We start from the raw sequence: 576,716 nt of genomic DNA on the forward strand, positions 1-576,716 counted from the left end.
CAAAATTAGTTTGTTGGTGTCATCTCAGTAATTAGTAGCTCAAAATTGTTGAATCACTGAGTCATTAACACAGCATTCACATGGATTGCCTCAAAGCACTGGTGGCAAGTTAGCCATCACTATGTGTGTAACACTCTGTTTCCCATGTACAATGCATCATAATAATGACAAATATAACTGCTGCAAGGAAGCGTGCTCTTTTCAGCCTCTGCCTGATACTTCCAGAAACACTTCCTGGGAGGTATCTGGTATTAATCTAGCATCACATGTTAAACATGTTAAATAGAGAAAACTAAGCACAGCTATTATAAAATCAGGAGTGTAGGCAAAATGCAGCAACCTGGAAGATTACATGCTTTTCTCAAGGACCTGGAGCCAACACAGACTTGAGTTTCAAAGTCTGAGCTCTGTAACATGGCATCTCCAAAATGCTGGAGAGCACACCGGTGGTCCTCGTAGGGCACAGCTACTGGAGATACAGAAAAAAAACTGTAAAACAAATACATTTTCATTCCATGCTTAGAAAAAGAGACACCTAAGTAGAAGAACAGTCAGACACATTCTTCTGCTGGTTCTTCCTACCTTATGCTCTAAGTGTACCCATTTTCTTTCTATGGCCTGTTTAGAGCCCAGCAGGTGTCTGACAATGAACATTGACTATCAGAACTCATAATTACCAGATAATAGTGCAGTCAGTGCATGAAGTCAGTTCTGTAGGTGAAAAAAATGAATGTTTGTTTTCTAGAGAAAATCCAGAGCGCTACATTAACTCCCCCAAAGGACACACCTATCCTCTGTTGAGTTTTCGAGACCTTTGTTTAAAGAAAGATACTGGCCATTGATCCAGGTATTAGCCTAACATCCACATCTCTGATGCTGAGATCCAAAAGAAGATCAGCACAGAAGAGTATAAATGTAAAGAAGCTCCATCAAATTCGTTAATTTTTCCTCTGACTCATCTAGAAAACAGTGCTTTAAATCATCACAAAATTCTTTGCTATAATTAAGAAAACATGGCAAGTCTTCTCTCCCCAATGGTACAGATCTTGGCAAAGCCAGACTATGCTGACTCTGTAAATTTTGTTCTGAAATATACACACAAATTAACCCGCTACTTGCAAATTAGCTCAGTGTATTTATTATTTACACATCTACCTTCTAATCTTCATAAATATACTTTTGAGAAACACCAAGTTGTGTTATTAGATTAAGGAATTTGTCCACTTTATACAGTGAATGGTGATTATTCATCCTGTGATCTTTAAATATTTCAAACACTCTTCAAAGAGTTACCAGGTTTTCCTGAGCTGGAGTTTGACCATCAATATTTAGGCAAATTATTAACAATTTCAGCAGTTTTACTCTAGTGAATTCACTGAATAACATTGCCTGGCCTATATAATGGGAGATAATTTAGCTATATATTTCTGTCTGAGCAGGTAATCCATCAGTGTAATTTGGAATTGCTCCCCTGAAATTAATTGAACAATTAATTGAATTAATTGTTGGCATACAGTTAAAGATATAAGTCCTCACCTTTCTTTTTATGGCAATCTCTCTGTTCTAGCTCTCTAAAGAGTTTTGCAACTTTCACCTAAAATGCCTCCAATTTAACAATGTATTGCTTGCTATGTATTTATTCCTCAAGGTTATGTGTATACTGCTTCGGTTTTCTTGAGGAGCAGGTTGCAAGCACAGAAGCCAAAGTAATTTAACAGATTAAAAGCAATGCAAATGCATTTCTAGTGTTTTATGTTTTCATCCACGAATAACTTCTACAATTTCTGCTTATTTAAAACCAATTTTTTTCTGCACAACTACAACTAATCACTTGCAAGAGCTTTAAACACAATATCAATGTAAATTTCTTTCATGAAGAAAGCTGCGCCTTAAGCACCACTTACCACCACTCTCCTGTGTCAGCTGCTTGTTCCTGCCCCTGCATCTATCCCTTCCCTTGGGGAGGGGAAGGGAACCTTCCCCAAGATTGGGAACCTTACCCAAGAAACTAGTTCATTTAAGAAAAAAGTTCTCCCTACACGAGTAGCTGCAGGCAGAGAAAGGGATGCTTAGGTTGGCATTGCTCCTGGAAAAAAATTGCTATAATACTATGCTCTCTCACCTGTGTTTCTGACAAATATTTAGAGCACAAGTTTGAGTATTTCAAATCTAATAGTAAGTGGGCTTTTTGCTTGTCCCAGCCACTCCCTCCTTGTATTCTGGACTACACAATAGCTAAAATCTCTAATTTAGCAGTTATGCCAATATAAATTTTGAATTTTAATCTCTTTTAATAAAATAGCCTTCTTTAAATAAAAACATCTCCTTTTGATGAAAGCATCTACTTTCTTTATATCTGTTCTTCCATAGTGAGGAAGCTGTAAACGTCAGGAAAAAAAAAAGAAAGAAACAAAAAAGACTCAAACTACTTTATTATAAGTTTGAGGTGTTTTTTGTTGTTCTCTGAAAAAATCAAAACCTCTGAAAATATTCTCACCAGGTCTAGATCTGAGAAAGCTCAAAAAATGCAACACCTGATTGCTCCTATAATGGGTGTTATTTTATTCTCTTCAAAAGGAAGTAAGCTGAATTTGCAAATAAGACACAGTCTGGTTGCTGATATAATTAGGCTGTGTATTCAGTGCCAGAGATGCAATTTCTCAAACCCAGAACTGCCAAGAAGTTGTAGCTACAAGCACTGCAAAACCTAATTCTGCACATGGCATCTGCAGTTACCTAAGGACATAAAAGAGGGTTGGTTTGTAACGAGGATCACACTAAGCTTTTTTTATTGTTGTTGTTGTTATTGTTATACATTATTATTATACATTATTATTTTACATTATTTAATATTTGGAAGTTTCTTTGAAATCTTTTCATAAAAGCAGTTAATTTATGTTTCTATAACTGACAGGTTTTACTTCCACTATCCAGTATGAGAGGCATTATATCACCCAGTTCAAAATGAAGTAAAAATACTTTATTTTCCTTGGGAAATTTATAATTTGAGATTAAAAAAATATATGTATTCTTATATCATACATAACACAACAAATTAAATTAGCTTGATTTTTTTAAAGCTTCTTCTTTTCTAAGGGGTTTTCATATCTTTATCCCTCAAAGATTAAAGTTAAATATAGTTATCATATTAGGCCTAGGTCTTAATTGCTTTTTCATCAATGGAAGTTTAGTAGACAGAAAGAGAAATCACAGTGACAGAATGTTAGAGGTTGGAAGGGACCTTGAAAGATCATCTAGTGCAACTCCCCTGCCACAGCAGGGTCACCTATACCTGATCACACAGGAACACTCATTATCAGTTCTGTTGGCTTCTAATGCTATCTGGACACTAAAAAATGAGTATGATAAAAAGGCTTATAAAAATGAAGACATAATGGTACTTAAGAATAAGCTATTCTACAAAAATGAGGAAAATTTTTAAAGCTGTTCTTCTGTAAGTCTTCTCTCAGACATGAGAAAGTGATAGGGCAGACAGAGCATCATCCCACTCAGTGCACTGATTCTGGAAAGTATTTTTTCACATTTTGTGCAAACATACAAAAAGAATGATACACGTTATGATACACATTATGATACGCATTACTCACAATGCAAATGGAAAATAAAACAAACTCCAAACCAAACAAACAAAACCCCACCAACTGTATTACTAAAATACAAAACCAACCCAAATAAAACCAAAAAAACAAAAGCATGTGACAGCAGGGCACTCTAGGTACCAAAGTTCACAGTGTCAAACAAGGTTCCCTAAGCACATCAGCAGCTACTTTCCATGATTACAACTAGGTAAAGATTAACAAAGAAAGAGGTAGCATCCATTCAACTGAGGCATAGATAGATCTAAATCTGTTTGCATTTTAAAGATAATGGGCAGTGCAAGAATGGATACAATATTTTGTCCTTTATGACAGTGTGTACATAGTCTGGGATCTTTCACTTGAGAGTAATGCTGATATCACTGTCTTAACAGCTCACTGTTTTTTGCTCCTGGCTTGGAATTCTGCCTGTCTTGGTATCACAGCTTCACAGGTGGTAATGAAATGGCACCACTTCTCTCAAGGACACTTAATTTTAATACTGTCACCAACTGCACAAAATTAAGTTAAAATGCAAACTGATAATCTCTCCATTTGCAGCCCAAGCAATACTGTCAGAATGAAGAGCAGACAATGAAAGGCAACCAAAACTGCTGAAGGTGCTATGGTGACGCCACAGTTAATTACTTACTAATTTAGTTTAGTGAGGATATTATAGCTGCTATCAAAAGGTAGAAAGGACAGTATTTTTTTTCCTTTTAGGGGCTGCAAGGCTTGAAATTACACACTTTTTAACTCAATAGCCTTTAAATTAATGCAGGATTATTCGACTGCATGGGAATTGTTAGAATACTGGAAACAACATCCTACACTTTTTTACACTGTAACCTTCCTTGTAGTATCATCTTGCAGTGAAACCTGAATATCTTAGTGGGATTAAACATAAAAGAAACTCAGGAAAAAGAGGCAGCTGGATTAGAATCTTAACTGCAGCATTCTGTGAGAAAGACCACACCACTGTCAGTGACCTTTTTCTCCCCATGTGTGATCCCAGTTGTGCCTAGTCAAGTGTCCAAAGGAGACTCCAGCAGTTCATGCTGTATTTATCCTTTTGCTCCTAAAACAGGTGTCTTCTTACTAAGAGAACAAGCATTCATGCCATTCATCAGAGTGCACTAAGCCACCCTGCAAGAGCACATAATGTTCTCTGGTATGAAAAGCAGAAGGTAATGACTCCATTTAAGACCTGAGTTTTGTATTGATAGCAAATAGGGAAAAGACATGCAGGTTTTTCAGTGTCTTAGAATGCCATTTCTATCTCTAGTCCCAGCCTTTATTTGTTTGTTTGTTGTTTTTTTTTAATGCAGTCTTTGATAAGTTTTACTTGAACATAGTAAAAAAACAAGAAATGTTAGTTTAGAATTTCATACTTTAGAATCTCATACTGTATCTTCATAGCCCTCACTAGATACCACAAGAATGCTTTTCATCTCACTTTTACTCTAAAATCCTGAAGTCCTCCCTAGGTCTGAACAATTATATTAATTAGAGAGCAATTATTCACGGATGAGCAGAAAACTGAGGTCAATTAAAAGAAACTTCTAAAAACACTTTTCATTTTTATCATTCTAGATCTCTTTGCCTTCATAGTGCTTCAAAGACTCATAGTCAATCTCATAAATGCTATCATAAAACATTAACAACAAGGTAAACTCTAGTGTGGGAGGATGTGTATGAGGTTGAATTCCTGGTTTTACACCCAGATACATGCTCCAGATTGGGCAACGAGAGAAGTTTTCCTCACATCTTTCCAACCAGTGCATTCTCTGACTAATATAACTCAAATTCAACCCATTGCTGCTCTCCTTTTCATGCTAATTCAAAGCAATTTCATACTAAGGTTGCAGGCAAATTGTTGTGCCCCTGAACTGAAATCTTACATATTATATGTGTTTTTCCATATTTGCTTTACTGCAGCAAGTATTAGACTACTGCTCAGCCAGTACAAAGAGCAAGAAGATATTTCTTGACCTTTTGAGCTTGTAAGAATAATGTAAGAGACTAGAAAATGAATAGGTAAAGGGCCAGACAGCACCATAATCAGGTAATCAGATCAGTAGACAGTAGGCTGTGACTACTATATACCTTTTCTCTGACAGTTCTGATTTGCAGATTGAGGTAATCATTGTCAACATACAATTTGCTACCAACATTTATAATCACTCTCGCTCCTGTTTTAATCCCCAGTGATTGTTTCTCCTCAAGAAAAATAATTACCTCTTGATCTTTCCCATCACATAAAATGTTCTGCCTTCTCCCACTCTGCTCTCTCAACCTCTTCTGCAGTATGAAACCACGGAAAGGAAAAAGGTTTTACAACAAGGATTTGTATTAATATATAAAGATGTTAATAAAGATGATAAATAGAGATAGAATTAGGAATTTGACATGAACATGGATGAGAGTTTCAACATTATGGTTTGAAAGGTCCTGGTTGCAGAATTAGCTGTGTTATTCTTCCTGGGTGTTCTGATATTTAGAATGATCCCACTGACAAAAGCATTGCCCTTGATTATGATTTACCATGTCACTTCCCTCTTTGAATCGACTGGCTTATCTTTGTCCACTATATCAACTACCAACATTTAGTCCTCATACTCTGGAATCCAAACAGCTCTGCTCAAGCCTGTGTCCTAGGTTTTCTATTTAATAATTATCTTTATCACCATAGTTTCACTAACAGAAAACTTCGCTGTTCTTTTCTTTCATTATCTTTCTTTCAATTTTGTTCTAATTCAGCCTGAGCTCCCCTTCCCCAGCTCCTTTTCCACTGTATCAGACTTCTACTCTGTTTTTTTCACTCAAGAGGCCCACTGCTTCCTAAGGATTGTGATTTGTTAGGAGTAATTTATTTGTATTCCCAAACTTATATTTGGATAAACATGATGTAAGCAACAGTCACTCTCTCCTTCAGAATCATCAGTAGGTTTGTTCCATTGTGTTTGTTGATCTTCTAGAATAAACATCTTTCATTCATAAATTATACAGTAGCATTTGTCTCGAACACTGATAAATACACTATCATCACAAATATCTTTCCTGGCAAAAGGATTTTTATGGCTCCAATGTCATAGATAAATAGTTATGAAAACTGCAGTCTGTCCACAGCATGGTATGGAGGGACAGTTTTCTCATGAACAGGCAATAGCTCTCTGATGGATAAGGTTTTTCTGACCAAAGTAAGGATTAATTAACCTGAAACTCTCAAATTTATGGTAAATGTAACAGGTACTTATGGTTGACTTGTTGTATCCCAAACATTGTGTAAATGCTGTATTTCATGCACCCACAGCATTTAGAACCCAGGTTCTAATCTCACCAAAACTGACTCTATACCAGCTTTGGCCTTTGTGTCCTAATTTTTGCCATTGCATAAACAGAAACCAGTTAAATCCACTATTGATTTGTATAGCAAAAGAATCGGTAGACAATACCTGCACAAATCCACACATCATATAGTCATCAAACAGAGGCAGACTAGGACGGTCCTCTCGATAAATTGTGATTTTGTAGCTGCTCACAACCTGAGGACTGGGCTGTGAACCATCTGTAACAAGAATGATGACTTTGTTCAGTCCAAGGCCAAGGGGGTAGTTAGCAATGCTGGAAGGCAAAAGAGGAAAAAAGAAAAGGGTAAAAGATAATAAAGAAATAAATATTTGTACTGCTTTATTTATGGCAGCTAAACTTTACTTATTCCTTGAAGCTTCTATCTCTAACATATTTTTTTCTTTTACAATATACATACGATTTTAAAACACAATAACAACAAAAAACAAACCCAACAAAACTATGTAAAATAAGATTTGTTTTACAATTTTCAATTCCTTCACAAAAATTAAATACTGTCACTGAAATGCAGTGAAAACGGTTTCAGTGGCAGTGGCAGCAATTCTAACGAGAAATCAGTGAATGAAACTACTGGGGACAATGTTTCCTGGCATTATCAAGGCCATGGTGAAGTCATCAAGGAGATGAACAAGATCAGAAGTGTCAGCTAGCTATTGAAATTGTCCAATAGCCAGATGTGATGAAGTTACAGTCAGTGACAGACAAGAGCAAAGCTGGACAGGAAATAAGAAATGCTGAAAGATACAGAACCTGCACATCCAGGGCTTTGACTTTTCAGTGTAAAGAACATATTGCTATTCTGTTTTCCTTTCATAAGGAAGAAATCTCAAGAGTTTTTCACATGTATCCATGCCGATCGCCAAGGTGGTTAACATTAAAACACTAAAAAGTTGGATGGAAGAATTTTAGAAAGCTTCTTTCTAAATGATTTCACAGAAAGGGTTGTTGGGCTCTGGAATGGGCTGCCCAGTGAGGTGGTTGAATCACCAATCCTGGACATGTGGTGCTTGGGGATAGGGTGAAGGGACAGACTTGGTGGAGTGGGCAAAATGGCTGGACTTGATGATCTCAGAAGTCCTTTCCAGCCTGGATGATTCTATGAAGACTAATTTCTTACTGAAAATACAGAAAACATATTATACATTAGATCAGTTAAAACTGTATAGACTGATTATAACCAGACATTTTAGGTCAAAAAACCTGTCAAAAGATGGTGTGCTGCATAGGTGCTTCATGCTGTGAAGCAAAACTAGCTCTGTAGTGGCTAAGATGTCCCTGCTCTGCTTTTTATCCACTCAGTAATGGCTAGTACGTAAATAAGCCAGTACTCTGGTTCTGAGGTAACTGACCAAGATGAAGAAATACCTTTTGTCCTTCCCAACATCCAAAATCATGTCATGCCCTAAATGCCTATTGGGATTGTTCCTGCAACATGCTGCTGTCTGTGAGATTGCTGACTGGGAAAGCGAAAACTGTGCCAGGGATCATAGTAGCAATTAAATATCATGGATGATCATCAGTCATTGTTCAAACCTGATGTTTAGTGATGACTTTGCTCTCTCTCCCCTATCCTCCAGGTTTATACTTCTCTAAGAGATCAGATAAGCCAGAACTCTTGCTGATTACAAGATGACCCACTTAGTGGATGAGGGAAGGACTGTGGATGTTGTTTATCTGGACTTTAACAAAGCCTTTGACACTGCTTGTCATAGCATTCTCCTGGAAAAACTGGTTGCTCATGGCTGGGATGGGTATATGCTTTTCTGGGTAAAAAGGTGGCTGGATGGCCAAGCCCAAGGAGTGGTAATGAAAGGAGTTAAATCCAGTTGGCTTGTTCTTTTTCATATGTTTATCAATGATCTGGATGAGGAGATTGAATGTGCTGTCAGTAAATTTGCAGATGACACCAAGCTGGCTGAGAATCTTGATCTGCTTGAAGGTAGGAAGGATATGCAGAGGGATTTGGACAGGCTGGATGGGTAGGGCAAGGCCAATGGCATGAGGTCCAACAAGACCAAAAGCTGGGTCCTGCACTTGCGTCACAACAACTCCATGCAGCACTGCAAGCTTGGGGAAGAATGGACAGAAATATGCCTGACAGGAAAAGACCTGGACATCTTGGTCAGCAGCCAGCTGAAGACAAGCCAGCAGTGTGCTCAGCTGGCCAAGAAGGCCACACAGCACCTGATGTGTATCAGGAACAGTGTGATATGTAGAACCTAGGAAGTGATTGTTCCTCTGTCCCCAGCACTGGTGAAACCCCACCTTGTATAGTCTTCAGTTTTGGGCCACTCACAATAATGACACTGAGTTGCCGGAGCAACAACGCTGGTGAAGGGTCTGGAGAGCAAGTCTTATGAGAAGCGACTGAGGGAACTGGGGTTGTCTAGTCTGGGGAAAAGAGGATTAATTGGACTCGATCTTCATTTCTAGCCTTAATGATTCTTTGATTCTGTGAGTCTATGACAATCCTTTATAATATAATTCTGATCGAAAAAAGATTATGAATGAGTAAACTTGAATTAATTTATTCTTTTCCTGCTAGATGCTCTACTCTGACCCACATAAGCAGACTGCTATGGCTGAGGGACCAATCACAGTGGGGTAGTAGTTTAGGCCACAGTGTATGTTCAAGGCCTGGATACGAAAGTTCAAATTCTTTGCTGTAAACTGTGAGCAGTGTAATGATGGTCTGTCACTAACCAGCTTTGATGCTGTCAGTGACTGCAGAAGCTGAGGGAGATGCTAGCAGTTGCGCACTCCATAAAGCTAGAGTTAATTATGGCTTGAGAAGATATTACCATTGTCCTCAGGACATTGACAAATAAATATAAATTTCAGAGTGTTGAAGCCCCTTTGATTTTCCTGTGACTAATCTATAGGTATTCTGTGCTCCCTGAAACACACAAAAAACCTTGAAATATTCTGACATATTTCCAAAGTTAAGGATACTTTTTGTTTTATACTCATATTTTGTCATTCATACCTTGGCCCTTTCTTCTCATCAAGGTGTACTTGGCATTGACAGTTAGAGGGTTCTGCTCCTATCTTCACTGTCACCATGTCAAATGGAACTTCTGCATAGTATTCTTTGATCTTTGGGTTAAAATGAGGATTCAAGTCCAGCTGTGGACTGGTGATGATCTGCCTGATATGAGATAGGGTATCTTTATCTGTAAAGATGGCATAAAACAAAAACAAAACCAAAACAACCCTGTGAAACATATAAGCATTTTTAAGTTACATTCAACTTCTGTCACAGTGACAATATTTTTAAATCTTGGTCACTCCATGATTGGTTATCCTGCTGCAAGGTCTTAATGGAGTTTGTATTGGGACTTGAGAGACACTTTTGGACTCTGCAATGATTTTAATCCTTCAGTGCCCAATGACTCTAGTCAGAGTCACAAAATTCAAAGTCTAACTAAGCCTTTAAAAATGTAAGGATTAGGACTAGGAGATCCTGTCTCCACTTGGTTAACTGAAATGTAAAGAAAAATTATTCAAAAAAATTCATAACCTTCTTAGTTACCAGCCTGTGTATAGGGTTTATGTGCATGTGTAATTGCCAATAAAAATCAAAATAATTTCGGCACACATTTATTGTTTATAAGAACAAGTCACATGGAGATATCTAGACCCATGGGGTCATTTGCAGTACAGCTGGCAGAATGTTCTGTTAAAATTCCTAAATCAACAACTTCCAGCTCCTTCCCCGCATATGAAATCTCCACAATCAAATCCTATTTGCTCAAACGTATCCTTTATTTTGTAGTGTTTGCCAAATGACTCACGAGAATAATTATTTGCTGGCAACCCACTTCTTAAAAATATTTTAATCCAACCTACTGGATTCAGATTTACAGTGCAATTACAGATTCAAAACTTGTGTTCCATATATATTTTCTGGTATGTGTTTAAAACTGGTTACTTCAGAAAGTACTCCAGCCTGGAAACTCTTTTACTATAATATCTGAAAAATCTTACAGTTTAAACCATGGTTTAAAAGGGTCATAAAGAATGCAAACAGTTCCCCTGGGATTTTTTACCTCAATATATCTACCTTCAGAAACAGAACAGGGCAATTTCGGCACTCTCTTGCATGGATTAAAATGCAAAGGAAATTATTCCAGGGGATGAACAGAATTAGGTCTAGATTTGTAGAGGAATAGAGGCTTGTAAATTGAGGTGCAGAGGGTAGAGATGAGTATAAACAGTTTTTCAGATCCTGTGTGTCTTACCTTAAAAATGTTATCTCACTACTATTTTAAAATGAGGGACTTTCAACCAATTTTCAAAATTGAATGTCATGCAAAGAGAATGATGAAGCCAGTCAGCCAGGAGCATTTCTGGCCCCTGGCTGACAGAGAAGTTCCTAAAGGCATCATAAGAAACACAGGGGAAATAAGGCTGAATGGATAGAAAAGCCTTTCTACCAGAGTAATTGTTCAATGTTTATAAAGTGCCCCTTCAGATAACGTGTTGAGGAAGCATAAAGCATTGCTCCCACCGGACAAATGTACTTTAAATTTTTGCTTACCTTTAACATACTTAAAATATTCCTTCAAGCAGATATTTTAGAAAAACTCTTCATCTCTTAAGCAGCTCTTTATAACCCAACCACTAAGCTGAAGACTGGACTTATACAAGGCTGATTAAACTCCATACAGGTTTAAAGGTTACTGTACAAGAACAAATGTATGCTAAAGTTCTTGGAATAAAGGGGCAAAAGTCTACTGAAGTGCAAAGGGATCAAGAAGTGCTGTAATATTCATATGAATGCATAGCAATGTTTAACTTTGTACTCAAAGTTTAACATAATAGCCCAATTATTTAGTGATTCTTAAACATTCTTGATACATTTTTTCTTTTTTTTTTTTTTTTTTACACAACAGCTGACAGGCACTCCATTTGCTGAAAGTTTATGTAGAAAACTCTCAGAAATATCTCTTCTTTCCCCTTAGTGGTCTAGAAAGACCTTGACTTACCATAACTGCATAGACTTTCTTTAGTCTTACTGGAATAATGTGATGCTGAAAGATAAAGACAAGCAATTAATAATTTTCTTGGTTTAGGCATGATTCAAAAATCCTATAGAAGGAATTCTCATTGCTGTAATTATAAAAAATAAAGTGTACTTTTATTCTTTTCTGTGTGAGATCTTTGCTTTAGGTTCATGAACACTGCTCATGAGCTTAGCAGAATGACTTACAGATAAGGAAGAAATTGGTATTTTATATGTAATAAACCAACACCCTTCAGCTGGAATGCAAAATAATCTAATCTACATCATATATGCTATCAGAAGTAGTACAAATAGGAAAACCACATCATATATAAAAGACCTTATTCTGATTCCTTACCTTCATGATTCTTCCTGAAGTCAGGGGGAACATTCTGCTTGGGATTTGCATTTTCTTGAGAGGAATTCCTGTCAATTCAATAGCAGACATATTTCTACATGAATGGAAGGAACAGAAACCATGGAACATTTTTCAAAAATTTCTCCATGCAATCCAGTGTGCATGGTATTTTAATACTCTCCAATACTCAATGGAGAGTATTCATGTACCCAGCATTAGCAATATTACCTGAAGGAACACAACAGAAAACACACATTCCATAATAAATGGTACCATATAACACAAAAAAAAAACCCTAACCAGAAATAAATTTCAAAACATAATTGAATTGCTGGGAAGAGCAAACAGAGTCAAGAATAAAATAACTCAAACTGGACCTCTTAACTGTTTGTATAATGTTTCTTTATATATATAAGATTAAAGCTAGACTTTTTAAAAAAATAATTAAATATAAATGAAGGCCTGGTGTCAAGGTGAATATTTGTACTGATGTTAGCATGAATTCTTATAATGGAACATCCATGTGCTTTGATTACTTTGATAATTCAAAACCAAGCACATAATCAACATTCAGAATATGCACATATATATATATATATACACACACAGATATAAAAATCCTCAGTGAAAAAAGACAGGTCAATTGCACCAGTTCATTAACATGTTAAGTGGTGTTTGTATTGCTATCTGCACATTTTTTCTTTTATAAAGCATTTTTGGAAGCATAGTAACAGAAAGGAAGTAGTCTTCTCTCTGATACATGTACTGGACCTCTGTCTGATAAGACCTTTTCAGAGGTCCATTAGCATTTCTTGAAACTTTTACATGTTTTTCTCCCAGTGTTTTCCATAGAAGTTCTCATAAAGCAGCTTCTTTCCCAATGTTGTGGCCCATTCATGTTGTACGTTGAAAGACACAAAGTCATTGTCTGTGCCAGAGAAGGGAGTGAATTCATGATCAGTGAACAGAATAACTATACAAGACTAAAGTCAGAAGTCATTATTTTTGCCATAAAAAATGGTTGGACAGTCAGCTATGGAAATCACTGGATTTTGTAGATGCAGAATTTTACATAGCCTGAGAAATAAGAACTTTTGCATAAATCATCTGAACAACTTGGACTTAACTGAAAAAATCTAGAAGTGTTCTGATATACAAACTCATTGAAGCTATGAATCTCAAAAAACATTAATCAAAGCTCAAAGAGAATGCATACCTGAATTATTTGGGGAGTAAGCTCTGCTAAGCTCTTTCTTCCTTGCAATTAAGTATAATTACATGCATATCTGACACATGCATCACCATCACATGCATGTAGCTATACAACTGGAAGATTATGATTTAGCAATGTCAAAACACATGGGTTTTTATACAGTGAATTAACAGCATAACATTATTAGCTTAGCTGTTGCACAAAAGTACAGTGCAAAGGAAGCAGATTGGCCTATGCCCTGGAGAAAGGTCATGGTACCTCTGCATATTTATACACATACAACAATGTTCAGCTTGAAAGCAAAAAAGAGGCCAAGGGGCTTGCTCAAAATGAGTGAGTGGCACGGCTGAGATTAGAACAGAAAGCTGCTAAAGGTTGGTATGCTTTGATATGCAAACCTAAATATTTTGGCAAAGGGGCAAGGGCTTACACATGAATGCAAGCAGCTGCATCTTTGAGTTACTTTTTGTGGAATAGCTGGCAGTAACAACAATAATACTTAGCACATTCATGGAAGTAGGAATTTTCAAAACACTAATAAAGAGTTACCTAGCACAGCAGTAAGGTATGAGATCCACTTTATAGCTAAGTAAACAAAGACACAGATGACTATTGACTTGCTAAAAGCCACGTTGAATTCAGTGATGAACAAAATGAAAACTTAAGAAATCCTACAGGCATCTTTTATAGCCACCACAGTAGGCTCCAAGCAAAATGTAGAAAATAATGTCATTCTCACATTTAACTTGAGACTTGGTGGAATGGAGCACACACAATGTCTAATGTGCTTCTCTTCCCAAACCTTTGTTTGCAAGATCATATATGCTTGTAGTCAATAAAGTATGGCATACATGTATATGAAACATCATTAGCCAAGAGGTAAGTGAGCACAGAAAACACATTTTTATAAATTTTATACTAAACATATAGTATATAACAACTTTTCTCCTTCCCTCTATTCATTCCTTACTCCCTCTTTTCTTGATTTCCTCCTACCTCCTCATGAAAATTAAAAGTTCTTGCCAGAATCTCAGTGTATCTAATCTTATTATAATTTTTTTTCATTTCTCAGAGTATTATGCTTATTGACCTGTCTCTTGTCAGACAGAAAATTTAGAACCACTCAAAATTATTAGTCTATTTTGGAAAAATATTCACAGATTTTACATTTTCTTCACAGTTTTACTTTTATCTGGTGAGTAAATATACAAGCAATCTCAATCCTAGTAAGCAATCCTGTTTTGGGGTTGACAGATATTCGGAAACAACCTTCCCAATTTATTTCATATTCCTTAGAAAAACTTTTACTGTAGATCCAAATATTTTTTAACCCAGAGCCCTCTGTATTAGAAAGAGACAAAACTGCACTATCTAGAAATGTATCTATATCTTTAACGTCAGAACGGATGACAGTGCCTTCATCTCAAGTGTTGTAAGTCCACCTACATCTACTGAAGGATTTTGTTTTATAAATATATGTGTAAGTTTTATTAGCTACTGCTATTAATATAATCTGAGAAACCATCCATACAACATATGAGATAAAACTATCTTACCATTCTGAGAGATTCATATGTTTCTTTTTAGTCATGAACTGGAATTGTTCAAGTAAACTGAAAAGCAACCAATGTACAGTCAGGACTGAACCAAGCTGCCTCATTGGGTCTACCATGTGATAAATGTCATGCAGAAAAGCCTGAATCCTGGGTGCTGCAGAAGGGAAAAGCTGAGAAGAGAGACACTGATTAGAGACTATACAATTATTACACATTTGTAAAATGCAAACTGAGAAATTACCAGAAGACAGTGTATGTACCATGTGAATAGTTACATATTAGTGCTCTTCCCCACATGTGTAGAAAGTGACTGTCCTGTCCAGCCTTGCAAATCAGGAGTACTGGCACTAGCATGAAAGTCTAACTCCATGATGTTATTTTGTAGTTTAACTCCTTTACTTCTGAGTTATCTCCCAGATCTATTCAACTTGATCCCTCTTTAGAAAGCCTCAGCAGGGTTCAACCCCGATCCTCATATCCAGGAAGGTCCAGAAGTAATCCCCATATGCCGATTTTTGGAACAGATACAGTTGCAGTTCTTTTATTTCCCCAATACTTGTCATTTCCCTCATTAACTGCCATGTCAGACACTGACTATTACTCCTTCATTTTGATTCTTCTCCAAAACTTAAGTCAACAGAAGTATGTTCTGTCAACAGAAGAAAAAGATGTATTACATATTCACCTGCCTCCCCCACCCCACCCCTTTTAATCTATATCTATTGTCTATGATCTCAGTACTGTCTTCGGTTCTTCCATGCACACCTGCTTTGCTCCATTATCATTCTGTTTTCTTACCAACTCATTAAAAGGCACATAATTTGTCTCCTTTCCCTTTCATTCTATTTTTGGGTCTCTGTTTCTGCTTTACCTTTTCAATGAATCTACAACTCAATTAACCTGTTATATTTCTTTATGTCTTTTAATTTAAATTCCAAAATAAAATCAGCATAATATCTATCTCCCTCCTTTCCTGTCCATCCACCCTGATACCTATGTTAGAGACAGCAAAAAAATGGTAATGGAGAAATGTTAAGTGATTTACACAAAATATCTATCCAACACAACAAAATCATGTTTATTTTACCAGCTCAAATTGCCCAAGACTCTTCAGCTCCTTGATGAAAGTAATCATTACATTTATCTCTTCTAAAGATAAACATTGCCCATCTTCTCTGTGGTAAGTTCCATCCTATGAAAGAAAGGGCAACATATTCTGGTGAAATCATATGGAAAGAAATGTGCTTTTATTAGACCCCAATCCCTTTGGTGATCAAAGGAACAAGTTACAGCAGCTCTCAACTTGCCCTAACCTCATTCAAAGTCATGTCAAGACAGCTTCTTGATAACTCTTCCCATTTCTCAGTGTAGAAATGCATAGTGAATGCACAGTGTAGACTGTGCATTCGCTTTGTGTAGAAATGTACCCATAGAAATGACCATGGGAAGAGACTGGATGAAGTATAGACAATGAATTGGACAGTTTGAAGTATGGTCTACTGTCCTATGGAACATAGACTTAGGTAATCATATTGCACACGTGCATATACCTGCATATTCCTATTTTATCCTGTCATAAATTTAGAACCCATGGTGCTGTTTCAGTCACATGTGTCAGAGAGGTAGGAGTCACATGGAAAATTTAGTCCCTGTAAACCTTGCAAGCAGGGGCCTTCTCAGAAATGCATCCTTAAAAGTGCCAAGGCTGAGAAATACTGCTAACGGAGATACCAGCTTGTCAGAATTTTTTGTCAGAAATTCACTAGTGATGCAAACTTTATACAGATCCTATGAATGCAAAAAAATCCCACAACATAATTTGAGCTTGCATTCAGAATAAGACACAAAGTTGTAGGCAACAGAATTTAATTCTGATACTCATGAATCTATTTGTCTGAGTTAATCAATTCTAGGTTTAGGGAAACACACAAATCTGTATATTAAAAAAATACCATTAAAAACAGTGGATAAATTACTTTGTTAAACTTTTAAATATATCTTTAAAGTATTGTACTTTCGGGAATGACATAATTTGAGAGTGGAAATTTATAAAAGAAAATCTGTGTTCAATATAATCGCAGCTTTATTCCCCAGAATTCAGTAAAATACAGTTTTGATCAAATAAATCCTTCATTCTGTAAGTTGGCAGCAACAATTTCAGAAAAGCACACAATTTAGAATGAAGTATTTCTAAAACATTAGTAATAATGATTAGTAATAAGAAAAAGGTTGAATTAACTACCTTGCTCACAGCTGATCCATATATTTTTTGTAAAGCTTCTATGAGACTGGATGTTGAGGATTCATTAGCCAGAAGAAATTTAAAAGTATCTTCAAAAAGAAATTCTCTGAAAGTTTGGTCCTGAGTATTTGATTCATCCTTATCTTGAAAGTCAAAGTTTTCATGCACCTGTTGGAAAACAGAGTAAAAATATACAGTCTGAATATCAAGTCTAGTATTCTCATAATCACATATACCAAATTGGAACTATTTATACTTAAAAAATTGTAACAGCATTAAGAAAACAGCCAAGATCATAGATACAACAAATGCTGTAGCACATTTTGCTGTTGTTTTGGTTAGCTTGGAAGGTACCATAAAGATCATCTCATTCCAACCATCTGGCCATGGGCAGAGACATTTTCCCCTGGATCACGTTGCTCAAACCTCCATCCAACCTGGCCCTGAACACTTTCAGGGAAGCTGCATCCACAGTTTCTCTGGACAACCTGTTTCAGGGTCTCACCACCTCAGTGTAAAAAATACATCCTTAATATGTAATCTAAATCTACCCTTTCAGTTTAAAGCCTGTCACCCTCTTATCACTGTACTCCCTGACAAGAGTTCCTCTCTCTCTTTCCTATAGGCTTCCTTTACGTATTAGAAGGCTGCTAAAAGGTCTTCCCAGAGACTTCTTCAGGCTGAACAGCCCCAACTCTCTCAGCCTGTCATCACAGGAGAGGTGCTCCAGCCCTCTGATCATCTTGGTGGACCACTTCTGGACTTGCTTGAGCAGGTTTGTGTCCTTACTCCAGGGGCCCGAGGGCTGTACACAATACCCCATGTGAGGTCTCACACGAGCAGAGTAGACAGGGAGAATCACCTCCCTCGACTGGCTAGACATAATTCTTTTGATGTAGCCCAGGATATAGCTGGCTTTCTGGTCTGCAAGCACACATTGCCGGCTCACTTATTTTTTCGACTACCAACACTCCCAAGCCCTTCTCCTCAAGGCTGCTCTCAATCCACTTATCTCCCAGCCTGTATTTGTCCTTGGGATAGCCCTGACCCAGGTGCAGGGCCTTGTACTTGGCCTTGTTGAACTTCCTGAGGTAGACACGGGCCCACCTCTCGAGCCTCTGGACGGCATGGCTTCCCTCCAGTGTGTCTGTCCTCAGCACGCTTTCTGCCAGAGCCACAGTTTGAGAACTGCGCGCCACAATGTTTGCTGACCTCCAGTGGATAGAGTACAACATTGCAGTCTCGTGTGGGGGTTTTTGCCACGCACTTCATTTGAAATTTGATTTTAAAAAAATCTAAATGTCAGCTTACATGGAACGTAATCCTTCAGAACTCGGGTATAAGTTTGACAACGTATAAACACAATGAATAAATTTGTGTTCATAAAAGATTAATAAATTAGTATTTTAGCATAAGTACAAATACAGCAGCTTCAAGCTGCACGGGATATGTTCATGGTTTCCAATGGATTCAAAATCAACTGTCACAGTAGTTATCAATCCTTATTTTTTAAAGTAATTTGTATTTTCATTAGAAACAATTAAAATACTGATTTAGTATACATTTATGGATAATGACTGATGGTTGAGAGTAACACACAGGCAGGCAATCATTATGTTTTATGTTGGGTCAAGCAATAATTTGTGTAATTTTCTCACCTGAAGAACTACTGGGTGTATGGAGGTGCTGTATCCAATGTCAAAGGTAAGCATTTGAAAACATTGCCTGCATCTGAAATACAATATAACAGGAATCAGATCCAGTGGGGTTAGGTACTGTTGTGAAATATAGAATCACAGAATCATGATAACTGTCCAAGTTCAGCACTAAACTGTGTTCCTGCAATGATATGTACTGACTGGTCCAGAAAACACACACGAGAACATGTATACATAGGCCTAGTGACAGCATGCAATACAGACTAACCAAAATTTCTGAGGGCCAGCATCATTAAACATAGATGAGGTCAGATTGTGAGCTAATGAAAATAATGCTATATTAAAGTGAATTTACATTGTTGACCTCTCTCCCAATGAGAGAAGTGAATTACGCTGGAGGAGAAAATGTCTTTTGATGACAGTGAGGTCTTGCAAAAACTCTCTGGGCTCATTGAAGTCAAAGAGTTGTGCTGCAGCTATGGGATTGCTTGAAGGCATGGACCAGGAGCTCTAAGCAAGTTTTGGATTGTGTAAACAAGACATAATGATTGCATTGGTTAAAGAAGTTAGAGTTTGAAGCACTGTCAAAATAGCTCCACCCCTGTTGCACTGCTCCCCTGCTCACAACCCTCTCTACTCATAATGTAACCTTTATTCCCAACTTCCATAAGTCAAATAAAGAGCTTTATATTACTGCTACTAAAGCACTTGGGTTCTCAAACAGCTTTTTAAAGCCTGTAAATGTAATAACTAGTAATTTATTTACTATTTATCATAAAAATGTCAGAGATGTGACATAACATATATAAACCAAATATTAATTTTAATTAACAAAAATATTACATAATAGAGGTTAATCCCTGTGTAAGAACTGTCGCACTTCAGTAGAAGTTATTACAATGACTTAATACCCACAGAAATGTGACTCTTTCTGCCTAGGTGTATTTAATGAGGTACATTTCATAAAGTATTCTACAGTGTCTCTTGTTCAGATTTTCTGCTGCAGCCAGCTCTGAACCATCTTGGCTACTCTAACACTAAATACTTGACATACAACAGAAGGCTTGCTGAAGTGAAATACAATTTCATACATATTAGGACTACACCAATTTTGAGTGATTTCTGTTAATTTGCGTTCTCTGAAACACTGTATCTGGACACAGCATCAGATCCTAAGTATTCATCATAACTTTTCACAAACCAGAAACACCATGGGTATTGAGGAATTTTGCTCCCTAAACGTAGCATGACCTCGCTGTATAAGTAAGTATGAAGTAGAGGGTATTATTATTATTATTATCTATATTTGTTTGTTTGTTTGTTTGTTTTTTAGTGGTTATGTATCCTCTACATTTTTTTTTCTGTTCTAAGGATTTATCTCAACAATGACCATTGCAAGTCACTTACCGATTGAAAGAATTCGGTCCATCAGATGATTCACTGAAGACCTCAGTTATAAGTAGAAGTTTGCTTATAGCTTCCTTCATGTTGTTGAAGGCTTGTTGGGGAGAACTGCTTTTGAAGAATATCTCAAAAAACCTTTGCAGCTGTAAAAGAGATTTCACATATTTGTGAATGTTTACAGTAAACAGTGCTTCAGATCATAAGCTAAAAGGCTGGTAGAAGTAAAAATTGGCTTAGAATGTCAGCTTCATTTCTTATTCATCTGCACATTAAAGTGGCATGAAAATCTCCATGCAGCATACTAGTAGAAAAGGATTTTTTGTTTACAAATAAGTATACAGAAACAAAATTTCTACTAATGGTTCTAAAGAATATTGCTCACAGTCTAAACTTTTGCTGTCAATTGGTTCTAGGCAAACAAACTTTTTTTTTTTTCAGCAGTAAGTAGCAGCAAGTTCAAAATAAGTCTTTTCTCTTGTTAACATACCATCTGAAGGGCTATCCCACTTGACTATGACTATGAATCCTTACCCCAGGTTAACAATATAGAAGAAAGATGTACCTAAAGTGGGGCCTACAAGAAGGCTGGAAAGGGACTGTTTACAAAGGCCTGTACTAATAGGATGAGGGACCATGGTTTTAAATTAGTGAAGAGCAGATTTAAGTTGGACATTAGGAAGAAGTTCTTTACCATGTGTGAAGTGGAACACTGGAACAGGTTGCCCAGGGAAGTAAGTAGTTGAGGGCCCAACTACTCAACTACTACTTGGAGATACTCAAGTCAAGCTCAGTGGGGCTCTGGGCAGCCTAATGTAATGGAGGATGCCCATGTTCACTGCAGGGGAGTTGGACTAGATGACCTTTGGAGGTCCCTTCCAACCTAGACCTTTCTATTGTTCTGTGATGTTGAAAAAAATAATCAGCCACCACAGCCCGTGTTTCAACTGAGCTCTTTCACATCCTGACGTTTTCAGACTTGTGAATCCTCCCAGTGGCATATTCACTGGCCAGGGCAACACCATCCTCAGCTGTTTTCAGCACTCATGCAAACTCACTCATCTCATAATTTTAGATAGAGATTCAGGGAAACAGCTGGAGCAACACAAAGCCCTAGTGAGGAGTGGGGCACAGGCAGGATTTGCTGCATTGGAGTCTTTTGTGCTAAGAAAGGGGCTGCCTCTGAACAGCATCTCCACTAGAGTTGTCACATGGCATAGAATTCAGAGCTTGAAATATGTAAAATTATTAGGTAATAGAAGAAAGCTCCAGGAAGACCTTATGGTAGCCTTTCAGCACTTAATTGTCTTAATTATCTTAGTGGCCCTCTGCTGGACTCTCTTCACATCCCTCTTCAACTGCAGAGTCCAGAACTAGATATGGTACTCCAGGTGTGCCACAAGGGCAGACTTCTGGCTGATGGTCAGCTTGGTATCCACCAGGACTCCTAAGACTTTTCTGCAAAGCTGCTTTCTAGGTGTCTGGCCTTTGGCACACCCCTCTGCCTGGAGTTGCTCCTTCCCATGTACGGGGTTTTACACTTCCCCTTGCTGAAATTTAGGAAGTTCCTGTCAGCCCATTTCTGCAGCCTGTTGAGATCCCTCTGGATGGAAGCATGACTCTCTAATGTGTTATCTATTCCTGGTTTTGTGTCATTAGAGGATACACTCTGTCCCACCATCCAAACATTCAACAAAGATGTTGAACATGAATGAATCCCTAGGATACACTGCTAGTTACTGGTGATGTGCTATTCACTGTGCTGACATCAGATGTTAGAAAATACTTTTGTGTGCTCTATGTGCACTCTAGATCACAGAATTTTCCGGACAGTGTTATAGCCTTCCCTTGTGAGAATGAATACTGCCAAGCACAATGGTCTGCACTGCTATGGAGAGTGTCTTTCAGTCTCTTCAGGAAGCATATTGCAGTTAAACACTTTCTACTTTTTGAGAAAATGCTGTATCATTGCCTACAGCCAGCCAAGGGAAATACTCAAGTATGAAGCTAACACTTACTCTCCTTTGTTTTTTGTTTTCTTCAGTTCTAGTAACTCCCTTCTGTTGCACTAGTAAGTAACTGGTGATTAGGATGTTGGTCAGCCTGTGTTCCTGTTCTTATCACCTCTGGTTTCATTCTAACAAGTGCTTCCCTTGCCAGGCTTTACTGACTAAAACAAACATCCCTGTACACAGATCTGGGATGAAGGTTTGCAGTGCCTCCTCCTCTTTCTGATAAAGCTATTTGAAGTGCTGTTAGGAAAGAAAAAAAAAAAAAAGACAATATGACTAAAGTTATAAAATTAAACCTCTGACTAATTGCAGGAAAGTAGATTGCTAAACAAGGTGACACATATAGCCTCAACTCTGCCCTTTGGATAGTTGCATGATGTCAAAATCTCTAATTACATCACACTGTATTTTTATGCTGGAGAAAGTTTTCCATGTGTACTGCAACTCCATGAGTGTCTAGGGCAAAAGGGCCCCAAAACTACTATTTAGAAAGAGATTATGCAAATCCTTAGATCACATTCTATTTCATTGCCACGACAAGCTGAAAGGAATTCCTTAAGATCACCAAAGTTTCTCCCACAGAGTAGTCAAAAAGAAGCAACAGGAAACTGCACACTTTTCAAACCAGTTATGGTTTAGATTAATCTCTGAGAGAAATTATCCCATTTCAGTTGCTTGTTCAGGCCAAAACCAGTTTTTTAAACTATTCATGTGAAAACATGAACAAACAAACAAACAAACAAACAAACTCTCACTGATAACTATTTTTGCTTTAAGATAAGCCACTGGGGAAAAAAAGGGGGGGGGGGGGAAGCTAAATCAGTATTAATTTTACAGTACTTTTTCGTCACCTGATTTGACATCTACTTTAAAAATTTTCAGTCATTAAAATAAGGTTTATGATCTCAGTGACATGGATCCTTTTGTCTCCTCAAAAATACACTGAACCATCAATTAAAGGCCTGACACACTGAAAAAATGCAATTCAATTGTTAAAGAAATTCTGATGTATTGCAAGCTACAAGCACAGAGTCAACAGGGACTCAAGGAGAGTGGAAGAGTGTGGCATGCACAGGGCTGGATGTTATGGTGATTGTAGTAATTCCCTTGAGAGTATTTTCTTCTGGCAATTTTTCTGTATATTAGTTTCTCAGGAGAGATACTGGGGCAGCCTGGGGCAGCTAGCTGAATGATCAGGTGAGGATTGTCCTGAGAAAGACTATAAAAATTAACTCTAGGAGTCTTTCTAAGACTGCCTTCCAGCTCAGTCCTAGCACAGTCTTGCCTCCTGATGAGACAGATGGCAAAGATCTTCCTTCACAAACCTTAGGAATGGCAATAAATGCAAACATAAGATTCCTGCATTCACAGGAGCATTCGTTAGCTTACTTTTGATTGTAACCTGCATTGAGGCTTGAATGCCAGTGAAGACAATTCACGCAGGTGCCAAAATCTGTAGAGGAGTCCCAGCCTCCAAGACTACATGGTTTATGCCTATTTATGAGTTAAATGTCTAGGCTCCTTTTACATTTCACTGCAGAACACAGATGCTTAGAGAGCATGATTTATGCCATCCTAAGGCAGATGCCTCAAAACACAGACATTAATTGAAAACTAAAACTGCTCTGTTGCTTCAGTGACTGCACGAGGAATCTAAATGAGACACTGAAGACAGGCATGAGATATATTATAGAAGTGATCACACGGCCCACCCACAACAACAAAACCTGGGTGCCTGGAATATACAGAACTGTCAGTTAGTCCAACTTGGAAGCTTCAGAAATAATATGACAGCAGCATGGGGGAGAGACTTTGGGGTGGAAACAACAGCAGTTAAAACTTGGTCAGACACTGCCAGAAGTCAGCTCGCTGGCATCACAGCATGGGTCCACCTACATGGGTACACATGAAATGGGCACGTGCAGAGCTGGAGCCCCCACTTCTCCAAGCAGAGATGCATGCAAGAAAGGAAGCTGTACCCCAGGAGAGTTTGAAGCCTGTGCTGCTCATGATAGAGGGTCTGGGTAAACATGACTGGAGCGGATGACTGTGACTACAGGCTTCAGAGGGTATTTATAGAGGAATGTTTAGAAATGTGTAATGTTTACTAATATTGTTGAAGTGTCTGCTATCATGGTCTACCTTTTCTGTTACTGAAATTAAAAGTGAGTGTATTATTACTTGTTGCCAGTTAATTGCATATCACCAATTAGCTACTTCCGTTCTGGTTTGGTTAAACCGTGTGAACTCATCAGCTTTTTTCTGCAACAGTTATCTCACCTTTGGAGGTGTAGCTGACCTCTGAACTCACTTGTGAGCTACTGGGGGCTATTGAGTTTTGAAGTTTTGTATTTTTGAAGTTATGTGTTGACATTTGGTACATCATGCTTTACAGGATTTGTATGAATACATTATGGAAGGACCTTGATGGTTCCTAGTCATAGCCATCAAAACTAGATCGCAGACAAAGTATCAGGATTGTATCTGAATGCAAGTTTTAAATCTGTGGAACCAAAGCATGACTTTTGGTTACAAGAAATTTCCCTTTTTGAAGTAATGAAAGGTGTCCTCTCTAGATTATTCTGCTATGCTTTCTAGCTGTTGCAATCTTTCTGATCAATTGGATCTACAGAATCTCAAAAGACATAGGGTAATCGTTTCTTCTTGAAAACAGCTGAGGAGGTTTTCACTTGAATTAATTGAATCAATCTCTGACACTTTCAGCTCATTTTTGTACATTCATTCTTCTTGCTGGATCTGTATTTGGTGCAATTTCTTCATCAAGTCCAAATACTTTTGAATGTAAGTAGTTGCTCATAGATATAAAAATATTCCTTTACACACAAGCAAGAATCTCTGACTATAGATATGCAGGTATCTAAATATCTAAGATGTCTACAGACTGATACCACATAGAAGGCCAGAAAAAAAAACATTTTGCAAGGAAGCTATTTCCTGTATTGCCTGCCAGTACAAGCAGATCTGTCCACTGATCACAGTATATAGACAAACTTATAAGACATGTAATAGAGAAAAAAGTACCCATAATCAAAATAATGGTCTCAGAATACATTACAGAGAAAACAGTTTATAGTGCTAGCTTAGTCTGTTTATTCTACCCTTGATTTATTGTTACAATGTGCCATTTCTCTGCAGCTCTAGTATGACACTTGTTGAAAGGGGAAACCACGGTATTATTCAGCTATTCTATACAGTAAATTTCCCACCTACATATATTTTTTTTTCTTTGCATAAGATTTATAAAAATGTATTATTAAATAGTTCAGGAAAACAAACAAAACCCACAAATGAACAACAACAAAAACAAAAAAAATCAAAAGAAACAAACACTCTTCTCCCTCAAAGACAACTTATTTACATGAAGGAGAAAATGTGATCTTAGAAAGCTTCGTTTAAAGATCCTTTTTCTTAAGACTATGTCCAAAAGACAAAAAGCCTCTCACTTGCTTCAGCAACCACTAAATTAAGTCCTCTCGCTGAGACTCAGCTAAGAACAGTTTCCCAACCCAGCATTGACTTCTTAGTGGAAAAGGTGATTTACTAACAGTATTTTCCAGCTTGCTGTGAGAAGCAAAAGGGGATCAGCTTAGCTAAGGGAAGTTGGAAAGCAAAAAGGGAAAGATGAGAAGAATTAGGATAATGGAAACCGGGTCTGGGAAAGTTGGGAGCCACAGAGGGGCATGCTTACAGGACCACCTAGATTGAACAGGAAGAGCAAGAAGATCTGTGAACCAGGAGAATTGCAGAGATCTAAGGATCCAGATAAAAGTGTAAACACTTAATTATGACATATCCACATATTATACAGAATAATCAGTCTAGAGTTCTTACTAGCTAAACAGGGATTTTTGTAATTGGAAGAGCGGAAAAGGACTCCAAGAAGAATTCTAACTTTATTTGGCACAGGCGTGGAGAAGGCAGAGGGAAAGTTTGCTCTTCTTAAGACAAAAATCAGAGATATGAATATAAATAGTCAGGTAGATGTTTTAAAGAAACAAAAATACCCTTTCTTAAGCAACACATAAATATATAATCTGTAGACTCTTACTGCCTCAAGACGTTGGGAAGACCAAAAGCATTACTAGATTAAAAAAATCTAGTAGAGAATTGCATGTCATAAAAATACACTGGATCTTATTAAATATAAAGATATATATTCCACTTCCAGTTTTGTGTTGCAAAACTTGTAACCTGTTTGCAGGTTGCAAGAAAGAACCATAGTATCCCCAGGGACAAGTACCACTTTATGCTTGTCCTGTTATAGAGTTTTATGATGCTTCCTTGCCTGGTTGTTGCCAGAAACAATGTCTGACTAAGCATGTCTGTGATCTCCCCAGTCCAGACAGACTTTCATTCTTACATGAAACGAAAAAAAGGAAAGATAGGGCTTTACATGCTGTGAGGACCAAATACAGAGATGGAATTTATGTTATGCTTTCTACCAGGAAGAGGAGCATTACAAAATTCAACTTGCAAGAACAGTGAAATTTATATGCTAAGCTCTTACAGAACCTAGTGAACAAATGTAACTTTATTCCCCCAAACTCTTGCAATCTAATTTTCTTTTACATTTTCTCCTGCTAAGTGACAGGGAAATAATATGGAGTTCAAAAATAAAACAAAAAGAAAAAATCTTGAGCCCTTCTGCTATTTCAAAGCATTTTACTCTTTATCTGCGTGCGTGTTTGCATCCTAGCTCACCGTAACTATTACTTGAAGTAGTATCAGAACTGGCCACAGGAGGGCAATACTGCAACCTAATGTTCACAGCGTTCGGCTCTAAGCCAGACCTCCAGGTCATGTTGAAAGATGTATTGCCTGTAGGTGAGGGCCCAGTTTTATTTGCATACATGTTAAGCATAAAAAATAGTTCTCTTTACTCAAGTTTCCAAATGTTTAATACACAGAGAGAGAATTTCAGTGATCGTTATAGTGATTTCTCCCACAGCAAGCTTAACAGCAAACTGCTTTAGTAAATTATGTTTACTTCACTGCACAACAGGAAAATCACTTAAGATCATAATTTCAGCTAAGGGTATCGAGGGTTATGCAAGAATACTAGTCGAGGAATTCAAATCCAGGAGGCACATGACCGTCTGTTTTGGATAAGTGAAGGGAAAGTGAGTCAGAGCTGGACCATGAGGAGCTGCTAAAAGCACAGAAGAGCTTTCGCATGTGATGCAGGACGTGGCACCACCACAGTTTACAGAAGTGCATCTCTTTGTTAAGAACTGGGACTGGTCTGGGAAAGTTTAATGGCAGGGCAAACAAAGTACTTCACTGTGTGTTAAAAGTTAAGATAATTAATCATAAATTACCGTTTCACACACTAGCTTCTATTAAAAAAAAAAAAAAGCATTCAGGGGTCAGCATTTTGCTCAATATGCAAGCAAAATGTTGATTAACATGAAGGGAATTATTGCATAGATTAACAGAAACCCATGCCTTAATTGGTACCATATGCAAAATATTAAGCTTCTATTTTATTATTAATTTTCCAACACAGATGGTCTAAATAAAGGGTTTTCAAATTTCCTCAAGGAAATGAGGCTATTGCACAAGTCTCATAGCAAAACATTTATATGGCAAAAAGCCATTCCCTCCTCTGAATTTCCTGCATCTTCCCAACCAGGCTTCAAATCTAGTCACACTTTTACCACCCCATGACTATACACAAAGTCCTCATGCGATCTCAGGATTTACTTTCTTTTGCTTTCTGAACCAAGATACTAAAATATGTATAATCCAGAGAAAGCCTGGCAGCAAAACACACTTGAACTCTTCCTGAACTGCCATTTGGCTAATGTTTATTCAAGAAGTCATTCTGAAGTCTTGCCACTATGATTAGGATAAGTAAAAATTGTTGTTAAAATCATTTATGTCAGTTTACTAACAAAGAAGCAGAGAGGAATGCAGTATTATTTAATTGATTAAATTCCCTTTTTTTTTTTTCTTTACACAGTTTCTCTTAATCATTTGATATAATCTGATGCCCCATCTCCAGTCTTTTTAAAAATCTGTCCTTTATGTATACCACATTCTGGTTACTTCTAGCAACCATAAAGTGTTGTTATACATAGGGGATCAAATTTTAAACTTAACATACTGAGTTTGTAATAGTAATGTAACCAAATTAGCCACATTTTCTCATCAAGAACAGTTTAATTGTACTATTATGAAAGAATTTGCTAACCAGAGGCTTCTATACACTGAGGAGGTCTCTAAGTTATTGTGCAACTTTACAGAAAGCAGCTGTTCTGTGAAGATAATGCAGCAGATTAAAATTATTTTAATCTGTTGTTTGATTTCCTCTTTGGGGAAAACACATCAAACACTAGCAAAGTTTTCCTGACCAAAGTCTCCTCTACATGCATATTCAGACCTCAGTGACACCAACAGGTATTCTGTCAATCAGTGGAAGAACCATTCTTAGAGATCCTTTCTCTCTTTATTGATTATTGCAAAAAAAATTAAAAATTGTTCTGTTCACACTGTAACAAGCAATTTTCCTTCCTACACAACAGAGTTGGTAGAAACTGGAAGCTGAGGAGCTTTCCAGACATGCTCAGAAGCTTTCCAGACAAGCTGCTTGGCTGGTACAAATGTGTAACTCCACTGGCTACTTTGGGAGAGGAGATCATTTTGATGGTATTGTACATCCCATCTAGCAACAGGTGATGGCTCAATGAGGTTTAGGAGAAACTTGATGAAGTCTGATCCCAAAGAAGATAAGTGATTGAATTCAAACCTTCTCCCAAGTGTTGTTTTCTGACTGATGATCTTCCTGTCTGATTCTTCTCCACCAAGTACAGAAGCCTCTTTATGATTTTCCCAGCAGCACTTTCTGGCCACTCCATTAAATCCCAGTGTCTCAGTTCTCCTGGAGACTCCCTGACTCCTTCCAGATTCTTTATGTTTATGCTGAGAGACAGTCTGATACAACCTATTTTCTACCACTTTGTTAATTTGCATTTCAATCTATACATTACTACAAATATTATCTCTGTGGTACCTATTTTTTGTTTATTTCTTGCCATTTTGACAAGTCTTCCAAAAGCTATGGAAGATATAGCACCACTGCAGCAATATCCAGATTGGAACTACTGTAGATGTACTGCTGGTTCTATCTATCATTTTTATTGCTTCTTCAGCTGCCAAAGTGCTCTGTAAATGGTGGCTGGCACGCTGTTCAGCAGACTTCCCTCAGTGGGAATATCACAATTACTAATGACTACTAATCTTTAAAGTGGTTCCTACTTCAGCTCTGATACTGATTTTGCTGGACATTTTGCTACTTTAATAAATATAAACCAAACCTGAACCCCAAAGTTTAAAAGTGAGTAACTATTAGTCTACCTGATGTAAACAGAGGTAAAGAGATGGCAAAATAATATTTCTCCACAGGTTTCCATAGCTTCTCAGGGAGAAAAGAAAGAGAAGAAAGTTCATCTCACCTAATTTTGGCAATCTAAAATTTTGCATGTTCATTAAGAATGCCATAGTCCACAGAAAGAAGCAAGCATTTTTAGCAGGAAACTCATTCCAAAATTAGTGCCTAAACTGGGTGGGATGATTCATTTGTCTAGAGGTGTCTGTTTCTCCAATAACTAGAATTAGATAATGAGCTTAGATTAGGCACTTAACTTTGAGAGAGCTAAAATGATAGAACATGCCAAATGGCTGGCATCATCAGGAGTCCTGGCAGTGACACTGTAACACTCAAATGATTCAAAGACTTGCTTCTACCCCAAAGGGCTGCATAGACAAAGTGGACCCATCCTAAGATGGCTGCTGCAGAAGCTGAGTTATCTGATCTCAAGAAATTACTGCTAGTTTGTGACCTTATTTCTTGTAAAGGGAAGGAGAAACCTCAAAACCATAGTTCCTTCATGAAGGACTGCCATGTTGCAAGCACAGTACCTTGATGAAGGAACAAAGGAATGTGAAGGTAAGTTTGGAAATCCATAAGGCTGCTAAGCAAACTCGATACGGAGAAAGAGAGCTCTCTCCAGGCACTTGGAGATGTCCAGAGTTCATCCAATTAAGGGACATGTGAAACTTCCTTTTTCTTAAAACCAAGACCATGGGAAGCCCATCCTCTCCATAGTCTACTTCCTTCCCCTTATTTAGAAGTGTCCTGACCCTCCTCCATTCTGTTTTACTGCACCTAAAAAGGAAATCTAAACAAACTATTTTAAATATTTACTTTCCTTTTTTTTCAACTGTCAATAAATGTTACTGCATGACAGCATCCACACTGCTATGCTTTAGAGAAAACTCCAGCCTTGCAACTGCTGTGAAATGTCACCAACAAAATTGGGCTCTGAGGCAAGCAAAGCCCAGGACCCTTTATAACCCCTACTGCAAAGGGCAAATCTTCTGGGCTCCATGAAACTAACTGCACTTGTTCTGAGAAACAAAAGCTGTACTTCAGGGGAATATTCATTGTAACCTGTGGGCTGCAAATTAAAAAGGAGCAGAGGAGAATAAAGATATGATTTCCCCCCCTCTTTTTCTCTACTTTGCCTGAAAGATGGAAAAAATATGAAATTAAGTGTTTTACCTTTATGTAAAAGTGCTTTTTCTTGGGTGGATGCCAGACAGTGGTGGTTGAATGAATGAATGCCCGCAGAGGTGTTAAGGATGTCACAAGAACATATGCCTTGATGATGACGGAAAGGTCTTGAGCTTTAAGTATGTCCTTCTGGTATGGTGAAGCTGATACTTGATTCCTGGAAAGTAATAAAAATACATAGCATTAATGAAGTGCTTTTGCAAATGAGAAAGCGAGGAAAACAGTGAAATAGTCAAATTAGTAGAAATAGGAAATTAGTCTTCCCCCTCCCCCCCAGGTAAAGCAATGCAGTAGATTAAACCAAGCAGGCTGGAACAATACTTTATATTATGTCTTTTCATTGCTTTCAGTATCTTAATTTCCATACAAAGAAAGTAACTGTGTTAGGAGAGAGTTATGTTTGAGAGTATGTATGGGTAAATGCACTATGGGCAGATAGCAATTATTGCAAAGGCAGGACATTCAGAGTGAAGGTAAAAGCGTTAAAGAAATCTGGGCAGCTTAAGTATCAGATGTGCATAGTCGAAGCACCCAGATTTAACATGGATTTGCAGCAAATTTAGAAAAAAACAAACAACCCTATGGAAAGACTGCACTGTTCTTAACACTTTTTTTTTTTTTTGCAATGTAGTAAAGGAATACAAACATGTGGTATTGCATGCTTTCCTTAATGAAAGTCATAAACTGTAATTCTAAATATTATGAAAGACTAGGACACCTAGGAATGACCCATTATAAATCAGCTAAACACAAAAGAATTATACAAGCTAACTTTGCCTATGAAGTGACATGGCTTTCTAGATACTGGTCTATAGCTCCCATAGTCCACTCAGAAAGAATCAGCCATAGAAACAGAATAGGAAAAAAAAAAGGAAAAAAAAAAAGGGGAAAAAAAAAAGGAAATATCTGCTATTTAAAAGATCATTTTTTGAGGAATTTCACCTAGGCTTGGGCCTATTCAAAATTATTATTATTCTGCCTGTTAAAATCTGAGTATTGATTTACTTCCATAAAAAATGCAATGAGAAGGTGACTATACAAATTATAGGTCTCTAAGACTGATCATTTGGCTCTCCTATTTCTGTGTATTCTTTGGCAGTATGTAGCCTTTCCAGATCTCAATTTTGTGATCTGTTAAGGGAACCTAATATTATCTATCTTTAAAAGACTTTATTATCCCTTGTGCAGAATGGTGGGTCCTCAGAGTATAAAATTTGTGAGGTACTGTAACACGGAAAACAGCACTTGGACAGTTTGTTCTCAAGAAGTTCTTGGTCTTTCACCAAAAGCAGGCTCTCTGTCCGAAGGACTGCATGTTTGTGTCTGCAGTAGGGGAAAGGCAGAGATGGGAGCAGGAAATAGTTCAGCCAGCATGAGCTCTAAACATTCACAAGAGTGTCTCTGGGTCTGTATTTATCTGTCTAGGTATTTCAGTGCCCTCAACATAAAGACAGCTGTTCACACACAAAAAATGTGCAAACTTGGCTAGTACAGAAACAAACATTAAGCAAGTAGAAGAGACGCAATACATCTAAGTGTTCCACCTGCTGTGTTGCTACATTCTGTCTCTGACTCTCAAATAACAGCAGGATGAAACACTGGCTGTTTCTGAGGGTAGGGCGTTGTTTTGCTTACAGCTGTGCGCTCCTGCTCTCCTTCCACCAGTGCCGCAGATTTGCTGCATGTGTCTTGTCTGTGCTTTTGCTGTCCTGGGACATGTTGCTTGTGGCACTGGTCCGTGACAGCCCAGGCTGGCCAGAGCACTCTGGGGTGACAACTGGGAGATGCAGGTCTGAAAAAGTATCAAGGAGATGAGACAGAGAGTCAAAAGAGTATTGAAAGCAGCAGTCAACTTCTGCTGTAAAATGTGTAAACCACAATGGGTGGAGAGCTGCTACCAGTCAAAAATGTAATGTAACAAATGCCGGGACTATAATAATTTGCAGATCTGCTATCAGAGAGCTTTACACCCACCAAGCACCTCTTTCCAGCTGCAAGCTCAGAGGTTTAGCTGCAGCTCTCACTTTATAGGACAGTGCATGAGTGTTGCACACAAAAAGCACCCTCTTTCCCCTTCTTCTAAACAGGAATCCTTTATTTCTAAATATAGAATACCAAAACTTTGTTTCTTACATAGCCCTAATTACAATTAATGAGGATAGGAAATTTATTTGACTAAGGACCAAGGGATTTTACCACTGTAATCACACAGAGAGCTCAGTAAAAAACCACATCTCCTTGTTTCTAGGTTCACTCTTCAATGCTATGTTTTGTAGTTACTGATCTCTATGGGAGGTTTAGTTCTGCCACTAAATGCAGTGGTATCAGGACTGATGTACCAGGATTCCCAAGATTACTCAAGCATGTGATTATTAATAGCGACCAAAATATTGTGAGGTGAGATCAGTCAATGGGTACTATGTATTTTTCTGTTTTTACTGCGTTATTAAAAAGGCACATGATGTCATTATTTCATGTAGAGTGGTTTTTGTTAATTCTAACAAACCTCTAACACCTATATCACATTTAACCCTTAAGTAAGAAATAGGGAAAAGTCAAGCTGTTCACTTTATTCCCAAAGTTTATTACTTCTCTTTTTAATGACACACTGCATTTTGCTAATGTTATAAATTTATTTGTATAGTTTCCCTCTTAAAGCATGTGCTCTTAGCTTTCATAGATGAAATGAAAAACAAACAAACAAACAAACAAACAAACCAGACAACTGAAGCTGTATTTCTGGTTCTGGTTGATACAGTTCCTGTTAAAATGACATTGTGATTGTCTACGCTTATCAGCTGTTTATCAGGTCAGCTCAGTTCAGCCTTCCAAGCTTAACTAGGACCTAAAATGATGATGGTTCCTTGCTTTACCTGCTCCATTGAGCAAGATTAAAGCTTTACTAACCAAAGGCAGGCATTTATTAACATAGCACCTCATGTTCAGATTGTACCCTCATTAGCATTTTTGTCTTGTTATGCATTATAATTGATTTGGACCCTGTAAGCAGCTACCTCTTTGTTGATGGTTACAGAGGCAAAACTGGCTACTGTCTGCTTGCTTGGCCGTGCAGTGATAACAGATGTATTGGGTTTGAATGGCAAGATTTTGGTAGAAGGGGAAGATACAGAGGTGCCTTCTGTGAGAAACTGCTAGAAGCTTGCCCCATGTCCAATAGAGCCGATGCCAGTCAGCTCCACTGAGCACATCAGTGATGGTGGTAGGACCTGTAGACCCTTGGAGAAAGAGAAGCCCACTGTAGATCAGGTTTGTTGGCAAGACTTGTGACCCCATGGAAATGACCCATGCTGGACTCACATTGGAGAAGTCCACGGACTGTCATCCATGGAAGGGACCCCATGCCAGAGCAGGGTAAGAGTGTGAGAACTCCTCCCTCTGAGGAGGAAGGAGCGGCAGAGACAGCATCTGATGAACAGACCACAACTCCCATTCCCCATGCACTGCTGGGGAACAGAAGGTAGGGAAAATCAGGAGATATGTAAAGCCCAAGAAGGAGGGGTGAGGGGAAGGTGTTTCTAAGATCTGGCTTTATTTCTAATTATCCTACTCTGATTTGATTGGTAATAGATTCAATTAATTTCTCCTCAAATTTTGTCTGTGATAGTAACTGGTGAGTGATCTCTCTGTCCTTTTCATGGCCCACCATCCTTTCATTATTTTCTTTCCTCTGTCCAGCTGAGGAGGAGAGTGATAGAGTGGGCATCTGGCATCCAGCCAAAGTCAACCCATCACAAGAATAAGCCAGTAATCTCCCATTAAATCATTTGTTTAGCAGACATACTTCTGAATATGCACAGGAAGTAGATTTGCTAATTTAAGTGCTTTTTTTCCCCATATCTGCCTTGTAAAGACACAAAGCCATTCCATTATGGAAATTTCCACCATGCAAAGAGACAACAGCATTTCACCCTGGCAATTTTCAGCAGACCCACCACAACTATTCCTATGCATCATTGTAGTTACCTAACTGAAGTACCCATATTAGCCAAATACTATTCTTAGGCTTTGTCTTTAGGCAAATGGAGAATGAGAGGGACATCAGTCCTTGGAGTACTAAGAGAAATTCAGGTTATGAGCTGCCCTCTAAAAGGGTCTTTAAAACAAAACAAAACAAACAAAACCAAGAACAAACAAACCCCTGACTGTACAAGAAATCTAAACTACTTATTTGCAGCTGCAAATAATTCAGTGTAAAGTTTGACCATAGAGTTTTGGTGTTCAGGCAAAATCAGAAATATTAAAACACATAGAGGCTCTCCACAGTGCAAGAATAACTTCAGATATCTTTGTCTGGTTTATCCTTGTGTTGGTGAAACAGCAAGACACACTTCTGCTGTTGCACCTGTCTATGGAATTATGGAGCCAAGCTCTGCTCCCCTGTGTCTTGGTAGTGTGACATACCCATCAGAAACAATACAGCACCATCAGACTCTGAAGGTCAAATCTCATTACTTAAATCTTCAAGACAGCAAGATGCTGATATTGACCATGAATGGGATCAAAGTCACACAAAACCCAGTGAAGCCCCTAGGAGGGAAGATATGAGAGAAGGACAGGTTGTCCTACCTTGTTGGCTACAGCACACAGCTGAAAAGAGGCAGAACTGTGCTTCCAGACAAAGCTCCCTTTTACATATGCAACTTTTACATTCAGCTGTAGCTGCATTACAGCTTTAGCAGAACCATGCAAAGGACAAGAATGATAGCCCTTCTCTTCTCAGCTGATCATCTGAAAGCCAGATATGAAACAGAAGTCCCCTGAAATTCTAAAACCAATGGGTAGAAGAAGATCTCGGTATCACCATAAGTCATTGCAAAATGCCTCAACAGAAAAGAAAAGAAAAGAAAAGAAAAGAGAAAAGAAAAGAGAAAAGAAAAGAAAAGAAAAGAAAAGAAAAGAAAAGAAAAGAAAAGAAAAGAAAAGAAAAGAAAAGAAAAGAAAAGAAAAGAAAAGAAAAGAAAAGAAAAGAAAAGAAAAGAAAAGAAAAGAAAAGAAAAGAAAAGAAAAGAAAAGAAAAGAAAAGAAAAGAAAAGAAAAGAAAAGAAAAGAAAAGAAAAGAAAAGAAAAGAAAAGAAAAGAAAAGAAAAGAAAAGAAAAGAAAAGAAAAGAAAAGAAAGAAAAGAAAAGAAAAGAAAAGAAAAGAAAAGAAAAGAAAAGAAAAGAAAAGAAAAGAAAAGAAAAGAAAAGAAAAGAAAAGAAAAGAAAAAGAAAAGAAAAGAAAAGAAAGAAAAGAAAGAAAAGAAAAGAAAAGAAAGAAAAGAAAAGAAAAGAAAAGAAAAGAAAAGAAAAGAAAAGAAAGAAAAGAAAAGAAAAGAAAAGAAAAGAAAAGAAAAGAAAAGAAAAGAAAAGAAAAGAAAAGAAAAGAAAAGAAAAAAGAAAAGAAAAGAAAAGAAAAAGAAAAGAAAAGAAAAGAAAAGAAAAGAAAAGAAAAGAAAAGAAAGAAAAGAAAAGAAAAGAAAAGAAAGAAAAGAAAAGAAAAGAAAAGAAAAGAAAAGAAAAGAAAAGAAAAGAAAAGAAAAGAAAAGAAAAGAAAAGAAAAGAAAAGAAAAGAAAAGAAAAGAAAAGAAAAGAAAAGAAAAGAAAAGAAAAGAAAAGAAAAGAAAAGAGAAAAGAAAAGAGAAAAGAAAAGAAAAAGAAAAGAAAAGAAAAGAAAAGAAAAGAAAAGAAAAGAAAAGAAAAGAAAAGAAAAGAAAGAAAAGAAAAGAAAAGAAAAGAAAAGAAAAGAAAAGAAAAGAAAAGAAAGAAAAGAAAAGAAAAGAAAAGAAAAGAAAGAAAAGAAAAGAAAAGAAAAGAAAGAAAGAAAAGAAAAGAAAAGAAAAGAAAAGAAAAGAAAAGAAAAGAAAAGAAAAGAAAAGAAAAGAAAAGAAAAGAAAAGAAAAGAAAATAAAAGAAAAGAAAAGAAAAGAAAAGAAAAAAAGAAAAGAAAAGAGAAAAGAAAAGAAAAGAAAAGAAAAGAAAAGAAAAGAAAAGAAAAGAAAAGAAAAGAAAAGAAAAGAAAAGAAAAGAAAAGAAAAGAAAAGAAAAGAAAAGAAAAGAAAAGAAAAGAAAAGAAAAGAAAAGAAAAGAAAAAAGAAAAGGAAAGAAACCTGTCATTTCTTAAAGAAAAACAAGTTAAACAAACTTAGGGTGTTGATGATTAGTGTTGAGAACAAAAAGTTATTCCTTATGTTATAGAGCATCCTGTTTGCATGGTGCCTTACACACCTCTTAGGTTTCTGTTAGCCTTGGTTTTCCCACCCGGGAAACAGTCCATCATGAGGTGGCTGGAAGAAGAATAAGGGAGAGTGAGACTGCACAAGGTGCTTGCTCCTCTGAGACAACACACAGCATGTGCACCATCAGGCAGAGTTAATAGGGAGTGACAGCCCCTCACTTTGGTGAGCCTAGTCTTAATAATCAATGAATATGATTATCATAATAATAAAGAGATGTCAGTAGCGCTGAACTGTAGCACACTCAGCTACATCAGTTCTCATGGCAACTCTTCATTCACTCTTGCACCCAAAAGCAGTAACTCTTTATTAAAGCTATAAATTTGTTAATCAACATTATCATCAATGAAAATTACCCTGCAGTGCCTTTACTGTTTTCAGTAATTACCATGTTTTTCCATCTTGAAATCACTCTGCATGCTGTTGTTAATTAACCAGTCCTTTTGAAGTACATAAATAACATCAACATTTTATAATAGAAGAGGTGAAGCAGGCTCAGCATTTGATATGTGTCAGGCAGCTTGGGAAACCAAGTCAGAAAGAGTCCCAGCATTGTAGTCTCATGTCCAAATTACCTTCCCTCTTTTAAAACTCCAAGTTTTAATGTCAGTAAATCTCTGAAAATCACAAGAAAAAGAAGATATAAACTACAACCACAACATTTCCCACTTTTAAAGTGGCTATGCAATAATTGAAAGACCACGCAAACTATTGTTTTTTTTTTTCCTGAGGAGCAGCTGCAGGCTTTGCCACAAGTACCTTTTGCCACCACCATTTGTGATGACCCAGTGTAAACCAAAGGACCTGAGGCTGGATATAGAATCGTAGAATCATAGAATCAGTCAGGGTTGGAAGGGACCACAAGGATCACATAGTTCCAACCCCCCTGCCATGGGCAGGGACACCTCACACTAGATCAGGCTGCCCAGAGCCTCATCCAGCCTGGCCTTAAACACCTCCAGGGACGGGGCCTCAATCACCTCCCTGGACAACCCATTCCAGGGTCTCACCACTCTCATGGTGAAGAACTTCTTCCTCACGTCCAGCCTGAATCTCCCCACTTCCAGCTTTATTCCATTCCCCCTCGTCCTATCACTACCTGATAGCCTAAAAAGTCCCTCCCCAGATTTCTTGTAGGCCCCCTTCAGATACTAGAATACAGATATCTGCTATCCCTTAAAGAAACAGCTACATTTTGTTCAAATTCTGGCTTGATGAAGATTTCTTATACTGCTGTCTGTGAAATGGTAACATTAAAAACACCAAAAAACAGCAATACTTTACCTCTGTTGAGGGTATTCCCCATGATGCCCTTTTGATGGGCAAGGAAGCCACTTCAAGTTCTCAGCTGAGTTCACGCATTAGCTTTCCAACCACAGCAATGGGTAAAACATAGATCTGAGACATAGGAACAGCTGGTGGGCACATGTGAAAGGGAGGTATAGGATCCACTAAAGCAAGTCAGCACCTCTAGATCAAAAACATTAAGCACCTCGTTGTCACTTGAACTGGTGGTAGATATTGCTCTGTCAACTGCAATATCTCAAAGTACTACAGAGTCAAACAGATCAGTTGACAGCAACAACTGATACCTAATGTAGCAGCTACACTGACACTTAGTGAGGCCTTTCAAGTATTTTACACAGCTCTGACTTTTTGCTCTCTCTCTTTCCATCTCTGGCTCCTAAGTTACTTACTTGTCTTTGGCTCAGAGCTCTGAAGTGTAACACGAGATTCAACACATGCACAATAAAGAATAGTTGATTTAAAAGTTACAACATATGGCTGAGAAAAGGTTTACCAATAGCTAGAAGTATATTTGGACAAATTAAGAATTCCTGGAGCAGATCCAGGTCAGTGCTAACAGGGCTGCAGCCACATGGATTGATGGTAAATTGAACACTTAGGTTAACGTGAACATCTGGTGGTCTGCAAAGGTAAGGAATTCATCAGGAGAAGTCTCTACTGGTGGAACTAAGTGAATAACACTCAATTGAAAGGAAAGGAAACAGAAGATGAATGAGCCTGTGTCCTCTTCTTTATTCTTCCTTTGATACTATCCTTTGATGTTACAAGGGTTAAGATATGGTTTTGTTTGTTCGCTTTTTTTCACTTTGTTGAAGATCAAATGAGCTATATTTTATACACTTCAAACATGGTGCAAGGAATGATTAAGACTGTTGTCTTTGGGGAAAAAGGTCATTTTGTTTCTAAAGTGCCCACCAACTGTCAGATCTGTCAAAAATATTTCAAGAGCTATTGAGCCACCTTGGGAGCTCGAAGCATAAAGCTAGAGACGGGATGAAAAACAACTAAGATGTTGTGCTTTATTCTGAGCCCAGCACATTGTTCATTTATTCCATAAAGGATGTTTTAAACTCAGCACTTCTTCCAGAGTCTTCATCAAATTGCTTTTCTTTTTAGCAGGAAAAACATCACTTTAGAACATGAAAGCCATTTAATCCTGAAAGTATGCAGGAGACTTTTCATCTACATAGAAGTCTTCTGAATTTCTTTCTGGATTTTCTTAGTAGTATGCTGTCTCTAGCAGGACCCTGAATTCTCCCACAAAAAAAAAAAAAAAAAAGATAGTCACCCCATGTCATTGCTCAGCAGATTCTGCAGCATAATATTCAGGAACAACTAATAACAGGTCTTCTTTTTCAGCCTTGCAAGTTTGCTCTCTGACAGGGCATCTCAGTGAGTTAGAACTTCATACTGCCCACTGTGCTGGGACCATCCATCTGCCTGACTGGTATAGGCTCCTGGAGCACAGAGACCTCATTTCTGATATAGACTAGTCAAACTATATTGCTACAAATTGGTCCTCTTCTAGTATTTAGAGCTTGGGAAATTTCAACCATTTTTAGGCTGGAAAGGTGTGTTGAACAGCTGCAAAATTGCTTCACATCAGGGGATGCTTAGGAAGCCTTCATAGAGTCCTAGGAAGACTTTTGAGCACCTCCAAGACAAAGGGATTTTGATGAAAACAAAACCTACTATCCAGTATCTTTTTCTCAGTCATGAATACAACCTGCTGTAAGATGCATAATCTTGAAATTAATAATCATTAAAAGTGTAATTTTTAAATTTTTCATTATTGATTTTGAAGGATGGATGATTTTAGTTGAACTGCTGCTACTACATGCCTTGGGGTCATCGCAGGCTTGTCACACTTAATTGCCTCCTGTTACCGGTTTGAACTATCAGATGAAAAGACTGAAACAAAGATCAGTATTCTCCTGCAGTTTACAGATTATGCCTTGAAGTTGCTCAAGAAAGAGAGAGAACCTTTAACACGCAGTTTTAAAAGAAACTGTATTTAGAAAAGGGTGGCTGTAAAATTCAAAGCAGATGCTATTTGAAGGACACTATGAAAACCGGGGGTAATTCTCCTCTCCAGTGAATTCCTGGTAAAATTTCCATTGATTTCTCTGGAACATGATTCCTTACTTGATACTTAACAATACTGTGCTAATTTTTACATGTGTTAAAACCTCCTTTGGTGATGTGCATATTGCTGAAGGTTCAATATCCAATCCACTACTGACTATTGATCTACCTGCCCTTAGAAGGTTTTCATATTCAAAAAAATGCAGTGATCCCTCCCTCTGTAATACTGTCAGTCTCAAAGCAGCTCACCTTGAATATTTAGAAAGGGGAAATTTCAAACTAATGGCCATTTCTGAAAACTTAAACTATCTAAAATATGTTTAGTGTAAAATAAAAGTTTATAGTAAAGTCAACATAGAGGTAAAGGAATCTAAACTGTGGATTGGAATGCACTGAAATTCATGCAAAAAAACAACCTGTGAAGTTTCAAAGTTAAAAAGTTATGACAGCGCATCATTTTAAATTGTATGTGCTATTTTCCTTGTTAAAAACATCAGCAAATACAGCTTCACTCTAGACCCATCATTTAGCAAGCATTTTGCTTCTCTCTTTTGGTAGGTGTGTGGATGACAGAATTTACTAAACACAGTGTTTGCTTCTTCATCCCTAAAGCATCCTCACAGTTAAAAGATGGAAGGCTTTTCTTTCAATATTTCCTAGAAAGGCTTCTTCTTCTGTGTGCACCCTTCATCCTAGAACTTACATTTGCAGATAAACTACAAAACTCTGGAGAAAGCAACTCAGTCAAAATGCTGGCTGATTGTCATGTAATTAGAGCCACAGCTACAATTCTGTACTAGTAAAAGTGTATAATATAGAATAATATAGGCCAAGTAATTAAATTCATTTAGCTGCCTCACTTAATTTCAGTTTCTTCATATTTGTTGCTATTACAGAAATACTTTTCTGTCCTACCTGAGGTCTGTTATAAAACAAAGAAAATCCTGCCCAACACAGTTTTTAGTCAGAATAATTCAAAAGAATCAGATGCTGAGTTTATTGGCCATTCTCAAGGCTTCCAGCAACTTCAGTAGCAGAAGAGTAACAGACAAAACCTATCACAACTGATGTGCAAATATTTATAAGGGCCAGTTGGCAAAAGAAATGCATACCCTTATAAAGAAGCATGCTCCTGTCCAAGAAATGTTGAATTATTACAACAGAAAATAAATTTAATCTATAATTTCTCTCTTAGGTGGCCCCATTAGGTCTCACTTCCTCCCCTCCTCTTATCTCATCAATCTTCTCACTGACTGCAGAGTAACGCAAGGACGGTGGGGACAGACAGGGCAGATTTGCTAGGCAGAGGGAGAGGAAAGCTGCTGACAAAAAGGTTAGCATCAGGCAGTAAATATATCACACAGTGAGAGCACAGTCACACAGCTGGACTATCTTGGCTCTTCCTCCCACTCATTTTCATTATGGTAGTGTCTATCCCAAGACCTTCTGTGTGATTAACACTGCTGGTCAGCCCCACAGGTGACCAAGTAAGCATGCAAGACACTCATAAAGTCCCTGCACCAGTGACATTAACAAAAATACAGCAGAAGTATTACTTTAAAAAGAATCTGTGTTCTGGATGGGAAGACAAAACAGCTATGCATGGCCCAGACTGGGCCCTGGAACTGATGAAGCAAGAGAAATGTCTACGTGGAAAGACAGGCTAGTCTGGATTCCTTAGAGAACAGGAAAATGAGGGAGACAACACTGTAAGCATTTCCACTACCTTCCCAGGCAAGACATGTCAGAGAAAGTATTTGTTGTGCATATATCATTTGTTGTATTTTTCCAGTGCCCTAAACTGAGGGTTGGAAATTCTGCTCACAGCGTGGGCTTCGCTCCTCTCCAGCCCTCAGCAAAAAGTAGTTCCAGAAGGCAGTCACACCCAGTTCTCAACCCACCTGTGGTGGGATACCAAGTACGAATAGCTGAAATCTCTCTGCCCATCATTTTCTAACCTCAGAGAGCTTCTAGGTTGTTTGCAGGAAGATTTCATTCACAGGTCACTGCAACAGCTGCAGCTTTTGCTGACCTGAGCAATAAATACCAGGATACTTGGTCATTCAACAGCTGTACCAGAACCTCTTCATGGCCCAAGTCCCCTATAGAGAGCAGACATCAGGCACTTGATTAAAAGCTAGGCCAAATACCCTGTAAAAGCAGGAATTAAACCAAATTTCTCAGACTGAGCAGCCAGCACTTATCAGTGTCTTCCATACTGAATTTTAAGATCCATTTCCATTCTTATGCCTCATCACAAACCCACTGCCACATGCGCCCATCCTCCAGCAGCTCCTTCTCTTAATTCAATTTATCCACACACAGAACATATTTCCTACCTTTTTGTTCCTCTACTTCCAGTTTGATTTTCCTGACTTTTTTTTTTTTCTCTTCCCATCTTCTCTCCCATCTCCAGGACACAAACTGGAACACAGGCAGTTCCACCTCAATATGAGGAAAAACTTCTTTACTGTGTGGATGACAGAGCACTGGAACAGGCTGCCCAAAGAGATTGTGGAGTCTCCTTCTCTAGACACTTTCAAGACCTGTCTGAACGCATTCCTGTGTGATCCACTCTAGGTGATCCTGCTTTGACAGGGGAGTTGGACTCAATGATCTTGATGGTCCCTTCCAACCCCTAGCATTCTATGATTCCTAAAAAGCAGTCATGACTGGTATGTGCACAAGTTCCTCCCCCCTACCCCATACAGAGAGAAGCAGTCTGAACATTCAGACTGACAAAAAGATTTTCCATTAAAGAGACAGGGCAAAAAAAACAAGACCTAATACTTTCTACAACTAATTTTCTTTTCTGTATTGATGCAACAGGGATATGAAAAGGGGCAAGCTCTCTTAAATACAAAACCTAGCAGCTTAGGAGTTGCACAACAATAAATAGAATAATATTTGTCTAAAAAATAACCTTTATCCTTGTACCACTACTTACCAATATCAATGTTATAGCCTCAGTAAATCCAGTAATCCCATCCTCTTAGCCTTGCTGCCTGGTATTTTTTTCTACAACTTAGTGTGTCTTTAATTAAATCACATAATTCTTAGAGCAGCAACCTTGCGTTTTCACTTTTACAGGAAATTGCCTGGCTCCTTGGGGGCTGACTAAATGACAAACACAGTAATAAGAAACCAACTGATCCTCTTCAACAGGAATTGTGGAGAGGCTCTGTTGACACAAGCACACAAGAATGAAAATACGTGACTAATTTGAAAGGAAACAACCTCTTCTGTGGAGGAAATACTGATGAAAACTCTTCTTTCCCCAAATAATTTTTAAATTGAGGATTACATAAATCCTAGTAAGTGACAATTTTGTTGTTGTTGGAAAGAAAAGTCTTTCAGAGGATTCAAGCAAAAAAAGAAGAAAGAAAAAGTGGAAAGCGCTGGCTTTAACAGATGAGTAGAAGGGGAAGAGAATATCTGAAATCTTTATTCTAGAATTTTAACTTAGGCCTTTTTGTCCTCTTTATCTAAAATAAAATTATTTACCCTTCTGAATCTAATTTGACCTTCTATGGGTGACTTTGACTCATATTAAATATGATGTCAGACATCCAGTGATACTGGGATTTATTTCAGGGTTGAGACACCTCGAGGTCTGGTCTGCACAAAGATGACCCCTCATGCACCACAGTCTAAGCTGCCATTCCTGTTAGTGGACATGAATGTTGTCTATATACTCTTCTTCATGAACTGCTCCAGAATGGGTCCCTTGCACAGGGTCACCAGTCTTGCCAGTGAACTTGCTTTAGTGTGGGTTTCTTTCTCCATGCGGCCACAGACCCTGCTATTCAGGCATGTACTTGCTGTGGTATGAGATTCCTGCATGGGCTGCAGCTGGGTACCTGCTCCACCATTAACCTTCATGGGTTGCAAGGACATAGCTTGCCTCACCATGGTCTTCATGCTGGGATACAAGGGAACCTCCACTCCAGCACCTGGAACACCTCCTCCCCCTTCTTCCTCACTGACCCTATTGTTTGCAGAGTTGGTTCTCTCAGATTTTCTTAATATTCTCTCCGGCTGCTGCTGTGCTGCAATTTCCTTCCCCTTTTAAAATATGCTATCACAGAAGTTCTACCAGTGCCAATGTTGGACTCAGCCTTGGCCAGCAGTGAGTCCATCTTGGGTTGGCTCTATCAGACATAGTGGAAGCTTCTAGCAGCTTCTCACAGAAGCCACACCTGTAGCCCCACTGCTACCAAATCCTTTCTATGCAAACCCAATATAGGAGAAAACACTAAACAGCTTAACAGACCGCATACACAAAGTGGATTGTACTACAGTTTATGGACACCAGTGAAAATGTGCATATTATAAGGGGAGAGCTCTATGTGTGGTGCCTCTTGAGTTTGTGGTTTTGCAGTAGCAAAACACCAAAACCACTGGAACTGGCCTTTGTCCAAGAAGGAGGGCAAAGCTATTTTTTTTGAAGGCAGTTAGTTGCAATATGAGTAAGACCAACTGTATCCAGAAGTCCTTGAAATTTTTAGAAATCTGCTCAGTTTTTTTCTGAAATGACACTGTATTAGAACACTTTCTAATTTATTTTTCAGTGCAAGGAAACCAAGTCACTAGGCATCACTGAAGATGTACAAAAAGCTCAGTCAAAATAGGATATTTCACTTACCTGGTGTAGCATGACTTTCTGATAAAGGACATTCATGGGACCTGGATAGGTGTTCATTATACTGCATGTTCCTTATGATCAGTTTTGACAATGTACCATGAAAATGGAAATCTCCAATTTAAACTGACTCTCAACATGTATCTCTTTAAGGGAAACACTTCATATAGGCTTTAAATGTTGATAAATATTTAGATAAAACAATACAAAAATTAAAAGGGAAAATATGGTATGCTTAGGTTAGGAACCACCTAACCTCAGCTTTAGTCAGGCATCCAAACGTCAGGTATTTAATGTAAGCTACATGTCTAGGCTTCATTTACAGTGAGCAGTGAGAGGTAATTGAGTAGTAAAGACCTGCAGAATGTAACTCAATGCACCTATTGTAAAGACATTTTAAAATCAAATGTAGTGTTTCTAGATGCTCTGCTCTCTCCATTGACTTAAGACAAATACTGCTGCAGAAGATACCTAACTTCTTAGTGATTAAATGAGATATAGGGGGAAAGGACAGGAAAAGGGAGAGGTAGAAGGAGAGGAAGAGGGAGACAGAGAGGGAAAGGGAGACGGAAAGGGAGAGGGAGAGGGGAGATTGGACTGATCAGTCTTACATATTTGCCTGCAAATGAGGCTAAATGCTGATGAAATAAGTGTGGTGTTGGTTGTTACTAGATTATAAAATATACTAAATTTCTTGTAAGCAAAATTATGTAGTGAAGATAGATCAAAAATCTAAAGTAGCACCGGTGCTGAATATTTAGTAGTGCAATTGAGATCATGTGACTCCCTGTGGTTTAAATAGACCTAATATGGTGTACAACAGGTTTTTTTCCAGTTTCTGTTAAAAGCTGAATTCAACCCATAGTAAATTAGAATTCTCTGGCAACTCGCCCATAACCTTTAAACTTTGCTGGTTGATGAACTTAATACAAAAAGGCTTTTTATCAGTAAACTGTGTCTGGATGAGAACCAAACTCCAACTCCTACTCTTTCTCCATGCCACAACATTTTTGTAAAGATGAACAAACACATTACACCAAACCCAGGGCTTTGAAGTGTAAACACCAATACACATATTAACACAAAACAGTCCAAAAATAAGACTCCTATATCCAAATTATTTGTATGCGAGTTATTAGTATGCAATGTCTAAACAATGCAACATCTTTACCTGAAACGATACTGCATAACTGTAATCTGTATTTAAGTGGTGTCTGAAATGGATTATCATTCTTCCTTCATTCCCACCCGCCCGCATTCATGACTAAAAATAAAAGCAATTGTAAGCCTGATGGTCTCATTTCAGAGACTTGCTGTGACAACTATTAAAAGACCATCATCACACATGCAGTTTTAAGAAATTAGGTTACCTGAAAAGGCTGTTATTATCTGGCATAATCCCTCTTTTCTGCAAAGGAAATACTGGATTTCTGGAAGTAGGTTTACCTGTAGGTAAAAAAAGAAGCTTTAATGATTTAATTCAGGAAAGCGCTCTTTTTCCTGGAACCTTCAATAGGTTTGTGTTTAATTCAACAGAGACACTTCTTGTGCAAATCTCCTGTCGGTGTCAAAAGGGAATTATAACTTTGCCAGCCTTTGCCAGCCAGGTGGGATAATGAAATTAAAAATGTGGGTTCCTCCTCAATGGCCACCACAAAACAAAACTTCAAACTTACAGCTCTCCTCCCTGCTGCTGAGTTTTCATTTCTTGACTGTCCCCTTTTCAATATATGCAGCTTCTCCATTCTCTGTCAGTTATCATTCGCTGCCTCATTCTTTGTGGAAATAGCTTATGCTTCTTGAATTGCTGTGCTTAGTAGCAGTGGTAAGCTAATGTAGCTAAACTACATTCAGGGTTTTGCAACAAAGAACTCTGTTGCACTGTGGTATGAACATGCCAGCAACAAGTAACATTAGTCCAATATTTAAAGTTACGCAGAGACATGGGCCATCTGGTTTAAGTCCCCACTGTGCTGCAGACTTCCTGAGAGAACTTGGACAATTCCTTTGATCACCTTGTGTCGCAGTTATTCATGTGTGAAACTTCTGGACATTTCAGAGTGATGTAAGGGTTATTATATTTCACAGTATTAGATGCTCAGATATGATAATATTGGTAGAAATAATAATTAAAAAAAAAAACCAACACATTTTGCAGAAGCCTAGAGTGTATTATGACCTGAGGCCTGAATCCAAAGCATATATGTTTCTAGGAAACTGGAACTACTGTAAGAATTTCACTCAGATAAGGCATCCTATCCTAGGGATCTCCAGTGTACATGCTCCTAGCTCTAGCTTCTGTGAACACACAATGTTTTCTTGGATTCTCATGAAATTTATAGCTGAACTAAATACCTTTAAAAAGCATCTCTATTTCTTCCAGTCCCTCAGGTCTGTGTCTATACTTTTGGGTCTTGCCATTATTATCTATGTCATTTCACTTGAAATATAAGCCAAACTGGATCAAAGGTTTGTTCACATTTATTCAAACAAAGACCTCCGTTTAAGACACATATTTTTACCAACAGGACAGTGCTTATTTAAACATATAAGTAACCTAAATAAGTAACCTAAATTGTGCCCACAACATGAAGAAAAACAAACAAAAAAAGCAATCCTGAAAATACCAAGAAATCTTGGCACCACTGATGCTTTGGATTGTAAGTAGAGTGCAGTGCCAGATCAAGGAACTCCTGTGGAGGCCCTGGAGAAGGACACTGATCCAGCTCTCACATTATCAATTGTAGGAACACTGTCACTGTTTGGAGATATGCCTGAATTATGTTTACAAAGGAACAAATGTATTAGAGGAAACTCAATGGTAATATAAGATGTGAAGCCTAAATTAGTCCAACTTTATCTTCTGTATATGGTATTTTTCTGAAATATTGCACGCTTTTGCTAGTTGTTTCTCCCCATTTCTGAATTCCCGTTTCTAGTGAGGTTAAATTGCTTAAGTTTAGCTTGATTTCTGTAGACACTTTTGCTAGTTAGGGTTGGGCAAGAACACAAAAGTTCAAGCTAAAGAAGAGAAAAGAAAAACTTGACTCTCAGTTGCCACAGTTTTCAGTATTTACTCTGAATTATTTACATCCAAAATAGCATACTATGTCCAAATGACAAATTGCTTTTGATTATTAGGTGTGATATAAAGAATGAAATGTTGATATCTGACAAATATTTCTCAATAGGTAGGAAATGTGAATAAACTTTTTTATTTATGTTAAACTATGTTGCTGCAGTATAAAATAAGCATTAGATACTTTCATTTTCATGAGCGAATACTGAAAATTTGAGCTAGTCTTGTTATCTCATTCTTCCCACAAAGGATAACCCAATAATTTTATACCTTTTGGAAAAAGTCTAAATGATGTAAGTCTTCGATTTGAATGCAGCTGGTATCATATTTTTTTCTGGAAGATAAGCAGATGAAAAGATCCCAAGGGCTTATACCACCTATCAGGAAAGAAAAGAAGTATATTGAAAAAAAGAAATATCATACAATTGCTACAAAAAAACCCCAACCAACCAAAACAAAACAAAACAAAACCCCACTGAGCCGAATTCTGAGGAATAGGAAACAGTTGGAGTGCTAAATTCAAGAACAGCTACAAGTGGCAGAAGCAAAAAAAGACGCATTCACTACCACAGTTCACACTTTGAAACTATACTTAGGTATTTCATAGTTGGCACCTTCTGCTATACCTGCCTACTGATGGCCAGTTCCCCAGGTGTTTGACCTGTTCGGCATTCAGAAATGAAAGAGCTCAATAACGTGGTGCTGCTTTACTTCATTTTTTCTTCTGAATACCTCTACATACACACTTATAACATATCCACTATACAGAGTGTGATCTTGTGGTCTTTCAGTATCATGAAGTAAATGTTACAGGAAGTAATACTAGTTTTGTTATTGAAAACAGCCAGAACTTCTAAGTTTTGTTCTAGCAGCTTCCTAAATATTAAATGCCAGATTGACAACATCTAGAACTGGTGTACAAGTGTGAATTAAGTTGCACTGAGCAAGTTGCTAGCTTCTGAGCTAGTTCTGATGCTTCCCCTCTGGGGCAAAACTGATCTGTGGAATGGTAGGGTTTTGTCACTGGTTGCCTGGGAGAAGAGACCAACCCCCACCTGTCTACAACCTCCTTTCAGGTAGTTGTAGAGAGCAATAAGGTCACCCCTGAGCTTCCTTTTCTCCAGGCTAAACAACCCCAGCTCCCTCAGCCTCTCCTCATAGGGCTTATTAGATTACTCATGATTATGGCCCCAGTGATGGCCCACAGACTTCCTTCAGCTGATTTCCCTCTCCAAAATGTATTTTCCTATCCCAATCACAAATACCAAGCAGGGTGAAGATTTCACTTAAGGAGATTTAATAATTTGTGTTAAGTACAGTAATGAACTGATTATGCAAACGGGTCCAAGACTATGACAGGAACTATCAATTTTTTTTTTATGTTTATAAGCAGCTTGACAAAGCTGTAAGAGATGAATTTTCAGTTACTCTACATCTGTTACTGTGAAGAATTCTTCAATTTCCCATTACAATAACCAGTATTATGGCATAAAATTAATTAAGGCATGCAAAATTTAGGCAAGGCAGATTCACTTTGTACCCCTTTGTGAAAGAGACTAATAAAAAAATACAGGTAGATAAAAATGGTACAGATTGCAAATAAATGAAGCATTAAAGAAACATACAAGCAAATACGTCATTTTACTGCAAAAGATGGAGGATGTTAACAACCTACTTGATAGCCTCACCAGCTATGTAATTATCAGATAAGCAAGTTGTTATGCCTTTGACTAGTAAACACATTTGAATAAATCATTATAATTACATATAAAGCACAATGCCTAGCTGCCTGCAAATTGAAAGGGACCTGGAGGGAACTCCATTTCTCAGAAGCAGTTAATTTCCTTCCCTTGTTTATTGTTACACATCCTGGCCAATGATGAATTTGATCCCTGACTCTAAAGGGTACACTGCTCTTTGTATTATTTGCCTCTAGGACACAGCAGAGTGATCAATATGAGTGTACTGAAGAGAAGAAAAAGAAAAAGGGCCCTCAGATCCAGTGTATTTCTGAGTCAGTGTCCAGGAAGTACAATAGTTAACTGCTAGGAACAATTTTTCAGGAGGGGTTGAATGGTTGCCATTATTTGTGGGGTTTATTTAGAGTAATTAGACTTCTAGCCAGTTATTTCAGTACAGAACGATCAGAACTGAGCAATGTCTATTTATAGCAAACAGGAGACTTCCTATTAGAAAAATAACGTACACCTAGTACATACCCTCACACTCAGGCTGACAGAGCAGAAGGACTTGTATTTGAAGTATTAATATAATCCTGATCAACTACGCCTGAAAAAAATGTTCATTGAAAACAAAAATGAAAGAGTCACATGTGACAACAGTTACTGAGTTCTGGAACAGACTCCCTCACGAGCTGACATGGCTTAGGAATTTCCTGTGTCATTCTTCACACAGCTTAACTTTTTGTGGAAAACAAACACCTATGATTATGAGCCAGTCTCCCTTCTGCAGATGTAACAATTTTTAAATCATATCTTATCAAAACAGTGCTAATGTTATTAACATTCCAGTAAAGGATCTCAAGCTGTCTGGCACTGTATTTTAACACAAAAGAAAATCCTTTTCACAAAAATTAAATCTAAAGTAAAGCAACGTACAACATGTGACCAATTAATTTTTCACTGCTAAGAGCCTCATCCTGAAATTCGAAATGAAAGAACTTTGAAAATCAAATACCATTTTAATCTTTTATGCACATCTTCCTGTATGTCATTCATTCAAGGAAATCAAAAGGCCGGTTGGCTTTATTTTTATTTCCATTTCTACTCAGTTTGAAACTTTGCACTCACTTGAATCAGCTGCCTAAAATTAATCAGTTTGGAAGCACAGAAAATGACATGAAACAGCCAACATTTGTTTGTTGAGAACATGTGTAAAACTTTTAATTTCTTCTGATAGAGAGTAACTGATTTATTGAACAAAGGAAGTTACTTTTAGTAGGCACTATTTACACATAACATACCTGTAAGGTAAGTGAACAGCTATTTGAAAAAATAAACTCTTCATTATCAAATGGGGTTTTTGGGGGAGCTGAACTGTCAATTTTTTTCAGTAACAAACTGAAGGAATAGCAAACGCACTCATAAACAGCAAATGGCACCTTATTGAGGGGAACTATAAGCACTTTGGGAAACACGATCAGCATTCAAAATAATTTTGATAAATGATCCAAATTCAACTTCAGGAAATTCAGAACAAGTTAAAAGTGCCATAATTCAGAAGGAGAAATCAAAAGGACAAACAGAATTGGCCAAAGAGCAGTACTGCAGAAAAGAACCAGATTTGTAAACTCTGCATGATTTAACATAATACCATTGCAAAATACCACCCCACCCTTTCACCCCCTCCCCAAATATAAATAGCTTTGGAGTGGCTGGCAAAGATTTATTGGTGTTGAAATAGTTGAGTGCTTCCCTTTAGCATTGCAGTTTGAATTTATTCCATGTCAATTCCCCATAGAATTCTAAGTAACAGAGTCCATTTTATTATATTCACAACCCCGCAGACATTAAGCCAGCAAGCCAGCTGGTTTATGGGTGTTACCTACAAGGAACACTGGCTAATCTTTCTGCTGCAGTTAGTGTTCGTCATACATCATCAGTAGTACTGGTTTTCAGTTTTGGAAAACACAGTCTCAGTAAAGGGTTGCAAAAAGGAGATGGATTTTGGAAGACCTTGTATTGAGTCTGACTGGGATTAATCACAGAATCACAGATTTGTTTTGATTGGAAAACCTTAAGATCATCAAGTGCAACTGTCCACCTAACACCACCATGGCTATTAAAACATGTCCTGAAGTGCCATGTCTACACATTTCTTGAACACCTGCAGGGACAACATCCCTCTCTGGGTAGCCTATTCCAAAGCTTGACCATTCTTTCAGTAATATCCAAACTAAACCTCTCCTGGAACAATTTCAGGCCATTTCCTCTTGTCCTGTCACCAACCACCACATCACTACAACCTCATTTCAAGCAGTTGTAGAGAGCAATGAGGTCTCCCTCAGCCTCCTCTTCACCAAGCTGAACAATCCCAGCTCCCTCTGCCACTCCTCATAAGACTTGCTCCCTAGAGTCTTCACCAGCTTCATTGGTCTTCTCTGAACATACTCCAGTTGTGTCTGTCTTGTAGTGAGGGCCCCAAAAATGAATACAGTATTCAAGGTGCATCCTCCTGAGTGGTCAGCTGAGTACAGCTGATCACTTCCCTTCTCCTGCTGGCCACGCTATTCCTGATACAGGCCAGATTGTTGTTGGTCTTCTTGGCCACCCAAGCACATTGCTGGCTCATGTTCAGGCATTTGTCAACCAGCACCCCCAGGTCTTTCTCTATTGCATAGTTTTCCAGATACTGTCCCCTATGTCTGTAGTTTAGGGGATGCGGTGGTTGTGACCCAAGTGCAGCACCCAGCACATGGTTTGTCATACAAATGACCTCAACCCATCAATCCATCCTGTTCAGATCTCTTTGCAGAGCTTTCCTACCCTCAAGCAGATCAACACTCCCACCCAGTTTAATGTAATCTGCAAATTTACTGAGAGTGCACTCAGTTCCCTCATCCAGATCATTGATAAATATACTGAAGAGAGCTGTCCCCAGCACTGAGCCCTGGGGAACATGATTTCTGACCAGCCACCAACTGGATTAACACCACTCTTTGGGCTTATCCATTCAACCAGTTCTTAACCCAGAGAAGTGTGCACCCATTCAAGCCATAAGCAGCCAGTCTCTTCAGAACGATGCTGTGGGAAATAAGGTCAAAGGCTTTGCTGAAGTCCACATAAACACCAACCACAGCCTTTTCCTCATCCACTGAATCAGCTTGTCATAGAAGTGGATGAGGTTCAAGCAGGTCCTGCCCTTCATGAACCTGCGCTGACTGGACCTGATCACCCCTGCATGTGCTGCATAATGGCACTCAAGGTGTTCTGCTCCATGACCTTCCCTGGCACCGAAGCCAGACTGACAGGTCTGTAGTTCCCCCAGGTCCTCCTTCCAGTACTTCTTGTAGATGGGCATTACATTTGCTGATCTCCAGTCAGCTGGGACCCCCCCAGTTCACCAGGACTGCTAGTAAATGACGGAAAATGGCTTAGTGAGCATTTCCACCAATTCCCTCAGTACCCTCAGGGGTATGCCTTTCGGTCCCATAGACTTATGTGTGTGTGCAGCAGGTCACTAACCATCTCCTCTTGGATTATGGGGACTTCATTCTGGTCCCCATCCCTATCTTCCAGCTCAGGGGTATGGGTATCCAGTGAACAACTAGTCTTACTACTAAGGACTGAGGCAAAGAAGGTATTAAGTACCTCAGCCTTTTCCTCATCCTTTACCACTGTGTTTCCCCCTGAATCCAACAAGAGACAGAGATTCTTCTCAGTCCTCCTTTTGTTGTTAATATTTTTGTAGAAGGATTTTGTGCTCTCTTTAACAGAAAAAGCCAAATTAATTTCCAGTTGGACTTTGTCTCTTCTAATTTTCTCCCTGAATAGTCTCATTACAATCTTGTAGTCCTCCTGCGTGGCCTGACCCTTCTTCCAATGACCACAGACTCTCCTTTTCTCCCTAAGCAACAACGAAGTGCCTCTATTCAGCCAGGCCATCCAACTTTAAACAAGATAGAGGAATATGTTTTACAAATCAGGCTTCAGCCCTGCAATGTAGTCAGTTTATAGGAGGCAATGGTTTACTAGTCAAGAGTTTAGGGTGGAAGAACCATCAGATGTCTGAAAGACAGAACTATTGCCTCACTGCCTGTCTCTGGACTGTGGGATGGATGATATGTCTCTCAGCATCTCAGAGTACCGCAGGACTGCATGATGGGGTTTAGGGATGTGGGAATTCTACACCTCAGAAGATCTGAGTTTCACTGATAAAGCTCCAGGGAAGAAATATCCTTTGAAGCTTATTTCTGATTATGGCAGCTTGCCTATCCCTCTTGTGCAAAGATCAAAATGCCACTTGTTGGACTTAATGCTTTCTCTTTGTTGGTGATAAAGCCTTTTACAAGTTTTTGATATCACTATTTCATTTGTAGGGCTTTCTTTAAAGGAATGTATCATATATAAGTGTGCAGGAATTTTTCCCTTAATGTAGTTATTTGGAGTATTTTTTTCTCTTGGTGTGGCTCTCAATAGTGATGAGCTATCATGAACTTTAAATTGCTAGAACAAAAATGAAGAAATGATCATTCTGCTGATTGAATGTGTAGGAAAAGACAGTGAGGGTTCTTATATTTCCTGAACTGTTCTGCAAAGCACTTGTTCACCTGTCCATGTACAAGCCTTCTGCTGCTTCACATGTGCTCCATGATACTTTTTGAGACTGAGTGTACTCTGCCATAACACACAGTCCGGTCCAGTAACCACCTGTTTAACTAGATAAATTAGGCTGCAATCTTTCAGCATATTAATTGCAGTGTAGTATTCCAAGTGTGAAAAAATCCCCATCCTATATATGAAGCTGAGATTGCTGGACACAGTTAATTCATTCAAAAAATACCTTGTACAGTTGTATAGCTGCCAGGGAAAGGCTGCAGGAATCCTGAGAGCAGACACTATTCAGCCCTGCCTTGAGGATGATCAGGAATTTATTTTGGTTGACCTACCCCCTAACTAAGAGGATCTGAAATACCAAGGGAAGCATTCATTGTGGACAAGAGGCTGGCAAGAACCGAGTGGAACCAATCTAATTCCAAGGACAGCTCGTCTGTCCCTGGACAGCTAAGCACAAAACATTGCCTTGTGCTCAAGAGTTAATGCACAGTCACATCTGAGTACAGCATTTGGGGAATGAAATCACCATTTGAAGTCCTGTCACAGTGTCTCACCCATAAAAACAGGGCAATGCTTGACTAGACTGTAACTCTTCTGCAAATAACATGGAGAGGTATTATGTCTAACTACAAATGGGGAGGTGTAAAGCTTCCACTCTTGTCTGAAAAAGGTGAATTATTTATCACTGTTTCTTACTATCAGGAAGAGCCAGGCTGCGAGACTTGTTTTCTTGTCAATCCAAAGCAGAATTTTAAAAGTACAAAAAAAAATGAGTGTAACAAGAGCTACCTGCTTCTCCCAGAGTTCTTCTCAAATTTGGTCTTAGACTCAAAACTGCCTTGGACCTACCTATCAAGTCAATCAATTACCATCCTCCTTAATGGAGTAATAGATAATACAAAGCAGATGACTTTCTCTAAAGAAGCAAAGAATATATTGCAGGCATAAATACAAGAATGGAGAAGAGACAGGATAGTATTTTCTCCATTTACATCACATTCAGTTATACAAAAGATCAAGAATCCTTTAAATTACCTTACTGTAAGAGGCAACCACAAATTTGCAGACCTGCAGAGGCAAATGATTTAAAGCTGTGTTTTAAGATTTACAGATAACCGTTGTAAGAAAACAAAAGGTAGGACACCAAAACAAATTGCAGTATCATATTCATATATTTTTCTATGCAACCAAAGAATAAGTAGAATATTTGGGAATAAAAGTAATTATATTAGCCTGACATGAGGAGAAGAGTACTCTAGTATGTAAGATTAGATGTTTTTTTGTTTGTCATTGTGCTGGTTTGAGGCCAGACAGATCCTCTCTTGCCCTGAGAGGGACAAAAGAATGACACTCACACAAACGGATTGAAGAGTGATGGAAAGTTTAAATGGAAAAGCAGTTGGTGAAACTACAAAAAACTACAAAGCATAGTGACAAGAATAACCCAAAGCACACAGAGTCCCTTACATAACACCCAAAGGCTTCCCAACTCTTCCTTTCTCCCCACCTGAGGGTGCATCTTAACCCCTAGGGCTCTTTCTTCCCCCCCACTGCTAGGTTAGTCTCAGGCTGGCCAGGTCTGAGACTGCCCCCCCCCCCATTCTCCTCCTGGCAGTAGGCCTAGACAGACCTAAGAGGCCTTGAGATACTCCCCCACCGTTACCTGATAAGAGAGAGCATCTCCCATGGGAGCAGAGAGGGAAGAAAGAGGAAGTGAATGACTTTGCGGATGGATTTATAGGGAGGGCAGGATTTATGGGTAGAAATACGCCGTTACCTGTGTCCACCTTGTTGGGTTGGGCACTCAGGACAGCGGAGGTGTAGCTTATGTGGCAGTGACAGGAGGCATCCAGCCTAAACTGCCACAGTCAGGGAGACTGTGTCAGGCTAAGAATAATCTTCCACTGAGTTCTACTACAGATGGTAACTCTAGCAACCTATAATTTCTATCATGGCCTAATCTGTCAATTCAGGCCATGAAAATAAGCTATCAAAATACTTTCTAATCTGCAATAGAGTTCAATAGCAAACAGAAGAAAAATATGTAGTCCTGACTTGATGGCAAAAACATCAGGGCCATTCAAACACTCAGGCCTGTTATTCCACTTCTGTACTTACACACCATACTTTCAATGAACATTCAGATTACTCTGGTATGCACTCCACACATGGGTACTTCCTGCATAGCAAGCCTCAGTGAAACCAAAATCATCCAATAATCCAATTTGATATACTCTATTTGTATGCAAACCAAAAAAGATTTAGATCCCTAGTTGCTCCCAAATGCTGGAACTCTTATACATAGTCTACCACAGTCAAAGCTGCTAGGTATGTTTCTTGCTTACACAAGAAAACATTGTGGGACTGAGACCTAACCTTCTCTGGGATGGAAGTACTTGGTATCTTGTTAAAGGACATACCTGTCACAGATATGTCAAAGCTCAGACAATTCATCTGTGTAGGTATTTGCTTACCTGCTGTGAAGGTGGAGAAGGAAACTGTCTGACAGAAATGCCAGATTGAGAGATATTAAAGACTAGTTACTGATAATGGACTGGGATGACAAACTAGGGGAAAACTGGAAAGAAAGGATGTGTATGTTGGGAGGATATGTAAGGGATCAAACTGAAGAAGTTCATGGGGAGGGTAATTATAATTAAGGAAGTTGTTAACTATATGTGCCATCTGTCATGAGCACTGGAAAATTTGTGATGCTGTCCCTGTGCTGGTAGCAGGGATTGTGGCTGAGCATGAAAGGTAGCAGTGCACCATGGATGGATCATTGAAAATAAATAAAAATACCAGATTTTCACACATGCAACCCTCTAAGGGAGGAAGATTACACTGCTTCTTGTGATGAGGAAGAGAGTGTTTGGCTCTCCAAATCTCCATGGAGAGGAAAGAATAGCTCCACTCCTCTGTGACAAGGAAGAAGACTCTGCCTGGCACATCTGCCTTTGGACAAGCCTCAATGCCGCATACTCCAAATTATTCTAACTGGTAACTCTTGGGACTACATCCAGAAAGAACTTTGTATCCCTATTCTGTCTACCCTTGAGGCAAAGTCATGTGAAAAAGCAGCATGCAGTCATGAAGTGGAAGGTCATGTCATGAGCAAGTGAGTCAAATCAAAACTGAAAAAAGTGGATGTCACAGCTTTTGAGTACCTAACTGTGCACTGCTTGTGTGCATATATGCACACTACAGTCTGATATTCACAAGATTCTTCAATATATCCCACTGTTTATTATAAAGTTGTTTTATGTGACTTCAGGTAACATAAAAGTAGCAGTTTAAATATGTGAGGTAGATATCTCTGTCATTCACAGAGCAGAGTGGCAAAAGAAGGGAAGTAAACACAACGCAATGAAGAACATTGAGGACAGGAAAATTCCCCCTTGGTTGGATACAGAGTTGTGAGATGAAAAGCCAACAGTCAACTGATGCAAAATCACCAGGATTCAAAAATTCTGTTACAGAAACTTTTACTAGAAGCCCAATTATTTTTTTAGGGGGAAACAAACAAACCAACCAACCAAACCCAAACCATACGAAACAACACCACCAAAACCTGAGGCCCAAAGCTCTGTTATTTTGCCATGAAAAATTCAGAGGAACATGGGTAGCAGTTTTCAGACTCACGCTTTTGCTGCTGAATAACAGAGTAGGAGTGACATGATCGCATGTTCTGTGACTCTATAACCCTGTCAGAGAGACACAGGCCCCTGCCCTGGTCCCCTCTAGCTGTTCCAGAAGAGATTCAGCCCCAGTGCCCATCACAGTGAGTGAACAGAAGCCTTAAAGTACCTTCTGGCCCTGGGGAGGTGAGGAAGCACATTGGCTAAGGGTTTGGGACCCATTTTGCAGTGGATGGTCAGAGTATTTCCTAAGTGCTTTTTATAGACTGTTCAGTGGAGGAACCACAGGGAGGGAAAAAGGTGTATCAAGGTGGTTTGAAGAGGAACAAGCCAGGGTAAAAGAGAAATAAAGGGATTAAAAGAGCTTGCTCTCTCTCAGCAGTCGACTGGTTACTATTTTTGGCTGGCCATGTCCTGTACCTGGCCAGGGCAGTCTGTTCTGTCTTCTCATTAAACTCCACTGCCAACTCTTTCCTGGCAGCAGTGTACATATATGTGCCTGGGGCTGTACGTGCAGCCCCTGGAGGGGGAGTAGGGCTTTGAGGCCTGTGTGTCTATGATGGCAGCAGCTGGAGCAGGTGTGCAAGTGTGTGGCCGTTTAGTCTGGGTGCCTCCACAAATGAAGCCATAGAGTTGAGACCTCCAGTGTCTCGAGTGTCCAGCCCAGTGGGTGGGCACAGGAAATAGTGTATGTCTACCCATAAATCCTGCACCCTTCTAAGTCTGGCTGCAAAGTTATTGTCTTGCTCTTTCTTCCCTCTCTGCTCCCGTGGGAGATAGACGCTCTCTTATCTGGTAGCAATGGGCGTGTATCCCAGGCCTGAGTAACACTTTTTTCCTGTGCAATCTTGGCCTGTTTAGGCCTAATGCCAGGGTAATAAAGTTCAGGCTTGGCCAGCCTGAAACCAGCCAAGCAGTGAGGGGAAATAAAGAGCCCTGGGGTTTTTGGTGAACCCCAGGTGGGAGAAGGGCAGTGTTGGGTAGTGTGTTTAGACTGGGGATTTCTTTGCACTTTATATGCTTTGATAGGCTCACCACTATGTTTTGTAGTTTTTGTAGTACATGAATTGCTTTTCCATTCAAAATTTCTATTACTATCCAATCCATTTGTGCGAGTGTTATTCTTTTGCCCCTTTTGAAGCAATAGAGCAATTTGTCCCACTCTAAATTAGGACAAAGTGCATATGTGAGTGCATGAGGCCATGGGTGCTGGGAGCATTTGTATGAGTGCTGAGTGTGTTAATCTGTATGGCTGACCATGTCTGTGCATGTATGCAGTGTATAGGTGTCTGTGTGCCAGCTAGGAGCATGTGCTGAACCTCGCTGCCAGATTTGGCAGTCTGACTTGGATGAGTGTGTTCACAGGAGCTACAACAAAACCAAGAGGTACTTAAGCCCCTTCCCCACTGAACTGTTACCAAGCCAGCTGATCCTGCTACGCTTACAAGGAAGGGTCTGGATGTTTAGAGAGGTGCATGCAAGAAATGGAAAGACCTGGAAGCTGGAAAGAAGATCCAATGGGTGATTCAATGGCAAAGTAGTTTCTGGGGAAGAGGAGTTCTACCCAAGGAAATCAAACTGTCAGCTTGAGTATACTTTCCATCCTACCCTTCACCTCAATCTTTCTATCTCTTCCTATCTTTGCAACAGGACATTGAGGAACCTCAGCTGAGAAGCTGTCTGAGTGATGACACTAATAAGAACTCATTACTGACTTTAAAGAGTAGAAATTGTGTTAGAGCTGAGAAAACAGCCTCTTCCCTTCTATGGACATAGAGGAGCCTCTGGATAAGCAGCTAAAGAGTAGACAGGTTTAGTTGTTTTAACGACTTGTCTCATTCTAATTACAATGAATTGGGAAAGGTGTTACAATGTTAAAAGTATGGTGTTTGCTCAAATAGACAAGAAACAAAGACACTTATTTAATGAAAGTCTGAAAGGCAGCCCTTGATCACTGCATTTGCAGCACTCAGGCATCCTATGCCAGTCCTAGTTAGTGTGTCAGATTCCTTAATACTGGAGAGACAGGAAACAATCAGAATACCAAAAAAGAGAAGCTTGGGAATAGAGGCAATAGCTAAACTAAACAGTGTCAGAACACAGGCTCAACCACTGGCCTGCAATCACTCACTGTGCTTGTTTTCTTCTCCCTGGGTGGCCATGCAAGGCCCCAGGAGACAGCTCAAGCTAGTGACAACTAAAACTCCGCAAAGAGCAGGCCACCCTCAGTCTGGGGAAAAGAGTTTAGATATGTGACTGAGCCATACTGCACCACTTGTCCTCAGGACTAGGGCACTGACCCATTATATTTATGAGTTAGACAAAACCACAGAAAAGAGTGATGCAATAATTAAGTCATGGTTAATGTAAGGGAGATTCCCAACTGTACCTCACAGATACTAACACACATCTCCATATTGTTAGATTTGGGAAAAAAAAAAAAGGTGTAAAGGTGTACTGGGATGTAACTCAGTTGTGTCTTGCAGCTGGGTAGAGAAGAAACAAATCTGCTGCTTTCTTCTACCTCACACATCATACGCAAAGAGAGCAAGCTAAATAAGCTATTTACCTTCAGTGCTAGTACTTTCTTTAGTACTTCTTTCCTTCTATTCTTAGAGATTTCTCCAAAGGTCCTCCAACTTTTTTTTCAAAAGCTGCAGCACTTCATTGCAACTGAAAATGGGGTTAATGTGCCAAACTCTATTTAAAGCCCTTGTCTTTGGCCTACTCCTTACAGAAAATTACTTCAATTATTATCTGTGAAGACTGACTTCTAGACAGGCTCCAGTGATACTTAAACTCACTGTGGTTGTGCAAATTCAAGTGAGAGCTGTTCCTTTTGTTGACTTGCTGAAGCCAGGTGGAAAAATATATTTAAATGCCTAATTCTCATTTAGACAGATAAATACTTCTTGATTTGGTTCAAAAAATGCTAAATCTTGTTCTTATTTTATTTATCAGCTTGTTTAACAATGTACTTCTGTGTGCTGTTAGATTTTCTATTTTCTCTCTTGTTAAAAAAAATAAAAAATGAATTGTGGCAAACAGTGGTTTTCTTCCAAATAAAGAAAAAAATGGTTTTGTCTTATTTTACCATTTTACACTAAAAGTCCATTTTAGCAGATCAACTGAGCTGTATTCTGTCAGATCTAAATAGCTGTGCTTCTGCCAGATTCAGCTTGCATTTACACAGCACAGAAAAAAACCTCAGTATACTCTATGTACATACACAATTTTAGTAGCTGCTGCAAATTAAAAATGAAACTCCTTCTTATAGCTAAATATTTAGTTTGGAAAGCATTACCACAAATGTCAGAATCAAAGTCATTACAACAATGAGCTTGTTATAGAAACACTTTTTGCCTTGAATCATTTGTTTCAGGCTTTCCAAAAGGCATACCAGTCAGCTCTTCTGTCCTTCTCTCTATCAAAGTCTGAATATGTTTTACTTATGTAAGGTATCATTGAGGAAATATGTTGAGATTATAATTTTTTTTTAACTTGCTACCAGTTAATGTTGCTCAAACCCTATTTCTTTGTAACTTTTTAATCCAAGTACTTTCCATATTTTGCCCTTCTCTGTGAAAAAAGGCCATTGTTTTGTAAGAAAACACATCTGCCAAAAATTATAGAAATTAATTATGTGGTATTTTTTCCTTTCTAACCAAAGGCTAAGTGTCATTTTTATCTGCCTGAAACTTTTTTTCAGAAATACTAAGGCTCTTACATTCATATTGAAACTGAGGGATAGTGTTGATTTCTGAGTGCGTCAGAGAAGCTTCCTTCCTCTTCAGCATCTGTACAAATTAGGATTACTTCCAAACCAACAACCTCAGGGATTGAATAAAATAGTATTAAATATTTCATTGAAAAATCAACTTTGAGGGAATACAATGCACATCAGAAGGGTAAAATAACCATTCCTATCATGAAGGAAAGGCTCCCATTTGATGTAAAGTAAACCACTATAACAATACGGTGTGTGAAATTTGCAGAAACGTGTTCTAACCCGTGGGTGGCTACTGCACTTTTGATGTCTGGGACATTTTTGGGATGCAGCATTCAAAAGAGCTGTCAGCTGAAAGTGGATGCAGCTGGAGAAAGTTGGAATCTGAACCTAGGAATGTAGTGGGCTGGCTGCAAATTACAATGAAGGCCCACACAGTGTATAAGCTTTTTGCTATCTCAACCAATAGAAGTCGTGGTAGCTGAAGTTAAGGAAAAAAAAAAATCAAAAAATAGTTTGGGTTCAGTGGCATAAAAAACCTCTACCTAAAATGGGAGCACAATGATGAAAGACACCACACTCACAGCTGACCAGGCCTCAGAACCAGCGAGTATATCAAAAAGGGTGCACAGCTTACAGCACCCAAAAAGGGTGCACAGCTTACAGCAGCCAAAATACTGGGCAACACTAATGCAACAATCCCTTAGAGAGAATGCCCTGGTAGGACTGCCACAGGCTTCTGGATAGACTCAACTGTCATTGTCCCAGCACCTATATTAGTAGACAATCATCTGACATTTGGGAACAGACATGTATGTTTATAAACCAAAGTATCTGCTTGAACCGTATCAAAGCCAGAATTCATTTCTTAAAGGGAAGCATTTTAAAAATACTTGAATAAACAATTATCCACTGCTAACTTCTTATCCCATAGGCTAAAGTTACAAAACATAGCCTCAAACTCTTTTACAGGTTTTGCATGTTGCTAACATATTATATATGCTGGTATACTTACACCTTAATCCCTTGTATTTATTTAACGTGCATTGTTGCCTTCCTTTGGCTGCCGTGTGTATCTGACTGGACATTGGTGTTTTTCACATTCTGTTAACATGACATAATTTATTCCAGAAAAGTTTTAAATTTAGCTCACTGTGTAATGAGTGTGTAATATTTTAATTATTTTAAGTCAGCCCAATAAATATCACTCTCCATTGGACTGCATGTTTCAATTATATGACTAAAAAGAACATTAAAAAAAAAGAAAAAAAGAAAAGCATGTCTGGTAACTTTATGACTAAATGTTATATTTTGGTTTTAACTTGACAAAGTTCAATGCCCTTATACTTTTGTTACAAACAAAGAACTTCCCTTTCTCAAGGAAAAGTACAATTCCACAGACATTTTAGGTTAGTAATACAAAAGAATAGTTTATGTGTTCTTCTGCTAGAAAACATGAATATGTTCTGCTAATAATTAGGAAGGAGAATACACATTTTTCAGAAAAATACATGCTGCATTTGTATTTTATAACAAAACCCCCCATTAGAGAGTGGCATTTATTTATAAGTCAAAAAACTAATGTTTTGTACTGAAACTAGTGATGTCTGTGGCATGAGATTATGCATTGTTTTTCTGCTGGTGGGCAAATAGCCATGTTAATTGCTAAAAGCAAAAATAAAAAGTGACCAAGGCAGTCTAAGTTTCTAGTATACTTCTTTTCTTTCCTTTTTTATTTTCCTCTAAAACAATTTGAACTTTCATTTTAAGGAAGCAGAACAAACTTATAAAACATTAACTATGCTTGTAACTCAGTATGCACTGAGGACCATATTTCTACCTGTTTAGCTTGTATAGGAAGCTCCTTGCTTAACAACAGACTAAAAGAATGCTTCTGAAATTAGTTGTCAAAACTTTGTCTGGGTCTCACATGACATATGTTGTGCATTAAGAAACCAACCTAGTTTGTGTGCTGTCAGCTATATATCTATACCAACAGTAAACCCAAATCATTTTTGGAAACAAAGTTATGTCTGCTAGAGCTAACATATATGTGTATTTGTATGGTAACCCACAAAATATTTCTGTGGCTAGCCTCATCATCATTATTGTTTTGCACAATATTTTAAGTGGCTTATTTATGATAGAATGATCTTATGCTTTTGCTGGCATGCTAGGATCTCCAGTCCTGCTTATTTAACCTTACCTCCACAGGCTTGTTTACACTTTCAGAACCTGATTTCAATTTACTTTAATTTTCTCAGAGACTTTTGTATTTATAAAATCTGAGTATCTGGTGACCTCTCTATTCCTGATGTTTCTTTTACTCTCCACTATGAAAAAGAACAAAAACCCCAGTGTCCCATTTCTGTTCCAAAAAAACTAAACTGCTTCCTTCAGTGGGTTGGTCCTTATAATTGAAAATGGCAACCAGATGTTTACAGAACACACTAGCAATTTTCCTTGAGGCCTTTAGTCTTTACAATTCTTTACTAAAGTTAGTTGGATTTCATGAAAACTTCTCTGACGCTGGAACAAATAGCAAGTAGGTTTCCTCCTAACTGTACTCTGAACAATTAAAAATAAAATAAGCAAACAAATAAAAGTGGAGATAAAACTGATGCTACCTATTCCTGTTAATGTATTTCAAACATCATAAAAAAACACTAAGAGAGGAGATTTGGTTCTCTTAATACTGATTTTCACATGCCATCCTATGAAAATCTTCCCTAATTCAGCATATGTTATTTGCCTTCCACCCTTTCAAAATTCATCTGGCTGTACGCTAAGCATCACTGATTTTGTGCTCCTTCCCTTTTCCCCACTGCTGTCAGGAATCTGTTCTCATAGATTTGGGTGGTTTGGGTTGTTGTTGTTTTTTGGTTTGGGTTTTTTGTTTGGTTGGTTGGTTGGTTTTTGAGAATAGTTAGCATTTTAAGAAGATGCTGTAAACTACATATTGCTTGTTCTTCAGGTAGTGCCCACCGTGTTTTCCCTCTTCAGCTTCCTGTCTGTCTCATGCTTTCAAGGCTAGTCACAGATTTCAATAAGTCTGTGTCCATCTTGTTATCCCACAAGGGGACACACTACACCCAGTAAAATCTCTTTACCTAACATTTCAAGACCAGTAAGATTGAATGCTCAACAGCTTAAGGGGATCCATTTGATTATGTCACCGGTCTTATCCACAAAACAGCTTCCCTAATATCTAACATAACTTTTCTGTGGTTGTTGTAGTACTTTATGCCCTATTTACTACAGGCATGAAAAACAGATTGTTGTTTTTCCCTTGGTAGCAAACTTTAAAATATTTTACATTAACAAGTACATCTGTTCCCCCTGCCATACTAGTCTTCACACTCACTGAAGAAAGAGCATCTCTGAGTCCTCCGATCTGTACCACCTCCTATCATTCTCACTTTTGCTCATATAGTATGTCTTGGAAAACAGAAAGCTAACGTCTGAGAGTCACCAGACAGGGCCCTGGGGGTCTCCAAAACCCACAGCTGTAGTTTATTCCCTAGACTAATTAGCTGTACTGAGGAAACTATTACTGGCTGCGCTTATGAAGTAGCACTTCTGAAAGTTCCTACCTTCTTGTTGGACAGATGTTGGTAATTAAGCTGATTCTTTTGGTGATTTAGTCTCTGGTTAAAAGTGTGACTAGTAAGGAGTATTAGAAGTGATACAATATGCAAGAGGAATCGCTTAAAGATATACAGGAAGGAACATGCATTTCATTTTTGTTTTGACAGCAACTCATATGGTTTTTATCCTAGTTTCTCCATCTCTGACTCTGGTATGGCAACATTTCTCTGCCTCCTAGTCCTAGTGTGAATAGGAATGAATGGGCACACACATTTTCTTCCCATGGAAAACATGTATTTTCTTTAAAGAGCAATTTTTCCAAGGATATCCAACAAACTGAAATGAAAAAAATTACAAAGATTGCCTTGGAAATTGCTTTTTAGGAGAATCAAAGCAGAATTTTCTTTCATCTGTCCCTAATGCTTCTCCAGCCATGCAGCATCCAGAATGAGAGAGAAACCTGAAGCTAACATCACTCCACATCTGCGGCACACCTGTGCTTGCTTCTGCCCTGTCAGGCTTCCTGACATTCCCCAGCCAGCAGGTTTTACAGGGAGCAACTGCTGGGTACAAGGAAGCAACACAGTACTCCATAGACAGCCAAGGAGGGAGGCAGCAGAGGCTGTATCTGCCATAACCATACAACTCTCAAATCAGCATTTTTACAGCAAAATGAGTTATGTCTGAATATATTTAGGTTGCTTTGACAATGAGGGAATATTTACTTCTTGCTGTAATATCTAAGTGGTGCCAGGAGATACCACCTTAAATGCCATATGGATCTCTTGACCCAGAATGTAAGGAGAAGAGCCAACATTTGCCTGGATGTGCTCCCATGGCTCTGTTGTCTCACACATCCCTTCCTGTTCTTGGAGCAGCTCCACCCAAGCACCACTCCCACATCTGCAAAAAGCCTGATCATCCTCATAGTTAGTCGCTGGAACCGAGGCTTGATTTACACAGCCAAGTACTTAAACATGTTTTTACGATTGCAGAAAACAGAATAGAATTCAGTGCATATTGGCAAAGTCGGCAAAGAGGATATAGTTCCAGATCTTATATTCTTTGCAATACCTGTACATTTAAGGAAATATAATGTATATGATCTCCACTTAACAATCTCAGGTGAATGAATAGGACATGAAGCTGGTATTGATTTCAGTTGAAATAAATATCAAGACTTATTGAACTAAGATGAGCTAATATTGAACAAAGCTGAGATGGGCTCAATACTTATCTTATGGAACAATAAATAACAGAAAAGAAAAAAAAAAAAGTGTTCCCAAATCAATATATGTACTGTAAATCTTTTTCTAATGGCATGGGTAGAGTTTCATCTTCAGCAGATGTCACTCAAACTGCAAACAGAAGCCACTGTAAAATGTAAATACTTAACTATTAACTAAGTATTCTAAGAATAGGAAATGATTGCTTGAAATCCATACTGTGAAAGTAGTTTATGGTTCATTTTGGAACTTACTTATTGCAATTGCAAAAACTTCCCCCAAATTATTAAAATTAACATTCTAAGGCAGCAGAGAGCATATAGTGTTAACTGCTCTCAGTTTGCCAGCACCTTTGGTAGTTGTGCTTTATTTCATGGCCAAGCAAGATTATGCAGATTTGTAGCATACAACTGCACATGTTTTTCAGAGCCTGCAGTTTTCTGAGACGTGTGTAACTAGTCTTAAAGGTGAAAAATTGATAAATGAAGGAAATGCCTATTAATGGAGGGTGATCATTGACTAAAGAGGCAGGCATATTGAGAAAAGGACAGAAAAACTGACAACTCCAGAAAGATGTGAGTAGTCAATTTATTTTAGAAGATCTCATCTAGTGAAAGTATGGATCAGGCAGCAGATCAGTAACTAGGTAATGTTATTTTTGGAGGGCAGAAGACCATTTTAGTGCCACAAATTTCTGAGATAAAATTTTTCTGTTAGAAAATATTTTGAAAATGTTAACAGGGCATCACAGAGCCATAGGCACAAACACGTCCTGTAGTCCCAGGCATAAGAATTTTTTGGGGGACAGTGAAGAATGCAGAAGACTCAGGAAAATAGTTGGCAAGGTCTTCTTTGTCACTCTGGGAGGACCTAAGAGTGGTCTAAAGCCAGGTGGCTTACTCATTCATCTCTGATAGAGCAGCACAGCTCTGTGCTGGGCTGAGAGAAGGAAAGCCTATGGCTTGAGGGGCTCATTATGGCAAAGCTCCCAGGAGGAAGCCTGGAGGTGTGGGGCTTTCTCACCCTTCCTTATGATCCTTTGATTATTTTCCAGGAGAGTGTGACACCTCTTTTAGTACCCTCCAAGGCAGTGGCAAAGGCAGAATTTGTCCAAGAGGCTATGCCTCTATGATTGGAGTCTTACATTTTAATAAAGCAGCAGGAGCACCAATCACACCTTCTGCCTAGCTGGCAAACAAAATGATTACACTATTCATAGATGTGCTGGCCATTATGATCTGATTATTATTCTCATCATCTGTTACCCAGCTTCATTTCAATTCCTTGCTTCATGATAGACTTACCACAGATATTGGAGATAATCGACCATGCTAATATGGATCTATCCTAGCTTCATGCCCAAGGTGACAATTCCTGCTCTCCACAAAACCTGACTATCCCATCATCTGCTACTGACTATCCCATCATTTGCTACTAACACAGTACCATTTTTCTATCTCCATTCTAGCAGCAGATTAAGAGATTTGTTAAACCTTACAGCAAAACTGGCTCATTTAGAGCTTCTGCAAAAAGACTCAATGAGCTCAGGAGCAGGAACAGATACTATCAGTCCATGGGCTTTTCCCTCCATGTGGGTTTAATTTGCTAAGGAATGGTGAAAGCACAGCTACCTTTTGTTCACTTCAGGTTACTTGAGAATTTATTGATGGAGCTATTTTTCAGTGAAGAATTAGGGGTTGAATAATTTGTATTTTACTGCAGAAAGCATCTGTACAGATTTTTCATAGGAAACCCATAAACCACAGTCTTTTTGCCTGGAAAAAAAAACCAAACACAAAACCAAAACCAAAACAAAACAAAAAATCCTTTTCCTTTGTAGCCAACTATTTTCCAGTTACCAAAGCCCAAAATGTTTTGGTTGGTCTGTAAGAAGTGAAAAATGTCTTCTGGAGGAAGGTATTCTCCTGATTTTCTACTCTCTGACAGAAATGAGCTCAACACAATGCTGCAGCCCAGGTGTGGAAGATGTCTCTGGAAAATCAATGTGCAGAGCTGTCACATTTGGGTTTCAAATGGGAGCAGAACATGTCCCAAAATTAATAGCAGGCCAGCACAAAAAAGTTAGGAATGTTTTGTGGTGAATTTTTTTCCATATATGACTTCAGCTGAACCATTGGCTCTCAGCCATTCTAAACAAAAATCCTTTCAAAATTAGAGTGAACTTTGAAAGATACACAAGTAAGAGAGACTGTACAAAAATATAAGCACCAGATAGAACTGCTAAATAATACCAAATGAGAAAGAATGATGTTTTTCTACAATTTTTTTACAACAGTCATGATCTGTGTTTCTCAATCCATTACCTATATCTTTTTCATAGAGGCTTCAAGGAAGATAGTTTTAAAAAATTTATAACACTCCTATTAGGAAAATATTATGACAAAGCCTAGTTCAAAATACCCTTCTCCAAAACATGAGTACTATCCCATCCAGAACAGTAAACCCCATCCTCTATTGGCAAAGAAAAAGAACTTTGAGTGTAACTTGTTTAGTTCTAAAAAAAAAAAAGATCATTGCTTTGGTATGCAGACATGTTCTTTTACTTACTTTTTGTTTTTAAAATATAACTTCAAAGGTAGGCACTGACGTAACACAGGGAATAGTTAAAGACAGACTGATTTTGCCATGAAACCGAACTAGTAGAGTTTAACTCTTTACCTTAAATTGGCAAGCACTTGGCTTTTTCACATACTCAAACATCTGCTGAAAGATATAGGAATTTCCTGTAAAATACCTAAAATTAAATTTTATTATTCTTTTCATTACTGGAAAAAAAACCCACAGAGAGTACTGGCTCTAGCTGGTAAAATATAACTACTCGCAGTTAAGTTGCTTTCTGCAGATGCAGTGTTTGGAGGGTAAAATCCTGTACTGGAGAACTTCAAGGTGTGCTGGTCACTGTAGCAAGATCTACTACAGTCATTTTTTTATTTAGGTCATAACTGAATTTGGAATACCCACTTCCTTGGCCATTTGAAACAAAAGATTTCACAAAGATAGTGCACATGGTCCTGAGAGATGCCATTTTTCTCTGCAGCTCATCTGACATTAGCAAAGCCTGCAGACACACTGTGTCTGAGACGGATAGTACTTAAGGCAAGGACTGTCTTAAAGCTGCCTATGAAACCAGATTAAAATAAAAGACTGAGGTGAAGATAATTTACTATTTCTTAGTACAGCCTCCTGAGAAAATTGCATCTTCTTAAAGAAACATGGAATTACTGGTGGAATTTTGAGCAGCCTCAAGTGTGCCAAATAATTACGCTTTTCACTGATGAAGCTGCACTGATTGCTTAGAGCACGAAACAAAATTGAGCTCTCTGATAAAGCCAGGAATGTACTGCAAGCCTGAAAGATGCAAGCAACACTTCCTTTTGCATGAGAAATAACTAACCACATCATTTTTCTACTGACATAATCATAGCCTGTGTATTTTTTCAGTTTTCTTGTTCTAAAATTGACTTCCAGCAAGACCAAGCTGAGATCACTGTTTCAGTTCATACCTCTAAGTTGTCCAAGAGCACTTAAACATAATTGGCATATATATAACTGGTACCAAAAGCTCCTCTATCAAGCCCAGTATAATTCTACACAAGAAAGCCCCACTCCCTTGTGCAAGAGACTTCTTTAGTAGCCCACTTTAACTGTGGATCAGATTTCAACATCACCAAAAAAATAACAGTAATTTAGCTCAACTTCTGCAGTATGTGCAAAACGCACTTCTTCTGTATCACGTTTTTAACAAACTTATAGAACAATCAAAACATTACTGGAGGACAAAGTGTACCTTCATGTATATAGCTTTTCTTTACAAAACAAAATGAGAAAGAATCAAATGTAGCAAAAAAAAAATTAAAACCAACTAAATTTGTCTTTTTATGAAATGCTCTACTGAAAAATCACTGGGTTATATTAATGAAGTTGGTATGAGAATTCATCAGGAACCAAATTGATCTGATTGGCAAGACTATGATGAATCACTCTGCTGCTTTTTTTTAACAGAAGGATATATCTAATGGAAGAACCATTTAATTGTGGAAAACTAGCTGCAAAAGGGAGAAGAACTAGAATTTGGGTTCTATCCTTACTCACGTTAAGAGTTATAAGCTTTACCACTGTGGAAGAACACTGAATCAGTGCAAACATTTAGTAATTACTGAAGTAATTAAGTCCAATTATTCTTACTCTGGTAAGGGCCCTCATGCCCAGGATCTTCCATCAGTCTCCTGTTTTCAAGGACTGTGACTGTATATCCATGTTTTGCCAGGACACGCTGCCAGAGCTGACGGTCTGTTTCACGATGGGCAGGAGGCACATAAAGAACTGCTCTTCTAGTACGGCTTCCAAAGTACTGGAGAATAGAGTCATCAATCTACAGCAAAGATAATGCAAAGACAATAGTTATAGGATAGAAACTCCTCAGCAGGCATTGTTATTTATCATAGAAATAAACAAGAATTTTACTGTGACAATCTGGGAAATATTTCTGATATAATTAAAAATCTTCTTTATATCAAGGACTTTTGATTGCAAATTCTGTTTTGTCTGTTCCTCTTTTTTTTTTTTTTTTCTACCTTGTTTTGGACTGGTATTGAAAGAGTTTAAATGCTCAAGGCAGCAATGGAGGATCTTTAAACCATGGACTTTCTTTCACAGAAGCACTTTTGGCTGAAATCTGGGCTCCTCTGGTGAGCTGCTAACAGTACTTTGTGACAGCTGACTTTGTGGCCTCAGGCTGATCAGCCAGTCACCTAAAAAAGACTTGGGGGTGGATCCCATGTAAATTGTTCCAAGAAACATAAGTCCTACAAAGATGTTAAGTATTGTTCGTGACTAAGAAAAAGAAGCATGCAGAGGAGTCCTAAACAATACTGTACATTGCTGTGCCTCTAGAAAATTGAATGCATCCTTGTCAGAGCCTTATTGCCACATTAGTCCAACATGATACTGCCTATAGAAGGACTGGCAGAGAGACTTGGGCAAGTGGAAAAGAGTATGGTGCTCCCAACAAATCCAACAAGTCCAACAAATGGAATGTCTACTGTTCACTTGGTTCCTACATAGTTGCTAGGGATGATGGCATCTACTGTGACATCCTGAGTGTTTTGGTTGTCTCAGACAGCGCTGACCAGGGTTGGTACAGGATAGGCAAGTCTGAGTCTGACTCAGAGCCAGATGACATTGGCTCCATCAGACATGAGGGAAGCTTCTAGCTACTTCTCACAGAAGCCATCCCTGAAGTTTCCCTACTACAAAAAACTTTCCATGAAAAACCAAATACAATCAGGCATAAAATTAGGATGTTCCCTGTGAGAAACAAATCACTAATATCCAGAAGATACCATTAAGAGACAAGATTTTTCTTTTAGTAAAAATTAGTTGTGTTTAGGAGTGGAACATACTATCATTTAAAGGACTAAATTCAGGACACAAACTAAGTATTTAGCAAGTTTGTGAATTTCAGCCTAGCAGTAGTAAGCAGTATGTCTGTCAAAAACGATGTTATTCCATAACTTCTAAATATAGTAAGCTTATCGCTGGAGATAGGAAGTGCTACACAAACAAGGCACCACCATTTTGGGCACAGTAGATCACACTGAAAAGATACAGATGCTTGGATATAAACAAACATTATTGAAGATGTGTCCAGTTGTTTATAGGGATCTAGTGATAAAGTCACTCTTCTTAGCAGTCTGTTCCCCAGTTGCAGGATGCAGTTTTACATAAGGCAGCAGTGAGGAGCACAAACAATTCCAGAGCCCCGAGCATTTCTCTAATGCCAGGTCTGCTTTTGCTCCAGGGCAGACAGCCCCTTTGGAAAGGGTCAGTTATCAATGAAAAGACCCTGAAAAATATCTGTCAGAGTCTTCCCTGTGTATTTTCTAAATGTGCAACCCAAAACTACTTTAGGGATAATAAACCAAAGGTCAATCTCTTGCTGGCCGGAAGAAGCACAAATAGCACAGGGTGAAGTCACAGGAACTGTGTTAGGTAACCTGTCAGATGTCCTTCCCAGCATCCCAGTGTTTTTAAAACACATTAATCAGGTGGCAAGCACAGCAGTAGAGCATCTCAGATTTCCCTTCAGAGCACCCACCATTCTTTCCCCTTCTGCCTTTACCCCTCCCTCTTATCTTCTTCTCTTTCCTGCTCTCCTGCAGCACCAGCAGCTGCTGGCAGCCCTTCCTCTCCACTTCCCTCCCTCCGAGTTCCTAAATCCAGTCCTTGCCCTGGCCCCCATCCCGGGCTCCCTCTCCCTCCTCCTCCAGGCATTCCATCCAGACACTTTCTATTTTCCATTTTGCTTGCATTGTGGAAGAAAATCAGGAGACACCTCGCACTTTATTTTGTGATTAAATCCAATTTTCCATCCCACGTGTGCTGCAGCAGCTAGTGCTGTGGGGTGAACTGAGGACATGTGAGGAGCACTGAGGGGCTGCCGTATAGGACACATCCCTGTCCAGCTTTAGTTGGTGATTACAGCTAGTCTTGCTCCTGTCCCTCCCAGGTCAGCTGAGGGTGCTTGCTACTCAGTGCAAGGTTTCCGCCTTGGACTTGGCAGCGCTTTGTGTGCACCCCTCCTCAGTAATGGATATTGTGCTTTTTTTCCTGCTAAACTCCCCACCTTTCTTCACAAAAGAGAGAACTCCTACAGTGTCATTCCTTCAAGAAAGTCCTTACTTCAAAGAAACTTCAACACCTTTATTTATCCCCGTGGGTAATACTCCAAACACAGCTCACACAGGGTTCACCTCAACCTGGCTACTGCCTCAAAGCCCATGCTTCGTGCAACCCATGGTGGGCTCTGGTGCCATCTAGGTCTGGGGGCTGAGCTGTGCCCACACTGCTCCCTCCACCTGGCTGGTGAGACACAGTGTGGCAGGAACCAACTGGCCTTGAGACATCCTGAGGGCCCTGAGGGCTCCATGGGGTTAGCCTGTACCAGCATGCCTGCAGCAGGTCCTTACAGAAGAGAGCTCTCACTGCCACTACCATGTCAGCACTGATACAGATGGCACCTTCCCAAGTTCCCTGGGAAGTAGCAGAAATTTTTACAATGCTCTAGCTTGGCAATGGCAAATATTCAAGAGAGTACTGATAGCAGCATAAACCAAACAGCAACAACAACAAAAAAGGGAAGTTCAAGCAACAGTGGTAACCTAGGTCACTTCCACAAAACACAAATGGCCCTGAGTAGTTCCATGGGGCCCAAGCAGTAGCTCATTCCCACCAGATGCCTTTCATGGGTGCTCGAGCTCTCACAAATGGAGCACAGCACTAGGTGCTCCAGAGGGCTTCCCTTGGCATGCACAGTATAGAGACAGATTTACATATTCACACATTACATTGGGTTGGAAGGGGCCTTGTCCAGTTCCACTGCAGGGAGCAGGGACATCCTCAATTAGATCAGGCTGGCCAGGGCCACATCTGGTCTGAACTTGAATGTCTCCAGGGATGGAGCCACAATCACAGCCCTGGGCAACATGTTCCAGTATTTGACCACTCTTTTTTCTTACATCCAACCTAAATCTACCCTTCTCCAGTTTAAAACCATTGCCCCTTGTTCTATCTCCTTCTAAATAGTCCTTCTCCAGCCTTCCTTTAGGTCCCCTTCAGATGTTGAAATGTAGCCCTAAGGTCTCCCCGGAGCCTTCTCCTCTTCAGGCTGAACAGCTCCAATTCTTTCAGCAACACAGATGTGTAGAAATACCTCAGGCTCATCTGTGCCCCCAGCCTGCCCTCCCATCACTCAGGCACTAGGCACAAGGCACTTTTATCCTCTACCTTCCCCAAAAGCCACGATGGGATCTTTAGAACACCAAGACAATTTGGGGTCCTAAATTTAACAGCTAGACCTGATGTCTAATCTGGCACTATTAAACAATATGACCTTTTACAGTGCTTGCTTGAGATCCGTGCGTAGTGATGCCAAATTTATTTCCTTTGGCGTTTCCTTCCAAAGCTATTTGCAGTCCAGGTTACAAGATACAACATGTACTCTCCGTTTTCTTCCCAAACCAGTGCAATGTAGGGTGGGGTTTTTTGTTTTGTTTTAAAGTATGTTAGCTACACAGGATTTTAAAAAATTCTAGCCAACTGCATGCTTGTAGCAGATGATTCCATAATTTTTTCCAAACCTCTCTATAAAATGCCTTACATCACTGGCCATGCTGATCTACTTACTACTGGGTGTTTTTCAGAATTTCCAATATTATAGTAATAGCAGGAATGTTTATATACTTAGTCTGCTGGGTTTTATAAAATGTTTCTCAATCATAAAAATGCAGTCTGGGCAGAGATCTGGTATAAAAGAAGCAGAGTGCAATAGATGAAAATAAGATGTTCACATATTTTGGTTCTGAATTTTTTTTTAGCACTCCTATAACTGTAATGTGCAGCAGGCTTAGACCCCCAAAATGGATCCATAACAGTTTGAATAATTGTTGAATGGTCAAATGTTTTCATATCCCAACCACCATTTAGCTCTTCCCTATTCTGAAGTCTCAGGGTATTCGTTAGTAGGTCAGTTTATTACAGATTCAGCAAGTCTTATGTGAAAAGGGTTTGGTGAAGAACTTCTGTGGCCCATGCCTTACCTAGAGAACAGTGCAGCTGTCTTCACAGAAATTAATGAGGCTTTACAGCAAAGCTGAGATTTCCCATATGATTTAGGATAAGGCTTTGACATTGTATACCTGCTTGCAAAACATTGCACTTAGCTGAGTCACTGACCTCATTTTAATTCAATAGGCTGTTAGACAGGTGATTCACAGGCTTAATAGTGGGTGCAAACAAACCACAGTGGGCTATGAAGTGAATAAAAAAATCATAAGAATTAATTCTTAAATTATGTTTTCAGTTTATAGAATAACACGGAAAGTAAAAAAAAAAAGAAAACAAATTAAGCCCCATTAAATTTATTAGCAGTTTTTAATAAGTTATCAAATCAAATGTATATTCCTCTGAGGTGTTAACAAAATAGGTAAATAGCCCATTTTAAATAAAATGAAAGCTCAAGAATTCATAACCATCCTTGTCTGACTGAAAATAGACATGTATAATCTGAGTTTCAATTCTCAGTTCTGTCTGTCTGCAACTTTCACATAGCTGTGAAATTCTGTTACAGAAAAAAGGTTTTGACATTTTCCTTGAGACCAGTTTATCCAATTCTAGGTTGTGAATGTATAAAGACAACATTTATTGTATTAGGCTCTGAAGTTTTCATCTGTAATACAGAATTTCTGAGTTGTTGCAAAAATCCAAAATTTGGTCAGTAACTTAATCTTATAATACATAATTACTGTTGTTGCTTCAGCCAAGAAGAAAACAGCAAAGATATTTCAAGTTGAGGAGAGAAAAACAGATCCTTGGCATTTTTTCAGATTCCAAGAAGATTGCATAATTCCATAAATATTGATGCATTGTCTCTGCCTGGCAGAGAAGCAAATATACAGTTTGAACTGTTGCCATAGAATTTCATTGACCATCACTTCAACTGCAGAAACAAAATTCTTCTTCCTAACATACTGGCCCAACCAATGCCTGCCTAAGCTTCTCCCAGGAAAGAACTCAAAAACTGTGAGTCATCTCTTCAGCTCCCCAGTTCTGATGGCGTAAGTCCCTGTGTTGATTACAGACAGCCACTCTTTTGCACCAAGCTAGCTAAAACTGTCAGAGTATTTTCCAATAGTTTCAAAAAACCTGACTGCAGCTTACTTTAACCCCACTGCTTTCTGGAGGTCCTGAGCTGCTGCAGAAGAGGTATATGAGCCACTATGCAAACCAAAAGGCCTCTGCCTGAAAGAGGAGTGTAACAGAAATACCATGAAAGAGAGTCAGTTGTATATAAATAACTCTGGCACTGGTAGCAATATTCACAGACAGCTAAATGCCTAAATTTCTGTTTAGCTAGCAAAGGAATTGTGGATCTGCCTTTGCTGCTACATAGTACATGGCACAACTGCACCACAAACAAATCAATGAGTGGGGCTCCTAGAAACTCCCACACTAATATTAAACAGCATTAATAGGAAAAGTGACAATAAAAACTTTGAATGTAGTTCTAATCCTCTGTCATTCATTTGCAGTACTATGCAGACGTTTATTAATTCCAAATGTGTCTTCTAAATTATTTTTCATATTTCCATAGAAGTTCATAGAAATAGTAAGTTGCTCATACTACTGTTGCACACAGCTCCTGTATGAAGAAGTTACAGAAAAGTTAATTTCCTGCTTCACTTTCTGGAGGGTATTTAAGTGTTTTGGCTTTATGTTCTGTTAGATTTCCTAGTCGGAAAGGACTGGGTTGTAGAATGAAATGTTTGGAATGTAATTCTGCTACTAACAGTTTGCTGAATAAATACAAGACAATCAACTATATTATTGGCACTACTTTGATGACTTCATAAATGCAAGAGCAAAACTGGACTTATTTGCATAGTCATCACCAGCGCTCTGAGATGGAAGCACAGAAATATGTTATCAAAAGGTCTTTGCTTTGTGACTGCATGTAATGCATGGTATCAACTGCCTTGTCTTGAAAACAATGAACCTATCCGACCGCATCATCAAAACATCTGCTTTTGAGGAAAGAGCTCCAATGTAGTGAATGAGTGAGACTGCGTCTTTATTTCCCATTTGCTGCTGGTGCATCCTTCTTGCAAGGTCTCCACCCTGCCCTTCTTTCCTGACTACTGCCACAATGGCCTTGCCCTTTATCACCAAAATATCTCTAGCTATCTGCACAGCAAAAATAGCTATTTCCTCAGTGTGTTTTACATTGAAATAAGGGGGGGAAATGTGCTGCTTTCGTAGGTTGCAATGTGAATGTGGTATCATTCCAAGGAAACCAGTTGCTGATACCATATCATCTGCCAATTGCTTTCTATTAACAGAGATTTCACACAAGAAAAGTTCTTTGTTCTTTTGTGAGGAGAAAATAGTTCTTATCCACCTACAGTTTTCTAGAAAATAAATATTCCTTTTAAGAGTAAATTTACTTTAAAAATGCATCAAACTTTATTATGCATACTGTAATCTTTTTTATCCAGAGCTCTCACTACACTCCATTTCTGCACAACAGCAAAAATTACCCCTTCTCTATTATCCAGCTTCCTTTCTCCTTTTTCATATATTTATGTTGCAAACGTTTCCACTAATTTTGTTTTCTTTTCTTTCCATTTCCATTCCCACCTCCCTTTCTCTTCCCCTGCACATATCCAGTCCCCTGTGTGCATGAGCTTTTCTGTGCCTTCTGAGAATACTATTACTCTGCAGATGTAGCTGCCTACTCTGACTCCCGTGACCACATCTTTCCTCATGTCTTCTTTCATGGCACTCCTTTCATACCCTCTTCATTCATCAAAAAAAAAAAAAAAAAAAACCAAAACAAAAAAAAAAACACAATAGAAAAAAACACAGATGCATGCCCTTAGAGGGTGAAGTTAATCAGATTTCCTTTAAATGTCTGCAGTGACTCGTGACAAATTTTGCATTAAAGGCAGTTGTTTCTATTGCCTATGAAGTCCAGCTTTCTGGCTCTGACAAGACTGAGAGGAGCACTCAAGTAAAGAGAGGGTACTTCTGCTCAAGGTGTCCTGAGTTCTAAACTTCTAGTAACAATTTCTCAGTGTTTCAGTAATTTCACTCCCAATTTTCAAATGCAGATACCTGGGTCTGTACCTTGTGCAAGATGTTCAACTGCATCTTCCTTTAGGTCTTGGTTAAGACTAAACCATGATGATTATCTTTTTATTTTCTTCTTCTACATAATATTTCTGAGATATGGCCACATCTCTCAGCCATTATCTTGCAAGATAATGCTGCCATTATGTTGTTAAGAATGAAGCCATAAAAAGCCTTTACTCACCTCTTTATAGCCCATCTTGGAGATAAATCTTTTACACCAAACAGAAGTGGCAGGTTGAGGGCCTTGAAAGTGAAAACAACTTTTTTCACCATATTATTAAGATGCCAGCCTCACTCACTCATTAAATTCTCATATAAATAGCTCATATAATCAATTTTCTTTTCTCCTTTCCTTTCCTTTCCTTTCCTTTCCTTTCCTTTCCTTTCCTTTCCTTTCCTTTCCTTTCCTTTCCTTTCCTTTCCTTTCCTTTCCTTTCCTTTCCTTTCCTTTCCTTTCCTTTCCTTTCCTTTCCTTTCCTTTCCTTTCCTTTCCTTTCCTTTCCTTTCCTTTCCTTTCCTTTCCTTTCCTTTCCTTTCCTTTCCTTTCCTTTCCTTTCCTTTCCTTTCCTTTCCTTTCCTTTCCTTTCCTTTCCTTTCCTTTCCTTTTTCTCTTTTCTTTTTGTTTTTCTCAGCTGGCTTTAAATGGTCAAGGGATGTGAAGCAAGGCCTTTGTGAGTATACTGGAAATCTCTTTCCAGACTCATCTTAAAATTTAAAAATCTAAGCCTTATTTTACATTTGCCATGGTTAGAGAGCTAGTATGCTGAAACAGTGACTACCACATGAGCAATACTTTCTCAGTCCTTCCTCTCAGCAGCAGAGGTACTACATCTACTGGGGCAAATCACACTGCTGTGCACAGACATCTGACTCTGCCTGAATTAATTCAGAGTGGAAATACATGTAACCAGCTAATTAGCTCTTTTCAGAACTGGCTGAGAAGCAGAACTGAATTACTTAAGATGAGTGCAACGGTTTTAAATTTGGCTGGTACTAAAGGTATTTCTGGCATGATATCATGCCAGGAAAACCTACACACAGGACTTGTAGAGGCATTTTTTTTGTTGATACCTACTTCAGTTTGGATGCTGCAGCACCAACTCTTCTCCTTAATATATATATTCACAAATATTCATTATGCATGAAGTAAGCATGCCTGGCTCAATCTCAAGACAGCCTTCTGCTGGACAGGATACCTCCCTCTAATGCCTTTAATGTTGGAGAGTCATAAATAAGCCTTCTATTTTTCATGCTTCAGTGTTACAGATACTAACATTTAATTTGATACTAGAAAATGCTGGCCTGTCTTCATGTGAAAATAAGGCTACAGGACCAGCTCTCCAACAGCTTTTAAAACTCCTGTAAAGTGTGATACCAGAGAGAGATGTACTATGAGCTCTGTCAGATTTTCAAGGCTATGAACAAAATTGGCATTTTTCAATTTATAAAAGACAACTTGCACTATGTGCCCGACACCAGTGGATCCATCTCAGGGCATCTTGAGCGTAGTTAAAGACACATTTACAAATCAGATTGGCAATTTCCAGCCCCATACTTGTTCCACATTTGTCTGGAACTTTCCCTTCCAAAGTGAGATTTATTTTGACATCAGAGATGCAGTGGCAAAGCTGCAGTTTTCCTCAGATTCCTCCCTCTCCTTGTCCCAATAGCCCAATAAAGGTGTCACTGCTTTTGTTTTTTGGGGGTTTTGTTTGTTTATTTGTTTGTTTCTTGAGGCACTTATTGCAATGCAATCTCTGAATGGAGAAAATACGGAAGGGGATTTTGCTCACGCAATAATATTTGTAACCATTCTCAAAGTAGGCTTGATACAACACTGATTGTTGCTCTGAAGAAAGCAAGAATTAAACCTGCCCCTATCCAGTCAGAAGAAATTTTGTGATGTGTCAGATGCTATGGATCAAAACCCAGAAATAGTGGGTATTATCTGAAGAATATTTCCTCCAGCAGAGTCTTCTTTTTCTTCAAATTTATTCATGAGTTTTGATTTCATAAGACACCTTGAAGTGTTTGCTTTAAGTCATTGTTTAACTGCACAATGGTTTCTTTTTAATAAATTTGGTTGCTGGACTATTTATAGAGTAAGAATACATGTGTGAATAGTTAACAAAAAATTAATAATTTGGACTATATTTTAAAACATTTTTCCAGATTCTAGTGAAAGGTGTCCCTGCCTATGGCAGGGGTGTTGGAACTAGATGGTCTTTAAGGTCCATTCCAATCAAAATCATTCTATGATTCATACATGAAGATTTAAGCCAGACCTTTAAAGAAAACTTGTTTCCAGTCTGGCTACTGTGGGTGGGCACATGACTGTAAAATAGAACAGTGTAAAGTTGCAAACGTGACATCTGCCTTAGCTGTTACCGGGTACCCAATAAAATCAAGCAAGATAACAGTTCAGCTATCTGAATAAGCAGTGGGCAAAAATACACAGTTCAAGAACAAGCTTTCAAAGCAAAGTGGCAGAGATTTTTGGAGATGTTTGTCTTTTCTGTTCCTTGAGATTATTATTCAGCCCACACAACCATCAGAGTGTTCTCTGGAAACAGAGAACAACTTAGACTAGTATCCCAACATGTGCAAGGCATTTTGTTCATCACGCTCTTGGGGATACTTTCAAGACAAATAGAGATACAGCTATGGGTGGTCTTCAGAACTTGAAAAGGAATGTGTTAGGGTAGCACAAGCCTGGAAAACATACTTATAAGGGTTAATATACGCATTTACCTCTGTTCTATAGGTTCAGCATGTACATGTGATAGTCACATCCCACCATGTATGCTGGAAGGCAGTGAGCACAGCACGTTGTAAAAACACAAGCTTCGTTCCATTTCAAACATCTAGCATACCAAGTTCAACACCAGCCTGAATTTTTATAAGGCAAATTTTAAAGAAGGAATTACAGATGTTTACAGCCAAAGAGCATACTAGAAAAACTTTCCCATTATTTCAGCAGTTTTTACAGACTTTAGGTAGCCCAATGTAAGATATGAAATGTTCTTTGTGATTACTATGGCAATGAGTAAAAAAGAAGGGACTGTGTCAAAAGCTGTAACACAATGTGACCCACATCTGTCAACTGTGTTTATTTCCCATTAAATTCTAACACCTCATGTCAAATTGTTGGATAATTTCAAATATGGATACCTGGTGTACTAAAAGGTCATTAAATATAAAATTATGACAAATGCAGCATGCAGTAGATTTCTGCAACTCATAAGATAAAGCTCTCTGACCTTCACAAAAAGAATAATCTGGTTTTTTTAAGACTTAAGGTTAAAGAGTTCATGCCAAAGTTATTTCACATATCTGTTTTTGATTGTTGCAGAAGATGCAGTATATAACTGTTCGAAAATCAATATCGCTGACCTTTCAGACTGCAAACCTTGTCTGATCAAAGGAACAGCCTTCTATTTTTTTTTTTTTATTTGAACTGCTTTATGTGGACATTGTCCATAATTTGTCATGTCACAGATTTGTGTTTGTAGTGCTGGTTACAGTTGCATATTAAATGCCAGTATTACAATAATTTCACAGTGCAATTCCTGCTGCTCTGTTAGCAGCCCTCTACAGGACTGAAGAAAATCCAAAACATTTATGGTAGTGCTGATCACAGATTCCAGAGTAAAAATAACTACCTTAGCCTGGACCATTTAACAAACCACACTTTCCAAGTAAAAGAACACTGTCTGCATTTTTCAGGTTTTGACACCCATTCTAGGAATCCTATATAAAACAAACATGAGGTCAGGTAACCTAAGGACAAAGTAAAATTTGTGGGACAAATATTCCAAAGTAAATAGTGTGATTTTAAAATATGGAAAGTGCTTTTCTTTCTTTTTTTTTTTTTAATTTCTCAAATTCCTTTACATTACTCTTCTAGGCAGAATACCAATAAAGTTCAAAACTGACTAGCAGATAACTTTAACACAGGGCAGCTGCAGTCCAGTGCTAATTAACAGCCTCAGTCACTTGCACAAAACCCCACTGGCTCCTGATTTATGTGCCTGTACTGTAAAGCCTCTGAACCAATTCCTAAAGCCAGAATAAAATATGGTCTGTGCAGCAAACTGAAATCTCCCTGGAGTCACAGAGCAATGCCATGTTACAGCTGAAGAACTGCACACACGCTGCGGAGCTGGTAACGGAGCTGTGCTTGCGCATCTGCTGCTGTCATTAGATCACCCATTTGTTTGTATACAGATCTCAGACTTCCAAGCTTAGACTAATTTTAGCTGGACTCAGATGATCCTGCCAGACTCGCTATCCCTCATTTTGCTAATTATTGCTCAGCACTCTGCTCCAGCTGACTTACCTTTTTCACTGCCTGTGAATTGCTGCCAGGGAGGAAGCAGTGAGTATTGCTTGGTGAGAGATCCTTGTATCTTGCTGGCTGTGTTTTAGTCAGTTTGCTGGGTGCAATTCCATTAATGACTGCTGAAAGGATGCTGCTGGTCATGAGAGGTGTGAGGGTCTGGCAGAACAGACAGATAGCAACCACTAGGGCCAGAAGGAAAGGACGTGGGCGACAAAGCCTGCGGCACCTGGGGACTTGCCCACAAACCATGGCCTCTTTGCCGTCCTCACTTTGCCCTTTGCCACATCACAGATGTAGTCCAAGTAGCCACGTCTTGCCAGGGTAAAAAAGATCAAAAACACGCTTCACCCAAAACTAGCAAGAGTTTTCCCCATTTCTGAGCACTTTCCTGGTGCCCCACAAGAACTTATGGGTTCCAGAAGAGCAGAGGTTTGGGAAGTACAGTCCCATGGGGGTATGGAAACAGCCTGTGGAAAAAACAAAAAGTGAACAGCGACAAACAGCACCGTGCCATGGGGCATTCTGCAAGAAGCTGTAGTGAGATATTCCACACCATGCTCTCTGGAGAACAGACCTGCTGTCAGACAGGTGAGGAACAAAAATCTTCACCCCTTTGCAGAAGGAAATACTCAGAAAATAGTAACCAAGAAAGCAAGAGGTTAAAGCTTAACACATCCTGTCCACAGCTCAAAAGAGTAAAAGAGTGTACTAACTCTGTGAACAATCGTTTGCTGTTTTTTTCTTTCTTGCATTCTCAATTCCCACTTTGTTTTTACAATTTCCTTCATTCCAGTCCTTTTAAATTGCCTTCTTCCTGTCAGCATGCACAAGTTTCTCTCTAACAGTGAACATTTATCTGAAATCTGACAGACTACGGAGGTTTTTGTATGCATTTGTTTTGTCCAGATTGCGAGTTCAAAGTTAGGTTTACTTACTTGGTTCTTATCCTGTTAGAAGTTTTCCGTTCTCCTCTAATGGGCTGCTGATTAAAACCACTTGGAACAACCCTGGCTTATGATCCCAGCTCATCTCACACGCTCAGAAAGCAGGCACACGCACATACACACACCATCTGAAGCCAGTTGGACCACAGATTTCATATAAATAAAGGCTGGACGGCTCAGAGGGTGGAGCTAAACTAGCTCAGTTCTGAGCAGGCACGAGGTTTGGAGACGCAGCCAGAGATCTGGATGGGGAACAAGAGGTGTCCTTGCTCACACTGCATGCCTCGAAGCCACCATCACTGCAATTTTTAGAAAACTGCTGCTACAGCAGACAGTCTAATTGAAACAATATTAGTATCTTGCAGGCAGTAGAAATCTGAGCAGCACCTGCAATATTTTAATCCAGATTAACAAAAATATTGTAGAAGGAAGCAGATTTACTTGCACATAAGCGTCACTGACAAAGCAGTGGTCAGTAATTTTCCGTAGTAGATATATTATCTCATCACAGTGTATAAATAAAACTTCTTACTGATGTCAAAGCAGGAAAGAAAGGAGGGTGGACAAAAATACTCCAATGAAAGCACTTAGTATCTAAGCTACAGAAGGTCTTAGTTACTACTTCCCCCTGCTGACACAGGACAGGGATGAGACAGATGGGAACAGTTGAGGAACTCTGTTATCTTTATAGACCTAAATCTCAGATAATCAAGTTCTTTTAGCTAAAAATATCTTTATTCAAGTTGTCTATTTTATCCTTCATCCTTAGTTATTTTTTAAAAGAAAGATTTTTTTCCCTACACTGCCTCATATATAAGAAATAAACATGGTTATAATTTTGGCCCAATACACACAATTCAACAGCAGGGCTAGAAGAGGTGATGAAGCAATAAAGGGATAAAGAGTACATATTTGTTTGAAGTGATGGTGTTTATTCAGCTTTCAAATCCTTTTTTTTTTTATCCCCATACTAAACCTGTCAATTTATACATATAGAAAAATGCCACAGAATGGATTCAAGACATTGGTCTTATAAACCTCAGCTGTCACATGCACTGCACTTTAGTGTTCTGTCTGGGGCTGTAGTTGTCTAAATTAGACTTCTGGGTTATCCTGAGCAGGAAAGGAGTACAATAATTGCCCACACCCTCCTGTGATTGATGCTTTCCATCTGTGCAGAAACTCCTGCTCTCTGGAGACAAGTTGCTCTTTCTTCACCAGCACACCACCTCACAACCTCAGGCCTCTGCTCCAGCCAGACTGTGCTGCAAAGCCTCAGGCCAGTGGGTGCTGGAAAACCATGGGTTCACTGCAGCTGGCTTTGGGCTATGTCTATGGTCTACAATGTACCCAGGGAGCTGGTGCATTCAGAGGAGGGGGGCAGAGATGCTACAGCTAACCTGGGAGCCACAGTAACCCATCAGCAGAGGAGCATAGCATACTAGACTTGCTTTATTGATTTAAAAAACTGTTCTGTGGTTTTTGGCACACCCTGATTTCTGGACCCACAACCACCAGCTGCGTGGGTGGCATCTGCATGATTGACAACTTCTCCTATATTCTTAGTGAGGGGATTTTCAGTCGTAACTTTATGTGCCATTAATAGAAGACTTGATTAGAACTAGTTTACAAATATTTGGATTAATGGTTGCTTCATGGTGTGGAGATAATTTCCCACTGCTAGAGTCCCACACTAGAACAAAGTAGTCCTTTCTGTCTTTACCCTCTTCTCCCTCTGTTACCTTAAACACAGCAAATAACCATGCTCTTCCTCTAGCTGAACATCATTTTCCTCTTTCAAGTTCGTAAGCGGCATCTTCATCCTCACATTTTCTCTAATTCTTCAGAGCCAGTTCATCCTTCCTGCAGCCCCAAGATCATTCATGAGCCCCAGGGCTTGCGGACAAGGTGATAACTTTACTGTACAAAGACTGATCCTGAGAAAACAGATGAAGGGATATCAGAAGAGGGCAAACAGATCACCACCTCCTGCACGCTGCTGGGAATCAGTCTTCTGTTAATTGGCTTTTCCCAGATGTTCCAAGGAGTGAGATGGCTTTCCTCCTATGTTTTGTGGTTTCTTTTCATGACAATAGCATGTAATGAACATTTATTAAGCAGCAAATACTTCCTTCAGTCACAACCAGAGTTCAATGAACATGATTCCTGTCATCTTTTCAATCAGGATTCTACCACATCTCAGGTCTTGTAAGTCTACTGACTTATCTGGTCACATTCTGACACTTCAGAAATTAAGCCAAGACTATTAAAAAAATGGGGACTAATTCCCTTAGCATTACCTAGGCACTTAGAAAAAGGATATAAATGGATAAAGAATAAGGCCTCCTGGGTTCCAAACTCATGAGTCCTCATTGATAATATTCAAATAACCATAGAACACAATCATCTTGTAAGATCAGTAATATTTAGGTAAGTATTATGCTTGCAGGCATACATATGTATTTCAGAAATCTTAACAGAAAGATACAATTCTCGTCTTTCTGACAGACAAACCAAATAAAGAATTTATATCCTATTTGAGATTCCCAGACCTGTTCCTTCCAATGGTTGCTCCCACTGTATGGATTAAGGGCTCTCTAGGCTGCTTGACTCTCACTTAGGGTTGCTTTCCTCAATAATCCCTACAGCAGCCAGATATGAGGCAAGGTCCTGCAGGGATTGTTTCTGCCAAACGAAACCAGCCACATCTGTCAAGAGAGATCTCTAGTGCTTGCAGACAGTATCTCAGCTCCATCTCTATCATGTGGAATAGACTGCAAGTGTTTAAAAATACCCTGACACAGAAAAGGTGAGAGGAAAGTCATAAGACTTGCTGAAAATTATCTGGGACTAGGATTTGAAAGGATTTAGCCAATATGCCATGCAGGCATGTAATGTGCATCATTTATCATCTCACTTGGGTTTTAAGCAATCTAGCTCATATTCACATCACTTTCATTTTACACAAGTCTCTGCATTTGTTCAGTGGTAAAATGTAGTGATCACTGAAGAAGGAAGTGATCTAGACAGGCATTTTGCAGAACCCAACTAAGATAAAAATACTAGGCATAGAAAGTCAGCAGGAATTTAAGGCCAGCTGAATAGACCCATTTTATGCATGCTTAACTTCACTCAGAAATAATATGAATCATTTTGCAACTTTGAATGAAGTTCAGATATAAGTGCTTGTAAGATTAGGACCTGATATAATAAAAAACATTTTGTATCAACAATCTCACTGTAATGAGGATGCCAAGAAGAAAATATGTTTTAAAACCTATTCACAATTGCCCTTCTCTTTTCCAAGTTTCAAATTGCAAAGTATAGCATCCTAGCAACCATTGCCATAATAAATGAGTTCACATGAAAATCAAGCTCAAATGTATAATTTCCACATGAAGTGATTGTCAAGCCCTTGCAATCATGTCTGTCATCACAGTGCAAACCCATACGCAATTTTCATTGTTTATGGTCAACTCTTTCATTTCCTTTTTATTTTATAGCACAGATTTTATGCCAAGGGCCACAATTTCTCACTAACTTCAAATATTAGATAAAAGCTTTATGAACAACAGCCATTAATAGCACTGCAGATATTCAAACAAAGCATCTAGTTAAACAGCCTAGCCACAACCTTCACAATTTTTTACCTCACACTGAATTCAATCCAGATTGTAATTAAATTTGCAGCTTCTTCAGTCCTGTGTGTGGTCCCATTATGACAGGAAAGACTGGCACAGAGTAAAGAAAATAGGAGAAATATACTTCATCACTGGCCTGCACATTTGAAGATTTGATACTACTGAAGTTTAAAATAATTCCAGTATAGTAAAAACCAGGCCCTCTTCTCTTTTCCCATTCATAGAACACTGTAAGCCTTAATCATATTGCGATTTTGTTCCACAGAGCACTCTAGAGAACAAAGATTCATGTCTTAATCCTGCTTTCACTCAGCTCTCCAAATTTGTCTCACAGTGAAGGCAGGCTAGCAGAGAAGACTGCAAATCTGTGGAAAGCAATATAGTCAATGTTAATGGGAGAAGAGTTTTAGGGGACACTCCCCTTTTGGTTTTACTTCTCATTGCTGTTGAATTTATTTAATATTTTGTCTGTGGGTTCTGGTTTGTTTGTGGGGGTTTTAGGTGTTCTTTATTTGTGTTTTGGGGGTTTGTTGTTTGTTCGTTTAGCTAACTGTTCGAGTTTCTGCCCCAATGTACCCCAAATACAGAATTGAAAAGTCATAGTCCTCCTGATATTGTCACAAGGTCTTTCATCTTCTTTTGTGTAAAATAATTCCAGTGCCATGTTGTCTTTTCACTTTAGGCTTCATTATGTAGCTAGTCAAGACTAGTAAAGAGTTGTTTTGGTTTTTTCATGTTCTACACAAGTGTACCCTAAACAATAAAAAAAAAAAAAAAAGAAAAGCCAAGACAACCAGAAAATTCATGACAGTCATCCCCAACATCAGCTTTTTTATACAGTTGCTCTCAAGTCCAGAAGCAAGAACTGTTTCAAATAAACCAACTTTCAGAAGCTGAATGAGAAAAATACAGCTAGACTCTTCATTCCACAAACACTCATCTTCCAATTCACCCTCTAAATTTCTTAAACCATATTTTCTTCTATCCTATTACCTATGGCTGCCTTTCTTTCTCTTCATTACTTTGTCTGAGCGGTTGTTTTGCTGAGACTACTCACTGTGATAATTATCACAGTGTCTCCTGAGTTCAGGATGCTCTTTGGCACCAGAGAAACAAATGGAAGATTCCTACAAACAAGAAAATATTGCCACCTCGATAATATGTATATAAAATAAGGCTACTATTCTCTCAAGTACCTACAGCTGTCTCTGTGTCGTTCTCTAGATGCAGGTGGTGTCTATCTCAACTGGCTAACAAGCTCTAAAATTCTGGACCAAGGTTTCTAGGTGCTAATCATTTCAGACATTTTGATCATTACATGTAGGTTAGTCCCAGCACAGTAAACATTGATTCAAACATACAACCTAAACCACATCATGGCCCCAACTGACTTCAGTGGATACGATCATACATGTGGGTATTCTAGGCACAGGGCAACAAGAACTTGTTTTTTTTCCTATCAAAAGGATTTGTACTGATGGATATTTGGGACAACCACTGAGACAACCACATCGCACAGAAATGTAGATTAAATGGTCACTTGTGCCTCTCAAACCACCCATATGTTTAACCAGCCCCATCAAGACCAGCCATTATTATATGTACCATATATTCAGTCTATTGCATTCTCATGGTGCTGCCAGGATACACCAGCACACAAACGTGTCACCTGGGGTCACTCCGCATATCTGGCATGTATGTGAGAAATCACTGTACAAGCAAACAGAGTATGAGGAGATGCAAGACACGCTATTTTGTTGTGCTTATGGACAAGCAGAAAAAAGGTAACAGTATGTTACTGATCTTATCAATATGAAAAACTAGAATGTTTTTCTCATGAGACCAGCTGCCATGGCTTGACTGCCACTGCACAAGATAACAGCAACCACTGTATCACAGAAATTACTTTAGAAATACCCTTAAGGACATTATATCTTTCAAGCATTGACTTTTAACAACCTAGTTCACATTGTATTTCTAAAAGTAAAGCTGAAAATTAGGTTTAACCATTTTTGCAGTTAACAAAAGCAAGGTGACTGGAACAACTACAGTGAAGGAGGCCGCACAGAAAGTCCCCACTGCAGGTGGCATGAGGTCTGCTGGGTTCTTTGTGTTCTGCCCTACACGGAGTCACTGCTACACTGCCTCACATCTCTGCTCTCCTGGACTGCACAGCTTGTGCAAAACATGCCTGACAGCTATTGCAGTGGGCTGGGAGGAAGTGGCTTGAAAGTTGAAACTGAGGGAGGGACATCATGCTGAACTGCTGTGATATGGCTGGGAGGAACATTATAGCATGCCACTGGGTGATCCTAATCGTTTTGATTAAATGAGTCATGTGTAAAGCTAGCATTCCAGGCGAGGGTCTGTTAAAAAAACACAAAGTTTAAGGAAGATATTTTTTAGGTCTAAGAGATCTAAAAGGTTTTGCTGTCATTTTCTATGCTTCACACCTAATTTGAATTATCCAGAGGAACTGAAAAGCGTGTAAGAAGCATTTTTGTTTGTTTGTTTTCTGATTACTGGATTGTTTGGGATTGTCTCTTTTGTGGATTGTTTTGCTGTATTTTTTAATTATGGAGGGATGTTCTATGAATTGAGGGAGATGTAGATGTCCTTAAGATTTGATTTTGCAAAAGTTAAAATATAACCAAAATACAGTATGAAGCAGCTGAATTAGCTTCTATTAAAAAGTTAAAAACAATCAATATTTTCATACAACTTTTAAAACTCAGGCATATTGAAGAGATTACTTGTTTCGGAAAAATAATGTAAAAACCAGGTAATGCCAACAAAGAAAATTAATAACATCTATTTAAGGCTGATAGCTAGTTTGCTTGTTTTAAAACAGACTTTAAGAAGAGAATGACAGAGAATGTTTGGGGTTGATTTAAAATCACACCATTATTATCCAAGTACCAAGTCAAGTTACAGTTTTATAATGTGCTGATACAATTATGAACAATATATTTAGATTACTTCTGTCATGAGTTTAAATATTACTGCTCAAAATGTAAAGAACAGGGAAAAAGGAAAACTTAGAAACTTTTCCATTGAAAGGCTTGACAGCCTCCATAGACATTCCCAGTACATTCTTTCACCCTCTTAACAGAAGTCTTTAAGTAAATAGCTGTAGGTGAGTGTTTGGAAAGCACTTTTAAAGCAAAAAGTACTTCATAGTTGGTAAATCTCAAATGTTAATGAAGATACTAATCAAAACACCTTAAAGTTAGGTGTTTTCCTCTTTTTTTTTTTTCTTTTTTGAGAACCATCTTTAGTTTTTCTGTCTTGGGTTAAAACTTCACTGAGATGTTTTCCCAGTGCATAATTTAGATGGCATTTGTCTCACAAGAGCAACCAATGTTATAGAAAAGGCAGGCAGAACCATTCCCATCTAAGTGACTCTCTCAAAGGTAATCATTACTTCTGAAATCAGAATTTCTGTGTGCAGAAGTATGCTTTAAGTCAACATCTAAGAAAATTCCTGCTTGATATTAAAATGATTAACACATAATTTTAGTTTTGGAGGGTAATTTAAAAGTAATGCTTGGCTTAATGTCTGTGTAGTTCTCAGTGTCCTAGTCATTCCAAGCGTACTAGGCTATCAGGAAGATCCTTGGAAAATGTATGGTATATCTTCCTAAATTAAAATAAGAGCATAAGAGGCTGGTCAATACTACTGACTGTATTGACTGTAGAACCATTTAATTTTCCAGACATGACTAAGGATCACATGTTTTTATTGTCAGTTCTTTCAACTATTGACTGATCCATCCATCCATCTATAGAGTGGGCTTTCTTTAAGAGCCTGAGATTAATTTAGCCCCCCTCCCCAAAGACACAAAAGCATTTTTAAAGAAAGTCATGAGTACCACATTCAGACGAATTTATCACAGCATTAATGCTCCAACTTGTCACATTTTCAAGCAAACTATCTAGCAGAGCATTTATTACTTTTTTTTTTAATATGAGGATTTTTTTTTACCTACACACAGTAACAATGTAATTTTAGTCTCATTAAAATAAAACAGCTGCAAGAAGCATTTCCTTTATTAACACAGGGAAAAAATATTCCTGCACTTCTGACGAGAAAGGATTCTCCAATTCCATAGCACTTCCCTGACTGACCCCTCCCAGCGCTTAACTACACTCACACTTGTGAAGTGTATCCAAATATCTATCCCACATATCTTTTTTTTCTGAAGTAAGACTTGCTTTGAAAACACAATTTTCCACATAGAGTCAATATAAAATTATCTTCACATTGTTCCCCTTCTCATGTGTGCAAACAGTGTATATATTATTCATTCTTCCAGAAGGAAAGACTTTGTATACCCCAAATTTTGAACTTCCCAATTCAAAAAGAACAGGGATCTACTGAAGTGAGCCCAACAGAGAGCTACAAGGATGATTAAGGGACTTGGAACATCTCTCCTGTGAAGAAAGACTGAGTCTTGAGAAGAGAAGGCTGAGAGGGGATCTTACCAACATGTACAAATGTCTGAGGGATGGATGTCAAGACGAGCTGCCAATCTCTTTTTGGTGGTGCCCAGTAATAAGACAAGGAACAATGGGTATAGGCTGGAACACAGAAGGTTCCACCTCAACATGAGTTAAAACTTCTTTACTGTGAGGATTATGGAGTACTGGAACAGGCTGCCCAGGGAAAATTGTGGTCTCCTTCTCTGGAGACTTTCAAAACCCACGTGGGTATGTTCCTGTGCGGCCTGCCCTGGGTGACCCTGCTTTGGCAGAGGTGTTGGATTACATGGTCTCTAGGGGTCCCTTCGAACCCTCAGTATTCTGTGATTCTAACTAGGAAAACTGAATTAACTGTCTGCCTAATAAATACATCTGTGTTCAGTAACAGAAGTGTATCTAAGATTCCCCAAGATTTTAATAATTTTGTGAAAAATGTGCAAGTTTTTGCTGAAACACAGCATCTACTTTAAGAATCTCCTCATTATACTCTTAAGCTTCAGTAAAAGTTTCCTTAATCAGCAGTAGCCAGTTTCATAAACGTGGGCAGGCACATTTGATTCAATCTATATAGCATCACTGAATAAATGTTCAGAAAGGAACAGAGCAGTCACAACACTGAGAAGTTTTCATAATATGAAGTGCAAGGTACAAATATTAGGGCTTTAAAAATGTTAAACCAGCTGTGGTTCCTCACACTGTTCATCATTTTCTACTGCATTAAATAGATTTCTTGTACAGTCAAGGCAAGGATTTCTCTACTTTAGTTGTAATATACTATTGAAATTGATCTTTCAATGCATTTAGGAATTTTTTTTCAGCAGGTAAAGGGAATATAGTTAGCAAACAGTTAAAGTCATGTTTATGATAAAGACTTTAAATCCATTATGAACTAATGTAGGAAATAATTGGTTTTTTCTAAAATATGAGATGTGATGCATGCAACTCCAAGTCTGTAAGTAATCATACAACTTGTTGACAACCTTTGCGTGCTCAAATAATTCCTAATTACAAGATTTATCTAGAGGGAAAAGCTGATGGTTGTCTTCAGAGAATATCACACAGGTATAAAAGCAAGATATGGATTTGAAAGTGCTAGAGGAGTATTACTGCAAATTGATACAGTTATACTGAAGTGTGGCATTTTTCTTCTAGTTACATCATTATCAGTGCATTCTAGGCAATCCTAGCAAGAATAACAAAATGGCAGGAACTGCGTTCATACAGTGTGGCCTAACTTTAATCACTCATGTATACCCCTAAGATAGCATAAAAAGTCAGATACTTACCCTTCAAGCAATTCTTCTAGGAGATTTTCAGTTTAAGTGAAGCTGAACCCTCTGCTGTCAAGGTGAAAGTCACCTGGGTCTTCCTTCTGTCACCTGTCACATCCATTGAACAAGAAAGTTCCACAGTCCAGACAGTCCAGCAGGATGAGGTGGGAGATAAAAAAACTTGCCAAGAAAAGCCAGCTCACAGTGGAAAGTACTTCCCTGATGAGGGGGAATAGAAAAGGGAAACAAACCTCAGAATTTCTAATCTTTGTTATGCATGGTTGAAGAACATTTTCAAAGTTCAGTAAAGGAGATAAGAACACAAATTACTCTGTGCTATTCAGAAACAATTTACCAGGATTGTCAGAGCAGAAAGTATAATTTTATTTCCTCTTTCATTTCAGACCTAGAAAAAGTAAAACTTGCAGCTGAGGAAAAATGTTACTCCTGCACAATGCAATCAGACAACACAGTTTACAAGGCACAGTCCACTTTTAGTACTATTACAATGCTTAGCACATTGCTTCTCAGTTTGTGTTACTACAAATAATTCCTCATCCTAAACGTTCATTCCAATGCTGGATCATTGAGATAACACTAAAAGCAGCCGCACTGCATAATGCTGAAGGGTCACCTAAATTAATGTCTTGCATCAAACAGCATTCAATGGTTTATGCCAGAGGACTGTAGGACTGTTACAGGCATCCAGGAGCCACTTTCTTGGTTACAAACTCTTAATTTCTAGTGATCAGTTGTCACTGAGTTTTTGATCCAGATGAGTTACTTCTGCATTTTAAGCCTCCATGGGCTTTGCTTTCATTAATGTCGCTCACTTTTTATACCCCTGCAAGCTATGTGGCCAATTTTACAATTCAGGCATGCCATGTGTGAAAAAACATTTCTATTGGACTTGCTACCTCCCTATTACTTATTCTTTCAAAAGACACACCTTTTCCACAGCATTCCTGAATTTACAGATCCTGTTACATCCTAATGCAACCATCTCTTTTCCAGCCAGAAGACTCCCAGACAATTCAGTTGCTTCTCAGATGTGTTGTCATTACACAGCTTTGCTACTTTGATTCTTTTATTTGAGTCTTTCCTAGTTTTGCTACATTTCTGCAGAGTGCTGGATCAGAATGTTATACTCCATTAAGACCCGAGCATACACCAATTTCTGCAACGTAGAACTATTTTCTGGTCTATCCTTTATCTCCTACTGAAGTCATTCTTACCAGTTGTCTGACCTGCTGCTGAGTAATGAGATGATGTTCCCACAGAATTACCTAGGTTACTCCAAAATCACATTCCTACACAGCAATAGCTATTTTGGAGGCCCCAGCTGCAGGTAAATTGAGAATTAAATATTATTTATGTATTATTTTATATTTAATTATTTTAGCAAATATTGAATTACACCTTCCATTTTTACAGATTCTCAATATCATAAGATTCTTCTGCTACTTTTAAGACTTTCCATTTTCATTAATTCTGAGAACTGAAACTAAGCGCATACGTTATTTACTCCTCTTTAACTGACCTTTACATGTTTGTTGAGTGGAAGAATCCGACTGGACTCCTTTGGCAGCCTCTATTTGTTGGGAATATTGGTAATTTATTCCTTTACTCTTTATTATTCTATTTTGCACATGTAACATTAAGGGACTGACACTCTTTAGCCAGCTCATGACTGTTCTTTTAGAAGAAACTTTGATGAGGCACTCTGTATTACATCAACCTAGCCTTCTTGGTCTACTCAGCAAAGCTTTCCAAGAACTCTGATGACCATGAGGCAAGGACTCTGACAAGATTGAAGTGCTTGCACATACATTAATTCTAGGGAAAGGTCATGGTGTAAATCATCTTGAGTGCCATTATGCAGCAAGTGCAGGACAACCAGTCAGGCCCAGTCACCATGGGTTTGTGAAGGGCAGGTCATGCTTGACAAACCTGATCTCATTTTATGACAAGGCAACATGCTTGTGGATGAGGAAAAGGCTGTGCATATAGTTTCCCTAGCCTTTAGTGAGGCATTTGACAGTCTCCCCCAGCATCCTCCTGGAGGATGTCCAGAGAAGGGCAATGAAGCTGGTGAAGGGTTTGGAGAAGAAGTCTTATGAAGGGCAGATGAAGGAACTGGGATTGTTGAGTCTGGAGAGGAGGAGCCTGAGGGGAATTATTCTCTACGAATACCTGAAAGGGGTTTGTAGTGAGGTGGGTGCTGGTCTCTTCTCCCTATTATCAAGTGATGGAATGAGAGGAAATTGCCTCAGATTGCATCAAGGAGGTGTAAACTGGATATTAGGAAAAAATTATTTACTGAAACAGTAGTCAGGCCTTGGAATAGGCTGCCCAGGGAGGCAGTGGAGTCGCTATATCTGGAGGTGTTAAAAAAATGACTAGATGTGGCACTTCAGGAGATGGACTGTACCTTTAAAATTTTCCACAGATCTTGAACAGAAAATAGTAGAATGCAAATAAATCATTATTGGGTGTAAAAAGGAAAATAATAATAGTTCTAAGCAATCCCATTGGAGAGGTATCTACCATTAAGACCTAGTTTGCAAAACAAACTTTTTCTCTTTTCACTTGCAGTAAGCAGGGACATCTCCAAGAACAGGTTGCTCAGAGCCCCATGCCTTGAACGCCTCCAGGGATGAGGCTACCACCTCTGTGGGCAACCTGTGCCAGTGTTCCACCACCCTATAGTAAAGAACTTCTAATGTCCAATCTAAATATACCCTCTTTAGGGGTCCACAGAGACCTAGTCATTCCATTCAAGGGGAGTCTAGATTACCTTTTGATTAACTTCAGTTCATAGCATGGCACCAGTTTCCCACAGAACAAGTATTTTGTTATCTCTGTTGTCTCAACAGCCTCACTTGAAACCAGAAATTCTAGTCCTCAAGTGTTTTTTTCAGACAGAATTCCAAAGAAATACAGTGGTGGGCTCCTGGTTCTAATGCAGCTTTAATTACACTGTTCCTTTGCTGTTTAGAAGTTGGTGAAAATATTCTTACACCAAAGTCTATTTCACTTCTTACCTATCTACTTTTACCCAGATTAGGGATTTAAAATATTTCCTTTTTTAAATTCATAAATCAAAGTTGTGGCACAAGCCTGGTTTCACTTTGGTTTAGGTAAAGCCTGTATTTTCTTCACATACCCCTATTACTAATGAGCCTCTTTATTTCCTTGGCACTATTTCTGGTCATGCAGTGTAACACTGCTTCTCTCTCTCCTCCCCCTCTGCATAGGTTTGGAAAGCTACCATGGTCATCATCTTCCAGCCCAAATACCCACCCACTACTAAAGCAAAATCTTTATTCCAGAGGGGCAATCTTTTTTTTTTTTTCCACAGTGAAAGGGAGAAAGAAGAGAGTGTTTCTGCACAGTGCTGCTGCAACGAAAGAGCCACACAAAAACAACAGGAAACAGTCAGTGCAAGGAAACATAAAAACTGTGTTCAAAATGAGTAAGTCATTAAAATAAATTACACCCTTGACCACAATTTTTAAGATCAGTTTTCTGATCCTGTATTATGATGTGTATAATTAACAGATCCAACTATTTATGAGTCTGTATTTAGACTTCCTAATATGATCCTACCTGGTACTCTAGTGATTCTGCAGCAGGAGGAACTATTCTTCCCTTTCCTCTTTTCTGAACTGTGTGCGACTTGTACCTGAAAACCACTGTCCTAAAAGGCATGTGGCAGCTGCAAGATACTTACTGCGGTTTTCTTCTCCCCTTCCTATTTCCATCCGTGTGGCAATCCTGCCTGTGGATATCTCTTGACACAGTAGGGATTCAATAAGCAGGTGCCACTTATCATCTGGAGACAGAGACAGCAAGGCAAATGGTATTTCAGGATTTTCCTATATATGTATTAGTTACTCATTCACCAGAGAAATGTCCTCCTCGACAGAGATCCTTCACATGGATCATGCAAACTTAATTATAGTCTTCGAAATTGTTTCAGGGACAAGCCACTTTTTTTGACAAATGTACAGAATACATCAGAGGAGTCGAGGTTGTTTTATTTTAACACCTAATACAATTCAGATTTAAAGGATTACTTGCACAAAAAAATAAACACATTTGGTATAAAAATTTATCATCACTTTAACACTTTTGTTTCCTCTCATGGCCTGCATCTTCACTGGAGCAGAAACATATAAAGACTAATGGCACAAGTTTGTTTTATTCTACAGCATTTTTGTTTTTACATACTCAAGTACCCTAGAGGACAACAGCCCGCTGTATACAAGAACCATTTTTTTCAGCCTGCTGAATTAAGTTTCATAAAGAACCAAAGCTATAAAGGCATTTTAAAAACCATTGTCTTTTTTTTTTTTCAGAAGCACTGACTTTTTGCACCATTTATATACATAGTGTTACATAACAGCTCTTGAGTACAGTACATGCAGCAGAATATATCTGTTGAATATAAAACATACATTTAAAATCTTGACATACTGGAATTTTTTGAAGATTGAGTAATCATAGAATGCCCACTGCTTAGAGAAAATGGTTTGATAGTACAAATGTCTGCATATGCTGGCCACTGGAACAATCCAAGGCTCACTGTAATAGTATCTCTAGCACATCAATGTGCATAAATAATTTACTTACAATATTAAAACACAACTAGCAAAATCAATAGTTCAAGATCTTATGACTGTTATGTTAACCCTTAAGTGGTTGCAAGGAAGTGTGATGGAGATTCTTCCCACTCTCAAGTCCTCTATAAAACCTTTAGTACATAATTTGTTTTCCAGGTGAAGAAACTTATTTATGTCTACTGCCTCTTCTCTTCATTGCAGCCGTACACTGTGGACAGTACCATTTCCCTTTTGGTGCTTCTGTCAGTCCAACACATCCATAGTGGAACCACTCAATAGGACACTATAAAAACAAAGTTGAAGAAAAGGGTTTACAAAATCACAGAATGATAGGAGTTGGAAGGCACCTCTGGGAATAATCTAGTTCAACCCCTATGCCAGAGCAGGTTCACCTAGAGCAGGTTGCACAGGACAGATTACTGGCAGGTTTTGAATGACTACAGAGATGGAGATGCCTGAGCAGCCTGCTCCTGTGCTCTAGCACCCACAAAGTAAAGAATTTCCTATGTTCAAATTGGCACCTGTTACCTCTTGTCCTGTTACTGGGCACCACTGAAAAAAAGATCAGGTTGGGTTTTTTTCTTTTTAAACACCCACCACAAATACAATTCTATGAAAATGAAGCACAAGTACTTTTTCACACAGGACAAAACAAGAAGAGAAGAGGATCCCAATCTCTAACATGCACTCAACAGACTAAGGAAAGCAGTAAAAATTCTAGGAGTCACATGCAAACTCATAGAACAAAACAAGTATGTTGTGCTTTGAAATACTGTTTGACAACACTAAGGGGCACAACAGGGATCTTATCACATTTAAACAGAAGTGAATGATATCTCAGGAAAGAATTGATTACATTCAACTGTTATTTTAAGAACTTTTTAGTTGAAGGGGACAGCTGATGCTAGTAAGGATACAGGTAAATCTTCCTAGAAATAAAGGGCATTTTGTAAGTGTCAAACCTTCCCAGTAAAGGGTGAAGACTTCTAAAAGAACCTGAACTGTGGCAACAGATGAGAAGGATCCTGAAGAAAGGTTCAGGTCATATGCATGTTACTCTGAAAAGAGCCTCTATCTAAAGCCAGTTTGAAAGAAAAGTAACTCCTGCAAGCAATGATTACATGCACAAGCATATCAGGAACCTTTTGAACTTTGTTACTTACATCTTGGTTATCACAGCCTACCATTTCACCATAGGACACCTAGTAAATAAGAAAAAAAATCCTTTATTAATAATTATTACTAATTAAAAGCAATTAGTATTTTAAAAGAGCTAAATTTCAAGTTTCTTCAGTTGAGTTTTTCCGTTAACAGCATCAACAATATTTTTCTCTTTTCTTACACAATCCAAAGAAGAAGTTCACTGCAAATCGTTTTTATCATGCAAAAAAAGAGAAAAGGGTATTTCTACATATTTCAGGATGGATAAAAATGATTCAAAACTTAAATAAAACACATTTTGGCCTAAACAACACTGCTCAGTAAAAAGTCCAGTTTTTAAGATTATGTTAATGTCAGGCATTTCCTTCAAGCACTTTACCTGAAACAATAAAATACCTTCAAAAGAATTACAGAATTCTATAAAGAAGCAGAAAAAAGCCAACACTCTTAAAAGTGTATTTAAAAATACCTGTTCTTATTTTAAACAAGTGTCTTATGTTGTCATTCAGTCCCTTGAGTTTCTGGGTGTTTTTCACAAAATTTAGGGTTTCTTTCATTTGGAGGGGTTCTCGGGGCTTTTTTTGGGCTTTGTGGAGGGTTTTTTGTGTGGTTTGTTTGTTTTGGTGGTGTGGAGTTTTTTGGCTCTTGTTTGTTTTGGTCTTTGTTTTGGTCTTTTTAAAGGACAGTAGGAGAAACAGAGGTATGTCATGTCACTGGAAAACTTGCTTGTTTTTAGCTTCAACAGTGGAGTTCATTATACATATCACCAGTAAGAAAATAATACCAGATTTGAATTTCAGAAGATTGCAAACAGAATTTTTAAAACCAGCAATCAGTGAAGGAAGTTCAACTACAGCAAAATAGTAGCTCTAGGTATATTTCAGGTTGGAGGACATTCTTACCTGATTACAAATGCAGTATCGTGGCTCATTTGGATCATAGGTCCAGTCAACCTGGCTATTAGAATCAGAGTCTGGTATTACTGCTGTCTGCTGAGACAGTTCTTGTGCCAGTGCAGATGACGAAGAACACGATGACAGAGACGAAGAAGAGGAAGATGATGAAGACTGCTGACTTGAGGATTTGTTGTTATTTCTGGGGGGAAATAAAAAGAAAAGTAAAAAAAAAGGCATATCACAACTGAAATTAATTTTCTTCCAAGTGAAGGATCACAAAATGAGTACTTTGTTGACTCTGAAATATTGCAGTATGTAAATCCCAAAACATCATTCCCTAGCAGATTCCACTCAACAACTGCAAGAAGTCAAATGGACATACTGAATGCACTTTGGAAAAGGAGACAAGCCTTACCAGCTTTCAAGTGCAAGACATGCTATTATAACCAATGGAATTTAATAGCTTTAAACAGACAAATGGCTCTAATGAATGTTTTTCTCCACAAAAACATATGTGGTCTAAAGTCTCCAGAAAAACAATGTTACCAATAAAACATGAATTTATATATAAATAATGTCCTATGTCATGTACAATAGATAACTCTGTTTTGAAGGTGACTGATTCTATCTTAATCTCCACTCAAGCATCACCCACTCCACAGGAACAGTGGCAGAAGACACATTCTACTCTTCTGCTTATAGGTCAGATCTGACACCCAAGATATCCACAGATGAAAAAGGCTTCTAAGACAAAAGTGCTAACTGAGCTGTGAACACACACACACACAAATTTGTTTGAAGAAAAAAAACAATATTAGTTTAAAAGGATGGGCATTTTGAGACACTCAAGTACAACTTGTGATCATTGTCAGAATGTGTTTTGACATTGTGTTTAACATGTTTTTAAATTTATTTAGGAATAAAATTTATTCTGTTTCCTGTCCTAGATGGTCAGCCATCAGGAAGCTTTATGATTGTGAAGTGGCATGAAGCAGGTCTCCAGATTATTTCAAGACCACCTACAAACCAGTAATTCCCAGCACTTGCCATGAGATCAAATCTTCCTTCCAGAACACATAAAAACAAGGGAAGAAGCTAGAGTATATCACAGATGAAGAAGCAAATCCAGGCATTTATACAAAACTTTGGAGTCATTTTGCTTGAAGAAAAAGTGAGAGAACAAAAGAAGACATCCCTGAAGGGAAAAAAAAGCCAGTAGGCAATAACTACCTTCTGCTTATGCCCATGCATGAAATATAAATTATTTCCAGTGTGGTTCATGACCTTTAGAAGCAAGCTTAGCTGTCTGAAAAGCTGTAATTGCAGTCAAGGAGTACGAAAACCTACTTGCTTTTTCTGCCACTTCGTGAGTCTGTGGTTGATGAACTTAAGGTCTGTGTTAACGTTGATGCTAGAGCTGATGATGAATATCCACTTGAATCTCTGGATAACGAAAATTCTCTTCCAAGCTGAAAATCATTATTCTTAAATGCTTCATAGCTGGCTTTTAGACTGGATGTTCTCCTTCCTTCTTTCATCTAAAAGGAATACTGTTACTGTATCAGATTACATAGGAGAGCTCTCACAAAACACAAATACCAGGCTGCTAACTGATATTTAGCACAGGTTCATTAGTTATCCTGTTAACAAGACAACGGTAAAATGGTAAAAAAGGTGTAAGAACATCAAAGCTAGAAAGTTATTCCTTAATGCAAGTTTACAGAATGAAACTGTAGCATATAAACAAAAATGATAATATGAGAAGTGAATCAAATCATCTGGAAGTGATCATGGGAACTCAGATTAAAAAATAATAAAATCACTTGTCTTTCTTCTTAATCAATAGTGCATGGCAGAATGACAACAATGTTCTGACATTACCTGTGCTGTGGCTTGCACTGCTTGAGCTGCTGCCATGGTAATTGCACCGGCCCCAGATCCTGAAGATAATGAGCCCAGGTTATATGATGCCAATGGTTGAGAAGAGTTTGTATTGTATGCATTGTTTGAAGAGGATGATGAATTACTGTTTCGACACCCTTGATGAACAGAACACATTTATGAAATTCAAAACTAAATTCCTTTGCATTTTAAGAAGAGTTATATATGACAACCAGTGAAAGAGTAGGAACGCCGTTTATGTATCAGAGCAGTCTGAGCATTTGGAAAAAAGTTTAAAAAGTTCATTTGACACAGCCAGTATTCACCTGAAAAATAAAAAAGTTTGTTCCCCACCTACCCCATGTTCAAGGAGCCCTTTCAGAAAGGCAGCCCCACTACCATATTCAGCTATCAAAGAACTGCTATGTCTATATAAACCAAGTTTCTGCTGAAATGATGCTGACCTCTCTAACCAGGAAAAAGACTAAGAATTTGACTGTTTCTGAAGTAAAGCGTGTAAAAATCTTAATTCTAAAAACTGCACATCACATTTTTGATGCAAAATAGATTTCTGTGGCAGCTCAAACATAGTTCATTTCTTTGCCATCTCATGTGACCTCGTCTTCAAAAGTAAAATGGATGAGGGGGCCTATTTAAACCTGAGGAGCAGCTCTGAATACCCAAACATAAGGTAGTTTACTCACTACAGCCTCTCACAACGTCTGATTTTCAGAAAAGAAACTATGAAGCACCCTAATTTTGAAAATGGGCAGAAAATTGTAGGTATTTTTTTATTCACACAACTCTTTTGAAACAGACAACGCATGAAAGGATTTTGTTCTATTGCAGCTGAATGCCGTGTCAGACCAATCCTTAAAAAATACCCCAAAGAGCAAAAATTCTTTTTGCAAACCGTTGCCTTCATTTCTTTTTCCCCAAATAATAACGTATTGGTCTCTTACGTTTCTACTACTGACTGAATGAAATGGTATTTGTTATCTTCTCCTAAGCAGTGTAAATAAAAAGAAGCAACCAACATGCAGCTGTTACATGACAACAAAGCTGATGTACTTCATGGACAACAACGATGAGTAACAATGTCTGCAATTTCTCATGTTTCAAATGACTGCAAATCCCAGAGGAAAGAGTGTGAGCCTCTGGCTTCTATGAGCCTCTTCTTCCAATTAAAAATAATGATATGCAAAACAATTAAGATTACCTGGTGTGTTTTCTTTAGATGCATCTGAAGTCAGGGTAGATAGAAGAGCTTCAGATTTAAACTTCTTTTCAGGAACATGATCTGTTGTACTATGGTGAGAAGATGGATTGTGTTTCCTTTCTAAATGAAACAAATGAAAGGAACTTAAATGTAAAACCTTTTCAGCTTGAAAGTCTAGCTATAACTAAACATAATAAAATAGCACTTTCCACTAATTCCTAACAGCAAAGCCTTATTATTTAATTCTTACACTTACTTTGATTTGACATTCTTATCATTGCACTATGCCTTTTTTACCCCCCAGTGTCTGGAGAAAAAGAAATAACTTCTGAACATTTTTTTCCCCTAATACTACCACAGAAAAAATGAGGAAACATGAAAAGTAGACATGTTATTAAGTCTCAAATACATACTCTCTACTGGAGTGTGAGAATGGGCATGATGGTTATTCACAGGCTGTGATGGTGTATCCAGCTCCAGAGACCCTAAGAGAAAGGTAAAAAGGATAGAAAAATTTCAGAGTCATCATTGGCATGCTTTTGTCTTTTAGACACTAAATAAATCTCTGTAACATTAACCAAATGACTATGCAGTTATATTTATTTTAATCTGAAGGGTATTTGCTAGAGTTTAAACCCTTCCTGTAGCACAACTAGGAGCTAGTGAGAACAGTTTTAAAATAAAAATTGTGACTGCTGCTTTTGTTGAAATTGAGAAGTTAACAATCAAGGCCAATAAGGAGAACAAAGAACACTGCCCCTAACATATCACTTATATGAATGAGTTGCACACAACCCAGTGACAGTAGGAGAATGCTGCACCAAAAATACTGTCTACACCAATAAGAATGGAAAAGAAGACTGTCACAGGTGAAACTGTATTAACATGGCATCTTGTCCCATGGAGTCCATCTTGTCACACTGAGTCATGACACACAAGCACTAGCAACGTCTTTCAAGATGATCTAACATTCAACAGATCATTATCTAGATTTCTTAACATTCAAAATACATGAAGAAATAATATAGAAAAAGAAGAAAAAGGAAAAGAAAAAAGGCAGGAAGGAACACAAATGCAAGTCTACATTTAACAATAACATTTCTTGCAGTATGAGGTTAAACGATTGCAGCATAGAAGAGATTTTGATCATGTATTTCCATTAGAACACTATAAAAAGTTTGTGTATCAACCTTTGGCAAAAAGATTTTGAATTAGCTGCAACACCCACCAACCTAACATTTATACAGAAGACAATTCAAGAAAATAATTCATGTTAATTTTTCAAAATCTGTATCTCCAACATTTCTTCGTATCTTTCTTCCGCAGTGCTTTCAAAAAGTACATGAGCACATTACAAAAGTTTAAATAAAATTATTCTAGAAGAGGTTTAAAACCTAAGAAGGTATTTCAGCTGGGCTAACACTAATCCAGTTATGAACTAGTCCAAAGACTGCCCTCTGGTGGAACCTCAACAAGACGCATTTACTCTGAAAGCCAAAAAGTTACCAGACCTCTATACTTCTCACTTTATTAAAAACCAAACAAACCCTTAAAGGTGCCACAATCAGTCAGTTGTACTTCAAGTTCCTGAAATGCTACCTGCCTATCTCACCAAACACATAGCTCAACTGAAGGCTGAATCACATCTTAAAACTGCAGCTGGGATTCCAGCTAAACTAAACTAAATTAGGCCTCTATAATTGCTAGTTCATTACAAACACCTACTTAGCAGTTTTCTTTTTGTGCCTGTTATTTTTAATAGCAATTACAAATAAATATCCAAGCCCTCCCAGGTTTTAGGACAAAGTCACACAAAATTCGAAGGAAGAATATTTATGCCCAATGTCCTCAGGTGAGTTAGGTTAATTTTCACTGTCATTAGGTGTGGGAGCAGTCACTGCCTCAGAATTCTATAATCACAATAGTTAAACTAAGTTTGAAATTTATCATAAACACAATTTAACTTAACATCTGAATGCTGATATGTACTCTCAGATGGATCCCATCTGGCCCCATAGACTTGTGAGTGTCCAGGTAGCACAGCAGGTCTTGTGGCTTATGAGGGAATTATTCTGTTCTCCATCCCCATCTTCCAGTTTAGGAGATGGAATACCTTGAGAATAACTGATCTGAATATTAAACGCTGAGGCAACAAAGGCAAACTTTTTATCAGCCTTTTCATCATCTTTGATGCTAATATTCCCCCTTGCATCCAATAAGGGATGAAGATTTTCCTTTCTCTTTTTGTTGTTAATGTATTTGTAAAAACACTTTTTATGATCTCTTACGGTAGCGGCCAGACTGAGTTCTAGCTGGGCTTTGCTTTCTGCATGACCTAACTAAATCCCTGTACTCTTGAGTAGCCTGCCCCTTATTCCAAAGACAGTAAACTCTCCTCTTTTTCCTAAGTCCCAGCAAAGTTCCCTGTTCCGCCAGGCCAGTCATTTTCCCCACCAGTTTGTCTTACGACACATGGGCACTGCCTGCTCCTGTGCCTCTAAGATCCTTTCTGAAAGATGTCCAGCCTTCCGGGACTCCTTTGCCCTTTACGACTGTCTCCCAAGGGACTCTCTCAACCAGTGACACGAACAGGCCAAAGTCTGCTCTCTGGAAGTCCAGAGTAGGGCACTCCAAGAATTGAGAACACTATCATTTCATGGTTGCTAAGCCCAAGACAGTCTCTGACCACATCACCTACCAGTCCTTCTCTGTTAGTAAACACCAGGTCTTAGCAGGGGACCTTTCTTGGCAGGCCCAGGAATAACCTGAATCAGGAAGCTACCTCCCACATACTCCAGGAACCTCCTGGACTTTTCCTCCATGCTGTGGTGTGCATCATTGACTGATGAAAACTATATGGCTTAAAATATAATTTTGAAACAACTGGAAATACTCCAGGCCACTAACAAGTGTATGGTATTTTAATACCATACACAGAATACCTGTCACGTTATTAAAGAAAATCATGCATACTTACGTCTCTCTAATATTTCTGTAATTCCAGCATTATCTGCTTCAAGTTCCATTTTAAATTTAGCAAGTTCCTGGTCCAATTTTCTCAAATGACGGTCCACCTATGGTTATGGAGACAAAGCAACAATAAATAGCATCTGTTCTGGAACATGAGTACCTACATCCTTAATCTCAGGCTTGCTATATATTTCCCTTCCAGCAATTCTCTGTCAGGCAGCACTGAGTGTGTATAAAAACACACAGAAGCATAACTTCTCAGTCACCTACATTCCCCTAACTCAGCAGATACCAGAGAAAATACCAAAATAGCAATGCTGCTTCTAAGCTGCACAGTCAATCACAAGCTACAATAAGGCTGCATGTTTGCTCAGCAGCTAGATGCCCTGCTCTTACTGTAGGCAATATTTCAAGGCTTCTTTTGAGATGATAAAGATGAAGAGGAGAGGACCTGCAGGTGTTGTGAGTATAGGTATATAAAGGGGAAGAGAAAAAACAGTACTTGACATGCACTTTAAAAGAGGTTGGGCTGCAGTGGGGAAATTGAAAGTTTAATGAATTGCAAATTGTATGCTACTATACTATCAGTAAACTTGAGTAAAAAGGTCTCTAGACAGAAAGCATAAAGACTCCTCTGCATTTGTGTAAACTGTGACAAGTGCTTAGGTACTAACACCTGAAAAATATTTTTAAAATAATAAAAAATCTGAACTTAGTATTATGGCAAGAAACACTATGTTCCAACTGCTTTCTTCACATGCATCGAAGCAGCAGAATGCATCCACACAGCAGAATGCATCCACCTTTTGTACTCATTAGCTAACTTCTGGTTAGCTGAAGTGAAGCTAAAGCAGACATGAAATATTTGTTTCATGTCTCTGATATTTTATGGCAGTCTGACTTGCGGATTCTGTTCTCTGAAAACGCATAGTAAGTATACTCAGAACTCAAAACCTGCATGCTGTAAGGAAGAGTAACTTGCTTATGATCTCTTTTCAGAAAAATAAATAGAACAAGACCAACATGCATGAAAAACCTTATGATGATCCCTAAAATTACTTCTGCATGTTTTGTATTTAAGACATGTACTACCCAAAGTAAACAAATTCTTAAAAGTCAGTAAAGTATCAAATGTTTCTTTCACCAGCTAAAATATGTGCTTGAAGCTAACATAACAGTGCAGACAGCATGGTTGCAGCGGTTACCGAAACAGTTACAACTCAGGGCATGGGTTTTGGGAATTCACTGCAAGCCTTCTGTCCACTTACCAAATCATATATCTGATTAGCCAGTTGCACTTTTTCATCTGCATCTTCCAAAGCCTTATAATAATCCTGTCATAAAGAGACATTTTTTAAAATTAGGAAGGTAACTGAATTAATTTCAGTCATTTAAAGCTATTGTTATCCATCACAAAATCAAAGTTAAAAGGAAAAATTCAAATCAGTTTTCACAAAGTCTGTGAAACTTTATTGTAAACAACTGACTAAATTTTAGATGAGTAATACAATATGTATGAATTTATTGTTTGTGTCTTAGTATAAGCTTTGGCAAATACATGGACATTTCCTCCTACAGTGATACTTAAGATTTCTGCAAAAAATGCTACAAGAAGAAATTTATTATATATTACACAGTGTTAGGTTATGGACAAAAAATGAGATGACCCCTTTTACTTTGTATGGTTTTCTAGGATCACTGCAGATACTACTGGCCTTCAAAATAATGCAGTACTGTGAGGGGGGCCTTTCCAGCACTGAAGAAATAATGATGCAGTTTATAGTTTAAATTATTTTAAAATATATTCACATAAGTCATGTGTATTATAATTTGACTAAAGTGATCCAATTGTAAAGTCTCCTTTAACTAATGAAAACTGCATTAAAACCTTTTTAAATAATAATAAATACCTTTTTTACTCTAAAAGGTTTCAGTGCCTCTGTATTCTCGATTTCCACTGAAGAGTGTCTTCCTTAGGCAAAAATTACTTGAAATTTTGGTTTAACTGAAGTTAAAAGCAATTTTTTCATTTACTCTAGTGAAGCCAGAGCTTTAACTTTTCCTTTGTTAAAATACAGAAATCTTTTTGTATTAAGAAATAAAACTCCTTGGCCAAATAAAGGGATGAAGTAGACAGCGTAGGAGACTACAAAGGAGTTTCTTCTGACAAAATAATGGACTACATTGATAACAATACCACCACCAATGCCTGAGTGTTGAAGGCTAAAAGAGTACATATTCATCTTCTGTATACCGTATGTCCAACACAGAAGGACAGAATCACCTTGAGTGCTGTGTTCAGTCCTGGGCCCCTCCCTACTAAGAGAACATTGAGGTTCTGGAGTGTGTCCAGAGAAGGGCAATGAGGCTGGTGAAGGGCCTAGAGCACATGGCCTACGAGGAGTGTCTGAGGGAGCTGGGGAAGAGGAGAAGTCCAGAGAAGAGGTGGCTGAAGGAAAACGTCATCACCCTCTATGACTACCTGAAGGGAGGTTGGAGCAAGAAGTGGGCAGCCTCTTTTCCTTGGTATCAAGCAACAGGACTAGAGAAATTGGTTTCAAGCTGTGCCAGGGGAGGTTCAGGCTGGATGTATGAAATATTTCTTCTCAGAGAGGGTTATCAAACACTTGGAATGGTCTGCCCAAGGCAGTGATGGAGCCACAATCCCTGAAGATGTTTAAGCAGTGTGTAGACCTGGCACTGAGGGACATGGCTTAGGACCAACACTAAACTGGGCCAAGGGTTGGACTGGATGATCTTTGAGGTATCGTCCAACCGGATGTTTTCTGTGAATCTGTGAAATGCTGAAGCTAAGCTTGAAAAAAGTTCTCTAAAAGAAAGACAGTGAACTTACACAACTTCGTATCATGCAAGGAAGAACAGAAAGTCTGAGCTGAAAATGTGGTACCTGGTTTCCTCACCATTACATGATCAATATGTTTAAAATGCTGGGTAAAAGTTGAGAGAAATGCTTGATCAAAGAAACCTTTAAGTCATTTTTCTCCTTCTGGGTAGCACTCTCTCCATCTCTGTGAAAGCCGAAGGGAAGCTACAGTTTTGAACACTTAGGCCTCCATCAATCATGAGCTATTTTTTCCTAAGGTTATCTTCATTTGCAAGAGAAAAATGTGACCCACTCCTGTGACATCCTTACTTTTTTGATTGATGTCATCTGTTCTTCCCTCCATTCAGGTTTGTTTTTCTTTGCATTCATAAAAAATTCATTTACCCTCTGCTCAAGCTGATCCATTGCATCTGTAGCACAGGAAAAGATTAAGATAAATGTTACCTTCTCATGTATGAAAAGATCTAGTATGAAATAAGGTGTGGTTTTTTTTTCTTAAACAAAGTTGACAAGACTGAGGTGCAAAGAGAGGAAAGAAAACAAAAAAAAACCAAAGCAACCAAGAGACAGTGGACAGAGTAGGGAAATACTTACCTTAATTTCCAAGAAGCAGAATTGTTTTCTGGTAGGATTCTCATCAAGGTTCTTGTGCTCTCCAGCATGGGATAGGCAGGACTCCAATTTCTAAAGGTTTTTTATCCCTAAGAGCAGTGGTAGTGACTTAAAGCACGGACCCAAACGCCTCACCCAGGGCTCTAGACTGCTGACTTTGGAACATTCTAGCCAGTTACAAACTGAGCAGGAAACAAAATATTCTCCTAAGAGAAACAGTCAAATACAAAACCAAATAATTGGAAAAATTAGTGCCTCAAAAAGGTAGAGCAACTGAAGAGTAAAGTCACCACCTTTAAGCCAAGGCCATCTCCACTGTATGCTGGGAAGAGAGAAGGCTGAAAGCTATACTCCCCACCCTCACAGGCTAACACTAATAGTTAAATGCAATGGTGAAATACTATTTCAACAGGATTCTCACTTACATGAAGTTGAAAAATATCTTAAGGAAAAAAATAGAGCCACCAATTCTCTGACATTAACTACCATAAGAAAGAAAAATGTCACCAACATGTTACTTGTTTTGTTATTTATGAAGACAGGAACAGGGATTGCTTCCCCTTTCGCTCACTTTCCTTTAAAAAAAATAAAAATGCTGAGTTTACTATTTCAACAGCTGGACAGTTGTGCATGCAACAGCTTGCATATTTCCAGAAATATGCAGCTGCCTCACTCAGAGTGGATTTGACAGCCTTGCTAGTCTCGGCACCCTTGGCAGTTACATCCAGATAGCAGTTCCAGAAACCACCACTAAAACTGGATCACATGACAGCAGCCACCTCTTACCACAAAAAAAAAAAAAAAAAGCTAATTGACTAGTTAAAAAGGTATGACTAACTCTACAAATGCAATGGAGCCCAAAAGTTCAATGCTTTTCTCACTCACAACTGCAACTGTTCACATGATCAAAAATCATTCACACTGATGATCAAAACCATTCACTGATTTTCCCTATGCTAGGAACATCCAGCATCAAAATGAACAAGAACCTAATAAATGACTGGACAGAGTGCAATTAATCCCAAGCCAGATCATCCGTGACACTGGCTCATTTCAACTTTATTTAGATTCAAAGTTCTGACATAGAACAGGGTAAAGGCGGGACAATCTGTACAATGAGCATTTTCCACTTGCACTGTGTTATTCAAAAAAGGCTAGGAAGCCTGAACAGCAGGCAAGCAGCAGACACTATATAAAAGGTTAATAAAAGCTTTGTTCTTTGACCAAATGACCATAATTTGCTTCATCAATCCAACAGACAAAACACTCTAACTCCTATTCCCATAGTGCGAACAGCTAGGTGATAATTATTCTAATGGCACCACATATATGAAAAGGAAAAGAAAAATCTTCCCATTTTACTTTTTGTTAGGGACACGTATCAGTCTGTGTGAAACCATCTAACAGGAAACTTTCACAGAAACTTGGTCTCCCCTGAAAGGGCAGACACAGCGAAGCGGTATGCAGGTCAGCCCTACTAAACCATATGAAAAGCTCGCTCACACTTGAGTTCCTTCACCTTTTCTCCTCCTCTATTTAATCCAACTGTAATACTACATTCTGAGATACTAATTTCTTAGATAAGATTTCCCAAGAGAATTGACAGAAATTTAGAAAAGAGTCCTTTTTAGAACTTGACATTTTACCACAGAGACCAGATAATCCATGATTTGAACTTAAAATAGACAAACACATTTTATGCTCCATGCAGAGGTTCATCAAAGATTGTGTCAAGTAACAACTCAGATTGTCTTCACTTTTCCCACAGCAGCCTTATCAGGATTTACAGTAGGCACAACTGGTTTATCACTTTCTCCAACAGCAAACAGAAGCACCTGCCCCATCAGAAGTGCATGTGGTCCAAATGGGACAGAATGTTAAGCCAACGCCAACCCTAAAACATACCAGCACAATAATCAATAATCTCTGAATTGCAACTTGCATAGGCTTCTGGGACAGTATTACTGATCAAAATAGTGTTTTCAAGTACTTTAAGAGACCCTGAATCTTCACAAGTCACTATGTCAAAGCATGAGAACAACCTCTAGGTCTGCATTTAGTATTCAGCAGGAAGCCTAGCAACTATTGTGGAAAAGATGCTTGCCTAGAAGTTTTTTAAATGTCTATGGATGCTTTATCACTCATTGTGCAAGAACTACAGAAGTACCAAGGTCCGAGAGAATTTTTCTCTGGGGCTAATGTTGGTCTTCATATACAATATTTGTTGTGATTTGCTACTTCCAGTAATACAATACAGAGTGTGGTTTGTCACTTCCAGTTACAGAGGAAATGACACTACTTGCAACCTTGGTAGTGCTCGTTGACCCAGTTCTAAAACACACTCGAAAAACTGCTAGCTTCTTTGCCTTCCTACTGAAGTAAAATTTGTCAGCTTCATCAGAACTACCTAAGACAGTTTGCTGCTCACTCCCTCTTCTGGTGCCCCCTAGTAATAGTTACTTCAGAGGCATTATCTCCTATGAGGAGCCACTGCTCTGTTCTCACACCTTTAAGCGCTTAAAACTCAAGACAGCACTTAGGCTGTAGTATACATACACAAAAAAAATCTTAGATAGTTCGACATTTGTCAATAAAGACTGTTAAACAGACCTGTTGTGTCCAACCAAGTAAATACCCAAGGAAAAGCCTGAGGTGGCACTTCAAAACATTACAGGTTGAACTATTCTCTCAAGAATCGTGCTCCCACACAGCACTGCATTTTGTATTCCTGTAAACCATTTATTTCAACCTGGGCTCTTCCTCTCCTTCTTCTTTGCAATAGTCCAACCCTTCCAGATTCCTCCGAACTTTCATGTAGTAATAGTTTCATTTAAAAAGACCCTTGCATCACAGTTGAAGTGTTGGTACCACTTAACACACAATTGAGTATTAGGGGCACCTAAGTCCCAGATGAATTTGGCTTAGGAAAGATGAAAAGGCAACGCATCCTGAAAACGCATCAAAATATAAACAGAGATACAGAAAGTGATCTACAAACAAACCCAAAGCAGACTGTATTTGGTTACTTGTCAGCTAGGGCACAAGAGGCTATGCAAAAAGCATCTTCATAGATGCTATTAGGCGAGGAGTCGGCTACGAAGTTTCAGAGACAGCATGCTGTTACCTGCTGAAGGAGTGGGACATAACTCACGTTCCAAACCACCATCACTGCTCTTAGGGATCAAAAATCTAAAGACTTTGGGACGTGCCACAGAAAACGCCCTTGGGAGCAGCACAAGCCCAGGAGCGAAACTCCTTTAAGAACCTACTTGTGCCGTCTCTTTTGCGGACCACGGATAGGGGCCGAAGCGGGCCCGGGTCGAGCGTGCGACTCGGAGCGGCCACAGCTCTGCGCCGCTCGCTGACAACGCGCGAGGCAAGCGCGCCCCGCCCCTTGCTGCGTCTCGGCGGTTCCCTGTGCGGCGCAGGGCCTCCGCAGCGCCGCCTCCTGCAGCCGCACCAGCTCCCGCCGCCCGAACCGCTGCCCCGCAGGAGACGACACCAGGCACCCGCTGCCGACCAGACGCACCCAACCCTGTGGCACGGTCCAGCCCGCACCAGAGCTGCGCTGCCGGAGAGCTGGGGCGCAGGGTGGGGAAGAGTTGCGAACGCCGTGGGGTCGGCTGCGGGGAGCGAAGCAGAGCTGCCCACACAGGTCGGAGCGCCTCGGCGACGGCGCCGCTTGGCCCCCTCCTCCCCTCTGCCTTCCCCTTCCCCGTCTCCACATCGCGGGCGGGCAGGCGCCCTGCAGCGGGGCACGGCAGTGAAGCCAGTGCCCGCGCCTGCCCCCGGCTGGCGGGGTGGGGCGAGACGGGCGGGCGCTGGGGCGCGGGGAGGGGAGGGGGCGGGCGGGGGCGGGCAGAGGCGGAGGGGGCGGGACTCACGTACTCTGCACCTGCAGGTCCATCTCGCGCATCTCGGTGAACCTGTCGCGCAGATCCATGGGAAGCTGCTCGATCACTGCGGGCACACAGAGGGGCGGGGGAGCGGGGAGAGAAGGGAGGGAGGGAGGAAGTCAGCACTCGCCGCCGTGGGGGAGGGGGGACGCCGCCTCTTCGCCGCGGCTCCCCTCGGCTCCCCTTCACCGGCTGTGCCCGGCCGCCCGGCACCCCCGTCCCGCACACACTCACTCTCCAGATAGTCCTCCAGATACAGCATGGCGGCGGCCGGGCCAGCGCCAAGGGGCTTCTCGCTAACGGGGACTCGTCCCTTCCAATATGGCGCCGCCGCCAACAACACCAGCAGCTCGACTCAGCGAAAACAACATTGGCGGCTGACGGCGCTCGCTCCGGCCGCGGCGCAATTGGCTGCCCGGGCTGCTGACGCAGCCCGCGCCTGGCGCTCTCCCCTGTGTTTTCACGGGAAATGTAGTTTACATGCGGGGAGGCGGTGGGAAACTACGTGTGCCGCCATGCACTGCGGCGGTTGCGAAGTCCCACCGCGGCCGAGGCGCCGGCAGGTCGCCAGGAAGGCTCTGTCCCGCCCCTCCCACTCCTTGTTTCGGCCAGTCCTGGGTCCTGGAGGCGTCCCTGCCTTATAGATCGTAGGTTTCGCTTTCGGAGCTCTTCATCAGCCCCTGTTTTGCCACATAAAGTTCGGGTGTGCGGCTGCCGGCCCGCTGCAGGGACCTCGGGACCAGAGCTCCGCGCTGAAAGTCTGGCGAAGGGAATGGAAAACCTGCAGCTTTTTGATCACACTTTATGCTTCTGTTTGTTTAACCGGTTTTTAAATGCTTACAACTGGTTATAGTGCATAAAAAGACATAAGAAATTACAAAACTAATGAGTGACCAAAGGTGAGAAGAGCTGCTTTGTTCAGCATAAATCAGTACCACGGGGAGTAATAACCTCGCACACAGACGGCGGTATAAACTTCGTGGGTTTCAGATTTGCTGTTCAGAGTAGGGAAAATTAATTAGCAGATAATAGTGCTAGTAATCCAGTTACAGTGCTTACTGTAGTATTTTAAAGTGTTCATGGCTAAAGTTATTTATGCCGTTTCAATCCCTCAAAAACTTAATTTCATCACTGTTTCATCACTAATACTGCTCTAATCAGGGACTGATGCTTGTATCCAGCTTTGGGTTTTGACTGAGGAGAAGGAATTTTTAGGTCTCGCATGCTGTGGCATGTAGGTACAGGAGCATAAGAATTGTGGCAGAACGGCCTTTTGGCCATGCTTTTTATCATAAATCCAGCTTTTGACAGAATACCACCATAGCTATTAAACCATGTCCCAAAGTGACTTTGCCTTTTCGTGTGCTCTTCTGTGCCATACGCATCCAAGCAAGGAAAGGGAAGCATATGTTTAAAGCCAAGTCTGAGTAAAAACCTTCATTGGATGTTTTTGAGTATCCAGACCAACAGAAAATAGCATTTTTTCCTCATGTTTTAAGTTGATACATTATGACTAGTTAAATTAAGGATGACTGAATTTTGGGAAGTGAAGCATAGGTTTTGTGTGCAGCCTTTATGAAGACAGACGTTAGCTATGCCTTGGGGACATAGGGTATAGCTAAGGTGTTGGGGTTTTTTGTTGTTTGTGTTTTGTTTTTTTTTTAATTCAGATGTCATTACAGATTGGAAAAAAAAGAGGTATAACAATAACTTTTAACTTCACAAAGAGTGCTGTGCCAAATTGGTCACTTCCCACACTCACTCCATCACTAGCTATGTAGTGCCAAAACAGAAATACCAGCCAGTTTCTTACATACTTAAGATGATCATTAAGCTCAGTTAGCCTTAGCTGAAAGAATCTGTATATTATTGCTCATAGAGATCACTCTTTAATGTGCAACTTCTGATAGACTGGTATAGAAATGACAGTATTTTTTTAAGTTTTGTGTGACAAATTTCTTTGCCCCATTTTGTTATGAAAAAGAAAAGATTCACCATTCCTGGGAAGAGAAATACCTGCACTTTTATTGAAGTGAAGGGATTTGATGCAGCAGGATAATTTAGTCCATGCAAAAAGCACAGAAAAATTGCATCTTATATTCATTACGAGAAAAGCTGTGTACATTTAGGGAAATCTGAACTGGTGGGGTCATTTTCTTTTATGCTTGTTAGTGGATTTGATGCTTTCGAAAGAAAGTTTTGTCATAGACATGTTTGGAAGCACATTTAATGCAGCAGAAGTTTAAGAGAATAATATTGTACACAAATACTGTAGAAAGTGTCCACTGTTAGAACTACAACTGATGCACATAGAGTAAGTTCTTACCTTTTGGTTTATGACCAAAATTTTAGGGCAACCAGGACATTGAGATCTGCCTTCTATGCTCCAATTTTTATGCCTGAGTTTGCCACATTCTCATTGATGCAAGGTTTGGAATAGCCAGCAAAATCTAGTTCCGGTGTGTTGTGGAGCCTGGATCAAGCAAACCAAGAAGCACAGGTCTTGAGGCTGTGTCTTAGTCATTCCCTTTAGTAACAGCATGTGCACTGTCAACATTACTGGAAAGGGAAAATGAAACTCAGGGATGCCAACAGAATGACAGACAAAACGTTAGTGGGACTGGTTGCTGTCTTCAAGATGGGAGTTCTCCCCTTTATGTTTCATGGTTTATTTGGATCTTGAAAGGCTCTTACAAAAACAGGAACCTGCTTCAAAAATTGTTTATTACAGTGCTTACAGCAGGGGGATGGGAGTAGTTTATGTAGTAGAATACAAACAAATATACAGTTTAGCCTTGTTCAGTATCTACTGAAAAGCAAACAGAAACTTATTTATCTATCTGTAGTCTGTAGGGTTTTTTTCCAGACAAGTGGAGAAACTCACGTTTTCATTCAGCCAATGTTAATTCACATTGTATAGTCACTGCCACACCAACTTACCAAGATATACTGATGGAACTGAGGGTAAACTGACATTTAAGGAGTGATTATCCACTCAGGCCATAAAAAAGGAACTGTTTTTACAATGGAAAACTTCCTGTTGTGCATTAATGTAAAGAATTAACTCTATCGATTAATCCAACGTTTAGAACAGCCTAATTAGAACAGCTTCTGATAAGGAAACATGGATTAATGATGGTGTTTATTGGGATGCCAACACAGAGAAAAAGCAACTAAGTACTAGCTGTGAACTCAAGGTAAAAATTCAATTTGTGAATTTCAATTGGCAATGTACAGCAACAGAACTGCTTAGCATGGAGAAAAGAAGGGAGGTCACAGAAGCTGCTGTGTTCTCCTCTTGATAAAACTTCTATTAATGCTGATGGTGTTTCTCCAACAAATGTTTCATGTGAATCACATATCATTGCTTGTGACAAAACTATGACATAAAGGAATATTACTTTGCATAAAGGATTATTAAAGATAATTGCTTGCATAAGTTTCATTAGTTTTCAACTGACAGGAAAAAATAATTAAAAACATGGGTTTATGTTCTGATATACATCTCAGATGGGGCTGAGACTTTTAAATCATCACAATCTCTTCTGCCCTTACCTGTTCCAGATTAATGTCATGTCTTTTTTATTCTAATTTCTTCTATCCCTTCTCATGCGTAGGTTTGTTTTGACCCGTCTCTATTTTCTTCATCTCTGTATTATACCTTCTATCAATCCATTTTTCTTCCCTTTTCTTGTTCTTTCCAGATCCATTCTGTCTTCTAAAGAGATAAACAGAGGTGATGCTCTCACTCTGCTCTGGTGAGATCTTACCTGGAGTACTGTGTCCAGCTCTGGGGCCCTCAACACAAGAAGCACATGGACTCGATGGAGCAGGTCCAGAGGAGGGCCACAAAGATGATCAGAAGGCTGGAGCACCTCTTCTGTGAAGACAGGCTCAGAGAGTTGGGGCTTTTCAGCCTGGAGAAAAGGCATCTCTGGGGAGATTTTATCACAGCTTTCCAGTACCTGTAGGGGGTCTACGAGAAAGCTGGGGAAGGGACTGTTTACAAGAGCATGTAGCGTAGGACAAGGGGCAATGGTTTTAAACTAGAGATATATAAATTTAGATTGGACATTAGGAAGAAATTCTTTACAATACAGTAGTGGAATACTGGAATGGATTGCCCGGGGAGGTGGTGGAGGCCTGGAGACATTCACAGTCAGGCTTGATGGGGCTCTGAGCAACCTGACCTGCTTGGGGATATCCTGTCTTACTCTGTGGAGGTTGGACTAGAAGATCTTTAAAGGTCTCTTCCAATCCAATGCATTCTACAATCTATGATTTTCACAGGCTTTCTGTACCCATTGAGGACACTTTCTATTGCACAGTTTCTTCAGTACTCTGATTTTTAAACTTGTCTCATCTAGTGTTTCCAAACATATAGTCCTTGTGTTTTGTTTCTTTGGTTTTGTAGGACTGGTTTCTAATACCTTTTTTGAAGAAGTCAGGGCTGACCCACCTAGCCCATCCATAGGCTGACACTCCAGGTCTCAGTGACTGCTGATAGCTTCCTGTGCTTCAATTTCTCACAAGGAAGCCTCACTGCTTCTTGCACACAAAGACTGCTGATGTATGGAGTGCATACGGCAAACCCAATCTGAGGGCTATTCTACTTTCACAGAAGAACTTAAAGACACCGTGATAGCTAAGCAGCACTAGGCAGCAGTGCAACAGAGCCTACATATAACTACAAGCCTGGGAGCTCTCAAACTACTAGAAATGAGCGTTTTGATTTTCTTTGGCACCTGCTGCTGCTGCACTACAGCAGTCCTGTCTGGCAGGCCAGAATCCATTCACCACGGTGCACTGCTATGAGCACGTGTTGTCCATTGCAGCATTCCTAGCAGTTTCATCTGCCAATGTCAGCATCAAGCCTGCTGGTCTCCTCACAGACTTTCAACTATTTTATTATAATTCCTTCTCATTTCCTGTTTGTTGCCTGCTATTTTTCTGCTGTTGCTGCTGTTTTTCCATTCTCTCTAGTCCTCCCTGTCTCACGGTCCAGCTGTCACTTCCAGCTGCCATGGACTCCACCGTCTCCCATATTCCACCTCTTCTGCTGCTGCAGGGGCATCACCCGCAGCCTCACTCTCCCTCTGCAGGAAATAACTATCATTCCTGCTGTACTACACACCATGGCTATTGGAGGACATTAGTTAAATAACTAAATTGTCTTGAGACCGAGCACCATGTAAGGGTTACAGCATGATTGTATTTGTTCTGGGCAATCAACTTTATGTAATGGGAAACTTCATCCAAAGCCAGATCCTAGGAAAACTGGGTGAGACTATCAAATACATAATGTTACTGTTGTCTAGTACAGCACTATGCAGAAACTTCACACTTCATGCACTGATCCTCAAAAAGGGAAAATCTGGCCCAGAAGTATTATGGCTGGATGGTAATCTGTCTGAGAAATCACTTTCCTTTACTACACACCCTTTCAAATTTTGAGATTCACATTCCTATTTCTTGAAATAAATCCAAGATTCCATATAATTAATTTGCTTTAACAGGAAAATGGAACTGCCATTTATACTGCAGCTTGACTTTGTGTACAGACTCAGGCAATTACATCTTCATCTTTTAGTTAATTTTATCTGCTTCAGACTCAAATTTACTTGCGGATTTCAGTTATTTCCTGAAAGTCTGCAGGATATGAGCAATTGCTATTTATATATTAATCACTGAAATGTTTTATCCTGACTTCCTAAGGAAATAAAGCTTATATGAGCAACCCATACGATTGTGTACACTCTTATCTGTCTTTCCACTCCTCCCTGTCTCTATTGAATTAATTGACTAATTTCAAACTGTCTGAACGAAAAGTTGTTATTTTAGAGATGAATGGTGTACTCCTTAAATGCTGTGTTGTCATTAATAGTTTTGGGTTTTTTTTTTTCTTCCACCTATTAAACTCAAGAAAATTTACATGGGTGCAATGAGTTCTTCAGCCATGGAAAAAGCTTCAGTTGGTGAACATGACTTAGTAGGCACTGTTGTAAATCGCAAATGCACAAGGAACTAACTGAAGCAGTTTTGCTGCTCACAAACTTTCCAGTTTTGTTCACTTGATTTTCTTAAAATCCTGAATGCTGGGTCACATGGCATACATGGGAATAATGTTTCAAAATAGTTATTTTAGCGATTATTTAAACACAAGTATCTTTAGCTGATTAGTTGTAATGAAAGATTATTTCTTGCCAGATTTGCAATACTTTTTTTCTTTTTTTCCCCATGAGGTCAGCACATTCTTGTGGGTGGAAGAGATACATATCTGTTAGCTTTCTGCCAAGAAATGCTATAAATGGCTGCTATGCCATCAGTGGCACAGAAGAACGTAGGGTATGACACCATTCTCTCCCCTGTGCTGCTCAGATTTGTCTTCTGAAAGTTAAGGCTGACAGATGGAGCAGGTAAAAAAAGGATAAAAAAAAAAAACCTGAAAGAGAGGAGATGACAATGCAGTTGTATTACCCTCCACCCAAATTCATGCCCTTGTGCCCTCTTTTGTCCCTGGAGTAAATTCAAAGAAGTTGAAAACAGCAGGGGAAGGAGACATTTGCCAAAATACTGACATTATGATTGACTGAAGAAGCACAGCTGCCACAGAAGATTCAGTCTTTGAGGGCAGGCATGAATCTTCACTGCTTCTGGGCATATGCACTCAGATATTTGGACTCAGAGGTCTTTTCCAACCAAGGTGATTCTGTATGTGAAGATGACCCAGAAATCACCTTTTCCTTCATGATCACTAAGCAAGAACTACACAGATATGAGGGCACCTGGAAAACTGGAGTTCAGACTCAAGAAGAGTTGCAGTAGTCCATCCATATGACAGAATGCAAATACTGTAACTTCACATCAGTGTAGAGAAGATCTGCTGGAGTATAGCGTAAAACACAGGTCTACTGCTCTTTGCTGCTATAACATTTGGCACAACTTGGGGGAAAGAAAAAGAACTGACTTTTTTGAAATTCTATTACTAGATATATTCAAGATGGTATGAACATTGTAGATGTGATGCTCTAAAGATATAACCAAGCAATCTTTCTGGAGAAGAAAATTTGCATGATAATTACTTTACTAGAGATGCATACAATTGATGAAAATACAGACCATTTGGAGAATATATGAGGTCTTCTCCAGCTGTCCTATTGACTTTTTTTTGTTCAATGTTTTTGACTTACATAAATACTTCACATGATCTAAACATACCTGTTTTATACAACCTTGGTGATATTTGCATCACAATTAAAATATATATCTGCTTAGCTTACAAATGAATTAATATTATCCCCTACTGGCTGTAATCATCTTACTTTAAGGTTATTATTTACTGTTTTTGTTCTGAAATGCAAATTCATGGTCCCACATGAGGTGAGCTGTGTCATCAGAAATAAAGAATAAAAGACAGACACAGGCTAAGTTAATATCTAATGCATTTTTCATCTTATGCAGTGGTGGAGTAACCTTACTGTATTTTTATATCACTTCTAAAGGTTTGCAAATCAGCACATGCAGTAATGACGTAACAAATCACCTAATGTTTGCATAAATGCAAAAATCCTTAATGTAAGCATGGTCAAGGTTATTTTACATTGCTAAACCAGAAAAGGCAGTAAGTGCCCTTACAGTCCATTTTAGAATAATTCATCTTGTTTCAAATTTTCATACATATCCACAATTCTTATGTATTTGAAGGACAATTCTTTCACCAAAAAGAAACAAAAAAGTTGTCTAAATCTTAAGTGTGTAGCATTATTTTATTTTAGTGCATGTGAAGAGTTTGCCTGTTGGACATTCACCTTCTGACGGTATTGTACCTCAGCAAAATATGAAGAAAGTTACATTGTCACTTTGGACTTAACTGGCATATTAGATGGTGGAGAGAATTTAAACAAAATATACAAATACAAAAAGCTGTAATCCATCTCTAGTTTAAGAAAACCATTGCAGAGTTGATTTCTGGTAGCTGGAGTAGATTTCTGGGACAGGGACGAATGGCAGACCTGCAGACTGAATCTGAACCTTTCACATCCTAGGTAAATTCCTCTCACTGCCTGACTAATATCTGCACATCCATAAAATTTAGTGTCATTTAATAAAGAAAGTTTAAGAAACCTTTAAAAGTTCTACAGGCTCAAAAAAACATTTCCTGGTCTAACATGATATTGACCATCCTTCATCAACTTAGGACAGAATTAATTAACAATATGTATAATTAGACATGATTATAAACTCATTATTTCAATTTGACCGTATTTTTATACCCTGATACAATTAACATTAAGTATTACTTTTGTTAGCAGTGAAATCTGGTACTCTATGATTGGCAATGGTATGTATATAAAAAGGGACACTCTCTTGAAAAATCTGACACAAAACTTGAAGCTCTTTGTATACCTTCCAAGACTGTTTTATAAATTTTTAAGAAAAATCTAATGGCCTATAAATTCTTTGCATAAGGTATAATCTTAAACCTATCAGGTAACACAATGTTGTAATTTTATAGCAACATTTAGCTCCTAATTAGCATAGTAACAGATAAGTGGTAAAAATAGAAACAGGTCTTAACTATTTTTTGTCATGGATGTAAACATTTCTTTGCTCTGACTACATCTGGGCTATTTTTCTATTTTGAGGCTAAACATAAATTCAGATTACAAATGTTTGCTTCTAAAGAATATTTGCTAGAAGAATAAAAAAAAAGCCTAAAATAGTATGTATTAGCAAGTCTCTTCTTTGGTAAACAGGATTAACACAAACAATGCTGCCAAAAGATGATTAATGGTTCTAAACACTATAGATCTGCATTATGTAATGCATCCCATATCCTTGAAATGGGGACTGTAATTTGTCATTGTTGTCTAGAGCTAAAATTACAACAGGTAATTTACAAGAACAGATTGTAGTGTTTTATAAATGCATTTTTTTAATTCATATGGTCTTATATTTGAACAAATGTTAGATCTTAGAGCAATGCATTAATTTTCTGTGCAGTGACATGCAATGGCTGCATAATAAATTATACATTTCTCTAGCTAAAATGGCCTCTATCATATTTCTTGTACAGTATGGAATTCTACAAGTAGCACCACAGAATAAAACCACACTCTTCCCTCCAAGAAGCACTCATTTTCTACTTTTCTCATCCCTATTAATCTCTGTGACTGGCAGAGTTCACAGCTAACCCTTGAGGTTGGAGCATGCTAAGAATCCAACATTTTGGTTTGATAAGGTCTAGTGTGTCCTAATAATTTGAATGGGAAATTCCATTAAATTGCTGACTTACAGTTCTGGAATTGCTCAGTGACCTCAAGTGCTGGAGGACAGATGTAGCTTGCCTTTTTTATTTACTGGTGCTGGCTCATAAATGTATCTTGCTAGCTTGGACAACAGAGAGCACTCCCTTGTGGGCCACTTAGTTGAACTTCACTGAAGAATGTCTGCCCTTGTAAAGAAAAATATTTGGTTTCCAACAGAGAGATGTAAGTTTCTCTGCCAAATGGGACAGTGTTTGGAACAAGCTAGAACAGAATGGAAAGAAGATAAAATTATCACACTAGGACTGAAAATTATTACATAGATTCCTAAAACCAAAATACACTTATGCTGGTACCTGTCTATTGTGAATAATCTTCCTTTATAATTTTCAGTCAGTGTTAACTGCATGAAGCTAATGCATAATCACTCCCTGAAAGTTCCTTTCAAAAACAGAGGTACATTTTGTTAAATATTTAACATGAGCAGCAAGTGATATGGTCACATCAATCTGTTTGAAAGAAGGGAAGTGCAGGTTAGATCAGTCTTCAAAGACATTACAGGTTCCTGAAAAATTCATCGTAGTCAGACCTAAGAGCCTTTCTATCATACCACATACAATTAAAGTATAGTCTGGAGGTGCTTTGCATCTGCTGCCTGTCTCAGAGATGTAAGAATTTATTCATTAATAAAAATCAATATATTATACAGATTTATAGTTCAGAACTGGCATATTTGAATCAAGGACAAATATTGTAATCAGGTGAAGATTTCAGGTTTAATCACCCACTCAAATTTTAATCACCGCCTTCCAAACACACATCCACTCCATGTATGTATATGTATTCTTTTGGCAATGGTACTCTGTTCTTGTTCACAACACTGTTTTCTGTTATCTGTCCTTGCATATCTCATATCAGTGACATCATAATTCAAAATTTGAAAGTGATAGCGAAAAAAATTACATATTTTCAGTGGAGGCATCTGTATGGTTTTATTTAAGATTTTTATCAGTCTGAATTGAAAAAGGGCAAAGATAAGATCATAAAGGTAAACATAGAGCATTTAATAAAATGCTTGAACTTTGTTACAATTTTTATTTCTCCTACAGATTTAGGAAGTAGCAATTGCATTGCAGAATCTTTTAAGATGATGTAAAAAATGAAAAGGGCACATACTCAAGATAAGTTCTCTAAGTTTTAAAACAGTTTCTGTAGAATCCTGCCAGCCTCTTCACTTCTGGTGAGGTATAGAGGATTTTCTGTAGAGACTGTATTCTTCAGTCTGTTCACAGGAAGGCTGAAGGCATGGATACAGCTGGCCAATACACGTGCCTTATGCAGTGAATTACTAGTAGCTATCATTTGCTGCCTTGCCACAGCAGTAACAAAATAGTAACAGAGAGCAGAACTCCCATATCGGGTAACACACACAAACCAGCTGTCCCCTTAACCCACTGCTCTCCTTCTTCCTCCCTAAAATATTTATTTTTTCATGTTGAAATATTACATATTTTTCAGTTACAAATAATACTTTGTTTATAATGCCACTTCTTAAGTACTCACTGAATTATAGAAAATTTTGTGCTCGTTATGGAAATAAAATACTTCATACTCATGATAAAAGAAACTGAGAAGTTTGCCCTTCCTGTTGGTATTTGTGTAACTTTAAGAAATGTCTTTGCATCATGTACACAGGTGACATGTGATGCTGGAATTACCATGGAAACAACACTATTGAATGGCAAAATCAGGCTTCAGAACAGCTTTATCTTAATCACCTTCAAATTTTCCATATGTTTCAAGCATTTTTCTCTGTTTAACACGGAGTGAACATGAAACAGTAAATCTGTGGGATGAAGAATGATATGCTTCACTTGGACAACTTTTCAGGCATCGCCATCCTGGTTTAGTAATAAATTCCTTTTGTTCCCATTATCAACTGTATAAAAAAAGACAAGTAATGGACAAAGCATGTATGTACTTTATCTACATATCTTCAAAAGATACTGTAAGGCAGACATCTGCCAGTGGAGACATTAATACTTTAAGCACACTATAAGAAACAGTGACCCATAAAAGGTCTATCTGTCATTTGTGCCACACTTTGTTTTATGGAATAATGGGGAATGGTTCATTTGAAAGGGGACCCAAGATACCACAGAGCCTGTGGAAACTTGTCAGTTGAGCACAGCAACTGTTCTATCACATTAAGACCTCTGTCAAACAGTGCTTCCTTCTTTGAATATAATTTTAATCATACGGTTCTTTCTTCGTATTGTAAGATGTTCTTGAAGAAAACAGAAGATCTATGTGATACAATGCTGTCCATAAAGAAGAGCTCTTTTCTAACAGTTCTGATGTCTGGGCAAAAGGACAAATGTGTTTGCATAACACAATTCAAATAATTATTTTTTTCTTTCTTTCTTAAAAATGTATTATTCAAACTTATTGACTATCTAACATAACTAGCAAAACATTCCTAACCTTTTGAGCTCTCAGAAAAAAAATACAATGGTGAAAAAAATGAGTACAATATTGTGTCGGTGTGAGCTGAAATTCCCCCCCCACCAACAATAACCAGGCTAGCCCAGTCTGGAAGCAAATGAAAAGCTGTATTTACAAGCAGATGAAATGCAATGAATATGTACAAATATACAAAATTCACAACATTCACAAATATATACAATCAACAGAAAAGCACAACCAAGCTCCCTTTGCTTCCCCCCAAGGGGACCCTCCCAAAGGGGCCTCCCTCTCCCAGGAGCTTCCCCCCAGACCCCCCTGGACAGAGAAGCAGAGTTAGTTAAGCAGAAAGTTGTTAACTTAGCTGCCAAGGTCAGTGTGTTATCTTCAGCCAGAAGAGAAGAAGAAACAGCAGCCAGACAGCCCAGCAACTGCCCCCACTGCCGAACGCAGAATGTGCCGAGTGCCTACTTTGTTTTGGGTAATAGTTCTTAAACATTTCTATCTATCCAATGGAAGTGTTTAGAACAATCGTTATTTTGCTTTCTTACACCCAATAGTGACTTATTTACATTCTTTCACTTTCTCTGTTTTGAACTTTGCAAGGAAAAATTAAAAAGACAGTTTCAAACCATCACAGTCCACCCCTTCTAAACAATTCCATTGGCTGCTACTATCATTTATCTAATCTAAAATAATATCTACAACAATAGGTGAATAAAGACCATAGTCCATTCCGGCTATCTCAGATGTAGATGATTCAAAAGAGTCAAATCACAGGAAAAACAGCAAACAGCTTGTTTCCTCGCAGATGGAGCGAAGAAAGGAACAGGGACTCTCAGGTGACTCAGGGCTCTCAGGGTTCGGGCACCGTAGATCTCATGGACTCTCCTCTTGGGCGCGATGCTGTATCTGCGCAACACTCTGAATTTAACCTCTCTCAGCCAAAGTTAGATTTCTTTGTGGAATACACTGAATTTCACCATTTTCTTGCATCACCCAATAGGTGTGACCAGGACCTTCAGCAGAAACCACCCCTCGGACAGGTTTGGCCTCTCCTGAAGGAGAAAATACCCAAACAGTTTTGCCTAACAGATTCTTTTCTCTGATAACAGGAACTCTATCACCTTCCTCCTTTCGCAACAAATCTGATTGGGCAGGTCCAGCTCGATTCACTGAACCTCTACTATTCACCAACCAGGTTGCTTGTGCTAAATGTTTCTCCCAGTTTTTCAAAGATCCACCCCCCATGGCTTTGAGAGTGGTTTTCAGCAAACCGTTGTAGCGTTCGATCTTCCCTGCAGCTGGTGCATAGTAGGGAATGTGGAATATCCACTCGATGCCGTGCTCTTTGGCCCAGTTTTTTACAAGATTGTTCTTGAAATGAGTTCCGTTGTCCGACTCAATCCTCTCTGGAGTTCCGTGTCTCCACAGGATTTGTCTCTCCAGGCCAAGAATGGTGTTACGTGCAGTTGCATGAGGAACTGGATAAGTTTCCAGCCATCCAGTGCTTGCCTCTACCATAGTCAGCACATACTGCTTACCAGATGGAGAACGAGGTAGAGTGATGTAGTCAATCTGCCAGGCTTCACCATACTTGTACTTGGACCATCGGTCACCGTACCACAAGGGCTTGATCCGCTTTGCCTGCTTAATAGCAGCACAAATGTCACAGTCATGGATGACTTGTGTGATAGCATCCATGGAAATGTCAATGGATCTGTCACGAGCCCATCGGTAGGTTGCATCTCTGCCTTGATGTCCTGACGAGTCATGGGCCCACCGAGCTAAGAACAGCTCACCTCGGTGTTTCCAGTCAAGATCAGGATCAGGATCAGAGTTTGTGTCCACCTGGGAAACTCTTGCAGCTAGATCTGCCTGATGGTTGTGTTGTTGTTCCTCAGTAGCTTTGCTCTTAGGAATGTGAGCATCGATGTGTCTCACTTTCACTGGGATTCTCTCAATGCGAGCAGCAATGTCTTGCCACAGATCTGCAGCCCAGATTGGCTTTCCTTTCCTCTGCCAGCCATTCTTCTTCCAGTTTTTCAGCCAACCCCACAAGGCATTGGCTACCATCCACGAGTCGGTGTAGAGATAAAGCTTTGGCCATCTCTCACGTTCAGCTACGTTAAGAGCTAGCTGGACAGCTTTTACCTCTGCAAATTGACTGGATTCTCCTTCTCCATCTCTCGCTTCTGCAACTCTGCGCGTTGGGCTCCACACTGCAGATTTCCATCTCCGCTTGTTCCCAACAAGACGACAGGAACCGTCTGTGAACAAAGCATATCTCTTTTCATCATCAGACAGATCACTGTAAGGAGGAGCTTCCTCAGCACGAGTTACTCTCTCCTCTGGAGGTTTTGCACAGCTTGTGCCTTCTGGCCAGTTTGTGATCACCTCCACCAAACCAGGCCTTTCGAGATTTCCCATTCGAGCTCTCTGTGTTATCAGAGCCATCCACTTAGACCAGGTAGCATCTGTTGCATGATGTGGTGAAGAACCTTTGCCTTTGAACATCCAATTCAGAACTGGCAATCTAGGAGCTAGAAGAAGTTGTGACTCAGTTCCGATCACTTCAGAAGCAGCTTTCACTCCTTCATAAGCAGCTAAAATCTCTTTCTCTGTTGGAGTGTAGTTTGCCTCTGAGCCTCTGTAGCCACGACCCCAGAAACCAAGAGGACGTCCTCGTGTCTCCCCTGGAGCTCTTTGCCATAAGCACCAGGTTGGACCATTGTCACTCGCGGCCGTGTACAGAATGTTCTTAATGTCTGGACCAGTTCGGACAGGTCCCAGACCCATCGCTTGGACTACCTCTCGCTTGATCTGGTCAAAGGCTGCTTGTTGCTCAGGACCCCATTGGAAACTGTTTCTCTTTCGAGTCACATCATAGAGAGGTTTCACAATCTGACTGTATCCAGGAATGTGCAGTCTCCAAAATCCCACTATGCCTAAGAAACGCAGAGTTTCTTTCTTGTTGATGGGATTTGCCATGGTGGAGACTCTGTTTATCACATCCATTGGGATGTGACGGCGACCATCTTGCCACCGCACTCCCAGAAACTGGATTTCTCTGGCAGGTCCTTTCACCTTGTCTCGCTTGATAGCGAAACCAGCTTGCAAGAGAATGTCAAGGATTTTGTTACCTTTCTCGAAGACTTCTTCAGCAGTCTCACCCCAGACGATGATGTCATCGATGAACTGAATGTGTTCTGGAGCTCCACCTTTCTCCAAAGCATCATGGATCACTGCATGGCAGATGGTTGAACTGTGAATCCACCCCTGGGGCAAACGATTGAATGTGTACTGAATGCCTCTCCAGGTGAAAGCAAACTGAGGCCTGCATTCCTCTGCTATGGGAATAGAGAAGAAAGCATTAGCAATGTCTATGGTAGCATACCATTTGGCCTGCTTGGATTCCAGCTCATATTGGAGTTCCATCATGTCTGGTACAGCTGCACTCATGGGTGGAGTTACTTCATTCAAGGCACGGAAATCAACTGTCAGACGCCACTCTCCATTCTGCTTTCGCACAGGCCAGATTGGACTGTTGAAAGGTGAATGAGTTTTGCTGATGACCTTCTGACTCTCCAACTGACGAATCAAGTTTTGAATGGGCACCAAAGAGTCACGGTTGGTTCTGTATTGTCTGTGATGCACAGTTTGAGAAGCAACCGGCAGCTTTACATCCTCTATCTCATGTTGTCCCACAACTGCAGATTCATCTGAAAGCTCAGGTCTAATGGACAACTTCAATTTTCCTCCATCAGTTTCTACAGTTGCTATTCCAAAAGCCCATTTGTAACCCTTAGGGTCTTTAAAACGCCCTTCTCTCAGAAAGTCAATTCCCAAAATACAAGGTGCATTAGGACCTGTTACAATAGTATGTTTCTTCCACTGCTTCCCAGTTAAACTTATATCAACCTCTATCTTAAACAACTCTTGAGATCCACCAGTGACTCCCTGAATAGTTATAGATTCTCCCCCTTGATAATTTGATGGTATTATGGTGCACTGAGCTCCTGTGTCAACCAAGGCCCTGTACTTCTGAAATTTTGAAGTGCCAGGCCACTGGATGTACACATCCCAATAGATTCTGTTATCTCCATTATCCCTTACCTCCCCCTGGCGGAAGGCAGGGCACCCCTAATGGTGGGGATTACCTCCACATGTACAGCCGGCACAATGTCCAGCACCAGAATTAGGATCACTGTTGGAGCTATCAGAGTTGTTCTGGGAAACTGAGGAAGCGACAGCTACCCTCCTGGTATTGCTACCTCGGGATCTGCCCCTCTGCAGCTCCCGTAACCTCTTGAAAAGATCAGAAGTTGGTTGACCATCCCATCTGTTCATGTTCTCACCAAACTGATCACGCAGAGTTATCCAGATACTGCCACGTGATTGCCTCTGCTGTCTGTTTTGGTTTGACCTGTTCTGGAATGGCCTCCTTGGAGCACGTCTGTTCCTAACAGCTGAAACTTGTATCCATCTGGAGGAAGAGGAATCAGAATCATCCCCCTTCATCAAGTTGGATATGGAGGTTTTAAGTTCCTCCTTCAGCTCTTTCATGCAATTCTCAATCTTTCCAGACAAAGTTTCAATGGCTGAAACCAAAGAAGTACGTGCAAGACTATCCTCCAATTGCCTCATTTGGTCAGTGAAATGGCCAACAGTGGGAGGCACTCCACCATAATTTCTTGCCACAATCCTGCTTGCCAGAATAGTAGCATAATTAGGAGGAGCAAGCTTAATGAGCTTTTTGGCAAGGCCTGTTCCAACAGGAATTTCATCAGGATTCAGAGTCTTATGATCTCCATACATTACTTCTCTCACAGCAAATTCTCTCAGACGCTTGATTCCCTCAGCTATTGTGGTCCAAGGCTTAGGGTTCCATGGTAAATCATCTCTGCTGGGGTACCTCAGCGAGACTGCCAGTAGGAGGCGTGCCCACAGAGAAGCTTTACCAATGCACTTGCCTAGGTGCCTGTCTATGCCTGTATCCTTTGAGAGCATCCCCAACTGAGAGGCCGACTTGTCGCCTACCACCAATGCTGGGGCTCCCATATCAAAACACCTGGCTAGCCAAGACAGGACTGGCTCATTATCTCCTCTGATGTAATCCTTCCTCACATGTCTAATTTCCTGTCTGGGTGCATTAGCTGACTGTATGTCATCCTCATCATCATCATCATCATCATCCTGAGGTCGCTGTCCCCATAATCCTATTTTAATCCTCCGTTGAATTTCCTTGAGTTCAGAGGCACTGCCTGCAGTTGCTAATCTACAGGGTCTACATCTGACTACATCTCCATCATCCATGTGGGGTCTCAAGAGGTCTGCCAGAGTTTTAAGGCTAACCTTCCCTTCCTCACCAGAAGGATCTTTCTTAACAGAGGGACCCTGAGTAGAAGGACCCTCATCTCCATCTGCACCATCTCCTGCAGCATCTGCATCTCCTCCTGCAGCTCCTTTGTGCTTTCTGCTTACAGTGGCCACCAAATTTACTGGATTGGCTTTCACATTCACAGCAGAGTTGGAGGGAGTAGAGGAATTTTGTGCAGGAGCAGAGGGAGTCTGTGCAGGGTTGGCAGGAGGTGTGCTTTGAGATCCTGCAGACACTGCTGCGTCCATCTGGGCAGCAGAGGGAGGAGGAGGAGACTGTGCCTCGTTAATGGCGTCTGCCTGCACAGCTATGTCTGTCTGCGCAGCCATTTCTCTCTGTGTAACTATGTCTGCCTGCACAACCATTTCTCTCTGTGTAACCATGTCTGTCTGCACATCCATTTCTCTCTGTGTAACTATGTCTGCCTGGACAACCATTTCTCTCTGTGTAACTATGTCTGCCTGCACAACCATTTCTCTCTGTGTAACTATGTCTGTCTGCACATCCATTTCTCTCTGTGCAGCTGTGTCTGTTTGTGTACCCCTGTCTGCCCGTGCACCCCTCTCTGCCTGTGTAATCGAGTCTGTCTGTGTCGCCGAGTCTGTCTGTGTAACTATGTCTGCCTGTGTACCCGAGTCTGTTATCTCAGATTCTGGCAAAGGTCCCGCAGCTGCTGCTGCTGGCTCTGAGTCAAAACTATCGGCAGCTTTCTCACAAACCTGAACTGTGATTTCCTGGTCACCGTAATCAGAATCAGAAACCAATTCCGAACCTCTCTGAGCTTTTCTATGTTTCTTCTTACATGTACGCAGGTCGGAAGAGTGAGTAGCCTTACGTCTTTCTTGACACAGTGCTATCAGCAGCCATATGATTATTCCAAGAAACAACAAAATTAAGGCTAGCACAAGATATCTAGGGTACCACTGGTTCCAAAGACCCTCTGTAGTTGTAAGAGGAGTAACAAACTCAAATGTGTCTGCTAGCAGATTCATAGTTGAGTTACCATATCTTCTAAGCCCAATAAGACCACAACAGAATTCAACAGCATTCAGTAACTTGTTCTTAACCCAAAGAAACGACTTATATGCCACATATCTCACAATCTTGTCTATCATGCAGGAAACCACCCATCTGTAGACAATCACACTGATAATAGATAAAATAGAATGACTCAGAACCCAAAACAGCTTCATTTTGCTTCCTAATCTGAGCAGGAATAAATCATACAAGCAATCGAGCCCCACGTTGGGCGCCAAAAATAAAAAGTGTGTCGGTGTGAGCTGAAATTCCCCCCCCACCAACAATAACCAGGCTAGCCCAGTCTGGAAGCAAATGAAAAGCTGTATTTACAAGCAGATGAAATGCAATGAATATGTACAAATATACAAAATTCACAACATTCACAAATATATACAATCAATAGAAAAGCACAACCAAGCTCCCTTTGCTTCCCCCCAAGGGGACCCTCCCAAAGGGGCCTCCCTCTCCCAGGAGCTTCCCCCTCAGACCCCCCTGGACAGAGAAGCAGAGTTAGTTAAGCAGAAAGTTGTTAACTTAGCTGCCAAGGTCAGTGTGTTATCTTCAGCCAGAAGAGAAGAAGAAACAGCAGCCAGACAGCCCAGCAACTGCCCCCACTGCCGAACGCAGAATGTGCCGAGTGCCTACTTTGTTTTGGGTAATAGTTCTTAAACATTTCTATCTATCCAATGGAAGTGTTTAGAACAATCGTTATTTTGCTTTCTTACACCCAATAGTGACTTATTTACATTCTTTCACTTTCTCTGTTTTGAACTTTGCAAGGAAAAATTAAAAAGACAGTTTCAAACCATCACAAATATCTAGTTAAGTATATACATTACATTTAAGACTGACAATAGCATGATAAAACACCAACACAATTGTAAGTATACAGATATATAAACTATGATCATGTTACACATAACACTTTGTCATTCAGACAGATAAACTTTTGTTTTCTTAGTTGGGCAGAGGAGCTTTCTTTTTTCCTGTGCAGCTAAGTAAAGTTATGTTCTTAACACATCACGTACGATGATATGATAAATCCTGCTCAGCTCCAGCTGCAAATGAATCATCTTGTGATTTCAGAGAAGGAAGGAAGCAGTGTGGACTATGAACAGACAGACAGAGAAAGAGAGGAATTTCCAAACGATGGATTTTATACATCAGCTGATAGATGCAAAGTTTTACTGAGGAATGCTTACAAGAAAATTAAAAGAATTAGCTGACCTGCTCAAAAAGTAAAGACAGAGCACATAAGAAATGTCAGTATGGAAAAGCTTACAGTAAGGACCTCTAAACAGCCATAAGATTTGTATATCAGAATTTAGGACACATCCTGCAGAGCTGTTCATTGTAGTGGTTCAAGGACTTCTGGTGCCATGGAACAAATACTTTATTTACAAATATAGATTTAATGTGTTTCTGACATGCAGTAAGATTCTTTGATCCTGAAAAAGAAGAGCTGATACATACTAGCATGATACGGATGAGCACAAGTTAAACTAAAGCATGTCATAGCTATCAAAAGCTGTAGTACTGAAGTACCAATGCTGTAGTACTGAAGTAAGAGTTCACTGATAAACAATCCACTGGGAGCGGAATGACATTTTAACACCTTCATGGAAAATCAGTAGGTACATCTCCATGTCACTGATGTGATAGCTCAGAGCAGGCAATTCCCTTTAGTAACGGTTCTTTAGTCCTGGACAAAAATTGAGCTTTATGGCATTGGTCTTCCTCCTGTGCTTTTCAGAATTGCTTACAAAGTCTGATTATAATTAATCTGGCATTGCTAAGATATTGTATTAAAGGTGTTCTGTACTCCTGTTTGTGCCCAGTGTATCTGGTTATGGTTATGTAGCTGTATTCAGCCATATGGGTAGTGGCACATTCAGACAATGGGTAGTGGCACAAGAACTGATGATCTCCAGTTCCATGCCCTTATGTCTGCATAGGAAACAGCACCCTCCCTCTCTAGGGGTGCTTAGTCCATGGAAGTAATGTATTGCTATTTCAATACTACATTGTTTACATGACAAGCTGCCAATTCACCCACTTGAAAAATGGGCTACATTCAGGAAAGGTATTTTGAAGAGATTCCTTATGGTGGAATTTTAACCAAAAAAATGCCATACATTCTCATTTGCCAACACAAAATTCTAAATACTTGAGTATTACAAGTACTTGTGAGTATAATGAGGCTATATGTTCAGAGGAAGCTGTACAATGATTCTGCTGTATAGATTTATGAAGTATTGCTGTTTGTCTTGCAGCAAGCATATAGAGGCTTCAAGGAAAAATCAGAGCCTATGCAGATTGTTACCTACAAAACACTAGCACATTTCACATTCCCACTTTAATGAAAGCTAGCCTCTTGCTGACTCTCATGAATTTGGCCTATTTTCTCATATGAAGAAACCCTCACAATGCTGAAATGTGAGCCTGATTACAATGTGAAGTAAAAATACGGTAGTAACCCTGGTCTCACTCATCATTCTGGGGAGAAAAACAGTTTTGGCCTAAATACCTAAATATGTTGACTTCTGCACATAAGTTCAAAGTAATTAAAATCTTCCACTCGATAATTCAAAATATTAAATAAAATAAATGATGCGTTGAGAGGAATTCTTCTCATAAAGACTTTCCAATTTTATATTTGCTCTTTTTAGATAAATATCTTGGTGGGCATGTACCTGTGTCCAATACAGATCTAATTATCACACCACACTTAAAAAGCCATGGTAAAAATCTATGTCTTCTAACATGGGAAAAAAACTTTATTAGAATGAAAAATTAAAAAAAAAACAAAAAACAAAAACAAGAACAAAAAAACCCCACAACAAAACAAAACAAAACAAACAAACAAAAAAAAAAACCCAAAAAAAACCCCAGCCAGATAATTAACTTTTCTTTCCTTCTCTGAAAAGCTTTAGTGTAAAGCATTTTCACGTCCCTTGATTTTTTTTCCAAACTCCATCATTCTTCAGACTTTTATATTCTCTTTTGCATCTTACCTGTTCTTAATGTCTTTGAATTTTCACTCCTCTCTGTCATTTCTGTGGTCTTCTTTTTCCTGATTCTCTGTCAAGGCTCCAATGAGAGTTCAGCAGCAGTTTTCATAAGAATTGTGAGCCAGCCAGAAGGGCCTTCATATCAAAGAGAAGGGAACACCATTTGTGTCAGGGCATTTTATACATCATAGATCCAGAGTGCAGAGAAGCACCCAGACAAGGGGCAGAAACTTAGGAAGAAAAAGCACGTTTGGCAGCAGAGGATATTTATAGCAGGACAAATAAAACAATAGAGGTAATAATAAGGATAGAGAGAAAAAGGGAGAAGGAGAAACAACTGGGAAGAAGAGGAAGACTTGTCCCCTGTAAGGCTATGGGAAATTGATGATTACTTAACTATCGCCAGATATTGCTTCTTCACCTCTAGTAATGCTAATTCTTAATTAGATTTGAGCTCTGGCTCTCACACATTTCAGGCCAGGGACCTCTTTTATGGAGGATAATCCCATGAGAGTATGTGTAATTAGATGGACCACCAGGGTATGACAGTGACTCTGTACCATAGAGCCACTATGCACACAGCAGCACATTCACCTTAGCTAGCAAGTCAATCTTTTCTGAAAACCTATTTCATATTCACCCTGACCTCCCAAAGAAAAACTGCCCTAACAGATAATTTGTAAATACTGAAAAATAAGGAAATACCAGAGTTAAAGATGCCTGTGAATCTTTAATCCCTATTAAATTATGATGTTGGCTTTAGTTATACAATGAGACACATTTTTCTCCTTGACCTCTGCTTCATTAAGTGCAAAGAATAAGTTTTTAAGATTTTTCTTTTAGCTTCATTCAGCATGTGGTCTATTTACTTTCCATTATTCGGTCTCAGCTGTGAGGATAGCCATACATTTCCTGCTGGCCTGTTCTGTAGCTCTCATAGCACATCCATGTTCCACAATCATTCCTCTCCATAACACTTTCCTGAAAGAATGGAGCTTTAGCACCTCCACCCTACAGCTGGGAAACTCAAGCTGTACAATTTCAGTTTCTGAGAATTCAGGCTGATCCATATGAGTAGTTCATAATGGGTAACATTTCATATTTTCAAAGGGCAGTTCCCAGTAGCTTCAGATAGAGTTATGAATGTTTAAACATTTCTGCAGATCAGCCTGTGAGATCTCAAGCTGGACAATGAAAACAGAGAGCAAAATAACCATCTGGGAAAAATGTGATTAAAGGAACTTGCCACACAGGAACTCTGCAGTGGAGACTGACTCCAGTTCTCCAAAGCAGCTTCTGTGTAGTGATGAGATCTCCCTTGTATTCCACTGTGGCATCAGGACTTTGTGATAAGAAGTGTCACGCAGCCTTGATAACTAGCAGTGTTCCTGGCACATCGTAGATAATAAAATGTGTTTCTGCTCATGTAAAGTCTCCTGTTGTGACTGAAAAGGAAGCACGTACGACAGTGAACAGGACTCTCAAGGCCACTGCACCTTTCTCATTTCTGGAGCAGGTAGAAACGCTGAATACCTTATTACGGGACTTAGAAGAGAATGTCTAGCAAAAATTCTGTGACTCCCATTTTAACATCAGGCACCACATGTTGAAGAAAAGCTACCAGAAAACAGCAGATTTTTTTTAAAAAATGCATCTTTTAGCAGAGGCAAGATCCTTCTCTTGAACTGAATTTTGTACTTAGGGAGAGGTGAATAAGACAAGGAGCAGGCACTGGGAAGTGCCCTAGGATAAACAGCAAAGAATTTCCTTTTATGGCAGGAATAAAACAATCCAACTCCCTATTTTTAAGATCCTCTAGCTGGACTCACCTTAGGAGTCACTTGAAAGAACACTGCTCTTTTAAATCCAAAATATTCTTTCCAAGCTTTATGACACATGGCCCACTGACCACAATGCATGTTGCTTGCTTCTAAGACATTCACAGTTGTACCATATGCTTAAATACTTCTAGCAATTAGCTCTGGCAACAACTTTTCATCTATCATTGGCTGTGTGTATTTTCTGGAATGGATAAGATTTCCAGACTGTGCTAACAGGGAGTTAACTCCTAAATAAGTTGAGGTACACTCTTACTAAGGATTCTCTTCTGGCTTGTATAGCACATCTCAAGACTGTTGACCTAGAAATCACAGAACCAGATCCATCTGATTACTGGACACAATTTTTATTATTCCTAACATACTAATTTTCGTATCAAGTACATATTTTTCCATCTGAATTTGATTCTCACATTTGTTTGACATGCACATTTTAATGTATTTTTATGCTCTTTAAAAAAAACAAAGTCAATAAAGACTGAAAAATGTGAGTTGTGCTTTTTCACTTAGTATTAAGAGCAAATCTGAATCTTCTTTCATCTTCCTGTGTTATATCATTCTCATATTACATATGTTTTATTGCTTCACTCCATTCTTTTTCTTTTTCCAGATGCCCTGACTGAAGAATCCATGCTTGTCCATACTTATATCCATATTCATCTTTACAGGGAAACAATGAAACACAATATGGTCAATGTTAAAACTTGTTTGATTGCTTGTTCAAAATGTATTGTGTATGAATTATATGTTGAGTGTTAAGAATGTTTTTGCTGGCTGTGAAGAGGAAGGCTGTTTGCCCTGTCATTGCTGCTGCTGCTGTCCTCTAGTTAATGAAAAGAGATGTGATTGTTCCCCAGACAAAGGTTGATCCAGAGAAGCTTCTAGAGGGACACTGATGGCCAGGGCAGGAGGCAGAGAGAAAAGAGGTAGACGTATAGGCTTAGGGGATAACTTAGGTTGGAAAGGACCACCTGTGAAGTCAGATCATGTTGCTTTCTCAGAGATTTATCCATATGGGGTTCTGCAGTGAAATCTCTGAAATGATGGAGAGAAGGAAAATTTTCCTAGAGTCATGTCTCTCCCCCTCAATCTGCTGAGGTGTTATTTCACTTCAGGGAGGCATAGAATGTTGCTGAACTAGTAAGAAGGGAAACCCATCTGCAAGAGTCTGTCAAAACAGAGTGTTTTAAAGACTATGATTTTAGTATCTTAATCATCTGTATTTTAAGTGCTATCTTACTACAGACTGCTATTTTCATCTTCAAGTAAAACCAAGGTTTAGAAACTGGAAGAAGTTGGTGTCTTTGGATGTCTTTATTTCAAAAGAAAGAAGGGCACATTTACCTGACAGCCTTGAGCAATGCTGGGTCATGTTACAAACATTCATTTAGCAAGCAGGTTATTCCTGAGTCAACTAGTACACTTTCCATTTTATGGATGCATATTTGTGTATCTGAGAATTCTATTCTTAAGCCTCCATCTTGTCCTTAACATTCATATTGTCATCGGGGCAGGATATTCATTGGGCAGACAATCAGAACCAGTGCGGCACACCAGGCCAAAACCAGGCTTAAAAGCAAGGCAAACCAGACTCTGAAGAAGTTAAGGAGGGTACCAAGCAAAGAGCAGAAAGAGAAATATGGACAGGAGGGCTTTAGGGTAAATGGGTCAAGAAGCAAATGGAAGGAAACTAAGTCTGAGTCTAGGCTAAGGAGTAGACAGACGTGCAGAAAATCTGAAAAGAGCGAGCTAAAATAAGCAGACAGGATTAAAGTCCATTATAATCGAGTAACACACTGAGAAGGCAAGACCAAGTGGTGAGATGTCTACCTGAGACAGTAATAAGCCAAAATCCAAAATCCATCCTCTGAAGTCAGCACTGGCAAAGTTATTCACACAAATTAGTCATTACAGACAGATGCTGGTTACAGAACTGGTCTGCCCAGGTGACACCTGACAGGGGCTTGCAATAAAAAAAAGCTATATATAAAAAGGAATGTCTTAAGTATCTGAGAAACTTTACAAATACTGCAAAAACAAAAGCGGCCAAAGAATTTTTACAACTAACAGAAAGTGTGGCTGGAACAAATATATTAAAATTAAGAATTGCCCTGGTGCTATAAAAGACATTTCTAGTTTAGAATAAAATGGTGTCAATAAATCAGTACACAAACAATTTGCTCATCAGAGTAGACCAAAGTGAGTTGATACCACACAGAATTAGAAAGAATATGTCCCAAAGCACATCTACATGTATGTTCAGTACTCTATTCAGTACTCATCTGAGTAATTTTAAACATTATAGCAGCATAAAAAAGGATATTACTTTAACACATTGCTTTTTCAGTAATAGTTTCCTACCATCTAGTATGAGGCAATTATCTCCTAAAAATTTACATGTATGGATATTGCTATTCTGCTTCATCAGGCTACTCATGTAGTTTAAATTAAAGACACATCCAGCTGGATGTGCTGGATGGGTGCCTTTAATATTCACTCCTGTTTTAGTCAGGTTTCCTGATAAAGAAGGGCTTAGGAGATCGTACTGCAGTATTCATACAGACATATGCCTGCCAATCCACACTATTCTACTAGCTTTTGTATCTGCTGGCCAATTTCAAGCACATTTGACAATGAGGAGATAGCTTACAGATATTACCTTTCTGTACAACAAATTAAAATAGGCAGTTATGCAGAGGAAAGAGAAATTACGGGAGTTACTGGTGTTTTCATCCACCTCCTCTGCCATTGGTGCAAAGGCTGTATCATTGACCCTTCATTTAAGTCTACCAATTTAAGTCTACAGAATTCATATTAGAAAGTAGATGCCCTGTCACAGAAAAAAAAGCATCACAATTTGTAGTTTATTAGACAATGCAGAATCCAAGCAGACAATACCAATCCACAGGACTTTGACAGTTTCCAGGCATGTAAGTCTCTGTGCTGCACATTAAAGAAGCATTACTTGCTAAGCATTACAGGCTGGGCAGTGACTGGCTAGAAAGCAGCCATGAGGAGAGGGACTTGGGGGTGCTAGTGGACAAGAAGCTCAACATGAGCTGTTAATGTGCACTTGCAGCCCAGAAAGCCAACCAGATCCTGGGCTGCATCAAGAGAAGTGTGGCCAGCAGGTCAAGCGAGGTGATTCTCTCCCTCTACTCAGCTCTGGTGAGACCCCACCTGGAGTACTGTGTCCAGTTCTGGAGCCCCTATTACAAGAGGGATATGGACATGCTGGAATGTGTCCAGAGAAGGGCCACCAGGATGATCAGAGGGCTGGAGCACCTCTCCTATGAGAACAGACTGGAAGAGTTGGGGCTGTTCAGTCTGGAGAAGAGAAGGCTCCGAGGTGACCTTATTGTGGCCTTCCAATATCTGAAGGGGGCCTACAAGAAAGCTGGGGAGGGACTTTTTAGGATATCAGGTAGTGATAGGACTAGGGGGAATGGAATAAAGCTGGAAGTGGGGAGATTCAGGCTGGACGTGAGGAAGAAGTTCTTCCCCATGAGAGTGGTGAGAGCCTGGAATGCGTCGTCCAGGGAGGTGGTTGGGGCCCCATCCCTGGAGGTGTTTAAGGCCAGGCTGGATGAGGCTCTGGGCAGCCTGATCTAGTGTGAGGTGTCCCTGCCCATGGCAGGGGGGTTGGAACTAGGTGATCCTTATGGTCCCTTCCAACCCTGACTGATTCTATGATTCTAAGAGCAGAATCGCGTTAAAAAAATATATATATATGAAGAGCTTTCTATTTGTAAAAAAATTATTCTCTTGTCTCGCCCTAAATAAAATCTGAAGTATTTAGTTTGAAGGAAAACAACAAAAAAAGCGTGCATAGTAGCTTCCCTGATTTTTTTGGGGTGATTATCTAATATTTCCAGTTTAGTGACTCTTTTGAATGCATGGGAACTTTCTGTGTATTTCTTTCCCATTGTTGACATCATGTAAATGTCACAAAATTTGACAGCCTGGTAGAAAGCAGTATTCCAAAGGGACCTTCTTCTGGCCCCTATAGTGTTTGGCAGACAGTCATAAGCAGGTCCTGTTTTCTTTATGTTTGAGTAAAATCTCCTCTAGGCAAACAACCATTTAGCTACCAGGAAAATGACAGAATAAATGTCTAACCAACTAAGGGATCCTCCTTTATATTTTTGATGGTGTTATTGTAACAAGACTTTTTAAAAATTAGTGTCAGAGGATCCTATGGCCGTAGAGCTCAAAGAAAGGAAACTCAGTAACACAAAATCTTGATATGTCGTTTTGAGTAGGACTTTTAACAAGGAAGAGATCTAAAAGGCTGGGTTTTTTTATTTCCTTCCTCAGATTTCTTATACACTAGGAATAGTTGACCTCTAGGTCAAATACTATCTGAAACCCGTAAGAGAATTTCTTTTCCATTTTAAGCATGTTTAAAATTAAAACAATTGGTGTAAGATAATTCATTATTGATTTTTAAAAAAATTATTAATTTTTTTAATGAAATGCTCAGGTAGTTTGTTCTCTCCCAATGAAAAATCAAGAACACAAACGTAATCTCAATCATTTTTAATTTGGTTTACAAAAGACTATTGTCCTCAGCTAAGGCTCAGTTGTAAATTGACACTATATTTGTAAACTAACATGAGTTCACGGAAAATACTATACCTGTTCAAGATCTGTTTCTCTGACTGTGCTCATGTGAAGTCTTCAGCAATAAGAGGAATGAATGGTATGTAAATGAATGTACAATGTCACCTTTTAACAGGATCTGTCTTAGCTCAGTTTGCCTTATTTAGGTATGGAATTAACAATATTCAGTGAAGATTAGCAATGTGGCATGCTACACTTCCTGGAGGGGCTCTAGATTTCAGAAAAGAGAATCAAAATAGCAGTTAAAGGTTGGCAAATTTCAAGGAAGAAAAATCTTCACACACTACATATCTGCAACATTCTTGTGTACTTTTTTCTACCATTTTAACTTCCGTAAATTTAGCATAAAATTGTTGTTGCATGGGAATTTATGTCCATTCATATCTATTTTACTTTAAGGAGGGATAAATCCACCTGAAGAGTCTTTCTGCCCCAGTTTGTTACTAGTGGCATAAAACTGTGGAAATTAAAGCTGGAGTGAGATCCCACCAGCAGCCTCAGCGATAAGCATTTGAGTATCTGGAGTTGGTGTTTTCAAGTCATTGTTCCTAGTGCTTCAGGAAACAGATTTTTCTTTGCTCTCACAACAGCTAGATTTCATCCATTACATCCCTTTTCACTCTTTCTCAGCAGTTGTTGAATCAGTCTTTATAAGCAGGTACTAAGAACCATTTTCCTCTTCTAGTTAAGAAACATTTTTCAGTATTTTCTTCTGATTTTTGTGATAATGGCACTGCCAGAGCTTCATATGTATTCATAGAAAATTCTTTGCTAGTCTACATGTAACTCTTGTAATACAATTCTGCCTTTTGAAGTATGTGTGTGCGTATATACATACATACATACATATATATGTACACACACACATTGGAACAATACCCGTCAGTAGGAAATTACCACTCTAATCACACTTGAACAGATTTCAGAGATAGGATGACTTTTACAGCTTACTTGTGGCTTATGCAAGGACTATGCACACTATGGGGCAAATCAATGGTTATGTTGCCTAAATAGTAACTGCAGATTTTGCCTCTTTCAGGAATGATTTATCTCCGATATGGTTGCACTTCCGAATTTGATGCTTAGCTGTGGGGAGCAGGTGCCAGGCTTTTAATGCCCAGACTGGGGCTGGATGTCAGCAGTTTAATTTCCAACGCAACAGCAGTGAAACCTTGTGAAATGCCTGTGATATCTTGCAAACATCCCCCATGTTTTGTGAGGAATTTCCCACTCTGGGCCAACATGCCACAAGATGTGGCTTGTCCAAGCCCATTGATTAATGTCTTCCCTGAAGGAAAAAAAAAAAGGAAAGCAACCCCCACCACAACTGGGCGTTTGACTGTCCGCGGGAATGCGTTTCTGGGGATAATCCCTTCGGGCTTTGCCCCTAAGGCCGAGGGCCAAGCCCACCCTATCGGGTGCACTCCCCAGGAGGAAACCCACGGCCTCTGGCTGGTGGACTTCCCCTATGTCCTGAGCTGCCATTTACACTCAGCTCCGCAGATCCGTTTCCACAGTCGGCAGGTGTTTCAATGAACATCTCATAACTGCTCCGGTCCGCCAGTGGGTCAGGCCCCGCAGGGCCTTTCTCACCCCGTGGGCCCTGACGGGGCGGGATGCACCGGCAGTGGCGCTAGGACCCGGCGGGTGTCGGCAGCGGGAGGCAGCGCATGCGCGGCGGTGTCGGTGCAGCTGGCCGCTGCCGCGCTCGGCGGAGCGCTGCGGGCGGGGCGCAGGGGCTGGGGGCAGCTGCTGGGACCGTCGTCTCAGCGTCCCGCCGTAGCAGCGTCCGCATTGTCGGGTATGGGCGCCGCGGCTGTGCGCTGCGCTGCCTCGCCCCGTCCCGATGAGTCCTCGCTGGAGCAAGTGAGTGAGGGGGGTGCCCGGGCGGTAAGTGGCCGCTATTCTCCGGCCGCCCTCCACGGGACAGCGCGCCCCTCCCGGGTTGGGAGGGAGTCGGCGCTCTCGGACTCTGCCTCCTCTATTCTTGTCACCGCTCTGATCCCGGGACAGCCCGCGAATTCTCCCCTGTGCAAAGTTTTATTAATAAATCTGGCCCATTGGTATCTTCGTGAGCGGAGGGTGGGGCGGGAGGAGAAGGGAGGCTGCCGAAGTGGGTGACTGGTGGGCGCCGCGGGGGTCTCTGCGGGGCTTGACCGCTCCCGTTCGGGTGGGGCCGGTCCCAGGGCTTTCCTGCGGCTGAGCTTCGCTCTGCGGGGTCCACCTGCCCGCTGATTCCTCGGCAGGAGGGACTCGCACGGCCCCTCTCCACCTCTTCTTCTGCAGACCTCTGGCCGCCCAGCCTCGGGAGGGAGAATGTGGTGAGAGGATGGGGCTGTCTCCCGCGGGGGTTCGCCATGGCCAGGGAGGACTCGGTGAAGTGCCTGCGCTGCCTGCTCTACGCCCTCAACCTGCTCTTCTGGGTGAGTGGAGATACGCGGAGCGGGCCCGGCGTGCGTGGGCTCCCGCCGCCGCCGCCCGAGCAGGTGGCGACCTGACGGCGGGTGGTGGGACGCACGGCCGGTGGATGGAAGTTGCCTGCCTTGGTGTGTACCCCCGTACGTTCTCATAAGGGAATGCCGACCACTGGAAAAATCCCTAGCAGTCCAACTTGTTTGGAAACTATTTGGAAGTAAAATGATATTTGGTATTGAGGGGGTGTTATAAATAACACCTGTGTTATAAATGCACCTATAATACGTATAGAGGGAAACATCACAGGTGCTGTGACTTCCTGACTGAGTTTCAGAGCATCCCGTGTCCCAAGCTGAACTCCCAAGCTCTCACAGGTATCTGAGCAGTCAGTTGCTTTTTGGAGGCTTTGCCCGTCTTTTCTGTGCTTTCATTGGCTAGATCCTAACTAGCAGGCAAGGCTTGGGGTAATTTCTTTTCTTTTTTGTTTTCTGCATTTCAGTCAAAGCTGTGTTTATGTAGGAGCGGACTTTCTTGCTCTCCAGCATAAGTGTCATAAATACGCTAGCCAAGAAATTGCTCCTAAACTTTCACAGCTCTGGACAAATAGCATGATTGAGATTGCTCAGAGTCCTCAACTGCACAAAATTAAATCTGCTTGACTAAAGATTTATGGTGGATGAGTGGAAGAGAAGGAAAGGGTGAAAGGCGTGATATCCCACAACTGAACACAATGGGTGACTCCTAACATGCTGTAGACTTCAGTGATGCTGGGATAATATGTGACTGGGACCAAGTTTGTTTATAATAGAGTTGAGATTAAGTCCCATAGTTGCTGAAAATTAAGAGGAGAGCAGAATACGAATGAGAGAAAACTGTTAAACAGCATTTTGTGCAGAATGATACTTTTTGTATAATGCAAATGATCTGAAAATGTGTTGAAAGTATGTAACTTTGTAGGTTGTGTTTAACAGAGACAAAAAACATTTCTGTAGTGCATGTAGGAAGAAAGCTCTTTAATAGGACATAAGGAAATCAAAATTTAGTGTAATTGTTGCTCACGTCATACATCATACATAACTTTCATTGGATACTGTACAAAATACAAACCCTGTGTTTTCTTTTAAGATTAAGATTGCCTGGGTTCAGCTGGCCTGAGTTCAAGTTTGCATTTTCACATATATGCTATTAATTAAGTTGAATTTATGGACATCCACATGGTTGAGAACATCCTGTCCTCCTGCTGTTCACCTCTTCACTGATTTCCATGATTTCCACCTTGAGCTGTACTTAACAGTTCCCATTCACACCTTAGCTCACTGCTAACTTTGACCCATAAACTTAGTTTGCTCTTTTCCCTTGCTCTCCCTACCAATTGCTTGTGTTGTCCCATCAGATTTATTATTTAGTGGCAACTTTTGATGGTTGAATAAGCCATTTAGGCAGTACTCAGGTTACACATGAGGCTATACTCTGACACTGTGTCTGCTGATCTGTTGTGTGGGGATGGAGGCCTTGATGCTGCAACTGAGTTCTTAATTTCTCAGTCCTGGGATGCTTTCCTTGTATAGGAAAGCCTGCTTTTATGTTTGGAAGGGGCCAATGTGTTGTGATGCTGTTTGTTCCTCTCTAGAGAGATCAAGGTTTCACCTGGTAGATTTAAATGTGTCTGGCCTCTTTGTTCAAATTTTAAGTTTCTTTCCATGTCAAATTGTGCCTTCCTACTTTTCATTGTTTTGTTACTTGGTTTTCCTGTTGTGGACCTCAAACACGGAGCTATGCAGCACCTTTGAGCTTGGCAGTGGAACAGTACTGACTACATCTGTAATGTGGTGCTTGTAATGTGTTCATTTTGTCCAATCTTAACTCATGTCCAAAACTGGACATGACAAAAATCATTCATGGCTAGAAATTACTTCTCATGCTTTAGATTTTGTTGCCATTTAAGTAATGACATTTTGTTAATAGGAAAAAGGGTCTTTTGAGTCTGTGAAGGTATGAAAAGTCCTAGAGAAGAAAATGGGAACTTCTCATACTTGGCTCCAAAGTACAAATTTTAAAAAAGTATGTAATTAGTCTTTCTTGTTGAGACTTAGAGACCTGTGGCTCTTTAGCCAGAAAAAAGAGAAGGCTGAGGGGGCATCTTACCAATGCATATAAATTTCTAAAGAGTGGAGGTCAACAGCATGGGGTTAAGCTCTTTGCAGTGATGCCCAATGACAGGACAAGGGGCAATGGATAAAAAACAGATCACAGGAGGTTTCACTTGAACTTAAGGTAAAACTTCTTTACTTAGGGAGTGACAGAGCACTTGAATGGGCTACCCAGAGAGGTAAGAAAGTCTCCTTCTCCAGAGACTTTCAAAACCCACCTAGATATGCTGCTGTGCAACCTGATGTAGGCATACCTGTTTTAGCAGGGTGTTGGACTAGATGACCTCTGGAGGTCATCTTCTTACCCTTACTAGGACCATATTGTGTTTGTGTGAGACCGGCACCCAAGTAGTGAGGTGGGGTCTTGTGTAGTGCTGAAGCATGTAGATTTGTAATTAAATAATAAATGCCAGCGTAGCAGATGACTTGAACTGCAGATACTGCAAAGAATTAAATCTTATCTTCCATAAAGTATATAAAATGAACTTTGTTGGAATTCAGATGAAAAATCAACCAGGCCATTTGGAGTTCTGTGTTTTACAAACTGGATGAATGCTGTGGTTTTGTCCAAACCAAATAAATAAGCAAAATAAACCAAGCCTGCTCCAGAATTGTGTGGTAAGAAACAGAATGTGTGGTGTGTGTGTGTAGTTAAATCTATTGCAGTTACATCAGACTTCTTCAAAGGAATGTGTGTGTGAAAAAAACCTCTTAACTGCTTCTTATCTGTTCCTAATCAGACGTGTATTTCACAGCTAAATACAAATCTGCCACTAGCTGCTTGTTGTAGCGAAATCTGCCATGTCTCCTCCTCTATCAGAGCTTGAGTTTTCTCCTGTTAGGCTTAGTGGGAGTTTTGCACTGCATTTTCTGAATGTCAGAGCATGTGACCCATGGGAAAGTTTTCTTGTGACAAGTTCCTCTGACAGCAGGTGAGTAACTACTGGTGTGGGCATGGGGAGCTGTGATTTTGCCTTGCTGTCTCGCTTCCTGTTTAGAAAGCTTTAGATTGTTTGTTATGTTAATACTTGTTTGGATAAGTACTAGTCCCAGTTATGGGCCAGATGTCAGAAAGTTTAGATTAGATCAGCCACATTTGTCCTGAGCATGGTGAGCTCTTGTCCCAGTGGGCAAAAATAGGAGTGATGCCATGATTCTGGGATCTGTTCACACCTCCTGATTTGGGATGCATATATGTGGTTTTCTTTAAGCCTGATCTTGGACAGTTTTTTGTTTTTCTTGCTTACTTCCTTCCCAAGGGGTGTTGCCTTTAAATGCCCAGTGCTGTGTCAGTTGTCAGTGTTTGGCTGAAAACAGTGAAGATGTGCAAAAAGCTTGTGTTGACTTTTTAAAATCGTGGTTTGACTAAGGGTCCTGACTGGAATAGGGTGACATTCTCTCCTTTGACTATGGTGGTGTCCAGTTGTAGGTCTAATCTTTTGTGCCAGAAGGATTGCTTTCTCATTCAAGCTAGGGGTCTTGAAGCTTTTAAAATCCTAACGAAAAACTGTGCAAGAGCCAGTAGTCAATCTGGTATGTTCTGATTTTCAACCTTTAGAGTTCAAGTATGTCCTGTGTATGGCTGTCCCAATGTGTGTGTGTTGGGACTCCAGCGTTTCACAGTATATCAGGAGGTTGGAAGGGACCTCAAGAGATCATCAGGTCCAACCCTCCTGCCAGAGCAGGATCACTTAGAACACTCCACACACCAACGCATCCAGATGGGTTTTGAAACTCTCCAGAGAAGGAAACTCCACAACCTCTCTGGGGAGCCTGTTCCAGTGCTCTGTCACCCTCACTGTAAAGAAGTTTTTCCTCCTGTTGAGGTGAAATCTTCTATGTTCTAGTTTGAACCCATTGTTCCTTGTCTTATCACTGTGAACCACTGTCATGGCCAGCCTGGTGAGGGCAGACTAATGCATGTGAAGTTCCTTTAGAAGATCTTATGCATAGCAGAACTGGCTAATCTGACCATCAATATTGCTGAACAGATGCAGATGGTTGCTGCAGAAGACTGCTGTCTTCATAATTTGGTTGCTGTCAGAGCCCACAGAAACACAGAAGTGAGAGAACTTGTAGTTTCTCTGCTGCCATTCTTGTAGTTTCTCCAGAGCATTGCTCTTAAGTGTATAGTTGTGTGCTGCCTATTTAGATAGAAAGATTTTTTTTGTTGTTTTTTACTGGGCTCAGCTGATGAGCTGTGATGTGGAATGGTGGACAGGGTGATGTACCTATGTGCTCATGAGAGAGAGGTAGGTAGTGTTATTTAGTGTGCTTTTCGTCATTTTTGGCCTGAAGACTGCTTAGCTGTAAATAATTCATGAACAATCAACTGAAAGCCCAGGGCTCTGTTTCAGTCATTCATCCTGTTTTGATCAACAACCAATAAATGTACTGCCTTTACTGTTCTGGAAAAACACTGGATTTGCATATATAAATGGATTGGTATTTCTGGAGCTTCAACTTGCAGTAGATTGTGAAAGATATTTTCTTCTGAGGTGGGAATAAATCTGTTGTTAGTGCTCTAACTGAAGTTGATTAAGTGACTGACTGGTAATAGAACTGATGATACTCTTTTGGAAGCTGTTTCCAAGGCCAATTAAATCATGCATCTGACTGTAAGATGTCTGTTTCAGGGCAGATGCAGAACCTCCTCAATCTTCTGATTTCATAAAGATGGTGGGTTTTTTTTTTGTTTGTTTGGTTGGTGGGGTTTTTTTTGTTTTGTTTTTTTTCTGCCAGTGCCCTCTATGAATAATACCCTTCAGTCTGAATCCTGCAGTTCACAGTTCGTTTCGTACTTCTGCCATCATCCTGTACGAAAGAGCATCACTTCTTAAAGTAGTTAATGAATCTGAGAGACCCAATTTGATTTCTGCACTTTCTCATCTTCCAGTCTGTAACACTGCTATTTGCAGTTTATTACATTCTGGGCAACCTTGTAAAAAGAAGTGACCTCCAAAAATTCATAGTTTGCATGCAGAGTATTCAGTGCTTAACTAAGCAGATTATTTTAGTGGTGCTTGATAGAAGACATAGTCCTACCGCTTCCTAATTTCCAGCTCTTGGGGGCAATACTGGTCTTTATTCTTTCTAGATAACATATGTCAGGGCTTGTAGAAATCTTGTGTTGATAGCTCTCCGAGCATATTTTATGCAGTTTGAGACTTTAGGATCTTCTCTTCTGGTGGGGGCCCTTCTGTCAGCAAGTTGTGGACACTGTTCCAGCTCAGTAGTAGTCATGAATGTAACATGAGCATCTTCATTCATGATGACATAACTTGTCATCACAGGAATTCTCCTCATGCTATTTTACAATATTGCTGTTGTCCTTCTCTACTTCCCTGCAGTCCCTTTCCCAGTTAAACCACCTTTGTGAGTGCTTATGCTGAAGAGACCTTCAGTTGCAGAATGTGGCCAGCCCATAATAACGGCACAGGCATAACACAGGAAGCTATCCAAGGGCAGTAGTTGTTAGGGGTTGTGGTAGTAGATGTTAAGTAAAAGCAGCACAACCATTTTTGTCCATTTTCTCCTTTAAAAAAAAAAAAACAAACAACCAAAACCAACCAAAGCAAGCAAACCCAAATCCTCAAAATATAGTTAATGTGCAGGTAAGAGTCTGTATAGACTTTCTGTCTTGACAAAACTGCCAGCTTTCTCCCCCCTCCTCTTTTTCTGATGGTGATGTGGGGCAGAAAGGAGGAGCAGGTGCTGTTCTGTTGCTTGTTAATTGAGAATGACTTCACTATAGTGTCTTGGTCAAGTGAAGGTTGTAAATTGCATATGACTGTGTCATAGGTGATAAGGATCTCTTAACCAATGATTAATAGTGTCACTGGATGGTTGAGTCAAGCCACATCCTTCACCTTGTGAGGTTTTTCTGCCTGGGGATGTGCTGTTTATACTGAACTGTACCTAAGCTTTTCTTCAGGTATGTAGCAGTACCATCTGATTTAAACTATGGTTGGGCCAATAAACCCTCCTGGCAGGTAGTAGAAGTTGTTTTGCATCTATCTTGAATTTGTGCTTGTGAACAAAAAAAGTCACATAAAATCAAAGCAAGTATCCAATTAGTTTTCATTTTAGTTTGAATACTTAAGCTAGTTTTTAGTGTATAGTGTGTACCACCTGAGAATTCTGAGCAAGGGAATATTCATGTTGTGCAAGGAAAAACTAAGGGTGGTTGGAAGCAATGGTATTGTGTTTCCTTCTTTTTCCAACCTCAAATGTATGTATTGAATCTTGTAGTTTTTTGCTTCATTTTTCAACTCTACTGTGACATAAATCAGTTTGTCCTTCCTTCCCTGGAACCAGATTCTCAAAGAGGTTGTGTTTCTGCTGCTTTCCAAGTTCCAATCACATTGGTGGGGTTTGTAGAAGGAATAAAGTTAGGGTCAAGTCTTTATGCAATTTATGTGACTAATAATATCCACTTAAATGAATGCTGCCTGGCTGGGTACCTAAAGCGATGTAAACATGGGGTTCATTTTAGGCTAATATGCTCTGATTCTAGAGCCTGCAGTGTAGACATGAGTAATTGAAACCTGATTTTCTTAGGAATAACACCAGTTTCAGTGGGAATATGGTGTCTTTTACAGGAATGTGTTCAGCAGAGCAAGCTGTTGGATGAGTTTGAAACCCAGAATTTTAATTTTGGTCTTTGAGAACTCTTACTTTTTGGTGTGTCTAGACTGCATCATATATATAACATGATCACATTACCAGACCATGTCCTAACAAAATAGAGTTCAGTCATAAGTCAACTTTGTATCTGTTTCTATATAACCCTCCCATGCATGTCTTCATAGGTGACACGGCTCTGACATGTTGGTAGATGAGTCTTTACAAAATGGTCCTGAAAAAGGGAGTGGCTTAATGCCATGATGGAAAGGAAAAAAATAAACTTTGCCCTAATTTTGGAAATGATATTAATATGATTTTTAATTGGCATTCAGAAATAAATGCATTCACAGACATTTTTTGTGTAATCCTCATGATTAACTGTGTGGAGCTCACTGAATCTGTTTTAAGGATGAAGGTACAAACACATGCTGACCAGATTTGAGGCAGTAGCTCAAGGGAAATTGCTTAAACCAGTAAGCCACGATCTCCAGCAGAAATGTGAAGATCCATCTGGCTTGTAGGTACTTGCATTTTTTTTCTTTAAATTAACATCTGTGTAGAAGTAAGGTGCCCAATTATTCATGAGTCTTCAGGTGCTGCTGCTTTACTGTGCACATTTTCCATCCTCTCAAGTCTGTAGTAAGCATTAGGCAAAAGTCATAGGAGTAATATCAGGTTTTTTATCTTTTGTAGCTCTTTTCCAAAGTATAGGAGACAGTTTAATTTGATGCAGTTTCATAGGAATGTATAATTTAAAGCTCATGATTATTTTAGTAATCTTTGCATGCTTACGTGTGAAACAGGAAAGTTAAGTGATGTACCTGCCACCAGCTGTGTAGATCCCATGTGGGAAATACATATCCTTTTCTCATAGGAGACTTCCAGTTGCATACCCTGGGTTTAAAAATAATTGACCTGCTATCTATGGAGTTGGCTGCTGTCTGTGAACAAAAGCAAGCTCTTACAGAAACAAGAGTATGTGGCTTAGTATGTGAAGGCATATCATCTTGACAGTGGTGCATGGCTCGTGATAGGGATCTGGAAACTTGAGCTCTGAGCATTGCTGCAAATTACCCACAATCAGCAGCTCATGCCTCTGCCTCCCCGAAGGCAGAAGGTCTCTTGACAGTGAGATGCTTACTTCTGAGGGAAGAGTGACACTAATCATATCCTAAGAAGAAGCACAGTACCTAGGTAGTCACAGAAAGGATGGATGCAGAAGTAAGATGCACTTTCTTATCCCTCTGCTTTTAAGGTACCCTTGTGCTATCCAGCCCAGAAGTCGATATGTCGGTCTGACGCTCATTAGAACCAGCTGATAGATGAACTGCACATTGACCTGTTTGCATATTTGGGCTTGTATTTGTTCTTTATGCTCTGCTGCTGCAGAAGACTTGCATAACCAGCTGCTGAAAACTTGTTGTTTCTCCTGGGTGGGTGACCCGTTAGCAGCCTGTCAGTGCTCTGGCAGTTGCGTTATTGCAAAGTGTGCAAGTTCCAGGCCATGTGAAATGTGGAGCAGGTCATTAACTCACTGTTGCAGCTGTGCAAGCAAACTCGGATTCAAAGTGCAAATAAGTGACATGCTTCAGCTGTTTGCAAGTGGGAGGGGACCAAGGCATAACCCTGTGTAGTGACCTTAGCTAAAATTGAATATTATGTCTGTAGAATAAAAGGTAATTGGCAGGGGATAGAGAAGTTTCCTTTTATATAGGCTACACTCTTTCTCTAAACATTTAAATGTTTTTGCTAAGTAATACAGAAAAACAAGACCTGTTGTCCCACTGTCCCTCTCTCTTACTCCCCTCCTTCCAAAAATATGTAGCTGTCTGTTTATCCAGAGATATGAGTCATCAGTGTTTGTTTAGTGATCTGAATATTGAACCTAATTGTGAAAATCATGTGAAAGTGCTGCAGCATGCTCTGTTCATGACCTTGTATTGATTTTTCCATCTTGCTTTCGGTAAGTCACAGCTCAGATTACCCAAATCAATTTTAACGGAAAAATTTTCTCAAGCTAATGTTAAAGGACATATTCTGATTAATATTGTCATATCTTGGAAGTTATACCCTTGGAGCTGGAAACCTTTCTCTGCAAAGCAAGTTGCTCTGTAGTGCTGCTAGTCAGCATTTTGTACAAGTACCAGAGTGTGGCCTGAAGTTGTTTATTCCATCTGTTAGAACAAAAAGAATGGTGTCTGATTTTTAGTGTGGAAGATACTTCCAGTCTTTCCACTGATTTAATAATGGAAAAATGTCTCTCAAATTCAAGCACAGCAGCGTTCATTGTCAAAAAATTAAGCTGTTAGCATGTTTGACTGAAAAAAAATGATGAAAGAATGAAAACGTGCAAACAGTGACAGCAGTTTGTCTTGTTCTCTCAAAGACAGAAATCCATGTTTATTTATTAATTGAAATTTCAGGTATATTTTCTAGTTTAGGTGTGGTCTCAAAGGACTGCCACAATAACAGCCTAAATATATATACATAATAAATAAGAGATTATTTGTTATCTCAATTTTTATGCATAGTTTATGTAAAAGAGTTCCCAAACCAATTTAAACTATGCTTGGCGATGACCACTCCTAATAGTTTGAGTCCATTTTTGGATGTTGTAATTCAGTTGTCTGAGAAAGCTCTAGTAACTTTAAAAAAATTATAAGTTAGTTTTGAAATGTAATACATTATTGTGATATGTATATTGCTTGTATTGAAAAATATAATTTATTACCTTTGTTTAATCAGTGTGAAAATATTTAAAATAAAGTATGACAGCAGGCAGTTTTGTAAACTCTTCAGTGCCATGTTGATGGCTATATAACATGCTGTGACAGTTTAGAATGGAACCCAGAGTGACTTGTGCAGCCAGGTGCAACAAATAAACATGTTTTACTGCCTACTATCATATGTTTACAGCACAGCAGACTGACTGTCATCAGAGAAGCTTGGATGTAAACTTCTTGGTGAACTGATGTAACCGCTAATGTGGTGAGAATTATCTTGGTAGATGTACTTACGAACTTGTGTCCATTTGTCTGATTGCTTGATGCAGTGTTCTAATGTATTTTACATCTAAGTTAGTTATAAAATAATGGCTGAAGTAGGGGCTATCAGTTCTTTAAGGCCACCTTTATTCTGTCCTCTAAATGAACCGGGAGGAAATGTAATCAGGACCTTGCCCCTGCCCTTGGCTCTTGAAAATTCCATGGCAGTGAATGGCAGTGATGTGACTGCTGTTCTTTGCTGGTAGGTTTGGATGCACACTGAGTTTTTTGGGGAGGCTTTTACTGTTCCTGCCTACTGACTAAATGGGCTGAGTTTTTACTGCTGGTGTTAGTGTAATTTCTGTGCTGATGGCTGAAGACCTACTTCTCTTGTAGGTGAAATGGTGGGTGCCCAGAGCCTCATTAATGTCAACTGGCTCTTGAGGATGCTTAGGAGTTCTACTGGGCAGCACATACATGGGTTGAATCATAAGCAGGAGGTAGTGGATGTAGGCATGCATATGATATTCTTGTTGTGATTCCCTTGTGGCTGTAGAGCAGGTGAGCAAGTCGATTGATAAGTGTGAGTTAGTCTTAGTAATCTTTTGTCACTAACATCAGTTGTTATTAAGCAGGGTAGTCTGGTACTGCAAACACATCTTTCATCCTGCAGGGTTTTCCTGCCCAGAGGCTCCCTTTTGCTGATCAGAAGAGATGCAGTGTTTTTTTCCTAGCACTTTGCTAGCAGAGAGCTACCAGGCACTTGTTGGATTATATGCTATAAAATACACCTTTCATTATCAACCTATTGCCGAATTACTTTTTTAGATTGTCATGGTTTGCTCTTCCACAGGCCTCTTTGTTCAAGACGAACTTCTTGAGTATTTGCCTGTTCTCTTTCTGAGCCCTCACTTTATGCTGCCTCAGTCTGACAGTATTACTGACTTGGAATCCAATGTTTCACAGCAGTCTGGCATTCAGGTCATTCATTTTGGGCCTTCTTCAAAATATGGTGTCAAAAGGTGCCTCACAGTGAATATGTCTGGTGAGGAGAGTGTTGCACAGGCAGTGTGTGTAACATCTGTGTAGCAGCTTGCATGTATGTTTTCAGGGGAATGTTGAACACAGCTGAATACAGCTCGTGCATTGTGAGCATGGCAGATGTCAGTAACTCATGAGGAGTTAATGGTAGTGCAGTCATTCAGGTTGCTGAGTAGATGGGCTGTAGCCTGGCTCTCACAGAGGTTACAGAGAGAATTTTCTTGTATGTAGTTTATGTCCAGCAAGAAATAATAGTAACTGGCTGTTAGCTATTTATGCTGAAGGAGAACAGACAGGGAGACCTAAATGGCTAAAACCCTTTTTAATTGAGAGACCTTTCATAGAGATCCTTTTCTTATGAACTGAAATAGTGTTTGTGTGGCTAGGTTATCGGTTAAGATCGTGTTCCCTAGGTGGAAGGAAGCAGTCCTTTTCTTCCAGTTGCTGTTCATAAGTGTAAATGGAGCCATGTCCCATGGTACAGTCATTTAGCATTTCTTCAGAAGTCATGTGGCCAAGTGTGGGCCACAGCTTGGAGATATATGTGCCTAGACTTTCCCCTCACTCATTTTATATGGGCAAAACTACATATATAGGTAGAGAAAACTCAACTTGGGCAGACAGAGCAGAAATAAAAGTTCTTCTCCTTCCTGATTTGTCATTGTAGGCAAGTAATTTCTTCTAGGAAACTGAATGATTCTTTCAGTGTCGGGACTCTTCTAATTTCTTTTAGCTTCTAGGCAGTCCCTTCTGCCTTTTAGCTGGTTGCTCTGTGATCTCCCTATTGTTTCCGAATGACCTGGAGGCTCCTGGAATCTTTGTGGTGACTCTTTTGCCTGCCAGATCTTACATCCGCTGAAGAATTGAACTCTTGCCTTCTTCCAAGACATCTGCCTCCTCTCACTTCTGTATGGGAACATATTGCCACTTCAGTGAAGGCTGAAAGCAAGCAAGTACAGCTTGCAAGTTCCTAATGGAGAGCTGGGACTAGGCAGTCCCCCAGTCTAGTATGGAAGGAAGAATATTGTTTAGCCAGGGAGCATTTTTCTGGTACAGTTTTTGTAGGAAGACCATCTGGCTCTTATTAAAAGTTGCTGAGGAGTGTGGTTTTCATGGAATTCTCACTCCTGAGCACCACTGCTGTAAGGCAGATTCAACAAATTTATCTTAAGTATTTTACTATATGCAGAGTGGAAGTGCAAGCTAGCGCTTTCTGTGTGCACCGGCAGGCCTTACAGGGAGATGTGAAGGGTTCAAAAGGTTTTCTGTTGCTTTTGACCATAAGAAGGTAGGCTGTCTGCTTGAAGTCATCTTTATCTCTCATTGTGTTAGAATGCTCTGTGTGCCTCCCTCTACACTGTGTGCAGGAAACACGCTGCTCTTTGGGCCTGAGAGATGTGCTAAGATGGGGGTGACTGCAGCTATTACATGAACCCTCCTCCAGGAGGAAGGGTATGCTGACTTACCTAGCCCAGTGTACAGACAAGTGCTGCAAAGAGTGCTTTGTCCTCTAGTGTTGCCTTCCCTGTAGAATGGTGGGTGTGACCCCATCATTCAGATTTTTCTTCTCAAGAAAATCTGAGGCCAGAGCTTCTAGCGGTTGATCCCAGTGTGCTGGAGTTCATGATGGCATCAGGTGACAGAAATCCAGGTCTTCTTAGGTGGTTAAAATTCTATGGGGGTTCAGTCTCAGGGATTTACTTGTTACAGGAACAGTTCTGATGAGAGTGGTTTATCCTCTCAAGGTAGGTACCCAAACACTTTGGTGATTCAGGGCTTATAATTAAAGTGCAGTGAGTTTTGTTGTCAGTTTACAGTTCAGGAAACTGAGGCATGTTCATGCTGTGACTTTTTTCTGAATGAGTGAATTTGATTCTTCTAAGTTTACCCCCTCCAAACATTCTCTCCTACGTGTCAGCCTATCAGTACCATTATATGCTATATGGGGCTTCAGATTATTCTTCCCTGGCTGTGTACCTGAGCATGGTGTCATGGTTTCATACAAGCTGGGGGATATCACCACAGCCCTGAAAAAGTCACTAACCTTTGCATCATAAGCCCTCCTTGTGGTTTCTGTGGTACATTTTGCAGTGGTGGGACTTGGGCCAGCAGTGGCATTACTGAGTGAGAGAGAAGGTATTCCAACCATTAATTATGCATACTGGAAGAGAACATTGTCACTGTCTCCTTTAACACTTGGGCAGCAAACTCACTCTAAGCATATATAAGTTCAGTTTTGGGAATGGTATGCTGTTCGGATAAACTCATGCGTGATAGATGTTACTGATGATGATTGATCCTTTACATAAATTATGAACTATCTTGCAATTTTTGTAAAATGCATGATAAATAACTTCATCTTTTTTTTTTTAGTTGATGTCCATCAGTGTATTAGGTGTTTCTGCATGGATGAGAGACTACCTGAATAATGTTCTCACTCTAACGGCAGAAACAAGGTAAAGCATTCCTTAAACCTATTAATCTGTGTGGGTGATTGATTGCAGTGTGCATTGTTCAGTCTGTATGGCAAGTCTCCTAATTAGAATTTCTAGAGTTAAGAAGCCTTCAGTTGAGCTAATTACTGTTTTGTTGAAAGGTGTATTTTTGCCATTCTTTTTGGCATCAGTTGAGATTAGAGAAGGGATAAAGATACAAATTCATTCTTGTTTTATGCCTGTGTGTTTCTCTTCTGACAGGGATCAGGTCCTGGCCCTTTGACAACATGTTGCTGTGTTATATCGCTGTTGAGTTTTGAATACTCTATTCAGTCCAGAGATTTAGGAATACTGTTAGTTTTATTAGAGCAGTGCTTATGAACCCTGGTGATAAAATGGCCTCATTGTGCTACATACTGTGCAAGTGCAGAACAGGAAAGTTGCGTTTGCTCCAAAGATATTTTGCATGAGGCATTACTTTCTGGTAGCAGTTGACTTGAAAACACTGGAAAGAGTACATCTGCTAATCCACTATTTTTGATTTAACAGCTGTATTACATTTTTCTTTATCATTTTTATGTGATTATGCCTTTTTTGATTATAGTTCTGATTGGGTTTTAGGGTGGAGGAGGCTGTCATTTTGACTTACTTTCCTGTGGTCCACCCGGTCATGATTGCAGTCTGCTGTTTCCTCATCATAGTTGGAATGCTGGGCTACTGTGGAACAGTAAAGAGAAATCTGTTGCTTCTTGTCTGGGTATGTTTCATAAGCTCTAAAACCAGCTAACTTCTGCTTTTCTTCAACAGTATTAAGAAAATTTTAAATCCACAGGCACTAGATAAATACTTATTATTTTGTATTACCGTGTTGAATTATTATATCAGTGAGGAATTGTAATTACAAAGCACACAGTAGGAAAGAATTTATTGCCCAGACTACATTATGCTAGGACTAAAAGACAAGCAGTGTCTCATTTGCAGAAATCCATGTCATTTAATAGAGGAGTTGCTGAAGGAAAAAAACAACTCTAAACTGTTAAGTACTAATAATTATAGGAACATGAGTCTGAGTGCTCTGAAATTAAACCTCTATGCTACCTTTTTAACTCTTGGCTGTGCTATAGCTAAATAACTCAGACTTTGCTTTATCCCCACAGTTGATGGTGTCTGTAAAGTAGCAGCATTTGTATCTGTGAATGTTAATTTTGAGTGTATTCAGAAGCTCTGTCATATGGATGTCAAACTTTGCAGTTACATGTACCTGTGAGTTGAAAAACAAATTCTAAGTATCCAGCTTTTTCCTTTTACTTGGAGACTACACAACTGAGAACTGCAACTGAAAAGCAGTATTTTTTTAGGCCCAAGGCTCTACGGACAGGCTTTGACTTTCAAGGGACCCAAAAACCTTTTGCTTCATCTGGATGTCAATGAATTTGAGGACATAAACAAAAAAAAAAATAACAAAACAAACCAAAAATCTCCAAACACTCAGAAGCAAAAAGCCCATCAAACTCTAATTTTCAAAGTTTACAGTTTAAACATATTTAGCCCATTGGGAACACTGAGATAAAGGAGTTCTGTATGTATGTGTGCTTCTTGGAAGTTTAGCTGGTAGCCCTTTGCAGGGTTGGGCTTTGTCTTCTAACATGGGGATAAGCAGGATTCGAAGCAATCTGTAAGCCTAAGAGAATGTGAGCAATGGATATGAAAGAGATGTATCAGAGTTTACTACCATAGTTACAGTAGGAGAAAGGTGACAGGTGAAATGCTTCAGCTCTTGAGAATATCCAGGAGTCTTACTCAAGTAGAGTTTGGCTCCTGTGGTTTTATGCTGCACTATGTTGGGTTCTTCCAAAGTATATATGGTTGTGTTTCTTCTTGTGGATCTGTGCAGGTTTAAATACATCATATCTAGACCTCGCAAAGTTTGCACGAAATGACCAAGAAAAAAAGAGTGAGAAGTTGGCTGAGATGTATGCAACCTTTGCTTTCATTTAATAGGAAATACTCAAACTGCAGCTAAAACAGTTGAGAAACTGTACTGGGGTTTTCTATTAAAATGGTTTCTTTTGGGAGAATTGGAATAAGCTTGAGATTTCCAGCTGGAGGTCTTCAGCAGCAGTGTTCCTCAGTCGCAAGAGGGCAAATGCTGTTTCTCCTTTTCGATATTTAAGTCCATGTACAATATGAAGTTTGTTGTTTCAAAGCTATGGAGATAGGAAAAACTCTCATTTCAATCTAAATCCTTTATAGTAACATAACGGTCATGCATTTTTTATATCTAGATCTTAACCTTGCCATGCTAAAGTCAATGGGAACAAGTTCTAAGACAGATATTACTTAGTTATGAGCACTTGCTATAAAATAATGGATTACATAACTTGAAAAGCCTTTGTACATTTTTTTAATAGAAGTAGTGAAAGTATTAAAATATAGTAGATTTATAAACCCTTAGTTTTTATTTTAAGGTTGTAAGATTATTTTCATAATGTGTTTTTTATGTGAATTAAAATCAATGGAATGGCAAAAGCAACTGTATGATATAGATGGATGGGGAAAAAAGTTACTGTTTTTGCTATAAGTTTTGAAAAGAATCCTAACTAATTAAAAAGAAAATTAAGTTAAAACTGGTTTTGGCCTTAAGTTTATTAAACTGCCAGTGAAAGGACAAAATAATTTATAGCTGTTAGTACCATCTGGAAATAGATTATTTGAAGTGTGTTTAGGCAGTCAAATTACACTAAATCAAAACAAAACTTTTATGTTACGCTGCAATATTTCATTTTCAGGAGCCTGAGAATTCGTTCTTGCTAAGAAAACTGATAAGTAAAACTGAATGATGTCTTCCTAAGTATGTCATTGTCTGATTAATTGTTAAATGAATACAGTTGTGTTACACCACAGAAGTATGCAGACATAAGTCAATGCTTCATTCATTAGATTAATCTGAAAAGTGATGGATCAATGAAACGAGCTTTTGTGAAACCAGATGAACTAAAATAAAAGAACCTTCATGTGAAACATTTAACAGCCTCTTTAATCATGCTTTTAATCTTCTTTTTGAAGTACATGAACGGCCATAATGATGACATGCAGAGATATTCGGAAACAAATCTTGACTTTCCTGCAGCATGCTAATTGCTAGTGCTAATGTTGTTAATTGAATTGGATTTTTGGAAAATCTGATAAAACATAAGGACCATAAAATATTTGGATTACTGTGTCAGATATTTTTAATACATCTGAATGCATAATTATTTTAATTTGGTTTTGAAATTTTATCTTGCAGTTAAATGCTTGAAAACTTTCCAGCTTCACATGGGACATGCATATAAATTGAACTAATGTTTACTCAGCTTAATAAGAAGAAAATAAAATACCTCTGTCTTCTGAGGTGCTTGCTTGCTCTGGATTTTTTTTGTAGAGTCAGCGTTTTAAGGCTATGATAATTTAATTTTGTTGCAGGAATGTGTAGTCCTGAAGGCTAAAGAGCGTCCTTATACCTTAAATGTCTATGATACAATTTTTTGGCATGTCACGAATGACCAACATCCTGATATAGAAGTAGCTGTGATGCCAGCCTAAGCTGGAAGATGTGGGGACTCTTCCAAGTCACTGACTCGAATGTATAAAATGTCAGTTCAAAGATGAGAAACTGGAGTCCAGAATTTATGATGCTGATTGTAGTTTTTCAAGCAAGATTTATTTTTTTTTAAATCCAGAACTATCATTTGCGTCTTCTGAGGCTCTGTATTCTTTAAATTGTTTTTGAAGTCTGTTATGCACATAGACTAACTAAAGAAGCAAAACCACACCCCCACACACCTCCATGCTTGTATTCTTTAATAGTAATCTTAAAGAGTCTTGATTTTTTTTTTTAATGTTTGTTTTATTTAAACAACCCTTATTGCTTGACAAGAAGAGCTTCCTGACAGTCCCACTGTAAAACATTTTCCTTCCTGGAGTTTTTATTGTAAATTCTTGCATTTATGTGTTTTCTGTGGTTAAAGCATTCAAAACCAGCACAGGATTCAAATCTTTCTGCATACATTTTCACAAAGGGAAAATTCTGTTACGAATAGGGCAAATCCTTTTACTGATTTTTATCATGAAGTTGGCAGAGAAATATTCCTCAGAGCTAAACATTGTTAGATGCTGTTGGTGTGTGGTCAAATAGCTTGTTAATTCAGTTATGGCAGCACCTGGTTATAAGCTGGAACTCGTCAGACTAATTTATCTGTTAACTGAGTTGAAACAAAACTAAACAAACCATCATTAGACTGATTTTTTTTTTTTCTTTAAAAGCAGGCAAATAGTTCATAAAGAGAATAAAATGAAATGATGCTATGTTTTGGTTGAAAAGGCAAAGTGAAGATAAGACAAACGTAACATGAATGCGGCTGTTTCTGGTCAGTAACAGCTAAATATGGCGTTTGTGAAAGTGGTTTCTGTGAAATATCTGAGGGGTGGGTGTCAAGTGGAGGGGTGCAGGCTCTTTTCAGTGGTTCACAGTGATAAGGCAAGGAACAACGGGTTCAAACTAGAACATAGAAGATTTCACCTCAACATGAAGAGACACTTCTTTACAGTGAGGGTGACAGAGCAGTGGAACAGGCTGCCTAGAGGGGTTGTGGAGTCTCCTTCTCTGGAGACTTTCCAAACCCACCTAGATGCATTCCTGTGCAGACTACCCTAAGTCTGCTCTGGCAGGGGGTTGGACTTGATGATCTCTTGAGGTCTGTTCCAACCTCTGATATACTGTGATACTGTGAAATTTGGATGCCTGCTATATTGCAAGATAGCAATAACTGCTAATTCCATTCTAGAAGGCATTCATATGCTTTGTGAAATGTTAGCTGCTCTACTATACCAACTATTCTGCAGGACTTGTGGCTACAGCTGGTGTGATTAGTATGAGAAGTTTAGTGGTTGAGTTTGTTGTCTTTTCTGTGGCAGCAAGTATTTATGCTTGCTTGTTTGTTTTGCAATAATAATGGATATTTGTTGTGACCCATGTGGACTCCTAGCACAGTCACAGCTGCTCTAGTACTCGTAATGGTGTTTGACACTGGAAATGTTACTTAACCACCAGAAGTATTTCTTCATTATTTAACTACTGAATGTTAAAAGGGAAGAAATAACAAACAAGCATGTTCGGTGTAAACCATGCAGTTTAGAATTAGACAGGATAGAGACTGAGTTAATTTCCATAGTTTGAGCCTTTTATCAGTAGTTTATTTATGAATGTGTTGTGTGCAGGAAGAAAACAGATTCGTAAGACAGGTTGGCGTGCTTTGTTGAGAGACTGGTTTAAGTGGGCTTAGTACAGATTTGATGAGAAGCCAGTACTGTGCTAAAACTCAAATTCAGGTAGTCAGTGCGTAAGTAAGGAGCTGGACATTTAGCTTGCATTTTGAAGTGATGCTTGTTTGGCATTCTACTAGGAAGAGAAAATACTCTTAAAAGTTCACTAATTTTTATTATAGCCCAGTAGTTCAAGATATGAGAAGCTTTCTCATGAAAACAAATACACAGCTTTTCAGCTTTTTTTGTTTCTTCTTTCTGTATTTCTAACTTTTAGCCCAAAGATGAACTGCTTGAGGAAATGCCTGTATAAATTGTTATTAGACAGCTATTTGCCTTGAAATGAGAGAGTTGGTAAACTGCTTTCTTATTAAGATCAGGATTTTTAAGGTTAAAAGAAATGGCTAGATTTTGAGATTGATGTTGGTGATACCACAATGTGTCACCACAGAGAAGATGTGGGCTCTGCAGGAGCAGGTGTACTCTGCAGGGCTTTCAGCTTGATAGAGTGGACTGTGGTGGTCTAGGGATCCCGTGCCAAACTCTCTATGAGATGCGTTTTCTGACTTTATCTTCTCCACTGTAAATGTATAGTGCTGTGTGTATAGTACTTAAAAGGCAAGTGCCTTGAAACAGTGCCTAACTTTCTTAACTAGGAAAAGCATCTTACAGATGAAACATACAAGTTGCCTAGCATTGTGGGTTATTGGGAGGCCTTTAGAGATGAAGTGTGCTGCTTACTGAACAAGCCACAAGCAAGAGCAGCCGCACATTTGAGCAGCATGGAGGCAAGACTGTGGGAGTGGAGAAGCATGGCAGGAATTATGCTGGTGGGAGTATCCAGGTCTTGCAAATGCTTGGTTTAAATCCAAATGTTTGCTGTGCTCATGGTGGTATCTGCTTCCTTCACCCTTCTGTGTTTTACCAGAGTAGAGACAGTGTGGTGCTATTTGGTGCAGTTATCCAGTGGCTCAAAGGAACAAGAACTGTCCATCCCCTTAAGGGCTATAATGGAAATGCCTTTGACCAATGATGTCAAGGTTGGACAGTGCAGTTGTGAAGCCATAAAGCAAAATGTAGGTGGTGGGGTTTTTTTGTATACTTCTGCAGTAGCGAAGAGGCACTTCCTCATCCATTTGGAAAAAAGTGGTGCTAAGTTAAAAGGTAAATATCTGTTGACAGTAGTCATTTTATGGTTTCAGAATGTTTCCAGCATGAAATGTTGCCTAGACTTCTGTGACATGGTCTTCACTGCATGATATAATTTTAGGCTTAATTAATGGAGATTACTACTTTGCCTGTTCTTGGGGATGTAAGTCCTGAGTGTTGGTTTTACTAGATATCCATATGTCTGGCCTCTTCTATCTTCCTTGTTCCTGTTTTTCCCCATTCCCACCTGTTACACTGTTAATATTGCTCCCTTCCTCCAAGTTCTTGAAAGCCATTAATACCCAGGTTGGTAGAAGAGATGGAAATGACACCAGAGCTGAAATGGGTTCTGGAGTGATGCTCCAGGGAGAACAGAGGAGGGGGAAGGTACTAGTAGATTGGTGAAGTGGAATGATGGAAGTGGGTACTGGGAAGGACAGGGACTGATACAACAGAAGGTTCAAATGACTGGGATTGAGGCTAGAGACCTGGGACTGATACCAGAATAGGAATGAGGTGTGCAGCATCTTGACTGAGAAAAGAAGATGGGGAACTGCTGAGATGATAGGTGTTCTTTGTGATGTAATGGTTGCTTCTTTTTTTCTCTCCCTCTATCTTTCCCAGCTTCTCTTTTCTCATTGAATGTTTCTCTAGCTTTTTTAACTCTGCTGAAAGGAATAGGAAACGAGGGTCCCTGAGAGCGAGAAAGGGGTGAATGAGTAAATACACCCACAAAGCCTAACCAAACCTGTGTCTCTTGTCTGAAACCCAGCCCAGTCTTACTGTTAGGACATACCTTGATACTGTGGTTCAACTGCATTCTTGTTGCCACAAACTGAGTATGGAATGGATGCCCTGTCAGGTGAATTAATCTCTTTATCTTGCCCTTTGACTTAACCACAGAGATACTTTGTGCACAGGGACTGCAGTATAGGTTCATCCTAGGAGCTAAGAGCACTTCTTTGCTCAAAATGATGAATGTTTGAAGTGCACGCTGAAGCAGAGTTAGTGTCTCAGCACTAGATAGGTCTATTTTACAAGAAAAAAGGACTTTTATGAATAAAGAAGCATTTTAATGGTGTTTAATTTCCTTGGTAGAAAATGAAGGGAGCTTATGTTTTTAAAATCTGTACAGAAAAGGAAGCTTCAGTTTTTAATACATATCCTGTGAAATAAGGGGAGAAGAAGAAGGAAGGGAATGTTGTAAGCTGTGTAAGCCTATCGTTACTTTAGGGCCTGTTCAGTATTTTCCTATGGCCTTACAACAACCTTTATTCCCCCGTGAGGGTGGTGAGACAGGTTGCCCAGGCAGGTGGTAGAAGTCCCATCCCTAGAGGTTTTTAATGCCAGGCTGGATGTGGCTCTGGGCAACCTGATCTAATGTGAGGTGTCCCTGCCCATGGCAGGGGGGTTGGAACTAGATGATCCTTGAAGTCCCTTCCAATCCTAACAATTCTATGATTCCTTGGACTTCACTGACTTGAGGTAATTGAGCCTTGAGCACATAAGTCCTAATAATTGTCTGAAGTAGGCATTTGCTTATTTCAAAAGTGAAATCTGTTACCTTATATAAGCAAAGATTAGCCAATAAAGTAAAAATATAAAACAGGCCATGAATATCTTGCAGAACATTAGAGGCTGGGAGGAAAGGTCTAACTATTCATAAATAATTTAGCTTGGTTTTTAAAAAAGCAAAGGGATCAATTAAATGAACTTGGACAATTGCATTAGAAAATTCAAATGTTCATCCTTTTTTTAATTCAGAAAATAAATTAGAACAGTTTTGGAAAAGGTGGTAACTTGGACTTTGCTAAGGCCACAGGCTTTAAGACATCTTGATAAATTTTTGTGATCTGGGAAACAGAATCTAAAATAGTAGAGACATTTGATCATTTTTGTGGAATGTGTGGATTTTGAAGAACTGGATGACATTCAGTAGCTAATGTTGTAAGTCAGTGGTTTCAGCCCATTTCCTTGTTGAATTGTGACTGCATCTCTTACAGATTTCTTTTTTGTCAAGCAAGTAAAGCAAATTTTAAATCAGAATGATAAATGAACTGTTAATCCCTTCAGGGCAGGGCTGAGGGAGCTGAGGAGGGTGGAAGAGGGGGAAGGGTAAAGTTTGTGCTGCTGGAGTGGATAAACAGAGGAATTCAGTTTTCCATGCAGCTTGTTTGACTCCATTTAATGAGTATTTGCTCCATTTTTAAAAAATATAGATGAATTAATCATTACAATAACCTCATTAATTTGTAAATTGTAACAAAAATAAAGGGAACAGTAGGTTGGAACTTTCTGAGAGAGGAAAGGTTTCTTACTAGGTTTTGCACAGAAAGAGTCTGGTTCCCACAGGTGATCCAGTGATGGTGGTCATCTGATGTTTCTTCATGTGCAGACAGATGTCTGGATGGGTTGAGTCTCAGAAGAACAAGACTGATGTTCTCAGGCTGTTAGCCATTGGGAACTGCTATGTATAATCCTCTTAAAAATCTTCTGGCATTGTTTTACATATTATACTCTGTTCTTTTAAAGATTCACATAAGGTTTCATTCTGCAGCTGCTTTACCCTTGGAATCCCGTTCAGTCCCTGTCCTTTTCCAGAGCTTTTCTTGCCTCTCTTGTCATATGGACCATGTTACCCAAGAAGGTGATATGACCACCAGACAGCAAGCCTGAGAAGGTTAGACTTGCTGATCAGCTGCTCTTCATTTGCTCTGATGTAAGGGTTGTGTTTTTTCCAGAATCTGAATTAAAAAAAAAAAACAAAACCAAAAACCAAACTGTCTTCTGAGAGAAAAGAAAAACACTTGGGAAGAGAGCTTGAAAAAAAAATATTTATTAAATAAAATACAGAGCACATGAATAATGACTCATTACTAAGTACAGTGATCCTTGAGAGAAAGGCACATTTACTTGAAAACTACAATATGTAGACCAAATTATCCAAAATAGCCTCCATGCTCTCACTTTGCTTAACCATGTTGCAACTTCTGACTTCAGCTGTTAGCCCCTATCTGCCATTGCTGTTTGCCTTCATATACAAAATGCTCTCTTGCTTTCTCACTGTCTGAAAGTGAATTTAAGAAGTCATTATTTTAAGTATGTAGTATGATGGGATATATTTTTTTCTGTAGGGATGAACTTAGTAGGCTGTCAAGTCTTGTCATGTTTTCCAGGAAGCTGTCAGAACAGATGAAACAGGGTCCTAATCTCAGTAAGAGGAGCAACATGCAAACCAAAAGAGGTTTGAAAGAAAAAAAATAATTAAGCCACTCTTATGCCTTTCTAGTTCTGATAAAATTTGGGTTGCCTCAGAACCCTGATCATACCACATTTGGTACAAGCAGGATCAAGAGAGCATTGCTGGAAATGCATTTGGATCTTTGGTTCTCCTTGAGCATGGGCTAACAGCTCACTGATTTTACAGTTTGTAGTATCATAGAATGTTAGGGGTTGGAAGGGACCTCCAGAGATCGAGTCCAAAGCAGGATCACCTAGGGCAGGCCACATAGGAACAATCCAGGTTGGCTTTGAAAGCCTCCGGGAGACTCCACAACCTCTCTGGGCAGCCAGCTCCAATGCTCCATCACCCTCACAGTAAAGAAGTTTCTCCTCGTGTTGAGGCAGAATTTTCTGTGTTCTAGGTTATAACCATTATTCCTTGTCCTATTACTGGCTGCCACTGGAAACAGCCTGTCCCCTTCCTCTTGACACACACCCCTCAGGTATTTATAGACATTAATAAGATTCCCTCTCAGCCTTCTCTTCTCCAGACTAAACGGTCCCAGTTCTCTTAGTCTTCATAGGAGAGATTTTCAATCATCCTCGTAGCTCTTCGTTGGACCCTCTCCCTGTCTCTTTTGAATTGGGGAGCCAAAATTGGATACAGTATTCCAGGTGTAGTCTCACCATGGTACAGTAGAGGGGGAGACGAACCTCCCTAGAACTTCTGGACACACTAATGCACCCCAGGATACCATTGGCCACAGGGCACATTGTAAATTGTCCCATGGATAACTTACTGTCCACTGGGACTCTGAGGTCTTTTTCTTTGGAGCTGCTTTCCAGCAGAATGACCCCTAATCTGTACTGGTGCCTGGTGATATTTCTGCCCAGGTGCAGGTATCTACATTTGTCCTTATTGAACTTCATGAAATTCACCTTTGCCCACTCTAGCCTGGCCAGATCTCATGGGATAGCAGCACAACCCAGCCGACTTGCTGAGGGTACACTCTTACCTGCTCATCCAAGTTGAAGATACTGAACAATCCTGGACCCAGTACTGATCCCTGGGGTACACCACTGGCCACAGGCCTCCAACTGCACTCTGTGCCACTGATCACAACCCTCTGAACTCTGTTGTTGAGCCAGTTTTCAATCCACCTCACAGTCCAATCATCTATCCCACGTTTTTTGAGTTTTCTTATGAGGAAGCTATGGGAGACCATGTCAAATGCCTTACTGAAGTCTAGTTATATGACATCCACTGCTCTCCCTTCATCTACCTATTTGGTCATGCCTTTGTAGAAGGCTATCAGTTGAGTAGCTGGATGCTGATGAGACATTCCTTAGGTCATTGGCAAGAAATTACCAAACCCAGCTGTGGCAGAGCAAGAATACTCATGTGGTATTACTGCAGGAACGATTTTGGGCATGCACAGCTTTGTGATACAGTTACCCTTGCCTGCTTGAGCTGCTTGACACCAGAGGATGTAACTTTGTGATTCACTGGTCACAAAGTACCATAAGTCATCAAATTTCTGTGAGGGTTCCTGTGCTTAGCTTCATTTCTGGCATCTAGTGTTTGGAAGGGCATCCTCCGTGTGGCTTGTGTGTCTGTGCCAGTGGAATTACTGGTTGGCTGATAACAGGCACTGGATACTCACATTGCTCTGGCTGTTGTGTTGAAAGAGACTGCTGCAGGACACTAGAATTTTAATTGTAGTTTTTCTTTCCTACATATAATTAGAATTTAATGTTTCCACTGTCAAAAAAAAAATCTGAAAAATTCCATGTTCTTGAAATACTTTGAAAAAAGATGTTGAAAATGGGTACTGAGGTGGCAGGAGGCACAAAATTTTTGCAGACTCGCTCTATGTAGTATATTTTCTGAAGTTCTAGTTTATCTATTCTTCTATTGCCATGCTAGTAAGAAAAAAATAGAGGGTTAGAGGGTTATTTTTTACCAGTTCTTTTCACCTGTTGCCTGCAAAGCATTGAGAAATTATATTAAGTGATTAATTGCAGGGATCATGTGGCATATTCAAGACACACAAAAAAAATCTGACTAAGAGTTTTGTATTACATCTTTGCAAAAAACATAAGACATTGCACTTCATGATTTATATCCTTCCCTGCAGTTGCCTGCAATCGTAACAAAAACATCCTGTAATCTGCAGGATAGAAAGCCATGAGGGAGAGATTTTATGTTGAGAGGCATTTCATGTGTGTGCTGTTCACCATTACTCTCTGAACAGAACACCTTTTAAACCAATGCAAAATATTTTAGATTCAGTAGTAGTGATTTTGTGCTTGCATTTGCTATTTTTATTTGTTTATGTCTAAACGGTTGCGACACTCAAGAAAGAAATGTTCCTGTAATCTGTTTGCTGGTGGTGATTTGCTTAGATAGATAGAACAAACAGAGTTGCAAAAAACTTCTCATAACTTACTGTAATTAAGTTAATTTTGTAGTTCAGTCTTTAACCATAGATAGATATTTTTTGGCATATGCCAGAGCATATATGCTCCATGTATGGAGCTTGTGCCCTTTTATGGAATGCCACTAAACCTTTTGATCCTATTTAGACAGTCCATGCAGGTATTTATAAAAATAGTTTTACATTATTTTGAGTTTTAATATGTATTTGAAAATACCATGAAACTTCCTAGGGTTTTATCAGGTTCTGATAGCCACTACGCTAATAGTTTTCTGACTAGACATTGAATTGACACTATCTGTTACTTCAGTGCTAGTCTCCTCTTTTTTTTTTTTCCATTTTTTTTTCCCTTGTATGATTGACTCATTGGTAACCATCCTTCTGTGGTTGATTTTCATTGTCACTGGATTTCCATTCAGTTTGTTCCACTATTCCACTGTCCCTTCTGTTTTAAGATACGACTTCCTTATAGAAGTAGACTTCATGGTTTTATGACTTGCACAAGAGGCTCTGGAGGCTGTTGTAAGTTGTAATAGCTGGATATGATCTGGTAGTGTCTCGATACCTGTAGGTAGTATTCCTCGTAGTGGTTTTCTGTGCTCTTGGTGTGTGTGGTTTCTTCATTGGAGGTTTCCAGGGCAGTATGCCAGCTGCGCTCAACTTTTATGCCTGTATCACATGAAGGGTATTCCATCAGATCAGGACCTGATGATTACTTTAGGAATATCTTTAGTGTGTTTCCTTGGCCCTTCTCTCTGTCTTTATATCTCTCTGAAAGTGGCTTTCACAACAATAGCTTTTTTTCTGTTCCTACTTCTTTCCCGTTTACTCACTTGCATGGGAAGGGAAGGGGAACAGGTTTCTCTTGACCTCCAGGATTCCCCAGTCCTTCATGTCTGTTTCAAGACTAATGTACTCTAACAGTATAGTTATTTAAGCCTCCACAGGCTTTCAGTGCTGTATTTCTGCTTGGATGATGGGGTCACACCCCCACATACTCATCCATTGATGCAGAAAAAAAATCCAGGTGCTTGTGCAAGGTTCCAGGTATTAGAGGAGATGCTCCTGTTGGAAAGGTACTGCTTTGCTGAGCTGCTGCCTTTTCTTCCTTCCTCTCTTGAGGCCAGTGGTGGTGAGCAAGCTTAATGAGGAAGCTGCAGAAGAAGTATCTTCTACTAATTGACAACATCCATTTGACACTGAAGGGCAGCTAAAGTTTAGGATCTTAGCTATGTGTGTCTGTGACTTAGTAAAAAGCAGTAAGTGTCTATCTGTGTTACTTTTTTTAATGGACAAATACTTTTACATTGATTTGTTACTCTCAGAAGAGTGTTTTCCAGCAGTATTTCAGTCTTTCAGCTTCTCTCAAGGAAGCAACTTTTAGCTTATTCACAACCTTGCTGGAGGAAATCCTTCAGGGAAACTGGCTGCTGGATTTGTAATAGAACAGAGAGGCACTACATACTTTTCTAAAGACATTGCATAGTCTGACTAGGGAGAGAATGATAGTCATTAGCAATTGCCTATGAAAGAGGAATGTTAAAAGTCTGTAGGACTTGCTATGTGAAAGGTGTCTAGTTCTTGAAGTGATTATGGCTTTGCATTAATTGCTTGTAGATTATTTGATGATATTTGATGATAACCTTTAGATACCTTTGCAATATTGTTTACTCCCTTCTTTGCCTTCCCTGTCCTACCCTTTCCCTGCCAAAAAAAAAAAAAAACAACCCAAAACAAAACCAAAAATAACATTAGAAAATAACTTGGCAATGGCCAAGAGTGCTCTGAGGAAGGTGTGTTGTAGCTGAAGGTAGTATCAGTGATCTGCTGGTATATTTTTGAGAATAATGTACAATTGGGCTTCTTAGTGAGTTAATCTCCTTTATAAGATGTGGCCACTCAGCTCACAGGGAGAAATATTAAGCTTTGCTTCAAAATTAAGTCTCTGTTTCTGGCAAAAAACAGAAGTGTGTAAATGCAAGAAGATATGTTCAGCATTCAGAGTCCTGTGGGATTTTAATTGGGTACAAGAAATAATCATTGAAGCCAGTAATAATTTCTGTGTTTGGAAGATGGAGATTAAGGGTAATAAATTTAAATAATGGCTATAGGGTTTTTTTTCACCACACAGTTTCTAGAAGAATTGTTTTGCAAACTGTTATGTTTAGAGAGAGATATACTACTTGCCTTTAGTTAGCAGAGTGAAACTGAAACCTCTGTGTGCAAGATTGTTGTGCCTGCAGTTGCTCCATTCCTAGTGTGTGCTTTCATGTGTGTAAACTCTTTGTGCCTTTTCTTGGTTTTTGCCTTATGGAGAGGTGTTCTTTCTCAGAACTGATTCTGCAGTGCCCTGATGTGTGCAGATGTAGCTAGTCATGAGTGCTTAATTCTTAACAGACCCAGAAGCTGTTTGAGTGAATCTGGCTAAATAGTTGTCTGTCCTGGACTATATTCAGTAACTTTCTTTACTATATGCTGACAAAAAAGAGGACGTTTCAAATGTGAAGGTTGGTGAATGAATGAATGAATGAATGAAATGTTATAAGGAACTGCAAATTAAGAGTTTTCCAGAGAATGTCCTATGTACACCCCCAGCTGTATCGCTTTCCCCATGACAGGGAGTTTTGTCTAAGATTGGAGGGTAGCAGGCAGTCTCAGGCTTGTTATTCAATTACAGTATAAAATTACCGAAATTCTCTTTGGCAGCTGAGAACCTCAGATTTGCTTTTTACCACAACGTTTAGTTGTTCTCTCTCTCAAACATGTCAGTATTAGTCACAATGTCCTTAGACGCTTTTTTTTTGGTATGAATTAAAAGAGCTAAAGCATGTGGCATTCTTTCCTTCTCCCAGAGTGAATACTTGGAGAAGTAGATTTCTATTTTTTTTAAAGACATCTCTGCATAATTTGCAGGCACTACAGTGACAGTGGATACCTTGTCTAGAAGCTCATGAATTTCTATTTTAGAGGAAGTGTCATTCTTCTTGCAAGGTAAAACTCAAATTTTGTCCTTTTGGACTTTTGGAGGATGAATGTCTTGGTCATCGAAGATTTGTACTGGAGCTCTGTGTGTGCTTACAACATTAATGTGTAAGGATGTGTGATGGGTTGTTCAGCTATAATCAATCAGAATGGTGGGGATGGGAAGAGACCTGAAGCAGGTTGCCCAGGACTGAATCCAGGCAAGTTTTAAGTATCTGTGAAGGGGACACCACTTCTCTGGTCAGCCTGTTCCAGTGCTTTGTTACCCTCAAAATAAAGAAACTTTTCCTCACGGTCAGATGGAACTTCTGTGTTCCGTTCTGTGCTCATCGCCTGTTGTCACTGGGCACCACTGAAAAGAGTGGTGTCCCATCATCCGGATACTTGCTCTTTAGATATTTAAAAGCATCCATAAGGTCTCTCTCCATCTTCTCTTCTACAGGCTAAGCCTCAGGTCTCTCAGCCTAAGGACAGGCTGAGGGATACACCAATACCCTAATTATCTTTGTAGCCCTCCACTTGAACTGGAGAGCCCAGAACTGAACACAATACATCAGATGTGGCCTCACTGGAGAGGAACAGGGCGGGAGGAGAACCTGATGACCACTCTTAATGCATCCAAGGAGACTGCTGGCCTTCTTGGCCACAAGGGCATACTGCTGGCTCATGATGAGCATGTTGTCCACTGTCACTTCCAGGTCTTTCTCCACGGAGCTGTTTTCCAGCAACTGTACTAACCTGTACTGGTGCGTGGGGTTTTTCCTCTCCAGGTGTAGGAATCTGTGCTTGTCTTTGTTGAACTTCATGAGGTTCCACTCTGCCCAAATATTGAGCTTATCCAGGTCTTGCTGGATGGCAGTACAGCCTTCTGGTGTATCAGCTGTTCTTCCCAGCAAACTCATTGGCAAACTCACTGAAGTTACACTCTAGACCCTTCATCGAGGCCATCGATGGTACTGGACAAGACTGGACCCAGTACTGACCCCTGGGGAACACCACTAGCTACAGGCCTCTAACTGGACTCTTCTGTTGATCACGGCCCTCTGTCATTCATCCAGTTCTCAATCCACTCAATTTTTCTCTGTCCTGTTCTGATTCAGTTGGTGAAGTGGTTAAATTAAATTGATTTTTGTTTGCCCAAGTCAAGGCTGTTTTGCTTGTGACTGTAATTGGTGAGTGAGCCCTCCCTGTCCCTTGTCTCTGCTTGAGACTTTTATTTTCTCCTTCCCATCCCACTGGGGTGAGACAGGAATAAATGAGTGGCTGCATGGTTGATTTGTTGATGTCATGGTTTAAGCCCAGCCAGCCACTATTAAATGGTAACACTTAAGGATTTATATTCTCTGTTTTAATAATACAGCTTATTGACCTTTGAATAGAAGAAAACCAAACCAAAACAACAAAACCACGCAAAATCTCAGTATATGTTTTGTGTCTTACACATTTCCTAAATAGATTCCAGAATGAAATGACTAAATTAGAAGCCTTTAAGCATGGAGTTATGTATTTGGCATGGAATTATGTACTAATAGAATTATGTGTTTATTGTGTTTTATATTGTGATGATGTTTCTTTGATTTCCACATAAAATTAAAATCCATGCTGACTGTAACTCTGAAGTGTTGTGTACTGAGAACAAGGGGGAGCTCAGTCCATTAGCATGGAAGTAATTTTGGAGTTGAGAATGAATGGAACTACACTTTTGCTTTAAATAAAAGATAAATGGTATACTTTATTAAGAGGGAACACCAAGCAGTCTTTGCTTCCAATGCAGCTTTATCTTGTGGTATAGAAAGGATTTGTTGATGCTATACAGAAAATAATCCTACTCTTTTTACACAGCAACCAGTTTTTCATAACCATCATTATCAAGAACTGCTCAGCTTCTTCATTTATGCATTTATTTTCTGCTTTTAAATAGTTCAAGGATTAAATCTTGTAATAGAGAAAAATGTGTTAATTTGTCTTGCTAAATGTTTGCATGATTATACCTGACTTCAGATATTTAAGTAACTTTGAGAACACAACTTTCAAGAACCTTATTTGATCTTCCAGCTTGTCATTTTTTTTTTTCTTCTACCTTTTGTCTTAGCATGATTTGGATATGTTCCTTAAATGCACAAAACTGGGGGGAAAAAAAAAGGACATTTCTCCTTTTCCACATATACAAAGGAAAAAAGATTGTCTTCTTTGCATGTGTCATTATAACCTTATACTCTTGGGCAAAAAGGAGAGGAATTAATTTTCCCACTGTAGTGTTCATATGCTTCATGTTAAGTTAGTAAGAAATGTCATGTGACTTAAATGCTTAGGAAGTTTGCTGCATGAATGTTTCATGTTTTGTCTTCAGTCATGTGAAGTGTTAATAATGTTTCAATATGTCCTTTAATATTGTTTAAAAGGTTTTTTTCAAATCTAACCTGAATATCACAAGTAACTAAGACCATTCTGTTTCCTGCAGTACTTTGGAAGCTTGCTTGTAATATTCTGCGTTGAGTTGGCCTGTGGTGTTTGGACCTACGAGCAGGAAATAACAGTGAGTCAGAAAAGAAGGCTGCCTTTTTTTTAACAGGAGAAAACAAAGATTTCCCTTAGCTAGCTGTTTTCTAATTGCTTTAGTGTTTATCTTTGCTTTAGTGTTTATCTTTGTTCATTATTCTGACAGTCTAATTTCAAGTGACTGCCTTGTTTTAAGCAGAGATTTCTTCTGGGAAAGCTTGTTTGTCTAGAAAGTCCTATCTGGTTTTCTTCCCCATGCTGTATTTGAGAGTCAAATCTTGCAGTCTGTGATTTAAGAACTTTGTTTTATGTTAATTTTTGAGAGAGGAGATGTGATAACTTGAAGTAATTTTGTCCCCCAAGTTCTTAATGCTTTCAAGAGCTATAGCTGAGCACACTATGTTGTAAACAGTGTGTTCTTTCAATAGAGGACATTCTGTCTGCTGAAATCTTCGCACTGCCTCCACAAGCTATAAATGCCAGTTTTAAGCAAAACATATCTTAGCTATAAAACACTCTTCTGTAAACTTGTGAAGAGATTTACTCTGTCTAGTTTTTATAGCTGTACCAACCTTTTCAAAGTGAAGACTTGGTAACCATTGTGCAAAAAAATGGGTAAGTGTTGAGCAGAAATCAAACTGGAAGGTTTGATACATTTTGTGAATAGAGGGACAAATATTTTCTCCAAACTGCCAAGATATTCCTAATATACTGTTCTTTCCAACAGATAGTTGCAATTACACTGCAGTAAGATGGGAGGGAGCCTTCTTGGTATTTACATGGTACTTGGTATTTACATGGACCATAAGAATTTCTGGCAGATTTGAAGTCTGAAGTTACGTGACAATAGTTTGCATCAGCATTCATTTCCTTGTGGTACAGACTCCAGAGGGATGTTCTAATATCACAGCAATTAAAGCTCTCCCTTTATTTTAAATGTCAGCTTACATTGGTGCATTTTAAAATTGGGAATGCAGGCAAGAGGCGTTCTTCCCCCTAGGGGTGTAGGTGCCCTCTGTGGGTGTTTTGCCAAGGATGACATTCTAACTTTCATCTTTCCACAGAAATACTGTCCATTGAAAGTTGACTGGAATAATATAGCCATCAGTGCACTGGTACATGCTTTCTCCAGCCTTCATAGTTCAGTTAGAGACCCTGAAGTTACAGTGTTTTACTGTGAGCTCCAAGCTTTCACTTACCTACTGAAACCCAGACCTGGGACAGTTTTATAGAAGTTGACATAGCCCTAGATAGGGCATTGGTGATGCTGCTTCCGTCTAGAAAAAAAGTAAATGGCTGCCCCTTTACCCCTTTGCCAAAAGAAGCAGTAGTGAGCTCCATGCCTGTACCGTCTGCAGATAGCCCACACTCCTCTGATTCTTGTGTCTCCGAGGAGCTTGAGTGTATGCAGACAGAATAGAAAATATGGGCATGCAAATAGAATAGAAAAAACCCCACCCTTTCAACAGCTACTTTGTTTTTTTAATCTTGTTTCTTCTCTCTCTTTTTATTTTTTTTAAATACCTCAATCCCTGTAATGATGTGGGTTTTTTTTAATTTTCTCTTTCCATCTGATTTCCCCTTCTTATTCCCCTTGCATTCACACTACTGTCCTTCTTGTGATGAGGCAGGCCAGATTTCTTGTTGTTGAGAGCCTCTTATACCCATGGGGCTGACTTGATGTCTTGTTGGTTTCAGCATTGTGTGAAATCACAGGAGCCCTTGGTGAGTTTCAGAGAATCAGCTGACATTAGTGCAGGTGGGTGGGTGATGTTGTCAAAAATGTCACTGAAGCATAACCACCTCTGCTGATCCAGTATGGGCGTATGGACAAGTTGCTCTAAAGAGTCCTTGTATAAATGATTTTCCTTCCAGCTCATGATAGCTCTCAGCATGAAGTGTGCCTCATGACTAACTTATTCCACTCACAAGATTGAAAAGCCAGTGTGAGTTCTTGCCTTACTTAGGCATTGGTCAAGCCTTGATACTCATTAGAAAAATAATAATAATTAGAGTTCTATGGCAAACCAAGCTTTACAGAACTTAGGCTAAAATCAAGCCAGCATCTCTAGTTCATGTTTGTCTACATGCTACAGAAAAGTGTCATACAAATACATCTCAGGATCATACATTATTGTGCACTACTGCACGCATGAGCAGACAGGACGTTAATTAATAGATACGTCAATGTCCTTAGCTTGACGTGTTGGTGTTCTGGGGCAGTCAAACACACAGACTTCCATATCCATCCTTAGATCCAGAATTCAAGTTGGCTTCCTACAGTGGGGTTTAGTTTGTTTTGACTTGCCTTTAATTTCGTTCTCTCATTTCTTGATTGTTTTCCTGCTTTCCATTGTTTTCATAAAGAAGTTGGATGCCTTGTTTTAATGTTGTAACCTTGGACTGTATTCAACTCAAATAAGATAATAGAAAAAATAGTCTAGCAGATATGAGCTTATTTGCCATCATATCAAATATTATCCAAAGAAAGCAGAGCGCTAACTTCCAATGCAGTGAAAAGACAAATGCATCGAGTACAAACCCAAATTATTTTATTAGTGACCAGTGTGAATGTTCTATGATACTGTTTTTTAAAGTATTTTTAATACTCCACTGCTAACGTGTTTTTCACATGGACAGTTTGGAGTTCAGTGTTTTACAGCTTATAGATAAAAATTCTGCTAAGTGAAAAGTGTGTTAAATTTCTAAGCTATTATTAATATAGTCATATTCATGACATATGAAGCTTTACCAAGGTGTCAAATATGTAGTATAGCTTAGCAGTGGTAACAAAACATTATCAAATGTTATTATTTGGATTATGGGATCAGTCAGGGAGCAACTGTCCCTATATTTTTGTAGATCTTCTAGCACAACAAAGTCTGCTCCACGAAGTATTGTGATAATTTTTTCCTTAGGTAATTATTTCTATTTTCAGAATGCCCTTGTTCATTCCAAATTGAATAGAATAGCTAATTCTCAGTTGGCTTCCACACCCTCCAAATGAAAGTTGATACTGTAATTATGATTTCTTTCACTATGACTATTAAGGCTAATGGGAACAAGGCAAAACTCAGCAGGGGTGGTGTGTGTGTCTAGAAGGGCAACCACAGTGTCTTCAGCTCCTTTTAGCTTGACACACTGAAATTTGTGATGCTAAACTGTAGTTATCTTAAAGACATTTTATGGCAGGCACTTAGTTACTATTGTTTCTAACAGATGGCTAACTGAGGGTCATGGTCTGACTAGGAAGAGTACCACCACCTCGCTTTTGAGTAGTCAAATTTGAAAGATAAATACTTTGAGAACTATTTCCTTCTTTCAGAAGGAAATACTTGCAAGACCCTGAGTATGTGTGAAGGACAAAGTTCACAGGGCATCATTGTGTATGCTTCTTTGTTACTATTCTTAAGCAAGATACTGAAACTCAGGATACTCACATGCAGGACTTCATGCAAAACCAGAAAGCCACAGAAAAGACTCTCAGGGGTAGAATTAATCTCAATTAATGTTACATATTTAGAAGTTGGATATTTAGATCTCAATTTGTCATCTTAGTGTAGTGAGTTTGAGACTTTGTTTTATTTGCTTTGAAACATTTATCTTGAGATGAATTGCCCCATTCGGCTGCCTGTTTCTTTCTGTTGACTAAGAAGATGCCAGGGAGATACCTAAACTGGGGCAGACAAATGCCATTCCTTTAGGCTTGAATGGGATTCAGTTTAAGTTTTATGCCAGGTAAAAATCTGGTGCTGATGTTACCAAATTTTACCCAGCTATCTCTGACTCTCTCAAAAATGCAGCTCCTTTCCCAGTGTATGTAAATTTGTAAGTAAAAGATAACAATAACTTTTCCCTGATGTTTTAATAAAGGCTCTTACAGTTTCAATATTACAAAAATTGAAGCATTTGTTTTCCTGTTCTATTTTGCATACAAAGTTGTGGTGCTCATTGCACCACAAAGATTTGAGAGTAGGTGGAGATTCTAGGTTTGGAGCCACAAAGCAACTGATCTGTTGTGTGAATCACTGTCCTTTTCTTGCTCCAGGTTCCAGTGCAGTGGTCTGATATGATAACGCTGAAAGCCAGGATGACCAATTATGGCCTACCTAGGTACCAGTGGCTGACCCATGCTTGGAATTTCTTCCAGCGGGAGGTAAGAAGACAGTTAATTCATGAGCTGAAGTGTGTTAGATACACATTATTTATCTGCTAAAGAAAAGGATTGGTTGTAAGTCAACAAGTAAATAAATGCAAGTTCATTTCATGTGAAATACTGTATAGTCATGGTAGCTTTTATCATCACTTGATATGCAGCTCTTGAGCTTTTTTAGACTGTAAAGATGCTAAAATACTAAAAAAAAAAAAAAAAAAAAGCCTAAATTCAGTTAAATTCCGAATGCTTCATTTCCTTTGACAGTAAGTTTAGGATGCAAGCACGTTTTAGGATTATTATGACATTAAGAATATGATGTATATAAAACCGAAAATGTGCAGGTAAAGCAAAATTAACTTATCTGTATGCTGTTTTAATGCTGAACTGTTCTCCCCTTCCTGTAGGCTCTGTTAGTTTCCTTTTACAGAGCTCTCATGGGTAAGATATGTGTTTAAGTGGAAATGAGTGGGAAAGGAAGTATCCAAAAAGATGCCAACACTGTCTCTTTGGCTGAGATTTGAGCAAGTGATCAGGGGTTTTATTTCCTTTGACTTGGCGGGGGGCAGGAAACAAACAAAAAAGCTTCCTTGTGTGTTCACATCTTTGCCCTCTAGCCTGCTAAAATTCAGAACTGTTGTTAAAGAACGAAATACTATGTTACAAAAACATGTCATTGCCCAAGGTAAAACTCATTAACTCCAAATATAACTCAGGTACAGGAAGAGAACTCTAAATGTCTGTCATTATGTTGCCCTTGTTGAAATGTTGAAATCTATCATTGTTGCACGGATTTCCTGTTTATTTAAACATTTCCTGGCAGCACTAGGTTAGTCTGTATTTTTACTAAAGCCTGAAAGAAAGAGTGAGGACTACATGAGGTTAAACATGCCTTCACCCTCACCAGTCCCCTGCTCTGGCTATGCAACTGCACTGTGAAACCGACTAATTCTTCATACACAGATAGAGTGCTCCTGGATGTGCTGTACCTGAGAAAATAAAATCAACAGTGTCAGTATCCTTAAATAGAGCTGATACTATGTCTTGGTTTAAATGTATAGACTGATTAGATTAAAAGCTTCCCCTTATCCCCCTGGTTGTTGTAGTATCATCAGAATGGTTGGTTTTAGTATTAATGTTAGCAATAAAACTTCAACTGTGCCGTAACACTTCCATAGGAGAAAAAGATCCTTTCAGAAGTTAATTTCCTATATTCCATCTCTGACTGGAGGAATTATTTGGGGAAGTTTGAAGTGAACTGAGAAGGTTGTTTTATAGCTCCTACTTAATTGGCGACCTCTACTTATAACTCAACTAAGTATGTGTTAGCCTGGTATGTGATTTATGCCTGAATGAGTGCTGTGCTTGAGGCCCTCCTCCAGTCAGCATCACAGGTTTTTTCCTAAAGAAAAAAATGATAGTAACAATTCTGTTCCCAAAAATTCAGCCCTGATCAGCTTGGTTCTTGTTCTTCTGTATCTTTTAACATTTTGAGAAAGATGGGAAATACGTTTTATCCCCTCAAGCCCCTAGCTGGTCCAATATTGGAGTTGTGACAGTGCTAAGGAAGGTGGGAAGGATCACCTGAAGTCAGGAAGGAAGAACTGGGCAAGGGAAAGAAAAGATTTAAGAAAAGTGTGTTGAATGAGGTGATCTTCGCAATGACAATGAGGAGCCAAAGCTTGAACTTCCCTTAGAAAGTCCTGTGTTGGGAGGATTTGACTAACAACTGTTAAAAACAGAGACATTAAAGCTGTGGTGAAAAAGAAAGTGATATTTGTAAGAGGAGAGGTGAAGTCAAGGCACACTGTGTGTCAGTGTCATGTCTGGGCACTGATCTGCTGGATTGTGACTCTGAAGTAAGTAGCGGGGGGCAAATGTTCCCAAGGCCAGGGGTCAAAGGAACCAGGTTATGATTTACACTCAGACTGGTACTGGAGAACATCCAGGCAGAAAAAGAAGAATCTCATTCCTGCAGCAAGGCTTTTTTGAAGTCATAGCAAGTCCCTATCCAATGGCAAAGAAAATACAGTGTAGCTGCTTCAGCTCTTTTTTTTATGGGAAAGTGTCTAGGAGTGTGGTAGGCTGGTTGTGTGGCTTTAAATCTCCCAGTGTGCTTTGCAGAGAAGTTTTAGTCCTTGTATGTTTTATAGTCAATTATGGCTCATCTGCTTTGCAGCCAGACTTTCTGCCTTTATGGTTGTTTCTGTTGCAGTGCTTAGTTTAGTGTGATAACCCTTCCTTCATTTTCCATTTTCCTTTCAGCATTTGTGATTTCAATACCATTTTACTCACTATTAAAATCCCCCTCCTCCCCATTTTTCTGTATTGTGATAAATCTATGCTTTTTCTCATTTAATTTTCAACAGATGTATCCATAGTTATAGTTTTGTGGGAATAGTTTGTACTAGTAAGACTTTAATCATCTTTTCCTACTATTTCCTTCAGCCACAGATACATCTGTTCATTAGTCACTCTTTTGACACGAAATTATCATGTGTTCATGTGAGGATAAAATTACAGGATAGGACAATTTCTGAAACATCGTTTGAAGGAACAGTTGGGATTTAAAGGACAGAACAGAATCATTGTCTGTTTCTGAGGTGTTCATTGGTTCCTACATTACATTTTTCACATTGCTTTTATGTCAAAATACCACAAAAGAAGATATGTGGAAGTTCTTGTCAATGATTTTAGTCCTATGTAAATGTTTTGAAAGTTGTTAATAGGAATTTCTGTAGCTTTTTGATGACCTACTATTATGAAGAAGTAGCATCATTATTGCTGATTTTAGCTAATCCTTCCTTTGCAGTTTAAATGTTGTGGGGTGGTGTACTTCACAGACTGGCTGGAAATGACTGAGATGGACTGGCCGCCTGACTCCTGTTGTGTCAGAGAGTTCCCAGGGTGCTCTAAGCAGGCACATCATGAGGATCTCAGTGACCTTTATCAGGAGGTAAGAAGAAAAATGTGGCTATTTCAAAAGGCTTTGTACTCAGAGGGTGAACTCTAACTTTCCTGTGCTGATTGATGTACCTGTAGAAGCCCTTTTTAGTATTCTTTGCATCCCTTGCCAGGTTCAGCTCCAGCCATACCTTTGGTCTTCCTGACATCTCTACACAATCAGGTGGTGTTCCTGTAGTCCTCTCAGGTCACCTGTCCCTGCTTCCATAGTCTGTACAGTTCCCTCTTGCTCTTTTCTCTTGACTAGCCGTGCCAGTCTCTTCCCTTCCTTGCCTGATTTCTTACAGGGATTGAGAGGTCTTGCACTGTAAGAATAGTGTCCTTAAAGATCTGCCAGCTCTGCTCTGTTCCCCTTTCCTATTTGCCTTCCTCAAATTTAGAGTCCTGACTCTGCTCCTTGCCTGACCCGTATGCCTTAGGTCTGCAAACTCCACCAGTGTATTATCCCTGCAGCACAGGCTGCCCCCAGTCTTGACATCACTGATGAGTTAATTTGCATTTGTGACCATCAAGTGCAGTATTGCAAGTAGGGCTGTATTACATTCCCTCAGGTAGAGCTGTTCTCTGCTAAAACTCTTTTTAACTGTTCTCACAAAAATGTTGTCTACAGTTATATTTGTCTGAAGATTGATTTATTACCTACCCTTTTTTTTTTTTTAATGCTGACAGATCTCTGAAGACCTTTAATTGTACATTCAGTAATATCAGAATGCCCAGAAGTCCAGATAGTCTAGCAGTGACAAAAAGATTATATCAGTCAAGTACTTTCAAGGATCTGAGAAGAGATGCATTCTTCATTTGCTTGCTTTGAAAGTACAGTAGAGTGTGTCGAAAGGAGGATGGGTCTGAGAAGTCATGCTGCAGCATGAACATTTCTACAGTGAACACTGCAACTCTGCATGCTGGAACAATCACCTGTCTATGTTTAGCCATTTTTGGGCCTGAACTGTAGCAGTTACTGTGTCACCTGACAACCCCTCCCCAGCAGAGAAGGGGAATCAGGAAAAGAAGATACACAGGTTGAAATGAAAACAGATTTAATTAAATAACAAAATTAATAACAACGTCAATACTCTCTCGCTTTATATATTTATATATATATATGTGTGTGTGATTGTTGTACTCTGCCCAGCAAAAATGCAAGTCACAGTATCCAGGAACATAGTCTACAGAGCAAAAGGAAGAGGAGTAGGGTGAGAAGAAGCCTGAGTAGGAGGCTCTAGCATAAAGCACCCCTCTCCTGAGCAAACTTCCTCCTTTTTGCCTGATGATGATGGCATGGGGATACCCCTGTGAGCCAACTCAAGTCAACTGTTCTGGCTGATTCAGACCTGCTAGAGACCTGCAGCCCATGGCTGGCCTGTGATTCTGTTTCAGCAAAGTCAGTACACCACCAAAGAACCATTTTATCTTGTCTGTTCTCTTTCTTAAAAGAATGTATTAGGTGGCTCTTGTTAAGGAGCCACATCACAGGAGTGATACCTGTGTAGCAGGGGAGATGCGCTGTATAAACAAGCCAAGACGAATGTTAGCTATTGCCGGGAAGCAATTGGATTTCGAGGAAATGACATCACTGGCATGGAGTTATTTGCTAGATTTGTATGGCATTGACTGTATAAGCATGTTACGTTCAGGGCTTCCATCGTAGGCCTCATGTGCTTCCACTAGGAAGAGACAAGGTACAGCTGCCAAAAAGCTGGTGTCTCAGAGGGCAAATATATGCTGGGAAACCTTAAAAACAGCAGAGTCTGTTTTCCTTCCACTAGCTACTTGTAGAACTTTTTCTGCCTTATGCCAAGGCTTGCAGCACAGTTAATGCTGGTTACACTGTAGAAGTGTCAGTCTCTGAAAGGAAAAGCCATTCAAGCTTCTTCTGGGGCCTGCAAACCTCACACAATTTTGAGGAAGAGCAAGCTGTGGCTACTCTGTGTAATGGATGTTTTCTGTAATACTGTCACCAGTATTGATACCACACAGACCAGTTCTGCCAGAGAGCCCTCAAGGAGTGTGAATGTGTGGAAGCTGCAGAATGTTCATTTGCCCTGAGCATCCTTCCTGCTTATGCAAGAAGGCAAGAGTGTCACTCAATGGAAAAGTGGAGACAAGTCAATTCAGGTGTGCATTCTCTGGATTGGAGGAAGATTTTGTGCATACTAGGATGCAAGAGGGAAAGAAGTTGCAGGAGCAAACACAGGAGATATTGAGAGAGACTGTCAGGTGGAAGGAGAGGAAACAGACATGAGCACAATCAGTGTTATCTGAGCAGGGCTATTGTTATCTCTTCTGAAGAACTAGTAAGAAAGTTGGCAAAGAAAAGGACTCTGCTGGGCTTGTCGTAGCAGCTATGCTAGTGAATAATCCCCAGTGATACAAATTTCTAAGCAGAAGTACTAGTCGCTGGAGTCTTTTGTCAAAAACGTAAGGTTTTCTCATCTCATCACTCATGCTAATGTTTCATGTCCACAGCCATATTCCAGGACAGTGGTTCTCAGTGCACTTCATGTGTTCAGGTTCTTTCAGTTCTTATTGAGATGATGGAGAACATAAGGGCTGTGTTAAGATGCACTTGACAAAAAGAAAGGCTGCCTAGCTTTTTTTTATTAAAGAAACGTTAAAAGCATATTTAGGATTCTCCCTCCACCATACCCTAGAGCACTCTGCATGGATTCAGCTGTTAGCAAATTTATTTTTGGTTATTTACTGCAAAATCCCTTCCAAAAAGGGATAGACTGTGTTCTGCTTTACCAGACAAAAAAAAAAATACTCTATTGCTCTTTGAGATATGTACAATATTTGGTTGGCAAAACTTCTTTCTTTTTTTGCCCTCATCCATGGTGCTTGCCTGTGGGTTGTTTCACAGGCTTCTACAGGATAGATGGTAATGTGTTTATCGATATCATGCAAAACATTTGTAAGGCTCATCTGTCTGACTTCTGCTTTGGAAAACTGAAGAAGAAAAGCTTTTTTTAGAAAGTGATTCAAAACAAACTTGCATAGTCTGGTGGTTTGAGAGGGAGCCTGATGAGATTAGCCTTGCTAGCCTGAAATTGGCTTATGCAAATGGTTCACAAGTCCATTCTGGTACTTCAGAAGAATTGTTTGTAGCACTTCAGAAAATTGAAGTTCAGTTTAGTTGGGATTGATAAAATTGTTCTGCTGTAGCTGTGTTGAATTTTTCTGCTGAGACCTCAGAACTTTCTGTAGACTTGAGTTGGAATCCTTCACAATACAATTTTGTAGAAAGAAAGGTGACTGACTTAGTTCTGCTTGAGAATATTTTTGGTGGAAATCATGTGTGCCCCACTGGATTTTAAAAGCCATTTTTCAAATGCGTTACTCTTCTTGGACTGCTTTTATTCTGATGAGCTTCACTGTTGGCACAGTTCATGGAACAAACTAACATTAGAAAGAGTGCAGTTCTGAGGGAAGTGCATCAGATGATGGTGTGGTCTTGGAGGTTTGTTTTGGTATGAGGATAAGTGAGCTCTGCCCGTCTTGTGACTGGATAAATGGTTGACAGGAGTTGGTTTCTTCAGAAAAATAAAAAATACTCATGTTCAGTATTTTTTCCTTTGTCTTCTAGCACAATTCTCAATATGCTTAAAATTTGTGTGTATAACAGATATTTGCAATATGCTGAGGGTTTATCTTTTCTACTCTGAGAAGTGCCTTATTTAAGATCTGGTCCTTATTCAGTGATGTTGCAGTAAAACAGAAATGTATGGGGGTTTTTGCAGTTTTAAGACTGAAAATAGAAAATAGGCTTTGTAATAGATGTGAATCAGGCCTTTAATCCGTAGCTCTGTAGGAGTTTGAAGCGAATTCTTCTGAATGATTGCCACAAAGTTTTATACTATTTTTGAGTTGTCAACAGCAGCTCCTTGTTCAGCAACAAACATTTTACTTTGCCAAGGAAAGTATATTTATGTGCTCTTTAATTGCAGGCTACCAACTATGAATGTGTCTCATAAGCAGAAATAAAATGTGTGAATTGTGAAGATAACGGGGGTAGTTGGATATTTCTCAGTTTTGAGACTGATTTTGAATGTGTATGAGAACAGAACTGTAAGAACATCATTAAATAGGGAGAGGCAGCCTATCTAGATTGGGCATAATTTGTCTCGGTTATGTGTCTGTGCTGCAGGAGATGTAGGCATTAATGTTCCTGCTCTCTGTTAATGGATGTTTCCTCCAGGCAGCAAATGAACTGAATTTGAATACTGCTGTGGTAGAGCATTTTGAAATTGTGACCAGCATGTACCTTCATCTCTTAAAGTTATCAGAAGTATTAAAATGCAGCCAGTTTCTCTGTAATTAAAAACATATTTGGAAAGTAGTGTGATTACAACTCTGTTTTCTAGTTGAAGGAATAAAAGACACCAATGTGACAATTTTTGTTCCTCATGAAGTTCAATTACACTGCTTTTGCTTTTGTTATAGTGGTTATTTGTTTGGTTTCTTTTCAAATGACAAAAGATCCTCATTTACTCCTTTTTCTATGCCTAAACTATGTTAATGCTTAGAAAATGACATGGTGGAATGATGAATGGAGCAAAGACACCGAGATCCTGTAGCTTACTCTAGTGCAGTTATCATATAGTGCATTAAATTTATTCAGATCCTAAATGAAAATCTTTGACTGCAGTGTCAATTTTGTGTATGAGGCAAGAATTGGGCCTTTCATCAAATACATTCGGGACTATAACTTTTTAAATTGCTGGCTTTGGGGATTTTCAGTGTGATTGAAAAATATTATTTATCATGTCCTGTCTTCAGATTCTTTTGCTTTCATTAATTGCTTTCTTTTCATGGAAAAGTTGCAAGAGAAAATGTAGTAAAGATATAAATGCAAAAGTGTCATTTTGAAGATAGTGCCCATTTTGTGGATTCCTGATGTCTTTTTCTGGGACCAACACTTGTTGGTACTCATAGTGTTATTCCATCCATTTTGCTACTCTGAATTTTCCCTTGGTGGCTATGTTCTTGTGAAGTTCTGCAAAGTTTAGAATAGAGAATAAGCATGGGCCAGAGTAGGTAAATCTTCGAGATTTTAGCCTTTCTAAGACTAAGCATCACCCTTCCTGATGACAGCATCACTGTTAGCCTGTAGTTCCAAGAGATGGTGTCTCTTCATGGATCCCTGCCACCTTACAAGGGCTGGGAAGCTTTCAGGAAGCTTTGTACAGTAATTAGTTGGCCATGTAAGCAAGCAGTGGAACATGAACTGATGGTTTGGAAAGAGCCAAATTTACATTTCTGGGAAATGTTAACTTGTGATATTTTAATATAGTTTTCATCAGACTCTTTCTGTGTAAATAATAATAATTATTATTCTGCAAATAATTGCAGAGGTGGTATATGTCACCATCTTCCTAATACAGCATGTGGATGCTTAGCTTTTTGGAGCAGAGTCTAACTGCCTGCCTGGGTTTGTACAAAGACTGATGCAGGGCTGGTTGTTACAGCTACTCTTGGAACTGTTTAAGATATCGCTGCTTTAAGTAGCAACAGCTCAGCAGGAGATGTAAGTCAAGACTGTGTGTCGGTGTAGTACCATCAATATAATTGACCGGGAAGTTACTACATTCAGACCAGAAATAAAGTTTATGGATAGAAGAGGTAGGCAGAATGTAACTACCATAAGTAGGTGTGCTTTTCTCAAAGAGGTGATGCTTCAAATTCAAGAATAAAAAGCAAGAGTAATGCCACAGGTATGTGGTATTTTTACTATGAAACATTAAAGAAGGTCTTGTTTGTACTCACTGTGTAGAAACCTGTAAGAAGTCTTCCATTCATTATTCTATTTGATGCTACTTCCTCAGGTGGTGCCTGGAGTGTAATGATTATTTTTACTCCCTAAGGAGTTTCTGTGGAACTAATAAACTGGCATATATTGAGTTTAGATAAAACACTAGAAGGAGAAAATATGGGAAGAATCATTGGCGATGTTGTGCAGACCTGTAGATCTTTCCTAGAATATTATTTTAACTTCAGGTTATGGTATTATTTGTAGAAAATTTAAGGAAACAAGATGATTAAGAAGATTTAATGGCTTTTTAAACGTTTGCAAAATCAGCTGAGTTTCTTTCAAATATCACTGGTAGTTGATGGGACCTCAAATCAACTTCGAGCAATTTTTTTAATTGAAAAGTATCACAGATAGATCTCTTGGAGCGTCTTACTTTCAGTAAACTCTCAGTGTACGAGGAAACTTAAGGATGACATTAAAGTGATTAAGAAATAGGCAAAAAGCATTTTGAAAGTATGGTTTGAAGGTGGTGAGAGAAAAATTTGGGGGAGCCAGTAAGCTAGCACTAGGTAGGAAGGCTAAGCCTTGCAAACTGAAAGCCAAACAACATTGACTAATTTTTTTACATCTATTTCTGTTTCCTAGGGATGTGGTAAAAAAATGTACAGCTTTTTGAGGGGGACAAAGCAATTGCAAGTGCTGAGATTTCTAGGAATCTCTATTGGAGTAACACAGATTCTGGCTATGATCCTCACGATTACATTGCTGTGGGCCCTGTACTACGACAGAAGGGATCCTGGGGCAGATCAAATCATGGCCCTGAAGAGTGATGCCTCGCAGCAACTGTCATGCCATTCCATGGAGCTACTGAAACCAAGCCTGACAAGGATCTTTGAACACACATCCGTGGCAGACAGCTTTAATACACGCTTCGAAATGGAAGAGTTATAGGTCATGCGGTGAATTGAAGGAATCACAAAGGAATTTAATTGGGGGGGGGAGGGGTTGTGGGGTTTTTTTGCTTGGATTTTTTTGTTTGTTTATTTGTTTTTTCTCTATCAAATATGCCAAATACGCCAGTTTTTATATGTCAGAGAACAGGTAATGGATGGAAGTGAAGGAAGACAGCATAGAGAAACCTGCCAACCTCATAGCCATGGCCCTAGCCATGAAACAGAGGTGAGTTTGTTTGCTTTTTTAAAAGGGGCACAGTAATATTTAACTTATTGTCAAAAACTGTGTGACGTGTGAAATACTGATTCACACATGGACAGAACCTGTAAGGAAGCATCATGGGACAAAAAGAAATAGTTGTCTTCTGAAGAAAGGACTCTGCTTTGGACAAACAAAATGTAATTTCAGTTGAAATTGACTTTTACATTTTTAATAAGCCATTTGGAAAATGTCTTAATCAGGGAATATGTATATATAATTGCGTGGGTTTGTGAGTGCATGGAAGTCAATTACTTGGATTTAAAAATCCACAAGATTTGTAAGAAGGACAAGACTTTCTTTTTTTCTAACAAATCTTTATCTTGTCTGTTGTTCTTAAAGATGTTCTGAAATGTCTATTTTTATCTAACAACTGCTTAATTTTTAATTTTAATATGTTAAACAGGGATGGAAATGAACCTATTGACTCTGGACAATAGACTTTAATTTTCTAAGTCATTCTGGAGAATTCTTTGAAACTGTTTTATGGACTATTTCTTAGCAAAAAGAAAGAAAACCTTAAACATTCTTTCTAAAATGGGAATCAATATAGGAGTAGCACATTTTTATAGATAAATCTTTTCTCCTGTCTGTGATTCCCCTGAAGGCAGAAATAAAAGACTGCAAGGAAAATGCTTACAGTCCTGGATACTGTTGCAATAATTGTAAAAATACATAAGGAGAAATTATACTTTAGCAGCTTCTTCATTAAGAGCTCTCTAGTGGCTTGAAATGCCGACTGGAAACAGCATTAAAATGTATTTATTGAGATGGGGAAAGTGCATTTTACTGTATTTTTATGAACAATTTTTATTTCATAGGATTATTTTTACAATTGGCCACGCTCCTGAAATATATATTTGTTCCACTGAATACAGTAGTTTGTGGCAAATGGGTTTTTACATAATATTGCATTTAAAGAAATCTTTCATTTGTTTTGAATTTGCAAAATAAAAGAAAAAATGTGATTTGTTATACAATAAAATTACTTCTGTCTTAAAACCCACAATGGCTTTTTTATTTTGAAGTCCTAAAGTGTGAATGCTTTCGGTGGGAATTTGGAGGGTCCTCTTGCTAGTGTGAGTTAATTTGATGTGTCTTCATTCTACTTACTCTGTCATAGAAAAACTGCATTACAAATTTCGTCTCACAGGTAGCATTGCAAGCAAGATTACCTTTCTGGTTTTGAACCTCTTACAGATGCTAATGCTTATTTTTGGGAGTAAGAAAAAAGGCTAAAGGTTAGGCCTTCCCAAAATTGTGCTTGGAGTATCTTTGTCAGAAGTACTTTCGCTTGCACCACTTGGAAGCCCTTGTGCCCTTACTGCTTCTTTCTCTCCCACTGCTCAGCCTGGGCAGTACGGCTGTGACATTCCTATGTAGAAAAAAGAGCGGGTGTCCAAGAAAGTCTAGATACGGACCAGCTGCAGACATTGGAGTGCTACAGTGACCTGTGATGCTATACAGTGTATTGAGCCATTGTTGGTATTTTTCCCATGTTAAAAAAATGAAAATTAGACAAATGGCTAATTGTGAAATCTTCTGATTGTGGATTGAATGGATTACATATACAGAGCTACATCCAGATGTTAATGTAGGGAATTCCACTATAACTAATATCAAAAAGGACAGAAAGAAAGTCCTGCCTTTTGTCCAGGAAATCCTGACTCTTAAGGTTTTACCCAAGGTGTGTCTATGAAAACTTCCCTAGCCATGCTTCAGTTACACCAAGCCCCCTCCTTCAAGCTTCTGGTCTATCAGAGCCTGTATATCTTCTCACATTTGGAGGATTAGAGTGCATGAAGGAAAAAGTAAGGCAAGCCAAACCTTGGAGATTCATTGGAGCAGTCCACAGCTAGAATTAAAGACACTGACAGCCAAGGTTATTTGATTTTTAGGCTTCCTAGGAGGTGAGGAAGCACTGTTGTTTGATGTAGTTAGATTATTTTAGGAGCAGAGCGATCAAGGCTGCTTTGATAATAGATGAACATCCCAGACCAGCATTTGTGAACTCTATGACATTATCCAGGGTCAGAGGTAACCTCACTTGGGCTTGGCTACCCAAATCCTGAGCTAGTCTGTGTTCAATGTGGGGCTGCTTTCATTAGGGGAAAGATCCTTGTGTCAGGAACAATAAAAATGTTCCCTAGAAAGTTCTTCTGTAAGTATTCTGGAGAAGAATCCTTCTGGTTCGAGTATCTAATCACATTTGCTGAAATAACTCTCATTTGTAAACTGGAACATTTTCAGACTTTTTTTTTTTTTTCTTCCATTGTGCTTAGGCTATGATGTGTCTCTGCTTATTTAGGACTTGTTCAAAGAGCCTTAAAATTGATTGACTAGACTCCTGTGAGCCTGTTCTTTTCCTTTAGAGTTTTAGACTGTATGTAGGAGGGAGGCTGCTTGACAAGAGGGGAACGTTTAAGAGACACAGTAGCAAAAACTACCGTCATTCTGTTTCCCTTTTCCCTCAGTTTTGCAGGAGTACCAGCAGAAGGGTGGTGTATTCTTTCTTCTCTGCAGCATACCCTGTAATGAACCAAATCTATCTTGTTGCAAGGAACAACTCTGGAGCTGCTCCTTAATGTTATCCAACAGATTGTTTGATGTTGAATGGAGGAACTGTGTCAGAAAAGGGGTCACCCCCTGCCTGCATCAGGTGTATCTGTTCAACCTAGTGGATCCCACAGTCTGTGGGACTGTGGCTGTAGCTGTGGAGCTGAGTAAGGTTTGCATCACTCATATTTGGGAGTATGGTGGTGCTTTTAGGAGGCAAAAATTTGCTATTTCTGGTCTTTGGACAAGCTATTAATTCAACTGCCAGGAAGCTCTATGACAAGGCTTTTGGAAGGAAACACAGCTATATTACTGTTTTCTGTAACAGTTCATTCTGTAAAAGCAACTTATAAATAATAAAAAATAAACAGCAAAAAACAGAGGTTGCTGGTCACAGTGACTATACAATTAAATACGATGGAGGAAGGGATTTTTCTAATAATTAAGGAAGTTTTTCACCCCAGAAGCATTCTACTGGGTTTGTGTAGCAAGGGTTTCATAGTGTGTGTGTGTGGGGGGGGTGCTACAGGGGTGTGATTTCTGTGAGCAGCTGCCAGTTCCAGGTGTTTCCAAGATGAACTTGCTGCTGGCCAAGGCTGAGCCCATCACAGACACTGGTAGCACTTCTGTGATAACATATTGAAGACGGGGAAAAAACTACTGCATGACATCAGCCAGAGAGAGGAGTGAGAAAATGTGAGATAAATCTGAAGACACCAAGACCAGCAAGAACGAGGAAGTGCTCCAGGTACTGCAGCACAGATTCCCCTGTAGCTAGTGGTGAAGACCATGGTGAGTAAGGCTGTCCTTCTGCAGCCCTTGGAAGTTAATGATGGAGTATATATCCACCTGGAGCCTATGGAGGTCAGTGGAGCAGATAGGCACCTGCAGTCTGTGGAGGACCCCACTCTGGAATAGGTGGGTGCCTGAAGAAGGTAGTGTGGGAAGCTTGTGCTGGAGCAGGTTCATGGAAGGACCTGTGACCCCAAGGCAAAAGGAGCCCATGCTGGAGCACACTTGCTGGCAGGGCTTGTGACTCTGTGGGGAACCCATGCTGGGGCAGTTCGTCCAGAACTGTAGACTGTAGGAAAGACTCACGTTAGAGATGTTTGTGAACGACTGCCTCCCAGGGGAGTGACCTCATGCTGAATCAGGGGAAGAGTGTGAGTGCTACAGAGCTGTGGCATCCTGGTCTTGATAGTTCTAGTAGGCACTCACAACTAGTCTGGAATTAGTGTTGGGGAGGACATCCTTTAGCCTCAGGCTTAGTGTTCCTTCAGTCTTATTAGGGGAAAAAAAAAGTTCTGTGAATAAGTTAGTGCAAAACCAGGATGACCCATTCAAGCATGCAGATGTTTTATTTAAATATTCCTCAAATGTCTATTTCTTCAGCATAATGCATGTATTATGCTGCCTTCTGAAATACGATATATGACTGTCAAACAAAATTGTCAAAACAACAACCTTGGTTTCTTTGTATGATACACAGAAATAATTACATTTCATGTACAGTACAGATGCATTTTACACAGTCATCAACAGTCATTCACTACCAAAACAGCATTTAAATCACCTAAAACACCAAAAGAATGTGTATTTCCCAAATTCAGAATAAATGAAAGGTTTTGCATATGACATAATGGAAATAGGAGACAGGACTTGGATTCTGCAAAATCATATTCAATTATTCCTTAAGCTGCACTTTAAAAGTAAAAGTACAAATTCCTTCAGGGGTGTAACTGTTATGCAATTGTATTGCTGTAGTGTGTTCTTTTTAGTCTATATGATGAGGAAAATAAGGAGACTTTAAAAGATGCATGACCTGATGGAGTCAGTAGGTTTTCTGGGCTGTATGTAATCTGTCTCAAAGTGGGTTTAGTAACTGCCTTTTTACATTATTTACCTGAAATGATTTCTTGACTGGTTAGTCAAGAAATACAATGAGGCATAAAGAAGATGTAGGTGCAGACTGATAATATTGAGGCAGTTTTTCCACTGACATTTGTATAGCAAAAGGTGGGAACCAAACCATTATTTTTTTGTGAGTGAGCATTGTTAAAAGTAGGATGCAAGTGAAGACTCTGGGTCCATTCTGCCTCTCTTTTAAACCCCATTAAAAGTTATATAACCCAGCAACTTCAGCAGTTCTACTGCAGTTTTCCAACAGGGTAAGAGGGATGAGAGCTATGTCAGGTTGCAGAATTCCTCAGAAGGAACACTGAGTCAGAGGACAGCCTGTGCTTCTGCTCTCTGTTAAGGTTTCAAAGAAACGTAGAAGCTCAATTTAGAATAAATTATTCTGATTTGTGGAAAAAGTGGGAAGTTAAGTGCAAATTAACCAAGCTTCTAAGTAAACAACAAGAGAGCAATGTATGACATTATGTACTACTTTTAATTATAGTTTAAAATTTCAGTTTAATTCTAATATGTGATATTGTTGTATATTGGTGCATATACTGTAGCATGATAGTCCATCATCTACTCTTCCGTCTTTGTTGACAGGTAGAGGAAAAGACCTGTGTGCAGTAAAAAGTGTATCATCAGCAAGTTTCAGTTTTTCGTGGGTGTTTTCTCTTAATGTAAATTTTCAGGTCAGTAGAATGCTAGCAAATACTGTACTGAAACATACACTACTCAAACTATTAAATAACTGTGTTAATTGTTTATTGTAATGGCATCTAATGCACTGAGCCTTTTGATTTATATGCATATTTTATTTTGCAGACATGCAATTATTTCTGTTCCAGTGTTTTTGATGTATATATGTATGTATTGATATGCACATATTCCATGTATATTTGATGTATATGATGTATGGTATGTCATGTATATAGGAAGCATTGTGTTACATGTAATGCACTCTTATGAAGAAAAATGACATTCTTTTAGAAGAGAGGTTTCTGGTAACAGCAAAGTACTTTAGAAGTGAAACAAAAAAGTCTTAGCTAGTAAAGCCTTCATATTAACTTTTAGGCTTGCCCACGTAGGCAAATTCCAACTGAAATTAATTATGCTTTTATAGCTTTTGGACCCAATCCATTATTCTGTCAGTGTTTTTAGGTACTTAAATACCTTCACACAGTATGAACTCTTAAACAGATTTTAGGGTACATGTTTACAGATAATTACAAAATGAATTTAACCATAATTTACTGAGTGTTTTCCAGTGTAGCTAATACTCTGGATGCTGCAGAATGTCAACAAGGAAGGTGTGGCGAAGTGTTAGATGATCCCACAAACAGCTTCATGGTAATTTGAATTCAAATAGGATTGATCCTGTAAAAGTACCTTGGGACAAGAGGTTTGTTCTGAAAATACAGAAGTAAACAAGATACCTAAGTATGAAAGGACTGTATTGATTCATCAGTAGCCTTGAAATCCCAAATGGTACCATAATATTGGAGAGGGCAACAAACTATCATAGACATAGAGGACAGTGGGCAAAAAAGAACAATGACTGAATAGCACATTTGTAGTGCACGGTTTGGCTGTAAGACTATTTAAATGTTTGCCATTAGAAGTTGGTAGTGTAGATGAAGTTGTGTAAAATACCTTAAAAAACCAGAAATCCTGATTCCTGATACAACAGGTGTACAATGACTTATTGCAGTTGTAACAGTACCTAGGAAGCAAGATAAAACAATAGTAAATATTGAACTAACTGAACACCTTTAGTTCACTAATGAGTGTTTGAATAAGAAATACTGCATTTTTCAAAGGGAAGTTATTTGTACAACTACCATGGAACATTAACAATCAGCTTGTTGTAAGTGCACAGAAATGCCCCTTTCTACAGTAATATTTTATCATGCCTAATCTGAAAAACAACAAAAGTAAACTGAGATCACAGCTCCAAATAATTTCAGCATGCATTATGGTTGTAGTTCTTTCAGTCAATACAAACAGATTTCATATGAGCATTTATTCCTTCATTTTTTGATAGTTCCTCAACAAGTTTGTGGTTTATTGACAGGGAAAAAAAAAAGAAGACATGTTATCAAAATGTTTCTTGTTTTGCATTCAGCAGGAATGCAGGTTTGTTTCTATTTTTTGTTTTGTGTTTTTGTTTTTTCTAAAAAGAGCTTTCATGATAAGAAGAAGCATCAATGGGGACATTTCATTGTGCTCATATAGTAAGTCAGGATGGTCACAGAAGATTCCACCGTGCGTCAGTTCAGACGAGGGTTAAGAAACTCCTTTCGGTTCGCACGCTACGACATGGAAACCCATGGTGTGTTTTCTTTCTCCTGAACCTCTTGCTCTGCAGCCACTGGCACACACATCAAGGGGTGTTGTCTTTGTCAGCTCTCTCATTCCTTGCAACTCGCTTCTCTCTGCTTGAGCTCAGCTTGCAAGTGGTCTTTATGCTAATTTATAAATAATTCCTTATTTTATAAAGCAGATACTCTGACAATGTTTCCTCCGGAATACTCAGGAGACTCTGGCCTATCATCTCCTTCAGGTGTGGTGACTGGAGGTGTTGGGATGCTAATTATTGCTGTAGTGACATAAGGCTGCTCACAGTTTAGTTTGACGCACTCTTCCACTTTGGCATTTAAGCTGGAACGGCTGGAGGAAGAAACAAAACTGCATGAAGAAAAAAGTCCACATTACTGCAAATCTCTCATGTGCCTAATTCCACTCCCCTCAGCTGAGCATCTCCTACCCTCTTAGCTCAGAGGTGCAAAGCACCCTTACCTGACCACCCTGCACCTTGGCAGCAGGTGGTCCATGGATACATCCATGGACAGGCCCCCTTCCTTCCCACCATTTCAGCCCTTCTAAAAGTTTCTTGACTGATCACCTAAGTGTTTCTGAGCTGGGGAAGCGTTTGAGCTGCAGCCTGGGGAGCAAACTTTGCCAAATGACTTGCTGTGCAGGAAAGTGGAAATCAAGAGGCAGTATTAGTCTCCTGACAACTCCTCTGTGCCATACTTATTTAAGAACGTTTTGTATTTTCAAGACTAAGACATGGTGAAACATGCACTAATAAAGGTTAATTTGTTCATGGAGTTGCTGCAGTACCTCAGCATCATGAAGAACTTGTAAACTTTACACCGTTTTGAGGTGAAACTGTCATTTTAGCACAAAGCTAGTTCTTTTGTGTTTTTACATCCTCTGTGACTAGAAGTATGATGCAGGGAAGTCCTCTAGCAGAGAAAATATGGATCCAGGCAGAATATTTCCTGAAAAGCTAAGACGTTGGAGCTTTGTATACAACAGCTGAAAAACTTGAGTAGCTGCAAGCTGCTGGATTTTTCATGGAAGTAAATCCAAACCTAGTACCTATACAAAGCAAATTGCTCAAAATATAACAAGACAATATCTATAGAAACTAGTGCTAAAAATGCTTCGTTTTTAAAATAGTGTCATTTTTGAGTTTGATAGAAAACATTTCTTACTCCCCTTGAGACCTTTGCTGTGTTTTCAGGGGTTGTGTTAGATATACATAAAAGCCAAATGGTTTACTTATGAGAGTACAGAGATGTTCATTAAATTACAGACACTTAAACTGCACTTTTCTAACTTTTGTAATAACTCTGCAAACTAGGAAATACATTTTTCTTATCCACTTAATATTTTTATTTAAAAGAGTCTTTCTTATGACTGTGATACTCAGGACACTGAGAATCAGTTTTATTTCTCTGCTCTGTGGAAATGTGAGGAAGTCTTTTTTGTCCTATGCTTCTGAACCAACATAGTAGAAACAGCAGAGACAGACCTTTCTTTCTCTTACCACTTGCTTGTCTCATATATCTGAAGTGAATCTTTTTTTGTGCTATGTTTTTCTTGTATATTTGTCCATGGTATATAATATTTGTCACTGTATTTAGTTTGGGGTCCCTGGATGCTATTCACTGAGGGCAGAAATGGATCTAGAGAGGCAGTTCTGTTATCTTGAATTAAACATGGAGGAAACTATGTACAGGATATATCAGTACTAGTGTCCATTTTTGGATGACTGACTTTCATCTTTAGCCAAGCAGCCTAGAGGCCACACCACCTCTACATCAGTAATGAAGAATGGGGCTTCAGATTTTGGTGTGCTGATGAGCGTGAAGTACCTGTTAGACAGAGGTGTCCTCTCCACACATCTAATCTGGATGGTGCTGAGCTCTTGTACGCTGCCTGGACGGCTGCCAGCGATAGTGGTGTTTGGGATGCGGTAAGTCTTTTTATGTCTTCGTGAGCAGCAAGTGCTGGTAACACCTTGTTGAGACGAGAGAGAGGGGCTGTGGCTGGGGGGTCTATTGACTGTGGAAACCTCCATGCAGCTCTCTTCGTAGACTTGCTCATCCACAAACTCGTGATTCTAGCCCAGAGGAATCCAACAAAGGGATGAAGCAGACACAGAAAGGTAATTAAAGTGGACATATTAATCATGACAGTTTAAAGGCTTAAACTGACACAACTGAAGAAAGTGGGAAAGTTAGCTTATTCTTGATTATAGTGTTTAGTACATGTTAGCCTAGGCTGAATACCAATACAAATGTAAACACTGGAACAATGTGCTCAGAGCTCTAAAAAAGGAGATGTTAATCCAAATTACTTTGTAAGGTAGCAAGTGATTGTAATGTAATTTATGCTATAAATATCTGTATAATCTATGAAGTGCCACAAAATAGAGGAGTACCTTAATAACAAAAATGCAAGTGGTGCTTGTGTAAATTCTCTAAATGTCATTTGGAAAGAAATAAGATTTATTATTTTGATCTATAATACAAAAAATTATAAATATTTTCCAGATGATCTTTTAAAGCTTCTTTTGAATTACTTGTTTAGAAATTGGGATATGAAACTGTGTTTCAAGGTATGCATCTATGTAAAAGAGAAAGATTAAATCAAATAAAAGTTGGATTAGAGGAGATGAGAGGGTTATTTAAAAGCTTCCAATAAGTTACTAATTACTGTGGATGAATGCATCAAAAAGCAGCTAAGAAGGCAGCATTTTGTTACATGAAGTACTCTTTCTTTATGCACTCTGCTTAATCCCAGCATGGACAGTAGTTTTATAGGGTTGTCATAGAGCTGAATCCAAATTCACTCAAACGGCTGGTTTATGTTGACTCAGTAGGTGATTAGGGAGCATTTCACACATAGCTGTGAGTTCCACATTTTCTCTGTGTGCAGAAGAGTGTGAAATAGTGATGTTGCCTTATAGTGGGGAGGAGGAATTTTTACAGTAATTTTAAAGCAGCAGCCCAGACTAAGTAGAGATTAAGATATATGTTCATGCTTGCATGAATGTGAGTTTGAGCTTGAGAAAGCCTCCTTGTTTAAGAAATATTTCCAGTTACTGCTGAAATCAGTCTGCATATCCTGAGAATGGTTTAGGTGAATGTTTCATGGTGGATGTTCCGGATTGTTGTACACTCTGCTCAGTCTCACTCACTCTTAGTTTGTTAACATGCTGCGTTTTTGTGTATTACTATGAGAAAGATTATCTTTTCCCTTGAAGAATGAGGCATTAATTGGAAAGGTGCTGATGTTCTTCAGGAGAATTACAGTCTAGTGCTACTATTACATAGTAAACTATATACTACTACTATAACAAAGTAAACAGAGTAACAACTGTGGCCAGGTGTTTGCAAGAAATGGAAATACATATATAGGCATTGTTGTTGTTGTTATTATTATTTCAATTTCTTCTGTTCTGCCTCACTTAAACATAAGTTTGTGTGGAATTGAGTGATGTTGAAGAATGCCAAATTCAACTGATATGGGAAGAAAGAACTTGCTTGAAAATGGGCTTCTAGAAGGCATATGTCAGTCAGAATCAATATTTTGAACATTATTGCACAATGAACATAACATTCAGAGAGAAAAATTACCTAATCATCACTCTAGATTACATTCAGTGTCTTACAGTATGTTTGCCAAGAACTCTGCTAGTTTTCCAATTAAAAATAATTTTGTACTTTCTAAAGCCTTAGCAATGTCTCTTGTGGGGAAGCATTTTTTTTCCTTTTAGCCTATAAATTCAAGACAAAATAGCATAAAGTTCCACAACATATACAAAAGTTAAAGAGAAATCATATATTTCTTTACATGCAACTCAAACTACTATAACTAGATGGAAATTTCTAAGTGGTGGTATAACGGATGTTGGCAAACTTATTTATAATATGTGGTAAATACAAGGCAATATAACCCTTGCAAAAATATCAACATACAAGGAGATTATTTTAGCTTGTTCTATGTGAAATTTCAAAATTTACAAAGACTAAATTCAGTACAAATAATATTTATGTTCTTAACATCCATAGGAAGTTATAAAAGAGGAAACAATATAAAATTGGGGATGATTAGGGTTATTGTTGTGGTATTATCTGTCCAGAAATTTACTAGCAAACATGGCACTCGCTTCTTACTGAATCATAAGTCTGCTTTGCTTTACTGTTGTTTATGGCTACACAATTATGCAGGTATTGACCAAGGAAAAATATAGAGAACACATAATAAGTGATCCTTTTGATTTGTAAGCACTCTCAAATCTAAATGTGCATATTTGGGCTGTCATGAATTATATCAGAGATTTTTACAGGGATTTCAACATCCACACTGAAACCAAAAGACTTTAAAGCTTTGCACCTGCATCTGGATTAAGCACTTAAAGTTTCAGAATAGGATGCTGGGGGATCCTTTTTGACGGTCATTTCAGTGAGAATTGCATTCGCGTCTGAGGAAGCACTCAGCAGCTCTCCCTGTACAAAAGCTCAGCATTTGCTCAGACATGGACTTGCTTTGACTACACCAAGTATTGACTATGTAAGGATTACAAATTGTGTTTGATAAACTGTACTGCAAAAAAGTGCAAATGATAACATTTGAGTGTACCAAAATCATACTGAAGGTCACATATACAGACTGGCTATACTGATGTCGTCTCATTCATGTATCTTCCACCCTAGGTGAGGCTCTCATCCAGAATCCCTGTTCTTTATATGTAATGGGTGTAATGCTTTAAAATAAGATAAAATGGCTTTTCTCCTCAGTTAACTGCTTTCATATAAGGGCTTACTAATTAGAAGAAATACAGAAAACATTCAAAACTAGGCTGGTATTGGAATTCATAGGAAAACACAGTTCTCTTTTCTTACCGTAGTTTTTTCCAGGCAGTGAAGCAGGTGGTGGTGCTGTGTTTCAAAGGAAGAGCCAGATTTGGTAACAAAGGCCTGTTCTTCTTCACCGGAGGACTGTTAATAAATAAAACTCTCTATTATTCTCATTTGTAACAAGAGGGCTCCTATCCAAATGTTTGATCAGAACTAATCTGGATTGTACATAGTAGCATAACTGCAATGCTTCATCTACATGGTATAACCCAAATAATTTTTTTGATCTGAGACCTCTTTTATTTGTTTGGGTTTTTATATTATTCAAAATATTTTCTTTCTTTCCCTTGCATATCTTTTTAAATGTTTCCATCTTAGACATTTTTATGCATAGATGGCATAGTACAAGTGCAATCAAGATGTAAGCTTGAATATTGAATCAATACCTATTTCAAGTTATAATAATTTTAGGTGACAGTAAAATATTTTTTTCCCTGGGAATGTTTATCATTTGAAGAAAATTAAACATAGTCGTCCTCTTCAGATCATTTCATAGCACTAAAGAATTTGTGGTCACAAAAATTCATGTCAGTGATGCCAGTCTGCTGAGTCTGGAAAGCATGTAACAGATGCTACTGATACAGAACGAAGAATTAAGTAGAAAGCATCTACTGTTTATTAATTGTGTTTGTAATTACTCTCTAGAAAACAAAACTAAATAGAGGAGGAAGTAGGATAATAAGAAAGATTGCAGTTCAACTTTGGGATATTTGAAATCTGCATGACAATTAAGCTATTTGGTCTCTTTTTAGTTCAAAGATTTGAATTCTTTCAAGCAGAAGAGGAAGCGAGGGTTCTGACTGCTCATCCTTTGTGCTAGACCGGACGGATGGACAGCTCCTTCCTCTTCTTCTGGCTATAGGTTAAAGCATTTGCTTTTTAACACATATTGAACAGAAAGGGCATAGAGGAATGAAAGCCTTCCTGTATCCTTCAGGGAATTGCCTAAATGCCAGAAAATGGGAGGGATTAAAAAACACTGTGTCTTCAGTCTCTCTCAGCTGGCTGCAGCTCTGAGCAGCCAAGGAATTGTCTCTGACAGCACGGGTCTCTGTGGATCCCAGTTCCAGCTGCTGCCTGGGGTTACCACTGCTGGTCCTGACTTCCTTGAAAGGGGTAAGGGGGAAATTTGCTTCATGTTATGTTCCAGTGTGTTTGAGGTTATCACCAAGATTCTCCTTAGAGAAAAGTAGGTGCTTCAAAAAACATGTTCACTCTGCAACACCTCTGTGCAAACAGAAACTTGGAGCTACCTTTTTCCATCACTGATGATGAAGTCTGGTTTTGTCACCCATGTCTACCTGTCTAAAGCCAAATGAAAGAAATCCAACCTACTTCTAAAGAGGCAAACTCTCTGAACTTTCTTAGTAGTGTCTTCTACAGGATCTAATTATATATATGTGTGTTACATTTGAACCCAGCATTTCTATCTGGTCATTTCCCTCATCTTTTAATAGTCCATCATCAAATCTCATAAGCTTCATTTAACATTAGTAATGGTCCAATTTATCCTCCTTAATCTACCTATAAAGACAACATTGCCTGTAGAACCAAGTTGACTTGCCCTGGTGCTAAGCAGAATAAGCTGCTGCTGGGCTGTTATTAAGCTGTTACTCTGGAGGTGAAGGATATAAAAACATTACCTGCTGCAGCTGGTTACTCAGTAAGCCATTTCGTTTGCTCTGCATGTAGGCATTAGCACTCCCACTCTTTGCTGCACGAATCCGAGCGAGTCTGGCTTTCTGTGTAAACAGAGAAAAGGAATAGTGTCACTTGTACTCATTTTCATTACTCTGTTTATCTAAACTGCTAATTTGAACCAGCTGCTTATGAATAGCAATATCACAATGTCTGAAAGGCTGTATTGCATCTACCCTCCAGGTGAAGCAACTCATGAGTGTCTTCTCATTTAAAATGCAGATGACAGAAGTTGGTATTTGTTTGCATGCATCAGCTAATAAGAACAATGATTTTGCAAAGAGATTAGACAGATCAGCAGGTAAAGTGCCTCCTTTTTTTGTGCTGCTGCAGCTGTGCCACGCCTTATGCTTTGTGGGTCAGGAACATCGGCATCCATTTCAGCTGCTCCTACAGTAAAGTCTCTTTAAAGGGGAATAAATGTTTCAGGAAAAAAACACAATAGTGCAACTGCCATGAGCTGGCTTCTCAGAGCCTTCTGGGTTTTCAGAGTGGCAGAATGTGGTAGCGGTTTTAATGTTGTCTCCCAGCTAAGTTCCTGAATGCTTCCCAGACCTTTAAAAAAAAATGCTTCCTATCTGTTGGTATGATGAAACTTAACACTTGTCATCATTGGTCATGACCTGTCCTTAACCTGATTTTTCAGAGACTGCAGGTATCAAAATTGCCGAGAGGGATTTAACATTTCTCAGACGAGCTTCTTTGCTTGTGGAAGTGACTTCATTTCAGTGGCTCATCAGTGAAGGACACTTTGGTCCACTGACTTCTGTGCAACCGTTAGAAGTCAACATTAAGAGAAACCAATAATAGAGAAAACATAAGCATCTATGGGATTTCTAGGATGGCATCCTGGTTCTGTAACTTTTGTGGATGGTTACATGTATAAGAAGGAATCTGGATTTATTTTTATAGTTAGCTTTCTGATTCTGAAAGCCAAATTCCAAGCAGCATCTGCAGTTGAATGGCTGCTGAAATGCACAAGACACAGTGAAGAACTCGAAAAACTGACTTTGATATATTAATAGGGATTTTCATATCTGATAATTACTCAGTTGATATTTTCAGAAAATAGAGGGAGCATTTTCCTTCCCTTCCCTGAATTTCTGTGGCATTAAATGTCGACATCAATAGAGGGAAGCATCCTGGTCACTGCAGCTGCCAGATCTCTCTGGCATGATTAATAATTAACTGGTTAGGAAGAATGGCTCAACATCATGCTTCATTGCACTCACATCCTCAAATTTACAGGACTTCTCAACAGTGAGTGAAGAAATTCATGACAGTTGACAGCAAACATGGCTAGAATCTGGCTTATGTTATATGTCATGTATTTATCTTTTAATTGTTCTGAAAGAAAATAAGATAATGCTGTGCCTGTGTGCATCACTCAGTAGAAAAAAAAAACCTCTTGAGAGCCTGTTTTGTGATATATTGGCTATTCTAGAATAACACATTGGCTTGTCACCTTCCTTGGTGCACACAGTCTGTCCAGCAACGCAGTTAATGCATCTTATTCTAGTGGCAAGGTGCAAAGTGCCCAAATCACCTGCACAGTGCTTCTGCACAGGTGAATTCAATGTGCTACAATGCATTTAATACAAAGATTGTACTTCCCATGTGAAGATTTTAAATTGCTTTGCAAATATGAATTTATTGCATCTTAGAAACAATTTGTGAGGTGAAAAGTAACAGCTTACCTCTTTCTAGCTAAGACTCATTCAGGTGGCCTGACTTCACAAAAAGAAGACAATAAATCTGTTACCTAGACAGGAACCAAGTATGGTGACTTCCATATTTATACTTCAACTTACGGAAAATACTCCTGAAAGTGGAAGTGTTTACAAATCCATTGAAGTGGTAAGATTTGTTTTCGGTACTTTTGTACCTGATTTGTATAAGGGCCTGTGGCATGAGTAGCCTCATGACCCCTCACATTTGCTATCAAGAAAACATTAAAAGCTCACATCAGCCACAGGATTTTAAGGGCTGTGTGCTGGGGAGTGAATTCCTGTGAGAGACACCAAAATTATGTCAGGGAAACTGTAATTACAGAAGAACTATGCTTGCCTTTATTCTGCAAACTACATTCTCTGTCACGGTAGAAAAAGGACTGTTCAATCACTGTAAAGCCCTTTCTAACTCTGCCCTTTTATGGAATATCAAGGAAAAAAAAAAGGATTAAATTCTCTTGCAGCAGATTATCTTCTTTGCTGTGAGGATTTCCCTGTTAGCCACTAAATGCAAAACTACGATTTTGGTCATTTATATGTCATTTAGAACAAAACCAAGGTAGCTGAAAAACAGTTAATTTACTTACTCTGAAGAAATCCCACCATAATCATCTCATCTGAAACTTTCTAAAGAAATTGATGTTCAGCTGTAATTCTTACTACATCCATTGTATTTGTATCAAATTTCTTTTTTTCCTGCCTTCAGATTTTACAGCTTAGACATGAAGCTGCCTATGGCAGCATTTATAGAAACCTTACAAAGAAAATTCACTGCTATTGAACAACAGCTAGCTCAGTCAGTTTTAGAAATATAAACATTTATTTTCACAAGGTTTTAAATAGTGCTAAATGTAGCACTGTGGGATATTTACAACATACAGCATTTAACACTCAAGATGCCCTCAGCTATCCAGCTGTTTTAAGAGAGAGATTTTTATCAGGAACACTTTAGGGCAGGCCTTACTGCAGTACTGGGAATCATTTTTGGCAAGAGTCTCTCTTCAATTTGCTATGTAAGAATCCTAGGTAGCCTAGGTAATTTAGTACTTGGATAGCTCCTGTTGTTTCTTTTCTGCTGCTTGCCAGACTACATAACTATCTTACTATGACAACTCAGAAATTACTAGTTACTTTATGGTTATTCAATTTTAATGCTCTTGTAACAGTGAAAAGAGATTAATTCCTTCACAGTCGTTTTGTGAGCTTTGGTTTTGGTCAAGACAGAGTTAATTTTCTGCATAGTAGCTCATATGGGGCTGTGTTTTGGATTTGTGATTCAAACGCGTTTCTGCAGTTCTTACACAAAGTCAAGGCCTTTTGTGCTTCTCAGGCTGTTCCACTGAGTAAGCTGGGGATGCACAAGAAGACAAAGCAGGGGAGAACACAGGAAGGACAGGACAGCTGACCCCAGCTGAACAAAAAAAATATTTTATACTGTATGGCATTGTGTTCAGTAATAAAACTGGATAGTGGTGAAGGTTGGTAGGGTCTGCCCTTGCTTCAGGACAGGCTGGGCATTGGTTGGTGGTGAGCAATTGTTTTCTTTTGTATCTCTGTTTCTTTCTTGGATTTGTATTTTTCCACTCTCGTTCTGTTGTTTTTTTCCCCCCTTCTTTAAAAAAAAATATTAAGCTGTCTTTATCCCCACCCATGAATTTTTGCAGTGTTACCCTCTGATTCTCCCTTTCATCCTGCTGGGAAGGAGTGAGCAAGCTGCTGGGTGGTGTTTAGCTGCCTACTGGTGTTAACTGCAAGACAGCAGCTCCTACAGCAATGACCAAATTTGTTCAAAAAACAGTCATATTGATGTTTACATCCTTTTTTTTTTTTTTTTTTGTCTTTCATAATCCGTGCTCTATGTTTGTTCTCAAGTGAAAAATCAAGCCTATGTTTCATGCTCTGATTTTCTAAATTTCAGTAATTGCAAATAATTGACTTCAGACTAGCAGACAATAACTTAGACGATGTCTGTATGCCACAGAGAAGAAAATGCTGTTTACTTTGTATGTTGATAGCTATGGAATTAAGTAAGGCTCATATACCTGTTGATCTGTGCCTTGCTTTCAGAATCTTTTCAAATTATTGTTCAGTAAACAGAAGTTTTACAAAATGCTATTGTCCTAAATTCAAAAGTCTTGGATAAATTATTCGGTTATTTGTGTCTCTGCATCCCCACTGAAATTAATAGCCTATCTAGTTTACAGAAGTCATGGTGGCTAGCAAGGTTCTCTGCTACAAATGCTCAGATCTAGGCTGCCAGGTGCTGTTAAACAGTTGTTGTTGCAATTTATCTTAAACTATTTATATTTATCTAGTAACTAATTATTTATAACTTGACAGGTAAACACATCATACAAAATCAATAAATAATAAAGCCAAGATAATCTTCAGGATATATTTTGCTGTGTGAAGCTAGAAGACCATATTCTTATGAAAGATTCAGGTTGGATTTTATGTGTTAAGTCAAGTTTTGGAGCTGATGATAGTTGTTAGGGTATTCTATTGAGGCACCATGCAAAGTCACTCTTAGTAGAAGAGCTTGGGAACTAAAACTAAAGCTTTTTTGGTTGTCAGATAATGAACAATAATGGGCAGATGGGCTTGCACATGGGACTTGCTGGTTAATAAGATACAAGGCTCTTGCTTTCAAAAGAGGCAGAAAAAATAGGTATTTGGAAATCAGGGAAGGCATCTATCAGAGAAAGCTTCATTCAGGGTAAGGAAGACATTGTCATCATAAGAGCTGCTGCAGTGTTCTGGGTTGGAGCTTTGCAGCCAAGCTGCAAATGAATGACATATGCCTATTCCAAGAGGGTAGCTATGCCTTCACCATTCCCTTCTCTATTCTGGTAATCAGCCCATTGCATATGATACTGTGAGGCATATCTTAACCCTCGATACCTATTAAACATGGAACAGGAAATTGTATCTAAGCTTACCGGAACCTTCCTTTTCCCTTTACATTTTTCCCTTTTCCCTTTACATTTTTCCCTTTTCCCTTTTTCTTTTTTTCTTTCCATTTTTCCTTTTTCCTTTTACCTTTTTTCTTTCATTTTTTCCTTTTCCCTTTTCCTTTCCCTTCTCCTTCCCCTTTCCTTATCCCTTTCCTTAAGGAAGAGTTGCAACACATCTGTCACTAACTTTGTGACCTGAAGGCATTGATGGGCAACCAAAATAACTTGGCTTTTTGAAGTTCTCTCTAGCTGAGAAAAGCTCTACAAATACAAATCTTCAAAACTGTCTCAGTAGTGATAAATCTGCTTGAGGAAAAGTCATAGTAAGACTAGAGGGCATAATGAGTTTTGAATTCCAATATCTGATTTAGATTATTTATTTATTTAATGCCAGGATAGGTCAGATCCTTGGATCTTATTATTTCATACAAGAAAATGTTCTGATAAGAACAGATTATTTTTCTTTACTTTTTCTTTTCTTTTTTTTTCTTTGTTTATATTGATTGCTAACAAGTTCCCCGTAGTGCAGCGGAAAGCTGTCCTCTGCTTCCGACGTGTTGGTTGTGTTACAAAGTGGGATTTCATGATAATTACAACAATGTATTTCCATGGGTGGAAGAAGGAGCTTCCTTTAAAATACATTAAAAGTGAGATAATATATAGATAAATTTATCTTTTCTGTCTTCTCCTGAGCATTAATGTGCAGCAATTTTTTGTCAAAAAGGAAACAAATGGAATTGTCTAACCTTGACTGACTGTGCAGAACTCAGTACATGTTTATACTGACGGTCACATGGCTCTTGAACAAGCCTAATGTAAGTAACAATTTTCTGCTGAAAACAGCCAGTGCTTCTGGGACTAGATTTCAGCTCTTTAACAGAGAACTTTCTCTTAGGTTTACTTCAAGCCCAAATGCTTTTCTGTTTGAAGCCTATGTTGATTAAACTTCTGTGTGAGATATCGACAAGGTAAGTTGCACAATTCAAATTTACAACTCCCTCAATCAGATGGAAGCCAGCAGGAGGTACCTTCGCCTGCAGAGGTTCATGCTGTGCTCCACGAAACAGCACCTTCTTTGAAGCTTATGTTCTTCATCCATAGAGACCAGAAGGTTGGTACCTCATTTATTTTATAAAACTGTGTAAAAAGCTTGTGTTGTATTGAATGAAGAAGGAATTTCAAAGTTTAAAAATGTGACCTTTTTGCTTGAATATTCTCATACAACATAGTAGAGCCCTCTTGTGAAATGCAAGGCTATACTTCACAGCTGAATATCGCTAAACAGGGACCATGCTGTACCCAATAAGTGCTTTTTATTGATTTTCTTTGGTGTGTCAGACCAATATTCAGTTCAACATTTCAGTCACTTTAGACCGAGAAAGAGATCATCTTTGCAATAGGAGATTACCAATGAAACACATATCCAGTGCTAAGCTAATCAGACCTCAAAACCGTTTTCACCAAAGCAAGAAGGGCATAAACAGTCAGAAGAAATCTCTCATCCTTACTGTTGTCATTGTTCTGGGGAGCACAGGAAAATACACTTGGTAAGATTGCCATTCATCACTTCATATTCTTGTTTGAAACATACAATGAGCTCACTGTTTTGCAAGGAGAAAATGTGAGTTATTAGTTTAAGCAATTTCTATTCAGGAAGAGATTATGGAGAATAGCAGCCACTCTGCCAATCTAATTTTTGCAATGTATTTTCTTGTGTGCATCTATCTTTTTTTCACTGGCAAATGTAAAGCAAGCGTAGAAAACTAGGAGACAGTTCCCATCTAAAGTAAGGCTGGTTGTGTCTGAAGTTATTATGAAAGCTCAGAACAGGCACATGATTGCTGGAAGCAAGCAGCCCTGTTACTGTGACTGGTGCAATGCTGGGAGGCACAGTAAGGAACAACTGTGTTCTGGCTGATAGATACTGACTGGTTTACTCTGTCTGCTGTCATTACACAAACAGAAGTGGAAATGTTCTGGACAAAACAATATAGTGTAGAAGTGATGAATTCTCTGCATGTGCCAGCTATGGGAGAGGGAAATGCACAGATGAAACTAGGACATGGAACAAAATTGCATGCAAAGGAGTGGGTGGAATTAGTAGATAGGCAAGACAGGGATTACTGAAGCAGCCTGTGTTTGAAATCATGTTTCTAGTCAGGTAGGACATGCCTGTGATATGGCTGGTTTCTTTTATGGCCATTTTCTTTATCTTCCTCAGCTTTCTTCCAAGATGTGGCCATTAAAGGGTGTAATATCTTCAGCCCAGACCTATGACTGAGGTTTTTGGCCACATAACTCTGTTTCTCCTGATTTTAAGATATTCTGGGAATTGTATCACTGTGTACATTTACTTCATGTGCTTTTTATGACTAAATCAAACAGGTGGTTGAAAAGAAACACACAAACATTTTGTATCTCTAAACCTAGTGCTGTTGTCTATATGAAGCACATGCCCCCTGTGGCTGCCTGTGTTTGCTGGTCAGTATATGTAGTTCCCAGCAGTCACCTGCCTGCACACCTCTCCAGGCAATGATCCTGCTCTCCCTGTATCTCTGGAGACTCAAGAGCTCTGGAGAAGGGACCATGGGACCACAAAAGGTCTGAGTGGTGACACCTCAGTCTTGGCAATCTTACAATCTGTGTTGCACCCAGAGCATCCTGTCAGCAGCAGAGGAGCAGAAGGTAATGCGTCTCAGCTCCCTTATCAGCGCTTCAGGTGCCAATAGAGGCTATCTGAGCTGCTTAGCATTACAGGGTTGGGCAAAGTGGATTGGGACTATTAGCAGCAATGTGGAGATGAAGGTGACTGCCCGGGAGGTTTACTATCTTTTCTGGTAAACAGTCCTTCCTGGCTCCTGACCTTGTCCTTATGGTTCAGGGAAAGAAATTGTCTATCTGTAGGGCTAGCTGATATTTAGTGAGAGACTCAGCAAATCAAGGAAGCTGGAAAACTAGACTTTTCCTTCTGACTTTTCCTGATTAAGCTTTTTTTTTTTTTCCTGAAACCTTTTAAGCAAAGTAGAGCTGGGGAGACAAGTTCCCCAATAATAAGATTCCCCAGAGACTGAATCTCAAAATTAAACACATGGATTAGTGAAGCAGGCTGTTAGGAGAGATATTACAAATCATTATTATGGGTTTTTTGTTTGGTTGTTTGGTTTTCTCATCAGAAGACTGGTGGAAAGAATGTCTGCTTGAAAAACACAGAAAAATCTTCAGTGAGTGGGCCTGCAGATATTGCATGAAAAATACTAGATCTAGTCTAACAACTCAGATGAATTACCCTAATAATAGATCTGTAAATTTTGACAGAAAAGGCCAATGAACCATTTTGTGTTTTATTGTAGGTTGTTTTTGTTTGTTTGCCTTTTTTTTTTCCCCTCAATAAAAATAACAACAGTATTTGCATCTGGGACACAGGCTAGGCATGTAGCACATATATATATATATATATAGTAATTTGCTTCCTAAGAGACCAAACCTACTTTGAGGATGCACAGCATATAAAAAAACATATTTATCTATTGCTGAACAGCAAAAGGAACAAAAATTAGGAGCTCACCTTTTGTGCCCTGCGCTTGTCTGCTCGTTGATTCTGGTGGTAGATACGGCTGAAGTTGGAGACAATTACAGGAACTGGCAGAGCAATGACTAAGACCCCACTCAGGGAGCATATTGAACCAAAAATCTTGCCAGCTATTGTCTTCGGCACCATGTCACCATACCTGGGTTAAAGAAAACAAAATCTCTTTTAAGTGTTGAATTTCAAGATGTATTAATTGCACAATGCATTTTACTTCTCCTGCAAATGACAATTGCTGCATATAAATAATACTTTATACATCTATGCATACATAAAGAGCTTGCTCAGTGCTCTGCATTCATAATATTAATTTCAAGCTACTGTTAGGTATCCTGTGGATGTCTATGTTGTCCTTGCTCTAGTACCTCTCTTTGTATTGCAATGGAGAGAGAGTGACCTTGCTATGAAACAAAAAATATTTATAGTGCTGAAATTAAGTCCTTACCCTGTTGTTTGTTGGAAGAACTCATCACTTTTCATTGTCAATATCCTAGGGAGACCACTTGGTAAGTTAGATGTCAAACTGAATAATCTTTTGTCTCACTGAGCTGATGTAGTACTTTCACTTAGGAAGGTAGTGCATTTTGGGACAGGTTGCCCAGGAGATCACGGACTTTTTATCTTAGGAGATCTTTAACATTTGGCTAAACAAAAGCGTGGCTGATTTAAGCTATTGTTGGTGGGCTGCCTTTGAGTGGGAAACTGGACTGGCTGACCTTCAGAGGGCCCTTCTGTAATCTAGACAAAAGCAAACATGACATAAGTAAATAACCAAACAAATTCTAGCTGCAAATCCTAGCAATGCTCAGAATTACTAGGGCTGCCACCTTTCTTTATGATGCTGGATATTGTTTTATCCAGCAAGTAAGAACATAATACTGCTGAAGTATGTAGAGACACTAGAGTGACAGCTTGTTAAGAAATACCAGCTCTTTGGACTCTGTAGACTGCCACATTCCATAAAGAAGTATGTAATTACATACTACAGAAGGGAATAAAGAGACAAATCCCCTTCTAGTACTATTCTGGTTTTAACTTTACTGGATTTTAAGTTATTATTAAACATTGATTGTAGCAAGCAAGTTTAGTATGCTTATGAGCAGAGAGACAGCACATTCCCTTTTGAAAAGAATTTATAAACTTTTAACACAAGAAAAAATAGGAAACAAAAATCTGGAAAGGACAATATTTAGAAAGTGATTTCTGGAAAACACAACCTGTCTGGAAAAAATAATAGAGAATATGAGGGGAGACTTCAAATCACATGGACCAAATTGTGCACATAATCATGAGAAGGAAGGGAGAAAGATGAGGATCTCAGATGATGGAGAATCTATGTAGGGTTAGAGAATACCTTTTAGCAAAGAGAACTCAGCATACATCAAAAGGAGATTATGTATCAACTTGTAGGACAAGATGAATGTTTGCATTTTGTACAATGAGAGGCAAGTGTTTAATGTAAATATTCAAACAAGCTGTTGTCCAGGCAAATATAGTATACATAATTAAGTCTTAGATTATTGACAAAATAGTGTATAAAAGAAATGTTTAGTTGATTTATAAAGTATGTTCAAGGGTAAAATATTCACAGGAAATGATACAATAATATTTCTACTGATAACCCCTCCCGCACCTGCTCAGAATTTGAATGCTATTAATTTCTGATTTTGTGACATGCAGGACTGGATAAAAATAGTTAATGTAGTAGAATCCATCTTCTAAATTATTTATATAGCTGGTGTCAATTGCAAGATATATAAACTTGGAAAATTTCTAGACAGGGAGTCATGTTTTCCTTCACATCAACATTTACATCTCACAACATAGGCATTTTTGGTACTTATCTTCCTAAAACCAAAGCTGACTATCAGCTGTCAGGAGTGATGCATGCCCAGCTGTTTTCTTTGGCCGGGGTAAATGACCATTCAAGGTCCTTTTGACAAATGGGATCCCCAGCATGTAAGTAACCTCAGGTTTTTTTTGGGGTGGAGTGGTGAAATGAGTGGTGGGCATGGGGCCAGGATGGTGAGCTCAGAGGAGAAGTCACAGGATCAAATCACTGATAATCATTGCCAGTTTACAGTATTAGTTGCTGTTTTACTTTATCCTTCTAGATAACAATCCAAATATTTTGTTAAACTGAATCGAAGCATATCAGCAGAAGGCTATTTAAAAGGCAATATGTATTTACACACACCTGACAAAGCCAGATCTTGAAATGCCACATTTACACACGCTCAGTACTATTGCAACAGATCCATTAAATTAGATTCCTAAACCTATATTTAGATGGCTATCACTTGAAATGCTAAATTGCTGAACCTTCATAAGCTCACACTATCACTGATGGCTGCTGTGGACAGAAGGCATTGCTTGCTCTGATTAATTTGAGGTTGCTCAGGAATATAGTTCATTCTGTTGATAATGTGACACTACAATTATATGTGAATCAAGTGCAGACTGGTGCTCTAGGAGTGGTGACAGGAACATTTCAGTATTTATGTGTAGGCCTACCCACTGACATAAGGAGGTGCTTTTTCACAGTATTTCAGTCTTAGAGAGTGAAATTTAAAAAAAATTTAAAAAAATTAAAAGAGGATTATTTGATACATGAAAGTATCTTGCAATGTTTTTCTTACCCTCTGGGCAAAATGACAGGTAGCTGGATATACTGCTTACCTTAAAATAACTTCCTTTTGATTATTTCTCCATTTCACCTTGAGGAAGTTGTACTTCGGTGACATTTTACAAAGGTAATATTATTTATCCATTGTTTAGTGCTAATAATATCTTTCACATCATTAATAAATTCTTACATAATTAGTTTTTCTGCTGTTGCTAAACACTGTGTTGGAGATGTTTAAATAAAATTATGGTCAGAAAATAGGACTTCCAAGAAATAAGCCTTCCTGCACAGGAATGAAAAACATATTTGCTCACTTTTGTGACAAAATGCATTTTTTACTACATTTACCCTGGTTAGCCTTGCTCTCCTTGGGGACAGTGACAGAATTTAGTCTAGTCTGGGCATGACCAGAATGGTTAATGAAGTTCTTCCCCCTGGACTAGACATTACCTTTAGTTATACCTCATACATCATTGAATACCACCAATGGAAGTGGATGACATAAAACAAAGGGAAAATTTCTTCCTTTAACCCCACCTGCAGTTGCTTTATTACTTGGAAAGTTTAAGTTAAAAAACAATATAACTCTATTTTCAGCTGGCACAGTAGCTGCGGTGCTTTTATTTCAAAGTGAAAAAATTATACTTGATCTCTAAAACAAATTCTAAATTCTGCAAGAAATCTGATCTCTTCCGTCACGGAGGGAACAAATATGGAATCTTATTAAGCAATTTTCACAGAGTCACTTTTCAAAAGAGAGCTATTTTGAGGTTTTATCTAGCACCACATTGCTTGTCTCGCTGCTTTTCAGACAGTAACTGCAAACATATTCCCCTTTATGTGCTTTTTTTTTCTTAGTTGCAGTCTTTTTATAGCTTTGTATGTTGTCTGTTCCACATATGTCTATTATTGTGGACATAGCTTAAGTCAGTCTTTGGACATTTATTATTTGTACTGACAATCTAATTTTGTAATGTCAGTCGTGTCATCCCAATATTGTATGCTCTGGATGAGTGAAGAAAAAGAGATGTTTTACTGATCCCTGTTATCAGTCAGGTGCATTCTACTTCGTTAGCCAAAGAGGGAAGGGAAAAGGCTATGACAAACTAGGTGTGTCAATCAAATGACAAGTCAGAAACAACGTGATCAAACTAATGTCTAGGTTTCTCTAGATGTAGTCCAGACAGGTCAGATATGTGCTATTGCTTGTAGGCTGTGGACATCTGTTCATCACTAGGTGACATCATACAGGGATGGGTGGATTAAAAGGCATGTCTGCTTGTCCCCGTTGTGTCCAACAGGTGACAGGCCACTTTTTAATATTTGACTCCCTACTGCAAGGAAAGAGGTTTTGCAAATACTGGGTCTTTCAGAGTACTGATCTCAGTAGCAAGGGCGTGATTTACTGCTTTGCAAGACAGGTTTAGGGGCATGAAATGCAGCTTAAATCACACACGAAAGGCTGAGCTGTTGTAGTAGTTCGAGAAACATGAATGTATTTGGGTTTACAAATGCCCAATTTGTAATTTAAGTATTGTCACTTCATATCTTACCCATGGACATCCACCTGACAAAGTGACACTGCTCTTCTAATTGATGAGTAAAATATAACTGACGTTCTATACCCATAATTCAAGAAATCTCAGGCGACAGAAGCTGTATTTGTGGCATCATCAGCTATTTATCTTATTCCTGAATCTAATGAAGACTGATATTTGATGGACTGTTACCTAAGATGGAATATTTCTTAAGTCATACTTTCTGGTCATTTTTACTGTAGGTAAGCAGAGAAGGTATTTTCTTTAATAATCTTAATAAATGAGAGTTACAATGCTGTATATTTAAATTGTTTTGAGTAGAGGGTTGGGTTTTTTTTGTTTCTTTGCTTGTGGTTTTTTCTTTATTTCAATTAATAAATGTGCTCTGGAGAATAAAATAAGTAATCACAGAAATTTTAATTTAGCTTTTTTTTTTTTTTTTTTTGCCTGTGTTTGACAAATCAAAAATTCGTACTTGGGATAGATTACTTTGGATGGAAACAGCCTCCCAGATAACCTTTACACCAAAAATCTGAAATTGTAGGACACATATAGTAGGAATGAATCTTGGATGTGCGTTTTTACAGAGATTAAATAATTTAGGCTGATACTGACAGATACAGAAAAAAATTGCCAATATTTAAAGAACCTTTGCTGCAATAATTTATTCTGACACTAGAGGGCATAAACGACATTAAAAATAAATGCAAATGCAGAAACGTTTTAAAATGCATGTTACAAATACATGTACGCTCTTCCACCTCCTGTGAATTATTTTTTTTTCTTAAAAAACCCAAATTACTACACTGATTGAGAACTGTTGTCTTCTCTCTTATTTTTTTGGAAAAGAAACCTAGTAACATTTTTGGTTTTGAACATGTAAAACACGTCAGAAAATTATGGAGTTGTAAAATAAATGAAAAATTAACATTAGTTTGGTAATATTTATGTTTGTGATCAAAGAACAATGAAAATAGTAGGAAATCTTTGTAGAAGCACTTTTTTTTTTTTTTTTCCATGTGTGGGAGAATAATTACATTTCCCAGTGGATTTAGCATCTCATCCAGGCAGAGTTCATGCTTTTTGCACTGCAGCTGACTAACAGAACGGTGCCTTGCTTTTCTGGGACAAGGTCTATCCTTCCATTCATCTTCTCATCTGCTTGCTAGCTGTGGTCAGGGTGCTTTAGCCATCCGGGTGGGATGATAATTCAGCTACCTTCTTGATTCCTGTCTCAGCTAATGGCCATTTCCTGCTCTCTAGGAGCTGCAGGCAGAGCCCAAGAGACTGCTCTGGTGAGATTATCCAGATGCGTTTAGGCAGCCAGCCACCCAACCAGCCATAGACGTATGTGCTGGCATGAGGGAGAAGGCAAGAAAAGCAATTCCAAGCCTCTGTAGCACTTAACAATAATCATGATGAATCTGTAGCCTTACCAAGGTCTTAAAATAGCCTAATAATTTTGGAAAAGTACTTTCTAATAGCACAAAATATTGCTGTTCATGTGAGATGTGGAACGTTATATAGATTATGCCAAATTTTATTCCAGCCTAGGGAGATTTTGCATGGAATTACAAATAATCTTCCTGGCTGCTTTTACTGCTGTGAAGGGTCTTCTGTTGCATAATCCCTCCCTTCTGCTCAGTAGTGATGGACATGGTTCCCTCTGGGGTCCACCGATGTTCCTCCAAGCACTGGTGAGAATGATTGTTCATAAATGTTGGAAAACTCATCTGCTTCTCAAGAGTGGCAGTGCTGCCTGGGCTTTTCAGCATGCAGTGCAAGAGAGTCAAGATACTGCCCCTGCACCTGGCTGAGTTAGCAGTCCTTGAAATACTAGATTTCTAATGAAATTTAGAGAGTAAAAAAAAAAAAAATTTAATGTACAACAATGTTTTAACCCTTACTTAAAGCTTACCTTTGTAAAGGTGACTTTTAGTACTTAGAGGTCAATAAAATGAACTTTTCCATGGAAAAGTTGAAAGACTTACCCAAATAAACACTCCCAGCTTCCTGCATTCAAGACAAAGATACAGATAACCAAATTAATTCTGTTTTAATTTACCATAAAATATTGAACCCAAAAACCTAAATCTTTTTTTAAGTTGTCTCTCTCTAACTCCATAGGCAAAGCTAATATCCTAATTGCTCCTGAGCTGCTGCAAAGCACCACAGAAATATGGTGTCTGGGTCATATTGTATGGGGGCTATTTAAACTGCCAGAGCCACAAGCTCAGCTGAGTCCTTACAGCTGCATCACAGTCACACAGACATACTGCTGAGGTGGTGTTTTAGTTTGCTTTTTTCCCACCAGACTTCAGAGGCAAAAATAAGCATGTCTGTTTCTAGGAAAAAGAGAATATTTCTGAATGGATCAGACACTTTTTATGAATAAGAAAAGCAACATAGCACAGAAACTGCTCCTGATGCAAAACGTTGCAAGATATCTTTTATTATCTAAATTGTGGTGGTTGTCACGGTGCACTGGCCATCATCCACACTTGTAGATGAAAATGGGCCTTTTTTAGAGCTTGGAGCCAAAGGGAGCTTTGCAGAACCTTTTGCACAGTAGCAGGCTTCTGTGGCAGGTGCAGGTGCCCTCACCCTGCATGGACACTGCCAGTGCCTGAGGTCTCTGCTGCCAAAAGGCAATATTGAGACTGTGACAGTCACTGCTGAAGGTCTCTGCACACTGCAGACTGCAGGTATTGGCTTGTGCTTTCAAGCCCTTTTTTGGCTTTTTAAAAAAATGATGTAATGTCGTAGTCCATTATGGAGTACCTCAGAATCGAGGCTTCTAGCAGTAGCCTCTGTGATGGAGAAGTTTATCTGGTGAGAAATCTGCCATCTATTTCATGGGATTTTATCTGTAACACAATAGACAGAGAACTGTATATCAGCAATAAACTTCATCAGGTGGCCTACCACAGACTCCAGAAAGAAGGAGTGACTGATTGGTTAAGCACTGCCTTTATGGTGTAATGGATTTGTGAATAAACTGATCTCAATTAACTCCTTTTACTATAAGGCCAGCTCTAGGACTAAGCATATAGGCTTCAACACAGAAAATATCAATTATGCACTTTAACTTTGAGACCAGGTAGAAAAGACCATCAATGAAGAAGAGTAACTATCCATTTTGAGAACAGAAAAAGAAGTGTTATGCATAAAGCAATATTAGAGAAATGTCAAATTATATCTGACAATTGTGAAATGGTGTCCTTGTCTAAGGAGGGTGCTGTAAATTGTAACAAAACTCTTTCCTAGAGCTTTCAAGCTGCTTGATAACTAAATGCTGGCAAGCTGACACTAATTAGTCATTTATTTCAATATTGCATTCAAAACCAGACAATTTAAATTGCTACTGGTAATAAGTTTAAATGGAATTTCTAAATAAGCATTTCAACTGTGTTGCCTTAAGGATTCAACCTGTACATTTACAATCAGGAAAGGACCAAAACTGCTGTTTAGGAACTAATTCTATTTTTAAAGCACCATTCTATGTGAATGCAAAATGATCAAGGGCTAGATTTGGAAGAAGGAAGCAGAGGTAAGTAAAGATGTCTTTTTTTCCTAAAATCATCTTTTCACCTAAAATACTATATCTAATTAACACAGAAATAATTTATTACTTTGCTGTATTACATCAGAAATTCAAGTCTTTAAAAGACTTCCCTCTTGTTCTATCACTAATAAATATTAACCATCTCCACCTGGCCTTGGTTCATGGATGCTCTCTATTCCCACAGACACCCCAGGACCACATGAAAGATGATAAACCCACATATTCTGTATTCTAGGAACACACTGTTTAGTAAAACTTTGCAGCATCATGACTAAAACCGTGACTGAGCTGTGGAGAACAGTTATCAGTGTGCACTCCAATGCACCTTTCTGAAGCTCAGGGGTATGTTTTGATGTGCCACCTTGCTTCAGTGGAGGCAAGAATTATTTTCCCATTAACAAGTGTTCATCACAGAAATATTGCTGAAAATTATATGCACTTAATTTCTTCTACAGATTTTCTTTTAGTTGCAATAATTGTGCTGCATAAAAACAAAGTGTTGATCTGCCAATACATTCCTAAATTTCTCCTGACTATATATTTGCCATCAGGTCAAACTGCTCCAAGTATAAGTCACACTAACAACACTAGAAAAGCACTGTATAAGTTTGCAAAGACAGACATGCCTTTTTTATGACAGATATTGGGCACAGCACTTTGATCACTGAACTGATTTTGCTTGGGAATCAAATCCAGCTGCTCCCATGTTCAAATAAAACTCTGACCGACAAAGGTTTTAGTCACTGCTAAGCACTCCAATGGGCAGATCAAGATCTAGAGATTCCCAGCAAATTCAAAACTGATCTGTTTTATTTTGTTTAGTAAAGTACTAAACTCTGCAGTGGAGGTTTGTTTTTGCCTTTTGGAACACAGTCCAAATTAAAAATATTCTAGTTTTTCTTCTGTATATTTAGTCCCAGTAGATAACACAGGAGTTTAGTATAGTAAAATACTGATAGTAACAATATTTCAAAAGTATTTTTTAAATAATAAACAGAATTATTTCCTTATCTTTTAAAATAATCAGGTATCCCCATCCTCCCAGCTTTCTCTTTGTTACTTGTTTTGCTTCAAATGTTTACACCTTGTTTGAAAATAGGCTATTGTATCACATTTAGCACTGGTCTGTCAGGCCAAGCTAACTTTTTGCTTGCCAACACAACCACCAATGAAATTATTTTTACATTCCTTCAGGCAAAGTTGAAAGAAACACAAAATAGCTCGTGTCAGTGTGACACTGCTACTGGTCTAACTCACTTGGGATCTCTGCCAAGTACTGAATACTTTAGTAATTTTTTCTCTAATGCTAATCCTGAATCTGTTAAACCACAAGTAAAAACTACTGTAGTATATTTTTATACAAACACACACACCTTTACACATTATATAGACATAGATATATAGATATATATACACACAGACACTTACATAAGACTAAGAGCATTCCATTTAAGGTAATAATAATTCAGTTTTTACAATTTTTGTGCACTAGGAGATTTATTACAGACCAGAATCTTAGTGTCCCTTTTTAGCTAGTAGCCAAGAGAGTAATTTTTCTGAGAATATCTATTCCAAATCCAGATCTTTCCTCTTTCATGAAATTTTCTTGCATTTCTACTTAGAATTTATTTGAGAAAACTCAACAGTGGAAGTTACTAGCTGCAATAGACTATTTACAATTTTGGGTGGTGGGGTTTTTTTATAGGTTTTTGATTGTTTGGTTTTTGTTTGTGTGTTTGTTTTCCTTTGGTCTAATTGTCTTTTTTGTTCTCTCCCAATTTGCAGAGATATCTGGGCTTGTTCTAATAAGTCCAGGAAAAATGAAAGAACTCATGCACTTTAAGTAGAACAAAACAAAAGCCTCTTTTGAGTGCACTCAGAACTGTTCACAACTCAGTTTTCCATCAGTGTTAAATCACCCCAAACCTTGAGAGAAGGAGGGCATGCTATAGCATTCAATCCTCTTAGAGTTTCCTGACAGAGTAATTAGTTACCACTGAGCATAGTTACATCCCATTTCTTGCAAAGAAACCAAAAACCTATGTGAGCTGCTCTGCCCATGGACGGCTTAACCCTCACCCTCCCAGCTGCCAAGCACTGCTTCTGCAAGCTGTAGAAGCTTGCCATTACATAGTTTTATAATTTTAAAGGGTAATTGGCAATTATTACACATAAGAAGTATTGAAAAAAATATTAGGAGACAGAAGTCCTGTCTTCATCAGATTGTATGTGTGGACTTCCAATGCTTAACCACACTGGCTTTGAGTCTTGACATGACTAAATGGGTAACTGTGGGTATGGAGTGGTAGCAGCACATTACAAAGAATAGAAATGGGTTTGCCTACCTTGGCCAGTTTTCATAGTGCATTTCACAATGTGAACTTTAGTGTGCTAGTAATTGGACTCAAGCCACCAATGAATCTCTAAACATTAGGGAACTGCAATGACACAGTAACGACTTTCTGTCACTACTGACCTCATTCCTGTTTGGATTCATGTCCCATAACTGAGAGATTCTTTATCTTACTACCAATCCTTTCAGTCATCCAGGCTTAAAGCTACATAGTGCTCACCACTACCATTCTTCTCACAAGTAGTAAAGAAATAAATTTTCCATGTGTTTTCTCCATTCAAACAAACAAACACACAAACAAACAAAACCTAGACCACCAAAACAAAACAAAACAAAACAAAACAAAACAAAACAAACCCCTCTCCCTCCCTGTTATACACTACAGTTAAAAACTTTATGCCAGGGCCCTTAAAAAATCTAGCGTTGTAAAGACCACTGATAACCCTTGAATTCTCTCATGGATGCCACAAGAATGGAGTTTCTGGACCATGATATATTCTATCATGTTTGAAAATGCAAACTCTGTTTCAGAGCTCATTAAAAATTCTGGAGTTTTGTGGAAAATTTACCAGATGCCCAGTGGTAAAAGCATGGATTTTGGAAATTTGTGTGAGACTTCTTTGTGCAGTGAGATGTGACTTATCTATATAAGCCACATGTGTACTCAAGAAATCATGCTATAGGAAATGATGGAAAGGGCTTTTCTCAGTTCCTGCCTGTGTTTAATAAAATGCTTAAATATTCAGCAAGCCAAGCCTGAATTTTGGTACTGTTTTAAGTAATCAAACCACAGCTATGAGAAAGTTTGTAATATTTTTAACTGACACTAACAGTGAGTAAAGCTTTTGGAGACTAGAGATTTCATGGAAGGTAAAATCCTTCATGCAAGAAATCTTTTTGATCACAGCTCTTCATCAGTTGGTTTGACTGCACTAAACACTGAGGCTGGAGTTCAAAGTAGATAACTGCACCTGCTTTCCTGCCTTTTGGAAGAAAAGCCTTACCCTAGCCCCTCCTTTCTGTAGGTTTTGAAGGACGAATATATTTCACTGAAGGTGATGACTCAATATGTATTCCTGGAGGATGTAGCTCTCCTTTTAGCATGGATCTGGATTCTGTGAAGGAACACAGTACCACAGCATTACTTTGTTGTTGTGTTTTTTTTCCATCCAACTGGCTTACCCTGACATTCCCCAGAGGGCAGACTCCATTTTTAGGTGTCTAATTCTCCTGTCGTTTGGCACAGCCTATGTGCAAATCATTATGCCTAATAATTAGGTACTGCAGTGCTCAGGGTTGTGACATGAGACTTTCTGAATCATTAATACTGTGCACTCTCTGTAATTCTTTCCCTTTCCAAAGGTTGTGTGTCATGCTCAGAGAAATGCTGTGGTATGTAAGACGTAGGCATGGAAGCATTATGAAAATTGCTTTTTCAGTAAAGATTGCTGTGCTTCAAGTAAGAGCCCCTTTATGCTTATCCATTGAGTACTGAATTCCCCAAACCAGTGGTTTCTGGACATTTTGAAGCACATGCCAGCTTTCTGTGGACTACTACAAACCTTTAGAACCACATTGTTAGTTGAAAACACTATAAAAGCAATATACTGCAAATCATTTATCTTGGCCCAGCAGCCTGTGTTTTCTGACCCCTTGATGTAGAAAGAAAACTAAGCAAGTAAAGCTCCTTCTGACCAGTACTCTTAACCATAGCTGGAAGATTATTTCCTAAGCCACTCTCTCCAGCTTGACCTTAGGTCCACAACAGCATCAAGGAATAATCTAAGAGTCTCTACCTCTCCCGACTTCAAATATACAATGTACAATGTATTCACCTTTCTGTTTGTAAAAATCAGTCAAGAACTCTAACCAGTATCTGACAACTTTTGTGCTTAATTTTGCTTATGCCATTCACTGAAAATTTTGCCCTTGGATTTTAAATGTCTACTCAATCTTTCGATTCAAACTGTGTTTCTTTTATCTCTACAACAACAGGCACAACTTAATGAGGACTGCCAAACCCTCTCCTTTTTATGCATTTTCAATTAGTTTTGCTTCTCACTGAGCATAAATCTCTTCTTAGAGGCCTTTATATAGCAAGTCTTCTGTCCTTTCCTGATGTCAGATTTGTTACTTTCAGCGTTGCATGCTGATTTCTTTCTTTTTTTCCCTGACTTTCTTGTTATAGGAACTTCCTTGTTTCTGCTGATATTATAACTGCATTGATGTTATAGCTTTGAGGAAGTAGCAGGCATCCTGGAAGAAGAGTCATTGCTGCAAGCCCAGTGCAGAAAGATCATATATGTCAGAGCACTGCTTCTCAATGAACTGGATTGAAGCTGCCTGGCAGGTGCCCCCCGGGTCCTCATTGAATGTCCTCACTGATTTTTCAGCTCTGTACAAAATTTTGTCTGGAAAATGGGTGAAGAAATGATGTGATGGCCTCAAGCTGTTACAGGGTACAAGAGGCATGACAGGTATGGCTGCACATCAGTGCTGTGGATATTTGGATGTTGTGCTATGTTGCACACTGTTACTTCTCTTTTGGGAGATGGGAGTTGGTGTCTCATGGTTGTAAGTATTCTTAAACTGCCTTTTAGCCCAGAAATTTAACACAATGGGCCACTGCAGTCTGAAAATCAGAGATGTTAAATACTTTTCAAGGGCAATTTTTTTAAAAATAGTATTTTCAAGTGAAGTAGGACTTCTGATGAGGACCAGATTCTGGTCTCTCCATTTGAAATAACAGCCTCACTTACTTCAGCAAGCCAGATGTTTTATGAATATCTTCTTAAAGGTATAAATATCTGATGTTTGTGATCTGGCTCATAACCTTTATCTTATTGCAGGGGAGATGCCACAAACTGTGGTGTTAATACTGTTTCTTGGAATCATACAGCACATTAAGTAATGAGGTAATCTGCATAATTCCCATTAATTTATCTGCTGTGAGAGACCTCCCTGGTTTCTCTCATTCTTTTTTGGAATACCCTCTGATCACATTTGTACTTGTCCCTTGCACCTTGCTTAATTCCACTTCGTACCACAGCAGAGGTTCTCCTTGATGCTGTCCGTGCTTCACCCTACATCCACAGCTACAGCAACCTTCTTACAGGAAGAGTTTGCTTAGAGCCAGCTGAGAAGAAGGGGGAGGTAGGCAAGGCATGGACCTACTCCATTACTGCAGCCAAAGTGCCATGGGAGAAACCATTCTTACCTTTTTAATTTCATGTTTCCCTTCTAGCACTACAAAAACTGAACAAATAATAATTTTCACAGAAAGAGTAGAAATATCTCAAGAATATCTCAAACTGAATAACCCTGTGGTCTTTTTTCTGTGGTTCCTGTCGTATTTGCTGGCTTTTCCTCAGCCCATTTTAGGTGATCCTTCACTGTGCTGGTGAGCTTAGACTTTGAGATCTCAGAATTACTGATTGATCAGTTTTGAGTGTCAGACAGCTAAAAAAATCACTTTTCATTGCTTTCAAAGTAGGTCAAATTTTGGTTGTAAATATTAGGAATATTTTCCTGATTTTGTTCAAGACTGTACAGTTACTAGTATGTAACAGCTCCTATGTCAGATATCAATTCAAGCCTCTCTTCAGGCCTTTCTTTCTTTAATGTGCTCATCAGTATTAACCACTAAATGCATTTGCCTTAGGAGCTAGAAGATCTCTACTTTCTATTACCAAAAGTATGGCCTTAATATGAAGGCATGCAGGTATATCACTTGCCCATTTGTCTTCATAAGGAGAGGGAAAGAATGGACTGAAAATCCACACAAGGTCAACTCTCACAAGAGAGAAAATAAAAGACCAAATTAATGAAAGCTTCTTAGGGAATAAAGCAGCAATTCCCATCTGTGACAATAATCAGAACACAGCTGAGCAGGTTGGTTGGTTTGTTTGTTCTTCCCCTTTTGATTCTGTATTACTCCACTTTGCTTTTCCCCTCCTCTCCCCAGCCTAAAAATGTTCCATCTGTCTAGTGATCTCTGACCTTCTCAGTCATAAGAACTGTTGTCCATTCACATAACCTTAAATTTCAATTTGTAGGTTCATGACCTAAAGGCTGTGGAACCCTGCCTTCATGTAAATCTGTATGTCACTGTATGAATAACTTGAGGAGAACCTTACAGAGAAGAACAAAGTGTATTAGGGAAAAGAAGAAAGATATTTCCATGGACATGGTTCCTCAGGAATTATTTTAAACACGTCAGTGAGGACAGTCATGTGTGGTCCTCCTGCTTGGTGATTCTGTGAAGGTTAGGTGAGGGATTGCATTGGTCACCTTTTCAAGAGATTTGTCAGCTTTATTTCAATACTCTGCTGGCATAGGCCCCAGACAAGGGCTGGATTTCATCCTGTCAGCTCAGAAGAGACACGCAACTCAGTGGCTTTACCTCCAGGTTGTTTGCTGCTGTATGCTACAGGTAGCTCTCAGGGAAAGGGCTGCTGCTTCTGCTCTGAGAGGATGGTCTGTGGTCCTCAGGGGACAACATGGACCATATTTTAAGGTGTGGTTGCTGGTGACTGGAAGACAGTGACTCAGTTCATCTGCATCTATTCTGTCCCTTTGACATAATAATTATACAACTATTAAAAATGAGTGAACAAACAAAAACAGTTAATGTAGCTAGTTTTCCTGAGCTACAGTTCATCAGACTGTAGGAATGAAACAGTGGTGCCAAATTCCTGTTAGTGTGTTTGCTGCACTATGAAGACTAAGCCCTAAAGAGTGCTGCAGAAACACTAAAGACAATCAAAACTTCAGGACAGTCGAAGTAATTGATGCATTTTAGCTTGTAGCTAAGGGATTGAGCAGATTTACTTAATCTTTAAAACCCCCTACTTTCAGTAGTTTGTAAACCTATATAATGTGTTATTTGAAAAATAAATCAGAATGTGACGTAAACCAGCAAGTATAATGAATGCTCTTGTTCTTCCAAAAATATTTTGGACATGTCAGACATAATTACATTGATACTTATTTTATTCTGTTCCCATAAAAGGGATGAATTTGTGGAGGTCATGTACTGCATTATATCTAGTCCTTTTTACTCAGCTGAGCTGTTATGCAAGAAATGCATTAGGGCTACAGGGTAGATCTTGCCAAAGGGTGAGTGGCACTATGAAAGAAAAAACACAACACTTAGCAGTGGAGGCTTCATTAATATATTTCTGTGTTTCTTTTACAGACAAATAATTTTGATTTGTCAAAGTCCTGCTGTTACATGGTTATGGATGTTGTTTTTGGTGTCCTAGTCTCTAAAGGTCTCAGAGTAACAGCCACAGAAAACTAACACAATCTGTTTTGTTCTTTGTATGAGAAATGCCCATAAACCCCGTTCCAGATCCTATCTGCAGCATTTCTGGAGAGCAAGAGCAGCTTAAGAAGAAAGGAAGGGGTATTTTCACAGCTGAAGCCAATGTAAATGCAATGTATGTGCCTTTATGTACCACCTGATCTTATTCATTGAATTAGCAAGAGCAGGATTAAATCCATAATACTCTTTTGGCAGAGGTGGATTAGGGCTAAAACTACTGATAACAACTTGTTTTCTTCAAAACCAATCTGCACATGAGTTTTCAGGATTTAAATGCAAGAAAAGAAAAGTGTCTATAAGCACTGTAAGAAACTACTTTTGAGTTGAAATTTTCTAGGAGGATAATTCCATAATGACCACTAATTATAAGCCTGTGTAATAAGTACTTTTTAAGCTCTGGAGAGACAGTCTCCTTCAAGTTCTAATATAAAGTATGTTTTTTTATGACACAGAATTTTGGAATCACTGTGGCAGAGAATCTAAAATAAGGCTTTCTTAGTGAAGACAGTTTTCAAAGTAGTGAAACAATTCTTTTTTTTTGCTGTGACAGCACTATCTGGACATTGTAAACTAAATTCTAACCTCAGTTACAACAATGATTCCCCACTGGAATCAATGGGCCACTATCACAGAAGAAGGGTTTGTGAATATGAGTCTAAAAGTCAATTTCTGTCTTTGGGGTTATTTCAAATAAGAGCAAATTATTATTAGTGATGAGGATTTGTTACTGTTGCAATGCTAATACTATGTACTCATAGACAGCATAAGCAGCGTTTATCCTCCAAAAACCTTAGCAGACCTTATAGAGACAGATGAAGCTGAAATGGAGAAAACCCTGAGTAAGAGTTAAGGTATGCATTGTTGCTGATATAATTTTTGAGGATGTTGTTTTGCAATGAAAATGCTACTTTCTGTTGTAATGTGGTGGGTTGAAAATTTCCCCCAACATTAATGATGGACATGATATATGGTTGCATAGACCTTCACCTGGATTCACCTCACCTCCCTTGGGTAAGCTATCTGAGGAATTTGAATCAGAGAGCTCTCAATTCTCAATGCATAGTTGAGCCATTTCCAAAGACTTCAGGGTGACTTCTTTCTCATCATTATTTGAAAACCTAGGTTAACTCAAATGCTTTAACTATGAGGAGCTAAAAACATAGAAGAAATAAATCTCAGCCCATACATTTATGTTCTCAGAAGCAGTGTTGAAGAGGCTCAGAGACCGATATTGGTGTGGTTTACAAGTTTCTCACACTCTCATTCCATTTGTAAAGATCAAAAATGCTTCTTCTCAAAAAAGCAGTAAATATTCCTGGAAATAAAGCCTGTCTTTTTTTTTTCCTGAGATGAACAGAATATATCAGTTGTTCTTTTTTTCTCCTAATTTGGCCATGTTTACCTGTCTGTGCCAGTACACATCCCCATGTGTACTCGGACATGTGCAAGTGCACGTTATTCATCACCTTTGGCCAAAATTTAGGGAGTCTAATGAATTTAGGGTTTTTTTAATTAAAAAGTCTGATACTTGTGGTTGGAGTATCTAATGCCTGGTGTTAGAAATTATACTTCTGACTTTGTTTTTGGTTTACAGTGGAGGTTGGCAGGTAATTTCTAGTCTAAAGGTATTTTACTTCTTTTTATTGCAATTTTTATGTTACTCTGCCTTAAGCCACGGAATATGTACTTCAATATTTCGTGTACTTGGTCTATTAAGATACACATGCTCTTCTCCTTTTCCTTTTCATTTTATATGCTCATACATTTTTATGATAGTACTTTAAAGGATTATCTGTAAATCAGATCAAGCTCAAGTTTTATATTAGTATCTGCTAAATATTATAGAGAAACTGTTGAAACCTATTTAACACACTAGACTGGAAAGTCTTTACTGTGAGGTATCTTACTGGGCAATTCATAGGTCTCTAATCTCCACTAGCCTGAATAAACAACTACAACCCACACAAAGCAGCTAAATGCAGGACTGGATTGCTTACTGAGGCAGAAAAAATAATAATGTTTCTGCAAGCTGATGTTAGCAAAGTCAACAGAAAATCGTACACATCAGTAACGTGTTGTCCAGAGACTGAAGTACTTTCTTCTCTTTCCTTTACTTGCCCAAATCATATTTTAAAGAGAATAAAACATAAAGCACTACCTCACTTAAAAGTGCAGCCTGTAAGCTCATCAGTGCTCAGCTCAAATTATTTCCTCCAGCAAACAATACTTTAGTGAAAAGCAATACCTCTTCTTAAGCTGTTTAAACAATTACTCTAGGCTGCAAATGAGATTTCTTTCCTGTTCTGAGATGCTAGTTTCTGTAACTGCTACTTGTTTTACAGAGAGGACCCGCAGCCAGACTCTGAGAAAACTATATATGAGCTGAAAGACACCAAATGATGCTCCTGGAGTTCTGGCACATGCAAGGTTTGCAAACCAGAACTCTGCAAAACGTGAGGTGGCAAGTTACATTGGTTTGTGTTTCCCTTGGATACAGGTATACTGCTAATTCACCTTCAGTCTAGCAAATCAAGGAAAAAATTTCACCAAATAATAATATAAAATACCATAATGGAGAGAAAGAAAGAGATAAGGTTATGGACAGAGTGCTATTCCATCCTCCACCAGTGGCTTGCTGTGTAAAATGCAGCATGATTCTTTAGGCTACAATCCATGCTGTCCACTGTGGCGTGTAAGCTAATGGAAACAACCCACCCAACAGTACTTCAAGGAAGCATTATATCAGGAAATGTGAATGTGGTACCAAACTCTGTTTCACTCTGAGCACTTTGGGAGAAGAAGGAATATGAAGGAAAACAAGAGCCTGCTGCTGGTTATGTGACTGAGTGTCAAAGGACAAAGAAAAGGCTGAGATACTCAATGTCTTCTGTGATGTGTTCTTTATTGGCAAAGTGCTTTTGCAGAGAAGAGCCTGCATATCTTGGTGAGCTGACATGCAGAACTCCATTACCAGGAGTCTAGCCATCAGGATAAGTAAAGTTACTATGGGTTGCTATTCAGCAATTGTTGAGATTGCATCCAGTGTACTGTGCCTGATTTTGGATTTTTTTTTTTTTTGCAATGCATACACTGGCAGAGTGCCACCAAGGCTTCTAGGCTGTGTAGTCTGTGCCCTTGGAATTTGACTGGAAAGGGTACGAGCAGTGTGACCTGACTTCAAAGTTAGCCCTGTTTCAAGCACACTGGACCAGACATTTTCTCTACAATTCTATGATTACATAAGGAGCTGGCAGCTCTTAACTGCAGGTGGACTCTCAACATTCTCCTTCGCTTGAAGAACCATGAAGTATGTAGTCTGAATACAGTCCTTTACTCTTCTATTTCCCCTCCCTTTCCTTGACCTATCTTGTGCTTTGAGTTGCCGCAAGGTTTGAGGTACTTCGCAGAAATCACAGAAACATTCTGCTTGGAAAAGGCCCTCAGGATCCCCAAGTCCAACTGATAACCCTATTTGAAAGGTTCACCCCTAAACCATATCCCCAAGCACCACATCCAGATGACCTTTAAACACATCCAGGATGGTGACTTAACCACCTCCCTGGGCAGCACATTCCAATGCCTGACCACTCTTTCTGTGAAAAAAATGTTCCTAATATCCAGTCTAAACCTGCCCAGTCGCATCTTGAGGCCATTTCCTCTTGTCCTATCACTGATTACCCATGAGAAGAGACCAGCATCAGCCTCTCCCCTCACTGGGGAAAGACTGTTTTATATTTAAAGTTATGCACACTGGGGATATTACACAAATAATAATAAAAACTCTTTAGGACTATAAAAAAGAAAAATTTTGTCCTAGAAATTGTAACTCTAACTAAGCCAAGGTAGGTAATGTGCCTAGTTAGCATCAATATTTTATCTTCACTTTTGCTCAGTGTCATGGTCATTTTTCCCTTCTCCCCAAAAAGTTAAGAACAGTTCTTTTTTTAGCAGTCAGTAGCTATTGAAACACTGATTGGTCTAATAGCATTTGTGAATTGTTTACCCTGTTTTTTTTCTTGCTCCAGACTAACATTCCTAACGTGATTCTAAAATGAAGCAGATGATGTGATATAGTATTCAAATAATGACTAGCTTTTCCCAATGAATTATTAAATTTATTTTATTAATATTTTAATTTTATTTCTCATTTCATTGTAAGCCACCTTCTTCAGTTTTGCTGTAGCTCAACACATTCCTTTATAACTTTATGTATTTACATTGTGTATTATAAGACTTGAATGTATTTTATCTGAAGAATCTCTGCATAACTGGATATTGCAATTATTTATAAAAAGCACCTCCCATGGGATCCAGTTCTTCCAGAACTGCTCCAGCACAGGTCCTTTCAAGGGGGTACAGTCCTTCAGGAACAGACTGTTCCAGTGTGAGTCCCTCCTAAGCCACAGTTGCTGCCAGGAGATCGCTCCTGCGTGGGCTTTACATAGGCTACATCTTCCTTCAGGACATCTCCATCTGTTGTGACATGGGGTCCTCCACAAGCTGCGTCATGGATATGTGTTCCAACAGGGTCCTCTATGGGCTGCTGGGGGACAGTACGCTTCACCAGAGTCTCCTCCAGGGGCTGCAAAGAAACTTCTCTGGTGCCTAGAGCACCTCCTCCCCATCTTCTCTGACCTTGGTGTCTGTAGGGCTGCTTCTCCCTCATGTTTATTCTCATTCCTCTCTCTCACAGCTGCTGCACAGCATTTTTTTACACTTTCTGAAATACATTATCATGAAGACAGCACTAGCATTACTGATGGCCTCAGCTTTAGGCAAACAGGGTCTGTTTTAGAGCTGACTGAAACTGGTTGTGTTCAACACCGAGAAACTTCAGGTGTCTTCTTACAGATGCCACCCCTACAGCTCTGCTCCCAACTTGCTATCAAAATCTTACCAGTTAAACCCAGCACAGGGGAACATGGTGGTGAGTCCTTTAACTGGCCTAGCTGGAACCAGTGTAACCAGTTTACCAGCATCAGGTGAGTTATCCCACCCACACTCATGCCTTTCTGCTGTGCTGAGGCCTCCCGTTATCTCTCAAGGGACTAGTGACTCCTGGTCTCCACTAGTCCTGAAGTAGGTATTTCTGCATCTGAGGTACCACAACTGATGGTAAGTGGACTAAATGTTGATGCTTCTTACTGTGCTATGTTCAGTCTTGCCCTGCATTCACAGATAGGATACAAATGAACAAAAAATAGACCAGAAATTTTCTGTAGAAGAGTGAGATAGATTCTTATCAGGCTTATTCAGAATGGCTAAAACTGTTGACTAAATAACAGCTTGACAAATAGTTATGAACTGTTTGTCTCTGTTGCTTCCATGCCCCTGAGAACAAGGCTCAGATCAACATCCACATACTGGGTGACCTTACAGACAATGCCTGGATTTTGAAAGAAGAGAAATTCTGAAAAAAGAACTAAACCAGATACTTTCATTTCCTTTTGTTCAACTCAATTCACACAAAAATTAGACCCTGAAGATAAAAGAACAACCAGGGCCACCTTCACTGGTTCTGAAGCCTGTATTAACTGGACAGCAGCAAAGGTTTTCAACACTTCTGGTGATAATCACTCATCATAAAAAAAAAATCTCCAAGCATTACCTGTTCACCTCTAACTTAACTCTCACTAAATAGCATAGATGCTATAAACTCTCACCTACTAATCAGAATATCACAAATAAACCAGCAGAAATGGTCTCCAGCTATGACTATGAACTGACACTTCCCAGCTTGGCCTCAGGTCTAGATGGGGCATAGGTTTGTTTTGCACTGGACCATAAACCCACTGCTTTGTTTCTCAGTTCTTGGTTTTGGCTTCCCATTAATTCTCATCAGGGGGTTTGACTGAGATTCTAAATTTCAAGACTCACTGAGCAATTACTAAGCATTTCCTCTGATAACATTTGTGGTTCTCTGAAACACCAGGCTGGTGTGTTCCGGGAACAAAACTTGCAGAGGATAATGGACATTATCATGCCCTCTTCTGCACAAGATAAGAATATCCACATTACTCTAAAAGCTTTCAGAACAAAAGATAACACTTTGCTTATTTTCCCTCAATAGTTTGTTTACACATGCATGAGACAAGTATTTGCCCCTTATCACATAAATATGTACAAACACAAGCAAATAAACTGAAACAAGCATTTTTATCTCTGGTCTTGGGAAGAGAAGAAATATAGTTATTTTTCCTCTTGTTTCAGAAAACCAGAGGGACACTCAAAATCTGTGAATATAAGGACCATTCAGTGATACATGTGCTATGAATCAGAGGGATTTCAGCTAGATTTTTCAAATCCCAAAATGTGTTTGTATGTCCACCAGAAATAAATATTTCTTTTGGCTGATAAAGTGAGGTAACCTGAGATGAAAGCAGATATTTCTATGAAAGAAAAACATGGATAGATATGAGAACTAGGCATGCATGACACTCAGCCAAAACTAATTTGCTGATGAATAAGCTCATTTGGTGAACTTGTTTTCTCTTATAATGATTCTCTGCTTTTCTGCTCAAGTAGGCTTTTATTATTCTTATTTTGCACTCCAGATCTTGTGGTATGTGAAAGGCTGCTCAGAATGTCTATACAGGTGCTTTCACAATTTCTTTCAACAGGGATAGGTGGTCAGGGAAAATGGGATTGTGAAACAATTCAGCCTCTCTACTACTTTGTGACATGGAGGGTGCCAAAATGCTTCATTCTGCTCCTTCTCACCTTCAAAAGCCGTTACCAGTCAGGGATATTTAAGGCTCAGGAGGTATAAAACTGCTTGCTGGTCAAGGCTGAGTGGACTCCAGGCTGGCTCTGCACTAGTCCCTTTTGCTGCTGTTCCTTTCTTCTGGGCCATTCTATTCCTCTCCATCCAGGTGCTCCCATCATCCCCTGCCTGCTCTCTATTACAAGAAGAATACTGTATTGTTCCTTCTTAATGAATCTTCAGATGACAAAGTTCATTCAGCTGCCATTGTGAGGCATCTCAATTCTGCAGCGATTCAGGTCAATACCCAGTGCTACTTCAGTTTGTGCTGGCAAGACCTGCAGCCCACTTGTGTGAGTACACATTTCAGGAACAGGGGTCAAAGTGTTATACAATGAGGTTGTGGCTCTTTTCCTCTGGCAATGGGAAATGTTGGTGCTGAGATAACTCAATTATCTTCTTGCTTTAGCTGGAAGCATTTTGAGATTATGAAAAAAAAAAGGCAGTAGGAGCGATCTGAGATCTGATCTATGACCCTCAGCTTCTGTTTTTCGTGTTTTGTTGTTGTTTTGCTTTTGTTGTTTTGTTTGGGGTTGTGTTTTTGGTTTTTTTTGTTTTTTTTTTTTCCTCCCAGTAACTCGAGGCTGCATTTGCCTGCACTTGTTTTGTCTGTGCCTGAGTGTTTTCAGTTTTATGCCTGGTTGCCTACCTACCTGATGAGAGCATGTTTTTCTCTGTGAAAGGAATGCATATGTTTGTCTGTCTGCTTGAACCAGAAACTATTTCTAGGGGGAAAAAGAACAATTGCTGGTAAATTACAGACAGACACTTCTTTCTGAAAATTGTTCTTGTAGAAAACAGCTGAGGTTCACCGAGGTGAATGTGAGAATATGTAATGCATTGTTACCTACTCCAGCTTGTCCATATTTTTTAGGTAAGGAGGGAGTGCAATTTCTCACATAGAGAGAATGAATTGTTTTGCCATCCTTAGGGTTAGAAGACTCAAAGTTGTGAATATAAGGTTCTAGATCTTTCCATAATCTCAGCTGCAAATTATTTTTATGCTTGATAAAGCAATCTCACCTGAAAAGTGAGGTTACAGATGTTTTCTGTGGCTGCAGCTCCCCACAGCTGACTTCTATCCTCAAAAGTCTTGAATCTGATCTGTGTCAAGGGTAATTTAAAGAAATATTTTTATGAAATATTTTTATTTTTTCATTCGGAGTAGAATTAAATTTGTGATTCTATCATCAACACTGCAGGAAGAGCCGTTGTGTATTCCTTCTAGCTTTTTGTTTTTGCCTGTGTGGGGGTATGAAATCAAAAGTTCCAGCTCTCCTTCCTCTAAGCAGATACTAAACAGCACATTGTTTCATCTGCAAAACACTGTGAAGGATGTGGAAAACAACTGGGAGAAACAACATAACCTATGTTACAGCTTAAATCATGGCTGAAACTAAAACCTTCTCAATCACATATGTACTTAAAATGTCCTATTCTGAGAAACTAGGTCCATGGAACTAGGAATCGTGTATTCTTAATTTTTTTTTTAAACCCACTGCACAGATTTCCTTGCAATTCTGTAAATAACCTCTCTAGAAAAAACAATACAAAATGGTCGGCCTTAGGAAAGTCTGAACATTTTCTGTACTTAGAGTTGAATAGTCAAGGAAGGCAAATAGGATAGAAGGTTCTCCATTACTGCACCTAGAGGAATTGGTTTTGCTCCTCCCCCCCACCCCGGAATTATCTTTTATTTCCCTGGTCAATAAAAACTTGGATAATTTCAGTTTGCTTCCAGGTGTATGCCCTGTAACAAAGCTTGTATCTGGTAACAACTGGCCTTTTCTCATCATTGCTATTTTCTCCTTTTCCTTAATATACCACTGATTTCATTATCCACGTAGCCTGAACTGTTTCTATATTCCTCCCATCCTGCTTTGTACCACTGTGGAATCAAAGACACAGAATGTACATTTACACTCTGCACTGACCTTTTTCAAGTGGTCTTGGCTAGTTTTTGTTTTTAAGAAATCAAATGTAGAACACTACCTTTGTGTAAGTTATTTGAGAAGGAGGTGATAGGGCAAACCTTGGTGCTAACAAGAAATTTGGGCTGCCACCTTGTGGGATTCTTCAGGTGTCTTTCCTCTCTGGTTATTTTTGTGTCTGCCCAAACTGCTGTCCATTGAGAGCTGAACCTTCACTGCATTCTGCTAAGAGAATGTCTGTGAAATTCTTCCAGAGTAAACCACAGACATTTCTCTCAAATGACATTTATAAGAATAAAACACCTCTCCAAATACTTTTCAGATGTCAATGACAAAGGTTGTTATCACAGACCTCAAATTCTGGACACTCAGACCATATATGTTTTGTCTGGCCACTTCTGCATAGAGTTTCCTTGAAGAGTCAGTGTTACAGCAATTTAATTTCAGTTGCAGGTGACATGCAATGACGCTGTTGCTCATACCATGCCATCTTCTTATGAGTGGTCAGACCTGCTCCTTGCCTTCTCTATGTCTTAATTCAATGTCCTCCTAAATTAACATCTTTCATTTTTATTTCCCATTTGAACCTATTTTGCATGCTTTTTGTAGATATTTTTAGTATTATTACATTTAGTCCTCAGCCAGCATTTTCTCTGGTTAATCCAATCATCTGAATTAGAAAGGAAAAAGCTTCCCTTTTGTTATGTGACAAAGTTAGTCCAAGTATGTAGAAGTCATTTTCTTAACTGGTACAGGGGCTTTTCCTATTTATAGGGCAGTATTTTTAACTGTAATAAAGAGGCCATTTAGGAAGTGGAGCATTTCTTTGCCTATGAATATTTTCCTTGAACAAATGGCAGCTGAGACAGAAACTCCAGATTAGCATATCTTTCTGACAATCTTTAAAAAGATTTGGTAAGATCCAGGATCTTCAATGTCACCAGCTAGGGAATGTGCATCTTTGAAGTATTTTTATCAACTCTTTGTGGTTTTTGTTGTGAGCTAAAAAAAAACCTTTGTGTGAAATGTAATAATTCCTAGTCTGACTTCTTCTTTTAGTAATTTCTCCTATTTTTTTGTTAATATTGTGAAAGAAAATGTTATATGTTTTCATTCCCAGATTTATAGTCAGATATCTGAAGCTGCAGCTCAGTTCTTGGAAGAAAGTTATAACACACTACAATCTTTGATAATGTCATTTGGATGTCATATTGATAATGTCATTTGGATGTAAATCGAACTATTTAATTTCTTTTTGCTTCCTCAAAACCCCCAATATTTTCTTCCATTCACAAGCCATTTCCCTTTTTCTTTGCCAGAACAGATGCTAAGCCAATTAAAATTGTTGCAGTTGCTACGAATGTTCCATGGTTTTATCTAAGCAGCAGAACGTTTTGGGGTATACCTTGGTATCTAACATCTGTAGCAGCACTTACTTTTAAGAACAGCAAAAATTAACAATCATATTTTAAAAAATAAACTCCTGGAAGACATTCCACAGTCTACAATGATGTGCCAATGTACCAGACTCATGCCTCCATCCTCCTATGGAATCTGACATTTGACTCTTCACATGGCCCTAAAGCTCAACTCTGGATGACTCTTAAGGGCCCTTTTTATATTCCACGTATACTGGATTTTAATTTTTAAACAATACACTGCCATAATTTTCAGCCCATATGATATGTTACCTGGCTTAGGGTGTGGAAGGAGCACAGATCCAACAAAAATGATCTTTGTTAGCTTTAGAATCACAATTTGCAATGTCTTTCAAACCTTCTCTAGGTTTTATAAAAGTTCATCTGAAATCTTCCCAGTTATTAGCATGTCATCCAGATAACAGACAACATCATTTACCCCCTGCCTTTCTTAGCTCATAATTCTTTGAAACACAGCAGGTGCTTTTTCTGTTCAAACCTAAATAACCCCTTATGTGTGTTTGTCATCAGATGGGGTGGCTGCAAAGCCTCCTGATGGCACTCTTGGGACAAACTTACTTTGGTTAGCTCCTCTCTCTCTCCTCAGTACTTGGCAAATAATTCCTCTGGTCTAGACATCTAGTATTGTCCAGTCTTAGTGAACAAATAAAGGTGATTTCATATTTCTAACAAGATTTTCTCTACTGTCTCTCCCAAAATACAGTTTGCTCAGCCCATTCCATGGCATCCAAGTCCATTTCTGGTTTCCAGTGCATCAAGCTGCTTTTCCACAAGTTTTTGCAGGGCTTATGGCACAGGTCTACTGAGAAATGCAGATATGATTTTTGTCACCAACACACAATACTGCAATTATACCTGTTATTACACAATATCTGTAATGAACACAGCTTTAGTTTGAAACTTTCTACCCTGTTACACATCCAGTTAGCTACTATCCACTATAATTTAAGCTTAGGGAAAGGGTTTCTGCCCACCACATTCAGTTATGATTGCCTTCAATGTTTACAAAGTGTATTTGTAAACTACAGTGCTAGGAATGCCTACATATTAATCACTATGCTACCTGTTAATCATTGTCCTTATGCTACCACGATACAGTACCACCATATATGTTAATTTTCTACTGTGCACAGCCAGTGCTCAGTTATGCATGGACAGTTTATTTAGTTGACTGATTAATTGTGCCACAGATGCAAAGATGCTGCAGAGGCCAGCTCAGTTCTGGCAGGATTATTCATGCAAGTGCAATTATGTGAAATTGGTGATACATTACTCTCCTTAGATGGATGGTGATGCAGAACCACAGATATCTCCAGCCTGCTCCAGCATGGATGGGACAACCTGTAAGCCCACCAGGCACAAATATGGTTCAAGCAGATCCACTTGGATGCATGCAAAAGATGGCTCCAGTGCTGTGGTTAGGAGCTTCTTACAAGACTGGGTGGTGAGGCATAAACTTGCCAATCAGCTTGGGTCCAGTCTTTCTCAAAAGCTCATAAACCTTCAGAGCTGTTGGAGCTTAATGTAGAGGAATTCAAATAGTTCCACAAAAAACAGTTTACAACAAACAGGAAACAATAGGGTTTTGAGTGCCAGCTATACCACCCTTGCAATCACAGCCAGCTTACTGGGACACTTCTCTTTAGGTCTATTGGCCAGGTTTCTGATACCTGTTGTATTCCAGTCCCTAAAAGCACCTGACCTGCTGGAACTGAAGTTTCTTAAATGAGTATAAATGCTTATAAATATTTAATGGATGGGTGTCAAGAAGAGAGAGCCAGTCTTTTTTTCAGTTGTGCTCAGTGATAGGACAAAGGGCAACAGGCACAAAATAGAACACAGGAAGTTTTGCCTAAACATAAGGAAAAGCTTCTTTATTTTGAGGGAAGAGGCTGCCCAGAGAGGTTGTGCAGTTTTCATCTCTGGAGAATTTCAAAACTCATTTAGACACACTGCTGTGCTACCTGATCTAGGTGGTCCTGTTTAAGTAGGACTAGATGATACCCAGAGGTCCCTTCCAACCCCTACCATTCTGTGAGCTGACATTTGATTTCCTGAGCCCTCCATTCTGTTTGTATAAAAAAAACCCCAAACTGTCAAAGCCTGAATATCTTGTGAAATGTTTCCTCTTTATATTTTATATAGTCCCATTTACCCATGCAAAGTTTATTTTTGCCTTTTTTTTTTTTAAATTATCTCAAGATCCAATCCATTGCTAGTTTTCTGTTTTGCCACCTGCAGAGGAATTAAAAAGTAAACAATCCATCGATATATATAAAAAATTGGTTCAGAATGTGACTTTATTTTCTCAGAATGCAAGACACTAAGTCCCAACATCCAAAAATGAATATTTCATATTCCCTTGCTGCAGTGAAATTAAAGACTATGTCTTGATCATACACTTTTTATATCCTTGCTCTAAAGAGAAGAGCAAATCCTTGACATTTAAAGCAGAGCTGAAATTGAGAATCTGAAGGTGTTTAGTTCCTATTGGAAGTGTTTCTTTCTCTGCAGTTACTCTCTCTGGTCCAGTGGAATCACTTAAGGAGAGTTTTATAGATGTACTCTCTAAACTTGTTATCCCTTCTAACTCCCGTATGAATATTTTAAATACTGCTAGAATCAAAATATCCTTCTAAATTTACAGAAAAACAAATCTACTGAAGACATGCTGAAAATGTGGGGTTTATAAATTTGATCTAGAGCTCATTTACAATGGCAAAAATGAAGAAGTATTCTCATTCCTGTAATGTACAACTAGTAAGTTGGACCAGTGGAAGGAGGACTCAAACTGCTTTTCTTATTATTCTTTTTTCTGGTCTACATTATGTAATCCCAAGCAAGACCAAAGTTATGAGCTATATTTACTGATGATGAATCTGAGTCAGTACTTTATTGTCCCATTGTAAAAGAGATATGATTCAAGAGGTGTTGCATCAGTCTAAGTCCACAGCAAAATAGGATTTGAGTCTCACTTTACCATTTGAAACACTGCTCAGTTTGGTCCAGATATAAGGCTGCCAAAGGATGCTGACACCTGTTGTAGACTGACCTAAACAGCTGTAATTTGGAAATGAAAAACTGGGGCAGAACCACTTGTTAAGGAGCAGAGTTAATGTCACAGCGGAGGTCATGAAAGTGTTAATCTCTCTGCTGTTTGTGACCTCCTGTCTATGAAGCATGAATAGAACAAGCAGAGGAGAAAATATCCAGCTACATATCCCTGATTTCTCTTTCTAAAGAGACTCTGAAAGCCACAATGGGTTGCCTGAATTATGACAATAGATGTCAATTGTTACTATTAGATAGAAAGCATACAAAATAAAGAACATGGATATTTATATTTGCCTGAGTATAATCCCAGGCCCATTACATTCAGAACAAAAATCACCCACAGCTTCAGGTCTTGCCTCTCCTGCTTGATTTCTTACTCATGAGGAAGCACAGATCTTGAGTTTGGAGGAGGTGGTGCTTAAACATTAACCAAACCTCTTTGGCCCACCTTCCTTCTAGAGCCCTAACTCATAGGATTCTTCCAAGCAGGTCTCTGAAGAACACTTTTTAAATGGATAGTATTACAACATCATCTCCCTGTCTGCTCATCACCAGTTATACCTGCACAAGACTGATGCCATTATGAGCAGAGATGAAATGCTCATATAAATCTTGACTTTCTACTGCATCCAGTGGTTTGTTAAATTTTCCAAACATTCAGAAAAAAAAAAGAGAGAGAAGAAAAGCCTGTATATGAAATTTTAAATGATCTGGTTGCCATGGCAAATATATATATGCACTAGCATTCTCAGGGTAAAAAAGAAGTAATCCATTGATTGGGGCACATGTTTTTTATTTCTTAACTTATCTGTGATAGTTTGGAACATGTTTTCCCTCCAGCAAAATAGATTGCATTCATAAACACTTAAAGAATGATAATGTAACCCCATTTTCTGCCAAAATATTTTTTTAAAGTAACTGCTTTGTTAGATATGTGCAGCGCATTCCAGTGTCTCATCCCTAAGAAAAAGGAAAGTATTCCCCATGAAATCTAGAGAATCTATGGAGTTCATTTAATTGTACAGTAAGACTATGAATTATGGAGGAAAGTATTGTGGTCTGTGAAAACACAGTGAGACTTCAATTATAAGCTATGGAGAATGCTCGTAGATATATAAGGGAGATATTATTAGAAGTATGTCACAGAAAAGGTCAATTGGTTCTTATTCACTTGATAAAATTGAAAGCCAGCACATCTGATACATGCTGGCATGGTTCCACACTTTTTGTTGAGTTGACAGTGGCATAATAAAGATCAGGAAGTATTACTTACTGCACATCATGTTTTTGAAAATCCATTGGCAATATCAAAAATGCCAATTGACAACAAATTTTGAAAATATATCTTTTTTTTTTTTTTTTTAAACTAAACAGAAAGGAAATGAAAGCTCACCCTAAAGCAGTGAATTGAAGGATGTTGCAAACCTGTAAGGCAACCATATAATTACTGATGTGTATTGTTTCATGAGTTGGAAAAGCACCAGTAGTAGAAACAATGCAGAGTAAAGAGACATCCTGAAGAAGACAGAAGCCCATTATTATTTCCTGTGAGGTGCTGTTCAGAACACTACTGGTAAAATACTCCTTGACATCTTTTCGGAAACAATCCTTGATCTCTCCTTAATGAGTACTTATGAAAAGGAAGAACTCTCAGGAACAGTCAATCTGTTGCTTAGCTAGCATGACAAATTGTGCTCTCATCAGACTCATGCACTTGTAATTTGCCAAAGCTAACATGGATTGGAGTTAAAAATGGGAGCAGAGTATGTCTCCTTGGTAAGAGCTTTTTAAGGCTTTCTTCTTAATTACCCACTCTGTTGTATATTTTGTTAGTTCATAAGCACACTTTGTTTTTCATGCAGCTTAGTTTTGAAGCTTAAGAACCTCTAAAACTGAAAAGTATTTTTGTTATTGACTCCAAGTCACTTTCCATAGAATGCATTAGTATTCAGAATATTTTAGTAATGAACAAGGGCATGGATTATTATACTTAAGTAAATTTATTGGTTTATTTCCTTTTCAAGTAAGTTTCTAAATCTTTAAAGGATCTCTGAATTACAGCCTTGATTTCTATTGCTATTTACAGAACAGGCACAAATTTGCAGGACTTGGCTGCAGCCTCATGCTGAATTGTTTCCCTGAAGATGGGATAAAGTGGGGTACTGTCCAAAGGCACTTGTATATTTTACATAACTTTCCAAACATCATAAAACCAAAGAAGAATTAGTATTTGTTAATATGTACTGCCAACATCACAAGGAGATCATGTCCTCTAACCAGTACTAAACTCAAAGTATCTGATAATTCAATGTATTCCAGCAAATAGCAATCACAAGGCATTAATACTTTGAAATAGGAATACTCATTAAAAAATATTTAGGAAAACTATTGATTATACTTGATTATGTTTGGGATGATTTAAGTAAAGTTGTCCTGTGCTCAGGTTCTCTATCACTCTCCAAACCTTTGAGCCATATAGGGCAAAATCCATGCTATCATTAGAAAAAACCCCAAAACCAAAAATCAACAACATATTCAGTTTGCAGATAAATTTTATCAACTCATTTTTTTTCTTCATTCTCATCATATATCTGAAAGGAGTGACTTAGAATATATTTTGCTTTCTTTTGATTTTTGTATCCTGCCTCAGACTTCACACACATTATTATTTCCCTTCTTCCTTTCTTTCAGGGGTGGGAAGAAGGTCAGACAGGTTGAAGTACTGCCAGTGCAATGCTAACCTCTAGCAGCTGCTACCTTGGTGACCTATAGCAAAAGACAGGAGGCATTCTGAAAATCGTTACATTCCTTTATGCCCTTTTCAATTTGCTGAGACAAGAATGATGTTGGCACATCGCACAGTCCCATCCTAAGGTTCTTGCTAAATGGTAGGGTCTTCTGTTACTGGGACAGTTTTATCTACTGCCTCTGCTTATAGTGCTTCCGTGGTGAAAAACACTCTTTTTGACTCTGCTTCCAGCAAAAGCAGCCTGAAACTACCTGAAAAAAAAAATCCACTTTGCTAAGTCTTTTCTTCTCTGACTCTGTATTATATAGCCCTACTTTGACTGCTGAGCTGGAGGAGTGTGGCCCCAGGGTCGTGTTTGTTTCAGGCGAAGGTTACGCCGAAGCTTTGGAAACCTAATTTCTAGCACGTTTGGTCACTTTTGTAGAGCCTTTGCTAGTAGATCTAAGGATGGGGAAGGTGTGAAATGATGAAAGGAGCTTAGCAGATACTTCAAATGATACTGGTGTTAGAATTTTGTACTAGTGTGATGATGTGCCAGATTTGAGAGGGCACTTTGATTGCTCACTTACTTGCTCCTGGCTTTAAATACCAGAGTACTGTCAAGGCTCTGAGGGTATTAATGGCATCTCCCTGACATGGCCCAGGACCTTCCTGGTGTTGTAAGCCCTTTCCCAAGTAATGTCACAGCAGGGCTGATCTCCAGCTCCCTACAGTCATGCTCAACCATGTGTCCCACCAAAGTGGTCCCACATCCTGGCCTGGCCTTGGTCCATCCCCACCTCCATGGAGAACTCAGTGCCTGGGGTTGCAGCTGCTCTTTCTGCTCCTCTGTCTTCCTTACTCCCTGAGGGCAGCCACCCTCTGGAGATCTCACTCCTCCAAGTGTTACCTGTGTATATAACATACGTTTTACATGTACATATAACTTTCAGCTTCGGAAGACAAAGTACTGATAAAAGGGGGAATAAATGCAATAGTGAATATGAAACATCTGCAGTTACCCCACATGAACTTGCCCCAGAAAACCAATTCTGGTCTTGTGCACCTCTGGCAAACAGTTTGCAATGCCCCTACAGCCTCACAAGAATAGGTTTGTAGGTATGGCTCTATGTCAGCTGTGAAAGATGGGTAGTAAAAGTTCTTCCACTGAAGAGCAGTTGTGAAAGCTTGAGCTGCTGTAAAATATTTCTACAAGAGGCTGATCATGCCTCACAGAGAAATAACAGAGAAATGATTATACATGGAAATTAAAATTAAATAATGTGGTATTCATGTCATTGTGTATTTCTGATCATGATCTTAGAGGTGATGAAATTGGCACTATATTTTCATTGACTTGCTGTATCAGTTCCAGTTCCAAGCGGCATGTAAACAATATCTTTTACCAATGATTGTTTAATCACTGAAGTGGTTTGAATCCCCTCCATGGACCTAGGCTAACCAATAACAGGATGAAAATATTTAGAGGTATTTTGATTAAGAATTACTAAGAGCTTAATTTCTTAGTAATTGGTTGGAATTTTTTGTCTAAATTTCCATAATGATGAATTCTGTATTTTTGTGATAACCCGCTGAATCCAAAGAATGCAATTTGAAGAAAATTTAGAAGAATTGTGAAATAATTCATTTTGTTGTTTACATTCCTTCTCAAAACAATGATTAATAATAGCGCTATTAATGACTTCTCCCTTTCTATGTCTTAGAAAACATCCCCTTGATTAAAACACACTCTTATGTTTTCTAAGAACTCTGGGGAAAAAACAGTTATATGTAAAAATTATTTGAAGTATTTTAAATTCCTGCCCTCCTTCTAGTAATGAAAAGCTGCAGTGCTATATATTGTGACAAAGACATAGGATGAAGGGTAATTACAGACTGTGTTACTATCATTCACATGTGAAATCTTCTAGACTGGAAAAATGCATACTTGTAGACAGTAAAAGAGGCACCAGATAACCTTGATGCACAGAAAAATTCAGAACACGTCTAGTTCTTCACCAGGTATTCATCTGAGAATGCTGCTGTGTACTGAACTGTTTTTCATTCTGTTTGGGTTTTTGCTTTCTCAGCACAGTGATACTCTTTAAAGAAGAAATACCCTAAAGGTCAAATTATTGTTGAAAATTTAATTCTTTTTAATATATTTTTAAGGAAGTATGTTTTAAACAATTTTTATTATATAAATTCTAAATTCTTTTTTCAACTATATGTTTTACCTTGTCAAGGAACCATTTTATTTTATTTACTTGACTAACACTCATGCATGAATACTTAGATGATTTAAAATATGTATGTGTAAAATCTATGCAGCTGTGATATTTCAGTTGAAATTGCACTTATTTCTTGCAGTTCATTACACAATCCACAAAGAGATAAAATATGATAGGCTGTTCTCTTAAGATATACAAATCTTTTAAGCAAAAAGAGACCCACTGTTATCCAGCAAAAAATAAAACATAAAAATCACTAATGTTTTCAAAGAAGCAAATAAGTTTTCAGATAAACAGTGTTTTTGCCTAACAAGCTGCTGGAAATCAAGAGGTGTTTCACCTACTCCCATGAGAACATTTCATAAGTAAAAAGAATTTGGAACATTAAAAACTGGAATCAAGTAGCTAAGAAAGTTAACAAAATAGAAGCTACAGCATTTTCAGAGAGCTGATCTACAATGAAGCAAGAGTTGAGTGCTGTCCGTGCCATAGACTACAGAGGACTTAGAATATCCTTTTCTTTTCTCATTTGTGCCATGTTTAAGTGTATTCCATTCATCTTTGCTTACCCTGAGTTACAAGATGGATCAAAGCTTCCAGTATTTCAGCAGTGGTACCAGTACTGATGGTAAGTTACTTTCACAATGGCTTCTCACGTTCTTCCACGCCCTACCACATGTGTATCTGTTCTGCCAGGCTCTGAGTTGTTTCTCAGCACTCTCTGCTCCTGTTCTTCCACCCTCAAAGGATGGTTAGAAGAGGAAGACACAGAGAACAGAAGGAAATATCCACACAATATTTGGAATTATAACAAAGAAACTTTATATGCAATTTGAATGTATTTGATACTTTTTTCAGTCTGAGTGCAGAGCCAATATGAATTCTTATTTGCTGCAGCAATGGTGCAGACAACTGCATGATTTAGTATGACCAATGTAGTAAGACTGAAGTCATTAAGAACACTCAGTAGTGAAAATTAACGAGTACAATTTTGAGAGGACTCAAGCACTTTATCATAACCTATTCTGAACAGGGATGTTCTTCTTTGCTCAGATGACTCCTTCTGATTTCCTATATAAATATTAAACAGACTAGTAACTCCTTATAACAGTTCCTGGGACAGAATGATTAGTGTTAGCCCTGCCTTGGTGAGACTCAGAAACCAGAAGATTCTGAATAGGAACTTGAGTGGTTGAGATGAGTCCTTGGAAGGAGTCTCTTTTTCTCTTTGCTGCAAGGGGACCCTAAGGAGATTTGTTCTGCTGTCAGGCTCAGTATCTGACTTTGTCACAGGCTACTTGGTTGATCTGGAGCAAGTTACTGCCTAGCCCACTATGATCTTTTCTTTCAGTTAGAGCAGTTCAGTGGGGCCTCTGAAAATTTGGGGTTTGTGTTATTCTTACCAAGTTTCTGTCAACAGAATGTTTTTAAACTACAGAGCAGCATACAATTATAGCTTATTCCATCTGCCTTCCTCTTTGGAAGATTTTTTTTTGAGAAATAAATCTTTTAAAGATCCTGTGTGAAACAATCTGTTAGTCAATTAATATAAATAGGAATGGAAATTATATTACTGTAGTCTTTTTTTTTTAATAGTATAACTGTTCCATAAAAACTCTGAATTCCCTAGGTTTTTAACTAATTTTATTTCAGCTTTATTGGCAACAAAGTTGCATGCATATGCATCACCTTTTTCTCATGCCCTTAAGGAACAAAAGCTGTTAAAAACATTATGAAGAAAGCTTTATGCTTAAATCTGTTGTGTTTCTCCTAGTGTTACACTGGCAAAATATCCTATAATAACAAAATTAGTTAATGAGGAGTTTCATCCATTTAAAATAGCAGAAATGTCTTGGTATATCATATAAAGCAGCCTTGTGCATGTTGCAGTAAACAGAGCAAAAAATTCAAAATACATATTTGATCAACTATATTTGAAAATAGAAAGAAGAGTGATAGATAATTTGCATTTATCTACTAATTGCTTGGAGTATGAGTTATAGTCAGTTGTAACTAAAATCACTGTCAAACTCATATTTTAAATTGAGCTCCAGGAGAAGGATAAACAATGGATAGGAGTACATCATCTAAGTGTAAAAGCCATATTCAGAGGAGAAAGAGGTGAGGACACAAATTTAGCATAGCTGATTAGAAATTGGAATTTGACAAGAGATTCCAGTCAGTGCTCAGGGCAAGAGGAAATCTTGTCACAAATGTAAGTGTATGCCTTTGGTTTCAGTGTGGTGAAAATTCCTACCCTAATATCAGATCTGAAACCACTTGAAATATGCATTTTCATTTAATATTTTTTACAGTTGTGCTCAGTTTTTAAATCAAGATACTTTTGAGAGGAATTCTATTTCTTTAATAGGATGAGAAACCACTTCCACACCCACTTGATTGCTGCCCTCTGAAACTACATTCAGAATGGCAGTTTCTTTTGTCAGAAGATAATTCAGACTGATCATCAACAGGGGTGGAAATTAGAAAATGCTGGGAGTTAAACTCCAACCTAGAATCTGGGTCTGGCCTGTAGACAGGGCTTTCCATAAAGGAATGGTAGAAATAAAATATATAGTCTCTAACATTTAGAAATTTCCAGGCAATTACAAGGGGCCACTTTGACACTGTACTTCTTCAAAGAACCTTTCACCCCACCTCCTTACAACAGGGAAGGGTCTGATATCATCCACCTCTTTTAAGACTTTTACGACAGAGAAAGGACAACAAACAGGATGAGGCAAGAGTCCTTTTTGCCCTCCCCAGCAGGATGCTCTGTCTTCACTCATTCAAAATGTGCACAGCACTGACTAGATACTAGATGTACCATAGACCATAGTCTGATATGTTCATTACTGGGAGAGGAAGGCAGTAATCTCATTGAGGTGATTTCAGTTTATAAAACCGAGAGACTATCTATGTTCTGCACACAGCCTGTTGTGGCAGCCATGTAGCAGAAACTTCAAAGTTCTTCTTGAAAAGGTAACAGTGTAGTTTTAGTTGCAAATGTTATAATTCACGTTGCAGAAACAGCTTATCAATACCCGTGGTTCTGACCTCTAGAGTCACTTCATAAGAACCCACATGTTCTGGTTCAACTTCTCAGATGTATATGCAGCTCTTGTATATATATACAAGGCTCAGCACTGTTTAAAGGTGAATTTCACTTTGTTCCTGCTGCTAAAACCTCAGCAGAGTTTTTGCTTTCCAACTAGACACTCTGAGGCACATAGTTTTGAGATGAAGAAAGCTGTGTCACTTATTCCCTTTTTGTTTTCAGATGCTCCCTTCTGCAGAAAGAACTCTGCAAGCTGTTTTGCACAACTCTGCCTGATTCCATTCAGTTTTGTCATGCATTCAGCGTACCTGTGCAAAGATAGAAGGGATTAAAAAAAAAAAAAAAGTTCTGTCTCTGTATATGCAGTTTTATGTGAAGCTGTAGTAGAATCAGATGCTTGAGTTATATTACTGTGAAGTGACTTCTTTAGCAATGGCAGTAAAAGGACCTTGTAGCTTAATTGCTATTGATCTGGGTGCTACTAAATTGTGTAGCAGATAAATGTCAGTAAGTGGAAAATGCCATTGTCTGTCTGCTTATGTAATTTTTTTTTTTTAAGAGATAGGGAAAACCTGTAATCTGAGTACCTCAGAAGATTCAAAGTTCAGTACTTTCAGAAAGAAAATCAGGATTTAAAGATTAAAAGGCTGGGTATAAAAGGAACATTTGGGAAAATGAGGAGATGAGATGTATTAGTAAAGAGGGGAAACAAGGGAAAGTTTGGGTGAACAAGAAGCATTAATATTAGGAGAAAACTGAGTAGAGGAGTGGAAAACAGGAGGAGTAATCAGAGAGTATAAATGAGAATACCTATCAGCTTCACATCTTCTCTTTTTCATGCTATTTTTCTACCACCCTTAGGATGCCCCATCTCAGTCTCCCTCTCTGATGATGTTATCAAGATGGAAGGCCCTGGCATCACCTAAGATAGGTAAGTTCTTCTTGCCTTCCTCATGGCAACTGTGATTTGTCTATTACTTGTTCCTTATTGATCTTCCATTTAGTCAGAACCTCAGTCATCTTTGACATTTGCTCTAATGGCAAGATATAAAGGAGTAGGAGGCAGTAATATGTGTGTATAAAATGACTCTACATGTGAGTGAGAATTTAGGTGACTTGTGCATTTCAGCTTGGTTGTTCGTACTTTTGAAAGCTTTGAATACAAAAGCTCCTCACTGCCTGATATTTAGAAGTCAAATTTTACTGATGACACCAGAAAGTACTTAGAAAAGCTAATTCTGTCACCATTTTTTTAAACCAATTTTATTTTTTTGTTAATATGAGAGTCCTCTAATTTGCAGAGGTGCTGCAAAGTGATTAGAAGATGTAAGCCGTTCTCAGAAAAGTGGAAACATAGGCATTTGTAGGATTGTTTCACAAAATAGAACAGTTACTTAAGTGATGTGATCAGTATTTTTAGAAAATGAAATAAGCAAGAAAACAATAATGTTCTGCCTTCCTTCTCTTTTCTTTATTCTGTAAGTAATGTATACAGTGTTTTTAAGTAAGACAGGTACTTCTGATATAAATTTGTAAATGAGGAGCAAGCTTGATTTATGGAGGAACTATTTAATGTTCTGCATTTGCATTCCATTTCTTCTCTGTAAGTTAGTTTTGGAACAAAGCACACACCATAACTTTTATGTTACTGTTGTTCAGCCTTGTTGTTTGACAGTTAATTTGGTATAAAATCCACACTATATCATTGTTATTAATTAGGGTAGCTCTGAACTTGCCTTTCAAAGCTATTAAATGCAAATGTTTAGCTACATAAAAATATAAATGTGCAGTGAATTTCTTCAGCAGAATGACAACATGAAAGAATTAATACAAAGTAATTAAATCTTCATTGAAAGGAATCTACCACATGATGAAAACATAAAAAATGATAAATATTATGTCAATTGTCAATAAAACCACCTTTTGTGGGGTTCAAGGTCAGAACTGTACCTTTACAACTTTATTCATCAAGAAGCTGAAGAAATTGCTTAGTGTATGTAAAGTGATCTGTGCTTTACAATCTGCATTGTGAATTGTTAGTGTTTTCCATAGTACTGAGAAATATGGCAGATATGACATCACTAACCCCTTGCATAAAAATTCTCTCATATGCATGAATCTTTTAGATAAAGACACAGAGTATTGTAAAACATTAACAGATTTATTCCAGCTGTGCAAGAAAAAAAATAAGAATTTATCTAAGTTTTATAATTTCAGAGATTTAATCCAGAAATTGTTCTTTAATGGGAACATACTTACACATGTACTTAATAGAAATTATTTGGCTAAGTGTTTTTCTGAAAAGAGAAAATCTTCACAGATACTTAAATGCATGAATTATAGCCGTAGATTTTAAGAGGGAAGGTTCATTATTTGCTTAAATTTTGTACAACAGGTCATTGAATACTAGCCTAGTTTCAGGTGTTCCTACAAAACAAGTAGGCAAATAAGTATGTATTAAAGTAAGTGATAATGTTAATCAGAAAATATGTGTTTGTGATCTACATACCCTTGGAACAGAAATACCAGTGTCCGTTTGAAGAACTCATCTGAATTATGCTCTGTTGGGAATCTGTTAGAAGATTAACATTTTTTAAAGTAGCTAGAGTTGGAATAGTAAGTGAACTTTTAATTCATAGTGGTTGTAAAAAACTTATATGAAAATGTATTACTGGTGAAGCTGTCACATAATTTAAAAGGGAATTACTTTTGTTTGTGTTGTAGCATATTGCAGCTAATATGAGATAAAATTAAGAATGAGCTTCGTATCAGAGAAAGATGTTTAAAAGAAGAGGTTTAAGTACAATAGCAACAGAATGTAAAAGACCTGCCAACTACAAAAAAAAAAAAAAACTTAAACAAGGCTCCGGAATGCAAACTGTCTCTGAAAAAGCTGCATGGAATAGGCACAACCATTTATGGGATTAAAATAAAGTTAAAGTCATTTAACATTCGTCCTTTCCCAGGAACCCAGTAAAAGCTTGTGAGCTACAATAAGTACTCCTGGCACAGATATTATGCAGCTAACATATACTGAACTATTACAGATGAATATCTCATCTTCCCTTAACATGACCTCTTGAAATTTGGTTTTCATTGGGTTAGAACACAACACATTTTCCATCAATCTTACACTAAGAGAAAGGTCACCTTTCAGTGGGGCCGGTTCTGTGCAGGAGAGGCATTTCTGAGCATATATTCTGGATATATTCCTATGCTGTACTGTACTCTCTGTACAATCTTATAGTTGCAATCTTAGTCCAATTTTTAAAGCCAAGCTGGCCTTTTCCAAGCCCTTACTGGGAAAAGAAACAACAGGCAGTTTATGTTACTGCAAACTCGCTCCAGCAGATTTCCAGACCACACACCTACCCCTGGATATGGGCCAGTAGAAGGTAACCAACCTTTTGACTGAGGGCAGGCAGGAGACTTGTAAAGATAAACTCCTGATAAGTTGTTTAGAAAAGCTGTAATGAAGATGAATGAGATGAAACAGTTTTTCTGAACTCTTCTTTCCCTTTATGATTAGTGCATGACAATGGCCAACTCACAAAAAATACTTCTGGTGATCATACTGGCGGTTCATGACCAGTATATCCCACCCACCTTGTTAAGCAAAATGAAACCATTGGACTAAGAGTGGTTTCCAGCTGGCTGCTCTGGTTGCTGCAGTTATGAAACTTACTAAATCTTGGAGCAGTTTGAATTATATTTGAATCAATGAACTGGACACATTTAAGTAATCTCCAATAGGTGCTGGTATGCTGTTTCGACAACATACAATAAAAACACAGTAGTAGGATTCCTTTCATGCACAGACTTTTATATTCATTATATTTTGGTCAAATTTTAATAATAATTATAATAAAAATAACTTTAGAGACCCTACCTCCTTTCTACTGTTTCTTGTATAAATTTATTCAGTATATGCAAAATTATGAAGCATTTCTCCAAGAAGTATGTGTTTCTTTAAGGAATGTCTTAGTATCATTACTGCTTCTACCACATTGTCAGGGAAGAATTAATCACATTGGCATAATAACTATCTTTTTCTAAGACATATTTAGGAATTCCTGAATAAGAGTTTTGTATAAATGGTGTCCAAAAGACCCAGTGTCTTACACAGATCCTTTTTACAGGAATTTTCACTTTGATTAAGATGCCTCATTCATATTATTAAAAAATAGGAATCATTCATCTTGTGGCTTTGTTTTATTTTGATTTGTTTTGTTTTCTCTTTAAGCAGCTGACTATGCTATTTTGAAGTAAAGTAGTTGCAGATCAATGACATGCTGCAGGAAAAACAGAGCATAGTGCATTTACAAAGTATTCTTTCTATATGAATGTAAATATGGATAGTTTTCCCCATAAATGCATAGAAATATCTCAGATACATTTTTTTGGTCAGTCGTGCTTAAAATGAAAGAAAATATATCTGCAGGCACCGTTGCTAAAGTTACAGTTGGAAATAGGGCTGGTAACAGGGATAGATGTTTGTTGCTCAGTAACCAAAAACTAGTTTGGTTTTTTATTGAAATTAGACATATTTGAAAATGCTGGATAAGATGAAAAAGAAAGAAATATAGAATTGAAAAAAAACATTGCTGATAAGTGTTCACAACTCTTCATGAAGAAAGTAAGTATTCATTTAAGGCATTTGCAAAAACTGTAGCCTATAAAACTGAAATCATGTCTGGAAAAGTAATTTTAGCTGTGAACCTATCATGGTAGGGCCAAACGAGCCCAGCACAAACCCAGACAGGCCAAGACATGGTCCCCCTCTCCCCGCTCCCTCTAGAGGAGTCGGGGTAATGCAGGAAAAGGGACAAAAGAAAAGCCCCAACGTGACTGGGTAAGCAAGTTTCCTTCTAGGGTAAGAGCATGTGCACTGGCCATTGCTTTTCCCTGACCAGGCCTATGTTTCTGCCTTATGGCCACAGCCTGGCAGAGTCCCTTTTCATCGAGTAACCATTTGCTGACTTCAGTTGCCCTATTGGCCCAATTGAATCTCAGGCAAGATATATACACAGGATGATTTCTAGTCGCCTTTGCCTTGCCTTTGCTTATCTGCTTGGACCTGCCTTGAGCTGTCCTGCCTTGAGTTGCCTGGTCCCAGAGCCTGTGATAAAAGCCATGAGCCTAGGAGCCAGAGCCAAGCTTCGCTTCCCCTTGCCACTAAAATCTTGCCATTCCTCAGTTTACCCAGGAAGATGCAAGAGCCCTTCGTGAGAAGCGTTGTAAACCTCCTGCCATCCTGCTGAAGCCAGACCAGCCCCCAGACTGTGTGCATTCCTGCTGGCAACCAGCTGTGCCTGCTGCATGAGAGCGCCCCAAAAGCCTCAATGGCTAATACATACAGCAGCACTCCCCACTTGGGTGGAACCAGCTGTGAGTAATTAATTCATTGCCTCTTTGGCTTAAAGTTTCTTGCCAAGTCTCCCCTCCCGCAGTCGAGCACCATTTCGCTCCTGGGGATTTTCTCTTTCTGTTATTCCTTTCTCCTTTGCTTAAAATTGTTGTATTTGCCTAAATATTGTACATTACCCACTGTAAAGATATATTCTAACTGTACATTGAACCTATTTAATAGTTTTTGGCAATTTTTAATATTAATGAAAATATTAATATTTTTATTAGTGTTCATATTTGCCATATCTTAATTATTAATTCCTTAACAGAACTGACTTATTTTAATCTCTTCTAGAGCATGCATCTGGTCTGACCAATAAAGCAGGTTCAAAAGAGAATTATACTAAATGGGATTGTGAAACACGTGGAAACCTCCAACTCCACTTGTCTGCTTACCCTGCTTACAAACAATTTAATTCCAAATGCACTTAAATACAGGGTAAATCCAGAAGCATGCTTATCCATAAGTTATTTAGCAATTGAAAGATACCTTCTGTCATGGTATGAGGACTGTCTGGAGTCAGAAAATAAAGAGGCTTTCACCAAGCTAAACCACTCTCCAGTGATGAACTGAAGCCATAAGTGCACCTTTCTTCCACAGCAATGACAAACTTGACAGTGAAGCAGCTAGCTAGCTAAACCAACTAACTAGCTACCTATCAGTCTCAATGTAGAGCTGAGATGTCTTTCAGGTATTACTCAAAATATAAGATTTATAAGACCAAGAAAGGGTAATGTTTCTTACAGGGTAAACACAACCCCAGAATGTTACACTCTATTAAATAATACAGACATCCAGTGTACAGAAATGCAGTATTTATTTTTGTTTGGTTGGTTTTTCAGAGGGAGAGGTGGGAGAAGGCAATTGCTAGCAGCAGCTGTTGCACTTTTGACCAGTATATTTCAGACAATATAGTAAATAATATAATGCATTTATTGAAGTCAGTGTTAATGAGTATTACCAGAAACATTTTAGTAGTGAAGCTCTGTTTTAGCTTTAGCAGAGCCTGTCAAATCGGAAGTCCTAATACAAGGCTGTAACTTGTAGCAGAGTGTGTTCTCACAGAACACAGAGGTTCCTCATTCAGTTTTCACAGTATCTTGTTTGAAGGATCTGTGTGATCAGAGAGCCTTCCCTTGGGCCTTCCCCTTGGTATTATTCCTTAAATTCAGCAGTGAATTGGATACTTTCACACCAGCATAGGTTGACCTAATAGGAGAATAATGTTTCCTCAACAGAGGACTTTGTGAAGATATTTTTGCTTCATAAATTCAGACTTTCTTACTACAGCAAAGGTTGAAAAATTTACTTTTCAGCCAAGAACAATGGGAAAACCAATTCCTTTTTTGGTCTGATTTTGGTTAAGCACCCTGCTTTGGAGAGAGAGAGAGAGAGCTGCTGTACATACCAAAATACATCTTTTGCTTTCAATTCTAGTTTTTTCTGCAGTCATTTCTTAAAACACCAGTGGTGCCCTTTTCACCTATTGTTTCTCTCAGAGTTACTGACCATCAGTATAGCTGGTTCAAGTCTGATGTGCTGCTAAAACCAGATTTTAAGCTGCATTAGTTTGCTCAACAGTCTTTCTTGGAACTGCTCACCTGCTGGGGTAGTTCCTCATGCAGACGATAGCAGGAAATCATGTCAACCTAATTATTTCCCTGTATTGAAAATCAGGGTTTTTTTCCCAACTAATTTTATTCGAAAATAAATTCAGGAAATACAGGAACAAAAGCAATTAATGTGCCAGGCCATAGGCAGTCACACACTGCTGACATAACTAACAATTGATGTTGTTTCCATTGTGGTTCCTTGCTCCCTCTCTGCTGCCAGAGGTTACTGTGTCTGAAGCTGAGTGAAGGGGATACAGCAGGTAAGTCCTCCTCACTGCGCTTCCCGGCAGCTTACCCAAGCATCTGCCACAGCAGTTTGAATTATCTAGCTGAGCACAGATGCATATTCTGCCTGGTAGTGAGAGTAATCTTTTCACTGTCAATATCTAGGTAACACCTGGGGACAGTGATATCATGCATAACTGCAGCCTTTTGGCAAACATACGGCCTCACCTTTGTAAGACTGTCACCATCCTGGGCACACTCAGGCGCACCAGCACCTTCCTCAGGTGATGTGCCTTCAGTATCTTTTGAGGAGTCTCATAAAAAACCATTTTGCTTCACCATTTGTGTTTAACTTAGATTTAATAATCATACTGAGAATTTCCTTTGCCTGTTTTATCTGAACTTAGATCGTGTATCTACCCAACAGCTGCTGGAAACTCTCAGGAATTTGTCCCTTTTTCCTATTGGATTCATACACTAACTACTGAAGAGCAAATTCTACTCATCTCTCAAAAGAAAGGCCATTGCCTGCATGGCAGAAATACATTGTAATTTTTATATAAAGTAAAAAAAAAAAAAATTGGCTTAGTCAATTCACCTAGGCCTTGGTGGAAGAAATTTTCCTCTTCTTTATAATTTCACAGGAGTAAACATGGTATGACACTAGCAAGGAAAAATTCCTGGGTTTTAACATTAGAACATTATGTACGGTGTTATCACTTTTATGTTCAAACTATCAGTTCCAGTTTAGTGTGTCTTATCTCCCATAGAATAAAAAAGTACATTAACATTAAAGTGCAGATAAAGATGCATTTCTGGTAAAATGAACATAAAGAAACATAAAGGATATACCAGCAAAAGTATCTTGACCATGTCAAGAGAGCAATTTTTTGTCATTTTTTATCAGCTTTGACTCAAACACAAAACATGAATTCTACTATTGGAATCAAATCTTCTATGTTAATTATTCTGTCATTTGCTAGTAACAAAAGAATATTAATATGAATGCACTTCTGAAATCTAAAAATGTAAATGCAATGTGTAATGAACTTCGCAAGGTCTGTAGCTAAGAAAAGATCAATCTTACTAGAAAGCCATTAGCAGCCGTCAAGTCATTCTGCTAAATTAGAAAAACACTTAAAATTAATAGAAAATAGTAGGTAAACAGTCTAAAATGTGGTAACAAATTACTTCTCTGCTTGTATTTTGGGGCTATGCAGACTGATGTCCACGATTCCATCTCACTCCTCAGTTTTCACTGTTTTTCCTTTCATGTTAAGTTCAATATCAGAATGGAATCAAACTTCAGTAAATATTACTGGAGCAGAGATTCTGAGAATGGAGAACAGGCAGCTGCCATTTTCTGACTTTGACACTGGATTTCTTTTTATAGGTTTTGTAAGTTGAAGACAAAGATTTATATGGCAATTTGAAATCAATGGCAGAGCTGATACTGACTTTGAGGAGTCTGGGAGTTTACTTGTGCCAGTCAAATTAAGCCACAAAAAAAAACAAAAAAAAGAAGCAGATCTATAATTGGATACTGAGAGATCTGTTTTTTCATTAAAAGCTCAGAATTCAGCTTCTGACATGCAGGGCCCAGAGCTGTTCTTCATTTTGACCACTAGAATCATCAATCAATGATTGAACAAGTTAGATTTATTTGCTGATACTGTGATATGCTTCAGAAAGCAAAACTTCAGCTAGGATATGGAGGAGATGAGGAAAAACAGAGCGTTATAGACTAAAATTAGAAAGGAAATATAAGATCAACAACCTAATTTTAGCATGGTAGTGTAGCATCCAAGGAGACTATGTGCCAGAAAAATTGACACTTACAACATGCATGGGAAGAGTTAGACCCTCCAATGTGGGAAAAATCAGGCAGGCAACCAAGGCTTGGGATAACCTTTAGAAAAATGCAGGTGGTAAAACATGAATCTTGAAATTTGTCAGTCTCCTCTTTTAGATAAGTATCTCTGTCCAGGTATGACTGATGGTGCAGAAGCTTTTCCTCATTCTGTAGATTGGATTTTTTGTTATTTTTTTTTTCACTATCATTCACTGTGGGCAAAAAGTAGAAACGTGCTGATCATATATGAAGGAAATAAGATTATGTGATTGAGTCTTTCTCTTCCAGATGTGGAAGCTGTTTAGATCTTGCTAATCTACAGAGGAGGCTCAGGGAAACAAGTCTTGCTCAAGTGAGCTCAGAGAAGATTTCACCTGAGAACTGCAGTTTCTGCTCTAGATCAAAGGCTAATTCATGTGCTTTGTGCTACTCACATGCCATCTGTGGTGCTGGGAGTAGGCAAACAGATGAATGTCACTCTAGCACTCACTCAAAAGAAAGGTCTAGCAGTGTCTCACCATTGCATACACATCGCCTCAGCCCAAAGGTGGGAACTGATGCTTCATCTCTTAGGAGCATACCTTGTTCTTGTTTTAAAAGAAAGTGATTATGAAAATGATGCCTGCAAAATATGACTTCTCCAATTCCTGCCTAGAGACAGGCAGCAGGATTCCTGGCTTCTCAGACAGCAGAGATGTGAGAAGCATTCCAAGGTGCTCAGCCTGTCAGGACTGAGGTGATGCTGGGAAGTGGCAGAAGCAGGTCTGCAGGATGTGAGACAGAAACCTGGTTCAAGGTGTGGGTGTTTTTCAGGGTCAAGCAACAGGAGGTTTCAGAATCACAGTGGTGTGCAGCTGAAGTTCACCTGAAATTTCGAGTCTTTAATTCTTTCTTTGTATAGCCACTAAAACTCATGGGGATTCAAACCTATTATTGTATTGTTGCTGATTCTGAATTTTAAATGCTTTCTCTAGCAGTTAAAAAGAAGAGCTAATCATGTCAATCCACTTGTGCATCAATTCATAGAGGTTAGTAGGACTGTTTGGGGACCTAGTCAAGTACATCAGAAAGTGTAAAAGGCATATTTAATGCTCCACTTTGATTTGATGGGTTAGAATTTTAACAGCCAAGGGAAAACAGCAAGAATTTTAACTTTAAAATAAATGCCTTAAAGAGTAACCTGAGAATGTGTAAATTGTCTAGGTGCTAGCTAGCCAGATAACTGCAATTTCCACAAAGGTGACCTTGGTAATGCCAAAGTAATAAATCTGTCCAAGAATTAGGATACCACATTTCAGGGTTTCATACTTTCGGTTTTACCAAGGGAAACAACTATTCATAGAGAAAGTTTTCTGTAGAAGGATGGGACACAGATTTATATATGACATTTTAAAAAGTTGCATTTCCCTTCAGTTTTAAACCTCAGATAAATTCCATTTAAGATTTATGCTTCAGCTGTGAGGAGGAAGTGGTGTTAAAATACACAGAATTAAGATTATTTAGTTTGGAGAAGACGACTCTTAAACTATCCGCACTGGTTTTGCAAGTACTGGAAATAGATCAGTAATTCAAAGTAGGATGGGGTAAATGCAGAAGAGGGTTCAGTTTAGCAGTCTAGTGCTTCAAGAAGTTACTGACCAAGTCACAAAGCAAAGCCCTGGAATCTAAGTGCAGAGGGGAAAGCCAGACAGAAGCTGTTTCAAAGCTGCAGCCACATTGCCAGGTATACCAGGTGTGCATCATCAAAGGAACTATTCTCCAGTGCACTTGCCAAAGCAGCCCACTGCCTGCTTGTGATTTCAAACATACCTTGGACTAGATTCACCTAGCCTGATGGAGTCCATCATGGCATTAAGGCAACTAGCACCAAAGGAGAGCAGGTGGATGTGTATGTGTGCTGGTTCTTCCTAGTCTAACTCTTTGTTGCTGAGGGTAACTTACGTTTATCAAGGACTTCACAGAAGCCAGTAAGTGTTACTGAACTGCTACTATTCACAGTGCTTTCCAAGCTGTAAAATAAACCATTTCTCCAGTTGCTGTGATCACAGCACCCTATAAGCCAGAGCTACCTGACATTTGGATGAATTGTATGCTGAGAAGAAGGTAGATGATTCTTGGCAGATGCTACCCTGTTAAATTACTTGAATATGAACAATGTAGGGAAGGATCCATAACGATGGAGATCACAAATTGTTTTCTAGTGGTCTCACTCTCACAGAGACTGATGGTGTAATCCATGTCTGCTGCACTAGTCTATCCTAGAAAACAGGCTTCTGGAAAACCAAATACTACTTTTAGGAAAAGTCATATGCAGGTTAGTTTTCTTTCATACAGATTGTGCTGATAAAAAGGTTTTAAAAACGCAGCTTATATGTAATGCACAAAAGTTTAATTTAGACAAATAATGTCATTTCATTGCTAGAGCTCTTAGACTTTAATTGAAAACGTTAAAAACAAGCAGAAAATGTTTTAATTATTATGTGTTTTGATTTAACAAAAAAGAAAAAAGTAAAGCACCCTTTCTTTTATATTAGCATTATTCATTGTGCATGTCCAATTTAAGGCTGACAGAAGCAGATAGCTGAAGGAGCCTGGAGCAATAATGGCAATATTAATACATTAATAGTTTTTATTAATATATTACAATCACTTCTTTAACATATTCTATAGAGGATTATAAATATTTTTACAGCTTACGGTAGTACATAATGGTGGCAGAGAGGATTTATAGAATCTCTTAGCTTTAAGATGTCTTTTTATACAACACAAGCATTTAATAAATGTTCAATGAAGCTTATTGACATTTACTTTTCCCTTTGCCATACATTTATTAAGTGTGAATATCACATTCACATTAACATCAAACACATAAAATATGGAATAGCTGGAGAGAACAGAAGACATATTTAGTGCTTTGATGTTGATGCCAAAGTTTTATTTAAGATATTTATATGTAACCTAAAAAGGATAATAAATTTCATTGAAAGCTCACTGTATTGCTAGACTTTTCAAAGGCCACAGGATAGACTGAAAGTACCAAAAGGGAAAAATAGAAATACTGCTCAACAATCAATCTTCAAAAGCAATGAGGTTTATTAGGAAGCCACATTTATGGTATTTGTAATTTAAATTTGATTTCTGAAAAGAGGAATGGCACATACATAAGAATTTCAGATCAGACATAAGAATGGGTCCCATTAGCTTTTTCTGTTTTCTTACATGGGGATAATTTGCTTCTACTTGGTAGATTAAATTTCTCTCTGTGTTCATAGTTTTTCATCTCTCTCTCTCTGTTCATAATTTGTGCAGAAATGAATGATAGTATGCTGAGAAAACTGGAGAACATTAAAAGAAAAGTGATCTATCCATCTCAAATAAAATTGCAGCAGATTTTATAAATAACACAATTACTTTGGCAACTTTTGGCTTTAGGTAGCTATCATTTATTGTTAAAAATAATCAGTTATGTAAATCAGAGTTTATCACTTAAACACAAAATTTCATTGCCAAAATAGATACATATACTTTGCTATGAACTCAGGATTAATTTGTTCTTGATAGCATTCAATTCAGAGGAAAACAGAAAAGAGAAATTCAGTCAGCATTTCCCCAATATTAAAAAAACCACCCCACTAGCAGACTTACTTTGCATTAAATATCATGCTTTGCTATCTCTTTCACAGTTCCATAAAACCTCACTGATAGAACTAACTTTTTGATTCAATTAGCTGGGAAACATTTTTTGTAGGCTTCTGTTAAGATGCTTGAACTTTCATTGATGTATTTCAATTGACATTTAGACTCTTAAATACCTTTGTGTATTTTCTCTTTCTTATTACTTGCTGAGCATTCCTAGATGAAAAGTTAATGGAAGCTGCTGCATGCTTGGTACCTGCAAAGAAATCAGTCCTGTGTCTGATGGCTATTATAACACCAAAGGCCAGTTACTGGATTAGGACTTAAATGTACACCAGAATGCCTACTGTAAGCTCAAGTTTAAAAAAGGACAAAGGAATAAACTTCCTCTCTAGATTTATATTGCATTACTCCCTCAAATCATTGAGGGTTTGGGAATCTGTTTCCTGAGTTGTTATATGTCAGGTTCAGCAGGTTTGCTCAGTTAGTAGATGAAACTGCAGCTGTAACACCAAGAGTCACAAATTCTCAGCCTGACATAGAATCATAGAATCAAGAAGGCTGGAAGAGACCTCAAAGATCATCGAGTCCAACCTGTCACCCTAAACCTCATGACTATCTAAACCATGGCACCAAGTGCCACGTCCAATCCCCTCTTGAACACCTCCAGGGATGGTGACTCCACCACCTCCCTGGGCAGCCCATTCCAATGGCCAACCACTCTCTCTGTGAAGAACTTTCTCCTCACCTCCAGCCTAAACCTCCCCTGGCGCAGCTTGAGACTGTCCTCTTGTTCTGGTGCTGGTTGCCTGGGAGAAGAGACGCTCCCAAAGAACACAATAAAAGAAAGAGGAGACAGATTACAAAATTATGAAGATACGTGATGATATAGATATGTGACTTTCTTACGATCATGACATCCAACATATTTCTTTGGTCATCACATTTTTTATGGACCTGACTCACTGTATATTGGTCAGTCCATCAGGGAACAGCTCAGCCTTCTGTGCATGAAAAATATTCCCTCAGGTAGGCTGAGATCTCAACCTGAAGGGTAGATTACTAGGTACATATCAAGCCATTCATATTTCAATAGCTAATTATCATTAGTATGACTTTGATTCACATTTCCTGTTTTGGGTTGCATCCCCTTTAAAGCAGCTGGAAACCCTTGTTATTGAAACAAGGTTTCAAGATCAGTAGGGGTTTTTAATGAGAAAAAAATTACAATGAAATCTGAACAAATTCTTATGTTTATATATTTCTTGCATTTCATGCTATTTTCTTGGTCTTGAGCTAAGAACTTGGGCTTAAAACTGGTCAAAAACATCCCATTAGAAGGTCTCTGAAGTGCCTCAGCTGTTTGAGCCCTGTGTGCAATGCCCAAGCTGGGTAATGTCACAGCACAGCAGTAGCCTTAGATCATCTATTCTTCCTTATCCTCATTCCTGCTTTTAGTGTGTACACCTTAGGGATTTCTAACATGGAGAATCCTTAAATACCTTTCTAGGCTGTCTGTGGAGATTCCATAGTGGCAGGGACTTTCAGACTGGTCTGGATTCTGGTCCAATAACTCTTAGCATTAAAACCTGAAAGATTCTGATTTTGTAGCAATGTGTAACCTCTCACTAGGAGACAAAGTCAGATAGAATTTCCTGTTATCACTATGGGAGCAGACCTAGTTATGAAACACAAGTTACTGGAAAATCCTAGTTGGTATCAATTTATCTTCTTTGGATTTAGGAAGAAAAATATACCTTAGAGTGCATTTCTAGTATTCTCTGTCAATATTCCTAAAGCAGATATTAAAATCTTCCCTTCTCAGGTCTATACTATATTAGATTTTATATTTTACCTGCCAGATAATAATCTTATCAAGTAATATCTAATTTTGTTTCAAATGACATTGAGATCCCTGCTGCTGTCTATTTAACAGCTGGATGAGCCCTACTGTTCAGAAAAATAAAGGTAATATTCTTAACTATGATGTGTATTATTACCCATGTAAGTAGTCTTTTAATAGCGAAGGGCTCTGTAGATGAAGTTTGTAAAATCATTATTTAACCTTGCATAAACAGAACTTTATGATCACCCACATTTGTTGTAAGGTGAAAATGGATCAAAATGTGACCTTCATCGTATTTTGAGAACAACCCTGGGATATTAGACCATGAATTATCTTTTTATCAACAGCCTCAGAAACAGTTGTTAGTAATATGTATAATCTCTTTTAAGCAGTAGCTTCTTAAGGATGATGTGACCACTAAGCCAAAACATTTTATAATTTACAGATGTAGTTAGCAGCACTCTTACAACATTAACTATCATACATACTGAATTTCAAATTCTGCCACATGAAATTATATTAAAAGTCTGCTTTGGGCCAGTATAATTTGCATATTAATATGATTTTTTAAAAGGAAAAGGAGATACATAAGTATAAAAAAATTACTGTGAAATTATCCACATCTATTTTGGAGAGACAACCTATATAATTAGCACAATTCAGATGATTTTAGTTAATTTATAAAGTCTGTCTGTGGTTTGGATCTCTTCTACTTCACTCACTTATCTTAATCTTTGTGGTCCAGTCTCACAGGTGTAATAGTCAAGATGAAACCTTCTTGAAAATGTTTTAGGGTGATTGATAGAACCTGTGTGCCTCTGTTAGAAAATGCATCTAGATATTCTCTGTTGATCCAATAGATCAAAACCAATGATCTAAAGTTTGAGGAGGCAATGACAGAGATCTTTAGAGGACAGATACTTAACTGGGTCTTTTACTGCGCCATTTTCTTTGACAAGCAGTTCAACAACAATATTAACTGTTCCTGATCACACAAAGTCTAATTTTTGAACAGCAGCTTACTCAAGGAGGTTTTTCTATGAGCATGAATTCTCTCAGACACGGTCTTCTGCAGGTCTAAAGATTTTTTTCTTTTTAATATAATTAAAGCGTATTTGTTCTTAGAAATGTTTTAGAAATTAACCATATGTATCTGAAGGCATAAATAAAGAAGGGTAAATCAATATACAAGTAAGCATCTGTGCACATGTGCATGACTATGTACATGCACACACATGGGCATGAGGCAGGATTAGTGCTGTCTTTTACTGCACAGCTAAATAAAGAATTACTTAACAGGAAGATGTAGACAATAAGATTTATTCTTTCATAATGTTCTCTGCTTGTTTTCCAGATTTTTTTATCAGTTTAATGAACTAATGCTTTGTTCATTTTTTGTAATCTAAAAGGAAGCAAAGCCTGAAGCAAATAAGAATTCAACCTCCTGATAGCTGAAATGGTTATGCAGTCTCCATCTTCGTGAAAATTAAAAAAATGGGCTAGACAATGTCCTGAGGAACCTGCTCTATTTGGTTGAGCCCGCTTTGAACAAGGGGGAGGATTGGATTAACTACATAATGCCAAGAGGTTGCTTTGAAAATCAACTATTGTATGATTCTGTGAAGTTTTCAGATTTTTCTTTCCAATGCAGCAAATTTGTGAGCTATTTCTGATTATGCAAGAAAGAAGATACTTAAATTAAAGGTTGCATTTTGAATAATCATAATGTATTTCCAGAGAAGTCAGTAAACCAAACAAAGTAAAGAACAAAACAGAGGAACTATTCTAACAGTTTGCAATAAACTGAAGACTTCAGAGATTTTCTATGGAGTGAGCAATACAGTTCTCTGCATCCTAAGACACTCTTTTACTGGAAACCATATCGTTCAAATATCTAATCTTCTTATGAAAACAAAGAGGAAGCAGACAGAGGCATTATTCTGTTAGAAAGCTTTCTGTGGAAGACATGATATGTAGCTAAACACTTGTTGGAATGAATTGCAGTAATGAAAATCAGTTGAAAATTAGTGCCATCAGAACTGGCCCCCCCCCAAAAAAAAAAAAAAAAACAACAAACTATGGCTCCAATTTTGTAGAAATTTTGAAGGAAAAAAACCAACATTTTTGACAGAGAGGGAACTCTTCCCAAAGAAAATTTTAGAAATGTCTTGAAATATATGGAGACTTTTTGCTCTTTTGGTCCAAATATTAGCTCCAGAGCTTCCAAGCTAATTTGCTTTCTGCTAGTCAGTGATGGATTTGTTGTTATGAGATTACTCTTTCATTGTGAAAAGGGAGAAAAGAGTTGGTACCTTTCTAGTTCTTTCCACAGAAAATGTCAGCATGAAGATGATACTACTGATAAGCACATGCAAGAGAGTGGGAGTGTTCTGTGGAACAAAATGTTCCAGCAGTGCTTTTTTTTTTTTTCCTTAAAAGCTGCAGAGGATGTATTCAGTTTCCAGAGAGCCTGGCAGAGGTGTTTTTTTCTTGGGGTTGTTTTTTTTTTTTTTTGTGTTTTTTTTTTTTTGTTTGGTTTGGTTTTGGTTTTTTTTTTTGTTGGTTTTTTTTTTTTGTTTTTATTTTTTGTCTCTATAGAGTCTGAAAATCAATTATTCTGATTTTGTTACATTTTGTTGTTTTGCTAAATGAGTTGTTTGCAAGCTCACTGAAATGATGATGGCGAAGCTCAGAAGAGACAAAATGAATGTCAATATCAGCATGTAAGTAGGTAACCACTGTAGACTAATTAAGCATTCTCCTCTGTGTTCTTAACACCACAGCATTCCTTACAATAATTTGTCTAAGTGCACACTTAAAAGTCTTGTCTCGATTGAGAGGAGTACTGCAATTAGAGCTCCAAGGACATTTCCTCTTCTTCAAAAACAGAATGCTGGGGCTGTGAAAAAACTTTTTACAGGCAAAAAAGAGCCTGAGAGAGTCATATAGCAGTTTTCTTTCAGCATAAAGGTAGTTTCCTGAGACTCAGCCTGAATTATGGGAAGTTTAATTTTCTTATTTCTTGAAACTTTATAGCTTTGATTATAGATATGATGGTGGTTATCAAAATGCAAGACCTGGTTTCTTAAAATAAATAGTGAAGACATATAAAATTAATGGACTTTTTTTTTTTTGATACTCTGGCCTAAATATGGTGATGAGGAGGCAGATAAAAAAATACAGCCTTCAAGATGCTTCTAGTAGTTTAGGCAGATGAAAGCTAAACTGGAAGGAAGGCATGGCAGACACTTGCCTGTAGAAAACTTAGAATTCAGAGGAGGAAAAAAGGCTAAAAAAAAAAATAGCAAGAGATATAATTCTGGGTCTCTCAAGGGTGTCTAGGATGAACTATTTTACCATGCCTCTAACTAAGGAAGAGTGGCCAGCTCAGTTTATGATTGTGATTCCTATTACTCTGTTTTTCTTTTGGGATGAATATGTGTGCTATGAAGCTTCTATTAAGATGGAAAGAAATGTGGATTAAGTCAGGTGTACATAGGAAATGGATGTCAGATTGAGTAATTTTTGCTGGAAAGTTTAAAAAGATCATTAGATTCTGCTATTAATATCTGCTGCTTTGCTTTGTTGTTTTTCTAGTGTGTGGTTTTGTTTTTGTTGTTTTTTTAAATTTTTTTCAGAAAAATGTTCTGGTTCTTAAACATTCGGAGTAATTACTTTCCTTTGTGAATGAGATATTGAGAATTGGTTGCTGAAGGTTTATTTAAAACTTCTTGACCCTTTGCTTTGCAGTCGCTGGGGGCTGAACTTATATTAAAAATAAAGAGGTGAGCTGATGGAACTTAAACATAAATCTCAACTCTTTTTTAAGGAAAGCATTAATATTTCCTGTCAAAACAGGTCCAGGACCTGTCCACTGGGCTGATTTTAAAGACTAAATATACAAATATCCTAGTGGAGGTATTCACACATCGTACCTAACATATTAATTCTTTCCTGAGTAATATTTTATTGTATATTCTTATATTTATGTTTCTGTGCATGCAGAGATAAATAATAAAAATCTGGAGTAATTCAGGACTTGCTTTTCTGTTCATCTTTATAAAAGATAATACAATAATTAGTGCTGAAAGTATTGACACCATAATAAATGTTTTTTTTTTGATTGAAGAACATATTGTTTATTTCTTTTTATGGCTGTAACTAAAAGAAAAAGAAATACAACATTAATATTTTCCCCCAAGGCCTAGAATTCTTGCTATAGAGCCTGAGATTTCAAGAAATCCATACAGAAAAGCTTTATCAGATGGATAACAAATATTGAAAGATGAAACCAGAAAATGTTAGCACTATTTGTATTTACATTTTCAATTCACTTTGAAAATAGTAATTAACTTGTCAACACAGGAAGGTAAATGTGTGACACTGTTTGTGATAAAAATTAATAAGAAACTACTCTTTCAAAAGTTGTAATGGTAAAAAAATATGACACTAGAGAATTCTTTCTGTGCTCATTCCATCAAACAATAAATCTTTTTATTATGAAAACTTCTGGTATTGTTAATTATCATAAAATCATAGAAGGTCTTGGGTTGGAATGGCTCTGAAAGATCATCTAATTCCAACTGCTCTGCCATGGGCGCAGACACCTTCCACTGGATGCTTCCACAAGCTGCTCAAAGCCTATTCCAGCCTGGTCTTAAGTAGTTCCAGGGATGAGGCATCCATGATTTTGAATTCAAATGGATCACGTCTACAAATGCACCTCTTCAGCATCTTCCATCATTACAGATGTTTTCTTTTGCTGTTTCTTGCATGTGAGTAGTAAAGTCTGAAAAGGACAGGTAATGAACTATGCTTTTTTTTGGTTTCAGATTGGTGCTCACTATTTTAGTTTGTAACATTTTCTTAGTTTCCTTTCTTCTCTCTTTTGAAATCAATATAAGACAAAGGTGATACAAATATTTTCTATCATTTATTCAGCATCTTAAAATTGACATTCATGAATTTCAGCAATGGGTATCAACTAAATATTTTAAAATATGTAAATACTATCCTTTTATTTCAAGTCAGAAGAGCATCTATTCAAAAAGAAGAATCAATATATTTTTAGTACAGTCAGCATACGTTTTGTTAGCTGAAAGACATTGTTTAGTTTAAAAGATGTGAGACTGCACTGAGTTCTTAGAAGCACTTTCCAGTTTCTATTTTGAGGTGTTTGAAAATGTAAATAGGACACATCCCATAAGCTTGAATTTCACAAATTGACCTGACAAGCTCTGCTTCATTTCTAGATCCTTTGATTCAGTGGACTGGAATCTGGTAGTGAATGGTGCTGAGCACTGCTCTTGCACTGAAATGGGACCTGAAGAATCCCTGTTATTGAATTTCCTTATGTGATGTTAAAAGTTTCGCTGCCATGTTCCCTACAGCAGCTTCCTCACTCAGCAGAGCTAAACACTTCATATAATTATAAATTGTGTTCCATTTACGATTTTCTAACTTCTGTTGCGAAGAAATATCATAAATATATCCATAGCAATTTTTTTGTCTAGTGCCAAAAATCAGTCAGAACGTGAGGCAAAAGTAGCACCAGGGACAGCACTGCCACCACTGCAAGTGCCACTGAACCCAGAAACATTCAGCTTGGGAGAGACCTCAGCAGTTCTCTAGGCCAACTTCTTGCTTAAAATAGGCACAAGTCACAGGACTTGACTGTTCTTACTAACGTTCAGGCTAAGCCTCTCTTGATTCCACTAATACCTGTTGTCTCTCATCCTCCCACCACGCACCACTTGGAAGAATCAAGTCATCTCCATTTTGGTAAACTCCCTACATATATGGCAAACTGCTATGAAGCCTTCTTTTCAGCAAGGTGAAGAAACTCTTTTCCTTCAGAGGCACTTCCTCACAGAGCAAGTGCTCCTGTCTTCTGACCAGTTAGGTGACCCTCTGCTGAACTTGAATGAGTTTATTGTTGTCTTTCCCAAAATTGGCAGTAATACTCTAGAAAGACTCTTTCCTTGACCCCCACAACATTTTCTGCAGAGCTGCTCCCCAGCCATGTAGCCTCTAGCTTGAATTTCAACCTTCTTCTTTCCTGTCTGCTATACTTCAACACTGATAACTCAAGAATTTTTCTGGCTAGTAAAACAAACAACTCCTACAAGATTTTTCTATAACTGCCTTAAAAAGAAAGTAATCTAACACAAGTATTTTAAGGAGCGCTATTAAAATAAATTCAAGCTTTTTTATATTTCTTAAGTTGTATACTCCATGAAGGAGTGCCTGAATCTTGAAGGTATCCTATTAGTGGGCTAAATGAACTCAAAGGAAAGCAATGCACAGTGGAAGAATATGCCCTGTTTTCTTAATAGCTAACAGGATCATTGTATTAATGGCAGATAAGGAAGATATAAAAGAAAGAGAACCAACTTCCATCTGTTTTCATTCTATAATTTATAACTGTAGGAGAGAGCATAGCCTATCAGCTCCAAAACATTGATTTCCTCCACCCCCCCTTTGTTTCCATCTAAAATAACTTAGGTATTTGCCCCCTTGACAAACATTTCTAGTACTTTCTCAGTTCAATATGTTCTCAATATAATTTTCCTATATAAAAAATTAATCACCAGCAGCTGTTCTAGCCTTTATTTCTCTTGAGTGTATCGTGAAAAAGTACAACATACCTCTAAGCTAGTATTGAGTGTGTAGACATATTGAAAATACATGGCAAGGAAATCAGGTATCGTGCCAGAAGACTTATAAGCAGATCCAAGCTCAGATATGTGAAATAAATTTCTCATTTATCTGTGATATTCTAGAGGAATTTAAAGGGAGGGATCTGATAGCATTTACCAACCTGAAGTAAAACACACCTTTACATGTATTCCAGGAATTAATAGTTCAGAACATAAATACATTTCCACTCAACAGAGACTAAGATTAATATGCTTAAAACTTATGGCTCACCATGGCAGGCTTTAAGAATTCCTATTTAGTGGTCTCTATTTGTCATGAATTAACATGTTCATTTTAGTGTTAGTTATGAAAAAGGTTTTAGGGATGTTGTAGATGGCCTCCTGAACAGGGCCCTACAGCTGGAGACACAGAACACTCATTTCTCATTCATTACCTCAAATCATCCCACTGAAATCATTCCCACTAGAGGACTGTTATCATCAGATGTGCAAATTTTACTACACATTCCTGCAGAATGTTTATCTAATTTTAAAATATATTAGTAATATTTACTTTATTTTCCTTTGGGATATGCACTCACACATACACAAGCACAACTCATTTTTCTGTCTGCTCAGCTATCATTTTATTCCTCTTATGGTCTGCCCCAAATTGGCTCTTATAATAGGAATACTTATTTCTTCTGTGAAAGCAGAAGAGAAGATGCAAAGGGTAAATGCATGTATGAATAAATGTGTATATGTGAAACAGGGTCAAGGATGCATCCTCTGTACATATTTGTATATGCATGCCTGTGTGTTGGCACATATTTTCCTGTGTCCCAGTTTGTGGAGCCATAACAATAGTATGGACCCATAGTTGCCCTGATGAACAGGGAAGGGGAAACCCCCTGGGGCGCTACAGCCCAGTGTTTTCAGCCACTCCTTAATAGTCACCACTGATTTATAGACCAGGCAAATGAGAACATATTCTCATGGCTTATCCACAAAAATGTAAGCCCAGAAAAGTGAAATTACTTAGGACAGATAAATATCCTTATATGTATCATGGGAACAGGACTTCTGTAGATGTGAAACAAAGAAAACACAATAAAATGTGTAAAACAAGAAGGAAAAAAGAGAAAAGAAAAAAGGACAGCACAGGGCTTCCATCCTGGAAAGAGGAATAAAACTCTTCACTATTGGCAGTCTTATACATTGGAAACTCTCTTAAGAAGGACCTGAGAAAGGTGCAGTATTCCTTTCCATGCCATAAACCTTTCTGCCAAACTTTACTCTCAGGGAACATGTTATTCAGACAGGGATAGTCATACACCTCACAGGCAGTATGCTGCAATCACACTTCTCCTTTTCTCTTTTTGCACCCAGTGTTTTTAGACGAGTAGGAAGAAAAGTGGTAACTTCTTCAGAGCTGGTAAAGTCCTTTCCAAATTTTCCTGCTCTGGTGATTCACTGGAGACAGCAGCTTCATCTCATGAGATTTTACCTTACTCAGGGATATGATTTCAGGGCACAGATGTGCTGTATTATGCCTTTATAAGCTTCCATTCCTAGTAAAACAGACAAGATCCAAGGAAAGGAAATCTATTGCTTGGTTTCTCAAGGAATTAGAGGAATCGGGACTGAAATATTGCAGATAGAAGAACAATTCTTATGGTTGTACATTATTGTACCTATTATGAAAGATATTGCCTACTCTTTGTCTGGCCTCAGGATCTGTGCAGTATGAGCTCAATGTAAAGCCATCTTGCATTTTCTCAGTTCAAGCTGGATAGTTCAGTCAGACCAAGAAATCTGGGCCTATACTTTAATTGCAAGAAAGTTTCCCAACCTGTCAATCTATAAAGTAGTACAACTATAGAGCAACTTCACATTTACCATTCAGAGGAAACTTTCATTCTTAGAATATGTAATTGTACTTCTTAAATATATAAAGCACATCCAAGTCTGTCCCACTGCTAATTTTGTACTTGAATTTCAGACCATTTTATGGTCAAGGTCTAACATTAAAGGAAATTTGAGTTAAAAAATTAATCTTGCTTTGGGCAAGATCCTGCAGAAGAGAAATGTGCGGGAAATCAACGAACAAACTAGGCAAAGCCTTCAAGAAATAATTTGAATGTAGTTAATCTTTATTTTGCTTTTATAGCATAGGCAGATAGACTGGGTCATCTAAAATCTGTTCCAGCTGTATCTTCTGTGAGGAAATAAAAATTTTGGAGTAGTGGTCCACGTAAACCACGAGGATCATCAGCTGGGTAGTAATGTGAAGCTTCTGTATGGAAGATCAGCATGTAAAGTGGAGAGGACAGCTTCAAAGCTCTGTGGCTTGTTCCTCCAGATTGCATGCTTTGTTACACACAGCACAGTGCAAAGCTGAAGCTTGGCAAGTAAGTATCCTCTGCTTTCCCTTGCCATGATTTTAATATTTTGCCATAGAGAGAATTCCCTAATGTTTTCCCTCAGAGGCTCTTACATTAGCTTGGCAGATACTGGAGGATTTCAACAAATCATAAGTTATCTTAATGACAACTTTCTGTAGATCATTTCAGGGTAGTTGGGATTAATTTCTTGAATTCTTTAGAGGATCCTTTTGAAGCACCCACAAAAGTGATTTTTCCAGTGCCTTCAAGACATTAACAGTACTCCTAGAGATTTACTTTCTCAAATTGGACCCAAAGCAACAATGACATTATAAAAGAAATGTTCCTTCCATTTAAATATATTTGACATGGGTCTGGCCTTTTCTTTTAACAGTAATCCATTTCCTGTGATCCAGCAATCCAATGAAGAATGAATCAGCTGCATAATTCCTGACAGTGGGAGCACTGGCCTTCAGGCCTAAAGACAGCTTCCTGCAATTGCTACTGTAAAAATATGCTAGTAACAAATACATGAAGTGTATGACACAGAAAATGGGGTTCATTGTTATCAGCTAGTGCATAGGACGGCTCGAGATCTCTGATAGGGTCATCAGTGATGAGAAGTGAAGGATACTTTTAGTCTCTCTCACAAAACACATTCTTTCTATTTCTAAGGTGCATTTTGCATATCCATTTTGTTCATTCTTTTCCCAGCTTTAAGCAAAAGTGTGCGAGTCTCAGAAGTAACTACTATGATGTTAATTTGATTAATGATTAATGGTTGTAATGTACATTAACTTCTTATACACAGAAATTAGGAAAGTTCCATATTCCAGAAAGTTACCTGGGAAACTTTAGAAGTAAACTTATATACAGATACACTATTGGATAGAAGAAGTCCTATATTTAGATACACCTATACACATACACACAGAAGTGGTGCAGACTTTTGCTTATCATGCACAGACGGCCTGTGGAACATTATATATTTGATATTATTACTTTTCTTGAAAAAAAAAATTAAGACTTCTCATTTCTGTATTGAAGACATAGATACTTGAAACAATAAATTGTTGCCAAGAAAAATTTTTAAAAACATTGTTTCTGTCAACAGCATCTTTGTTGTTAATGAAAGTATTTCCATAAGAAAGCCATGCAGAGGAGTAACTCACTAAGAGGTATGTAAATGCTAAGAAACAAAATTAGTTTCATCAGGTGCTACCTACTTCTTTTTTAAAGGCCACTGCATATCACTACCATTTGCAATAAGCCATATGCATCTATTTTCTGTTAGTATTCCCTGGTTCACTTCTGCAAGTAAGCAACAACTTTTTCTAAGGAGCCACTCAGTATAATTTTAATGCTGTGACAATACAAGAGCATTGTGTAAAGTTCTGGCTTGGGTTCATAGCGTTTAAGTTCAGGATCAACATGGAGAAAGAAGGCAAGTCCCAAGAAACTTACTGAAGAGGATTGAATTGCCTTTTGGAGGGGTCTGCCTCCATCCAGTGACTGAAGAGGCAACATACAGCTACTACCCTTCCAACCTAGGAGGCTCAGTCAAGTCAGACAGAAGCTCAGAGTTCTATCTCCACCAGATCATTAGCATTCTTTGTCCTTCAAAATATTTCTCTGTACAATGTATGTAAAAGTGCTAATAAGGCATAAATCTGTAAATGTGACTTCCAGTGGTTTTTTTTATTTATTATAAGTTTTATGTCAGATTTACACCTGACAAATATTTTTTAGGGGGACGCATATTTTTAAATTATTCACATATTAATGTCTCAATGTAATATTAAAAAGAATATATGTGTTCAAATGAGCCATGTGTAAACCTGGTATAAACAGACACTACTGAATAGATTCAGCTGACATCAGATTGGCAGGAAAGGAGTTCTCTCACTACACTGAAATCTTTTACAAGGAAAACATAAATTAGCAGTTAAAAATAATAACCTCTTGGCCCTCTCAGAAATCAGCTTTCAGATACATAACAGGTTTTACTCAGGACTGTATATTTCAGTTAAATTAAAGTGCATGCATCTGTAAGCAACTAGGATGCGTATGATTATTTCAAGAAGTGCACCACAATGAATTCCACGACTTGTGGTCCTTAGCCAAGTGAACACTTAAAACTGAATACTATTATGAATGCATTACCTCCCCATCAGGAAATATCACTCACCTCAGGACTAAATTACCACCTCCATGTGTGCTGTGCAACTTCCATCTGCTCAGGGACGTTGCCATTTAAGGGCTTTATAAAATTCAGAATAATTTTTGCATAAAGAGTATAAACACATGATGAAGTGCAGAGTAAACCCAAGTGCCAGAGAACTGTATCTTGGCCAAAAGACAGAGATTTGTGGGATGAAGGAACTAGCTGAGGAGATTGGTAACAGAGTATGTTCCTTGCCAAAGTCAAATTTATTAACTTGCAGCAATTTTGACACAAGGGAGAAAGAAATCTATTATGTTTATGAACAGAAGCAATGGTGGTGCAGGGTATCTCCATTTTCTTAATCTCTCCTTCATTTTTTTTTTTTTTGATTAGATTAACATCTCCTGGCACTGGGAGCAGAGAAGGAGTGAGCAAAGGTGCTGTAGTGTAAGAGCTATATATATTCATCTCACAAGGGTGTTCTGTTTACCACAACGAATTGAGAGAGTCTGGTAAATTAGAATAATCAGTACTGATTTTACAAATAAACTACAGTCTAGTGTGTTTTCTGAGTTTTGCTGAATTAAGTAATATTGCTTAAAGAATCCTGACGTGAACTGTGTGGATTAGATTAAAAAAAAAAAAAAAAGAAAGAAAAAAGGTTTTAAAAATCTTTTTGAAAGAAAGGGAAAAAAGGGAAGATAAATTATTTCCTGTTATTTTGCTTCTTTACATACAGATGAGTTTGCTTTTCATTTGCGGGGCAGGAGAAGGGTATCAATATTTACTGTTTTAGTGTAATGTAATGAAAAAAACCTCACACAAGTTCTGCGAAATAGATTAGATTATATGTTTATCATGACTGTAAAGCTTTTTACACTCTAAGCACAATAAGTATGGTTTCAAAAAATGTATCACTATTGCTGAATGGTTAATTCTTCAGATACTGTTTGCAGATATGCAAATGTGTTGAGGTACAGTTGCGTTTTACAAAGCATCACTTTCTACATGATGCTGTGCAATTTTGTATTCACTTCTGCCTAAACTAATACACTTCCTTGCTCTGTAAACGAAGAGGGGGGAAAATAAACTTAATCAGAAAACAAATTCAGGTCTGTTTGCTTATTGGCTGACATACAAGCTGTTATAGAGACTTTGTTATTTAGTTAACGATTCTGCAAATGATAATCAGGCATAAGAGAAGCAGATCACTGTCTCACAGATGTACTGACTGTACTGGCAATGACTTTTGTCACTCAAAGAAGCAAGTGGGAATAAACTTGTGTAATTGAATGCATAGAAACAGTGCATCTGATGAATAAGCTTTTGCATAAGCAAGTTCCTGACCATAATGAACACTTCACAGAAATGATTGAAGAAATGTTAATTACTGCATGCCTCAGTTACGACTCAGTTTGAGCCCTCCTGCTGAATGAGAAATTGATGGAAAAATTTAATTGCCAAATGTAATAAAGTAATTCATTTAAAAGTACATATAGGATAAACATCTCAAAATAAACCTACATGACTTATGTGCGTAGATCCTAGTGTTGTTCAAATGTTTAAGTGACTTAGAAAGTTAACTTCGATGAATTTGCAATGAGATCCTTGCAATGACAGCACTTTTCTCAGCTCTTTCTGTCTATGTGACAATGAAATTTCCTGGATAATTCTGCTCTGTTAGTAAATTCCTATATACCTAACAGCAAGCCGTGCAATTCAGTGGAGTCATGCTCTGCTACCTAGGGATTCACTAGAGAAATCTATTCACTTAAAGGACAGTGTGACAATGTTCAAGTAATGTTGTTTTAATGATTGCTGCATAAGAATGAAGTACATGTTATCTGCAAACACAGATTTGTAACAAGAGAACAAACCCACTGTAAAACTCTAGAGAGAAAATACGTTCTTGAGATCATGACCTGCAATCCTCCCTGCTCAATTTAAAGTGCTGGATAATAAGTAGATTACCCAGGGCCAGGATATGTTTTTATAACACCGCCTTTCCTCATGTCCACTTGTATAATTTCAAACACCCTCTTATGGTCTATCTGTCCCTCATTGCCTGTGATTTGATACTGTGAAGCTGTATAACAAAAAATTAAGTAATCCCATCCTCACATTCAATGTATTTACATACTTCAAAAGAGAGAGAAGTGTCTTCCAGGCACAAATTAGGGGCTAAATGAACAGATGGACTTCTAAGTTTCTGCAATCAGACCTGCACTGTCTCACATTCACATGTTTTTTACATGCAAGTGCCTTCACATTCTCTGTCCCAGGCATGCTTTCTACAGGGCTTGTCAGAATAGGATGCACAGGAGAGAGCAACATGAGCTGAGAAGGTAATGAAGGACTGCTTGGCAGGGTGAGAAGTTTGTGTTTCTGCTCTGTCAGAAATGTAGGAAGAATTGAAAAAAGGTTCCTACTGATGGCTTCTAGCATTTGGAAAAATATATCTAATGCATTGCAAGGTATTTGTACTGTTTGCAAAGCAAATCCTTATATGTCTTAAAATGGTGGGCAGTGAGTGCCACAGCAATTTTGAAAACCCGTTGCTCACTCATCTTTGGATATCTTTGGTAACTTCACAGAAGTGAACTAACTAATTTTCAAAAGAAAGATTTATATGCCAGATTCCTGACTGTGGGAGTTTTGTTGATTCCCCCCTCCCCTCCCCCCCACTTATAACATTACTTCTGCACTGTAGCTGACTGTGACAGAAAGTTGAGAAATATAGAAAGTTGACAACTAGTGTCATGGGAAGAACTATGATAACGTAGAAATATTGTATGTAGACCTATATCATAACAGATCAAAATCATTAATGTGACATGCAAAGACATATACTTAAGGACAAGACCAAGAAATCTCTGCCAAGATCTAGCACTTCACCAGCTGGAGGTAACTAAAGAGAAAAAAGATTTAGTAGATAGAGTGTTATTGAGCCATTTGTGTAATGCTGGTGTGTTTACATGTGCTGCAGATAGTCAATTTAATTAAATATAAATAAATTTAAATAAAAACAGTCAAATGTGGGATGAAATCAGAGAACCATAGGACTGTTTTGGTTGGAAAAGACCTCTAAGATCATCAAGTCCAATCACTGAGGCAACAGCACCATGGCCATTAACCCATATCCCAATATGTTTTTTAGCACCTCCAGCGATGGTGATTCCAAGCACCTCCCTGGACAGCCTATTCCACTGCCTGGCAATATGTGGATATGCCACTGTCGTAGGTGATTTTGGCACTACCGTGTGTGCAGTTCTGGTCACTTGTGTCAGGACAGATGATTTCAGAGGCAAAACCAGAGCTGGGGCCTTAGGGTGGTCATTTCAGAGCTTAGACTCATACAGATCAAGAGACAATACATTCTTTACGGCAGGGAAAAGTATCAGAAGGGGAGTGTGATGCTACTGAAAATGTGTAATGGAGTCAATACTGGAAAAGATAAACAATTATTGAAGGAAAAGGATAATATAGGCAAAGAAATGGGAGCATATAAACTGTCTATGAGTGAATAGTCTGAAAGTTATGTTTCTAAAAATCTGAATGAAAGAACTCCAAAGCTCAATATTTCTACTTTAAAATGTAGGCTAATTTGTTATGATAGTGGTTGGACCTGACATTAAAGTACTGGGTCTCTATAATTAATGCATCCTCTGTTTCATAATGGGTACCCTGGGAACTTCTGTAAAGCCATTTGTCAATCAAACAGCCACAGCAAACATCACACCTGAAAAATCCTGAGCATCATCAGGTCTTGGGTTAAACATTAACAGCAGAATTCTTCTGTAAGTACATAACTGCACAGATCCACTTAAAGAATGAAAAGAAAATAAACTTTATGCTCTTGGTTAAACATTTGAACAAATCCAGGTAGATATTTCAGTGGTAGAGCACTCTCTGCTAATAAAAAATATAAGTATCATTGCAACAACTACCTGAAAAGTGGTTGTAGCCAGCTGGGGGTTGGTCTCTTTTCCCAGGCAACTAGCGACAGAATGAGAGAACACAGTCTCAAGCTATGCCAGGGGAGGTTTAGGCTGGATATTAGGAAGAAATTCTTCACAGAAAGAGTGATTTGCCATTGGAATGGGCTGCCTAGGGAGGTGGTGGAGTCACCATCCCTGGAAGAGTTTAAAGTAAGACTGGATGAGGCACTTAGTGCCATGATTTAGTTGATTAGATGGTGTTGGGTGATAGGTTGCAATTGATGATCTCAAAGGTCTTTTCCAACCTGGTTAATTCTGTGATTCTGTGATTCCTCTCACTTACCAGATTTTAAGTGTGGAGGGGTGCAGTACTCTATTTGCTTAATGAGTAATAGATTTTTATTTACCAAAAAAACTCCAAACCAAACCAAACCAAAACAAAAAACCCCTATAAACAGCCAGTAGGAGTAGGCAGTCTCCTCCCACCCCAGGTGTGGGCACTTTGCCCTCCCCACCCACTCCCCTTTTTAATTGCAGCCAGGAAAGGCAGAAGCTCCAAGCTGAGCCCATCTGGGCTGAGGAGTCCTCTTCTCATCACTTCATCACTGGTGAGTACCCCTGGTGCACTCCAGGTGATTGGTGATGGTGGACAAAAGGCCGGGGGGCCTGGTGGTCCCCCTGGTCAGGTAGGAATAGGGTCAATGACTACGCTACTCTGATGTTATCCATGGGTGCTGGCTGAGCCTCCTTACTGGGGCTGAGCTCCTCTGTTTGGTATCTTGGCTGGTTGGGGGTCTTGCCCTGGCTCTGGGATGGGTGCAAAAATGGTGGTGGTGGAGGAGGATGAGTGGGAGCTGTTTAGGCAGGGTGGAGGATGGTGTAGAGGGAGCAGGGGCTGCTTTGGGAAGATGAAGCAGGGGGATGGTGGGAGAGGCAGGGGGTTTAAACTAGATGACCTTTAGAGACCAGTTCTAACAAGTATCTGAAAAGATACATTACTTGAAAGTGCATTTCTATTATAAGGCATATGGCCAAGCCAAACTCTAACAGATTACTTAGGGATTTTTCCCATAATATTACTAACATAAAAAGAAGTACTTAAAAATATACACTATTGTGATACTGAAATAACATCATTATGTTCAAGGCCAGGTTGGATGAGGCCTTGAGCAACCTAGTCTAGGGTGGTGTCCCCTGCCTGTGGGGTGGGGGGGAGGTAGGGTTTGGAACTAGGTTTCTAAACTGTTCAAGAAATTCTCATTCTGAGAATTCAAATGTAATTTTTTTTTTTTTTATTCCCCCAAGCAGGAATCAAACATTTACACAACTCTTTTCTTGTGGTTTTGTTTCATGTTCTTCTGACAGGACGTTTAAACTATGACTGTATACATTGCATGTGTTGTATCTAAAGTATGTGTAACAAATTTGCAGGCTATAAGAAATAAAGTATTTGTGTGATGATTTTAACTGGCTGCTGTACTGCTTTCCAGAGTCGATTTTAAAAATCTATTTACATTCAAACAGAATCTTTAAATAGTCATGAAAAAATGTACTATACAGAAGCAGGTGAAAATAGCAGAGTTACACGCTAGAAAACCCCACATTTTTCCATTTCAAGTTGCCTTGTTCACATTCAGAGACTTAGTTAGTCATATTTTTTTTTTGTTCTTCCATCTGTTCTCCATAGGTTAAAAATAATTTATATGAAGCCTAGAAATATTGTAGGATTTTGCTGTGGGATAAATTTAGTTTCCTTTTTAATTTTCTGAGTGGCTTCTGATTTTTGCCTATCTAGTTTTGACATTCTGTTCTAGCTGTTTATTTATCAGCCCTGCTTCTTTTTCTAAAACTACAGAAAGGAAAATGATAATGTCCTGTAAAAAGGACACCAGACAGGTTACTGCCTGGAGTTTGCATAGCCAGAAAAATTTGAAGCAACATTGTTTACCATCCTTCCTCAGCAGGCAAGGTATTCACACTGTGTAGCTTATTAAACAACCTTGCCATCACCAATGACATTATAGTAAACTGACATAAGAAACTCTAATGAGGATGAGCCATTAAGAAACTTTAGGCACAGATCTAATCACAGTCAATAAAATCACATCAGAAATAAGAAAACAACAAGTAGAAAAAGCAAAGCTTCTGTGATAGCAATGCCTGGTTGTTATTGCCTCGAGCTCTCTATTAGGATTTCTGGAGTGCCCTGATGTCTGAGTAAACTCCCTCTCTGCCTCTCAATCTATGTCAACATATCTCTGCAAACTGCCACATAAAACTTGCTTATCCCTATCTGTAGAGAAGAACACATTCTGAGAATGCATAGGCAAAAGATGACTCCTTCCTCTTATCTACTAGTGTTTTTTACTGGTATAGTTAATACGGGTTTGCGTCCATCTTTAAAGTGTAAATTAGGGAAATTCTTAAACCGTCAAGAGAAGATACTCAATGTCACCAAAGGTACTGATCTGTCCATAGTCAGTATTGTGAAACCCTCATCTGCAGAGCTGCTTATTTTCCCATGCTGGGGATGAACTCTCAAGGGTTGTGTTAAAGGGCCCTCATTACCTTTGGCTCACAGCATTTTTGTTACAGTCATAGTTAACACAGTCAGCTGTAATGACGCCACCGAGTCAAATGCAGCACTTGGGTAGATATGTCTGTCTTTAGGAAGTATTCTGCACATATCCCTGTGTGCCTTCTGAGAATCCACATATTCATCCCAACAGAAGTAATCTAGTTGTCCTCTGAGTCTGCTGGAGTAACTTTTAAAAACGCATGTTTCTGCAGGAATGTGACATTTATCAGAGGTGGAGGAGTTCCCCTCAGAATTACAAGTACAAATACATAGGCATATGTATATACATGTATGGAATAAAGGAACACATCAGTACAACTTTCACTATAGAATAGAGTAGAATAGAATATTTAAATGACATGTATTTTATTCTATCAACGAAATATATGTATTAATTGATACTTCTTTTGGCCTACTGGCTTCATTTTTACTTTCCAACAAAAAAATATTTCAGGTCTCCACTGCTGTTTCTCACAGAATGCCAGGTTGTAAGAAACCCCAAGGATCATCTGGTCCAACTTCTCTTGATTATGGTGTAGTTTAGAAGACAGGGCCCAGCACCTGTCAGGCTGAGTCTTAAAACTGAACAACGTAGGAGAATCCACTGCTTCTCTTGGGAGATTAGTCCAGTGTCTAACTGTTCTCATTATGAAAAATTTCCTTCTGGAGTCCAGTCAGAATTTCCCCAGAAATAACTTATACCTATTACCCCTTACGTGTCTTTTCTGTGTGACCCCTTGTAAAAAGGGAGTCTCCATCCTCCTGGTAGCCACACTTTATGTATTGGTACGTGGTAATAAAGTCACCCCTAAGCCTTCTCTTCTCAAGACTAAACAAACCCACTTCTCTCAGTCTTTCATTACATGGCATGTCTTCCAGCCCTCTAATCATTCTTGTGGTTGTTGTCTGCTTTCCAGCCTGTCCCCATCTTCTACAGCAGAGACCAAGCTGCATGCAGTACTCCAGGTGTGGCCTGACAAATGCAGAGTAGACTGGGACAATGACTTCTTTATCTCTGCTGGTAATGCCTTTGTTGATGCAACCCAGCATCCTGTTGGCCTTTGCCGCTGCAGCACACTGTTGACTCATACTGAGTTGTTAGCTACCAAGACTTGCAGGTCCCTTTCCACAGGGCTGCTCTCCAGCCAGGTGGATCCCAGCCTAAGCTATTTCTAGGTGCAAGACCCTTATGTTTCTGTTGAACTTCATAAGGCTTATGCTAGCCTGCTCGTTCACTCTGTCCAATGTGGCTCTCCCTTATGTAGTGTCAATACCTCCACTCATTTAGTGTCATCTGCAAGTTTCATCAGGGTGCTCTTGATCCCAGCTTCATGAGGTCAGCTTGGGCCCACCTCTCCAGCCTGTCAAGGTTCCTCTGGATGGCATCCCTGGCATGTCTGCTGCACTACACAACTAGGTATTGTCAGTGAACTTGCTGAGGGTGTACTCAATGCCGCTGTCCATGTCACTGACAAAGATGTTAAACAAGACTGGTCCCAGGACTGGCCTTGCCATTGAAGATTGAAGTAAAGAAGTCATGGAAAACCTCAGCCTTCTCCATGTCACTTGTCACCAGTTGACCTGTTTCCTTTCTGAGGGGGCCTATGTCTTCCCTAGTCTTCTTTTTACCATTAATATACCTATAGAAATTTTTACTGTTCCCCTTGATCTCTGTGGTTATATTTAATTTTAACTGTGCTTTAACTTTTCTAACCAGGTCTTTTGCTGCTCAGGCAACTTCCTTATATACCCCCCATTCTAGCTGGTTGAAGTCTTCATAGAAGGTCCCATTATCATAAAAGCCAAAACTCTCATGGTGACACCTGCTGTGTAGGCAGAATTCAATCTGCATTATGTGCCTATTTCTGCCTGCCCCCAGTCTTTGAACTGGTAATATGGAAGAAAAGATGATCTGGGCACCAAGATTCTTCACTTTCTCTGCCCCAGGGCCTTATAGCTTCTCTTGATTCTGCCTAAGTTTGGTCTTATGGTGTTGGTTATGGCAACATGCATGAGTAATAATGGATAGTAGTCCTTGCTTTTGACAAGTGGTGGAACCCTCTCTGTAACATCATTTTTTGTGCAGTGGTTTCTTTTCTGAGTAGAAAGACTGAATAAGAGCTCTGCGAAGCACCTCAATACAATGCAGATGAAATAGTTTTTGATGTGCTTATTCCTTCCACAGCCTATTGTGTTGTTTACATTTTACTCATTCTGTGCCTTGAGTGATAAGCAGTACTGAATGAGGCACCACAGTCTCAGTGCCCTGAGGGGAGAGCAGGTATTTTTCTGCTTCCACAAATACTTCTCTAAAATAGGTACATGAGCTTCACTCTGTAATGTAGACATTGATTCACAATGGGATTCCGTTATTCTTTCAGAAACTTTTGCAACTCTCTGCTCGTTTCAATGGGTGATAACTGAAGGTTAACACACATACAAACTACACCTGAAAAATAAAGGTTCATTATGATATTTTTGTCAAAGCCAAAAGCCAGAAAGTCACAGACATAGAGAACAAGAAAACAATGCCTGGAAGAGCAAGTTTCTTGTTCTGTCAGTAGAACCAAGATGCTAAAAAAAGACGTCTCTAAGATCCTGTGAAAAAGAAAAACGAAGAATAGAATTTCAAGTCTCAGCCCCAAATTTGGAATAAAACGTGGTAATTTCACACCAACATTTTATTGGATGTAACTGTGCCCATCTAGTCAGCTTTGTTATATAACTGTAACCCTGTCTATGTATTTTTAAAAAAACAGTTGACCTCCACAGAATGCAAATTTTCTTTTGAAAGGACATTCATGAGATTGTCTGAAATTAAAAACTAATAAAGGCTGCAGTCCACTTGGAAAATTCCTAGAGTCACTGTGCAATCCATGGTTGTGTCCATAGCTCTCCTGAAACAGCTGGGCTATCCACAAACATCAGTGAGAAGGACCCTAGCTAAGGGTCTACACAATCCAGAAATGTGATGAAAGGTCTCTGAAGGAGATACATTCAGTGTTTAGACATTTTATGCTGTTCAGGAAGGTGGAATCAATCAGTAGGATTCTCATATTGTTTATGTGTAGGTGTTTGGCTCTTTTACTGTTTTCCTAAAGTTCATTTGTTATACTAAAATAATATCTTGCAGTCAAGTCAATGTCCATTCAGTATATTAAAGGAAAGCATGTTAAATGGTAAACATAGAATCAGAATTGTTTTGACTGGAAAAGGCCTTTTAGATCATAGAGTCCAACCAGTATCTAACTCTACCAGGTCTCTTGCTGCTCAGGCAACTTCCTTATATACCCCCCATTCTAGCTGGTTGTAGTCTTCATAGAAGGTCCCATTATCATAAAAGCCAAAACCCTCATGGTGACACATCTATCTGTCCTTTAAACACTTCCAGGGATGCTGCCTCCCTGGGAAGCCTATTCTAGTGTTTGATAATCCTTTCAGTGAAGAAGTTTCTTCTAACACCTAATCTAAATCTCCCCTGTTACAACTTGAGACCATTTCCTCTTGTCTTATCCCTTGTTACTTGGAAGAAGAGACCAACACTCACCTCACTACAAGTTCCTTTTGGGTAGTTGTAGAGAGGGATAGTCTGCCCTGAGCCTCCTCTTCTCCAAGCTAGACAATACCAGTTCCCTCAGGCACTCCTCACAAGACCTGTTCTCCAGATCCTTCACCAGTTTCATTGCCCTTCTCTGGACATATATCAGGACCTCGATGACCCAGTGACCCAAAACAGAACACAATACTCAAAGTGTGGCCTTAGCAGTGCTGACTACAGGGGGACAATCGCTTCCCTGGTCTTACCTATCACACTATTCCTGATACAGGCCAAGATGCCGTTTGTCTTCTTGGCACACTTCTGGCTCATGTTCAGGCAGCTGTCAACCAGTACCCACAGGTCTTTCTCCACTGGGCACTTTTCCAGCCACTCTGCCCCAAGCCTCAAGTGTTGCATGGGGTTGTTGTCACCTAAGTGCAGGACCCAGCACTTGACCTTGTTAAACCTCATACAATTTACCTTGGACCATCAATCCAATCTGTCCAGGTCTCTCCATGGAGCCTTCCTACCCTCAAGCATGTCAGCATTCCCTCTCAACTTAGTGTTATCTGAAAATCTACCAATAGTGCCCTCAATCCTCTCATCCAGATCACTGAAAAATACATTAAGAAAAAAAAAGGTTCCAAAAGTGAGTCCTGGGGAACACTGCTTGTGACTAGCCATCAATTGGATTTAACTCCATTCACCACCACTCCTTGGGCTCAGACATCCAGCCAGTTTTTAACCCAGTGAAGTATCCACCCATCCAAGCCATGAGCAGCCAGTTTCTCCAAGAGGGTGCTATGGGAGACTGTGTCAAATGCTTTACTAAAGTGCAAGTAAACAACATCCACAGCCTTCCCCTCATCCAGTAAATAGGTCACCTTGTCATAAGAAGAGATCCTGTTCGTCAAGCAGGACCTGCCCTTCATGAACCCATACGTGGCTGGGCTTGATCACCTGGTTGCCCTGCATGTGCTGTGTAATGGCTTCCCCAGCACCAAGGTCAGACTGATAGATCTGCTGTTCTCCAGATCTCCTTTCAGCCCTTCTTGTAGATGGATGTCACATTGACCATTCTCCAGTCAACCAGGACCTCTTTGTTTAGCCAGGGCTGTTAAGAGATGATGAGAAGTGGCTGGGTGAGCAGTTCTGCCAGTTATCTCAGACCTGTGTATGTCTAAGTGGTGCAGCATGTTGCTAACCATCTCCTCTTGAATTATCTGGGCTTCATTCTCCTCCTCATCCCTGTCTTCCAGCTGGATATCCAGCAAGCAATTGACCCCACTAGCAAAGACTGAGGCAAAGAAGATATTGAATACCTCAGCTGTTTCCTCATTTTTTAACAACATGTTCCCCCCTGTATCCTGTAAAGGACAGAGATTCTTCCTGGTCTTCCTTTTGTTGCTAATATATTTGTAGAAGCATTTTTGTTGTCTTTAGCAGCTGAAGCCAGAGTAATTTCTGTTTTGGTTCTGGCTCTTCTAGTTTACTCCCTACGTAGACTTACATGTTATGTGAAAGGTCACTTGTAAATTTCTGAAGCCTCAAATGTGTATCATCTAGCTCCTACAAATTAAAATGGTGGATCAAGTCTAATAACAGCTAGAGGCAAGGGTATGGAGCCAGCAGGTCTTTTTAAAGGGACCTTGAGATGATGTATCATTTTATGAAAGAATTCTGTATGTACTCGAAGCTTTTCACAATACAGTGATATGGAATAAACATCTATTTATATGGATTATTTTGTAGTAATGTGAATTTGGGGGAACATATCAATAAGGAAGTATGATAATTCCTTGTGTATTTTGGAAAGACTTGGACTCCAAGTGGTTTTTGAGGCAATCAGAGGGAAAGTAAAGGAAAATAGATATAGGAAGAGTTTCTGGTTTTGTATTAAGATATTAGCAGTCTTGTTTCTCCCTCACACAGATGTAGAAAGTATAGGATGGCTAGATATGACTCAAGCATTGAGACTTTTTGCAGAGCTTAAGTCAGTGGAAAGGTCCATATTCACAGCAGTAAATTGAAAATCAGTACCTTTGAGGGTGTTAATGAATTCTCCAAAACAATCTAAAATTCTGACCTTTCAGACTTAGAAAGACCAGTACTGGGGCTTAAATACAACAAGAGGCATAAAAGGAATTTCAAAGCAAAGTAGAGAGCTTCTCATTGAGGTCTAATAATTACTGATCTCTGTATTGTATGAAGCAAATTAGTTGACAGAGAAGAATATGAATATTAAAAATGTATGTCTCGGTGTCTTTCAGCATCTGTCCATACCTACACTTGTTATCTTCAGAAATGAAATACAATAATTGGGGTGGATCTCAGCTGCGCATTTACCTAAACTAAAACGGAGAAAAGAACTAACAGTCTTTATCATTATCCAGATCAGGGTATTCAGGAGAGCTGTTAGACTTTTTCCATCAATTTCCCATTTAGTTACCAGCCAAAGGTTTTTCTAGTGCAGAATGTTATTATGTTTAACACCTGCTGTGTTATTGCACAATTTTCTTTATGCTGACATTAAAAGAGGGAGAGGAGAGTGAGTGATTATGGCCTAAGATACAAGTCATACTCTTGAAGATTTACTTCTTGGCAATTAAAAAAAAAAGAACGCATCTGCATATTTGCCTTTCTCCATGCTAAGGTGAGGAATACTCCACTCAGTGCCTTCCTGTATCTTACACATATTATCTGCTTTCACAGCCTGTGGAAACTCCACACTGCAAATTACTTTGATGCAACAAAACCCCAATTGCAACAGAGTTCCAGCTGTAATAGCATGACCTAAAAAGTTATGGATAACTGCATAAACTACCACACAGACCTAAACTTGGCAGTGTTTTCTAAAAATGGTAATGAAGCCCCAGTAGTGGAATAATCTACCCAGATGGCTTCTAAGCAGCTCTTCTGGGGCAATCACAGGTAGCTATGTGATCCCCCACTTGTGGGGGAACTTGTGGACAGGTCATCTGGCAGATGACTTTGGGCTGTGAGCCAAAGCAGGTAAGCAGGCAGAAAACTACTCAGCTTTCCAGATTTGGTTTACAAAGTCCCTCCCTGGGTTTCTGCCAGAATAGTGCTGAAAAACATTTGCATTTCACTTAAGACAGGTATGGTTCACTTTTTCTTGCAAGCTCTAAGTAGACTACATGAGACCTAAATCTTCCAAGTCTCTTTTCAGTGCTGTCCTGTGAAAGGATGAGGGGTGATGGGTACAAACTGGAACACAGGAAGTTTCACCTCAACGTGAGGAAAAGCTTCTTTACTGTAAGGGTGATGAAGCACTAGGACAGGCTGCCCAGACAGGTTGTGGAGTCTCCCCCAGAGACTTTGAAGACCTGTTCCTCTGTGACTTTGACATGGGGGCTGGACTTGATGATCTTCAGAGGTCCCTTCCAACCCCTACTATTTTGTGATTCCTCTAAAATACCTGTTAGATATTGGTATCTGTAAGTGTACCAACTAACAAAGCATTTCTGGCATGGATGCACAAACCAAGAAGATGCTCAGTGTTGAACTGCCAGAAAAGAGGCACATGGATTCTTTTTGTTGTGGGAATGTAGGGATATAACTTATCTCAGATATTTGCATGCAGTGGACACCAAAGCAAGCACCAGTGTACATTAAAGGAACACTGATGAGACGTTGTGTTAAGAGATGCTGCCATGTTAAGCTACAGTCATGAGAAATTATACAATTAACTGCTGAAATGTAAACTGGTGGGAAGCGTGGATGAGAATACACACAGCAGGGAGGAGAGAAGATTTATCCTGCTTTATCATGCCTGCCACAATGTTTTATATAAACACACAGGTGAAAGCTGTAGAGTTTGAACACAGCTTGTTTGTTCATCAGTGTAAGGATTGTACATCTGATAGCTGCATCTGCCACTTTTGGCCTCAGTTAACAGTGTGAAGGGTGAAAGATGTCTGATTGACTTAAAATGCTATTCATCTTTAAAACACAACTTTTGGAAGGCTTTTCTAGAGAGGCAGTTGATGAAGAGTCCTTGTTCTGCTACTTGTTCAGTGGCTATCACCAGGTTAATGCTTTAAGTGTAGTCAACCGTTTTTCAGTGTTTGAGGTTGCAACCATTTATTACTGCCACACATAAAGAGGGCTTTCTCACAAGTCTGGTTATAACTTGTACAAAAAAATGGCTGTAAGACATTTGAATGGTGGTGGGGAGAAAACAAGGAAACAAAGAAGAATACTCAGGGAAATTCTGTCACCCTGTCAGAACTATTACATTTTTATTTAATTACTGTGAAAAGCTGTTAAGTCTTTACTTTTTTTTTTTTTTTAAGATTAGAGCTATCAAATGAGCTTGCATTTTAATCTTCTATAGTCTATTTATAATCTATAATCTTCTACAGTGAACCTAGAAGGTTAATGCTTAGTTTCACTTAAAATTCATGTGAATACTTTTAACCATCTGTAGGATATAGTAAAGGGATTTATGAATTAAAGGATGATTGATGCTCTAAGAAGCTCATGCTGACTTTACAAGACAATTCACTCATTTTTCAGTTAATTTAATAGTTTATCATATTCAAGATAGATTAATGGAACATTACATGTAGTTTTCCTTTTTCTTGAAGTAAAAGGAATACTGGCACTACAGTGTTAATTGTTTAATGTTACAGTTATATTGCTGGGTTCATTAAATTGGATTAGTTAAATTACTGGCTCACAAATACGCTATCATGTCTCATACTCTTTTGCTTTGAAATATTTTAAAGTTTGCAGCCTTAACATTCTAGAAACCACATCCATACACAGACGTATTTGGAGGTAGTTATTGCAAGTTGAACCATAAAATAAATTCTTTAAAGTTTAGCCAGAAGGATCCAGGACCTTGCTACAGCAAACACTTCGCCTTTGGTAGGAAGCACTTGTTACAAACATAATGTAATGCAGGGGAAAATAAGACCACATTTTGATACCATCTTTCCTCCAAAGTAGTTTAAGTAGTTTGCAATGGAGATCTATCAATAACTCCTGCTGTGCCATCTTCATGACCTGAAGGAAGCCTGCCAGCAGTTCTTTTTCTGTGCTGCCAGCAGGTCTTTGCTGAGTGATGAACAGCCACATGTTCTCCTCTCCTCTGCCTGTCCTTTCCTGCACCACGTAGAGGTAGCACCATCAGTAATTCATTTCATAATGAAGAGGTACATGTTCTTTCCTCATTTTAGAAGGTGTTAGGAATTCTAAATCTCTTTCTTAACAACACAACCTATTATTTTTGACTTCTGGACTCTGAGGATCTCTATTGAACAGTTATCTGAACTTTCACTAGCAGCTGGCTGTCTCACCTCTGCTATTGGATTCCCTGATTAGTGGCAGTTCATTTTCCCCGAGCAACCAGTATCATAGTTATGAATCATTCCTTCAATCAGTGACTCTGATATTGAATATGCAATTTTACAACAAACAACCACCAACTTTTCTGTTTAACATCAAAACTTCTGGCCACTTAACCTTTTGCCTGAGTGCTAGATGAGCTCCCTGACAAACCTTCTGTTGTAGGCTTTCATGGGCACCTGTACTTTACAGAAAAGTTTCCAGCTCTGCTTGTGGCCTTTTTTTCCTTAACTTTTAACACCATTCTTTTATTATATCCAGGTTCTCAGAACTTATTCACATACCTCCCTGTTCAAAAAAAGGTAAAAGAAGATGATTCACCTTGGATACACTGATCTTGCACTGCAGCTCAGAATTGCTCCCAGGTCTGAAGCCTAGCAATAAGCTTCCAGAAAGATCTGGCTAGCTATTAGGAAGCTGCAAGTACAGAATGTGCTAGTCCATGTGGTAAATAACACATTTTTCTGTTTGTTTTTTGGCCTTTCCCCCCCCTCTTTTCTTTTACTTTTGCTCTACCAAGTGGCACTTCTTATGACTGTCTTCCATATCTTGCTAGAATTTTGCAGAACCCATGACCTGTGTCACATCTGAAGCTCTTCTTGAGTGGCAAATGCTCAGATAATAAATAAATGTTCCCCATTCTAACAACAAAATTTCCTCAATCAGAGTGCCATAAACTGAATTTTATTTTTACAAGCTACCTTTCTTATTGTGAAACTATCTTTTTTTGGTGGGAGAGGCTGCTTCCACACGCAGGTACTCATTTCACAAGCTCATCCTTGCTGCTGGTGCCCACAGGCCTGCCAAGCCTCACAGCACCTGCATGAACTCATACTTTTTGGGCCTGTTTCCCATTTTCATTCATCTGTTGGCTGAGCAGTGCTACTGCTTCTTCTCTCTTTGTCTTGCATCCCTGACCCCAGCACAGCTGCAGAATACTGAACCATGTCCAAATATCCACTGGAGGGCATGTCCCCATAGTCCTGTCATGGGACTCAGTACAAATGGCATTGTTCTTATTTCATGGCTTTTTGCACATCTGTTAGTCACAGGAACACTATGCTACACAAGAGGCACCACTTCATCACCTGAACTAGCATGAGGTGAAGGAAAACGTTTAAGGACCATGCAGCTTGTGATTACTCCATCAAATCCATGGCTTTGGCCAAAGCTGGTATCTTTGCATGTTCTCAACATAACACATGAAATCCACAGTCGTAGTTTAGGAAAGCAGCCCAGTTGCTGGAGGGATGGAAAGTCAGGATGAACCTAACTCCTAAGGCTGCAGCTAACTCCCAGTGGTGCAGACTTAGCACCCAAGCTTAAAGAAGAGTCCACTTGTGTATGAGATGAACGTCACACCAACCACAGGCAGTCTTATAGCTGGCAACAATGGCTGGACAACCAGACCTTATGGCTGCTCTACAAAATTACCACAAAAAAAAACTTCTCTGGGAGATTTCTGCTACAATTCTTCCCTCTCTGCCTTCTGTCCTTGTTTAATCTTGGAGGAGATGGGGACGAAAGGCATTTGGGCAGGAAACCCAAAAAGCAGTCCTTCAAACACTGTCTCACATCCCTTAGTTCTGTCCCCACCCTCTCTGAGGAGGTGTTGAGGAAGATCAGCTGGGGAACTTTTAAGAACCCAGACATCTCTTTCAATGCTGCCAGATCTGCCTGGTGTAGGCCACCTTCCTTTCAGTTACAGCTGCTGCAGTCTGGGTTTATGTTGAACTGTTGGGTTGTAATGGAAACCTTGTCTCCCCTCAACCTAAAGCAGCTTGAAAAGGGACAAATAGAAAATCTCACACTGCTTCCCAAAAGCTGATTTAGCTCTTCCTGCATATTAGGCATCCCCAGCAAGGTGCTCTTGTACGGTAAAAAATTCAGGCTTTGTCTGATACACCTGCTTCAGAGCCCCATTTCCAGTCCAGACCATTCTGTGATTCTCATCAAGTGCATTTCTGTGGGTGAGGTGCAGAGTAGGTGTTGTTAATGGTAGGAATTCATTCCTTTCTATAACAATCTTCCCAGCATCTGTTGTGTATTCTTCCTTTTCCTTTTTTGCTCACATTAAGACACAGTGTGTTTCTGTTGTAACCCACAATCTCATTAGTTAAACAAAAATGCATGTTCTATCATGACAGATTTCTCACTCTGGAATATGTTCTCAACTTGATTAAATTGGCTTTAGCTGTGTAACCTCTATTAACATTAATGACAGCCACATGGCTGAAGCTCTGAATATGAACTTGAGAATAAATCATTAAAAGGCAATTGTTTAACTTTTGTTGCCCTGCATGTCAGTGATATCTATTGGAGAGAGGATTTGAGTCTTGCATGTAACGCCACGTGTGATTAAATCCATCTTGTGATATTTTCCATTAACATGATTCTTTTTCTTTTTTTCCCCCAGATTCTCTAAATCCTAAGTAACTTTAGCTTGCAAGAAAAAAAAGAAGTGTTAAAGCTTTAACTAAATAGATATGGATAGATATAAATGGATATATATGTTCAGTGTTTCCACAGTCTTAAAATTGAGTTAACATAACAACTTTTTTTTTAAACATGAAAAACTTACAAAGCTTAAAAATGTTTCCAGATCTCTAAATGGACTCATAACAAATAATTAAATATGCATTCTTCTCTCTCTCTTTTTTTTGTTTTTAAGAAAACATTTTCTTGCAAAGTCTAGATTACATTTGCACTTTGCTGAATACTTTTTTCTCCATTTTGCAATCAAACTGTGCTTATGTATCAGGAAATAAAATTTATTTTAGCTCTGAATTGAAGTAATCCTGTAAATAGTAAGTTAACTCCATGGGAACAAAACACTTTTTATTAAAGTGCTGGTCAAACATAAAGGTTTACAGTTTCTCATTTCTTCAAGTTGATACTAAAATCAAAGAGATTAAAAATCTGCTCAAAAACTTTGCTGAAGCCAGTGAAAAGATGTCCACTGGCATTAGTGGGAGTTGCATAGAGCCTGCCATGGGAAAAAAAAAATCAATAGGCTTTGAATATGTGGAGTTCATACACAGGGCACATCCACATCTTGCAGAACGAGAAGGCATTGACTTCCCCCAGCACATGCAGGAGGTATTGTTTGGATTTTAATTTAATCCCTTGTTGATTATTCACTGGTGTGAGGCTGAGAGGTGGATAGAATACCAAACCAGATAATTTTGAAGCCATACAAAATATGTTAGCCACTTTGAAATGTTTATCCAAACTTAAATAAAACATAACGCACATATAAGCACATTCCCCCCACACACACTCTTATTCTCTTTCTGTGTTTCTATACATTCATACATGTATCTATATATTTATCTGAGAGAAAAAGAGTCTTTAAAACATGAACACTTTCTATTACAATTTCAAATCATAATGTTTCTTTTTTTTTAATGGGGAGTGAATGAGAAGTACAAGTATCTATAGGTCTGAATAGAAAAACACACCAGGCTGGGGAGAGGAAAAATGCACACTGAGAAAGCAGTGTAGGACAGTTTCCCTGGAACTGATAAACCCTGGAGTCTGTTTAGTCTACAAGAACTAATAAATTCTGAACAGGGTGAGTTTGGCAAACCCTTGCAAAGCCATAAGCACACAGTAATGTCAATAGCTCACAGTTATGATCCATGTCTGCTTCAACCCCTACATAGGAAAGGGAATTTACATCTTCTTGTGAGGTGTTTACAATATATGGTCAGGTTAAAAAATATTATTATTTTATCTACTTTTTTTGATAATTCAATACTAAGACATTCTGGTGTTAGTTTTCCTTCAATCCTACTTTCATGTTAGAAAGTTTGAGTTTTGCATCATTTGGTTTTCATACAGGATTTTTACTCCTGCTACAGTGAGGCTCAAGCTTTTCTTTCTGTTAAAATTCTTGCCAAGTAGTACTGAAATAAGCATTTTTGGTATTTGGTATTTTACCTGATTAAGCAGGTACAGTATCTCCAGGCCACAGAAAGCATCAAGATGCATGTGGCATACTCAGCAGTGATGTCCTTCACCTTCCTTCTACATTTTCTTGGAAAAATCGTCAGGACAAGAGTAAAGATGTGTCAGTGGTTTCCCAAGGGTGATAAGCCTTGCGTGAGTAGGTTTAAATACAGGCAGACTGTAGATAGTTTTGTGTGTTATATTTGATCTAAACCCAAATCCATGTTAGTAATGTACTAGACTTACCCTGAAGTTTCAGGTCTTCAGGATCAGTGAGGGCAAATAAGTATCAAGCATTGTGTAAAGAGGTGATGTTACAGATTCGTGACACAAGTGTTGACTTTGGTACTACTTGGTTTTCAGAGGATTAAGTTTAGCTATTCATTCACAATGAGAGGGCTTGAGGACTCACTGAGCAACCTAGTTAATCTGTGCATTAGCAAAGCTTTCGAATAAATTTCATAAATACATACTTGCAGGGCAATAGGGGAGAGATTAAAATTGCTACAGTAAAATTAATCTTGGCATTCCCTACCTTGTGAGTATCATGATTGTTTTCCCAGTGTATGGAACACTGGGAAAGTGTTGCATAAAACTGTGAATAAATAACAGGGAAGCAGGTTCAGACAAAGCAGTCTGTTGCCCTTGCCACAGATGGTACATGGTTTCTCTAAAATGTTAAAAATAATCTGAATTTTGTGAGCTTGAGAAGATGTAGTACAATGAAGACTTTTTATGGTATGTGATTTATAGTGTTTTTTAGTGGTTCTGAGAGCAGTGTGATATAACAGGAAAGCCATTTAAGGCAAGGGAATTACACAGCGAAAAGTGCTAAGTGAAAAACATAGTGGGAGTGCAAACTAGAAGTCCCCTGAATAAAGGGACTTACTCACTACATTTGCACTGAATAGCAGTATGAATCCATTCAGGAAGAGAAGTAGGAGGAAAAAAGGAATCCATGTTGATCAAAGGGACATAGGGAGGAAACAGCCAAGAGCTCCCTGTCTTGGCTATCCCAGGAAGCTGAGCAAGTCACCAGTTTGGCACACTGTGGAGGTCATCTCATAAAGACAGGAAGAGACAAGATCCTGTGTCAGCCCATCAGCTTTCACATCGAAAGAAACCTCAGAAATTCTATCTTCAAGACAACTTAGAAAGAAACCTGATTCCTAGTACACACCAAAGCTGGAGTTTGTTACTGGAAATTCCTTTCCCATTTCATGTAAGAAGGAATGTATAGTTTTGGGTTTGGATGTAATATTTCCCACCCTTTCTAAACTCCCTGTTTTAGGAAAAAAAAATCACTTTAGTACTCACTGTAAAAAAAAAAAAAACCAAACATCTGCCATAGAGTACTTAGAGGGGTGTGTGTGATAAGAGGGCTGTAGAGTGTAGCTGCAGGTGCTGCCATCCTCCACTGTAACTCCCCTTGAACTGGTCCCTCCAGTTAAGTTCACTCCTCTCTTTTTTTTTTCACTCCTGCAGACCTACTATTCTCATTCCTCTGTTGGCCATTTTCGACTCCTCTGCTCCTTCACTCCCCCCTTAAAAGAAATTGCTGTATCACCCTCTGAGCTTTCCTCTCCCTTGCTTGGCTTCCTCTGTGGCTCCTACTCCTCCCTTCTCTGCCTGACCGCCATGTCCCTGTGTAACAGAGTGCATCCATCTCCATGGAGAGAAAATCTTCCTGGTGCCTGATCTTGTTCTTGGCACCATGGTGGTCTCCAGTGCTCACATGGAGTCATTTGTAGAGGCCTTGTAGCTACCAGATGGAGCTCACTCATGACTTTGCTCGGGTGAGGTATGAACAGTATGAACTCTGACTTGGATAAAGTTATTCACAAGAAATCCTGTAGGAAGAATTAATTCAGTAAACTATAGCCTCTACTTGGCCTATGTAAACAGAAGGTTTTTTTTCCAGTTGGTCATATTTAGCAGTTTGCCACAAGGGTGGTCAAAAAGATTTCTGCTTGAGGTAACCCCCAGCCCTCCTCAATATCAAGTACCATTTCCACACACAAAAGTGCTTGTTTGACTCCTAATCTTTATCTATCCTGTTTATCAACTGAAGTTCCTATTTTCTGAAAAGGACTGGTTTTCTATTACTTATGCAGTATATTCAGCACTGAAAATATAATCTGGATGCAAAGATAGAAATCTTGGGATTTAACAGGGACTTAACAGGGACCTACAATTGCCTCATTTGACCTCTAAGCCAAAGGGGAATATGCCTAGATTTTACAATGATGTTTCTAAATACAGCTTTAAAGCTCTCATTATAAATACCACTAATCAGAAAAAGATCTTCACCTTTTACCCAAGAGTCAGCATGGGTCTAAGAGGACAGGAGCACAGACACTCATGTAGTCATTGCAAAACGCCCCTGAGCACTAACCAAACTGTTTAAAAAAGCAGAAATCTCTTGAAAAATAAAACAACCTGACAGTATTTTGTGTGATTCTGTCTTTTATATGAGGGTTAAACTAACAAGAAATATAAATTGTCAGCCTAAGAGCAAACAACGTGGGATTGCTGTTCATTCAACAATGAACATATACGTGGACCAGATGCTGCCTGACAAGCAATTTGTCTGGCCTGCAGCATCGTATGGCTGTAGGAGATGGTTGGTGTTCTTGCACTTTCCTGATGCCAGGACAGTGTACTACAGGACTGAGAGCTGTCAGCAGGCAGCTGTGCAAGGGAACCTCTCAAGGGACAGCCTTCTCCTACCAGGAGGAAGGACTGGGTGGTTAACTAAGACATATGGGAGAGCTGGGGCAGCTCAGTGTTGCCCATGTAGGGAAAACTGCTGCCACTGGAAAGAGATGTTCTTAAAAAGGCTGAGAGAACTGGGTTTGTTCAGCCTCGAGCAGAGAAGGCTTAGGGGAGGCCTCATAACCATGTGCAAGTACATAAAGGGTGGCTACCATGAGGAGGGAGACTCCCTTTTTACAAAGAGTCACACAGTAAAGACTAGGGATAATGGGGACAAGTTGCTACTGAGGAGATTTGTACAGGATGCCAGAATTTTTTTTTTTCACCATTGGAACTATTAAGCATTGGAATAAACTTCCAAGGGAGGTGGTGATTTCCTCTACATTAGACAGTTTCAAGACCCAGCTTGACAGGGTGCTGGGCCATCCCATTTAAATTATATTCTTCACCTCAGGGGTTGGACTAGATGATCCTTGAGGTCCCTTCCAACCTGGTATTCTATGAATCTATGAATCTTATCCTTGTAAGCAGTTTTGGATACCTTTTCAAGAGTGGCCTTGCTGGGCAAAGGAGAAGTGCTAGGGTGATCTGGAGGTGTCGATATAGCTTTCCAACAGTGGGAAAGGTTGTGTGTGAGAAGCCTGGCCTGGGGAGATAGAGGGCACAGAAGGAATATACAGATACTGGAGAGGGCTTATGTCAAATTTTGGTGATATTGGGGATCTATGAATCAAGTAGGGGACAGAAAGGAAGACTGCATTTGCTTGGAGGAAATCAAGGACTGTGAAGTGTTTGGAATTTCTTTTAGACTTCAAGGGTAGCTGTATGTTTGGCTGGTGATCTCTTTCATTCTTCTACCAGTTCTTCCCTTTAGGAAACCACCTCTCACATCCCTGCATTTGGAGCCCATTGACATCCTTTCTCCATCCTGGTTCAAGTACGTACTCCTTTCCAAAGGATCCCTCCTTTTACCCTAACAGACCTTACCCACCTACCTGTATTCCTGCACTGGTGCTGAATGACTGGGGAGGGAAGGCAAGGTAGAGTAGCACCAGATCAGATAGCCCTGGAGATGCTGGTTGTGTGGACATACATGCCTGACCTCTCAATGGCAGAAGCTGGATAAAGCTAAATACATCTGTTATCTTAGGTAAATATGCTATGAGCAATTGTTTTCCCAGCAGGCTTTCCATAAGGAACAGAATTAGACTACCTATGATACGTTCGCCCAGATAATTTTGAAATGTTGGAGTCTTTTATATTGCACAAGAAATCTTTTTCTTTTTTAATTCCAAAAGGCTTTATACTGCAGACCATTCTGCCCAGAAACAGCAAAATCTTTATTTTGCACTTGTTGTGCTAGATCTTTTTTTGACATCTACAGACATTTATGCTTTAAATATTTTATGCCTAGACTGCCTATGAATTGTTCTCAACTTAAATAAAGAGCAATTTTGTCTCCTAAGTATTTTGCTGAAAGTCCACCCTGAAAAACCAAAATAACAATAGATCAATTATCAAGAAAGGAGTATCTCCTACAGGTAAAAGCACTTGTTTTTTTGTGTGGTGTTTTTTTTTTTCCTGAGAAGAATTTCAAAAGTGCAATTCTGAAAGAAAAGATGTTTTATATACTTTTCCACAGCCTATATTTGCCTTCAAGGCCTCAAAGTGAAATAACTGCAAAGTTGCATACACCAAGTCCTTCTTTTTCTTATTGGAAGTGTTTTTACCTAAGTTGACAGCCACCCTATCCAATGGCATGCACTTGCTTGGAGGCTCAATTTTTGGCATCAGTCTACAAAATCAGAACAGTTAAGCTTTCATCATAGTTTCAAGCTTGTCAGGAAATTTAAAAAAAAATACTGTATTTCAAAACATGCATTTATATGCACTCTACCTTGTCACTTGATGGAGTCACTGTTTCAAACACTACAATGAAGGTATATAATTATATGGAGTGAAGCAATTATATCATGTATGGGCGATGTACAGTTTTATCCAATTCTACAGTGTTATCTAATTCTGCTGGAAAGGGTGTTAAGATGAAATTGTTTTGTGACAGTCTTCTTTCAAGCCAGATTAGTGGGTAGTTTTTGCCTCTTAAACATCATTCTCTCTACGTCCAAGTGTGTATGTTTGCATGTATACCAGGAACTTGCAGTAAAATTTAGATTTTTAATGTTCATCTGGTAATTGTTTTCATTGGACTTTCTTTCTGCATTGTATTGAAATAAGAAGTGGAGTCTCAGGGCTTAATATCAAGACTACTACAGAATGCTCCAAGCGTCCTGATACAGTCTTTATTGATAGTGGCAAAAAAATCATTTTCATATTATAATTCTTCCAATAACAGATAACAGCAATCAAATCCATGGTGAATGAATGTCCTGAAAGCATAGGCAGTATCAGCAGCTTTGTAGAATCCTAGAATGCCTTAATTTCTGATATCCACTCACACTATCAATGAACTTAATTTTCCACAGTTGTCTGCACATCCTAATTTACAAGCAAGAAATCTACTTTGATCCTTATCCAATGCTTATGCTGCTTTAACATCCATTTAAACAGATTTATAGCACAAATATCTAAAATTTTGGTAGTCACTTCTCTCTCTGCTGAGGTAAATAACCAGAATAGTAAATATCAAGAATTCTGAGTAAAGAATATTATGACTTCAGAGGTACAACAGAACACAAAGCATAATGTAATACAAAAGACTGACACTGACAATTTTATAAAACGACCACAACTAATACTATAAAGTAACTTAAATATCACAGTATCACAGTATATCAGAGGTTGGAAGGGACCTCAAGAGATCATCAGGTCCAAGCCCCTGCCAGAGCAGGATCACCTAGGATAGTCTGCACAGGAACGCATCCAGGTGGGGTTTGAAGGTCTCTAGAGAAGGAGACTCCACAACCCCCCTGGGGAGCCTGTTCCAGGGCTCTGTCACCCCTGTCACCCTCACTGTAAAGAAGTTTCTCCTCATGTTGAGGTGAAATCTTCTATGTTCTAGTTTGAACCCATTGTTCCTTGTCCTATCACTGAGTACCACAGAAAAGAGCCTGGCCCCCTCCTCCTGACACCCACCCCTCACATATTCATAGATGTTGATCAAGTAAAACAAAAGGTTTTTCGAGGTCCTGCCTAGGCCAATGTTCCTAAATAAATGAAAAGGAAAACATCTGTGGGGCATTATAAAATTTTCATTTTGTGAAATGCTACCAATTAAGCTACCAAATAAAAATAAATCAGAAGCAAGCAAAACTGAAAGCTTAAAACTGACATTTCAAAAGAAAGCTGGAAGACAGCTGTTGGTCTGGGAATAGATGTTACAAAGCAGGCTGGAATTATAGGCAAGAACATTTTAAAGTAATGGAATCTCTTGTCACAGTCCAGAGTGTCATGTGATAAAGAACATGAAGAATTAGCCTCTCTAAATGTAGAAACATCTAAAAGATATTTTGGATAAAAATTTGAAGAGATGAGTGTCAAATAATTAAATCAGTCTGACATTAAAGACTGCAGAGTTTACAAGGCTATAGGTAGTCTGCACTGTAATTCTTATTTTTTTTTCCTAGTGAAACATCCTAAAGAAAATGTCCCTCACAGCTTCACCTACACACCCCAAGAAATTACCAGATGAAGTGAAAGCAACATAGCAAGGAAAGCCAAAAGGAACACTCAGCCTTTAAAAATCTAAGGAAAGACATCTTCAGCACTGTCACAGACAAGAACAGAGCTTTTTGCTCTTGCTACTCTATAACCACTGATGGGGTTTACATTTCATTTTGTAAGAATTTTCATCACTTTATCCAGTACAATCATTTATTTCTTATAAGGCCCTTCAACTTCAAAATAAGAAAATATTATACAGAATAACCTTTCCCAATTCAGACTTTCTGCCTGAAGTAAGTCCTTTTCATAAAATGAAAACTAATGGTGTTATCTTCTCTTAAACAGTTTAAGAACTTTCCTACTACTGGTGTAACCAGTAAGAAAGAATTTAACATTGTACTTTTACAGATAGTTGTATGGACCATAAAGCAACAGAAACCCATATGTAAACATCTGGTGAGTAATCACTGAATTTTGAGCAGCAGTTTTTACAGAAAAATTTAAGAGATCAATAGGAAAGCTGAAAAAAATAAGAAAAAAACAAAACAAACTAAAGCCCAGCAAGTCTATCAGGAAACCTGTTTGGGCAAAATAGAGCTTGTTTTTCACTTGGAAGAGGGGCATCCTGTGGCTGAGTACATATAACTGATATCAGACACTATTTTGGAAATATGAATTGAGTTTATGTAAATAGAGAGTCAGTCTTGCTAATTCTCCTAGCTTTGATTGTTGCATTACTGGCAGCAGGATGGGGTTCTCTGAAGAGGAGACAGAGATTCATGCTTTAGAATTATCAGTAGATGTCATCTTGAGCTTACTTCAGTGATTACATTGTACATTAATTCATGTTTACCCATTTTGTGTGCTGCAGGCTACATCTTCTCCTTGAAAAGAATTCATGCAGGGAACTTTTCTCTCTCTTATCGCACTTCGGCTGGGTGGGTCGTTTTGATACTCTAAATTTTTTTTATTCTTTCCCCCTCATCTCACAAAAAAGCAGGGACATATGCCAGTCATTTTGTTGTATGCCAATCATACCTTTGGATGTATAAGAAGAAAGAAGATGTGAGCTATTGATCTGTATCCAGAGTAGCTTACATGTGCTCAAAATATAAGATGTTGCTGAAGCTCAGAATGCACTAAGATTTAAAGATTATCTATATGGATGTTCAAGCAAGAATTCCTTTGCTTGGTGACTTTGACAGCAACTTTTAAAAAAATGACAGAAAAGGAAGGAAATAATTTTTTTTTTCAAGTCTTAAGGTGTTCTTAATGAGACTTGGTGTTGAAAGAGATTGACTATGTGAAGACAAAAGATGTAAGCAGAAAGATGCCTAATGTTTCTCAGTCGAAGGAGGAAAAACCTTTTGCTCAAAAGTTCACCTGACTGAAAAGGATAACCTAAATAGTACATAAAAAAATATGTATCTGCCAATATACAAGGGGCATCAGATAACAAGTGCATTTAATTTAAACAAATGTTCTTCAGTAGACAGAGAAATCATGATGACCTTTTCAAGTATCACTATTTCTAGAGTCTTCTTTACCCTTTACCACATCCATTGTTACAGTCTATCTGGAAAAGAATGAATGAGAAACTATAAACCACCAAATGTCAAATGAAATGTCATCATTAACTTTAATGTGTAACTGTTCATCATAATAAGTCCAATATTGAAACAACTCATAACAGTCAGAGACTGATGTAGCTTCACTGGCAGTGATACTCCTCAAAATGTACATGCATCATAGGAAGAGTAGGATTGTATTCTGTGTCCTAAATACAGCAATATTTTCATTGTATTGGAAAACTTTCCTAGTAGCTGTGAGTAGGTATTTTAATTTTTATTGTATGGTTTTTTAAATGAAATATTTTGGTAAGGATTTTTCTTCTTTTGATCTGAGCAATCAGTATGAAATATTGCAGCTGAAACGAGCACAGTGTCCTGCCAGCAGATAGAGCAGTCAGGGAGAGTAAAAAGTCCAACTTACAGTTAATTTCAAGGCCTTTAAAATAAGAATAAAACACTTCATAGCCTTACAATAAGAAGACTTTTTGTATTAAAGTTCTATCACCTTTACACCCTATATTCAAGCCTATATTAAGATCTCAAAAGAATCAGCGCATTTGTTTACATTGTTAATATGAGGAAAAAACCTCAACTTTGTATTCTGAGATGTGTTTTGCATTTCTTTCTTTTCCTGAAAGACTAAAAATCACAAAATAATATGTAGCTGCTTCAACAGCAGAGGTGAAAAAGGAGAAAAAAAAATATATGTTGCCTTTTCAGAATTAGTTTGAACTTTTGTATTATATATTTAAATATTTTGCTAGAAAATCTTCTGAGGTGTTAGCCTTAACAGGATGGGCACTACATAGATAATGTGCAAATAGTGTTTAATTATAAAGCTGTGTTCTCAATACTGAAACAACAAAGCTTCAGCACACAGGGGGGGTTTATAATAATTTCTTAATTGCCTTGTATAATCTTGAACATGATAGAGATTTTGAAGGACAGCAAAGAGCTGGATTGGAATATCTTGCTGAAAGTTGCAAAAGTTATTTTATTTCTTCCTTGTCCCTTTCACAGGGATGGAAATCACACTCCTGCTTCCTCTATTAAGATATTTTAGACCAACACATCTTGCACAGAAAAATTCTGCTTTGGTCTGGAAACTGATAATCCATGAAGGACCTAAAATAAGTCAGAGAAAATAGTGAAGTAGTGTCCATGCTCTCTTCTTTTCCTGTATCCTCAGATTCTTTCATAGTTGTGAAAGCATGTGTTTGAGTTACTGCTTGCCTTGTAACTCTGATTCCAAAGCTGCCTAAATTCGGTTCCCAATAAGGTGCTGTGGATAGATGTCAAAAGTCTTCTTTTAATTTTTCTGAAATTCAGTCTTAGTTGTCAAAATAAATTCTGGCAAAGAATATTACACTTACAAAGCCTTTCCACAAATTTTGTTATGATTAAATACTTTTCCCTTATTAGCCCTTCTGTCTAGAAAAGTCTAAAAATAGAAGAGGATTGTGATACACTTAGAGTTCAGAAGCAACACTTATTTCCCTTCAAATGCTCTGTTTGGTCCTAAGAGACCTGCCTCTCTAAAGGAGTTATATCCACTCCCCAAAGAAGAACCTGAAGAATGTGGCTGCAGTTATATTTAAACCTCACGTGTAGGTTCTCCTGGTCCCTGAAGTGCATCATGAACTGAAACAGGCTTCAGGGAAAACAGCATATTTGATAATTAGTCCCTTTGAAACAGCCTCTATTCCTCTAAATACAGCATACTTCAGAATATTTTAATGACTATAAAAGGAATCTGAAGATCCTGGATTGCCAAAAATTGTCTCATGGAACCATTCAGTTTTTGTGAGGGCTTTCAGAGCATATCAGCTATGTTAGCTGACACACCAGCCTCCCTGCACTCATCCCTCAAACTTCAAATATTCAAGCCATTAGAAATGATGCCATGTTCAATTTAGGTGGAAAATTATAGTGGCTTATTCTGCTAACAGTGTTTATCATCACAGAGTGTCTTCCTTATATCTTATCCCTCAATGCAGGAGACTTCTCCACCTGTTTTGAAAGACTGACTTCTTTTAACATTAAGCTGCCAGCTACAAATACACTATACATAAAACTCTCAAACTCAGGGCGTGGCTGAACAAGCTCTGGACTGCTATGTCACCCACAATCAGCCACAAATCTCAGCATGGATGTCTCAGCTGGTCACAGCATGGACCAGGTGAGCCCTGATCCTGGCAGTCTTCTATTCATCTACACCTATTCCGAGGAGGATGGATCCAGGATCAACTTGTTTGTAGTGTGGTTAGTTGCCTCCATTCAATTCACCCTGGGAACCTGCCTTTCACAAATAGATAGCAAAATAGGTCCTTAAGTGGAAGACTCTGGAGCTGAATGGGATTCTTCCTCCATACACAAGGTCTAGGATCTTAATTCAGCTGGGCTGTGTCCCCACTTAGAATGAATTTTTCACCACCTTCTGTTCCTGGAAGGAGGATATGAGACCTGCCCACCACACATATAGACTCAAAGTGCACCAATATGCACAACATGATGTTAAAAAGGGAGCCAGCTTTTGGCTGGTGGAAAGTGAGAGCTGCTCACGTTTTCTTATTTGCTGGAGAAAGCAAGCATGTTTTTGAAGAATTTTGTTTTCATGTTTTCCAGAGCTTCCCTCCCCCCCCCCCCCTTTTTTTTTTTTCTTTAAAAATAAGCAGTCGTTAGCATCAAACTGTTAGAAGGTAAATATCCAGCCTAAGAAAATGCAAAACCAACCTCAGATATTCAGTGAATTTGTATTTTTTTTTGCCAATATTTTGCCTAGTGTTATTAATTTTGACGTGAATTAGGTTTTTTGGGTATATTGAAAATCTGAAAAGTTCTTTCTTAATACTAGTTCAATTAACATCCCAGCACTCTCAGACTAGGGAGGCAAAACTTCCTGGAATTCTGCCAACCTTAGCCAACTTGCAGTTATATTTATAGCCTAGGGAAATCCCAAAGCTGCTTTTACCACATATGTGCTGCACAAGTGAAAATCTTTTGTATCTGGGCTTCTCTTCAAAGCTGTTAACTTAGGATACTACAGAAGGCACAGTCTGGGAAGTTACCTACCAGCTATACCTCCCAGTGACAGCAGAGAGATCTAATGGAAAATCAGCTGAATGTAGTGCACTAATGTTCTGTTTAAATTATTCTACAGTTTGACTGGAGTAGAAAGTGTGAGTCAGACTGGAGCTTGCTTTATAGGTTTCAGTTTATATTTTGCAATTTGCCATAAACTGCTCAGTATTTCAATACAAAATATGTATTTACTGTTCTTCAATCACTCAAAATAAATGCAACTCTTTAAGGTGCACAGACATTGTATATGTGCTTCTGTAATACAAAGCTTTCACCTAGCAAGCTCTAAAAGAAGTATTTCAGTTATTCATTATATAGCATACTGTGCTTAACTATGGAGAAGGTACAAGATAATTTAGAGTTTCTTGTTAGAGGTGGCATAACAAATTGAAAAACCTTATGTCAACAGATTTCTGAAGCCAATTAAAACATTTTTAGTGGCGTGCAAAATAATATAAAAAGCATTTCTGGCACTGCTATTGTAATTTTCTTTGATATGTTCTTAAAACTAATCTGGATCATGATAGGTTAGAAATCACAGCACAATGCATATTATTAAGCTCTGGCTTGCAGACTGGTTGCTGTGGTTTTGCTGTCACGAAAGGCTGTTATTTGTGCAAGGACAGGACAAGAACTGCCCTTCAAAAACCTCATAACAGTATGCAACTTGGGTTTTGTTATGCTTTGCCAGGAGAAAAGTTCTAAACATATCCTCTCTCTCTCTCTCTCTCTCTCTCTCTCTCTCTTATTTATTATTTAGCTAGTCCTAGCTTTTACAAAGCTAATCTAGACAAGTAATTTGTTTCATCAGTTGAAATACTGGAAAAAGAGTAATGATGAGTAGCTTGTTAAGTTGTCCTTATCATAAAGGGTCCAATATATAAGTCTGCAAAAGTATCCTTGGTTGTCATTATGATGAATTAGAAAGGAGGAAGAAATAGATGGTAACAGTGACAGCAGCAGTGATGTAGCCATAATGTAACTGATTTTAAGTGAAAAATTAATTATTGCAAATGACAGAGTGTTGTACCAGGTACCACAATCATGGCTTCATGACAAGCTGTGTGTGCTGGTTCATCACAGAGTAAGAATGCAGTTAGTATTTCTTATGTGCTCCAGTGCTACCAAAGTGTTTAAGAATCCAGTACTAGAAAAATAATACTGCCATTGAAACTCATCCTGAACCATGCTGTGACAGTCTTTCTAGCAGTCCTAATGACACACATAGATAGCAAAAATGAAAGGTATCTCCATAACTATTATATTCATTAGGAAAACAATGTTTGTTTTTTATGTGCCTACCTCCTGAAGTATGGAACTGTACACAGTGTACAAAATCCTTTGGAGGTGCACTGTCATACAGAGCATGTGAAGAAGAGATGCTGTACAAATTTGTACTGCACTAAAAAAGCCTAAACCCCTAATCAAAGTTCAATTTTCTTTGTAGTTAATTTTCATGCTAATCAATTAAGCAAACCATAAAACCAGAAGGAAAATTGAAATAGTGCTGTTCTTTGAAAATAGGCTGCCCAAAATCAAGAGAATCCAGCTACTCAATTCTAAATTTCTACTCTTGTGTGGAGTCAAATGAAATGTGTCCAATTTACTAGATTTCAGCTTTCCTGTTCAGAAATTCCATTTTGGTGCTATTAAGATGTGACATTAATTACTCTATAGAACGAAAGAGCCTATGCTACAGCACAATTTATTACTGAAGATATGACAACTGAGAAATAAAAAAATCATCATAAAACAACACAGATTTAAAATTTCCATAAGTAAGCATATCACCTCTCTCATTCCATTACAAGGTACTTCTTACTAAGTAAAGTAACAGATTTCTATTTTTATTTTGTAATCTACAGTTTTCAAGCATTTGTTTGGAGCCCCTGAAATTCCAGTCTTTGTCAAACTTGAGGATAGCACCTTTCATAAAGCAGAATCTTAGATCAGTTCCAAACAATTGTGTAAACCCAAGTGAAATTAATAGCAGAACTTGGTTTTTTATTAAACAAGAACTATCCTTGATGAAGCCTCAGCTTCCAAATTCATTGTTCTTTTGGCTTCAAGATATACCACAAGGTACTTTAATACAAGCTTATTTGGATGCACAGGCTAAATAATAGGGAGAAATATTTTTAGTTATCATTTTTCATTATAATTTTTATTGTACGTCAGAGATTGTTCTTCATTTCTGTCCTCAAGATCAGCTAAAATCAAGAACAGGTAGTTTATTTATGAAGCTCAAGAAATAACATGTAATGAACATGTATGTAAAAAGTACTTTTACATATTTTACTGTTAAAATTCATTGCAGTGGAGCAATAGTCTGTAAAATTGAGTTCTTGGTATTTCTATGAATCACAAATGTATACAAAACATGAAGCAAAAAAATTTGGTTTCTGAGAAGCAACACACAAAATCAAAATCTGAAAAAATAAGTCTCCAGTCACTCTTCTGGAAAGTAAGTGGGCTGAGGTTTTAAGCAGCTCAGTTTCAAATTTTAAATCTCCAGACTTTTACTAAAGAGATTGCATTCAATCATCAAAATCTGATTAAAACTGAAAACATCTGGACACTGAAGTATCAGTGCATATTCCCTGTAACTGGCTTTGAACTTAAAGACAGGTCAGGGTTTGCCTATTTTCAAATGGCAATGTTTGCAGTAGTTTTTTCACAAGATATCACATGGCATTTTGTTGTAATGTGCTTCTGTTCAACTGTACAAAGTGCCCCTTGCTGTTTGTTGCTACTCAGCAGAAACTGCTATGACATTACTGTTTTTAATGCCAAAACACTATAATAGGAACTTAATGTGAGTGTGGCAAAGAAATCTGATACATTATTAGTTAAAAAGGAAAAGTGTTATAAATTTCCCCTCCAGCTATGTTATGTCTTTATCTAAAGAGACAAGAATTTGATTTCTTGTAGCACAGGGAATGCATTGTCTTGATCTTGTGAAAACTGTTCTTGTCCTTCCTTCTTAACCTTTTTCCTTCCCTTTTAACTTGATGCACTCTATGATTCTGTGAGAGAAGATATCAAAGATTGACTTATTTTTAAATGCTAATAAGAGAATTAAAATCACTCTTACAGAGCAAACAGCCAATGTTTTGTACCTGCTACACATAGAATTAATTTCAAAAATGAATTAACTGGTTCCTTAAAAAGAATTATACAGACCTATGCTTGAAAATGTTCTGAATGTCATTAATACCACAGAATCTGGGAATTACAGAATTGTCAGTCTTGGAAGGGACTTCAAGGATCATCTAGTTCCAATGCCCCTGCCATGGGCAGGGACACTTTCCACTAGACCAGGCTGCCCAGAGCCACATCCAGCCTGGCCTTAAAAACCTCCAAGGATGGGGCTTCCACCACCTCCCTGGGCAACCTGTTCCAGTGTCTCACCACCCTTATGGTGAAGAACTTCTTCCTAATGTCTAATCTAAATCCCTTTCCTCTAGCTTGGATCCATTCTCCCTAGTACTATCACTACCCCAAACCCTAAGAAGTCCCTCACTAGTTTTCTTGTAGGCCCCCTTCAGATATATTACATCAGGAAAGGGTTTGGTCTGTAAAATGAAACTATTTTCAAAGAAAGAATATTGTTACAGTTTATAATTAGGAGGACGCAATCATGTGAAAATTAGATAGATTTTAGAGAGAACAATTAAAGATTACTTATGACCTAATTGCAGGATACAATTTCAGAGCCAAAACTTTTCTTTTCTGTTATCCAGTTACTATCAAGTATTAACATATTGAATTTTTTGCAAATACTCTTTATGTTGTAAAAGAACTATTCTTACTTTTGAATGCAGATAGAATATGTTTGGGGGGTTGTGTTTGGTTTTTTAATCTCTTTTGAAAGTAGATTTTTTTTTTAATTGAAATTAAATGCCAAATAAATAAGCTATAAATCTTTGTAAGACTGCTAAACTGAAAAGTGGGGTAACAAAATCCTCTTCTGCTATGAAAAATATCAGGACAAATTGCTCTTTCCCCAGACTATACTTTAATACATTGGTCTTCATCCATGCTTGCTGAGGTTATATTTGCAAAATGAATGCATAATTTACTGTAGAAATCAGCCAGGCACTTAGAAATGCATCACTTGTTGTATATAATCTCTTAGAAAAATAAAATAGGAATAATAGATTTGTGATTAAGCACTGCAGCAAGTCTTATAAAAGAATGGTTCTGTCACTGGTTCTTTTGCAGATTCTCTCTGAGGCTCTGCTAAATATCATTGTTGTTATCAGTAGTACAGTAACACCCAAGACCCACATTGCACTAAGTACTATGCAGCTTTATAAAGGAAACTCTTAGCTGAGGAAGTGTCACAGTTACCTACTTGCAAAATCATTGCATCTTGGTTATGACACAGGAAACTGTATTCAGTAATTTCTATGGAAGGAAAATAAATCTACTCCCTAATAGGATCCAGCATAAGCTGTGATACGTCAGAGAGAAAAGGTTTGAGAAATGATTGATTTGTTTATAAATAATCACAGTATCACAGAATCAACCAGGTTGGAAAAGACCTCAGAGATCATCAAGTCCAACCTATTACCTAATACCTAACACCTCCTGACAACTAAACCATGGCTCCAAGTGCCTCATCCAATCTTTTTTTGAGCACCTCCAGGGACAGTGACTCCACCACCTCCCTGGGCAGCACATTCCGCTGGCCAGTTACTCTTTCTGGGAAGAACTTTCTCCTCATCTCAAGCTTAAACTTCCCCTGGCACAGCTTGAGACTGTGTCCTCTTGTTCTGGTGCTGGTTGCCTGGGAGAAGAGACCAACCCCCACCTGGCTACAACCTCCCTTCAGGTAGTTGTAGAGAGCAATAAGGTCTCCCCTGAGCCTCCTCTTCTCCTGGCTAAACAACCCTGGGTCCCTCAACCTCTCCTCATAGGGCTTGTGCTCGAGACCTCTCACCAGCCTCGTTGCCCTTCTCTGGACACATTCAAGCATCTCAATGTCCTTCTTAAACAGAGGTGCCCAGAACTGGACACAGTACTCAAGGTGTAGTCTAAGCAGTGTTGAGTATAGGGGAAGAATGACTTCCCTCCTCCTGCTGGCCACACTATTTCTGATGAAGGCCACCTGGGCACACTGCTGGCTCATGTTCAGTTGGCTGTCAAGCAGTGCCTGTACCTTTTGTGTATAAGAGCTGTTTAAACAATTTTAAAAGGTTCTGATAATGTCTGTGGTGCTTCACAGTAGGCTTGAACCTCTCTTTGCAAGTATAACAATACAAAAATAGACATAATAAAATTAAATCTATCTGAAAAATAATTTTTGCTACGACATATAGTGACATATACTGAATGAGTACTGTACAATAATATAAAAAATTTTCATCAAAGACATTGAGAATGACATGGGCTACTCACTCCTGGACTTTTCTGTTTACATGGAAGTGAACCACACAAACTGGATTAAATTTCTGCAGCACTGTGAAAATTATTTGACACAGTATGCCATTCCATGAACATGAACATAGTGGCTGAACATATGGTGAGTTTGGATGACCAAAGTAGGGATGGCCTTTCCAAGTGAAGGTGGCCTCTCAACAGATTGGATAGCTCATTATGATGCTGGAGAAGCAGTTGAAAAGTCTTTTTGGAAAGTAGAAATCTAATTTTTCTGACACTTGATATTGATGGTGGCTTGAGCTGTACTTCAAATAGAGGACCAGCTTTACTAGCTCATGACCCTTTTAAGAGAAATTACTGAGAATATAATTAAACAGCAGAGAGGTCAAAGCTAAATAAATGTTATATATGATTTAAGTATATCCAGATGCAATTACTCTGGAGAAGTAAAAAGGTCCTTGTTGGTAAGGATGTATTTTCCCTGTCTGGTATTGTTATCCACTTTCTTTTCCTTTTCTATTACCTCTTGTCTGTCGCTCTCTTTTTTTTTTTATACACTCCCTCTGAAAATTGCTTTGACATTAGTGATATTACAATGGCTGTATAGGAAAACAGAGTTTAGTCTGTGATGTTTTGCCCTGCTTCTAGGATACAATTTCCCTTGATCTCAGTAGTGGACTTTGTTGTAGAACTGTGGAATTCAGTTTATTTTCTTAGAACTCCATAGATAGTTTGCAAAGAGCTTTGTAGTGTACATTGTACAAAACCCTGTAATTTACACTAATTTTCTATACTCTTCAGTTAACAGCATGCTCCCAATTTAAAACTGCTCTGTGCAATCTTGCAGCCACCAGGAAAGACAAACAACTGAAATAGAAACGCACTACTGGAGAGAAGTAACTGGATGTCATCAGCTCTGAGGGTCAATGTTCACTAGGTCTTCATCCAGAAACTCTTTAGGAAGAGAGCTGCAATACTAACACATAAGGAATTAGCAAAATTCTGGAAAAGGAATAGGTAATTAAAAATTAAGGACTTCTGTTAAAGAAAAGAAACCCCTAAATCCATCTAAAACACTGGTATATTCACAATAATAAGAGGTATTTCCTTTGGAGTTTTATGATTTTTCTTTATATTATGATTCACCTATGATTTATACTATGATTATGATGTAGTTATGATTTTCAGCAATTTCATATAAACTCCTTGAAGTTTTACCTGATAGAGATACTTTGAAATATGTCAATAGGTATTAATTTCAAGTATCTGCAGCATTTTAGCAAGCATTTTAATGTTCTTTCAAAATGAAGAGGCTCTAAATTCTTCAGATTGATTAACCTGTTAGAAGTTTCATTGAATCAAACATTCTAAGGGTCATTCCAGGACCTGAGAAACAAGATTTTTTGTGGAAACCAGCCATTTTTATATCAACATTAAATGATTTATGAATATGCTTTGGGGCAGAAGATAATTCTGAGAACCCAGAAAAGTATCTTGCCAAGATCTGCGGGGGTGTGTGTGTGTATGTATATTAAAATATTCGTCTTCCATCAATCACATCCTCATTTTCCTAACAGAATAAGATGAGACATTCAAGTCTAATCATGTGCCATGAAAAATTAATTTAAACCTAATTCATAGTAGTTTTGTTACACCTTAATTTTTTCCCTTTAATCTAGAAATGTTCTTTTATTTTTCTTTAGATATGGATTACACAGCCTGTTGCCCATTTTCAGAATCCTCTCCATACCTACAGTAGTTTTTTGGGTTTTCTGGTGATCAAATTACTGCTAAACTCTAGATTAATATGTCAAATAGAAACAAAGAATATTTACATGCCCTCTGCTTTAACCTTGAGAAATAAAGACTGTACTTAACATATATTTTTTAAAAATTTAAGGACTGTAGGAGCAAGCTTTGGTAATCTTTACCTTACTGAAGTAATACTAAATGAATCTGAATGAGTCATGGAGAATGCTCTTTACAGGATATCTATTGCTCGAGGGAGTAGAATTAATCTGAGTAATTGTAGATGTCCATGTATTATTTCATTGTACTTTGTGGACATCCTTTAGACTCATGGTTGCCTGGTTCATAATGCAGACATCAACATCTGGGAAGGTGTACTGCAATCTGCAAATGTCTTTTTCTCTCCAGTGATTGTAAAGAAAGGATCCTAAGTCGAGTAATTGTAATACTACAGCTACTGTAGATACTACATTACACTAGGGATGTGTAGAGAGACAAAGATGTTAAGTAAGGCAAAATACACATTGTAGCACCAGCTGCTGGACAAGGTGGAGTAAACCATTGCAGAGGGCGGATGAGTCAACAGAGGGAACATTTGGGCAACAAAAGCCCTTTCAGATGGCCCGGTGCTTCTAGAGATTACCTCTGTGCTTGCTGCTGGGGGAATATGGAGGGCTCACTTTGACTTTGGACAGAGATCCCTGAATTTGTAAGGAAATTAAAGCCTCCAGCTTGCAGCCTCTTTCCTCTTTGATATTTGCATTGCCAAAGACTTTTATTTCCAACAAGGAATCTTTGCCTTGTGATTATTCTTTAAATTCAAGACCTATAGAATGTAGCAGCTGAACTCTGCTTGAGGTCTATGGAAGCAAGGTTTTATACTTTTACTTTTGCCTGTTTTAAAATGATGCTTAAACGAAACCCCACAGAAATACCACAGAAAGTTTGTTTCTATATAATTGATGTTATTTTGTGGGGTTTTGGGTTTATTTTTATGTATTATGAACTTAATTTCATGTTCATTTTTCTTCGGAAAGGTATTTAAAGCACTTTATCTAACTTTCTGAGAAGAGTTTATCCTGATTTTTATTTTTACTTTCATAGAATCATTTTGGTTGGAAAAGACCTTTGAAATCATCGAGTCAAACCATTTTGCATGCTTTGGTTTTGCTTGTATGTTTTGGTTTTTTTTTTAAATATAAAAAATTTGTTTCTTCCTTAGAAGACAAAACCATTGCATTTTTAAAGTGAAACTTGCATGAAAGAGTCCATAAAGATATTGATTTAAGATATGCTTGTATGAATGAGGAAAACACTCTCTTTCAACTTCATAAAATCCATGGCTTTAACTGGCCCAAGGAAAGGAAGACTGGTTACTTTCTTTAGTCTACTTAAAAAAAGGAACTAAAACTCTGCTTTTCCAAATATGCTGTTTCTGAGGACCTGACCGCGACTTCCAGATATCTCCATTTGTCATGTAGAACAAGTGGCTAAGTGTTAAACTTCACAGTGAAATTAACATCTCAGTAAGAATGCCTTGAGGAAATAGAAACATGCTTCTGACAATGTAATGTGATTTTAAAATTTCAGTGTATTACATTACCTCTTACCTCTGAGGGATTAAAAGGGCAAAAGAATTGCAACTGCTGTACTTACTTTACAAAGTTTTCTGAACAGCATCATCTCTGAATTCAAAACTTGATGTGGGCTATTGGGAATGCTGCCAATTCATAATTTCATTCTGGAGCTGAAGCTCTGACAGTGAAGTGGCCTTGTGAAGAAAAAATTTTAAAATTAAAATATGTGAAAATCAAACTTTAAGTGTTTCTATTTCAGGTGCTTCATTTAAGAAGTCAGTCTCTCTAGGCATTCTCAGTAGTCTACAGGTGGGAACAGATTTCTCCTGAGTAAGATGCAGAGTAGTTTTACTAGCTTTCTCTGTTATTTGGACTCTTGTGGAGCCAATCTTTCTGCTTTGGCAGCAGTGTGGCTGTAAAAAAGCAGGTCCTACTTTTATGGCACCTGTGTGGTAGGGCTTCAAAGAAAGTACTGAAGATTAAAGCTAAGTACTATTGAAAAAGCTCAAAAATCAGACTTGGCTGAAACCTCCTGTCTACTTACTGAAAAACAGCAATTCTCTCATAGAATCAAAAGGACAAGAATCAAGAAGAAAAGTGAATTTGTTGATGCATATTTTGCCTTTCTGAAAAACCTCAATTTCTAGTTTGTAAAATCAAATTGGTAAGGGTTAGAACACATTCAAACATTAGCCTATTTGTTGACTATATAATGTTATATTATGGAAGTTAATGGTTTAAATCAAGCATTCATCTAAGGATAATCTTTTTCTCATTGTATCATTGTATTGATACTTTGACTGCTCCATTGATGCATAGAAAACTGCATTTGGTGCAGTTGATGTATTACACATGAAGTATATCCTAAGCCTTAAAACATTCCTTATACTGCAGCAAATGAAGTTGAATGTCTTTATAATAAGAGAGAGATGACCAATATTGTCATCTCTTATTCCACAATCATTTTTCATTCATTTACCATTATGGTAAAGAGTTCTCTTTGGAAACAGTGTGACTTTGAAATTTAATCTAGTACCTGATTGGATAAATAAAGCAAACTAAGGATGAAGCAAATGAATACTATTAAACTGAACATCTGCTATTCTCTTGCACTGCAACTCATCTGATAAAATGGTTAATTCTTCATCACTTTCTTGACATAATAGGAATGAAGTCATCATAATAGAGCACTGTCATAAGATCAATGTTTCCAACTTTGGAAATAAATGTCGTGGCTTTGCCTGAGCATTACCGTGGCAGCTGGAGACCATTAACCTAAGAAAACTTTCATTTGCATTGACATTACTTCTCAATTATGAACATACTTCTGAGCACGTTTTGGGGAGAGTATCAAATTTTTTGAATTAATTTTAAGATTATAAAAACTTGTGTTACATAGCAATTATGCTACTTGAAGGAAGCAATGGCATATGAAAGGGAGATTTTTTTGTGTGATTAACCACATCTACAAAACTAAATTGCAAGAAACTACAATGTGCAAATATAAAATTAGAAAATAAGCTGAATAATGGAGTAGCACCAATACAAGTAATGATTTAGAACCAAAATATTCTAGATGTGGTCACATCTCTCAAATCTTGTATGTAGGATGAATGTTAATATACTATTTTAAGATGTTAACCTTAATGAAGATAATGATTTAAGATATATACATTACTAAAATTATCATGGTTCTTATATTCTGAATTTTATTCCTTTGTTTCTGATTAAGTCTAATTTCTGAGGTAAATATGTTACAAATAATGACAACAGAGTACAAAGATATTTTACCAAAACACCAAGATTAAAGAATTTTACAGATAATGCCCTGGGCAATTTTTAAAAACTTCTTGCAACTTAGTAGTAGAATTTGCTGAATATTTTCTTTTCTACATTGTTCTTTCACTTCTGCTTGCAAATTATACATCATATTTGCAATATGTTTGAATATTTTATTTATTAAAAAATAATCAGAAGTATCTACATTAAGTGATGGTTTGCCTGTTAGTTATGCAGTCCTCTTATGCATTCCCTGATTCCAAGAGAGCTATATGGTTTAACTTAAAGCAGTAGTACATGAATGACATAATTAACCAACACATAACAGATTGCCAATAGTTATAAGCAGAAATTCACTTTTGGGAGACATCTCAGTGTCTCATTTAAAATCTGCATAAAATGATGTTAATACACTAATTACATCTGAGCATCGATTACTAGTGAAAAATTACTAAGAACACACCACAAAATCAGTTGAATTTTCTTTTCTTTTTCTTTTTTTTTTTTTTTTTTGTTTTCCTTCTGCTTATGCCATCCATATATCTCTTCGAAACAGATAAGCTACACTTATCTGCTCTGGAGAAAAAAAGGCCCACACCATGTTATCAGAATGACTGGGAAATTTATGATCAATGAAAGCAATTTACAAGTAATGGCACACTAGGATATTCACCTCACTTTAATATACACAAAACTCAATCATGACTGAATACCTATATAATTACATACTGCTCTTATTGATAACTCTTTCTCCTTATTAAATGTGCATGGTAGCCCAGCCATCTAATCAGGGCTCCTAATTCATATGCTTAATTTAAACTCTCACATTACTGGAATGCACATACTTTAACCTTTGACCAGAGACTTCTCCCTTCCTCTGCACACCTTCAAAAAATACCTGAACAATGACCCTCTCCATGTATTCCATGAGTTTTGAAAGACACAACTGAAAATGACTGAGCAGGAAATGCATGTAGAAGTCATGACTTTGTCAGCTTTTAGCCCTCTCATACCACTTCTGCCATAAATAATGTGGAGGGGAGCAGTGCAATCATGTAGCTGCCACTGGTTAAGTTTGTGTTGAATATAACTATACTGTAGAAAAGCCATTAGAATTTATCATACTTCAAAACTGTACTCAGCTATGCATTGCAGATTTGATTGTCAGACTATTCTATTGATAATAGTCCAAAGATCTATCATAACAATGTGAGAATCTGTATTTGGAAAAAGACAAAGTATAAAGTACGGATCCATCTATACACTGAAATATAAACCCTCATATTTTTTAGAGATTAAATTCCTGCTTTCTTTTGGTTAAATACTTTCCCAAAAAATCCATGTGGAAAAAGAGATACTACTGTGAGGTCATAATCTGACAGGTTTTTTAGAAAAGACAGTAAGTGTGCAAGAATTTGAAAAAAAAATCTCTATTATAGTTGTAAAATTAAAATAATTTTTTTTCATTGCAGACATAACTTAGCCGGTGTCAGCACTCCATTGAGATCTCTCTAATTTGCAAGACTTCAAAGAATTTATTTTACCTGAGTGATAAGTGGTAAAGCCAACTTCAGTCTAAAACTAAAAATTCAAAATATATGCTGTTCATAGTTCATGTCTAATGCCTCGCAGAAACCTGAATGCACAAAAGGCTGAGAATACAATATTTTATTCTGCAAACAATTCAAATGGAAAAATTTACATGTACATGAATTGTGCATAGTTTGGTGATGCAATAAAAGTCAGCACCTCGGTATGGTTAGCTTTGAGAACTCCATGCCTACAAGAATTTTTTTATGATCATGATTTGACTGTAAAATGAAGGAATATGAATATCAAAGTGCTTCCATCTTCATCTGTTAGCTGTATGATCCAAGAAGAAAATAGTGATGTATCTGTTTGGACTCAGAAGTACAGGTTTTGAATATATTGCACCAAGCCATGTAAACGAAAAGGGAATTACTGTTGCAGAGGACAAAGTGTGACTTAGAGTCACATTTACATTAGTGAGTAAAAAAGGACCTGAGCTGGTTCTGGTGAAGCCACCCAAGGTGTATTGTCCAAATGTTAGCAAGGCTCTAGGCTCTGCTCTAGGTTCTGTCAGTGAAAGCAGTCCAAGACAATGCCAGAATACAGTACCAGGCATGGCATGTCCCACACACCCTTCCCACCACTCTATTTCTGCATAAGGGGAAAAAAAATATAGTTATATAGATGTGAGCTGTGAAATGCCTTTAAATCTCAAGGCCAGAGAATGGTTACAGGTCTGCATTTCTTCTTATTATAGACACAGTCACAGTCCTGTAAGATGATGCCTGCATGATGTGTCTTCTAGAATGTTTATTCAAGTGTGCCTGCACACATCCAAATCAGAAACATCATTAACTCAGAATACTTTTTTTTCTCAGGTGTAAACATTCTCACACAATCTTTAAAAATTCTAGGAAGTCATTGGTTATTAACACTTTCTCTCAATGCTTACTTGTTTCCTCTCTAAGACTGACATAAAAAATTAAATAATTCTAATTATATTCCCCTTAAAATATGTCAACAGTCTAACAGATTACCTTTACTATACATAAGGTGAATTCAGATGGGGCTGTAGATTCGCTTCTTATTTTCAGAAGCATTTTAAGTCACATAACAGGGTTTACGTAGATTGTAGAACAAAGAACTTTCAGAAATCTTAATTCCAAGAACATCCTAGGAACTTTAGCTATGGATGCTTCTTCAAAGCAAGAAGACATATTATGGAACTGCTTCATTCTTGAGGTGGCAACCACCAGGAGACTTGTCTTAGTCTAGTGAAAAGTTAATTGTATAAAGGAATTAATTAAATAGAGCAATTTCCTTTGTGTATCTCTATTGCAAACACCTAAATCCAGGGGGAGCTGGCATGATGGTTTAAAAGAGAAAAGAAGCAATGCTAATTGAGACTGACAATTCCTTTTGACACAGGGAGATTTTTAACAGTTTAATGAGGTTAAGAGAACAAAAAAGACTTCAATACACTGACACCTCAGTTGCTTTCTTTATTAGCTGTTTGTAAATCTAAAGAATTTACAGGGACATAAGAAAATGGGTTCAGTTTAAGATTAGAACTTTATTGTTAAGATTTTCACTGTAGCTTAGATCTCAAACGTAATTTTGACAGCTGAGTGCAAAGCATGTACCTTAAGAGCATTTCTCCATCTTGGCACTTAAGTATCTGCTAGCAAAACTCCTAGGCAGGTGTGTGTCAGTACACAGCCCTACACATGGCTTATTTCGATGGTTTTGGTAGCAAATTGTGCAGTATTAGCCCCAGCAGAAACATAGACTAGTTGCTATCTCACTTACAACTGTTTCTGGGCTAGACTGTGATTAAAACATCCCTTAAGGTCCATTTATACTTCATGTAAATCAAATATAAATGAGCTGGAAATAGTACCATGGGAAATAGAATGAAATTAATAAATATATTACTTGATTAATCCTTATCATTAGTTATTAATAATTAGGGGTTTTCCTGTACAATTAAGAGATGCCTTTACTATAGGAAAAGCCAAAAATGTTAGTCTGTTTTGTTAAACATCATTGCTGGCCTCCAGGTACACCAATTTACCAGCTATTATAGAAGGATTCACATTCATGAACACTCATTAACTGCTACTGTTAGTTAGGTGCCCTTGCAAGGTTGTTTTTGCTCAATGCCATATTGATTACCAGGCAAGATCTATACGCTCACAAGAAAGTGTTAAGATTTTGAGGATCTTAAACAGATGGAGGTTTGTGCACAAACCCAGCCTGGTAGTTAAACCCAGGTTCTGAAGACAGTATGTCATCTGGTAGGAGCATTCCTGTGGAACTTTATTTTCGTCTTTCATGCTTATTTCTCTCATTTATCTTCATTCTCTCAGGTAACTGAAGTGGCATTAAACAGCGTGACAACTAACCATACAAAATCAGTCTTTCTAAGGCTGCACACTTCATATACTCTTACGTTACACAGATCCAACACAAAACATCGTGAAGGCACCTGAGTATGTACTTCCCATCGTGGTGTGATTTCTGAACTGACAAACTTCTTAATGATTGTGCAACAAGCTTTCAGTACACTGCAGATGCATTTTGCCCATTTATAATGTCCTGCAGTGAATAATGTGCTACAAAAGAAAAAAAGCAAGTGAAAATATTTAACACCTCATGAATTGGACTTGGCATAAATTACGCATACCTGAAGAAAATATTTATTAGTATTCACAGCTATCCACTATGCATGGTAGACACACGTACTTTGGCACAGGCAAAGCAAAATGCTGTAACCATAGCCTGTATAATCATGTCCTTTTTTGTTTTCAAAGAAGGTGAAACACTAAATGTTACAGAGAGTATTCTTAGACAATTTAGAAATATCATGCAGGAAAATTAGGACTATGTATGTTATATAGACTCTTTTAAGCCAAGGCTTCTTGAACTGACATCTTAAAGACTTGAAAAATTATATTACTAACAATACTGAATCAGTTAATTTCCTCTCATTAAATCTTCAGTTTTATAGCGAGTGACATTTGCATTAGTCTCCAATCATTATAAACACTGTGGGAAAATGATAAATATATTTTAAAATAGCTCAACATTGCTATCACTTCATCAAGAAAAAAATCACCATGAAATATGGTGTTCCCAGTGGAGAGCTAGTACAGGTCTGTCCTTGCAAGTGTCATGTTTAATGAATGTATTTGACAAATTCTGAGATCTTTTATGATACATAACTACACAGAATGATTGAAGCGACTATTAAATATAATCTTACTATTCACATCCAAATTAAACTGCATGAATATACAGAACAGGTACACATATAATTTCAACTGATGATATGAAAATCCCAAAGCAACTTGTTTATCAATTTATGCACATAGCAATTAGAATGTGTTACACTGTCCTATTGAAGATGTAGCTTTAAGGGAAAATTAAAGAATCTTCTTTTCTGCAGGGTACATTTAAATGAAAACTGTCTGTAGTGAGGAGAGCTTGATGTTAACACACAAACATTGTCAACTATATATTAACTGTATCCCACATTTTTTGAATAACGAAGGAATAACAATCATCCTTAGGAAGGATCTGGAATTTGCCACTTCGGCCTACTGACTGAGATGGACAAGAATACTTCATTATGCATTTACATAATGGATGTGCACTCAGACTTTTATATGACCTTAATGGTTTCATCTTTTTCCATATTAACTGCTGACAACATGGATATTCAAACGCTCAAATTTCCACTGACTTAATGCAAGTTTAGTGAAGGTCAATAATTTAAAGAAGGAAAAATGCACATTTTGATCAGCCTCAAAATTTGAGCTATTGGCTTTTAGGAGATACAAATAACCAACCAATTAAACCATGCTGAGCTTTGACTTGGTAATTTTTTTTTTCTTCCTTTGCATGTTAGGTAGGGGGGGGTTTAAATCACTGAGGAATGGGCAGCTCCACAGAATTCAATGGCTGAGCTGATATCTCTGGAAATAGAGACCAAAAATGAACACTTTTGAAAGACTATCTAGTACAACCTGGATCCAAAAGACATGACTTTTTCCCTACTGGACAATTTTCTATCTTTCTTAACCAAAGTTTTACTACATTTGTGATTTGGAAAGTTTCCATGTATCTTATACACATATTTGTAGGATGTGAAACCTTTTGACATCTTGCACAACTGTGGAAATAATAATTTAAAAAAAATAACATCCAAAATATGTTTCCAACTTAAAGAATTTTGTTTAACTAAATCCTTAATATAAAGGCTCACCTGTGAGCTAAGTAAGTCTGAACTTTTGTTATAAAGGTATTGACTATAATATGTTTCACAATTTGTATTTCTGCAGAGGAAAGGAATATATCCAACTGTATAAAAATGCATAGTTAAAATAAGTAAAAATTCTACTGCAAGCAATGTACTTTCAATATGGATTATTAATAACAGATAAATAGCACTTGTCAATGATTAAATGTTGCACTATAGTGTATTAGAGAGTAAGAAGCAGAACATTTCATATACTGCACATTAGTTTTCCTTTTCCTCATTTAAAACTTTCTAGTAAGCACACACTATGACAGCAGGAAACGCAACGATGACTGAGTAGGCACAAATACCACTAGATCATTCTTCCTCTATTAAAAACATATTGCATGCAGCAGTGATGTTCTGGCCATTCAGTGTTATTTTTGGGTCAACATCATATCTCTCCAGGAAAGGTGTTTTTGCTGTTGGCCTGACTTTCCCTCTTTCTGATTTAACTGACATAGTTGAAACCATGCCAAGGTGAATGAGCATTTCAAGTTCAGCAATGAGGAAAGCAGCTTGGGTAAGTGCCATGAACAGACAGCTTTCTGAGAGAGATGTGGAACAGAGATTCAGTGCATGATATTCTTGAAATGAGGAAGACACACACATTTGCACAGTGAATGCTGTTTTACCCTTTTCCTCCTTTTTGCCTCCCAGAGAGAGATCAAAGTACATGTATTATGTTATATTTAATTTCCCCTAGAACACTATTCTAAAATTTTGTCTTGAAATCTGAAGATGAAAGTATTTAAGTAGACTAATTTTTATAGTAAATCCTATCTATAGACAAACGTAGGAAAATAATTCACTTAATTCAAGGTAAAAAGAGATTTTCTTCAGACAAGCCCATGAAAGGAAGAACTATCATAGCATTTAGGAAGATTACAGTGTTTCAGCAATACTTCCTTCTGTTTCCCTGATTAGCACAATGATCTAGGTACCAGGTACTTTTAAATTGTCATTCTTGTTTATTGTGACTATGAAATGTCAAAATAGCACAGGCAGGATTCCTGTGTCCAGTGCAGTAGGTATTGTGCAAGTAGAACAGAAGCAAGTGATTTAGATTTGAGACAGCAAGTGCAGGCAGACAGACTGCAAAGGCACAATATGGTAACATTAGACAGTATGAATGACATACAGTTTTGTCAGGGATTGTGGAAGCACTGCAGCAAAGGAAAGGCAGAATTAGTGATTTGAAGAAAAACCGTGAGGTAGGTTGACATATACTTATGGGATGTACCTTTAAGTTATGGATGAAATCACAAAAGCACATATTGGAAAAGTCTGCTGAGAATGCGAAGGAACCAGCTGGGGATATATGTGTCTGGGTGACTCTGTATCTGAACAGTCCTAAAAGCACAGAGATTTATATTTATGGAGGTCAATAAAGTGGCCCAGCAAAAAGAATACAGTATGACACAGTGACAGTCATTGTCAGTTTCAAGGCCATAGAAAAAGGGTATTTTAGCAATCCAGGCATAAATTGAACAGTTTAAAGGGGGAGAGTGTGTGTGGGTTTGTGTGTATGTGTAGAAAAAAACATCCATATGATTTATGTTTTCATTTGAAAAGAAGTTCCCCAATACATTTCCTTCAGTAAAAACCGCTTAGGCTAGGGTAATAGATCTTAAAAGAGATCTGCACATGAATGAATCTTAGCGTGCACTTAGCATTAAGAGTCAAAAGGAAGAAAAAACACCTACTACTTTCAAAAGTTCCAATCTGATATTAGAAAACTAATGTGAAACACAGCAGCAGCCTGTGACACATGATTTCCCTAAAAATAAATAAATAAATCTCTTTTGCCAGAATCTTTCAGCTAACAAGGAGACAAGACTGAAAACCAGAGCATCTACTGGGCATGCTGTAGGACAGTAGCTGTCCAGCAAGAGCTTCAGGACAGCTTGAATAGCTGCAGTTTTTTAGAGGGTGGAATAAAACAGAAGTGGGAGGGGGAGAAAAAAGGAAAAGTAGCGAGAGTGTTTGGAGACAAAAATAGGATGCAGATTGGTTATGCGATTTTTCTTAAAAGCTTTTTTGGCTATCACTTTTTTTGAAAACAGAAGTCATCATTGTGTAGCTGTGATTATTTCTCCACCCTCTATTTCACCATTTACAAAGAGTATGATCTCCTCAGTACAACTTGTTCATTACACTGGCACAAATCCCAAAATAGCCTCCCAATCAGGGTCAAATATAGTTGTGATTTGCAGTCTGTATTGACTGACGAGCCAGCTGACTGAGACAGCTGGTACATGATAGTCAGGCTTTAAGGCATTCCACAATTTCAATTTAATTTCAAAGGGTACACTATAAGTAGGCACAAAATAAATAATTTGTATGAGGACAAAGACAATCTCCTGAAATAACTATGGTATTCATAAATTATAGAGTTATAGAACAGCCTGTCATTATTTTTTATCATCTGAGCACAATAGAACTGGTGTCAATATAATCATCATTACAAATGTATATGCAGAAGGTTTACTGGTTGTGTTATTGGTACAAATGATGAGAAAACATCATCTATGTTGTGTCCATGTCCCTGGTTATGTATATGCATAAAACACATCAACAAACTCCACAGAATTTACAAAGCTCATTTCACCCTTACCGTCATCAAACATGTCTGTTTAAATATGCCAACATTTATGGGGCCAGCTTCACTGAAACTAAGCTGTTAAGGGTTCATTAACTACACATAAAATTGGGAGTGTATTTGAATGACAGCTACTTTTGAGAGCTGTCACTTATTCCAGTCCTAGGGGTAACTGTTCTATACAAATCCTGACTGTAAGTATTCACATCTAGTAACTGTGCCTGTTACATGGAACTGTGAACAGAAATCCTCTTTGTACTGAGTGACTAAGCCCACAACAACTCAGACGTCTTTTGATTTGATATTTGGAGCGATTTTTAGAGACCTCAGATCTAAAGAATTCTAGTACCGGTGGAGGGTATTTCAGATTTTTAAGAAGTTTTTGGAACAAATCCTAAAGAAGGAATACTATTAGAAGGAACTAGAGAAAAATTCATTACTATGAGTAGTAATGAATGAGGAGAACAAAAGGTGTACTTCTATAGTTACTAACTGAGAAGAGATAAGCAGTTTATGAGCTTCTTACAAAGGAAGGCAGAATTTACTTTTTCTGCTATTCTAAACCTCACATACAATGCAAAACCTTTGCAAAGTTTAGGATTCTGTGAGATTTCATTTTTGTGGCTTCTCCCCAGCTTGTATTTCAAAACCAAGCAAAGTCAGATGATATTTCCTTGGCATGTGAATGCAGGAAAAGAGAATGACATGAAAAACACCTCCCCCTTTCTGCAGGCTTGACAAGCTGGGCACAATGGCATTGCTTCTTTGTTTGCAGGGTATGAGGATACTTCTGTGTCAGGCCCTGATGGGCAGAGCAGAGCCTTCTGATGGCTGCTATCTCAGGGACTGAGCAAGAGTCTACCCAGAGCATGAGGTGAGGAAGTCCCATTGTGGACCTTGGTCAGCTCTGGGGAAGCTGTATGCAGTTCCGTCAGGCTTTTCGGCTCCTTCATTTCACTCTGACAAGGCAACTTCATAAAATGTGTCAATAGAATATCAGCTTAAAAGGCAAGAGGACAAGTAAGTAGCCTGTTGTGTTCCTGTTCAAGTCAATAACCAAGGTGGATTGGACTCAAGAAATGAGTAAGAGCCACTGAAGACAGAATTGTCCATGTACTTAAATATTATTCCATTAAAAATAAATCTACCCCTCTTTAACTGCTCCTGTTTCAAAAAAATCACTCAGAAAGGTCAAATCATAAGTTGGCATATGGGAACATTATCATAAAATAAATAATACATGGAATTCTCTTAGAGATAATGAGACAAACCATTACTACTTCAAAAAATATTTTTTTCTCCATGCAAATATTATGATCTTTAATAATTGTGTTAATTTGTCATTTATATTCACAGCTCATCTTGCAAAATCATTATATGCCTTAACATTAACTTTGATTGCATAAATATTACATTAACTTTGATCGTGAAAGTGTTGCACAATCATCATTTTAAACAGTTAGAAGGTGACTGAATAAGTTCCAATGGAGTTTAATTTAACTGCATTGAGAAGTATTTTTCCTTTGATTTTTAAATGATACTTCTGATTTAATTATTTTATATACAGACCATTGAAGTCTTCATTCTTTTATTAGCTCATGTAAAAATGCTCAGAGGAGCATTTCAAAAAGCAAGAGAGAGTTTGAAGCAGACTACTACATAATTATCAAATTATAACTATTACAACTATTTATATTATTCCCTTCTATGGGATGACACAGAAACTACCTCAGGTCCTGATACAGCAGCTATTTTATTGCTTGTGTATCATAAACATATGGTTAATTGCCATAATTAAATTCACCTTTGTGATTACTTTGTTGTTAATTGCTTCCACCATGCTTAAGGCCCTCTATTTTGCTGGGTAGATTTAAGCATGTGTTTAATACTTTACTGGACCCTGGCTGCAGCAAGCTCTTGCTGACAGAATTTCCAGCCAATTCCTCTATGGCATGGAGGGCTTTGATGCCTCTGAAGAAATGGCAGGATATTGACTCACAGAAACCAAGGCCTTTTACATTATGTGACCAGCAATGAAAGCTGTCAACAGCTGCATTGAATGAGTATTAGCAGAGTCACAGGACACACAGAATCCTCCTGTAAAGTGATGCTGATATGATAAATGGCAGTCTCCTCACTACCTTGAGGAGACAATATGACCATCAGAGTGTTTACTCATCTACAGTAGTTGTTTGTTACCTGGTCTTTTATCATATTACATTTTAGTTACTCCTTATCCCTTGCCCAAGTAATTTTCACCCTTCAGGACCGATCTCCATTTTGGGACATTACACTTGTGAGTTAAAATCATCCAATTCCTTTTTTCTGGAGGTGCTGTCCCTGGATATAGCCTCACTTTGGTGGAAAAGGGCCAAAGAACCCTTGATATCTACCAGCTTTATTTAAGAACAAACTATATAGAGTCATATATCACCCTGGCAAACCTTTCCTAGGACAGCAAACATCCAAAGCTAACACACCCTTCTGTTGTATCTGGGAATTCTTTCCTTGGATTTACTTTATGTTCTTGCCTCTGCAAGAGGGGTACCATAAACTCCTTTCCTTTACTGGACGGATTCATATTGGCAAGTCCTATGCAGCTCTCTTGTGGCTCAAATCTCTCAAGTCACCACAGTTCTGATAGGAACATAGTGAAGATTGAATTAATATGAAAGAATTCATCCCAGATTTATTGAACATCATCCTTGTTTTCTCCATGGCCTGTTTCCTGGCACAGAAGTGTTCCATGCCATTTCTGGACCAGTCTCTTTTCCTCCTATCTGGGTTCTGGATATTTTCCTAATCTGCAAAATTGCTCTCTGCAAAAACAGTTGGGGTTTCTTCCTCCTTCCCACGTCAACCACATGAGGCTGGGATATATCAAAGAAGGTTTCCACTGCAACTAGAAGTGTTTGTGGCTGAAGCCATAGCAACTAGTTTAGAGCTGCTAAATACTGTCCTTAGAGATTATCTAATCCAGTAGAGACAGGGAATTTCTGTGGATGTGTAATGAGATAAAATCTACTGCATGCTTTTTAACATAAAGAAGAGTTGATGTGCTTCTACATTTTACTTACGTTCTTGGAGAGAAATTTTGGTTATAAATTCTGCTCCTGAGGCAAAAATAAAAATTGAACAGTTAAAAAATTATTTCAGTGACTCTGAACTGGCAAATGTTGATGCTTATTCCTGCTATCTGTTTTTTTTTTTTTTTCTCTCTCCCTCTTTCTTTGGGGTAATTACACCTCTTTTAAATTCAGACAGTGTTTTCAAAACACAGGTTAATACACCCAATAGCTTTGACTTCATATTGTATTTTTGAAGCCTTTAGAACATTAGCATATAAAACTGGAATAATGCTACTTAACTTCCTTCATGCATTAAAGTCTGTTTACAACATGTATTTTACTTTAGTTTTTATATTACAGAGTTCTTCAGGAAGCATGAGTAACTCAAGTAGACAGAACAGCAATTGAAAAACAAAACTAAAAAGCAAATGGGAACAGATTTTAATGTAGCAAGACAAAGAATCCACTTTGGAGGATATAGTACTGAGAGAGGTGTAGTATTAACAGCTTCTTTTCCAATACTTTAATTGTAAAGATCCTTTAACTGAATCATTACCTTGTTATACTTCAACAGAAAAAAACATATTCACAGTGATGTAAATCATAATTGATCATAACAAGCACATATTATCTATAAATAACCTAATCAACATTCAGCAAGGGGTTGCATAAATGAGCCCTTCTACATACTGCACTTTATAATGAGCCACTACACAACTAATGACTTATTAGTGCCATGGGCAATGAATGATTAATTAGTTAATTCAAAAGTGACTTTTTAAGGGTATAATTGCTCCTTTTCTAATTTCTGAAGGTTAGACAGAATTAATGCCATGTTGGCATACTAGACCTGATAGAGAAACAACTTTGTTTGTCGACAATGTACTAAAAGCAGGGGTGGCTCCTGAGAGCTGATTGCACTAAACTGAGTATGCACTCCAGTTATGGATTCCCCAGATTGCACTGCATCCTGGAGTGAATCTTGGGGAAATTTAGGAAAGCAGCTAGCAAGTGAGAGCTGGAAGTGCCAGGGAAGATAAAACATTCAGATTCTGCACAACTACTGCTGTGCCCAGCACGTGCTGTTAAATTAATTTCTTCCTCCAGCCGCTGCTGTCCTCTTCTTGCTTCTCATCTTCCCTTTGGCATTTATGTGCTACCTTTGGAATGGATACACTGCAGCACCTCTGTGGACACAACTGCATTGCATGAATATTTTTAAGAAAGGGCCACAAAAATGTGTGAGACTAAGAGCAAATAACAAAAAAAAAAAAAAAAAAAAATTTCTTTAGAGAAAGGAAATCTTAATTAGAGTGAGGTCTGTATGGGAACCAAAAGCTGTACTGATGAAAAAAGCAGATTTCTCTGCAATGTTTTTGTTTTCATGTAAGGCAATCAGTCAAAGAACCAAAAAGATCTAACATGAAATTTATAACTATGTGATCATTTGGCCCTAAGTCAAAGTTATGAGGCAGGAGCTTCAGTGGATGATCTGTTCTACAATTCAGTAGTCTTACAGGGATAATGAGAGCAAAGTGTCACTTCTAACACTTATCCAATGCCCTCTTTCAAAAACCTTTGGGTACAATTGCTGATAAGACATCAATTAACAAAATGATGTTTTCAGTTGAGTAAAGTTGCTGCATACATGAAAAGTTAAAAAAAATAAATAAAAGTTTGTTGGTTAAAGTCACAGAGAACTATATTAGAGGTTTTCATGTGGCTGAAGTTGAAACATTTTTCCTAATAATGTTAGTGCAGAGACCAAAATAATTGCCTCTCAGATTAATACATCTAACTAGCATCTGTGCCCTTAGCTTATTCAGGTCACTTGCTGAAGAAAGTATTGAATTTACCAGTAGACAAGCATGAAATAGGAAAATATCATTAAGCAACACATAAAGGGGTTGCATCTCTGTAGCACTCACATACATTACCTAAGTTATTGCAAAATATCTTGGTGATGGGGTAGAGCCACTCAGCTGATGTTGTTTGGCTACCTCACATCCCAGCACTGCTTCCAGCTGCCAGAAGCTGGAAGTATTCACTGTACAGCACACTTCAGTCAACAAATCTAAAGGGAAATCTAGGTAGAAATTAATAGTCTTCTGAATAGCATTAACTTAAAGCTTTAGTATTTTAAGATAATTATTCATTTCATTTGTACAGAGCATCTTTCACTGGAGGATGTCATTACCACACAGGTCGATATTAGATAGCACTGGTAATACTATTGCCTGTATTTGAGTCAAAGACCCTTTTCAAGGGCTGGGTGGCATTAAGGATATGGGGTAGTGAAAAGTTAAGAGCTATATGAAGCGGAAAATTAATCCTAAATCCTCACGTCTCTCCTGCCTCTGAGATTAAGTATTACTCCCAATCTTTTGTTCCAGCTTCCAATGAGCTTCTTCAAAGTAACCAAACATTAGTTACCATATACTACTAATTATTACTGCATATAAAAAAATCCCATACACTGCTAATCTTTATTGCATATAAAAAAATCCCATTCTCCTATAGTATAAAGTATACTATAAAGTAACGGAAACACTTGCTGTAAAAGAGAAATTTCAGATTTTCTTTTAAAATAGATATAAATACACATTTATAATTGAAGTCCAAAACCATTTGTAAGATTTATGTATCACCTAAAAATTACGTATTCTTCCATGCTTTCATTTTCACTAAGGTTTGGGTGATAATTAGGTTTCCTCCATGATTTTTGTTGATTTACATAGCCCATTCCTAGGACCTTTCTTCTTATTTCTTACAATTTTCAACCAGCTGGAGCACTTTTGTGCATAATTTCACATTCTTTCCTCTTGTGTATGTGTTTTTTAAGCATGTCTCTGTGTCTTTATTCTTTGGATGAAAGATTACTCTTCATTTATCTCCCCTACCTCCTGAGTAGCTGTTTGTGTCAGATATCTGTTTGCCCTATTATTCTACTGTTTTGCACATAAAAAACTGCATCATGAACAGTTTAGGTAATACAGTAATGAACATATCATCTCCTACCCTATGCTATCACTTGAATCATTGCTGGAAATAATGGACCAGCACTGAGATGAAAATTACAATGAAAGAATTTTCTCTCATGTATATTGCAATATTATGTCCCATGAATATACAGAATAAAAGTGGGAAAGGATCATCTAAATATGATCTATTTAAGTACAACATGATTCAACAGCTGCGGTCCTTACTTGTAGCCAGTGGCCATTCATTGCCTGGGAGGTTTATTAGAATGCTGTTACTTTTGCTGCAGGAAATGTAAATGTCACAACTGAGACCAATAGGGAGATAAAAATTTCATGTTCTCACAGTGTTTTCCCTTTTCTGTTCCTGCCCATTGGCTGGCAAGGGTTGTGAAAATGGCCATGCTCTAATTTGTCTTTTTGACAAAGTATAAATCCTTGCAAACATAAAAACAACCAAAAGTTCTGCAATAAAGCAGATGCATTTTTAAATTAAAATAATTTTGTCTTGCTCTTTCATAAATATCAGAAACAATATTGTTCAAAATCTTAATTATGACATAGGTTACTTTTATGTTTGTTTGTTTTGCTTGAATAGAAAATTAATTAGTAGCTACTACACAGTTGCACAACATTTTGCATATAAGTGAACAGGCAATAAAAACACTGAGGTTCATTAAAGTGATCAAAGAGAACTGCACACTCTCCACTCCTTTTAATAACTGTTCTACAGAGAGCTAGAAGGTTTTAAAAAGCATGAGCAGTCTATGCCATTAATGTACTAAGTGAGTATAATTACCTAAATCAAGAGAACACAACTTATCTGCAATGAACATTCCAAATTAAAATCAACGTTTGACTACTAACACAAATGAGATTCTGCTTATGAAAGGATGATTATAATTAAGCAAAAAACCTTATTACTTTAAACTATCATGAACCCTTAGGAAAACAGAGAAACTGATTATCTGGTTTTCCATTTAGATAGATGTTACTCAATAGTATGGATCTAAACCTACATTATATTCACTTAAAAATTTATTGGGTGCAAAGACAGAAATCTTTACAGGTTGCTATAGAACTGAGTGAAAAAAAATGTGAATCACTTTTCAATTGCAGATAAAAGTTGCTGGGAAACCATTTTGTCTTGAGACAAATAAAGCAAAAAGGTAAGATGTGACAATCAAAAAGATAAACCTTTGAGACCTTTGTGTAGATCACTAAAAAGCAAAGGGCAGAATCACAGAAATAGAAACTACCACTTTGGCATTTTTCTCATGGGTTTCTTAGTATACAATCCTAGTTTGGATTTAAAAGAGAAAAGCAAATAGATACACTCCCATATGTATTTAGTTGAGTAGGAACAGTTTAAGGCCATGCTGAGCTACTTTGTTAAATCCAGATGAATTTATAACAGGTGAAATCCCTGAGAGTAAAGTCAGCTCTTAAATTTGAGAATTTGGCTTCAAATGGTTTAATAAAGTAAAGGACTGAGGGGAAAATGTGTGAAAAAAATGCAGCAGTTCTAAAAGGAGAGGCTGAATAGTTTTAACTCTTAAAATATTGTGTAATAAATACAACAGAAAATCTGTTAAAAAGCTAGCATGATGAACAAAAACCTAACAGCAATGAACATCACTGGTTAAACCAAGGCTCAAGATTGCTATACTAAAGGCCTATTATGAAGCCTGTTTTCAGTTTTGTTTCTAAAGGAAAGAGTTGTATCTATTTTGCTTAGATTATTTTAAGAACTTATAAGAACAATTCTGGACAGTTTAAAATCTTAGCTAAAATGTAGTAGAAAATAAGTTAGAAAAAGTCTGTTGAAGTTTTTAAGTCACAAGTCTCAGAAGAGAATCAGAGGTGTTTGGTTTAAGTGATGGACTTTGGTGGAGCGGGACATTATTCATTAGAAAGTAGGTCTTTGATGTTCATATTAAAATACGTTTCAAAGAGACAACAATGTCAGATAGTCTTATTTTTTTATATATTGATTATGACATGGTATATTGGAGTATTGTACAAACAAAACAAAAGTATTTTGCTCCTACTAGAGACTATATTGAATGAACCATGACATATACCTTCAGCTTTTCTTACAATAAAGCTTCTGCTTGGATGTTTCTGGTATATGTTTGTCCCAGGGAACTTTTAACTATACAAGCACTTATGTCTACAATTTGATTGAAGGTTTTTCCTTTTGTGTTGATGGTATTTCTGATTTTTTTTACGTTATACATTTACTTAAGAGGTACCTACACATTTCACTAGGATTAATTAGTTTTCTGGAGCAGAAACTTTTGTTTCTAGAATCAGCTTCCTGTGTGAATTCCATGTGATTATTCACAGAATCATGGAATCAACCAGGTTGGAAGAGACTTCCGAGATCATCCAGTCCAACATATCACCCAGCCCTATCAAGTCAACTAGACCATGGCACTAAGTGCCTCATCCAGTCTTCTCTTGAACATCTCCAGGGGCAGCAACTCCACCAGCTCCCTGGGCATCCCACTCCAATGGCAAATCACTCTCTCTGTGAAGAACTTCCTCCTAACATCCAGCCTATACCTCCCCTGGCACAACTTGAGATTGTGTCCCTTTGTTCTGCTGCTAGTTGTCTGGGAGAAGAGACCAACCTCCACCTGGCTACAACCTCCCTTCAAGTAGTTGTAGACAGCAATGAGGTCACCTTTGAGCCTCCTCTTCTCCAGGCTAAACAACCCCTTCTGGTTTATCAGAAAGGTCCTGAGCTGATGAACTTTGCTGTAGTGGAATATATAGCTGTCCTCAAGTAGATCATAAATAGTAACATATCATTTTGGAAAACGTGGCTAATTGTTTTTAAACATTTTTGTATTGTTCTTCAATGGCATTTTAACAACATTAAAAGTATTGGAACATTTTCCATGACAGGGCAAAATTGCACAAAGCTAGCAATGGGATAATTCAGGAAACTAAAATTATTCATTCAGGAAATCTTCATAGGATCAGGCTCTGAGTCACCTTTTCTAGTTCTTTGCATGGCTGCTTCTTCAAGTAATATGATTTAAAAATACTTATAAAAGCATTGTTGTAGAATCACAAATGGTTCCAGAAAGGCTTGAATTAACCTATTATAATGTTATATCTGTCTGTATCTACATAGACGTTTATTGCAGTTGTACATATGTAATTGCATCTGCAAGGCAACTCCAACAGCAAATGTTATGATATAGTCTTGGTAGCTTTGAGTGAGTAACAACAGCTAACCAAGGATTTCAGCGTGGTCTAGTAGCTCAAGGTTTTATCTGGCTTTCCCAGCCGTCCCTCACTGTCACTGGCCTGTGCGAGAACCTGTGCCAGCTTCATTTCACCTCAACTCCTTGAACCACTCAGCTGAGATGTAATGTTGTTCTGAGGACAAATCCTGCTTAACAGCTGCTGCCAAAGCAGTGAGGCAAGCTTTTATACACCTACACATGAACTTAAAAAAGATTCAGAAAGATAAGAAACTATTGTGCTTTCTGTCATCGAATGGAGCAACAGAAATGATACGCTCCTGTTCTTGTGCTTTAAATTTTGAAGTGATTAAGAGTTACAGTAAAAGCTAAATCAAACTCTAAGCTTTCACCAGATTAATAGCGCTCCATGGAATAATGTCAACAATTTGTCTCCCGTTATTCATAATCTAAACATGCATGCTAATATTTTCCCAATCTTTATAACATTTATTTCACATGGTCTTGAGGATGGCATAATGCCTGGAAACTGTTTCACTAAATTACATACCATGATGATACACTCTTTGGATAGTCTCCAGGACAAAGCCCATATAATATAATTAAAAGCAACTAATAATTAACTCCCATAAAATATAACATGAAGGAAAAGGATTGATAAATTTAGATATATACTATAAGTAGCTTTAATACTTTTCCCCTGGTGAGCCAAAATAGCTATAGCTGTTCTGGTGATTACCACTGCATGTAAACATGCTAAGATAAAGCCTGAGAAGTGTTACCTCAGTACATCAAAACAATGGATTCTCTTAAGGAGCACTTGCCATTTTGCATTTGGTACTACACGCAGCCTATTGTCAGATCTACAGCAGTGCATTTCATAAAAAGAAGTTTCAAAGGCTAGTTTCACAGAAAGGCAGAACCACAGAATGGCTGAGGTCAGTCAGGACCATTGTAGGTTGTTTGGTACAAACCCACTACTCACACGAAGCAGCCTACAGTCAGCTGCCCAGAACTATGTCCAGAGAGATTTTTAATATCTCCAAGGATGTAGACTTCATGACCACTCGGAGCAACATGTTCTGTTGCTCAAAAAAGACATAAAAAAGTTGACTATAGTGGAAGTAAAAAATTTCATAATGATGCATCATAAAAGGAGGAAGATTAGATCCATTAAAAATACTCCAATAGATTTCTCATAAAGTAGATATACTCTGTCAAGCTGCGATAATTCTACTCATACTATTTATAAGTATTACTCTCACCTTATGTACTCTCACTACACATAAATATATATTTAGTGAGGGTTTGAAAATATCTCTTCAGTTCCTATACACACCAGCAGGCTAAGAGAGTTTGCTTTCACTTGCACCTAAGTAAATTAAAAGTAATTTTACTGAATTACTCTCTTTAATGGAGTTACGTGGTGTAGTGAAACTGAGAATAATTCCAGGTCTGCTTGTATCTAAATTACCACCTTAATACCCATCTATTTAATGACTCTAAATAACTAAAATACTAGGATATCACTTGCTAAAGGTTACTCATTAATATATGAACATGACCTGGTAAATAATGCAATATAAAATTCCAATTTGTGTTACAAACATTGAGAAATAGGTGATCAGTGAAAGACAAATTATTTCTTAATATGTATTTATGAATATGCTCCATACCTAATAATATTTTTATAAGCAATTATTTATAATAGTTATCATCTCAATTGTGAAACTGAAGCTTAACTGCTTTTGAAATATGTGAAAGACATCCTCCCAGCTTTTGTTCGGGGTTTACAAGTAATTTTGGAGGCAATCATGATACATTTGTGTCTGTGAAACAAGACAAATGTGAAGTAAGTAATTAAAGATACTGCAAAAGATCTACAAGCACTGATTCCATACATAAACTGTTGTTTTCATGATATACATTTAATCTTTCCTTCACATCTACCACTACCTTAAAGGTAGACCTGCCATATAAATATTTGCAATGATCAGTAAATTCTGCCAGTGCTGTCATCCATTACTCCAGGACCAGCACTCCTTTACAGAGTAATTGCATAAATCGTCTTCCAAGAAATTATAATTCTTCCAGACATATCTCTTGATCTTTGGTAAGGTCATCTCAGTTCTTGAAGCCTTCATAGAAAGACATCATGTGCCAAAATGCAATGATGGATGAATGGAAGGAAAAAGTAGATTCAGTTTAAAAAACTGTCAGAGTAAGCAAGCCTATCTCATTAACAAGCAGTGTATCAGAAGCATTTGTAATGAAAAGTTTGATATTTGCTAATAATATCTAGTAGTGCTAATGTTTCTTCTACACAGAAATAAATCACAAATTCTAGTTTGGAACGTTGCCAGGAATTACTCAAAATTATGCCACAACACTCTGGAATGAGATTTGAACTTTTAGAAATAATTCCTGGGAGAAATGTATATACCTGATTAATGAAAGTCTCTCTGCATCACTCTGACCACATGAAAGAAGGAAATACATTCCAAGAAACTTAAATTCACTGCTGCTGCTTCGGTGTATGAGTTGCTACTAGAAGTATCAGACAAAACTTGAGGGAATTTAGGGCAAATCCTTCTGTTTTGGGTTTTCTTTGTTTTTTTTTTTTTTTTTTGTTTGTTTTATTTTTTTGTTTGTTTTAAGAATTTCCACTCTCTTTTGAGCACAAGATAAAGCCTTTATATAGTGTTTTGCCTTTATGTGCACATATTAGGACTGTGGTTTTGGCTTGTTGTACTGCTTTCCCTTTAAATGTTCTTCCCTTCATAAAATGTAAAAAAGTACTGAAAGCAAAACAGAACAAAAATCTTTCAGTGATTGCTATTGCTTATCTTCCTTATAAGCCAAGAGGAAAAAATCCTAAACTTTATGGAGAAATTATTTCAGCAACGACATCATTATAACCCAATTGCTAAGAAATGTCTTTATGTAAAACTGCTTTACAAGAGAAATGGTCCACCAATGAGAATTATGTCAGCTGATGAAAAAACGGGGACAGTAAAGAGATACTGGGGTAACAGGTGGTTAGGTTCTGATTCATGAAAATTTGCTTCATACAGAAGAACAATTTTCCTCCAAACATGTTGTACAGGTCACCTCAGCTTGTTGATAATGAACAACTTTACAGAGATGTAGACATAAATGGGTTCGAAGAGTTATAGAAAACAACAGCTGTTACTTGAATAAAGTTTAATGGCCAAATCTTGTCCTGGAGAAGGAGCTGTTGGTGCCCTAAAATGATGCTAAATTTACAGATTAGACCAAAAGATGCCAGGAACCAGAAATGGAGTGAAGCTGTAAATTGTATCTAAGGGGACAAACTTATTACCGTTACTTACAACGTGAAAGTTTTAAAAATCATCAGAAATAAAAAAAAAAAAAACTACCAAAAAACCACAAACCACCAAATCAAAAGAAGAGCTATATTCTTCATTGAGCATAAATATCAGTACACAATACAGGAATGTAATAATCCTTGTGTTTCCCTGTGACAAATGAGCATATGACAATAATTCACATAAGATTTTGCAGTGTAGCTGAAAGATGTTACTGGTAATCAATAAGACAAGGTTATTCTCTGGAGAAATAGCCCCCACTGATAGTCTGGAAATAAAGCCCACATAAAGTGTTTACTGTGGAATAACATAAAATAAAAAATGCACGTAAAACATATGTATATATATGAGCTGAGCAGAAACACCCGGGCTCCCGATGTCTAAGAGTTCTGGAACATTTAAGTGTCTTCACTGTAATGTTTCTGTCATAATATTTTATCTTATCTATACTGCAGTAGCAAAGAAGTATTCACTGTCAGCCAGCTTGATTCAAATTAGGAATGCAGTAAGGCAAACTCATCTGAATTCCAAATAGTTTAAATTGATACATGCAAGAGAAGGCTGATTCTATGGCTATGTCACAAGACAGAAATCAGGAAAACAGATTCAGACCAATTTTCTCTTCCATAGCCTTTCTCTGTGACCTTGAGGACAGACAGTTATGTCCAGACTGTTAAAATGCTGGAGAATACCACATATAATCTCTAGACATGTCAAAATAAACAAAATCAGATTTATTTTTTTCCAGACAGAATGCTGGTAAACCCATTGCCACATGATGATGTGCAGGCAGAAGGTGACACTGGGTCAAAAAAATTACCAGATGAAGTCTAGTAATATGCTATTAAGATTATTAAGGACAACAATACAAATACTGCAACTAGAAGTCACTGTAACTCAGATTGCTACTACTTTGAAAAGTATCCCCAGGGAGATGCTACAACATGTTGACCTTACTCTGACACTCTTTCACAAACAGTGCTCCAAGTCATAGGTAGAAGTAACAAACTCCACAAATTTTTAGTGCGGCTTTTAAAAATGTTCTTACAGTAACTTGATTTGCTAGCTTGGGAAGTAATTTTACTGTACCTACCACAAAATGAAATTAATCTTATTGATGCAGTTAGCTCACTGTGAATATTATGCTGCTACACTTTCATTGTTAACACTGCAGTTAATGTAAATCTGACTTACATATATATAATTTGTTATTCAGTATAGAAATAGCTTTAAATATCTGAAATGTACTTGCACAAATTAATTATTATTTTTACTGTTATGGCACATAATAATTTGGAATGAATTACAAGTGCTGTCATTTTTTGGTGTGAACACAGTTGCCTCATACGAACATATACCATAACACACTGAAGAGGATACTCTGCCACCTTGTGCCAAAGGGCTGGAGCAAAGACAGGAACTATCAGTGATAAAAAGCTGCCAACAGTACAAAATGTCATGCCACAGAAACTCATTATTCTATTAAAGTTCCAAATCCCATTGATTTTTAAATACAAAAATCATCCAGGACCATTGTCATGTTACCATGATATAACAAGACATACAGAATAAGCTGAACAATTTCAAATATTTGTGCACTTTCTTAGCCAGTGGCAAATATATGATAATGTTGTTTAGCCTAGCTTGAATTGATTGAAGTTCAAGCTAAGCTGATGAATGGTAACATGTTATGCAGTAGTAACCTAATTGTGTGTCTGAGTTCTCAGGCTCCTAAGTCTGCTTAAGTCACTTTGGAAAATTGGATTTTGCTAAGTCATTTATAACAAGATTTTTCAAGGTATTTAGACATTTTACTCTCATCAAAATCAGTGGGAGATAGACGTCACGGTGCCTTTAAAAACCTTGTTTGTAAAGCCTTGCATTGCTGAGCAGAGAAAAAAGCAAGCCAGTCCTACACCTGCAAGTTCTTTTCAGACAATGACTGCTTCCTGAGCACAAGAACTTTGTGATGATTAATTGAGGACAGGCAGACACAACATGCACACAGTGCATTTATAGAGAACCTCGGAGCAGGATTAGTCCTCAAATATACGTGATAAGGGAAAGGCTGAGAGGGAGGTAATAATAAGATAATACTTAGGTTGATTCTGAGTAAAATTTTAATGGCTATGAATCACTAGAAAGTTAAAACACACAAATAAGGATTAATGTCACATTTTTTTTCCAGGCATTTGTAGCCATTTGATTTCTTGGCATCGCAGCACACATGAATAAACGACATTCTATTTCCTGCACTTTGGGTTTCAATATTTAAGAAAAGTTCACAGGCACAAGAAAATTGGGTTATGGTCCCCTTTCTCCCTGATCAGATGGTGATGGGAGAAAGTCTCATAGTGTTTGGAAGGATTAAGGGGTCAATATGTCATTGCTGGACCTTAGAGGACAAAGAGGAAACTGCAGTCCAGTAGCAGACTGGATGATCAGGCTGGCTGGAATCTGCAGCAAGTAAAACTGAAATGAACAAATTCAAGAAATAACAGTGATCAGGATGTTTCCTTATGATCTATATGAAGAAGAGAGACCTGAATTTTTAATGCACTGACCTTTGACACTGAAAATTATCCTTTACTTTTTTCTGTAGCTTAACTTAGAAATGAGTAGGAGTTAGACACCTGTTATGTGAAAATGAAGGGTGATAAAGAATCTCTCCTTAGAATGAGTTTAAAATATTATCTAAGGTGTAAAATGCAACCCTGCCTGTTCACATGCTTAGCATAATTACAGATGTCTACAGCGTATTCCCTTTATCAGCTACTTATTAGCAAATGCATTGAAATAACCTAATAGAGCTAAATATAAACAATTAGGCCATTCAAGACATAAATGAAACTGAGTGTGCCAGCATTATTCTCTTCATAAGATTTACTACTCATTCCAGTCTTTCAGCAGAACTGAGAGAACAGCAGGGAGCATGGCTGAACCTCACTGTAGAAGTGACAACCCTATCTAGCATTACACAGCATCCCAACATAATTTAAAAATTAATCCAAATGTTTTGAAATGTAAAGCACATATAGGATGATAGAAAACGCTGCTTTCTTTTTTTCCTTTTCTGTCTTTTTTTTTTTTTTTTTTACTCTACAGGGTTGTGTGTGTGCATTGCATGTTTCAGAAACTCCACATCACAAAAATATGAGAAAAATTTCTCCATTCCAGTGTAGAATTGCTGAATTGAAAGAGCTATACGTCTCAAAACACTCAAGTCATGGTACTAACAAAATTATTAAAAAAGTAAAGATTGCAGAATGTTCAGAAATGAAGGGGATCTACAGGAGATACGTTCTTTTTTTCTCTCCCCACAATATCTCAAACATTTTGTAACCTGTGATAGAACTTCAATAATGCTATCCTTGAAATGAGACTTTGATACATGCCTCATACAGAAATCATATTCAGTCAGAAGAAAGACAATATTAGAAATATTTTAAAGGAAATGAAAATATAAATGGAAAAAGACTTACATTTGTACATTGCCATTTCATACTGATAGTTAATGAGACAAACTCCCACTGATTTTCAGATCTTTTCTCTCTTTCAGAGTTCCAAGTCTAGAAATAGTAATTCGTATTAAGCAAACATTGTTCATACTTTCCTCTATCCTTATAGATGAGAATTATTAGGTGAAGTGAACATTATAATGCTTGTGCATGCTAGGTAGCAATTTCCTCATGGGAATGGATATTATCCTCTGTATTAGTGTGACGCAGGACATGTCATTGGATGCTGCTGATGAGGAAGTTATGTTCACTATGAATAGAGTTATAGAAACTGCCATCTAACAGATGAAACACAGCATTTATAAGCCAGATATTAATGTTCAACTGTCACAATTTGGAAAAGAATTTCAGAGTTCAGCTCCCCTTTAGAAGTCTGGATCTGTAATACCTTGGAAAATCTGACTGATCCTATTAGGCAATCAAATATCGTAATGATGAGAAAGAGAAAATCAAAGGAAACTCCTCAAAGTATCCACAGCTTTTCATAATTCTAGCATGTTCTCATATACTATGGTCCATTAAGAGTGACCCTAACCATTGCTATCCCTTGTCTTTATTATACAACTATACTGAAAAGCTGACTAGTGAGGTGGCAAATAAAAGTCTTGACCCTTCTATGGAATTGTAGATTTTTTTTCCTCTAAGGTGCTTAGGCTGGTTATTGAAATCATCATGAAAAGAAGCATTCTTCTTAGAGATATCTGCACCTGAGTAAAGAGCTGCTTTTTTATAGGGTTCAGCTGATGTCCTCAGCAGAGCAGCTTATGAAACTCTCTGTTACCAGACACAATTCCTAGGAATTTAGGATGTTGTGATAACTTTAATTTTCCAGCTCTCCTGATACACCACAGAATAGCTGTGGTTTTCTACTTTTCATGAAACCAGCAGTGTTAAAATTTTGTTAAGTATAGAGGAACAATTTTGCATGAAGGTCCAATTCATAGTTGCAGGGTTTCCATTAAGCAAATGATGACTTTTTGTCCTACCTTCCAATGTCCTATGCTTTTACACATCCATCTATCTGTCTGTCTATCTATCTAATCTATCTATCCATCCTGTTCCATCAAGAGGCAGATGCTAATATAGTACTAAGCTGCCACTTGAGAAAAGCTAAAGATGTGTTTGCTGAATTTGAATTTGAGTATATCTGCATATTGTGAGTAAGAATTTTTGTGCAGATATATATGCCTGTATCTTAGAGGGAGTTGAGAGAATTCTTCTCATTTCATGCTTCTAGAAGTTGCTGGATATTATTTGGCAAGAAATGCACTAAGATTGCTCTCATAATGCAACCTGCAACACAGGCACAGTTGTGAGCTATGCTGTGGAAAAATCACAATGTAATTTTAAGGGAAAAATAGTTGAAACTATCATTTGCAGTATTTTAGCTATCACTGAGTGTATGTTACATGATTTCCATAAACTTTCATGGAATCCAAAACACTCTAATGATGATTGCATCTTTTAACACTAATTATGCAATTATACCAATTACATAAATAGAAGAAAATACATATCATTGACTGAAGCCAACAACTAATTATCAAAATAAAAACAAGAAACCAAGCTGTGAGTAAAAGTGATGGAAAATTTAGGTATTTATTCTTCAAGTATGTGCAACAAGCTTGTACAGCCTCTGCAGTCCTTTTCCTTTCCAGCCTTCTACCCAAAAGAGAACTCCCTGACTTAGAGAACTGACTTAGGAAAATTTTCTTATAAGAATCCATAAATCTTGCCAATATATACCAAACCTGAACTTGAAAATATGCCTAAATGTTGTCCCAAAAAAAGAGCTGAATTACACAATCTGGGTGAAGTATTGTTTTGCAAGTACCTGAGTGAAGAGGTCAAAAATCTTTCCAGGGAAGCTTTCATGATCTGGTTTTCTTTCAAATGTGAAGTTAATGTTGTTGGTAGAGACCTGAACTTGGAGCCTGTGGTATCTTTCAGTGAAAGGCAGAAACATTTGCTCATGAAGCTTTATCAGTTCAGCAGGACCCTGAGGCTTCACCTCACAGTGCTTTTTTTGTTTTGTTTTGTTGGTTTAGGTGCTATAGGCACCATGAATACAGAAGGTTGTTGTGAACTTTCTTATCATACTGCATTAGTAAAACATTACTCTGTTTGATGTTTTATCTATGTCTCTTTCTAGTGTGCTGTATTTCAAGAATCTGGTGATAACATACAAGAAAACACTTAAATAGCAACAACAACAAAAGACTAATCAAGTACTTTGAAGTTAATTATACTTTAATTCGTGAATCAACTAATGATCACACATACAATAAACCTCACAAATATTTCACTATATGTAGGTAATGTAATTTAGTATACAATCCTTTCCAATGCATTTCCCCCTGGAAGATTCCCTGTGCATCTTTAACTTGGCAATTACAGAAACAGGATAAGAATTTCAAGCTGTGTATTTCAAATAACTCCAGAATGAAGTAACTGGTAAGATAGTCTAAAAATATGCCTAAAAATCATGAAGTTTCTCTGAAAGTCCACTAGCAACTGTACTTGATGGACTCAGGTTTCCCAATTTGGAAACTTTAGCTTTTGTAAGGAAAAAACACCAATTTGTCTTCAGAGAGAAATATGCCAGTGCTGCCATGATGCATAGATTTCAGACTCTGTACAACTAGGATCTGGGATTAATGTGTCCTATTAGAGCAAAGGCTTGTACAGATTTAGACATTAGTTTTCCTCACTTTATGTGGAACAAAGACTACCACTGAATTCAGGATTTAAGGAAAGGAAAATTACTCTCTTTACTAAGTCATCTCTCTGCCTTAAATGCTTATAGATTGTTCTAATAAACATATGGTGACACTCCTCTGAGGTCACATTAGCCAGAATCACTGAAGTCTGTAGACCCCTCACTGTTTCCTGAATTAGCCAAAGACTGAGTCTCCACATTTGCTTAGCTGTATATGCAACACAGGGCACAAACACCTCACTTGTAAACCCTAGTGTCCATACCAGGTTACAGGGAATACAATTCATGGTAAAACATACTTTATCTATTCCAAAGTACTCCTTATAGTTTACAATTATTTTTATTTACTTTCTATGGGATTTCATGCATATACATGGCATGAGAGTGAGTCTTTAAAATATAGTTTTACACTTTTATTTCTTTCTCTTTTTTTTTGTCTGTACTAAGGGATATAAACATACACTTCTAGGGACAGATATTTTTAACTTCTCAAAGAACTGTGGTAGTTTTAATTAGGGCACTCAATGGCATTTGCTAGCAACATTTAACTTTAATCGACAACTTGTCAACATGATCTAACATTTCCTCTTTTCAAATGACTATGGGAGAAAATAGTGCAAGCACCACTAAATGAAACTGTTAAAGGACTTGCCATTAGTTCTTGCAGCTAAAGAAACCATTTTGATGAGCAGCTAGTTTTTCAGGTTTCCTTTGAGTTTGTTACTAGAATTTATATTTTTAAGCAAGGAGAATGGCTTTGTAAACCCTAAGTTTTGCATGAGGATCTTTTTCTGTCTTTGCAGAACACTGAAATATACAGTGGCTGTATATAGAAGCCACTGTATACAGAAGGACTTGAACAGGTGGATAAATGGGCTGAGGTCATTTGTATGAGCCAAGTGTCAGGTCCAGCACCTGGACCACAACAACCCCATGCAATGATACAGCGTTGAGGAAGTGTGACTGGAAAGTTGTCTGTTAGAAAGGGACCTGGGGATACTGATTGACAAGTAGCTGAACACAAGCCAGCAGTGTGCCCAGGTGGCCAAGAAGGCCAACAGCATCCTGGTTTATCTTAGAAATAGTGTGGCAAGCAGGACCCAAGGAGGTGATCACTCCTCTGTACTCTGCATTGGTAAGGCCAGACCTTGAGTATTGCATTCCGTTTTGGGCACTTTGATACAAAAAAGACATCAAGGTGCTGAAGCAGGTCCAGAGAAGAGATACCAAGCTGGTAAAGGGCCTACAAACAAGTCTGACAACAAGCATCTGAAGCAACTTGTGCTGTTTAATCTGAGAAAAAAAGAGGCTGGGAGAGACCTTATCACTCTCTACAACTACCTAAAAGGAGGTTGTCATGAGTTAAGTCTTGGTTTCTTCTCCCAAGTAACCGGTGATAGAATAAGACAGAATGGCCTCAAGCTGCACCAGGAGCAGGTTAAGGCTGTCAGGCACTGGAGCAAGCTCCATAGGGAGGTGACTGAATCAACATTGATGGATGTGTTTAAGAGTCATGTAGATGGGGTGCGTGGGGATATGGCTTAGTGGTGGACTTGGTAGAGCAGTGTTAATGGTGGGACTTGATGATCCTGAAGGTCTTTTGCAATGTCAATGATTATATGATTCTATGAAATTTAAATTTAGTCTTGAAAACATTACAATTTCATTGACTAGTGATTTAATTTTTCCAGTAGCAATGACAATGATGATGGACATGAGTAGCTTGAAAAAAGTTATTGGTATTACTGGAATGTTTGGAGATTCTAACTGACCTGAGTGATCCATTTTGTGTAGCATTTTTCTGACAGATGTTGCCTTTGTTCATTTAAGAAGTGCAACAAATATGAATAAAAAACTCCTCCCAACCCATACCCTTCAAATAGCTACATAGAAAAGCACTAATTAATCAAAGCTCCAGTCTGTGAGGGAGATATGATTTCTTTTTCTCAGCTTTCTGTAAAGTCCATTGAGAGAAAACAGATTATCACAAGAAGAAAATTCAAAAGAGAGGGAGTGGAACTATAAATTGAGCAATTAAGAAAAGATCATTATCGATTGTTTGTTATAACAGCAGAAGATGAGTTGTCTAGCAATTTTAAAGAGTTGTAAAACAGCTGTGACATCCTCATAGTGCAGCAAACTATCAAAGTCAAGATAGAACAATACAGTAGGATAGATCATATACTAACATCATGTACTAACAATAAAAAATGGGGAATAGAAGAGTTCATCAGATCATCACTGGAAACAGATAAATTGGATTATGTTGTAGGTAACTTCTGGTCAATGAAAAATTGAGTTTCGTGGTCATTACAAGAAATATTAAAAAATTAAATTGCCTATTATTAGCATATACTCTTTTGTAGGTAACAAAATATTTATCTATCCCTGCAGAAATGAGTTCCATTTCCAAGTGTCACAAACTTTTGCTAGGATTTTAAGAAGTTGCTAAAGGTCAAGAAATATATATTTTAATGACAGTGAGAATAAAAAATGTCATAGTATAGTCCCTAGTCAAATACCCTTCTTGATCCATGTTATAAGGTTAAGGCTTAGATTCACCCTATTTGAACTAAATTAAGAACATAGGTTCCTCTTAATTTTTGTTTCTAGCCAAAGGAAAGAAATATGAGTCTCTAGATGACTATGCCACCTAGGCTTTCACCAATGGAGATACATGGAAATGAATAACAAAAAAAAAACCAAAAAAGAACTAAATTCAAGGGCTGTTCTGCTCTGGAATAGTGTTTGACATAATCTAAGCTTCAGTTGCTCTTCTATTCATAAAACTCTCATTGCGGTGAAGAATCATGCACTTTACAAATGGATTAAAGTAAAGCACATTAAGAGCTTGATATCAAGTTTTTAAGCAACAGTTACCCTAAAAAGCCTCAAGAGACAAATTTACAATATTGCATAGATTTTATCAAAACCACAAATGATCTGATTGTGCAAGTTGCCATGCATCAGCTGATCTTGGATAGCCATCAATGCACATGGTCTTACCTCAAGACACAGTACAGTAAATTTCTTGATGCTAAGTAAGCACAAGCAGAATTTTAAGCACATGCTTGAATACCTCTGAGGCTCAATACAATTTGAAGTTCAAAGTTAAGCATATGCTTAAACATTTTCTTGAATATGCATGCGCTGCTCAACTGGACCTTCAGTGAACATGCCTCCTTTTAAAATTGTTTGCTAGCCTATTTGCAGAAAGTATATCCAGTAGGACCACAGATACAGCCATTACATTTTTTTTTCAGTTCAAGTAAATTTTCATGAATAAGTTTTATAGTATTTGCTTAGCATTTCTTAGGGGAATAATATCTGCCAATTGGCCTTGTCATCAATAAGGAAGTAACAAGATGCAAAACGCCAATATATATTGCTCTCTTCAGAGTAGACATGTCAATGAAATTAAATGGTAAAGTACTGAACATCTGGCTAGAACTATATTTTTAAGAAGTCTGTTCTAGTTCAAGTCAGAGAACTAGAAGAAGAATGCTTCATCTCTACTCAGGCATCTGCTGCATTTAACAGCTGCCTATTCCCAAAACTATTGAGTTGGGAACTTCAGAGGGTATTTGAAGATTCAGCTTGTGTGAAAAGAGTAGATGCAGGGCTGCAAGTTGCAGCCATGAATGAGAGTTTCCATGGTTCAACAAACACACACACTGATCGCAGTGACCTGTCCCAGTGCTACAGTGACAAAGTGAACCATGGAAAAGAAAGGAATTGCATTGTGGCTTCCAATCTGCAGCAAAGATGGATCAGAGGCAGATTTTAATGTTATTTTCTTATGAATTTTGAAGCTAAAGCATTAGTTATTGCTTTGCTAAATATTACTTTTTCATTAGTATACTGTAAAAGGGGATATAATGCAAGAGTAGAGAAAGGATGTCCATTTTGTGTCTTATGTATCTGAGTCACTGTTCTGAAATCAGGTAGGGTGGTGTTTGTGAAACATCTTCACTAAGAAGCATCTACAGAATGATAGGAGAGAAAAATGTTGAACATGTACCCCTGTGGGGACATGTTAAGAGAGTTGGTGCTGTTCAGCCTGGACAAAAGAAGGCTCTGGGGTGACCTTATAGCAGCCTTTCAGTACTTGAGTGGGACCTGGGAAGAGACCTTTTACAAGGGCTTGTTGTAGTAGGATGAGAGGGATTGATTTTAAGCTTTAGGAAGGTAGAGATATTAGAAAGAAATTCTTACAGTAAGGGTGGTGAGACAATGGAATGGGTTGCCCAGGGAGTTTGTGGATGCCCCATCCCTGGAGGTGTTCAAGGGCAGGTTGGATGAGGCCTGGAGAAACCTAGTCTGGTGGAAGGTGTCCCTGCCCATGGCAGGGATGTTGGAACCAGGTGATCTTTAAGGTCCCTTCCAACCTAAACCATTCTATGATTCGTGATTTAGGAAAATCAAGTTTTAATGAGTTATCTAAGTCAGTAAACTAGTTTTCAATAAGTAATATTTCCATTAAAGGAGTGATAGCTTAATTTCTGGTGCAACTAAAGCTCCTGAATTTTCCCAGAAAACCAAACCCCATAACAGATAAATCTATGTTTGGAGAAAACAGCACCCATTTATACTGAAGTGTTGTACAATTCATTGTGCATTAAATATTACTGATTGCTATACATGAATGTAGTTATTCTTGGTCTTATTATTCTGCCTAGAATACACTGATTAATTATCCAAAACCCATTAAGCACTACTGTTCATCATGCTGCTTAAAATAAAACTATGTGAAGGTTTAAGGTTCTTATTTCTACCTAGCAGGTTGTAAAACATGGCAGAGGGATGAAGTGGAAGAGAGTGATTTTTTTCCTAAGCGGTAGTAAACTGTTCTGAATTGAGTATAAAGGTAAAACATTTATGAAACCCACTGATATGCACTGACAATCATGTGAATTATGATCTATCTGTGTGAATTATGATCTATCTGTAAACTATGCTTATGAGTTAACAAATCTGCTAATTAGAGGTAAGTGTGTCAGATGCCTGGCCAACAAACATAATTAATCTAAATTTTCTCATTCCATTGGGGAAAAGGTGTTACTGAGTATGTGAGGTGAAAAACGTAAATAAACCTCAGAATGAAAGGCAAATAAGCAGTAAAGTGTGAAGCAACATTCAATTTAAGCATAGTTGAAAGTGCAGAATATATTAGAGATTTGACACAAAGTTAGGCAACAGGGAAACAGAGAGCCAGATTAATGTAGAGATGGAAAAAAATGTGCTGGTTGATCTGTGCTGAATATAGGTGAAAATGAGCAGTTCAGAGTTTTTACATAAAAAAACCCCACAGTTTTACATAAAAAAATCACACAGTTACTAATCCTCCATTTGCTACCCTCTGACATAGGAACATGGAAGCAGCTACTCAAAAATGTCTACATTTAGATATAAACAAGCAAACTGGATGCATGTATTACCCTTTTGTTGATGAAGAAATATACTGCTCTGAAAATCCTGCTGTCTGCTGTCATTTCAGGTAGGGAAAGATCACTGTCACTAAGTCAGTGTGGCTGCTGCCAGTGATCAAATGCGTATCCAATTAATCTATCTGAGGGACTTCGAAGACATGCTTTTCTATTGATGTTCATGTCCTGAACTGCAATGAAGAGCCTGGAAGGCTGTTAAAAAATTGAAAGGAATGTTTACAACCCTGTGATTCAGACTCCTTTTCCTGAGAATAAACAGGCCATTCTGTGGAGAGCAAAGCCATCAGCAAACACTTGAAATTTATTAAATACTTTTCTGCAGCATTACTCCTCCACCTCATTAATTGCTGCAGCTGCTGCTACAAAAGCATTTCAATTTGAGCTGAAAGAAGAGATGGCCCATGCAAATCTTACAGGGTAAAAAGACCCCTACAATACTCCTCTGTGATGTAGTCAAACACATGAATGTTTGGGTGAGTTCTTCTTTCCACAGTCATTGCTGGGTGACATTCTCATTGTTGTAGTGCAACTCCCATTATCTTTGACAGAATATGATTTCACTGTTTGCCTTTCCACACTATGCAGCTGCAGAACTTCATGGTAGGATCAAGAGTTGTGAATAGTTTTCTTTTTAGTGAAATTAATTTTAAAGTCAGAAAAGATAACCAGGGACTTAATTCTAGGTGCCACTTGAAAACAGAAATCAAAATAGAATGGGGACAGGATGGATGAGATCTGTTATATTTGTTTCTTCACAACACCTGTGCTGTGCATGGTGTTTTCTAAAAGAACTATCAGCAAGGAAGAGGCAGCTACTTCTTGTCTTTGGCCTGGGTTAGGAAGAAGGCACTGAAATACTCAAGGGATTGTTCCTGTCCTTGAGGCAATCATGAAAAGCTTTGTGAGTGCTCACTGGGATGGCCCACAGATGGCCAGCAGCACAGGATCCTCTAAGGAATCCGTGGTGACACAGATTAAATTCTCCTTAGTGCCTCAGAGAAGATGATGTGAAGGGTTTTGCTGTCCAAGCAAGTGTACATTGGTGAGTAGAAAGCATGTCTGTAAGAAAGTTTTAAAGAAGAGGCAGGTTTCATGAACATTTTATTTAAAACTTAAAAGAACTGAGCCTTCCATGCATCAGTTACCTCAGTGTATTTTGCCTTCTAATAGAGCATGATTTTAAGGACTGTTTTTGTTTGCCGATGATAAAATAAGATAAGGTATTTTTATCACAACGTTCAGGTTGTCGGAAGACCAATTTCCCCCGAATATTACTGCATTAAAATAAACCACTAGGCCCTTTATTCTCCCTTTTCAGCCATCAAGAACAAGAATCTGTAGCTTGCTGCTCTCTGATGACAGCCTTGCCATCCACCTTTTCTGCATTTCATCCAACACCACTGTCTTTGTATCACATGCTTCTGTCAGGGTAACCTCAGGGATGGAGACACCAAAGTGGTAAGATTCATCTTACCCCTCTCTGCCTTAGCTCAGTCTAATGACTTATCAATAGCAATGGAAACATTAAACCTGGTCCACAGACATAAGATAAAGAAACTACATATCTTTTCACTATATTTTTAAATCTACCAGAGAGATATTATTCTCTCTTCTAACCTCCAGGAAAACTTTCTACGTAGAGTTTGGATAGAAATACCTGAAAATGCAATCTAAAGTTTCACTAAATGTTTTCAGCCTTAAAAAAATCCATTTTCTATGTATTCTGTGACTAGGAGTGAAGTTTTGAGAGACTTTAAGAAACCTTTGTCTTAATTCTAAACATGATTGTATTTTCATATGGAAAATCCCCTCTCCCTCTCCTTCTCCCTCTCCTTCTCCCTCTCTTTCTTCTTCTCCTCCTCCTTCTCTTTCTTTAAAAAACATCTCTTCTGAATTTTCAGTACATCACAATTTATATTCCAGCGAAGGAAAATAGCAATTATTTGTCCATCTGCAAGATCAAATACCTTTACCTCATTTTGAATCACACTGTAGGAGGCAAGTGCAGTATTAATCCTTCAACAGTACACACTAGAGAGAGAATTTAGCTTGTGTTGAAATGAAATAGCAGAGCAAAATTAGTAAAGGAGTCTGCTTGTTTATCTGGAACAATATAATTAAAAATTATTACCTAGCTATTTCTATTAGTCTACTTTCTTTCTATTTGTAGCTTTACTATCTGGAAAATAGTATTAGAGTTATGTTAAAAACTTTCATATAACTCAGAAATCACCTGAAACAAGGTAGTAGCCAGGAATCTCTGGACAATTTAGATTTTGTCTAAATAAATACCTAATCTAAAACACCCTAGGGTGAATGGAAAAGCAATGACATCTGTATTACATGGGGACAGAATTAGGCCTTCTAACATTTCCACAGTCATGTCCTTGTTTGTCTGTTTAGCCTTCTAACTGCCATTTTTAAAATCAAATACAGTAAGTAAAAAAATCCCCCAAAATAAAAAGGCACTAGAGCTATATATAATTATGGAGAACTAATGTTCAAAACCTGTGAAATTCCAATAGCAGCATAAAAATAGTTCTAAAACAGATTAGATACTGAGCTACCATCTATAAACATAATTAATAATTAAACCTATACCACATATGTGTTCACTGAATAAGAAATTTCTCTGTGTTGTATACATATTGGTAAGGGTTTCACCTTAATTTTTATACTATTGTATTTTATTCTCTAGCTATTTCTAAAATATGTTGTACTACTTTATTTAATTCATTTAAAGTCTGTGAAATACTTTCATGAACTATCTTCTATAGATAAATAAAAACTTGTGTAAATAATGTCCAAAATGGTTAAATTTCTTGCTTACGTTAGGCAACTAACGAGACACCCCGACTGAAAGACTGCAATTATCTTTTGGAACATTTGGACTGGGCCCTTAATCTTCTACAAATCATGTACTTAGAAAAGAGAGAAATTGTGATGTGTAATTTTACAGGAGCTGTTAAGAGAACCGAAATAAAACATCTCCTATTGGTGCAATAATGAAACCACAATGTGATTATACAGCAGTTAAATGTTTTAGTGTGAAACACACATCTGATAAATTATTTGAAGATTAATAACCACATCTACTTCATAACAGTGGTATTGCAGAGATGAAATGCTAAGCTCCACAAATGAAAGGTTATAATTCATCTACCTCTATGCTCTACCCATGCTCAACATCTAAAGGATTTACACAGTGAAGTGAAGAATGGATCAAAGCTGAATAAAGCTGTGAAGTTTTCTATAAAAACAGTGGTATATTATCTCAAAAAAAATGCAAGTAGATAATTATATGAGTTAGAATATGATACACCTGCAAAATCAATATCAGATATTGGGAAAGGACAAAAGATGATTAGAAATAGTGTTTATTAGTAGTTAGAGGATAAATATCAAACTGTTACCACTAAGTAGAATCTGAAGGTACAACATTTTGTCAGGTAGTTAATAGTGAAACAGAGTCTGCATTACTGTCTTTGTTATCGTTTGCTTAACCCACAGAAGAGTGCATGTGTCTGTAACTGCTATGATATATTCCTATTTTAAGCACACTTTTACAAAAGACCTTTTCCTGAAGTTTCCTCTTGGCAAGACAGGTTGCAATTAAAGGCCAATTTCCAAGTTGCTGTTTCACTGACCACAACGTATTTATCTCTATAGAAAGCCAATTACCATCTAAGATTTCTCTATATTTTTTAAGGGCCCTGTGACAATTTCTGTATTAAAGCAACGTTTAAGGTACAAGTGGTTTCCCTCCTCTGTTTAAGGGAATCTCAAGCCTTTTTCTTTTCTTTTTTCCCTGCCCATTTTTCTATTTCTTTTTCCTGGTTTCATTAATGTTCTCAGGTTAAGCTTCTTGTATTCAAGTACAGTCATACAGAAAGTGAAATCAATGTTTTTTTGTAGCATTTCATTTCAGATGTTCAGTCCCAAGTGGAAACTGATAGTCTAACACTTGAGACTCTTTGGCACTAAAATTAAGATTTTTCTTATTGGTACCTACAGAAGTAATAAAAACTGAATCAGCAACAAAGAAAGAATAAACAATTGCTAGTAGAAAATCAAAAGCAGTGTCAGCAATGCTTTGTTACAAGACCATCATGAGAATTTACTTAATAGCAATATCAATTGTTAGCAATATCAAATACCAGAGCCAAAGAGAAACATATAGAAATGCAGAATCATAGAATGCACTGGATTGGAAGGGACCTTTAAAGGTCATCTAGCCCAAACCTCCTGCAGTAAACAGGGACATCCCCAACTAGATCAGATTGCTCAGAGTCCCATCAAGTCTGACCTTGAATGTCTCCAGGGATGGGGCCTCTACCATCTCCCTGGGCCATCTGCTCCAGTGTTCCATCACCCTCATACTAAAGAACTTCTTCCTAATGTCTAATCTAAATCTACCCTGCACTAGTTTAAAACCATTGCCCCTTGTCCTGATGCTACACTCCTTTATGAATAGTCCCTCCACAGCTTTCTTATAGGCCTTCTCCAGGTACCAGAAGACCACCATAAGGTCTCCAAGGAGCCAGCTTTCTTTTCTCCAGGCTGAAGAATCCCAACTCTCTCAGACTATCTTTGTAGGAGAGATGTTCCAGCCCTCTGATTATTTTTGTGGTCGTCTTTTGGAACCACAACGTTGGGTTCATGTCTTTCTTGTGTTGAGGGCCCCAGAGCTGGACACAGTACTCCAGGTGAGGCCTCACCAGAGCAGAGGGGCAGAATCCTCTCTCTCGGTTTGTTGGCCATGCTTTTGATGCAGCCCAGGATGTGATTGGCCTTCTGGGATGTAAGTGTGCCTTGTTGGCTCAAGTCCTCATTCGTGTCCACCAATATATCCAAGTCCTCTTCTGCAGGGCTGCTCCCTACCTTATCCTTCCCCAGCCTGTGTTGATAACTAGGGTTGTCCTGACCCAGGTGTAGGACCTTGCACATGGCCTTGTTGAACCTCATGAGGTGCACCTGGGACCACTTCTCCAGCTTGTCCAGGTCCCTGTGGATGACATCCTATCTTTCTGGCATACTGACAGCACCACTCAGCTTGGTATCATCTGCAAGCTTGCTGAGGGTGTGCTTGATCACACTCTGTATCATTGATGAAGATATTAAAGAGCACTGGTCCCAGTATGGACTCCTGATAGACACCACTTGTCACCCATCTCTATGGGTCCACATCGAGAGCACTACCCTCTAGATGTGAACATCCAGCCAATTCCTTGAAAGATTTTGAAAGTTCTCAAAAATCGACTTGTTCAGAATTAACTTTGGTGCTGATTTTGTAACTGCAACCACTGAGATTACACAACTGGGAAACCATCCAGCAAGTAAACCCAACATTTATTACTTAGTCAGATTTTTTACAACAATAGCTATTTCTTCAATCAAATTATACTATCCTGAAATAAATAAAAAAGGCTGCTTGTTGATGTGTTTAAAGAATTTCTGGGAAAGAGAAAACTCTGAACATTTAGTCCTATGGCCTGCATAATATAACCATAGAACTGCTCTAAATTATTTCCTACTACCATTACTAGCATTTCCAGTAGCTGATGAAATGGATGTGTTCTTTTTAGAATGAGAATCTCATTTTAATATTTCAAATTATAACATATAGGCTATATACTTTGCTGAGTCATTTTAATTTCTAGAATGTTTGAAGATGTATGTCTGACAACTATCTGGAAAACACTAATTCGTTGAAATAAAAAACAGATGGGGTCCCTGTCAACTCGCCTTACCTTTAAACCTTACAACTTTGAACCCTAAAGTCTTGATTGAAGATAGATCTTCTGTGTCTTTGTGCTTCCTCCAGCATGATGGGGATACTACAACCTCTGAGGAGGTTATACAAAATACACAGACCCCAAACACTGAACCAGTCTTGGCCCATATGATGCTCCTTGCAGAGTCAGCAAAAGGAAATGTGATCAAGGGATATAAATAAAAAAAAATATTTGCTGTACACGTCTCAGCTTGAAAATTCCAAAGTTAGTGCTTTATGTGGTTCCATAAAATTCCATCAGATGGAGAGAAAATTCATATCAAAACATTGTGCAGCTCCATCCTTTCCACTCAGTTTAATGCTGAAAAAGGATCATTAGGTCATTTCATATGTTACACACTAGTCCATGCTGAAGCCAATGATTTGTGCTTCATGTAAATACAAATTGAGTTTGGCCAAAGAATATCTTCTTGAAAAGAATCCCGACTGGATCTAAAGGCATCTAGACACTGATACTCCAGATGTTTCCTGTAGCTTTTCCCAGCAATTAGTTAATCTCACTGTTGCAAATTTTGTCCCAGTTTCCTGTTCAGTTTAACTGTCTTCCAGTTAAGTAGAGTTCCTATGAGAGATTTATTCACATTGTAGAGAATTTTAACAGTCAGTAGTGTTATTTTTTTTGTCAATAAACTAACTTTCTGGTCCCCAAGTCACCTCACAATTTGCTTTTGAGAAGCAAAATGTCTCACTTTAAAGTTTTTAACCAAATTCTCTTTACCAGCACTTAAATGTCTCAATATTCTTTTGTAAACATGAGTATGCAAACTGTACGTGCCATGAACTTTTCACCTGTGAACACTGTATACATCATCAGTTAGAAAATGACAGTTATGCCATCTCCAGTACTGCCATGCAGGTCTGTACCATTACAAGATGTCATATAGTTATACTGAAACGTGTCATCTAAGATGAAGCCATCGGTTTCCTGAAGTGGAACAGTCCCTACCAACATTAATAAGGCCAGAATTTACTTCAAGAGGAACTGAAATAAAACAAATGAGGAGAAACAAACATTCAGAGCAACAGAAAATGAAAGTGAATTGCTGAGGCATCTCATATTAGGCCTGTAAACTTTGATTCCCAGACCTCAAAGAATGAAATAATATAGACAGGATGACATGCTCCTTGTATGACTTTGTACATTTGTCATATGAATAATCTATAACAGACCAAGTAATCTAAACTCTTTGTAGGTTTACGAGAGGAATGTTGCCCAGAAGTAAAGCAGTGACTAACACAGGGCAGAGAGATTGGCAAATAAATCTGTTTCAGAGTACTCTCTTCTCTTAGAATCATAGAATTATTTTGGTTGGAAGAGACCTTTAAGATCATCGGGTCCAATCATCAACCTATCACCACCATGGCCATTAGACTATGTCTTGAAGTGTCATATCCACATATTTATTGAACACCTTCAGGAATGGTGACTTCACCACCTTGCTGGGGAGTCTGTTCCAATGCCTGACCACTCTTTCAGTAAAGAAATTTTCCTAATATCCAATCTAAACTTTCTCTGCTGCAACCTGAGGCCATTTCCTCTTGTCCTCTCACTTGATACTAGAGAAGAGACCAACCCACACCTCACTACAACCTCCTTTCAGGTGCTTGTAAAGAGCAATGAGATCTCCCCTCAGCATCCTCTTCTTCAGATTAAACAATCCCAGTTCCCCTCATAAGACTTGCTCTCTGGACTCTTCACCAGCTTTGTTGGCCTGCTCTGGACACTCTCTAGTAACTCAATGTCCTTCTTGTAGCGGGGGCCCCAGAAGTGAGCACAGTATTTAAGGCATAGCCTCACCAGTGCCAAGTACAGGGGCATGATCACTCCCATACTCCTGCTGGCCACACTGTTCCTGATACAGGCCAGGATGATGTTAACCTTCTTAGCCACCTGACCACACTGCTGGCTCATGTTAAACCTCATACAACTGACCTTGGCTCATTGCCCAGCCTGTCCAGATCCCTCTGCAGAGCCATGCTACCTTTGAACAGGTCAACACTCCCACTCAATTTGATGTCTGAAAACTTACTGAGGATGCATTTGATTCCCTCATCCAGCTCATTGATTAAACAGGACTGGCCCCAAAATTAAGCCCTGAGGAACACCACCTTTGACTGTGTCCAACTGGATTTAACTCTCTTCGCTATCAGTCTTTAGGCCTGGCCATTTGGCCAGTTTTTTACCCTGCAAAGTGTCCCCCCATCCAAGCCACGAGCAGCAGATAATGTTCTAAGCTGCATGTAAATATTCATGTTATACATGAAAACTGGTGAGATGCATTCCATCCACGTTGATATACAGATGAAGGATTTTTTGAAAATAAGTGTGAGCTAAGTCATATAAGCATTTTAACTGGGGAGAGGAAATAATTTAATTTATTGGGGCGGGGGAAATGTGCATTTAGGAGCTATGATGGAAGAGAAAATGCTCATTAATCTTCTCTGTGCTTGAAAATGAAAATTCACTTGCAAACATCTCTACCTCTCCTAACTGCCCCAACCAGATATGAAATGAAGATAAAAATATATTGAAGTGACTTCAGGGGAATACATTTTGGGTTAAGAAGCTTTATTTTGTCCTCTTTGACAGCTGGTGAGTATTTTCATTCTGGCTAATTTCCAAGAGGGTGAAAGTAAATATAAAGTGTTGTGGTAACCTCCTCTCAGGGCATCACAAGTCTTTAGCATAGTCAGGGATTCATAGCTATATGAGTGTATGCAGATGTGCAAGTTGAAGGTGGAGGGTTAAAACTGGAACAATGAAGAAAATCTGTTCTCTTGTTCATGAAGAGTGCCTAGTTTATATTCCTCTCTATGACAACTGGAGTAGATTTGACTTAGAATCAGCATTTGTCTGCATTGAAACAAGAAACAATGGTTTCAAACGTGTACATAGATTTCACCTCAACATGAGGAGAAACTTCTTTACAGTGAGGGTGACAAAGCACTGGAACAGGCTGCCCAGGGAAGTTGTGGAGTCTCCTTCTCTGGAGACTTTCAAAAACCACCTGGATGCATTCCTGTGCAGACTACCCTAAGTGATCCTGCTTTGGCAGGGGGGTTGGACCTGATGATGTCTTGAGGTCCCTTCCAACCTCTAATATGCTGTGATATTGTGAAATGCTCACAAACTCCCCGCTGTGTAAGGTATGGTAGTCTAATAATGGTTTCATCTGGAAGCAAAGTGACAATATTTAAGTGTTTTCAAGACAAAATATGTTTGCTTGTTTTCCCAGCGAGTAGAGCAAGGGCCAGGGATCCTTGGCTGCCAGACCTCTGGCTGACTTACAGACTGAGCAGCTGCACCATGGGCAAACTGCCCAGCACAAATACATGAAGGTTATCAATAGAACTGGAGATTACCAATTTCTTGCTTAATGTTTGTGTATGCTGTGGAAATGCAACTAAGGTCCTCCTAACAAGCATGATGGTTGGCAAAAAGGCAAACATCCTGATAATTAGAGGCTGATAGGCCGAGATGGCTGAAACTCTAATATTCTGAGTGAATTGAATGGAATTTGACTAATTATAATTAGAATGTAAGCACTTGACTGAGAGGACTATCATCCTCAGCTAAAGGAGAGATGGTTGAAAAGTAGAGTTTCAAAATTATAATGTAAGAAGGAAAATGGCTTGATCTGATAAAGCTGCAAGGTATATTTGTACAGAATAGAGACAGGGTTAAAATTCAAAGTTTCCACATGAAAATGTAAGTATCTTATACTCATCTAAAGCTGCATTAAAATGCATCTTTTTATTCTAGGTCTGAACATTTATATGTCATTTAGAACAGTGGCCTATGAGTATTTTGGAAAAGCAAGCAGTTATTTGCTGCTGAAAAAATACATTGAAAATTTTTCACATGACCCAATTATAAAACAATTCCTTACTGTATTGTATGTGTACCTGTTCTGCTGTGCTAGAACTGGTTATTATCTTGGAAACTGAGGCTAAGAAACATAAATTAATATTTGCACCTTCCAAGTTCTTTGGAACACACCACTCTAAGGAAATGTGATCTAAGATGAGCATGCAAATTGTCATCATGGGTCAGATCAAAGGTTCACTTAGCCCATTAGCCTGTCTCTGATAGCTGCCAAGAATAGAGGCTTAAGTAAAAGAACAGAAACACAGCAAGAATACCTCATGAGTAGAATGTTCTTCCTCCTGGTATATCCTTTCAGTTTCTAGCAATAAGTAGCAATGTCATGAGCCAAAAATTGCATCTAAACTACTAATAGCCAACCTAAGACATGTTCTGCATGGTCTTGCCACTCAGTTGAGAGTTCTGCAACTCTTCACAGTTGTAGATTTAGCCACCTCGAGTAGTTTAAAATGCAAACATTCTGCTGTTACACTTTTCTCATTTCCTCTGCTCATTATTTTTTTATTAAATAGAACTTTCCTGGTGGCACATACAGAAGAAAATCTATTCTAACAAGCCCAGTTGTGCACTTGTTGAAATCAAATGACAACCTCTTCATACAATGAATATTATTCATATAGATACAGGTTCTTTTATGTGCATATTTTTCCTAAGAATATTGAGAAAGGACAACATTTAATCTTTCTTTTCTGTTCTAGGATTTGTCTACTGTTAATAGTGTGTACTGCTTAGATGGTTGTTTTCAGACACCACAGTTGGGTACTGTCTACAAAAATGCATATTCAGCATTACAAATAATTTCCTGGAGTATAAAGCCCCATAAATTGCATGAAAAAAGCAATAGCATCTAAATTTTTCTCATATTCACAACCTAACATAATATTTAATAGCCATTTCTACTTCTGAAAATCAAATAATTTTTCCAATTACGTTAAGGATGAACCATTTTATCTCATTCTGTTTCCTGTGTTCTGATATCTAAATGTTGCATGAGTATGATAGGGATTATCATAAACTGTGACTCAGTCAGAGATCACATTTCTGACAGGATAAAGTAGGGTTAATAAAAATTGCCATTTGTTTTCTCTTGTAAGTTTTATTTTCTCTTTCTGTTCCTGCTTACCCTTGACAAAGATTTCCCTTGCACAAAAGTGCCTCCACCTTTACTGAAGAAGGGAATTGATCTAGATTTCAATGGTTCTTGTTATCAAGACCTCTTTCACTTCAGTTTGATGGCAAATACCTAAAGGAACTGGAGTGTTCGTGATTTTTCTACAGTCATTTGTTTAGTGACAGCTGTCATCTCCCTATTGGAATGACTTCATTGACACCTCACAGAACAGAGAAATGATTTTCCATATACAGATTTAGATTTCCATATTCCAGGGGCAGTATGGTGAAATATTAGGTTTAACTGCCATCCAAATACAATGCTTTTCAGATATTCTTTATAAACAGTCTCACTCCTTCTTGTCTTTCCATATAGAAAAGGCAGTTATAGCAGTTACTTTAGTGTGAGGACCTCTGACCACATAAAGAGTAATTACTTTGACCACTGAGAGGCTATAATACATTGCTGTTATTCTAGCTGTTTAAATACTGGGCAAGCAATGGCAGCAAAAGAGACATAGTTAAGCTTGCAAGTCCAAAAATGTTATACTGAAAAGTCTGGCTAAGTATGCATCACCTCCAATTATTTCCTGGGTGACTGATTTCCTAATTCCCTTAGATTTCAACACTGAACATCATTCATCTTAACCAAATGTTCAACTGCTTAAAAAATATAAAGAGACAACTATAATTAATCCATTTAGTCTAACTTTAAGTTCTTACCTAGAATAAGGCATGAACTCTAAACTTCTACAAAAATTCAAACTTGCATTTTGGAAGGTGAGATTGTGCTTTCTAAATGTTAAAATGTAGAGATTATCAGGAAGAAGCAGAAGGGAGAAAGACGATTCTAGTAGTTCTAGAAAATACTGGTTTGAAATAAAATCTAGTATTTTGAGTTGGACATTTTCTTCATTTAGAGTACCAAAAAGCTTCCTACAACACAGATTTGAGAATGTTTGAGAAAGGAGAATCGCATCACAAATTTAGGAGGGGCTGTGTTAGTAGGCGAGTATATTACAACAGATGTTACAAACGTTCTTGGACATCCATCTAGTGCCCTAATCCAAAGCAAAATACACTACTGTTCTATGTGAGCTAAAGAACAAGATTTTATACAGAATTGCTTTGTTTATGAAACACTCTTAATCACTTCACTAATGAGATATCACAGTCTCGCAGTACATTAGAGGCTGGAAGGGACCTCCAGAGATCATCATGTCCAACCCCTCTGCTAAAGCAGGGTCACTTAGATCAGGCCACACAAGAATGTATTCAGGTAGGTTTTGAAAGTCTCCAGAGAAGACTCCACAACCATTCTGGGCAGCCTGTTACAGTGGTCCGTCACCCACACTGTAAAGAAGTTTCTCCTCATGTTGAGGTGAAATCTTTGTTCAAGTTTGAACTTGTTTTTTCTTGTCTTATTACTATGCACCACCGAAAAGAGCTTGGCGCCCTCCACTTGACACCCACCCCTCACATATTTATAGACACTGATGAGATCCTCTCTCAGTCTTCTTAAGACTAAACAGCCCCAGGGATCTCAATCTCTTTTCATAGGGGAGATGCTCAAATCCCCTAATCCCCCTAGCCCCCTCACCTAGGCTGAGAGTATCTCACTCAGTCATAGCCTGGCTGTTTCCAGTAGCCCGAGCTCATCTGCTTTATACTGAGCACTTAGTTAACACCAAGTTAACACTGCACTTTTGTGTAGACTACCTGGCTCCTGAGTGCTCTCTCAGCTTTATAATACATACCTTTCAATAGAGGTGATACCTGAAAATGCTACTAACCATCCAAATAAGATTCTAGCTTTAAATCACACACTGAATTTAGAGCTGCTGAAGATTATAAGACAACAAATGTCAGAGAAAGGTAAGAATTGTATTTAATGTGTGAGATGAAAGAGAGGAGGCTAGGCATATGGTTTACTTCAGCATGAAAGACAACAATTTACTCTAATTCACCTGGGAATAATATGACACAACTAATTCAGTACAGTTCATTATTCCTTCCTTAATTTCTTCCAGTTTGTAGAGGATTGCCACCTTTGTTCCAAGTAGAGATTAAATGAGGGACCTAAGGTGAGCCTGCAGAAGAGAGGCATGCCCCATTCTGTACCTCATCTATGATTACAGCTGAGACCATTGCAGCCTTCACAACTTTCTTCTTAATCCCTTGCATTCATTTTTCACCTTCTCCCACCCTTTTAGAGGATGACACTCCTATCTTTACTTCCACTTGTGGATGCCCAGAAACAAATTTATGTGTGAAAAAGACATCATCTTACATGCTAAGACTTGAAACAACCCACCTCATGAATGTTCCAACCCTACTCTCAGAAAACTGGAAAAATATACCCTCCTTTTTTCTGACAAAAGTAAAATCCTAGTCCCATCCTTCAAAGGTCAATCAATATGATGGATTTACCAGACTTTAAAATCAGCCCTAAGTCAAAGGGAAGATAGAGATGCTCATCAGTGAGTGATGAATCTGGTTATATTAGGTTTGTTCAGTTTGTCTGGGTGTCAATTGATTAGTTAAGCCTCACTGGCCAATACCCTTTCTCTGGTGGTCTTCAGCATTCCTTGCCTAATACCCAACCATTTTAATTCCTCACATAAAGCAAATTTAAAAGTGACATCTTTCGTTGTTTTTTGTTTGATTCTGGTGGGTCTTCTATTTTGATTTCATTACATTGTCAGGTTGAATTAGGAGCCTAGGCAGACTTCTCAGTGCATTGTGGATTTCATCTTCTTCCACGCAGCCTGACATCGCAGTTCATGTGGAGGGCTACATAACATGACAGAGAATATTTTGCTGAAATTAGCACACCTGCTGGGCATTTACTGGACAGAGTAAATTCAATAGAATTACATGGGTGCAAGGCAGGACAGTCTTTGGTCCAAGAATTTTATGACAGTTTTACATATCAAATGTTGCAGTATGTTTTTCAATTTCCAAAATGCAGTTTGAAATGTGATATGTTAATGTGATACAGAGATTTGGAGAGCAAAAGGGGATAGCTGGCTGCACCCTTATCTGGCCAGCCATTCTATTTCTTCTCTTGTGGATGTTACTGGTTTTATAAGGTGATGTATCACGATGAGAGTGTCAGCTGCATCATTCTACAGCTGTACTAAATCCTTCTTCACACAATGATGTCCATTATGGTACTCTGATACTAGTAGGTTGAGTTATGAGCTGGACATGGAGTGTTGTGGAGTGCTGAAGTGGTCTGGCAGCCAGCCGAGGACATGCTATAGCAGTGTGTGCTTGGTTGAGTGTAGCAGATGATAGCCCATTGCAGGAAATTGCTGATCTCTCGTGCGGCACAGAATTATGATAGGGTGTGATGTGTTGGCAAGTGGTGGCTATGGTTTTATGGTAAAATTGTACTGCAGTGCAAAGCAGGATGAAAATGCTTAACAGCTTTATTTTATCAGGATTTGACTCAAGCTATTTTTTCTATTAATGAACTAGGTCAGAGTGCTGTGGTTCAGTATTTCAGGAATGTGACCATTTACTTCTTCAGCTATGAGTCTAGAGATGTCTAGGTCTTTTTAGTTTACTTTTCCCTGTGCTTTGTTTGAAGAAATAGAATGATTTTAAAGCAAATCTTTGTATGTCTCACTTGTGCTTCAGCTCAGGAGAAAGGCTATCAATGTTTCACACAATTTCTATCTGTAGGTGTATGCTGTGGACTTTCAACATTTAATACTGACTCCACACTGGGTTATTGCTGTTATGTATGACCACATTCTAATGAACTAGTTAAGCTTCACTGGGTGTTTTATACAAACACATTTACTCTCACTGAAACACAGCTGGGAATTCCTTTGATGAATTCATTTACTGTGACAAGAATTCTTATGTGAATACCAAGAGCTGTGAAGGAACAAGACCTTCAGATGTTATAGTCCAGATTCTCTTGCCTAATTCCTTTTTTTAATATTTTGCAATTAAAAACAAAATTCTATCTATATGGAAAAATTCCTTTCTTGAATTTAGGTGAAGTTTAAAAAGATGATATTTGGGTTTTTTTCTGGTTTTGGTTGGGATTTTCTTTTTTTGTTTGTGTATTTGTTTGTTTTGTTGTTTTGTTGTTATTGTTTGTTAATTAAAAAAGGATTTGCAGAAAATCACTGTGATAGCCAATTGTTTTACGTTTTAAAGACGAATTCCTTTAAACATGGAACCTGCCTCTACCCTGTAATGCAGAAGGGTACAAGAAATTAAAATTGAAACAGCAAGTCTCCATGTAGGAGAGATTATTTAGTTCTTTAGTGATAAAAGCCAACATTATATCATTCAATAAGTGAATTGTGGATTTGTAGTGTCTAATATTCTCAATAACAAGTAGCTACTGAGTTCTCCATTACTTATCTCTTCAGCCTAGCCCCCAATAATCATATTTAGCTAGTCTTGCCTGAAGGTAGCAAAAACATGAGCCAGGATGCTAAGGTCCATATCTGAAAAGATATGGGAAAAACATAGTCTCTCATGAGGAGAACTTTAGACTTTATTTTTTTTATTTCAGAAAGTTTCCATTACATTTTCTCAAAACATCTGAAAATGAAGGAAACTGCAAATATTTTTTAAGTTGTCCAAATGTCTGGCAAATGTTCTCGACTTGAAAGACTGATCCACCCATCACCATTATCTCTTCACTTTTTATCTCCTTCTGACACGAAAAGGCAATTTGCTTTCATCAGTGGTGTAAATGATGTCAGCAGAATATTTAATGTAAGAGGAAGCTGTAAAACTGTGCATCATCAAGATGCTACTCATATTTTAACTGACGTCCTCTTACCAAATCCTAGTAATTGAATCCACAGTTAGATTTAAAGGAGGTGACTGCAGCTTGAATGTTAAACATCCTGTAAGAACCATTAGTGTGAAGAAATGGCTCAATGCTTTTTTCACTCAGTCTGAGGGGAAAGAAAGAAGGGAACAGTAGGATAACCTTGTCCACTTTCACATGCATGTCTACACCAATTTTAGGACACAGACTACCAAAAGTACCCAATGGTTCCACAGAAGCATAAACATCAATGTTTAGTTGACATCAAAAAAACACCTATCAGCAAGTTGGACTAGATGACCTTTGGAAGTCCCTTTCCACCCAGACCATTCTGTGATTCTGTGTTTCTCTGTGAAGTAAATGTATTGCAAATGCAGTTCAGTTGGAATAAAATAATCATATTTAGAGAGTTTAGGTACATTTTCTAAATTTTTCCACAATATAGAACAGAAAGCAATATGAAGTCGTTAAAAGTCAGCATATAAGATGCCATAAGAAAATAAAAAAGAGACTTATTTTTACTGCTATTATCTTTGAGAGTTCATCATAGAAGAAATTGACTTCACAGAATAAAAACTTTCTGTGGTATCTAAGTCTTTCATGCACATTGCTTAAACTTTATCAATAGTTGTTATTTTTCTGGGCACAAGTCTGTATTTGAAGGGATGAAAATTAAATCTGCTTTTTAACCTTATTCCCATGAAGAATCATGTTTGTTAAACATTTGCATTTTTACTTACCTTGTTGTATTTGACCAAGATATGCATTTTTAATGTAGTTGTTAAATTTCAGACTTAAAAAGAAAAATAAGATACAGACACTTTAACTTGAGTAATTTTTTAAAATTTTATACCTTCCAAGACAGTGAACCCAAAACGTGATGAGTCCTGAAGCTGAGAGTACTACAATGTTATTCAAGACCTCATTGAAAACATTGAGCCTTTATGCTGAACAAGACACTATGGTCCAAACATGAATGAAATCCGACTTTTATCTGCCCTTTTAGCAATGACACCACAGTGAAGCTTTTGCTTCTTTAAAGTTTGATGATTGGAACCAAAAATAGTTTGAAATGTAACAGCAGAAGACCCTGAATTTTCCATGTTTTTTGGGAATTCATCCCAAAACTATAGCAGATAGTACAAGAACATTGACTTTGAATGTCCACTAAACAGAAGTTTTAGTTCCTGACTTGATGTCTATCCTCTTCAAATGTTCATTATCTAAAACATAAACACAATGACAAAATCACAGTATCACAGTACATTAGAGGTTGGAAAGAACCTCCAGAGATCATTGAGTCCAACCCCCTGCCAAAAGCAGGACTACCTAGGGTAGTCTGCACAGGAATGCAATGCATCCAGATGGGTTTTGAATGTGTCCATAGAAGGACACTCCACAAGGTCTCTGGGCAGCCTGTTCCAGTGACAGCACAAACATTTGCTATCAGTCATGTTAAAAGAAAATTTCAGTATGAGATATCTAATAAGAACACAGACACCAAATATGGAGTTGGTACATACCACAGAGCAGAGTCATGAAGAGTATACATTACAAAAAGCATACTTATGAAAACTAGTTAATGATCCTTTACAGTATTATGCATTGGTTAAAAGATAGTTAATGTATGCCACCTAGGCATGCAATACTCATCTTTCAAATAATCATATTCTCAGCGGCTTTTTCAGGAAAATATTATTTTTATGCAATATATAAATAATTACATATATAAAAAGATATTCATATAAAACTAGATTAGCCAAATTATGAGGCTATTAAGTAGAAAGTGTAATACATTAATAAATTTTAGGCATGAATGTATATTTATGGTCATTAGAACGGATAATAGTATCATATTTACACAAAAAGGTACAAAAAGTAACATCAGAAAATTTTTAGGATAGGCACTACTATTATTTCCTATGTTTAATGAATTTTAAAAACATTTGTGATATTAGTCCCCTAAATTGTTTTCCAGTATTTATAAAACCTCTTTTTTTTACTTTAACTTTTTGTTTCTTCCAGAACCAAAGGAGAATGATAGTCTCAACATCTGGTTGAGTGCAGAGAAAGAAGCAGAGCTTGAGACTAGCAGATTAATTTATTGCATAGTCAGGGAAAGGAAATTGCCTTAGGAAGGATTTGAAACATAATAAATCAGTTTCAAGAATAAAACAGTACCATTTATTGTTATACCACAAGAGGCTTAAGGATATACTGATGTATTTGTACTGTCTATATACAAACAAATTAAACTGAAATGATGACTATAATAGCAGAGAAATGTTTTTTTGAATATTCAGATAGATGGTTTTAATCAAGAAGCTGCCAATATATATTTCCAGTCATCCTGTGGAAACTTAACTGTGACAGATGGTATCATGCCTGCCTGACAAGAATTCTACCTGCTGTATATTTGCTGATGATTTAAATCACTGATACCTATCTGTGTGTGTTTCTACATACATATTTTAGCCTATATTTCCTTATCTTGAGTTACACTGCATACAAAAAGCCTACTCTTCTGGAATGATAATGATGTGGTCTAGTACAAACCTTTTATACTAGGACTTTTTTTTTTCTTTTTTTTTTTTTTTCTTCATTTGATTTCTAGGCAGGAACTGTGGCATATTCTCTTTAGACATCTTTGTTCTTCTGGATGAACAGGTCTCTTTCCTCTGGACCCTCTCATGGGAAGCCTTGGCATAGCTATGGCATTCAGTCCATTTCCTTTTGACCTATTCCATTTTTTAACTTTTTTCCTCTATGGGACTCAAATTCCCTTTCACTTTTGGATAGAGTACTTTTATTTGCTTCTCTTTCTGCTACACTAGCTAAATCTTTCCCTTCCTCCATCTACACATTCTCCTACTCATTAACATGTTGTCGGTGTTCAGCATTCCTCCCTCACCTCCACACACGTGGAGGTGCTATCTCTTATTCACCTCCTTTGGTGGCAACAGCCATGAAAGTGCTGGAGCAGGAAGTATGCCAGCATTTTAACTACTGTGTTGTCTAAACCTGAGCAGATGGTCTACTAATCTCCTAGGCAGAGGAGGCCTGAATATGTTATAGATAAATTCTTTGGGGTGAATCTGTTGGAAAATGGAAGGCTCCAAAATACGCAGCACATGGAGGTCAATGTTTTGAGGGGAAGCTGAGAGGTACTTTGACTTTTCTATTTAGAGTTTCATCCTAAAACTTAGTCATGACAAAGATGAGGCTTTGCCCATTTTAATTTCATGTAAGCCTGTCTATTGTGCAGCCAAGGGTGAACAGCTCTTTATCCTTTCTACTTAAAAGTGTAGAACCTTTCCTCGCAAAACAACATCAGTTTCTCAATGTCATTGGTGTGTAAACTCTTTCCTAGGAGTCCTCTCAGAGCTGTCTGAGATTCAAGGACTGCTTGTGATATAACATAGTTGTGCAATCTTGGCTCAAACTTCTAAGAAAAATGCTAAGTTGTGAGAAAGAGCTGTGAAAAAGTACTAAGCTAGAAAACAAGGCTAAAATGACAGGCAGAGGTAAGATTGTTGAGACAGGGATAGTTGACATCTCAATGATTCCAGGAGAAAAATACTGACATGAGAAGGTATAAAGTTGGTACATCATCAGCACTGAGACTTAGTAATGGAGGCTGACCCTTTCACACCTGCCATCAAGCTGTCTGGTCAGCACAGACTTGCTGCATGATTTAATGTGAGCTGTAAGCATATTAATACTTATTTTCCTTTCTTCTTTGTCCAGATTCTTGCTCTGTGCAAAAGCCAAAAATAACTTTTATTCTGTTTAAATGTGTACATCCTTCTTGCAGTGTCTTTGTTCATGGTAAAAGCTGTCCAAACAAAGTGACACAGAGAAAGCAGGTTACAGACATCAGCTGAGCAAAGGCATCAGCCCTGTCAAGGCAAAATGTCAGGTGGTGATTAACCAGAGAGATTTACATAATTTCCTACTGAGTGGGAAGCCTCTCCCTAGAAATCAACATCACTGAGAAAAAATTGGGCCATACAAATTCTTAAAATATGTAAATGAAAAGCTGAACACTTCACCATTATTCTTTCAGTGATCACCAGATCCCTACACCACCAATATAGAAACCAGAATTTTTGCACTAAGGAAGCAGAGAAATAAAGCTTAATTTACTGCATCAATTCCATTAATTGACTCATATGGGCCCTCCTTGTCCAAATCTATCAAAAAATATTGATATAATATACAAAGAGAAATGTATTTTCCTTTGGCAGTCATATGGTGCCTTAATTGCAAGAAACTAGATGCAAAAGTTTCTAGGTAGAAGTTTTTCCTGCCTGTATTTGCTATGACAGCATTCATAATGATTCAACAAGATACTTTCACTCACAAGTCCACAAATAAAATCTTGTCTCTGTTAGCAGCAAGGATAGAATTCACTTTCATTCAAATTTCAAAAGTCAGAAGACCACACAGATATGTGAATAACTAAGTATTCTATCAAAGCTTATGCAAGGATGTTGAAAATAATGAAGGTTTGTGTAAGTCAGTATTGCATGATGACTGGGAAGGATTTTAGCAGGATCCATCTGTTTCAGCATTTTGTAGTGGTTCTTGCCCTTACATCCCTAAAAGTTGTGAAATAATTAAACTGGGATTAAAACTCATTATGACTTTGGCTCTCTTTTCTCTCATTACTAGATGCCCTTTTTTGGTGTAGCCAGATGTGACAAACCCTTTTCAATATCAGAGGAAAAATATACCCAAAAGAACATTTGTAACTGGAAAATGAAAACAAACAGGAAGAAAAAGCATGTGCCCGCTTTGAATCACAAGTCAATATGTACAGAACCTTGAAAGAAACCAATTAAGACTGAATGCAACTTTTATTCCTTGCATCATACAGCATTTCCCATGAGGTTGTTTCCTGGGAAGTAAAATGTTGCAGTGAAAAAACTGCATACTCTAGTTCCATTTTCTATCTAATATGCACCACAATCTGCCTCTAGAAAGAGAATAGATTGACAAGTAATTTTTGTAACTGTCTGTTGAAAGTTAGATGATTTAAAGTTGTTCTCTACAGTTGTGACCTAGGTTTGTCCAGACACTCTGGATTTTTTATTATTTTTTCTTTTAACTGGTTATATCACAGTATGGATTTAAAATACAGAATTTATATGGCTACATGTATAAGTACATATTTCTAGTAAAATGATGATAAGAGATTTTTCTAACATTCTTCACTTTTCTTCACCTTATTTTTATTTTAATGCCTTTCATATTTCCAAGACACACACACACAAAAAAAAAAAAATCCTGAAGCCTGACTGTGTTTGGTTTTATGCAGATGTGATTTTTCATCAAGTATTGAGATTGCTGTAACATGGGGAAGTGGCTCAAGTAATACTGTCAAGACTGTTCTCACTGCTTGATATTTCAAATACATTAAAACACTAAATTCTCCATTCAATGCAACTTGACCTGCAAAGCAACTTACTGTTGCCAAATTATCCAAAGAAGCCAAGCCAAATGAGATTCATCAGGAGAAACATTTCTGAAATGGAGAAATCTAATAATACACACTAAATAAGATTTTAAGATGGGAATGATGAGTGCACCACATCTTTGTCCACTCAAATTGAAGCTAATTATTGAAATGTAAAAACAATTGGGAAATGTTAATATTTTAAACCACATTTATACAATACAAGAAGTTTCTACATTTCTAAAAGGCTTAAATCAGTGAGGATATTGACACTATTTTCATTCATAGAGAGAACTGAGGACACTATAGATTTAACTGACAAAATACTGGTCATGACTTTTTGTTCTACCTGTTGATTTCATAATGATTGCTATTGGAAGAAGGAAGGAGGAGGGAAGGAAGGATAAGAGCAAGAAGTTGCTTGGAGTATTTTAATAAGTGGAGTTGAACAAAGAAGGAAACTCAGGTTTCTCAGCATGTAAAGTGGAGAGTAGAGGTTTGGAAGGCCAGTAACAAAGATGTGGAGGCCAACTTCCTAAGTATTGCCTCAAAATGAATATCCTGAGAAAGTAAAATGCACAAGTAGGATAAGCAACTGAAGTAGTCCTGGATGAGATATGCAGGAGGAATAGGGCTGTAGAACCCTTAGCCCAAAGGAACTGGTACAATGAGACCCACTATGTATCAAGACTCTTCTTTCTTTATTCATCAGAGAAAATCAAAATCCTAATGCCACCATGTCCATGCTCTTGAATACCTTCGAAGTCTTCTGAATAAATCATAGATGAGTCAGTGTGATTCCTCAGCACAGGATTTTTTTTAACTGTATTTTATATTTTGAACTTGAAAAATCCAAGGCAAAAAACCCCTCAAGCTGCCTAGAGAATGTTATTCTTTTTGGAAAGTAAAATACACAAGGCTATTGTAACAACATAATTAAGATTATACTTACTGCCTTAGCTCAGATTAATTCTTTGTTTATTTGTATAATTTAATTTGTTTTACAGTCACCAGGATATTGGACATCCTCATAAACTTTCAAAATTTTTTCTTCACAGCATCCTTGTAAATCTGTGCTTAGCAGTGGAAAGGCCACACCTGGAGTGGTGTCTCCATTGTGGAACTACTTGAATAAGTCTTCTAAAAGGCTACAAAGATTATTAAGGGACTAGAGCATTTCTCATATGAGGAAAGGCTGAGAGAGATGGGGCTGTCTAGCCTAGAGAAAAGAAGCCTCAGGCAGGATATCATCGTATCTGAAGAAAGGAAGTAAGATTGAGACGGACTCTTTTTAGTGGTGCCCAGTGATAGGCCAAGAGGCAATGGGCATTAACTGAAACACAGGAAGCTCTCTTTTCTCATCAGAAAAAAGATTTTGCCTGTGAGGGAGACCATGAACTAGTAGAGTCTCTCCAGACAGATTGTCTTGGAGTCTATCCTCTGAGACATTAAAAAGCCACCTGGACATGGTCCTGTGCAACTGGTCTTGCTTGAGCAAATGGCTTGGACCAGGTGACATCCATACATCCCTTCCAAACTCAACTATCCTGTGATCCTGTGTGAGAATAGTACCTCATAAGTTTTTCTCATTGCTGCATTTAGAATCTGAGGTAACAAGGATGGGATCCAGATCAACTGAATTCACCAGATACCTTCCAGCTTGACCTGGAACTGTCCTTAGTAACTACTGATTGCCTAAATGTGACCATTTCCCATTCAAACAAGGAGGCTGAAATCAGAGTAAAAAGAACTTTTGCCACCTTAATATTAATGAAATATGCTTTATATTCCCAGTTTAGAGGATTTACATAAAAGCATGGATCTGGGGTTCTTAATGTCTTGTTCCATTGTCTTCTCTATTTAATTTCCTCACATCCCTCATCATCTCCACTGACATTTCCCAGAACTTCTCTAGCCCCTTGTTGCCACTTGCCACCTGTCAGGCAGAAGCAGGTAAGCCCTGGGGCTCTGTTTCTCTAGTGTTGACAGCAACCCCGTGTGCTAATTCTGTCACACATGCCATAGACTCACTATCACTGCCTATTATAAAGTGTAGATGCACATGTAGACTGTAATTTGAACCCCCATAATCTAAAGGTTTGAATAAAGGTGGACTGATATAAGAGGCTATACATTCTCAGCTGTCATTGACCTGAGTGCTATTTTTTTTCAAAGTGTGCACAAGACAATTCCAAAGCCAAATACACAATTAAATGTTAAAAAAGATGAGTGGCCTTGAAAAACAGAGTAAAATGACTAAAAGAAATTAAACTATTACCAGGTGATTTTATCTTCATTTTCTGAAATAAAAAGTGGTGCTTTGAAGTTGAGCAGTGATGCTGAAAGCCTTAAATGTCACATATGTATCTCATCTAGATAAACATATATTTTTACATATATGTATTTTCATCTATCTACCTTTAGCAAAGTGAGCTATTTTCTAGGATTTGACACAAAATTTGCAATTTTGTGCCTTAATTAAAATGCATATGTTCATCCAGGTACAGTATTTTGATATAATCTCTTCCACTCTAATAAAGATCTTGTACTATGATTAACTCTAGTTGCTTGTCAGCTTTTCCAAATAGCAGATATTTAGGTCTGACTAGCTCTAAGTTGGCTGTTGGAGCACCACTACATATAGAGCCCACAGTCTTAATTTAGGTCCCCAAGTTAGATGCCAGTTAGATTCTCTCCCCCTTGGAGAATAAGCTGTATAAAGGAACAGCAGCCATGTATAAAATGTAGAGCAGCCTAATATAAATGTCCCAAACAAAAATGCTCTATGGCTATACTTGGCAGGTGAAAGCCCACTCCTGAGAGATGCTCACACCTTTTAACTCCAGTGAGAACTTCAAAAGAAGCTCTGCACCTCCCAATATCAGGCCTTAAATGATCAAGCATTTCTATCCACTGCCATTCCCTACCTTGTCTGATCTCAAGTGGGTTTATTACAGGGTTTGCACATCATTTCCCTCTCCAGTACTTTGAATTATTTAATCAATGTGCTTTATTCCACAAACCGTTCTAACTGTGCTTGCGAGGATTTAAATCAAAGGACAGCGTTGCTGTATGAGCAGTCCTGAGAGGAACAAAGCACCCTACTGTGTTCTCTGTGGTGACAGATAGAAAAATGGCATACACCATTTAGACCCATGGCAATAATGATTGTTCCTAGGCCGATGTATTATTCTAATGTTCTCCCAAGTTTTGTTACAGTGTTGTGTTGATCATGCTGCCATTACTGAATATTGAAACAACTCATTTCTTGCTGGCAGGACAGTAAAAGAAGATAGTGCTACAGCTGACAGCAAGCATCTGTCGTTAAAACTGTCAGGAAGATAAACACAAAAGAGGTTTACCAGACAGACAAAAATTCATAGGATTTTTAGCTTCTATATCTCTGTCATGTTTCTTGTTACAATGGATACCTCAATTATGGACACGAAACTACAGTGTTTTAAAGTAAAGCAATGGTTAGAAGGAATGTTTGGTGGTTTTGGTTTATTTTTTACATTATAGCAGTGTCATTACAGTCTCTCTTTCACCAGCAACATTACAAAGATCATTTTCAGTTTTCAAATCTAAAGCACATACCACTATTTCTAAAACCATAAAGATAGTATTTACTTAGTAAAACTAATAACTTTTAAACATTCTTAATACATTTTAATGCCACTGTATGATTTACTATACCTCTAATGCTTTCCCTTAAAATTGAAACATTTGCCCTAAGATAAAATTATTGCTTTCTGATTTACAAATATTTTTTCCAATGCTTGACAACTGAACTCCACTATGTCTTTCAACATTCGATTTCAAAACAAGATATGCAGTCTAAAAGGGAAACACAGCAATTACAGAAGAACTCTTGGTACTATTATAAAGCATTTAAATTTATTCCAACACTAGAGTTTCAGGACAGGACCTTATTATTTGGGCTCACTTGAGATTATCAATTTATAAGTGGTTTTCAAGTCAATATTTAGGGATTGTTGCCAAATTACCTCTTTAACCAAATCAGAGGCTATATATAAAACCATTTGTTTTGGAACATTTACCTATAGAGAGTACAGCCTTCTGAATTGGCCTGATTACTCTTGGAAGAGAAAATAATAAATGCAATAAAGAATGGTCCATAAATGGTGTGTGTATTTTCAGACTGAATTAAAAAACAAATGGCTTGTGATTCTGGCTAACCAGAAAGAAAGTGAGCAAATAATAAGACCTGTGAAGAGGATGAACCACAGTTTCCTTGTTGTGCTTGCCAGGTCCGTAGGACTCTCAGCCAGCAGAAGGAGTTCACATCAGCATCACACTCCCTGCTATTTAGCCTCATTTTTGTCATCGTCTTCCTCCATGGTATCAACAAAATAATTTCTCTCGTGCTTGGCATCTGCTTCTGTAATATGAGATGACAATAATACATCTCTCTCTAGTGTCTAGAGAATATTTTTGCAAATAATTCTGAGATCAATTTATATAAAACTCTAAAACTATTTTATTGTATATAAACACACAGAGAAAAAGACTTTCCCATGTCCTAGCTGCAGAGTAAGATAAATGTTTATCATGAGATAAATATGATATCTAGTTTTTGTGTTGTACATTATTGACGTTTTACAAAAATGCTAATTTGAATACTGCCATCAGAGTGACCCTCTTTCTGGGACATTCAGTATCACCTTCTAGGCTTTTTAGATATTAGCATTAGAAATTTATTTTGTAGTAGTATCTTGGCCGAGCTATAGGTATTCAAACATTCCTAGACCATAAATCCAAAAGGATTGCTCCTGATTTTAAAAGTACTTTTCATAGAGTATCCATTTCAGATCCTTGGAATTTCCTAAAAGTTTAGTGACACTTTTTCTAGCTCTAAATCTGTCCAGTGGAAAAAAAAATATTCTCTGTCTGATAGATTGCAGAGCCTATGCTTGTTACCCATAACATCAGTATGTGCCATAGTCTTACTTGACTTTTTATGACATAAACTAAATAGATAGAGCTTCTCCAGTCTTTTAATGTATATTTTGCTTTTCATTTGTTTAAACACTATAAATTTTCTCTGTACTGTTTCTGTATCAATATGCTTCATGTAGTCACCAAATAGGCACAAGATCATGGGGGAATTGTATCAACACAGACTGAAGCAATGGAAGGACTTTTCCTATCTTGTGATATAGGTCTCTACGTCTAAGGACCATATTTGGATTTTCCCACTCTGCTTTCTGTAGAAGCTACTCTTTATTTCATTATTTATCAGTACCCTGAGTTCTGTGTCAACGGAAAACTTTGTTTTATATTTTTTCACTAAAAAATTAAAATAAGATGTGACCGACCTCATCAGAATAGCAGCAGTTACCTTCTACATGTTCATTTACGATGTGTCATATAGCTGGTACTTCACAGAATCACAGAATGTCAGGGGTTGGAAGGGACCTCCAGAGGTCATCATGACCAACCCCTCTGCCAAAGCAGGGTCACCTAGGGCAGGCCACACAAGAATGTGTCAGGTGGCTTTTGAAAGTCTGCAGAGAAGACTCCACAATCATTCTGGGCAGCCTGTTACAGTGCTCCATCACTCTCACAGCAAAGTGCCTCCTGGTGTTGAGCAGGAAGCTCCTGTGTTCTAGCTTGTACCCACTGTTCCTTGTTGTATCATTGGGCACCACTTACTCCACTTGATTTTATGGTAATTCACATATTTCAAATCAAAGTAATTAATAATGTTAAATCATTGTCTTAGACAGTTTTAAATAATATGTATGAACAAAATTTATCAATACAATTTTCACCTTATTAAAACGAAACCAAGACGAACAGTTTTTCTTTCATCTTTCATTATCTTATCCTTGTTTATACTTTATTAATTGAAGTCCATATCACCATTGCATTGCTTTTTGTGTAGGTCTGTATTTCTCAGGTTGTTTAATTTACTTTTCTTAGATAATCATATAATAGTTATCTTCCATTCTTATGGAATTTCTCTATTTGTTCCAAGAAAAAATAACAAAGAAACAAAAAAAAAAATGGTAATAATAATCCAGAGTGCTCCTCTATTTCAAGGCTCTTAGATGTCAGATATCTAGAGATGGTAGCTTGAAATTGTTTAGCTTTAGTAGTTGCTTTTTAACCTCTAGTTACAATTGGAACAGAAAATGCTTTTTCTCATCCTGTAATGTAACTTTACGTTTTGCCTTTTCCCCCAGAACATAATGTTTATTGAACTTTTTTTTTAATTGAGAATTAGTACTAAGTTCAACTATTTCCATTTTGAGTAATACATATTCTGAAATTATATCTGTTTCAGAAACTACAGTCCTGAGTTCTTTATATTATTTGATGAATCTATATAAACAGTTTTAGACATTTTGAGTCAAATTGCTTGAAGCTTTGTGCATCTTTGCAAAGTAATGAATATTCTCTTTGCAACAGATAAATTCTAATTGATAATCAGTATCTCAGCAATCAATACTGCTAAGAAATTAAGAAGTATCAAATAAATATTTGTTTACAGATGCACATACATGCATATAACACACAGAGCAACTTTTCTGTTATACCTGTGACTGAAGGAAGCTGAGCTCTTGCCTAAAAATATCTTTCAAAAGACTTCAAAGAGCTTAGAATTTTTTACACAAAGTACAGAGATGTCCCCATTTTCCCTCTACATGCTGTAGTGATATGAATCATTAAATTTCAATTCATGGGTGTACACAACCTAGTGCAAATATTCACAGCAAATATTTTGATGTTATGGTAATTTTGCATTTGCAATGACCATGTGTAAAGGACCACATGCACTGCAGGGTTCTAGAGGCTCGCTACACGGGAACATGAAGAACAAATTACTCTAATCAAGATGTGTAGAAAATGTAGCAACATTTAAAATGTCAAAGAAAGTCCTGAAATTAACTTGAAATAATAACAAAGTAAGAAAGAGACGACATTCAAGTGACTCTGGGAGACACAATGCTGAACAATTTAGGAGGAAACCAGGATACATAGCAATAGCTAGAAGCCAGAGTGGTTTTGGATGCACCTGTGCAAACAGATTTTTTTCAGGGTGCTAAATATAGGAGATATAGTCATGCTTATAATAAAAGATGAGACCTTTTACTTCAAAGAATCTAAAGGGTATAAATAGGAAGAGAGAAAAAAGGAGGTGTATACGTATGTGTGTGCGTGTGGTTTCAGTTTATAAAGATGCGAGTCCTTCTGACGCACAAAGGGATAAGCTACTGATAGTCTGCAATGTTAAGAGGATCCTGTTAACATGCTTTTAATGCTGGATACCATCTATTTCTGTTTTCTTTATTGCCATTGTTCCACATATATAATCTGTGTGTTTAGATGAACAGATAGAATACACTTAGGACAGATTTTGCAGTAGTATTCCTTTGAACTGATTTGATAGAATCTTCTCTTTTATTAGCAAATAAGGCTGTACTGGAAAATGCTCAGAAAGCCATTTATCCCAATAAAAATAAAAGCAGACTTCTATCTCTGAGATAGCTTGTAGTTTTGTGAAAAGCACTGCTAGACAGTTTGATACCATGCTAATCTGAGACCAATGATGTGATCAGCACAGGATGTTAAAAAAAAAATCCACCCTAAAATCCAAGCCCTTATCCTGCCACTTTATTGTTCAAGTCTGCTTGTCATGGTGCATTTATTCCCAAATTTCAGTATCGTGCATAGTCGCTGTTTACAAACCGGAAAAAAAAATGTTCAACTTCCAAAAGGTTTTATTTCCTCATATAATTTTAAGCAATGTACACGATGTGACCAAAAAAAGCCAATATTTTTTTCAGAAAACTCCTCAGGAAGATGCTCCCCTGAAAGAGGCCTTCACAGAAGCGTAAAGATCCTATCTAGGTGACTAAAAGCAGCTAGCCATGGATCAGACTAGGACAGCACAGGAATATGTATTGGCAGTTTCTGAGTGGCAGATGGCCTTTGGCTGCCCCTATGATCCCCAAGCTGCAGTTCAATTTTCCGTTTTAGCTTCACCCAGTGAACAAGGTCAGCCCATGCGGTCTGCAACAGATTAATATCTTAGGTGCACAGCCATTTCAGGGGGTGCACAGGATTGCCTTGCATAATCCCTCCCTTTTCTTTGTTGGGAATTTCTTTATTTTCTTCATTAAGCTACTGTTCATTCCTTTTTAAACCATGCATTTTCAAATGACATCATGAAAAAGAATGATTTTAGCAATAATTTAGTGACATGCTTAATGATGCAATTTAGCATCTTTTTAGTTTATTTTTAAAGCTTTGCTTCCTCACTTTTGCTGCAACAGGATCCTTTAAATGAAAGACAACACATCGACTGGTGGGTTCATTATACATCACTTCTGTGTGATGTAAAATCCTGCCTGTTTTCTCAAGGGCTATTCTTTTCTGAGACCGAATTACATCATTGCTTCACAGAAAGCATTTTTCTGCACTATCAGGAAGCACACAGGGTGAGAAAGAGATGAATGCCAGCAGCTAATGGTAGATGCTGCTACTTAGTGTTATTCCACAAAGAGATGCTCCTAAGGGCATATTTAATTTTGAGCATCAGTGGCCCTGCTAAAATTGGGTAGAGTAGTCATGGGATTAGTGTTCTTTTAGGATGTCCTTGTATACTTGGAACATCTGTGGGACAATGACATTTACAAGCACGTTTCTTGCCCCTCCCTTCTCTCAAACTTTTCTTTCACAAGCTTATAACGTACTAAACCAATATCCTCAACTCAGTCATCTCCCTCTTCAGTAAAACAAGAACAACGTGAACAGTTCTCATCTTACTCCCATACTGCAGATATTGATCTTTTTGCCATACACCACTATGTGTGTTTAGAGGGAAACTCTGTTCCCACCCCAGAATGACTATAAAAAATGCCTCTTATAAGGACAAAGAAAAATCATTGACAAAGATTGACGTTTCTGATCATGTAAAACCTTTTCCTTCTGAAATTCAGAACGACTGGCAAAACAGAAACAAATTCTGTCACCAGAACTGCAGCATGGTGTTTCTTAACAACAGCATATAGTCAAAAGTAAAATAATTACATAGTAGAAATGACAGAAGCTAGTTTTATAAGGAATTGATTGTATCCACATCTTGCAGTAATTTCTTGAGGTAGTAAAGAGTTCAATCCTTAGAAAAGAAAAAGGGTCAAAGGTTTCAGAGAGAAGAGCTCATGGGTGTTTATATCTTCATCTACAATTCATTTTGTTGTCTGCCACTATGATAACATGGTGCACAACAATGGTGGTGTTATAGCTTGAAGGGGGAACTTTAGCCTAATCCCTGACTGCAAAGATTGAAAGTAAAATAAATTACCATTGGATGTAAAAGAAAAAATAACGATAAGGTCTATATAATTCATTGGATTGCTAATGGGAATATAGAGAAGAGGCATAAATAGCTCTCTCTTTTTCTTCTCTTGTCACATCTGCTTGCAACTTTTGTCTCTCTCTTTCATGGCCTTGCCAGGGTATCCTTGTTTTGACTACTGGGTGAGGTAACAGGAAGGAGGGAGGGAGTGGGGGAAGAAGTGAACAGGTCCCCTGGATCCGCCCAGGGGGGTTCTGAGGAGTTCTTGTGTTGTTTGTAAATTGTATATATATAATATTGTACAGATAGTGTATATTTTGTACACATTCATTGCTTTTCATATTTCTAGATTGTAGTTTGCTTGTAAATGCAGCTTCATTTGCTTCCATCCCAAACCGAGTCAGTCTTGCAACTTTCATTCTTTTTTTGAGGGGGGAGGGGGAGTAATTCTCCAAATTAGTTGGGGGGCTAATTTCAGTCCACCACAAGTGACAAAACCATAACTCCCCTTCACAGACCACCATAACTATAGAGGGAGGAGTAGGAGAGGGTAGCAAACAGAACATGAGGTCTGCGTGCAGAGCCAACCTTTTGGCATAGAAAACAGGAGAAGGCAGGGTAGAAAGAAAGGTATGCATATGCCAGCTGTGCCTTAGAGCTTCAGAACAGCATATGAATTAATTGCAATCTATGCTGCATGGCTAAACTGCACTGACAGACAAAGAAACTATTTGGTGATGTGATATTTATATAAAAATCAAATTAAAGCTGTTTAAAATGGACGTAATACTGAAATGACCTACTAGAGCTCAAACACCAAGGTATCTCTGCTGTCTTAATCAATACACAAGAGACATCAAGGTCATGTTTCAGAAGCAGCATACAAATGAGAGTCTGTTTCCTGTAAGGAAAATCACATAAAGCTGAAGAATGTACATAAGGAAGAAAAAAAACTGACAAAAACTACTACTAACAAAGCAATACTTAAGGCTTTGAAAATTATTGAATATTGTATGAAACAAGAACATAGCAAAATTAACATTTATACTGATGGGGTGCATTTTGCTTCTAAGACTATTTCTCCTCCCTACAAGGAGGTGGAGGAGGTTCTGGATGAATGATTGCAAGACAGAGTGGGTACAAGAAACCTACTTTGATTAGGTCAGAGTGGTATCTAACAAGGATCCTACATGAAGAAAATGCAAGTAAGCCTATTCCCTCTTATAAATTAATGTCTTTTCTGCAGATCAGAATCAGTCAGCTTGTTCTGGGTCACTGACTCCAAAACGTTTCCCTCATAAACCTTGTAGCTGATGAGTCCTCTTTTACTCACTGTCCAACCCTGCAACTGCCTCTGTGAAATCCCTGTTCCCTGACAGCTTTCTAATTCTGGGTGCTGTTGCTTCCTGCCAGTCTGCTTTCTTGTGCCACTAGCCCAGCAGCACTGAGTCCAAAAGAAGGTGAAGTAAAAAAGCAGCAAACCATGAAACAAAATACAGAGTAGCAGACTAAGATGGAGGAGTGATTTCTTGGGAAGAATAATGCCTCCCTGTTCTCATAGTAATGTTTTCTCTCTCCGTGCAACGGCTTGAACTCCAAGCTAGCAAATCAGGCTGATCTTGTGCTTTGGCTCTTATCTATGATGTAGACAAGGTTGGTATCTGCTGCTCTAGATACATATAACAGGAACCAAGTACAAATTTGCTCTCTTGAACAAAGGCATGGTAAAGAAATACATAATGGTATTCTGCAGCCTTAGTTGTATCTGCCCTTCTCTGGAAGGAAGAGTGCATGTGTGCCCCAAATCCTTGTGTGCTCTGTAGACTGCCCAAGCTCTGCCTGAAGGACAGCTTGCAGACAGCCTGTCTAGTCATGTCCAGTTGTGTACCAAACCATTTAGTGTGTGGATTTGAAAACTTCAGAAAAGAACATCAGTTCAAGATGCTGCATAGAAATTGTACCCAGCCAGATTTTGCAAAATACCAAGAAACCCACCCACACTCCCTGTCTTTCCATGCCATCCCAGCCAGCAACTGGCATCATGTAGCTCTGGGCTACCACTGATCCCATTAGGGCTGCTCAGCTCCTTATCTGCTTCTGACAGGATGCATACAGCAACCTATTGCTGAGCAACTGGTGGAGCTCTGGCCACTTTGAGTAACCGTCTTTGAGACTGACAACCTTCTGTGCCCAAAGCGATCAGAAATATGACTGAGAAACAATGTAAATCCTAGCTCTGACACTGCCTTACTGTATGACATTAGACATATCAGCATCTTACCTCACAGTGCTGCGTAGGTGACTGTGGAAAATAATACTACAGCATCCTAAATTCCCCAGAGACTGACTCAGATGTCCTAAGCCAAATTGCCTCAGAGAGAAGACTTAAATCATATTCTAAGAGGTATTAAGCTCTGGAAGATATAGGAGTTTTCATGAGGCCTAAGCTGAGGACTCTTGAAAATCCTATTTTGAGATCAAATTCTTCTGCCTTTTAAGAAAATAACCAAAATGACACAAAAAAGAACTCAGAGGAAGCCCCTTTTCTTTACTCCCTTTGTTATACTTGTCTGCTGAATGACTCAGCCCCACAGCGGTGTAGTAGGCTGAAGCTTGATATGAGAGGTATGTTGATCAACTGTTATGTGTTTACCTAACAGCTCCAAATCACAGACTGATTTATGTTTCTGTGTGTTTTCTTATTATACATACTATGGTCCTTTATTTTGTTCCCTATATCAATTTACACATCTATATATTTTGTTCCAATATGCTGTAAAGAAGCTCGGCATGGCTGAACAGGGTTTGGAAAGTAACAACAGTTCTCCTACCTGAAAGAATCATTTTATTCAGAGAGTTAAAAGGTATTCCTACCCTTTAAAAAATGTTTCAAGGAGCCTAAGGACAACAGATCTGATTCTTAGAAGATGAGAAGGATGTAAATTCAAGCAGATAGCTACTCTGCTGAACATCTGAGGAAAGTAAGTAGGAACCTGAGATGTCAAGAAAGAGAAAAATATAGCAATACATTTCAGGCATTAGAGGAGTGTAAGACAAGTGGAGAACAGGGGAATGTTTGGAGTGACAATAGTGATGGGAAGACAGTGGGAACCAAAACAAGTTTCATGTCCTTCAACCTAACTTTGTGCTCAGAATAGCTTCAAATGGAGATTAAGTTGCTGTGCTTCACTGAGACTGACTGCTATTTATAGAACTGCATTTGTCCTAGTTTTGCAGTATTTATGCATTTTTTCCTTACATTAAAACGAACAAACAATTAAACCTGAAAACCTTTGCTCTCAATATACAATGTACCAAATATTTCAAAAAGTCAGAGTAATGCTATACTAAGTTTTAGGAAGCAATTTTTTGACACTAAAGATTGTATTGCTTATTTTTACAGAGATAGATATGTTTTGATATGAATATTTTTTTTCTTTCAGGTTTTCAACCTGTATTTAGAAATGACCATAGCTATTTCAAAAGTTGAAGATTTCAAGGTATTTCTATAACTCCTTAGTAAAAAACTTGACAAACATAGAACTAGCAACTTACTCAGTGTTTAGTCTTACAGCTTTCTATTGAGATTCAAGCTCATTTATGAAGTTATTTAAATGTATAACATCGATTTTTAATCAGAAATTTTCATCAATATAGGAAAAAGAAATGAAGACCCAATATAGCCTGTTTTAAGATTCACAAATAGAATGCTCTGCCTTCACCAAGCAATCATTTAGTATTTTTCTGGAAACGTTCCACTAAGAAAGGGAGAAACTCAGTTTATCAGTAACCTGGAATGAAATGAATCTTGAAACTTTCTACATTTAAATTCACAGGTTTATGTAATCAGAATTCAATGAACGATTTAAGTAAATTTCACAATAACAAAAAAAGAAAAGACAAAGATACAAAGAGCAGAGACAAGTACTTAGGTTGTGGCAGGTGATGTCATTGGCTGAGCAATCCATTCTGGAACAGGATTTTAGTATCTGAAAGTATTGTAAGATAGTCTTCAATATGGAGGTGGGACTGGCAGAAAGGAAGCAATGGAGCAGCAAACAGGAGGGGAGAGGAGGTGGTGGGAATGACAAAGTTAGTCAAGTGGATGTGAGAAGACTGAAGAGTAAATGCAGAAATGTAAGAAGCATAACAGTGATCAAGAGAGTTGCCTTAAGAAGATGAGCAAGATATAACGCTAGGACAGTTTAGATGAAAAGGTATCTATAATAAATGACAATATGATAAATTAGGAAAAACATGGGTCTGCTTTCCTGTTTAGATGATTTATGACCTTGCAAGCATGAAGGCTTATCTTATTATTGTTCCTGTAAGGGGACAGAGGTGAAAAGCCTTATGCCTTATTATTTGCTTTGCTGTGAGTGAAAATAGCTATAACCACCAATTTATGCCCTGTATTTACAGCCAAAAATTATGCTGATTATGGGGGGGCAGGAAGAAAAAAAACCAGTGGTCGTTTTGAATGATGCCCAAATGCTGATTATATAACAATAAACTATTGATACATCTTTCCACATGTAAAGCAGAGAAAAAATGAAATGAAGCACTGCAATATCTTATATATCACATATGAGACACATCCAGCTCTTTGGACCCTGAGAAACTCTCTTTACACTACAGAAAGCATCATACAGTTCAGAAGAAAAAAAAAATCCTACACTGTGGTGTTGTTGTGTGCATGTGAAACAGCAAAAATCATGCAGTAATTTAGACCTGATCTTCAACAATGTTTAGATGTGCATCTTGAATAATTTTCCTAGAAGACTTCCCATTTAAAAATCTACTGTCAAAACATTTGATGATGTTCAGGACTTTCTGTTCTCTGTGAAAAATCTACAGAGATACACTCCAAAAAATACTAGAAAAATTGTACAAAAATTATAGTTTAAAATAGCTTTTGCACCTCCTGTTTTTTTAACATTTTTTTTCTGAGGAACATCTACACTTATTTAGTCATGTCAACAAAGTAATCTTGAGGGGGAAAAAGAGTTCTTCAATCATTCCTCATAAAGCAGTTATGCTTTCATGCTGTTTTTATAATAGTCTCATAATAAAAACCCACAGAAGTATTACTACAAGGATTTAAGGTCTTTTCAAAACAGTTTCTAGGAATGGGAGTATTATGTCCATTTGGCATACTACAGGATAACAATAAAGCAAGAAACAGAATTTTCCCTGGAAAAATAATTTCACTCTAACCCCAGATCTAGGAATTGCAATTTCTTTAACCTGATTGTACTGTAAAATGCAATTTCATGAAAATTACAGAAAATATCCTGTAAGACATATTCTACATTTAGGAAAGTTTTTACATTTAGTCTACGGTATGCAATATATGGTAAAAAATCAAACCCTTAAATAATGAAATAAATTATGACCTTTTTATACTCTCATATATTAATGGGCTTTTAGTTATAATGCTAATACAAATAAAGGTCACACAATGCTAAGATCCATAAAATGCCTTACTGTAACAATCATATTTGAGGGATTTATATGATTAAAACTACATAAAATGACTGTCCCTTGTATTATCGTTCCCAGTGAGAATGACCTCACTTTGAGATATCTTATCCAATTAAATTACATCATTTTAGAAGATACTCCCTAATTTGTTTCCTAATGTAATTTTTGAGAAATTGTAATCCAGTGACTGTTATAATCACTCTAATTCTTCCTTTATGCATCTATAGGTGACCTACCCATACTGTTTACTTTGAAAGCTAATGAAGTTGATCTGCTCCAGAAATTTCTATTATAAAAAGAGTTTTCTCTTTCTGTGGCATAGTAATAATGCACAACAACTACTCTAAACGGCCTCAGTACAAAATTAAACTACTCATAGAATGCCCTGAGAGGCAGGGATGCCTCTCAACTAGACTCAGCTGCTCAAGGCCTCATCCAACCTTGCCTTAAACACCCCCAGGGAGGAGGTATACACAACCTCCCTGGGCAAGTCCCACCACCCTTGTACTGAAGAACATCTTCCTAAGATCCACTCTGAACCTACTCTCCGTCTGCTTAAAACCGTTCCCTATTGTCTAATTGCTGGACACTCTTCCTGTAGAATTCAGGTGTTGGAAGGCAGCTATAAGGTCCCTCAGGAGTTTCTCTTCTCCAGACATAACAATCCCACTTCTCTCACCCTAAGCTCATAGCAGAGGTGTTCCAGCCCTTGGACCATCTTTGTGGCCCTCCTCTGGACTTGCTCCAACAGCTCTGTGTCCTTATGATACGGCCATCAGAATGGGATGCAGTATTCAAGTTGGGGTCTCACAAGAGCAGAGTAAAGGAGCAGAATCACTTCTCTTGTCTTGCTGGCCACACTCCTTTTGATGCAGCCTAGGATACGATTTGCCTTCTGGGCTGCATGAGCACAGTGCTGGCTAATGTTGAGCTCTCATCAACCAATGCACTCAAGTCGCTTTCTACAAAGCTTCTTCCATACATGGAATGATATACAGTGAAACACTCTTTTAGAAGATATAATAAAATAAACATACAGCTTCATAAGGGATTTTTTAATTTTTTATCAAAGTCAAAGCCCAAGCAGAAGCAAGGTCCTAAATTACTAAATACTTAGGTCCTAATATTTACCAGGTTATAATTTTATATTGTTTCTCAGCCATTACCAATAAAAAAGGAAGTCTGTGAAAACGCATCTAAACAAGTAGACATCAAAACAGATAAATCAAAAATACAAGCATGAGCTTGTACACAGAGAGGTGCTCTTGGTTGTACTTTAAATACCTTGCTTTTCTTCCCCAAAAGTATACTTTCATTAACCTATTTCTCTATAGAGTAGAGCAACAATAATTCTGGAGCACAATTTAACTTTCTGAGTAACCTAGAAGGGTTATGGACAGAAGGGAAGGCAACTGTGTAGCTGCCTGGAACATAACACAGATTGCCTCTAGCTAAGGAGCATAAGGAGCTAATTACCTTGAAGGTGCAAACTAATCAAGTTAGGGTGATAGCCTGCTCATGTGATTCACATGAATAGACCAGATGAGGTTACTGAAAATAGTGAGAAGATGCTGATGAAATGGACAATAACGTTTAAAGGCATATGCCCAATGGGGCCATCCTCAATCCAAATCCCCATTCTGTCTTATTTGTCCTTAAGGTCAGATATCTCACTTAACACTGCATCTGAGCTGAATCCTGTGTGCTATGAAAACGCCCAACATATGAAATTAGTCTTTCCCCTATATGTCTGTGGCAACCTGCTGCTTTTCCAGCTGTTCACCAATAGCAAACTGTAGCAACTATCTCCCCATGCATAAAGCTCAAATAAACAAATCAATATATCATGGGTATGGGTTCAGCTGGACTCATCTGTTTTACACATGATCTAGCGTTTTGCACATGCATGATTTATCTGTTTGGGACTGAAAAGGATCTCAACTCTCTCTCTCACAGAGATGACTCGTGTCCAAAGGAGTAAAACAATAATGCCCTGAAGAAAAAGATAATTTATGGATAGTACCTGCTTTGGACAGGCAGCTCTGCATCAGATCCTTGTAGATGGGGAACGTATTGCATTCCTATTTTTATATATACAGCAATACTGAGAAGTGAGATTTACAGTTTGGATCAATGTGTAAAATCCTTCTCATTTGCAGAGAAAGAATATTGTTCATTTCCCAGAAAGGGAATAATTCTGATTTTCTTCTCCAAGCTGTTTTACACCTTCAGAAAGGTGATTTACATCATTCTCTTTAGAGGAATAAAGTCGGTAACTACTGAGGAAAAACAAAGAAATCTTAATGAGGCTTCTGTGTGTGTATTTTAATATGTTAGGTGAATAATCCCAAGAAGGACATAATTATGTACCATTAAAGGCTGTGGCTGCATCAGCCTGAAGAGGCTGGTGGAGGTTTGTACACCACCACAGCTGGGACAGACAAGTCCCAGGAAACACTTGGTCACCAAGCATAAAAGCTTTTTGCTCACTGGAAAAACTGAAATAGGAGGGGAGAGCATTTGAACAATTTACATTAAGCTGCCACACTTCAAAGGTGTGGGTGCTCCATGCTCTGCTGAAGATACCTACCTGGGACTTTTCATAGTGGGCAAGAGAGGAAATAAATTGTTTTGGGTATGTCTGTATGCACTGATCCTGCCTCCCACTTTTTGGCAAGACCAAGTCCAGTATCATAAATTTTAGGGTAGTTGGGGGTTTTTTGCTTTCTGTTTGGGGCTCTTTCTTATGTGTGCTGTTTTTTGTTTGTTTGCTTGTTTGTTTGTTTTTGTATATTCTGAAAATGGTCAGATTATGTCAGTCATTATATCATCAAATTTGGAAAAAATATAATCTATTCTATTTTTCGATTCTCCACCTCTAAAGAAGGAAATGTATTTCTTTAATTATCCTTTACATATGTTGTAAGTGCAGTTGAACAAAATGTTTCAGAACCTATAATCTGTTGATTATATACAATCAACTGATTATATGTCATCTGTTGACTATACATGTATTTTAATGACGTAGTAGTCACCACAAATATTTTACTGAAATCACCTATGAATTTTTCTGATTTTGGATTATTTCAGCTGAAGAAAAAAAGTGTTTAATGTAAAAATTAATTGCTTGAGACCAGCTGCCTGTAAAACACATGAAAAATAACTTTTACCTTGAAAATCCCCCCCTTTAAAAAAAATATAAAAATGGTATGAACCTCACTTAAAATCAGTGAAACATTCAATTACTGTCATACAAATATTTCAGTCAAGATGAGTATATTTTTTTCTAATTATTTTCAGTTTAGCTAATAAACTAAAAGGAACAACTTTTTTGCATTAGTGTGAGAAGTCAGAAATACATGAGTAGAATGTAATTATTAACTCAAGCCAATGTATATTAATTGCCTGAAGATAAGCAGTAAAGGTTTTTTTATGTAGTTTTGGTGTGTATCCAATTCTAAATATTCAAGGAGATTTAAGAGTTTATGTCAGAGATTTAATCACTTTTTCAGAGATAAGGTTGATTGGAGATAACCTTCAGCTGTACCAGTTTCTTTAAAATTTGATTTGTCCTTAGGAGAATGATTTAAAGTCTGTTCTGTTCCTGAATACTTCTACCATTGTAACTCATTAAGGATATGTGTACAGGCTTTGGAGAAAAAACAAGTTGCCATTGAAATTTCTGATGTTCATAAACCCCAAATCTATTTTAAACAAACATGGACATGGTAGAAGAATAAATTTTACTTTTCAAATTCGTTTTATTCAGAGCTATATTTTTTATACATTGCAAATGTATAAAATTTAAGAGACATGGGACTAGTAATTGCATTCTTTCTCTCCTGTAAAAGAGGCCACACAGATTATTCTTCAAACGATAACCATATTTTCAGCTCTGCTTTCATATAGTGAAAGTTTTAAATTTCAGTGAGACACAATGTGCTTTTAAATACCTAAAATATTTTCTCAATTGCCTGAAAACACCTGCTTCCTGATGGAGGATGAAGCAGAAATGACACAGAAAAATACTTGTCTGTAATTTGGAACACCTTGGAAAATGTTGCAGCTGGGTTTTATTGGCAACAATAGTCCTATTGACTTCAATGCATTTTGAGGGCCATCTTGAGACTTTCAGAAAGGCCAGATTGACTGTGCCACCAATTATTTTATAATTGTGATAGCAGATATAGCCAAATCCTGATGGGATGCCACATATCTACTGGCTTCAGTGAGCAGTTGGAAGAGTTTTGCAGGTGAAGTATGAGGGAGGTCTGAGGCTGGAAAGCTGGTGGCTCACCATGGTGCTCATGAGTTGTTCAGGCCAGATGGACATTGAGGCTGTCAAGGCAGGCAGTATGCCTCCACATGCAAGCTACTCATAAAGTATTGAATAGTTAGTTTAAAGAACCAAAAATTGGTTTTACTGATTAATTCCATCTAAGGAGAACATTGAGGAACCCCCTAATCTTTCTGCAGTTTAGAAATTGTCTTCACTTTTACATTTCTTTGGCAGTTTCTCTAAAAAAGTTTGCTGTAATAATGCTCAGTGTATCTGTCAATTCCCAGTCAACATTTGAACCCATTTTTCAGATACAGAAATCACAGAATTAACCAGTTTGGAAAAGACCTTTGAGAACATCAAGTCCAACCTATCACCTAACACCATCTAGTAACTAAAACATGGCACTAAGTGCCTCATCCTGTCTCATTTTAAACACTTCCAGGGACACTGACTCCACCACCTCCCTGGGCAGCCCATTCCAATGGCAAATTACTCTTTCTGTGAAGAATTTCTTCCTAACATGCAGCCTAAACCTCCTCTGGCACAGCTTGAGACTGTGTCCTCTCATTCTGTCACTGGTGGCCTGGGAGAAGAGACCAAATCCCACCTGGCTACAACCCACCTTTCAGGTAGTTGTAGAGAGCAATAAAGTCTCCCTGAAGCCTCCTCTTCTCCAGGCTAAAGAACCCCAGCTCCCTCAGCTGCTCCTCATATCCAGTTTAACAAGTTCTTCAAATTAAAATTTTGTTTAATGAGTACTGCTAAATATGACCAACCATACCCACTCTCACATCCACCTGAGAAAGTAGATGGAGTATGAATTAGCTTTGAATTGCCCATAAGAAGATCCATGCAGGATAGATACATTATGAATGTCCCCATAACACATGAAATTTTAATTAGAGATTTCAAACAAAAACAGCAGTTCTTCCACTAGTTCTACTATTTTTTGTCTGAAGTGGCTTCCAGAAACAAAAAATCTGTTCTTGCAATGAAATTTTTAATACCCATTTCATATTCAGTTAACATCATAACCTTTTCTGTAATTCTATGTGTAAAAATAGTTATAGAAACTGAAAATAATGGCACTGTATATACATTTCTCATTTAATGAATTATTAACTTTGCAGAGTTGCTAATTCATTATAGGAAAATCTCTCTTCAAGCTACAATTTCAGTCTGAAAAAGATGCAGTGGTTCACATTCAAAAATTATGCCCAGAGCTATCAGGTACAGAAATATTCCATTGAAGATGAAAGTGTATAGAACTGATATTTGAAGAGCAGGACTAAATTAGATAACTAGACCAGGTGTTTGACAGGAGTGAGCAATGTTTAGTAACATAGTACTTTTTAGTAATAATATTATGGCTTTTAATGTGTTTGATTGTTTGGGGTTTTTTTGGTACTAGCAAACTAAATGTTTGTTATTTTTAATTTATTATTTATTTGATACACAGCATTGTTAGCTTCCACGATGGAAGGGGACGTGCAAATAATCCAACAGATGATTTTGTTATAAAGTCCTAAAATATGTGACTGCATGTCCCTCAGCCCGAAATTCTGAATCACAAACATCAACAGAGTTTTGCTGTAAAGTCTGATGGGACTATATTTTCCAGAAATTTACACCTGGTTAATGACTGCAACAGTGAAGCAGAACAGGTAGCAAATTTGATGACCTGTGAGAGAAACAAAAGAGAACTAATAGTAGATTAGTAATCAGTAGTATACCTGACTACTCATTCCTTACAACTCTTTAACACCTTTAGATGTCCACAGAGTCGTGTGTATTTTTATGAGTATCTAGAACTGTTGCCTTGGTGTAGTTTTCATATCAGAGTTTTCAGAATAAAATTTCAAGTTAAAACTCCAAGTGTCAAAACCCTGGATGTCTGCTGAATTCCACTGCAAGTGATCTCCAGTCCCTTTTGAGTTCATGTTTATATAATCAGAGGAATTGCATTTTATTACTTATTTCCACTGATGTTTTGCCTGTATTCTTCTGTTAAGGTTTTACAAAACTTAGAAATACCCCAAAAGGAGTTCTTAAGCAGAAATAATAAATGCTAGAAGATGCCCAAATCTACATTTATATCATGCATCTTGATCAATCCACCAATGATCCAGTTTACAAGAAAACAGAGCTGGCTTGACTCTGTTTTAGCCTCTGATATAGCAGTTAACCTTGTGGTGCTGAACCTTGTGAATACTACTGGAACAAAATATTTTCCATTTAGAAGAGCCTGTCTTCCTTTCTGTAAGTGACTATTATAATTTACTAGCCATTTATTTCAGTTTATTTCACTTTCAGCTACAAATGAGCTGTTCACTTAAACTGACATAAATTTTCTGCACAAAGTGGAAGACACGAACCATTTACTGCAGAGAAATGTAATATTACAACTATGATTATATCACTCCTTCAGTCTGTAAAAAACCTTTTAATGTGCCAGATTTATTAAAAAGTTCACATGTTTATCAAAATACCAATCAGCTAACACCAGTCATTGAGAGAGGGAAAAATGAGTTGTCTGAGAAGGAGTGCATTTGGTTTGGATTTCACTGTACTTAACAGCAGAAGATAAAGGATAACGTCTCAAAAGATGAACATTCCTAGCAAACAGGCATTCTTTAGCTTCAGAAACACTGTATTCTGCTGTGCCAAAGGAACTCTTACTTCTTTCTCAAGCCAGAAATAAAGAATGAGAAAATCCCTGAGCCCAGGAGCCCAAGCCTTAATCTCTGGATGACCAGAACCAGAGCATTAGGCAAATGCATACAGACTGTCTTCATCCCTTTTGTGCTCTGATGTTTTAACTGAAAATAGCAGTTCAATTATCCATGCTCAAAAGGGATCACAGACTTTTAAGCATCCATGTGATGGTTAATAGGCTATAAATGTCAATCCTGTACAGATGTCTAGTTCAAGACTGGAGTTGAGTTATTTACTTGCATATCTTGACTGCATAAACAACTGCCATGTAAGGTCTGCTGGGACAAACTATGCACTAGACTGTAGGTCCACACAGTTCAGCATTGCACCATGCATGCATCTGGTAAGGAGTGGTGGTGTGTTTCTGCAGCACAAAAAGATATCAAGTTAGCTGGCCTTGAAGTTCAGGTAAGATTAGCTACTTGCTTGTGTAGCAGTGAAGCAATTGTGCTGTTCATATAACTTATGAGAAAAACAATTCAGGGAACCAAATTCCTTAAAGTGTAGAGTTATAGAAAGGAATAGAAGGATCATGATAGAGAGTTTAATCTGTCATTCTTAAAAGAACGTTTGCATCGAAATACAAACCAAAGATAAATGATGTCAATAATATAACAGCATTTTACAGGACTCAGAGAAAAATCTTAACACAATATGTACCATAAAGTAAACCCTTTTGATGAATCCCAGTGTTTTGAAATGGAAACACATGCACTAAAATCTGGTTTTACACCATACTTAAAAGTAGTTGTTTAGGGTAAAACAGTGATGCCATGTACATTACAAAACAAATGAAAAAGTAAAGAATTCTTGTCTCCACTGGTTTCCAACTCTTGTTTTCTTAATCTTTTTTTTTTTCAGAACACTGAAATAAAATTATAACAATATAGATTTAAATTGACCATCTGTCCATTTTGCTTTCTTCTACTCTCTTCACAGATTTGATTTTTTCATTGTTTTTTTTCTTAAGTTCAGTACTCACTAATTCACAAGGCCCAAAACGCTGGCTGGTAAACAGAAAAGATGGTGTTGTGAGTCAAGTGTCTCTTATTGTATTTCTCAGGAACAAATGTAACACAAACAAAATGTGAGAGGCTATCAGATCATAGGGGCTGGATCTGTTTCACATCATTTTAACCACCTTGTAGTTAGTTACTTCATAAACCTCAGTTATCTATGCTCCCTTTCTAATCAAGGGAGAGAGACTTCTAGAGGGTAGTAAAAAAGAATATGCACCCTTATAAGATGATTTTTCCTTTCTTCAGTGACACAAAATTTCCATTATTTAAATAAAATATATATAGCCATATCTGAAATCTTAATTTCTATGACCCCGAACCTAAAACCTGAAGCTAAATGCTTAAATATGCCATGAACTTATATATTACAAAGCTTATTTACATTTGGTTTTATATAATTCTGGGGTACTGGCTGAAAAGCCAAATTTTAAACAAGTTACAGACAGAAATCATGTACCAATTCATGTACCATGAATCACATGAATGTTGTATTGAAAAATCTGTGCCTGTTTGTATCAATAGGGCTTTGATAGAAACTTCTGTCACAATTTCTGTTTTGAGACATGCAAAGATTTACTTCAAGATTGCTAGGGACACAAAAGCCTGAAACTTGATTTGAGAATGACAGGGAGACACTGAATCACTATTTGTTTAGGAGCCTGTTGTGTTCTCTGTTTTGTTATGAACACAGTGCTTGTGAAAAGGAAAAAGGAATATTGTTTTAGAGATGTTAAAGATGTTAAAAGCGTAAGTAGTGCTTAGTTTTACAGCATGGCCTTTCCATTATTTTGCCTTGAATTTTTTTTGCTTAGCATTTGGTTTGGATGTTAGGTCACTGGATTATTTTAACACACTATTGTGCTTACATTTAAAAGTATATTGTGAGCCCTAAAACTTATTCTTTTGTTTTTCCTGAAAGAAATGTTATTTTCTCCATGTAATAAATCAATATAGAAGATCTGATTCTGAAAGCAGAAATATCTCCAAACCATGCAAAATCATAGACCCTGATGTGAACACAGAATTACCATAAGTAACTAGACAAGATAGGGTTTTTGTGCAAAAATCTTCAAATTTATAAAGGCAATTATTGTTGTAAAACATGAATGTAAATATTAGAAATACACCAATATGTAGATCATTTTGTTTGGTATCTAAGGGCTAAAATTAATTTTTTTTAAAGTTATGTTTTTTTATAAAAGTATATTTCATGGAAGAATGATGAAAATGTTGTAGACCTCCTTTCTCTAAGAAGTGAACCTTCTTATGCTATCCAATTCCATGATCTTTTAAACTTTGCATTATCTAGACCAGTAAAGATTTCATGGTAATTCAGAAATTATGTTGTATTAGAGAAGTAGAAATAGATACTAGGGTATATTGTTTTCATCTCCCTATAGTTTCTAATGTTATATAAGCTTTCTTATTTTGTCTGTTACCATACAATCTGTTACTGTACAAACCCTTTCAATTTCTGTGACCTCATACGCACAAAACTTTAGGAGGGGGATTTAACTGTCTTGCTTTTGTCAAGAGAGTCTGTGGGATTTCTTTGTGGACTTATCCAGCCCTGTGCAATCATCTAGCTAATATGGGAAACAATCCAACAAATTCTGTCTCCATTTTCACTGGAGTCATGGAAATACAGGTAACTATATACAAGATACACAGTACAGTGTGGTTTTAGCCTTAGGTGTTTGATTGCATTGCTATTGCATCTGTGTAATCAATGGCTTATGACTAGATTACGCAGTGGTTTGGGGCTCTTGTAGATTGCTTTGTTTCACAGGCAAAATACATTTTCAAAAAAGCCAAAGTGAAATGATATAAAAAGTAAAAAGAGTAAAGCTTGACTGCATGAAAGTAAATTTCTTAGGGCTAATCTGAAGGTGTGGACTGACATACTGATTAATATCCTGTAAAGAGACACAGACAAATAGAAAACAATTGCCTCTCTTGGCAGAGAATTTGAAACAGAACAAGCTATGTTTATGTTATAAATGTTAGATAACTCAGTTAAAGTACTCTTGGACTGCTGAAATACTATAGAGATGGACATAGGACAATACACAGAAAAAAAATTCATAGACCTTCCTCCGTGTTACCAAACAACAATATATCCATGAAAACTGTAACTGTTGCTGTAAAACTTTTTCAAAAAAGTGGCGCATAACTGATACATTTTTAATATGCAATATTACTATGAGAAACTCCACCTTCCACTAGTATGTTATTTCTTCAGAACTTATATCTTATCGGGACTAAGTGAATAAGCATCTTTTTTCACAGATTAGTCCCTGAACACAACACACAGACTAATATGGCAAAATTATTCTGTAGTACTTAGGCATAATTCCAGCATATGTACAATATGAAAGAGAGGAATTGATTTAATTAACTCTGAGCAACCTTCTGATGGGAAAAAAAAACGTATAACTGGATTTTCAAATGTTAGCCCACAGTTCATTAGGTTTAATTTAACTAACCATATCATATAGGAGGTAATGCTAGTCCACACAAATTTTGTTCTGACACCTTTTAGGTACGTTAAAAAAAAACAAACAACAAAAAACCTCCTTTGATTAATTAAGTTCTTTTTTTTTTTTAAGAAAGTGTTATAGATACAGTGTTTTAGTACTGCTTTAAATAAGTATTACCCATTAAAAGATATATTTAATCATGTCTCAATGCTTAAAGATTTGTAGTAGGTCATATAGTGATTACAATAGCTAAACTTTGATAATGGTGACTAACCCAGATTACAAAGAAAAGAGGTGTAGACGTAAAATTTAGGAAGTTTTAAGACATTTCCAAATGACAGTCAACTCTGAAGATCTACCCAGCACAGAAGGTTAGAGAAAAGACATTCTATGCTTGCTGTGACACATTGTGACAGTCTTTGTAATTTCATCTTTTGAGTGCAATAATCCAAACTTTAATAATTCCTGTAATTAAATGTAATTTAATTGTGATTAATTATACTGAAAAGAACTTTATGATGTTTATTTTGTTGCTTCTTCCTAAAAAATAACATTTGAGAAAAAACTTTGTAAATTAATAATCATATAACGCTGCTAAAAAATAAAAGCAAAACAGTTTAACAAGGCTTTACCAATCCTTTCTGGCCCTTTAACAGCAGCTAAAGCTCAAATTCTCTAAGAAAATGAGTTACCTTAATCCAAAGGACATCAGGGGGAGCTTTATTTTGTGTTTGTAGATTAGTACCATTAAAATCTAAGCCCCAATAACATTTACTGACATCTGCTGTCAAGAACTGGACTTGGGGATGTGCCTACATTGTCCAATCTCATGTCCAGCTGTTACCAGTTGCTCTCTAGACCACATTAGTATTAGCATCTGAGTTCTCACTGATACCCTGATGTGAATGCTGATGTCTCTCTGCAATTGTAGAAGGGCACGCAGCAAGGAACTGCAGCTTGTTGGAGGCAAGAGAACTTGCCTCCTGCCAGACTACCTATGCTCAAGGCCCTGTTTCAGGTCAGGTAACCAGGGACAAGTTCATGTCTTCCACATTCCTTACAGACATTCTACCTTGTTTTTTTTTTAATATATATAGGTGTGCTGGTTTGGGGCCAGACAGATCGTCTCTTGCCCTGAAAGGGACAAAAGAATGAGACTCACACAAACGGATTGGAGAGTGATGGAAAGTTTAAATGGAAAAGCAATTGGTGAAGCTACAGAAAACTACAAACTACACAGCATAGTGGCAGAGAACATCCCAAAGCGTACAGAGCCCGTTACATAATTCCCAAAGCTTCCCAATCCTTCCCTTCTTCCCACCTGACAGTAAACCCAAACCCCCAGGGCTCTTTCTTCCCCCTCCTGCTGCTAGGCAAGTCTCAGGTTGGCCAGGTCTGAGACTGCCCCCCCCTCCATTCTCCTCCTGGCATTAGGCCTAGACAGGCCTAAGAGGCCTTGAGGATACTCCCCCGGCATTACCCGATAAGAGAGGACATCTCCCATGGGAGCAGAGAGGGAAGAAAGAGGAAGAGAATGACTCTGCAGATGGCTTTATAGGGCACAGGATTTATGGGTAGAAATACGTCGTTTCCTGTGTCCACCCCTATTGGGTGAGCACCGAGGACACCAGAGGTGTATCTCATGCAGCAGTGGCAGGGGGCACCCAGCCTAAACTGCCACAAAAGGAGGGGAATTTTTCCTCTAGATGATAGGACAATGGCCGTGAGGTACAAAATTCACAACTGAAGATACCGAGAACACGGAGGCATCACTGAGCTGACTTGGTACATTTCTTCTCCACCATGTTTACTTCCATTTAATTACACTCAGCTGAATTACACCCCATGTCATGGGTATCTGGCAGGCTGAGCTCCCTGACATGCTGCTTATGGTATTGGCTGGGCCCAGAACCTCATGGCACAGTAAGACGATAGCAATGCCACATGGTACTGAGCAGAACATGCCAAATACTCTTAAAATACTCTAGCTATATAATGTACAGTATCTTTAAAAATATAGATGGAAACATCTACATTACTATCTGAAAATAGATCCTACATGATATAAATTCCTTAGAAAAAATCTAAACTGAGATTAACCTCTGTAGCAGGGAAGGCTGTTCCTTGTTTCACCTTCTCTTTCTAAAGGATGGACCCATGAGGAGCCTTTGAGTAATTCAGGACAATGCTTATTAACAAATGTAATCCTGAAGAAACATGCTGAGTTGTGCCCCTTACTTGCAAGGGACTTATGCAATGGCTGAAGCACCCAGTAAGGTATCAACCATGGAAGAAAATGTACAGACTGCCTAATGTAATGATTCTGAAGATTCATATAGCACTGAATGCAAGTTGTGCTACTATGGGACAGAAAGCTGCCTCCATCCCTCACAATTTTTCTCACCTACATTCCCAGATAGTTAAAAAACAAATAAACCCACCCCATGCCTCCAAAGAAGGACTCCCCAAACAGTGATAATTTCCTAGCTGCAATTCCAGGAAAATTTGCCCCCAACCTTTAATATACTTATATTCAGTTTACCCTTAATGACAATGGGAATTTGAAATAAACTTTGTAATATAGTCTGGTCCTGAGAATTTGCATTTTACATTAGAACATGTGACAGCTTGTTGTAAAAGAAAACATCTGACCAGGCCCATAAAATAGAATTGTACTCCTGAGTGCAAATTCAGTTTTTAAATTGAAGAGCAATGTTAGTTTAGAGCATACCATTCTTGTTTGCTCTACCTCTGATGGGCATTTTGCCTTTTCATCTGGCCTCTTTTCAACATTTTTGTTCCAAGTATTTACGTAGCCCTCCCAGGAATCAAGGATAGAACACTTTTATAAATAAAAGATGTGCTTGTGTAATTACTAGGTAGAGAAAATAACTATTTCTGGGTTTAGTTTATGTCCTTTTGAATGAACAGAGGAGGTTTGCATTTTCCCACTTTCAGTCAATGGCCAAAGCCTTCTTTAGAGTCTTAATATACAAACACTAATTCCAAAAATGGCATGGTGTGATTGACTGTATAGAAATAGTATTGCTTCCCTCTCCTTCTCTTTTGGTGTCCACTTGGAAAGCCTTCTGGATTCTGTAGCATTCTGTGAGTTGTTTGGTAAGTTGAAAAATTGAAGGTTTGGATGTTTCATCTATAAAAATTAAGCCTTAAGGTATTAGATAAAACTGATGTTGGTAATTTCAGGGTTATGCTTTAAACAGCTTATTTTCTTATTTCTGTGATAAAATCCAGCTGTAGATGAAATGCTGAATAAGGATAGCAGGTCTTCTAAGCCTAGCATTAAAGTAAAAATAAAAGGATGAACTTTGAATATTGTTTATGAATTATTTAACTTTTTTTTTCCTCTTTTGTTGATATTGAAATCAGGCTCTTAAAACTAGTATCTTTCTTTATTCTAGCAAAATATTCAGGTAAAATGTGATGGTAGCCTTCACCAGATCTTTTATGAATCCATGCAGTTTTCTCACACTTGAAAATTTCTTCCAATGTACAATGAACTTGCCCTTTGTATTTCCATTTTGTAGTCTGCTCACTGCTTCTGCAGTAAGGATGGCTATGGTTTCATGGCTTGAGTCTCACCTTTTGACTTGTGTGTCTCTGGCCTTGCCCCCTTTTCTTGACACTCTTCCCCTTCACAGAAAACACTCAGCTATGCCCCTGAGTAGTAACAAGGTCAAATGGATTTATAAAATTCTAGGTGATCACAAGGCAAAGGAAGAAAGGGAGCGAAGAGGATGTATACCAGCAAGGCTGGAAAACATACATTAAACTCAGTTAGGACTTCACTTTAAGGGAGTTGAAGTATGCAGTAGGATAGAAAAGATACTGAGACACGACAATGCATTCCTACTTTGGGAAGATGGGGAACTCAAAAAACAAAGCAAGGATTTTACTCTTACAGTAAAATCTAAGCCCAGCTTTAAATCTTTACACCATAAGGGGTGTAAATACTTAGCCATAGAGGGTACAATGAATCAATTAATGAAAGGGGAGAGGAAAGGATTTGAGGTTACTGAAACAGAGGAATAGAAAGATGCAAAATGAGCACAAATAAGGACCTTCAGGTACCTTGGGCTTTCTTCCAGAGTAAGACCTGTCTTTGAATCTACATCCAAATTCAAAGGTCTGCCTTTCATACACCACTTGGATATTGAAGGCATGTGATTGGACATTTATTTTTAGAATTAGGTAAGAAACAGGACACCCTGTGTGAAGCCAAAAGCCTATTTGATGCTACACTTGATTAATTTGTAGGCTGGGCTGATTTCATCCTGAGATTAACTTTCTTTTATTTTTTTCTGTGGCATTATGTCAAGGTGAAAATGTATTGATTTATATTAATTTATTTTGTTCTAGTACATTCTATATGTTCAAGTTAATTTATAAATGGGTTGTTATAGTCTGGTTTGGCACATAACCTTCATGGTGACTTTTGAAAGGTACTGGCTAGGGCAAATGCCATTGATACTTTTCATGCAGTTAGTATGTTAAAATCTCTTTAAAATAGCACAATCTGCTGTGCCAATTCATTATTATTATGCAAGCCAGCAAGAAAGTTGATCCTTACTTTAGCATAGGTTTGACCAAGGAGGATCTACAATGATTTACTATTAATTCACAAGCCAGTTCTAACTTCTTAGCCTTGTAACTGCAAGTTCAGTTATTCTAGGAAAGATGGCATAATTGTTTCTATTCTACTATCAGTTTCTGGAAAACCTTTTGGAAAAAAAAATATTCTGGACTCAGAGCGTCTTCCTTCATTTCCTTTTTTTGTTTTTGTTTTTGTTTTTATGCAGAAAATAACTTCTGTGAAAAATGAGTTTTAAACCTGGTATAGTACAAAACACTAACAATCAACATACTTGTATAAGGCACAACTCAGGAAGTAAGAAGGCAGGGGGGAAAAGCATAATATCATGTATCATTGAACTTTAGTAAAACATGGCTCAAACATCCCAATAGTTTAATGAACCAGAGAGAAAATAAGCTTTCCCCACCAGGAAAAAAGAAATAAAAAATGTTGTGCATGTAAAAGACAGAAAATCTCCATTTGCTAGCAAAACTACTCTCATTCAGGATAAATTTCCAGCTGAAATTGCATTTGAATCGACTCCATTATACTTCACTGAAAAAGTCTCTCCCTGTAAGCCCAGCAAACTCTAAGGAATGGTAACGTACAAGAGCCACCCAGCAGCCTCTTTCCCTTGATTCAAGGGAACTATAATAAAGTAAAACATCATCAGATCTTCTGAAAATAAGGCTACTGAGGACTGTGCACGTAGAATATTTGCTGAGAAAATGGCTTTAAATGTGTGGAAATGTAAAAATTTCTATTGAAATCCTATGCTTTTCATCTCTCTAGCTACTTTTCTATGACAGAGTGTGTGTACATTTGAGTTGAGCCCTGCCTATAACAGATGTTGTTTTGAAAACGAAGGGTCAACACAATAAGAGAAAAAAAAATCAGTACAGTAATATTAGATCATGCATAAAAGGGCTGATACAAGATTCAATACAGTATTTTATAGTTTATTTAAAACATACTGCTGTTTTTTGCTGTTTTGGGATTTTTTTTAGGTAAAGAAAAGCAGAAATGCAAAGAAGAAAATTGGTCTATCATTACAAGGCATCTCTAGGTACATCAGCAGCAAAAGGAAGACTAGGGAAAACATGATATGGAAAAGGCCAACACTACAAGGCCTTCTTTCCCTTACAGCACTGAAGACACCATGTCTGGTGTGCTGGGTCCAGTCCTGGGCTCCCTGGTACAAGAGGGCACAGATATGCTGGAGCAAATCCAGTGAAAAGCCACAAGGGCTTGGAGCATGTGAGCTGCGTGGAGAAGCTGAGAGACCTGGCTTTGTTCAGCTTGGAGAGGAGAAAGCTCAGGGACATCCTATACATGTGTATAAATACTTGGTAGGGGTGGAAGTTAAGAGTGTGGTGGGGAAGTATTCTGAGTGGTGCCCAGCAACTTCTCTGCCCCAGAATAACACATTTTTCTCCTATACATAAGTACTAAAAGGATGAATGTATGTAATATCTAATGGGTAGGGGTCAAGAAGATGGGGCTAGGCTCTTTTCAATGCAGCCCAGTGATAGGACAAAGTGCCATAGGCACAAACTAGAACATAGGTTTCACTTAAAGAAAAACTTTGAGGGTGACAAGCCACTGGAACAGGCTGCTCAGAGAGGTTGTGGAGTCTCCTTCTCTGGAGACTTTCAAAACCCACCTGGATGCATTTGTGTGAGACCTGATATGGGTAACGCTGCTTTAGAGAGGGGTTTGGAGTAGATGATCGGGGGAGGTCCCTTCCAACTCCTACCATTCTGTGTTTCTGTGCTTCTGTAATGATTAAAGCTTGATCAACACACAATGCCCACTATTTTTGCTACCTCAGCTATACATTTCTTTTATATTTGTCAGGACTGTACAGATCCCACACACACCTTTGTTCTATCAAGCTTTGGTTTGACTTGGGTATTTCAAAGGCTGAAAAGTCTTCCATATGTTCTCTAATTAGAGAAGAAATTATTCTTTGTCAGTTGACTTCAGCAAGATTCAGTCTGAATATAAAAAAAAATTGCTATAGTACTATAGAGAAATTAAAAGAACTGTGGCATTTCTAAATGCCCTTAAAACCATTCCAGATGATGCATATAATCCATATTAATTTTTCATATGTGCAGACAATAACAGTGAGACTTTAGAATACAGGTTCGTTTGGAAAGGCAGAATTACTGTTTCTTAAGAACAGCTATGAGCTGGTCGAAAGTTTATGGGTAAGAATTAGAGACTGAAGCACCAAAGGGAACCTTGTTGTTGTTGTCCACTACAGGCCACCTGATCAAGGGGAGCTTCTTGATGAAGCCTTCTTACTTCAGCTACCGCAAGCTACATGCTCACAGGCTCTTGTCCAACTAGAGGTCTTCACCCTCCCTGACATCTGCTGGAAAAGTAACACAGCAAGCTGCAGGCAATCCAGGAGAATCCTGGAATGCATTGAGGATAACTTCTTAAGCCAAGTAAAAAAGAGCCTTACCTGAGGGAATGCACTACTGGACCTAATAGTCACCAAAACAAGTGAGTTAATTGGTGGTGTCGACTGGAGACAACCTGGGCTGCAGTGATCCTGCACTGGTGGAGTTCATTGTCCTGAGGGATATGGGTCAGGTGAGGAGTAAAGTCTGGACTCTGAATTTTAGGAAGGAAAATTTCCAGCTCTCCAAGGAGTTAGTCAATTGGATCCGCTGAGAAAAGCCCTCAGGGACAGGGGAGCAGAACAGAGCTGGCAGATCTTTATGGATGCTTTCCATAGAGTACAAGAGCTCTCAAACTCCAGCTGTAAGAAATCAGGCAAGAGATATACCAGCCTGAGTAGAGACCTCATGGTAAAACTAAAGGGCAAGAAGAAACTGCAAAAGCAGTGGAAGCAGGGACAGGGACCTGGGCAATAGTATAGGGATGCTGCCCTGTAGGGATAGGGTAAGGAAGGCCAAGGAGCAGCTGTAGCTGAACTTGGCAAAGGATGCAAAGAATAATAAGGACTTTGACAAGCATGTCAACAACCAGAAAAGGAAGGTCAAAGAAAGTGCATCATCCCTGATGAGTAAGACTGTCAAGCTGGTAAAAACAGACAAGAAGGCAGCTAATGTACTCAACAACATTTTTGCCTCTGTCTTCACGGGCAAACACAGATCTCAAGTCAATGTACCTCAAGATGGGGTAAGAGAAGATCAGGTTTGTGACCAGCTGATGAACCTGAACATACATAAGTCTATGGGACCTGGTGAAATACATTTCAGAATCCTGAGGGAATTGGGTGATGTAGCTGCCATGCCACCCTTCATTATATTTGAAAAGCGATGACAGTCAGGTCCCTGCTGGGACAATCTTTGGTATTAATACAGGCTAGGGGATGATGTGATTGAAAGCAGCCCTGCAGAGAAGGGCTTGGAAGTACTGGTGGATGGAAAGCTAGACATGAGCCAGCAATGGGCATTTGTAGCCCAGAAGGCTGCACCAAAAGAAGTGTGACCAGAAGACTGAAGGAAAGGACTCTGCCTCTCTGCTCTGCTCTCATGAGACCCCACCTGAAGAATTGTGTCTAGCTCTGGAGACCCCAGCACAGAAAAGACATGGACCTAGATCAAGAAAAGGGTCACAAAAATGTTCAGATGGCTTGAACCCCTCTCCTGTGAAGACAGGCTGTGAGAGTTTGGGTTGTTCAGCCTGGAGAAGGCTCCAGGGAGAACTTATTGGTGCCTTACAGTACTTAAAGGAGGCAATATTTTTAGCAGGGCCTGTTGCAACAGGACAAGGGGCAATGGTTTTACACTAAAGAAGGCTAGATTTAGACTAGATATGAGGAACAATTTTGTTACCACAATGTTGCTGAAACCCTAGAACAGGTGGCCCAGGGAGGTAGTAGAAGCCCTGCTCCTGGAAACATTCAAGGTCAGGTTGGACTTGGCTCTGAGTAACCTCATTTAGTTAAAGACGTCCCTGCTCACTGCAAAGAGTTTGGAGTAGATGTCCTTTATAGGTCCCTTCCAACTCAAAAATTTTTATAATGCCATGATTTTCTTTGACAGTTACCTTTTTCCTTCCCTTCCATTTTTCATGAGGAAGCCAGACAAAAACGTACACCTTCTCATGATCTCTCTTGCCTTCAGCACAGCTGTTGATTTCTTCATGATCATTTAATAGAACTAAGGAAATAAGTAAGATGGCATGAAAGGATTAAGAAATCCTCATACATTCATGTAAATTAAATCTGGAAGGAAAATAACTGATGAGGCAGGAATAGCTGTGAGCTGTGAGGGGGAGCTGTAACTCCCCCAAGGAATATTGACAACTATGTATTCTAGGAGACTTCTCTGTGTGTCTCTAAACGATAACATGACATCTGAGTCTAGTAACCTGAAGGGGTTTTTTTGCAAGCTTAAAAGCTTTTTGAAAGATTGAAACCAAACATCTTACGCTGAACAGAAACTTCACAATGAAGGATTTAATGCCCACTAGGCTAATCAACTTTAAAAAGCAAACAGAAAGATGAAAAACTCTCTCCATGAATCTTTTAGTTTTATTAAGCAGAGCTGGTTAGAAGATCTCTGACAGCAGTTCCAGGTCCGGAGCACAATACACAGCTCTGATCTTGTACTGTCTGACAGTGCTAAGTTTAGCAGTTATACAGATTTCTTTTTTTTGTTTGTTCTACTTTCCAGAACACTGGAGAAAAAAATTAGGAGGCCTGTCAAAGGATTAGGAAGCAAACTTTCTGGTGCAGTGCTTTTCCTGTGTAGTGCCAATCCACTTTGCAGTGTTAAGAGGCAAGGGAGAGGGTCTTTGTGAGTGAAATCCAATGAAAGTTTTTTAATCTTTTAAAGGTTATGCATTATGCTTTCACATCTCACAGTGCTTTTCAGTGAAGCATGCTTTTAAATGCCATGATACTTTTATAAGTAAATAATTAATAAACAAATCAAACATTTAAAAACTAAGTTGTGAACTCTGCAGTGGGGCTGGATAGCATTTGCAGTGAGTGGAACACATTCTACCTGTGTCTGTAGGGTTGAGTCATGAAGACAGATATTCTTTCTGTGTCACCACTGATGGTCTTTTCCATCAAGTAGAAAGGGGCAAGGGAAAAAAAAAAAGACTACATTCAATCTCAAGCAAAAAAATCTTAAACACAGCAGCTAAAATAGCTGTGGGTAGAGATGTGTTCACTTGCTTGAGTTGGCTGGGTTTTTTCTGTTTTCTTTGTGTTTGTGGCTCTTTTGTTTGTTTTTCTTTATTTTAGGCTTGAGTTTTAGGGAGAACTCAAATTCAAACAGGGAACTATACCACACTCCATCTGCATCCTCCCCAGTGCCAGAATGAGATGTCAGATTGTATGGGACAGGTGCTGGTCACATCAGCTACTGTTGGAAGATGGTTAGATTTTTGGTGGATGAGTACTGGGCAGCCTTATATGGAGCAGAAAAAGAGCCAGCAACTCCAGGAAAAGGAGCTGTGCCAACTGCTTCCCCCATCAAGGGGGAAGAACAATTCAGAACTGAACTTTGCCAGTCTCTTTTTCAAGACAGTAGCCCTAAGGACACATAAATATTCTTTATTTTCTAGGAGAATTTTTTACTGCTTTGTCAACTTTCCTCATGGCAGAATCTAGCCCTAATTAGCTCTGTGTTAATGAGCCATTGCAAAAGATAGATGAGAGTCACTATTCTCATTGACTAACAATTTCATCAAGCTGATGATACCTTTATGTATGGGTCATGGAAATAATATTAAAAGACAGCCATGTAAAAACACTTAAATGAATACTGAAATTGCTTGCTGGTGTGATACTGACTAAGCAATACAGCAGATTGTAAATAAATCTGTTCTAATTACATTTGGTGAGAAGCATCATCTCCCAAGTCCTGCAGTTTTATCTGGCTGATCACATTCCTGGGTGAATTGGCTTAACAAATGAGATCAGGATTTGGGTGGGCTTTTCATTTGTTTCTTTACACACTCACTTTAAATCTGGTGAGAGAAATGTATTTCTTTTACTTTGGCTAATGGACTTCAATGAGGGTAAGACTACGACTTGACAAAAATGTGAAAGCTGGAATGTGCAGGCATGGAAAAAAGCCTGAAGAGAGTGACTGGGGACAAATGAAGCACTGAGACAGGTGTTGGTGGAACAAAGAGGAATGAAAGAGAGCACAATGTAAGAGAAATAGCTTGGAGCAAAAATTTGAGGGTCATTCAAGGCAAGGACACAGAGTCTGAACTCAAGGTGAGGTGTGTGAGTAAAATTAAATAGTAGCTCTGAGTTCTCCAAATACCCATAACAAATTTTGTGCACCTTAAATAGAAGCTCAGTATTTTTGGTCAGACAGATTACATGCTTTCAACAAACAGTAAGCATCTCTTCATGTGAATTAGAGTAGGAAAAAAACCCACGAAAAACCCCAAAACAAACAAACCAAACCAAACCCAAAACAAAACAACTTAACAACAAAACAAAACAAAACAAATCAAAAATCCCCAAATGCACTCCAGAGCTAAAACAGGTAGAGATTAAGAGACTCCAGGTACAAGGGTCATGTTGTGCAGTTTCCAATCAATCATCCCCTAAAGGGGTCGAGACTTCAGAACAATGTACTCAGGGACAGTTATGTGCTCCAACTTGCTCCTGTTTCCCCTCAGGAGCTTTCTCTTCTGTAAAATCCAAAAGAAAAGAAGAATGAGGGTAAATGTAAAACAAGAAGTGGTATGAATGGTGAAATATATGTTTGCCAAACCTGGAAGAAAGTAATTGTCGTGAACCCACGACTAGAAGTAGTATTCATGGAAATATATCTGTTCCCCTGTCTGAAGTACACACAGATTCAGTGGAAAAAGATAAGCTGCTGGAATCCTTGGTATCTGTTGATGCACTGGTTTGTGGGTTTAGTGCCACTTCATAGCATCCCTTTGTAACTTACAGGACAGCGTTGCTATGTGATTACCAAATTTAGACAGATATTAGGTGGTGCATGGTTCCAACTCTGCCCTCACATAAATAATCAGACAAAAATAACTGGAAATTTATAAGAAGGTTAACCTTCACTTAAAACGTTGACACTGTTTCTTGGGCAAGGTTCAAACCAGTAGGAACACATTTGACTTATATATACAGTAAGTTACCAAAGGCTTGTAACATCCTTAAAGAATATTCAAAAGTATATCAGTAGCTGGGGAAAAAAAGCAGTTAAAAAGTTTAGAGAACACATCCTATGATCCTGGTGGGTAACAAAATCAATATGAGTGAAGACTGTGTTGTTGTGGCAAAGAAAGCCAGCATAATGCTGGGTTGCTTCAACAAGGGCATCACCAGCAGAGATAAAGTCATTGTCCCACTCAACTCAGCACTTATTGGGCCACACCTGGAATACTGCCTTCAGTCTTGTTTCCTGCTATACAAAAAGAAAAGATTGCAGAGGGTCCACAGAAGGGCCACGAAGATGATCAAAGGACTAGGAAGTCTGCCATATGAGGAAAGGATTAGAGAAATGGCTTTGTTTAGCCTTGACAAAAGAAGACTTAGAGAAGATGTTATCACCATGTTCCAGCATTTAAAGGATGACTTGAAAGAAGACGGAGACTCCGTCTGTATGAGGAGTGACATGGAAAAGACAAGGATTTCCTGGAGAGATTCCAATTGGAAAGAAGAGGAAAATGTTTCCCAATGAGATCAACCATTGAAATATCTCCTTAGGGAACTGGTGAGTTCCCCAACATTGGAAACTTTTCAAGATTCAGCTGGACAGGGTGCTAAGCCATCTTGTCTAGACCATGGTTTTGCTAGGAAAGTTCCGAGCAGAGAATCCTTGAAGTCCTTTCCAACCTGGTGTTCTTTGATTCTGTAATTCCATTATTCTTCTAAGGAAGCCATCTACATTTAACACCCAAGCTTGTTAAAATGGTTGTATATTTTTATGGTTATTTCTCAGTAGAATATCACTTCATAACAGAAATGCCAGTTGCCGAAATTGGAGCTTTCTGCATGGATATACTGGGTTTGCTTTGGTTTTCTTTGGACCGGTGCCTTTTATCTAGGACTGAGTAAGGTAACTGAGAGCAGAAATCAGGCCAGAACATGCAACTGTGTTACTTATCAGTACAGTCAACTTCCATAAAGAAAAATGGATTTTCAAGTTCTTGACATGAAGGAAATAATTTGTAGCAACTCTGCTACATATGATTACATCAGAGAAGACTTTACAGCCTTGCAGCTGGAGCATTGATGTCAGAAATGCAGGTTGAAGCCCACACTCATCCTGGGACCAGGACAATACATTCCACGTTGCTATAGGGTGATTGTCTGGAAGGCCATGTAGCAGCAGATGATATAAATAATTGTGATCAGCCCCTTCAAATGCCACTTTCTACATTTGTAAAACTAATTACATAAGAAACTGTTCTCACTAAGGCAGCTGGGACCTAGATATCAAAAATGGGCTTGAAATATTAACTCTAACATGAATAAAGATCCTAAATATTCCTAGTTCCTACCTCTCTCCCTTCCCCATCACTACTACATTTCAAAGCATCACGGTGAGCACATTTGATGGTAAAAAGTATATCCCATGTCTTTACTTCCATCTGGTATAGACTTGAGATTTCTTTATACAAAAAATCCACAACAATATCTAGAACAAAACCTTTCAGTCAACAACATGTGAATGAAAAAAATTAGACATTTTTATAATTTTCCTGCAACTTGGGATAACAGGATTTTTTCACATGAAGTATTTGCTTCCCAAATCACAGCCATTTCACAAGATAAGAATAACTGACTTGTCTAAAGTTAACTGTCTTGCGAAGGAGTAATGAATCAAACTGTAAGCTCTGATCACACAGGACATAATCTTTCCCACCAGAGCAGTCTTTCTTTTCTAATCACACTTTTCAAAATCACTGTTCTTCAGCAACTCTTGTTCCACCGTGAAATACTGCCGGGGATAAAAACTAATGTAAATTTGTGATAACATATTGTGATAGTAACAGAGCAGTTCTTTTTTCTCAGGGTAGCTGGGCAAAGACAAACACATGCACGTGTGCATAGATATAGAAAGAGCGAGAGTGATAGGTATGTCCATGTGTTTGTATACACAGATTTATACATACACACATGCAAAGATACTACATTTAAGGTAGAAAAAGTGAGCGCTACTGTTCTTAGATCCTATCAAGTGCCCCAGCCTTTCTTCCTTTCTAACTCTAAATGCTTTTCATATCTGCTTCTTCTGATCAAAACCCAGCAGTATCTTTTCTGGTTTAGCTGTTATCAGCATGGTACTTTGAGAGGGCAACCAGAATTGGGTATTGCTTCAGAAAAGCCACAACCTGTAATTAGTGACATCACTCATATTATTAAAACACAATTACAAAAAAAACTTTGGTAACCAAACCCTAGGCTGAATCTTTGAAATATTTTCCAGTATCCTAAGCACATTTAAAAACATTTATACTGCAGTTTTGTTGTTGTTGTTGTTGTTTTGAGCCTTATTGATACAGTTTGAGGATTTTGTTTGTCTACTTACCAAAATCTCCTTAACCATAGCATACAAACAGAGCTTTATGTCTCAAGTAAGTTCAGCTGGTTTAGAAGATTGTTAAGACATAAAAAAAAGCCTTAACCATACTATATTCCTTTATTTCCATCTGTCTTCACTAGGAAGTTGTCATGTTAGAGAAAATAATCTGCAAACTGTGTGCTTGCTAAAAATGGAGAAAGCAAAGGACTCAGTCCTAAGCTCACACCTAGAGGCTTTCATGGAAACTGAGGATGGACATAGAAATAAATACATGAAAAGAGATGAAATACTGAGACAGGATGAGTCATTTTGCATCAGTCAGTGCCAGCTCTGCATTTGCATTGTGGAAGGTCAATTATCTCACACTGAAATATAGCTGAAACTATGAACTCAGTAGCTTTGGGCACTTAACACTGTTTAGATCTGTACTTTAACACTTAATTTAATATTTTTCCTGAAGGGAAATGATTAATAATTGCAGTCAGTGATGCATACACTTTAAAAGATTGACCCTCACAAGCTGTTGTTTTTTTAGGATTAGAAGAAAATAGCTGTTTCCCTAGACACTATTCACTTATATGACATTTTTTACACTTCACAAAGCTGATGAATCTAATGTGCTGAAGGCAAAATTTAAAACATAACTAATTAGAAGAGTATTTTGCAATTACGTTTTAGACCATTCAGCAACAAACAAGTGTGAAGTGCTGTTTGATGTTGAGTCTGACATCAGTGAAAGTTCAGACCTTCCTTTTATTGAATTCAGTGCCATGTCTCATCTACAGCTTAAGTGGAATCAGGGAGCAGGAAGGAAATTGTCTGGTAATTCTTCAGTTCACATACTCAGATGTGCATTATTGTTTTGAGAGGACTGTTTCCCATATATGGAAGGATTTTTGACTCGACATTATCTTGCCAGAATTGAGATATGTCCCATATATATTTTGAAAAACAAGAAAATGTAAGCAATGGGAAACCAAGACAAAGAAAGAATAACATGAGTTAAGAATGCTTGATCCAGTATCTTAGTATCAAGTTAGAAAGAGTTGAGAACAAACTTTCTAATGGCTGTTTAAGAGCTATAGCATAAATTAAGTATAATGAAATCTATTTACAGTCCAAAAAGTAATGTTGGAAGAGTAAACCAGTAAATTTTCTGCTCCTTAAATTTCATTTGATATTAAAACCTCAATTACAATGATAAACTTTTCATATTTTCATAATTTTGGCAGTGAATTAAATAGGTGTTATTCATATTTTATTATGTTTTAGATCAGAAAACTGGAACAAATTATGATTTAGAAATGGACTTCAAAAGTTTCTTGGCATGTGAAACTGAGGTTGAGAATCAAGAGGGTTTTAAAAGTGCAGAGATGTTTAACTCTACAGATTAAAAAGCCAAGACCAGTTTCCCCCCTTATTCATAGTTAATGAACCTGTCGTGAGAAAATACTGACTGGGAGTGAATGGTGCACAAAATGGACAGTTAGAAATTGTATTTGAGAATCTAGCTACTTCTGCACAGAACAACACAGCAGTTGCTATGTCATCATAATGTTTGAGAAAAATTTTGTCATGTTTCCATTGCATTTGAAGCATGTATCTCATACACCACCAAGGCTGCTCATAGCCATGTTTGTCACAAACGTGGATATGATGCACAGAAAGCTTATCCACCAGCCTCAAATACCTCTAAAGCACCATTTCTTGGCAATAATTGCTGGTCCACATCTGCAGTAGCTAATGTTAACATTGTGTTAGGTGTAGGAGGCTTTATGTTCCACGCCAATGCTCTGAGAATACAATTAATAGATTGCTTGATCTACTAAAAAGGCAAATGACCTTTATGTACTCTCTCAAAAAACATGCCCACTCTTAAATTTACAGTGAAGCATGTAACATAATTATTAACATGTGATCTTCCCTTTAATCTGAGTATATAGCTTGAATATTCAGTACCACTGAGAAGACTTTCCATCAGTATAGTAGTAAACTAAAAACTGAAACTTGCAGCTGGGCACACAATAGTAACATGCTTTTAAATCAAAGGGGAAGGTTATGGTCAGACAGTACAATTAAAAAAAACACTATTTATTTTACTGCTACTGAATGAAATATGATGCATGCAGATAGATATTGCACAGTAAACTGCATGTCATTTCACACATTCTCTGCAGTAAATTAGCATTCATAGTTAGAAGTATTTACAATGGAAATTAAATGAAAAAAATTGCACAAGAAATACAATTTACATTTGCAGTGTATAATTACTACTAGATTTAATGACACAGTTCTTTCACACAGTATTTTTTAGTTCCTTAAAATAAAGCCTAATTCTCTGATGCTTTGCACATGTTTAAAATGAGAACAACATTTTACAGTTTTTGCACTTAGTGGTCTGTCTTATCTCTTCCTCTGCAGCAACCAGGTGGCACAGAGGAGTGAAAAACATCTCACCAGCAGGTGATACTCTTAGTGTGATAGATTCCATCGCAGTAGGAGAGCTGGTAAAGCTGTTTCCAAACCTTTCTTTCCAACATCTTCCTACTTTCCCTGGGGTCAAGAAGACAGCAGATGAATCAGAAGGAACAAACTCACTCTTCTCTACACACCCCTCTTTACCCAGTAAGTAAAAATGGGCTCATTTACCAGAAAATAGAGATTAGTATCTCTTGCTGTAAATACAAACATTTATTTTAAAAAAATCAAAATCTGAGGAAATTTCAACAGGACTTTAGGAATCCTGTGAAGACGTGGAATTTGGTCTCTGCTTACCTCATTATGATACACTAATTAGTGAGGTGGCCTTTGTTAGCATTATTATGCCTGAAGACAAGAGCAGGCACCAAGATGACTATTTCCAGAACCATTAATTCTCATGAACATCTTTACTGAGATCTTGCAGAGATGCTTCTTGGCTTTGTCCATCACAGCTATTTCTGATTCAGTGTTCCAGCTAAACATTGCCAAAACTATTTGAAATGTGTGCCAATTAGCTTTCCAGTATTCTTGAAGTATGATATCTTCTGGACTGAATTGTGTCCTACCTTGGTTATTTCTCAAGTTTCAGTCCTCTGCTCATGTCAGGAGCACCCAGGTTTTTGTTTTGTATTAACATCAGTTTCTATGCCTGATCTTTTTGTTGAGATCACTGTAAATTTTGAATGTGTACAGACCGTTACATTACAGCAAAGTGGTAGGTGACACTTGCTTATCTGAAGACCTCAATTTACTTAAGTTGAAACAGAAAAGGAAATATCATCCTAAATAACTTACAGGACTCCTAATCATCATTCGTGCCAAATGCTAATCCCCAATAACTGATTTTAGTAAAGCTGATGAACGGAATTACACCTTTCTCCTCCATGGCACAGTCAGCCACAGCTTATTAAAGGGTAAGACCTTGGTAAGTCAAATTCATAATAAGACTATTTCCTTTAAATCATGACCTATGAAAAGTTTATTCCTGATGGAATTCCATTGCAAGAACTCTTCAAAATTAACACACAGAATAACCAAATTGTCTGGCCTTTAGAGCTTCAAGCCATTTTATCCTCCTTCTGACAGCTTTGTCAAACATTTCATTCCATGCATCTTCTTTAAGAGGTGCAATATTGATCCTTCCTAGTGTGCCACTTAATCTTTAAAAAAAATTTAGTAAAGAGCTGTAATTATATTTCTAGATCAATTTTCAGTTTTCTAGTTGCAATAATTGGTTATGGTTCAGTTTGTGCAGTTTTAGATGGTTCAAACTTACACAGAAGAGAGTTTGAGACTCCAAACAGACAAACAAATGCATATCTGGTGTTACACAGAAACATGGACACAATGTGTTTTGCAACAGGAGGATGGATAAAGACACTAAGACAAAATAAAACATAAGAAACAGCTTATTATCTCTAAACAAAGCAAAGACATAGTTTTCAAGTGGCACTGAGGATAATAAAATTTTAACATATGTATGTAAATTTAATATACCCCATAAAAAATATATTTTCCAGAGAAAAAATAGTTTTATTACTTTTTCTAAGATGTTCTCAGAAGTTATGCATTTCTCAAAATGTAATATTCAACATATATTTTGTACAAACATTAAATACAGTGTAGTCACTAATCATGACTTATATGGATTGACATTTCAGAACAGAATCCTAATATTGCTTATAAAGCTTTTAATTCTCTTGTCTCATTTAAAGGTATGTTTTCAGCTTTCATAGCACTTAGTGATTGAATTGAAACTTAGGCTAACACCCTGAAGCTGAGTCTTTCCCATGTTCCCAAATGTCACTTGCTGTGCAAATAAGGCCTGTCAAAAACCATTCATTGCATTTGTGTGTTTTTCACTCTCTTCTTTCCTCTCTCAATAATATTGAGCAGAAGGAGTCTTTTAGATGTTCACCTTCATGACTCTAGTGGTGTACATTTTAGAATTTGATCTTTGCATAATAGATTTTCAAAAGCTTAATTTTGTTTAAGATAAAAAATATAACACCCATCTTTCCAGTTGATATTCTTTTCCTTCCATAACATCCCTACTGGTTTGAATGCTACTGCCAAAATAGGAAAACTGCTTTATTACTTGTATTCTTCTCATTTCTGAAGTAGAATGGGTTGCAATCTGACAGAACTATACACTCTGAGTTAATTGCTGCTTCCACTTTCTTAGGGTGTCAAATTGGATTTTCTGATGTAGTTAAGGAAGAAACCCTTTGCTCCACTTTAAGCACCCTCCACTTCCTGAAGACAACTCAGAGGACTTGTACAAATGCCAAAGGGTCACTCTCTCCTCTCAGGTCTGTGGGGAAATCACTATGCTCAAAACTGTGCTCAAATGCCCTGGAATAGGATTCAGTGTAAAAGGAGCACAAGAATCATAGAATGGCTTAGATTGATTGGGACCTAAGAGATCACCTTGCTCCAACCTCCCCACCATGGGCAGGGATGCCTCTCAACTAGACTCAGCTGCTCAATGCCTCATCCAACCTGGCCTTGGACATCCCCAAGGAGGAGATATCCACAATCTCCCTGGGCAACCTATTCCAGAGTCTCACTACCTTTGTACTGAAGAACTTCTTCCTAAGAGCCAGTCTCAACCTGCCTTGTTCCTTTAATCTGTTCCATCCTGATCCAAAACGAAGTGACCCAGACATGTACTCCCTTCCTCACTGGATGTCAGAGGTACTTCCACTCTGTTTGCACACCTACTGGTTATATTTAGAAAAGCTCTAACATTATACATAACTAGACCTTCTTGTGGACTGCAAATGAAACTTGTAATGCCTCTTTTGTATCCACCTACTTCCCCCCCCCCCCCCATAATGAAGCCAAGCACAATGCCAGGTACTAAAAACAAAGAGAATACAGTTGCTAGTAGCAAAGGTTATGCCATCAGACAGCCATCCTACATGGAACAGGACTCTCCAGGCACAGGCCTGCAGAGATCACTTTGAACACTACGTGCTTTGCAGTCAGACTTCCCTTCTGGTGGGTGTCTTTCAAACAGCAATGCAGCAGAGAAAATATATTTAAACTTCTAACTGTACACCTTCAAAGAATTGCCAGGAAGTGTCAGAAGTATGTGCAGTTTCTGAAGCTGGTTTTAGTTTGCTTCTTCATAGCAGGGCAAAGTACAAATTGGTTTCTTACTCTAGTGTCCATTCAGCTGGTTAAGTGGGAACAGAAGTGATACATTTCACGTAGTTTTCTCAGCTTTACATTCTTAAGGCTATATCCTTCTGAATTTGCCAAAAATAACCCCAGTGAATTAACTTAGAGTCTCAGCATGACCTCTCATGAACCTAAAAATTGTGCATTTTGCCCTTATTCTGCACAGGGTTTTGTGAACCCAGGACATAACATCACATTGGGATATTTCACATTCTTCCTGGGCTATTTCCTGTAAAATAAGCAATAGTCTCTTTTGGTATTTGTGCCTCATGACACTGCAAATAGAACATACTAGTCATGAAGTTTTATGTTTTATCCTTGTTTTGTTTTTACAGAGCGGCACTAATTTTTATTCTCTATGTGCAAATTCTTCAGGTGGTAAAGCTTAGGTAAAGTATTACACTACTGGGAAGGTACAATCTTGAAAATTTGGGATGATATGTGGCAGTTATAGCTTCTTCTCAGGTGTGTAGGGGATTATCATCTCATTTATTTCTATTAGACAATATTTTATGGTTTTTCACAAAGGTTCAGCACAATGAAAATTCATGTCTGAGTGCTACTTTAATGAAAGTGACAAATGGGGACTCAGAAACTTCCTCCTACATGGTTTTCATAATTCCAGACTTGTAAGACTCATATCTTAGATTATATGGAGGGACACATACAGTTATACCAAATTGCAGGAGGGGTATCTACTAAGACTGCATGGTAGTAGGAAACAGCCTGGATATGTTTCCTAACAGTGTTGAGAGGAAGGAAAAGGAGGAGCAGAGAAAATAAAAATTCTGCAAGAATTCATATAAAAAAAACCCTCTGTATCCTTTGTATTTATCTAGCATTTCTCCTCCAAAAACATCAGAGCCTTCAGTCTTTGATGGAAAGAGAAAAAAACTTCAAGAACTTATTGCTACAAACCTTTATCTAAAGGAGAATTAAGCCCATGAGTGTTAGCAGTAACAGGACCTAAATTTGCAAATGATCAAAGGCAAATGATCAAAGCAAATGAGCAATATCTCAAGCAGGTTGGGATAGTGCCTTACCATATATCTCTCTAAATTATTGCTAAACAATGTCTTTGTAATCTGGAAGGTATATTTCCCCTGGAAATTACAGACTCTGAGAAAATCTAATTTTGTCAAAATATGGCAAAAATTTCTGCTAGGTTTAAGGAATGACATGAAATAGCCAATATACTTTAAAATGCAGTAAACATACAAACAAAAAAAACCCCAAAACCCACCAAGTCTAAGTTGGCAAGATGCATCAGAATATTTTAGATTTATTAACTGATGTTTGTTATAATTCCAGTGAGATGGGTAATGAATTTTTCCCCCTTTTCTTTTGATTTCTCAATGCCACAGTCCATAGCCAATTAGGTTCACCCAGCCTAATTAATACATTCCTACAGTGAGTAACATGGGCAGGGCCTGGCTAAATTTTGATACCATTAAGCTGATTTGAGATGCTATTGACAGAACAAATAAGTGCTGACTTAACAATAAAACATGCCCTGACAAGGCATCTAACCATATAACAAGAGGATAAAAAAGGTCCTTGCAAATAATATAAATTGTATTAAAAATATGTGAGAGACCAATCCTCTATTGTCTCAAACAATGTGCAGCAGGGCCATCAGCTTCTGTTGTTTCAAACAATGTGTGGCATGTCTGGTCTGAATAGACAATCAATGGCTCTTGATAGCCCTTGATGGCCTTCCACCAGAGCTGCTGGTCAATTGCTCCTGGCAGATGGTTTAACCATGGAAACTGTGGATGCAGTTTCCCCCTTTCCTCATTTTAAAACCACTTCAACAGCACCACTGAAAGGCCTGTGACAGACATTATACTGAAAGACCTCCTGCTCAAGCTCTCTGTGAATTAGAGAATGTCCCCCCTCCACAGAGGGTTGGAAAAGGACCACAACCTCTAGAGTCCATGTGTTGTATCTACCACAGAAGACCTTGCTGGATGCACACCCACCACCAAAGATCTTGGACTGCAGCTCATGACAGGCTGCAGGAATCAAGGGTGGTGACACCTTTCTTTCTCTCTTTCTCTCTCTTCTCCATCTCTCTATTTTTCCTCTCCTTTTTCTTCCAATTTCCCCCTCTCCTCTGGTCCAACCAGGCATCTTTGAGACACAAGTGACCAAATAAATTGGATCAAATAAACCTAACTCATCAGCTGTTTCGTGTCAGTTCATCTTAATTTATTCCAAGGGAATTTTTGCATCTTAGCACAACCTCTATCCGGCTGCCCTGGGTTGGCTCAGGAAATCAGGTCATGGCAAAACATAAACAAACAATTCTTTCAAAATGTTACATTTACAAAAGGGTCTCTTGGGTCTACTTATAACCTGAATAAAAATCTTGATTTAAAAATGCAAAGAAGTCATATTATTCAAACATGTGAAAGGGCTGATTAATGCACACCTTAAGTACATCAGAGGCTCTCTTCACTGACAGAGCCTTGTGTATGCATCTAAGGTATATTTTAATTAGAACTATTGCACAGTTTGTCGTCTTCTTTCTTAATCAAAGCCTTCTCTCTTGAGGGTTATGGTTCTTTGCATATCATTCTTGTCCTTAAAACATGTGCTTTTTAATGCTGAGTAATTAGCAAAAATTATACCAAAAAGTTTCTTGTGTGATTTCAACTGAGAAATGCATAACCTGTGAAGAAATATAGTTGAAATTCCAATCTCTTCTACCCTCTACTAACGACATCAAGCTTCTCTGAAGTCTATGGACAAAAAACAATGAAACTGCTTTAATAATGAACCTTATAACTTTTGTCATTCTTGTGAATCTGTTCTAGCATCTGAGCTGCTAGGACACAGATCTAAACCTACAAGTGGTAAGTAAAACAATAATGTTAAATCCCCATTTTCCTTGACTAGGAGAGTATTCTAATTCTCAACAAGGACTTTGATTTATGGAAATGGAAAATATTTCTCATCAGACTTGGGGAAAGTAGTAAAGAGGAGGAAAACATTTTTATATTTGATAATAATTGAGATGTATTAGAGAAAAAAACCCACAACCAAACCTGTCAGAAATGGTAAATGCATTCACAAGTTTAAAAGCAGAACCTGAAGCTGTATTCTCATTCTTAAATCAATACTAGAATTGTTGTTTAAAGACATTTACTTATACATCAAACGTGTTTTCTAAACTACAGCATTTGCATCGTATGATTCTAATCTTGTGATCTTGTCATATAAACTCAGTGGAAAAGATTCATCACATGCTAAGTGTGGTAGGGTCAAAGTGCAAATAATGTTAACTAATGAAAATTTATCTCAGATATAAATTTAGGCAACAAATAGGGAATGGATATGTGCACATACATTCTCCTAAAATCAAATTGCTTCAGTGACATAGAAGAGGCAAAGAAGAATGTCTGCTTAAATGCTTGTAAAACTAATTTAATTTTACTTTAATTTATTTTGGTCTCTTCAAAGGAGAGTGAATGTGGACCACTAGTAAAGGCTCAGCATCGAGTATGACAATGCAATAGTTACAGTATAAAATGTTTAAGAACTAGAATAATAAACTAATAGTTTAAAATCCACTAGCAAAATCAGTAACATATTTTAAATGAGAAATATTATAATCTAGTTTATACTTTGTGCTTATGTTAGATGTATATAAACATGCTGTAATGTATTCTAATTTGTTTTGCATGTGAATCTTGTATGCTACCAGAAGTTCCCTGAAGGAAATGGCATGGTAGCCCTTGATTATTCTAAATTCACACTCTGTTTCCAAAAACCTTTCCTTTATGAAACACTTAAATAATGTTAATTAAATATGTTTATGGGTGTCAAATTGCCCACAGTATGTTGGCTCTTGTACTGGAAAAAAACAAACAAACAACAAAGGATGAATGAATTTTAGCTTCAAAAGGATTACTTATTCCAGAGAAGCTACCGGTAGAAGTTTTAAAGGGGACAGAAGAATCCAGTATATAATTATAATTATATATTTATGATAGTTAATAACTAGAGAATATTGATTCAGAAAACAAAGAAAATAAAATATAATTGGACAAAATGATGGACAGTCGAGGTTTTAAAATAGTCTTTCCTTGTAAATGTTAATGTGGTCCTAGTAACAGGTTCAGCATGATGCCTGCAGATGATGTTTTAACTATAGAACTCCACATGAATGGTATCTTTATAGATGGGAGTAGAATTCCTCATGTTCTTTCTTTACCCTAAAGCAAGAAAAAATGATGTAATCTTAATTCCATTTCCATTTGGAAGATGAGTCCTGTATCCACCATTAATTTCTCCATCAATCACTGAATCTTTAGCATTCATTATTTATTTTAGGCACTCATAAGTTAGGAGCCTGGACGTTTTACCATCTCACTTCATTCAAAAGAGAGAGGAATTCTATTCAGCCCAAGCACTTTCTGTGCCTCCCACTGACTATGGAAGAAGAGTAAGGCAATTACTCTCTTAATTTGGGCATGTCATTTAATTTCCAATATTAGGTGGGAACAATTTGAGTTTGTCCTTACCCATGATCGGTGCCAGGAATAGACACCTCACAGGAGCAGATTTCCTGCTACATCTTTCTGGGAGGGTCATTTGGTACTAAATAAACTAACTAACAAACAGAATCACTTAGTACTCCCAATAGTAATAAACCACAGATATGTGCATCCTGTTTGTACTGTCTTCATATAGGATGGAAGTCTTCAGTGCATTAGGAGTAAACACCATTTCGTACATGTCCCTCAGCTAGAATCAAGCAGTATTCTAGGGCTTTATATTGTTAAACAAGGGAAAGAGGTAGTATTGAAGCACTGACATACCTAAGCAGTGGATTTAGAAATATAAACTGAAAGTTAATGGTCTCTTTAAAGATAAAGGCTCTTTCTGCCCTCAGTATATATTTACGAGTTTTTGGTTAACTATACAAAGTAAGACTCATATGTATCGGAAGTGAAACATCAAACAATGGTGTTGAGATAACCAGAAACACAGTCTAAGTGGCTCCTTAGATGCATTTAGAATGCTTAGAAACCAAAAAGCCAATGGTCAGCTAAACATTTGGTTTCTCATAGTGTAATTCTTCTAAAGTTTGTGGATTTTATTTTGATACATTATTCATGAATTTATAGAACGAGTGACTCTATTTTGATATGACTTCCAGTGATTTGTGTGGCTCAGCTTTCATATCATAAAAAAGCATTTTCATCTTTCATCCTATTTATCTCTGAACGTCATTGTTTTTTCCTTTACCATTACTTTAGAAAGCTATTTTATTGCTCTTTCATCTATAAGAATAAAAAAAAAAAACAAAAACAAACAACAAAACCCCAACAAACGGTACAGAGGAATGGAAAAGTAACATTGCTTTTTCTTTGGGAACCTAATCCACTGCTGTTGAGTGGATGCAACTCCTGTTCACCTCAGTGACAGCTGCAGTTGTGATGCAGTGACACCTGGGTTGAACTGAGCAATTCAGGCAGGACTAACAGCACTAGCTGACATTAAATTCCCCTGACGTTTCTGATTATAAAGATTTTGTGTTCAATTCTTTGTCCACTCAGGGATCAGGGTTTTTTTCTACACTCAGAATCTACTCAGACTTCAGCTTTCAGCTCTGGGCCTAGCTGTGCACGTTTCCATCTTGAATCAGCCTGGCTTTTCAGTACCTTGATTTGAGGTTAAGACTTTCATCATGGGCTTCGATACTGGATTCTCACTATCCATGTAGCTGTGCAGTTTTACAGCATGCATGGTTCAAGATAGGTAGAGTGTGGTCTAAAATTGCTGTTAGTGCAATATAACACTTGTTAAAAGCAGTAAAACAAAGCAGAGTAAATCACATCATCTGCATGTTTCTTCAGGTGCACTCGTGGTTTGTATTAGGTGGAGTCAGCAGCTTCAGTCTTCAGGATAAAGATTACAGAATATAAAGTATCACAAAGAGGTGATAATTTGATCTGAATATGGTGGTTAGAAAAATAATCCAGAAAAAGCAAAAAGGTTTTGTTAATGAAACAGCAATTTCTTGACCCTGAAGAGTTCCACTGGAGGTATCTCAGATTTGAGGTATTTTTGCTTACTCCAAAGCAAGATAATCATGTGATTCACAGCCAAATTTCCACTAGAAGCTCCTTGGGCCAAGGATTTTGTGTTTGTACAGTACACAGCCATGGGAAAGACCTATGAATTAAATCTAGTGCTTCCAGAGAATATGTCTAGACTCTCAGGACTCTGTCAAATACTCGAGTTTCAGGTAAATGTTTTCTGATACATTGTCATTCCTAGCAGTGACAGGTCTGGGGAATGCAGTTCGTTCCAGACATGCCCTGTGCTTCTGGGAAAGCTGTCTTGCACTTCAGAGAACATCATAAACTTGATTCACTTTGGATATGAGGAAATTCATGAAAGTGGGAACTTGTCAGGCAAACTGGATATCAGTCCAGTTCAGAAACGAAAGAAAACAGCTACTGAAGATTCAAGAGAATTGTTTTCATCACTTTGGAGTGGCTCTTTATTGAAATATTAGTTTAGTGAACTTCAGCCTTCTGTCTGTGAAGAATTTACAAAATGTGAAATTATCATTCCCCAATACATTTTATATCATTTCTTATTGCATAAATGAACAGCTTTCTTTCATCTAAAGATGAGTGGGCATGGGAATTTCAAAGATGACACAAAAACAAAATGTGCATTTCAAAACAAGCCATGAAAAATAGACTACACCTCCTACTCAAAGCTGCAGCAGACATGATAAAACGGGTAAAAACAGATATTCTTGCAGAGGACACAGATGTTCAAGGATCAGAAAAGAGAATAGACACACATTGAAGCTAATCTACACACAACAGACAAATGAAAAACTATGTGATTCTTTCTCTGAAAGCTATCTTTCATTATTGTTTAGAAATATTTTTAGAGAAGTTTGGGACATACTAAGAACTAATCTTCAAGCAACAACATTAGAGCTCTTCAGTCAGTTCCCAAGCCTGCCACAAATTCTGCAAACACCAGCAAGCAATTGCCCTCTACATCCCAGATTTTCCACCACACAACTGAGATAGGGTATTTTTCCCCCTGCTGTCTACCTCTGGCTTAGTGTGGTCCCAAGCTTTTCAAATAAGAGGCTGTCAAATCATGTAATTCTTAACCAAATGATTAGTGCAATACAACATGGGAAAAGTTCTTCAAGGACAGTTAAAAAAATTGGACAGGGAACCTGTGGATGAACTGTGCTTTTACTAAATTAACATTGCTAGTTTACTATACACATTGGTTATTGATTGTAAATCAATAGCCAGGGAGCTGTTGTGTCTTTTTTAGTCAGCTTTATGAAAAAGCATTGGAAGAATATAGTATTATATTATATGCTAATAGGATTCAATTCTACACCCACTGAAGCAGAATTTCCACTGACTTCCATACCTAGTATGAAAATTCCTTCTCTGAATTTTTCTATTTTAATTCTAAGTTTCTAAAATAACTTTGCAAATACCTTCAAATGCAAGAATCAACATCTGCATAGAAATTGATTCATACCACTCTCTATATAACAAAAACACAGCACGAGGGTGTACTTATTTTACAAGGCCGATCAATTAGAATGAAATGCAAATTTCTTGTTAGCCAAAGGAAAGCAACGTGCTATCATTACTGTCAGTACTGAAATCCCACCACAAACAAGAGATAAATAATGTTTACAAATGTCAGTTTCAGTGGGAATGTCACCATGGAAAATAAGCTTATGAAGTGCTAAAATACTGGTATTGCTTCCAATTTTGAACTTTGATAATAGAAAACAACACAGTTTTAAGGTGTATTTCACATGAAACTAGACAGGAAATTCAAATAAATCATTCCTTCAATATAATTGAGATGCAAACTGGTGTCTGAGGATTTAGGGATTTAAGAATTTTAAGGGCTGAAGACTCAAAAACAAATGCAGTACACATATCTAGGAAGAGCTAAGTGCCTGAGAAGTCTGAAATGGTAAAACTAAAGTTCTTCTGAATTATGACCTAACAAACAAAACTAGACCATTACTATGAAGGTCAAAGGCTATTAAAAGTCACTCTCATGCCTGAGAAACAATAACTGTTGAATATGCATGGGTTTATGTTTTCATTTCTGAAAGGAGATGCTTTTACATCAATATGAGAGTTTAACAGATATATATTGGTGGACTCAAGTGAGCTAAAAAGAAGTAATCATAAGGTGGTTTTACAGTTCATTCAATAGATACACTGGTGAGATGTGAAGTAATCCATGTTTTTCATTGTTTGATGTATGCTCATAACAGTGTAAATACTATTTTTTTTAATGTTTTATTAAAAATAAGCAAAATATTCTGACTGTAACATTACAGGGTAAGTATCTCATACATAGGAGAAACAATCTCTTGAATTACATGTTCCAGGACCTTTATCTTCCAATAATCCCAGCAGAATTTCAAGATCAATGTTTTCTGCAAAGGATTAAAAATTCCCAAAGGCTATGAAAGAATATTTATGCATATATCTTTTCTAATAAAATTGAGGTTGGCAAGTTTAAAAATATTCTACTCATGAGGATACAGCAAATCTCCAGTTTTCATAATTAGTATTTTTCATAATTTACAGATAAAGAAGCATAATGATCTATGTTGCTATGTTAACACATCTCATATTTGAAAGTAGTTTAAATTAAACTCAACTGTTCTTAATTAAGTAGGTACTAAGTTAATTATCCCATATACTGTGGAGTAGGCTAATGCGTTGAAGTTTGACTGAAACACGAGGTGTAGAAATAATTACAAAGAGCACATTAAGTTTAAACAACAGTCTTTATATAAGGTATAACAAATGTATATGGAATTTGCATTTCCAGTCTGAACCTTCACACTTTTAATACAGACTTAATGCACTTTTCTTATTGGCATTATTTCAAACTTCACACAGAGTATTTTCAGCTCTGGTTATTCCCAAGTTCGGCTGGCCCTGTAGTTGTCTTTATAGACTTTGAATATGATTCTGTTTTCTCAACCTAGGTATGCATTTCCATCTAAAATGGCCTAGGGCATCTAACTGGCTATCTGTGGCATGGGCCTTCTGTAAGTCATAGATGTCTGTCTTCTGGCCCTGTGTGAAAATTTTGGAAACACTGGAGGGTCCCATGTGGCAGCTCCTACATATCACTTTCAGAAAACTAAAATGAGCTCTCTTTGTCCTCTCTCATGGCCTGCCTTGAGCTGGCTTTGGAGCACTGTAATCCATTAGGTTTACATCTGGTTTAAAAGTAATATCTAATTTCACATGTGTACATACACTCTTTCCTGATAGCTAAAAAAAAAAAAAAAAATCTTAAAAATCAATCTGTTTAAGCAAACCTGAAGAATTCTAACATCCTTGATTCAACGTATAATTACTATCGTTCAATTTATGGTACAAAGACTGGCTTTTCCTTTTCACTGATGAGACTTTTAAAAGCTACTGATTACTCAGTAAGTGATATTTTCCCTTAAATTCACTGCTAAGCACAGGTATTTGACCTGACAGATCACCCATATTCAGCTCCTCTCAAAGGCAAATCTAGCATCAAGTGGTAAATCTGTATGAATATGTACATTAACAGTCAAAGGAAGACTATATTATCCCTGAGCCAAATATTATGTCTGCATTCAGTCTTTAATGAGGCAAAACTATAGATGAATCATAGAATCATAGAATCAGTCAGGGTTGGAAGGGACCACAAGGATCATCTAGTTCCAACCCCCCTGCCATGGGCAGGGACACCTCACACTAGATCAGGATGGCCAGAGCCTCATCCAGCCTGGCCTTAAACACCTCCAGGGATGGGGCCCCAACCACCTCCCTGGGCAACCCATTCCAGGCTCTCACCACTCTCATGATGAAGAACTTCTTCCTCACTTCCAGTCTGAATCTCCCCACTTCCAGCTTTATTCCATTCCCCCTAGTCCTATCACTACCTGATAGCCTAAAAAGTCCCTCCCCAGCTTTCTTGTAGGCCCCCTTCAGATATTGAAAGGCCATGATAAGGTCACCTCAGAGCCTTCTTTTCTCCAGACTGAACAGTCCCAACTCTTTCAGTCTGTCCTCATAGGAGAGGTGCTCCAGCCCTCTGATCATCCTGGTGACCCTTCTCTGGACACGTTCCAGCATGTCCATATCCCTCTTGGGGGTTGCCAAGCAGATTAAATTATTTAATTAATGTGAAGCGTGCCTTCTGTCATTCTTATGAGCAGGCATTGCAGGGTAGGATTTGAAGGACCATTTTCCTCCAAGTTCTTTGTAGCCCCAGAGGTGAATGTTCATGTGTTGGCTGTATTGGCAGTTACCAGTGGTGCTCCATTACCTATGCTGCAGTTAGGCATCAGCAGGGCTGGACTGTGGTATATGACCAAGGTGAAGGAGAGACATCAGTATAAATCCTGATCATGAGCAATATGAGAATGTATGAATGCCTCGTGAGCTTATGTCGTGCAGCAGGCCAGGCTAGTGGTTCTTTTGAGGCTAGGAATGTAACATGGGTGCTGCATTTAACATTCACTGTTCATAGGGAGAAGAAAGAGCTGCAGTTATTTCACTTGGTTCTGTACCTAGTGCAAGGTAAACAGCAATTCTGATGTATTTCACCTGCTGAAGACAGAAAAGTAGGACTTGACAACTGGGCTTATACAGGGGTTTTACACCACTCAAAAATTTTATCAACACTATTTGCATTTTTCTAATTAAGGATGTTCCACATTGAGACTCTGGACAGCTAAATAACAGTGTCCAGGGATTTTAATCTTTCAAGCACCAGTTTATGAAAGGACTTAACAGTTGTAATTTCAACATCCCCCTGTTTTCTTAATATTTGATTTTATTATTTTTATTATGCTACAACAGCTCAATGTTTATCAATTAGTGGACATATTTGCAGATAAGCTGGATCTTTAATTAAATTAAATCTACTCAAATATTTAACTTCCTTTAGGAATTTCTGTGATATAAATTTACAAGCTCAGTGATAAAAATAATATGTAACAAAACCAAAATTAAAAAAAAAATATTAATTTCCATGCTCAACTATACCAATTAAAATATTATTAAAAGTACTGAAAGAAGCACTCAGATTTATAAAACCATTCAAAATTAATTCATGGAAAAGTAATATTCCAGCTGTATAAGCAGCATGTGGCAAAACCCCTAGGGGTTATTCTCCCCAGTGTTTTGCAAGGCTTAAGCTTATTCTCTTGCTTCATGTTACATACATATTTCCCTTAGATGAGAACATAATCTTCAGTAGAACTTACCAGATTCCATGACATTTGTCAACTTTACTGGCAGCACAAAACTGTTTTCCTTATCAGAAACTGTTTTCCTTAGCTTCAAAGCATAATTCAAGGACTAGTTTAGCAAATTCTTTATTCAAATCAAATGATAAAGGGCTTTATTAGCTGTCATCTTCTAATTTGCACTTTTTTGTTGTTGTTTCTACTGATGCAAATATTTGTTTGGAAGTTACATTCCTCCAACATCATGTATAATGGCACATTTAAACTCTACGAGAATTACTTCCTTTCAGATAGCTTTCATATATTTTATATGTGGTTTATTATTCTAATTAGTACAATTAAGACTACCATTAGATGTTCAATTGCTCAAAACCTATCCATGCTCTTTAAGATTTCAGAGTATGAAAACAAAAATAAGTACAAAATGTTTTGCATAATGCAATGTGTGCATGTGCCTCTGTGTGTGTGTGTGCATAAGACAGCATTATGAACAGAAGTTTAAATTTTACTTCAGATTGGGCCTTTGATCTTGGCCACCTTCTTGGAAGTGCTTGCCGCCAGAGAAGAAGGCTGGAGTACTTGAGTGACTAAGCATAAACTAGGGTGCAAGTCAAAACACTCCTTCTAGGAATAGACTAGTTGAGGAAAAACGCACCTGCAGGCACATTCTTTCTATCTGGAATATTACGCAGCATGCAGAAGGTTTGTATTTGGTAGTTGTTGAATAGGTATTTTCATACAGAAAACAACAAGCAGAACAAAATTAGCTACTTTGTCTTTTCATCTGGAAGGCACAGGCACTTTTGTGGTTGAGCTGCAGTACTTGGCGGTGGTAACTAGATTTTCATGGAAATAAATGATGACTCACTAGGACTGAGTTAATAAAGTATAAGACTGATCTGGTCAGAAGACAAACTAACAGTTCAATGAGGCAAGATCAGCATAGTCTACAAAGGATCCAGAAATTATTCAGACATAGGCAAATGGACTACAGTTGTCTCTTAAACAATGAAAAATAGCTCATGCACACTGAAATTATGTCTTATTTTTAAAGGTAAAAAATAACTGCACAAGCTGTATTATTTTGTAGCAAACCAGAAGAGAACAGTTGTACAAATATATGAAGGAAGCTATTGTACAGAACAGCTTTCCTTTCAGATCTTTTCATTGATAATGTCAGAAGGTTCCACTTAGCTTTGTTTAACCAGATGTCAATGAACAAAAAAACCCTTTTCCTGATCTGTTCTCCAGTGTAAAGCAATGAAATATTAATTAATACTACATTTAAATGGCTATTCAATTGAGAATCGTTCATTTTTAAAGGCAGAAAAGAGTAATTGACATCTATGAGCAGGTGTTTCTCATGCCAAAAAAAGGGCTCACTTTCATCTATGTAAAAAGCTGGAAAATGCACATTTGTTTGGGAAAGACATTTATCCAGTGAAATCTTTAATTACATGCGCCATAAAACAGGCACAAAATGCTATCTCCTCAGACCCGCAACTTTAAGTCATTGCAAAGCATGAATTGCCTAATTTCACCGGAGAATAACAGTCACTACTTCACTCTGTTGTTGCATGACAGCTGTATATGAACAGCCACTCTCCTCTATGAAGTGAAGTGGAGGGATGCCATATGACTAGAGGCAAAGCATTGCATTGTGTCAATGTCATTTCTGTTAAAATCTTGAAGCCTGACATCCAGAATGGAGTCACCCATTAATGTACAATGGATAATATTTCTGACAATATACTCCGGATGGCCTTGAGCTGATTACCACTACTTCTTCAGAAAAACAGTTGTTACTGAATTGTTTCCTTTCAGTGCAGTCTGCCTGAGGAAGCATAGCAAGCAAAACTGGATCGTTAGTGCTGGATGTATCATAACTTTGTAATGGCACTACTTTGACTCTTGAAAAAGATTCCTTGTCAAGGTCAGGAAACAGCTTGTCTGTAGGTGGAAAGAGTAGAGCATCTAGAAGAACATCTGCAAGATTATCTCATGCTTACATGCTAAAACTTCAGTTAGTTAAACTCAGGTTAAAGGCAACTGTTATCACCAGGACTGAAGCTCAGGGTACAGAACTTTCAGTTTATTCAGACAGAATATTGCTGCTGATTTAGCAAAATGTTTGACTGTAACGAAAGGTGAGAAACAGCTAGTAGTACTGGTGTCCTGCAATACTGTATCTGGTATCAATCACGGATCCTGTGGTACAAGCAGCTTATGGGTAGTCTTTCAAACCAGAGCTGTGTCTCAGAACTGACAGTGGAACTGGCTAGGTATGAGGATCTGGGACCACTTAAACTCCATGAAAATGTAAGACAACAGGGTGAAGTGGCACAATAATTAGCTCTGGAGCTCAGTTGTAAATCTAAACCAGGTTTTTAGGCAATGAGAGGTTGCTAGGACCGGCTTTTCTCTCTCACCTATGAAACAAATGTAAAGAATGTCCTTTCTTCAGCTTTCTGACATCTGGAACTGTTCTCATTCTCCTTAAAGTTCTCATTTTATGACCAGTAAGGTCAGTCAAGATGACCATCCTGTTCCACAGAAGCAGCCATAAGTGTACATACATACCTCTTACTATTTTAAAAATTGTTGCACTAGTAGAGATGAATCTTCCTGTGGCATTTTTATAATAATCAGAGGGCTGGAGAACCTCTCCTATGGAAACAGGATGAAAGAGTTGGGAGAGGAGAGGAGAGGAGAGGAGAGGAGAGGAGAGGAGAGGAGAGGAGAGGAGAGGAGAGGAGGAGGGGAGGGGAGGGGAGGGGAGGGGAGGGGAGGGGGAGGGGAGGGGAGAGGGGAGGGGAGGGGAGGGGAGAGGAGAGGAGAGGAGAGGAGAGGAGAGGAGAGGAGAGGAGAGGAGAGGAGAGGAGAGGAGAGGAGAGGAGAGGAGAGGAGAGGAGAGGAGAGGAGAGGAGAGGAGAGGAGAGGAGAGGAGAGGAGAGGAGAGGAGAGGAGAGGAGGGAGAGGGGAGGGGAGGGGAGGGGAGGGGAGGGGAGGGGAGGGAGGGGAGGGGAGGAGGGGGGAGAGGAGAGGAGAGGAGAGGAGAGGAGAGGAGAGGAGAGGAGAGGAGAGGAGAGGAGAGGAGAGGAGAGGAGAGGAGAGGAGAGGAGAGGAGAGGAGAGGAGAGGAGAGGAGAGGAGAGGAGAGGAGAGGAGAGGAGAGGAGAGGAGAGGAGAGGAGAGGAGAGGAGAGGAGAGGAGAGGAGAGGAGAGGAGAGGGAGGGAGAGGAGGAGGGAGGAGGAGAGGGGAGAGGAGAGGAGAGGAGAGGGAGAGGAGAGGGGAGGGGAGGGGAGGGGAGGGGAGGGGAGGGGAGGGGAGGGGAGGGGAGGGGAGGGGAGGGCTTCCACTGAGACTTTATAGTGATCTTCCAGTACCTAAATGGGGCTTACAAGAAAGCTGGGGAGGGTCTGCTTACAAGGGTTTGTAGCACTAGGACAAGGGGCAATGGTTTTAAACTAGAGAAGGATAGATTCAGACCAGACATTACAAAGATGTTCTTTACTATGAGGGTGGTGTAACACTAGAACAAGTTGTCCAGGGAGGTGATGGAGGCCCCATCCCTGGAGACATTCAAGGCTAGGCTTGATAGGGCTCTGAGCAACCTGATCCATTTGGGGTTGTCTCTGCTTACTGAAGGAACATCCCCAACTAGAAGTCTAGAAGTCCCTTCCAACCAAAGGCTTTCTGTGATTCTATGATATTTAACATCAAAGTTCTTCACTCATTAGTTACAAACATTTTTGTCTCTCATATGAATCTTTGTCATTCTCAAATCCCATTTCTTCAGATTTTTAATTGAGCTTGCAGTTTAGGGTATGTATTATAGACTTTTAAATGTACTGAAGATGTAACTTTTTATGTTTTAAATCTTTGATTTAAAATTTTACATGATCAATTCAAGGTGCAACTGGTTTTTGTAGTTACGTGGGAGTATCTAACTTAAACTCATAAGCGTGAAGCAGGTCCAGAGGTGCTTTAGATACTCAGGCTTTCAACTTCAAAGTAGTAATATAAGCTTCTGCTTACAACCATGTGGGACATGTTTAGCTTTAGGCACATTTCACTATCTAACCTATATATGACCAATGAGAAAGCCCCATTTCATTCCATAACCTATTTTCCCCTTATAGAAAGACATTAAATTCCTGTGAGTAATGAGAATCACACACAGTAATTTCAAAGCCAATTTTAAAATGGAAGAAGCTTGAGAGAAATAAATTATTAAAATTACTTTGCTTACCTCTTATTCTCTTGTTTCTGTATTGGGAATCTGTCATTCTGACCTGTAAGCATTAAGTAATTTTCTGCCCTTCTCTGAAGTTCTGAAGACAGGCAAGATGTTTACAGTGTTTTCACCATTTTTCAGTATTATTGACTCCTTTTACATTTTTATATAAAGAGCTTTGATTCAGACCATGAAGACAGAGAAATGGAATAATTCAAGAGGGTTTGAAGGGGCAGAGGCAGACAGACCATAGCTTAGAGTAAACTAGTTTCATGGTATCAGGACAGTGATACAGCTGTTCTAGAATCCAAACGTGGCCAGCAGTCATTACAGGAACCAGAGAGCTGTACTGCTTCAGCAAAGTAATGTTCCTTTAATAAGAATGAAATTGGTCTCTGCAGGGTAACTTTTGAAAACTTCTGTATATGCTTGCTAGCAATATTCACCAAACCGTGAATTTTTAAAATTTTTAATTTATTTTTAAAGAACTAAGACAATTAGGAAAAAAAAAAAAAACTACTTTGGCTCTCAACATTGTCATAATCAGACAATGATTTAGTTGTATAATGGGTGATGTCATGGGACACTTCAAAATAAAAACACATGTCACTGTATTGACTTCTGCTTGTTCAAAATGAATTCAGGATATTACAAGAAACAATCTGTTCTGGGGCTTTTTGCAAACCAAATCTTTGAGATTTGCAAATGACTGAGTTTGCAAAGAGTAGCAAAATTGTTGTTTTCAGCCTTTTGTTGTCTACCTATTATGAAATCCAGTTTATGATTACTCTTAAAATGTCTTCCAAATTCTCACAACACCATGCAAAATTATGATCTTTTAAGAAAAACTACACAGTCATCACACTGTTTGAAGAACTGTACTTCTCTTAATGTTAATTTCCTCTGTCCAGTTTGAGGTGTGATTGATAAATCAGCAAACAAATATAAAACAGATTTGTAGTTTAAACTTCCTGCTTTGTTTTCTCTTTATTGACCTTTGAACCCTATTTTTTTATCAGTCACTAAAACGTAAAGTGTATTCACAGCTGTCACTAAAACTTCACATAGCCTGTAAGAAAAAGAGACTTATTCCATTTCAATGGGTTCAAGCTTGAACATAGAAGATTTCACCTCAACATGAGGATAAACTTCTTCACAGTGAGGGTGACAGAACACTGGCACAGGCTGCCCAGGTGGGGTATGGAGTCTCCTTCTCTGGAGACTTTCAAAACCCACCTGGATGCTTTCTTGTGTGGACTACCCTAAATGATCCTGCTCTGGCAGGGGTGTTGGACTTGATGATCTCTCAAGGTCTCTTCCAACCTCTGATATACTGTGACACTGTGAAAAAAGTCTGGAAAAGAGGTATTTTTTGTTCTGTTCCATTTGTTCCCAAACACAAGAAATGTGGTATAGCTATAGTAAACCACCAAGTGCTATTGTATAGCTTGTATGTAACAAGAACAAATATATGACTTTTTAAAGCTGTTTTCCTGGCAAATAGAAAAAAACCCCAACTATTATAAATAAAGGAATTCTTAGTGAAGTGTTACTTTGACATCAATATCACAGATATCAAATCACCCATAAAAAGTTAGTATGTAGAGTATTGTTGCTATCTGTACTGGACATTAAATGTTTTTTTTTCCTGGTGTGGACTCAAATTACAAAAGACTTTTTACTTTTAAATCTAATCTCTTGGCATTTACCTCAACTGCTGCACTTCAGCAGGAAACATTTTCTATTGAAGACACACTGCAGCTCACAGTACTTAGCCGCATGCACTCTGTCATTGCAGGGTCATGGGAACTTTTAGAGCTGAGAGTGAAAGGCATTTTGCTGGACTTCCTCAGTACATGAACAAACTCATATGACAAAGCGGCTGGAACCAGCACCAAATGGCCAAGAAGAAACAGAGAAACTGTGTACCTAAACTTCCTTTTCTTATAAAAAGTCTTGTCTTCATAAAAACATCTCAAAATAGGTATCCTTTAAAATTTAAATGGTGTTTTGTGATATTTGAGTAGTATCACATGCCAAATATTCTTAACTCTTGATAATCAAAGCACAGTTAATGAGCCCAACACCCACTCACAGTATGGGTGTTTTAAACTCTTTTGCTCATTTAAAAAAAGTCTTAAAGTAGCATATATATACATATTGATTTGATATTACAGATACATATGTTAAAATTAACCTGCTAAATTAGGTAGATAATGTATTTATCTTCAGAATAAAAAAGTTAAATTCAAGGACAGCCAGACAGAGGATCCAGGTAACTATAATAAGCCAGTCAGAAGTGGAGGATATTATCCCAGAAGCCCTTTCCAAACTTATGAAGCCCTTTCCAAACTTACTAAGTACAAGGTGATTGTGAATACTCAGCATGAATTCACACAGGGAAAATCATGCCACAAAAACCTGAAAGCCTTCTATAGCAAAATGAATAGCTCAGTGGATAAGAGGATACTGTTCACCTTGAACTGAACAAGGCTATCAGCAAGGTCTCTCCTCAACAAGATGATGAAATACAGGCTAGATCACTGGATCCTGACCTCAGTGAGTTGAAAACTGGCTGAACTGTTGGACTCACAGGGTTGCGGTCAGCAGCATGAAGCCCAGCTGGAGGCCAGTCAGAGGTAGTGTTCCCCAGGGTCAGTACCTGGGCCTGTACAGTTTAACATTCAGTAACGACCTGGGTGATGGGACAGAGTGCACCTTCAGCAAATTTGCAGATGATACAAACTTGAGAAGAGCATTTGATATGGTAAATGCTTGCACTGCCAAAGAGACCTTCTCAAGCTGAAGAAATGGGCAAACAGTAATATCAAGAAGTTCAAGAAAGAAAACTGCTAAATCCTGCATCTGGGAAGGAATAAGTATTTGCAACAGTACAGGATGGGGACTGACTGTCTGGGAAGTACCTTTGCAGGGAAAATCAATAATCCTGGTGGAAGAGCCAATAGCTTCTCCAGAGCTGAATCAGGAACAGGATCCCATCATTTGCAGGGTAAATGTGTGACTCTTCTCCCTCCCTCAGCACTAAGAAGGCCAGAGCTGGAGTTGAGTAAGAGCGAACATACTGAAGTGTCAAGCATAGGGCTGTGAAGATGAAGTGCTTGGAGCATGTGAACCATGAGGGCAGGCTGAGAGAGCTTGTATTGTACAACCTGGAGAAGACGCCATCCCAGCAGAAAAGACAACGCCCAAAAACCTGGAACCCAGAAACAGCAAACAGAAACAGGAAGCCTCCCATGTTACAATCTGAACTTCAAGCCCCATAATACTAATTTTCAGGTCTTACAGCCTTAACAGCGAAAAAAGTTACATACACATTACTGGTATCTTGTGGAAGATACCTAGTTTTAAACACATTTTCTGCAACTTTCCTCATTTGTAACTGGAAGTAGTGGTTGAGGTTTTAGAAACATTTGAGAAACATTTGGAAACATTTTTCATTATGACATCCACCTAACTCATTTTTTCTGTCCAATGTACTTCTTAACTTTTAGCTAAAAAAGAAATGTTACACATACATATTAATTTTTTAATTAAAGACAAAATAATTCAGACTAAGTATGCAATAAGTAACATAGATATTGCTAATTGGAAATTTTCTGGCACAAGTTTTATGCTGATATTATATTTATGATGAGTCAATGTGATGACAGTGTGTTGAAAGCCAAGTACTTTGTTAGAAAATGTTAGGACTTCTGGTGACTCATAATAATTAACACCAAGGACATTTTGGAGTCTTGGAATATCCATTCCATAGAACAGGCTTGACACATCTACCCAAAATACTGCAACCTCATGCTTCATTGCTTTTGGAATAATGCAAAGACTTAAGAATTCATACATTGTCATATAAAAGATGTATCCAGGCCAGGATCTTGTGGCCCTTACTGACTGCATAGAAAAGTGTGAAAAGAGCAAACACATTCAATGTTTCCTTTAATATTGTTTCATCTTCCATCTATTTTCAGTTCAGGGATTTTATGAAGCAGATAGCTATTCTATGTACTTATAAATGAATTTCTATTCCATGAATTTGTCTAGCTATCCCCTTGTGTAAAAGTTTTTAAACATTTATTATCTGAGATACTGCAGGATACTTAACACAGGATGAAAGCAAGAGTTAATGAAGTACTAAAGCATTCATAATCCAGAAATCGAAAACTGACAAGTTTTTTTAGACGCAATTCTTTTCCACAAATTTTATGCCAACATAGCTGAAAATTTAGAACCATGAAAAATCTTCAAAGTTCCTTCACCGATATAAAATAATTAAACATAATCCTTTAATTTTTTAAATTAGAGATTATAGTTTAGCGTTTATCTGACATGTAATCTGATATATATATATTCTATATGTTCTGGCTCTTCTGTATTAGCACAATTATAATAAACAGAAGTTCTATCAGATTTATTTCCTGTAATCGATTTCTGATGTCTTCCTAGTCATGACTATGTCTGATACATGCTGTTGAAGTCATATAATTGATGATTAGGTTAACAACAAAAAGTTTCTGTGGAATAATTCTCCAGTCTTCTTGCAGAACATTAACTATGGAAGGTATTGTTGGTTTTTTTTTTTTTGTATATTAATTACAGTACTTCAAAAGACTGATCATTTAAACAGCCTTTGCAAACATTTAATGACATTGATCTGCTACAAACAGTCAAACATTAGGCTCCCATTTTCCTTCTACCAAACCTTTCCTTCTACCAAAACCAGTGTTTCTTTTTAGCACTTCCTCTTATTTAATTTGAGCAAAACCAGTATACCTTGCCAAAGCAAATGTAATGATATATTCTCCAAATAATCTTTTTCCCCCCTTTCTTTCTTCCACCCTGGACCTTAAACCTGAGTGGCTCCTGGAGAGCAAATGTTTGGGAATGATCGCTGATTGAAAACAGAAATTCTCTTCATGCGTAAGCCCAAGCTATAAAAGGCCTTCGTATCTTCCCAAGACTGAACATACACTCACACACAAAGGAACAGGAACTAGGACCAGGGTGGACAAGAGCACCACCTGGTGACGCCTTCCCTTTTGTTTTCTTGCCCTACTCCTGTAAACTGAGCCTGGTCTCCGTTCACACTAGAATGGGAAGAGAATCAGACATTTTCAAAATCACCTTGGATTTTCCATACCTTAACAAAAAAAGTGTTTATTCAGGTACCTTAACTACTCTTTCAGGTCTTGAATTCCTTTTCTAAAACTACTCAGTTCTTTTTTTCTTCCCATTTCGAAGCAAAGCAAGGCTTTTCTCTTTTGAATTTTCCAGAACTGAATTTTCATGATCAGCTCCATTTTGATTTTACACAGAATGCCAGGAAGCAATAAACTGGATATATATATATATATAAAGAAGTTATACACAGACTACCTGCAAAAAAAAAATAATTCTGGAAATTCATGGTTTAGACTACAAAATTCACAAGGATAAGACACTTTAAAGAGACATGTAAATCAATAAATCCTCCTCTATCAAGCATTTTCAAGATTTTTTTTTCCCACAAATTTTACCCAAATCTAATCTTACTATGTTTGAAGATTGGACTGTGATGCAATTTATTTCTAAAGATATCTACTTTTTCCTTTTTCTAGTACAGTTCTTGACAGAGACATAATCCATAAGTCTGTGAAGTCAACAGGATCCTTAATAGGCTTTGCATCAGCTACCAATTTATGCCATTTGCCTAAAGGACATAACTTTAACTGTAATTATTTTTCTGTCATTAATAGTCAATGTAACTTATATTCAAAATGTTCTAAAATGATTTTACAAAAATGTTATCTTTAGTTTTAAACAATGAGAAATATTTTTATTAATTTTATGATTACATGAACAAATTAGCATGAAGTTAGGCTAAAAATTGTGAACACACCTCTGATGAAGAAAAACTCTGGGCTCCCTGTCAAATTTAAGAGAAAAAAAGAGAGGTTCAAGGTAAAGATGCTACTGTTTATCTAGTGTCTGAATCAAAATCTGGAATCAGACACCCTTACATATTAAGTTCTTACATATGCAAGAAGTCTTTGAGTGGGACAAAAATACAACACTTAAAAAAGGGAGATGTCTGGGTAGCACGGCAAAATAAGATTTAGACAAAAATGAGTATTCAAGATTTGAATACTCTTGTACATATTGAAGTATATATAAGGTGTGCTGCAAATATATATATATAGCATAATTGCACATAATTTTTATTTATATGGCATAGATGCATTTATACTTTATGGTTTTGTGTGTATGTGTGTATATACACATGTTCAAACACAGAGGTAAACACACTATTCAATTGCTTGGTAAAAAGTTGTAAATTGTACATTTTTAATTGGCCCTAAAAAACTGTGTAGAGAAGAAAAATTCAATGAAATGCTACATTAGCTTTGAGGAACCTCATACATGGGCTGCTTGTCTCTTTGCAGAAAGACCCAGGTATATAAAAGAGGAGCCTTTTGGAGACAGTCACATGGGGAACTGCAATCTTTCCAGGAAAAATGTAGCAAAATTCCTAGTTGCCTTGCAAGAAATGGATATCTATTATGGGTAGGAAGATATGTCACCATTTGGGAACTTAAATTGAGAACGCTCTTTAGTTTAATACAGCGTGAAGCAATGCAGTTGTATTCTCCTCCCATAAGAGAAGAGGGTGTCAGGCTTCTCTGACAGAAAAATTCTGTAGTAGAAAGGAAAAGAGGAAGCCTTTGTAATTAGGGCCCTTTTCTATTAAATATTTATATGCTATGAAAAAGTTGCAGAAAACAAAAAAGTGGGACTCACAAGGATATATTGTCTGATAATAACATTTTTTCCTGGAACTAGAAACAAAACCCCCACAACAAACAGTATAGTCCCAGCAGTTACATGAGCATCCTAATAACTATCTTAGATCATTCTAGCTCAAGTTGTGTTCTACACATAACTGAGGAATATTACTGTAACTTTATTTTAATTGACTTTCAGAATTAAGCTTTATCACTTTACAATTCTCCTGACAAAGTTGTTCATAGCTGAAAAGTGTTCAGTGCAATTTTATTATATCATACATATTGAAAAAAGTTCTCCACTGCATTTGAACAAACAAATGCTTATGACATACTATGTCATTTGTGCTTTTAAGCCACAGAAAAAACTGCCATACAAAACGATGTTTTATTCTCTTTTTTTAAATCAGCTTATTCCAAACTCATAACTGCTTAGAGGAAATTAAGTTCAGCTACACAGCAATGCAGATGTTTGGTATCTGTGTTTATAACTATCTCTCATAAGAAGAGACAACATGTATATTAAAAATACACTTAATATTCTGTCTGATTAATGAACATCTACCACTTTTGATAAATAGACCTGTTATATGGTGTTTTAACATACATCCAGTATTATTCCCAAGAAAAACTGACCTAGAATTTACCAATGATGTTAAGGCATACTTTCTGAAACACTGTAGTTGGAAATGTTGCTGGAATAGCTTGCAACAGTATTAAACAGGGAAAGTAATGAATGGAGAATTATTCAACCACAAACCACTTGTGGTAAAACATGATCGTGATCCAATCTATTACCTCTTTTACTTCAAACTCCAAGCAAGAGTATACATTTATTATCCTTGATTATCCATGTGTGGTGGCTTAATTGGATGGATTGCTGATAGAAATACTCTGTTAAAGACTCAGAGACTTCTCAACCAGTTTTAAGAAGAGAGTTACAATGACAAATAGTACCAAAATTAGCCCCCCCCAGGTTACATCCTGTATCTTTCTATTTATCATATAAATAATAGATTAAAGATGTAACTTCTTTGTAACTTTTCAAAAAGTAGAATTTCTCATGTGAGAAGTCCACGGCTTCCTAAATTGCAGAACTGACGTTTCAAGAGAAACCTTAATTTATCTTTTTTTTTTTTTTTTTTCCCTGAAAGGTCATCCTAGATATGCAAACAAACAAACAAAAGTATTTATAGCAATAATCCAAGTGAAATCGCTAGCAGAAATGGACAGAAACTTTAGGAAAAGCGAACTGTCCTTTTGGCTATGTGTTATCATAAGAAGAGTGTGTCTCATCTGCTGTACTTCCAGATCAAGGATTCCTAAAATTGATGAGAAAGAAAGACTGTGCATAATTTGTTTTGTAAGTGATGTTTTATCCCGTGGCTTCTCAGTTATTTAAACAAATGGAGATGAAATTCTCCTTTGTACAAGTGTAGTATGGACCATGAAATCACCAGTCCAGTGCTCCATAAAAAACAAACACTTATTTTCTTAAGTCATTATGATACTGATGGCCCTGAAAAGAACTTTCAAGTTGCAATAAAAAGCATCACATAATAGTTGGAATAGTTAATGAAAATTCTAACCTCAGATTTTTATATATACATCACTTGAAACACAATAGAATTGCTTCACATGTTTCATACATCCCACTGCTTCAAAAGAATTAAAAATTGACTTTGCTAGCAGTGCTAAGCATGACAAATCAGACCTCATTCTATTTTCACATTATTGGGAGCTAGGAGTATCTCATGAAACAATGGATTTACGCTGATGTAAAACTGGTGTGAGCAAGATAAGCAAGAAACAAGGCTTGGTAGCCCATATGAAAATGCTTGGAACTCCTCCAATAATAAGGTCATGCTTCTGAAGATGAGCTTAATCTTTAGAAGATGTGGTAATGGATGCTATAAAACCACAAAATGCTTTGCGTAGACGAAATTCACACTGGCACAGTGACTGAGATCCACACATTTGTGACCTCCGCACTTGCCTGCTGCAACAACGTCTAAACTACCAACCTTGAAGGACCACCTATTGCTGATGGAAAAATAATTTGTTCAACTTGGAGAAACATGTTTACAATATAGATGCTTGGGTAACATTAAGATGTACAGGGTATAGAAACCTAAGTAGAACGGGCTTCATTGCTGTGGAGCTCTGTCTTATATACTAGCATTATAGGTAAGGGGTGGTCTGTTCAACCAAGTAATGAGTGATAGGACAAGAGGAAATGGCCTCAAGTTGGGTATTAGGAAGAATTTCTTCACTGCAAGGGTTATCTGACATTGGAACTGCTTGCTCAGTGCAGTGGTGGAGTCTGCATCCCTGGAAGTACTTCAGAGTCCTGTAGATTTAGTGCTTAGGTATATCATTTAGCTGAGAACTTGTCAATGTTAGGCTAACGATTGGACCTGATGATCCTAAACGTTTTTTCCAGTCTAGGCAATTCCATGATTCTGTTATATTAAATGTTGAGTCAAACCTACAGTAAAGAATTGTGGGGTCATGATACTCAGAAATTTTCTCAAGCCTAACCAAAGAGATTGTTACTTCTTTAATCACCAGAGTCTGAGGAAACTCACAATGCACTGCATGATAAATCTCTCTGTGAAAAGAACAGGAATGAAGACAGGACTGGACTATGTTACCTCAATCTGGACCTCAGTGCTATGTCAGAACTCCACAATAAAACACATTTTTCTGTACAGCCGCACATACACACATATACAGTTGGAAAAAAGCTAGCTTTTATTTTTATCAAGTGTACAAAGTCACAGTGGACCTTGTGTGTGTGGTTGCATGCAGTTTCAGGACAGGACTCCCACTGACAACAAAGGATGCACAGAATGAATGTCAGAAATGTTAATACTTTGTAGAACCAGTATTTTGTATCAGGAATTTAAAAACAGAGAAAGACTACCTTGGTATAAAATAAAAAATAGAGAAAGTTAGGAAGAAATAAATTTAAAAACATAAATAAAAAAGGGAAGAAGATTTATTCTTCAGTAACTTCTGAATGTTACTGCAAAATAGATAAACTGAATACTCTTTATAAGAAACCCACATTTCAGTAGCTAGCACACTGAATCGGTGATTGTTCACAAAAAAGAGGTAAACGTTTCTGCTGGTTTCACATGTACCGGTAAAAGAGAACTTGCACCATAAAATACTAAACCCCAAAGTTTTTAGCTTTTCTGTCACATTTCAGTGCATTTAATATCCTTCTGTCATATTATTTATGACTTCACAAAGAAACCAGTTATTTCCCATTATCTCTTCAATAAATAAGTAAAGCAGAGCATGCTGCAGCACTACAATTCGTTAATGAGATGCCTACAAAAGCGTCACGGTGTCTGGTCTCAGAAGCTTGCACAGCATACAACTATCAGAGCTCGCCTCATCCCTGAGGAGTAATTGCATTTTTTACACATTGATATGTTCCAACCTGATGGCTGAGACACACATTTTGGAGTGGATTACATAAAATAAGTAAACCGTTCTGTGACATATTTAACATTTTAAACCCAAAATGTTCTATCAGAGTTTTCTTTCTTTTTTTTCCCACCATTCTATCATAAGAGAGATGCCTCGCTTTCTGGTAAGAAAATCAGGGCAAATTTTTTACTTTGGATTTCGTGTGGAAAAAATCCAATACTCTGGTCCCTAGTGGAGTGAGTTCTTTTAAAGTTATGAACTAATGACATAGAAATGTTAGATTATACACTGCAAAATGTAACTAGAATCCTGATCTAAAGCCTGCTGAAGAAAATGAAAGCCTTTCCACTGGGTCCTGTGGGTTTCGCCTCCAAACCCAAATGCTGGTAGAAATAATTAACTTTTCCATCTGTTTATCTATATTGCTGCTTAGGGAAAAAAAAAAAAAAAAACACAGGTAAAAAAAATTTCTCTTTTGTATTAGATCAATAAGACTGACACAAATTAAAGGAAACTAGTGTGAAATTACTTCTGCATTTAAAAAGACAAAATATTGACCAATATTTTTCAAATACAGTAACTATAATTTCCCTTGTACTTTCTAACGGCCTTTTGTATCACAAGATATATTGTTCGGTATGTATATTTCTTTAGTTTGATTTGCTGTAGGTTCTCCCATTTAATTTCACTAGTTTGTAGTAGGGTTCCATAATATTCCTGTACATCATTTTTCTTCTCGAAACATGTTATATCTTGGAATATAACTTCAGCTGTGGTTTTGTACTGCTTCTGAAGAGCCCTATTAAGGACAGAAGATTTAAATGCTGTGAATTTTGTATGTTTTAACTCTTTCTATAAAATTAGCAGAAAAAAAATCTTTACCCAGAACTCTTTAAAGACACGTAGAGAGGCTATTGTAATATAATCACAATATCTCATGAGAATATAATATCAGCACACACATTTTTCTGAGGTAACCTCTTCAATATGTTCTGTATCTTTTCCTGAGAAAGATGCTGTCACTCTGTTTGAATGCACAATGCCATTAGGAAACAGCATCTTGAGGAAAGAAGCTTGAAAATGAAATAAGAACCAGTTAGACTGCATCAAATCATTGTACAGAACAGGACCCCAAATCTGAAGCCAAAATAAAAGAAAAAGAGAAGAATTCACAGCTCTGACATCACAGTCAGTTAATTTTGCTATCCTGGAATGAGATTCAAGTAGAAAGTGAAGACACTTCTGGTGTGTACATATAGGAGGGTTTTGTTGGTTTCTTTGTTTTGGTTGGTTGATTGTTTTTTTTCCAATTACATGATTCAAGAGGAACAGAGGAAAATCGTCATTATTTATATATGACATAAGGAAAAAGAAAATTCTGAGACAGAAAAGGAAATCACACACAAGGTGACTGGTAACATTCCTGGAGGAGTAAATGCCATTAGAAAAACTTTTTTAGTCAACAACTCATCTCAAGCAATGACATTGAAGATACGTGTTTATCCACAAAATTAATTTACATATGTTATATGATTACTGTTTAATAAGCCATTTCCTTCCAAGAAACAGTTGTGAATATGCATAAAGTCACTCATCCAGGGCATCCATGCCAACAAAGCTGCAACGTGCAAGGTAATAAAGTTGAAGAATAAAATCTACTCTTTCTCAGTTCTTCTTCCAGGATTTTCAGATTATTGGCATTTGTATCTTATATCAGAAGAAAAAAAAAAAACTGCAAGCTTATTTGTTTTTCATAAAACAAATTACGTAGCTAATGGTTATCATGTATGGAAGAAACACAAGAAATTGTGGAGCTTCTCACTGGGAATGATGGATTTTTATGTGCAAGGGCAAGTAAGCACAGAAGTGCATATGATAATCATTGTGCCAATGATATGTACAGGTCTTAGCCAGTCATTCATTTTAACTGACTGTTTGACAGATTCTTGTTAGGGAGCTGAGTATTGCTTCTTTATGCCCATTTTATATATGAACTTTTCCTAATACAGTTAAGCAGGACAATCTCAAGGTATCAGCAGAGTTACCAGTTTATATCAGCAGGGTTGTGAGGAAGTATAACATATGGCACATTTTTCACTGACTATTTTAGTAAACAGTTAAACCAACAGATAAAACCTTTATTGCTATAAATAGCACTGTTATACCAGTCTAAAATTAGTTACATCAGGCTCTGGCTGTCATGTTCTCTGATGCTATTAATATGTGATATCCTTTCAAGTTGCCTGAAAGTTTCTGTGAGTTAACAAAATTTTGGTAAGCTAAGAAAAAAAATATGCCAACTTGATCACCTTTCAGCTGTAAGAAACTCTGAGCAACACATGCATTGCAGGAATCCATTGCACTGCCATGTAGTTTGGTTTAATTTCTTAGAGTCTGAGATAATTCAAATAAATAATTGTTATCCTAGTCAATATGTTGCTAGAGTTGTTCATGTGTTATGTTGATACACAGTCCTCTCAGGTCAAATCCAAGTCTGTAATTGATTTCCACGGGCTTTGGATCAAATGAGTAGTGCTAAGTCCTGCAAGGCATTCAGTACTCCTAGGTGTTGCAGCAGTTATTCATCTTCCCTTGAAATGCTTATTAAGTGTTTTGAATATGACATAAGTTCTCCTCATCCTGTAGGTTACTACTTTTGATTATATAAATAGCTGAATAAAATAGAGATGTAGCAAACTTCTGAGTTAAAAGCAGCTGTTTTCCTATTTGCACAGTTTTCAAGTTCTATGATATTCTTGGGTTCTCTGCACCTTTGATATTTAAGGATAGCAATCTTTTATCTATTGCCCACAGTTTTTAAAAATAATTTAGGAAAAATATAAACCAGTTTATTTCCCTAACCTTAGACTTATCCAACCCACACTAATTTCCATTAACAGAGAATATGAGAGGGCAAGATGAAGGAGTCATTTAGCTCAACACCCTATCAGCATGCAGAAGCAAAAGAAAAGGGTAGGACTTAAGCAAAGGCAAGTATACAGTGATCCATCCCCTGTTATAGCCAACACAAAATGTTCTGTGATTCAGTGGTACCTTCTCACCTTTTAGCAATCTGCAGCTTAAGGAGTTCCCAAGGAAGATGTTGTAGCTTTTGTATTTGATATGCATGAGTGGATATTTTGCCATTATTTTTCCTAATTTTGTTCGTTGGTTGTTTGTTTGTTTTAGGGGTTTTGTTTGTTTGGGGTTTTTGGGGGGTTGGGGTTGTTTTGTTTTGGTTTTTAGTTGAAAAAAAATGGAACAGTAATGGCTGGAGTATGGCCTTTCATCATAAGATGAAATCTTCTCTCACAGCATTGTTTGTTAAAAATATTCTTCTTTTCACATATAGATGAAAAGTCAAAATTGCTTTGAACTAAAATGCTAAATGCAACTCAGCCAAACAATGTGTCATTTTATTTCAAATTTTTGTTCTATATTTCTAAACAAAAAAGTCAATGAAGAATAAGTGCTTTTCTTTCATAGATTTTTGGAACTAGGAAATTCATAAATTATATCTTCCAGCTACACTTTGCTTTAATCAAAGTCTCACTTAAGAATAAACAAGTTCAAAGATTCTTGAATAGATTTTTCTATTACGTTACTTGCAAAGAGCTCTTGATATTTTATTGTGCAATGTATACAAGGAATATGAGATTTGTTTTAGAAAAAGTTCTAGATGTTTAATTGAACATATTAACATTAGCTTGATATTATCTTTGCAAAAGTTCTTGGCTCCTTTTATAATTCTCTGATCAAATTCAGTAAACAGAATCAGTAAATAAATTACCACTTCCTATACTGTAGGAGCGAAAACTACTGCTCTTCCACCTCACACCACACACTTGTCATAGTGAATCTGATTTGGAGACCAGGGTACATGGAAAATTCTGTCTGTGCTGTGTGTCCATCATGGCCTACAGGCTGTGCTATGCTGCAGAAATGCTTTGTCCACAGAATGAAGCAGAGCAGAGGAGCCTGCAGACATATCACCTGTGTGGTTTACCTTCATCTAAAAGAGCATAGAGTGCTTGTAAGAACATCCTTTATGAATAGAGCTGTGTTACTGTAAAACCCCCAAATTATATAATAGTAGAGAAAACAAAAACCAGGAGAATCTCTGCAGTGTGCTATGAGAAAATCCATCCAATGCTTTATGAATATATGATTTCCAAAATCAGAGGGGGGCATGAGATTAACTAGCTATATATATTCCTCTTTTACTCTGTCTTATTAAAACAGCTATTTTATTAAGCCATATATTGCTGGGCCTTTCTTGTAGAGATCCAGAAAGAACTGTGCACATTCTCTTTTACCTCACATCTGACCTCCCCATCCCTGTGCCAAACGCCAGTCACTATCAGGCTGCTCTCTTTAAGTACTAGGATTTCAGATTCCTAACACTGTTTCTCTCTAGAAAACTAGTTAGGTAAGTAATTTCTTTGCAAGCATGTTGCATAGGTCCCTGTTCTCAATCTGTTTCTTAAGACAGTATAAAAGTGGCTGGCATATTAAAAATATCACAAGTCTCAGAAGAATGTAAATAAACTTGTATTCATACAAGGACTTGTTCCAAGTTCCAATTAAGGAGGAAGCTTAAGAACAAGCCTACATTCTCTCATATCAACATTACCACTCTTCAAGCTTGTAAAATGTATTTACTTGAACAGCAAATGGGACAAAAGCTATTTTTAAAAATACAATTAAATCAAAATTAATATGCCCAAATTATGAAATAACCACTGTTGCCCCTCAAATGAGAAGCAAGCATTCTGTAGTGGTGCAGTGGTGCAGGATAGCACTTTTGCTTCAGAACTTGTTTGGAAGTTTATGACAAAGCTGCCTAATTGAGGGAATAAAAGAGGAAATATTTGTTCTGCAGTTTATGGATCTCTTTTCACATGAAAAAAAGCTATCATGCTATTCAACGCATAAAGGAACATAATTTCATGAAATCTTACACACAAGAGAAAGATACTGAAGGAAATGTGGTTATGTCACACTGGTACAGCACTCTACAAGCTGGCAAATTTGAAATTTGCTGCTCTGGAAAAGCAGAACATGAAGACGAACTAAAATTAGTTAAACCAAGTCATTGTTGATAACAGGATTTCATATCCAATTACAGAATTGCCTCACCAGAGAGGTTGGTATGATTTGCAGAGAAGTGAACAAACTTCCGAAGGTAAATGAGAAAAACATAAATTCTGAAACAGTTTTGACCATAATTCTCTCTCATGGCCCTCAAGCTTCTACAGTGCTCCTGTCCAGAGGCATCTTTAAAGAAAATAGTAATTTTAAAATTTAATTAAATGTGAAAATGAATACTACAATGAGTAGAATGTTGCCACTTACATTTATTTTAGTGTGTCTCTAAGATTCTCAGTCTGCTTCAGAGCTATCATTGGCAATACCTAACTGCAGTCTAGAGCTCTGACACGTCTTGGAAGACACTAGAATAATATCATGGGTGAATATGGTTGAGACCTCTCCACAGGTGCACTTTAAAAATGAACAATAGTGAAACAGTTGACAAAACCAACACATGGACCACTCTTTATATTTCCAAATCAGAAGAAGACAATTATACCATTTGAAGTCAAGGTTTATAAAGTCTCTACATCTTAATTCAAAAGCATGGCTATCTAAAGAATGGATTCTTTCCTGCAGATTACTGTGTATACTTAAATGTTTCTGTTTTTCAGAGGCTTCTTCCAAATGAACAGAGATATTCAAATTTATTATTGCTTTTTCAAATTTGGTGAATTTTATTCATTGTTTTGTAAAAGCAAAAAAAAAAGTCAAAAGCACTAAGTGACCTTGAAGGTTACACAAAACAAGAGTATTTTGAGTTTAAAAGCAGCAAACATGTTGCTTTTTTGATGAAGTGGAAATTGTCATCAAACCCCAAGCATGTACTTTGCTTTGAAAGGAATACGTTATGGGTTTTCAGAGTTATGTAACTGGGAAGAAGGAGACAAGACCAAATCAGCTAGACAGGGAGGTTGGGATTTATCTCATCCATTTCACTTGTTTAAATATTTAAGTCTTTGATAATCATAGTATATTTCATTTAGACTCACTGCAGAGGAATGAGCACCTCCAGATGCCTCCTTCTCTTCATTACAACCTAAGTGAGACAAGGAGGACTAGTTCAGTAGGATTTAACTTTTGGATGAGTAAGTTAAGCCTTATAAACACCTCCTAGAGATGGTAAGCAACTGGCAGAGAAGTTTGAATTCCACCTCCAGATTCTTCTATAATAATTTTATTGTACAGTGTGTCCTGATTGCCTCATTTTAAAAAAAGGTTGTCCTACTTGTCTCCTTTAAAAGAGTTCTATGTCCTGATTGTTGTCTTTAAAAACCCACACACCCAAGATGCAATCCATACATTCTATAGCTATATCTTTCCATACAAACACAGGGACTGGGGAAAGAACTGTATGCAGACAATAAGAAAGGCTTATTTAAGGAAACCTTTGTTTACTTTGAAAACAAAGAAACTTCTGAGTATAGGGAGATGGAAAATAGGTATCAGCAAGCATGTTAAGGAAGATATACCACTGACACTGAAGAGATGAATCAACCTGTTTCCAGCTTTTTGATATGAGTATCTTTCAAATCCACTTTTGTGGATCCAGATCCACATTTTAAACCATTGCCTTGTCCAGAATTCCACATTATCTAGCACTTTTAACTGTATTTATTTAACTTGTTTACAAAGATATAACAAACAGTGCACACTAAATGTGATGATTACATAGAGAAATAAGGAAAGCTCACATGCCTTCTTGTTGCAAAACCCACAACCTCTTTCCTACTGCATGGCCAAACCCACTGCCTAGCAAACATCATGCTGTACTCAAGGTGTGACAAGGGCTCAGGGCAGACAGTGGCCAGAAGGCAGTTGCATCCAAGGGGATTTTTCCACTCATTCTTTTCTGTCTTCTAGAGCCCTGAAAAAAAACCTCATTCCTCTCTCTCGCTCCCACAGCTAGGTTTTTATCTTACACGTGTGCATGGCTGTACAAAGGTGTCTGTATTTTAAAATCATTTGTAGTGCATGCCAGACACAGCTAGTCAGCATCATCTGCAGTCTGCAGCTGTGTCTGTCCCCAGAGAAAGAGAGAGGCTGTCACAGCTCTGCCAGTATGGGGAGAGGCTGAAATGGGCTCATAGCATGTCTAGCAACATTGCTTCTCCCATGAACAATTTAAAGCATTAAATTTCAAAGTTTGGACCTTGGAAGGGAAGAAACTGTAGGTTAAACGAACAATAACGGTTGCAGTTTTTCAGCAGGTACTACTGTTGCAATGATCTGGCTGACATGGGGTGAAGGGAGAGAGGTGCCAGAAGTATCACGTGGTCCAGGAAGGATAGCACAGTAATATTACATGTCTTTTTTTAAGGAGATTCCTTTACAACATTTACTTCTAAATCTCAGCACCTTTTGACACAGACTATGTTGAGACAAGCAAATCAGATAAAACTTGAGATTTCCTTTCCCTTGGAAAATGATTAATACTGAGCTTGTCAAATCTTTAAGCCAGTCAATGAGTAGATTTGCTTTAAACTATCTATCTATGGGGAAGCTTCAATTTGTGCTTTTTTGAAGTTTTCCATCCTGGTGCCAAAAAGGTAAATGTTATGTAAATTCTCAATCACTGTAGAGTCTACAAAGCAAATATTAAAAGTGTAATTTTATACAAATACATGTCAAATAAACACTAGAAATAGCTGTGTCTGCAATTTACCTAGCTCTTACTAGATTTATGGGAATAGGTGTATATACTATGTTTATCCAGTTCTGCCTGTCCCTTGTCCTTGATATCCATGTCTCAACGTGGCTTTGACCAACTGATGTAAACAAATGCATCAATAACTGAAGCCACAAAGAAGCTTAGAAAAGCTAAAAATCCTCAGTTCTACACGTGATACGAGATACTGCAGTATTTAAATTACAAAGCTGCTGTTAAAAATAATTGTTATGAAAGACTTTTTACTGTGCTTTCAACAGAAAGGCCACAAGTCTTAACCTGGTATTTGCCAACAACTAAGTGATTAGATATCCTAAACCAAAAAAGTATATACCCCCTTCACACTCACATTTGGAAAGCATCTTCCACATCTCTGCTTTTCATTCCTCTGTGGGAAGTAAGAGAGTTTGGGGACCAGCATGTTGCAGGTGTAATCCACCATGTCAAAGAGCATCAATTTTGTTCCTAAGCAACCCCGCACAGTGCAGTGGTTGCTGTCCATAGCTGATAAGGATGCTAGGGAATCCTTAACTGGCTGCAAGCAGAAGAGATGAAAGTTGCAGAATCTGAAAGTAAGGCCACTAACGCAGAAATAAAATTCCATTTTGGGGTAATAAAAAGGGGAAATGAACAGTAACAATGAAAAGTTAAGGATCCCATTACATAGGCTCTCATACAGAACACTCTTGGTTCATCCTGCTGAAAGAAGGTGTGAGTGAGGATGCAGCAGACACTTTCTGACTGTGAGCTATTACACCATGTTAAATTACATCCTTCATCACCTCACAGTCTGACTCTCAGCCATTTACAAGGAATGCCTGGATGGCCAAGCTTGCAAGTGATAACTTGAAAGACCATATCAGCCAAAATGTTTTGAGAATAGGATAAGCCAGTACAAGGCAGAAAAAGCCCATGTTTCTGGATGGACATTTGAAGAAAGTTGAGGCTTGGCTTAAAAAAAAAATTGTTTCAGAATAATAATTAATCAAAATGTGTTAATATATGATTGTAAAATTATATACGTACCTTTAGAGAGTTTCAAGGTTATTATTTTTGTTACCAAGGGTGATTTAAAACTCTTGTGGAATATACTTTCTCTAATTTACCAAGGTATTTAGACTAATTAAATAAACTCCTAGAAGTTTATGTTGTCTGTTATACCATAAGAAGTTTTATAGATCAAAGGAAACTGAGTCTCCAGTAATCAGCCAAATTTATTTATGCAGATACATATAACATTTTTTTTAATATTCATATTATGTTATACTAGAATTTTATTGGGAAAAGTATATAAATGTTCTTAATTGGGTTTCTACTTCCTATGCTTATCTTATGAAGCTTTAGTGCAAGTTATAATACAAACCTGAGCTAGACAGCATCTGGTTAAGAGTAAACTCACAAATCACAATGTCTTCTCAAGGAGAAAGAACTGTGATACAAGAGGCTTACCTCCAAACAGTAACTTCTTATACAAAGAATCACAAAAAAACAGGGTGATGTTTTATAGATGTCCCATTTAGGAACAGAGATTAAGGTAAAAGTCAACTACAGAGCAATAGAGCATGTTTATAAAGCTCATATTACTGAAAACAAAAAAAAAAAAAAAGAGAAAAAGAAAATGAAAATGCAAGCAAAGTACTACTTAATCTTCCCACTTAAGTCTACAAACAATATTTAAAAAATAAATAAAAATCAAGAGACAAAATTAAACTATTTTTCAGTAAACCAGGGAAGAGGGTGAATTTGCAGTGGTCAAAATCGAGAATTACAGTTTACCTTTTCTTACCATACATCATCATCATTTTAACAAATATTCTGTGTAGAAGCTAAATATGAGTCCTACTGAAACCAATAAAGCCTTAGGCTGATTGTTTCTTGGAAAAAATGTAATCTCCCACCTTACACTGTTTAATAATTTTGTACCTGGTTTCTAAAAACAGTTTCAGTAATTTAACAACATCTGCATGTCATAACTCACTCTTACATATCTTTTCATGCAGAACTCTTGGTTTAAAAAGTGCAGAGACAAAAAATTAGGATAAAAAACTATTTTTTCCCTTGGATGCTTTACATTCATCTCTCATTGATATTATTTTCTTTTTTTCAATCAAACTATTTATTTCACTTTCCTAAGAATACCATACACAACCCACTCTATCTCCTTCTACAGTGAATATAGGGTACATTGTATTCCAACTGCATGCTTTTAAGATCCACTTGTAAGATGCGTTTGGTTCTGACAGGAGTTGGACATACTCAGAGTATCAACACCATGCTCTACAATCCTAGCAGTTATTCTGGTGCACATAAGACTGTATTTTCTAAGGTGACTAGGTACCTAGTTTCCCAGCTTAATTCCCAGCTTTCCACTCTTCTCCTTTGTGTTTCTGAGCACCTAAGCCTCTTTTGAGAATTCAAGCTGGGTGCCTATCTGCATCTCCAGATACCTAAATGCCTTTAAAAATCTTCCCTGCAGTGTTCACCTCCTACAAACTAATAAACCCAGGAGATCTCTGTGTCTCTAAGACTTGGCTTTACTGCTAAGCCAACCAGATCAAAGAAACCAGTAACATGGATGAAAATGAAAACCAAGGATGAAATGCAAAGTAGTACACCTAAATACATTAAGTATGCAAAATCTGACTTTGTTCATATTAGTTAATATTTTTGTAGGTTTTTAGGCAACCTATTATTTTCTATAACAGTGCAGGACTAATTAAGTACATTTACACAGTGGATCCAAAGGCTTGCACTGAAAGGATGGAGACCTGCAGACAAGTAAGCAACAATACTGTGAAGTGGGATATAAAAAAGGAAACCGTTTTTCTAGATACACAGAGTGTAATTGCTTATAAGAGTAATATCTTTGCATCTTTAGTATTTACACTGATGGCAGTCTTGCAATGTTTTATTAGCTTTTGTAAATGCACTTAACTGCTAGAATCTGAACTGACAGTAGAAAGACCTCAGTAGTAATGACTGGGTACATTGAGATATGCCTTCTAATAATGCATAAGTTGTGTCTATGCTGGTGTGAGAAAAAGAGTGCAGTCTCATTTCAATTGCAATAGAGCTGAATCTTGATTTTTTTTTTTTTTAGTAAAGCTAAAATATTGTAGGAATGACTGGTTACAGGATCTTCATATGTGCTGAGTACATATTTGTATCCAGTATTTTTCTACTGAACACTTACACCTGTTGCAGTCAGGTACGATAGTCAAAAGATCTCAATTCACACTTATCCAAGTCTATGATCTTTGTGTACTTGAGTGAAATTTTTTGTTTGGGCCAAAACAAAAGCTATAAATTTTCCTACATAACATGGGGACTATAAAATATAACCAGAGGGACAGGAAGATCAAAATAATATGCTTCAGAAAAAGGAATTATAAAATTAAGAAACAGTGGTAGAATTTAGGCTACTAATTGTGATACGGGTCAAAATCCAAGCATGGTAATTATTACAGTTCCAGGAAAGGTAGCACAAAGCTGTCTATGATTTGAAAAACCTTTCCTCCACTGCATGAGCAATGCAGAAAAAAAAAAATCTTTTAAAGACTATATAAAAATCTGTACTCTCATCTATTGCTCAAAAAAATGATAGGTACAGAAATATACAGAAAGTTTTCCATCACTGTCAGCTCTGTTGTCAGGTAACTGAAGAAACGTGAATCTAAACTTTGTTTCTGTATTTCTAATTTATATTTCCTTTTTTGAACAATCTATCCACTTAACATCTGCTGAATCAGATCCTTCTCTTATCGGCTTACCATGATGCAAATTATGAACTGCTGCCAGTGGACTAGAATGGTGTAAAAATCAAATAAGAGGAGTAGTTCATTAGACTTTCTTTCAAGTGTCTGAAAAGTTAATGGTTACCCTGAAGCTGCAAGATGTTCTCAACTTATTTTGGATAATCGTTTTATTTCTGAAGAATGTATAAGTTCCTACATTCAGAAATACAGTTTTCATTTCCAGATTTTCTTTGCACAGTAGCAGTATTTCCAATGCTACATTCACAGATTTGTACAGCTTTTATATTGCAAATTTTTCTTCTTAGAGACACAATGATGTGAGTCAAGTATAGATTGTCATCACTCACACTGAACTTCTTGAGTTCGATCACTTAAGGATTTTACTGAAATCACAATATTCACTGAGGATTAGTTGAATGATAGGCCACAAATAATAGATCAGGCACCAGTCATAATTGCTCTCTGAGTTGATTTGTTCTGCTGTACCAAATCAGCATATTTCTTTGCTACGATCTGGCCCACAGCAATCTCACCATTCTTACTGTTCATTCACAATAACAACAAAGAAACAAAATTCCATCTGTTTCAACTAAAGGAGCAGAAAGATCGTTTTGTTAAGCATCACCTTCATGCTCTTCATAAGTGAAGTAAGAAAATTCATGCTGAAGAAAAATGAGTGACCTAGGCTAACTCCTGTTCCTCTAAGAGATCATCAGGATTCTTTTGAACAGAAAAGCTGGTTCCTAGTGCAACTAAATAATGATATGACTTCTGTTTCCTGTCAAGCCAACAAGAGCCCAATGAAGTTTGACTAATCCTTTTATTAGACAACATTTTTTTTTCTTTTTAAATGCCTTCAACTTGACCCTTACTTTTCAGTATTTCAAATTGTCCCTGAAGCCCTTTTTGAGTATCTAGTACTGTGCTTTTAAGATGATTACACTATACTTTGTCCCTTCTCTGTTACATAGTATTCTCACTCAGGCTAAATGTCTCTGCTGTGAAGAGAAAACAGATTGAGACATCAAACACATTTGTAAAATACAAAATTCACTAGGCTGTATACAAGAATACAAACCCAGAAAAATTCAGTTTGAAACAAGGTTGAAAATACTACACAAAATGAATGAATGAGCCAATATGTACAAGATACAGAAATAATACTCCAAGTTTGCTAATCTTTACCTCTGTAATATTCATCATAACAGTATTTTCAAACTTTTATTTACATTGTTCAAAACCCAAAGATTTCTAGTTTTGTGTTCTCTTACCAGATTTTAATGAACTCATTTTTTTTTAATAAAAATTTTGAAGAGATGGATGTTTTCCAAATACTATGCAGAGACCATAATAAACTAAAGATACTCACAATGGTCCAAAAAGGAAAACAAGATAATTTGTATGGCGTTTGGGAAAAAAAGTGATGCTGCCAAAATTTTGTGATGTTTGTAAGGAAAAAAATCTATCAAATAAATGTCAGGAAAAAACCTTGTTACAAGGAAAGTTCAGGTCAAATGAATGACAATGATGATGAATGAAAGATTTGATCTAGTGGTGAAGAATAAATGAGGAATCTGGAACAAAGAAAGAGAAAAAAATAAAGCCAGAAGAGCCCTCATACAAACATCGAACTTGTCCTGAACAAGGGAGGAAACGTGCTAAGCCATCAGACAAATCCCCAAACAGAAAGACTATGAAAAGTGGTAGTTTGAAAGAAAAGTGAAGAAAACAAATAGATAGGATATGTACACAGGGATGCAATAAAAATGGGAAAGGAGTGAAAATGAGAGACATTAGAATGTGCAGGAAAATTAAATCCATCACCCTATTCCCTTCTTCATTGTTAGAAGTTTTCTGCTGTCACCTGTTTGATTATAAAGTCTTCAGGGAATTTCATTTATTTTAGATGGGATTTCTCACACACTATATTAAAAAGTAATGAAAAATAATAGTTGCTTTATCTTTTCTGAAGACAACTCTAGTCATGTCTGACTTGACAAAGCCATCCAATGTAAAGCTTATAAATACAGAAGTTTAGTATAGCAGTGAGATTGCCTTAGAACACAGAATAGCACTGTGTTCCTCATTCAAAGTATAATGTCTTCATAAAACATAACACGAGAGCTCTGCTCAGCTTAGGAACAGACACTACCCTTACACCTTACCAGCTACTCCAGGTCATTTGGTGGCTCCTGACAGGGCAGAAGGAAGGTAATAAGATTATCATGTTTTAAGGTGACAGCAGAAAATCACATAACTGTCCCATTATGGGTGTAGATGTTCACAAGCCCCCATGTAAGTCTACCAATCTCAGTTCAATAAACCTGAGCTTTCTTTTCTGCCACGTTTTACACTAGCTTAGTTTTTGACCATAATGCCCCTATCTCCTATGCTTTTCACTCTTAACTTGAATATCCATACACTGCTTTGTGATGTCTTTCAGTCTTCTTCTCTTGGCCCTTGTCCTTGGTCCCTACTTTACTTTTGTTACAATTAATATTGATAAAAGACTAATTTGAAATTTTAAACCAGACAGCTGTTTCTAGCAGAGTGCACTCTGGTTCAGACTTCTTTTTCTCTCTCTTTAAATATTTTTTGTCACTCTCTCTCTTCCTTTCCCTCCCTTCTTCTCTTTCTTTCATTTCTTTCATATAACATCTCTTATGTACAACTATGTACTACTTGAGTTGAGCAGTCCACAATAGTTAATAGCTGGGATATCCTTGGAGGCCAAAAGTAAGTAATATTTGAAGTCACTGGCACCACAGAAAAATGTAATCCATGTTTTTTAAAGATACTTTAATTGTTCAGCAGTCATGCAGAACTGAGAAATACAGCTCTTCTTCCAAGGTAGTAACTCATCAAATTGCAAAGGTCGCATACTCGATAACCTTACTATTGAGCAAAATATGAGAATGATGCCAAGACTCAAAACCTCAACTTTATGCTAATCTGTTGTTCAGTATTAGTGCTTGTACATTTTGGTAATAGTTCATATTATCTGCTGTCTACTACTGTCATTTAAAACACAGATACACCACCTAGCTTTTGTGTTAAAAGACAGAGGCTTTTCATATAGAGTCAATTTATATAAACCTAAATCAGCTAAAGCTAAAACTAAAAATCAAATGAAAAAGCTGTATTAATAAACAGATGACAAGCTTTAGCACAGAGCAAAAGTAGCAATATTAATTACAATCAGCTTCCACTGACCCTTATTGCTTTTCCTTGTAATTTCGTTCTCTTTTTTGCGTAATTGCTCCACCAACTGAAAAGAGTTCTAAGCTTTTATGTTAATTCAATTTAAAAGATTCATATATATTTAGCATATAAACACAATTCTTCTATGGTTATCATGAAAGAACATAGTCTATCTAAATGCACTGATTAAAGATTTCCCAGAAATTTGTGGTCAGTCATATCTGCCCTTATAATCATACCAGAACTTCTGAGGGTGAAACTTTGGATCTCTGTACAACATGACCAAACTTTCTCTGTGCAGACTACTTCAAATAACAAGTCAAGCATAATTATTTTTAACCTTTTTTTTTTTTAATGAAGTTCAAATCTCAGTACTTGAGAAGATTTTACTCAGAATAATACCTCAAAATCTGCTAAGAATAATACTTGTATCTTTTTTCTTTTTTTTTTTCTCGTGAAAGAAACAAGCAAATCATATCTATACCAAATCCATACCAGATCTCCATCATGATCAATTGCAAACTGGCCATAAAAATGAAGGCAAAATTATGTTCAGTACCATGGACAAGTACTGCCCAAGCAGACTGTAACACTGAAAAAACACTCAGCCCCCCCATCTTTTGTTACAAAAAGCATAGACCCATTCCTGCTTTTTTATAATAAGATTATACATTCTAAATATTGGTGAATTCTTAACACCTAATTTGTTGGAATCATCACAGTTCTAATTAAATGTAAGCGGCAAAAATCAGCATCAGAAAATACAGGACTATAGAACTTGTTAGCATGTATAACTGCTTCCTTCTGCTAACTTGTCCCTTCAGTTTGTCACTATCAGAAGAAAATAAAACCAAAAAGAAAAATCAGGAACCTAAAAAGCAGATTAAAATCCCCAAAGCTCTTGTCAGTCCGTTTTAGCATAACTTGCCCTCACAATTTGTATGAAATATTTACAATGCACTATATTTATCTGCATTTGTTATATCATGCTGAAGATAAAAGCCCTGTATAAAAAATGGTGGCATAAGACAGTCCCCTTATCCTTTTCAGTATTTCATATGTGCATTTCCAAACTAAATTACAATTGAATATAATAAATCAACTTTTTCATGATAGTTTGATAGTGCAGTTCCATTTTGTTAAATTTAAAAGTTATACATTTTTTCATAAATCTCAACAGTCCCAACAAGATGTGCCAAAATGTTTGACTAATAAAATTATGGGCTTTGTCACCATTAAAGTAAAAAGTTTGTCTGTTAGTATATGTAATTATTGAATGACTAGACAATTTCTATGGAATCAGCAAATGTTCAGTTTCATAAATGATCCTCTACAACTCAAAATTAAGAATAGGACAAGAAGTTGTCTTCTCAAATTAGTCAGCCTTCTAAATCCCTGTTATAATTACAGACAAATGCATTTTGCAACTTGGTGCTCAGAATCAGCTGATACTATTTGACTCTGGTGTCAGAGACTTTATAAAACAATGTCATCTCCCATCTTTCCACTAAACTGTGTGGGATTCTACTGTCAACAATGGCATTTTCTTAATTCCTAATTCTCTGTAAGAATTTATATTGCCACTATAATTATATTTTAAGACACATGCTTCACCTGTCATATGTCTCACACATCCTCAGATCGTTTTCCAGAGTCTGACACCAGATAGTGTAGCTTGACACTTGTCATTTACAAGCTGCAGGTCCATGAAAATCAAAAGAAATTTATCCAATGTCTTAAATAAAATCAGGAGTACTTTTGGAGAAGACTAAGGTATCTACACCTGTTTTATTTTCATGAAAACAAATCCCTTTGTAATACCAAACTAAATATGTAAGTCTACATCAATATATCACTTTAAACAAAATGGCAGATCCACATATTTTTATGCATGATCAAATTAAAAGGTCACACTTGGGTTCTCCTCATAATTATCACTGCTTTAGCAATACTGTAACAAGCAATACATCATTAAAAATTACACTAAACACATTATTAAAAACCCACTTGATAACACAGATATTCATAAAATATTCCAATTTCACTATCCAAAAGCAAATAAAATATTAGACAAAACTTCAAAGAACCCAAAGAGTTTCAAGGGGGGATCATTTCATTTTGTTGTTTGCATTTTCAGTTTATCTGCTGGTTTGGGTCTTGTGCTATTTTAACTTCAGCAACACCTTTAACTCACTTGCATGTGTAAAATGTTTAGAAAGAAGTGATGAGTCGTATTCACAAAGTTCTGTAACAAAAACTTACTTTTGTATTTTTTCCTATCAACATTTTTTTTTTTAATCTGAGTATGTTCCATTCATGCCAGTACACTTGTTGAAATGTTGGCTGTAACCAAACACCAGCTGCACTTACCCCAGTGTTGTCATGGTGACAATGGTGTACCAGAAGGCTGCAGGGATGCTGGTGAACTTGCTGGCTGATGAACCTTTCTCTGCATAGTACATGACTGTGGCAAAGATTATGATGGCCATAGTGAGTGAGAAGAGAAGGAAGCCTAACTCCGAGGCACAACTTTTTAGGGTATAGCCCAGGATGCGCAGCCCCTGTGAGTGGCGTGAAAACTTAAAGATCCTGAAGACACGAAAGACTCGTAGTGTCACAAAAGCCCCACTGACATCCTCATTATCTGTCATCACCAGGCCAATGTAATACGGCATGATGGCAACCACATCAATGATACTCATGACACTGCGCACAAATTTGTAGCGACTAGGGGCCGCCAGCAGACGTAAGAGATACTCAACTGTGAAGATCATGACACAGGCAGTATCCAGACAGAAGAAAGCCACAGCATAACGCTCTCCACAGGGCAGCTCTTTGATGCGACCCGGGCTTACCCCGCAGGGCACTGTCTCCACCACATTGGCAATAACAGAGACAGCAATGAAGAAACCAGTGACATAGTAGAAGACCAGAGCCAGTGTACTCGTGTGTGGGTTTTCAAAGGCCCGCCACATCCTCTGCCGAGCTGTCATCGAAGGCAGGGAGCTCTCAGTTGCATGATCCTGATCAGCATCATCCTGCAGGCGCTCAGCGTTCTCACGCCGACGATCCTTGTACTCCTCATAACAGCAGTCGCCAATGATTTCAGGGATGATGCCAAAGAAGGCCAGTTCCTCATCATAAGCTGAGATGCACTCCTGGCGGGGATAATGAAGCTTCCCAGTACGGTAGAAGTTGAGGATGTGGCGGAAAATGTCAGGGTCCCGATCAAAAAAGTACTGCTGTGTCTCAGGGTGGTAGAAGAAATCCCGTTCCGAACTGCCCAACAGAGTGTCGGGGTAGCGCTCTAATGTGTCCAGCCATGTCTGGAACTGGATACCACTCACATTCAGCACAATCAGAGAGTCCTGGCTTCTCTTCCTCTCCTGCCGTGGAGCAGCTGGCATGGGACCTGTGGCCACTGGCATCCATCCTATGGCTGCTGCCCTGGCGAAGGGTAACCAAGCTGCTACACCTGCCGCCATGGTCCCAAACACGTACTACAGCTAAAGGAGTCAATCTAGAGACAGCTCTGGTCCAGCCACTAAAATAGAGAAGAAAAAGAAAAACACTCATACATTTTCAAGGCAACCAAATCCCTGAACATTGTTGTAATTTCCAGTACTAGCAAAAAATCTTGTTTCCTTTTTGTTTTCTCCCCTTTTTCATCCCAGAATATCCTTTCCAGGGGCTAGTTAGCCAGTTAGGACGATAAATCTAGGCACTTGGAAATCATCACATTCAAAGCAGCTACTCTAGCACCCAGATCCGTTGGATACAAGGTCCATGCGAGGCCCCTGGATGGAAGCAATGGTCCACAAAGCACGAACCCCAGGAGCTGGCCGTTAGCTCTGGTGCAGCGGTGCAGCCACCTGGAAGGAGATTTTCTTCCACGCGCGATGCAGTCGGTCCCACCGCCCCTCCTCCGCTGCGCTCCGTTCCCCGCCCGCTGCCAGAGCCGGGCCGCGGTCGCCAGCGGAGCCCTTCCCAGGCGGGCTGCAGCGGGGCCGCCCGGCGCCGCCGCCCGTTCGCCGTGACGGGGCGGAGGCGATGGGCCGGGCGGGTCTCTACTCCCTCCGCAGCTGCAGCCCTGGAGTAGCAGCAGGACGAATCCTCTCCCTGACCTTGATCGCCGTTTCGGGGACTCCTCCTGACCCCGGCTCAGGGCCGGGGGAGCCGGTGGGGCAGGGGGAGGAGCTCCGGGAGGCAGCATTAAACTTTAAGGCAAGTTTTCCGCCTAGGAAATGCGTTAAAGGGCAGAGGGGCGCCGGGGAAGGGGTGCCGGGAGGGGGGAGCACCTCAGAGAAAGGAAGCGGGCGGAGGGGAGTCTCCCTGGGACGGGACATCGGGTCACGGACCAGGGCTCCCCAGAAGGAGGAGAGCGGGATCGGGCAAAGCCTCGGGGGCTGTGGCGGTGGTAGGAGCGGAGGCTTTGGATGCACCGAAGGTGGGATGCCTGGAGCATCCTCGAGAGCGCCCGAGCGGGCGACGAAGGGCGAAGCCGGGGAAGGCTGGCAGTGGAGTGGGTCAGCAGAGTAGGGGCTCCCTGGCGACGGGGAAGGCCGGGGCGGGCGGGGGTCCCCGAGACGGGCGCGGGGCTGGGGCGCGGGGTTCTGTAATAGGTCGGCGGTAGACCATCCCTACCCCCCGCTCTGCTTCCTTCAGCTAGCCCCTTCCCTTGGCTCTGCTCTCGCATCCCTCTGGACGTGCCTAGCCTGCGGCACCTACCTGTGAAAGTCTGACGAGCGCGCTCAGTTGCATAGAGACTTTTGGAAATACGGGCTCTGGCGCTAGACCTCCGCGCCCCGCCGGGAACGGCGGGCAAGTAGTTGTTCCTGAGAAAGCTTGATCGCATCCAAAGGGACATCGATAATAAGGCTTTCCCCCACCCCCCCTCCGCCACCACCGAGCGCCAAGCAACAAGTTCAAGGGGTGGGTGGGGGGAAAAAAACCAACGTAATCGCGCCTGACAACTCGGCGGAGCACGTCTTTTCGGGGCGCGGATCCTGCGGCGCGGGACTGCCGTCAGCCGCGGCTGCGGCCGCTGCCCCTGTCGCGGGGCTGCCGCGGGCTGCGGTCGGCAGTGGCGAGGCCGTGCCGCGGCCAGGGCTCCCCCCCGCCTCCCCGTGCTTCCCGCTGCCTCCCCCGCGGCGGGCGGGCCATGCTGCCCTGCCGCGCCGCCGCCCGCGGACTAGGGGCGCAGGGGCGGGCGGCGGCGGAGCAGAGTACGAGGCGGGCAGAGGAGGACATCGTTCCGCGGGCGGAACAAAGGGGCTGCGGGCGGCTGCGCCGGCGGCAGCAGGGCAAGCGGGGAGCGCCTGTGTGTGTGCCTGTGTCTGTGTGTGCGGGTGTGTGCCTCTGCGAGGCCGGGATCGAGCGGTCCAACCTCTCCGCTGGCAGCGCCGCACAGACCCTCCGGAGTTAGCGGTGTTGCGGGTAGGGATCGGGCGCCAGAGATGGCTTAGATGAGGCATCTAGGGAATTTCTCGGGAGCGCTGTCTTCTTTCAGGGGAAAGGAGGACGATTTACTGGGGGGCGGGGGGCAGTGTAGGGGGTATGAAATGCGTGGGAGTGAAGTGTGGTGATGCTCCTCTCAACGCGCCCCGAGCCACTCCGGAGTTCTCCCTGCAATATCCAAATAGCTCTTACCAGCTTTGGGAAGGGCGAAAGAGCTGGGACGGGTATGGGAGCCTTTTCCTCCTCCTCTCCTTTCCGCTCCCGGGCAAAGCCGTCCCCCCTTTTCCCGTCGCTAGATGGCGTGTGGATGACGGGAAGTGAGCTCCGCGCCGGGGTGCCACCGAGGGGCCCCCGGCACCCTGCCGCCCGCTGGGCCGCGCCCGGGCCCGCCCCGCTCCTGCCCGCTGCGGGGGAGCTGGTGGCTCCAAGGCTCCTGCGGTTGGAACGGGTGCATAATTCCTCGAGCTCTGCCGGCCGCTACAATACATACGAGGAACTGTTTGTATTTTTTAATTAAGACTCTGAAAGCACTCGCTGTCTTCATCACAGAGCTCGCAGCAAGATAGCAGAAGGTATTCCTAAAGCACGTTTGTTTCATTTTATAGGAGGCTTCCAAAGGAAACACAGAGTATATAGGATCCTTAATATTTGAAGATCTTCTGTCCAAACCTCCCATTCCAATAACCTATTTATGCCAAAGTAACTCGAAACAAAAGTAAACCAAATATATACTGTAGTTTGAGAGTTTACTCTTCTCTGTATTTTAATAATATGCTCAACTTCATTATATATATGTTCTCTTTAAGTTCCCATGAAAAAGAGGAACACTCAGTACTGTAGTCTCTAATCTGTTCCTACAAGAGATACCTGAAAGCATGGACTGAAAAGGTTTCAAAATGTTTATTTGTTTAAACATGCCAGACTTAGGAAAGCTTGTGATGATGAACAGTAACTTATGTCATGTGAAATAAAATACTTCATAAAATAAAATATGCGTTCAGTGGTTTTACAGAAGTTACTTGTTAATTGTTTTGTTGTGTTTGGGTCACTTTGCTTTGTTTTGTTTTGTTTTGTTTTTTCCCTAGATCAAATGTTGAGTACATTATATCATAGAACCATGGGATCATCTAGATTGGAAAATACCTTTAAGATCATAGAGTTCTATAAACTGAGCTCTCAATGATGTGGATATTCTTCTCCCATATGAAAAATTAGGAGCTTGTATTTGGTGTTACAAAAAGACAGTCCTGTAGCAATTAATAAAGCTCAATTTATGATCCTGTCAGTTTAGCACTGAGACAATAATATGAAATTTCCTTTCCTGACAAATAATCAAAAGAGGCTTCATTTTCAGCTATAGATTTTTTTTTAAATCAATAACAGCTTTCATTTCTTAACATGCCTACCTTTATAGAAAGCATTTACTGCTTACAGATGCTTTTCTCTTTGCAGTTTTTCCTGAACAGAATTCTTTGCTTGGAACAAATGTCTTTCCTCCTGTGTAGAGATGAGAATAGGTTCTATTTAAGACTCACCTGGATTCTTGTTGCAATATCAAAGTTTCAAATTTCATCAGGAAACAGAAAAGAAACCAAATAAACCCGATATATTTGGACAAGTGGGTATCAAGTAGTATTGTAAGATTGTGTCTGTTAAATCTCAGGTTTGAAAGCAGTCTACATTCAAAGTACTTTCTGACACCATTGACTATTTGGAAAAAAACGTGTCACCTCACTTTAAGTTTCTGTGGACAGCCTTTGCATCAGGGAGGTGCCTTTCAGAAACTGTACCTTGGAAAGAAAAGACAAAAAGTAGACTCTGTTACCTTTTTATTCTAACAGAAAGTCCATTAATACACTACTGAGAAGTGATAACCAGGAGCTCAAACAGCTTGTGCCTTGAGTTTAGTGCCCTGAAACTGTCTGGCTGCAGTATTCCTTACTTTGTATGTTTCAGAAAGGCTAAATTCTTGTGCGTAAAGTGTACCTAAATAATCAGTTCTTCTGAAGTCAAAATCCTGCCTGTGACATCAGAATTAGCTACCAAGAGATTGGTGTGATGTGAGAGAGGGGATTATGACTTCAAGTAGGAATTAAGTAGCAGAGACTCAAATGAGAGAAAAATCCTATTTTCAAGCTAAGAAAATAAATCCAAGTAATTGTAGAAAAAGAAGAAAATGATACTAAGGGGAATGCATAATGGCCTCTAATATGAGCTATTTCTTAATTCTTTCCAAAGTCATGAGGCACAAAGAACTCTTTAAGAATTAAAGAAGATAACAGCTATGATGTGTAAGTTTATATTACAGCATTTAATTTTTTTCTTTAATATTTTAGAATTATTTAGAATGTTAAACACCAAGATTTTTCTTTACAAGCTGAATGCATCCCCTCTAGTGTTAAGCTAGTGGTCTTTCCCTTTGAGAAAAGAATGCTACAAATATTTCAAGCCAACCTGTAAGCCTTAACTTCAAGATTCCACTACACATCTAACTTTTTCCTTTCCTTCCTCTTTAGTCTAGAAGATAATTTCAAAGTTTCTGCATTCTTATCCAATAAATGCAAGGCCTTCCTCCCTCCCTCCCTCCCTCCCTCCCTTCCTTCCTTCCTTCCTTCCTCCCTCCCTCCCTCCCTCCCTCCCTCCCTTCCTTCCTTCCTTCCTCCCTTCCTCCCTCCCTCCCTCCCTTCCTCCCTCCCTCCCTTCCTCCCTTCCTCCCTTCCTCCCTCCCTCCCTCCCTTCCTCCCTCCCTCCCTTCCTCCCTTCCTCCCTTCCTCCCTTCCTCCCTTCCTTCCTTCCTTCCTTCCTTCCTTCCTTCCTTCCTTCCTTCCTTCCTTCCTTCCTTCCTTCCTTCCTTCCTTCCTTCCTTCCTTCCTTCCTTCCTTCCTTCCTTCCTTCCTTCCTTCCTTCCTTCCTTCCTTCCTTCCTTCCTTCCTTCCTTCCTTCCTTCCTTCCTTCCTTCCTTCCTTCCTTCCTTCCTTCCTTCCTTCCTTCCTTCCTTCCTTCCTTCCTTCCTTCCTTCCTTCCTTCCTTCCTTCCTTCCTTCCTTCCTCCCTCCCTCCCTCCCTCCCTCCCTCCCTCCCTCCCTCCCTCCCTCCCTCCCTTCCTTCCTTCCTTCCTTCCTTCCTTCCTTCCTTCCTTCCTTCCTTCCTTCCTTCCTTCCTTCCTTCCTTCCTTCCTTCCTTCCTTCCTTCCTTCCTTCCTTCCTTCCTTCCTTCCTTCCTTCCTTCCTGCCTCCCTCCCTCCCTCCCTCCCTCCCTCCCTCCCTCCCTCCCTTCCTCCCTTCCTTCCCTCCCTCCCTCCCTCCCTCCCTCTCTTTCTTCTACCGATGCTCCTCTTCTACCAAGCAATACCTTATGTATTGCCTATTTGAAGGTCTGAGTCTAAGCAAAAGAGTTTGGAGTTTTGGTATTTTGTTTTGAGAATCTTTTATTTCAGTAGAGAGAACAATCCTGAGATCTAAGGAATATAAGGATTTCTAGAGTGCTGACCATGGCCCCACTGAAGAACTGGGTCACAAGATTAAGAACGTGTTTTGCAGAGGAAAGTGTTTGATTCTATAATGCAAGTAAGAAAAATAATATTTTGGTTGAACATGCAGTCAGCACAAATATATATTTTCATAGTCTACTCTTATGTTGCTTTCATAGATTTGTCTTGTCTAAATCTGGGTTTTGTACTATGGACTAGAGAGAATAAGTGGGAGGCTTTTGATAGGGGCATAATTTTCCAAAGACAAAATAGTCATCTTTGTGGGAGTTTGCTAAAATAGGCTCAGGTCACTGTGCAGTGCAACTGTTTGTCGTCTTTCTTTCTATATGGAGAAATGGATTGCTGTGGACTTTTTAAAAAAATGACCTCTCACTGGTCAAGGTTTAAGACATACTGTGGGGAACCTCACAATGTGCACCATTTCTTTTAAATTCTGAAGACAATCTGAGAGTTAGTATAGCCATCATTAACCTAAAAAAAAAAAAAAAAGGACAAGTATTTCTGTGAAAAGATTTTTTATACATTTATTACAGATTTAGTGGATGGAAGAGAAAGGCAGAGCTATCAGCACTGTGATTACTTTTATTCTTAAAAAGTGAGGTTTAGCCAGTACTTGGAATCATCTCAAGAAATCCTCCATGCTTCCAAATAACAGGCTTATTTGATCTCAAATATTTGCACTTTATCTACTCTAAACCAACAAGTACTATTTTAGTAATGATATATGTTTTTCTTGATGTATGAAATAGTATATAAAAGATTAATTCTATTAAGCTATGTATTAGTCATGTTAAGCTCTGGGAATTCCTATTCAAATTAGTTATATTTTACCCATCAATGAAACAGTAAAGAAAAACTTACAAACTTTGGATAAATACATATTTCTCATTTTGAATTACTGTTTTGACTCATATAGTATCCTCAAAGGAATAATTGTTTCATCAATGTAATGAGGCCAAATTTTAACCAATTTAGCTTTAGAATCTGTGCTACTCACCCTGACTTTGTAGAGTCAACCGAAATAAACAACTCCAGAGACCAATCCATCCTACCTCCAATCACAGTGTATGTAAGCAGGTGTCTGTTGACTATAAAAGGTAGGCTGGGATGACTGTGGTCCCTATGTTAGGAGTCTTAGATGCTTAAAATTAGGCAGGATGATCCTGAGCCTGAGAGCCTGAGCCAGTTTGCTAAGTCAGTAGAAAAGCTATCCTAGATTTCAAGAGTCTTTAAATCCACATCTTTTGAAGGAGAAATGAAGAATGAATTAGTGTAGAAAACTAATCAGCCTCTAGAGTTTATACTCCTGGTTGCACCGAAGCACTTTGGGAAGTCTTCTTTGACAAGGATGCCCCTTGTCAAACTTACTCTGTGTCATGGTAGGCCCATTTCTAATCACATGTAGAATCTCCAGTATCAATAGATATTCACCCTTAAGTCCACAAGGACTTAGAAATAAAAGAGAAACAACCAACCAACCAACCCCCCCCAACAAACAAACAGACAAACAAAACCCCAAAACCAACAAACAACCAACCCCAAACAAACAAAAATCCACCAAGAAACCCTCTCAGGATGTGTAGCATGGATTAGAAACACTGTCTCCTTATATTGAAGTCCAAGGTGCTATTGAAGCATTTAGTTATGATGAGACTGCATCAATGCATGACAACATGCCGCTCCCACTAGTGGGTTCTTTCAGGTGTGTTGAGTTTGGTAGTTCTCTTTGCCCTGTTTCTGTGCATTGATTCTCTGTCATGACTCTCATTGTTTGCTTGAGCTTGGGTAAAATATGTATCAGGCATGATTTAAACTATTTTATCTGAACAGTTTCTTGACAATCGGTGCACACAAAGACTCTATTGAAGCAGGCAGACAGTATCTACAGAATTATCAGTCCATGATTCTGTCATGATCATTCCTTCATATATTCCTTCTTGGTTCAGGAGAAGGCTTGGACTGAAATGTGTCAAAACATAAAATTTACAAGTCCAGGTCATTGTAGTTGGCGCGCTGAATCCTACTTTGCCTATTAGACCAAAATTATTCAGTAAGTTTCCCAGGAAAGGGTAAATCAAATGGGAATCTCCATTTCAACACAACAGGAATTTGCCTGGAAATCTTTATCAAAGAATGCTGCAAGAACTGCTAAACAAGAACTGATTGATTCACAGAAAGTAGCACTGAAAGGGACATCTTCAGCCTGTGGTCTGCTGTAACTGATGAGACAGACTCCACCAAGGTGGTTGAAGTCTTGAAGGACACATTTGCACAGTCTTGTAAAGCCTGAGCCTTTCCATTTTCAAATCAAGTTATTTTTCTTCTCAAGTATCCACAGAAAAGGGTCAAGGTAAAAAATAAGTTAGTTTACATTTCAGTAGCTTCCAGATTCAAAGAATATGAAGAACATTGCAGAAGAAAAGTTTTCCTCATTCTTTTAAGGTTTTAAGCTCCTTGCTCCAAGCCATCCATAGCCCTACAAGTCTTGTCTATTTACTTATACTTGGCAAAATTATCTAATCAGTGAAATTATGAAATCTTTGCGCAGTGAAATTATGAAATCTTTGTTCTGTTGGGATGAATATGTGCCTAATGTTGGCTCAATAAAACATGGAAAAGTAACTGTTCTTTATATTTGCTTCTTCTTTAATTAAGATTGGCAATATAGCTAAAATTTTGAAATTAGTAAATTAGTGGAAAAGGCATATAAGGAAAGAAAATTTGGTAAAACTGATGCTTTTTCAGGCATACCCATTCTGATTTTTCTTAGTCTTGGTAATGAATTTTTTCAATGAAATGTGATGTCTTTTATTTTATTTTGAAGCTTCTCATACATATTTTGCTAGCAGAGCTTTTTCTGCTTGCTGCACTTGAGAAGTTGTTTGCCTCATAGACAACAAATTGTATGGTTAAATTATTTATCAGCCAAAATACTATTTCTTCCCCCCCCCCCCCCCCCCCCCGCTTCACAGTGTTTGACTTAACTTTCTTTTAATTTTTACTCTCTAACATACATACTCGCAGCATCACAATCTTTCAGTCTGTGTCCAAACTTTGACATTTTAGATATACTCCTTTGTATTCCAGGAAATGTGTGGTTTGGATGTCAGCCACACTCTTCTTTTCCTGCAAAAGCCTTACAATGATCAATGGCTCCTTGCCTAATTATGCCCATCTCTCCTATACTGTGAATCCTTTCTAAAACTGCTTTTTTACTAGATTGGCTCTGTTATTCAGTACCTTACAAGGCGAGTACCCAAAGAGGGGGCAATATGGCTCCAACTAAGAGCAGTTGTATCCTACCCATTTTTAATAACTGATTTCCACTCCAGCAAAGCTTCCACCATTTTGAGCCTCAGTGGCTTTATAGGAATCCTATATGAAAGGGATTAATATATGCAAAAATATGGTTAATAGAAGCAACATGTCATTCACTGGCACTAATGAACATTTGTCAGAAATGAGTAGGTTGAATTGAGTTATTATCTAGCATTACAAATTACTTTGTTAATCCAGCCAGCTTGTAGCAAGTGAAGAAGCCTGAGGTCAGGCAGACCAGCATGAAGCCGGTGACTTAAAAGCTGAGAATATCTGAAAAGCTGCCTGTAGGGGTGCTTGCTATGGCTGTAATTGCTAATAGCCCCTGTACCAGTGTTCAGAACAGGACATAGAAACCTTCTTTCATGTTAATTATTGCTTTCTAACTGCATAAACATCAATGAGAAAGCAGTCCTTTATAGCAAGCCAATTCTCCATCTTAGGGAGCAAATACAATTTTTTTTGGTGTTCCTGGTGGCATTGTTGTGGTGAGTCCAAGCTTCCAACAGGAAGAAAAGATGAAATAAAAAGTCTTGGAGTCTACTGAAAAAAGTGAAACATTACCTGTAATTGTTTATATTAATTTTAAATATCAAGCTGAAAAAAAAAATCAGAAAAGCTGTAATTATTTTCCTAACACGTAAATCAAGTTTTATTCCCCTGGAACATAAGAGGCTAGAGGAGTGGATAGCTAAATCCTGAGAAACATGTTAATTAGAGTTGATGTTATGCTGTTAGTGAATGTCATCTGGACCTAGAAGTCATAAAATCAAGAAGTTATCAGTCATAAAATAAGAAGTTACAAGTGTCCAAAGTTTTCTGGCCATTGTGCTCTACATGATTACAAATTAAATATGTCACAGAGATACATTATTTAGCTTCATCACAAAGGTAAACAAATATTTTGTTGCTCAAGAAACAATACTTCACCTGAAGGGCAGTTTTCAGCACAGGTTGTTCAGTTGTAAGTTATATTGCTAAGACAATCTGTCAACTTGCACAAAATTATTGCTGTCCAGGTTAAAAGAAGTACACTGCAGTTAAATCATACTTGCTTCATCTTGTGGCTTTGTTTGCCAATTAAAAACATTATTTTGCTGTAATGTCATTGTCCATAAATCAAATAGGAAGAAAATATGTAATTTAAATTTCAATCTGTTGAAAGCAAGATAATAAGGAACAAAATTACCGCAATGCCAGATCTTTTCTTTCCTTCTGATTGTGTGTGTAGCATTGCTTAATTACTTGAAAGAACTGCTAGATAATATAACATTAAAAAGCCTCAAAGACTATAGCAGTTATAGTCCAGATATTTGACATACATCACGTTAATTAAAAAAAAAAAAAGAATTAACTAAAAATCTATTCAATCTAACTCACATTAAAGCAAAAGAAAGCAGAAGGGAGAAACACCAGGCAGTAGGAAAGTTTCTGTAAATACATCTCTGTTAGAAGAAGGAACTTGAAACCACTTCTATAGCTCAGGATTCCAGAATCAATGAGAGTTCTGTCATGAGTCAAAGTCCATTTGCAGCTTCAGCTTTGCTCTCATCAGCCTCTGCAAAACAGTCATACAATTCACATTTTGGTCATCTAATTTTATCTTTTATGCTGAATGGAAATGTTGTCTAGATGGGGCATCAGTCCTTCCAAACTCCGTATCAGACTATTCTAATTCATCCCCCAGTTATAGCAATTAGGAGAGAAGATAACACTGCATGGAAAGCTTTTTAAAAAATGAATAGTACTGTGTGCACAATAACTAATGATGTCTGGTTTCCCTCCTGTCTAAGAAAGGGTGATCTCATTAGCCTCTTTCTTAGCAAATAATAATAGGGTGTCTTTTCTCCATCCACTTCCCAGTTCTCATAAAATTATAAAAGCTGCTCATCTTTAGGATCTTTACACCTCTGAAACAATGTTCAAGAATTACTGTGAGTTTGACAGGCAGACTGACACACAAAGTGATTCCATTCCCTCAATTTTGGGAATTTACTCAATTACCTAGAAAAGCATGCTACAAATTGCCATCGCTCTTCACTTTGATATGTTAATTCTGATAATATCTGGCTATCTTATTATAGAAAAGAGAGATCTGGATACACTCTTTTCCAATCTTTTTATTGTAGACTTCCACATTTTATCCCTGTAGGTGAAACTCTGGTTACACATGTCAGTTAAAAAGAGTAGCATAAAGTTTACCCTATCTGGTCACCGTGTCTCTGAACCACAACAAAGAGTTACACCTCAGAATCCTGTATCTTTTGCAAAGCTGCTAACATGAACAGTTGCAGCTCCTAGTCAGACGTGTGTGTAGATCAGCAGCTGCTTTAGTGGCATATGCCCTCCTTAGACCCTAGTCCATGCCAAGTAGCTTGTGAGGATGTCAGAAAAAAATATTTATAGACGTGTGTGTGTGTGTATGCATGTCTAATGCAGTAAAGGTTTAAGAGAATGTTAGCATAAAACCCAAGCACAGTATAGGTTATTCATTATCACAATAATAGGAACAAGATGGAAGTTGTTACTGGGAGGAAAGAAAAGCCTTCATCTTGTAGAGGTCCTTGGAATTTTTTGTGGCGTTGCTGCAGTCCATCCCCTTGAGCTTGGGAACAACCTGAAAAGCATCCATTAAGAGCTGGTGTGGAAGTGAGTTATTGCATGACAACTCTGTAACATGCTTAAACATCAGTAAGAAACATGAGAACCTGTTTTACATTTTGTGGACTTGTTTGGCTATCCTCAGGCTGGCAGAGAATTACATAGAGCAGCTCCAAATAAGTGCAAAAAAGGTCATAGACAAAGAAGTTACAAACAAGGTAATCATGATTTCCCCACCCCCTGTTTTCCAGTGTGTGGCAAGGAAATAGCCTTACCTTGTTAGTACTGCCTTGATAACAAATGATGTATACAGTTCTTGTTTTGTACATTCTTGTGGCATTCTGTTATCCTTGCCTGTTGCTTAAAGCAGAATAACACAGAAAGATTTCAGTGAGCTTCAGAAAGTTTGAATGGGGACAGAGCTCAGCATCTCCAAGGTAAAAGCTATCCCAAATACCAGTGACTTATAGAACTGGAACAACAGCAGTTTAAAAAGCAAAACAAAACCATAACACACCAAAACACATTTCCCCAAGCCATTTCTCTTCTATGAAAATATTAAAGGAAAATTTCGGTTGTTTTCTTCCTATTTCTTCCTGCCATAGCATTTTGTGATTTGGGCCATTGGGAAACTTTTCATGCTTTTTAAAGTGTGATATTTTCAATGACATTTCATAAATGTATGCATGTATTCAGATCTTGAAGACCAGAGAGTGAATGAGCCATCTTTAAATATGGTAACCTCTGAACTCTCATTGCTGGGCACTTTGAACTAGTGGTGAGTGACCACCTCCTGCAAAGTGCCACACACCTCTGCTTCTATGAAAGGAATGACAGCTAAGAATCTTCAGTACCTTGTAAGTTCTTATTTACCACCCAAAAAGATACCATAATGGGCCCTTGATTATAATTGCTATGAACTTCAGCACCACCAGGAAGAACCTTTATGTGAATTATGTAACTATTTTTCATTATGCTGCCACATGGCTAATCTTACAGCTCAGAATGCAACTGACTATGTGTAAATGGCTTTTCTTAGCCAGCATCAAGTTATTTGATGTTTTGATCAATGATGCACTGTATAAATTATATATGTTAATGTTTCAGTCATTAAGTTGTTATAATATCTCACAAGATAATTATTTCTTTAATTAATATATATGTATGGTATTAAGGAAAAGCTAAACAAAGAGCAAAATATCCAGCACTTTAACATCTAAAATACAACAAGACTAACCCAAAATGATGCTTACAGTAAAAAACCTCACAAAAATGATTGTATAACTTAATTATAGCAAATTTCCCACAATAAATTTGCCATGTATGAAACACTTCACAATGATTAGACTCCAGTTTACACTGTTGCACTTCTGATTAAAGCCACAGAAGCAGATTTAGTAGGATCTAAACTTGTGTAACTAATAGAAGAATTTTAATACCTTTGCTTTTGCTGGTGTATCATAAAAAATAGTTATTTCAAAGGCAGAACTAATGGTTAATATTATTTGTATTACTAAAGAAATCTTTCCACTCTTAAAGAAGCACTTTATCTTCTGTAAATATTCTCCTGTTTTCTGCGACTAACAGGAATAAAGAATTAATTATTTTTTTAGGATAAGTACAAGATTGTAGGTGTGCTTGCCTTTCTTCTGAATTCATTATCTCCTACTATGTTTCATTACATACTGAAAGTTCAAATACAGTTAAATGCACTCAACCTTTCAAGAAATTTCAAAATCTGATCATATTTTAAAAAACAGATATTTCACTATTTGGTTTGGTGGAATGTAAATATCTTGAATCTAAGCAAAATAGAAATAACATGAGGAAAAAGTTGTATGTGCATACACTCTTCTATAAATGTGAGAAATGTACATGTTCCTGTTATTTTAAGCTTGATCTGAAAAGGTTTTTATATATTTTTAATGTTAAACTGAAGATAGGTTACTACCATTTTATTCTGGTTTTGGGGTTTTTGTTTGTTTGTTTATTTTGTGTTGGATAAGTAGTTGACAAACTGATAGCTTTCCAAATAGAAGAAATTATGGTGGGTAGTAGAACTGCAAATAATTTGGTTTCTTTTTTTTTTTCTTTTCTTTTTTTTTTCCCAGTTCACTGCCTAAACAGAAAAGTTTGAAAAAGCCCAAACACTGTTGTATATTGACCTAGAGCCAAAATTAATTAATTGTGCCAGTGAAGGCAAAGTATGAAAACATTTCACTTGGAGTGTTTACATTACTTTAAAAAATTGCCCTAATTTTGGCATTTAGCAAAGCAAAAAATCACTTCAAAACAATAAAAATGTCTTAGAAAATGTCAGTAAACAGATTTTCAGATTTCCCCTCTCAGCCAACACTATTAAAAGTCATTTTAACCCTGTTTGTGGAAAAATGGTTATAAACCACAGATTTACTGTTTGCTGTAGACTTTTCAAAACTCACTGATTAATTTAGGCTGTGCTATGGGTTTCTCTGGTAAAGTAAACATTTAAATTTGTATCCCCTGGGTTTGAGTTTGTAGTGACAGTTAATGCAAACTTTGCTGTCCCTTTTAAGTGCCATAAGGTTCAGCAGGATATTATGTGTTCAAGGGATGTCCAGTACAGATGTCTTACTGAAGGACCAAGGCCTGATTTTAAAATCCATGATTTCTTATGTAAGGATCCATGTGTAAGCATGAACATGTTCACAGGGAGTGTTGCCTTCAGAAAGAAACCTGCAGGGTATAGTAACCAATTGGGAAATCCATAGTTATGTGAATCAAAATGTACATGCTTACCTTCCATCTCTGTGCTGTACTGAGCAGTTAGTCTATAACTGGGAAAGCTAACATATATTTAGGCTTTGATCCTCCCACTAATTGATATATGATTAATATTACACCCTTGAACAAGTATTCTGATGCTAAAGAATATCTGCATTAGTTTCTAAACGGTTATGTGTAAACCTGCTTGTGTCTTGGACACTGTTTAGCTCTATTTTTGTGCTGGCTGAGTATTTCATGTTTTACAGTATGACTAATACATGTAATAAGCTAATAAGGGTTCTGATTATAATTCTGTAACTCTTACTCCTTGACATAAAATCTTTCTCCTACTGTGTAAGTAAGATTAATTTGTAATCTTAAATGCTTACTTACATCTCCCACAGTGATTAGAGTAGGCTAAATATGTAGAGTCTAGGATACAATTTGAGCATAAATTTTAAAAATTAAACACTCTTGTCCATGTGCTGTTGCCTCCCATTAATGGTATACTTGTATCTAACAGAAAAAGATTGCCTTACTTTATTATTCAGGAAAATACTTATGACCAAAAAACCCACCAGGTTTGCTAATAACTGTAAAGAGCAGCTTTTATTACTAGTGGCAATAGAAAATCCTAATAATATTTAGTATTGTGCATGAGCTACTGAATTAATTTCCAGTGAATCTTTAGGTATTTGACATATACAAATATTAGCAATTCCATGATGTAAGTAAGCAAAAGATAATTCTTAGGATGGCATGTGTATTTTATGGCATTGCAAGGTTATAATGAAGACTGTGAGCAGCATGAAGTGTAATTCAGTGTTAAGAAAGAATCATCCCCAGGGAGGCACATTGAGGTTGGATGCATCTCACCTATGTTTAAGAATAGCACTCTTAATGTCTTAAGCTCCTTTTATTGTTGATAAAGGCAAGCAACTGAATCTTATCTTACAGTATCTTCCAGTATATTCTTCTTTAATCTTAATGTTTGTAATACTTTTGCACAAAATAATAATAGGAAAACACATGCCAAAAGATTTTTATGATATCTCTGCAAAGATCTTTGCCATCAAAGGTTGTTCTTAAGAACAAGAAGACATCCTTAAAATACTCCTTACTTTGTAAGGTGTACAAAAGGTCACGGACTGAAAAGTTAAATATGGCCTCACAAGTGAAATAATCTACTTATGTGCTGCAAAGATGTTTATATCATATGCTTTACATCAATATCCCTTCTGTATCATGTAATCACTGTTAGATAGTCATATGCTATTGCATGAAACTACAATAATCTTTGATAGGATTAAATTATATATCTAATTGGCTTTGTTCCAGATGACAATACAGAAAAGTTAAATCACAGGACAAATAAAGAACCTCATACATAATTTTAATTTCTCATCCTGTGCTCTATGTTACAAATCTAGAAATTATAGCATGTAAAAGCTTCTGAAAGTGGACTCCTTTTTATTGCTTTTAAATTCAGTACTGTTATAAGTAAACATTTGACGGAGTTATTCTGGAATACCCTGTGTGTGAATTAAATTAATTGAAAATTGTTCATTCAAAATGATTGAGGGAGTTCAGCATTTCATGACAGGTGAAAAGCATGTCACACATACTGACTTTCCATCTGTGGCTGCATACTTAGTGACAAACTGAAAACTAGGAAGCCTGCAAGAGCTGAGAAGGCAGTGTGGTGTGCATTTAATTCCACAAAGAGGATTGTCACATGCCACAAAACACATCAACTCCTACTGCAAAATAACATTTTTGTATGACAGTCTCTATATGGATATGTAAGTATACACACACACGTGTGATATATATATATGTGTATACATATATATATAGGTGTGTATATATATATATATATATATATATATATATACACAGAGAGAGAGAGAGCCATATACTGCTTGTTTGGATGTACTGAATTTCTTCATTATCAAGTTAATTTTGTGTGACTGTAACAGATCTACAAATTTAGTTACTGTCAATGTTTTGGAGGTACCAAATGACAAGAGTCTGTATATAGTCTGCTAATCCAGTGCACAGCAATCCCTTATTGCATGGTGATTTTATAAAAAAGAGGGTACTGAAATTTATGTATCTATTTTCTTTTTAAAGCATTACTCTTTCAATAAAAAAATAAAAAGAAAGAAAAAAGATTGCATTTTTTTAAAGCCTGAAATGCTTTATGCTTTGCTGCTGCAAATTTAGTCAGCAAAAGCAGCTCAACTCATCTAAAATTCATTTCTGAGTTGTGCTGAAATTAATGAAACCAACAATGATGCTGGTGTGAAAACAATGACAGAATGAAAAAAAAAGTTTTATTTTAAGCCTCATTGAAAACAAAAGACAGAACATTTATCAAATAGGAACAATTTGTGATTAGTGGAATTTAAAATGTTATCAAAATCTAAAATAATCATACTTCAATTGTTAGTAAATCACAGGTAGGCTAAATTTATTGCAAAAAGAGATTTAAAAACCATAAATGTTCTGATTTATTACATTGAGGCATAGAAAAAAACAAACAAGCAAACAAACAAACAAAACCACCACCAACAAAAAACCAAACCAAAAAAGAACATTAACAAAAAACACATTTTAAATGAGACATGGTATGTGTCCTCCCAGACTTTTGGCCAAAACCAGTGCAGAGCAGCTGTGATTTATTTTGTGCCCTGATTTCAGATACTGTGGCTGTCCAGCAATTTGCCACTTTCATAATATAGTTGCAACTGTAAAGCAGCTAGGGAACTTTCCAGAGGTCCCTGATGCATGCACCTGGCAGATGCTTGCAGTAGAGCCGATAGTCTTCTGCCCTGTTGGGATCACTTTTCCTTGTTTGCAGGCAGGCAGTCCACACAGATGAGTAGTTCATTTTTCCTGGTGAAGGCTGCTGGTGATGATCTGAAGAGTCCTTTGACAGATGAAGGACCTAAAAAAGAAAAAAGGGCAAAAGTCACTTCAGTTTGCAAGAGTGATTTTTATCTCTTTATTTTGTACCCAGCACTTGGAGTAAAGATGCTGGAAAGCTTGTCAGTTAAGTTTTTGACCAAATCACTATTTTCATGGGTAGTTGAGAGTGAATAGAGAGGGAGTCCTGAGGAGGAAGGGAAAAACAAAATGGACTTCAAGGAAAATAGACTCATAGAGGAGAATGGACAGTGAGAGATGGAAAAGGTTCCTTGGTGGGGTAGGTAAATGCCCAGATATGAATATAAAGAAAAATAGATTATTCATAGCTTTGGCTTAATGATATCTTCTAACAATTCGAGTGAAGTCATTGAAAAAGGATTACTTTCATGAAGTAAAAATTCTTACCTACTTTATCTGAGTATGCAAACTCCATATTATCAGAATGGATTATTAAATAAAAATCCCTTTAATAACAATTGTCATCTAGTGATGTTCACATTAGTTGCCCTAAGGATGAAATGGCAATCATAGGCATTGTTCATTCTATTTGGGCTTCTGAGTCGTCATGCAAATCAGTATGCTCAGTAGTCTGAGGATGAAACAAATAACCTCTGTGGTAAAATGAAACATGAAACTCCCATTTGAACCTTTTGATGTTGCTTTACTGAGCTTCATTGCCAAACAACTGTATGCATATTATTACCATAAACATTCGACATCATCTTGGTTTTCTAGTGCTCTGGTACAGAGTTAGCTGTGAACTTATTGTGCCTTTATATTTAAAGTCTTGAACAATAATTTTTTCTTCACTGCAACCATTCCATAAACTATGTCTCTCAAAAAAATTTCTCAACTTACTGTTTAGAATGGGACAGGTCTTTAAAGGAAATCCTATTATTGCTTCAGATGGTGTACCTAAATAGGTATACTAATGTATATATTTATATATGATTTTTATATGTATATCTGTGATTTAAATATGCATTCACATTTGTATACATGGAAGAGTTTCTAGAAGGTCAAGATTTTTATGTTTTCTTCCCCTTCCTTTTCCAGGAAGACCTTTCAGCCCTTAAGAAAATCTAAACTAGATTTTAAGGTTTTGATGCACAAAAAAAAGAATACTTATAAGCTCCCTTTTTCTAGATGACTATAGCTATGCAGATAATGAGGGGTAAAATCTGCAAATATTTATTTAAATGAAACATTTAATTTTCCATGGTAATATTCTAACTCATTTTGTGCTCACTTTGCAAGAATATTCTAGGAAATTAATTTACTAAGAGGCTGCTTAAAATATGTATTGTTACTGAATGGTGGTTGATACCAGAGAAGGACATAGTTGGAGTTCTAATATGCAGTTATTGAAAATGAACAATAAGCTATTAGTTCTAAGCTCTGATCTGCCTTGCAGAGAGCAAAAAAGGAAATGGGACTCCTGCTTATATGCTAGCTGCAATACTTTGTCTGTAATCTCCTGTGTTTCTTTTCTAGTTTTAAGCACATATCATCATTCTCAAATACACAGACTGTTCCTACACACATTTTTTGTATTTGTAACTTTAATGCATACTCAAAATCATCTTATAATATGACCAAACATGAACAGAAGTATTTGTAGAATGACAAATTTATGAACCCATAATTTTTCAGCAAGACTTGTCACTGCACAGACAAAGTGCAATGAACAAAAGACATATTTCTATTTGTTACTACAGGTAAATAATAAAACATCAAAATCAGATTCATCTTCACAGTCTCCTGTTACTCCATATGTGTAGTAAACTGCATACTACACTATTGCTAAGTATACTTGCATACAGATTTTGGCTAATGTTTTACATATTATATATAATATAATATACATATATATATATAAGATATACTATATTATATATGGTATTATTATATTATTAATCTTTAAGCTCAGCTTTCTGTTCATAGCTGTACCGTGAAGTATGTACGAGACTTGCACTATTGATTCTTGCCTTATGAAAATACAAACCCAGACCTGTGGATCTCAGGTGTATGTGGCAGAGAACCATAGTTCCTCAGGTGCTCTATAGCCCATGTGTCAGTCTGGTTGGGTCACAAATCAGCAAATACAAGTGGCTGTACACCAGGAGGTGGGTCATCCTGTGAAGATTTGTGCTCAAAGGACTCCAGCAAGGAGGCAGGCTACCTAGGTGCAAGGCATATTATGGCCTCTTATTCACCTTGAGTGACCCAGCGTGCCATTGCATCTCACAGCTGAAAGGAAGATGCTTTTTTCATGACTGTTCAAAAAGGAAGAAAGGAAGCTATATTCAGCAAATAAATTATTAACTCTAAATTATTCCCTTAGCTCTATGGCACAGTCATTGCTGCCCCAGTTTTCCGTCTTTCATATGAAGCATAAAATATCATTCTTATCTTCAAAGCCTTTTCTGATAAAAATTGGGGGGATGGGTGACGTCAGAATTGGATCTTACAAAGTGGCATCTTTTGGCAAAAACTATAGAATTTTAAAAAACAATAATTTTCTTTAAGATTTTGTTTTATTCCTTTTGAATTGAAAGGGAGACTTGCCAATGTCATAAATGGGGGGAAGAATGACCCTGCAGTTTCTCTGGCGCAGAAGAATCTACTTAGATGCATACACCAACAGTGAAACATTCATGCTTGTTACACACTTGGTACAGTGCTCTCAGCATAAACTTTTAGTTACCTGCTTGCAGGGTTTTGATGCAACTCAGGAGCATGACTTTTCACAGAGGTCAAAGGGCTGAAAAGAAACTTGTAAGATGCCTATATCGACCAATGCAGAGATTTTACTGACTAATACAATGTAGAGCCAAGACTGACTTACATAAGTATTGAGCCAGGAATAGTTTTACAAAGTAACCCAGATGTTTTCAAGATAAATTAAACTTCATAGTCTCTTGACTCATATCATTTGTCCCAGCTTATTCGTAGTAAAAACTTTGCAGGGTGAAAAGTACTTTGCTCTTTTATTATATGTCAGTTCAACAATAGGGCTCATTATCTCTGTCTTGCAAATACAAGGAAGAAGCAACAAAGGAACATGATTTTCTGAAAATAGGACAGTAATGCAGGGTCAGAAGTTAGTTTTGACTCCCAAATCAGTTTCTCTCTGCTAGACAGTATGCATTTCCAGAGTGTCTGCTTGTGTATTTGTATCTGTGCAGTTATATCCCTGTATATCAATCTCTCTGCATAACTCTTTTTAGAAATAAAGCAGGTGGATTTATAAATAAATGTTACCAGATCTGACGTGGTATGTAGATTCAGAAATATTCCATTATTCAGAGCATCATTAACACTGTTAGTGATCAGGAGCACAGAGACCACAGAATAAAGTTGGTATGTGAAATACTTGGAGGAAAATCTGTTTGATTATGCAGATAGCTAAATGTATATCTGCCTGGATAAATGCATCTTGTATTGGACTTTTTCAATGTCACAGGGGAAAACATCACTTTACTAAAAAGTATTGGCTGAAAAAGTAGTTAGAATATAAGTCTATCAGTATAGTTAGAAAACTATCTACTGTAGAGCTATAATGAAGTTTATTAATTCTGAAGATCATAACAACATTAAGAAATTGCCAAGGAATAAATCACAGAGTACATATTTTCAAGTCAGCTATAGAGTGAGATATTTTGACTGGATATTTTCCTATGTGAGACTTAGTATTGAGTAATTACCAAAAGAAAAATAGCATTTTACTTAGACAATTTCTTTCATGTTTCTGTGAATATAAAATCTTAATCTAGAATTGCAACAAACTTCCAATGATTATTTCTCTTCTCTATAAATTTAAATAGTAACATAAATATTTAAGGTAATTTAATAAAATTGCTTAATGTAAATATAATCTTGCATTTTACATTTATAAGATAGGTCTTGAAAGTCTGAAAGGTGCTGATGGTTAGTTATAATCATGGTTCTGGTTGACAAGTAAATTGTATATGGGACAATCTACCTACAAGAGCATCTTAAATCATCTGGTCAAGACTCTGTGCAGAGACACATTGTACCGTACTGATCATTGATACTGTATCTGAGCAAAACTAGTTATCTGTCAGACAGCTTTGGCTCAAAATGCTTCCTGCGCAATTCAGAAGGCGAGGGAAACTGTTCCAAATCTTCATTCCCCATATTGACATCTTCCAGTCCTGCAGTAAAGCAGATGGAAGTACCAGCTACAGCACGTGCTGAGGAACAAGCCTGTTTCCTCAGTGCAGTCTGTGCAAGTCTGAGCAGATACCATTCTTCTGGAGGCTAGGAGAAAGAAAATGACAGAGAAGCAGAAATTTCAGTGAATCAGTATGGAGAACAACCAATTTAAATAAGATGTCATAAATATATAAGCTACTAAAAAGTCAATGCATACTCAAATTTAACCTTCATGCTAATCCCTTTATATGCTTCCTCCTGGCTCATATAGTCATCCCACAGCCTATTTGGAAAGTCATTCAACCTAAATGCTCTCTATTACATGAAGCGCATAGTAGGTTTGAATTTGGCCCTTGGCAAATGCATTAATAAATTCTCAGAAAAAAAAAAAAAAAAACACTGCATAGCCAAGTATCACTATACTTGTGTAAGATCTTTTTTTAAGCTTCTAGTGTATTCGTTCTTCTGTTATTATCCTATTTCTCTTTATCTGGATTTCAACGAATTTTTTTTGTCATTTCAAGCAAGCCAGAAGCAGAACAATAAAATTCACTTAAGGCTCAGACTTGAACTCATTTTGCAGTTAGGGATTTATTGCAAGGATTTTGGATTTATCCAGCTTGACACCAAACATGTAAATGTCTCTAGCCTTATTTCTTTCATGTAGCATGACAAACAGAAATCCTCCTTCAAGATAAAAATTCTAGGGTATTCAAGGTTGCTGCTGTGTTTTCCCAGAGCTCTTGCTCTGTGACTTATTTTACGGCCAGAAACATCCTCTTTGTGTCTCTTTGTGTTTCTTTGAGAGTTTAATATCCTTTGTAAGTGAAGAACCTAAATGGGTTTAAGCTACCTCAATTAGTTTACAGGTAGTCAATGCTTTGCTGAGCCGTTTTTATACACTCTCTGGGAATTAAGCTCCCATGGTGTTTCACAGGAAATATGTGGAATGGTCTGGAGCCTACAAAAAGTCTCCTCACTACTTGTGAAGTTGCATAATCCAGAAGAGAAGGTTCGTCTGCTATGTTTTTAATGCCAGTTTTCTTCTTTGTAAAATGATAATTTGGAAATCAGTTTTCTTCCCAAATATTCCAGGATAAAGTGACCTGGGAGGAATCAATCTAAGAGCAATAACTGAAACAAAAATTGTCTCTTATTCTTCACTGTGATTATATTGCTACTGATAAGTACGTGACTTCATAGGACTATTTGGTAGTACTTTGGTATTGATAAATCCTTTGACTAACAATGGAAGAGGACTCATTGGTTATGGATACTGTAGGGTGTATTTTCCTAATGCAGTCACCAAAATCAAGTTCAAACATGATCTGAGTAGCCAGTCTAGAAAGTATAGATTTATTCTGGATGAAACAAGCAAAGTACTATCCCTGCATGAGATTGCCCAGGTGAATTTATCACTTGAAGTACTTTTTAGTGCAAAACTACCAAGCTTCAGTTATGATCTTTTCAACATTCATGCATTCTCCTAGTCCACTTATATGTAGTGAGATGAATGGGGAATATATGCATTATCAGTGCATGAGAAAACAGCCCTGTCTCTTAGCCTAGATTCCCTTTTCCTGAAGATGAGCTTTGAAAGTTCCTTTTCCTTCTGAAGTCTTCTTTCACAGAGGCAATAATCTGCATTTGAAATAACATAGATTTAGAAAGAAAGTAGAAGCTGCAAGTAAAAGTTTACAGACGAGGCAATTCATATTTTGAAAAGGGAAAAATAAGAGAATATAAAAAAGGTGAAACTGTAGAACAGATATCAGCTATGTAATAAGGCCAACATTCACAGTATCACAGTGTATCAGAGGTTGGAAGGGACCTCAAGAGATCCTCGGGTCCAACCCCCCTGCTAAAGCAGGATCATTTAGGGGAGTCCACACAGGAATGCATCCAGATGGGTTTGAAAGTCTCCAGAGAAGGAGACTCCACAACCTCCCTGGGCAGCCTGTCCCAGTGCTCCATCACCCTCATGTTGAGGTGAAATCTTCTATGTTCAAGCTTGAACCTGTTGTTTCTTGTCTTATTAGTGCACACCACTGAAAAGAGCTTGTCCCCCTACACTTGACACCCACCCCTTAGATATTTATACACATTGATGAGATCTCTCAGTCTTCTCTTCTCAAGACTAAACAGCCCCAGGGATCTCAGTCTCTCTGCATAGGGGAGATGTTCGTGGCTCTCCGTTGGATTATCTCCATCAGGTCTCTCTCTTTCTTGAACTGGGGAGCCCAAAACTGGATGCAGTGTTCCATGTGTGGTCTCACCAGGGCAGAGCAGAGAGGTAGAAGAACTTCCCTAGACCTGCTGGACACACCTTTCTTGATGTACCCCAGGATCCCATTGGCTCTCTTGGCCACAAGAGCACATGGTTGTTCCATGGACAACTTGCTGTCCAACAGCACTCCAAGGTCTTTCTCTGTGGAGCTGCTTTCCAGCAGGGCAGACCTGCCTGGTGCATGTTGTTATTCCTTCCCAGATGTAGGATCCTGCACTTGTCCTTATTAAACTTCATGTGGATTGCCTGCCCCAAGCTCTCCAGCCTGTCCAGGTCACATTGGATGGCTGCATAGCCTGAGGGGGTGTCAGCCAACCCCCCCAGTTTTGTATCATCATCGAACTTGCTGAGGGTACTCTCAATCCCCTCATCCAGGCTGTTGATAAAGATATTGAAGAAAACTGGACCCAGTACTGATCCCTGGGAACACCACTTGCTGCAGACCTCCAAGCTGACTCTGTGCCACTGATGACAACCCTCTGAACTCTGTTGTTGAGCCAGAAGATTCAGATGCACCAGTTTTCTAATGTGTTTATGATGTCAGTGAGTTTTAAGATACTAAGTGATAAAGCAACTTTGAAGTCCTGTATTTCCTGGCAGCTAATGACTAGGCACTGGATCTGAAACCCTATGAAAGGGCTTGTCATTTTATCTCTCTCCCTTCTCTAATAGCGAAAAAGAGGTTAAAACTATTTTAAACCACAGATATCTAAAAATACAGAGGAAACTCATTGCTTCTAAATATTTTTTTCCACCACATTAAAATTGTGTTCCTCCATTCAAAGCTCTGGCTTGCATCATTACCTTTGTTTCTTATTATATTACTCTGTGGAAGTAGCAGGCACTTTTGTCAGTGGAATTCTCTGAATCTGTTTCCCCAAGCTTCTGATAGCTTCTGATTTACTGATCCTCTGTAGGAACAAATGGATGAAGTACTCTGTAATTTTAACTTAGCTCCACTTCTCTTTGCCTTTAAAGCTCTAATCCCTTTTTATCTAGGGACAAAGACCAACAAACCAATCACAGTTCAAAAAAGACTTTTCCAGACAAATGAAATTTCTTAGAACTGTTTAAACTGAGTCCTTAAACAAAGATAAATTTGTACTGTGAAGCAGAGGGCCAAAGCAAGATAGTACTATTGACTTCATTCAAAAATCATTAGAACTTTCCTGACTTGTGTTAAATGAGGGTCTGACTCAAGGATTTCTGTGGAGAACTGATGGTTGTCCTGTGCATGTTTGAGTTTTGAAGGGCTTGTTTGGAGTGTTTCCTGATAAAGTTTGTGATTTTCCCAACACAATGTTTTATAGTAGCAGGTGTATTAGTAAGCAAGTAAATTGTGCCAAGCATCAACCTGTGGTGACAAGATGCACATACTTTTCACCCTTCACTCAGAGGCTCCATGCATCCAACCTTTTGGGTCCCTTGCCCAGACTGTTGCATGAGTGTTGTTTAGGCATTCTGTAGGTCTGTGCTGGTTGGCACAGGTCAAAGCTGTTTTAGGGACTATGCTAAGAATTCAATAGTATGAGTACCTGCATACGAAAGTTTTTTTCTGTGTCTACTTTTTATCTATTGCCTTTCATTGTTGTGTAGCAATTCACTTTAATAGAAGTTCCTTTTAACCTTAAAATTGATACTTGTGCAAACAGGTCCTGTTGATTTCATGGGATCACACAGAATTAACTAGGTTGGAAAAGACCTCTGAGATCATCAAGTCCAACCTATTACCTAAAACCATCCAATCAACTAAACCACTGGCACTAAGTGGCACATCCATTTTTTTTTAAAACACGTCCAGGGACAGTGACTCCTCCACCTCCCTGGGCAGCCCATTCCAATGGGCAATCACTCTTTCTGTGAACAATTTTTTCCTAACATCCAGCCTAAGCTTCCCCTGGTGCAGCTTGAGACTGTATCCTCTCACTGTCACTGGTTACCTGGGAGAAGAGACTAATCCCCATCTGACTACAACCTCCTTTCAGATAGTTGTAGAGAGCAATAAGGTCTCCCCTGAGCCTCCCCTTCTCCAGGCTCAGGGCTTGTGCTCCAGACCCCTCACCAGCCTTGTTGCCCTTCTCTGGACACTTTCAAGCATGTCAACATCTTTCTTAAATTGAGGGGCTCAGAACTGGACACAGTACTCAAGGTGTAGCCTAACCAGTGCTGAGTACAGGGGCAGAATGACTTCACTAGTCCTGATGGCCACACTATTCCTGATCCAGGCCAGGATGCCATTGGCTCTCTTGGCCACCTGGGCACACTGCTGGCTCATGTTCAGCCTATTGTCAACTGGTACCCCCAGGTCCCTTTCTGCCTGACCCCTCTCCAGCCACTCTGTCCCCAGCCTGTAGCACTGCATGGGGTTGTTGTGCCTAAAGTGTAGAACCCAGCACTTAGATGTATTGAATCTCATGCAGTTGGATTCTGCTCATCTGTCCATCCTGTCTAGGTCCCTCTGCAGAGCCCTCCTACCTTCTAGCACTTGCTCGCAACTGGTGTCATCTGCAAACTTACTAATGGTGGACTCAATCCCCTTGTCAAGATCATCAATAAGGATATTAAACAGGATTGGTCCTAACACTGGTCCCTGGGGGACACCACTAGTGACTGGCTGCCAACTGGATTTCTGTAAGTTTGATATCTTGCACTGAACTGCTTTGAAGATTGAGCTAGCTCAAGTTATATAAAATTAATTATTCTGATGAGTAAGTTTTGTATTTGCTTCTGCTAAAAGTGTTTCTGAAAAATCAAGAAGATCCTACAGGCACCACACAAAATTAGTTTCAAGGTCTTCTTAAGGCCTTTGTTGCTCACTACCATTAAGTTAATAATGCAGCCCCACAGCGCAATAGTTACTGTCAGAGTTCTGCACAAAAATGGTGAGCCCCATCTTTACACTGCAAACTGGCATAAGAAATCAAATCAGAAAAAGGATTATGCTTTGCAGATAACAGCTTCCATTTCTACATGGCCTGAATATCTGCAGTTTCTGTAAACACTACGAATTATGTATCAGGAGAAATGATCAGCCACAATGAAAGTATTTCAATCCAGAAGGCAAGCAAACATTGTCACATTATGCTGTATATTATTTGTTCTTCATGTTAAATATTTCAGCTCTGTACAAAAGCCTGAATTTTCCTGCTCAGCGAGGACTACTAAACAAGTTGCTAGATTCTATTTTTCTGAAAAAAACTGCTTTAGGACATGGTGTGGTAATAAAATATACTGTCCTTCCACAGGCATACAAGCAACTGCATGTAGGTAACTGCAAAACAAACCATGTGGCAGCAGGTCTCTCAGATGCTTACTCTTTGATGCAAACCTTTACTGCAAAGATTAGTGTAATTTTTGTTTCGTACATTTGTTTCATTTTGTTACTGTTGTTTTCCTTTAACCAAACACATCTCAGTTGCTGGCAGTTTCATTACTAGCTGGCTAATGTTAAAATAGTTTCTTTCATTGAGTATGGGATCTTGACTCTGCTCTTTTAACTTCCATTAGCAGCCATTTAATTGAAACTCTTCATACAGTGTCTATTACTCTGACTAGGGTATGCTCAGATTTTGAAGGAAAAGAGCAGCTGTTGCATTCAGGCCATCTACATCTGTAGCAAAATATCATCTACTAGCTATGAGTGAAATGGTGACACCTGGGGGCTTGTGGCCTTGTATTTATTTATGTAAGGAAATCCAGTTCAGTATGTCAAGAAGTACAGCAACAAGTAATTTGGGCTCTTCCAGCTTCTCTGTCCAACCAGTCTCAGATTTAGATCCTTAGTGCATTACCACCCTATACAGAATGTTATCATAGTATTTCCTGAGGTGCTGAAAGTCTTATTTCTGCAGTAAAATTTCCAGAACTAATCAATTCTTGATAATGAGGAGTAGATTGATGTTTCCCTTTTACTGATAACCAGCAGACATCATAATCTAGGGACCTCTTAGCTTTTCCTCACAGCCTGACAAGGTAATTGTTTACTGCATGCTGAACAGAGTATGTTTTGCATACAGCTGGAACAGGCTGGTTAGAGCACCCACTAGGAATGCAGATGATACAAGTCCAGTTCTTTTCCACTGTTCCTGTCCACATTTAGCCTGCATCTGGGGCTAAACTACAGCAGTTACTCTGTCACCCCGTGGCTGCTCTGTAGCAGAAAAGGTGAATCTGAAAAAAAAAATGAGAAAAACCCCGCAAGTTGAAATGAAAGTGGATTTCATCAAACAGGCAAATTAATACTAACATTAATACAAAACACATATAAAACTATATTCAGCCAAACAAAAGTGCAGCAGTTACAATATGCAGGAAGGAAGTCTCAGCAGCAGGAATGGGATGAGGGGGAGTCAAAGCAGAAAGTCCCCGCAAGTTCCTCCTTTATATTGAGTGTGATGCTCATGGTATGGGATACACCTCGGAGCCAACTCAAGTTGTGTCTTAGGTGAAAAGGATCTATTGGATCATTCAGTCATTGGGTAAAGGGAGAAGAATGCAATGTCACAGACAATGCCTCTGAGAAATGGTTGGCTTAGATGTGTTTTTAACATTTTCTCATTTCTGGGATGTAAATTCTAGATGTCTGCTTTCTTCAGTCCTTAGTAATGCAGTAAGAGTATAGTGATCCCCCATGAAACACCATGAATTAAAGGGCAGGAAAAACTTAGCTTACTGATAGCAGCTGTGTGTGAAGATGGCTCTAAAAGCATTAAGAGATGTATCTGTTACTAATGTGGTTGAAGAGTGCATTTAACAGTCAAAACAGGCAAGGATACCAATTCTTCCATTTATTTTCATGTGAATTCCTCAGCACCCCTATGTTACAATCATTGAGAGATTACATTATGCTTCTATTATGAAGGCATTATAAGTAATACTTTCCCAAATAAGTGCCAATTGTAATGGATGTTTGGATATCACAAGTGTATTAACACAAAAATAAACCAGATATTCTTATATATTTGCTTGGATCTTGATAAATCTTTGATTAAATACATAGTTCCTAGGTTACCTGTTCCTTGCCTACTCCTATGGTAAGCATGGTCTTTTGAAAAAAATAAGAAGTTGAACCTGATAATGTGTTGCAGTCTCTACACATCACTCCACGTTAGGAAGAAAACCCAATAATGTAATTATGAGACCTATTTAACCTTTGACAATATTTCATCTTTGGAGTACTATCTTCCAAACTTGGCTAAGACTATTACAAGAGGGAGCTTTCCACTGCTTGCTGAGAGAATACTTTGATGTATGATACTAGAATTATCCTTTAACTAACTGTAGAAGGTATGTATCCCTGCCCATGAATAATGATTGTTCTCTAAATACAAAATGGGAGGCACTTTGCCATTGCCATAAAGTATTCTTGTGTTTTGATGGCACAGTGCAGGCTGCATGTGGATGCAGTGTCTGCACAGCTGCATGTTAGCCCTCATCCCATGAAATGTGACTTGGGCAGAAGAGACTGAAGATTGTTACTTTCTGAGTGCTCTCACTAAATTTGCTCCCTCTCCATATTATCAGCCTCTTCTATTTTTAGTTGTTTTTGTTTTTTTTTTAATTTCCCAGATGGAAATATCAGAGTGCATCTGGAGCTGCTGATGAAGTCTTTTTTTGTACTTAGACTAAGCAGGCCTCCTTCTCATGTGAACTGTTTAAGCAACCATTGCCAAGTCATCTTTTATCATGGAGGTTGAATCGGGCTTCTTCAAAATATCTGTAACCTAAGGATATACCATCAATCTTTGTTCCCTAATAATTTTTTCTTTTTTTTTTTTTTTTTACATTCAAAATCAAATTCTTTGTTTTTCTAAGCCCACAGAATATTTTACCTATCTTAGTAGTTGTTCTTGCTTTGAATAAATGTTGCCCTGAATTGTTGGTTGCTTTGTTGTTGGGGGTTTTTTGTTTGGCTGGTTGTTTTTGGTTGTTATTGATGTTTTGTGGTTTTTTTTCTGGCAATATTGTAGCAGTTGCCCGTATTAGTTTTATATGTAAGACATAATCTACTCAGTTCAGCATTGAATATTACTGTATGTTTTTTCTTTCATATTTTCTCCCTTGGAATGTGAAATCATTGTGTGATATATGCTCATGACCACATTGTTATCTGCAAATTCTTTGGACAGCTTCTATGTTAATAAAGTACCTATTTCTAATAGTTCTCCTCTCTGCTGCTCACAGTTTCCAGCTGTTGCTTGCTATCACACTCCTTCTTCTGCAGCTCTACTGCTCTCTCTTGTGAAGTGTTTTCCCCATCCCTGCTTGTGCACTATTTTTGTATTATGAGACTGCTCCTGTTGCTATTTCAGTTCTGTTTGGCTCATCTTCCATGTATTGAGGCCACCTGACATGGGACTTCTGCTCTGGGCATGGTAAGTAACATTGCCTGCACTTGAATTTGAGTGACAGTGTCTCTTCCCAGAAACAGACATTTTTATATGTGTGACTTCCTTTCACTTATTAGTTCTCTTTTGAAATCCACATATCTACAGTATTCAGAGAATCTATCAACTGCTGTCATGAAAGCTTCATCCTTTACCTTTATTCCTAGCATTTTATTATAATAAGTGACACTGTTTCTTGAAGGAAGTCACAAGGAATAATAGACTACTCCAGCCTTTGAGACATGATTTTCTGTCACTGCAAACTTAGGCACAATAACTGGGTAGAAACCAAAAGCTGCACCTTAAAAAATAGTTTGATAACAACTACTTTCTTAATTAAATTAGATGTTCTCTGTCAGCACCTCACCAATTGAACTGGTTTCCCTGACCTCATCCCTGAGATAAAAGAATCTGTCCCCTGGAAGGTTTGTTATTACCTTTTTTTACTTAGTTTAATAAAATACAATATAATAATATAATATTAACTAAGATAGGAAATTCTGACATTTACTGTAAAAAAATTGTTTTCTCTGAAAGAAATACATTAAAATCCAGGAGAGAAGCTAACTTGTTCTGACACCAGCACATTAGGAAGAGCACACTTAATAGCCCTAATGGTGTGTAATCACATTATCTTGTTTAATTCTGAATCATTAATATTATTTGCATTTTTCTCAGCTTCAGAAGATAGCCAGTTTATGATGGTACAGAATGTTGTATCTAGAGGAAAATTACACTTCTATGAAATAGTAAAACTGATTAATATCCAATATTGTAGCTTCTGAAAGCTGCACCATCTAGTTAATTATTTTAATCATTATAAAAAAAAGATAGATACACATCAAAGAGTAATTCTGTAATTGAAAAATATGTTTAAAGGAAGCTGACTTTCAATTTAAAGTTTATTTTTAAGAAAAAATTGTCAGTGTTATTTTGCTGCTTTTAATGAATAATGGACAAGGAAAGATTAAAGTGTCTATACTTTAGTGAATAGTATTATATATATATATATCTCAAGACTTTTTTTTTTTAAATGCTTTTGACAAATACAATTATTCTCCTAGGTTTATTTCCTACTTCTGAATTAAAAAAAAACAAACAAAAAACTAATCCATAATGATGTGTTGCAATTTAACCCCAGCAGCTCTTGCATCACTCCTTTTCCTTCCCAGTGGGATGAGGAAGAGAATGGGGGGGGGGGGAGGGGGGGAAGAAAGGAAAAAGAAAACTGATGGGTTGAGATAAGAACAGTTTAATAACAAAAATAAAATAGCAATATTATTAATAACATTATTATTAATAAATTTGAATAATAACAACATCCATAATAATAATAATCATAATGAAAAGGAATCTACCAAAGAGTAGGAGAAATACAACTGGGGGAAAAGACAGGCTATACACAGTGCTGAACAACACACATGTGGCAATCTGCCCCCTGCCTTGTCAGCTCCATCCAGTTAGGTACTGGCCATGATGTTGTGTGGTAGGAAATATCTCTTTGGGTAGTTTGGGTCAACTGCCTTGGCTTTGTTCCTCTCCAGCTGCTTGGGCTTCTGCACACTAGAAAAACATGGGAAGTTGAGAAGTCCTTGATTCCTTGGCAACAACTGAAAACGTCAGTATATTATCAGCATTCGTCCCATACCGAATCCGGAACACAGAACTATTCTAGTACTAACATGCTACTAAGCAGAAAATTATCTCTCTTCTAGCCAAAAGCAGGACATGAGATTGTTAAGAAATACCTTTTCCCAGAATTATATTTTCAAATGGACTTAACATTCAAAATTTTAAATAAATATCCTTTTGCTGGAAGCACCAGACCTACCCAGTACCTACTGAACTCAGTCTGACTCATACAGTCATATAATAGTTAAAGATGGAAGGGATTTCTGAAGGTCATCTAGTGAAGATCATCCTCAAAGTTGGACTAAATTCAAAGTTGGATTATTTTTTGCAGGGTATAGCTTTTCCAGGAAGACTTTATACAGACTCTGCTGTAGTCTGTGTCTAAATGTGCTTTTTACATATATTTTAGGGCTCAAACTATGGCTTACCACCAGGATGGATTGTGAAGTTAGATGATGACTTCCTGTGTCTTTTCCAGTTGTGAAAGAGCTTTCAGTTTGAATCTCTGAAAAGATAAAGTTTCACTATCCAGCATCCAAATAAAAATTCAGTTAAATGCAGTTGACATTCTAAAAAATACTTTTCTTCTTTTTTCTTTGAGTTCAGTCATGAAGCCTGCTGCACACATATGGATGAAAATCATAAGCATATAAGTGTAAGGATGTCCTTTCAATTTGTGTGAATACTTCATTTTTTTTCAGATTCTGTATGTGAACATGATCAAGAAGGGAGAGGGGAAGAAGTAACAGCTTTGCCTTTCATGAGAATCAAATGAGAAGGAGGAGTATGAAGTACAGGTTCTGTGACTGTCAGGATCACTGGCACAAAAGTGTGGAGGGAGAGCAATATGGTTCCAACCTGTGCAGTGAGAAAGTAATAAACAAGACTGGTACTACACAGTCTTACTCTAAGTGACTTCTGAGAATGCACCACCCTCCTCCTGCTAATAAACTTTTGCACTTACTCTTATGACACAAGTCCTCCAAAAATATTCACAGAAAAGATATGCCTATACATAGAAATAAACAAATGTGCTCCTGAATATACCTCACAAAAAGACAAGGAAGAATTTAAAGGTGTGATATTCTGTACTTAATTAGATATTTAATTCAATATCTGTTGAATCTCATCTAGAGATGCAAAAGCAGGTCCCAGATCATGTCATACTTCTGTTGCAGTTCCTCAACTTGTGTATTCTAAAAGTCTCTAATGACACTTGATTTGGCAGTTTGCATATGTATATATATATATATATATATATATATATATATATATATATATATATATGATTGAAGATACAGTCTGAGCCTCTGAGAATCCATTCATTGGCACGTCTGAAGCTGCCTTTTAAACCAAAGGATTTTATTTATCATTTTGTAGTTTTTAAATTTGCCAACATATAAAATTTAGAGGTTTTGTGAAATTCCATGAAAAATCAATTTCAACAAAAATGATAAAAATTCACACAATTAGGATGCACTGTTTAGTTTGTAAAGAAAAAAAACCTTGAGCTGTTGAGTGAATCTAATAGATTTCAATGAATCTGCAAGTACAATTTCAGTCCATTGAAAATGACTGTTAGTTCAAGATTACTTCATAAAACTAAATCATGAGCTTTTTCATCTTTTTGGTGAAGATGAAAAGTCAAATAAATAAACAAGTAAGTGAATATTAACAATTTAGAAATGAGAACAATGGGAAAAAATTAACAAATATTTGTGCCAATAAAAAATACTTTTTTCTTATTGGGTCTTTCTCTGACCATCCTGTCTATCAGTTCACTATGTAGAAAAATTATCTATTGACTTCAATAGCACTATTTCAATATACACAGTCAACCATTTCCACTTGAAAAAATCATAAATATCATTCACCAGTCTTTTCTCACACAAAGGGAATTGCAAACCTATTCCTTTCTCCATACATTTTTTCACTCAAATTTCATTAAAAAAAATATTTTGAGCTGACATTGAAATATGAATAAATTTTGTAATTCATAAACTTATGTGAATATATTTTCTTTTCCATATATTAGTGTGACAGAAATGTTAACTTTTCTTTGTTTCTTGCTTTCATTTGGCATACGAAGCGTGAGGTGCTTATCAGACTACAATTATTTACTTAGTAAGTAAGGTTATATCTGAAGTATAAAATTACTGGAAAAAATAAAAATGAAGATGTTAGTCTCTTTCTCCCCTCTGTTTTCTAAGCTTGTTTTTTTTTTTCTGTTCCAGTTTTCTAGCTAGATCTGAGATGCTGTCTAGTCAACTGTAATGCCATCACTTCTTTCTGTAGCACAGACAGTAAGATTAACTATTGATTTGGCCTATATAAAAAGACTCCACATTATAAATGCAAAATGTGCCTTCCAAAAGGAAATGGTGCCAGATTGAGCTCCTATCTTTTAATATGAAACTGGATAATTCTCAAAATAAAGGAAATAAAGTAAGTTTATTGCAAGTTTACATACTATACTTAATATATAGCAACTCTATTACATAATAATTCTACTGAAATGTATATGCTTGCAATTCAGTCAACTGATATATCAGTTGGAAAATGATTAGGTTAGCAGCAGAATGTAAATAGTAATGGAGGAATAGTAAAGTGATTAGGTACTTGCTAAAGAGTAGACACAAACTGATCAAGCTAGAGGGAGACTGTGAGTGGAAGTTTCTGGTACTGGTGGTGAGAACAACTTCAGTTAATATTTCCATTTGTGACATCTGAAAAATAAGCAGAAGTACAAAATTCAGTGTAACAATGATATTGAGAAGACATTGGCAACAGAATGGAATATCCAGGGGGAAAACAAAACAAAACCAAAAATAAAATAACAACAACAACAGAAAGGTGAAAATGGGTGACCAAAATAAAAATGTTTTCAAATGTAACATCATAAAATGCATGGTACTATATGCATAAAAAAAACAACCAACAACCTTCCTCTTGTAAGGAAGAAACCTCATTCTCATGTAAATCTTAAGTAATCAAACAGAAACCAAAATTCCATGCTGAGAGCAATGCTAATTTCATCTTCCCCTTTCCATCCAAACACCTCAGCAGAGTACATCTCTCTCTGCTCCTTGACACAGAATCCTATGACTCTTGTGACCAGAGGTCTGAGTGTAGAGATTGTACTATGCTTAGAGTGGACATCCTGGATGTAGCCAGATGCTCCTGGAAGATGAAAAGTGACATATTAAATTTCCTTATCTATGAAGATTTAGAACATTGTTCTCTTTCTGCATGTTTCGAGTGTCTACACCAAAACAGGCACTTTTGCTGGCTTTTTAAAACACTCACTCCTGCTCAGTGTGTGTAGAGGTCAGATTCTGAACTTTTGATTCCAAACTTGAAAGACGAGCATTCAGTAGAAGGCAAATTCAGCTTTTGCTACTGGCCAGCAGTATCTGTGCCCCTGTTCAAATGGGAGTTTTCATGAGATGAGTTTACATTCAGTTTTAATGTGCCAGCAGGTTTCAGTTATCCTCATTGTTACAGGGAAGTACTGTGCTTCAAATGAGGCAGCAGAAGATTGCTGAGACAGCACAGCTTCCTGAAGTACCTTTCAACAGCTGTACATGGTTGTGCAAGTACTCCTAGGGTGTATCAAAGAAACTAGAACAGGTGAGGGTAAAAAGAAAGAAGCAATTTAATTTAATATCCTTCTTTTGCATGAAATGAACTCAAAAGCTCTTAAGAGCCACAGTTTCATGATGCAGAAGCTTTAGCAATAACAAAGTGCATGCTTAAAACATTTCTGCCTCATCACCCCTTGCTATGTGATCCCAGTCCTGCCCCATGGCTTGTTGCTCTAAATTAGAGCTAAGGAGCACTTTTAGAAGTTCAGGACTGGCTCCCAGCTTATATCTCAAAGACTTGAGGCTCCTATGTCTGTGTATTCTCAAGCATGTTTCATTTGCTGGTATATATGTGGCCTGTGCCTGCAGGTTATCTGAATGTGTACTCAATACATGAGATTTAGTGTATTTTGCTGCTTTACAAACCCTTGACTCCAGGCTCAATATGTCATGTGTGTTGGTGTGGTGTGGCAGGCAAGAACTCCAAAACTGCCTCTTTGCTTATTCTCTTGTTTTGCTAGGAATATTTTTATTAAAATTTTCCTTTAGAACTTGTCCAAAATTTGTATTCTGTTTGTCTTTCCGAATTTTAGCCTTCTGGACATGATATTTTTTTTTTTTTAATTATCTATGTCAGAATGTGTAATGTGACTCAGACACATGATAAATGAACAAATCAGCTTACTTATTTTTTAACCAAAGAATAACTTTTCTGTGTGTTTTTAGCCTTCCAAGAATACAATTTGGGATCATAAAAAGCTCTGAGCAGAGACTTTTGACTGAAAACAGCAATTGCTATCTGTATTTCCAATAGATCTATTTCAGAATGAGAATGAGAACATGGACTTTTTGAAACCTCAGTATTTATTTTTAATTTCACTTACATTTAAGACGTCCTGCTGGCTTAATTCTTTATGTTTTTCTCAATTTCTGTTCATCAAAATACTGATTTTTGGAAAGGATCAGTCACTAGGTTTGGAATGCTGATCAATTTCTGATCAAGAATCTACTCAAGAATGTACATTACTAAAATAAGATATTTGGTGTTTAGATAAAATGAGGGCATCTGCATTTGTTTCTTTCATAAGATGTATGGGACACTGTGAAGACTTTGAAGATACAGTACCATACCATTAAAATGTTGTTTTAGGAAGATAAAAAAACCACAAGAACTGTATTAAACTAATGTTTATATGTAGAAGATTCTCTTTGTATTCCTGTTAGCATTTTTGTTTGATTGAATGTGAATTATTTAATTCTAGAATCATATATAAATACATATAAATCCCTAAAGGGGGGAGGTCATGAGGACAGGGTTGGACTCTTTTCAGTGGTGGCCAGTGATACAACAAAGGACACTGAATACAAACTAGAACACAGAAGGTTTCACTTCAACTTAAGAAAAATCTTTGTTACTTTGAGTGTGATGGAGCACTGAAACAGGTTACTGCATGAGGTTGTGGAGTGTCCTTTGGAAATTTTCCAAATCCACTTGGACATGTTCCTGTGCAACCTGATCTAGGCATACCAGATTTAGAGGAGCGGTTGAACTAGATGATCTCCAGAGGTCTCTTCCAACCCCTACCATCCTGCGATTTTTGTGATGCTGTGTGATTCACAGACATTTTGAAATTTTTGTTGAGGCTTGATATTATTTTGCTGTATTCTTAAGCTTTGTGTAAGTTGTGTTATTTACACTTTTCATCATATACTTTTAGTTCCAAAATAAATTAGGTTCCCCCATGCTTCCCTTTTCACTAACTTATTCTGCTCAGCCAGGTGCTAATACGGTAACTTCCAAGGTGGTGATTCATCCAAAGTGAGCACATCACGTACACATATAGATACCAGACTATTTTCTATCCTTCTTAGTGAAATTAGCTATTGATTGTGGTTGTCTTTTCCTTTATTTCTCTGTTTCACTGCAATAATAAGGAAATGTAAGATGCATATTTATTGACTGGCTGATTATGGGCTGTGTGTAGCACTTTTATTTAAAAACATTAGCTTTTCTAAAAATGTGCTATGGACAGAGAACAACATCAGTAAAAGAGGAACTAAGCTTTTGGGAATGTAGAGGGTCCATGTACACACACACACACAAACACACACACACAAACACACAGAGACACACACACATGTTTTTTTGTAACAAAAACAGAAATGTTGCATGATTTATGGAGAAAGGAGCTGTACATGCATGGAAATTGATTGTAATAACCATATATTTTTCCTCAGATCATGTTTAAATCAGTTGTTTGGGGTTTGGGCTTTTATTTGTTTGTGGTATTTTTTGTTTGGTGTTTTTTGGCACTTTAGTGGTGAACCATTACTTTAATGGTTGGACTCGATGGTGGTGGAAGACTTTTCCAACCTTTATGATTCTGTGATTATCTGATCTTAAATTCTTAGGAAGTTCTTCCTTTTAAATGCATTTTTTGCATAGCAGAAGCAGTGGAGAACATTTTTTTTCCCCTGGACAATGTTCAATACAAAATACAGTGTCCATGAAAAGTTTAGAGTTGACATGTTTGAGTGAATATTTTAATGAAGAAATGCTATAATAAAGATTGTACTTTATGCTTCCATGAAACAACAGCACACTTTCACGTGAATGTAGTGCTTAAGGAAAATATAAAACCGACTAGTACAGAAGTGAAACTCTTATTTTTGTCACTTCCTATGTACAGAAAGGCAATAGAATAGGATTCTCCCCTGAAGCAACAGTGTGTCTTATGTGTCATTTGGAGAATGATATCCAAATGTCTCTGCAAAATAAGCTAATTATTCTGTTGCTGGTGCAGTTAGGCAGTTAGTATGGACATGCAGCTATCAGAAATTAGAATGAGAACTGTTCCAGGAAATTAAGTCAGTGTGTTTGTACACACTGCCAAGCAAAACTTCATCAGCTACTGACCTTCCCCTTTTTACCACTCTGCAGTGACAGAAGGAGAAATGCTCTGTGGTCACTTCTCTGTTGCCTAGATAGTGCAGTCATGCTGCACAGAACAATAAAGACACATATTCAGCTAGGAAAACATGCTATTATCTCACTCTTAACTTCTTAAAATCCCTTAAAAGCCAAAAACTGTTTCATTACTCTGCCAAAGACACAGCTTTTAATTCTTCAACTTTCCAGTCTTTCAGACTGTGTATTTATATTATTTCCCTCTGATTCCAGCATTGAAGATGGGTAGAGTAAAAAATGTGTTATTATTTATGCTTTCCAGAAATGTTGAAATTACATACCTGTTTACTAAATAGATAAGACATTACTTTGTCTGACTAGCACTGGAAGGCCTAAGGGGAGAGAAGATATTCCCCTGCTTTCATCCATACACATTCTTTTATGACAATAAAAAACATCTGCTTGCTTGTCAAGCATAATACTGAAATATTTACGCTATTAAAAAGAAAATTCATTATGAAGAAGAAATCAACTACATAGAAACATCCTGGAAATAAAAGGCAAAAGGACAGATGATGTAACTAAACAAGTAAGTACTTGCTGAGCCATGCTGGCTCTATTTCACCCCGCAAGACCAAATGACAGTGAAGAGAATAAAATGAGCTTGGATACTAAACCACTTTAATCACATATATATTCCAGTTTACAAATTTCATGAATTCTCTTCCCCACAGGAGGGACAGCACATTTTCTCTGTGACTGTCATCTGGGTGCCATCAGCACTGGCCTTCATACTCTGTGATTCTCAACACAATTGAGACTTTCCCATGTTTTTTATACTTACATTCCTCTATTCCCTGTAGGACTCTCTTTCCCTGTAGGGTTGAAGAAGGTTTATGTGCTAACAGTACTGACCACTAGCCCTAGGTTATGCTATTTGCCATGTTCTCATAGAAATATTTGGCTGAACTTAGGTGTAACTAATGTTATAGAAAGAGGGGAGACCTCATTGCTCTCTATAACTACCTGAAAGGGCATTGTGGAGACACTGTTGCTGGTCTCTTCTCACAGGTAATTAATGATAGAACAAGAGGGAGTGGCCTCAAGCTGCAACTGGGTAGGTTTAGACTGGACATTAGGAAAATTTTTTTCCTGGATAGAGTGGTCAGGCATTGGAACGGGCTGCTCAGGGAGGTGGTTGAATCACCAGCCCTGGATGTGTTTAAAGGTCATTTGGATGTGGTGCTTGGGGATATGGCTTAGGGGTGAACCATGTAGAATAGGGTTATCAGTTGGACTTGGTGATCCCAAGGGTCTTTTACAACCTGAATGTTTATGTGATTCTGTGATTACTTGGATGGAGAAGGCTCTAATGTCACATGTCTCTGGAGGCATCTGGGGAAAAAAATCTGGAAACACATTCAGACACAGAAAAGGAGAATATGGGTAGGAAACAGCAGCATACCACAAAACAATATAATCATTTGTTAACAGTCTTTTGATAATAGATCATCTAAATATTTTGCATAAACAATTAATATAATTTCAGAATAAATGTATCTGGTCTTTTGGTTTTTTTTGGTTTTTTTTTTTGGTGGGGTGCTTTCTTTCTAATTGGTGTTGTTTGGTTTGTTGTTTGTTTGGGTTTTTTTTAGGGCTGCAACATTTTCCCTGTTTTTACAGATGTTATAATATTTCTGCACAGGATTTCCAAGACAGAAGTCTAGTAGATGGGATTTGGGCTTTTTCTTTAGTGCTTCTTATCCTGGCTTTCTGTTTCAGGAAGGTCACACTGCCTACAAAATTAATACAATGGCAGGAAACAAAGACACTGTATGATCTATGTTTGTCAGTTGAACAAAAGCAAAAAAAATGTGAATTTGTTAATGGAATAGGTGAAACTCACATGCAGTTTAGCTGCTGAGGACCCTGACATTTTCAGCACGTTGTGAGAAACAGTAAAATGCGAGAAGTGGAACCTGCATTTTTCCAATGCCAGTGTTTCAGTTTGTCTCCTCTCATGATTTAGTGAGGACACAAGGCTTTTAAGTTTCCATGATTCAGAGTCTGGATTCTTTCCTGAGGATGACAAGACGGAAGACTGTAAAAGGCTATAAAGGTAGCTTAGACTGTTGGACTTTTGACTGCTGGCAGATTTAAAATTAGGTCCTTGGGGTGAAAAGCACATTAGTAGACTCCATAATCTATTCACTGACTAAACTGAAATATAAAAATATTGTACGTATGTTTTGTGCTGCCATTGGTATTATGCATCATGCCATATACTGGAAAATTACAATTAAAACAAGGTAGTAAAAAATCCCAGTACAGCGAGTAGTCTTCAATGATTTTTATAGACAACTCTCAAAATATGTATTATTTTTATTTTCTTTAAAATTTATTTTTAATTTAATGTGTTCAGAGGCTTTAAATACACTTAATTTGCATCATCATGATTATACTTCAAATTGTTCAGTGACATAAGTATCAAGTACCAGCATATCTTGAATAAAGAAGAAGCTATTTTAGGATGATAAAGCTGAAATAGAGAAATAAGCCACTACCTTGAAATGTGAAATGGAAATCCTGAATTTTTATTGCTAGTGTTATATTCACATCCATGAGGACCTTCCTCTTAGGCTGAACAAATGAATAGTCAGATTAAAACCATAAGTTGGTTTTCTTTCTGAGGAGTCTCAAAACATTTAAAAATATAAATTTTACAACTTCAATTACAGCATAAGACAGCCTTATTTTAGGAAACTAACATTAATTGCTGAGCTCTCACCTGTTCCACAGGGAAATCCATAATAACTTCTTGATTTTGTTAGACCCAAACTGTAAAATATTTTGAAGTAATTGTTTCATATTTGGTTGCTTATCAGCAGTACCCACAACACTATATGAAATTAATTTTGTATTTTGGTGTAATCAGATACCAGGCAACAATTCTGGAAGATGTTGTAAGTTATATTAACATTCAGATACTTTCTGTATTGCTTGTAAAAGTAAAAAATCCAGAGACTTGTCAAAGTTCTAATAAAAACAAGATCTAAAGGTAACAGGAGGGAGCTGGTGTATCAATGAATTTATTCTTACATCATCTATGCGTTTTACTTATTTCTAGTTATCTGAGACATTCTAACAGCATATTGCTTCACATTTGTATGTGTGTTGCTGTATTTCAGGAAAGTGCATTGTAATATATTAGCATTTTCATTATATGGGTTCAGAATATTAAAGGGGCAAGTTTTATCTTGTGCATATTTATTAACATAGCAATAAGTGGTAGGCTACATATTATACTATTGTCATTTGTACCAAAATAACTAAGAATCAGGATTTTCATTATAATTCCCTATTTTGGGGAGCTTATAATTCATCAATAAAGCTTAGTTCTCTGGACTGACAGTTCACTTGAAAATGTTATGCTGAGCATCATATTTTTGGAAAAAAAAAAAAGTGACACTGCAAAATCAGAAAAAGAAAAAAACAAACTGGGAGATAATTTCCATTTTTTGTTTTCCAAAACAGCTGATGGTGCTGAGATGCTGTGGGACAAATATTAGTCTGTTTGTTCTCACGCTTTCACCAGTTTATACCAATATGCTAAAGGCAGATGAATCATGCTTCACATAAAATTAATATAATCCATTTCAGATACATGTTCTCCCCCTCACTCTTTTTGCAGTTCCCCGTGGTGTACATACATTCACTTTCTCTGCTCAGGTTTCATTTGGAAACATTTTTCTAAGTTGTGTAACTTGTAAAGATTAAGAATGTGATGAATCCACAAGTGTTTGATTTGCCTGAGATCAAACAACTGTCAATTCATCAAAAAAAACCCCAGAAGTATATATGAAGACTCAAGGAAGTAGCAGGAACAGAATAATAATGTAAGATAAGAGGTGGAGAATCCACATGTTACATGCAAGCAGGAGACTTCCAAGAAGACAAATGAAGGCAACTAAGCAATGAAATAAGTGAGTTTCTGCGGTGATTATTTGAAGCTAAGGCAGAAGGAAACAGTTGCGGTGTATAAATAGAAATTATGATTAAGTAGTTGCCATTATTAGCATACTTAAACATTAGTTAGATGCACAGGGTTTTGAGTAGCATGTTTCATTAATCTGATTATGTATACAAACACTCTTCTCAAATTCATATAATAAAGTACATATTAAGTCAATGTTAGAGTCCATGTTCAGCTCATCAGACATACAGTGAAGTCTATCTCACTAAGACACCACATATACTTTGAAATTTCAGGCAATTATTGCCTAGAAATAAACATTTCTAGAGCCCTAATTTAGGACATGTTTTGCATGTCTTATTTAAGCTGAGGTGAATATTACCTCAGAAGCAGGAATTCCTCTCTGCTGAGTATAAAGGAAGCCTAGGATGACTAATTAGATATGAAAATTGTAGTTAATTCAAGGTTGGTTAGAAGACACCCACTCATGAACATTGTAATAAAGAGACTACTACATAATGTATTTATATCAGTGAGTTTTGTCAGCACAGAATTATGGATTCTTCACCTGGTTCAGTCTCTTCAAAGACCTGTCTCACCAGAACCCACTCCCCAGTTAGATGTAAAAAAAGTGTAATATTCTTCTTTGCTGGGACTTTTCTTTTCTTGATTTACTTCCAGCCTTGTGCTGAAAGCACTGTCCAAAAGTATGTCTGTATTGCCAGTCAACATTAAGACATCTGTAAGCCTAGAGTTGTTGTCTTTTCTAGTAACCATTTACTTGATCTCTGGCAGCAGTCTCAGTGCAAGCTTGGCCGGCAGCTCTGCCCTCCCTGGAACTCCCTCAGTTACAGCAGAGTCCAATCAAAGAGGTCCTACCTCCTTCTCTTCCTCATCTTTTCTTCTGACAGCAGGATAATGTCGTTATGTCTTTCACTTGGTTTTGTGTTTTCACACTGGGAATAAGGGATTTTTTTGTGATTGGTAACCATTAAATAGTTTTAACAAAATATTTGTGACCTTAAACTAAAACACGTTCTTTAGGGAAAAAAAAGCCCAAAGAAATGAATGATTTGCTGCATAGGTAATGTATATAGAAAATATAACACTGGCAGAGTTATAACACAGAGCATGATCAGCAATAAAATTAAGTGAAAATTATGCCTGCTGTAGTTCAGGAGAGAGTGTGTCTTTTCAAGTGCCTTATTCCTGAATCTCTAGCACATCATTACTTCCTTTTTTCCTTTCTCTGTGTATGCCAGTAGTGATGGGGAACTGAGACATGTATACAAGGCAAGAGAGGTGACAAGTTCCATGTGCTTTCTAAGTATGTTGTTGTTCAGACTATTTGTGCACTAAATACAAGTGGCAACTGTTCATTGAGACAGTCACCACCTAATGATCTTAGAGCAAGTAGATTTTAAGATATTACACTGAAGTTTATAATGTGTATTTTGTATTCACTGCAGTGACAATAAAAAGATAAATGAATATTTTAAAAATGTGAACACACAATATGCAAATAAGAATATTTACCTTAGATTTCTACACTTTTACAGCTCTATAAATTAATTTCCACAAATGTTTAAATACAAAATAAACCCCAGATGTGAAACTGTGCAAGCTGTTAACAAACAAACAAATGAACAAACAAAGCTTCTGCATGAAAGGAATGATTATGTTCTGATTTTTTTAGCAGCATTAACTTCTTCAATACTAGTAGAAAATAAGGAAGCAGAAAGAAACAAAGAAAATGGAAAGGCAACCTGAATAAATGGCAATGTTCTATTTTATGTCAGCATTTACTGCCCATTTTATTTGAAGTATCACTATAACTAAATATTTATTTGACTGAAATAAAAGTAATCAATAATGGCTGGTGACAGAATACACCTGCCTTCTTTTTTATAGCTTCCAAAATTTATATTGTTCTTTGTATTTGTTATATACAGAACATCTGTTCTGAAGAACATCCACTGGTGTTTGAATGTATAAACTGAAACAATTGAAGTGAGTGGATTTTCTCTTAACTTCAAAGCCAAAGGTAGTGCTCCAGCTAGATTCACCCATTCGACACACCTGCTTATATAAGTGGTGAAGCAAGTTGTTCTGGTTTAGAGCCAGACGGATCCTCTATTGCCTCGTGAGGGACAAAAGAATGACACTCACACAAATGGATTGGAGAGTGATGGAAAGTTTAAATGGAAAAGCAATTGGTATTTTACAGAAAACTACGAAGCATAGTGGCAAAGACATCCCAAAGGATAGAAAGTCCCTTACACCACAACCAAAGGCCTCCCAACACTTCCCTTCTCCCCACCTGAGGGTGCACCCAAAAACTCCAGGGCTCTTTCTTACCCCCCCCCCCCCTCCCCCCCACTGCTAGGCTAGTCTCAGGCTAGCCAGGTGTGAGACTGCCCCCCCACCTTCTGGCATCAGGCCTAGACAGGCCTAAGAGGTCTTGAGATACTCCCACACTGTTACCTGACAGGGAGCAGAGAGGGAAGAAAGAGGAAGGGAATGACTTTGCAGACGAATTTCTAGGATGCAGGATTTATGGGTAGGAATATGTCGTTTCCTGTGTCCACCTTACTGGGTTGGACACTTGGGACACCAGAGGTGTAGCTTAGGTAGAGGTCCAGGAAGCACCCAGCCTGGACTGCCACACACATTCACTAACTCAAATCTCATTTTGAAAAAAAGAAATTTTTCTTTGGAAAAAGCATGAAAAGGTCCACTCTAGTATGTACAAGAGGTCCTACTATTGCTGATAAAGAGACAATACATAACGCTCCAAATCATTTTCAAGAAGAAAAGCATGTAGTATACTATGTCCTACCATTCACAGAAGTGGACTGGATTCCAATTACTTGTTATAGTCAGAGATTCCTGGTGCCATTTAAGTACATGTAGAATATGCAAAACTACAACAGTTGGCACCAGATTGGAAGTTTATTTTAACAATTTGGTAATCACTGTAGTATGTAATGGTCTAAATAACAAATTATGCTATTTTTGTTTTTCACCACGTCTCTTGCAACCAGAAGTGTGGAATACATGGCCATGGATATTATATGCCATAATCCCAATCTCTCTCTCTCTCTCTCTCTAAATATGCCAACAGACATAATCTGAACTATGCATACAGAGAATAAGTGAACAGTAGAACTGAAGTCTTGAATTACAGAAGAAAGCTAATACTTTAGTCCACAGAGATAAAATTACCTGATGGGGAGAAGATTCTGAAGCTATTCTCCTTTATTTTACATAGTGCTTGGAGACAGAAAAAATTATTTTTGACCTTTGTATTTTACAAATGAACAAGGAGAGAGCAATAAAATATCTTCTTTACCTCATGTGTTCACCTTTTACTGCAAATTATGCTCTTTCTTGGGAGCAGTAGCAATATGAGATTAGATCCACGAAAAGATTTATGCCTGGCAACAGGTAGTATTGTATGGACTTTTTTAAAAGCCTTTTGTCTCCTAGTGGAATCCCCCATTCCAGCTAGAGTGCTTAGGCTCCCCATAAATGCCTCAAGAAATTTAGGACTGAAGAATTAATGTCAACAACAAAAATAGGAGCTTGTTTCTGATGATAAAGACAGCAGGTAGCAAAAGGGGACGTTGAGGTACACAATAAGGCCCAGTGAAAACGGGGCTTGAACCCAGAGACCTAAGTCCCAATTACAGGATTCCATGACTGTATACTAGCTCCTGACATGTGCTGCTTATTACAGCCTCTTACAGAACATGGCTAGAAGAAGAAGAGTTTGGTTATCTGTCCTTTTTCTCCTCTGTTGCCTCAAAATTTTCACACAATACAACAATAGCTTATAAGGAAAAAGGTTTCCATCCCTACTTCCTTTTGAAACTTGTTTTTATGGTTTGTTTTTTTTTTTTTTTCTATGAAATAATTGCATTTTTGTTGGACCAGCAAACACAAACAACTTCCTTCCATTGTATAGCATATAGTTTCGAAGAAAGAGACTAGGTGCCAGTAAAAAATCAGTACTCTATGTCAAGTATTCAGCAGAGCAGATAATCAAAGATTCTTTCCCTCTCTGCTAGCCTGTGGAGTCATGCTTAAATATTGAATGTTGAACATGTAATCATTTCCTACTAAGTGAAATAGCTAAGCAAGAAGGGACTAGAGTGTTGCTTTTATTTTACGAAGTTGCAGAACAGAAACACGCCTGGTGTTAACAACGCCCCAAAATCTGCAGAAGTGCCTTTCTTTATTGCTAACTGGAGAAAACAACGTATCATCTTGTGACAATAACATTGTTTCAGCCAACAGATGTACTATGAATGTCTATTGAACTCAGCCCAGCAGATACTGTGGAAAAAATTACCAAATAATTTTCAATTGCTGTCCATGTATATATATATATATATATATAGTTAGTTTTGGTAATATCTGAAAGCAGTCTTTATTTGGGGAAAGCTTAGTCAGACTACAATTATGGTTGTCGAATGTGAGTTTTTAGAATCTAAATTTCGGATTAGAGTCACAGAGCGGTTCAGGTTAAAAGGGACCTCTATAGGTCATCTGGTCCAACCGCCCAAGCAGCGCCACCTAGAGACAGTTGCCTAGCAGGTTTCGCTACTCGCCTGGAGCAGGTTTAGGCATCTAAAGGAGTTTTCCAGATCAGTTTAGGAGCTTATGTCTCTTTTGTGGGTTAGTCCCATCGTAATAACCTTTTACATTTATGTCACATACCAGCTGAAATAACTGTCCTCCTATAAGATGATCATTACATTGTTCCCAAAGGCAAGAAACGAAGATAAAAAATATAAATGAATCATGTATCTATTCAGAAATAGCAAATACATAGAAAGAATTTATTGCTATTTCAAAATTTTCTTTCCCAGTTCTATTTTCTCTATCCTGACAAAGGGCCTACCACTTTGAAGCTATATTGTTGAGACATGCATGAATCATGACTAAAAACTGTTGCAATGTGAATTAAGCATTCGTTAATATTCAGTAATCTGGGACTGAAGTCTCTTGCATTTAAGGTCAGAGTTTTGAAGTGATCTGACCAATGAATGTAGCCAGTGCTTTCTCAAAAGCAGAGAGCTGTGCATGTGATTGACATGACAGCAGCACCCAACCTGTATGAGCCTTTGAGGAGAGTTAATCACAACTTTTGTGTAGAGATTGAGGCTGCCAGACAAAAACAACTGTGCTGAATGGTTACTGTGTGTAAGACAGTTCTAAAAAATGCAATTTCTGTTCTGAAGTTTTACTTAGTACATGTAATGGTTTCAGTGTGAGAGCAAAAAAAAGCCATCTCCCCTCTCCCTGGTGGGTCAGGGGGCAAAGCAGAAGGAGAATTCACTTAGTTGATTTACACAGAATATTTTATTACTCCACTACAAAAGTATCAGTTTATATATATATATATATATATATATGTGTGTGTGTGTGTGTGTGTGTGAAAGAAAGGGAAAGGAAAAATACCATCCAGATCCCAAAACAAGCAAGACTGCACCTGCACACTCAAGACCCAGAAAAGCGAGACAGACTGAGAATCTCCTGTCCAGGATGGTAATGCCCTACAGTTGTAAAATGTTGTAAATTCATGATTCTTATGGTGGAGATTATGTGGCTCAAACCACTACAGTACAGTATAGCACAGTATCACTATTCTAGTTGTTTTTCCCTGTCTGAGAGGTGGGAAAGACTCTCAATCTGGTATTCCTCTTTTCACTTTTCTTTGCTTCCTTCCTTCCTTCCTTCCTATCTTCCTTCTGGCCTGCCTTCCTACTTTTCTCCCTGTCTTCTTGCCTTTCTTTCTGAATGCAGTTCCAGAGCAATTCTTACTCTACAAGCTAGGGTTTCACTGCTAGACTGTGAGAAGAGCTAGGTAACAAAGGTAACAGGTTAGGGACAGCTATGCATGAGACAGTGAGAGATAGCTCTAAAAGCATAGCACAAAAATTTAGGCTTAGTGGAGACTTGAAAATTTCCCTCATTTTTTCTGTTTCTTCACAAGCTATGTTTCTAGTTATCAAATAATGTGTTGGGTTTGGGAATTTTTTTTATGTGTGTTGTTATGTTTTGTTTTGTTTTTCTTCTTCCCTGAAACAATGGAGCTTTCTTTTGAAGACAAGAGCTCAGTAACTCATTAGGTAGTATGTCAATATTATATTATATAATATTATAGTATAATCTTCAAGAGATAGAATCACCATTATAAGAAATGTTTACAACTACACTTATCAGTTTATCACAGATATTGTAAAAGAGATAATGAAATATATCAGGAACTGGCATGTCCTCATTAAAAAATTTTCCATGGTTACAAGCTTGTAATCATCAAGATCTAATAAATATCTGATCTGGTGGGTCAGAAAGCCCCTGAGCCAAATTTTTCATCTTTCCAGCTTTTAAATGCAGTAATTTGTTGGGTATCTTTAGGAGAGAGATTTATGGGGTTTGTTTTGGTATAAGAAATGTCTGAGAAAGATGCAGTTGCAGTTTATGAAAAAAAAAAAAATCCTGCCATATTGGTTCAAAATTGTCATTTGAAAATAAGTGAGAGTGCACCCTGACCAATTTCTCTTTGTTTGTGGTGACTCTTAAAGAATGCAATTAAAGAGGTCATAATATGCTTAATTGTGTTACAGTACAGCAGTATTTCGTATCTGTTCCCATAGCAACAACAACACTGCAGAAACAAGTAGTTCAGGCTACAGTCTATGTCACATTGGTATGGGGAAGCTCTCCCTGGCAGGGTAATAACTATAACTTTCTAGGTTTCAAAAGACATTGTTTAAAACTGTGCTACTAAACAATGACATTACTTAACAAGAGTCTTATGGTACCAAAGAAGGAAGAGCTGCAGATCAGGCATACACAGCTCTATTTGTAGAAATAATTCAAGATTTATAGTGACATCATTTTAAAGAAAAATAAAATAATTTTACTGGCTATATACACAGTAGCAGTTAAAAAATACTGCTGAATTCTGATCACCATACTTTACTCGGAAAGCTATAATAAAGCACAAACAATAGAAAATCGCTAATCAGACCAAATTTTGCTTTTATTAAAACAACAACAGCATTTGTGGCATTGTTAGAACAACTTTTTTTTATATGTAGATGACTGTTGGTAATTTGTTTTTTAAAAGTTCAGATTTTGTAATATAGAATATAAGTGAATAATCACTTTCTCCTATTAGATTCATTGTGTGAACTGAAGTTCTATTGAATATTGAAATTACTTTCTTAAAAATAGTTTATTATTGTCTTACCAAATGTTTTTGCTATGTTTTATTAGAAGGGAACAGGGAAAACATTGTGTGAGAAAAATAAAAGATAAACCTAAAAATAAAAATAATATTAAAATATAAAGATCTTTTCCTACTTTCTTACATGGAAGTTCTTCATTTTATAATTGCAGGGATTTGAACTACCCAATAGTTCAATAAAATGTACCAAATTAGAACACATTATCTCAACACATTAACAAACACAATAGTTAAGGATGCAAAATGGTTTCAGATATAACCTCTAATTTTCACACCTGCATGATAGTTTAAATTGTCCCTTTCAGGGGAAACTTTCCATATTGTTCTGTGTCCAAATTAGGGACTTCTTTGTTTGTTCAAGGCTTTTTTTAGATTTAATGATACTCCAGCCAGCTATCTTCAAGTCAGGGAAGAGTACATGTTTGTAATTTTAAAAATATTAACTGCATTTGTTTTAAAAGGCCTCTCTATAAGCAACTGATACATGAAACAAGGTATTTCAGCCTGCGTCCAAGGAGGGAGTTGAACCTCTCCTGGCAACAAAATTAGACAGGCCCATCCAGTAGGACATTTTCATTAGGGCTTAGTGCCTTTATTAAGGAGATTGTAAAAAGCTGCAGAGACAGCCAGCTGTTGCGAGGGTGGGCAGCTGGGACTGAGTTGTAAGTGGACCATATCAAGAAGAAAATCTGGTTTTTAAGAAAATTTTCTTTTCTTTTCTTTTCTTTTCTTTTTTTTTTTTTTTTTTTTAATATCAGTTCCAGTTGGGGAGCATAAACAATAAACAATTACAAATGTTGCTTCCCACTACCTGTGCCTAATGTTGGTCAAAATCTTTCTGCTGTGACTCCATGATGGAAAGAACAGGTCGTTGGAAATGTTGCTTTATGACTGGGTTAGGCTCTCTCCAGGAGAACAGAATCATAAAAAGATTGCTTCTAATTGCCACCAATGATTCCCACATTGGTTATTTTTCACAAAACACAGCAAAGTAGATTTTCATAATGAGTATAAAAATCACTCTTGTGACATACAGCATCCACTCTGCCCACCCACAGATTATTAAATCTGTTGAGGACTAAGATCTCTAGAATTTCTTAACATGCATTACTTCTTGAAGTGACTGAACTGTTCTGGATAAGCTAAAAAATAAGAAACAAAAATAAGTCTGACCTGATGCTTAGAACATTAAAAAGAAATCAGTCTAAAACATAAAAGTTTTATGAAATGATATTGTAACTAAAAATGTGGAAGTCCAATGGTAATCTTACAGAAGTTGTAAAATGTGTATTCCACAACCAGCTCCAACTTTTACTTAGAAAAATAATAATTAAATAAAACCCCTGACCATCTGCTAAGAACTTTGAAACATTACTATAGCAGATAAGGAGGCAGGAAGAAACACCAATAATAGTGAGGAAAAGAGGATAACTACTTTCTTCCACAAGAAAAGTAAACGACTTCTAATTCTTGCTGCAACCTCACGTTGTTAGTGGTTAGTTGCAGGAGAAACTGTTGATAGAAGCAAAAGAGATTAATGACAGAAGAGAGTTTGAATAAAGTGCATTCTTTTCCAGGCAATACAAGCTAAAGCATTTGCAGAATAGGTGGGACTGATAAAACAAGTCATTATGAAGCTTCATTTTCTCTTGATTCTGAAAGAAACTACCTAGCTCAGTACTTTGCCATTATTCGTGTAGTGAAGTTGAGATGAAATTCAGAAGAGAGTATGACTTAGTTTTTTTGCAGTAGTAGTCAAAGGCAAGTAAAGGGCAAGAATTGAGCTCAGCATTTTCATTTTCCACATGGGACGTTATATATTACATTTGCATTTTATATGTTGCATGCAATTTTCTGAGCGTTTCCCTTCTGACATTTATGCCGTATGAGATGGCTAAGTATTTGTTCACTTGCATTACTGTTATCACTTTTAAATTATGGAAGATACTTGCTGACAGGAAGATACAGACTTTAGCATAAAATGAACACAAGCCAAAGAGAGGAAGAGATGGAGGATGAGGGGAAAGTAAAGCAGAAGGAGATAAAGGGAGTGAGGAAGATGACATTTTTTTAGCAAGCTTTCATTCCTTGTTTGTTCCCTAACTTTTTATGTAATAGCAAGCTATTTCAGAACTCTCAATCTTAGTTTCTTATCTTTAAAAGGCAGATAATAGTACTCAAATAACTCTCTCTAGTGCTTTGAAAATCAGCAGTGAAAAAGAAGCTTTTTAAGTAAAAAGAAAGGAAAATATTTTGATATTTCTGTGAAAAGGATTCTTTGTATCTTTCCACTCGGAAAAAGCTGTTCCCTCTTAAGAAAAAGTGGGAGACTGTTAGGAGAGAGGTCCAAATCACCTGTTTAGGACACTTATGTTCCATTGGTTTTCTTTACTTCGACTTTAGTCTCCCAAAATGTCTGCTGTTTTTCTGACTCCGTATTTCTATGGAACTGTTCCTACAGAGATCACTATTGGAATTTCTGGTTTCTGTGCATAGAAAGAGATATTTGTAAGGTAATAAAACTGTTAATTCTAATGTTTTTTTGCTAATGCTCTTAGAAGTTATTAGAAGAAAAAGAGGGAGACAATTTATTAAACCCTGAAGCAGGCCTCAGTCAAAGGGAGCAAAGGTTGAGGAATCATAGTGCATGACTGTGGCTCAGCTATATGAGAAGTGTCCTTGATCCAGCAAAAGGAATGACTTTCCACTCACTCTGTTCAGGTGCAGGAGGTTGTCAGAAATTCACAAGATGAACAACAGATCTTTTAATGAGTTTCCTTATGTGGATTTTATTAGCAATAAAAATGTTACTGTTTCACAGTTTGCTTCATTGCATTTTCAGAAACATTTGACAGGTACATGCCACATTGATATACTGATTCTTGGAAATCCATTGAGTTTCTGTAGTTGTTTGTACATTGGCAAAGATAAAATTATCCTATTAAATTTCAGGACAAGTGCTCAACTTCTGCTTTTATACTCTTCAAGATGAGTCTACATAATCTTCCAGAAAAGACATTGAGCTCGAAAGCTAAACTCTTAGCTAAAGTTTTTAAAACTACAACAAACAAAAGCTGTCTGAAACACAACAAATGTGTATTAAACTGTTTTCCATTTTAAGATACCGAGTTCCTTCTTCAAAACTAACAAAACCTTGCTTCATCTTTCTAAGATTTGTTATTGATAATACTGGACATTCAAGCTTTTAAATGTCATGTATCATGTTCCTCTGAAATCTTGAGATATAAATAATGAATGCATTTGGGTTTATTTTAAATTTTTTCAGTCTTGTCTGTTTACTTTCAGTATATTGGCTTTCTGATTAAGGCTTTTCCTGACAGATATGAGGACTTGCACGTTTCATTACAGGGGCTAAGGAGAACCTCAGGATCACCAAGTCCAACACTCTGTAACTCCTGCTGTAGCAGTATCATTTTCTTATTGGAAAAGAATAAATGAAAGGAAGGTCTTCTAAATATGATTATAATTAATAAAGAGGAACTATTTAAGACTGTCATTGTGGAGGGTGACTTTGTTAAGACTGAAGTTGAAATAGCAGTCTTCACAACTTCTAGGGCAGGAAAAAATAGGAAAAGAAGTAAAGAGATCAATCAACTCAGGGAATTAGAAAGTTTTATTTTGGGGAAAGTAAGAAAAAGCAAAAGAATTAAAGAGAGCTCATACCTTTAAATAAATAAAAGTGAAGGCATAATTAAAATTATCTCACTGCAGAGGAAATTCAGGGAGATTAGCAAGAGATGAGTTTGATTAAATCATGCACCTTCCATAGAATTTAGGCATGAGAATAAGAAATATAAATGTATGACTAAGTTGAGATTACTAAAGAAGAATCAAAAACTGTAGCACAGATGTATAGGGACAAAATTATAAAGAAGAAAAGGATGTATCAGGAACAAAAGCAACTATTAAGAGGCAGGAAAAAAGCATTGTTAAGTCATCCTAAGAGGATGATGCAGTCAGATGCAAACAAAAGACTAGAAAAGTCTTTATCAGACACCAAGCTACTAAACAGTCATAGTTTAAAATGGTCTTTTTTTATCAGTCTTTACTGGAAAGATTTACTACCATCATATACCAGCAAAATTTCTCGTATTAGTCATATTTTAGCAACCAAGAGGAAAAAAAATGGATTCTTAAAGAATGAAAATAAACATTTAAATGGTCTCTGAAAGGATGACGTATTTGTAGTGATCTAGGTTTTATTTAGGTGCATAAGGTACTCTTAGGACTACCAGTGTTATCTAGAGATAAGGAAGCCTGCAGACAATGTGAGCCTAGTACTTACCAGAGGAAACAATTGAGTAAGTACCAGTTCTGCTAAGAAGGATATGGAATTACAGAGATTCACATGCTATGCAGGTAGCAGCCTCTTTCTGTTCTATACTGGAAAGCAAAACAGGAGTACAGCCAGGAAGGTAGTAACTGTATATATAGATGTATATATTATAACCATTCTGCTCTACTCAGCATCTTCCAGTCTATATTCCTTTGCTAGACACGGATAAGCATGAGACTGTCCTGAAGTGGTCTACATAAAACAAAGTGTGAAGGGCATGGAAGTAGTTACTCGACTGAAGTGCTATCAGTGGTGTCATATTTAATATTTGTGCATCTTTCTCATGAAGAAAAAAGTAAAAGCAGCGTTTGATTGTTCTGTATCATAATATATACATGTTAACAATGTTTATTCTGGTAGCAAAACAGCTTAGTGGCAGGACAATTACTAATTAAATTATGTGGTTTAAAGCAGATAAGAGAAGGAGAGAAATTTGAGGTCATATTTATCTGGCTATATACAGAAGTTTGCTGTATAAACATCTGCTTTTCAGCTCCTTGTTTAGACTCCATAGTTTATGTAGACTAACAGGTGATTCTTGGGCAAATTCAACTTGTCCAGATGTAAATATTTAAAATATATATCTATGACCTAGAGGTGTTTCTTTTTCTCCATTTGACTAGAATGAACAACTCAGATATTGATATGAAGACAATGGAGGTTTCAAAAGAGAAATGAGAGCATTTCAACCTTGAATACACCAGTACCAAAGCACAGGATAAAACAGCAACAACTTCATGTGAAAAGATTTATAGTTTAGAATGGGATAAAAGCTGGGCTAAGGATTTTGCTTTGTGCTTTTTTGCGTTTCCCTAGTGGGGAAAACAAAATAGACTGGCCTCATTATTCAGACAACAAGAATGACTTATTCTTAAATTTGAAACAGATTATTCCACACTAATTCAGATAAAGGAAATATGGAAGTTGGTTTAGATAGTCCTGAAAGATTTTTGCTCATCACTTCCCAATGTAGTGTGTGGTTTTGTAGCCCTAAAAGCTAAGCTGAGAGGTAAAGGAGGGGAAAGCATACCTGATTCTTAAAGGGTTTTGAAAGCTAGCTTGAGAGCAAGCTAAAAGCCAGGGCTTAGTGCATATACTGTGTTATGGTAAACACTTGTGTATTGCAAATCCTACAAATTCCCTGAGGTTCTGCCTATGTCTACAGTGAATCCCTCAAGTGCATTAGGGATTGCACTCATTCCCTTTCACTTTTCAAAAAACACGATTCACTGAGAAATTGTTTTCCATGGCACTTGAAGGGGTTGCATTAATACCATTTACCGTACCAGGATGCATGTTAGGAGAGTGTCCCTAACCTCTCCCCATCTGGAGATGGGGAACAGTTAAGGGAAAAGGACAGACACCAAAACTTGCAGAATTCCCTCTACTCAGCAAACTTTTGCCTCCCTGACTTACAAAAAAGCAGATGACCATCTAAATCATCACAAGAATTCCCTTACTTTCTAACTCAGCAGTCAGAGAATGACTATTAAATACACCTCTGGGAAACTTAAGCTTTATTGATGTATGCTTGATGTGCATTTTCAGCCCAGCTTGTGGTACATGTCCAGAATATGGGGTGATTCATGCATTTTGCAAAAAATCTTCAAGACCAAATTTTAATTCATAGGTGAAGGCTGTTATGAGAAACAGAGCATGATCAACCAGAATCAACAGTAACATCTTATCCATTAGGTGCCTGAAACCTACTCTGAATAAAATGCATGGCTGCAGTTTCCCATAGCCTTCTTTGATGAGTAAGTTAAAAAAGAAGAAAGAGTTTGGATAGAATGAAAAGACTCTTTTTCCTGTAATCTAGGCTTGGATCCATATATAGATTAAGAAATGCTAAAGAATCTATGTATTTTGTTTGAATTTCAGGACAGTATTAAAAACAACATTTGTAAAGTCTTTCCCTGTATTCAGAGAAGGATATCCCAACTTCAAGTGCCAAGCAATGTCCCTGAAAGATTATTCTCCACATCCAAAATATTTTTACACGTTACCAATGTGACAGAAAGGCAACTGTTGTGCAAGACAAATATTGTTGCCTTCTTAATATGCATCACACACAGACAATGACAACCAGAAAGGACTGAAAAAAAAAAAAAAAAAAAAAACCAAAACGCAAAAAAGATGACAAAACTGTTGTTTGAAAGAATGTTAACAAATGTCACTTCTTCCCTGGGTTTTGTTACACTCATAAACATGAGGGAGCCTATGCTCATTCCAAGACACTTAGGTCTTGGAAGGAGAAAGTCTCTTGGCCTCAGTTGCTGAAGCATTAGAAACAAGTTTAATAAGAAAAACATGCTTGGTTGCCAAAAACAGTGGTAGTGCTGATCCACATAGTTTTGGTCTAATGTGACATGTTTTATGTCAGCCACAATTACATTCTGTTATCAGTATTTCATAGTTTTCCACTGTCTGCAGACAAAATGCAGACAACCAGACTCACAGTGAAACATAAACATCAAAAAGTTCATTAATACAGAGCTCTAGTTGTTATTTAACAGAGCTTTTTAACCTCTTGCCTAACATTTTCTTTATTTAGTTAACCACCTTAAAAAGTGTAAGGAAAATATGAAGAAGAAACAAGAGGCAACATAATTTTCTATTTTTTTTTTTTTTTTTAGCAGCAGAAGAGAGTGCACAGACCTAACACCATATTCTTTATTCCTGAAATTTCAGGTTGATAAAGCACATGACAACCTGGCACAAATATAAGAAAGTTGTCATTCATCAACTCATTTTAGAACTGGAACAGTTATGAGTGGTGTATTGACTCTTTTGTGTCAATTGAGAATGTAAGAGTTGAGTTGAAAAAGATTACATTTATGAGTGTTCCTATGGGCACCTATGACAATAAACATGGCATAATGGCTCCAATTCTTGAATGCTGTCAGTAGCATTTAAGTGCAGGGGTGTACTGATCTGCCAGACTAACAAGCAAAAAAAGTTCTGGATTTTCTCACCAGAACAGTGACAAAATGCTTCATTTACACTGGTGTTCAGGTGACACCAGGGACAGTTTTTGAGAAGACATGAATGGCAAATATCTTGCTTAGTGAAATATGAAAGCCATCATAAGACAAGAGCTTTGGCATATTGAGCTAGTGGTGCACAATGCGGGGTGGGGTTTAAAAGTGGTGATTTTTGAGACGTAGAAATGTTTTTCTATGTAATCCATCTGAATGCAAGAGCTGAATAAGTTTTGTGAGTTTGGCAAAAGATGGTAGAAGGAAGCTCTGACATGTTACAGATTTAGATGTTTGTTTCTGGGTGTTGTTATCTCTTGTACAGTTATGATGCCTTGGAATCACACAATGACATTCTTTCAGGAGTGAGATTCCAAGGCCTCATTATGGTTACTACATCAGCTGATAGGAAATTAATTTTCAAGGGAATAAATATATAAAGTATATAATTTTTATACTGAAGAGGCAGAAGTTAGAAATACCAAAAGCTAGCAGTAGATGAAATTTTAAAGGTTTTTATTGTGCTGAGGTCAAAATAAATGCTGAAAAAAACCCTGCTTTACAAAGCTCATAATTCATATTTTACAAAGTTCATACTGATCTTCAAAAATGTTAGTATTATGGTGCTTGGGTTACATATATGGGAATTCTCTGAAGAATTCTCCTGAAGAATCACAGAATTGTGTTCTAGATGACTTTGGGCACTATTCTAGAATGTAACTAAACCATTGCTCATTTCCCTTCTTATTTGGTAAATAATCCTCTCCTGCAGACAGTGTTTTAGACTGAGCTTCTATGGATTATATGCTTACCTATTCTCTTGAAGACTCCAAGAACAGCAATTAGACTGAGCCAATGCCAAAACAGTTAGAGAACATGGCAATATAAGAAGATGTGTTTCTGTTTTTTTCTGATTTTGTCCATGATTGCTCTAAGGTCTGTGTATTTCCTTTTGTTGGATTACTTTCATTAGCTAGCACACTAAAGAACAGAGGTTTTCCTTGGTGCTTGTGAAAAATGTATTTGCTATTTTTGACAAATGCAAGCAGTCTTAGAAGAAAAAATGACAGGGGGTCACTTCAAAGAAAAGGTTATGAAAAAGTAAAGATCAATTTCGTGCTTAAGTCTTTCATGCTTAAGACTCACAATTTTCCTGCTTCTCTAACTTAACAATAACCTAATGAAAATAAATTTAAAATGTATTTTAGAGTATTCAGGCAGATTGTTTACAATGATTATTTTCCATTTGGGTGGCTGACTTGGATAAACTTATTACTTTTGCAGTTGCCATCCATATTCCATCCATATTCCACTTCAGAACTGACCAGGATTTATAGCATGAGATCGAAGAAAAACAAGGAATGATGTGTAGAACATTGGCTTAATTTCAGTTCTCAGCTTGAACATGGAGACCAATGGGACAAACACCACCATTCACGCTGACACAGACTGTGCTAAATTAGAACTGGAAAGCAGTGTCACCCAGGAGTGGTTTGCATTATTGGCCCATCAGTCTTGCAAGTAGTACCACATTTTCTCCCACCAAACAGACTCAGCCCTCACAAGCAGCTATAGTTCCCTTAGTAGTTACTGCTATGGAGCAAGGGCAAAACAGAGGGATAAGGGCTTCAGAGGCTTCAGAACACTAATGTACCTCCCAGCTCACATTTACCTGTGTATTTTGCAGGACAGAATCTAATTCAGTAGGTACATTTGCAGCCATGCAAATATGTTTCTGGCAGCTAGAGGTTCTATAGAGCCTTTGAAAGTAAGATTATTTCATCACTGCTGTCTGGAGATCTGAGTACTGAAAGAGAGAAGGGAAACAATGTACCTAGTAATGGCATTTACAATAAGGCAGGTACATGATAAGACTGCACCTGAAGACAGAGACTGTTTAAAAGCTTGACTGATAAAAGTGAGTGAAATCTGGAGAGCTGACGCTGAGATGTGACATTAGGAGTCAAAAGATGTCAGAAAAACTGAAGAATGCAGTCAGGAACAGCTAAAAGATGTGTACATGAGAAGTTAACGACCTCTGAGAATGGGCAGTCAGGGAATTCATCAGACATTTGAAGATAAAAAGAGAAGCTGAGGGAGCAGAACTGTGGGAATTTAAATATAGGCAGTACACTGGGGAGGCTGTGGGACACTGTGAGTAATTAAAATATTGAATTTACATCTATGAAATAATTCATCACAAAACATTGAGGGCACAATTCTGAGTCCTTCTGATTGCCTAGAATTCAGTTGCCACTTACAGAAATCCTTCCATGGTTTTTCTTTCAGCAAATTTCCTTCTATGTGATTTGAATGCTATTTTTTGGTTTTTAGTTTAATGCTATTTCAGTGGTATCTGTGGGTACTGTGCCAATAAAGATTCAGGGAAACCTATTGATAACCCACAGAAAGGGGACCACATAGTTATTATGTAATACTCAGTCTGGAATATTTATGTCTTCCATACAATTATTACAAGTGACAGCCTTAGCTCTTTCTGATTTTTTTCCACATCAGTCATTGCTCTTAATATAAAGCAGTATTGCTGGCATGTCCACATTTTGTCTTTCTACCAGATAACTGTCTCTACTGCTTACTTTATTCATGTATGAGCTTTTAAAACAAAAGCAATGTCAACAAAGATAAAAACGTGATTTTTCAGCTGATGTACAACTACTTGACAAAAAGAATCTATGCAAAAGCAATAATTATTTCAGTTTGGGCCAATGCTGGCTACTGAGTGTTTTTGGACATTACCTCCATTAGCAGAATATTTGTAAAAGAGAATAATGCTTTTTCAGGTACATCTGTTGTCACGGAGACATGTCCCCCTTTTTGTATTGCATCATAGATTCTCATGTTGCTGTGTAAATGCAGCAAGTAGATCAATTCAATCATTGCACAGCTTTTTTCTTTCTTTCTTTTTTTTTTCCCCTAAGACATGACCAAAATATATTAGATCGACATACTCGTAGAGCACTACTGTAAATTTCTTGTTTGATGATGATAACAGTTTAATTACTGTAGTTCCTAAACATGTTACCTGAAAACAGAGCTCTAGTGTGTTAAACATTGCAGGGGTAAGAAATGCACAGTAAAAAATAAAGACTATCTGCAGAAGAGTGTCTTATAAAAAATTCACATACTTAGCTGGAACTTCATTCAGGGTTTGTATAACTTCACCTTCCTGGTATCACCAAAGTGATCTACTAGTGGTGGTCTCAGCAACATGTCCTAAGAGCCTCTCTGTCTGGCACACTTTCATTAAAAATGGAAAAATGGTCAGGGTTATAAAAACCCTGAGTGGGCAAAGAGTATATGTACCTGGAATACTGACTGAGTCAACAATAATTCTTATAAAATATAATTTTATCACCATATGAAAGTCTGTATGATTATATTTGAACAGGAAAATTAGGATGAGACAAAGAATTTCATTTTGCCATGTCATACCTTGTTTAGTATTAAAAATCTTTAAGTCTGATATGTGGATTTTCCTTGTTTGGGTTTATGAAGTTACTGAAATTTTCGATAGCTTATGTACTAGGAAAGGGAGGAAGCAGACTGGAAAACCATCTGGAAGACAGTCAATGTATGTATATATAGATATATCTTCATTATGGATTTGCCAAGAAAAAAATCATGTCAGGCTAATCTAATTGCTTCTTTCTGTTCCAGGCTAACAGACATATAGGATGAGAAACTATAGGCTTTTGACTGCCTTCAATGATGTTCTAACAAACAACCAAAGCAAATATTTTCTGGAAGGAGCTGCTAAAGTTTGGCATGAAACTGGTCAGAAAATTACGTTTGGATAAAGGCCATCAATTTTTAACTGTCAAAATGAAGAAGTTTGAAGACAAAGGTTTTCAGTTGGAAATGAAAAGGATGAGACAGATGACTAATAAAATGTTCCAAACTGTAGTTGCTCATGTGTTATTAATGTCATGTTCTTGAGAGTAGTATCATACAGAGATATTAAGTGAAAACCTGGCTTCTAAAATACAGAAACATCAGTAAGACTTATCTGGAGTATCACAGTACTTCAAGAAAGAAAGGACCTATCTGAGTTCAGAGAAAAAACAGTAAGTGTAGCAAGTGTCTTAAAAATATGACCTAATAAAATTAATCACACAGACAGATTATTCAGGGGCACTGTAACTAATCCTGGTTACTGAAAGCAGAAGAGAGACAATGAGATGTAAAAGATACTGACATGAGGTGAAAGGAAAATCTCAAGGCATGTGAAAACTCTGACAGTTTTAGCATTTAATAAACCACTATAAATACCTACTAGGAAATTGCCATGTACTTGGTAATGATTTGGAAAGCTCTTAAGAAAACAAAGAAATGACCACTCCCCACTTCCATATTCCCAGTCCCTTCTCTCATCGTATATATAGAAAAGGTGAAAAAGAAATAAATGAAATTCACCCTGAGGACGATACTTAGCATGAAAAAACTTCAACACAAACAATGTAAGTTTAGTAACCTTGTAAATAACCAAAAGAAAAACCTTATAATGGAAAGTGTTGAGCAGTCTTAGTAAAAGGCATTCAATGTCACAAGATCTACCTCTAACATTTTTTCTTAGTTTAACTATGTCCCGTCTTTCAGTTCCCCAGCTGAAGACTCATTTCACAGATATATTTGTCACTCTTAATAAAGTTTAATAACAGCAATTTTGGTTATAAACAGATGCTCAGGAAATAATTGTGTTAAAAGTATTCCTTTTTCATTTCTCTGGTGTAAGGATATGATTTTTTTTTTTGAGGCTTTGAAAGACAAATATTTTTATTTTAAAAATATTATGCTACATTATAATTATAAAATGCTACATTAAAAAGATGACCCACTTCTGCACTCCTAAGAAAACAAAGGTGACAATGAAATGCCACTCCGAAACATGGGGAGAAAAAAATATTTCAGATATTATACAGAGATTACAGATGAATATGGCAAAGAAAATAAGAGACCTTTTCTTGTACATCAGAATCTGTGAGGACAGTTAAAGCTGTTTGACTTTATTGCTCCACTTCACCTGGCACTAAGCAATAAAATATCGGTGCAACTGGAAGGGCTTGAGCCCCTCCTCTGAGTGGGGACCTGGGGGGAGCTTTGAGATTTGTGTTCTGATAAATGAAAACAAGACCCAAATATTTCTGGTAACATTTATGTCTTGGCTAAATTGAGCTATTTGCCTTCTTGTTTGCTGCTCCAAAAACCAATTTTGTCTTGGTTGCAGTCCCATTCTTGCTTTCTTTTGACAGTTCACCTCTATAATCTGTACCTTGTAAAACTGTAATATCAACAATATTTGTATCTTATACAAAGATCAAAACTTAAAATATGTTTTTGACAACCTTCTGTTAAAACATAGCCTAGACAATCCAATGACCCCAGCAAAACTTTTGCAAGGTCAATGTTTAATTTCTTGCCATCACTTTGACTTGTGTAATTGTGTAATACTCTCTTTCCTGTGTGTTAACTGTCATTCCTTCCTTCTTTATTGTTGCTTTAAAGTTCAGCTCATGCAAATATACTCTTTTGCATCTGCCAGAAATAACTGTGTTTCACATGTAAGGTACATAGCTCTAAATCATACTTGAATAGAAGAGGGTTTTGTCACTTTTTTTGTCACAAGGATGTCAGCATTTGTCTCAGACGTCTAAAGGGATTGGCCAGAAATCCACCTCTTTCCTCAGGAATCCCAAAGGTGATTCTCTCCTTAAGATAAAAGTTGATCTTATTAGCCTCAGAGCAGCTCTCTTAGAAGTGCCTGAGCTCCATTTCCAGAAGCACTCCATAGAGATACTCTATTTTTTGAAATACCAGTTTAGAGCTGAGAAAGATATATTAAAATTCTGTCCTTTAAGAAGGAAAGCACGAGAGCAGGCTTTACATAAAGTATACATCTACAACTCAGTCTTTTGTACGTAGATTCTGTGTGAACAGAGATGCATTTTCTTCCTGTCCTTCTAGGTTAATCACATGAAATCACTTTGAGAACTGAAAATACCCAAAACCCTTAACAATGTGTTTTCAGCAATGAAGTGTGGCCACACTATGTTCAATGTCTTTAATATTTATACTTGCCTTTTTTCTTTCTTTCTTTGTTTGTTTGTTTCTTTCTTTCTTTCTTTCTTTCTTTCTTTCTTTCTTTCTTTCTTTCTTTCTTTCTTTCTTTCTTTCTTTCTTTCTTTCTTTCTTTCTTTCTTCTTTCTTTCTTTCTTTCTTTCTTTCTTTCTTTCTTTCTTTCTTTCTTTCTTTCTTTCTTTCTTTCTTTCTTTCTTTCTTTCTTTCTTTCTTTCTTTCTTTCTTTCTTTCTTTCTTTCTTTCTTTCTTTCTTTCTTTCTTTCTTTCTTTCTTTCTTTGAGTATAAACTCCTCTTAAAATAATACAATTCCTTGAGAATGATTGAAAGGTTTAAGAAGATGGTGTTGGTATGTTAGTACCAGTTTTGGTGAGGTTTTTCTATTTAGAAAAGGCTTCAGAAATGATCCTGGATGTTATTGCCTATCTTACTAGACGTGATGTTCAAATTTTGTTTGTAAGATTTGCTTCCTGGAGAGATTAGAATATTAGACACAGAATTATAATTTACTTATTGATGAATAAGGAGGCTTTGAACTTGTATGCCTCACCATCAAAAACTCTGAATTCTTTTGTTTGATTCATAAATATGCTCATGTAGAAGGAGAAAAATTGCTGCATACATGAAAGATCTAAAAGGCACCTTGACATTTGCCTAATCATTATTGGCATACATGCATGAATACACTCTTGCACATATATTTAAGATGATGTATCTTGGCTTCATTTTGTGTAAGTAATATGCCAGACCAATGATAATCCACTGAAATATTTTCATTAAGTACCTTTGCCAGGAGGAATATCTGATCATAAAGCATGAGAAAACTGACTTCCTTTAACTGAGTATTAATATTGTGTACGTGGATTTTTGGCAGTCAGGATATTTAACAAAGGACTTTGTTAAACTCAGTTTAGGTACTTACTTTATAAACAGTGGCTTGTGAGATAAACCTCTAAAGAGGCTAAGAAGATAAACATATAAAGAAGAAATGAATACATGTTTATATTTCTGGAATCTAACCTGGGAAACAAATGGTTAATTATAGACATCAGTCAGGCAGTATTTGCCACACCATCTTACAAATTTCAATACTTATTATGTAGCAAAAATATGACAGTTATCCACATTAATTTCTCATTTTGCCAGTCTGCTCAGAAAGCAAGGAAAAGTTATGTGAAAAAAAGGTCTTTAAGGCTAATAAAATGATGTTCACACTTCCCTCCACACCCCCCCCCCCTTACCTTAAATATTATTTAAAATGTAAAATTTTTTACTATACTTCTTTTAATTTCTCAGATTTTCACTTGTGAATCAAATTCATATCATAACTGTGCTGATTTTCAGATGTTTGCTTACTATAATTTTACTATATTGACAGTAGCTTATATCTATGATGCTGGTCACCTTTCAACAGTAGGACTCATTAGATCATATAAAACACAGCTTCTCTTCTGCTTTGTCACATTATTGTATCATTAAACCCATGAGAGACCAAAAGATTGGACACAATCTACTCACATAATGCATACACATCCCTAATTAAACTATTCATTAAATATGAACAAGACAAGAAATTTGTGAACACCAGAAAGCACGTTGATGAATTTAGAGGCTCTTTGTGTCTTTAGTTCAGCATATAGGTCAGCGTGCTAATTCCAAATGATCAGAACTTTCTCACTTCTTCTTAAGGATATACCTAGACCTGACTCTGATGTATTGACTAGTCTTAATATACCTCATTAGATACCTGAACTATGTATCCATTTGAACATAACATTCTTACTAGAGTGTTATATTCTTCTTCTCAAAAGTTCTATTTTCCATAGGTAAAGCACCTAGCAAGAAAATGATACTATCAGATCTATATTATTTCCAAATATGCTACAATGTTGTCATATAATCAGATCTTAAGCCTTCACAGAACATCAACAGAACTGCTTGGTTGTGCTGTATTCCTGCATATCATAAACTCATCAGAAGAATATATAGCTCTTTACATTGTCATGCTACAGGAAATAGAACCAGGTTCAAAGTCTTGTGCTTAATCTGCAAGATATTCAGAGTGCACATGGTTAAGTCCATTTACTGATCTCTTGTTGACATTTCCCTCTGTAATATAAATGAAATATATATGCAAGAAACTAAAAGTCTGACTGAAGGTTTTTGGGGACCGTCTGAGACCATAGAATGAACTGCAACAAGGACAAAAATCCTTGACACAACTCACCTTCTCCAAACCTAAGGCACCTTTTTATAAAGGGCTGAGTTTTTTTTTTTGTTTGGTGTAGGATTTTGATTAGGGTTTGTTTGCTTTTTTTGTGTGTTTGGATTTTTTTTCTTCTCTTTTACTGGAAATCTGTAGTAACAAACTTATATGAAACAATAATATTAAGGTCCAAATTAGCCACATCTCCACTCGACAATAGGAAAAAAAATCATTTCAGAGGACTTCTTCAAGTTGCACTCTTCCTGGAGGGCATTCTGCTGTTCTGATGAGAGCCATAAAGCCATGGTAAAACAAAATAAGAGCAGAACTTAACCACCCAGAAAAGTAAAGTTAAATTCCATTGACTGCCACTAATATCTGATAAGTGTGGTCAATAGCTTCCTTGTTACTAAGGTGTCAAGCAATTAACACATATCTATTGGACTCACAGGTCATCCAAAGGCCTGTACTTGACAGTTTTACCCACAGTAGAGCCTTTAGTATTCATTTAAGATGCTTTTTCCCTCCTCCATGGATCATTTATGAGGACTGCAAATAAAAGAACTCATACAGATGCACAGTGGGAGCAACTTTGAAGTATTTGAGCAGATAACCTTGTAGGGTACTAGAAACTTAAAACTATAGTGAAATTCAAAGAACAAAATAATGGGCAAGATGCTTATATGTTTGCAGGAATTCAATTTTATTTTAATGGCTGTATGTTTATGAAATGCTTTTCTTTACAGGCAGTGAGATATTGCCATCTGAAAGCTGATACAAGCAGTTATTATTTTTGGACTGGAGTTTGGAATCAATGTTGAACAATAGCACAAATAAAACGCCAATTTTTTAACATTGCAGTTTTGCAAATCAAAACCATAGGATTCATTTTTTTCAACATGTAACAAGAGTGGTAGGTATGCAAAGTCACTCATAAAATAGAAGCAAAGAGAACTTTACAAAACTATACAAGAACTAGTATTCTCATATCAAATAATTCACAAATATTTTTCTCTTCTGAAGGGGGAAACTAAAAGCAAATAGGACTTGGTTAATGTACCACTAACACTGTTCTTCAAAAGAACTAACAGTAATATTTGGGAACATGGCTAACATGATCTTGCCTTGTGACACATACCGTCAAAGGGATGAGAACTCTAGCTAATCAGTATGCATGTTATTTTCATCTAAAAACCCATAAAAGGCAAAACTTCAGAGGAGTAACTATTTTTATGAATCCTTACATGGCTTTAAGATTTGTTCATATTTGGAGTATTTGCTTTTCTGTTCAGAAAAGCAATTATTGTTTCAGAGGTCTTTGTTTGTTATTTGTTTATCTGAAGAAATTTGTCCTTGGTGCATTGTTCTTTCAGTTGAAATTGAACTCAAGACACAAGGTTAGTCAATCTTTCTGACAGAAAGATTTATGTCTATACAGAAAATGTCACAGCAGTTATCCATCTGATAAGGATAGTTTCACTGATAGGGAAGAAAGTAAATTAATCATATTTCTGTAATGCTGAAATTACGGAACTTTTCTTAAGTTGATGGCAAATAGCAATCAACTTCTTATTGTCGAAAATGCAAAATTATCTTTTTTTTTGTATTTTATAATCACAATGTTATAAACAAACTGGTACACCAAAAGGAAAGAAAAAATCCAGCAAACCATTCTAATAGCAGTCATTAAGGTTCTTGCAAAGCAGTTACCAAGTATTTGGAAAAGGTGATCTAAAAACTAAAAAATGCATATTTTTATGAGCTGTATTTTGTCTACATTGAATTCTATAGCTACTCCTGTTAACTAATTTCATATCTAGTGTTATATATATAAATTATATAATTATCATGAGCAAGATATTTCTTGTTACCTATAGCTTTTCCAGTGTTATGGAAAAAAACAAAACACATTTGCATTTCATCTACATGTCATAGCAATAATCTTTGTAATTTATTTATAAACACATATGGTTAAAGTCATCCTAAATGTAGAATTAATCAAATATTTAGATATTTAATTATTGTTGAAGAGTTATCATAAGATTCTCAGTCCTCTAGATGAGAAACCATAGCCCCCTTGTGTTTAGCAAAGAGCTGCCTGAAGAGTCTGGTTTTGCACCATGACAGAGAAGTTGTAAGTTTTAGATTTGTTAGGGATGTTGAATCCTAATTTCAATGCCAAAATATTTACCTTTGTGACATGTATTCTGATTTAGCCAATAACCAAAAATGTTGCCCCTCATCATAGCACTATAGGCCCTGGTAAAAAGATTTTCTCCATTGTTCTTCTTTCTCCCCTTATATTTTGAATGGATGTAATAAAGTTTCCTTGTATACTCTTCTCCAGGTTAAACTACCCCAAGTCTCTCAGCCTTTCTTGAAAGGAGAAGTGCTCTAGCCCTCTGATTTTTTTTTTTTTTTTTTTTTTTTTTGTGGTTCTCCTCTGGATCCACTCCAATAGGTTCATGTTCTTCTTGTGAAGATTTAATACATGATTTAGTACCTCTTCTCTAGAGAAAGAAGCAAGAATGTATTTGACTATTGAGGGCTGATTCTCACACTTTTCAAGCTCCTCTCTCTCCAATAAAAGAGGATACCAATATCCTAAAATGTATGTTTCATATCATCAGGAATATTGTTTTATAAACACGCAGCCATATTCAGTTCATCACACTTACTGCACCCCATAGTATCAAATGACTGTTTCTAATTGTTGATAGTAATCTGTCTTGGACAAACTTGCACTGCTGTGTGTCTAACTGTTTGTATGGATTTATAAGTGTAATCACTTCAGAAGAAACAACTCTGGCCATAAGCAGGCTGTTTCCACAAACTGTCCAATTGCCATACAAATGTCCTGACATCAATGACACATGTTTGAGGACTGCTCTCCTAAGACATCAACATTGTATAGTCTGGAATACCCTGCTAGTAAGCTGGAGTAAGCTATCTTATCTGTGCTCCCTCTGAAATTCTTGTGCACCCCTAGTCTACTTATTGGTGGGCAGTGTGAGAACCAGAATAAAAAGGCCTTGTATAAGCATTGTTCAGCAATCGCTTAAAAATCAGTATGTTATCAACATTGTTTTGATCACATATCCAAACCATAGCTTGGTAGAAGCTATTATGAAAAAATTAACTCTATCTCAGCCAAAACCAGTACACCTAGTAGTATACTGTAACAACATGAATGACTAGAGAGCACTAGCCTGATAGTTTCCATAAACTGCTCCCTGTCTGGGTACTTGTGGTAAATATTTATGCTTTTGTTACCATGTGCAGTTCTTTTTTTTCATCATTAGTGTTGTCATATCACTTTTTCTTGCACTACTTTTTGTACATATAGCAAGCTTGTACCTTGTCCTTATGTACTCTGCATACATTTGAGTAATTATGCAAAGTTTTATAACTAAATAATCACAACCTCCACTATCTTGAAACCATTCCTATGCCAAATACTGTATAAAAAAATATTTGCAGAGTCTTTAGAGTACAGTAGTCTCTTTTTCACTATTGACATTCAAATTTGCAGGTGCCATTAGTACTTATGTCAAGTACTACATTATGTGCACTTCTTGACAGTGGGATCTATCATTTTATATTTTTTGCCATTTACATGCAAATCCCAGTTTGCTATCACACTCACCTACAAGATGGATCAAAGTCTTTCTCTAGATTGCTTGTTAACTTTTATGTTACCAACATTACTTTCTCATATGCTATTAATGCCATTATAGCTTGTGTAATTTTCTAGAATTTTAGCTCTTACATGTACCATTTTGACATGAAGTTTCAACAGATGCTAGTTCTGTATAATTTTCACAAATAGGGCCACATTTTAAAATGTGAACTCTGGTAGCTGCAATTCCAGATGCAGAAAATCTACACAGGCGATTCACTGATATTCCTCTGAAAATGAATGTGCAAAATCTTGGGTGATTATTTGCAGATATATCAGCATAACTTAGATGCAAATATTAAACATGGAACTCAATCTTAGAAAAAAAAATCTTGCTAACTGTTGAGAATTGCAGTTTTGGAACAGTTTATGTAAATGACTTCTCCATGTCAAAATATTGGCCTTATGTGGCTTAGGATCATAGCACAAAAGAGACATCAGCTTCAAAGCACACTGGCAGTGACTGGATTAGCATATTAGGGAAATCAATACCAACTACTCCCATCATAAGACAGATAATACAACAGAACTGGGAAAAGAGACTCATCTAATGTGAAAAAATTATAGATTTCTGCAGTGGGATGACCTTGGCTGATTGCTGGGTGACCATCAGGGTGTTTTCATTCTCTGTCCCATCAGGACTGGGGGAGAAAATTAAACAGAAAAGCTTGTGGTTTGAGATAAGGACAAGGAAGTTCGCTCATCGATCACCATAACAGGCAAAACATACTCAACTCACAGAAGATTAATTTGGTTTATTCCACGGGCTGCAGGGGAACAACCAAGGTATCTGCGCAGGCTGAAGGGAATCTGTGCTCTGGTGTCTGGAGAACCTTCTCTTCTTCACTGACTGCAGTGCCTGCGGGGCTGCTTCTCACACTTTTCTCGCTCCTCTCTCTCCCACAGCTGCTGTGCAGTGTGTTTTGCTCTTTATTATATACATTTTTTCTGAGGCACTGTTATTGTTGCTGGTGGGTTCAGCTTTGGCCATCAGTGGGTCTGTTTTGGAGCTAGCTGGAACTGTCTCTGTTTGACAAGCGGGCTGCTCCTGGCCACCTCCAAGGCCCCTCCACTGCCAAAATTTTACCACATAAACAAAATACATCTAGCTACACTGCACTGCAAACTAAGTAGTTATCTCATTTCTGGTTATCTTAATGGCAGCAGATTCTTTATGCGATAGAAGCAAAGAGTAAACTGTCATTCTAACCATCAACAAATGACTTCTATTTCCATAGCATAATTTTAGAGTTGAAGCTTAGACTTGTCTATATCCTTATTCCTGTGAAGAGTTTCTCCTTTTTGATTTCATCTAAAGCTATAAAGATATATAAATTTACTCGTAGAGTAAATGTTGACCAGTTTGATCCCAGATATGTTTCAGATACAAGATCTTTTAAGCTCAGTGCAGTGAGAGTTTCACCCATGACAGTAAAGAACAGTTGAACACATCTTTGTATTCAGTTTCTAAGTCAGAGTTTTCCATACAAACTTTCCTAATATAATTTCTAATTGCTGGAAGACCAGATAAGATGGAATTAAGTATGACATAGATAAAAGCAGGAAGGGAGAACAAGACTGTAGCCTTGAGCTTGTTCATCTCTTATAAAGAGAGCTGAAACAATTTAACTTTCCTTCAGTATTGATGTGGAAACTGGTCTGGAATAGATGTTTCCCCAGATTCTAATTAGAAAAGTCAAAAAAAAAAAAAAAAAAAGAAAAAAAAGAAAGGAAGCAGTGAAGGTCATTGTTGAAAAGGCATGTTCTTATTAATAGCAATATAACTTTTAGTTGCTTTCAGACTAAAGTATGCTTAAATAGCTAATTAAAACATCCAAATAAACACTTCTGGGGTAAAAACCTTTCCTTCCTGTAGACACATTTCTCAGGCATGTCTTAAACACTGACTGTTCTTTAGGGAATTCATGTTTAAAGAGTGATATAATTAATAAACTGTCTAAATATCCCTAATTCTTGTTATGCTTAGTTTCTGATTTGCTTCAATCTTTATCACTACTTCATGTTCATATTTAATACCCTGCAGAACTCTCTTGAAATGCATTTCTACAAAAAATGTATATCAGCAAATATGGCAACATAATAAGTACCAATATTTATTTGAATTTAAACCAGATTATGCTTTAAAATAAACATTTAAACAACTGTTTTTTAATTTGTATGCATTTCTTATTCTGAATGGATTTGTATGTGATAAGTATATATACTCTTGTACAAGTGTAAATATGTACATTTCTTAGTTTTATCACTAGTTGCTCTTTACTGTCTGGTATTATAATTTGCCCCCATTTTATTAGGCATTAGGAATAATACAACATATATAGATATTAGAAATGATAAGAACAAGACTAGTGCAAGATCACTAGTTCAAAACAATCTGTAAATGGTAAAATGTATGCAGATGTTGCTTAGTGTGTTTATGAAATAAAAGAACCTATTTGTGAAAGTAAGATTGGATTTATACAGATACATTTATTTGTCAATTTATTTGTAGTCAGTAAATACAGTATACTACAATACTTGACATGTAGTTTTTAAATCAAAAGAGCTGAAGAAATGGAAGTAGTCTTCTAAACAATCGAATAATTTAGTTGCTCTAAGTTTTGCTTTTCTTCTGTCTTGGGTTATTTACTGCAGTGATGGTTTTGTTAGGTGAGATATTCACACAATTCAGTTTTAGACATTCAAATTCCACAGCCAGTCATCCCCTTATAAACAGATGGCAGAAACTGATGCTATTAGCATCAGGCCACCCATTAAACTCTGGTGAGAACTTAGGAGCCCATTCTGCATCCATCCCTATAGAATATTACTTCTCAATGCACTCATTCAACTATGAAAGGGAGAAATTGGCTCTTCCCCCTGCCTTGATCATTTGAGCTTTGGATATTCTAAAGGACTCTAGTGTTCACCAGTAGAAGTGAAGAATTCAGTCTGATCTGAGAACTTAAGAAGGGCCTATTATTTTATTAAAGGATTAAATAAATACACTATCCACTCAGAGAACAAAAGTTTTGTTGTTGAATAGTATATTTGGAGGTAGTTCAGGTCCTTTACCTGTTTTCCAGTAGAAAAGGCAGACCAATGGCTTTAAGTAGAAACACGTAACTTACAGTGCCCACTGCCAAGGCATGTGATTAGAAAATTACAACATTGCTTATTCACTTCCACCCCCTTATATTCCTTTCATTTCTGCATGCCTCTGCACCTTGAGTTCCATGTCTTCTCTCAACTATCATTTATTCTACAACACAGGTGTGCAAAATCCTGCAGCCAGGGAACTGGTCCACAGTAAGTTAATCATGCACATTATACTACTGCTACACTATGACCCTGTCTGCTTTCCCACCTTGTCAAAAGCAATTTAAAATTTCACCTTACAGATAGCAGTAGTTTGGCTTGATTTCCTTGTAGAAGTTTTATTCATATCTGGTCATTCCCCGTAGCTGCATATTTGTTTAACGCTTCCTTGACATATGGATTAGCTCCCAAACTGACAAGCTCTTTAGCACTCATGGTCTGGTTTAGAGACTTCATTGCCAGAAATATTTCAAAACATTAACTCCTTCTTATCCCAAGGTAAAAATGCTACTTCCACAAGACCCTTCCACATCGTCTTTAGCTTCATGTTCTTGATATATTATGAAATACAATGTTTTATCAAATAGTATATTGTCTAACTTAGCTTTGACAGCATCTATAATGAGAAATTATGGAAGATACTTTAAAAGGAACAGACTGTGTTGTAGAGAACTTTCACACAATATGTTGTGTACTATGGCATGTATGCCACTGAATCCTGAAAAAGCTAGAAGAATGTGACTGAAATAAAAAATATTTACAAAAATTTCTTCAGAGAAGTGAGTGTGAATGAAGAGAATGAACACTTTCCCCCATTGAGCAGACTGTGATTCACATACAGGATAAAGTAGCAATCAGTACTCACAAGTACACTTGATTCTATAACCATTTCCTAATGAAATCTTCTGCAGGAAGTCAGTCTGGGAAATAGTTAGCATTTAAGGTATTTATTAAAGAAATGAATTTCTGGTGTCAGCTTGCACACATATATTGAAGAAACTAAACTGCTTTCTACAGGTTTATTGAGGTCAAGTGGGGATGGCTTCCAGGAGAAAGCTTTATGTCAGTACTAAGTGCTTACGGAACTGCTTCTTACAGGATAAATGAGGCTGCATTAACAAAAATAGAGCTTCTTTCTGCAAGACTGTATGTATATCAGGGTGTATGTAACCATCCAGGCTGCTAATGTCTGTAATATGGCTATTGAGCTGTATTACCCATTGCTCTAGACTTGTGTGCCTGGGTTTCTTTTACTTAGAAAAAAAGAAAGGGGTGTAGGAAGCACATAAAGAAAGATTATGACAACAGTGCATGCTATATCCTGCCCTGTCATGGAACTGGGACACAACTGAGAAGCCTTGTCAATAGTCATCTCACTATGGTCTTGCACTCTCTTAGTGGTTCTCAATTTGCTTACAAAAGCTTGTGAATGCTAACACAATTAACAAAAATGTTAGCATCTTTTATCAATATTACACTAATAGTCCTCTTTTGTGACACTGAGGGATTTCTGTAGAACCACATAACTAAGAGGTAGCTCCAAATATACTCTTCAGGTACTGTCTTGATTTAAGCTGACTGGCCTCACTAGGAGGGGAGGGGTGTGTGACAGCAGATGTGTTAACCTAGGACAGACACTCGTGTTATTCACACACTGGTGTTGATGCTCAATGTGAAAAGTCCCTGTTCCTCAAAACATCCACAAGTTTCTGTGGGCACATGAAAGAAATTTTGTTTAGAAACAATAATATCATTTAGCTGCTTCGTGTGTTACAGAATTTTCTGCAAACACTACAAAGGACAAAAATTCTAGCTGTATGTGCATGTCCTCATCAGTCAGTGGCTTTCCTTATGATCTCACTCTGTGGAAGACCCCAGTTCAAATCTCTACATTATTTGATAACTAGCAGTGACCAGGCCAGTCAGTCAGGTAACCCAGGTGATGGCACATATTTTCTCAACACAATGTGCTCTGATGTGTGCCTTTGCATTTTCACTGCTGAAGAGGTTTGAATGTGTAGAGATCGTATTTATTTGTATTAGTAAAATGTTCTGTATTTATGTGAATATAATTTTAAATCTCTACTTAAAAAAAAACAACAACATAACAAACAGCAACAAAACAAAACAAACCCCAAACAAACAAAACAAAAACAAACAAGGAAAAACAAAAGAAAAAAATAAGTATTTATTTGTACCAAATGGATCAGATTCAACATGACATTTCTACAAACACTCTTTTGAAAGGATTAATATAGTTAACAGGTTTTGAAAATGGATATAAATCATAGTGCTCCTCCTCCTCCTCACAAATTTATAAGGTTCCCTGTCTGTTTTAAACCATCTTACTGAATTCCTGTTTTGGATACATTTCTCTTGCTATGCCTTGTGTAATGGCACCAAACTCACAGCTCAGACAGTTTTCAGTATTACACATTCCTTTCACATCTAGGCTTAGTCCAGTCAGAATACACAACTACTGGCACTTTGAAAACACACTGACAAAACTATAGTTTTAAATTCCCTTTGGAGATATAGTCTTCTGTTCCTGAAATGTTTCTACTTTCACAGCTTTATATGATCAATCATTACTCCTGGATGTAACCAATCACACAACTTAGTGCATACAAATTTCTTATTTGTTGAGAATGCTGTCATCAGATAATTAATCAGTAAGTTTTTACAGTATTTATGCATCATCTCTCATCAATAGTCAAAGTGAATTTAGTCAATTCAGCTTCACAAATAAGAATGCAGAAATAAGCCTGAGTGAGAGGAAAACTTAGGTTCCAACTTTCAAAATTAGAATCCCTATCTGTAAGGATTTTTAGTATATTTCTCAGAATTCATCTTTTTATCCTGTTTCTTTTCATGTGCAATTTTTACCAGCTAGATTGCAAAAATCAACAGCTCAGTCATCGTTTAGAAGTATAAATTTACCATAGCATATGAGGAAGTTTATGTAAAGCTGACATCATCAACAGAAGGATGTATTTGCCTTTATTTACAAACTATGGAAGCATACATCTAGACTTGGAAGCCTTTTTTAAAGCCAAGTATGAAAATTAGATAATTCAAATTAAACTACTGAAATCCATTACCACACTCATAATGTCACAACCACATGTAGACTGAAATCTAAATACCCTATACAACTAAAATATTTTTCTGAATTTTCATTTATTACCTCCCTAAATGCTCATGAAAACAATAGATAAGCTAACATATCTAGTTCTTCTCCCTCATCAAGGTTCACTATAAAAACATTCCTCTTTCAAATTGAATTCCTACACCATTAAAGCTCTTACTGATGTAAAGTGCATGCATAGGAGGAAACCAGCCTCAGTTTCATAGCTGAACAGAAAAATAACACAAAGAAATCAAATGTATCCCTTGAGAAGAAAAATGAAAGATTCTGCTGGGAACTACAAACTGCTTTTTCTAGGTCTCATTTGAGTGTTATTTATTGCACCTTAATTTCCACCCCCCCAGAATATGGCTGAATTCAACAAACAGGTAACAAGGATGGGTTGCTCTCTAGATTTTTTGAGCTGTTGTGATGAAAGTTGCCTGTCAAAAAAAATGACAAACGTTTTCAACATTTCAAGATGAGCTAGGAATGTGGCAGGTGCTGTCATTAAATCTGGGGAAATGAGATGCTGTTCTGTTAAATATTTGCTAGTCATTATACCAGTATGGAAAAGGTTTCGGTGTAGCATTTTCAGATAAGAGTTCTTTTACTACCCACTTCCATCCTCACCTCACCCTTGTCAAATGACCAAAGTATATAAAAGAATATTAGTCTTTTCACAGACTTACTGGTGAATACACTGATCTTGTCAGACTACTACTTATGCAGAGCTGCTTTTGGGTTTTTTAACAGAAAGAGTGGCTTACCACTCTTCAGGGGGGTTGGACCTGATGATCTCTTGAGGTCCCTTCCAACCTCTGATATGCTGTGATACTGTGATGCTACAAAGCAGAGAAAGACTAAAGAGACTTCAGAGAGTCATCTATCAATATGCAGTCTTCAAACCACTAAGATTTAAAGTGTTTAGAAAATCTGAGGTCTTCTCAGGGACATTACATGAAAAAATGCTGGACTGAGAAAAAACAGAGCTACAGTAACAACCTAAGAATGGCAAAAGATGATAAAATCTTTCTTCCCCTAGTTTTAGACAGGATTTTTCAGGCATATGGAAAGAGTGTTGTCATTTTAGCTCTCAACAGCAAAACATGATGACTTCAGAGCAGAGTTGCCTCCCAAAGATATAGAAAAAAGGAGCTGTATAAAATAATATTTTTTACTACACTGAAGGAATGTATAATATTCTAATATTCTTTTTCTCCTCTCTTTATTCTATATTAAATTATAATTGCATAGTTTAACAATCTGCCTCCTTGTTCTGAAGGGACATATAAAACTTGTGTCATCAAAACTAAGAAGCAGCAGATCATTTTTACTAGTGAAGTATCATCATCTATACCTCGGTATCAAGCCCTTTCTATGTGGGAATTTCACACCCTATTTTCAAGTAGTGTTTTCTGTATACTGTTATCAACTGATATTTGTTAAAATCAATGACTAGGGAGAGAGCAGTGAGACTTTAAATGTGTTACTAATTTTTTGATTGCCAGTCTTCAGTAACATTAGGTTTGGGAACTGCAGGCAGAGCTAGGTTTCATCATAGTAAAACAAACTCCAGATGTTCACATTGTATCTCTTTTGTCTTTCTCCTCAGCTTGAGTACTAAAGGACTTGTGTTTTGTCTGCAATTTTCAGCAAATCATTTGCATGTCAACACTTGTAACCATCAGATACATTGTGACAATTGCTGAAGTCTTATTTTCAGCAAAACACATTTTGCTCCTTACCACATTTAGACATTTCCACATATGCTTCTGCTGTCACATTTTAAAAAAAAATCAGTTAATGTAAAATCACCAGATGCTTCTGACAGGATGGAGTTCTTTCTAGTAATTTTTCAGCATTTTTACAATTTCTGATGTTGAAATTTAAATAATATATACTGTAAAGAAAAGGAATTGTTTTACCTGCTGCATCGGGTAGTTATTAACCTCAGAAGTCATTCCTTCCTATCATATTTGTGTATTGACCATTGCACAAAAATAAAGCGTGCCTGGATGTTCCAACGCATTGAACTGTGATTCCATGGGCTACGTCCTAAAGGCACTGAATCTGAGTATTCAGGTTTTTTATTCTAGGTATACTCTGCTTGAACTTGCATCCTGAAACTAGAAGCAAACTATATAGTAAATACAGGGAATTAATTCTTTGCATAATTCCTTAATTTTCAGCAAGGAAATTTTAAAAGTGCTCAGTTTCATAAGAGCAATAAACGAGGTGAAGGAAATATTGAATGTCTACTCCCTAAAGATGTCACTAAGAAAGTAGCTTAGCAGCTAAGATGCTGCTATTCTGCTAGAAACCTTGAACTCTTTTAAGAAGCATTAAGAAGTCAGAAAACCCCACATTAATAAATGTTAAATGTTCACCTGAAATGTTGTCTATAAAACTATGGAATCACTCACCTAGTGGACAAGCCAAAGCTCTCAGGTGAGGATAGATGTAACAGTTTTAGTGTGAGAACAAAAACACTCCTCCATTTCCCACCTTTCCCCTCCTGCCTCCTCCCTTCCCTCTTACTAAGAGACAAGAAATAGGGGGAAAAAAAGCAGAGAGAGAGTTCTCTGAGTTGATTTACACATAATATTTTACTCCTCCACTACAAAACTGTCAGATTACAACAATGTATATATAACAGAAAGAAAAGGAAAAGAAAAATATCATCTGAAACAAGCAAGAATGCACCTGCATGCTCAAGACAGAGAAAAGCGAGAGACAGACTGAGAGTCTCCTGTCCAGGATGGTAATGCCCTAGTCATAAAATGTTGTAAACTCATAATTCTGATAGTGGGGAATATTATGTGTTTCAAACTGCTACAATAGATAACATGCAAGTCCAAGTGAGCAAAGGGATGTTCAAATTGTGATACCTCTTTCATCATGAAATATTACTTGTGAGACTAATGCCCAGACAGTAATGGATCACAGAAACCACAGACTGAGCAGTTTACCAAGCAAGGAACACTGCAATTTCCAGAACCTGTTTTTATAGTTCTAGTACAAAATATTCTTTACTCTGGATAGAAAATATAAAATTCCACACTGTATTTTACCAATCTTGCAACCCATCCTTTGAAGAACCAAGATTAGTCATGCTTCCCAATCCCTACTCCTGTCCTCCAGCTGTCCTTCCCCACTCCAATATCCAGGTAACAATTTAAGGTTTTGTGTTTCATAGGAGGTTTTGTGACTTGCTACTTGTGTGGAGCACTGCCTGAAAGCCCTGACAATGTGCTGACACTAAGCAGAAACTAATTATCAAGTCTTTTCTTCCTATCATCAGCAGCAACATCTTCCAGCCGTGCTTGTTGCTGTTTGTTACCAAACTATTTTGAAGAAGGTTGAAAGACAGAAGGAACAATGAAGCAGCTGTTCTTCAGTTCTGAAAGAAAAATAAAATGTCAGGAAAAAAACCCTACAGTTAGTGTCGCTGCAAAATGATTTTATGCTTATTGTCTAGCTAAACCCTTGAAATCTTAATGTCACTCACTGCTTAGTGAAGCAAATATCTTATTAATCAAGCAGACTAATTTGCTTGCTCTGACTTGTTTTACTTTACTTGTTACAAATAATCCTATACCAAGTTGTTCTAAAAACAATCAACAGTATCATTTGTCGTTCTGTAGACATGCACAAAAGGGAAAAGTGTGTAAAGGAGAGAAGATTTAATAGCTTTATCAGAATGGAAAAAAGTGTAGCTTTACTGAAGTCTTGGAATATAGGCCTGCTTACAGCTGGCAAGGCTGAGTTGGTCACATTTACCCTCGCTAGTGAAAAAAGAATACCTGCTGTATTTCTGAGTATAGGAATATTCAGGAATCCTCTGCCATTTGAAATCTCCTCTGAATTGTGCTGATCTTTTCCCTCGAAACTCAAAATATTGCTGTGAAAAACTTCTGAAAACAAACATTGTAACACAGCGGTTTGATATATCCATGGTGAATTGAAAATTCACGAGAGCATTCATCAGATGGCTTCACTATACAGTTTTGTTATTATAAACAACAATGGCAAACAAAACATGAGTAAAATAATGACTTAATATTACCATCCCTTTGTGATTAATGATATGTGGTTGCTAAATTCTAAGATGCCTTCAATGAATGTTAAGAAGAATGTTCTTTGTATTAGGAAGAGCTTCCTAGTGCCCATTTTTTCTCTCAGAAAAGTTCCAGAAGGCTTTCCTTTAATTAATTGTACCACTTGGGAATTTGTTCTGCCTCAAAAACATTTCTGATCCCATAAAATGCAGATGATCTTCCTACTGCTTTGCTGATTATTCTTTTATCTGTTTATGACCAAATGGGTCACAGCTGAGGCTTCTGTAGGAGCAGTTCTGTCTGGAACAAAATGGAGACAGGGACAAGGTGGCAGCTCTCCATCACTAGTGCTGCTGTAGCTTACAGGTGATTGCAATAGCCTTCAAAACCCAGACACCCCAGGCTTTAACATTGTTTAAAGCCACAGGAGGTCCAACAGTCTACTTTGCTATTAGCCTATTCTGGTTTTTGTCTGAGGTAATTTTCAGTTTGTTATTGTCTGTTAGTGGCTGACAGGAGACAGTAACCTTGAAGTTATTTTCCCTCGATTGTTCTCACATCTGAAATAGATGCCATGTCACAATTAATATAGCAGTAATGACACCTCTCCAGGGCATTCTAGAACAGTATATTCAAAGTTCACGTTGTTTAATGGAACAATTAATGAAATAAGTTTGACTCTAATACATCTTCACTTGTAAATCATCAAGCCATTAACCTTAATAAAGCCAAGCTGCTGTCATTTATCCTGTTCATCTAAATTGCTTGATACTGCAATAGAATACTTCACAGTAAGAAATGTTTGAGTAAGAGTGTAACCTTATAAATGCAGCAACTTTTTAAAGCCCTGGGAGTACTTCATGAAAAATAAAAGAAAACTGGAAAGATAGAAGAAAGAAAATGGGGCCCAAAAAAACAGGTAATGTTAACCATAACAAAATAAAAGGTGACAGTAGAAAACGTAGTCCTTGCATTTTAACCAAAACCAGATATGCAAAGCTTATTGCAGGAAAACTGAACAACTTGGCACACAAAAAGGAGCTAAATCAAATAGCTAGGCAGAGTAGACAACATACAAAAGTATCCCCTTGTATTGGAGCCAGACTGGCATGAAGTTGAGCATGATACAGTAGCTGGAGAATATTGTATTAGTCACTGTCAAGGATTAGGTCTTGGCCAGCCACTGAACAAGTGACAGACACCCTCTATGAACCCCTGTTCCTTCCCAAAGGGAAGAAAAAAGGGAATAAAGGAAAGAGACTTATGGACTGGAAAACTAAAATTATTTAGTGAAATAATAAAATTAAGCATATAGAAATATATACAAATCCATTTTTTAACCCAGTTCCTTTGATGGCAATTAGTCACCATCACCACTGATGTGGTGGCAGAAGTCCCAGGCTGGACTCAGCAGCAGTTGGGAACCAGATTCAGGAGCTGGATTGTGAACTGGATTCATGAAAACACAGATTGGAAGCAAAGGCAGAACAGCATAGAGTTCTGCATCAGAGTTGTCAGATACAAGCCTCTGAAGAAAAGATAGAGGAAGGAAAAACCCTTGAACCTTATGATCCCTCAGCTTTACATCAGTTATGATATATATGGTATGGAACACCTCACTGGTCAGTTTAGAGTCAGCTGAACTGTCTGCTTGTCCCAGATCAGAAGCCCAATTTTATTCACCCATGAGAATCAGTCCTATAAAAGTAATTTGTGAGAATTTTATCCAGAACATTTTGGGCAGAAAAAATACATCCTTTAATTATAACATAGACAGCTCCTTAACTCCTGTCGGGTCAGACTCTACTGAAAATGCTTGATCACAGTGCAGATTTGCATTTCCAGTTTTCTTATTGAACTATATCTTAATGTGCCTGTTTGCCAATAATTACTAAGTTATGTATTAAAAAAAAAAGACTAAAGAGCTCTCAAATGAAATAATAAAAAAGTGTAGCAACACATAAAGTAATTTGAAGTTATTGCAATATGTGGATTATGAAAGAGCAATTCAAATCCACTGAATGATTCAAGGACTGCTCAACAGCATCATGAGGAATAATTTCAGAACTAAAAAAAAAATGAAGAGAAAAGAAGAATTTCAAAGGGAATGAACAGCTTATTGCAATGAGAGCTGTCCATGGCACACACAAATAGCACAGGTGAAAATTACTGTATTCCAGGCTATTTTGAAGGGAAAGAAAGCTCTGAAAGTAAAAGAAAACCACCTTAATCATATTTTTCCTTTTACCTCCCCTAATCAACTGTCAGGATTGCCCAACATCATGCTTAAAATCTGTACTGCTTATGCAATAACTTGTAAGAAAATCTTGACTATAATTTCTAGAGAACACAGAATGCTATTTAAAATTACTGGCCCAGATCAGCAGCTGGCATGAGTTCATTGTAGTTCTGCTTAAATCAACACATGAGAGGTATCTGACTCAGATTTTCCACAGGGAAATGATCATACTTCTATGAATATCACCCTGGTATTGTCTCCTCGTTTATAGGAAAGGTCTATAATTGGGCACATTCTGAATTTAGATATTTTTAAACTTTCTGAGTTGGCTCAAATTAAAAGTACAGCTGCTACTATCTATAACAGACATTTGGGAAACTTAAAAAAATATTAGATTTAATATTTCATAAGAAATGATGATTTTCAGTAGTTCAAGAAAGGATAATGCCCATAGTATTCAGTATTCAGTATTCAGAATAGTTTGTTCCAAACATGTGAGTTGCATTAAAGGTAAATTGCATACAATAACCATAAATATATCTTTAATTTAGGACACATATTGCACAATATTTGGCACTCCACAGTCACTAATCTTCCACACTTCTGTAATTTCATTAGTCTTTGTGTCTTAATTGAATATTGTGTGGAAAAAAATAGCAATATAATGATAAATGTATCACCCATAGCCATCAAAGCTTGAACTGTTTTGTTTCGTCTTTTTTCCTCACATCTATTATCATCAACAGATTAACAGAATTTGGTTCACAAAATACACATATTGGAAAAGTGGTAGAATGTAAACAAATTACTCTTGGATGTAAAGGGAAAATAATGATAAAGTCTAAATAATCCCATTGGTATGATAATTAACATACAGTTGTACAAACTACCTCCTCCTCTTTTCATCTCCTTCGCTCTAGCAGATACTAGATGGTTGCTTCTGATGGCTTGCATCCTTGTTGTGGCTAAGTACTAACAAGCTATTCTCTGCTCTTCTCTCTCTCTTTTCTCTTAAACAGGGTGGGGGAAGGGAGTAGAGAGGGGGAAGCTGTTGGTAACCCCCTCTTTTTGTCCAGGGGGGTTCCTGTGTTGATTATAAATACATGTAAATATTGTTTATTTTGTACATATTCATTGCATTTCATATTTCTAGCTTTTAGTTTTGCTTGTAAATATAGTTTCAGTTGCTTCCATTTGAGCTAGTCTGGCAATTTTATTTTGGGGGTAATTTCAACCCACCACAGAAAAAAATAAAGAAAAGAAAAAGTTAAGTCAGAGTTTCACTTATAGTCTCTTCTCTTGGTAGTTCCTCAACCTATTATTGAAACCCTTGGTCTAGATACTGACTTTGCATTTGAGCATCCAGTGAGGTAACAGAATTAGAAAGTGCCCTTGCAGCGTGAAAGCCATATGATTTTTGGTTGCATTAGCCACCTGTACCACAAACTCTGCTTTGGAAATGAAAGTTAGAACTACTCAAACTACAAAACAAAAAAAAACCCAACCCAAACCAAACAAAAAAAAACCCAACAAGAAAAAACCTTTCAGAAATAGAGCCCTTCCGCAGTGTCTTTCAGTGCCTTCACTGAATTTCAGCCAGAGAGTCAGAGTTTTCTCTAGACTAGCATTCATTTCTTAACAATGTTGTAATTACATTTGTGTATTTGGCAAAGTTGTATCATTCTTGGAAGTGATTTTATACACTTTCAAGTGCCTTTGATTAGAAGCATATTTCACACCTATACCCTTCAGTGGATTAGGATACAAAGCAAAATCTGTTTGGCACGCTGCTGTACTGTGCAGGCAATCCACTTCCAAATAAAAAACACTGGGGCTATGTTAAAGCAGAACTACCTGCTCTGCTAACACAAACACTGTTTCTGGCTCTGTAGACAGCCTCATGAGGATCTCAGCATTATGTGGTATCAGCATGGATGTGTTTGGCACATCTTAAACTCCTAGAAACACAACCTATGTCTGTTGATCAGAGCATTGGTCCAGGGCAGGTCACAATTAGTTCAGGCTGTGAGTCAGAGACATATTGGACTGGCAAGAGAGCATCAAAAGACCAAGAGCTCTGGAGCCGAAAGGTGGCAAAGTGCTACCAGTCTCCCTGAACCAAACAAATGGAGTTGGAAATCTCAAATTTCCTGAAAAACTGTAACAAGTGAAGTATTTAAAGAAATCTGTTTCCAAATCAGGTAAAAACTTAGATGATCAGAAGTTTAACAGAAAAACAGGTGCTACATACTTTAATTGAAAACTTTGATCTGTAAACTCTTGTTTTAAACATACATTCCTCTTTTGTGCCTTTTAACCACATGCAATGGAACCACTGTTAAATAGGTATTCAAAAGAAAAATGAGAGGCAAGTTAATGCAAAACAACTGCAAAATTCAACTTGTAAATGTGTTAATCTGGTAAGAGAAAACCAGAAGTTAAAGAACAAGCATTCAAGGCTTATAAAATGTAAAAGATGTACATCATAAAGCATCCACTCCACCACATTTTCTGGTGTTTATGATAGTAATAAATATTAGTTGCATTCTAATTATACATGTGCCTCAGAGATAAAATTTCACAACAGCATGGGTGATACTTAGGTGTGCATTTATTTATTTTAATAGCAAACATTTTGGTCTTCATTTTTGTTCACAGACTGGAAATTTTACACTAAAGCATTTGTTACATAGAATCCATCATTTCCTTTCATTTTGATCATATTTATACACATTTGTTCATTTTAAGAGGTTATAATACTTCTAGTGGAGTATGCACATTGTGAGTATCTATTGTGATTTATATTTTTCTTTTATTGTGCAACTGTCATTATTAAATTCCAATTACAACATTGTTTCCAGCAGTTCAATAAAATTCTTACATATTAACCCTCAAAATATTTTTTTTCAAAAAAGGACTGATATTAATGATAGCTGAGTAGAATTCTGACAAACATTAGATAAAACTCTGCTTATGTTTGTTTCCTAATTGACATTAGAATAAAGATAAAAATAGATCCACTTAACTCATTAAAGTTAAAATGTTATATGGTTATGTAAATAGAATAATCAAATATAAACAGTATACTAATTTGTAGGAAAGAGTGAAGAGTATAAAAACATGGAGAGTTTTTCAAAGGCAACTCAGACTAATGACATACCCAGAACCTGATGAAATTCCACTGCACTGAAAGCCCATTTATACTTTTGAAAAATATCACTTTTGTGAACTATGGTTCTGAGTTGGAAGGCATCTCCGAAGGTCATCTATTCCAACCCCCTCTGCAACAAGCAGGGCCGTGCTCAACTAGATCAGGTTGCCCAGAGCCCTGTCAAGCCTCACTTTGAGTATCTCCAGGGATTGGGCCCCAGCCACCTTCCTGAGCAACCCGTTCCAGTGTTCCACCACCCTCATAGTAAAGAACCAGTTCCTAACATCGAATTTAAATCTGCTCTTCTCTAGTTTGAAGCCATTGCCCCCTGTCCTATCACTGCAGACCTTTGTAAACAATCTCTCTCCATCCTTCTTGTAGACCCCTTCAGGTACTGGAAGGCCACTATTAGGTCTTCCTGGAGCCTCCTCTTCTCCAGGCTGAACAACCCCAGCTCCCTCAGCCTGCCCTTGTAGCAGAGGTGCTCCAGTCCCCTGATCATTCTCGTGACCCTTCTCTGCACCTACTCCATCAGGTCCATTTCCTTCCTATATTGAGGGCTCCAGATCTGGATGCAGTACTCCAGGTGAAGTCTCACCAAAGCAGAGTAAAGTGGCAGAATCACCTCTCTGGATCTGCTGGCAATGCATCTTTTGATGCACCCCAGGATGTGATTGGCTTGCTGGGCTGCAGGTGCACATTGTCTGCTCGTGTCCAGCTTCTCATGCATCAGCACCTCCAAGTCCTTTTCCTCAGGGCTGCTTTCTATCACCTCATCCCCCAGTCTGTGTTGATAGTGAGGTTTGTTCTGGCCCAGGTGCAGAACCCTGCACTTGCTCTTGTTGAATCTCATGAGGTTCACCTGGATCCACCTCCCTGGATTGCCCAGATCCCTCTGGATAACATCCCATCCCTCTGATGCATCAATAACACCACTCAGCTTGGTGTCATCTGCAAGCTTGCTGATGGTGCACTGGATCCCACTATGTCATTGATAAAATATTAAACATCACAAGTCCTAGTAGGGACCCCTGAGGGACACCACTTGTCACTCTAGGAGCCTCCTGGATTGCCTACAGCTAGCCAGGCTAGTTTTCCAACAGATGCTGGGGTGGTTAAAATCCCCTAGATTTGCTGTGTAAATTAAAAACGACCTGCTTATACAAAAGCTTGAATTTATAATGGAATAATCATACTTAAAGAACTTTACAAGCTGAAAAAGAATAAGTCTTTGCAGTTTAATTTCAAAGAAATTGAATAGAATTTCCCTCAGTATATAGGAAATGAACTTTAGAGATCCACAATGAATTTTCAGGATAGCTTGGTTGCTTCTAGATTTTTTATTTCAAGAGATTATGACAACCCAGAAAGCTGAGTAACCCAACTACCCCACTTACAAATACAGTTGATAAATATTTTAGATCTCTTCTTCTGGCTCATAAGAAATCAGAGTAAAGTAAGAATTGATACTTATCCAGTCTTTGTTTTGATGTTTACTGCCCTATGCTAAAGTGTGGATCAGGACTCCACCTTCCATGAGTCTATTGACTATAACAAGACAGTGGCAAAACCTGGTCCGTTCAAAGTGCCAAAATCCCAAAGAGAACAGGTTGAAATCCCATGGTGGCATAGTCTTTAATTACTTGTGAAGAGCAGGGCCTTCTAACTACAGGAGAGGGTTGGGAAATGTGTTGGACATATTCTTTGTTGATTACTATGTGCTGAGTGTTGAGCAGATTGTTCTTCCAGAGCCTTACTAATGAAAACTCATTTGTTTTCCACTATATCACATGAATCTGTGTCTTTCAGAGAACGCAGAGGAGCTCTTTAATGACATGGAACCAGGTTTCCACCTGCTGTTATAATCATAGCAGAGGTCTGTCAGCAGCCAGCCTGCCCCAGTCTTTTGTTTTTAAATTATAAAGCCAAAGTTATACTTTGACTCAGAGAATATAGAATAGAGTTTCTTGATATCTATTAATATCTGTATCAATAGAGAATTAGTTTTATAGAGAGATGATAGACTCTTCTTCTTCCTGTCTTACGGAGTGATTAAACAATCAAATGAATAAAAACACAGCTTCTATGCAAACCAGGACAAAACTACACAGACAAAACTACTACTATAGGCTTCCCAGGGGGGTTGTGGAGTCTCCTTCTCTAGAGACTTTCAGAACCCACCTGGATGTGTTCCTGGGTGGACTATCCTAGGTGATCCTGCTTTGGCAGGGGGGTTGGACCTGATGATCTCTTGAGGTCCCTTCCAGCCTCTGATATACTGTGATACTGTGATGCACACACTTCACAAGCTATATACAGAGTAAGAGTGAAAATATTTTCACTTGTGACAGACTGATGCAGGAGCCTAATCTGTTGAAAATCAGACAAAGAGAGCTAGATTCTCTTAAAGTTATATCCTAGAATTTTTGTATTTTCCTGTTCAAATGTGATGACTGAGTTTTGAATGGAATAGCAGTCAATGTATAATAGTTCAACAAATTACCAGACACCACATTTAAACTGTTATCCTTGCATTCGCCGCCATTACTCACTATAATGGGTAACAACATAATCTATCAACTAGAAAAAACAATCTAGGAGCCTTAAGAAAGTTGCCAGTTAGTATTTTATATCAGCTTGTTCATTTAATATTCTAGAACACCTACAAAGTCCATGGTCGTTTATATTAATCAACTCATTTCCATGACATCTCTCTGAAGGCAATCATGTGATTCAGGGCAATGATTAAATCAAGTAGCAGGCACAAACAGATATTCATAATCATCAAAAAAATAATTGCTGTTGTTTAACTCTAGCCAGCAACTAAGCATCACTCAGCTGCTTGCTCACTTCCCACCAGTGGGATGGGGGAGAGAGTCAGAAGAGCAAAAGTGAGAAAACTCGTGGGTTGAGATGAAGAGTTTGATATGTAAAGCCATGTGCAAGCAAAGTGGAATAGGGAATTATTTCACCACTTATCATTGCCAGGCAGGTGTTCAGCCATTGCCAGGAAAGCAGGACTCCATTACACATAACGTTAGTAAGGCAAACGCCATCCCTCTGAATGTCCCCCCTTCCTTCTTCTTCTCCCAGCTCTATATACTGAACATGATGTCATATGGCATACAAAATCTCTTTGGTTAGTTGGGGTCAGCTGTCCCAGATGTGTCCCCTCCCAGACACTAGTGGACCCCAAGCCTATTCGCTGATGTAGTGGGATGCAAACCAGAAAAGACCTTGACTGCATAAGTACCACTCAGCAGTAATTAAACCATCTCTGTGTTATTAACACTGTTTCTAGCACAAATAGGAAAAATAACCCCATACCAGCTACTATGAAGAAAACTAACTCTATCCCAGCCAAAACCAGCATAGTAGTTCTAACATTATATTCTGAGTCCTTGCAGCTTGCAAAGGGAGAGAGTATGGAAGTTACATGGATACCTGGAGACTGAAAATTTGCAGGAATTACTAAAATGTTAATGATTAGTCCAGTAATTTGGATTTTGGAGTTCTAATGTAATATAGAACCCAATTTAATACCTTAACCAAAGTGGCAATTGTGACATCATCACTTGAGCAGATTAGCTTCATTTTTTTCAATTGCAAATGACATCATCTAAAGTCTTAGATACTGTAATATCAAGTTTGTATCATTTACATGCATGGCATAGAATTATGTAGAGGTGTTGCAAGATTTGTATTGGTGAGCCCATGAGCAATGATAACTGTAATACGATCCTGAGGCTATAAGAAATTCTGAAAATTGTAAAGTATTGTCCACTGAGTGATAGTCCAAACACAATCTCTGCCTATATGTTCCCTAAAAAAATCAGTGTTTCTTTGGGATTTTATTTTCCCTCTTCTTAACCTCTAGAAGCCTATTTCTACAGTATGTACAAAGGAGCAGTTTCTCTGATTTGTTTCTAATGATGTAACAAGATGCTCTCAGTATGACAGTTATCTAATGACATCCTCTTGCACTTATTAAAATATATATATATCAACAGGCTGATAAAAAGAGTAAAGACAGACCTACATACGCTGCACAGCATGCAGTTGGTGTAGCTTGAATGACAAATTTGCAGATATTGGAAGTGAAAGGACAGGTTAAGAACATGAACCACAGTAAAAAGGATTTTTTGAGGTTGTTTTCCTCCAGGAAATAGTTAGAAATAATTTACATTGGGTACAAACCAAGGGGAAAAGTCTACCCTTTAGGAACTATATATAGGTCTCAAGAACAAAAGGACATTCTGGCAGTACACTTTATAGATCAAGCAACAATGAAAGGTTTATTGAAATGTTAGATATTCCCCTCTTTTGACTCTGTTTCATTCTGTAGTAGATTTTCTGAAGCTCAATACTCAGTAAGTGTGGGACCCATGCTGAGACTAAATGAATATTACTCTTACCCTTCTAGTGCCCCAGCTCAGATAGAAAGTTTGGTCTTATAATCATCATACAATTTTTTACATTATATGGTTATGGGTGTTCCAGTTTTAATTTTTGTCTCAAGACTTTCTAGACATTAGTAACCACATATAAAAATGGCAATTAGGTATTAAGGACAATAGAGAAGAATTTGAATCATATCAGAAAGAAGCTAAATGCTCTAAACAACCATCCAGTTCAAGCTTGGTGCCATACCTGAAATACAAAAAAGTCTTAACAATGTCTTTGATTTGTTAATGATTTTTGGCATTGTGAAAATTGTGAATAAGATTTTTTTTGCTGTAATAGTGAATTAAAATTTAATTTTCATAAATATTACAGCTGCCTTCACAGAAAACTACCAGTTGCAGCCATAGGAAAGCAAATTGTGTAAACTTTGCTTCATTTCTAGGATAAGCATGCATATGATTATATTATATGCCTTTTTCATGAAGGGCACATAAGACATTGAACTTGAAAATTCATTAACAATTAATTAATCTTTCAAAGGTATTTCTGCCATGTTTGTCTGATGGAGGAAAATTTCAGAGACTTGAATGTGACCACTCTTTCAATATATGATGCTATACCTCCACTGGGCTTCATTTATTTTTGTGCTAAAAGCTATCATCAATGAGAAGAATTAAGCCATTTCACCTTGTATAGATTTAGTCACATGCTGTGGAATGAAGTTAATGCCTTCAAACAGTGAAATACAATACCTGCTGAAAGTAAGATGAAGGTGTTGCAAGGAACTTGTATCTTGAAACAACTGTCTGGGAGATTGTGATTTTTTTCCCTTTAATTATACTGGTAATTAATTGCATCAGTAGCCACAAGAATTACATATTCTCTGCAGGATGTGAAGCAGAAGCTCAACAGAGAAGTTGGTCTCTGAAACAAGTTGAATTCCTCTGGAGAACTTGGCTGAGATGATTATATACAGCACTCCCAGACTGGCTGGTTGGTTTTGTTCTATTTAGTTCAGTCCCCAGTGATTCAGAATATTGTCACTGTCACCTGAAATTATAAGTTCCCTTATACTGACCAACAATTTATTAAAAGAACTTCTAAGTGTGACTTGTTACTAAGCAGTTTTCTTAACAAAAGCAGGCAGTTTTACTTGCCAGGCAGTACTCCTCCAGACATGTACACCCAGGTATTAAACCAGTTCTGTATCATCCCTGTTTATCCAAATTATTTCCTAGCGTTTTTACATTGTAAACATTTTGTGTTTGCCTTGTTTATTGCTACTGTTGTTACATGCAGCAGCAGTGCAGTGGTGGATGTATTTTGTCTTTCCCATGAGGCTAAAAATGAAATATATATATATATATGTAATATATATATATGTAATATATATATATATGTAATATATATGTAGTTGCATACCTATATATATGTATATAGGTAGGCAACTATATGTATGTCAGAAATGTGAAAATTCAATCTCAATGCCTATATGTGCAGAGAGTGGGATGTTATCTTCCCTCTTTTTTGCTGAAGTTCTGAAACCAATGACTTCTCTTAGGTACTTAACAGAGAAAATTAGAAGCCTAGTTACTAAAAGCTTCTCTTATGGAGAGTTACAGACAACTTGACAGAATGATTGATAACTTCTGCAAGGAGACTCTTTTTGTAAAAAAATTATATCTTTTTGCAGTAATGATAGAGGAAACCTAAGGCAAAGAGACTCCCAAGTTTGGCAGCCCAGCTAAAGAGAGGAAACTAGACGAATGAAGTTGCATCAACCTAATTAATCTCTAGCTGTCTAATGATGTTTCTCTCAAAATTGCTTCATATTTGTGTCACTAAAATGAGTGCATTTTTTAACTTGGGAATGGTTTCACACAATTTAAACAAAATCATGCGCAAGGTTATTTCCAGTTTGGGCAACACCTTTTAGTTTGAAAATTCCTGACTCCCTTAATGATTAAAAGATTTCTTTCCCACATATTTTTTTTTCCCCTAAAACTTGGATGAGAAAAACCTGGTACTTTAGTTGTGGAAGTTCTGTCATTGCCTCTAGCTTACAGCCAGTCAGTCAAAAGTCTCAGAGCTATCAAAGTGGCGAAGTGAAAGAAGCAGCTTGTTTCAGCTATAACAAGGACAGTATCAAGGGACTGAATACTTTCTTATTTGGAACTCTGGAGTTGAGACTAAGGTTTAAATACCTGAAAAGCAGGAAAAGAGGGACAGATTCTTGATGAAATATTTATGTCTTAGGGAGAAGACCAAAGGATAAAATCACAGAAAAAGAAACTTTTCTGAAAAGTTCTACAGTACACTTGGTTGACTAGCTCTGGTTAATGAAAGTGCTGTAACTCTAACATCCTAGCCTGTCTTTTTCAACTTTCCAACAAAAGGCCAGTTGACCACTTGAAATGTCAAAAATACTCAAGCCCATTTTTACATTGCAAAATTATCTTGTGACCTTTGAATGCAAGATCCTATACGTGAGCAAGGCAACATTTTCTATTCTTTAACAACATATGTTATAGCTGGGAGCAAAGGTACAGAGATATGTTGCTCATTTTTTTCCACCCATGCAGTGCTAACTTGAACTCCATTTACATTTGATATGTGAGAGGAGATAGTGTGATGTTAGTTTAGATTGTGAGGTTGCTCTAAGAGATGGGTGAATATATTCTAGTCCTTATGTTTTTTTACTCTAAAGCATAAAGGAAAAGTCAAGACCAAACAAAACACAGCAGAGCAGTATTCAACCTACTGGTTTATTCCCTACTTAAAAGGAAATATTCTCTTAATCTGTACAGCAGTGTTTCATCTCCCAGTTACATGTATGACACTGTTTTGGCACTCTACTAAGTGGCTGGGGTTATGTAAAATGACTGTAATATTTCATAATTTGTCTTGCAGATTCTGCTCACAAGCTTGTCATGTGAGACAATTAATTCCCTTCTGTAAAGATATTTCCTTAATCTGAGATTTTACATTCTCCTATCTCTTAGTACATAGATGACATGGATTATGCAGAGCATAGTTTTGCCTTCACGAGTTTAACCTTACAGTCTAGAAACAGACTTAAACACAATTAAAACCTTTCAGCGGGGGACTGAGATGCAAAATTGCTATCTTCTTCCTATCCTTGCATTGATTCCCTCCAACAATATGTACCATAAATTGATGAGAGTTAATTCTAGGGTTAATTTTAAATCTAACCATATTGTCAGATTTAGTAGACATCTGTGATTATGGCAGAATTTAAAATGTTGCTTACTATTTTTCTCACCTTTACAAATTTAAGCCTTATGGTGTTGTGGCAGTTTAGGCTGGGTCAATTTTTTTTTTCTTCCTCCCTTCTTCCCCTGTCCATTTAAGAGGGGGAGTGATAGAGCGGCTTTGGTGGGCATCTGGCCTCCAGGCCAGGGCCAAACCACCACAGGTGTGAGAAAAGAAGAAACGCACTATAAATATACAATTTAATATAATTAATTTCTTTATATTTTGGAATCTCCCTTATGTTTTTGTTTGGGGTTTTGTTTATATATATATGTATATATATAATCAGAAATATTATATATATTTACAAATATTTGAAGAATAATACTGTTTTCATTAACTTTAACAAGAGTGGTTCTGGGATCACAGTGTGTGCGAAGACCATTAGCATTCAATATATGCTTGAGCACTCAGAACTTTCCATTTGATTGTAAAGCTGTAGAAGGCATGAGTAGTTACTAAATATTCATTATGTTCACTAAATATATCAGGTCATACTGCTTAGTGTAATCAATAGATTTTCAGTGATTGTATGCTTTTCTTCCTCTAGGTATTTAAAGACTGAAATGCCAGCTGAGAATAATAGTTTGAAGATTAGAATGCAAGTTTAAAGAAACATGATTGCATTTTATGTAAGTCACCTGAAAAAAAAAAAAAAAACGAAAGATGATAAACTTGTATGTAAGTTGGGATTTCATGTTTTGCTGCTTCCTCTAGGACACAAGACATAATTCAAAACACATATACTTTTATATCAGGATAACGTTTGCCGTGAGTAAAACTGTATAGAGGTATATGGAATAAATATGCATGCAGAAAAAGAATTTGTCAGAGAACAAGGTAAAGTTTGCAAAATGTCAAGCTCATGACTTGGTGTTTCACAACTTTAGGCATCAATTAAGAAGTCTGATGCTAAGGGAGTGGTGATAGGTCTCACGCTATACAGGACTTTAAAGAGGAACTGTTAGACTTGCTTCATAATGCAAGAGAGCACTGCAGCAATCTCTAAAGTTATGATCAAAGAACAAAGTAATCACTCTCAATGAGAAAACTCCTGTCTCCTGGGAAAGTTTATCTCCAGTTTGCTACAGCTGCAAAGTCAGGAATTTTCTTCCAGCTTTACTTTCCTAATTGGCAGTTTTCAGTGACATCCTGGGTCAATCAAACTCTATTCAGTCCTCTCAGATCATGAGATCTCTCCTTTCCTTGACTATTGAGCTCAGTCTATAAGACAGATCCTTCCCTACCAGATACTCTCCCAGCCAAGCAAACTCAGCCCCTCTGCAAAAAGTCATGATTAACTTATTAGACATAAGACAGGGTAAAACCATGCTTCTCTTCAGCTGCCCACAATCTTTCTGAAACAATATAGAAGACAGTAAACTGCAACTAAACCCTCCTGACTGTGGAGGGCACCTAGACAAAACTTCCCCGCTGGTGATTTGGTTTCTGAATACACAGCTTTACACGTACCAGGTTCTCTCTGCAACTAAACTCTTAGATAGCCACTGTTGAAGTCTTTCTCCAGCAATACTATATAATGAGAACCATTCATGTTCTAAGTAGGAGGGTGAATCAGTGTTTTGACACCTGGATGATAAGCCAAATGTTTGTTCTGTATCTAGAAATCAGAAGATCCTTTTCCCAGCTCTGTCTAATTCATTTACTGATGAGTGTACTGACAGCATCTAATAATGAAGTGGTTTTTTCTGTGGAACAAATTTTCCATCTGCTTTGCAGCGTTTATTATAACAAGAATCTCAAGTTGTATATTTGTAGATTTTGTCTTTTATGAATTATGTTGGTATAAGGTCTAGAATATTGCGTTCACTTTTTCTAGTGTCTTGCAAGAAGGATCTTCCTAAGAAGGAAGTAGTTGAAAAGAGATTTAAAAGAAATGACAGGTTCACATCTCAAAACACCAGAGCACCTGTTTTTCACATTTAGCTGAATATGAAAGAGCAAACTATAAGATGATCATCTTAGCATGCGTGTAGATTTCCCTGTGTACATATAGGTATAATTAACAGCATACATATTCCATCATGGTTAAAAGACATGTATATGTGAAACATATTTAAATATATAAAAGTACAGTCTAAGATGTATGCCTTTGGCTAGTTTCATTTGGGTTGGCAGGATAAGGAAGATGAATGCTGTGCTAAGGGAAAGAAATAGGGTATAGATGGGCAGGAGGGAAGAGCTCAAAAAATCCAAGATGGGAAGCAACAGTGCTGCGACAATACACTACCAGACACTTTATCAAAGTAGGTATTTTGTTTCTTCAGTTGAGTAAATAACATGTTTTGTATATATTTCACAGGGGAATATACCTCACAAGGTACATTCACAAGGCATGGATGTGAGGGCAAAGAAGCTGCCCCGGGAATCCTTCCACCCATGCCCCATATAAAAAAAAGTATATTAACAAGACTTTTTTTTTTTTTACTCAGTCCTGCTGTAGGCCCTTCACTTATGAATGTGCATATTTAATGCTGTCTGTGCCCAAGATACTTTTTGGATATATGTCATACTTCTAAAATGTGTGTGCAGCGATGACATTTGGCTGGTGAAATATGAAGAGATGAGAAGCTAATGTTAGGTTTTTATAAAGAATCACTCCTTAAAAGAAATTCAGGTGTCTGCATAACTTAGGAAACATTAACACTTGAAAAAATCCAACTCAGACCACCAACACTCACAGAAAGTTTGGTAGTCCTCTTCAGAAATATTGCAACAAACGTTTAAACTGAATTTATATTTAATTTGTATTAAAACTGGTGATTCTGTTCTATGTTCAAGTACCAAAGTATTCTGAACACTTGATCTGCTATCATTGCATCTATAGTGTAGAAAATTGTAAGTCAATACGATTAAGCAAATACATCATAAAAGAAATATAAATAACATATTGTAATTAATCAGTAGCTAATAGTAGTATTTAGAAAAATGCAACATTTGTCTGAGTGGTTAGATGATTGAAAATACAGACTTCCTTTTTTTCACATACTCATGCAATATTAATGATTCATTTGTTAAGGTTATAATACCAAAGAGAGAAACATGAGATGGGAGGAAGCTGTGGTATTTGGTTTAAGACTCAGACTCTGAAAACCAGTTTGACTTTTGTCTCCAACACAAATTTTCCATGATAATGTTAACAGATCCCACAAAATATGTTATTCTTACTGCAAATGAACAGGCTTGGTGGCATTGTGCTAACTGTGATTTTAGGCTCTTTCTCTACATTTCTGTAAAACATGGTTTAGTCACAGAAGTACAGATAGCATAATAAGAAAGAGATTGATTATGTAACTGAAGATTTGCTATGACTTCCTGCAGTTTGTAGAAGTAGTGAATCCACAATGTCATATGAAATTACTTCCCAAGCACTCAGCGGTTACCATTACAAAAAAATCTTACTCTCCATTTGGTGTACTCAGTGTTCCATATTATGTTCCCCTTCAACAGCAAGTTATATGTCTTTTGAAATGGCATTACTACTACTCAGAGGGAAAAAAAAAAAAAAATATCCAAAACCCAACCAGCACCAAAATGCCTCTTTCCCTGGAAGTCAGCTTTTCATTAGAATATAGGTTTTCTTACCGTGTTACTACCTTGTCTAGGAAAGCTTGGAAAAAGCATGCAGACAGTAAAAAGTGAAAAACTGGAGTAACCTCCTGCTAACATTTCAAATCTGCCTTGCTTATGAAGGTTCACAGCCAGCCAATTGCCATAAGAATGACAGAGAAAATAACAAATACTTAACTAATGAAGTGTTTAGACATTAAAATGCCTGAAAAGGGAAAAAAAAAACCCAAACAAAACAAACAAAAACCCAAACAAATAAACAAAACCAACCAAAAACTATAAAAGTGCTGAACTGAAAACGAGATGATTTTGAGGCTGCATTTAAATTCAGCATTCCTAATATGACAGAGAGTAATTTTATGTATTCTTGCCTTCTCTGTCCTTTACAGTTTGCAAATTCCCTTGGAGTACATGTTTGGTTTGGAAACGGCTGGCAAGAAATCATTCTCAATTAAAGATATTATTTTACATGTTCCTTAATTTTTCCAATTATTAGTAAAGGAGGTGACCTAGTCCCATTTTTGTAACATTTATTTAACTATCATGGCTATTTACAAGTTGTCATTTTACGCTTAATCTAACCATTAAGCGGGTTTTTTGTACCACTTTTGTTCTTCCTGAACAGACAGATAGAATACTCTGATGAAACAAGTGCCATTGTTTATCTCAATCTTCCATGGGGACCTTAGCAATATCTTTTATTATAACCCCTACTGTATTTCCTTTAGTTGTTTATTCTTCCATTACACAGTAGAAGATCTGAGTATCATCAAATCTTAACAACTTTCATTAGAACATAACAGCACAAGGATGTAGGTTACATTCTCTAGTTATTTTAAGAGTTGCTTGACTTGCTGAAAGTATCTTGTTCATACATCCAGCATGGGATTCATCTGATCTGATGCAGGCATCTACAATACAGATGCCTATGCCTGAGTCAGCAGTATATATTCCCTTTATAGCCAATGGAAAGAAACAATCATTTCCAGAATGCAGCTCACCACTGCTTAATGTGGATTCCCAAATTAGGTCACCTTAAGAATTACTATAGTTTTCTGGGTTTTTTTATGCATCTTGAGTGACTTGTTCAGATACAGATAAATAATAAGCATTCCTGTCTTTCCAGACCTGCCAACGTTCATTTTGCCTTATTCTTTTCAAGGGTAAAAGAAAAAAAAAAAAAACAAAATTAAACACCTATGGATCTTATTCTTTAAATTCAACAATAACTTTTATCTTAATTTTACTTTCCACAGTAACAGTTAATTAGTTTTATTTTGTTGACTGTCTATGACTGGTCATTGTGTTAGGTACAGAGTTGATAAGGGGGAAAATTAGGCAATTTAAACACCTAATTAAAGACTTAGATGGGTATAAATTCGAATGTATGAATTTATAAATACTTGTTGACTGGCCATATCCTGGGAGTACTCCTTTCTATGAGATAGCAGATTCCAGATATCCTTTTGAAGACTGGAATAAAGTTTACTCTTTGAGAAGAGTGAGAAGGAAATTATGTCATAATGATATAGTATTTAAAAAAAAATAGTCTAGCAGGCAGGTATTTAACTAGTTAGATTAGATGACTTCTTTGAAAGCCTTTAGAGTAAAAAGAAAATTGAATCCAGATGCTGAAAGCTACTGGGTTATTCAGTAACAGGCAGATATCACTTCTTCTTAGAAAAGAACAGCAACAAACAGGCTGAGCTGTTTAGTGTACCACAGTACATTAGAGGTTGGAAGGGACCTCAAAGGTCCAACCCCCTGACAAAGCAGGATCACTTAGGATAGTCTGAACAGGTGGATTTTGAAAGTCTCCAGAGAAGGGGACTCCAAAACCTTGCTGGGCAGCCTGTTCCAGTGCTCTGTCACTCACTGTAAATAAGTTTCTCCTCATGTTGAGGTGAAATCTTCTATGTTCAAGGTTGAACCCATTGTTCCTTGTCTTATTAGTGCAAACCACTGAAAGGAGCCTGGCCCCTCCACTTGACACCCACCCCTCAGCTATTTATATGCATTGATGAGAGCCCCTCTAAGTCTTCTCTTTTCAAGACTAAACAGCCCCAGGGATCTCAGTCTTTCTTCATAGGGGGGTGCTCAAGATCCCTAATCATCCTTGTGGCTCTCCATTGGATTCTCTCCTAGAGGTAGGTCTCTGTGTCTCTTGAATTGGGGAGCTCAAAACTGCATGCGATATTCCAGGTGTGGTCTCACCAGGGCAAAGTAGAGGGGTAGAAGAACCTCCCTAGACCTGTTGTACTTAAGCTTATTCTTACTTTAGCTTATTCTTACTCCTGGCATGTACGACTGAGAAGCCAAGAAGGCTACTGATATTTAAAAATAAGGAAGTACTGGCTGGCATGTGATAGTCAGAGTCAGCTTGATTGCAATGGAGGTGTTCTAGATCTTAAAAGAAGGGGGGGGGGGGGGTGGGCAAAAGTAGGGCTGCAATCATGGCTTTTAGGAGAGCAGACCTTGATCTCTTCAGGGACAAGTTTGGAAGAACCCATGAATCACAGCCTGAGGGAGAAAAAGTGTGCATAGAAGCTGGTTTACATTCAAGGCTCACCCCCTTCATTCGTGGAGATATTAAAAATCTGACTGGACATGGTACTGGTCAACCTACATCAGATGACCTCTCCTGAGCAGGAGCTTGGGCAAGGTAATCTCAAGTGTCTTCCAGCCCAAATGATTCTATGATTCTGTGAAAGTGACTCCAGCTATAGACACAAGCTTTTGGGTATGGTGGATAGGGTGTATTTGTCTGAACTAAAGCTGAACTGCAGTGATGCAGAGTTTAGGACATGCACAAAGCCAAATCTTCTAGGTACAAAAGCTAACTTCAATTTGCTGGACCTGACCTGTGTAGGTTTCTGACAAAGTCAATGAAAAAAAAAAAAAAGAGTTTGATTCAGAGATAATTCAGGGCTAATAATTAGCTGTAAGTGTTCTGATTCCCTTTTGTATGGATTCCCTCACTTCTGCAGCCGGAATGACCCCAGAGAAAAACATGCAAACCCATGGACATTATAGAGCAGCCAAGCAAGTGGTTTTCAGTTGCTACTTTAGACTTCATTGTTAAATCTCACCAAGCCCCATTTCAGGTCCTTTTTTTGGATCTAACCCAGAAAACTTTCTTCAAAGTCTGAATGGTGAATGAGAGAAAATCTTTGAGCATAGTTGTCTCATTAAGCACCAAACTGCCAGAGATTAAGTTCAGAAATATTAGTCTGATGTACTTTCATCTGCATAAATACATTTTTACAGGGCATTTGGCCTTTTTCATTCCCCTAGTTTTCTAATAATGATTGAACTTCAGAGGAACAGAGAGGAGCAGAGAGTCTGATTCAGAGAAGAGTAGGACTGGGAGAGTAACTCTTTCTCTGTAAATTGAATCTTTCTGACTCAGATTGTTATATATATATATATATATATATATATATGATATTAAGAGCAGAATAATTGACACTGAGAAAAGAGAAAAAGACAGAAACATCTCCAGAATAGCATTAACTTGCGATTTTAAATTATACAAACAATTTTGATTTAGTTAAGTAAAAAACAGATTTAAAAGAAATTCACTGAAAATGACCAGAACTCATAGGTTACCTACTATATCTCAACCTTCCTCCCCTATTTAAAAATATATATTTCATTGCTATTATATGCAGGCATTTCTATTTGGGCTGAAAAACAGACAAGAACTGCCTGGACCTATTCTTTGAATCTGAGCCTTTCCCAAGCAAATCTTCAGAGAAACATCTACCCATCAATCCAACACTTTCCCAGTCAGAGTCAGCCCACTACTTCTGCATTATGATGATGCCTTTATTTAGTAGACAGATGGATAATTTCAGTCCATACCCAAAATCAAAATCCTGAAGGCATTTATTTTTACTTCCTTTAAAACTGTAATTTAAAAGAACTCAAATAAATTCAATTCCTTGATTTATTTTTTGTTCTTTTTTTTTTTTTTTTTTTTTTTTTTTTTAGTGAGTGGTATTCACTTGCCCAGTGACAATGATAAATCTAAACAGAAAGTTTAAGCAGTTCAAAACTGCATTTGTAAGTTAGATATGAAGAAAAAAAAACTCAGGTTGAGGAAAGCATGTATTTTTTAATGGACTTGTTTTTAACTTCTTTTATATAGTAGTCATGGATTTTTATAAAGAATGAGGACACTTAAAACTGACTCATAAATATAATGAACATAATTAAAGGAGACAATGATTTAAGAGAAGAAAGCATGTTGGTATTAGTAAATGCCTGATTTATTTGGTGGGTTGTTGCTGGTTAGCAGCCAAGAACCTACACAGACTCCTTTTCTCTTTGACTTTTCACAGCCACACATGAGCTAGAGAAAACAGAGGAGCAAGAAAGCTCGTGGATCAAGACAAAGACAGAGAAATCACATATCACTGTCATGGGCAACACAGATTCTGCTTGAGGAATTTCACTTAATTTCCTGTCGATGAACATAAACATTTGGTCGCTGATTCAGGTAATGGAAACAAAAAAGACAAACATTGAAACATTTAGAGAAAATATGATTTTTTTTCTTCCTTTCCAAATTCAGTCAGACACCTCTTTTTCCTTCTTCCTAGTTTCCACTTCCCTGGTTATCACAGCAAACTACACTCAGTTCCTTTGATGAGGTGAAAGGTACTGCAGGAGGCTGGATCAGAGAATTGTGGTTTATTTCTGTTGCTTGTCATTTCGCATTCTGTTCTTCCACTACTCCTCCCTTCATGTTTCCTCTGCACTGGCTTGGGTCTTACAGAGACTGTAATTTCTTCAGGGCTTCTTCACAGACCACAGTCCCTCTAGGGGTATATTTTCTCCAGCATGGGCCTATCCATTGGCTACAGTCCCTTTTAAGTTATTAGCACCTCCACTGTGGAGCACCTCTTATTTCTCTGGCTCATTGTTCTTTTTCCTTGGGGTTTTCTTTCCTTTGCTAAGTATGTGCTTTTATAGAGATACCACCAGCTTGGCAGATGGGATCAATTGTGTCCTGTGATGTGTCCCTTCAAACCAGCTAGAAACAGCTGTAATGCTCACTTGGTAACCAATTATCAAGTAACACCTTCAGACTTTGAGTCATAAGGGAAGGGAACAGAACAAGTTGAGATAAGAGAAAGGAGAAAGAGTAAGAAGGATATGAGAAAATGGAACCAGTGAATAAAGATTGCATATTGTAGGCAAACTTGTATTTATTCAAAATCTCTAATGTGAAGAATCCATTTACAAAGGACCTGACCTCTACTGCTTCAGAGTAGTGTTAAAGTAACTCCATAGCAAGATGCTTTAGTCCATAAGCCATTAAAATTGGCAGCATTTCAAAAATTCATGGACTAATGTCTAAAGTGTTCTTGTCCAGTGTCCATTTCAGGTTCTGTGAGTGAACAGAGATACAAGAGACCACCACTGCTGTCTTTTATTTGGAGTTCACAGTTCTCTCATTTATGGTGTTGCAAAGACTTAAAAGTCTTTTCTTCAACATGGAAAAATATGAAGAATGTCTTTTCAGAGAATATTTATTGTCTGGGTCAGAAGTGGTTTTTGCTTCATTTTACTTAGGTATGGAAACGATAGTGCCTGCAGGATTTCTTTACTTGGAAAACTTAACTTCGTGATTTTCAATTTTAAAATATGGCTGATTGCTTCTTCATTCACATTTCACCAGGCATAATACTCCCTTCACTAGCTAAATCTAATTCCAAATGCTAAGTTCTAAACCAAGCCCTGCTGAACAATCAGTAAATTGTGATGCAACCATCAAAGGATATGGTCCCTACACTTAGTTTCCCTGATGCTTATCAGTTGTGTAGAGGCTGTCATTATATGTAGTGGGGATCTAATTGAACCAGTGCATAGTGGCAGAAAATTACAGTCCTGATAGTGAAATAAGAGCTGATAAGGTTTTGCAGCACTACCAGCACTATTCAAATCTCATCATGTTAGAGGAGTGTAATTGCCAGAACTGATGGAGGATGCTCAAATGTATATTGAAGCCCCTTTAACTTTTCATGTTTAATATCTGCTCCTAAAATGGAACTTTTCTATTTGGGGGTCTCTTAAAATTGCTGGTGAATTACTCCTAGTTAAAATTATTTTCTTCAATGTCATTGACAATCATGATTAGAGGGCTGGAGCACTTCTTTTATGAAGACAGGCTGACAGAGTTGGAGTTGTTCAGCCTGGAGAAGAGAAGGCTCCAGGGACACCTTATAGAAGCATTTCAGTTTTTAAAGGAGGCCTACAGGAAACCTGGGGAGGGATTTTTTTTCAAAGGTGTGTAGTGACAGGATGTGGATCAATGGATCAGCCTGAAAGAAATTAGATTTACATTAGGCATTAAGAAGAAATTATTCACTATGAGGGTGGTGATGCACTGCAACAGGTTGCCCAGAGAAATTATGGAGGCTGGAAGTGTTCAACCCTGGAAGTGTTCAAAGCCACGCTGAATGGGGCCTTGAGCATCCTAGTCTAGTAGAAGATGTCCCTCAGCATTGCTGGGGGGTTCAAACTAGATGATCTTTAAGGCCACTTCCAACCCAAACCATTCTATGATTCTACGACTCTATACATTTCCTACTTTTATAGAGACCGTAATCAAAATAAAGGAAAAAACACCTCTGAAGAGTCCAAAATTCTCAAGTGCTACTTTGAATTAATCCTTGGATTTGTAGGTTCAGCAATCATTTTTGTATCATGTAGATTTGTTGCAAATTTCTTCCTGGCATTAAGAGTGGCACAAAAAAATTGAAGGTTAGATGTGAATGAAAATTAGAAACTGTTGCCTAATCTTCTGTGCAGGAGCAAAAGGTGAAATGGAATTAAGAGAAGGAAGTATCAGCAGGAGTACAAGATTCTTTATAAGTAAAAATAATAAGTCTTGGGAGTACCAACATTCATATCTGTTAATTTACAGGATGCTTCATGATACAAGTTTTAGGATCTATAAACATTGCTAAGCTTAAATCCTAATCCTTTCAATCCTTGTATACATAGTCTCTATTTGTGTATTGTGGCCAAAAGGCTTCTGAGGTAGTCACCCAGAATGGAAATACTGAGTAAGTCAAGTAACAATATTTCCTCTGGCTAGTACATAGGCTGAGTTGTTGAGTGTCTCTGGATGATGCCTTAGAGCATCATCTTGCTGTTGAGGAGCTGTCTGGAGATTCTCCATGGGAAATGTTTAAACTTGGGGTTTATCTGTAAAGACTTGGCTGCTTCTATGATCTTGAGGCCCAGTGTCAATAAATCCTCCTAAGTCTAAGAATCTGGAAAAACGCAAGAGATCTTATTATGAGAAAAAATACCATCTCACTTTTTGTATTGTTATCAAGATACAGGTGTCATAGTTTATTTGCTTTTTAGGTATTCATATATTTTGACTCATATAGTTTGGCTCATATATTTTGAAAATGTGCTGCTACTTTTTCAACACTCGTGGTGATATTGTGTCACTGCCTCAAAGAAGGCATGCTGCACTAGTAGAACTGGTGCCTTAGGGTATCCAGGCATGCTAGCACGTTGAAGAATGAGGCATCATGCAACAAAGATATACTGCATAGCCCAGAGATTAGGCTACTAAGGAGGGTGTTCTGGATTCTACTCCTGTGATATTAGTGCTTTTTAGATCAAGCACTTCAGAACCAATTATTGTCAGACATGAAGATAACTTCTGACTATTAATCCTTGTGTTGGTAGGTTTCACTTGCAGAGAAGAAATGGAGCTATTTAAAACTTCAAATACAACTTCACCCTTATTTTCCCCCTCATTTTAATTTATTGCTAGTGTTCAAGATGGCTTAAGAATCATGGGATATAACAGAATTTAGTTTTCTTCATAAAGTGAAATCCACAAAATCAGTTGAAAACTCTTAAATAAAAATTGACCCTCTGTCATGTCAGAAACTACACTATAAAACAACCAATTCCACATGATGTTCATAAAAGCCTCTCAAACATAACCCTCAGCACAGTTATGCAAAGCTGCTCAAAAAGGAAATTCATATATCATTGAAATCACTTGAACTATGTTGTGTTTGCTCTTGAATCAAGTTGACAGGATGGCAAAAAAAAGTACTTTTCTTTGTTCTCACCATGTCTAGAGCCCGTAATGTCTTTTGTGCACTTAAAAAACCTAATAGGAATTATCACTTTCCACTACCACTTTACCTCATTGTTCTGCCAATGCTGGACAAATCAGGTCACTGCACAGAACGCCACAACAGCGTTGCTGCCATGACCAAGTTAATATAGGCAGAGTGTAATAACAGCTCCAACATTTACCTCAAATGAACCTATGAAAATGTTCCAGTGTTGTGTAACTATTTTAGACTGGCAAAAAATGCCCCAGGAGTTACAAAAATACATATTCTGCCCATTAACATTTAAGCCTAGTAGTGACGTTCCGATACCAAGAAATTTCCTATGTGTTCGAGAGCTCTTGCGAAAGTCTCTTGTACAGCTGCATCGTTTAGAAAAGTAAAACAATTAAGAAAAGAAACTGCAGCTTTAGAGTCTGTCTACTACATTTTACTTTTCAGAAAAGTGCTTGAAAATGCCATAAAATTGCTTTAAATCTCAAAAATTTAATGTTTTGACAATTACTAAATCAAAGTGACAAATAGCTAAATAGAGCTATTTGAATCTCCTCAACTGACAGGCTAAATTTCAGTCTCATGAAATCTGAAGCTGCAGAAATACCAATATCATCCAAAAGAATATTAATAAAGAGAATGTCAGCGGAGTCTGAGCTAGAGTGCTGCTGTCAGTGGCAGAAATATTTCATGGGTTTTCTAGTGTGACCATAAAAAATAAAACCTCCTTACAACTATATCTCCATGGCTTGTTTAAAGATGTTTCTAGGTTAGTTTTCTCCATCAGTCTCTACTACAGTAAGTGCAAGTCGGTTCATTGTTTCTATTTTATTTTCACATGTGGAACATCCATGTACAGTGCTCTACTGCTATGAAGCAGGTTTACACCTTTGACTGAATTTCCTTTTGTTCAAAAGTAAATTTTCTTTCCTCCATTACAGAGGAATAATTTTACCTTTCAGAGACAGAGAAAGGAATAAAGTTGGGATTTTAGAACTGTCACAGAACACAGTGAAACGATTATGTCTTCAGACATAAGATGTAGCCACCTTGTGCAAATATTGGTTGTCTGTAGTGACAGAACTACTTATTACAACAATTCAAAAAACATTCAATCCCTTTCCTTTGTTGGCCCTCAATGTGGTTGAATTCAAGCAAGCAGGTCCTATCTGTCCCAGACCAATAATATTCTACAAAATGTCTCCTCCCCATTACAGTTGCAAATACTCCCACTGTAGTCAAAAAAACCCTCACCACTGTGTGAATAATTTGTAAAGTGTTGTGGAATAACTTTAGACAGATTTTTTTATTATGTAAACCTGTTATATTTCCCTTTTCTCTTTCATTTCCAGTTCACTGTTTTTCTTCATGGCAATTTGTTTTGTAGCTTTTTACTAGACTGCTTTCATCCTGAAAGTAATGGAACCTTGGCTAGTTTCTAAAGCTTCTCATCTATCATACCCATTCCTACAACTTTATCTATTGAAGTGTCTCTGTTACTGAGTATACTAGCAGTTCATTGCCAACTGAAGGAAAGCTAATCTTAGCTTTGAATGAACATGTCCAGTGACATACACTACACTTGAAGTGAAAAGTGTGAATTGTACAAAGAAAGAGACAAAGATATGCACCAGGAAGCCTATACAGTTGCTGCATCTTTCTAAACTGTATGATTCATTTCCAAACCAATTTATTTTTACAGCAGGTTTTATATGAGGTTCACCTAACAGGCCACAGCTGGGTATCTGACTGCCTGTCATGAGTTGCCATCAGCATTGCAATTCCTATTGCTGCCTCCCTATCTCTTGGACAAGGTGTCTTTGTCCCTAGTGTGCTATGGCCCAAGCTCAGCATAGCAGGTAGCTGACACAATGCCCACTTTGGAGCACATACATGCTGAGTGACACTGACCTTTTAGGATAGGAACTGGATAAGTATCATTATCGGTGTCTACTTCTTATAGGCACCAGACCACTGAATCTACCCCACAGGACTTCACATCTAATTATCTGTTTGTATGTTCCCATACTTTAGAAGAAATCTCACTTGTGGCAACTACTCAATAATTGTTTGTTTGGTTCGAGTAATCCTTTTTCTGTTGTATTGTCAAATGCAACAACCTCATCAGAACAAAGGGAGAACCTGAGGTACCTCCTCCCTGGGAATCTCAGGCAAGCCCATGCTTCCAGTATGGCACTTTAGGGAGTTAAGTTTCTTTTCCTCACGTTTGCCTCAACATTGTTTGTCCTGAGATGTTTTCACACCATTGAATCCCCAGGAAGATAGCTGGTTATCAATGGGACTGTAAGCCCTGTGATTATAGCAGACAAGGCCACAGGTTCTGCTTTCAAGAGTTGGGAATGCAATCTGGGGCTCATTGTGACAGTTCTATGGGTCATTGGATGGAGAGAACCCTCAGAGTTGACAGACACAGCAGTTTAGACCCAAAAGAGCATGCAACTTACTGTGGAACCAGTGCTGACACGAGTTGAATGTGCAATAACCATGTCAACTGAATGAGGAACTGTGACTACATATGAGATTGGAAGAGGTATAAATCCTCAAAGGTAACAGGGAAGTTTGCAGCTCGCCCACTGATCAAAGCCTTCAGGATTGGTGAGACATCTCTTGACCTTCAGTGGTAACTACCTCTGCTTTTTCTATCTCTTGCTTTTTTCCTCCTTTTCTATATTTCTAACTTTTTCTCCTGCACATGTAAGTGAAATAAAATTCAAGTGCTTTTCCCAACTAACTACTCAGTTCCTTCTTCGTTTCATCCTTCAGAGGATCAACAAATAAACCATCTCTTCCCCAAAAGCAAATCAAGACAGGCACCCACCAACCTGATCCTTCAGTCAGTGAATCATAGAATCATAGAATCAGTCAGGGTTGGAAGGGACCACAAGGATCATCTAGTTCCAACTCCCCTGCCATGGGCAGGGACACCTCACACTAGATCAGGCTGGCCAGAGCCTGATCTAGTATGGCATGGGAGGTGATTATTACCTTTGGGGATGTGGGAGTTGAAGAGCTTTCTGCATTTGATCAAGATCTCTTGTAGGATATTAAAGGGAAGGATCAGAGGCAAGGAAAGGGAGCGATTGAAGAGGGCTGGTGAGGAAGAAGCAAGGGAAAATAAGGTAAAAAAGGGAATTAAAAGGATCAGTCCTATGCATGTCAGTGTGTAATCACTGGCGCACATCAAGCTGCAATAGCTGGTGAGTAGGACAAGAGGATCAGCAGCTGCATACTGGAATGGCCATAACTCTGAGTTGGATCTGGAAGAAACCAGGGGGTCTGAGAGTTGGCTACTTAAGGGTCAAGAGGCTCATGACAGATACTGCAGAGACCATGGGGTCTGAGGTGGGTTACTGAAAGGTTCAGAGGTCTGAACCAGTAGTAGGGCATGTGTTGCATGTGTCTACGCATGAGGCAGCTAGGAGACCAGTTACTGAACAAGGTTAGGGTACAAGGATGGTTACCAGAGAGATCCATAGTGTGTAGGTGAGTGTGTATACACATGTGTGCATGCAAACTGAAGTACCAGCAACTGGAGTGGAGATGTGGCCTCAGAAGTTTTTATGTGCAGGCACCAGCACCTGGGGGGGCTGGGATCCAGGGCAACTACTTGGCAGACTGAGTGCCTGTGCCTAGCTGCTGGACAGATGCAAGTTGTGTATGTGCATTTTCCACTAATGGGCTTTCATTCTGATTAGCTGGAAAGGGAAACAGAATGAGTCCATTTGTGCTGTTTATATTTTAATGAGTGCTGTGTTTTCTGTCTGTGCTCATCTGCATGGCTGCCAGTGTATATGTATGTGCATGTATGCATAAGCCCTATTGGGAACCTGGACCTGGGAGCATGGTGATGTAGCAGCTTTCCTGTCAGGTTGCCAGATTAGGCAGCTCCTCAAAATAATATCCAAGAACAGTGTAGTTTGAGCGGAATTTGCACTGTTGAAGGAACGGGAAATTTATCATTAGTTTCAGTACAAGTGGAGCTGTTCCTTAATTACAATGGCAGCCCTTGCTCCAACACTCAAATATGCAGCTGATTCCACAGCACAGATGCTAACTGAGAAGATCAGATCCCATTATCAATAATCAGCTTTCTATTGACATCCCTCACTTCCTCACCTTAAGTCTGTCTATCCTGCTCACCTAAAGCAACCTAAGGACAGTAGCACAGGCCTCAGCAGAGTGTGATTTAATTCTAGGAAAGCACTCTCAGGCATGTTTGATGCACAGCATGGGATGGAGAAGCAAGAGGTGGACCCAGACAGCTGCAACTGGCAACCTAAATAATGTGAGCAGTTGCCTGCTGAGCAGGAATTCCCACAGGTAGGCCTAGCAGACTTATGTTTGACTTCCTATTTCACTCAGGCCAAGGAAGCACAAGTGATGAAGAGTGCTGCCATCAGGATGTATAAACTAACGTAAGGCCATTAATATGGGATTGGCATGGGCAGGAGGGGTGCATAGGGACCCAGAACTGCTACTCAAGGCTACCAAAGTCGGTGCAGGAATAGTGGTGAGGTGTCTAGGGATGGTGGTCCCTGCAGGAGGGGATGTTGTCTGTACCATGTCAAAAGCCTTGTATGCAGACTGTGCTCCCAGGGAAGTGACAGGGAGTGGCAGAGTATATGGATTGTTATTACCGAAGGACTATTATTAAAGGTGCATAATATGAAAGGAATTAGATCAGCCACTGTATATGCTTACTTTCAATTTAGATTTCAAGTGAAGAATTTGGAGCTGGAATGGCTCTCATGAAGCATGGAAGAGAAGGTCTAACTGCAATAGCAGCCAACCGCTTTATCATAATTCCTTTAACTAGCTTCAAAATAGAGTTTATTAGGTTTGAATTCTGTGCCTAGCCCCCCAAGGGTGTAATTTCTGTGATGGTTAGAACTGTCGTAATTTACAAACTGATTTAATTTATGAGCAGCTTATATTCATCATGTCCTTGTGTCAACATTGTCCTTTAACTTATAACCAGTCTTTTCTTTTTTCTCCTGTTCTTCATTAATTGTAAATAATCTTGTGCTTGTCCTTGTTTGAACAGCATTCAATATATTAGATCATAGATCCACTTCTTAGAAAATGTTTGGGATTTCCAGTTCATTCTCTAACATTCTTCCTACCTTACTAGTGTTCTACAACAGGCCTGCCACTATTAATTTCATGTTACCTAAAACCTAGATACTGGAAAATATTACTGAAAAGGAGAGCACAAAACCAGATTGCTGTGGAAAATTGACATTCTTATGCATAATGACTGATTGAATGTAGCTTTCCTACTGAATTTATGCCCATTTTTTTCTGAGACTTAGACTCTGCTTCCTACTTTTACAAAATGTCATGTGAAACAATGTCAAAAGCTTTACCAACACCAAGATATATGGCATTCAGTATTCTTCCTACATTTACAATGTCTGTTACTCTGCCATAAAAGCAAGCAAGAGTGATCTGAAACTACTTGTGAAAGAGACCCCTGCATGCTCTTAGTTCTTACCCCGTGTTTCTGTAGGTGTTTATCAAAGTGTTTGATTATTTATGCCAGTACTTTTTCTAGAAATTGAGGTTCAGCCATAGCTTTACAAATACACAGATCCTTCTATTTTTTCCTTTCACCAGGTGGGCACCACATTTTTGCCTCTCATGTTACTGCTGAGAACTGCATAGTCATTATATGCAATTTCTGTTTCATCTTTACTCCCATTAAGGAAATCAGATAGCACCCAGAAGAGGTATCTTTAGAACCTGATGCAAAACTGCCTCCCTGACAGTAGTGGTGGGAGAGGGAAGTCCAAAAAAACCCCAAAGATTTATTCAAGGACAGGAATTCCAGAAATGAGACAAGTATGGCAAAATGTTTGTTATTTTTCTCAAATTTACTATCAAGAAAGAGTTTGCAACAGAACATTATTTCAAAATAGATGCCAGCATCTCACCTATATGTGATGCAATCAATGCACCTCTGAAAATTATAACTATGTGTAAACAGTGTCAGGAGAAGTTCTACAACACTTAAATATTACTACTCAAAAACATGAAGTTTGAGCAATACACAATGGAGTGAAAGATAAGAATATAATTTTGTTCAATATAAGAAACAGTAGGCAAATGTATGTGTTATAGATTGTTAATCACAAAGTCCTGAGAAGAATTAATGAGAAATAGTTTAGAAATATGACACAGTCATACAATTGTAGAGACTTAAATCTTTTTTCACGCAAGTGAAAAGCAGTTGTCTAGGCTTAGTGCAGTAAGACACATGCCAAGCTTGCCAATGACTGTTGGAGTCACTAGAAAATAGACTACTAGACTAGAGTGAAGATGATAATTTAGAAAACAATAAAGATCAAGATCTTCATGAAATGTTTGTGTGGATTCACATCTCAAAACACTCTTTAGACAGTGAAGCGAGATATTCTTTTATTTGGAGAACTAAAACTAGAAACAATGAAGATTTTTAGAGAAGCTAAAATTTACCTTTCAAATCCCAGCCTTTGAATTGTTATATTTTATGTTAACAAGACACTGCATAAAGGCCACAAGCAAGGTTAGGTAGCAATTAGGATCCATGACGCACTATCTGTTTGGAAGAATTCGAACTACTTGTTTACCAACTCCTACTATCTCTGACTCACTGAATTTTAAATTAATTTATTTGTTCATGAAACTGCAAAGGAGAAATCACGTTCAATCCTTTTATCATAGCCATACAACAGGATTGGACTTTGAATTTTCTTTCCTGGGTGGAAACCTGAATTTGCTGATTTTTTTGGGAAGGTGAACTAGTCACAGTCATCTGTGAAAGGCTGATGTCATCCAAACAATTTTTATGAAAACAATGGTTGCAATTGCATCCCCATTTCCTACCTGTGCTCAGGGAATATTCAACAGGCCAATCCCCTCAAGAAATCTGGGACATGAAATCCTAGCATGCAGATATAATTCTCATCAGATTTAAGGTGAAGTAAACTGTGCTGTGCATAAAGTCTGACTGCAATCAACATAGTTCACAAGTCTTGATGTAAGATTGCTGCAGCTGACCATGTCTCTGTGTGTGTATATATGTATGTGTGTGTGTATATTTGCTATGAATATGTGTTCTGTGTGTGAACACCTACAGGGAACGCATCTTAAGCCTTTCCTCCTTTTGGGCCTGTGGACAGAGAGTGGATACAGCCTCACCTCTCAGGGTGTTGGATCCAAGATTATGTATTTTCCTCTGACAGTTATCAAAACTAAAATTAATTTTAAAAGCTCCCTGAATAAAATACAAACAAAACAAAACAAAACAAACAAAAAAAAAAAAAACCCAAACCCCAAACCAAACCAACAACAAAAACCGTAAGGAAAATATTGTAATAAAATAATGTTGTTTAATTGCTTGGCCTTTTTTTAAAAAACGTTTTTCTTTTTAATCAGTCAGTTAATTGTAGATACAACACTCATTAGAGGCAAGGGAAATGATTTAATGTGGCTTAAATAATGGCATCTCAACTCTACATTTGCGTTAATGGAGAGTTGTTAAAATTTATCTTGTTCCTTATTTTTCCAGACCAGTAATTCTTTGAATGAAATAATATTTTGCACGCAACAAAAATGTATCATCTGTTTCTTTCAAGACCATGTTAAAGACGGTCTGTGTCTTTGTAATGCTAGGAGGGAGGGGGGAGAGAAACAGTCCTTTTAGTTCCTTTTTCAGCTCCATAAGTCAATTATTGAATGAGAAACCCTATAGCTTTTTTCCCCCTTTGAACTGTGCTAGTGAAAAATTAGATTTTGTTAAATTTTCTGGGTTTTTTCAACATTGCACAGAATTAGTAGAACTTAAGGAAAATCATATTTGCTAGTCTACTTCAACTGTTTTGAAATCCACTATTGTTGAACCAATATGTATCATTTGATTGAACTTTTTTTTCCAGTAAATGAAGGAAAATTCTTAATCATATATCACACTACAATGGAAATATTGCAGGTCACTTTGATCATACCACTGTTTTAATTTGAACATGCTATGATCACAACATACTATATGAGAAGAACTGGGACTATACTAAATCCTCTGAGACAACACAATTATCAAGGATGTCATTAACAGTTTGGAAACCTGAGAGAACCAATGCTGTTTCAAAGGCTCAAGAATTACAGTAGCAGGTACATTCAAATGAAATTCATATTTGTTACAGCTGGACACCTACTCAGAGCCATGTGCACAAAGGCTGATGATGTATAAACAGCCTGGAAGAACCAAGACATTCTCTAGAAGGAAATTCTTAAAATCATCCAATATGTTTCATATCTCCTTCTGCAAAGAGATTTTGGTAGATTCATAAATATATGGCCTTCAAGGATTTCTAGATTCTTTTCTAACAAAATCATTGAGTTAGGCTCAAAATGTCAGTCAAAGCTCACTTCAAATTACCACTGAGTACTAGCAAGGACTTCTTAAATAACACTTTCTTTTATGAAGCCTATTTGGTAGACCAGTTCATACCCATAAAAATGTTAAGTATCTTTTCACATCAACTTATTACAGGGATTTTCTAAAGGAGGTTACGATTCCTTACTGATTTTTTTTTTCTGAATGCATCTCATCTGTATAAAGGGCTGCTACTCAGAACAAGCTGGTTATAGGGGCAACCAACCACAGGAATTATTGAAAGCCCTTGTATCAAAATAATGTAGTTGGTTGAGCAAGGGAAGGGAACTCAGAGGTCCACTCAATAATGCTGCAAAGGTAACATTGGTTCTAGACACCTGGCTGCCTCCACTTCTCTGAAGGATGAAGACCTGATTTTAACCCATTATAAATCAGTGGCATGTCTTAAAAATAATTTCATTTCATCTTTCAGAGAATAGTTTTTGTGGGTTGCTTGTTTGTTTATTCGGTTGGTTTTCTAGAGTGGGCATTAAACCCCGTGTTTTGTTTTTCTTTTTCACAGTACTTAGCATCATCTTCTGTAGCAGAGGGTGAAATTGCTGTGGATGTCAAGTGCCCAATAAATAAGAATCAGCACAAATAGTTTCAGGAACAAATAAGTGACTGTAAGAAAAGAAATAAATAGGGGGAAAGAAAAGGCACAGCAAAAGGATAAAAAGACTAAAAAGACTGAGGATAGGTAAAAGGATTTCCTCGCACTATTTTCTTCTTTTTTTTTTTTTTTGCTAAAAAGAGGGCATTTTAAAAAGAGATATGTTTCCATCCATATTTAAAGGCTACCATCTGAGAGTTCCAGCTTCTTTGAACTTTGCCACACTCTGATCTCAATAGTTCATTCAATTTAGGCCACAAAGAGTGGAAAGGGACAAAATTCTTTTCTCGTTTTCAGTGATGGCATTGGATGCATTTATGTAGTGATTTAGAATGCCACAGTCATTCTTTTCAGCTGCGTGGTTTTATTATTTTCTGTTTTGGAGTAATTTTAGGTTCCTTAAGATTAAAAATGTTACTATGATGCATTAGAATGTTTTTTTTTTTCAAAAAAGAGCAGACTCTGTCATCTTTGCAGTATCAATAACAGCCTATTGATTAGACTTTTTGAGGGGATGACATAAGTCCACACCCAGTGCTGCTGATCCAGATCAGGTTGTGTTGGGATCTAACCATACATTTACAATAATCCATAAAATGCCTAACTATTAATATTCCAGGAGCCTATTCTTTGAATTCCCTCCAAAACCGAGAAACTTTTGCTAGGGAAAACATGACCAAAAACTTAATATTTCACTGAGAAATTTCACCATCAGGTATTTGATATAATCTTATTTTCCTCAGTGGCTGAGGAAAAAAACTAGACTTGAAATATATTTCTTATTTTTTTACAATTGATAGATATTTCTGTTATTTTTCATGTTATTTTATCACACAAGAGTATTAACATATTCTGATTTTTCAGGATAGATTCCTACATATTCTCCCCTGGTTCCAAAATTTGATATGATTCTTATATACTGTCTACATGTAACTAATTTGCTTTTTTAGCTCATCTGAGCAGTTCATCACCCCGTTGTATCACAGCTTTTTGTTCATAAACAAATCTTAATTGCCTCATTTTTCAAGCTATTACTCAGCACCACATTTAAACTAGAGATATTATTTGATATGCATATCCTGTATTTTGTTCAGTTCCCCCATCTAAGAAAATGAGTTTTTACTCAGCTGCATGTCAGATTTTATACAAATATGACTAGGTATGTTTGAAAAAAAAAAAAACAACAACTGTATTTGAGTGCTTTCCTTACATATTGAGAAAGAATTGTTCCCTGTGAACAACACCACCTTTTTACTGTTAATTTTTAATGAGTGTGTCAAGGGTTGTTACACACAGCCATAATAAACTCATTTTTTATAGTTCATGGCAATATAGATAAAGTGTATGTTATCTGTAAATAAAATAGACTAAATTATTTTCTGAAAAAAATTCTTTTATTCATACGTACTGAAAGGAATCAAATAGATAGTTGGTTATTGACTTTTTAATATCCATGAATTCCCAGAGTAGCCTTGGTGCACCTTCTCGAGGAGGTTATGTACCTACTGGTACTGCAAGTCCATATCCAAGTGCTGGCAGTGGGGGCTGCTGGGCAGCCTCTGTAAGGATAGGCTGGGGCTGCACTGAAACAGAAACAACCAGTTCAGCTGGCTCAAGCCAGCCCACCACAGGGCACAGCTGAGCCACTTGGCCAAGATTATGGCCTCTGGAATAATTGATAAAGGGCAAAACACCAGAGAGAGAGGGGAGGAGGGAACAGAAGTAGTGCAAAACAACAGAAGAAACACCTAAGTCACATGAGACAGAGAAGGATTTGCTCTATGGTAGAGGAGATATTCCCAACCACCCATGAAAGATTTGTGTCAGAGGTTTTCCTGAAGCATAGCAGGCAACAGAAGAACTCACACTGGAAAGATGTTAGAAGAAAAGATGGCAGACAGAAATTGCTAAGTACTAAACATGCAATACCCTTCCTCATTTTTTCACTTGCTGAAGGAACTTAGTATAACCTGTGGTGATAAACAGAGGATTCTGGGGTGAAGGAGTGAAGTTCAGCCAGGGAATACAGAGAATGGTTTGCTTCAATATTTGTTTTATTATTTTTTTTCTGCTACTTGAATCTATAATTATTTGCTTTAACTGAGAATAAATTAATTTTCTCAAAACTTTTTTCCTCACAAGAGAAATTGATAAATTGTTTCTTTGTCTTTATCTTGACCTATGAACTTTCTAAGTCCTGTTCTTCCTATTTTCCCTATATGCGGTGAGCAAGCAGCTGGGTAGAATTTTAACTGCTAGTCCAGGCTAATCCAGCACACTGGTCTGTCAAATTTTACACCTGAAGAAGAGTATGTAGTCAATAGCTGAGAGTAAGTCAGTTTATGTAAACAGGGAGGGGAAAGCTTTAGACTGAAGAATTTGCCTGCCTGTGTGGCCCTGGAGGAACACCATTCCACCACCTCCAGTCTTAGCTGTCCCCATCAGAGCACTGAAGATTGTCTTCCCTCCAGTACCCGTGGCTTCCTTTAGCATGAAAAAACAGATGCTGTAGCCAGAGAAAGTGTAGATGGGAAACATGACATTGTGCATTAAAAAGTTTGTATGTTTAGCTTCTGGGACTGTACAGGTTTGAAAGCCCATGTACCATTTTCATTCTAAAACAAATCTCCCCACCAAAACAAGATGGACCTGTCAATTTATGTCATATACCATACTGTAACAGAAAACACAGCCCAAGGCCTTACATTTATCCTCTAAGAACACGTGCTGAGAGAAATTTTGATACTTAGTTTTCAGAATCTTTGAGATACACATTTTCAATTTTTCACCCTTAGTATATATAGTTTTATTGCTGTTGGTGTCTTACCAAATGTTTCATATTTACATTTAAACCTATGTTTTTTTCAAAGAGACACCTCAGCTTAATTCAGTGCTTCTTACAGTATTGAGGTCACCACAAATGTCATAACACAGAGTGTAAGTTTTTGTGATTCAAATGTGCATTTTATGTACCATTTAAAATAGTCCAAGGTAAATGCAAGTTTCTCAGGCATTCTATACCATCCTTTTGAGTATTTCAGCACATACATCTTCAACAGTTTTCACAAAACAGCTCACTAGAAGCTCAATAAAATAAAAGCAAATAAATGTCTTTGACAATGATTGAATTTAGAGCTGTGGGGTGATACAGTAGTTTACTGAATTTGTTGGACATTTATTTACAGTTCTATGAAGCTTTCACCTAACAATATTGCCTTTAATCACATCTGAAATAAATTTTTTTGGACGCTGTGTTGAAGAAGAAAAGATATATGCTTTATGCAAGATCAAGTTTTGCAGAAGCTTAAATAATGGAGTGAATATATATGTATATATTGTAGTGAAATAACTAGCAACTATTGCTATTGAGTTTGTTGAGCAAGTATAATTCATTTAAATTGTTACTCTATGTGTAGTGGCTATAGCCTTGTTGCAGTATATCTTCCACTGAATCTTGTAGAGATTACACTTGTAATTGCTGTTGGTTTAAGATTGAACATTTCTTCTTTTTTTTTTTTCTCCTCCTTTTTCCTAGTATAATTGGTTCCATATTTTATCCTTGTAGTGTGAAATTAATACAAAAATCAAGTATAAGTGATACAAACTAATCTAATGTAAAGCTATATCCAGACATAGACATCAAAGAAATATTGGTTAGAATAATGTTTTCCAGTTCAACCTCCCTGTTGAAGCAGATCTATTATCACAATTAGATTAGATTGGCTATGGCTTTTTGACTAGTTGATTTTTGAAAGCCACTATAAATGCAGATTACTCAGCCTTTCTAGGTGATTTAATTGTTTCCATCGTGCAGTTTGAACTTTGCATTTGGAGCTATTTCTCCTTGTTACATCATCTGGCACTACTAAGAAGAATTTGGTTCCACCACCTCTGTAACTTCCCCTCAAGTAATTGTAAGTTGTCTTCTCATAGCTTACGTGTCCTGGTATCCTGAACATGTTAGTATCCCTCCTTTGGATTGTCTCCAGTTTCTCCACACTCTCCTTGAACTGTCAGCCCAAACCTGGACAGACATAACTCTTTACATCTATCTGCCTGTACCTCAGGCATGATCTTATGCATTGTAGGATGCTATCCCTGAAAGTTTGTCTTCTGGTTCCATTACACATCCAACTCTCTGTGCCTAGATGTAGGCATCTTTTTGCCTTTCTCCTCCTCCAACTCTTTCTCCATTCCTCAAAGCAGCACCTCGGCTCTATGTTCTCTGGTGCTCATATGATCCTATTATATTTCTTAAAATCATCAGGATTCAGCCTTGACCCTATGCTTTCACACTCAGTCTTCTACTTCCCTGGTACATGCTCCCTATGCCTTTTTTTGTCCTTCCATCAGTCCTCTATCATAGATCTTCATCTCAAAGAGCAAGCTCAGTCATGGAACAAGGTTTTTGAAACCCTCACAGCAACATATTGCTTGTGTCAGGAATTAAGTTCCTGGACTCCTAGGAAGTAGACTCGATCTTTACGAGTTCCTTCCAACTCAAGATATTCTCCAACTCTATGAAATTCAGTGTACCAGCTGCTGTGCTCCTGTAGATGTCCATGTGCACGTTTTCTTACACATAAGTGATTAATGCTGAGCAGTTGGTATTCAGTTACTGCGATCAACGGGAAGGAATAATCACTGATGAGCAGTTAAGGAGTCCCCTAAAGTACAGGGCCTTAAACAATTATGTTTTCTGTCCATGTGCTTAAGAAGAAGACAAACACAATTAGTGGCAAGAGTAATGTAGACTTTCCCCTACAGTAAAGACATATATTCCGTATCTAGAATCCATATCTACTCTCTTCCTGTTTGGTGACTTTCAGCATATTTTAGATTAGCATTACTTATTGTCTTCTTGGACAAGTCTGTTGTCTTGCACTGAAGAATTTTACAGAGCTGATTGAGACACCTCTACTCTGCTCTTGTGAAGCCCCACCTGAAGTACTGTATTCAGCTCTGGATTGGATAACCTGTGGACACCACTAGATCCAGATGTACTTGGAGTAACTGAACCCATGTGTTGCAAGTGGTTTGTGAGTGCATCACTGTCGTATGCCAACACATTAGCATTATTTAGCTGGAAAGAGGATGAGGCATCAACAGGGAGGTAAATGGGTAATTGACTATCTCAATATGCAGATAATGTCTCTTCCTTCTCACAGGCTGATGCCTCTATTGTTGAAAAAATCTGGCAATTCCATGGAGGTGCCTTTGAAATACTGTCCCAAATGGAGTATCTCATCTGCATCACAGAGAGTCTCAGCTGTCAGGAGAAAGCCTTTTGTGAGACCTGCTTGAGAGAGACAGTACACACCACAAGGCATAACCTGTGGTTTTCCCTGCATAACCATGGGGAAGACAGAAGAATACAGAATAGAAAACATACCTCTGTCTTAAAAACACACATGAAGGAGTTGCACAGTAAAAGGCTCAGAAAAGGAGGTTCTTCCAGGAAAAGAAATGCTGTAGTTTCTAGTGGGCAGCCCTTGAGACAGTTCTGATGGGTTTTTGATCCTTATTTACAAGACAGGAGTATCAATGGAGGTCTAGTCCACATGAGTTGTTGAGATCCATATGTTGATGATAAGCACACTTCAAAATTAAAAGGACCCTTCCTCCGGTCAGGTGGAGGAGAGGGACAACAGAGTTTATTAGACTGTGTATATTTAGTAGCCTGCCACATCAGAACTGCAAGATGGCCATGGGTGCACGATACACCCTCTATGCTGGGGGATCAGAGAAATTAATTGTAGTGGAAGCTGAAATAAGTCTGACTGGATATGAGTGGCAGAAGCACCATCCTGTGACTGGCCCAGATGCCCCATCCTTTCTAGGAGCAGATTACCTTAAGAGAGGGTATTTCAAAGACCTGGAGGGGTACTGGTGGGCATTTGGTATAGCAGTAGTGAAGGCAGATGAAATTCAAACCTGTCTAAATCTGTAAACCTTGTCCGGTTTATCAGAGCACCATTCTATTGTGGGGCTGCAGAGGGCTCAGGAACAAAAGATGTCAGTTGCTATAACGGTGCACTGGCAGCAGTATCACACTAATTGAGACTCACTGATTCCCGTTCAGAAGCTGATCCATCAATCAGATAGGCAAGGGATGATTAGCAAGATCCTGTAGAAGCTGGCCAGTACATAAGTCTAATGGAGAGTGGAGACTGACAGTAGACTATCATGGCCTTAGCGAAGTCACACAGCCACTGAGTGCTGTCATGCCAAGTGTTAAAACTTCAGCATGAACTGGAGTGTAAGGCAGCCGAGTAGTATGCAACAACTGGCATTGTCAATGCATTTTTTCCCCATTCCTTTGCCAGTGGATATGCAGTACACCTAGAAATTATTGCCCCAGGGGTGGACATACAGTCCCACTATTTGCCATAGATTAGTTCAGTCTACACTAGAAAAGAGTGGTATTCTTTTTAACTTCAAAGATTGGGAAAAAATGTGAGCTCCTTTTGCCACTTGTTTACCTCCCTGCCAATTACCCTCAACTAGTATATTGCTTCCAGGGAGTCACTCTAAATAAAATAAACAGTTCAATGTCTTCCCTGAGAAATGGTAAGAATAGGACACTTGTCAACATTGAAACTTTTGTATTTGCAGCAATGCTTGAGCTGCCTTTGCACAAAAATTTCATCCTTGATGTCAATATACTATGTCATTCTTCTACCTGCTACTACAAAACCCCAATTCTTAGTGGATTATACTTCCTACTTCTTAGTAGATTCATTATTAAACAATAATATTCTATGAAGTACTGAGAATTGCTAGCACTGAGCAGAAGATTCAAGAATAAGACTTGCAACAATGCTGTTTCTAGTTATTATACTTTTTATTTTAACAAACATGTATTTTTAGCACTTTTCCATGCAACTGAAAAGATAATTAGCATGCAGTTAGTTCCTGTGTTTGACGATTCAACTAAAATCTTTGGAGAAATGGAAATTACATCATTAATTTCAGTGGACAAAAAGCCAATTTTTGTAGAGCAGAGGAAAAAATGAAAGCTTGACAAAAGTATTAAAATTTAAAGGAATTCTGCCTGGTTGTTATGCCTTGTCTGCTAAGTAGACAGAAGTAATTCCATTGATGTCAATTTGGCACTTTATAGTGGCTTTTTTATTCACTTCTGGGAAAGAAAGGAGTGCCTGTTATGCTGTTAAGTTAGAGGTAGTCATCTGAACAAGGAATTTGCATTTTTGTAGTAGTCATCATTTAAGTTCTGTTACTAATCACCTTTCTGCTTGTTGCTTCTATAAGTATTTTTGATGTGTCCAAGAGGAACGTGTTTTAGATATTGCCCTAAAACCAAATCAAAGTTTAATTTCCATCAATAAGAATTAAATACAAGCTGAAAAAACCAAAACATCCTGAAACATTGTAGCCCTTTCCAGCAGAACATCTAGACATGATACAAATGAAAAACAAACAAGAAAATCCTGAGCTTTCTGGAAAATCTCTGTTTTGCATGAGGCCTTGAGAAATTTGTTCTAGTAGGAGGTATCCTTGCCCATGGCATGGCAGTTGGAACTAGACGATCTTTAAGGTCCTCTTCCAAACCAAATCAGTCTGTGATTCTGTGATCTCATTGTCCAGATCATTGCCTAAGGAATCCATGCATGCTGCGACTCTCTTACTGCAGGAAAAAGAAGCATGTGCTTAAATTAATTTCAATATAAATCTGTAACAATGAATCGAAATCAGATGTTGTTTGGAAGAGTAGGAACAAAGCTGACAAAATATATTCAGACAGTCAATAATGACAGATGTATTTCCTTCAAAACCTATTACTTATCCAAAATGTAAAGGAAAACATTTTGGAAAACTTTTGTAGAGGAACTAGATGGTATATATTTAGTACTGTAAATATCAAGTGTGTTGACTATTATAATAATAATTTGAAAAATCAATCTTATTACATATCTCATCATGTGTTTTTACTTTAGCAGAGGCTGGACATCCATAGGCACACAGACATCATTTTGGGCTGCAGAGTCATTGTCAAGCAACCCTTCCCAAGAGGATGGAACTCTGTTATGTTAACCATCTACATCCTGACCTCATCTCCTGTCATGACAGCTTTCCCACAAAGTGTGAAGTGTCTATT

The 576,716-nt window shown here is 37.8% G+C and overlaps 4 protein-coding genes across 4 annotated transcripts in view; 1 reads left to right on the forward strand and 3 right to left on the reverse strand.

Annotated features, from left to right (window-relative positions):
- The window catches only part of CPED1 (cadherin like and PC-esterase domain containing 1), a 142,388-nt gene extending 58,449 nt beyond the window's left edge, over nucleotides 1-83,939 (reverse strand). The window contains exons 1-16 of the mRNA XM_054399458.1: nucleotides 83,818-83,939; nucleotides 82,880-83,349; nucleotides 71,038-71,224; nucleotides 48,627-48,733; nucleotides 46,648-46,723; nucleotides 32,645-32,801; nucleotides 30,998-31,166; nucleotides 20,408-20,547; nucleotides 19,001-19,073; nucleotides 17,343-17,510; nucleotides 16,188-16,292; nucleotides 15,101-15,270; nucleotides 12,332-12,399; nucleotides 11,957-12,001; nucleotides 9,955-10,141; nucleotides 7,052-7,220 (exon numbers count right to left, since the gene is read on the reverse strand). Of these exons, the coding sequence (XP_054255433.1) occupies nucleotides 7,052-7,220; nucleotides 9,955-10,141; nucleotides 11,957-12,001; nucleotides 12,332-12,399; nucleotides 15,101-15,270; nucleotides 16,188-16,292; nucleotides 17,343-17,510; nucleotides 19,001-19,073; nucleotides 20,408-20,547; nucleotides 30,998-31,166; nucleotides 32,645-32,801; nucleotides 46,648-46,723; nucleotides 48,627-48,733; nucleotides 71,038-71,224; nucleotides 82,880-83,131 (2,073 nt within the window). The 5' untranslated portion in view covers nucleotides 83,132-83,349; nucleotides 83,818-83,939. The remainder of the gene's footprint in view (nucleotides 1-7,051; nucleotides 7,221-9,954; nucleotides 10,142-11,956; nucleotides 12,002-12,331; nucleotides 12,400-15,100; nucleotides 15,271-16,187; nucleotides 16,293-17,342; nucleotides 17,511-19,000; nucleotides 19,074-20,407; nucleotides 20,548-30,997; nucleotides 31,167-32,644; nucleotides 32,802-46,647; nucleotides 46,724-48,626; nucleotides 48,734-71,037; nucleotides 71,225-82,879; nucleotides 83,350-83,817) is intronic.
- A 13,316-nt stretch (nucleotides 83,940-97,255) lies between these two features.
- ING3 (inhibitor of growth family member 3) lies at nucleotides 97,256-113,665 on the reverse strand. Its single transcript, XM_054399444.1, has 12 exons — nucleotides 113,560-113,665; nucleotides 113,318-113,389; nucleotides 109,127-109,227; nucleotides 107,241-107,306; nucleotides 105,980-106,076; nucleotides 103,416-103,487; nucleotides 103,003-103,122; nucleotides 101,784-101,941; nucleotides 101,250-101,440; nucleotides 99,909-100,101; nucleotides 99,009-99,047; nucleotides 97,256-98,128 (listed from the first exon to the last, which is right to left on the reverse strand). The coding sequence occupies exons 1-12, from the start codon at nucleotides 113,585-113,587 to the stop codon at nucleotides 98,012-98,014; spliced, it is 1,254 nt and encodes a 417-aa protein (XP_054255419.1). The 5' UTR covers nucleotides 113,588-113,665; the 3' UTR covers nucleotides 97,256-98,011.
- Nucleotides 113,666-143,283: 29,618 nt separating this feature from the next.
- TSPAN12 (tetraspanin 12) lies at nucleotides 143,284-188,014 on the forward strand. The gene is made up of 7 exons (XM_054399731.1): nucleotides 143,284-143,349; nucleotides 156,516-156,598; nucleotides 157,199-157,334; nucleotides 174,134-174,208; nucleotides 178,220-178,327; nucleotides 181,137-181,280; nucleotides 187,683-188,014. Exons 1-7 carry the CDS (start codon nucleotides 143,284-143,286, stop codon nucleotides 187,986-187,988), a joined length of 918 nt encoding a protein of 305 aa, XP_054255706.1. The 3' UTR covers nucleotides 187,989-188,014.
- A 7,182-nt stretch (nucleotides 188,015-195,196) lies between these two features.
- Nucleotides 195,197-455,914, reverse strand: KCND2 (potassium voltage-gated channel subfamily D member 2). The gene is made up of 6 exons (XM_054399587.1): nucleotides 454,800-455,914; nucleotides 209,869-210,031; nucleotides 201,565-201,663; nucleotides 199,907-200,002; nucleotides 196,871-197,118; nucleotides 195,197-195,374 (listed from the first exon to the last, which is right to left on the reverse strand). Exons 1-6 carry the CDS (start codon nucleotides 455,912-455,914, stop codon nucleotides 195,197-195,199), a joined length of 1,899 nt encoding a protein of 632 aa, XP_054255562.1.
- Between the last annotated feature and the right edge of the window lie 120,802 nt (nucleotides 455,915-576,716).

The sequence above is a fragment of the Indicator indicator genome, chromosome 3 (genome assembly GCF_027791375.1).
Source record: "Indicator indicator isolate 239-I01 chromosome 3, UM_Iind_1.1, whole genome shotgun sequence".
Lineage (NCBI taxonomy): Eukaryota > Metazoa > Chordata > Aves > Piciformes > Indicatoridae > Indicator > Indicator indicator.

Coding starts and splice junctions, on each gene's coding strand:
- ING3 (XM_054399444.1), bottom strand. CDS start 113,587: ATGCTGTATCTGGAGGACTATCTGGAGA. Junction 103,123..103,415: donor TTCTCACACTCCAGTAGAGA/GTATGTATTTGA, acceptor TGTTTCATTTAG/AAAGGAAACACAATCCATCT. Junction 101,441..101,783: donor CAGTGCAAGCCACAGCACAG/GTAATGTCAGAA, acceptor TATTCCTTTTAG/ATGAAAGAAGGAAGGAGAAC.
- TSPAN12 (XM_054399731.1), top strand. CDS start 143,284: ATGGCCAGGGAGGACTCGGTGAAGTGCCTGCGCTGCCTGCTCTACGCC. Junction 174,209..178,219: donor CCTACGAGCAGGAAATAACA/GTGAGTCAGAAA, acceptor TTCTTGCTCCAG/GTTCCAGTGCAGTGGTCTGA. Junction 178,328..181,136: donor GGAATTTCTTCCAGCGGGAG/GTAAGAAGACAG, acceptor CTTCCTTTGCAG/TTTAAATGTTGTGGGGTGGT.
- KCND2 (XM_054399587.1), bottom strand. CDS start 455,914: ATGGCGGCAGGTGTAGCAGCTTGGTTACCCTTCGCCAGGGCAGCAGCC. Junction 210,032..454,799: donor GTCACCATGACAACACTGGG/GTAAGTGCAGCT, acceptor TCTTTAACCCAG/GTATGGTGACATGGTGCCGA. Junction 200,003..201,564: donor TGAGTAACCAGCTGCAGCAG/GTAATGTTTTTA, acceptor ATTTATTAACAG/TCCTCCGGTGAAGAAGAACA.